A 483,762-nucleotide genomic window follows, 5' to 3' on the forward strand; every position below is an offset into this window, starting at 1 on the left:
CAGTGTTGTCAGAAGGGCATCAAGGATTTCTCTTTGTTTATTGGAATTAATTTACTTCTTCCCCCAAATGACAACTGCAGCTTCGTTAAAGCAGTCAGTCTCACACTAATTTATTTGTTCAGTGAGTAGCATTCAGCTCCCCACAGAAGTCACCAAATTAAAATTTGTCAGTTTCTGTAATGGCCTGACCTTTTCAAGCTGAAAAAGTTCAAAGTCTGGCCCACTGGGTCCGAAAGGAAAGCTGCCAAGAGCTGCTGCCCACGCTGGAGTATCAATGTTCCAACAGGTAAATAGTCACACAGAGAGCCGGGGAAAATATCCTGCAAGTTGAGCAAGAAGACAAGGTGTCATGTGTAGAGTAAATTAAAAAGGAAATACCGTTTTAGTGATATATCCTAGGGAAAAGACAGAGCTCAGGTATCTATCTAATCAAACCCAGACACTGGAAGTTAAAATATTTCCACACCCTGAATTCAAAAAAGGGGAATAACCAAAAATCCAAGCTTGCTTGAACAGAAGCTCTTAACCCTCTCTTGCCTGCTTTTCCTTTTAATCAGTGTCTTTATTCACCAGTTATCTTCAGCAAACTTAGGCTTCAGTAACACTCAGGGCCATCGTGCTACGGTCAATACAAACGTACCCTGGGAGACCAGCACGGTTGGTGCTTGCTGCGGTCTCACTGCAAGATGCTGCTGGAAGAGATACCCCCAATCTTCCCTGTCCCCCTGTTCCCTGCTGTCAGGCACTTGAGCACCCACAGAGGGAGCGGGGGTCAGCTTGAGCCCCTTCTCCAGGTCTTCCAGTGTTTGCCATCTACCTGGTGGCCACAAGACCGCTGGCTCCGGTACGGGGGAGGTCGCGGGTCAGGGCACGCAGGCAGTGGAGAGCAAACCTGGCCTCTCCCCTGTCAGAGGAGATCAAGCATAATATAAAAATACACCCCAACGCCCCAGTCCTGTTCCACCTGACATACAGGAGCAACCCTACGCAGTGCCAGGGCCAGGTCACGCAGCCACGTAGACAAGGGCAGGATTAGGGCTGGGTTTTAGCCCAGGCACAGATGCAGTAAATTAATGCAGGGAAGGATGGGGACTAGCTAAAGCAGTGTGTTAGGATGCAGACCTCGGGCTGTTTGCTGTCACTTGCTCTCATGTGGATTTGCTGGAAGGATCTGGGATTTTTGTTCTTCTGTTTGTTTGCAGTCCTCGGAAGCGCCGCGTGGGACTCCTGCGACTCCCACAAACAGATGACTTCTGATGTAAACTTAACTGACACATTGCAGTGTATAATTTGTTAATGATCTTCCCACTAATGATGCAGATTAAAAACAACAGCTGACGCATCCCTGTCCAGAGGAAAGGTTACAGCTCTTGCAAACTGGCAGGGCACAGAGAGCAAATCTGAGGGAGGAACCTGTGCAATGGTTCCTGCTTCCCATATAGCTGCAGCAATGATGGGGTTAACGCACATGGCTCCTTGTGATTTTTCTCATATCTTTGATGAGCAGAGAGAAGGAGAGTGTGCCTCTCTTGCCTTTTCTAAGTAAGTCCCTGATAAGTTTCTCAGGGACTAAGATTTTCTTCTGGCCTCCTGGCATGACGGTTACCACAGACTTTAAATAGTAATTGCTCCATGGGATGCCCTCTGCATCGACAGAGAGCAGCTTTGGTCCCTTGGATTTTATTTTTTTAATCAAAGATTCAGCCATTTTGCTAATATCTAAGAGGCAAAGTTGAAAGCTACATGACCATGCACTCTAATTACACTATTTCTGATAACAGTGGGGGTCTTCACAGGTTTAAGTATTTGAACAAAGATTTCGGGACTTTTAACAATTTTTGCCAGAAAAGGGAGGGCACTGAGAAGAGAGAATCAGCAGAGAGCTTACTGACTAATTACAGCCCAGAAAATACCATTCCCGGTCCCTGAGATTACTCTGTTTTGATTACTGCACTTCAAGACCACATCGTTGGCTCTACAGACCTCTCTGAAAACATTTTTCCAGTGGAATTAGGAAGTCAATAATTGATGTCACCAGGCCTCCAGCAATTCCTGCTGTCTACCTGGCTTTTTTTCTCCACATGGTTGAAAGTACTGAGTACAGTTAGCTTTTGCTTACTGCGAATGCTTTCTTCATGAACAGTCTGATTTTGCCTGCCTCCTACACATTCGACCTGGTGTCCCGCAAGCCCCTCTCGGCTTCCCTCCTCCCTGCCTTGTGTCACTGGAACGTCCTCCCCAAAAGTGGGTCCAGACCCTTTCCATTGCCTCCACTGGGCCTGTTTTGCTGTGATGAACTGTAAAGTCAAACCAGAAAGTGGGGGGGTTGCAGGGACGGTCCATTGTAATTTCGTGCATGTGAATGACTCGTGGCCTAAATAAGTTTTTAGTGTGCGGGGGAGGACATGGAAAAACGTCCCTGCAGCGCACGTTTCTTCCCATCACTGCAGCTGCATGGGGGTAGATGTTGCCTGATGTGGTCTCAGGTGAAGTTTTATTTTAATTCTGAGGTTTCGGTGATATTTTGGGGCATACTTCAAAAAACCTCCAAGGGATTCCCTTGATGGATGGTGCACAGGCACAACACATGTGATTTTTTTTTTTTTTTTTTTCTATACTGCACCCCTCACCTGCTGTACCGAGACCTCCCCACTGAGGGGCGAGAAGGTACTCAGGGTTTCAGGCAGGTTGTCTTGCTCACTGCTAACTAACAGTCTTGAATTAACTCTCCACTGAGAAGCTGTGAGAGACTGAAAGAGTTAATGCCTCAAACATTGTGGTGGGGCAAGTTCTGCTGAAAGACAAACGCTGCACGGCAAGGAACCAAGGTGAGAAGCCCATCAGCTCAGACATCAGCAACAGGAGGGGGACGGTGTGCTGGGGGGTGCGCAGCTCCCCGTTATGATACAAAGATCAAACAATGGCCACGTCTGCAGGGAAGGAGAAGTTACTCCACAAACAACCCCCAAGCCCAAAGGCTCACAAACTGCTCATTAAGCTGATGAGTTTGGGTGCCCGCCTGAAGGAGGGGCAAGGATGATAAAAGGACACAAACTGAAGTCCCAGGTGTGGAAGCCCACCAGAACTGGACCCCTCGGCTGACTGAACCAACGCTGGACCCAGGACCGGTGAAATCTTTCTCTCTTCCTTTCTCTCTCTCTGTCTTCTTCTCTCTTTCCTTTTCCACAATCCCTACACCTCATCTGTTTCGAGACATAAACCGTTGACCAAGTCTGAGACTAAGAGTGGATCCAGCCGCCCCTAGACCCTTCTCTGAGGAGGAGTCTGGAAAGAAAGGGGGTCTGCTCTGAACCTCCTGACTCAACGGGAGGGATCTCCTTATTCCCTGAATCGATGTATGTGGTTACACGGTTTACAGAAGTAGTCTTATGCCAATTCCTGTTGTGAGAAATCCTGCCACCTACTACCACGCTTCGCCAGTTCAGTTTGCTTCTGTCATGAATAAAATCTTTAACTGATCGTTTGGTGTCCTTTCACCTTAATTTAGCCCGAGGGAATTTCAAATTAAACACGACTCCCTGGTCTGTCCAGTCTAGGTCGTGACAGAAGCAAAGTCAGGTATATTGTTGCAGACCTTAAAACATCTGTCAGCTTGAGGTTCCTTACCTGGGGTTTTGGTAAGAGCCAAAGCAGTGCGCTAGATGCATGAAGCAACCAGAACCCAAAATTCCCACTGCGCAGAAGGCCCCCCCTTGACCTTCCAAGCCCACTCCAGAGTCACCCCATACCCGTGGCCCGGCAGCTTTTTCTGCCTGCTTTAAGAGAGAGTGTATCAATATTCGCTACGTATTTACAGCCTCGGCACGGAAATGCATCTCCTCATACTGCTGTATTATTTATAGGCTAAGCCAAACACTGGGATTTTGAAGTAAGGCTACAAGACACTTTCAGTTTCAGAAGCAGCTCATAAATAAGAAGTTAAGTCTTATATTTTAAGAAGAAACGTTAAAGTTCTTGTCCTTGAGCCTTACAGGAAAAAGCTGAAGAAAATAATGCTCCACAATACTGCCAAAATCTGTTAACCTGATTCTTCCCCAGCTCGCCTCTGCCTTGATCCCCGGGCTGTCCGGCCAGCAGAGGGGAACCAGGCAGCTGCTGTCTCTGCAGCAAAACGGGCAAAGCAAGAGGGATGGTTTCACCCCAAAAGTCACCTAACTCCCTCTGCAACAGCTCCTTTCTCCAGCCACCTCTTGCTTACTCTCCAGTAACTGACCTCGAGGAGAAAGATGTTCACCTAACTTTCAGCTGCTACTTTTCTCCTCCTAATCTGGGATTTCTGGGGGATGGGTTTATGAAAACAGCTTTTGCTGATGATGAAGGCTGGCTTGCTTTCAACAAGTGAGGAATTGGGGTAATTCACCTCAAAGTGCCTTTGGTATCCTTGACCACCAGTCCTGGGTCATCTGCACGCTCCGGGAGAAAAAACACCACCGATACAGACTGGGCTATAGCAAGGTGTCTCGGCTGATCCCACTTCTTATGGCTTCTAGGGTGGGTGCCTCCTCATGCATGTCTCCCTGCTGCAGACATCCAGAGAAGTAAACGAGCCTGAATTCTTGCATGCTATTGAAATATAAGCATTAAATCATTGTAATTATACCTTTCTGGCAGCTGCTAGGGTGGCAAGTTTGATTTTTGAGCTTCCAAACCAAAACACAATTAATGAGATTTTTGCAGAACTAAAAGCACCCCCCCTTCTTGACAATCTCTGCATGTAGCTCAGCCTTGCTTCCTACTGCGTGTAAATAATAATGTAGCTATCAATGCATTTTTGCTATAATTTCTAAATGCAGTTGGAGCAAATTAAATCAGAAAAGGAAGTTTATAGCACTTCACATTTTTCCATATAAGGTTTCATGCTGTGTTATACACAGTGTTCATCACATTCTCTGTACCTTATTTGCTGTGAGATATCTGAAATTCTTTGTCTTATCTGATCTATGATTTAAGATTCTGACCTTTTCAGCTTTCTGTAATTTCACTGCCAGCTCGCTCAATATGCCTTTGTTTATAGCCTTACAGCAGAGAGACCAAGTGAAGAGGGGAGCTGCTTATGCACTGGAAAGACAGAAATTTCCGTTTGTCAAAATTTGCGTGTGAAAGAGGGAAGCAGCAATATAATTTCAAAAGTTTTTAAAGAACCTGATAATACAGATGAGAAAGGGGATTAAACACCCTTTCAGTATGACTTTCTGCTAAAAGAACGAAGAAAAAAGCAATACCTTTCTGTTAATGGCAACCTGTGTGAAAAGCAATTTCAACACTAATAAAAACTGATTTTTCAGCTCCATGGCAAGAGCAGCAGAATGGCAGCATACATCTCAGCACTTTCATCAAAATGGTTGGGAAGGCAAATGAAGCCTTTATATCTGCTACCGGGATGTTATGTCAGCTTGCCTCAAGTTCTGCTCCCCCGCTGCCTAGGCAGGTTGCAGAATGAGCTCTGGGGACACTAATCTGTGCTGGAGAATAGTGCTAAATTATTCAGGGTACTAAAGACAAGGGCTGACTGTGAATTGCAGAAGACCCTGATGACATGGAGTGATGGCAATAAAACGACAGACGAAATTCAGCTTAGATAAATTTAAAGTGAGGCACGCAGGGAGGGGGGAAACCCAATCTTAACTTTCCATACACTGTGCTGAGTTCTGAGTTGACTATTGCTACTTGGAAATGAGATCTTGTCATTAGAATAGATAATTTTATGGAAATGTCAGATTTGTGCACAGAACTGGTCAGAAAAATCCAAAACTGAGTTCTAGGAAATACTATGAAAGGAACAGTAAACAGCTTGGAAAACATCACTCGTATTCACCATACAAATCCTTGGTGTGCTTGTGTATTGAGCACTGTGGGCAGCCCTGGTCCTCCCATCTCCAAAGAAAGATGTAGCAGAATGAGAAATGCTGCAGGCAAGCTCAGCCAGGATAATCAAAGGCACGGATGCTTACCGAACAGTCTCATGCTCTTCCGTCTGGTACAGACAGAGAGAAGAGAGATACAAATGATAGGGCACCATGAGATCAGGAGTTGCATGAAGATGAGCAAGGACTTCTTGTTCAGTATCTCTTCCAATGTAAGAACTAGGCATGCTTAAATGAAACTAGAAGGCGTCCAACTCGAAACAGTCAAAAAGAGTTTGTTTCCTGTTGCGTTGATGAAACTTTTTTCACAGTTAAGCTAAAAGGTACTAGAAGTTAATACTTAAGTTCAAGGAGCAACTGGGTAAATTCAAAGAAGAAAAAAAGCCCATGAAAAGCCCTGTTAATTTCAGAGATGCTAAATTTGGTCAAGAAGTCCTTGACCTGAAAATGATTGGTGGCTAGGAGACAATTGATCATATATATATAAATATATACATATATATATATATATATATATATGCTTTCCTGCTCTTACAAGAAGCCATTTGGGCCACTATCAGAGAGAGCACGCAGGTCTAGTTGGCCCTAGTTCAACTCTTCCAAAACCTGTTTTTAATGTAATTCTTCACGGTTTTGTTCATAGGATGTTGTTGGCAGAGTGAGATGAGCCAGGGAGATGTCTCAGTTACATTAAAGGGGTCACTGTAAGCTTGGGTTCATCCAGTGGGCATGGCTTCAAAGCAGACAAATTAGTCAGTTTACCTCCCTTTGTAGTACACAGAAATAAAAAGGCAGATTAGTATGTCCTGGTTTAGGTAGGCGTTTCAGGAGATGCATCACCCTCTACTAGGGCCTACATTTCCCAAGCCTGGGACCGTTATGGCTCAACGAGCGTGCATATTTTGCCCAGGAGTACCAGAAATATGTATTTCCTACATATTCATTCCTTCAGATACTTATTCCATTTTGTGATTTATTTAAATAGGTTTAAATGTGGCATAAACTATGTTGACTGATAAATTCTGCTTGGAGTTTATAAATAAAGATGTTTCTTTAAAACAATATCTGGCAAAGACAGGCCTGGCTGAGACCCAGGAGAAGTTTAAATTCAGCCCATGATCTGCTGAGCTAGCTGCCCAGCTGATCCAAATAGAAGATGAAACATCCTATGATTGTTTATCTAAACCTTTCATAAACTGCAACTCATTTATTTGCCATTTAATTCTCACAAACATACAGCTGAGTAAACCTATGGTTGTGCAATTTAGATGGTCAGTGCTGAGGCCACATCCCGAAGTCTTGGCCACCACATGACTCACTACAACTAGGGTGGCCATAGCTCCCATTTAACCCATCTGATCTTGTTTTCTTTCTGTGGAGAGCAGGATGCTTGGAACGGACAAGGGTACCCCAGTGCCCCCCCAGTATTGAGCTGGAAGCCAGCAGCTGAGAAAAGCTCCCAGTTCACGGATAGCCTTAGGAACTAGGTGCTTGCGTGAGCGTCTCAGAAGTCAAAGGGACTCACAAAGTGAGGGAGAGAAAGCAAGGAAAGCTGTGAGACCAGCTAAGGTCCAAAGAAGCTAACTCGAGATAGGGACTTGCTCCATGGTTCATAAAAGCAGCTTGATGCAAAGGAAAGGATTTGTTGGAAGAAGCATTAGTCCCCAAGAGGGCACTGACATGAATCCTACAACATGTCCAAGAATGGTGAGGGACTGGGGAAGGGATTTAGTATTTCTTATTCTACCTTCATCTCTGAAATGAGTACTGTCTTAGAAATGTTCTGCAAAACCATCTGCTACCACCAGCAAGCATTTAAAAAGAGACGAGACAGAACAGAAAGCTCACGAGGCTCCATCTCATGGACGGACCCTCTCAAGCTGCAAGCCATTGCTGAGCTTTTGGCAATACTGCCAGTGAGGAAAACCTCCTGCTCTCAGCCGTTTGTGCTGGACGGAGGGCCCTTTCTCTGTATCTGGTCCTTAAGTAAAAATATCCCCCAAAACAAAGGCTGATGCATGGCTGGGATCTCTCTGACTGGGAATCCAAAACATATGGGTCTAGTGTGTAGGAATCAATCCAAACTACGCAAGTGGCCAGCAGTGGCATTTTGATAGACACCATGTGCGTGCACATGTGGGCATGCAGACACAGGCATACGCACATACATAACCCCGCTCCTCCCCGGGACCATACCTGGAGCTGTGCAGCATTAAAGTCTTCCAAAACATTCATGATTTCTTGGCAGTGTTTATTTTGATGTAATCTCTTTGCTGAAAGCCTGTCCTAACTGGAATACCATGCATCTGCAGGCCAGTCAGATTGCAATGTTAATTATAGTAATGACAAAGTTTTATTTTGCTCTGTTGCTGATGAATTTCACCTAGGGTTGTTTTGTTTCTCCTGTTTAACATCCAGCCATTTATTAGCATGCATATTCCTGCATCCTATTAGTCAGAAACGTTTTCACTTCCATAGCTGTGACATTGGCATCACCGCTTACCATAAGCATCACCAGACCCGGATTGCCAGTCTCACAGTTGAAGCAGCAAACCTGAAGCTAAACTTGCCAGAGACAAAGGGAGACATCGCTTGGTCTCTGTGTGTCTGTGTGGCAATAGAGGGCCGTTTGTTTGTCACTTGGATGTCGTGCCATGGAAGTGAAATCCCAGAGGGACTGCTGGGTGACCTTGCCTGCTTTTGGCAGAGCACGGGCGGTTTCGTAGGACCCCCCCAGACCCTGCCTCAAGATGCTGGGCCTGAGGATACGTTAAATACTCAGTATAAACATTTCTGAGTAAGGCAGAAATCCACCCAAATCAACTGCCAATTATTTCCTTGAAATTTGCATAGCTAAGCAGATTTTTCAGGGGATCTTCACACCCACGCTTGCCTTTTGCAGTGTGTGTCTCTGGCTCTCTGATGCTCACACGCCTCCCCACTTCTCTCCTATTTCTTTGCTACCTCACTCATTACAGTGGTTCCGATCATCATCTTTGTACAGAGGGTCCCCAGATCAGCCCTCTCGGCTCTTAATTCTCCACCTCTGGTCTTTGCCGCGTCGTCAAATGTCTCCAAAGACCTATCCACTTGGAAGCCCGAGTTCCATTTCAAGTGCAGCCTTTCCAAAAGTGAAGTGCTGCCCCCTCGCCGTCTGGCACAGCTGAGGCTCTGCCTTCCCTAAAGGACATTTGGGGATTGGTTCCCCCTGTTTATGAACAGAGAGGGGAAGAAGCTATTTCTGGGATGAGATTCTTTTTACAGTATGGTAAATGTCTAAAGCAGGCCAGATGCTCATGCCCTGAAACTGCATTTGCCCCCATCACCCGTAAGGATGTCCCCCGGGGGTTGCACAAGGACGTCGGCTGCCAGGTGACCTCTACTTATGTGAAAGGAGTCTCACTCAATATGTTTCACAGTGAAGTGGCGAGTTGCTTACCCAGTGGACAAACTCCTGCAGTAGTCCCCTCGTGCAAGTAGGGCAGGCCTTATTTATTCTCACCGTTACATGTTTTCAGCACTCTGTGCTTTTACAAGACAGTAAGATTTATAAGTCATTGACTTACCTCCATATTTTCTAATCTCACTTGCTCATATTCAGAATTTTAGGGGCATACTCACAAATTTCTTAGGAAATGCTGCAAGGTGTCACACCTTGTATAGCCTCTGTAGGTAAAATAGAAATAAATGTGAATGAAATCTTAAAAATCAAAGCCTTTCTCCAGCCGTATGTAATACAGTCCAGCAATGCTGAGTCTCACTCTTGCTTTTAACTGTGGCATAAACTGCACATTACAGTACAATTTTCTGATGTATTTCTTGAAATGTAACCATGTATGTGGAAAAAAATTATGTGTCTTCTGGTGGCAAAATCCATTTCTCCTTTTGCTATATAGTAATATTTATCAGCAATACAGACATTTATTTCATTTACCATCTTGCTGCCCGTACTTCATAACTGCTTTCACCAGAGTGCAAGACATGGAAATGTAACAGCGTTCATTTTGCTCCTCCATCACTCACACTGCCCCGCAGTACATTTAATTTTATGCTCAGAACTGGTGATGATGACAGACTCTCAGCTTGCAGATTGTCTCCAGTGATGCCCCCAAACGCTAGAAACACTGTGAGAGCTATTTGGGTTCCTAACCATAAGTCTCAAGGAGAGAGACTGTTGTTTGGAGATCTGCTGGTATCTGAGACATCTGCACAGGGTTTACATATATGACAAAGCATCTATTCTGAGATCTGGAGCAGCTGCTGAAGGTCAGGTGGGCAACTTCAGGGCACTGAAAAAGGCACTGGATGATTCTGTTCAGCAGCCTGAATTGCTCCCCAGTAGTATGAACTCCCCTTACCATCTGGCCTTCACTGTCAGGATCCAGCCTTCATGCCCACTCAGCCATCAGCTTCTGGGGGTTTGGTTTCAAACAATAGTATGAGTTTCCAGAGGCTGACATCTGTCTCCCAGGAACTAAGCTTATTTCACAGCAGCAACCAAGCAAGTAATGAGACCGCAGTCTAGAGAAATCTGGAGATTACAAAGTCCTCCAACCCTTCCGCTTCCCCAAAATATTATACCCTAACATAAGTATGGGTGGCATGAAAACAGAAACTTGCAGTGGGGATTTCATTAACAGCACTGAAAGGGGCTACCACAGGTTATCTAACACAGTCCTATTGCAAAGCATATGCGTAATTGTACCTAGTTCTTCATGATTACTAACCTCATCATAAGGCGCTCTGATATATTGAGTCCAGATGCATATAAATACACATATATAGAATCATAGAATCACTTAGGTTGGAAAAGACCCTTAAGATCATCAACTCCAACCATAAACCTAACACTGCCAAGTCCACCACTAAACCATGTCCCTAAGTGCCACATCTACACATCTTTTAAATACCTCCAGGGATGGTGACTCAACCACTTCCCTGGGCAGCCTGTTCCAGCGCTTGACAACCCTTTCAGGGAAGAAACTTTTTCTAATATCCAATCTAAACCTCCCCTGGCGCAACTTGAGGCCATTTCCTCTCGTCCTATCACTAGTTACTTGATAGAAAAGACCAGCACCCACCTCACTACAACCTCCTTTCAGGCAGTTGTAGAGAGCGATAAGGTCTCCCCTCAGCCTCCTTTTCTCCAGGCTGAACAACCCCAGTTCCCTCAGCCGCTCCTCACAGAACTTGTTCTCCAGACCCTTCACCAGCTTCGTTGCCCTTCCCTGGACACGCTCCAGCACCTCAATGTCTGTCTTGCAGCGAGGGCCCAAAACTGAACACAGGACTCGAGGTGCGGCCTCACCAGTGCCCAGTACAGGGGGACGATCACCTCCCTGCTCCTGCTGGCCACACCATTTCTGATACAGGCCAGGATGCCGTTGGCCACCTTGGCCACCCGGGCACACTGCTGGCTCATATTCAGCCGGCCGTCGACCAGCACCCCCAGGTCCTTTTCCGCCGGGCAGCTTTCCAGCCACTCTTCCCCAAGCCTGTAGCGCTGCGTGGGGTTGTTGTGACCCAAGTGCAGGACCCGGCACTCGGCCTCGTTAAACCTCATACAATTGGCCTCGGCCCATCGACCCAGCCTGTCCAGATCCCTCTGTAGAGCCTTCCTGCCCTCCAGCAGATCAACACTCCCGCCCAACTTGGCGTCATCCACAAACTTGCTGAGGGTGCACTCGATCCCCTCGTCCAAACCACCGTTAAAGATATTAAACAGAACTGCCCCCAAAACTGACCCCTGAGGAACACCGCTTGTGACCGGCCACCAGCTGGATTTAACTCCATTCACCACAACTCTCTGGGCTCAGCCATCCAGCCAGTTTTTTACCCAGGGAAGAGTACACCCGTCCAAGCCGAGAGCAGCCAGTTTCTCCAGGAGAAGGCTGTGGGAAATGGCGTCAAAGGCTTTACTGAAGTCCAGGCAGACAACATCCACAGCCTTTCCCTCACCCACTAAGCAGGTCACCTTGTCACAGAAGGAGATCAGGTCAGTCAAGCAGGACCTGCCTTTCATAAACCCATGCTGACTCGGCCCGATCACCCGGTTGTCCTGTACGTGCTGCGTGACGGCACTCAAGATGATCTGCTCCATAACGTTCCCCAGAACGGAGGTCAGGCTGACAGGCCTGGAGTTCCCTGGATCCTCCTTCCAGCCTTTCTTGTATGTCGATGGGCATCACATTTGCTAACTTCCCGTCAACTGGGACCTCCCCGCTTAGCCAGGACTGCTGATAAGTGATGGGAAGTGGCTTGGTGAGCACTTCCACCAGCTCCCTCAGTACCCTCGGGTGGATCCCATCCGGCACCATAGACTTGTGTGTGTCTTAAGGGGTGTAGCAGGTCCCTAACGATTTCCCCTGGGATTATGGGGGCTTCACTCTGCTCTCTGTCACTGTCTTCCAGCTCAGGGGGCTGGGTACCCTGAGAACAACTGGTCTTACTATTAAAGACCGAGGCAAAGAAGGCATTAAGTACGTCAGCCTTCTCCTCAGCCTTTGTCACTATGTTTCCCCTGCATCCAAGTGGAATCTCCAAGGATGGAGATTCTCCTTAGCCCTCCTTTTGTTGCTAATGTGTTTATAGAAACATTTTTATTGTCTTTTATGGCAGTAGCCAGATTAAGTTCTAGCTGGCCGTTGGCCCTTCTGATTTTCTCCCTGCATAACCTCACGACATCCTTGCAGTCCTTCTGAGTTGCCTGCCCCTTCTTCCAAATGTCATAAACTCTCCTTTTTTCCCTGAGTTCCAGCCAAAGCTCTCTGTTCAGCCAGGCCGGTCTTCTTCCCCGCCGGCTCCTCTTTCGGCACACGGGGACAGCCAGCTCCTGCGCCTTTAGGATTTCCTTCCTGAAGAATGTCCAGCCTTCCTGGACTCCTTTGCTCTTCAGGACTGCCTCCCAAGGGACTCTGTCAACCAGCCTCCTAAACAGGCCAAAGTCTGCCCTCCAGAAGTCTAAGGTATCAGTTCTGCTGACCCCCTTCCTTACTTCACCAAGAATCGAAAATTCTATCATTTTGTGATCGCTACGCCCAAGACGGCCTCCAACTATCTCTTCACCCACAAGTCCTCCTCTGTTCACAAACAACAGCTCCAGTGGGACACCTCCCCTAGCTGGCTCACTCAGCAGCTGCGTCAGGAATTTTTCTTCCACACGCTCCAGGAATCTCCTAGACTGTTTCCTCTCCGCTGTATTTTATTTCCAGCAGACATCTGGTAAGTTGAAGTCCCCCATGAGAACAAGGGCTAGTGATTGTGAGACTTCTCCCAGCTGCTTATAGAATATTTCATCTGCCTCTTCAACCTGGTTGGGTGGTTTGTAACAGATTCCCACCATGTTATCTACCCTGTTGGCCTTTACCCTGATTCTTACCCATAAATACTCGACCCTTTCATCACCACTGTCAAGCTCTAGACAGTCAAAACACCTCCTAACATACAGAGCTACCCACTGCCTTAATATATGAAGACTTCAAGAGCAAATCAGCAGTACAGATGAATTCAGTGTCGAAGTGAATGGAGCTAGAGAAATTAAAAAATGGGAGACTGATATGAAAATAAATTCTGGAGAGCGGTACTGATTACTATAGGCTCAAACAGCCCCTGCTTACAATGGTGCTTTTTAAACAGTAGATGTTTGAGTCTAAGGTGCTGTGAAGAACAATTAAGAAAACAAAACTAACCAGAACATTTGAGAGCTTTTTTTCTTCTGCTACCCTCATCAAATGCTGCCTTTGTTGTGTCCCAAGGGTAATTTCTCATGCAGACTATATATTTTTTTTTACCATTAATATAGCTTTCCACAGCACTTAGCAGAGGTCAGTCAACTTTGATCAAAAAGGGGTTGGTCATGGTCATTACATCCTAATTTGCCACAGCACGGCCTTCTCTTTTAGCCAGACTCACCTCCAGGGATGTGGCATGTCTGCAAATCTTGCTGCTTGGAAAATGGAGAAACGTGAAAAAGTTTCGGTCTGATAAAACAGTCATGGAACAGGGGGCTGGACTACTCTTGGAAGGAGCAGACCTAACAGAGGGCCTCAGGTACTCTGTAAAAGAGAGGTCGGCGTTTCCTCCTTACCCAATTCTGTCCATGCTTGTCCGTGCTCCCATCCCTGTCCTAGTTCACTATATTCACGTACTTACGGGAAACAGTATGGATGAATAAGCAACCAGGTCCTCCCAAGGTCCATGTACCCTCAGAAGATAAAAGGACACGCATACAAGGCTAACAGTGGCAACAGAGTGCAACTTCTCATCCTTCCCCACAGCAGCTCATGAGATTATCCTGACAGTTTGGACTGGTCCTCAGTGCTGCTGGAGTAGAAAAGAAGTCCAATGAATTCACTACCACTATTTGCATACTTAAGTCTTAATTCAATCCAAATATGGAAATTCTGACACTGGGGTCACTTGAATTAGTGCTGGTGACTATTCAAGTCTCGACTCTCCTGTCTTAACTCAATCTGAGATAAAGCCCACCAAAGTCAATTAGAATCAAAAGATTTGGTATTTGGCCCCAGCATAATTAAATAGCAAGTTACATCAACACGCTTTCCCTCCCTGTACATGTTGTTAAAAAACATAATTATGGTCACAGTGGATCTTTACTAATGCTTGAAACTGGCCCGACAGAAGCATTTTTAGTCATTTTTATGGCTATGTAGATAAGATGGAACCTTTAGTGTTTCAAAAACGCAAACAATGTTTATTTGTTGCTCATAAGTAATTTATGGACCCAACAATATTCAACAAAACTTCTTCATTTTTAACAGATTTCTTAATGAGCATCATTTTACAGAAAACCACCAACAAATAAATATATGAAAACAATTGCTTCTGACATCACAATGGTTAAACACATTAAATAATTCAGTAAATTGTGCTTTACATCAATGAAAATCCCTAGGTCTACAAACTATCTCGTAAATAGGAATAAAAGTAGATATGGTTACTCACAATACAATCTCTTAGTAGCAGAATTCACACACATTATTGCACATAAACAGAAAGAAAATTCCTAAAGAATAAAGTAATTTACAGCCTATTAATTTATCCTTTCATCTTAAATATGGCAACTGATGGGAACTCTTGATTTTTTTTTTTTTTTTTTCACTTCCAACATTCATTTGAAATCACAGAGCTAGTGATACGGTCAAGAAGAAAGCCAAGGACATTGTAGGCTATGGAACCCATTTCCCTCCACAAATATTCACAAAGAAAGTATTACGAGAACCAAACTGAAAGAAGTGTTTCAGTGCAAACTGGTTACCTCTTCCGAGTATGCTTTTGCCACATGTAGGGAGGATACAGCAATCTGCTCCAGCAGAATTATTTTATTGTGATTGTTCATCTCATACAGGGTAGTCTCCACCGGCCTGGAAACAACATATTCCTTACCCCAGACCAAAAAAGAGTAATTCCACGTATATCAGAGGAACAGCAACAGAGGAAAAAAAAGTGTCAGTGCGGTAAGCTTTATAACATCAGTGCTCATAACTGATAGAAGACTGCAGGTGTGAAACAAGAACCCACTGGTGCAGAAGGAAGCATGTGTTAACGAGAAGACCTACTTGAGAAACATCCCAGATTAGTAGCGGACGTCAAATCTGAAACACCTCCAGATGTTTCACAAAGGTGATGTGACCTGCCATTTGGTTTGGTTGAATGGATATGCTGCAGTTAGGAAGTTTGGCTCTGGATCTGACTCCCATCACTTTTTTGTTCTGTACTTCTGTTTTTAGTGAACTGAAAATAACTACCGCATATTGGGTAGAATCCCTAGCAAGGCTATCGCAGCCTCACTATTAACACAACTGCAGTGAAGAATACTGACCATCAGAAATGGTGGTTTTCTTTCCCCGCAGTGAAAAAGCTTTTTATTGTTAGCACTGATAAGTGGGGAAGAGAGGGCAAATTTTCATTCCTTAATAAAGTATGGCCCATAGGCAATAAGCTGAGTTCTTGGACTAGACATCAAATTACCAGGAACAAGTTTTAATGACACAGCATGTTTCTCTGTCTGCTCCAAGCCTACAGTGAATTGTAACTGGAAAAGGCAGCCAGTGCTGAGGATGTGATGGGAGAGATTAGCAAGTACATCTCCATTACAAAAGAATGAGATTTGTTTCAGCACCACAGTAGCAGAAGCCAAATTGCCTTGTTTAAGCAACAAAATAATGCCAGGAAGACGGACAGAAATCCTATAGTGTTGTTGCTCATGAAGGTTTTTAAAGAAACATGCTGTGCTCCGATCTTACACAAGCCAGTGCAATTACAGTGAAGTCCGTGCTGTCAGAGCAATGAAAACCTGGAATAACAGCGATATGAACCAGGGCCTTTATTTTGCTTTTGCGTTACGTTATTTCGGGCGCAGCGCCCAAGAGGAAAAAAGCTGCAAGCCTGTGTCTTAGAAGTCAGCCTGAAAGTATTTCCAATCGGCTTTCTTTGTCATGTGCCAGGAAATTCTGCTAACAAAACCAGTATTCTCGGTGCCGTGAGCTTGCTGGATCTACTGCTGGAGCTGGGGAAGGAGGTGCCAGATCCTTCAGTCCCAGGGGCTCTGGACAAGATCTCAGCCACCGGCTGCCCCCCACCCCCAACTACTCCTGCACAACCAGGGCTATCTGCTACACAGGCTTCAGGGAAAAAAAAAAAAAAAACAAAACCAACAAACCAACTTCAATTTTAACTAAATCCCAAGCATTAAGGCAAATCCCGTTAACATAGATGCTACAGCACATTAACGGCTCTTCAGGACCCTAATCTTGTCTCCTGGGAAATGACTGACGAAAAGGTTAGGCATTGCATTAAGGTATTGCCAAACTATTAAAGCTAATGTAAACCGCCCAAAGACTGCTTCGATTTTCCTCATTAGGCTTTGTTTTGTGTCAGGCAGAAGGAATAGTCTGGAGAACAGTTGGTGTACTTAGACAGCTGAAACTGATACTTACAGTCACTGGTGAGGCTCCAGGGAACCATTTCTGAGCTCTGTCTCCTCTCGCCTGAAAAGATAACACTGAATTTTCTAAATGAAAAGCAAGGCCCCCATTGCTGTGAGTTGTGCGGAGAGGTGGCCCGCTGGGGAAAGAGGCAGGGACGTGAGGAAGGGGACCCTTTTTTTGTGCTTACGAGGAAAAAGGGATGCTTTACAACGAAAGACGGGCTGGGAGCGATTCTACTTCCTTGCTTACCTTCCTCCTTAACGTGAATTTGGCCTTGCGTCTTTCCTCCCACGTGCCTGGCTCCTCTCCCGCGCCGCTCCTCCTCCTGCCGAGCCCCCGTGCCCTGCCTGCCAGCCCTGCCTCTCCCACACGCCCCACGCCGCTGCCCACCCTGCCCCTGCCTCTGCTGCGGGACCCTTCGGGGTCCCCCCCGGCACCCCTAGCCCCCCTGTGCTCACGGAAACGAGGAGCACACCTGCAAATCCCGGACATAAGGTTACCGGGTGCCAAAGGCATCCTTCCCCTCTCCTGCTGCGGGGTCTGCAGCAAGATGCAGCAACGGGCCTGGGAACAGAGAGACGCAACAGCTCCCCGTCGTCCCCGCATCGCCGGCCAAAAAGCTCCTTCCCTCCACAGGGCCACGGCCAGCCCGGCCTGAAGCCCCGGTGCCAGCGGGTAAGACGTCAGAGAGCCGCAAATTACCTGCGCTGCACTAGAGGTGCAATAATACCGACCAGGCTCAGCTCTCCACCGCCTCGCCGTCCCGCGGCCACGACACCCAGAGTGAATGCCTAGACTGCAAACATTGCGATTTAGAACTCTGAAGGTAGGTGTCCACACGGGAGCGACGTGTCCGAGCACCTCTTCCAGGCGATGGGCATCCAAGCAGCTCCGTCCAGGGAGTCTAGAGAGCTCCTCACTCGTCTCTAAGGCAGACATCTCACGCTCGGGCAGGAGAATAACGATCTGCAGTCCCGCGTCTTCCCTTCTGAACACGGAGGTGGGAGGAGATGGACGTGATCCACCGGTGGAACAGATATTAGGGACCGAAACCCACCGCTACTCACCCCAAAAGTAGCACATGGACGATCGGGCATTAAGCAGCATATTGCTAATAAACTACCTTGATAATGAGGCACCATCCCGGTAGCCCTCTTCACTTCTTAACAGGCATTATGATATTCCATGTTTAATGTATTATTGTATGCTTTAACTCTCAACAGGATCGTTAGATCATATTTTTGATATTGTGCATAGATAAGCAGCAATAGCATTGTCGGAAGAAAAGAAGATACAGCATGTACTAAAAAAAAAGACTTGGAAATGAAGGGAGAAATTTTCAAATTCAGGCTCTTATTTTTTTACTGACTGGATAAAAACCTTGAATTTTGAAAATAAATGAGAAATGTGCATCCACATCAGGTACTCCGGAAATTCTAATTAGCAAATCTGTAAGGTAAAAGCCATTCATGCATGCAATAATATACTTTCAGCATCTCGATTTAGCAGCCACGTTGAGGCACTTAGAGAAATTTCCTCCTAATGCTTTACATTTATGCTAGAAGAAGAAGGAAAAAAACTCTCTCAAAAGATCTATGGTGCACAGGACCCTCTTTTTAAAATTTCACTGTTACGAATGGAACAACATAAAATCTTGGAATAAATAGATGCAGTTTAGCCACAAGAATGTAACACATGGAGGAAGTACCCATTGAATCTTTTTTCTAGACAAGGAAGAAAACCAGATACAGATCTCTCATCATGAAAACAATAAATTTACAAAGAATCTTCATACAGAGTAATAAATATCAAGACTTTCCACATATCCATTATGTATCCTATAAAAATGAAAGCTGATTTTTTTTGTCTAGCCACTACCGTAGTTAGAGAGAAAACCAATTTAAGTTGCATTCACTTGGCATCAGTGTATTTTAACAGACAATATCATAAACCTGCCCACCTTCACAGACAATATATCTCCAGGCTTTTACAGCAAATCTGGAAAATGTCACACTAATATTTAAGCTTTTCCTGCTCTCTCTTTCCTCTTCCCTGTAGTTTGCTTGGCCCCTCTTCACCTTTTGTGAATGTGAAGGCTGATTTCATTGCCTCCAGCCAGATAATCTCCACAATGTGTGCTCAGCTGCCACATGGACCTAATTTCTCAAGGCTTTCCCTTTGCCACACACACTCAGAAAGATAGCTGCTACCTGGCTGGGTTCAGTAAGTCTCAACATCTGCGGAGAAATAAGCTAACCCCTCCATCACTTCACTTATAAATCATCTCTGATTGCTGGCTAACAGAACAGAACAAGTGATGCCCCAATCCCACATTTCCTAGGTCTTTTTTAATCACCTCAGCAAGTTGTTCCCTTAATCAAAACACAGCACGTAGAAATTTGAAGGGCAATGCGTTTTCCTCCACTGCATTCACTAGAAAGCTACACACTACAGTTGCAAAGGACAGTATGAAATAAGCCAGCTCTCATGTCACAGAGGAACCACACCAGGTATTTTTTCCCAATTTTTCATTCACGTCTGCACAAGTTTCGGTAGCTCAGATTGTATAGCGTACATCTGTTAACGCAAAGGATATAGCTCTCTCTTCAATCCATCCTCCTAGCTTAGGGCTTTGAAGAAGTCTTTTGGGACAGGAATCTATTCTACTGCCATTTAATAACACTAATCAATAGCTATTAAGAAAAAAATACATTCTCCTCACTGGCAGAAACCAAGAAAAACTGAGACAAGGAGGGGTAGCTGTCAGACATGGTCTCGTTTACCAAAGCGGTAGGCCTTCCTTGGCTAATTCCCAGGTAGCCAAGTTGCACAAACTCTGATCCTCTCATTGGTTAGTCACGATGGAGAAGCATCACCACCTTGCGACCTGACTATTATAATCTTCAGTAATGGCTACTTCTGCTGCCTCTTCCCTTGGCCACTGGTGAGCTCTCTGCTCCCGCAGCAGCCGCCGCTCCTCTCGCCTCTTTAGCCGGTTCTTCTGATGCTCCTCTTGCTTGGAGTACTGGAAGCGTTGCAGGAACAGGTCCTTCGCGTATTCGTACAGCTGCACGTCCAAGAAATTCAGCTCCTCTATCCGTTGCCGCACATCCTCACCAATGTCCACGTTGGAGGCCCGCGTAACGTTGAATTGGGTGAACGGGGAAATGAATTTCAGGTTGAATGTCCTCTCAAAGAGATACTGCGTTTTCCTCTGAAATTCTGTGAGCCCAAAGAAGGCCATATTTTTCAGATTGTTCTTGGCGCTTTGGAGAAGGATCATATTTCTTTCACTCTCATTCATAAAAGTCAAGTTGTAGCATCCCACCAGGCTGAGGTCTGCCAGCATGCGCACCTGGCGGTTGTTGGCCAAGTTGTAGCTACAATCCATGAATTCCTGTAAACTGACTCCAGACCAGTCGTCTCCTTCGTAACAGGTAGGCAGCTCATCTGGTGTTGGGCTTCTTCCGTCACACATATGAAGGGAAGTTTTCCACGTCGCACCCCTCTGGACATGCTTCCATTCACTCAAGTACCGTGACACCGGATCCCTCAGCATCGTGATGTAATAGAAGTTCCTGAAACATATCATTAAACACAGTTTTAAGATTCAGTGGATTTCACTTTTTTATTCTCCAATAAAACAATTTCCTGCCACTGCCACCACTCCCTCCTTCACTTTTTCTGGTGTAATGTAGGCACTGTAAGTGACTACTTCTCAGAGAGTAAAAAGCTTAAAGCTTCATAAATACTGTGAATAAAATACAAGGTAAATTGGGAGAAAGAGAGAGAGATTAAAGGAAATAAGCAGCTATCAGAGAAACGGAATTACTTTGACCTATCAACTGTTCAGTAGTAGTTATTTTATGTAGAAGCCAATTAACTGAAGCGTACTCCCCTCTACTTCAAAATGCTAACCCTCAGTAATATCAGAAACAGTGGGAAAAGAGATTTATGTAATCTTGCCACTTCTCTTCTGGACTGAGACATGCATGTCTCACAAGATGCACAAGACGATAATCCATAGAGCACTTGGTCACAATATAAGAGAAGCACGAGCAATTTCATGTGGATGCTGCAAGTGCTAAAAATAACACCATGTGGAAGACTGGCATGAGCCACCTACTTAAGAAGAACCCTATTATTAAATGGGTTGGAGTGAAGATAATGAGAGACCCAAAATCCATTCATATGACTTAATTTTAGACAAGTGCTTGATTGAAATTAGTTATAATTGTGTAGTACAAAAGCATTTGTTGATATAAAGATTATCATTATTCAACCTCACCTGTCAAGAATACAAAAAAGACACCAAGAAATATTGATCTGAAATAGAGCAAATAACTGCAGAACTCACATTGTCAATTCATCTTTTAGCTATTGAATTCAGTTTGCACATCTATTTATGGCAATCTGAAAGGACTGCAATTGAGTATGCTTCAAGCAGGTTTTCACAGATTGAAGTTTTTTACTGAGAAATGTTTTATTCAATAACAACTCACCTGAATTACAGGGGGATATCATAAAGACAAAGCAAAACCAAAATACTTATGATTTCTGTCAGCTAGAATAACCAGCAGAGGATTCATGACTAAAATTAACACACAGTCTGGTACAAAAATAGGCTTGTGAGTTTGCATGACTCATCTGACTGCAAACAATATATTAATAAATCATGAGCCCTAAGATTTCTTAAGAAATCTTAAGTCTGATCTCAGTACTCTTTCTCGAGCCTAGAGAAGGATGAAGCAAGTAAGCAGGAGGCAAGCTTGCTGGAGACAAATTACCCTGTAAACAAACCAGCACTTTGTGAGGGCCATCTCATATAAGAGCTAACTCCAGTTAAATGAAAAATCTCAAAATTTGTAACAATCTCCAAGACAATTACCTTTCTTTTTCAGGTATCACCCATTTTCTGGCACTAAAGATTCCCTGTAACTTCTCCATAAACCTCAGGTTTGTCATAGAAATAGGTATTTGCCCACATAGTCCTACAAATGCAGATATATTCCCCAGTGCAGACAAAGCAAAAGGAAACAGGACTGAATGCTTGCCCTTATTCACGCTGAGTTCTCCACCTAGAGGATCTATAATATATTTTCTGGAATAAGGTTATGAGGCCAAACTACAGACTCTGTTCTGCTGCAGGGTCATTTCTTGAACTACTATCTAATGGGAACAGCTGTTTCAAGAATTATTTCACAGCAGAAGGGTTACAGGTGGAAGGATATAAACTAGGGAGTGCCACGGCTGTATTTTCATTAACACCTGCATTGGAAGCCATGAGTTGTGTTAGCATCAGATGATACTCTGAAGGACGATATTTCCAAAATGATTTGGAGCTTGGGTTTTCTGGCTGCGGCTCACACATGACCAAACTGCACTTCAGCTGTTTTGATCCACTTCAGTTACTTACACAGCCCCTATCAACAGTGAACCCAAGGATCACGCAACCATTTGTAGACAGGTATTTCTAAAATCCCTCTTCTACTCCTGCAGAGCAGGAAGTACCAGAAGTCCTCCTGTGTGCTCTGCAGTATAGTTCCACTACCAAAATCACTCTCTTTAAGCACTTCAAGCACACTTTCCCTTCTCAAATTGGATGCTCATCTCATCTTGGCTCTACCTTGCGTGTGTGAAAGCACATTAAGAATTGCTTTCCAACTAACAGGACAAAAAGTGGACGCATTTCACTAGTGTTGTGCAGATAAAGCAGCCCAACTCTCAAACACCCATCAGCTCTGAGCGTAAGGCACTGCTGTTGTAACATCCAGCAGGCACTGATAGGGTTGTGACAGAAAATGATTGAAGCGCCAAGGGAGCAGAAATGAAAAAAAAATGGACAAAGATTCAGAGGCAGTTGCCAACTTCTACATTGATAGAGACGTGGCGTTGGCTTAGTCCTGGTACTGCTGCCCCTCCCCTCTTTGGATAATTTTGCATGTTGATGTACGGTAACAGATGGGTTTAAAAGTTGCTCTTGACAATTATTTATACCTCTAATAACAGTTCTGTCTTTCCTCACCCATCTCCAGCAGTCCCAGTCAGGCATGACTCAGAGCAACAACAATTAACAAAAATACCTCCTTTGCATCAATCATTTCCATTTCATCCCTGGATATGTAAATGTGTTGGATGTGAAATAAACAGGAGTACGAAGCAAATGCAGGGAAATGAGAACAGCGTGTCTTCGTATGACATCCGCAGCTTCCCTTCGCAGACTGGGCGAGAAACTTTCACCAGTCTGTTGCTGCTCCTCCTCGTGACTACCTGACTTCTGCATCTGTTTTCACTATCCTGATTAATTTTCTTCTGGTTTGTGCATCTTTCAGGGTGTTGCCTTCTTGTATTACCAACTGAATGGCTTCTTCATCAGGCAGACAACCTTTAACAGCAGCCTGACACACATTTAGTTTCCGAGGCGCTAGTAACTAAGAGTGCAGCCATCCCCACCGCACTCACAGTTTACAACCTTCTGTTTAACCTTCTGTTCGTGACTCTCCATCACCCTTTTAACCAATCTGAGGTTGGAAGACCTTAGGATTTCTTCCACGTGATCCTCGGCACTGTTTAGGTGACACCGTTAGAATGCTACACAGAGAACTGGGGGATGCTGCGCAGCAGTCGTGGCACAAATTTTTCTTTCAGGGAAAAGGATGCAATGTCTCTAGAATAATGATATAAGTAAAAATAGATAGTCATGCACATTCGTTTCAGTTGGACAATTATAAAAATTATCTTAGGAAATTGTTTTCAAATGTGGACATTTATGGATTAAATATAGCAGCATTTCAGAGCTCCCAGTGCCTAATATACAGTGTTCAATCACGCTAGGAATGGCTGAGGAGTCAGCTCATAATAAAGATAAGAAGCAGTTCATAAAAATATTCATATTCAACTGGGCATGGCCTTCAGTCTCCCCTTTCTTCACTGTTCAGTAAGAGTATCAAGTCAGCTATACAGTGAACATGCCTGAGCCACTCTGAATACAGATGTGCACTTGTTCTCGTTGGTGTAAATGACCCCCTTGCGTCACCCGTGCTCGTACCTACACGGCTATGTTAAACTCCACAGCTACCCACTGTGGGAAATACTCAGCAAAGAATTAAGTAATAACATCTGTTACCCTGTTTGACAAAGCAAACTCATCACGGACTTATTGGCTTAATTTCAACGGACTCCCATCATCGATTATGCAAACTGCTGTCACAGACAGCCTCAGTGCTTAAAGACTAGCCAAGCAGAATACGTTGGCACGTCAGTGAGATGTTTTACAGAAAACATTCCAAATTAATTAACAACCATACAAATTATATCTATATCAATATCAGTATCATCTATATCTGTATCTATATCAGAGTGTGCGTATATGTGCGTGTGTAAAAATTTACATTGGAATCTGGCCATAAGCTGCAGTTGTCAATGAAAGAAAAATCATAGTAAATGCATAGTGTGTATTTGCCAATGTGTCTTGTGACTGTCTATATAAACACATAGATGTGTACTAACAGTTTAGATTACATTTCAAACACCAGCCCACTAGTCACGATGTTAGCTGCTCCTGAAATGAAACTTCATGCAACTTCCCCAGGTTAAACTATCTCCTTTTGAGCATAATGTATTGAAATTAATGGGTTATCAAAGTCGCCACTATGGGACAGTTGATTTTTTGTACAGATGCTAAGCACCGTGATAGTCAGGGCAAGGGCCCGATGATCCATGCAAGGGCCCAAACAAGCACTGGTGTGAAGCATAGGCTGCACACTACTGTTTACACTAGAATTAAAAAGCACTTGGAATTCAGAAGGCTCTAGTCCCACTCGCACGAAATCCAGTCTCTTCATTAGCATTAGGCAAAGAAAACCTTTCATTAATAGAACAGCTAAAATGAGCTTCTAGTTATATAACCTAAGAACATGTATTTCTTTCACATTATAAGGTATTTTAATATAAATACTCTGATCTTACATTAATCCTTCAATAGTATTGCTCTGGTTTAGAAATTAATTTCAGAGGAGCAGACTCTGCTATTAGTGGAGGTGATCCCAAACCAGGGCATTTTGCCTCTTCTATCGCCATGGAACAAACGTCCCAGCTGCGGGAGATTTACTAAATACGTGAAGGATCACCGCACATCGAGAAGAAAAACATCCCATAGGGCCTCCTGGGGAAGAAGGATGAATGGCAGGCATCTTCTCTGTCGCTCCCGCTCTTGCGTGGAGCAGCTGGCACAAGGAGAGCTCAGGCAGCACTCTCAGGGGCTCAGAGAGGAGAAAAAAAGCTATTCCCTCTTCTTTCAAAGCATGAGGCAGGACCTTACGCGCAGAGAGTGATGAGCTTCATAAAAGGAGAACAGCGCACTCCTAGAAGCTGATGCAGAGACAGAGGAATACTTGAGGCGGAGAAAAAGAGTCACTGGAGAATATTTTGGAAGGCACTAAGAAGAACCAAAATGACTGAAAAACCCAGGTGCATCATAAAACCATCCACATGCCGGTTCTTCCCGGTAGCAGGGAAAATAAAAGCCCTGGTCAAGTTTATGACCCAGCTGAGACAAGAAGTTAGCAGCTTTAATCCTGGAAGTGAGTGTGCTCCCGAGGAAAGGTCTGAAATACCCAGCAAAAGCCAGCCTGGCAGCATGCTTCTGCTAATGACAGACGTGGTAGCAAGATAAAGGGTTAAGAAAGATCTGCATTATGTGAACAAAAGCCTTATGCTTCCCAGTTTTATCCTGAAGCCCAAGTTCTCAGAGGCAGTAACAGAGCTAACTGTTGATCAGCAACCTCTCTTCAGGCAACGTATTGTAAGTATGGGTAATGGTGAAGAGAAGAGTGTAAATGAAACAAAAATAAGGATAATGCAATACATGAATAATTAGGGAATAAGAGCACACAACAAGGATGGTGGGGGGAGGCAGAAAGCAAAGAAAAATTGTTGGCCTGATCCGAACTGGTCAAAGTCATCCTAGTGTAATGCAGACATATCAGGTCACGGCTGGCAGCGTTATTGTGTATCACTGCATCTATGATGTGCTTAACCGACAGATTACCTGCCCAACGTAACAAGGACTGTATACTTCTTATTCAGAACAACAGTACTGTAACGAAAAAGCTATGAAACAGTGCACAAACTATATGCATGTCCATCTGGCTGCGGGAAGCATCATACAGCTTACCCATCAAGCCAGACGGATAAACGAGCTAGCCCACAAACTTTTGCAAAGATGATGTAGCAGCAGCACATAGGTTTCTGAAGGTTAGCATCTGTCACGGGATGCTAGACCACTGTGATGGGAATGGTTTTCTAAGACATCCTTTACAAAAGCTTGTGACCTTAATACTATTTAGCTGTCCTCTCAGGTTTTCATGGGTTTCTTTAAAAGTCTTCTTCTGAAAGAGCAGCCGTCACCATTCAGAAGTCAACGTTTATCCACTCTTACCACGTACATCACCCATTCAGCATGTAGGAAAAACACTTAATTGGCTGTTTTCTCAGAGGATCTGAGCACCCACTGCTTCTGCTGGTTTTAACTGGGATGTTGAGCACTGTGCTTACTTAAAACAGTGGCTGTAATGTCCTATAGACACTTACTCCACATTAAAGCAGAATTTGCCATTGGCTTCAGCAGAGTTAAATAAAAAACCCCAACAACTTGCATTTTGAGGTACAAAATTATAAAGTTTTAGATATGTCTCATTATTCCTCTGAGATTTTGTCCCATGGCTCTGAATCCAACCAGAAAAAAACTGCCCACTGTTTCCTATTTCCAAATTGGCCACAAGCTTCTGTTGGTCAACTCTGCTTCTCGTTATCCCGGTGACATATAGTGCAGCTATATCTGTAGGACATGCCTGCTCAGAGAAGGGACTGGATGCTACTTCCAGGGTAAGACACCTAAATGCCGCGGTCTACATACACGCTACGTGTCCAAGCAATCTCCGAAGCCAGAGGGGAGCTGCTCGACACGGGCAGTGGTGTGTGTCTGGAGAGGGATGCAGCTGGCCAAGGGCAGGTGCCAGCTCTGGCATGAGCTGTTCTCACTTTAGAGGCTCCCTACGCATTGCGCTGCGTACCTTGACCACAATGGAGCTTAGATACCTGCTAACCTGGAGATGTCTACATTGTAGGCACCTATATACAGGTGTCTTGGAGTCAAAGACTCCCTGCCTGTACTCACAGAGTGCAAACTTCAGGCCAACCTAAAAAACTAACCAGTAACATAATATATTGTAATGAGTGAGAAGTAACTACAGAGAGCCTCCATTTCATGACTTTTTGCCCCTATGATATATCTACCAGTCATGTTAGGGTATCTCTTTCTATGCATGCTTTTAGAGCTGGAGCATTCCCAAAGTAAACAGAAGTTTTAAGTAAGTTTTGTATTATTTCACACAAATCTCCAAACCAGCAGTTAGATTACCAGTCTACCCTAATCTTGCTGCCCTTGCTGATATATCAGTATATCAGTGAGACAGGGGGAGGGCTTGGAGTCAGACAGCTGGGATTATATTTCTGGTTCTGGAAAGCAAAGGTGGTTGCTCAGGACGTTATTTGTGATGACACAGTATGTTACAGTCAAGAGAAACGTGGTGTTTGCGCTCTGGGAAGCACTTAGGAAAAGGGAAACCTCACATTTTGTTGCATGTTAGCAGGGATACTCCCTGTCACCAACTGCAGCTTCTTTTACGTTAATCTGTTGCTTTAGGATTCATTATAAAAGTCCTGATTTTTCTGTTTAGAAATTGCAAGCCCTTTTTAAAAATCTAAATATAGTCTGAAATAGCAAATTAAATTCTGTATCCATGCTATCAGAAAAACCTCAGGAAAGCTTTACAGCACTATTTTATTTTTTTGCATGGCTGTTGATCAGAAGATTAGTGTCCCACACCTGATTAAAGAATGACAGATGAGAAAGAGTGTCTTTAGAGATCACTCACTCTGACATCAAACAACTTTTAACAGCAGTGATTTAAGGTAATCCCGAAGGGTAGAAGAAAGAGAGTGAACCTGTGGCAACACAAATGCTGCATGTACAACATTAGGAATTTTTCCACCTAGAGTCTAATTTTCCTTGAAGTGAAGCTAGGGCAAATTCAATAATAGTGTAGAGCTACGTGAGGCTATGAGAAGAGCGAGCTACTAGGTAAGCTATTTGAACATAGCACTGTTTTAGATTTATATTATATAGAAAAAAGATGACTTTCACAATCCAGTGCTACATCTGTACCACAAAAAATGGTAAAACCCACATTTGTGGAGACTTTTTTTTCTTAAATATTTTAGGAATGAAGACAACTGGCCTACGACTATGCAAACTGACAACTTGCTTTTAAAACACTGTAGGCTTTTGGAGTTAGGACCTGTGATTTTGTACTTTTTTAAAGTAATGAATAACCATTAAAATAATAATCACGTTTTCTACATATCACATTGTCACACACCCTACAAAATCATTAGTGAAAAGGGATCTCAGGACCTACTGCTGCAAAAGGAAACTGGGAGTGTTGAGACTTTTTTCTTGACATAGGAGAATATAAATTTGTAAGGATGCAGATTTTAATGAAGTATTTCAAAGACATGTCTAAGACGTTAGGTGGGGGCCAAACAGCAGCCTTCGGGTGCCTAAGAGGAGGTTAGTGAGAAAATGAAGCCAGGCCCTTCACCGATGTGCACGGTGGGATAATGAGAGACAACGGTCGTAAATTGAAAAAGGGGAGGATACATGGAAACTAATTTTCACTCTGAGAATAATTAAGCATTGGGAAAGCTTTGCCCGAAGAAGCTGTGCGCCTCCACCCTCGGAGGTTTTGAAGACCCGACTGGACAGAGCCCTGAGCAGCCCCATCTGCGCGCAGCGCTGACCCTGCTCGGAGCAGGGAGTGGGACCAGGGATCTCCTGAGGTCCCTTCCTGCCCCAGGCGTTCTGCGGTTCTGCGTGACAGCGCACGGTCTTCTGTCACCAAATGTACGGTCCTGTCAGAAAACGCATCAAACCAGAACCAACTTGCCAACTAGATCATACCCGTTCTCCCTTGTTTTTTCCTGGCTACCCTAGACAGAGTACAGGGAATGGGCTTTGCCTTTTACAAGGCTGGGGTTTTTTGTATATGGTTTTAACAAGGGCTATAGCACTCTGAATCAGCACACCCTGAATTATTGAGCAACTTCATGAATATTTATTTCAATGATACTTTGTTCAATATAGAGTCTCTAGAAATTGGAGAGGACAGTGCAGCAACTGCATGTCCCTAAAGAAATTAATTCTGTTCACAGGTATCAAGTCTGGATCTTGAACAGCTCCTAGACTAATGAAATGATGTAGCTACCCATGGTTTTAATCCCAGTATTTTAGAAAATGCACACGAATAGCATATGAATGTGTGAGCTTTCTGAGCTAATACATGTTTTTCCTGTGTGTTGCCTTTAGGATTTAGGCATAAATTTTCAAACACAAAGCATAAAGTTAGGCATCTAAATCTATATTTAAACATGTAGATAAACTCAGCCTCATTGCCAGTGAAGAAAATACACAGTAGTAGGAGCTAAGGATGTTCAGTTACCCAGAAAACAAGGTCTGATGATTTATTTAGCAAAAGGAGGCTCCCAGAGCCATGAGAGTGCCCTTTCCTGCCAGTACAGATAACAGCACTCTATTATCCCCTTCATAAAACTGCTTAGCCCCTTTTGAAATATCCTTTTCATGCCACTGCTCCCGTTGGAAAGAGCTTGTGAAGGTTGCTTCTCATGGTTAGGAACACGAGTCTCATTCCCAGAATAAACCTGTTCTTGGTCTACTTACATCCAGCTGTTCTTGGGTTAACACTGCAAATACATCAAGAGGATTTATAAATGTAACATCAGAGAAGGAGGAATGGCATTTAAGTTGGAGATCAGACAGCAATCGCACTGGCTTTCATTTTACAAAGCTGAACTAGTTGTTATTGTCATTTCTGATGAGACAAGCCAGAAGTAACCACACTGCAGTCCTCAAAACCCCTTTGGTCACGCTTAGATCGCTTCATCCAGAGACGCACCCCGAGCCTTCCAACATCTCAGCTCTCCAGGCTAGCTTTTGATTGGAGGCTCACGAGAGTAAAACGTGCTGAAAGCTCCTGAGATCCGTTCTGGTTTTTGACCATCCAAGCAGTCCTTCCTGGCATTTGACTTTGCACGACTTCACGTTTCACTATACGTGGCTACAATTGGGCAAATTTCACATGAGGCCTCACAGGCGCCCTGTACAATAAATACTTCCTCATCTCCACTGGCAATGTAAGCTCGGACACATCCTCACGTTGCATTCATTTTTTTTATGGGGCTGCGTAACTCTGGAAACTCATACTCACTGTGTTACTGGCTAATATATAGAGGTCTTTCTGCTCCCCCCCATTTCAGCTGATAAGCACTCAGTTGATAGAGGAAATCTGTTTCTGCTGGCCTCAAACGTATGATCTTGCACTTTGCGCTACCGAACTTCATTCCACCTCTTCTACTGAAATCCTCAAGGTCATTAAGCAAATTCCATTAACATACTTCAGCTTTTTGTGCCAACATCGTTAATGAAAACATGAAATAGGATCAGAGCTAAGACCAGCCCTGAGGAAATTCATTAATAACTTTCCTTTAAACCAGAAAGTTCCTCTTTCAGCACATCTCGTTTTGTTACCAGCTTCTTGTCCACTGGAAAATTCTTGTGCTCAGCCTCATGTTTTCTGCCTTGTATAATAACTTTGCAGATGCTGCTCGATCAAATACTTCACTGAAGGTAAATTCCCTTTCTCCTATCAGAGACAGATGCTGGGTATTTACATGTCTCAGCCCAAAGACTGAGAACAGCGGCCTCAGCTTTGCTGCATGTGAGAACGGTTAAGATGGGGAAATGACAATTTATTTGAGAGCAAAGAGGTCTGGAATAGAAATGTACAGATTAGGTGATTTGATGGAAAAACAAATATGCCACTTTCCATCAAACAACCTTGATACAAATTGTAAATCATTTCTTGATGAGACACACAGCTAACAAAGTACCCTCCAGAGATTCTTGTTCTTTGCCTAAATTATATCAAGCTCAGTTGTTCTAAGTGTTCCTTAAATTGCTGAAAGGAGTGAAGTAGCAAGAGTCTCGCTGAAAGAAATATAAATATAAAATGCAATAATAAATCAAATACTAAAAATTTGGTTGTTCTGTCAAGCACACACATAATAAAAGCTTTGTACCTTGTAAGAAACGGTGTGTGAGCACACATAGGAGGAAATGCTATTCAAAAACAATAGATACACGTAGTGTCTTATAAGATTCTTTAAAGATACTCTATGCAAGACCATGCATAACTTTGCGCCAGAGAATAATAAATCCTTTTTGGCCAGGACCGGCAAAGGAGGAATCCATTGCTCACATTGCCCCCATTCTATCTCATCCCTATTGTGCACAGATCATTGCTGCATCTCAAAAGAACCGTGAAAATCTGGGGCACGTTTGACACCTTTACTCAAAAATGTTGTTTCTCCTACCTCTGCCTTTTCTATGCCACTGCACAGAAGGGAAAATGAAATAAGGATGTATTTGCACTACTGTACTACCTGCCTCCTCCCAGAGCTGCCTCTATCCCCAGCTCGGGGAGGAACCTGAACCTGCCTTTCTCAAGAGAGATGTTATGCATCCAGGAGAGACAAGCTAAGGGGACGATCCGCAGCGTCAGGTGGCAGCAGAAAAGAAGGGCTGGCCAGATAAAGAAAAGGTGATGACAGGCAAGGGACAGCACGAGGGACCCGCAGTTCGAGCTTGTTTTGCCAACTTAGCCTCCACGGGTTACAGAAACCAGGTTGGGAAGGGACCCTCCTGATCAAGTCTGATGCCTATAATCACGGGTAACAGTTTAGCACAACAGGATTCATAAAATATCCCTTATGCACACAGGACAAGCCACAAAGCCTTCCTCACCACCAGGTCGCAGTCTCTGACTAGCTGCCGGCAAGGTTAGAGCAAGTCCCTGTTTCAGGAGGAGTCTCCCTGGAGCCGGTTACTGCTTGGGTGGCTGAGCACTCCTCCAGCTCCGATGCAGAGGTGGGGATGCAGAACTGCCTATTCAGTAACTTAAACAACATAAGGCCTTTTGTAACGGTTATAAAGAAAAAAACCTCTACATACTTTCATGCAGAATTATGAGAGATCTGTTATCACAAGAGTCCTGGATGCCTGCAAGAGTACACCTGATTGGTAAAATTCAGTTTCAAAGAGCCCCTGAAAAGACAAATAAAATGTAGCCAGACCCTTAAATCTTCTGACATTTATATTTCTTCAGTCAGATTTTGTCAGGTCTGAAACAGAGCAAAAATATTTATGTTAAATTCAACTACAATGTTTGCTTTCATCTTCTTCCTCATTTTTGAAGGACAAGTTGCTATCCCATTTTATTCTCCGGCTAGGTAAGACAAGCAGCACAGGCATCACCAGTGTTCCTCTCTAGCTGGCTTCACTGGAAACTGGTTTGTGCCGCAAGTGGCATTTACCAAGGCTCCCTCCCTAACTGAGCTGCCTCTGATTTCCAACTAATAGCTCAGTTGCAGATGCTCTCTTCCAAATCTGGGATGCTCAGATGAAAGTTCTGGGGGATTTTTCACTACAACGCATTTTGAATCAGTACAGTAATTCTGCTCAATTAATAAAGTAATTAACAATAAAAAGGCCCAGTAATTGAAATCCCTTTGAAAGTACATCAATTTATTCTCTTTAAGCTTCGCTTCAAGTCTTTATTAATTCTGACATCAAGCATAATGACCATAAATGATAAATGATCATCACAAAATCCAGGCATCACCACCATTTTCTTGTCCTACATGTTGATTTCTAAAACATCTTGGTTTGGTCATAACTTTTGAGATTTGCCTCCCATAAGGTAAACAATATGACAATACAGATATTAAAGAATTTCAAGTGATTCTACTAATGAAAACATTGTAAGAGTAGTCCTTGCTATTAATTCATTGAAACAATTCACAGAAGCTAAGGAAATTGCTCAGCTGTAAGACAAAAATCCTAACTTTGTTCCTCCTAACATTCCTCTTCTTGTGAAGTAACTGTACAGTTTTTCCTGTAAGACACATTAAGCAAGCAAATGATGGGGTATTTCAGTTGAATACTTGTAAGACAGATGACTGACTTCCCACTTTACACTGCACATTATGTTTCCACGAAAATTCTTGATAGGATCTAATCAAACCCAGAAATGTTTGCTACGTGAATAATACAACTCAAAGCTACAAGCAAAATTGCCATCTTCTCCCTCCACTGACCTAACAGATTTCTTTCCACGTCAGTTTAGCCTATATGTGTGTGTGTGTGTATATACAATCTCCACAAGGGGGCCCTCTTATCTTCCCCAAATCTTAGCAAAAGCTTCACTTGCTTTCCCAAAATTTAAGTTCTAAAGCTTTTGTCTACAGATACTATGGTATCTTAGAAAAAAGTTCTTACCAACTAGAATTTAGTTTATGATACAACAAAACCTGTAATTTGAAAGAGAATCGGTTTTTATGTACAATTTCCATTAAATACCTGGCATGCAAAGAACTTTGATAAAGCTCTTCTGAGTTTACTACTTGCAATAACCAGCCAAAATGAGACCTTTTACACAGACACACACACAGAGAACAGAGTCAGCTCACACTGCCGTGGCGAGGCAGCCTTCAAGATGCAGGCTGGCTCTATGTTATACTGTAATTTGCAAGGTAAGCCCAAAGTAAGCCACTATTAAAGATTTCAGCTCAGCGTGAATGCATCCCCTAGGCACAAAAGTTAAGGTACAAGTAGTATTAAAGTTATTTGCACTGTCCTCTCAACTCCCAGCAGATATGGAAAACAGATCTTGTTTGGGATACTTATTTGCTTTAATATTCTGAGTGATTTACGGAGACAGTGTTATAAGTCCTCATCTTCTTAACTCAATTATAGCTCTGTGAGGTTTTTATTATTTACCATACCTTTGACATCGGAATACCTAACAGAAATTGGACCATCTCCTTCTTCTGACCTCAAATCTTAATGAATCAAGGCTCTGACGCACGTGCCAGGCTGTGCACTGCACTGTACCGCTATCGGCTATGGATGCTGTGCTCTGAGAAAGAAGGTAATATGAAATCAAAAAGCCTAGGCTTCTAACCTCCAACTTTTATGAGGGATTCCTTACATTTCAGGAAAACTAGCAAGCGATTATGTGAATTCAGCCTTGCTGATACAGCGCAAACCCACCAATCTGCTAACTCATTCAAGTAAATCTCTGCACCTTGATCTGCAGCGCAAACTTTAAGCGAAGTTTTCACGATCGCTCAGCAATACTGCCATATGATATGGTCATGTTTAACGGATGTCGATCACAGAGTTCAGGCTGCTGCAATACTTGTGCATTCAGGTAAAATAAAATACCCAAGGTGCTGATGGGACTCCGTATGAATTACTGGCTGCAGCAAGTCATTGGGGATGCCTGCGGCTCTGCAACTCTCCTCCGGAATGGACAAATCCTAATCAATGAAGCACATCTGTACAGTGGAGGAAAAGCACTTCCCGATCCCTTCAGGCCATGAACTGACTACTTGAAGCATGACATTTGATTAGCCTTATTAACTCAACTCATTTATATATAAATGTTGTTAGGGGCCATGAAGCCATCCAGCCCTTATTAAAATCCAGCCACAGACTCTGAGCTGATGTTCCCACTCTTCCTCCTTTTTGTCTGTAAAAAAAAAGGAGGAATTTCTTTTTTTTTTTGAACTGCAGGTTATCATCTTTGCAATTTTATTATTGCAAAATAACCTTCTCCTCTTACATTAGTGCAGCAGACTGTTGCTGTACGCCCTCACATATGCAAATAGGTCAGGCTTTCTAGTCTTTCCCCACAGAGATACCTGACATTGAGACTCAACATGATCTAGCATCTTTCTGAACTAAAGGCCAGGGGAACAGCGTGCAGGACTTTATTTTCAAATGTATCTCTCACGGAAATTAATGAACATCTGTGCAGACACTGAACGTGAATTCTGGCAGCAGAAACAAAACCCATTTTAAATTGAGCTTAAGGGCTAGGAATACCTAAAGGTAAGGATCTTTGTCTTTGCAAGTTGAGGATTTCTTCCCTTCCCTTTGAAGGGCCAGCGTGCTTTTCAGGTCACAAACTTATCTTGCTCTAAAGGAAATGGGATGATAACAACGTTACGGAAGATATTTCTGCATTAACAAGGAGCAAAGTTGCTGATTTGTATCCTAAGTAACACACACATTTGAATATCAATCATTAAGATTCCTTTATAGACTATAAATTGCTTTCTTTTTCATACAGAATATTACTGTCAATACAATCCAGCAGTGATGCAAACAGGAAAGCAAAATTCAGGTTAAAGTGTCATATCATGAACATTTTTCTACAGTTGTAATGATTTCAATGTTCGTATCTTTTATCTAATGGAGTAGACTACTTGGTCTGGGTCAATCTTATTTTTGATACACATACTGAATATTACACAATTTTACATCAATTAATACCTGTGAATTTAAAAAGAAATCTCACCATAGTTTCCTGAGCAACTGAAGATATGCTACCTGCCTAGTGAAAATAGCCAAAGAAAGAAGAGGATGCAAACTAATCTGGTTCTGCTTTTTTGCTTTGAAGATGTTCCTTTTCAACGGGCTTTTTCTAAGGCAAAATTTTTGTTTATAATTATATCATTTTTCATATATGACAAAACTATACATCCCAGTAGCCTCACCAGGTGCTGTTTAGCATTTGTATCTCCGCTTTCCATCTTGAGATAGCAGCTGCTGTACGTTCAGGCTAAACTACGGCTCTGCCTGGATGAAAAGGAAGTTTGCATGCACATAGACCTTTATTCGTGACACTTTAATTTGCTCCATGGCCTTAATAAATACAGCAGCATTAAGCATACTCATGCAGACCACAGCTCTAAAAATAACTCACTTCAGACATCCAGGCGTTTTTCCACGTTTCCAGTAACACCACTCTTACTGCTAGGAACAATGATTAGCACAGGCAGGGATTTATCATCAAAAAATCACACTCAGAAAAGCAGCAGGGATCCTCAGAGGTGTAGCAGGGGACTAGCTGAGGGGTCACATTAGTATTCCCTGAGCATTAATGGAAAAAGCCCAGCAGCGCAGCTGGGCCACTGCAGTGAGGGGGGTAAGCAGGCACGGGCAACCCTCCTCATTCATCACCCCGCCGTCCGACAGCGCGGCACACAGGCGAGGGCTGGGGGCAGCGGCCACCAAGCTGCGCCGTCTCCCCAAAGTCCTCGGGGAAACATTTTGCTCCGAGGCCAGAAATCCACCCTCTCTCCCCAGACCAAGGTCTTCCCTGGCAGAACCCCCCAGCCTACCTTGTCGGAAGCAGAGGGGCTGGTAGGAAGGGCCGGTAGCAGACTCCCCTTCTCCTTAACTTCATAAAGACAATCATAACTTTGCTCTAACTGAACTGCTTTTTGTTGTTGTCCCAGTATTCTCGACAGAACGGGAAGAAATATTTACGACAACTGCTGTGCAAACAGTAGCAAGCCAGGCAATGAGAGAAGAATACACAGGTTTCTTGAGTTTTTCACTCTTAAATGCAATTCTCTTACCTGATCCCAAAACACGCCTGCATTTATTGTAAAAAGGCCAGCAAACTGAACATATAGCACAAACCAGCAGCCTACAAACACACGCAACCCAGAGACTGAGCCTTGAATTAAAAAAAACCCACCACCTGATTTTAATGAAAAATCCATGCTAAATGCCTTGGAGCAAAGGATCTGGCGATAAAATTCTTGAATAGGTGAGCCCTGGGCACAATCTCAATGCTCAAACTAGAAAGACAACGTTGCGATTCATCAGAACCACGACAACTGCAGTGTTTCTCACTTATTATGTGCGCATTTTTCTTTTTCTTTTCCTCCCAGCTTCTCTCTCATTCTTTGGCGCCAGTTTTTTTTTGGTTTTTTTTTTTTTTTTCCCCTTCTCTATTTCTTTTCTTCTTTTCTTTTTCCCCTCATTATTTCTGTCCTCACACAGCAGTAGCATAACTTTATGCCTGGAGGAGCTGCAGAGGAAACAAAGCCTTTCCACGTGCAATGGACCGTTGGGCTGATACAGAAGAAAACCGACTTTTTCCTAGCTAGGGTTAAAGCGCATTTGCTCCCGCGCTGAGTTTCTCTGCACATTGAGCTGGCTGCAGAGAAAAACTGTGTGGGAGTGGGATGGCGTCACTCAAACCCCTTGTCAGCCACAGAGCTGTGCCTGCCGCTTGCTGGGCTGGGAGCAGGGGCTGCGTAGCTGCCTCACGAAGCCGGGGCGCGTGGGGGGCAAGTCCCCCCCAGAGACGTGTTGGTTTAGGTACGTGGCTGCTTCCCCACAGGCCATTTTCACAGCGCTGCCCTCATTCGTTCCTCTTCCTCTATAAGTTACTGGAATAGGGATTTTTGTTTAATTGGGATTTTTGAATTTTAGCTCATCGAAACTGGATCTGCCCCATTTTTGCATCCCAGATACACAGACTCTCCGAGGGCTTGGTTCAGATCCCTGTGCATTAGGTACATTACTGTCGGTTCGGGTTTTCTTAACAAATCTGAGAGCCAGAAATGATTTTGAAAACCTCGGTGTAACTTTCAATACCGGACATCCTATAGCAGTTATAATATTATAGTATTGCAATTGGACTTTGTTCTGCTAAACCTAGCCTGAACTTGGCTTTGGCTTTCTAAAAAGGCTTTAGAAGAATCTGTTCTGTAAAAACAGCTGAACAAAAAATGTCACGTTAGAAAGGAGTTCAAGAAGCTACTCGACTAGTTCATGGCAGATAAACCCATCAAGAACTGTTAAATACAGAAACAACTCCACTACGCAAGAAATTATCAAGCCTTGGATTTTTCAACCAGGGGAGTATATTCAGGGGTTTCATCATTACATGCTTGCCTTGTTCTTGTCCTCCCTGGACATCTCCACTGTTGGAAACAAGGTATTAGGCTAGATGGACCTTTGGTCTGACTCAGCTTAACCATCCCTGTGCTACTTCAAGCCACCCACATAGTCATACTTTTTTTCTTAATGTTAATGAGAGAAGTATCTCACATGCTGATGAGCTAATTCAAAGCAAAAAAAAAAAAAAAAGACAAAAGATCTGTACAGTTTTAGTCATAAGCGTAAAGAAGAATTTGGATGTCATGCTTGCCATAGAAAATGTTCTCTCACCTTCAATAAGAAATCTGTTTTCTGTTTTCTTCAAAATGGATCTCGCAATGTGGGTGTTACAAACGGCAGTTCTTTCTCTACCACTTGTAAAAATGAACTCTTCCCATTCACTTACAAAAAGACTATCAGAAAATATATTATTACCAGGGGTTGGTAGGAGGCGACATCAAACAGCACGTCAGCTCTGAATGAGAAATTAACCATGGAAACAGACTGAACGCAGGAACCGACCGCCGAGGTTCAGCTCGCAGGAGAGGAGCATCCCATTGAGGCCACAAGGCAGAAAAGGCAGCCGAGATCTTCAGGAAGGCTGAAAAATGGCTCGGCCCCTCCTGACAACTCTACCACCACCATTTGGTACCAGGCCTGCATGTGGCTAGGTGGCCTGGCAACGCAAATATGACCCGTGGCAAACATGGGCAACGCTAATTAGCCGGAGTACATGACAAGGTGCCTATGCTGCTTTTATGTGTTCACGTGTGCCAGAAGTGAGAGGACAGACGATATCAGATGAGGCACAGGGTGATGCAGAGCAAACTCACCTATTCTGGCACAAAGTCTTCTGGCACAAAACCAATTTACTGACTCCTCTTGAACAGCTTGAATTGGCACACTGAGTTTATACCAGAGCAGTAGTTTGCACCATTTGCTCACCCTGCTGTTGAGCAAGTACTAGGAGATCTAAAGCCAGTTCGACTGCGTTGTCAAACGACGGCCTCGGTACCTAACCTGCTACAACTGTGCAGGAGTTACTTTGGATTTATGAGCGTGCAACCACACCAGGATGATCTGCTTCATTTTGCTGCCCTGAGCGCTTCCTCTGTGTCTGTCCTAACTTACCTAACCTCTGCAATTCTTCCCACGTAATATACGCTTCTTCGTTCCAGTGTACTAAAACTATATGGATGAGAAGAAAGTAAATGGCACAGCTGAAGTATTAAATTCTTTAAATGTTGAATATCACACATAAAATTTAAAGCAGTACAACATATGTCGTAACAATACCGTGTCAATTCCGTGAGAAAATAAATGTATGAAACCCTCTATTACACGGTGAAATACTGTCTTTAGAGTTAGAAAATGCCAGAAATAATATTATTTGTGCAGCCTTATTTTGCCATTATGATACCTTATTTATTTGCAATAAAAAAATACTATTTTTCCACAGGACCCCTGCTTTGTTCAGTGCGCAGAACAGGCAGTGCTCAGCAAGTGAGATGCCTGTTCAATATTTCTTTTTGTTGTCGTCTGAAAGCACGTAGTTCAATGTTTTATTTACAGCATGTCACACAGACCCTGCTCAGGGTACAGAATGTCACAACTCCTCATCGCTTTTACTATCACAATCATCCTTGCAACACATTGTACTTAATTTTTTTGGCTTAGTATTTCCCACAACTCCTACTATAGTCATATCCTCACACTTTTGCCCACTGCATCTTGATTTCTTTGGGGTTAAAAGGAAACAGCACCAAACCAAAGACTGGGGACAAGTTCCTTCCTCGTGGCGGCAGGAGCCACAGAGCTGCAACGGTCTCGTGGGCCATGGGACAGGCAAGCTTGAGTCCCTCAGGCAGAGGAAGATGATGAAGACCCATCTCTCACTTTCTACTCACCACCACCAGCTCTTGACAAAAGCGGCCATGACTACCATTTGGTAGTCCGCATATGCTACACGTGCTGCACAGCTCCTGAAGCAAGGCGTTCCCCGCTCGTGCTCCCCGAGAGGGACCCGTGGGGCCTCTGAGACCCCCCCAAAGCAGGCAGCTGTACTGCACATCCACAGTAACGCAACTGGAGACTCCTAAGAAACCTTACTGATCACAACTAAGGCTTCCCGTGACAGTGGAATCGGGCAAGGTTTTGAGTATGAGACTCCCAGCCTTGGTACTTGCTCCTTATGGCTTGGGGTCTCAGACTGCTTCATTAAATACTGACATCTTTGGAAATCAGGCCACCCCTTTTCAATTCCAGCTGGAATCCTGAACTCGAGCAACAATATTTTAAAATACCAGCATCTTGAAGATTTAGTAATTTATCTACCTTACAGTCTTGCTGTGTGTACTGATTGCAAGTGTGCACGGCCCAGGATGATGAAACGGTTATTGGTATGAAAATACCATTACTACTACACGATCCATTTTCTCTCTCACTTTTTGTTTGGAAATGGCTGTCTCTTTATTTTTCATTGCATCTTTCAGGCAGTACAAATCTTAATAAGGAAATGACTGACATTAATAAGGCAGTAATGTGTTTTCAGAGCCATCGCTTAGTGGCAGATGCTAGGATTAACTAAGACATAGGTAATGAACAATTAACTAAGACGCAGGTAATGAACAATTAAAAGAAAGACATTCACACGACATGGCTTATTTTCGTCCACATATTTCTCATCAAGAAATATATTCTCGAGTGCAAGAACTGCCTCCAAATAGTTGGTAGGGAAAAAAATTGCCTAATAGAAAAGGAATATTTGATACATCTACAAATAATACAAACCTTTCTTTTATTTTTTAATCCAGAGGACATACGGACGCAATATATTGTCAGTCAATCAACAAGTAACATTACCATCCTTTAAAAAGAAGTACAGCTAGGCTACATAGAAAACTTGATTTTAAAATCAGCCTACCACTTTATATTCACTAATAAGCACAACTTCACAAGCAAAGTTACTTGAAGACAAACATAAACAGTTCGATGAGATGGCACGAGGGACCAGTTGGCTATCGTGTCGCCATTGCTACCTTGTATAAAGTTAAAGACGGGACTGTGCCCTTTGCTGAATAAAGACAGGCTTTAACTTCCTTGCTGAACCAGGACTTCAATTATTTGTGGACATTTAAAAAGTTATTATCTAATTCATTATGCAGAGAGACAGTTGTGAGCACAGTAAATTAGCTGGATGATAGGTGGACTGTACATGCTCTGAATTAAAGTAATCACAGTTCTATTTTCTCTGACAGGGATTTATTCAGTCAAAGCACAAACAAATGACGTAAATATGGGTAAGCAAGTAATTATTGCAATATTGCTTCAGTTCTGGAGATGTTTTGCATTCATTTTTGTTTAAAACCTGACTGCTTCAGACCTCAAGAGTCTGTGAGAAGGAGACACCGCAGCTGCCAGGAACAGGGAAACAAAGGCTACGGGAGACCTACCTCTGTCCAAACGCCTGCAACAGCCCAGGTTGAAATGCAGGGGTGAAAGGCCGGGTAAACCCAGGGACATACTGTGTCCCTGACTCATCAAGCAGCACCGCCGTGCAAGGGTAAACCGGGAGAGGGCAAACCAGCGTGCTTCAAAGAAGACAGACTGCTTTGGTTTAATTTTTCAGATAAAATGGATGTTTTCTATCTTCGAAACACGGAAATATGCCCAAAATACATTCATATGACTCTGTGGGACACAATATCAATGATTATGAACAAGATTGTATCTGATGTTTGATTTCTTCCCCATCCCTGGAAACATTCAGGGTCAGGTTGGACGGGGCTCTGAGCAACCTGATCGAGTTGAAGATGTCCCTGCTCATTGCACAGGGGTTGGACTCCATGACCTTTAAAGGTCCCTTCCAACCCAAACCATTCTATGATTCTATGATTCTTTTTCAGTGACTGGAGATATCTTTTTTCAGAGAATCAAAGCTTTGGAGACTCTTTGGAGCCAATAATTCCATAAACAATTTTTGCTTTCTTGTATTTCCTCTGGTCTTTAAAGTCTGTAAGACACCACCAAACTCTTGAATCTCTCTTTTTTTCCTTCAGTGTTCAGTAAATTGAAATACTAATTTTTGTGAGATCTCTTCCAAATAACCATTGCCTTGATCTATAGACTCTGTTGGCCAAATTTCCTCTCACTCTTCCCAGTTGTGACCTCAGAATTGCCATGCATGTGTTTTGCTGTGAAACACTGAAATAACTGGTCTCTAAATGGTTTTTGGCTTAAATGTCCTCGCTCTGGAAGCCTTGGGAGTGCACTTCGCCAGTGCACTATGGTGTAGCACAGATTTGATGGTTTGAGAACAGCTGTGTCTGGTCTTCCTTACTCTTTTGACATTTTATTTTAATTTAATTATGTGGATAAAAACCTTCCTCTGGAGAATTTGGCACTGGGAGTGGGAACATTTATCTAAGAGAGAAAACATGTAACTGTTACAGGCGTTCAAACACAGATTTTCTTCTGAGCTCTCTCTTAAATGGTAGCCTCTCCCATTTCTAACCTATCTTTTAGGATGAAAATGGTTACTGCAAAGATCCAAAGTATCTTCAGTTTAACACACTTTAACACACTGCCTTTTGACTTCTGCTAATACCTACCTCCTCTCACAAGACTTTTATGGTAAGACCTATTTCACCTGCTGTCAGGCAGTGTTAAATATCTAGTCTCAATTAAGCGTTTCAGCTCCCTCTGCAGTCAACAGAGAAAGGTGGGTACCTCCAGAGATGATTTATCTCCTCCTAAGACAGCTGTCTGTGACATGTAGAACGAATCCATCTGTGAAGGTGTGCTCCAGTTGAGCTCTATACAGTTATATTCACTTTTGCTTGCAACCCCTTGCCACAGCCACCATCACCCCACTCTTGATATCAATCAGGTTAGATCAAATACAACTCAATGATTGACAGTCATCACATTGAGTACTTAACTGCCTGCACTTGGTAGATGCTCCTTTCCTTTCAGCAGTTGGTGAGGAACATGACAATCAGTCATAGTCTTTGATGACCAGCTGGCGAAGACATTTTCTCCAGATGACGTGCATTACATTACTGGAAAAATTACTTGGTTGCATCATTTCTTTTACAAAATGCTGACTTTTTAAAGATGGTTATCTCTTTGGCATTTAAAAAGTTGAGCGCTACTTGTCCTGTTTCACTGTTGTGCTAAGTTCTCCAGCTTCATAAGTGTGGCTCCCCAGTGATCCATCGAGTCATTGGTTTATTGCCATATCATTCAAAATAAATGATGGCCCAATTCATTTTTCAAACTTCTTTTGTGTCGGAGCTTTTGCCAAGACCTGTTCACTGCTGTCACTTGGCAGGGGACATTACGATGCCATTTGGTGCCTGCATGGTAAGCGTGGGCTTACTCGGTCCCTTCTGCTTCTGATAAGAACCAATAACACTGAAGGATTTCATTGAGAAATGCAGTGGTGGGTGGCCTGAGCTGAGAGCCTGAGAAGTGATAGCAATTTTGCCCATAAATTGTAACCTCAGACACCAAGAGTTTTAGAAACAGGGGATGGAAATTAGGCTTTTAAACGTGTATCTGGATTCCAGTAGAAGGGGGCTGACTTCTTGCGCAGCATGAACTTGCAGGGATTTCAATCACCGCAGTGCAGGTATTAAAGGAGTGCAATCAATGTATATGAACTGCTGTAAAATCTAATATTGTCCCATAAATCCATGTAAAAAAAGCTAACATTTCTCAGCTGTTGACATGGTCATGCAGACTGGTAATTAAATGATGGGGAAAAAAATATAAATTAACGTCAAGTCTGGAAATACTGCAAGGAGGAATTTATAATGGGTGCTACTCTGATCAATGTTATTGGATGCAATGTTATCTAGTGTAATATTAAATGCTTTAAGAGGAAAGATACCAAGTGCACTAATTAATTGTGACAATGACACTAAGTTGGAAGATGCCAATTAACTGCATGAAAACAATATGAAGATACTTAGAGAATTTAGTAAAAAAAAAAAAAAGAAAATTGTATGGAAACACATGAAGAAAAATGTAATCTGAAACAAGTATTTTATGGAATGGAAACATTTTAGGACTTAGAAATATGGAATAATATGGGACATACTTTTTACATATTTGGGGAAAAAAGAGAAATCTGTCACTTCACACTCAGAAGTATCCCATTGTATGGTAGACTTTGCTGACTTAAGTGTATTAATGTCTGAATTAATGACAACGTTTTTGGGACAAGAAAAAAATACTAACAAGCTGGAGGGAATGGCAGCAAAGTGTTGACAGGACAGGAGCAAATCTATGAAGCTGGGCTATATCAACACTTGCTTCTTGAGCCCTGAAGACAGCGGAATTCAACTACAGCAGTTTGCTCAGGACGATGTCCAGTTGGGTTTTGAATATCTCTGAGGATGGAGACTCCACAACCTCCCTGGGCAACCTGTGCCAGTGCTCGGCCACCCTCACAGTAAAAAAAAAAGTGTTTTCTGATGTCCAGAGGGAACCTCCCGTGTTCCAGTTTGTGCCCATCGCCTCTGGTCCTGTCACTGGGCACCACTGAGCAGAGCCTGGCTCTGTCCTCCTTGGCACCCTCCCTTTGGGTATTGTACACGTTGGCAATGTCCCCCCTGAGTCTTCTCTGCTCCGGGCCAAACAGTCTCAGCTCTCTCAGCTTCTCCTTGTATGTCCAGTGCTCCCGACCTTTAATCATCTTAGTGATCCTTCACTGAACTTGCTCCAGTATGCCCATGTCTTATACTGGGGAGCCCAGAACGGGACACACCACTCCAGGTGTGGTCTCGCCAGATGTTGTCCCACCAGCGCTGAGCAGGGGGGGAAGAATCACCTCCCCTCATGTCAACGGTTGTAGGATGGCGTCCCTTAAGAACGATGCAATTTAGAACTTTATAATTTAAAGCATACAAACAAAGCAGGGAAAAAAATCAGTTAGGGAAAAGTAAATGGCTAAGCAGCAAGGAAAGACATGACAATAATTTAAAAACCCTGTAAATTAAACAGAAGAAAAGATACCTGGATGGTGGAGGCAGTATTTTCTCTGAGAAATGATGGCAACTGTACTAACTTGAGTCACTTGGAGTTGTATTAAGCAGAGCCAGACCTAAGCACTGGGAACAAACACTGGCAGTAGCAGAGGGAAAAACAATGTTGGAAAATGCAATATGTCTCTTCCATTTTTAACTTCTAGGAACATGTGTTGCTTCTTTTCTGAACGCTAGCAGATGTCAGCGCCCTGCAGACTGGTTTCTCAGTGGAGGAGAAATCAGAGTGGATATACTCTAAAGGCAAATTGAGTAATTTACATTTAGACACTCATCCTGGAGCAGAGATTGTCATAAATAACACACAGGCGATCCCTTCTTTCAAGACACTCAGCCAAACCCCAGAGCCCTGTTCCCAGGGAGCAACTTCAATCAAAGATATCGGCCGAAAGCAAACTCTCTGGCCTCTCACACAGCGATGCCCTCATCAGAAAGGTGTATTAAAATGTCAGCAGGAAAGAGATGCCAATCTCTGCGTTTCCTAGCGCACAATGACATTTTGAAAGCAGTGCCACCTGGTGACACCTGCCAAACAACACTCCGCTGCTCAGCAGAGCGTACACTGCCTCAGAAATACCTCAAAGGAGGATATGGAATTGAATGAAACCAAAAGAAAAAAAAAAGGGGAGGGGAATTTTTTTTTCTGTATTTCTTTTTATTATTCCTTGTTAAGTTTCCACATGCAAAAATCTTTTTTTTTTTTTTCTGAATAGTGGTGAGAGCAGGCGATGGGTTTAATCACTGGCATCAGTTCCTGCCTGCTGGCACCGTAATTTATCTCAGCAGAGTGCAGCCCTCCCCTACGATAAGCTGCCGTGCTACCACAAGTTACAAATCCTCTCGCTAACAGCGAGGCTGACCCATAACCAACAGTACCACGCTTGGTACAAAGTGGGCTTTGAAGCACAGTTAAGCCGACGCAGGAGTGATTACACCGCCTTCAAACGCCGCAAACACAGTCTGGAACAGCATCTCCTCCTCACATGGCCAACGCAACGGTTTTGTGATGCTGGCCACCGCGAGAGCGAGCCTTCTGCGTCAGTAACAGACCCGAGACAAATCTGGACATGGGGCTTTGTTTAGAGGAGGTGGGTCAGCTCTCTTCTGGTTCAGATGCTACTCTGTCAGAGGAAATCCCACCCTCATTCACTGATATTCACCCCTCTCTCTAAAATAGCTCTTTTTTTTCAGATTCAGTTCCACATCGAACTATAAACTGTAAGTATAAGGGAGCCAAGAACCTGCAGGCTGAGAGGCAAGCCAAAGCAATACCTTCTCCATAAGCATCTCAAATATGGCAGGGCTGTTACACAAAGCAAAAAGCTATTGCTTTAAACTGTCATATCCTTCAGCTGCTGTAAAAGTAGTCTTTTATCTGTCCTCTGGATCTATTTTTACCTGCCTACTCCCGAGTATCAACATTCAGCCAGCAGAGAGAAATCTGTTGCTGTTGAAGGTCTGCGCAGCTGAAATTCCCCTTAGGTCCTACGTATGCCATCCTCTCTGTCCACGGAATGACTGACATTAATTACTTCAATCACAGCATGGACACTAGCTCTGGTGAAAGGGAAAGGGATTAAAGCAGGAGCAAATGGAGGAAATTTTCTGTGGGAGGATGCAACACCTCCAAACTCAACAGCAGCTTCTGCTGGTGCACTGTACGCTGCTAAAATCGATCCCCATGCTAGACCTATCTGGATATTTGTATGCATCCAGCCATCACAGTGTTTCAAGCCCAAGGAATGGATGTGTCATCCCATCCAAGTAGGAATATATTATCATCCTTGCCTTTAGAGAGACAGATTAAGTAATCTCGGAGTCACACAAGGGGCCCACGGGACAGAAAAACGTGCGTCCAGCTTCCCTACGTCCCTGGTCACTCCTGATCCATCAATGCGTCTTTCCAAAACCAAACCATCAACTTATGGACAACAAAGCCACTTTTACTTCATAATATCCTGACTAAAGAAGAGACGGTAGATGAGTGAATGCTGAATACTCATACCCAGCATATTTTCCTTGCACTGTTCGTAGACTGGCATGAAGTCAAAAGGCAGGCACTACCCCAGCTCTTTGTGTTCATACCTATCGCATCTGAAATATTTATATGTCAAGTTTGAAACACAGAAGAAAATGTAACTCACCTCACCTATTTCTCCCTGCCCTTTAAAGACAAAACCGTAGAAAAGAAGCTTGCTAAATGCTTCAGTCAGCTGGTTATTTCATCAGTCTCTGAAAAACAGAACACCCGGTACACATGCAAATAATAAAAACATCAGAAAAGAAAAATCACTTGTCAAGTTTCCCTTAGACTTCTGGGTGTTTTTTCTGAGAAACAAATGTTCATTGAATTGGATCTGGGAGGTGTTTTTTGATGTACGTAACCATCTAGCTCCTGAAGATGAGCGTAAGCCAAAAGAAGCCAGAGTACCACCACGAGAGGTTCCAAGCTCTTTAGCCATTTTCTTGTTTCTCTTTAAAATGGGGATTTTTCTTTCTATTTAAAGAGCTATTAAAGCAAAGAGAGAGTTAGTGTCAAGCCATGCTCTGGATCTAAATATTTTAAAAGGCAAGCAATAACACTGAAAATATCTGGATGCATATATTCTACCATGAGTCATTATATTTTAATATTTCGGTGTCTGGTAAATCACTGAGTGCATCACTATCTACCCTGTGAGATAATTAAGTTTAAAAGTCATAACAAATGTAAAATAACACATAATGAAACAATCCAAAAGCTATGCATTCACATTTTCCTTGGAATATTTTCTGATTACCCTCCTGCAAATTGTCAGCTACCCAGTGATAGTAAAATTGTTTGAATAATTTTAAGAGAAAAATCAAACACATTAACTTTTAATAATATTTTATGAGACTCATAATTCTTTGGGATGTAATAACCTCTTATCCTACTGCGATTAGTCACTCGGATCCATCATGTTGGTCCCCTGGTACTCAAGACAATCTAAATTTTGAGTAATACTGGAAAAGGTAATAGAGATCCAAAATTAATACAGTCCTTTGTGCCTGTAATGTTATCCCTAATGGAAGTTTTTTTTAAAAAAAATTTAAAGCTGAACAAGAGAGCAAATTGTGAAGAGCCAGAAGATGACATAATTTGCAGGAGACAACACTGTGATGGGACCCTGGTACAAGGATTTAATTATTATCTTGAATAATCACCGTTCTAATGACAGTTGTCTGAAACGACTCTAGACACTGAAACTCCCTACTGTCAAGGCCAGCAGCAAGAGGCAGGAAGACAGTAAATCCCTTTTCAACTTGCTGGAGTGCAGGGAAATCTCACGTTACCATTAGCAGCCCACAGCCCACCAAGCCCACCATCCCGGGCTGTGGGAGGTACTCCGTATCTCACAGAAGACCACCGTCTTTCTCCCGCGTTCTTGTCATCGGCACCGTTCGCAGTCACGTTTATCAGTGTAATACCTTGGCTAATTTCACCCCAGAATAATGTTTGTTTACATAAACCTATTCTCCATGGTAAAAGAGCTAATGCTTGAGCGTTTCAAATGTTACTCTATTAATGGAAGACAGGATGGTGAGAGCAGACGTCCTATAGAAAATTACCACACTCTCCAATTGCCTGTGTTAGTCCTGCCTGTCGGTAAGTGGTGATTAACACCCCGCTGGCTGCAGCTGTACTTCTCAATATAGCTTCTCTGAGTAGGAGGATGCACAGAGAGTACCTCATTACTATGTCTTTAAAGCTGTAAAGCAAGGAATAATGCAAAATAAATCCTTTAAACTAAAGGTCATAGACCAGAATATGTTGGCATGAACACCTGCTCACACTTTTTTTCTGATAAAATCACAAAGATAAGTGATTTATCTGCTTCTATTCTGTTTCCTTTCATTGCAGGTACGCAGAGGCCACACAACTGGATGTTAATAATTCTCAGCCATAGCGGTATGTTTTTATATAATGCCAGAAGAAAAGCTTAGGAGCTTAGCTAACAGGCTGCTTTGCTGGCTGAGACAGCAGAGCTGGCATTAGCTGTGTCCCCTCCTTGCCCCAAGCTTTTTATTCACCGCAGACTGTGGGAGAACAGACCGGTCATCCCATTCCCTCCATGCTTCCAACACTGAAAAGTTTGTTCCTTTTTGTGCGCACATTCAATCCGTAAACTGACAGGTAAAACCTGGCTGTATTGCTAAGCTATAAAAGCCAATAACCGCAGACTTGTGTGAGAGAAAATTATTGCCTGACAATGCAAAGAAGCGCACGTGGTCACCACCTCGATAGATTTTGGTCTCCTTGAGGATAATGCTTCTGACCAGGGAGGAGGTTGGTGGCTACCCTCAATCTTTATCTCTTGCCGTCTCGCCCAGAAGCTCAGAGGCCGCGCAGTTACACCGACAAGGGCAGACGACACCGCTGCACGTAAAACCTAGCAGTGCTCTGGTGTGGTCCTACCAACTCCCCTTCGAGCTGGAGATAAACCCTTTGCCTTTTGCCAGACGCAGCGCTACCCTGCACCCCCGCGCACTGCTGGGTGCTGCAGGAGTCCAGCCCTGGCGTGGGAGGGGGCATTGCCAGGCCGAGAGCAGGCACCCGGTCCTTTTCCAAAGGACCCAGCATGCCTTGGAAAATCTAGTCCCACATATGAGCAGTGAACGTATCTAAAAACGCACCCATAAATGAGCGAAGCACGGTTTTCTTGCCCTACTGCCTGCCGCAGGCACGCTGGAATAGATGCAGCTTCCATCCATCTGCCACAGAGGTGAAAGTCAGTCTTGGGCAGACAGCGACAAAGAAAAATACAAATGAAAAGAAGAAAGAAAACCTGACTGTTGCTGGTGAAAAAAGTACAGGCTGATTCAGAAGTACTTGGATGTGAAAGATTTTTACTCAACTGAGTCACTGCAAAGCAAAGCAAAGCGATCGCGTCTCCCGCTGCCGCAGGAACGGAGCACAGCATCCCTTCAGACCACAAACACCTCGTACGACAGACATGCAGACCGAGTTGTCCCCAGAAGACACTATCTCTCGCCGTGCAGAATTATCCTCCCAGGCACACGGTTCACCCACGTCCAGTCTGGCCGAGCAGCCTGCCGAGGGCCCTGCCAGGAGGAGAATCGGGAAAACATCCACCTCGCGTTCCGGTGGCTGAAAGAAACAGTACGACGGAGACTGAGCAACAGCTCTGAGAGCTCTGCAGAGCTGCGAGATGGTGTCCTAAGTCCTGGCTGGAGTACGGCAATATTTAGGAGTTGAGGGCAGATTTCCTGCAGTTCCCCGCTTGTCTTGCTGCTCAACCAAAAAGATGCCAATGATACTAGACCTGACAGTCTCTGTGATCAACCAACACTTACCTTCTACCCTAAACCACTTTGTAGTATTATCGCAACTTCAGAAATTACCACGTTTCTATAAAATTCCCAAACCACTGCTGAACATACAATCTGTGCCTTCTGTTTGTTTCTGAACTGGCTTGTTCAGCAAGCAGGCACAGGGCGTCCTGCTGGGACTAGGGATTATTCTTTGTCAGCTCTCAGGCTGAAGACTTTCACCGAGATGAAAGATCTCCTTTCCACAGAGCAGGAAAATACATCCTGCTGGACCTCTGAAAGACCGGCTTCTGCCACCTCCCAAAGTGCCACTGGTGCTGCACAAAGAACGGCCAGCAAAAGCCAAATTTAAGCAAGACCAAGGTATGGGCTGAAAGAAAATAGCCAGCGCTCTCAGGAATTCAAAACTCTGTGGAGTTTTTGAAGCCGCGTGAAGGACACCACTCCTAAATTCAGTAGGGCTACTGGCAGATCCTGGGACCCTCGAGGAGCCGCAGAAGCCAAGGGCACCAAGTATCACTGAGACCGGCAGACAACTCTCTATTGCCCACCCAGCCGCTCGGCCCTCCCGGCGTGCGCTGCCTCTTGGCCAGCTCAGTGCAGGTCTGCTGTAGGTAAGGAGCTCTGCTTTCCCCTTGTGTGAAACCGGGCAGCCTGCAGAAGATGCAAGATGAAAAAGTTCATGGATACGACGGAACCACCACTTAAGCGTGTATTCTGCCCCGGCGAGCCATTCGGTGTGTAACGTGATTCAGCTTTCCGAACTGACATTTAGTATTTGCATTTCCCCTTAATGCACACGGGATTATGCCTGGATACCTGACAAGTCACCTTGCGCTCCGTAATCACAACTGCCTGTTAGGATAATTAAACTGTCACCTAACAGGGGGAAGCTTATGAGTGCAGGGGACAAACCTGATGTAAGAGCCAAACCTGGACCACTGAACATTTTATTTATCTACTTACTTATTTTGTCAGAGATAAGAATAGTCATGAAACACGTGCCAAACTGCAAAAATCTAGCACAGCTTTTCCTCAACGTGTCATTTACAGATAGAAGCACAGAAAAATTCATAATTACAAGAACTCATCACATCTAGAGAATTATAAGAAATAGAAAATTTTTGCTTTGAAATACTTGGGAGGAACTCAGATAGTCTGGTTATGTCAGAAGGCTTTAGATTAGATTGATAATGCAAATATGTCAAACTTGCCCACCTGGAGAGATGCAGTACAACTAAGATTAATAAACGTGTCAGCAGGAAAAGCTTATGTACCAGAGTCTGCAGATTTGCAGCTTGAATTGTTGAGGCAGTCTTGAGAAAAAAATCCTTACAGAACAAAAACATGAGATAAGTTCAGAAGAGAGAGTCCTCACTGCAGCGGTCCTTATTTACACTCAGGAAGTAAATAAGTGACTTTTTCTGGGGGGGGGAAAACACCTCCTGTTTCCCAGCATCGTTTTAAATCTGGAGATACCAAGTCGACCTCTGGGCTGTTCCCAGGCAATGGAGTTTACCTTCACTGAAAACCTCTGTCCCCTGGAATGCAGAAATCTGAAGGAAAATCTGAATATGTATACTTTTGCATGCGTTTTGGCTGAAACAGTGAATAGACAAAGCCCTCAGGCAGCAGCAAACTCCTTCCTTCCAAAAAAAGCTGCACAGCAAGATGGCAGAACAGGCTGGGAAGTGACCCTGCACTAACCACCAATGGCCAAGGCCATTAGAGGGTCCCGAAGAGAACTCATCACCATCCGAGACAACTGGAGGAACCTCAGAGAAATCACTCACTGATCAAGGCAATCCCCTTCAAAGCCTCCCTGGACGTATCACGGTATTATGGGCCTGTCTTGCCGTTGCCGTGTCAGAAACAGGCTCGCCCCTAAGCCAGGGTCTGTGCCGGCGAGGGATGCCAGGCCCTCCCGCGCCGAGCTGAAGTTGGGATGGCCAAGAGCGGTGAAGACAGCCATGCTCCTTCACCCCACACGTCCTTGGTGAAGCAGTGTCAGACCAGGCTGGCAAGCATCAGGACAGACAACCCAAAAGAGAAGGATGCCACCATCCCTGTCTCTCAGATGTATTTTTTAAGGCTGGTTGGAAGTACGTGCCAAGGGCCTCCATCAGTCAAACTCGGGTCCCTTCTTCCATGGCTATTCTCACTAGGTTTGACAGCCAGAAAAAAGCTTTTTTTTTTTAAAAAGCAGAGACTGTGATGCTGTCACCGAATTCGAGTCTCAACCACTTACCGTTAGGGTAATTCTGTAGGGTAACCGCAACCAGTGAGGAACTGGCACTGACGAGGTGCCGCACCAACCTGAGCCACGCTGGCACAGACTGCATGGAGATCCTGTTACACGTGCTTAATATATATTAAGCGTAACGTCTTTGATCCCACGAAAAATGATTACGCCTTATTGCATTAAAGGCATGGATTGCCACGAGCCACCAAAGGTCATTAAGGAGATTACTCCTCATGTGAAGATGAGCCGAAACACTTAAATCACACCTGAACCATGGCATCATTGCTGCTTTTCTCAACAATGAGAAAAATGTTTACTTAACCATATTTTTTTTAAATTTTTAAATCAATTAACCAAGTGAATTTAATGCTTAAAAAAAATTAAAGATTACATTTTTTTCTTAAGATCTATGATTACATTTTTAAATTAAAAAAGGGAAGGGCGTACAATTTTTTGAGCGCTTCCATAATTTCATTTAGGTCCCAAAATAATTAATGACAATGCAGTAAGTTACCTTGGAGTATTAATATAGACTGTCCAAAACAGTTTAACACTTTTTAAGTCTTCTTGATACTTTCATAGTCATCAGCTGTAACTCAATAGTATGCTCCTGGAGCTCCACACCCAATTACCTTTCATAGGTATGAAAAGTTTTATTTAAGTATTCATACTAAGTGCATTCTCTCGTGAAAGAGTATGTTTCAAAGCTACATTAATGCAAAATATGTACAAATAAATGCATCTGTGTAATTCATGGTGGCTTGCTGATGTATTAGAATGAAGACTACACAAATTACAAAAAAAATCTGACATTTTTCTTAAAAAGAGTACCTCCAGAATACTTGCATAGTTAATATTCTCCATATGCACGGCACTCAACTAAAAGATTTTCAGAAACAGCCTCATTCTATGTCATGGCAAGAAACAATACAAAACATATTGGTTATCGAACCGCTGGCATGAATTTTTACTGCGTATAAAGAAGCATTAAATTTCAGCATGCGAGTTACCCAGCTGCCTTAACAATAAAAAGTGCATATGATCACATTATTTTAATTCTGCAATATGGATTCTTCATAAAGCCATTCTGCGCAATGTTTATTTATTCGTGCCATATGAAACACAAAACTTCCCCCGATAAAAGGAAAGCACTGTTCAGAAATAATTATGGTTCACCAAGTTTAAAATATTCTTTAATCAGGTTTTATTTAAACATACTAAAATTTAAAATAGATGCTTATAATCTGTTTGACAAATTTTGTGTAGTGTCTAGTACTGGATGCTGCTCCTGCTCGAGATTGTCTTCAGGAACAGACCTGCGACCTTCTCGCCATGAGAGAAGCAGTCAGCACGATGTAGGGGATCAGGCCCGATCAATCCGGGCAAGCGATACAGCTGTAATCCTAATGTTTGTTTTGCAGCATGTCCTGCCTATGTGAGAACAAATATAAACAGAAAGCATAACTTCCAAGCAATTAATTGCATAGAAGGGGGGAAGCCGCTTTCCTACTACTTTCTAAGTAAATTTCAGAAGCTTTACTCAGTCGCCACAGCGGACTAATCACTCCTACCAGAGATGTAAGAAAACAAAGAGAAGCCGCGTGCAAGCGAAGTTCGGCAGAAGCCTGCTGCTGGGCCGGGGCAGCAAGCAGGCTTTTGGTGAAGAGCCCGAAGGGAGAGGGAAGCACTCAGTAGCAGCTTGGTGCCGTGTAATTTATCACCGCAGAGCCACAGGCTCCGACGTCTGGTGCTCTCAGGGAAGCACCTGAAGGCAGCTTGGTAGGGCTCTATGAAGATCAATGATACACCAAAGAATACCATTAAAAGACACATTCGTCTTCCCCTAATCAATAACGGCCTTAAAATGATCTCCGTGACACGCTATTCTTACGAGCGTTGCCGCTGGGCTTCTTCAGCTCGCTTGTCATCCTCTGGCTCAAGTCTTATTACTGGCAACTACTTCACACGCTCCCCTTAGTGGAGGAATCTGGCTTCTCCTGAAACTTAACAGACAGAACGAGGAAATAGAAAAGTGGCATCAAGTTCAATGAAGATACTGAAGTGCGTTCAGTCTCTTCAAAAACCTCCGATACAAACGGTGCACGTGGCAAGTGTTTTTTTGTGTTTTTTTGTGGTTTTTATCAGACCAAACAGTCTACTCTTACACACCATTCATAGATTTTAGCAAGCCATTGCCAAGAGGATTCAGAATTAATGAAAAGCATCCTCAGATCTGAAAAAAAAGCAATTAAAGAAGCAACAGACTTAAAATGTAAAGCTTGATTTATCTTTTTGTGCAGACAAAGCGTTACGTGAATTTGTGTTCCCTCCATCGACAGGGAGTCTTGCCCTCCTCGGATGAGCTTCATGCTGGGGGGCAGCCCCTGATGCACGGATATACCGAAGCAGCGTCTCGAGGGTGCCAGAGTCCCGTACGTTTCTTGATCAGCCTGGCTGGTGTCCAACCTCCTGCACGAACGGGAACTGCTACTGGCCTGTATCCTTGCAGCTCAGCTGCCCTCACGGTTCTTGCTAGCGAGCACCCTACAGCCTCCTGGACCGCGACGCGAAAGGTCTCTCTGTGGTCAGGGGAGCACAGAGAACGGCAATACGTGCTGTCAGACCTTCCTCGCTTTTTGGAAAGGTAGATAGGCAATTCCCTCTTCCACGCACAGGCATCACTGAGGCAGAGAGGATGCGTGTGGGTCCTCAAGCCTCCCACCAGGAAATTATCTTTCTAGGCAATGCATTATTCACTCCCTGAAAAAACAAATCCTATGGTTTTGCTTTGGCTGACACAAAACAGATGCTTGGCAGAGGCAAGGGGGCTAACACGTGAATTAACACATCCTAGATAAATCCCTTTTATTTTCGTTGATCCTTCTACATTGGCTTGACCAAGCTGCTAAGTCAAGGTATCTAGAGCACTAACGTCAGAGTGACATTGTCCATCTGCCTTATAACGTGCTTGGTCATCATTGTTGAGCAGAGTTTACCGTGGCAGTCTTGAGGGCAGTAACCCAGAAGCCATTTAGGAAAGGCCTCCCACAGTCAATGTCCACCGGTAACTCTAAGAACCCCCCTGCACCTATAACACACAACTGTCCCCAGGTTCGCTGCATCTGATTAACTGCTCTTCAGCGCTGTGCTGAGCATGGATAGAAAGTCCTCTGCTTTACTACCTAGCTGGAGTTTAGTTCTGCTTCATTAAAAACATCACTCTAGTTAAACGAATGAGGTTTCATTAGTATCTTGATAGATATTCATTTGGTAGGGGTCACAACCATGATACTATGTAACTATTTTTTCTGCACCTAAAACAGGGTTCCACCCAAGCTACAAAGTTCAGGTCTGAACCCGTTGTGCTGGGAAATCCAAAACCCATGCATATATTTGAATTCAAAATTGTGCTTGAGAAAAGTACTGTTACGGACCGAGCAGAGAGGCTACACCCCTACAGCATCCAGAATTAGTAGCTTTGCAGCTGAGCCTTTGCCCAAGATGATTCTCCCATCTGACGCTGAAACTTGCAACTGTGAAAAGGTTTATATATACTTAAGAAAAAATTACAGCTAGTGATGCAGAAATAATTCCCATGCCAAAAATATTTCAGAAATTAGGAGAAAATATAACTCAATTTTGATTATAATTAGGTTTCCTGTGGTTAGTTAAATGTTTTCTCATTTACCCTTTCGTTCCACCAGTGTAATCAGTCACCAGGTTCTTTATGAACTATGTGCCACGGTGTACCTGCAGAACTGGCTGGACATAGTCTCAGGACCAGCTTCTGCAAATGTGATGCCCCAGGCAGAAAATAAGCATGGGGCACACACATATTAAGAAAAAAAATAATAATAATAGTAATTAAAGCACAAAGCTTAGCTCCACTTTATTGCTTAAAACTAATGTAGTTATTATACCCAGCAACAGGACTTTTAATTTCTAATTACTGTATTTATTTTCCTAAACAGATTTCAAAGTTGTTGCAAAAACCTGGATAATTGTTTCACAAGAGCAATTAAATATTAAGACTAAATAAACAATATTCATTGGATAATTATGTTGAACTATGTCTTTATTTAGGAAAACAAAAATGAATCAATAGTTTACATTTTCTAGCCTTTGGGGAAGAAACCATTTTTGGAGTTTCTTATTAAAAGTGGAAGGATTTTTTGTGTCTTGTAAAATTCAGACTTGAGCTAATTCAGAGAGCTGCTTGCAAACCGGATCCATCTTTGCAACAAACATAAAAACTCTAAAGAACGTTTTTCACTGCTTAAAACAAACTAATTTTTAGTATAAGACACCTCAGTGAGATTTTATTTTCCTTTAAAGGGAAAGGTAATGTTGGCAGGGAAGCTGAAACAGAGTATAACAAAAAAAATGAACTTCTCCAAATCTTTCTGCAGTTGGTTCCATTCCATTCCAGCTTCTCTACTTTGCAGGATGAATCAATAACGTATTCACACCTTTAAAGGAACACAGAAAAGGAGCAGTTCCAGCAAGTAGCCCATTTACTACCTGTAGGTAAATTAAGATGAGTCTTTGTGATCAGGTGCTTTGCATAGGCTCTCACTGAAGCTCACCAGAAGTTCATTAGCGCTCCTCTAATTCCAGGACCACTATCCGCATTCCCACTCAAACATTGTATTTCACCTGTGCTGAATAGTTTGAGTTTTGTTGTGGATTTTTTTTGCTGGAAGTTGCACAGAGGGGGTAGGATAGCATCTACACCCTACTGCTGCTACGGTTAACATTTTGCAGTGCAGTTCTAAGTACTTTCTCCTGCGCTGTCTTGAACTTCAAGCACCTGAATAGCATTTTAACCTGAAGTGTTTCCTAGATCAAGACATTGATCTTCCATTGTGTTTTATCACTTTGAGACTAGAAACAAATTAAACCTGTTTTTTAACCTTTAATTGTTAGCTGGCATGAGAGTAGCATCATAAAATCATGCCAGCTATTCCCTAGATAATTTTTTGTATTTGTACATCCACATGTGATCATTTCAATATATTATCAGTATTAACCAGCTGTTCTCTTTACTAAGTACAGGGAACACAAACAATACTCTAAATGTTGATGTTGTCACATCTAATTGCCCAAAATAAACCTGACAATCTCCTAGGGAAAAGTGCAGGTATCACTACATATGCTCACTGAGGGATGTCTAGCGAACAGTCAAAACAGAGCTTGGAATGGCAGAAAACACCAGTGTTCCCGCCTAGGTTTTCAATACCACGGACTTTATCAAAACTAGTGATTGCACAATTTTGAGCTTATAGATATATTCCTCCCTCTTGGCTGCATGTGGAGTTGTGGCTCCATATGAGCACAACCAAGCAACTGGCCTGGTATTTCCAATTATTTTTCACGAGGAAAAAAATTTCAAGCAATGCAGTATCTTACAGAAAGCGAAAAATTTATTTGGGAGGCGTACATGACAAAGCCACTCATCCCCTAGAAATCCAGACATGTTTAACAACTAACAGGTTTGTAAAAAGGAAGCAAATTTCAGAGCCAGAAACCTGTGAGCACATACAGTCCCAGACAATTTATAATTCTGTACCATAAATAGCTGGTCCATAATTCATTGACAGAGAGTTAATGAGAATATTTGTAACTAATACCCATAAGAAAGATAAGGGGTGGTATAATGTGGTTTATACTTTCCTACAATACTTTTCAAGGACAGCAGGGAAAGCTTCCTGACAGCAAAAAGCAACAAGAAATATTGCACTGACCTACCGATTTCCTACCTTCCCATCAAAGTAATCCATGTGTAGAGACATTAAAGAACAATTTGTCCCAACTGACAGTTTCCAAATAACTAGATGCCTTTTAATTGCTGGCATCATTAACCTTAATAGTATAATTGTGTAGCTCCAAATAATAATAATAGTAATATAATTTCCCCTCACTTCCAAATCGTTCAGCAAAACTAGAAAAAAAATGATCCACGGAATAAATTCTAAGAAGGAAGAGAAAGGGGAAAAAGTTCCTATCAGATAAGAACAGGAACTTTATCAGTTTTATCTGCCACAGCTCACAACCTTTAAGGAGTAAGTATCTGCACGTAAACTTCTTTAGACAAGTAATAAATATTAATAATTGCCAACTGCCTATAGGTTTCAAGTGACCTTTTCAAACAACGTGTCAGCTCTCCCCATTCCGAGGACACACTGTGGAACATCATATAAAACCAGCGCTGTCTTGAATGATTCATTCTTGTGTGCACCCAGGCTTCAGCAACACTACCTGCTAGAGTAACCTCTACTGAAGACATGTTGACATACTCTTTTATCGATAAGTTTAATCACGCATACAAAAAAAGGAGGTATGTTCCCTCTCCCTAAACAGCCAAAAAGGCCTTTCCTACCTAGTCTGGAGTTCCTGAGACACACAAGGTTGGGTACTGGTCACCACAAGTTGCCTCTGCACTCAAGATCTTGAGAGGGAGAGACGTCTCTAAAAGGTAATTCAGATTCAATAACCTGAATGACCCTCTGGGGGTGGCGGATGGCTCAGTCTGTACCTGGTTGGTGATGAGATGCATTTGGATTAGAAACATCTATCATGTTTTAAACAGAATAGCACCTGTGAAGGGAATGGAAAATTTCTTTTGTCAGACAAATCTGACTTAGTAATTGTTATTGGTATAAATAACAAAACTATTCTATCGGTTTTGCCATAGTCATCTTCATGGAAAGGGAAGAACCCAATAGATCATTTTGTTCTGCACTAGGGAGTAAAATGTAGCAAATGTCTGACTCAGCACATAAACATCTGGGTAAAGAGCACCGGCTTTCAAGGGGAGACAGTTGCTCAGTGTTTAAATACATGCGTAAGTGCTGTATTAAATATAAAACCCGTGCTATGCAGTTTTCTGTGTCAGTGAAAAACACAGAACTAAATGATACAACCTGAATATTAATCTTTGGGGGAAAACCTCATTAGAGAGCAAGGACTGAGGAAGAATAGCCTCCCGGATAACGTATGAGGCTGGTCCTCGGCTCTGTTCCTCTTCTGGCCATTGTTAAACTCTTCCAGTTGTCCTTTACCAGTCTCTTCATCATGTATTAACACTTTCCTCGCACACAAAACAGGGATAACAATTCTTAGCTCTTTAGGTAGTGCTTTGAGATCCACTGATAAAAAGCTAATCGCTACAATGAGGTTTTCTACATTAATTATAATTGTCCTGAAAGACAAAAAGGTATACAAAGAGGATAGTCCTTAAGCTTTGAACTGTAAAGTATGCTTCACAAAAATAATTATTTAATGCAAGTGTCACTTCCTAAATGTTAAAAATTCAACAAAGTGGGAAGCTTACAAAATTTCTGCCTCTCATACCTTCAATTCTGCATTAGGTACACTGATTTTTCAGTGAGGAGCTCCATCCAACAGCAGTGAACACATTCTTTTGAACCTATATTCTCTGATGAGAAGTACTATATTGTTTCCTGCAAATGTATTTCCAGGGAAGAGTCCAAGTTTATTTTGCTTGAAGCCCTCACTGATTCCTATAATATCCTTATACTGCTGGTTTTGAGTTTGGCCTGACCCATGCTGGGGCTTCTGTGTCTGCCCCGTTGTGCTGCACTACACCAGGCAATAGCTACTCTCCACAAACCCTTCTTCCCTCAAGTACAGTGCAACATGATTGGTAAAAACTAGAGAGGTGCTGGTGTACCTTCAGACGTGCTATTTTCATTCCTGGGACAAAGGCACTAAGCTTCAAAGTCAGCCACAGACATAATTAATGCCCTAACTAGAAAAGTGGTCCGACGACAGGTGTATGCACCATCTCAAGTATTTTGAAATTTAGCACTTCTGCTGAATATTGCTTTTTCCTCCCCACTCTATGCTCACAGTTGACGCTCGCGTAGGAATATCGTATTGTGGGACGGATCTATCAAGAATCAAGAGGATTTGAATCTTTGCCATGGTATATACATATATACTTACTTTGATTTTTAAAAAACCAAACCAAACCAAACAAAAATTTGAGTAACAGATGTTTCCATAAAGGCTCAGCTCTAGCAAAGCTATCTCCAGTGCACTATGATTATTCTTGTTAAAAGGGACATTTAAACACTGTGGCTCCCTAGAGCTGCCTTGTTGAGATCTATGTAGCAGAAGTATTCCGCATGGAACTCCCAAAAGAAAAGTTGAAAGCTTGAGACATCCCATAGACAACCAGAAGCAATCATGTCATCAATCATCTCCAAATTTTATCCAATCCACTCTCATAAACGGTTATTTAATATGGCTTTGGATTGAGAGAGCTCCTAGGAGAGCTCCTGCTTCCAAATAGGGAAAGAAAAAAAAAAGATCTGTTGTTAATCTTTCATGCTAAGAAAAAAAAAATTGAACGAATAAAATGCAATTAGCGAAACTGTTCAGTGTAGTGAAATCCAGCCAAGCCTGCTGCTTTAAAACTTTCTGCATTTTTGTTAATGCCACTTTTTATCTCTTCCATTTTTGTAAATTCCAAATTATTGTATTTTTAGTTGCATGGTTTAAGTATTCTGTTAGGATAATTGGACATGGGCATTGGGGCATAAATGTTCCTCTGTGAAAAACTCTGGCAAGGTGGGGCAGACTGTGTTTTTGCTTTGCCACTAAAAACGTCTTTTGTCTTAATCTTCTCTATAGACACCCTTAGGGTTCCGAGAAGAAAACCATCAAAAAGAAACACACAGGTCGTCTCTTATAAAATGCTGGTATCAGCAGAGCACAGACTTTTTGTACATTGAGGGGATTATTTTCATCCATTAATACCTCAACCAAGTATTATTGCTTTTTGTCACCTATAAAAGTTACGTCTTATTTTCAGGCTGCAGACTAGCCGTTACATATTGGAAGACCGCTGTATAAACTGTATTTGCTACATGCTGCATAGCAAAAGGGTTGACCTTTCTTGGGAACAAGTCACCACACACACAGAGCTCTGTGTTACATTTGATATTCAGAGATGATGTTCATTAGGTTGTGACAGCTGTTGCCAAGTTTCGCTTTAGAATGCACTGCAAGAGTGAACGCATACCAAGATCAAAGGTAAGCTTTATAAAAAATGACTGCTGTAGAAGACTTAGAAGAGAAGAAGTTTGGCTACTAAAAATTACATAAGACTCCAGGGCCAGATAACTGAATCTCACCTTAAACAAGCTCATCTCCCCTGAGATGAAGACGAACTAGAAAACTGACTTTTTGGGACCTCCGAATGAAAAAGATTCTTAATTCTGTGAGCGATCACACAAAACGAACTCTGCAGGGATAATCATGATCAAAAATATCTCCTCTGTGTAAATGAAGGTGATACCATATGTTAAAAGTATATTTCTGACAGTTACAATGAGCAATGAGCAATTCTGCTGTTGATGTGCTTTAAGAAGCTAATAAGACTAAGACTTTAAAAGGGACGTTACAAACAGGATTAAACATTGAGGAAAAAACCTGTGCACCTCCAGGATCTCTTGCTTTATTTGATAAAAGCTCAAGAACAGTTTCTCTCCGGACCACAGCAACAGATGATTTGATTGGGGCAAGAGTAATCCTGAGAGTCATGTCTCCTGCCTTTGGGTCTTCTGTTTGCTCATTAAAGCTAGGAAGGGTTATTCCATGTAACTTCAGACAGGCCTAAATAATTGTGCCTTTCTGTGAAGCTTTTACCAGGAAACAGTTGCAATTCATGAGACTCAGTCACGTGTAGTAGGTTAATCTGTGTGTTACTGACTGATACTTTTCTTTTTTCCAACTTCTTTTCTCCTTTGGCACATGACTATTATCAGTTTATATATACATACATATTTAAACACTTGTGAAGAAGTACAGTTTACATTTTGATGCTTAATGGATCAAAGCATTCTGCAAGCACAAGGTAGATGTGTTGTAGGCTTCCTTACTTAAGCCGACCAGATGGCCACGTTATCCAACTGGCTGAATTGTTCCTATGTGACACAAAGAGAAGACTGATAAAAATGTAATACAGAGAACGATAATGAAAGAGGGATTAAAGAGAAGAAAAAAAGGGTTACTGCTTCAAGTTGTGTCCAACAGAAGGCATTACGCCCATTTGCCTGCAATGACTTACAGTATTAAACTGCACGGCTGTGATGTGCCTTGCTAGTCTTATTCTCTGTTGGCATCCCTGTGTTGACTGGAACCTCATCAGGGAAGGTACGTCACTCCCCATCCAAGCTAGTGGGCCAGTAAATAGCAAAGAGCTCATAGTACCAAAAGGAGGGCCCTCATTTTTCAAAGAAGCATCTCAATTCCTTTGGAGATACTGGAATATGATTTCCCAAAAGACATATTAACCAATTATGTTCAGCTTACTGTATTCAGCTAAAAGCTTATTATATTCAGCTCACAGATTCCTTCTTTCTCTTTCAACAAAATATGCCTACTTCCCCCGAGGTATTTCAAAAACAACAAGCTGTTTGCAACAAAACCCAATGTCCCTTCAAACTGAGTCCCATAAAAAGACCAGTCAACTCTCAAAGCCACTCAAGGTCAGTCAAATGCTGTTAGTACTGAGGACTCTCAGTGGTCTTCAACGGTGCTGTGAGAGGTTTTCTTTCTTCTAAGAAGCAGCAGGTCACTAACACGATAAATGCTAGAGCTGAGCAAGAATGAATTGCACTGGAAATTGTGGCTCAAGTATCAGTCAGGCTCCTTAGGAAAAACTTAGTAGGTCTAACAGCATGCATGAAATGCTGTCTGTCTAACATACATAGGATTCCTACAAAAACATCTGCCAACCCTTGGAGCTCGGATCATACAGAGAAATAATGTAAGGAGAATTAAGTGGAACTCCTTTTTTAAAATTCAGTTTACACATTCACTCCAATCTTCTGCTCCTGCTTCAATTTTTTCTGCTCAGAAATATATCTAAGCCAAAAGGGAAGAATTCACTTTTATGGGCCAGTGAGATCCAGTTTGGTTTAAAAGCTTCTGATCTGTAAAAAGCATGGTAACAAAACACACAATGTGGTTCCTGTTTACTTAATGCACTATTTCCCCAGGAATTCTGGTACTGTCATAAGTATAATTTCTTGCTCTTATTGCTTTGGAGATACTTCCCTTTTTCAATAATTCTAACAGAACTAAATTGTTTACATAAATTTTGCCGTCTTTCCACTAACATTACCAATCAAGCCTGTACGATAGTAAGCAGTGTCAACATTTTTATGAACATTGCTCCTCTAATAACTCAGTGCAGGCAGCACTTTGGTCTTTTGAAATAGGCCAAAACTTAGACTGTTCAGGGAAGAAATATCTGGCGCTTTTGCATATCAAGCATAAACACTCCTTCTCTTTTTTATGGCCATTGTCAGCCTGATGGACGGAGCAGAGGGCCAGCCACCTCCTGTGCAACTCCCCCCACTGTGGGGGTCCACAGGTTCCCCTTGTCACCAAGCTGCAGTGGCAGGGATGGGCCTCGCTTGGGATGCACAGATGAGACACGGTGGGTTTTGGGGCATTTGGGCCAAATTCGTTTTTGAGATCTACTGTTCTTTGTGAAGCTGGCTCAGGAAAGGATGGATCTCCATCTGGCCTCCCGTTAGATGCGAATCTTAATCAGGAAGCCTCTGTGGCTCCTGGATCACCTTGTCTGCTGCCCTTCTGGAGGTAACCTTGTCTCAGGTGGTCCAAGGCCTGGCCACAGGTGCCAACCTACACCTGAATTCTCCAACAGCGCCCTGAACTTTGATCCCTCTGACTGCTCGATGAGAAAGGAATAAGCCCTACCTTTTCCCCTGGGGTGCAGCACACCAAATGGATTAAGTCCAGCTATGCAAGGAAATGCCTATTCCAAGAGTGCCCTGCCCGGACGTTGGCACCATCGGAGTTATGGCTCGGCAGCAGCACCTAGGTGGATGCCTCACTCCCACCACCATGGAGGAGCAATGGAACGCTGAACAGCAGCAGCACGTGAATGAGGAGCTCCATCAGAACTACTGGGAGGAAATCTAGGTACACCCAACCGAAATGCAGTAAGTAGAATCTTGACAATGCCACTTTCTTTCTTCATTTGGAGAGCAAAGAAGACAGGAAGACATAAGAACAACCACAGTCTATCTTTTTCAGTCTGTCCAGAGGTCACACTGCTGCTACATTTTCTTTTCCTAACTTTTAGACAAAATATTGTGTCATGTTCGAGACATGTCCGAGAGTTCCCCTTTACTTGGATGAAAATCCGAAAAAATAAATTCTTACTGTATGGCACTGGCAATTTTTTATTGACCTTTTTCTAGGGGGGAAAGTAATTTTTAATGTTTCTCCAAGATAATTATATAGCTTTCCACCTTCCTATCATAGGCAAAACCCCTTAACTCTTGTGTCAGTGTGCTCAAACCTAGGCACACTTAAGGTTACTCCTATGGCTATACAGTGTCTTATTTAAGCAGTTTGCTTCTTAGTAGTAGATACACTCCTTACAATAGGTCTAATTTCCTAAGACTTTACTTACTCCTTACTCCTAAACAATATTTTTAGTAGCAGTTCAGACACTTCTTCTCATTGATTGGGTAACCACAGATCCATGCTTCTTTCTGTGACTTCCTCAGTTCCAAAAAACCTGCGGGAATTAATATCCTACTGTGGATGGGGCAGAGGGGGACTGGAGACAGAGGATGTTGCTCCCAAAGAGTTTAATGGCCCCAAAGAGGGCACAAGGAGAAATGGCTTCTCCAGCTCACAGGTTGAGATACTACCACCAAAGTGGTGTGAACGCAGAGCTTGAAATTCTCATTTAGTTCCCTACAGGAAGTCTCCTTATCCTTGACTTGAGAAGAGCAAGATGAATTTCATTGATGGAGAATTTCAGGACAGTGCTTGATGCATACTGGCTTTATAATTAAAAATATACAACCAAAGAAAAGATGGTCATAAAATGCTGCCTAGGGCTATATCTAATACATGATGTTGTTTTAGTTTCCTCCTTACATTATATTTTTATCATCAACCCAGGGAGTTCATTAAATCTGTAAAGCTGTTGGAAGTTATCTGACAGCGGATTGTATTACTAGAGAGAACTATCGATCCAGGCTACTCGATCCCATTACAACACGCTTCCATGAAGCTTGTGAGAGGCAGCAATCTGTTGCTTCTGCACTAACTACAGTTATTTCTCACGGATGGAATAATGAAATGTTTTCTGATGTATAACCATGACAGATTTTATCTGGAATGAGTAAAACAAGTAAAAGTCAGTCATAAAATATAGCATGGCTGGAATCAAAGGCAGCAAACTCTTCTGCTCTTCCATCAGATTGACAAATAACTAACACATTGTGCAGCTCCTTGTATACGACATTAAATCTCAATCAGTTGTTTTCCTACTGTGAGATTAAAATGGAATTATTTATCTATCTGGAATATCAAAAAAGGCACTGCATCATGAACTCTAAGCTTCTTGTTCTGATGCAGTGTCTTTCCCAAAAAAGACTAAACAATGTCAAGTGGACTCCCTCATCACTGAAGATGCAATATATGAAACCCTCACCAGGGCAAGGAACCACCACTTGAACCTTAAAAACGATTATTAAACAGGGCTTATGTCATACTTAATTCAAGGAGGAACTCAACTTAAGCAAATTTGTAACATGAAGGACTCCGAGGAACTCTTTCAGCAGGTTTTACATAATGAAATACCAAATTATATGTACCGGTTTATGTTACTATATTGACAGCTGGCAGAATTATATCCCACTAAGGCAGTGCCATACTTTCATATGATAATTTCAGTACTCACAATTTCATAAAATTTGAATATTCGGTGCTGAAATTTTCAAAGACTAGTACATGTACAAAGTTTTTTTTTTCTCCTGGACAGTCAGTGTTAGAGAAAAAAAAAAAAAATCTCTATTCTCCCTACTATCCAGTTCACATGTAAGAATTCAGAATTCACTTTACAGAAAGCCTGAACATGATCATGCTTTAGAGCAACAAAACACAGCTTAGCTGCTACCCTAATGTCACGAGCACATGCACGTTGAGGAGTTATCCAAATTTGGCCATGTTATACTGCTTCCGTAAAACAGTTCATACATGCTGATGCACACACGACTGACTACCTTGGCAACGGAAGGGTGGTGGCAGAAAAAGAAGGTCAGGGAAAGACTGGGAGCACGCTTCCATCCAGGATTTACAATTTAGGGACCTCTTAGCGATGCTCTGCTTCAGTCCTTCAGCCTGGCTGCTGGTCTACTCACCAGCAAAGAGTTACCTGCTGCCTCATGAACTGAAAAGGTCTGGTCCCTGCTGTGGATGCAAAGGAGTCTTCTGCAGATGATCTGTGTGAGACAGTTTGCATCAAATGCTGCATTTTGGCACCTTGTCCCACCTTCTCCCTGCCCCCTACCCAGCACGTTTCTTAATATTTAAATTAAAAATGCTAAGGTGGCACAGTACAACTGGTGAATGAAGAATTCTGTATGCAACAGCTCATCCACCTCATAACACAGATTTGGTCCTTGTGCACTATCTCACTATAATAACAAAATAAGCTCGTGTCAGGGCGAATATACATAATAGGCACCTGTCAGCCTAACATCTGGATTATAAGTCATACACATGAAAGAACTAAATTAAACCAGCATGAAACAGCCTTACCTCTGGCACTTCTTGACTTCCACATGCTTAATTTGACACTGTAACACTCTTCTGAAAGCCTTTTTTTTTTCCCCGCGCGCATGCATGTCTACCTCTATACTATTACAAAGTACACCGTACTTTCATTGCATCCTATAAATGTCTGTTCAGTATTGGAGGACTGCTTAGAAAGAAGCATGACAAAATGTAATTTAATTTGGAAAAGGATGCCCTGTAGATGCACTGTACGAAAGGAATCAAAATGCAGCAGAAGATGCCCCACGTGGGCTTGTGCCATCAACAAACACAAAGGAACAGAAGTTGTGCATCTGGGCTAAGGCTCAAGCTCCAGTCGCATCCATTTCTCGCGGTCCGAACAGGCAAAACCTTTCCCCTGTTCTCTTCTGGGGGGAACCCACACTACAGACCTTCCAAGCAGAGCTCCCTCACCCGGCTACTTCACCTTATGAAATGCATAGGGATAATAATCTGAGACCTTTCCACCTCTATCGAATTTTTCCAGCAGATTCACTGAGGAAAAACAGGCAAACATGGTACAATCACATAACCTGGAAATAACTTTGATAAACTGCTGTTGAGAGCTTAACAGAACAGAACCAGCAATTAATAACCCAAATGCTACAATATGACAAGCAAAAGACAAGCAAATTTGACATGAAAGACAGTTGGCTGCAGAGAGTTCACACATACGTTGTACAGCATGGTCAGTTCTCTAATTAGAGAAGTGTAGAAACCTTCTTTATAAAGTTTTCTTTAGATGTTACCAAATCATTTCACAAATGGCTTCTTGATACTTTTGCACTGGGTGGCTTCAGAGTTTAGATCACTATATCAGAGCTTTACTTCTGAAAACTTGACCTCAAACTCAGTGGCTGCTCCCCACTGGTCTTAAGAATTAGCTGAAGATGAAGCACAAATAATTCTAGCAGGTCTCCTACTGGCAATAAAGCAAAAGAACATAACACAGTAGATCTTTTTTTTGCCATTAAAAGTGCCCATTCCTTCCGTAATCTCTGGACTGCCACATTAAATTTTTATTTTCTTCTTGGAATGTAGTTTCTTTGTTTATTAGAGACCATATAAAAGATAGGAAAATAAAGAGGGACTCTCCCCTTCCCTTCTCCAACTATTAATGATATTGTGTCCCTTTTCTCTCAAAAATGGCAAATAAGTTGGACTGAGCAAAGATGTGACACAGACAATGCAGCAAAGATATGAAATGTAACCCTGGGTTGGATAAATGGAGCGGTATTTAGGAGAAAGATAACTTTACCTCTAAATATTGCATCAATGGGAGCAATACCAGAACATCATGTAGCATTCTGCCATTTTCCTTTTACAAGAATAAAATAAAACTGGAGAACCTAAGTAACGCTTAACCAAGAGCTGGGAAAAGGTGTTATAGTGAGGGACTTAAGAAGTTAAAACAGTTTAGCTTTTCAAAATAAGACCAAGAAGAGATTTGATTACAGCAAAGCTGTACCTTTTCAGGGAGAAAATGCCAATATTAAAGGCCTATTTAATCTAATGGGGAATGACATAACAAGAACCAATGACTAGAAGCTGAAGCTAGATAAATCTAAATGAGAATTAATGCTTCTACTTCTAGCAGAGAGGATGATTAACCTTTGAAACATACTACCACAGGAAGTGCTAGATACTCCATTTACTGAAATTTTGGTTGAAGTCTGTATGGCTTTCTGGAAAAAAGAAACATTAAAAGCGAGGCAGGATATAGCCCCCATTTAGCATTTTCACTAGGAGGGCACATTACTGGACTCCCACTAAAAAGAGCACGTGTTCTCGGTGGATCCCATACTGCTCTTCGATCCCAGCCCCATTCAGCCACACACCTTACTAAAGGATAATTAAGCTCTCATTACAACAGTTGGAAAGCTACTCAGTGGTGTCAGTCACGCCAACTGCCCTGTTGCCTAAACTCCTGTTCGTGCCTCTAAGCGTGCACTCTCCTCCACGCGGAAGGAGCTGCGGGTGGTTTGGGAGTAAGGACAATGCTCACCAGAGTGATGGCAACTATCGCACTGGTGCACCACCTCGCTTCTCCAGCCTGCCGCAAGACCCAGAAGGACACAGCAGCAGTTAAGTCATACATTTTTTAAAGTGTTTCATTTAATAAGGTACAGAGGGTTTCACTCTTGAATTACTACTGTATCATATGGCATGAAATTGTAATAAATTTATGCACGTTTCTTAACAGGATGATTAACTGATTTTCTCTATTAGAAAAAGGTGGCATCTTAATTTAGGTGCAAATTATATTACACTGCCACCGTGACATCACTGAGAATAAAGTCTCTACGTTTTGTCAGGTAATGCATATGCAAACCAGGTACAAAAAAACGACAGTCACCATGCTCAAGTCATAGCCACCTTTCCATCTGACCATTCCTGATCCTTTTACTTTTGTCTTCTCATGCTCCAGAGCCCTGAAAACCTTTCCTCACTTCTTTCTTCTGCTTTTTTCCACCCCAAAGTCATCCTGTCCTCACCTACAGAGGTTTGCTCTGTGAAAAGTTCATGTGAGGGAAAGAAAACTGTTAGATGACACAGTGCTGTCTATCGTTGCTATCTGCTGGCTACTTGGGTGACCTTTACAGTAAATAAGTACAAGACTGGCAGCGGAGATTTCACCACCAGCCACTCTCCTGCCAGACACTGCACAAGGCTCACAAAATTGTGGTGAGGCAGCCCAAGTGTATTTAATCCAAAGATGTCCATTCACGGCTTGACTTTCTAATGCTGGCTACATTGCATTTAAAAAGTCCACCCCACTCAGGAGCTATTTCTGACTGCAATGATATTCCCTATATTTAAAAGGGAGGGAATTGTCATTCCACGAATCATACAGAGTATTTTTGTATTCCTCACTCCAAAATGTCAAGTCCACAGTTTTCTATGAACCTTAGAAAATATGTTTAAGCTTCTCTTTGTTTTATGCCCGTGGTAGTGCAGGATGCTTCCCTCTACTTTGGCTCAGGCTTTTCAAGTTAACCATGGCTGGCTATTTTGCCAGTGTTAAAAAAACACTTACTTGATATGTCACAGGCAGTCTTAAAGATAGATCAGCTAAGTTTATGTAAGTAGTACCTCCCCCCCCAATATTTAAATAGCAAGTAATTAATATCCTATAATAAAAACCTGCCTGATCCTGACAGCTCCAAAGTTTGCAATGCAAAGAGAACAACTGATGGAAAGAAAATTCTAATAATTAGGCCAAAATGTTCTGCAGTTCCAGCATCAAATGACTGCATTATAGTTTATACACGACCCCCATAACCCAGAGACAGAAATGTAAACTCTTACTTCCCTTGTGACACAGGTGACTCATTGTCTCTCCAAAAAGCAAATTTCCCACCAGGTTGACTTAGTTTTCGAGGTGTTGCATTTAGAAAGTCTTTATATATTCTTTGAGGTATTTCTGACCGCAGTGGTATTTCCTGCATGCATAAAAGGGGATATTGCTGGGAGGAAAACCAAAATAGAATATTTAAGTGTATTCATTTACAAAGTGTCCTTCAGCTTGGCTGAAAAATCAAAATGCTCCTTGCCTTGTTGTCAAAACTAATTTCTTTCAAACTTCTCAAGTATAACCAAAGAGTAAGTGCCAAGCACACCTCTCTTAAATCACCAGAAATTCTGACCAGTGAGTAAGGGACAGTTCACCAAACCAGCTCCTTTCTCAGCCGCACACCCGACTTGAAGCATACCCAGAAATGCATTTCTCTGTGATCTCACCACCTCCTTCAAAGCCATGGCTTGAACAGCAAGTTCACTGAACGTTCTCTAATGGAAGAATTCCACTCAAAAACTCCAGCGTAAAAATTTCAAAATATTTTGTGGAGCTGTCAGTTTTAATGAAGCTTCTGAAGGAAACGTGAGACTCCCAGACTGCTGAATTCTTGCATCCAGCTGGCCCATGGTCCTACATGACCAGCCCAGCACATGCATGGTCCTTTGCTATGCAATATCTTAAATTACTTACGGAACATCTCCTAAATCTCTCACCTACATTCAAAAGATGTCCCGAATGACCATTTCTGCACCTGCAGGAACTGTTCCTACTGATTACGGACAAGTGTCTTGTCTAGGTACGAGCTGGTCAATTCTGCAAAAGGAATTACCTGGGAGTTTCATATGACCAGGTTCTCCACCCAGGATGATAATCAACAGGTGGAGGCACAAAAGTAATGCCTACCAATTGGTACAGATATGGCACGAGCTGCCTCCGTGAAATTCCATTCTGAAATTCCCACCTGGAGAGCTCCTGCACCAATTAGTCAAATATTTTGCTGTGAAGGTGGCTCAGACTTGAGTCATTCACCTTGTCTCGTGTTGGTCCATTGTCTCAAGCCAATCCATTGCCTCATCTACATACATGACTAACTGGGGAGCTCCCAGACCACACAGGAAATTACTAATTTGGGTGTGCACACAGATACAGTCCTGCTACCCAGCTATACCACAATTATAATGATAGGACATGCTTGAATTTCATCCCTGTAGCTCTCTTGTAATTTACACTTCATAGCTCTGGCCACAGTGGGAATCTCCCCAAAACACAATACTTTTCATCTAATGGAATTTGAATAGTAAATGATATTTAGCTTTTACAGAGTATGTTTCACCAACAGAAATCAAAGGATTAACTTTATTATTCTCATTTTACAAACAGGCTTCACAGGTAACTGTAAAAGGGCAAAGACTTCCTCACAAAATTCCTCAGCCCAGCAGTGATACCGAAGGGAGAACATATGCAGCAGAGTAGGGTAACAGGCTTAATTTCCATCCTCTCAAACCTTTCATCAAAATGATGAAAAAAACGCTCACCTGAGAGGTCAGTATCATCACCTTGATTCAACAACAAGGGGACAAACTCAGGAGATCTCAAGGGATCTGACTAGGAAACTTGTGGCTGAGTCACTAAGACCCACATTTTTACTGACTCTGTGTTACATGCTTTCACTCATTAAGCATTTTTCCTATATATACTACCAGAAAATACATGAAGGATATAAAAATATACATTCTGTCTGCTTGAGTATAAGACAGACCAGAAGCCAGCTTCTCAGATTTATAATCTTGCTGTCACTGAAATAAAGGAACTTGAAGACAGACTACACAGACACACAGAAATAATAGTTTTCCTTAAAGCAAAAAACATCTCACCTTCAAAATGCATCCTTTAGGATGCTCCTCTCCTTTTTAAGTACAAAAGCACCAGGAAAAAAACCCATTGTGATTTAGAGGAACCACTGATAAATAAATTATAATTCGGCACTACAATTTTTAGGATGTATGGTTCTTTTATTAAAATCAGAGCCTTCGAGCACTAAAATGAGAAATCACAGGAAATTAGACCTATGTTTCTGCTGCACTGCAACAGCTCTGAAAATACAGAGTGCTCGCTGATTTACAGCACTGACATTGCCGATTCCACCAACTGATGACTACCTACAGGCTTTGCTGTTGGTTTGAAATAGCGCTGAACTTTAGCCAGTGCAGGAGTTTGATTATGGAGGCAATCTCTTCTCGTCCTATTCATTATGCTGATAAAACAGCAGCTAGCACTTCACATTAGGCGGAACTTCTACTTTAATTACAGGATTTTTACTAAAGTTTGTCTTTCGGTGACACTTCAGGAAATGTGGAGTCTGCATGTGTAATGTAAAAACAACTAATTGATTCTGTATCACTGCTACTTGCAATAGATTAAGGTTCCCGGTATTTAAAGTGTGGAGAAGTAATATAGTGATATCCACTTCCTACCTAAGTAAATATTCTGTACGAAGAAAGGCCTTTTCCCGGATGGTAATGCAAGCATAGAATTAAGTTCTTTCATTGTATCAGATAAAACTTTATATTAAATATACAAAAGTTTGATTTGAAGAATATTTAGAAAAATGGTTATCTATAGATGGTGACAGATTACTCAGGTTTAAAAACTGAGTCAAATGTTGAATTTAATCAATACGCGATTGCGATGGCAAAGTCAGATTCATGAACATTGTTAAGTGCAAACCTGCTAGGAATAAAAAACAATTCCTAACTAGGAACAAGTGGCACCTCACATGAATGCTGATCTTCCCAGCCTTATCAGTGATCAGAAAGAAATACAGTTCGTAGTACAGCATTGCAGTAAGTCCTCTCATGGGCCTCTGCATTCCTACAGGTCTTAATGAAGGTCACGCGGTATGGGACATCACACAGACTTCCAAAATTACGTGATTTTTGTTTTCTTTTCAGGCATCAGCTGTTTTCAGTTTTAGTGTCCCTCATCAGGCCCTCAAGGGGTCACCTCACCTATCCAGGACATCTGCAGATGCATCCACCAGTAGCCAAACAAGTCGCCAGAAACTGGCACTTCAGGGTCACAAGTCATCTGACCCTTTCGGATGCCTAAAGACATACTTCTAGGATGCAACGAATCGTGCCCTAAAAGTATTTCTCTCCATAGACTATAAGAAGATCCCAGACAAGTAACTCTGATGCAGACATCTATAATTAGATGAATCCCACCCTTAGTATGACCGCAGAGTCAAGCCCAGCAACTTGGATGCACACTTCTTACACAAAGAGGATCAATATTTTCAAGGTATAAGAGCAGCACTTCTTTCCCAATCTCACTATTTCCAGCGTAACACAGGTAATAAGTGACTTACCATAGCAAAATACGCTTCACAGCCAGGAGAAGCCTCCACGTAACAGAGATTATCGTCTCTCTCCTCTGGTGAGAGGGTGTAAATGCCTTAGAGCAAACAGGAACCTGAGGTCCTTTACCCTTGGGTTGTACAGTACAAACTCACAAACCTAGGATAGCTCTGTTTGCACTGTCGTAATTCTAAACTTGTTGATGGATTTAATTCTGCCACCATCCCCCACTCCAAGAGGGATCATGATCACCTCACCCAACATTTCTAGTAGGAAAAAACAATCTATTCCAGAAAGTTACTGATCTAAACATACTTTCCATAAATTAACAGTTCTGTTTCCAAAAGTGACCTGCCAGCCATAATTTAAATACATATACGGAATGCCCTGACATCAACAGCAACACTCAGCACCAGACTATAAATAAGTGAGGTCTGATTCAGTCTTCCCTTTCATAAGTGTGACCCAGCTCTGCCCAGCTGCCACCATGAGTAAAGCTGCAATTGTCCAAGAAGCTTAACACAGAATGGCTCGTTTGCAGAGAGGGACTATTAAGTGGCAGTTTTTAAAAAAAAAAAAAAAAAAAAAAAGATACTGCATATTTTTGCAAAATTTTCTGCAAAAAAAGAATTGAAAGGTGAAAGGCAACATATAAACTTAAGAGCAGCGCTTGCCTTCCCTTCCCCCCACCTCCCAGCTTGCCCCATGCTTCAGTGGGCTCAGTGCCTCTGCATCACCAGCATGCAGCATGCTGGATCATCACTTGAATGGGAGCCAGCCAGCCATGGCAAGGATAGACTCATGGGCACTAAATAGAAAAAAGTCAATTTTGAGGTAATTACGTGTTGAATGCCCTTCTTAACCTGCAGCTGTTGGGGGCATTCAGCACATATGGTTAAGGCTGATGAAATTTTTAAAGTCACTGAAATTTATAAGGTTACCTTGGCAGGTCACCCAGCTTGAATTTTTTTTCTTGCTAGCGTACAGAAACAGCTGAGAGCGAGACTACACTGTTTACTGATTGTAAAAGGGGAATGCAGTCATGCTGCATTAGGAACTGCTCAAGGACCAAAACTGAACCCAAACTCCTCAGTGCTCCAGGGCAAATGATTGAGAGAGAAGGAGAAAAAAGACAGGAACAATTATTCATTGCCTCTTTTAAAGCACTGTATCACTGTCCCAGCTCTATCCATCCCCTTCTCCCAGTCTCAAAAGAGAGGGAATGCCTATGGATGTGGGTAGCTCCTGCAGTGAGTAGGGGAAGTCCTTATGGTCCTCCAACTATTTTTGAGCTCAGTGAGGAATTTTGACAATACTTTTTTGGATGGAGAATTCCTTGAGAAAGATCACTTTTCTTTCTTTTTTTCAAAGAAACACATGGACAGGAAGGGACTGGCTCCCAGACTCTTGACCACTTGCCGTTCCCCTTAGTTTTCTGTCACACATCTCATGACACCAGGTGTGTGGCTTCAACTATAGCTGAAGCGAGCAGCCTCGGAAAGACATTATTACCTAAAACAGACTGAAGGAAGCTGGGGTTCTTATTTCTAGTCAGCTCTTTGTGCCATTATCCACCATCACAGAGCTCAACCCTTAGCTTTAAGAGAAGCCAAGCACTGAAGATCTGTCAAGACCCAATAAGCCTTTGTGGCCCTGATGGTGCCAGGAGAATTCCCTTCCCTTACTTACCAATCTCTCTTTTGCTCTCCTCTGACAACTGAGGGGCCTCAACTACAGCCTGCAATTAAAGTAGCCATGACCCTGCTCTAAAAAGTTCACTCACAAAAGAGAAAATATGTTCTACAAATTTTCTTGCTTTTTGTTTTCTGAGTCAGTCTTTAAAACTGTGTCTGTTGTGTGCCTACAAACAGGTCTTACAAACAGACCTGTACAACATAATACAAGGCACTAACGTGTTAGCTGAACTGTGAGTAAAGCACAAAGCGAGAAGTCATCTGACTTGGAGGATCTGAAGTGATCTTCCCCAACAAAAGGATGTCGCTCCTTTGCATTCAACGCTCCGTAGGACGGCTCCAGTGTTCAGCCCTGTACAACACAAGTTCCGTGGTATTACAGAGTATTTCCATGCAAGTCACTGTGGAATTGTGTTGGCATTTTCAGAGAACTAATCATGATAAATGTGTTGCAAGCTTCTTTACAGTTTTTTAATGAGTAAAAATGTAGAGCTGGGTGATTCATAGAAGATGCAAGCTTTGGATGTTGTCATAGTTTAACACCAGCCAGCAACTAAGCACCACGCAGCTGCTCACTCACTTCCCCCCCCACCCAGTGGAATGGGGGAAAAAATCGGGAAAAGAAGTAAAACTCGTGGGTTGAGATAAGAATGGTTTAATAGAACAGAAGAAACTAATAATGATAATGATAACACTAATAAAGTGACAACAGTAATAATAAAAGGATTGGAATGTACAAATGATGCGCAGTACAATTGCTCACCACCCGCTGATCGACACCCAGCTAGTCCCCGAGCAGCGATCCCCCGCCCCCACTCCCCCCAGTTTATATACTGGACATGACGTCCCATGGTATGGAATACCCCTTTGGCCAGTTTGGGTCAGCTGCCCTGGCTGTGTCCTGTGCCAACTTCTTGTGCCCCTCCAGCTTTCTCGCTGGCTGGGCATGAGAAGCTGAAAAATCCTTGACTTTAGACTAAACACTACTTAGCAACAGCTGAAAACATCAGTGTTATCAACATTCTTCACATACTGAACTCAAAACATAGCACCCTACCAGCTACTAGGAAGACAATTAACTCTATCCCAGCTGAAACCAGGATAGATGTTCAAAGTTTGTGTTAGAAGAAATCATTATAGCAGGACAACCTTACTGAGTCCTTGCAACTTGCATTCCTTCATGACCTGATACAAGACGTAAACAGACCCGCTCTTTGGAAATCTTATACTTTTTGTATTGAAATTAGTTGCAAATCCTTGATTAAGTACAGGCACGAAATACAATGGTGTAAACAGTGAATAGAAGCAGTCTGCACTTAGAAGATTTGGTTAAAGTACATAAAAATCTTCACTAGAAACCAGGATTATTGAAGGAGTTCAAGGCAAAAAGAGGCTATGCATATGCACGGCACTAATATTGAGAAGTTCTTACAGATGACTCAAACACATTCATCTTTATCTGCACCTGGTCCCCTTGAATAGTTTCATGGCATTGCAGACACTTAAACAGCCACATACTGGTCAGATGACTGGTAAAATTAGGTGAGTAAAGTACAGTGAAACTGGTATGTATGGATACTGTAATCTCAACAATCTGTGTATTTTGACATAACATAGAGCTTGAAAGAATAAGTGAAGCTTTAAACATGGCAAGTGAAAAATTACCTATGTAATTGTCCCTTTTAGAAAACCAGACTAATTTGTAGTGCTGATCAATCTTGCAACAGAGGAAGAACAAAAGGCAGCCATAATGGGCAAAGGCAGTCAAGCATCTCAGCCATGTGAAAGGAGGTAAAAAGATCTTCAGCATTAGGAACAGAGATTGAGTTACGAATTCTGCACATGGAAAACTTTAAACTATGATAAGCGTAGGTCATCTGCTTGGGATAACAAGCCAAGTCACCAAGTATTAACCAGAAAGTGAATGGGAATCACCTTATGTTAATACTTTCTACGTAAACATTATTAGAAGCCCCTCATCCCATACCCTGACTATCAAGAAAGCAGGCTAATGTAAGTTATTTTGAAAAGGAAGCCAGGCTCCAGATGTATAAACTGTCTGATGGAGGTTAGCCATTCTGGTTATTCTGCTGTAGATAGCTTTATTGCAGGTCTGTACTCTTAAGAAAGAAGTGAACAGCAAGCCACTGCTGAGACAAAAAGTCACATAGCGGTTTCAAGAGACTTTCCCAGGCAAAGTCCATTTAAAGCACTTTCTTCCACAACAGCTTGAAGAGCTGTGTACTAGAGTGCTCTACAATACTACCCAAGAGTAATGATGGTGTTCACCAGCCATGTGCCTTAATACCACATCCAGATACACTCTGTGAGGTATAAATGGGACCGCACAATATAAACAGTATAACTGGGGCTACTGGAAATAATTAGAGAGTAGAGTACTACCTATTGATGTGTTGTTGTTATTACTGCATATGACTAAGAGTATCTAAAAATTCAACCACTATATAGTCAAGCTTAATTCAGGTGAATCAAAAGGGTTTCCTGACTCAATTGCTATAAATAGTATGAGGGACCTGCTCCAGCCTCTAAAGCCAGTAGAGGTCTCCTGATTGGAAGAGCTAGTAGACAGGCTTGTTGCTCCAACCCCTCTGAATGGATTTGGGATTTATGTTGCCATGACTTGCTGACCCAAAAGATGGGAAGAAAATGAGCCTTTCCTGTTCTGCAACCTCCAGGACAGTACTTTATTTGTGCAATGCCTTACAGTATCTCTGACTTTGGAGGTGGAAGGGAGAAAGGAGCTGAAGAGCCCTCTCTGCTCTCCTGACTGACTGCGTCTGAGAGCAACATGTCCATGCAGGGAAAAATCTAACCTAAGTAGGTTAGCGATAAGTGGTCTTTCTCTGGAAAAATGAATCATCTTGTGAAGCGACAGAAGATTAGAGAATTTTTCCCAAGTCAATCTGGAAACTGGAGGTAGCTGAGTGTCCACCAGAGAAAGAGTCTCTACTCAGAAAGGAAGAAGACGGCATTATCAGCGAGTGGGGCAGCAGGCTTGGAAAAAGTCAGCCAAGAATTTTGTCTGAGAAGGATCACCTTGGGAAGATGAAAGAACTGATAGAAACTGGAAAGTCAGAGTTTCATTCAGACAAACTGCAGTCTAGTGAGGAATGGAGCAAGTAAGCTTCATCATTCAAACCTGTGTGACTTCTGTAGTGCCATCACTCAGTGTCAAGATATTGTGCCCACTTGGCCCAAATGTTGTGTCCAACATTCAGCGTCTTCCTTACCCACAGAAAAGTCAGACTGCAGTGAGTACTGACTTCTGCAAAGGAAACAGTTAACACTAAAGCACACCTAGTTTTAGTTAAAGTTCTCCTGCTGTCTACTGGAGCTAATTGCAATCACAGACTTCTTCCTTTCCCAAAACACTAGCAATGGGTAATGGAAACATTTGTCATAATTATCCTTTCTGGAGAAGCGCAAATCAAATAAAATCACCACAACACTAGCTGTCTTGAAAAGGTAGCAAGATGATCTATTTATAAATGTTGATATATAGCTAGAGAGTAAGATGAAGCATTGCCTGTGCCCACAATATAGTCCTATTCACTCATCACACCAGGACACCATCAGCACCTTTGCCTTTGAAGAATTGGGCAGAAGGAAACCAGAGAAAAAGGAAGGCTGAAAAACCCTCCCTGCAGTGATCTTATGGGGGGCACTATATTTGTGTCCTGTATGAGGCACTTCAGCAGACCCATATGTTGTTACTATTCCTTTATCCATCCTTTAAGTGTTCGAACTTCACCACCAGTGTGGGAAGTGTGTGACAGATATACAGTTAGTATTTCCAATAATGATACAAATGAATGACATTCTATTCAAACAGTTTAGACAACGGTGATAAAAATAAAAAAGCACACTAGAAAAGAAAGGGGAAAGTGTGTGTCAAAAAACTACCTATAGCTTGAATGATGGAGGAATAATTTAAATGTTGCTATTATAGCAGCAGAATTCAAATGAATGTCAGGCAAGTTTGAGGCTAACATGCTCATAATTCCTTTGATCACAACGTTTCACAGTATTTAGCATGTGATGGAGAGCCTTCACTTATTTACGGTAAGAAAAGTAGGGTACAAATTATTAATAGCTCATCTCATTCACCAAGTGTTAAAAAGTAGCAGGAGGTAGGTAGTGCAACGGCTGTTTAGAAAGCAGTCCTCCTTAGGAAGTTTTAAAGGAAGATCACATATAGCCCAAGCTGCTAAAATCCTTTTAAAAGATAATACAGGTTAGTGATGCCATTTCAGGGCATTCTCCTAGAAATCTTCCAGTGCTGCAGAAAGAACAAAGCCAGCATACCAGCCAGTGCTCTGCCATTTCGGTGGTTGTCAGCAGCATCCCAGGTTTCCAACCCAACGCATACAAGTTCTCAAATTCAACTCCCACGGTAAACCAACTGGAAGAATGATCTGCTTTTGCCAGACCAGAGTAGGAATCTTCAAATAGCCTGAAAACTAGCAAAGATGTGAGGCTGGCAGAAAGAAGGAACCGATTGAGAAATAAAAAAAACCCAACCCAACCCAAGCCAACCTAACCAACCAACCAAAAAAACCCCCAAAACCAAAGCAAGGTAAAACTCGCTGCCTCTGTAACATCCATATCCTGTGAGTTCCCTGGGAAGCCTAAACACTGGTGTACGAAAAACACATGTATTTCCTTTGCGGCTGCCCAGAGCCTGGGTCTCAAATTCCATGACTGTAAGTCTCAAGAATCAGGCCTACACCATCCATCCGTCTGCCATCCGAGGGGCTGATTAGAAAACCTGTTAGGTTAGGAATTGGCTGTGAGTTCTGGTGGAGATACCTCGGGCAGTCATTCACTGCACCCTCCCATACTTAGACTCTTCCTGACAGATGTTTGTCCAATCTATTCCTAAAGAGCTCTACAAGCTCCATCTATTTCTTCATTATCCCTACTGTTGCAAAGTTTGCCTAATGTAACCTGCAGCTGGCACAAAATACCGATTTCTTTCCCCGCACAGAAACTAAGCTTGTTGAATACCTCCACAGGTGCACTTAGATACCTGTGTTTACTTGTATTTTTAGAAGCATGCCTACTGCTAAGCGTGTATAAACTAAAATGAGCAATAAGTTAACCATGACTTACATTTTAAGACTCTCTAAATAACAACTTGGACTGCCAAAGAACCTCAAGTTGCACTTTAACTAACTATATAGAAAAATCACTTCATCCACAAGCAAGAAGCAGACACCACTGAGATAAAACGCACCATCTGCTTAACAAAACTCCATGACACTACACAACAGTTTATGATAAGAGTGAGATGCCAGGAGGAAAGCAAACCAATTTTAAAAATTTCTCTATCTATTACTCAACAGTTCTCCTCTCTGTGTGTAATTCTAGTAACACCTGCTTTCCTCAGTGTCTAACATCTCCTTTTTCCTCCTTTTAGTTCTGCCTAACCAAGAGAGTTATGGCTGCGAAAGCTCCAGCTCTGGCCAGCACATCATCAATGGAATTGTTAATTAAATTGCAAGGTCAGATTGCAACCTCGCTATTCCAATATAATGAAGTACATAACTTTTGGACCATGACAAAACTGAGCTGAAAGCAATGGAAACAAAATACTTCATTTCTCCATTTTTTTTTTTTTACTTCCCTTTTTTAGGGGATGAAGCTGATCTTGTGAAATCTGTGTGAGTTTTAGCATCAGTTTCAGAAGAATTTGGTGTTTGGGTCATGAAGGCTGTGATTTTCAGCAGAATTTGGCAAAGGCATGCAGACTAACAAGGAATTTGCATCAGGGGCCTCAGTTAACAGTTTCAGAAAGTTGAACTGAACCAGCTTTGGTTTGACCAAACATAAAGTTGTAGCAATAAAATTAGGGTAATAAATTCACCTTGTATGGATGTTATTCTATACACATCTAGCAATTTCTCTAAGAAGGATGAAAAAACAAACTGTGTAAGATACTTTCATAGAAATTAGCAGTCATACTGGAAAGACATACTGGTTCACACATACCCATAACTGAAACAGCTATATTGGTACAAAAATCTGTCCTTAGATTACAATGTGTAAGAAGATGCTTTTTTCAGTTCTCCACAGCACTGACGCTTCAGAATTCTTACAACTCGGCACAGTTCTAGCAGGAAGGTTTGAGAAAAAGCCATGCATCGATTCTACACCACAGTGGTTAAGGCCACCCTTGCAAAATCAAGTCCTTTCCCTTCCTAATTCAGAGTAAGGACATAACCTAAGCCTTCTCCAACCTGTTCCACACTGCTACCACTCCAGGGTAGATCACCAAGTCCTTCCTGCTGGAGCTGTCCTATTTTGTAAGACCAATGGAGAGGCTGTATATGTGGAAAGGAGACTGACCTTTAGGCAAACGGATTATTCATCTAGAGCTTGCAAGGGTCAAACTGCTACGCCAAAGAATTTAATATGCAGTGAAAGAGCTCCAGCATGGAAGAGGCACCCTGAGACAGCCGGTGGGCTGGGGGCTTGGCCAGTCTCCCAGCGTCTGGAATAACACAAGTAGGAAGACCTGACTAATGAATTCATGCACTTAGCCAGTGAGGACATTAGGTACCATGTTATTACACACACCACAGATTGCCTCTCCTGTTTTGATCTAAACTGTTTGTTTTACTAAAGTTTTACTGGAACTGGTATTTTCACTTGAAAATACTCATTTTTGATGAGCGAACATTTTCTGATAAATCACTTCCCAGCATATTCTCAGTCTCGTTTTAGATGGATACATGTCACATTCTGAACAGCCATTACACTTCCCGAACACCCTCCGATATTTTCCCATCTAAATGCTAACTAGAGGTGATACTGCCTACTTAGAGAAGCCAAATGAAGTCATAGCCCACATTACTATAACAGCAATAAAAGGGCAAGAAAATGAGGAGCTGTGCTATTAAACATGATGAAAATAATAAATGTTGTAGAGTTTGCAAATGGGCTGGGAAATATTTTGAAGTGCAAGCATTTTTCTTCCCAGTCTAGAACAGAGCTTGGTAATGAGGAGCAAGGTGCCAGAAGCAGACACGTTGCACCGAGACACGCTGGAATTGGTGGATCTTTCCTGCCTGCTTACTGCAGATTAGGCAAAGAGTGTAATGCACTCTCTGCAGTGTACTCAGGCTGAAAAAACCACCACACAAGGCAGATTTCAAGGAGACACTGGCACTTTACAAGGAAGAGACTGGGATTTTGCTATACTGATCACTTTTATAGGAACGGTGGAAAGTGGGTCTCAAGGTCTTTCATAGTCAGGTAATAAAAATACAGAACTTTTTGAGAAAATCTTCCACTGTAGCTGCAAAATGTATCTGAAGCCAGGGGAATAAAACTCAAAACTTTTAAAAATAGAATGAAAAAGTTTCTTTTTTCTTCTTGGGGAGTTATATCTCTTTTTATAAAAAAAGAGAAGAAAGAAGCCCCCCTCAATTTTAGTACTGTCCTTGCTTCTGTACATCCTTACGGTTTAGATTTACCCTCCCACAATAGCCTGCTTTCTGGTATTCGGCGCCAGGTTGATCAAGTATTGTTTACATCCTGGCCTTGCTGCGAGTTACGCTGAGCTAATTCACTTAGCACACAGCTATCCATCTGCTGGCCTCAATCTGCCCCTTCATCTCTTCCTCAAAGGAGGAGATGAAACCTCGTTACACTTACTCAGGCTAATCCCACATTAATCACGGGAGCTCTGGTAGGCTGGGTGTTATTTCCCTCCTTACACCTTAAAAAAGTGTGATGATACAGATGAGGAATAATGAGTCCCTGAAGGTGAGCAGATATAACTCTTCTCTGACAATGCACTCTCAGACTTCCACAGTGGGGACCACACCTTGAGCAGACGAAGTATCTCCTGCGGAGGCAGTTCACTCCCTGGCTGGAGGAAACGAATATGCAAGATGCAAAATAAAGGCCAGCCCATACGCCACATTTTTACCCATTTAAAGAACACGGAAGAAAACCCGAGTAGCTGCAATGGTGCAAGTTTCTATGTAGACAAGCCTTAACGCTGATACAGTCAACAAAGGAGGAGGGGAGCAGAAAGTAACCATCAACTACTCTCTCCACTGTTTTTCCACAGTTACTTTCAACTAATTCACTCAGAAACCATGATTGCCCATCTTGTCGTGGCAGACTTTAAATTAGCTTAAACGTTTACAGAGCTTAATGCAGCCACTCGAACATTTCAGTTTAGACAAGCAATGCAGCCAGAATAAAGCTGACTGATGCAAGCCACTGGATTTTCTTCAGAAGCAAGTCAAAGGCTGTGAAATAAACCCCGGGAAGACCCACAAATGAATACAACCCACACCACGCAGGAGCGAAGCACTCGTCACTGACACTGCCCTCAGCAGCAGGCACACAAAGCTGCAGTATACTGAATTATTAAAGAAAACCAAGCCACAGTGGGCTTTAATTTTTCCTTCAAGAAAAGGAACACGGAAAGGGTGTGATATGATCCAGGCAGCTTAGTGTACTCTGGGAAGTACTAAGGTGCTGTAATTCAGATGCCATACCTTTGAAACACTGGAACTTCAGCAGAGGAAAAGACAATTCAGTTTGTACAGCACTTTAATTTGCTATCATGCAATGGCTAGTTTATTCTAGAGTTGTGTTTTTACGACTGTAGCTTCAAATCTGGCTTCTCAGTCTTCACTCTATTTTAATAAATCCACACTCCCTGTTTTCCTGTTACCTGCAACAGTTTTCATGAAAATCACATTGCTATTCCATACGCTTTGGTGTTTCCTACAAACATGACTGGTTTCTTTGTTTCTTCTTCAATGGATTCGATGAATGGTGGCTTTACAATCCCCCTCCCAATAACCATTCACATTAACGGAGTCCATCTTTACTCCCCACTCCTCCTAAGGTCATTTGTATACCCTGGAACATGTCCTCTTTTCAGTTCTCACAATTCTGGCTTCATTGTTGCAAATTTGTATATTTGGTGCAAAGACAAAATATTTTCTTCTGTTGTTTAAGACTGACAGAGGAAGCCTTTTTTGGCTTTCTGGAGGGATAGGGCTGTACAGACAGATAATCTGAGGCAGCGTGTTTCAAGACTACAGAGCTTTGCATGTGTCACTCTAAAATTTAACAGCCATCTTACCTTGTGGCATCTTTGGACCCCTTCACCTCAATCCCTTTACTTATTTTAGCTTCTTTTACTTATTTAGCTTATTTTAGCTGAAAGAAGCTTCACTTCCTATTAGCTTTGATCCACTTCATAACAAATCAGAATTAATGTAGGCTAAGGAAGCCAGAAAAAATCAGAAATTAATTTCCAGCATCCCGACATACAGCCTCTAGGGAAATTGTTGGGCTTGGTCTCCAAGACTGCTACAAGCTGCTAGGACTTCAGTGGACAAAATGTTGTGACCGTAACTAAAAGGAAACAACTGAAAGAACAGAAATACCCTGCTATGATTTAGGTTTAAACAAGGACATAGACATTAGGAAAGGATCTGATTTGTGGTAAACAGGAAAAGAAATAAAACTAAGTATGTGTGTGTTGCTATTTCACGACCCACTGTGCAAACGTTGCTGTAGGCACTGTGGGTTTTATTGCTCATTAGTAAATAATCAAGTTAAAAATAAGATGGTTGGGAAACTGCTGATTGATGAGGAATAAAATAACATGACATAAACATCTGTCTCCCAGTCTAATATGTGTTAGTAGAGGAAGACATTGCTAAGGCACTTGAATGCTCAATGCACTGATGTGATAGTGATTACACTGGGAACAGTGTAAAGCAAGTACAGCTGCTATTGCCTTTCCACAAGGGGAACGTTACAGAAATGCGGGTCCTGATTGTTTACTTCCAGAGTGTCTTTAATCCCCAAAGACTTCCACATGGCACAAACTTTCTTTCCGTATAAAACTCTGCTCCCAAGCTCCACGGCTCTCAGGCTCTTGCTTGCAGCATGAATCCATCCCTCACTGGAAAAAACTTTCCCAGCTACAATAACAGCTGACACGTCTTCTCACCTTGGGCATGCCCAAATCTACTTTGTCAAACACACAGACAGACCTGGGCAACAAGGAGCTTGCAATGCTTAAGCATTTAAGAAAGATACCCCACACAGGTATCCCTATTTCATCAAGCAACTTCCCTGGCAGAGAAGGAGCAACAGACAGACTCTTCCACTAAGGCATCTCCTTCAGTGCTTTCCTCTGCCAGGCTTCACACCTACAGAATTAGAATCACTACAAATTTAACTACTGAACTCAATAATTCACTCAATTTCTATCCTCTATGTACTGAACTCAATTTCATGAGAAATGAAATTCCTCCCAAATGCCACCCGCACCCTGCTCCTTCGGTTTATCTTCACATGGAGAAGGAAGGCTGCATTTGCAATGACCATCTCCCTGTATTATTAAACCCATAATGATCACACACAAATACAAAATAGCCTCACCCTTTTCCCCAATTAAAGATCAAAATACTGAGCCAGTATCTAGCACAGCCAAACAGCCTGTCCTCAGAGCTCACAGTGGTTTGTGTTTTCCATACTTCCAGAAGTAAATATGAATAAAGCTACAAAGCTGAATAAATACATCCTGTAACAGATGCAAATATTTGTCAAGATTTTAGCATTTACCTCAGGTTATAATACACTTATTCAGACTTTTAACAGGCTGATTTCAGCCAGAGTTACGAGTAAGAAGAAACCGATTTTATATTTAAATGCTCCACCTGCTTTCCCTGGCCACACCACTAAAAATGAAACTCTTTATTTATGCAAGAGTTAGAGAAAAAATGTTAGTTACTACCGAAAATATTAAAACTTAGTTCAAAAAGAACTTTGATTTTTATTCTATTTTTTAGTTGAAGAATCAGAGAGAGAATGAAACAGAAGCAATATTTTCAGAATTTAGAGTATAATGCCGTACCACACAAAACTCCAGCTGAAAAATAAATGCACACACACTGAAAACTCCCTTAAAAGAATATATATGAAGATTGCTAACAGATAATAAGTAAAAACAGTATGAAACAAGGACAAATAAAGAAGAGTCCAGAATGGTACTGATGTCTTGGATTTATGTAACATCCTTAGTTACAACTTAAAAACAATAAACAATACACTAATTTCTAATCTGACACATTAAATTGGGAGTAGGAAGCAGCTGCATCGGGGGAGTGAAAAGAATGGGCAGAAAACAGTACCTAGGCCGAATACAAGAGATAAACATCTAAGAGAAATATGCATGACTGGTATACCAAAAGAGTCAGAGACTGCAAAAGCAGGAATAAAAGTAGAGGCAGGCAGAGAACAGCAAAGCAAGATTAATTTGCCATGCAACGTGGCTGTAGTGAAGGCACAGCAAGCTTGCCAATTTGCACAGATGGAGCAAACACTGTGACGTCTGCAGACAAACCCACATCTGATCAGACCACCACGAACGGCTGCCACCTTACCCACTGTTGAGTTTGCGTTCGATAAGCACCACCACAAGAACATGTTTCAGAGTCCACCACACACATAGACCAGCAGGTCTCACACCATAACTGGATTCATATGTCTTTTTATATGGTCACAGCCAGCGTCAGCACCTCCTGTTTCCAACCTGTGCAAGAACTCTGTGGTGGGTCAGACTTGGCTAACAACCGAACACCCACCCAGCTGCTCGCTCACTAACCCTCCTCAGCAGGACAGGGGGACAAAATAGGATGAGAAAGCTCAGGGGTTGAGATGAAGACAGGAAAATCACTTACAAATTACCATCATGGGCAAACCAGACTCACCTTCGTAAAAATTAATTTAATTTATTGATAATTAAAATAGACTCAGGTAGTGAGAAACAAGCCAAACAGTAAAGCAACACATTTCTTCCCCCCTTTCCCATGTTCAACTTCACTCTAGAGTCCTCTACCCACCCTGAGCAGCACAGGGGCAGTGCATGTGGGTGTGTGGGTATGATTAATACACACCAGTTTCTCTCTGCCGCTCCTTCCCCCTCACATTTCCTCTGCTGCAGCATTGGCCGCAGGCAATATCTGATCTGGCACCATGGAGCTCCTCCTCCTCCTTCTCTAACCTTGGTGCTCCCTCTACTGTTTCTCACTTTTCTCCCTTTTCTCCTCTGCCTGTCCGGGCAGCTTGGCTGAGGGGGTCGTGTGGCGGGTCCGTGGGAGCCAGCTGGAACCTTCACATAGGACCAGGCATGGGGAGAGCTGGCCCCAGCTCTCTGTGTGTTGGAAGTTGGGATAGTGTCTGGGACTGAAAAGGTCTGGCTGTGAAGACCCCTGGGGCAAGGAGCGTTGCATGCCCAGAGGGAGATGGGAAAGGAGAGGCTGGGTGGCTTCTCCTGAAAGCCACCTGAAAGACAGTGAGGGGAATGGGAAAGAAGGTCATATCTCACTTGTGGAGGATTAGAAAGTTTCTTCAAGGGCTTCTTTTTCATCCTTTGGGGCCTTATTAGCCAGTTCTGCCCTCTGCCTCCTTCACACCTGTCCCATTTCCCCCTCTCAAACTGCAGCTGCTATTCTCACAGCCCTGTGGAGCTCCCCTTTCCTCCCACTGCCTCCTGTCAGTTCCTTGCAGAGCCACAGGTAACTAAAACATAATGTCCTCCTGACCTTCCCTCGCTTTCCCCTGAGCTGAATGCACCAGGACTGATAAAACATCAAGCAGCCTCTGTGGGAAGTGGCCGTACCTCAAGATCCAAGGTGGGGAGTGGTGTCACGAGGGTGCTGGAGATTGTGTTGGTGTCACACACCAAATCCAGTGCACAGAGGTGTCGGGAAAGACGTACCCAGAGCAGCCAGTCTGGTCAGGAGTGACTGTGAATCCAGGCCACCAGGCAGTGTGCTGATGAAGCAAGCACCGTGTAGGGGGTATGACAACGTCCCCCATCCCTCACTATGGTCAGGGAGAAAACATGACCAACAGATGTTTGGGGCATCTACCCTTTTTAGGTTTCATGTTACAATAATTACATCGGGTAAGGCATTGACGTTTAAGTGTACTCCCCTGGTCCCATTCAGTCCACTCCTGAAGGTACAGCGGTACTCACAGCCTTCACCAACTGGGGACCAGACAGTGCCACATAGCATGGCCCATGCACGTACAGGGGGTGCAAAGGTCCACGCTGACTGCTCCTGCACACACTGGTCATCACTATTCCAGTGGGGATTGATCTTCTGCTCTACACCGAAGTTGCACAGCTCCAGAAAACACTTAGGAATTCGAAGAGACTAGGTAACGCAGGCCTTGAACAAGTCAAGTCTTGAACATCTCTATCACTACTTTTCCACCAAGCTGGGCAGCCAGTGACTTGAAAGAATTGGGAAGTTAGGACACTCCATAAGATAGCCACCCAATGCACTGGTAACAACTCCCGAAAGGTCACAGAAGGGAGGCAAGCACACAGCACTAACTCTCCTGAGGAGACCTTGAAAAGGCACCTCCTCGTCTGCATGTTTTCCATGCACTAGTAGTCACCTCATGTCCCAGCATGGGATGATATAGTCCCAACAGTTCCAGCTCACTGCCAGGCCGAGAGCCTTGGCTGTCTGTGGACAAGACAGCCACATTGGCAAGGACTGGCAGAAATGCCATCTTGATTGTCGTCTTCTCCAGAGGAAAAGCAGCACGGCTGAGATAGTATCAATCCGTTCAAAGGGTTCCTCCCAGCACACCTGCTGCAGGCACAAGATTAATTTTGCCACTACAGCGTCCTGCAGTGCATGTTATTGGAACTGGAAGTGATGAGTTTGGTCAAGCAAGTACCATGTTATCACTGAGAAACAGCATGAGCAGTAATTAAGGTTTTAGGTCCGCGGCCATATGTAAGCAATGGTGGTATAAGCATTGACACAAGCACTGCATCATGTTGGTGTCATCTGCATTAGGCAGACAAAAGGGCATAGCGGTCCTTCCCAGGGGGGCTTAAAGGGCTCCATAGGACAGCCTCCCCTCAGAAGGCTTCGTACTATATTTGTAGTGGAGGTGTCCAGCCAAGCAGATCAAGCTATATCTAATATAAAGTAACTTTCCCCAAAGTTATATAATATAGATAGGATGAGCAATATGTAACGTAATCACAGCTGATGAAAACACCATCAATTACATAATTTAAATTACTTGGCAATATTTGCTGGGAAGTAATGTTGCATAAAGAGGGGGATTGAAGAGATGACCTGAAAAGTTTCTTTTTCAGTTTTCACCAGTCAATAGGGAAAACATTTCACAAGCTGACTGGGACCTCTGCTGCAACCAAGAACATCTGGAGGAAAAATATGTATCACTTAGAACTGTGCTGTAGAAAATTAAACTAGAAGATACCAGTAATTACAAATTATAAAATTCTCAGGCAGCTAAAATGTAAGTGTATTCAAATAAAAGAGATGTTAACTATACCTTCTCTGTACAAGTTGCTGACTCAAGATGGAATCCATTCAACAATACCTTGGGAAACTGAACCTCTTGTCACTTGAGAGAAAAACACAAAAGGTCTTCAAGAGCCACACAGGGGAAATTCCTTCTGCTCCTACTGAAAGCATGGAAGTTCTCCCCTCAGCTTTCCCGCTAGTAGGCTTTTACACCTTTTAGCTTTTCTTATACGTATGAAGAAGCAGCTTCTACATTTGCCAAAAGTGTAGTAGTGGAGCCAAAAGACTTAAAAGCATCTTGGCTCCACTCAATAGGGCCTTGCAATGGTCACATCCTGATATTTTAATGACTCTTTCCTTTCATGATTCACTATTTCCACACTTTATATTGCTGCGTTTTGTTGTTATAGTTGATGTTGTTCTGCTTTCTGATGTAGTGTGAATTACACAGGTTTTTTTCCTGTTCCACACTTTATCATACAGACAAAGGAAATATATTTGTGTCTATTTTGAGATTATCTTCTCAAGGTCAGTTTCCCAACTTCTCCTGTTGTCAGTCAGCCCAGAATGCACTTGTGTACAATGCTTAACTTTAAGCATGATAATCATCCCACTGTATAGTAATTTCCATAATGAATTCAGGGTAAAAACTCTCTCACCAGCTGCCTCAAAATTAAGAAACGTGGAAGGTCTCAAATCAACTGCCCATGTACATAAATTCATTACCACTCTCTTTAAAAGTCTATATTTACCAAAGCGAGACTACTGCAGTCTTAGGAACCCTGTTGTCAGCATCCTTTCCTTCTGAGATTACCATTTCCCCCTAGTGAATAAAGTCAAACCACCAGAAACTGAGCAGAGTTCTGCTATTAGTGGTGGTTGTGCATATGCTTTGTATTAATAGAATCAGTTGCCCCGAGGAATTAGCCATCTATATTCATGAACTAAATGAAATAGTATTCATTGAGCAGTTGATGACAGCACAGCTGCAGAACAGGTCAGTTCTTGTATTTAGGAAGAAATCTTTGCTTTCTGTTGCAGATGAAGGATATTCTCTATGGGCTCCATAGTGTTCCACCCAGACCCTTTTCTCCTTTCACCAGTGCTTCAGTCTCCTTCTCAATGTAACTGAGATTTTAACTAGTGTCACTAGACTGAAGTATGTTTCATGGTGACACAAAGAGAATTTATTTAGGGAACATGCATTAGTCACTAGTAGTAAGGCAAAATGCAAATAGCAGGTAGCTTTTGAAGATATATTAGATGCCTTTCATATCTTAAATGCTACCTTCAAGCCAGCCTACTGTATCATGATTGTATTATCAGCTAAAAGGTTGAATGTCCATTTATAGATCCATTTGAATACAATGAGGTATTCAATACACAAAGGAGGAGCAAAATAACAATGAATGTGTACAGAACTGATCTGAGATAATAAAGGAAGGAAGCAGTACTGTACAGTCAGGTGCTAAGTTAAGTACAGTCTTTCATTAATTCTCTTTTTAAGGCATTTACTTCCATTTTTATCTTTGCACTACATCTTCCCCTTTTCAGTGATTCTACTGTGACACATGTGAAACAGCTTTTACGGCAAGAGGGGTTCAGAAGTTACCTTCCTTTTATTCTGAATGTTCACTTCAGGAGAAAACCTCACAGCAGATTGGAGAGACCAAACAAAGGCAGAATAAGAACAGATCTTTCATTTCCAGCATGCAGAGACGCAGTTGGACGTCACAGCCATGTATGCAGCCTTGACAGAGGCACTTCATCGGAATGTGTTCCTGTAGCAGTCTGCTGTGCCAATGGGCTCAGGAGATTTCCTTGGTCTGGATAAGCTCTAGGATTTGGTCTTTCCCTGGGTCCCCTTGGGACCAGGCTCCTATCCTATGATTACTTTGCAAAAAATGGACCCATACCTTATCCAGTCCGCATCTTCAGGACTTGTTCCTTGAATGTGAACATCTTTGTCTCTCTTGATTGACAGTATAACGCCTGTAGTGCCCTATGAAGTTCATTGCACTCACAGACCTGCTGCAGCATGCTGAAACGTACGTCCCTCTCTCACGCTTCTCTTACCGCTTGGGAGCATTTTACTGACAGATGTGAGCTCCTCCTGTGTCTCCAAGTCATGATGGAGATCGCTCCCGTCTTCTGGCCAGGACAGCACTCTCCTCCTTACCTCTTCTCCTCAACCCTGCCCAGGGAAAACACGCTCCTGTTTCATTCTCTCTTGCTCAGATCTGAGCATTCTCTGCAAGTCTCGAGTGGTCATATTCCCAGACACTGGTTCTCTCGTTCTGCAACTAGATACTTACACTGCTCCCAACCCCCTTCTTTGTGTATCCTCCTAACACGCTTGCTGCTTAGTCATCATTAACATCATTAAACTTAACATCTCATGAGTATTCCTCATCTGCTAGTACATGTGGAAGAACTGGCAGGCAATTCACATAGACCAAAGCACTCTGTGAAAAAGCAATTTCCAGAATTTGAGAATTTTGCATAGCTGGTATTCTCAAAGGTCATGGCTGTAGATGCACAGAGGGTGCAAGATGATACAAAATAATATCCGAGGCATTACTTCAAGAAATACCAAAGCCTTCCTGAACCCTCAGCCCATGGAGACACTTTGCTCTATTTCCACATCACACTTTTTTCTAGTTCTCTGGAGACAACATATACCTCCTCTTTTTTTTTTTCCCTACAGGGTCTCAACCCAGCACCATACACATACTAATACAGAAATCAAGCATTTGCTGAGTAGTTTCACCTAAATATAGAAAACAAGAAAATTAAGTAATTAGATTTACCCCAAGAAAATTACTATTAGGATCTTTTCAACCTTGGCACTAAAGTTTTAAACAAAATAGGGTACAATGAAATCCTCTGGCAATGACTATGCCTGCCAGGTAGTTAGGGAATATAGCGTTTCACTCTGGATCCAACTAACTTCACTCTCATTTACAGTTTCGCATTTGATATTTAGATAACTTTACAACATTATTCACTATTAAGGCTGGATTCAAATCAGTAACCTTAAGATGGGAAGTTACATATCCCATTTATTACTCAGTTTTCCAGGTAAGCACTTCTGCCTCAAAATCGTGCATCAGTTTTGAACATGGAAGTCACAGCTAATGGCAGGGAGAAACAGTGTTCATTGAAGTGTTGTTGATGCACTCCTGAGTCTCACTAATTACACACAATCAACTGATTCTCAAACATCAGGATGCCGAATGTTGCCTTAAATCACTCCTACTTGATGGGAAACTTTCCATTGCCTGAAGAGGTGAAAACAGTTGAGTTAGTAATGAAAATCAGATTCAACATTTTGAGAGCAATCTCTTGAAGGCAGCTACATAGAAATGAAGACCTTTAACACTGTTCCCCTCCTGTCGCACAGAAAATAACCTCAGCCAGTGTTTTTTCTTTCCTACAAAATTGAATAAATATAAGACATTAAAAACTAAATACAAAATATTTAAACGTGCGCAGTAAGGGCATTGTTAAAACTCTTACCCGACTAAATCTGTATGGCAATATACTGCCTGGAAAACAGCAGTTCTGGCTCTTTATCCAAGGAACACGATTCCACATGAAATTCCACACGCTACGGAACAGAATCAGCCTTTTGCAGATAATCCACTAGGACCATAACCTAAAATCAGCCGTTGCCTTCACTCTGGCTCCAACTAATTTCACTTTTGAGTTCCCCGTTTTGATATTTGAATTAGCTAAAATATTGCTGGTCAAGACACCTTGAAATGGCCAGCCATAGCTAACATAGAGGAATCCGGTGCTGGAGACTGTTTCTGTGTTTGTAAATCCCTGTAGATGTGCAATAGCTACAGAAATAGCAATACAACAAGGCTAAGGAATAGAGTAGCTGATAAAAAAGACTAAGATGAAACTATTGATATGCTGCTTCCTAAAACAGACTGTACCATCAACTCAGCTTCACTTCCCAGGCTAGAAGTAAGAATTATTTAGGTGTTACAAATCTACATAACTAGCAACTTGACCTATATCTGTCAATATGGTCTCCAAACATTCAATGCTGAAAAACATGGAAAGGAGAAATGTACACAGAGTGAGGCATGCCACGGTTTGACTGTCCTCCCTCCAGGCACGCATCTGTCCCTGCCCCGGCACCCAAACCGCATCAGTGCCCTCCCCGGCTCTGCTGCCCCGGTTCCTGGCTGTGCTCCCTGACACAAGCCTCAAAAGGATTTAGGCATCTATAGTGGGACTTCTGAGTAGGTCAGCTACCTACGCCTGAGTCGGGTCCTCAAAACAGCCACGTCTTCATATTTGATGCTGCTAACCCTTTTGGGTTTGCCCTGTTTGATACTTGGCATTGGACCCCAGAATTTTGTTTGGGCGAGTAACCTAACCACTGTTTTTCAGAGTTAGGACTGTTCACTCATTTGTGCTCAACTTTTAATAACAATGGCGTTATTTTGAAACACTTCATTTCATAACCAAAGAAAGGAGGGGGAACAAGGCGCCCCTAAACCCAAACAAGCCAATTCCCCATCAGTTTGGACATTCTGAGAATAAAACCAAGATTGCACCATTTACCTGTTTCCAAAGAACAGCACCTGTATAAGACTCCTGGAGGGGACTGTGGAGGATCTTTCAATGGCTCAAAGCTGGCAATTAAGCCTAGAATTCAAGATACAGCCTGAACTGCAGCACTTAAGTTTCTTAATTTCAGGCATTGCTTTGCACTGTGGATCTCTTCTGTGTGTAACTCTCCCAACATCTTGTAAACATAAGTCAGGCACCAAGATCGTAGGTATGGATGCTATTCTGGGGGCCTGGAAACGCTGAATACCAGCAGGAACAAATGCTTTACAGGTACAACGTGAATACATATGGCATCATCAATGCGTGTGCAGGATTTTGATGTTTTTTTCCTGCCTCTCCTGAAACCAATCAAAAATACAGCACTGACTACCATTGCTACAAGAAGCAGAGACTCCCCCTTGGAAAACAGGCATCTATTGACAGGTTGTCTCAGTTGTAGTCAGCAGTAAGAGCACCTAAATCAACCCTGGAAGATAAAACTTTTTATGGTAGCTTTGCATTGCTGTAACTGGAAATGGATCTGCAGCTTTGCATTTTAAAGGCCAAATCCTTCTATTTCTTTGTTCTCTTTTCTTCTTTTTCCCTTTTCCTTTCCTTCCCTTTTCTCCAAATTAACATTTGAAACACTTGAGAATGCTAATTGAGTTTCACTTAATTCAGACAGGAAATAATGACCTCAAGCTAATAAGACAAGTTAATAGTCCCCTGCAGGTAAATTAACACAAGACCAAATGCTTGAAGACCTTGAGGATCATAACTGTTAAACTTAAGTATGCATTCAAAGCAACTCCGAGCATCTAACAAAACAGGTCACAGATCATAAATCAGAGCTATTGAAAAAAAAACTCTTCAAAAAACCACAGGAACTGCAGAACACATGAAGTTAACTTTCTTTCAACATCTACTATAACACAGCCAACTGAAAGAACATTTTGAGTAAATAAATAAAACCCCACAATCTGAATGCTCAATGTGTATCGGAAGGAGTGCTCAATGAAGACACTAACTCATCCCCAAAATGAAACAAATATGTTTCAGTAAGCCATCTATCAGAGAGAGCTGCCTTTCCATTGCAATAACATAGCATTTTCTTCTTGTAATCACTTTATAGGCTTCAAAATACAAATTTGATTATATTATATCCATGAAGACAAAATGCTTACAGAAATCATAATGCTGTTTAAAGTCACAAAACAAGCATTGCACAGCCCATAAACTGAAAAGTGCTATAAAAGTGCCCAAAGCGTAATAGTCACTCCACAAATCATCTTCATGTCAGGATGGACAAAAATTTATGACCTAAAAAAACTCATAGAAGAATATCCTCCCTCTTTAAAACACTGTTGTTGACAAATAAATGGGTAATTTTGACAACCTACTCAAGTTTAAACTCACAGCCCTCTACTAAAATAACACAAATGTGTTTTAAAAGTTAACATATGTTGCTGAATCATGTACAAATTAATAAATCATGTAACACTGGTTTAAAAAATAGACAATTATGAGAAATCCAAAATTCAGGGTTTCAATATAGTTTCATAGGTATCACTGTATCTTATAATACTTTAAGCTGCTAAATTAACTTAGTGTTTAGAATGGAGAAAAGCTGTTATTTATAATTTTCTAGTTTTTATTTGGAGCTACTTCCTCACTTACTTTTGGTTTCAGCTTGGTTTATAGGCTTCAAAATACAAATTTGGTTTCAGCACAACTAGCAGGTGTCAAGAGCATATTTTCTTTGATTGCACAAGTTCATCTAAAGCTGAGACCAACTCCGAATTAAAAAAGCTGAAAAGCTTGTTTTGCTCTCCGAACACATGAATACAAATTATGTGGTAAGAAGGGGGACCTAGCAAATACAAAAACTGAAGGATACGCACAGGTATTCGCGGGTGCGCAACGGTACAGGTAGGCAGCTGACAGACCTTTCAGATGCATCTCAAGGGGCTCTGAGCAGTAAAACCATTACAGTCCTTGATTTGTTTGGTACTTCATGTCAGGGCAGGCCCAAGAGGAGTGAGGATGCGAAGGCTCTCACAGGCTGTAGCTTAAAGAGGCTGAGGTCTGCCTGCCAGCCAGTTTTATTAGCTCTCCTGAGAACCACCACCACAACAGGGCTACCAAAGACATAAGATTTACAGAACATTGTCGCCTTTGAAATCTCTACATTGATAGCTGCTTAGATATCCAGAAAACTCAGTCCAACAGTGACTAGAAACGGTACTGAAATTGAGTAAATCTGTTGCCTGGAAGTGAAAAATAGACATTGACAGAACTACAGCAATGAAGATAAAATAAATGCAATCACTAAAAATACGATTTAAAATTCTAGCTTTTTTTTTTTTTGAGCACCCATTTCCATCCAAAAGGGAAGGGCACAATTGATGGGTGAAATAATAAGCAGATATGAAATAAATCAAACAACGTTTTCTGCATAATAAAAATGAAACAGAATAATTTGATTGGAGCTTGCTAACGATTAAACTGCCTGGATTAATGTTCTGCATAAACAGTATTCTGGGTTTGCAAAGAGAGGACTCAAAATTGAGTGTGAAAGATTGTTTCAATTAGAAAAAACTAGATATGAGTGGTTACAGTTTTTCCTGTTGTTTGGTCTTTCTTCTGGAAACAAATACAAAAGAAGATTAAAGCAAACAACTTAAAACTTACTTGCTTATTTTATCACTACTGTCATTACATTAAGCTATCATTAAAGACTTCAAATCTTTTCTATTTAAGCCAGTTCACCCTTCTCATTTCTGTGCTATTTCCTGCACAGCTCAGTTCTGTTTTGCAATGATTTTGGTTTTGATCCTTTCTGAACATCATGGAAAGCACCTTCTCATTAAGTTTCTGTACAGTTTTGTCTGTAGTGGTTACGTGCATCATAGTAGTACTTTCCCAGACAATAGCGATATTATCTGAACAAAGCTTTGCAATCAAAAGTCTGCATCATCTGGGTTCAGGATGGTCCCTGAGGAACCTGAAATGGTTTCCAGAGGCTTCACGCAAGTACCCACAGGTTGCAGTTACAGTGACTGGCCCCAAGTAAAGAGAAAAAGGCGTTCCAGAAAAGAGCTGATATTTATCCCACCATTTTGCTGCTAGTGCCCTGACCAAACATGAAAAGCACTCAAGATGCATCCCACACCATTAGAGCAGCACTGGGACCAGTCCGCACATCATTCTAACTCTAAATAGTTCAGTTGCCTTCTCCTCCATCATTTCATTCTCATTTTCCATTAAAACAGTTCCCCAAAGCCCTGTGCAGCATGCCACTAATCTGTGCTTTGAAACTAAAGAATATTTCAGAGCTTTTACAAGAAGTACTGTGGTCGACACCAGTTTTTAGTACCACCAGGGGTGAGAGTCTATCCTGGCCAAAGAACAATTAGGTAATTGGACCATAGTAGGAATAATACAGACCACCCTAATTAGGTTTCTTTTCTACTAAACCAAATGGATATATTGATTACCTTTCAATTGGTTTAATAAAGTTACCTTAGTACTTAGAACAGGTCTCACTCACATCACAAAGGAGGCCAGCATCATCCACAAATTTCGAGAAACCTAAATCCCTGCATTTCCCAGACTTTGTGGCATCGTCCTGAATGCTAATGAATTCCACCTTGCTCCCTAAAAATGAATGCCAAAAAGACCTATGTAATATTTACAGTATATTATACTGCCATGTACAGCGCACTTTCTAGAAGCACCTTTGTATGCCAATAGAGCACACTAGAAAACCTCAGTTTCTTTAGTATAACTTGTACACAATTCAATTCCAGATGTGGCATTCAAATGAGTCTTAATTTTTCACCCTGAGGTATCACAGCTGGAGTTGCTTTGATTTACTGATTTACACCAAAGAAGTACAGGTGCTGCAGCACCTTGTTTAGGGAGAGAGAAAAGTGTATGGCATTTCCATACAAAGTTCTGAGGAATTATGCATGACTTAACCCAAATTTAATACAGGTTCATATTGTCCTTGTTTAGATGCACATATGTAATAGACAAATTTAATAATATCAGAGATCTGCTTACAGAATTTCAGTGCTTAATGGGCTCAGTCAACTTGAAAAAATCATAAAGCTAAAGGGAAAATATTAGACATCATTACAATGAAAATCTTACATGACAATGACTGAAACAAGGTAGTGAAAAAGACAGTTAATTTTAGTATTTCTTTATGTAGTTTGTCAGTTCATCTTTTGCTGTTATAAATATTCACAGGAGAGTAGAAAAAAATGTAAAAATGGTAAAAGGATTTCTTGTTTGCTAGAAAAAAAAAGAAGAAATCTAATCTGTCTTCTTAATGTGAGCTCTCACCTTCCTACTACCAGCAGCACTGGCTACCCATTTTGAAAATTATTTTTTACTTTTTAAGCCTTCTCCTTACTTTCCTCCATTCTTCTTCAGCTTGGGAAGAACTCAGCACGGAAATTACCGGCTCCTGTTCTCCTTCAGTTCTTTCTTTAACAGCAAGTCTTCTGTTGTGATGCACATGCATTACTAAATATGACTACTTTGATGTTCAATTTATGAAAATTGACTTCTGTTTTTAGTGTCTATGCCTCTCTCTACATTCTGTCCTTTTACTCATCTGTTGCCTAGTCAAAATTGTCTGAACTTGAGCCCGTTTATACATTGCTTTATATCACATGCCTGACCGAGGCCTTAAACTTTAACTGAGATTCAAAGACACTATCCCTTACAGAACTGAATACAAATATTCTTAATAGGAGCTGTTTTGGTTAAAAATTTATCCTACTGCCACACTGCCTAACTGTGCTTTTTCCTGTGGGTCTGCCAACACATTTCCCCAAGCAGCAGCGAGGGCCCCAACTACAAGAGGTCAGGAGATTTTGAGAAAGTTAGTGGTTCTCAGTAACCTTTCAGGTTATAAGCCTCACCGGAGCAAGGACCGCAAATGGAAAGCAGGTGGCACTGAGAGATATTTGGGAACAGACACGACATTTCCAGATGCCTGATGCGTCGTTCTGCACCGCCACCCAACCACTCACTTCCTGCTGTCTCTCTGGTGTCTACCTCCAGCTTGAAAGGACATGGTCTACAGAAGGCAAATAGTCCTCACCTAGCTAGTTTTCAAGTTGGCCAACTGAAGACTGCTGGCAATATCTGTTTGGCAGCCTCCTCACCCATTAAACCAGCATTCTTCTTACCTGCGGTCTTTCTGGGTCCAGCTTCCACGGCACAGAAGGTGAAAGCTCTTGCTGAGGACAGCTCAAGACCCAATAGTTTGGACAATTCCCTTACCACGAGGTTAGGTCATGCTTCTCCAGGTTGACCAGCAACCAGAACCTGCGTCCCCCACCCCCTGGCTGGCAGCTCTCACCACAAACAATAACGTCAAATGCCTACCGTCAAAATCCATTTCAGACCTACCCATGTCTTGTTTTCTGGGCATCTCTTGAAGATCTGTACACCACTTTCCTAAATTAATCTGATAACACCTACAGGGCCTGAACCTTCCCAGACCACTGCAATTAAGCATGTAGAGACCTTAGAGAATCAGTAATGAGTTCAAGAATGCAATTAGGCAGCCCTTGAAAGTCATCAGGCTGGGTGTCGGTCTGGGCTTAAACCCTAGGTATCGAAGTCTTAACACAGCAGGGTTAGGAGTCTGATCTCATACTCATCCATGGTCATCTACAAGTCACAGGAGCTGCATCATAAACAGCTCATGACCCAGGCCTCAGCTGAATTTCCACAAAAGCAGAAATGATCTGAAATCTATGGCTTCGAACTGCCTATGTAGCCCTGAACTACCCATATATATAAAGTATTGTGAATAAAATCAGTAAGTAACTCAAAAGGTCACCTAGCCATGAGTATGCACAAATGCTTCCTGACAGATATTCTTAAAACCTTCAGCACTGCCCATGGAAACTGTGGCGTCACCTTGTGCATTCCAGTGTTTCATTACCCTCACTGTTAAAAGATCTTCCTAATATCTGATCTGAATCTTTTTTTTTGGTGATGAAGTTTGTACTTTTGCTACCTTGTCCCTTCCTCCGTGGAGCAGCATTTATATATAAGGACTATATTTTAATACAAAAATTTCCTTAATTCATTGAACATCTTCTTAAGTTTCCCAAGTATCACTGATGCCAAAATTATAAATCTCTGCTTCATAAAGTGTAATAGCTGCTTCATTAACTCAGACAGACTAATTACAGTCATTTGAACAAGCCTGAATTACACCCATCCAACTAAGCACACCAGCATGATCCAAAAAGTTCCCAATTGCAATTAGCTGTTATTTTCTATACCTGGAAGTATTGTGACCATACTAACATATTTGAGGGTTGCTGTTCAGTTCTCCAGACCAGCAACCACATTATAAAAAGCACCATAGAATATGGCAGCCCCTTGGAAGAGACTGAAGGACTGAGGGTGGTTGGAGTTCTCAGCTACACGACACTTCGTCCCGTTTGATGGTTAGTGTGAATTAAAACTGGAGGTCAGGAATGATGACCTGCCACCTTCCCTGATCCTAAATTAATATTAAACAGTTGTGCAAAAGGTGATACTTTCAGGAGAGAAACATTCTCTACTGTAACCTGGGAGAAAGTATGCAAGATGTAAAAATCCTGTTTCCTCTTATTAGCATGAACCCTTAACTAATCAGGGCTTCTGATCATTACATTGTTTCATTTGTTTTAAATTAATACAACATACCTTATGTAAAAAAAACATAGCCCTATATCTTGCATTTTGAGTGTGTCCGCCTTAAATTGAAAACAAAGACCAAAACAAAACCAAACATGAAGTACAGAAGGACTGTCTATAAATTTAATCAACTCTGACCCTTTGCTCACCCACTTTCCAATAGCTAGGGAGAAAGGAATTGAGCTGTAAAATTTGTTCTGGGCAGGAACTTGGCATCTGCTGTCAAGTCAGAGTCCAAAGCAAATTAGCGTCACAAATTTCAAATACATTGACCTAACTCATGTAACTCAAAAACCGCAGCTTTGATTTAAATCATAATGGACTAAATCCTGGCAGGCAGTCACACCCATGGCACGGGGCAGGATGGATTCTAGCAAAAAGAGAACAGGGGGCAGAAAGTCCCAAATTATTTTGCCCTGGTAGGGTGATAGACTGTTTGACTCCTGTTTTCCAGTGCTAGTAGTTAGATGTAAATACCAGTTAATCCATTCCCGTGTCTCCCTCATGAAGTACTATTTAATCAAAAGCCTCTGAGTAGTGCCTTCTTTGAGCTCATCCTTTTTGACTAGGAAGTGTCTCAGACTTCATGCTAGCAGAAGGCCTTTTGACTGTTCTCTAGAAATGTTATTTTCATTTTTAATTAGGACTCACCAGAAAACAGCAATCCTGTTCTCTCTCAAGCAACTCCCAGCTTTAGAAGATACGTTCAAAGCTAAAACAGGGTGAACTCCCTACTCTCCAATAAGTAACAGAAATAACCAGAACCCGAACTGCAGATGGAACACCTCACAGTCCAGAGAACCCCAAGGATGATCATATTCTTGGAAGAGTAGGATTGGAAAGGGTAGATTCCTCATCTTTGGTAGATCAATCTTGCCATAAACAAGCAGCAAAATGGGGAGAAATACCGAGATTCCTCATTAAAAAAAATTATCCAAAACTACAGACAATTTTACTTCTGCTTAGAAAGAAAATATCTGCTAAGGTAACAAAGTGTGTTTCATAACATTGTAAGACAGAAGCATTCACAGAATTTACAGCAATAAGGAGAAGGTAAAATACCTTCTCATCAGTATTCTTCAGTGCTTTGTTATCTGAAATGCTCTTTTCAAAACACTTCTATCAGTCATCAGAGATTATACTCTTTAGGGGAGAAGAGAATTAATGTGGCATTTGCCTTACCTCTCCTCAAACTAATTCACGCTAGAACAGTTCTGATGTCTTCTGTGTTAACTTGTACACCTGCTCTTGGCTTCGTATCAGAAGAAAACACTACTAGCTTCTACACATTGAAAAATATTTTGGTTTCTGTATTTTCAAGAAGCAGTCAGAAGCATTTCATCAAACCTGTAAAAGGGTTGGGATTTCCAGTATGGGCCAGGTTCCTACACGACACAAGCCAGAACTAAAAGACTGCTCAGTGCTCAACTGCTCAGAAAAGCACTAGTGGATGAAGTGCTTAGTCTATGGTTTTACTCATAATATTAGATATTATTTGGTAGAATAGTTTGTAGAATAGTGTCTTCACCTTTTTCAGGGTTATCACCTTCCCCAGAATGTATGTATAACTGAAATTATTTTGGCAGAATAATTCATAGTTGAGATTTCCAGGCACCTGGTTTCCCCTGCACAGCACCATTTCAGGACACGAAGAAGCACGAGAGCAGTTTGACGACAGCCGTATTACCTACAGTATCTTTCTACTGCCCGTCTTGTCCTGGGGAAAAGGTCACTCTGTCTTTTGGAAGAATAGTTTGCATGATGAGTCAAGGATGAAGGTAGGACTTGGAGAGGGCAATTTCATCCAGGGGAAAGATGTAATGTTAAACTTATAATTGGATAGCCATTCCAAACACATTTGTAAGTGCCAGACAGTTCTTTCCATTCATGTATGTTTTAGGTGCAGTGATTTCAAAGATATTTCACTATGTGGCGCATATTTTGCAAAGCAAACACCAACACATAATTATCTCCCATAATTATTTAAAATAGTTCTCAAACAATTTCTTTTCTAAATCACATTACTGTGCAACTGGAACCATTACAAATGATCATATTGTTTAATTAGCCAGTTTCTCCTAATTTCTCCTACAATTCAGATTTTTAATTAACATTTCATTGCTCTTAAACTGAGTGTAATCGCTAACAGCTCACATGAAATCCAAACTAAAATTGAATCTTTTAATAAACTGCTATTCTGAAAACTGTAAGGAAATAAAATGTTTAATAATTAAGCATTTCTTTGGCTAAAATCCTCATCTATTCCATATGAAGAACTAGTTCAACAGCCCAACAGCACAACCCTTCTATGCACAAAAAGCAAACAGAAAAGTGAAGTAAAAAGCCCAAACATACAGCAGTCTCTCTTTCAGAAACTAAAGTAACCGTATACAAAAAAGGCGATGTTGAATCCTATGTAAAAAAAAAAAAAAAAAAAAAAAAAGCATGTTCTCACTTTCAGCTTCTGGAAGAGGTGGAAGGCAGAGTTTTGACTTGGTTGACTATAAAGGTCACAAAGAACATGGATAAAGTCACGGTGGGGATCTACCATTTGGGGAGAAGGCAAGGGATTGATTTCTACAATCAGTGGAAATGCTTAGGGGACAATCCAAGCTTTGGGAGGTACAGCAGGAGACTGTTCCTAAAGATGAAGGAAGCTACTAGAGAAGCAAATATTTTAGTTTTGATAGATATTAATGGGAAATAAATGGGAAAACTAAGTCGACGTAAGCTCAGTGAAGCTGAGAATAAAGCAAAAGAACCTGCTATTTTAAGGAAAGCAATCAGTAAGAAGAGAAGGGCAACTGTCTTGAAAAGAGGAATTCAACCTACCCAGGGAATAGGTTGAAAGGGTCTCCTGGGAGAGAAGCATAAAGGATAGAAGTGTTCTGGAGAGCTAAAAAGAGTTTTATTAAATACAACAGCAACGAAATATGCTATTGCAGAGGAAGGGTACAGAGAAGAGTCATAAAACAATATGACTGCATTTAGAGCTCTTCAGTGACCTCAGAATTAAAAAAAAAAACAAACCACCAACTATATGGAAAAGCTTAAATAAGGACACCTATTTAAGGACAAGAACAGAGGAACAGCACCAGCATGTGGGAGTAACACTAGGAAGGTTATGACACAGACAAGTTATAGTTTGTAAGGGACATAAGAGGCAACAAAAAAGGTTAATAGAAGAAATAGAAAGGGAGACAGGGAAATACAGTTTATTTCTATAATGGGAAAAGAGAGCACATAATGGATGATGCAGGGAAGTCTTAAGTATTCAATACCTACCTTCTTTCAGTCATTTATTCTCCCTCACCCCAAATTAATTAACCCAGCTTTAACAGCTGAACAGGATCATGAAGGAACCAGCTGGGAATTACTAAGTCAGAGGTATTTGACAGCCTCTGAACTGCACCTTACATGCTTCTAGGAAGTAGCTGAAGATGTCTCTGAACCTTATCCACCTCAAAATATTGTCAACAACGTGAATTTGTTTAAAGGCAAAAGAATTGGACTGAAATTCCTTCTCTAACTACTTCAGAGCAGGAATTTCTGCCAAAGTCTCTCTTCTTAGTAACTCTCCTGGAGCAGAATATCACATGAGAGCCTAAAATAGTGTCCTTAATATTTTGTTGGAGCCGCTCCCTTTTGCACAAAAAGCTTCACCAGCAAATGAAACAGAGAGCAAGAAGAAAAATACTCTCCAATTTAGGTGATTAGATTGCAAGCATCTGGGCCCTAGTCCTTGTCCCACTGACTGTTCTCTTACCCAAAGTGAAAGCATGTCGGTAGGAAAGGTGGAGGATGAGATCTGGTGCTTAGGTGTATTTCAGATTTGGAAGGTTTGGGTTTGTGCCCCTGAGGTAGAGAGAGGAACTGAATAAAGTTCTCCCACACCAAGGGTGAATGCCCTAATCACCAAATTAGTTATGGGATTAACAAAGAGAAAACTTCCAATTAAGCCTTGGATTTTTTCCAGCCACAATTATTTTATGCATTCAAATGCTTCTGAGACTTTAAATCTCACTGTTCAGCAAATTTGCTGTTTCTCAGTAAATATAAACACACTCATACAGCCCTAATGATTATTGCCTGAAGGTGAACAGAGAAGGAAAGGAAAGTTATAATTAGTTGAGCCAGGATACAACTTCCAGATAAAGTGTTTGGCTGGCACTTACGGCCTTCATCCCTGCCATCCCCCTTCACTCCAGCTTCTTCTGGTGGACAGTCTCTGCTGGTGCTGCCAGCTGGGAAAGCGCTACGATTCCCGCACGGCATGGCAGAGCTGCAGAGCAGCAGGAGCTACTTCATCAAAATACAACTTACATCGCATAAATATGGAGAATTAGAGCCTGTTTTTCATAAGACATGCTTTTAAGCTCCATATATTGCTACTACTGCTCTCACATGGAGTTCTCACTTGCTTGTCCCCCTTCTCATCTTCACATTTGCAAAAATAACACCAAGTTATTATTCAGTCTTCCTTATATAAGGCATATGTAGAGCACTAATTGACAATAAAGGGTGAGAACAGCATATTAGCTAATACTTGAAGGTACTTCTTCTTCATGCATCCATTATCTCGCTTTTATCAGGCTCACATTGAGTCAGCAATCTTGCCCAGGCTGCTGTTCTAGGAGCAATGCAATATCCAGGTAACAACAGTACCATCCACATCACCTTCATATTCAATGCTCACTGAGGAGGAGGGGAATGAAGCCAGATTTAACCCTGAGAAAAGATCTGGGGAAAGCAGCGCGGCTGCTCATCAGATCAGGACTTCATCATCATTCCTCCTGACTGTAAACCATCAACATAGTGCAGGGGATTGAAGCCAACCATTCAAGAACTGCCAGTTTGTCTGTCCTTTTTCTGTGGCTATAAAATATGTTATCAAAGCCATTTCCATATCCTTTCCTTACGAAGGCTGGGAATTGATGGATTTTGATGGAGTTAGCTTTTCTCCACCTTTCTCATAGCTTTGCATGAGGAAACTACTGTTACCAAGCCATCATTTTAAACTGCTAAATTTATGTTGTGCCAGGATTTTTGTATTTTCTCTTTATATTTAAAGCCAATCATCTTAAATGTTTCTGCTGCGTGCCAGCTATGTTTTGCTTTGTGTTTGAAAGTGAAATGAAATTACCAAATCTCTTATTTTCCACTGTAGGAGTCATTATGACAAATCCATGTTTGTGTTAAGAGAACTAAGGTTCCTTGAGCAGCAGTCTAAGATTTTAAATCCTTGCCTGACATCTTGGATAAGTGTGTAACTGGGCTTCTCTAAAGAACAGTCTCAACATCTTTCAAGCCCTGAGTGGCCTTTTCCCAACAGGAAAATGTTGGCTTAGCAAAGCACAAGCTATGCTATTTGCTTCCAGTTCAAGTGTTACAGGATGCACCATGCTAAAAAGTCGCCTTTTACACACAGTAAAGCCACATGACGAGTCTTCCAAACATCAAAGTATTTGCGTTAGTGACACAACAACTAGCAATGTGTGACTATATGAACCTATAAGAGCCTATTCCTAGTCCTACCTGACAAGGAATCAAGCAAAACCTGAGGGGTATGAGTGACAACTCACTAAATAGCTTCAACCCATGTGCTACGTTATGTGACTTGTAGCTCAATGTCACACAGCATGTGCTAGAGAAAGGAATTCAAACAGGAAGAGTGAACATCTGCTCCTAAGTGGAAAAAATGATTAATATTCACATAGGAATAGATGCATTTAAAGAATTCCTTATAGAATTTTAATATAGTTTAATTGTATTTGTTCAGGATAAGCAGCAGCACATTACAGGCACCCTGTGATTAATATCACCTACAGAAAATGAAAAATTTGCAGCCAGCTGTAATAGCGGTTAATACCACAGGGACAACAATTTGTTTTAATGAAAGTTACTTTCAGCTTTCAACTAGTTCGAGAAGCCAAAAAACCCTCTCAGGATCCATACTGCCAAACTTGCAAACTTCATTTTAGGTGCCTAGAAAAGCCCTCCTCAAAGCAGTGGGAAAGAGGCAGGCGTCCCTGAAGGCTTCCAGAACGAAAACCTCTCGGCTCAACTTTAAGCCTTTTTGTTACCAGACATGTTTGCCTAACATATTTTAAAAGATTCAGCTCTAATCCCAGTAGTTAATGCTATATTATTAAACACTTCACTTTAATTATGAAATAAGTACCTGTCAATCTTCCTTGCTTTCATTCTGGATGTAATGTCCCTTCCGGGCCTCTGTCACTAAAAATTAAAGGCTTGATTTCAGAAGTTGGTAGATGTTACATTACTGGACAGCTGCTGCACAGGAAAGGACCTACTACCAATAATAGAAGAAAAATATTGAAATAACGCATAGAAAGTTGTAAGGAAAACTAAGGAAAACTTGATATGCTGGGAAAAAAATTGTAAATTCAGTATGTATGATTTTCGCTCATTTTATGTACATCTCTGCAGAATACCTCAAGCAAGGAACACTTACTAAGCTGAGAGAAACAGAACAACTAAGCATTCCTGACTGGCTTCAGTTATTGTAACAAAAAATAAAGCAAGTTACAGAAAAATGTATTTTTAATTTCATCTTGATGTAGAAAGAAAATGAGGTTCATTTGTGTTGTTCCTAAAGTTCTTCCAAACCAAAAAGCTGTGTAAGAGTTATTATTAGTTATATAAATCTTGGAAGCTTGTGATCCAGGCTGTGATCACTAATGACTACAGAGCAGAAATCACAGTAAAAATTTAGCAATGAGACGGTTTATCTACCTGAAGCATTAATGAGCTGCCCCACACTCTTCCTAATGACTTCAACCTCCACCTGCCTGACCTGTTTTGGTTCCTTGTTCCCATCACCACGAGATCTCCATTTGACCTGCAGCTGTGGTTTATCTCCTCTATTCACAAAAGCCCATTCCTCTTCACCACATACACTGCTGCTCTCTCTGAAGCCTCTGTTGCTCCACTCCCCCTTTCCCGGCACCACCGGTGCTCCTCCTCACGCTTCCCTGCTTACGTCCTGGCATCCAGCTTGTACGGGATTTATAGTGCCTTAGGTCTGATGACTTTTTAGCAGAATTCAAATCTTTTTCATGCCTCTCCAGTGACAAAGCTGCTGAAACTGTTCATCTTTCCATCACCTCTCTCTTGTTCCCTTTATGGAGCCCATGCTGCCAGTCCCTGTGCCTGGATCATTCCAATATTTGCTTCCCCTGTGCCTACTTTTACTTGACCAGGCACCTTTAGTATACACTGCAAAGTATCCCTAGTGACATTCATCCACTCTTCCTTTAGCTCAGCCATCCTCCCCTTCCTTTTAATACCTTCATTTTAACTTCAAGATTTTAACTTCAAGGAATCCCACAGTGACAGTCCCAGGGATGTCCAGGATTTGTTCCTCAAACTCCCAAAGCATTTCCTGTCCCTACTTCTCTCTCCACACAGAATCTTGCTGATTTCTTTGAAAATTATTTTGGCCTTTCTCTTCCTATCAGTCCTACTTTCCATGGAGAGAAATGAGTCAACCTGGCTCTGCCATGATCCCCAATCTCTCTCTGTCCTATAAAACCTGTGTTTCCCACCTGTCTTATCAGCTGGGATTCATCTCACCTCACTCTAGACACATCTGCACCGTAGATGTCTACAGCGCAGCCAGTTAGACTCAGCTGGTCGTTTTTTGCCTTTTCATCAGCAGAGAAGTATGTCCTCTTAGGGCACAATTCACCTCCCCCCTCGTCAGCTTTTAAAAGAGGACAGATGAGTTGTGCCCCCAAAGTGTCTGCTTCTCTGCATCATCTGTAACGGGAAGCTCAACAACTAACTCAGATGTAGCTGGCTAAAGTGAAGCAACAAAACAAACCCCCAGCTTGCGTCCCTATCTACCCTACAGCTGCCAGTGCACGTTCAACATGACTAAGCAAGCATGTCCTGCCTCCTTTTTTGTTTCTTCTCATCGCCATGACAATACACATCTTGGACCTGCAACTTGTACATCAGACTTAACTCTTTGGGTTTTTTTTAAAGATCTGTTTATTCAGGAGATCGCTAAGCCCTGTACATGCTTCCAATTTAATACAAAACTGCTCTTCAGATCTCCCCCCATGGCTCTCCATTGCCCCCAACCTCAAAAAGCTAGGCAGATGGTACTCTGCTCTTGTACGAAGGTCATTGTTTACCATATTACCATTTGGAGTATTGACTGACATACTGTGTTGTAACAGTAACTGTAGCAATACCGTATTGTTCTCTTCCTTGTTCTCCTGAAATCGTTTCTTCTCTCGTCTTAAATTTAGATCACGAATTCTTAGGGGCAGAGATAATATTTATATTCTGCATTTATCCAGTGCTTCTTGCAATGGGGTACTGTATCATGACTATGCCTTTGAGGTATTATAAATATAAATAAATAACAAACCCACACGCTAACACAATTACATTTTGGTTTTGCTTACAGCTATGCAATTTTGCTTGGGCATTAAGCGAAAGCAAAATTAGACCTAGCATATGTAAATACTTCTCTGAGACCCTCCCCAAATTATATTTCCTTATATTAGAAATGCCATATTACAAATAAAAGAGTAATAGAAAAACATTAGCAGATTTACAAAAGGACCAAACAGCACAGATATAATTATATCTACTTTATTGCTAATTTGTAGGGCTTAGAACACTTCTGTACATTTACTTTCCTCTCTTTTCCTGACTGTTTTAGTTTCCTCCTTTTGCAGTAGCTCACAACTTGATGGACTTGACAGCACTACAAAAATAAGGCAAGTCTACAGTCTAAGTGTTTGTCACAAATTCATCCAGCTCTAGGAAAAATATTACAAGAATGCCCTACTTATTTTGATATTCTGCAACTGTAAACTTTTCCAAGTTTTCAAAGGTAAGGTTTTAAGAGCAATTCTTTCCATTTGTAAGAGGTTATTTAGTTATTCCCATCTGTCAGTTAAAAATCAGAAAAAGCCTTCTTGGATGACAGGCAAAAGACTAGGCAAAGTCACCGCTGTAACCTGAAGTCTTTTAAGATCTCTTAAGCTATTTTACAGTTCTGCTTATAACCAATCCTACAGTAACATGAATTCCCCCCCCCCCCAAATCATTATCTTAATGTTGAAGAAGCATGAAGATATGAATGGAGCGCACAACTTTTCACTACTTAAACTATGCATTACCATATTTAATTATATAGCTGCTAGGTTATATATATATATATATATATATACACACACACACACACACACACACACACATACACGCAAGCAGGGCCAGGGCTCAATTTCAGAGCTTTAATTTGAGGATTATTTTCTTTTCTTTGACTGTTGTTGATTGAAATCAGTGTCTTAATGTGGCACAGCTTTGTCTTTTGATTACTGCATGTGATTAAGGCAACCAGTAGCAGTAATTTTTCACAGCACTATAAACCAACACAAAATAACACTTTCCAGTTCTTCATTTATTCATGTAACGTAAAATATAGCTGGAAGTTCACTTGGATTCCAGTAATGCAATTCATACGCAGACGACAGCCTGCCACAGTCAAGGGAGTAAAGCTTTAACACACCCTGCCCACAACACGAGAGAATCCTATGTTGGTTATAGGACATAAGGTTATTTATTTTTAAGTTGTCCAACCTTCTGCTTTTGTGTAAGAATGTTTCAAAAGATGGATGAAACACATTTTCTGAACCATAGAAGTTGAGTAGAATTCCCATTTAGTTACTTGTTCAACCTATTAACAAAGAAGTATCCGTAGCCCAAGTCAGGCAGGACTGATTGATACAAAAAAGCAATCAGGGCAAACATGAATCTCTCTGTACTGCTGTTGATGATATGTATAATGATTGCTATTTCTACAGATACATCTTCTGAAGCCTGATAGGAAAATGAGTATTTATGATAGGGAAATTCTATAGTAGTAAAAATAATTACAGTTATACACACATTACAAATGCTACTGAAATATGTGCAACTTGCAAATAATAGGAGAGTGCAAGTAGGAATTTTGCAGAATAATACACTTTTAAAAATTAGCTGTTGTGTGGAAACAAGCTCTTCTTGGTACAAGGAAAAGCCAACAACCAACAGGACTTTTATACAGGTGCCCTGTGCAGGATTGAGCCACACTTTTCAGACAGAGATGAACATTTCAGCTGAGAAAAAAAACAGGTCTGTTCCATTGCGATTACTGATCACCTAGCTTTACTTTGGGGTGAGCTTTTTGTTTCTGTGGCCAACAGGCACATGTCCTTGAGTGGCCACTGCTCCGTGCTCAGTATCGTCATCCACTCTGTGCACCCACAGGGAACAAGAAACTCTCTCTCTCAACCCCTTGGAGGCCAAATGTAATGTGCCTCTCGAGCATCTGAGCAGCTGGTGGCACGGGTATAGTCTATGTGGGGCCAAAGTGAAATCAGAAGGCAAGGCCGCAAGCAAACGACACAATATAGCACAATGTCAAACACAACTGGGAAAACACTAAATCAAACCAAAGCAACAATCAAAGACAAAGACAGCTTCAACTGTTTGTAATGACCATTTCTTACTCCACCTTTTATTCCTCATTCAAGCCATTTCTTCCTCGATGCATAAAGAAATACTGACCCTGAACACTTCTGCAATGGTACTTCTATCTCAGCCTCCAACCTCCCTGAAGCTCACTGCTAAGGCATCGTCACTATGAATCGCACTTTCTCTGTGAGCTGAGGCTAAGCTGCTGATAGCCACTGGCATAACTTTGTACACTGCAGCCTCTTGACCAAACTTCTTGGATTGCCGATAGAAAAAAACCCCAAAACATAAGCATTCAGAAGTCAACATGATTTTTAAACCTGTTTTTGTGATATTCTCTATGTCACATTCAGCAAGGGGAGTTTTAGTTTCCTGAGATGTATAATATTTTTCTTACATTTTCTCTCCCAAGTAGTTACTGCACTCCTTTTAATGACTTCTAACACTGAGAAAACTCAGGAAATATAGTGCAATTCATCCAACCTGCATTTCACAAACTTCAAAAGGAATAAAAATGTTGTTAAAGCTGCATAAATGACAACTTAATCCCACATCAGATAGAAGTAAACATAGCAAGAAGCCAAATTAAATGCCATCTCTTTTTCTGTTTTTCTCCTTGGACTGCCACACACCAAACATTTCATATGATCTATAAGGCTTCCAGGATAATAAAGCAGAAAGATACATTTGTATAATTCTTTTTGTATTTACAGCAAGACAAATTGTCTTGTTTTGAAACACCAGGGCTGATTGGAGTTGTACAATAGGGTATAAAATTGTCACTGCAGCAGTCTGTGTTTGTGTATAGTCAAATATCATGTTGACAGTGTAAGAGGAGTTGATTGCACTTTGAAAGAATTGTATCCACACATTGTCATCCGAACTAAACCCCTCCAACCTTGCTTTACACTTCTAATCTTCTAATTTTACTTTGTTTCTAATGTGTACAGATTGATTCAAAATGCAAATGCAAATCTGGAAGAATACCAGAAAGTTATTTTTACCTGTGTTGTGCTGGCTCTACTGAGATGTTTTGGTATTTACATAAAACATGTTTTCTGCTTGCAATTTTTCTTCTGTTTGTTCTGTGAAAAATTGAAGTTATAGCAGCCAATGTTTTCAATGGTGGTGCCTGAAGTTATCCTTCCAGATTTAAGCTTACGGCCTCCACAAAAGCAGACATATTTTAAAAGACATTGGGAACCATCCTATTTTCAATAAAATGATCACAATCTGAAAATCTTGCACCTTAGTGACCTAATAAGACCAGATGCTTTACACGTGGCACAGTTGATACAGTCCACTTACACTCCAACTGAATCCCAGACAGCGCCCAGCATCCACGTGGAGAAATCTCTAGTGTGCTCACAACTTCTCCCCCAGCCCCCGAGGTCTGGGGCCCTGCGTCAATGCTCAGGACCACGTAGCAGCGCCTTCTGCCACGCTGCGCGGTCGTAAGCGGTAGCCAGGACTCGGGTTTTGAGCGGGACCAGTTCACTTCACGGAACAGCACAAGGACAGAGGTACGGGTCAGACCAAAGGGTCCACAGAGCTCAGTATCGGGAGGTCGCAAATAGAGTAGTTTAAATGTAAGCACGGATACACTCCTAGCGTGCACCAACTTTTGATTCATGCACTTTCTAATCCAGAGGGGCAGCTTTCGACTTCAGTGGGTTTTTCTTTCATTAATTTGTTCAGTGCCTTTTTGAACCTCTAAAAACTTACAGCATCCATTCATTGTCCCCCGAGGGGAAAAAATTCTATCGCTCAAATAAACGTTGTGTGCAGAAGCATTTCTCTGTCAGAGTTCTGCTCGTTTTTGTCATCTATCTCCAGAATTACAACTATTGATGAGATTTTCTCATCCTATCCAAAACAGACTCTAAAATACAAAGACTATCCAGTTCTAAATATCTCCTCCTCCCTGAAGTGAGCTGTGAAATCTTTGATACTGAACAGGAGCTTATCATTCCTTCCCATTCCAGAGCAATGTAAATCTAATAGGAATAACAGGGAAAACTTCCCAGCCTGCTTGGTGAAGGCACAGAACGCTCTTCAACATCTGTACTCCATAAGGGATTTGAGTACACACAATTTTAAGAAAAGGAGGGAGAGACACAGAGAGGGAGACACCAATTCAAGTCACAGTGAGCCAGCAGAGAAGACATACTTCACTTGAGTTCAAAAGCCTCAAGGGTTAATTGCTTGAGGTGGTTAGGAATGCCGAAAGACACAAACTTTTTTCTCACCTCTTTGTGGTAAATATATTGATTGGCTTTGTATAAAGCTCTTGCACTGGGAAAGACGAAAACTAGGTAAGCTGTACTCCATGGCTATGAGTTTGGGATGCTTGAGAATGAAAACTGAGCTTGAGAGGGGTATGGTATATTGGTCACAATAGAGCAACTAAGTCGTGAGACAGAAAATCCTCACCTACCTGTTAATCCGATGTCATCCAGCAAAACACAGTCATACCCAGGTCATTTCAGGACTTCGCATTTCCCTTAGTTGAACTTCATGCAGTTCCTGACAGACCAATTCTCCAACCTGTCAAGGTCCCAATGGCAACCCAACCCTCTGGTGTATCAACCGTTCCTCCCATTTTATATTGTCTGTAAACCTGTTAAGGGTGTACTCCGTCCCATCGTCTAGGTCATTAATGAAGATGTTAAACAGTACTGGCCCCAGTATCGATCCCTGGGGCACACCACTGGTTACTGGCCTCTAGTTTGACTTTGTGCAACTGACAACACCAACCCTTTGAGCTTAGCAGTTCAGCCAGTTTCTAGTCCACCTCACCGTCCACTTATCTAGTCCATTAAGTCCCTAACAGACAATAAAATAATCATTCTCTACTAAACTGTATCAGACAGAAAATCCCAGAACCTTCCAGTGCAATGCACATCACTTCGTAAGTCAGATACTTCGGTCCAGCTTCATTGACCTTCAGCTGCAAGGTGCCTGCTGTGAAAACAGTGGGACATGCAGTGCCATAGGGCATTGTCAGCGGTTGTGGTTCACCAAAGGTACAGACTTTCACTGTAGATGACACCACGTCACTGACGCTACTCTTTCCTTAGAGGAGCTGTTCTCCCCTGAGATTAAAGATAAGGTCCTAAACTGGGAAGTATATGCCCCAATATACTACCGAGGCCCCTATCAGTAACATATAACAAACTGATTCCCTTAAGGAGTGGATTATCCTATGGCCATGTGGGTTTTCTGGGACGCGCTAGTCATCGTGATGTCTGTCGGACGTCACGTTCTTTGCAACTCCACTAGGAGCAACAGAGCTTATGGCGGGTCCAGCAAGAGGGTCTTCATGGTCCAGCTGCTTTGCAGGAAGCATGCCCATGATCATGGTTTCTCTGTCCCGCTGTATGCCCCATCCAAAATCCACATGTTTTTTATGGAGCCTGACTGGACCGTTGGTCACTCCTATCTAAAACCTGAAGCGTATTTCACAGGCTTAGTTTGAGTTTGACATCTGCCGCTTAAAGCTCTGTTGCATTTGTGGGATCCACGTGGTGGGACAGGATCCACAAACTGGCACATCATGCTGTCACCCATTTCATGGTGGAAAGACTACGGCACTAGCATTTTACAGCTAGCCAGATAAATTCAAAGGCCACATGCAAGCGGGATCCAGAAGATTTTAATCTGTTTGGTGTATCTATGCTTTAATTCTTTTCAGCATAAATGGGATTTCAGTTAAGAAAAAAATCAATAGCAGCTCTGCCTTTCAGCCTTGTTTCTGAGGGCTAAGCGACCCTTTAGCCTGTTAATCCATAAACGGCCTGTTCCCCATTCTATTCTGTTTCTCATTTCATACCTTTGATCCTCTCAAAATCTATTTTCCCCAGGCACTTACGTCTGTGATTAATTTGGATATTTCACACTTTGCTGTGTGTGGAAGTCAAGTTTACTTACAATCTCAAATGAACTAGGCTATAAATAAAGTCATCACTGCACAGTCTGATTCACAGAGCTCCTTTCCTTTTCAGGTTTTTGGGTTTTTTTTTTAATATATCCAAAGCATCTGTATTACAAGCTGCCGGTCCCAATTAAAAGAGGATGAAGAGGCACAGGGCTAATTTCACCTTGTGTAGTTATTTGCCACCAGACAAAATGAAAATAAACCTGCAGCTATTCTGTTACAATACGATTTCAAAACTTTTGTACCCACAAATCTGCAGCAGCACACTTTCCAGCTACAGTCTCATTATTAATTTTTAAAAAATGAAGTGATCATTATATTTCTCCTTTAAAATAATGCAAATTCTGAAACAAAATCATCTATTGCCTGGTTTCCAAATTAAACAGTCACAAATGCTGAAATCGGTACAAACACCTCTATTCCTCATTATTCCAATCCTAGAGAAACTACTGAAAAACTGTGTGTTCGCTTCTGCTTTGCCAAGGATCATTGAGAATTTCACAATACATTTCAAAGAATCCCAGAGTAGCAAAGCATCCCAAAATGTTTGCAGAGGATAAAGCACTCTGGCAATAGACTTCTGTCTGCTGATGCAGTGTAAAAGCAACCCAGGTGAGAAAAGTAACTCAATAATTGGAGAAGAGCTTGGTAAGAGATGATTTTTCAGAAGCTCATCCATTATTTTTTTTCACTTGTCAGGTGAGCTAATAAAAGATATCATCTCCCCCTGAAAATCAAAGCTCAAAAATGCACGGAAAAAATATTCAGATATGAAATGATGGCCCACAGAAAAATGTACTAGGAGGAAGAAGCAAGGGGGAAAATGATGTTCTGCTTAAAAAAAAAGCTGTATGCCACCATCACATGCAAAATGAATTTTCTGTATTTGATTAAGAAATAGACAGGTCTATGTAAAACTCTCATCAAAAACCAGAAATTAATCATTTAACTGATAAGCTCTACATACTTGTCAGGTGGGGCGCTTTTTTCTTTATTTGCTTTTTGCCAATAGTGATAAAAGATGATAGAGGTAGCAGTGGGTGAGAACATGGGAGGAGGGTATCAACACCGCTACCTCTTCACAGGCTTGGCTCAGGAGTCACTTTGGAAAGTAGGAAGAGTTGGTGGCACGTCCTGAGTTTCCCTAGCAGAAATCAATGGCATGTCCTAAACTTGCTCAGTGCAGGTAATGTACGTGTATCTGCCTTCAGTAAGTGCCCTGGAGTATCTCCATAACGAAGTTAAAGAGCTGAAGGAACATCTTGTGTGGGAAGGAAAATGCAAAGCATGCTCATTGCAGAAATAATGTTTCATGTTTCCAAGTATCAAATTTAGAAAAGACTGATTCAATGTCTACATTAAGCCTACTGAGCCACTAACTGCAGCTTGGGGGTCAATTAGGAAGTAGAGCCTTTGCCTACAGATAAAAAAGTAAAGCTATGCCCTCATTCACGAAGGTAGATGGAAATGGGGAAACTGCAGGGAAAAGCAAGAAAATAGAACTTTTTCTTGAAAATCAGGAAATAATAAAAGAAATAAAATTCAAAAGATCCTTTACAACAACTTTCTTCCATAAAGAAAGATTCAGGAGAACTTCAGTAAAATAAATAAGGAAAGTCCCCCACCCCCTCTGGAAACCCTCTGCAGTTAGAAGTTTAAAAGATTAAAAAAAGGTGAAGCTAGGTTAGTGTAGACTTGGCTCCATCCAGTATCCTGCCATACTGGACAGAAATTACCATAATTAATTATGACACATGCCAAGAGCACTCTAGGAAAAATTACTTAAAAATTAATTTTAATGTACCTTTAGATACAAAAGATTCATGCTGTAAAGACAAATTGGCATCCCAGGTTAATAATTTCCTTCTAATGTAAAACCCAAATGCGTGTTCCTTTATGTCCTGTTAAGCATTCAGCATTACTTTTTTTGGGGGGTGGGGTCGTGGGTTTTTTTTTCCTAAGTACTGTCTTCCAATCTTTCATGTAAAATTTTCATGGACGTTTATAATTGTGCTGGAAATTAACCTAACATTCAATGTTATTCCAGGGCCAAAGACATGGCAAAGTAAATCAAATACTCTTGTGCCAATACATCGACATCCAGCCATGGAACTGAACAGCTTCCACTGCCAGTAGTAAAATACCTAAAGCCATTTAGCTCAGTCTAGCACTATTAAAATCTGCATAAATAACTACTCGTGATCTATTAGCAAACCATAAGATGATTTCTTTCAAAGTTTTTAATTATTATTTTTTAAAGTGTTTCTCTCTGAAAAACACAACAGTTTATGGCACTGCCCACAGAATTGGTCTAACATAGGAGGCTGGTCATCAATCTGATTTAACATGCGCCAGCAGTGGCAAAGGAGAACTACATCTTGACACGTTTAATTTTTATACACTGAACTGTCCAATCATATCCTATCCACTCAAAAAAACCAAAGCAATATACTCACTGATAAGCACTCCTTCATATTCTACTACTTTTTGGCTTTAGATACCACGGTTACAGAAACAGGAGTTGGAGCAGGTGTCATTTTTCTTTAGTCCCACTCACAATTTCATACTGGTGTCTATTACAAATACAACTATCTTCTAACTAGACACGATTCGGAAACAGAACATGAGTAGCTACCTCTAAACATGTGCTCATGCTGCTTCAGTCAATGTGACCAGACAACATGGAATAATAATGCTTTGGAGACCTTCTTCATCCAGCAAGGTTCTTCCGAGGAAGAAGGAAGGTCTTCATTTTAAAAGACACAAGCACTTAAGAGGCAGTCACTGTCATGCTATTGTCACCAAGCAGACTGGATTCTGTAACTGTTTGTAGCTCCCCAGCATACAGATACTATACATTAAACTAAAAATGCAGGCCTCAAAAGAAGAATGTAACTCTTGGAACCTTTGCACTAAGGTACACTAGTCACAACTATGCAATCGATAAAAAATAAGAAAGTATTTTAAAGGAAAGCAACTGGATTTCTATGTTTTAAGAAACAGACAATTCATAATACAACTGTCCTTTCATTGACTATGTACTATGTACATTAAGTCCTATAACAGAATGAAAACACAGGAAAGTCATAGAAGTAATCGGTAAATATTTTTAGATTATGTAAGAAAATAAGTATGATTATTTTTCATGTTGTTCCAAAAAGGCATTTATTTTTCTCATTAGCAGAGTAAATTAAGTTATATGTTTTGATAACTGCAAGGGAATTAGGCTTTTTTCATAAGTTCATGCAAAATTTCAACATGATCAAATACCAATTATTTGAAACTAATTATTTGGGAAACCTTGTTATAGGTCTGTTGCTAATGCTGGTTCTTTCAACAAATCTGCTTTGAGTACACTGATGACAAATAAAATACTGTCTTATTCTTTCAATCTCTGCAGCATCAGTCCCAGAAATTTGTGCATGAACGCTTTAAGGTTTTGCACTAATGTGAGCTAAAAAGTACTTAAAACACTTAAATGACACACTGAGGTCAGCATGCCGGTGCTTGGTACAAACCTCCCACTTCCCTCCATTTCAGGGCTTTGAAAGCCCATCAGGTTCACCAGCACCTGTCATTTTCTGTTTCTTAAAGCACAAATAGCTTTCTACACAGGAGACTCGCAACAAAGCAAAGCAAATACACAAAACCGACCGAGCAACTAGTCCCATCGTGTAACAGCCTATCTGTTGGGCTGGGAAAGAATTTGCACTCAAATTTTTTTTCTTTACTTTTAGGAGCAGGAAAGCAGGAGCTAGGTGCAAGGAAGCAAGCAGGAAAATTGCTGCATATATCTAAACTCACAGAGCTTGTAGAAACATCACAGGAAGCTCTCCTATTTTTTGTCACAAAACTTACCACACGGGCAAGTTTCCTTAAATTCCAGTTTCTACAGGCAAACAGAGAATCTCAGCCCTCATTTCTATACACACATACACACACACACACATATAACCCGATCTGTATTTGCTTCTAGCTTTCATTAAGATCAAAGTTGTGTGGCTTCAGCAAAACAAGAAATGTATATTGGTTACTGACCAGGCAGAGGGAATTTGTGCTCGAGGGTAAGCAACAGCCACACCATCCTGCGACAACAAGGGGGTTTGCGTTGATCACAGCTGGATTCTTGGGCGGGAAGGCAGACGCCTTGTGTGCTGCTACCGCTCCTATAAATCAGACCCCTTAGAGTCCCTAATTTTTTCCCTCAGTTTCTCTTTTTTTCTCAGACCTAAAACAGTTTGGGTTGGTCCTTCTTACTATACACCAAGAAAAAGATGGCACAGAGCCGTAACACTATAGGTTTTCAGAAGGCTCCCTTCTCACGCTTTTCTTCAAATGCAATGGACCTGTTTCTTGTGTCCTCTCTTTGCTCCTTTCCAGGCAAGCTGTATAATGAACTGCAAGTTTTGCAAAGTGGTGAGCAGAAGCAGATGTAGAGTCTTAAAAAAAAAAAAAAAAAAAAAAAAAAAGAGAGAGAGAAAAAAAAATCACTGAGTAATATACTTAAGCTTGCAGTTGCCAGCCAAGGCGGCCACGTGGGAAATCAACTCTTGCATTTTCCCGGCAAACAGACTCACCCCACACTTTAGTGCCTCCCTACTAAATCTATTTATGAAAAGTAAAAACTAAAACCCCAAAAACCACAACAAAGAAACCCAGAGATACAGCTTGGGAAGTTCTCAAAAGTGAGGTAATTAGTCACGGACAAGCTGAAAAAATCCTTGCTGGTAAACTTTTAATCAGCACGCTTAGAAAACCCTCAAGCCTCTTTTTGGAAATATTTGTATTAAGACTCTTTCTCATAGAGTAAAACATGCTGTAGATTAGCCATCTCACAAAATGCATTTGAATCACTCTTTTATTCCACCATTTCATTTTCAGAAGTGCAGGTACACGAACAGACTCGGCCTACCGAATATCCCGATGTTTTGGCAAGAGCGGTCAGCTGTGCCTGCTTTACTGCCTGCCTGCTGGAAAGCCGGGCTCCCAAGATTATGCAGCTTTTCAACACCAAGCCTGGTCAGTCTTATTTAAATAATTCACCACTACTGTCCTCAAGTATCCGTCCCCCTTGTGCTCCTCTTCCTTTTCCTGACACTCGTGTGGCAGAAGGTACAAATGGCTTGACATACACCCGTTGCCTCAGCGCAGAGAAGGAAAGCGGCACGTTTGCCGAAACCCTGGACACGGCCCTCCGGAGCCAAGGCTTGTGAGCTGAGAAGAGCGACGTCTGAAGAGTAAGTTGTGAGGGTTTGGATGACTTGATGTTCTTTGTGGTATCTTTTCTCTCTTATTTCTCAGACCCTTTCCACCTCTCATCTACTTACACACTGAACCCACTGGGTATTAGATGTTTCCACTGGACTGAAAGGCACCTTGCAAAGCAGAGCTGTTATTTCCAGCCTGTTATTCCAAATCCTTACAGGAATATGGATAAACAGCTCCCCAGTAATTTACAGACCAATTGCCTGATTAAAGTAAGTGGCTTTTCAAAGGTTCGTGGAGCTAAATGAATCTATGTAAGTGTTGCATTTAATGCAAAGATGCTCCTAGTGACAACATAACACTTTCTGTATCTGAGGGTAAGCTGCGCCTCCTCCTAACTGGGAGTAAAGGGCAGTACAGCATCAGCGTCTTTGGCTAGCTTGCTTAATAAACTAAGTGGGAAATTCTCATCTAAGCTGCAGCTTCAGTGTGGTCTCAAGAAGAATGAGTAGGAAAGTAACATAGGTACCTTGGGATTAGCTAAAAAATAAATAAATAAATAAATAAAAATAAAATCTCACATTGGTTTGCTGGTCAAAATTGACAAGAAAACTGGCCAGAAATCTCTTTGGTTGTAAACATTGCTAGGTTTTTTACTTTGAAAACCAGATTCGCTGAAATGGAAGTGCCTCAGACAAACTTCTGAGCGGAAACAGGAAAGCAGAAACTCAACTGGTTTCCTACCAGCTCATCTGATGAGATGCTGAAAACCCCAGACTTCCTGACAGTGCAACTTTGCCTTGGTATTCCAGATCCTGGGGTCTTTCAGCTCCTTGCGAGAGAGTGAGGATACAGGAGGATGGCTTTCCAGTGGGGATCCTAGCAGCTCTGGAGCCACAGCCGGTACCAGGACTTGCCAGGTGCTCAGGCACTAGGAGAAGCTGGGACTCTGGTAAACTAGAAGTACAGAAATTGAGCTGCCAGTTCACACTTGTAATTTATTTTTTTTTTAACTGAGTATTTTCATTCTTTCGAAATCCTTCTTCCTAGAGGTTTTCTTCAAAGGAAGATTTTCAATTTTACACCCAGAGAAAGGAAATCGAAAATGACTGAATGGAATACATCATCCTACTATGAAAGCTGACTGTTAACAACAAAACTGTAAGCAAATGCATTAGATTATATTTTGACTACATTTGTGTGCATTCTCCACAAACAACCTAAAACAGCTTTCTGTTTCTCAGAGCCTGGTGTTCAGTGATCCAGATTTCTCTGAGACCTTAAGATTTCCAAAACAATTCACAAAAAAAACCAAAAAAAAAGGAAAGAAATTTGTTCAGGCTTATATTGTAGCTTCCCACCTAGAACTGCTGTATAACAAAAATATTGAAAATACCATCAAGAATATCTACACAAGCAGTGGGGTAATTTGAAATGCGAAAGAGGCAGAAGAGTACAGAAGTATCTATCCCCAGGACACAGTCTGTCTACTTACTTCGTCCACCTTTGTGAGTTTGTATCTGCGTTAACACTGTATTAACAAAATCTCTGCAGCTACGCTGACCTGCAAAGTAAAATATTTTAGGGAATCAGATGTCATTTTGTTACTCCAAGCATTTACATTAATTTTGCATTACGCATGCAACTCCACACTTTCCCATTTACTAGATACACAGTAAACTCTAATTGAAGTCAATAATATACATTAATAGCCTCCAACTGTATGTTTACCAAGGTATTCTCGAGTACTCGATGCATAGCATGAACATTTCACAAACCATTTCATCTCAACGTGAAGATGTGTATATTTTCCAGCTAGCATAAAGGCAAGCCTACAATACCAGTATCTAACATACACATTGAGAGGAAATTCTTTGGTTTCTAAATCTCGTCAGCACTTATATGCTGGAAGGCATTGTGGGACTAACTGGATCATATTCTTATAAATTTTTACCACCAAATGGCAGAAAAGGTGATGTTACTTTTTTTTTTTTTTTTTTTTTTACTTTTTTTCTTTGATGGAAAGGCAAAGCTACACTGTTAAGTAGCCTTTTCCAGAGACTAATTCACTGGAAAATTGCTTTTCTAGTGCTAGTTCTTTCCCCCCTGAATTGTATCTGATTGTCTCTTGTGGCATATTAATACACAAACATGACAGAGATGGCCAAGAATTACTTTACCTTTTCTGATTTCAAATTACAGATATTAAGCAGTTGTGTATTACTCTTTTCAATATTTGAAGTATATTTTTCTAATACTATAACTATCCCAAATCATTATTAGGAACATAATAATAGGAACAATTTTGTCAATGTGTATTTTCTGCCAGCTTAGTTATGATTCTCTAAGGTTTTTATGTAGTCAGTCACTGAGGTAAGAAAGAGATCCACATAAAGAACACAAAAGCTGAGGGGAAAAAAAAGTCCTTTCGATTACTCCAGGAAGAAATGTGCAGTTACTTTGGATGGACGGAGGTGGGCAGGTATCAGGCAACAGAAAAGTCTTTCCCAAATAATAACTAAATTAGGAGCTTTCCCCAACATCTCAAGATCTTTTCTACTCATCTGTGTATCAGCATGCCACAGATCTTGCTATGAATGAGGCCATAGAGTTTCGTGGGGGTCCTTGATTAAGTTACAGACAACACATCACTGAAACCATCAGTGTTACTGCCGGACAGCATCTCAAAACCAAATTAACGTGGAAATAGGTGACCTTTGCCTAACAAGAAGCTAGACATTTGCATCCCCCACCAGATTTGTATGCATTTTTGTGTCACATAAGTGACATAACTGAGAGAAGAAATTTTGTTATGGTGGCAAAGTCTATTATTTTCTCAAACAACTTGTAACAGAAGTGACTACTACACTGTGTGTAAAAATGCACTTTGAACAAAATAACCAGTGCGTATTGCTCACCTCTTAAATAACAAGGAAGCATCCAAATAAGAGCAGCTTAATAGAAGTCACTTAAATAAATTCATGTCAGAGACAGCACTTGCATTATCATTGGAAAATGTAAAAATAAAAAAGTTCTTTCAGTGCGACTGATGTTGTGCTGTCTCTTTCAATGAAATTTTCATTTGCCAGTCATTATCATTTTGGTGGAAGACTAAATTATTTGCTGCTTGTCAGTGAGGGCCAGAGTGTAGACGAAATGTAAGAAGTTGACAAGTTAGATGATAGAAATGAATAAAATTTATGTTCTTATGAACCTAATGGCAAGTAATTATCTCTGAACCGGCAGTACAAATGTGCTTTTTCATCATGAATACCTGACGTGTATTAGAAATTTCCAGAAGACATATTATTTATACAGTAAAGCAACAGAGTGGAAAACTTGTTAAATATATGGCTTCTGCATCCAGCCTTTAATAGAAAAGTTTAATTGAGTGGTGAACCTTTCACAAAATTTTTATGCCATGTTAAAAGGCAGATGCTAAAAAAATAACAACAGAAAATATCCCCTAAGTCAACATCCTAACTTTTCTTTTTTTTTCTTTTTAACATTTGCCTGAAGCCCTGACTCGGCTGCATTGTACATTTTGGTTACAGACTCCAGCATTAACAAAGCTCATTATAAGAGGGTGTGTTTATGTAATGCGACAGACAATATCACAAAATATAGCACCTCATAAGAATAGCATTAAAGCTGTAAGTCGGCAGCCAAAAAGTTGCAGATATCAGAATTATGGAAGACCGTCCTACCTTTGCTCTTTTTCATGTGCTTATGTACACTTACATACTCGGCACAGAAGTCTTGATTCGCACTTCTTTTTTTCTAAGATAGGAGCTCTGCCTCATTTGGATGCACAGCTCTCTATTCAGCATTTTGTGTATGACCCTGTACCTCATTTAGTAAACAATATTCAGATCCTGCTAGAAAGACAGAATGTTTAATTTCCTTGTAGACTTTACAACATTACTCATCCCTTAAGTACTTAAGTGCTTCACTAATAATTTATCCTCACAATATCCCTGAAAGATGAATAGCTGGTATTATCCAAACTTACAGATGAGAAAACAAAGCGCAGAGAAATCAAGGTCAAATATACCGATTAAATGTAGGCGCCTACTTTGAGTATCTAGATCACGTTATCGCAGAAGACACGGCACAGCGCAGCTCCGGCTGCAAACGTTCACGAGTAGCTGGAAGGAGCCGCCGGAGCAAAGCTCAGTGAGCAATTCCTGCTCGGAGCGGAACCACGGCCGGGCACCCTCCGTGAGAGCCCAAGCCCGGCTTCTCCAAGACATCGTCACGGAGCAGCAGATACAACGCCGCGGCTACAGGAGACCCAAGTCCTTCTGGAGAGGCAGCTGGACGCCAGGCAGGGTATACTACAGCGACTCAATGATGCTAGAAGCCAGCATGCAGGCAATTGCCTTGTGCCCCTAGGTGGTTTGGAGTACAGTTTTCTTTATAAAAAAAAGGAAAAAAAACAAAATCGATTGGGAGAATATTTTTGCCATAAAAAGTTTCATTTAGCAGTTCTGTATAAAAGAAAACAGTTTTCATACCAAGAAACATCAGGAACTCCTAACATGCCCCGTGCATTAGTCTACTGAGAAACTAAATGCAAGTGTCTTGGAAGTTTTAAGAAGCAAATCAGGCCTACTCACCAAATTTGGTTTCAAAGTACTTTTGCAAGAACTAAGTATTTTTAAGTTAGGCAGGTGTACTACAAGCTCGACCTGTATAAAAATTATCCCAAAGAACATCTCATATATGAGCGGGCAGGAATTGCTAACTGATTTTTGGAGTTGATACATCCAAAAGTGACTAAGCAAGTATGTCTGACACTTTGGTAGTGTTATTTTTGTACAACAATACTTCATAAAAATCCCTGAGCGCTGCCTTGTAGCCGAACAATGCAGAACAGGACAAATAGTCCTCCACAGAACTGACAACCCCAAGTGGATATAAAAAGCTGCGTTGGCCAGATTGCCTTGGGCCCTTCAGCTAACTAGTGTCAAGTCCTTCCTCCCCAAGAGGAAGGAGGTAGGTGTGACTGAAGAAAACGGGGCTCTCAGGACAGCAGATACTCCCATAAGCAGCACCCCTTCGTTCCTCTGTTGTAGTATTTAACTTTACTGCCTGTCCCATTATCAAAAGTTGCTCAATGCTGCTTGAGAATATCAAAGCATATTAGTGCAGCAGTCCCAACAACTTCAGTATTGGAAGGAAAACGTCTCAAAAAGCAGAACGCCCCTCACAGCTTGCTACGCGAGGTTGGTACTCCAGAATGAATTTTCCATTCTAGCGCATGAGAAACACATTTCTTTCAGCAAGTTTGTTTTCACTGCATTTTTTCATGATATACAGAAAATGCATTTTATTGACAACAAAACTACAATATTTACGTCTCTAATACATATAAGACTGCATGTTATTATCCGTTATGTCCATCGAAGGCTAACAGGTATCAAGAAACATAATTTCTCTTATATTACTTGTGTGTGACAGAGGGACAATATCAGTGAAGGGCCACAGGACAACAGCATTAGCGCACACGCAAATCCCTCTGCTAACAGAAAAGTTAAATATAATGCATTTCCTAACCAGAAATATCTCAGAAATCAGCCTGTACCTACAACACAACCTAGAGTGTACATTCTTTGCTGGGTTTACCATATGTGGTTTTTTCCCACCAGCAGAAGGAGCTCTTTATTAAAGGAAAATTGTATTCATTCAGTTTGTTGGAGGTTTACAGCCTTCTTGGCTCCTCCTGGCCAGAGAGTAATTGGCAAAGAATTTAAGATGTGTGGTTGATCTGGGGGAAAAAAGAAAAGAAAAAAAAAAACCCCAAACCAAACCCAAGAAAAGAACACACACAAGAACAGCAAAGGCAGTGTGTTTACTCCATCAGCTTCTGAAAAAAATAGTAAAAATATAAAAGTTACAAACCATACATTCATGGGCTTATCAGGAGGACTGCCAGTACTTGAAGAATGTACAAATGCTGAACTAACTACCTGAAGTCAGTTACAGAGCTAACTACCTGAAGTCACAGCGCCTGGGTTTGGCCCCATACACAGCAAAAAAAGCCAAAGAAAGTTCATTTGCTGAAGTTATAACACTTGTCTGATTAAAACAATCAGTTTGGGCATTCTAATAATAAAATGTTCTGTTAAAAAGTAGGGATCCAGTGCCTGCTATTAAGTGTGGGAATATGGGCAAAAGGAAGGCATTAAAAAGGAATCCTCAATCTCTGAGAAGTGAAAGGTTCCCTCAAGATTTAGCAATTTGGTGCTGCCAAGCAAAAATACTAAAGGTTTAAGGTCAGTCTCTATTGTCCTACTAGGAGAGAGAAGATAAAGCACTAAACAGCAGCTGTCTTCAGTTGCCTAGGATTACACAAACCTGAAAGATTCCTTTTTATTTCAAACCCATGCTAGGCAAATTGGGTTATTTCTTAAATCAGAAGACTCTGCTACATTATCTTTCTGCAGATACATCATTACAGCTGTCATTACAATAGTTTTCTTCTATTTTCTATAGGAACCACAGGCAACTGTACAATTTTAGAAAGTTCCTCTATTACATACAGGTATCTGTTTCTCTTCCCTCTATCTGATTTGAAGGACAATAGATAAAATCTCTAATTCAAGTGAATATGTGATGCTTTCACCTTCTCCTTTATCTTCAAGTTTCTATTTTTTCCCCTTACCCCCAATTTTCTTTAAATGTGGAATAGTCACACCTGTTTCCCTTAAAATATTTCAAAATACAGAGTTTTGGTGAGATTACAGCGTTTAAATCAGACAAGCACAGTCCCAGCCTGCGTAACTCTATAAATTCACTAATTTTACTCCATGTTTTGGGCAGAATACTTTTCGTCCAACTACATCTGTACAGTTGGTACTTACTTTAAGTCACTCTGAAGAGATGGACAGAGACATGCCACAAGGCAACTTATCACAATCACCTCTAACATCCATGTGAGTATGGACAAGAAATGCCCTCTGGAAAGGCTTTCTCTCTTTCTCACCTGGTAGTGACCACAAGAAGGTGCCTAGATGATGAACTCAGACCATCCGCTTACACTTTATATCCCACATATCCACCTTTGGCAGGATCAGTCCCGTCCATCGTTGTCACGCCAGAGTGCATCCTACAGTCCCACCAGAATACAGATAAGGAGGGCTTGTTCAAGAGCCTTTTTGACTCACACTCCCAGTGTCCAAGTCATTACTCGACTCTCAGCGAGGACACTGCCCCGTGCCCATCGATCTCATCTTATTTGCCTTCACCTACCAAACCTACTACCTGACGACAGCATTAGCTGTGTTTTCATTCTGCCTAAGGACTCACCATGCCGATTTTCTCTGGAGCACCTTCTCCCTGGCTGACCTTACGCAGGGAAGGAAAATGCAATCAAAGCCTTTAAATCGCATCCCCATCCTCCTTCAAATTCTTCATGAAAATCTATCTTCTGTGCACTTCTGCAAAACACAACACCCTTGCACTAATGAGGCCACTGGTAACTCATGACCTCTGATTTATACGTGCAGTCCTTCCTCCGTCGCCCCCCTAAACAAGAAACTCCCCTGTCATTAGGCTTCCCAAAGCCACTAAGCAAATGCATTTTATCTACCTGTTGAATTCTTCCGTAATCCTAAACGTGAAGCTCTCTGGTTGTTTTAAACTTTATTAGTACATACAGCATACATAATTGTATCAGTCTCTATCCAATGGCTACTGTCACACACATTATTACAAATAGCTGTTGCAGCCTACTGCTCCTGGGTTATAAAACAAATTTGTTTTTAAAGAGAAGATTATAGTATCTCTCAATCCTCCCTAGAAACTCAGAGGATTTATCAGAGAACATTTTGTTAAAAGTGTTAGCAAACCATGCCTAGTGTAGCCACCTCCTTTGAGGATTTTCCTGCGACTTCAGTAATTCTTTTAAAAACTCCTTTCGGAGTTAAAATCATTTGCAGTGATCTTTCTTTTCACATGAAACAAAGAGCTAAGCACCGATTTAGCTCACTAAAGCTTAATCATTAAGTTAAGGTGACTAATTTAGCACTATAACTACCGCCAAAGTGTCTTTCACATCTCAGTTACCTAATTCTGAAGGGGCCTATCTTCCTCTGTTGACTAGAAGGAAAGTATAAGCAATTGCATCACTAACGCAGGTACTCTGGCGAAGTGTGTGAATGTAGGTAAGCTGAATATATGCCTCGTGACTGTGGTGTGAAGCTTGGAAACACAAAATCTATGTGTTTGATACATAAGAGAGAATTAAAATCTCAGCATTAACTATTTTTTTTAAATCCTTTCATTTTAAAGGCAGTGTAATAGTTTCAGATCCTACTCCATGATTACCAGTCTACCACATTTTGGAGAAAAATAGTAAGGCGCAGTGCTTTTGCAAAAAATGCGATGGGATAATTTAAGTCTAAGGAGACATGCTGAGCGCACGTGCCTTCTCTGTATTAGCTGAGCAAAACCCAATTTAGTAGGTTAAGGCAGATGAAGAATGGAGGCTGTGGGAGTTCTTGTTCTGAGTGTGAAGCTGAGCTCAATAAGACATGCCTGAAAAGTGCCAGTTTCTACACAGAACTCTAGCCTGGGCTTGTTATTTGTTTACATTGCACAAGATTGTACGTATTACCATCAATCGAGCCCTTTGGCCTATTCTTTTTTCTCTGTATTTTATTTTATCATACACACAGAGTAGTTGCTGACCTCATTTCGACTGCACTTCCCTCTCAGTTGACTTTGAAGAAAAACTGTATCAGCATCAATAGGCAAATTTACTAGTATTCACCCAAGCATTACAAAAGGTAAAAGCGCGTTTTTCCCTGCCCTGGCATTCATCAAAGCCAGAGACAAACACACAAAAGAAAGGGCACACTCCAATGACATATATCCAGCGATGGGAAACCTGCCACAGCATCAGTCCAGTGCTTCTCAGTCACAGTACACAACATTTACACGGGCTGCTTAGTTTGACCCCTGGAAATCTGTTCATTTGCTGTAATCCCCACTTAGCACCCACAGTCACTTCGAGAAGCAAATTTTGCCTGGTAAGCAGCTAGTTTGGTTATGCCCACCTTTTCTCTTCAACTGGCAAATAATTAATTTGATAAAGACTGTCAATATTCAGATGCATGTTCAATTTCAGATGGGAAGGAAGAATAGAAGTATTTTAGAATATTTTTTTTTTTGGAAAAAAGTAGAATAGAAAGGAGAAAATAGACTAGAAAGGAGAAAGAATAGAATAGAAAGGAGAAAGTGCTGAGCCTGTTGGTTTGACACCGGTGTTTCTATTTTGGAGATCCTGCTTATCTGATTGAGGATTTAGAGAAGCTCCTTTTTTCATCCTTTCTTGTGCACTGTCAGTGGTGATAAAGGAATGAAGGGGGGGGACGAGGGAGCGGAAGGTTACCCTGTACTGTTGAGCACACCACTGAATTAACAGGAGAAAAAGGAAAAACTGCCAACTAAAATTGGGTGTCCTGCTCAGAGGCAAAGCCTCTGATCTGTGCCACCCTGCAGAAACAGGGAATAGACCTACTCAAATAACTCTGCGGAGCACCGCTTGTTAAAAGTAACCATCTCAAAACAGATGGAGAAAGAAAAGGCAGAAAGAACAGGCAGAGCGGCTTAGGCAACAACAAAAAAGCCACTTCTGTCACTTGCAAAAAAAAGAGATTTCTTCTCCTCCCTCTCCTCAAAATTAATAATTTTATAGGAGAAAAAAAAAATCAAAACAAAACTGGATAAAGGAGAGAACAGAACAGGGAGCTAATGGATGAGACGTAAGCAAAAAGTCAAGACAGGCAAGGTATAAACTAAAGGATTAAACTGAAGGAACGTGCTGGATCAGGCATTCGTGTGCCTCGGTGAGCTGGTTCAGGATTTGAACCTGCTGAAAAACTTTGGGGTTTTTTGGAGAGGCTGTGGGGTCAACCTGGGCTACTTTTCAGCCAGCTAAGGTCCCTAAGCAAGATGACTCTGCGGCCTCAAAAAGGTTCATGCCAGCATAGCACAGGGGTGTGAAAGAGCAGAAACTGCTTTTTTTTTTTTTGGTAGAGCTGGCTGGAACAGTACATACTCTGTATGGAAAATGTTCTATTTCTGCAGCTGGCAATGGCAATTTCAGGCAAGAAACAGAAAGGATGTGGGAGCTAATAGCAGAATATTGGTCCTGCAGACTTCAAGTTAAGCTGTTTCTTAGCCTAGCAACTTTAACCTCAGCTGTTCAACATTGTTGCTAACACCTTGAAAAACTACATGCTACAAAATCTGCAATTTTTTTTCCTGCCACACTTTCGAATTAATATGCATTAAGTGAATGCTCTGCAACACTTCAGCAATGACCGCTCTGACAGCTCCTCAGCTCATCTGTGTGTCCCTCTGCAGCACACCTGTAGAAGTCACACGCACCGACTTCATTCAGAGACCCCGCCACCACCCCACTTGCATTCCTAAATAATAGCGTATGTTGCTCATGCATTAACCCCCCACTATTGTGTCCTTTTATTTCTTTTTGCTTCACGTGCTTGAGGCAGCTGGCCAGCTGTAACGAGGCATGGGAGCCTGGAGCAGGGAAGGGGCTGTGGGATTGCTTGGTGCTGCAAACCGGGTGCTTCCCAGCGGGCACCGTCCCGACAGGATCTCAAGACGTGGACTGACACACTGGAGCTTCATGAATTAGAGAACTTTGATGTGGTATTTCTGAAAAATCATGAGATCTGCCACTTGGTCCTGTTCACCTCCTTGCCACTCTAATTTTCAATCCTAGTTTGTGACAAAGCACCAACTAGCAAATGCTGGGAAATATCGTACTGTTACACACTACGACGCTGTGCCTAACCCCCATCCAGCGGAGCACCCGACAGAAATGCCCAGAAAAGCAGTCAGCCCAGCTCTGAAAGCGCAGCTGGAACAGCACGGTGCTGCTTCCCTGGTAGCTAACCTGAGATGGGGCCTGCTGAGGTCACCTGCGGTTTCCCTCGGTTCAGTTTTGTCCGTCTGTCCGTCTGTTCTCTTAAACAGGCAAATCACTGATTTCACAATGACCGCCGGTATCAGAATGCATGTCAGCGTGCAGATGGAAGTGAAATAAAATGGTAAAAACTATGGTGAAACTAGAAGAGTTTTCCCTGAGGACAGACTCAGATAGGTATTTTGTGTCATTTACATCAGTCTCTTCTTGGTTTCACAGCCACGAGAAGCAAAAGGAAGGGATGGGTCTTTGTTCCAAATCCACAGACAGACCTAAAATAAAAGCCTGAAGTAAGACTGGAGCACCCAGCAGAGCCATCCATAAAAAGCGTGCGCGGGGGATGACGTGCCCAAAGCTCTGGTGTTTCCAGTTACGGCAGTAAACCGACTCGGTCCTCAGCCTAGAGACCACAGGAGTCACAACTAGCTGCTATTGTGCTTAAACCCACCCAAGGGCCTAACCCGGTAAATTATCTGGTTTATCAGCTTATCTTTGATAGACGGCAATCCGCTGGGACCACACTCCTGGGAGGGGGGACACTTGGGTCCCCTGCCTGACCCACAGCTCCCACCTCCCAGCACAGTGACCGGCCCCAGGGCTATGAGCAACTGCATAGGGGTTTACCCCGCTCAGGAGGGTGGGCCACTGCACAGCTCCAAACTGCACTTCACGGCACCAAAGACGGAACAAACATGTGCAAACCCAACATCAGATTCCACATGTGCATGTGTATTCCATATATTATAATTTTTCTAGATACATCAAAGCCATATTGCTCGATCTTATCCTTTTGTGATGCACATGATTGCAAAACATTTTTTTTCCTTAGTTCTACACTTCAGTTACCTCCATCTGCCTGTCACTGACTTTTTTTTTTTTGGATAGTGTTTTTACAACACCATATAGTTGATGTGTAGGACCATGTGCTCACACAAGCCTCAAGAAACACTGTTTTATTCACTGATTGAGGAAATTGCTCCTGAAGTAAGGACAAGGCCCTGTCTGCATTCCCGATGCTAACACCTAAATTCTCTGCTTCAGAAGAAAGCAAATAATCCACCACCCTATGCTTCTCTTCAATATGCAGGAAGCTGGTTGCCCACACAGCCCTAAGTACTTGTGAACTCCTTAATTTGCCCATCTGACCTCTGAGCAAGCTCTTATCCTCAGAGCATTCCTCACCCATCTCTCTCCAGCGCCACACAACATGCTACACTTGCTGCTTTGCACATTAGCAGCACCCAAAGACCCTGGGACATTTCCTGTATCATTCTTGGATCAGAGAAATAGATTTATCGTCTCTTTTGGACTTAGCAATCAGCCCAGGTACTAGGTCGGACCCAAACCAGTAGCATCAATGAGACCATCTAAAGTTAAGCCTGACACAGCATTACTCGAACCAAGGGCATAATTCTGAGCAACGCTCACGATGGCATGGTGCAGTGTTGGTCAGCAGCTGGCTTGCAAATTGACCACAGGTCTGTAGATCAAATCAAACATTTTAATTATCTTGTATTTTGCATGAAATCATTACGTCTCCTATAATCACCACCTGTAAAATTACTGTAGGGATAGGGAACTTTATCACCATCTCTGAGGCAGTCAGGCATTTTATTCTGCCTCCTCAGTATCATTCATGTCTTACATTCCTATTAAGCAGCCAGGTCTGACACCTGTCTCTTTAACCCACTCCCACAGATAACCACATACGTCTGCATGTAAATGATTAACACTCCCCTCTCGTGAAGCCACACATCTTTGCGCTCCAGTGAGAATAACTGCTTATACTATTGCAAATAATAAAACATGTCATTCAATCCTTGTAATAAAAGCTTAAAATCCAATGTGAGGTGATGGGGGTGTAAGTCAACATGAGCAATTTGGACTCAAAGGCAGTTTAACACTATTCATGGGATCAAAGATGAGTAAATCGGCTCTCCTGGTTCCTATACTCTACCGTCATCCCAGTATTCAGAATTCTACCAAGAAAAGTCTATTACACACTACTCAAAGCCCCGCAGTGATCATTCCTCTTTGTCTACTCTCCCCTCTTAATTCTGGCATAGAAATTACACTAGCTTTGGTTCACAAGGGAAAACGCGAAGCTGATGTGTAGAACAGTGTAAATAACCCACAGTTAGTACCCATCAAAAAGCTCACTTCTTCAGTCGTCTTTACTGGTGGGCATATGTAACCTCATGAAGCACTACAATATTCCGGGAGACATTTACCAGTGTACTCTTATCCAAATGCAATGTATTTGTATTTCCATTTTTTAACACAGTGAAGATCTCTAACGTATGTAAAGACAAGTACTCTGCCCTCTGCCATAGATTTCCAGCCCTAAATAACTGAGCTCCAGTGGCGCATGTTTCTCCTGACTGCATCCTACCGTGAGATACTAATATGAGCAAAGGAGAAACACAGAGGAAGCATAGCTAACATTTTAAATTGATCCGGTATTATTCAGTTAGAAAACAGTTTTTCTTCCTATTTCTTCACTCTCCCAGGATAGTATGATTTGTTTCTGGTATTAAAAGTCTATTCATAGAATCATGATGCGTGACCTTCCTTCCTTCCACTAGAATAATATGTTCTTAAACAGAGCCCACACCGTATTTTACTCTTCACAACTGCTGCTAAAAGTGTTCTTGCTCTTTTCCCAGGATCAAGCAAGCCTCCGCTACAGGGAATGTTTAAAGCTGCAAAGAAACCAGATCTCCTACCCTCAAAGTGTCCCTGATTCTGGATGCAATGGTAGTGATGTCTGGCTCATGTAACTTTGCGATGCCCTTTTTTTAAAACAGAGGTACAGGAATCAAATCACAATGGTAAGTTTACTGAAACAACAAAAGCAAAGGACGTTCAGAAAGATAGGCAAGTATCCCTTTACAGGGAGGAAGTGCTGTACCAAAGCATTTCAAGTCTTACACTGATACTATTTACACAGACCTTTTTGTGAATACGCTCTCATCGCCTGTAATTTATCAGCCTTGCCCAACCTACCCAAAAGGTGATCTAAGGGCTCATATGCCATTTCCATGGGAGATGGGACATTAAAATAAAATATATTCCAGCTCTTTGATTCCCATTGATTTTGTGGGTAATACAATAACCAGAATGAGATAGCTGAAACCAATAAAACCTGATTTATAGCATTAAAGGCATTCTTTATAGCACTTATTTATGGTACATTACATCTGAAATCCAATTTCACAGGCTGCTGTTTGAAACTTTCTGTTCAATCATAAATACACTACATATAGCATAGCTCAGTGCCACAGAGTCAGATTATACAAATGCCTATGTTCCCAGAAGGAACTGCACTTCTACTGCAATTGTGGTAAATGAGTTTGACAGTAATTTTTCCCAACCAACTTCCAACCAAAAAGTTCCAGTCAGCACTCAATAAATTTAGAATATACGGTTACTCCTTTAATCATAATAAACATCTATTTATTCATATACTTCAGTTATTGAAAAGGCATTAACAGAAATCACAGAAAACAAACTTGGCATATGTTTCATGATAAACTACTAAGTAAATTTAAGCATGCTAGCAGGGGTACTGTTTGAAAGCACACACAAGCAGGCACGTGTACCACTCCCATTTATGAGGATGGGAACATTACAATCCTGCTAGTTTAATTTTTGAAGGGTGAAAAGAAGGAGCCTCCTCAATGCGTCTCAAAGCTGCTCACTTCAAAGGAACAGACCACATTCAGGTCACTTACTATAATCATTGTCAAGAAAAGGACAAAAAATCAGATCTGACTTTTACAGAGGCACTGTCATCTGAATCTGGAGCAAGTTCTTATTTATCTGAAAAGACTTTTCCCTGAAAGTAAAATCACTGCAAACTATGTTTGTCAGGCTTTATACAAATTTAAGTTGAAAGATGTTTTCTCCCTGTCTCTGATATGAAGGCAGACTTTGTCTTTGTGTGATGTTTTCCTTCTCGGTTATAAGAGATTATTTTTATAAGATGTAACTACATTGACGTGTTACAAAACAGAGTACCTGTAGTGTTACTACTTAAAGGACTAATGAAAAAAATTCCTATTGTGGCATACCATGTTTTGCTCCTCTAGAGATACTACTCCACAGCGAAATAGAGCGAGACAAAATTAAATCTCCAAACATACAGGAATACTCTTGGTCTTTGGTTCCTCAGCTACAAAGCCACAGACTCCTGTGGGGAATAGAAAAGATATCAATATTGTAAAAGCAGACAGTGGCTGGAGGCCTAGTGAGAATAACAACAAATATGCCGACCTGGTACACATTTGGGGATAGGGAGGGGGGAACAGGAAAGGGGAACCTAAATCCCAGGTTGCCAGTTGAGAACAGACCTGACCTGACACGTGTATTTTTTTCAAACCTCTGCAGGAAGCAGAAGTGAGGGAAGGACGCTTTCAGTGAGGAAACTTGAGACTGCAAAGCATTAATAATTTAATATCCAGTCTTTCACCTCCGGAACACCAATTCAAATCCAATTCACGTCAGCAGTGACCCAAACTTATTAACTGGCCTGCATGTTGAAATGGTATGATAAACTTAATTGGTTTCTAGTGTACATGAGACAAAGCTGGCCACTACCTTTGACATTCATAGCAAACTATACAACATGTTGAAGGTAATAGATGAGAAACACTCCCCCAGAATAGACTCCCCCCTCCACTGCAAGTTGGGCCAGTTCCCAGAAGAAATACTGCCTCGTACTGTAAACAAAAGGAACCTACCTAACGTTAAAGCAATATAAAAAATATGAGAATTTGTTAGCTTGTGGCATGTGTTTTTCCAAGGAGTAATTACTGTAGAACATGGATATTTATTTCATTAATTTTTTGCCACTGAAAGGAAGGTTTGGCCACTAAAAGCAAGTATTGAGCAAGACCACACAGCTGGCTGGCATGGACATGAGCAACCATTTGACAGCTTGTATTCCTCTGAATTACAACCCAGATCCTACAGCTGTAGCATAGTGAATCCAAGGATGAAAAGAGGCAGAATGGAAAAGAACTGCAGATCCTGATACCCAGGTCCTGGTCACAGAGAAAGAAACACTTTTCCATTTTCCTTGACATCATTTAAAATGACTCGCACTTGAGAAAATACATAACTGTGTACCATCTTAGAAGTCTGCTGGACATTAAACACAACTCATAAGCCTCATGGAAAAAACACTTATATACATTTCACTGAAAGGAAAAGATACCATAGCACCTATTCTGAGTTTTAATGAAATAAAGTTCACTAGGCTTGATCATAAACTGTCCACATCCACAGCAGATTTCACTTCAAGACAAGGCATATCTAAGTACATAAGCATACAGTATTTCCGAAAGAGATTTTAATGACATTTTCAGACTAAAGCCCCTTCCACAGTCTTCTCACATAAAACGAGTAGTACAGCTAGAGAAACATTTTTTCCATTTTTCAGCAATCCGGTATTTTGCTTACACTGCAGTTGAATTTGTACAAGAATTTGTGAAGAGTCTGCTCAGAATACTAAATGCAACATGCTAGCACTTCGATGACCTTTCCCATGGAAAAATGTCCCCAACCAATCCACGAAACAACCCATGCGAAAACCAAGAAATTCTGTAATCTCTCTCAAGAAGAGATTAATAGGGGCAGCAAAATTTGCAAATTAGAGATAAAATTTCAGTCAGTCAATGAAGATTTAAAAGGCCTGAGGTCATTAGAAATACTTCACTCAGATCAATGTACAATATTAAACATATTATTGTATACAATATATAACCCTTATAAAATGAATTGAATCATTCATACTTCTGAATTCTTCATAAAACCACTCCAATGTGAAAAGAGTGAAATTTATAGTGGATAGTTCACTGACGATCTCTGTTTCATGTAGAGGTTCGGCTAAGAAGCTGGAATGAATTTGAAAATTAATTAAAATATTAAATCTGTATTTTATGTTATAGGTTGCAAACATGCATTGAATCACTTTGCTCAGTTCCAGTAAAGTATACTTTTTGAAAAAGACTATACAAGTGTCAGAGGGATTAAAAAATACAGTGAGAATGGTAAAAGACATGAGAACACCTCTTTAAGCAGATAAATTACTGAAATGATAAATTATGCTTGTATTTGCATTTTCTTGCTATAAGACAAGATCAAATTCAAAGGTAATACATTCAAGTCTAATTAAAGGAACCTTTTTTAAAATTATGTATAATACATGCCCACAACATAAACTGCAAGCTAAGCTGCTAAAAACACAAAAATACAATCCAATGATGTTACGGACTATGACAACACCCCAAAATTACCCTAATGTCTTTTTGGTTTTTTCTTTTATATGAAATACGTAACTTCTTAGACCTGCAGAAAGTGACAAATATAATGCTGATGCAGGTGTAATGCTTCACATTGACACATAGCTTTTCTCTGAATACCTGAGTAGGAAATTAATAGCATAACAGACACCAAAGTAAACACCTCGTGAAATCTAGATCAATCTGGCTAACCAAAGAAAAGCAACAGAGACTCACGAAACGGATTCAGCTGCAGCAGGAATTCAGACTTCACTCTGCCGCCTACGGGACAGACTGATGGGTGGACAACAGGACACACTAAACCTCTTCAGCAAATCCTTACCCTCCACCATCAGGGTAATTAAAAAATACCAGTGTTCTCCCTGTTTATGCATTGTGTTCGCTGTCACCTTGTTTCAGAAAACTTACTAAAAAAAGGCAGAAAAACAACAGAAATGGAAACCCATGTCTGGATAGGACCTCTTGGGTCCTAACCTAGGATAGGCGTTAACGATATGCCATATGCGAAGCCTGTATCTCTCACAAGAGAAGTTAGGTTCTAGGACAAAGGAAGGAGGCATGTCGTACAATTTACACTGAAGGATGGCACATAAATCTCAGCGTACATTACCTAGAATCCCACCTAACCTCGTAGATGTTTGAAGTCTCGTCTACACTGCAAAAGGAGGGCCAGGGTCTGATTCTCTGCCCCGCTAGAAGCTCCATTTTCTTTTGGGCTAGTCCCATCTAGCCCAGACTGGACTGAGCAACATTATTTTGGGGTGTTTTCAAAGCACTTGAAATAGCCGTGTTGCAAGAAACAAGAACAGGGCTTTATAGCAAGAAACTGAGTAGGCACTTGCATGCCATGGCATGTGGCCATGCTTGAGAGCGCCGAGTCTGCTCAGATAGTGTCAGAGAACTGCATGGAAGAGAGGAAGATGAACCTCCTGCCTTTTTCTCCACAACATTGTCTGAGAAGAGTCCCCACAGTGAACTTGCCGCAGGCAGGGTGAACCCATACCTGGTAAAACCATCTGCCTTTAGGAATGTAATGCACACCCCAGGAATGCCTCCCTCCTGAAAAGATAACAGGTGATTGCTAAGATGACCTTATCATCAAAACTAGATGCCTTAGAAATGGGACAAAAGGTGGAGAGATGGTCCAGGGCCAGCATGAGAAGGGCATCAAAACCATTCGGAGGAACGCTTTTTATCACATGTATCAGCCCTGAGCTGCACACTCTGAAGACCCTCTGGGGCCACAAGGAGGAAAGGCAGACAGACTGTGAAATGGCCTCGCAGTGCTCTCCTGCTTCCCGCTCTGAAATGGCTGGAGTCTAATAAGCCATTAGCTAGCACAAGAAAAAAAAAAAAAAAAAAAAAAATCTTCTTTGTTACTTGGTTCTGACTTTCAGGGCAATTTAAAACATACTGTTTTCCCCAAGTTCTAAAAGACAACCAAAAGACCTTTGCCAATGTTTTCCCATTGGTACACAAAGAAAAGTCTGAAAATCACAGTACTAAAAGTACACAGCACTCAAAAGTCTGAATTTGCAGTACTTCCACCTACCATAAAAAGACCTTTCTTGCATTAAAATAAAAGTATAAGGAAAGATTGAGGTAGTGCTCATTTTAAATGGTGCAAATTTTAAATGGTATCCCAAATGCTGCAGAGCAAACATTTTATGATGCATATTATGCATTTTCCTAATTTTTCCTTTTCATTAGAATCTCAGATACAGGCATTTCATTACTGTACAATTTACCATAATTCAGGCACCAAAAAAAATGTCATTCTCAGCAATTCAGAGCTAAGATTTAATAGGATAATGTTGAAGCACACGATGAAGAATTATAATTATTAAAGCAAACTAGACTTTGTATTTCATTTTCATTTATTTCACATCTAAAGACTTTATTATGTTTTATTTACTAATTCATAAGATTTAAAAATTTGTAGAGCGCTTTCAATTATTGATATGACTTAAGCTTTCAAACGTGCTCAACATATTCCTGGCCTCATAATCTAAAGCCTAGAGGCTCTTAATTTGTTCATGCAACTCCTGTCCAGCTGCGCACATACAGAGCAAAGAAGAGAGACTCCCCAAACCAGCCACCACTACGCAGCATATGAGACCTGTGGAAGTTTAACCTTGATTTTACAGTCTGATGTTACAAATCTCAATAACTGGCAGGGGGAGCCATCCCCTGCGCCCTGAGGATCGGATACAGCGTATTTCCTTTCGTTTCTGGAGTACAGGTAACCACAAAGGACATACTATCATCAGAAATCTCGCATATTTGGAGGGCTTCACCCACTCTTTCTGTAAAATGTTAAAAACTTTAAATGAAAAAATCTCTACTGGAGACTGTTTTTTTCTCAGTATCTGTGACAGGTAAACAAAATATACGTGCTGTGTTAGCTCTAAATCTTTCAGAAAGCATGTGTCATATCATGAAAATTAGAAATTCTCGCTTTTAACTGACTTTTCCCTTATTAATAACCAAAGTGCTTCTAATGTTCTTATGACCATTGTTATGACCATTTAAACTGGATCACATAGTACTTGACTTCCAAGTGGTGACCTACAAAAATAGCTCAGAGCGATGTAATCCTTGCAACTGAAGCCAGTACCTGAGAAACAAATTGTAGTAATCTGCCGAAGCCTTCTACTGAACAACGCAGCTCAATGACGCTGTCTTGCAGTCAGGAAAGCGAGATCACGTTCCCATTACCTCCACACTACTCAGTACACTTTATTGGAGTGCTACTGCTTTTAACTTTGACTGTAGGAGCAGCAGGGTACAAGTGGTCAGGTATAAGCTCACTTTGACTATGCCCTTCTGACATAACGGGGTGTACAGCAGCTTCTGCGATTTTCAAGGATGCTTGCGCTGAAAAATCTTATCACGCATACAACCCCTTTGGATATTGATGATGTACTGCTAAGAAGCTTCATGGGTTGCTACTCTAAGCTCTGCAGTTTCTTGACTGCAGAACTGAAGATGCAACCGGGAGACCTACCTTCTTTGATTTGTGCAAGGTGGTGGGTGGTTTCCCCATGGCCATGGGCTAGAAAACGTTCCTCAGTAGGACTGAGTAGGACTTTTTTAAAAAAAAAAAAAGTAGGACTTCCTACTGAAGTCCTCAGAGTCAAGGAAGGACTCATCTTCAGCTTTTTGCTCTTCCTAACAGAGGCCCAGCAGAATAACCTGGGCGGAGATGATAAAAGGCTGACAAGGTGAATAGCAAGGCACAAGCATGCCAAGCCTCGCTTGCTTAAATTGGACAAAATACATTTTCAGCTAAGTCATTTTTCTGAACAAAATGAACACTAAACCTGCCCATTATGAAAGGCAAATGCTCTCACACAGGGCAGGGAATTTGGGAAGAAGCATTTCAGCCCCTGAATTTTTAAATATCCTTTTCTCCAAAACAAGGAGAGGGGAAAGGGAAGAGCTCGAGTACCTGCAAAACTAACTAAACTCAGAAGGAGGTACCAAAGGATAAGGTCCTATTTCAGAAATATTTGCGAAAGTCAGATGGTAGGATAGCTCAAACAGAGCACATATACCAAACAGCCTGGCTCTAGGCAGAAGCACTGTGGAGCCTGCAATTTATGCTGTGAGGGAAGAGAACTGCAGAAAACCCTCATGAAACCGAGTGATTAGTCAATAAAATGGCAAGTGAAATTCAGTGTAAACAAATGTTGTGCACATGGGGAAAACAGTAATCTGAACCATGCATTCAGCCTAGCAATGAGATCTTAATGGGCTGTTTCCACTCAGGAATGAGACTGTGAGATAACAGGAATTTTTTATGAAAACATAAGCTCTGGGCTGATCATCTGTGTATACTCCAGGGTTGGTGGGTCATCCAAACCAGATGTCTTTCTCTTTTAAACAACGTATTCAAATGTCTTTCTGCAACACATTTCTGTTGCAAACATCAGATTCTGAGGCTTGGGCTGTAATTTGCTTGTGCTTCTGCACTGTTACCATAATCACACTGCAACGGTTAGAATGTTCTATTAGGCCTATTTAGGTAAATCCTACTACGCAGTTTATTATCTTAGAATAATATTATGGTAAATTGTTCTTCAGCCATCTTCCAATCTTAAAAACAGTACCATGACACTCAACATCACTTCCCCTTTTTTAAAAAAAACCTGCACCCTGCACCCCAGGACTTCATGGAAAGGGCTTTCCCCAGTACCTAGAAATGCTTATTCCTTAAAACAACGCTTCCTGGAAACACCTCACAAAACAAAGTTACACTACTTATTCGAATAGACAGAGCACTAATGCATATTTACAGAACCAAGAGACTCGAATATTTTCTGCTGTTGCAGCAAAGCACAAAATTGAGGTCCAGTCTCAGAGCACACCGGCAACCACACACTAGCTCCTTCTCCATTGCCCCTGGTACAAAAGAGGAGAAATAGAAAGAAATGAAAAATGTTTTGCACGAGCGTCATGCTACTTGGCCTGTCAACTCTGTTAATCTCAGCAAAGAGAAGCGGCAGAGCAGCCTAGGAGCTATTCAAAGTGTTCAAAGTCACGCTGGATGGCGCCTTGAGCAACCTCATCTGCTGGAAGATGTCCTTGACCACGGTGGGGGGGGGGTTGGACTAGATGATGTTGGAAGGTCCAACCCAAACCATTCCACAACTCCATGATTCTGTTCAAATTAAGACTTTGGCACCAACAACACAGGAGGTCCACGTAAGCAGCCAAGAGTAACCAGAACACAGCACGTCTTCACCACTTGCTCTCCTACTCGCAGCGCAGAGGATCACCCAGAAGAACGGGGGGAAGGACGGCGATAGGACCCCACTATTTATTTCTCCTTTGTAACCCCACAGCAACATAAGGACCGTTGTGTTGAAGACAGGAGCAAGTACAGGAAAAACTGGAATCACAGCAAAGGTTAATGGGAAAGGTATAGTTCACGCCATTTCCCATATTATATTTTGTTTTTCCTCTTCCCCAACAACTGTTCCCTCCCTGCACAGAAAAGAACCCTTTTTCACAATAAAGTAGTTTCATGGTATGAAAAATTTAACGAGTAGATGGAACAGCAATCCATTATCCATTAAAATATTGCAGTGGGTTAATCCAGCAAATAAAAATGGAGAATGAAGCAGATGGCTGTTTATAGTTCTCTTGATTTCTTAAATATTCCTTCCCAGTGCACAGCCATTCTCGTATTTAACATGAAATGCACAGTTCTCACCATGTGCACATTATGCAACCATTCATATGACCTCATAAACATTACATCTTATAGACCAATTATTTTTTATGCCTTTTTTTAAAGGAAAAGCTGTATCGTTTCATGGCAAATTATTCCCAGAACTCAGATATCTTGAAATAATTTGAAGTAGCTGCCAACAGCAAATGATAAATCTACCAAATGCAAATATTTGCTCAAGATACTTTTTTGGATGCATCTTAATTTTGGGTGTTCAAGAAATAATACAGGAAAAGCAGTCTGACATGGGATTTGGGTGTAATAATTCAAGTATTTAGTATTTTGTCAAATACACGTGCCAGGAAAATAGGTATGCGAGCTCCTCCCTCGGTGTGATAAACTGGAAATGGCTGCTTCATTAAAGGGAATACAATTCCTACTGAAATAGCAACTGAGCATAGGTGACTGATACTTTGCACTTCATAAAAACTTATTCTCTGTCACTAAAAAAAGTGAATATAAAAATCAGTGATTGTCTCTTATTTGTCTGTATACATGACAACCAAGTCCAAAGCTTGTCCATATTCCTTGCAAAAAGTTGACTATGAAAATAGCTTAAGAAAATAAACTTCCTCTATTCTGAGACCCACATAAAGTCAACAATTTCTAAAAATAATTTTTGTCATTAAGATGCACCAAGACATTAACACACCAAATGCAATTAATATACACAAATTAAATCTGTTGTGTACAAAAAGCCAATATGAGTCTTACACACCAACTAATCTCAATTATACTGAGAGATAAAGTGGCGCTTGTATACATATTTCACAATGGGGCATTGCCCACTAGGTAAAAAACAGAGTGTAACCATCATCAAGTTTTATACTTTTGCTCCTTTTTTTATTACTACTTTGGTAATCTACCACAGTGTGATCCACTGTGCAACCAGGACAGCACCCAGGAGAGGACAGGAGTGCCTAGACAGAGCCCAAAGAACCTCCATGGAGAAGAGGATGGAAGGGGCAAGGAAAGGGTCTGAAAAAGTAACCGGGCAGAAAGAAAAGACAGAGCAGTACAGGTCAGAAGTGCTTTGGTAAAAGAAGGCAGGGATGTGCTCACCCAGAAGCATGCTTTTTTCCAGAGCTGGAATGAACCCCGAGATTTCCACCACGGGGAGCCAGTTTGTATGAAGCTACTGGAAAAGGGCAAGCCATTCAGAGGATGCGGCTGCTGACTGCTGAACTACGTTTAATAGCAAACCTCTGCACAGTGGATCTCAAATTTTTCAGTCCTTATGATGATCTACCTGTGCAGGTACTGGCTTATTTGCTGCTTTCTTCCCAATGGATCTTCTAAAACTACTGGAAACTGCACGCACAAAATTTTGTTTTAACAACCTTATGATGATTTTAAGTCAAGCACTCCAGAGATGTAATGGCAGAAATTGGTTTCCATCTGCAAATTTAACTTACTCCCCCCCATGCACACACACTATAGTTCAGTCTTTAATTGTCTGATCACAGTAGTTCATGGAGGTTGGATTCAAATGGTGGGATCTATTTGCAGACTGATGCCCAACAAAATCCTGAAGCAGCAGTCTGGCTGTAAGTGACGGCTTGAGACAGGCACAGGAGGAGGTATTTGGCTTTTCAGACAGACACTATGCAGTGGCTGAAAACCACAAAGCTCAACTGAAAGCATCCTTAGGATAGGTAAAACCATCTGACAGACACAGCAACTGGACCATGCTGATACTTGCCCAAATACACCTCTTCTTATTCACTACGCAGAGCAGTCTACAAGCGAATCTGATGCACAGGAAAGAAAGATGTTACAGAAGCTTTGTAATGAAGGCATATAATGACACAAATAATAATAGTAAGGAGTGAAAAGGAACCATTGTGGTTTCTGGGAGTACAAAGAGATATTATACTCCTGACATACCTATCACAATTATATGTCTAAATTCAGATGGCGTGAACCCACGTCGGGAAGCCCTCAGTCTAGATTGATTCCTGGAAGTACTCTCTCTCAGTTGTGTTTGAAATAAGTAAAAGCTCTGTCTTAGAGTGCTACGTACAGTGTACATGGTATTTTACAAAGCAAGGACTTTAAAAAACCTAGGTTCTACATACCTGAATATGGTCAACTCAAGCATAATAATTTTCCCCATAGCTCCTCAGCGGCTCACTACCTTAGCTATATACCAGGCAAAACACCGTTCTCCGAGGCAACGACAAAAAGCACGCATTTGTGAGGCAAATAGATCTTACTGTGATGAGGAAAAGAAATTTATTCTCACATAGCCAAGCTTAAAAAATATTAGTAAAGTAAGATATGGAGAATAGGCTGAACAATAATATTATAGCAAGTTATTATATTTAAGGGAACACTATGCAATCTACTGAAAGAGCAAGGAAGAGATTCTGTATGAAAAAATAAGAGATCATTTAATTGAAGACTATGTCACAGGCATAAAAATTAAGTTTGCTGGTTTTGCAAGCTTATTATGGTCTTTTAGCAATTTCTATATTTGCAACAAATTTATATTAATATTTCATGCTATACTGAAATAAGATAGGTGCATTTAAACTGGAAATAATTCATCTTCTGCTGTATTTATTTATATTCAGGAGTTTATATTTGTTTTTCTATTTCATATATTTAATTTGCACTTATTCTGGATAGCATAGAATACTAAAAATGGGTATTACAAAGTCAAAGATATTCTTACAGCATGAAAGAGATTTTGAGAGGAAAAATTTGTCGGTTTAAAATTGGAGCAAGCATAATTGAATAATGAGAAGAAATTTGAACCATCTAAAAGAATTATAATTAGAGCCCAAGTCAAAGATGACAAATTTCACCATTTAGAGCTATCATGATGAAAATGGTAAATATGAGTTGTCATGCTTTAATTAAAAAGGAGTGGAAACGGCATGAAAGCATTCATTGTTAAAATGTTCTTAGCACTGTAATTATTTTTATTGATTAAAGTAATTATTAATTCATGAACAGGCTCTAAAATGTTGATACTGTACTTCATGAAATGAAGAAAGGAATATGCCATCTCATTTATTCATGAAACTCTTAGATTTCCATAAATAGATCTTTATAAATTCACAACAGCTAAAAAAAGTATACCCCAACCCGAGACAAACTTCTGAAAACATCCAATCTTACACAGTGGAGTGCCTCGCTGAGAAATTTACCTTTTGCTGTTTGCCATGAAGTTCAGCCCACCTTTAAATTACACCATTGCTCAGCTGCTCACTGCATTTCAATAGCTTTTCAGCAGAACTGCTTTCAACGTATTAGCCTGGTGACAAGAATACTACTGATATATTACAAAACCAGGGTGCTCTTCCCCCAGATCTGTCCTATTCTTCCTCCTGGAGATTTGCGCCTGAGCGGAAAAACAAAAATTGCGTCTGGATTTCTAAAATATCTGGGACATTTCAGACGTACAGTACATGCACAAGCTGGTCTGCATGAATGGGAGCCCCTGAATAAACACTACGTTGATACGCACGAGCACGGCAGTTCCCAGCTGTGTCAGCCTCACTGTATGTATAGTGTATATGCACAACGCACGGCAGCTTCACTGCACTCACTGCATGCGTGCTGCGCAGTGGACCTCTGCCTGTGTACCTACTCCAGTACATCCTCAATGGGCAGATGCAGCTCTGCATGGGCTCTAGCTGCACCACTGGAAAGCGAGTATCCTTTCTAAATAGGTCGAGCTTGCATTTCTTGGCTAGTGAGGATGTGTAACAGCTAAAACAGCTAAAGGCATCATGCCCAGAAACAGCCTTGAAATAATCACTGGATCTCTGCTCATTTGTTAGTGCATTTATATAATGTATACAATATATGCAAAAAATCAATACATTTCTACCTACAAAACAAGAGGACAAGAGCAAGTTGTTTTAAATTAAATGCCTTTCAAGAGGAAAAAAAAAAAAACAACCCAAAAAACCTGTGCAGCCTACTGATCATTGCACTTGGTGGGGGCTGAAAAAGTATAGCTGTGGTGACATTTAAGGTCATGAGTTTCCCAGGGGTGTCCGACATGAGGAGAGTAGGTTAGTATAAAGTTCCATCAGCTGTGAGCCAGATGGATACCAATCCTGCGACAGGGTATGACTGTAAGCAGGATGTCAAAGAGATTTTAATTATGCAACAACTAAAATCTAAGTAAGAAAAAAAAGGAGGGGGGGGGAGAAGCTCATTTTGGGGATGTCAAGAATAGTTTGTGTGACAGATTGCTACATTCTTTTGTTTAGGAGGCTGGACAAGGGTCATAAGTGAGAAAGAGAGGGAGCACAGCAACTACTCATTTGTTTTTAATACTCACAATTTTTCTTGCAGATTAGCTTTTCATCATGCCAGAGGCCTTGAGGAAAGAGCCAGAGGGGTGTTTTGTATGGCATACCGTGCTCACATCACTTGTGATTATCTAACTGCTTCCATAACACAAGCACCCCTAACACAGACTGGAAAGGGAGTGAATGCTTGGTGATTTTTGAGTTTGTCACTGTATTTTAAGAACTGTTCTGCCAGTGCACTTCTCTGACATTAGACTATAACTCCAAGCCATGAAACGCTATGAATGTACAAGAAATACAAGCACTGTTCCCTGTTCATGGGCACTCTTCAACTTTGCAAACTAGCACTTCAGGGCAGTGGATACAGAAATGGAAAATACCATATTAAATGGCAAACGGAATGCATGAACGCTTAAAGACGATATCCCTATTGTACATATTCTGGACGCATTTATGTACTATACCTACACCTCTGACCTTTAGCATGCAGCGAGTCAGCCATTTACTGTCAGGGTCCATACTACACAACACACTACCCAGTCTACAACTACTAATACTGATAAAATAAGGACCGCAAAGAGTGCAAAAAGGAGTGAATTACAAGAAACAGATGGTCTCTAATGGAATTTGTTTGCAAAGACTACACTTGAACTACTGCAAAGTCTGTCAGAGATTGCCAACAAGCCACTTGATGCCCAGCACAAAGCTACCATACAAATAAACGGAAGACACAGTGGACAAAGACACAGCAATCCAACCTTTGTCATCTCCTACGTCTAACAATCGTAGAACTGTACCACTTCAACCTTCTCTATACGGTGGAGAGAACTGTTTGCCTTCAAAAAAGCGATGTAGAACAAAAGCCAATCCCATGATCTTTTAAGTCCCAGCAACACCATGGGAACAATCTGTGTCATGTAAAATAGACACTACGAAACCCTGCAGAGCCCTGCTTCATTGAGGACCATGAATACTGTTAAGTATCATTTTGCCTAGCAAGCTCTGTGGAATCCTTTCTGGTTTGGATCAAGCATCCTCCAGAAGAATGGGTATCAGAGAGGCCTCTGGAGTTATAAGTGCTAGCCCTGGGGAAGAAATTCTACACTGGAAGTTGCTTTATGACAAACTGGACAAATTAATTCATTTCCAAAATCTGCTTTAGCCCTCCTAAGTTTCCGTAGACCTAATAATGCAGAATAGAGGCAGACATCTCTTCTCATCTGTTTTTACAGGAAATGATGACATAGCCTTATTAAATGGAAATGATTAATCATTTATGGAAACATCCTCGTTTCTGACAGTACAGGAAAAGAAAAAGGCATTAGCAAAGTTAGATTCTCTTATCTTTTCTGCACCATGAAAATGCCTACCATAATCAAGACTCACAGAGAAGCCTGTTTCTTCTGCAAAGGAGGATGGGAGATTTGTTCTGCTGGAACCAAAGAAAGTAAGAAAAACTAGAAATAGTCAGTATTTGGGCTATAACCAGTTTTCAGAGGCATTACTGCAAGGGAGAAGACTCTGCAGACAGAGGAGAGACTGGCCAGAAAAATTTTACGCCACACATGGCTGTGGCTGTCAGATGAGAAAATCTCACCCTTTACTGCCTGGCCTCTATTACTAGTATCTATAATCACTCTGCTTTGCACTGGAATTTTTTAATACTATTTTTAACTAATGGTACTAGAATGCTTGTACCCATATTTATTTATTCTGGACAAAATTTTATCTGGGTAACTCACCCAAACAGACACAAACTTTGAGGGAGGAAAAAGAAATCTTAAGATGAAACACTTATGTACCACTAACTTCTCTAAAAGTGCTGACAGCTATTTGAGTTTGTGTTTAGGATAAACACTTGATTGCCTACAGTTTCTGAAAAGAGAAGAAAAATATTAAGGAAGTGTAGTTTTCTATTTTGAATTGAATTGCCCCACAAACAGCAGACATTATTCTTTTTGTTCTCTGTCCAACATGTCATTTTTGCAGACTTTTGGTTTAGTTGGAAATATAATCTCCTGTGATATTTATACTACAGATTTTGAAGACAGTTACCTGCCAGGCTTTGAATCTCTTCAATGAGAACAGAAGGTAAATAAATTTAGAGAGTCTTTAAAACTGCATTTACTAACTTTTCATTGTCATACTGGAAAACATCAGTGAATAAAGTATTTTTCAAAGAAACTGCTAGACCATTACATTTAAAACATCCCAAACCATTTCCTCAGTCTATCACTGAACTCCAGTGATGTACACACTAAATAGAGATGGTTAATCATTTATAGAAACATTCTCACTCCTGACAGTGCAGGAAAAGAAAGGGACATTGCAGCCCAGAAAGCCAACCGTATCCTGGGCTGCAGAAAAAGCAGCGTGGCCAGCAGGTCGAGGGAGGTGATTCTCCCCCTCTACTCCGCTCTGGTGAGACCCCACCTCGAGTACTGTGTTCAGCTCTGGGGCCCCCAATATAAGAAGGACATGGACCTGTTGGAGTGGATCCAGGGGAGGGCCACGAAGATGATCAGAGGGCTGGAGAGCCTCTCCTATGAAGACAGGCTGAGAGTTGGGGTTGTTCAGCCTGGAGCTGAGAGAGTTGGGGTTGTTCAGCCTGGAGAAGAGAAGGCTCCAGGGAGACCTTATAGCAGGGAGGTATGCTTTACAAGGGCATGTAGTGATACAACAAGGGGTAATGGCTTTAAACTGAAAGAAGGTAGACATAGATTAGATGTAAGGAAGAAGTTCTTCACTGTGAGGGTGGTGAGGCACTGGAACAGGTTGCCCAGAGAGGCTGTGGCTGCCCCATCCCTGGCAGTGTTCAAGGCCAGGTTGGATGGGGCTTTGAGCAACCTGGTCTAGTGGAAGGTGTCCCTGCCTGTGGCAGGGGGGTTGGAACAAGATGATCTTTAAGGTCCCTTCTAACCCAAACCATTCTATGGTTCTACAATTCTAAATTTGGATTCTCTTATCTTTTGAAAAGCATCATTGGAAATGCACATGATCCCGTGAGGCCAAGCGTACCCTGGAGCTTAGTATGTCACTAACATGTGCTCGAGCAGCTTCATATCCCGCTGGGAACACTCAAACGCATCCTTGCATGGACTTGGTATAGATAGGAGACAGCTGAACAAAGTGTTCGGTGTGCTTCTGCTATCGTGGTTAGGAGTGGTGTGGACACAACCACTGGGTCCCACCAGAGCACTTGTTTATTTGTTATTTTGGCATTGTGTTGTAAATGGTTTTAAAGAAGGAGAATTTTTTGAACGGGAGCATCCTATTGTTCTTCTTCCAAAGCTCTGTCCAGGATTACTCAAGCTACACATGCACGAGAGCTTACACTTCCATAGTCCTAACTCAGTAGACTCTTCATTATATTTAAAAAGAAAGTGAAGGGCACATATTTTGCAAATTCTAAGTCTAGAAGTTTAATCAAATCTCACATGAAGAAGGTGCTACTAGGACTCCAGAGCCTTTGCAAGTTAGAAGCCTGACTTCTGCATGAACCCTCTTATCAGAACAGAAATCAGACTCATTGTCTTTCAAGGACAGAAACATCAAGCAAACTGAGTGATCCTACAGAATTAAACACTGCTATGAAAAGCTGTTGAAATTAAAGTGACTAGATGCTGTAATCACAGACCTGCATGTGTGAGTTAGCACTGAGTTAGTTTTTGTATCTTATTTTTACAATACATATAAAATCCAAAACATTTCGTTCTAAACTGCACAAGTAGATTCCTCTATTGATAGGGATGCTAACAAAATGACTTCTGCTACAATAGAAGCAAATTTTAAATGCACCAAATTGTAAATGCACCATCATTTAATTTGACATTGAAATATGATTAAGTTCCCTGATTGAAATTAAACAAGAAAAAAGAATTGCAGTCTTCCATGTCTTCACTGATAAAATAAGGAAACCTCATAGCACCTTCTCCCTACAAGGATATTTCCTCCCCGTCTCCTCCCTTACTTAATTACTGAATTCTTGAGGTACAAACTGTACAACAGACACAATGCAAAATAAAGCTGCTCTACCGTATATTATCAGAACAAGAAACCTCATCTCTGCTAAAAGTATGAGCTACTTTTTGCAGTTCCTAATTAGCACTCAAAACCCATTATGAGGCAGGATAAAGAAGAATTCAGGAAACTGAAGAAAAAAAATGTCCAGAATAGTTTAGCACTAAAGCAGCAAATGAAAAAAGACCTCTCATTAATTTCTTCTCCCAGTTTTACCAGCAAAGAAACTCATACCAATTACTTTAAAGTATAACAACCGTCAAGTTCTGCATTAATTCAAGTTCCATAGCATTACAGGCATCAAAAAGAAATCTGCAGTATGGCAAAATATATGTCTGCAAGCCTTGGCAGGCTGTGTACTCCTGCTCACAATCTACTGGTCTTTCAATGAAAAGCAAGGCCAGGATCAACCAAAACAAGATGAGAGAAAGTTTTAAAAATATTTTAATTTTTAAAAAATCCTAGTGTCTTTCAAAAGTTTAGTACTGATTTCTTTGAAGGCAAAACCCCAAACTAGGAAGAAGCAACAGATAGATTCTTGTTTCCTTACTTCCTGCTAACAAGAAGGTTGATGTAGTCATCTTTATGGCCATGATGTTGAGAGCTTATAAGTGTATTTTTATACAGAGGAACATTATAATTATTCATTTAAATCTATTTAAAATGTATGTGTTTCCTTTTTATAGCATCCTTTTAGTAGTTTCAAAGACTAAAATGGGAGAAAAACATGTAGACCAACCATAAAACACGCTTAACAGTTTAGTAAACCATGCATCTGTTGTGAAATCCTCTACAGTTCAAACACAAATACAATCTCGATAATTAATCGCTGAAGAGATTTGATTTCTAGGCCCAAAAGACCCTTGATTATCAGATTCTTCACAGACTTACTAGCTAGGCTACTATATTGTATTTAAGTAGCAGAGATGCAATGAAAAGGAAATAAACTGTTCACCATTTTGTTCTAAATATTGTTGGTTTACATATAGTCTACTTTGCGGTCAAATTTCTACAGAACACAACTGCAGTTTTTGTATTACAATTTAAAAATCCAAGCAAAACAAAACCAAAACAAGCAAATTCCCCAGCCTCCTAGAGACCTTGTTAAATTTGCAACTAAAACGACCTTCGAGGCAGAAAGGACAAAGTTCAGACTGTGTCCCTTTGAACACATTTAAGTATGTGGCCACAGATACTATTCTACAGAACCCTTGCATCACTGGAGGTATTTACGCACATGCTTTTGATGACTTCTCTTTACGATACTGCCTAAGCAAATACCAAACACAGCTACAAAACACACAGGTTGTTGGTTTTTTTTTATATAAGGCCACAAAATGTAAGGTGAAGTCCTTAGAAAAACAGATATTCTCATTGATTGAGGCATAGTTCCGCTGCACATTCCCTGCTCAGCAGCCAGTGCCTGCCTTCAGCAAGGAGTATTGCATTTTCCTCCTAGATGGTGTTTCCTACCGCAAGGAAATGCTAGAGTAGCTAAGATCCTGTCAAACAATTTTGTCTCCACTACTCAGAAATACTTGTCCTTCCTATATTGCTGCTACAAAACAGAGAGAAATTACATTTATCAAAAAACAAAGGATTACAAAGGGAAAAATAAGCAAGCACAGTCTGGACCCTGAACCTGCTAGACTCCGTACACATGCTCATTCACTTTCCAACATGCACACTAAATGGAAAATGAGTCTCACTGGAAACATGTTCTTAAGGACTGCAATATATAGATGTGCAAAAGGAGGGAGCAGTAAAGTGAAGCAGAGCATTCTCTCTTTACATTTACAGCTTTTTAAGTTTTTCATCATGATACTTACCATATGTTTGCTGGTAAGTTTTCTATGCATTTCAAGCAGAAAAATTAAGAAAATAAGAAAAAGAAATCCCACTGCATTCCGCAATTTATCAGACAGTGACAACACTTTCACTATAGATGCATTCCACCAGTGAAAGAAATGCTGTACTTTGTATTCATTTTTCTGTCTGGAGACTAACAAGTGGGACAAAATAGGAAAACACCCTTCCAGCTTGCCGTGCCGGGAACATTTCATTTAGAAGAATGGACAAAACTTCCCCCATGAACTGGCTTGTTCAGAAGTACTTCATTTTGGAAAAATGCTTACAAATAAAATAAAATCAGTGTGCAAACTCACGGGAATAATTTTTATTTCCATCCATTTTTGAACGCAAATGTAACTTAAATGAAAAGCCTGTGTTGAAAGCTGAGCACATGATTTCTGAACCATCCTGATCTGTTTCTGAACCCCCTTTCTGCTCACTCTCTAGGAAGCCCAACATGACCAGATTGCTAGCTTAGGTAACTCACAAGCTTACAGTTAACAGGTACCAATCTTCCCTTCTCTCCAGCTTTTGAACAATCTCCTACAAAAAGGCAGTGACTTCTTAGAATTTTACGACAGAGTCATATTTGCAATTTACAAAGGATCTTTTTGGGAAGAAATTAAATTCACAAACCAATGAAGAGTTCATGAAAAATGAAAGAAAGAGCCCATGAAAATAAAACAAAAAATGTTTGTTTTCCTGTCACAGTAAAAAAGATATTAGTGCTGTGGAAACGTTCCAAATTCATACTTGGGCAGCTAATGGGGCTGGCAATTGTTCCCAAAATACACTAAACTTGAGAAATTGTAGGTTAATAAAGATGGACCTTAAGACGGAAAGAATCCTTACTTAGTCTCACCTGCACCTTGCACTAAAGCCTTCACTGAAGTCAACGGGCTTTGCTCATTTATGCATTTCTATTGCCATTGCCCACTCTAGACTAGTCTGACATTTTTTTGAAGATAATTATTATCATATTTTAGCCAGACATACCAAGTGGACATTGAAGTCACTTATATGAAATTTCTTGAGCAAGCGTAGAGAATAAAGTAAGTAAAATCCTACAGCGAAATTCCATATTCATTGAACCTGTTATTCTCAAGATTGCAGAGGTTATGAAAACATAGGATAACATATTCTATATACCCACAGTAACTCGAAAAAAGCAATTTAATTACTTCCATCCTCTATAATGAAGTTTTATCTTTACCTTTGCACTGAGTTGAGATATATCCTTCATTTTCATTTCATGTTCTGCAAAATTTGCTATTTTGGTGGACTTACTTCATCTAGAAGTCTCTTTTGACTTCGTAAGATGTATCAACTAAGAGCTCTTTCCATAAAGAGTTTTTGATTGATGAACAGATGCTTAGTTCCTAATGATATTTCTGAGGTTAGTCTATTCTAAATGAAACATACTTAGATTAGCTAATTTTTAGTCTCTAAAGAATCATCTTAAATAAAGGTCACTGAACATCTCACTATGCAATTAATAAAGATTCAGCTAGTAATTCCTTGATCAAATATTAGTATTTTTGATTGGTCCCAGAAGAAATATCCTTTTTTATGTAAACCTGGCACATGAATCAGAGCCACAGCTGCTGCCTGATATAATCAGTGTACAATATTCTAATCCCACGAACTCTGACTCAGCAAGCATCTGCTTTCCAAATAAACTTTATTGAACATCATTTTTTTCAGAACTAATTTTGTCAGCCAAGGTTTAAAAGGAGACAAATTTCAAAACCTTTCACAGAAGCACTTTGAAGTAAACCACTATATATTTCAACTTCTCTCCCAAAGACCTCTCCTGTGAATTCAAATGGTTATGATACTGAGTTACATTGTTTTATTAGTAAAGAGAGTACTGTTAAGTTTTTTTACTGACATTTTATGTAGGCTACAGTTGGAGGAGTTGTTGGATCCACAAGGTTGGATGTGCAATTTTTAAATACCTGTGTTTTACTATACCAATACTCCCCTGGCTGATAGGAATTAAAGTAAATTTGTAACACCTGCACTTAAGACTGTACATAGATTATCTGTCTGCTTCTAAGCACACAAAGACATAAATAGAGGGGGTCCAGAGCCTGAGACAACAGCTACCGTTCCCTCCTACTACCTTGCAACTACTTCTAAAACTGCTAAAATCACAATTTTGTGATTGCAAATTTCCCATGCAGTTTGCAATTTCCCATACAGTTTGTAGACTGAGACCTTTCCTACCAGCAATAGAAAAAAATTTCAGTTGCAGATTCTTTTAGAAATGAACAATATTAATACTGAAACACATGGACCTTCCAGGTGAGGCATAATGCCAGTTTTTTCTCATCTTTTTGCAGGAATGCTTTCTAAGGTGCAATCATTGGGGTTGCAAACAAGCAGTAAGATCATTCTCCACAGCTGAGGGTGAGCCAGAAACAAGGACGTCACAGCAACATCATCTTCTAAAAAGGAAAAGCACAAAATTGTAGAAATGGTGTCACGGAACCATGTAACTCTGAGCTCCAACCAGCCTCCCACTCAAACCAGGACTATCACCAACACTGTACCATTAGGTCACCTGCAGCTTTATCTAGCCAAGTCTTGAAAAACCTTCAAGAATGAGACTTCACCACCTCTTTGGGTGACCTGTCCCAGTGCTGTACGACCCACCTACCAAAGTTCTTTTTCTAATGTCCAACCTAAACCCCCTCATACGCCGTCTGCCATTGCCACTTGTTATGTTCTCCAGCACTACTTCAAAGACCTTGTCATATCTGTAAAAGCATTTCAAGGCTGTCATTAGAGTGCTCCTAGCCTTTTCACAACTGGAAAAACCCAGCTCCTTCAACATCACTCACACAGGACGCAGATTCTAACTCCTGTTCATTGCAGCAGCCCTCCATAACACCTTTCCAGTTTCTCAACATCATTACAACACCGGGGAGTCCAACGAAAGCGTTCCAAGTGCAGCCTCACAGGGTGACATAGAGATGAATAAAAGCTCCTCTCCACCTCTTGGTCGCACCCCTTAATTTGACTGTATACACCAGCAAAGAAGTGCTGAGGAGAGAGTTAGGCTGCTGTAAGGAAGAAATACAAAGGAGCCTTAGCATACCACACACCATTCACGTACCACTGATAGGAGCCCTGGTAACATGAAATGTAGAATACAGGGACTAACGCTCCATTGCTGCTTCTTCCTAACTTGAGGTAGGCTGTTTCCAAACTATTTTGCTCCACCGTGAGGAATATCCTTTCTCTTCACCCACTTTATGTGTTGGTTTTTATTCCCAAGGGCTTGCCATACTATCTTTGCTAATTATAATAGGACTTAGTATGTATGGCTTCGATGGCTGGCTATTTTAGGGTGGATTAATTGTCCCCTGAAAGCAACTCTCTTACTAAAGTGAAAGTGGAGGGAATCTAGAGCTGAGATTCACTGTGCCTCTGTCAGAGCTCTACAGTGTAGACATCTACAAATGAACTAGTCATTTGGGGTGAATACATACAGCAAAACACTTTCCCAATCTTTTTTTTTTTTTTTAAACCAATACAAGCACCTTTTCAAAAACAATGTTACATTATATCCTTTTAGTTATTGATAGGTTTGAAGATACACTAGTATAAAATAAAACAGCTTACAGACAAATTATTGCTAGAATTGCTTAAAATATTGTTCTCTACCCAACATATTTTATATTAGGAACGTTCCATAAGCATTCAATCAATATGGATTCATTAAAAATAACTGACACATTGAGATTATATAAAGCCTTTTTCTAAAAAAAAAAAAAAGAAGAGTTGCCTAACAATCTAGAAAAGCTCCATTATGACTACATCTTTCTCCAAGTGTTACACAGTTAAAATAAAGACCTATCTCTGTATTTAAAACTAAATGTAAGAATTAGCATAAGAAGCTATAATTAAGGTAACAGCATAAGAAACATTATTCCCTATTATTTCTAGTAATTGCTAATAAGTTCAGAGTAAAAAGTATTCTGTACTAGTTGAATACCAAAATATGATTATCTACTACAAAAATAAAACAGTTAATTTCAGTGGAGGAAGGCTTTACAGAATTCTGTTGCGGTGCCATGGGATGGGCAACTTCACAGTCCTAATTTTTTTAGCTTACTTAACTAATATATTCTCATTTTCAAAAAGCCACTTGTACAGGCAAAATTTGAAATTTTTATTAAAACGTTTGTTCAGCTCATAGTTATATGCCATATTAGTTTTACTGATCCTCATCTACATTATCATTTTTAATCTACTACACACTCAAAAGCTTCTGCAGTTCTATAATTGTTAATGACAAGTTAATAGCTGTAGTTTCAGGCCTCATTGAGCTAGACCCAACGAGCAGGTCACACTCCAGGTCATGCCATCATCCTCACTGAGGATTTAAATCTTACGCAGGTCCAAGAGGGAGAGATACGAGTACTACAGAAGTCCGTATGACACGGTGCTCTTGGAACGGCAAAGGGAACATCACCACAGGGTTCCCAAAACCCTGCCTTCATGGGGGAACAGAAGGAGCAGTTGGAGACCAAGCCTGGAAAATCCCTAGTCTTCCTTCAGCCTAAGCAGTCTGAAATGGCAGGCAGCGTGGGAGCCAGTGTGACTGCCCTTGAGACGTCTGCCCTGGAATAACGGAGAAGATGCAGATATGGTGGAGGAAGGAGAGTCTCCCAGGAGTATGCAGGCTGCAAAAGAGGGGGGAAGCAAGATTCCTCTGGCTATCAAAAGAACAAGGAGAAGAACAAACCAGAGGCAGAACAGGTTGAAAGGGAAGAAGAGTATCAATATGGGATATCCACAAAGAACATAAAAATGATAAAGAATAACCATATGCTGACAGGGAAGAAAAGTAAATGTCGAATCACAAGGAGGGGAGGGGAGGCGGGGAAGTGAGAGAATGAAGAAAACAACAGAGAAATCCAGGAAAGAGAAAGCAACATTGAAGTCACAACATTTTATTTATTTCAGATTTATGCGTTTCTATATTCATTCATTGAAGGCGAGATTCCTTTTGAACCATCCATCATTTTTGCAAGATGTGACAAGTAGTTTTTCATCTAGACTCCCTTTTTCCATTTCCTTTTTCTTTGCCTTTTCAAAGACCGACAGATCACTTCACTAAGCTATCTATCACTAGCACGGTACAGCAAGGCAGCAATTTTGGGTGCACAGGCAAACACGCACACTCTTCCTCAACAACGCAGTTGGTCTGCTGACTCCACCAATATCTGCAGCTCTATACAAGTATCAATTCTGTACACGCTTTTCGAGGCCGTTAAACATGACTCTTGTTCTTTCATGTGCGTATGATGCACATACTTAACTTTTGAGTCTGTGAGTGTCTAAAAGACAGAGAGTGTAAGCATAGAGATCACAAGAGCTTTACTCAAGTCCTCATCACCCACAGCAATGGAGCAATGGTTTCTGGAAGTTACAAGTAAACTACCAGGTAGGTTCTCTGCAGACCCCCGACACTGAGAAGTTTCTCAAGCAACTGCAGGAGTAGCCTGGAGCTCCAATAAAGGAAGGAAGATATCTGCTTGAAGGAGGTGTATAATCAGAAGAAAGTTATTTGTTTGGAAATTGTCAAGTTAAAACTGGTCTAGTTTCTACTCATTCAGCCTACAAAATGAATAGAGTGAGGGTCTGAAAGATTTTGCCCTGCCAGGGTAAAACGATAGGGTTTCAGTGATATTAAGGGTATTGAGCCATCCTGTAGCTATAGTGAATAATGTTTTTAGGGAAAGTGAGGAATATTCTAATTAAACTGAAAGTCTATAGAGTTAATACCTGTTAGCAATTTAGACACCATCTCTGTATAACATTGCCTCAGAAGGCTCAGACAGAAGGACTTCCATGCCATCTCTATCCTAGAAGATATGACGCATATGACAAATACAGGTTTTTGCAAGCAAGTTGTTATCAGTTTATATAATGTCCCCTGCAATCTATTAGGACAAAATTTGACCCCTAAAAATATACAGTTTCTAGTAAGATGCAGTAGTCTTCTCATGACTTGGATTTTACCCATTCATGAATGGGGATGAATAGCTGATGTTGTGATCTTGAAAAATTTACATATTAGATGAAGTATGTCTCTGACTTTTTAAGATGGAAGTAGTAGTTCAGGACATTCTGTGTTCTCATAAGGAGGTACCTGTGGCCATGACTGCAGTGCAAAAAATACCTCCACTAAACAAAGCACATGATCTTGGTGGGTCCTTTTCTGCAATTCATCAGAACACCCTGAACTGCCCGTTTCTTTGTGGACAAACCAGACGTTCTGGAAGAACTAGAATAAAGAACCTGGCCATAATACAGAGATATGAGATCCTTCGTGCCTGGAGGTAGGTTCATAATCTTTTTACAGAGAGCATGACAAGGTAGATGAGCTTAAGCGTTTCATCTGTCTGAGGCTATGAAATAATTTTGACATGGCCTTCCTTCAGTATAAACTTTACTTTGGTATAAGAGGGAATGCAGGAGAACCATACGTTAGACCTTAACAGGAAAGCTCGAATGCATGCATATGCTTGCTTATATTTGTGCACAAGTGTGTGATATTCCTTCAAAAAAAACCCGTAAGGCAGAGTGAAGGCGAGAAGGACCTACCTTCCAGAGACTGCAGTGCCTGCCAAGAGAAAAGGGAGTCACAGCTCAGACTGGGGATGCTGCAGCTCACCTAGAGCCTGCCCAGAGCTAGAAGCAAACACCCAGACCTCAGAGAGATAGCTGGAAGGCAAATTCCTCAGTATCAGAGGAGTCAGTGCAGCATTTGCTGCTACTTAGAGCCGTTAAAACTGGCTGGAAGCAAAAACCTTTTGAACAGGCACAGTGGGTAGCAGATTTTTTAAATCAACAAAAATGCTGGATAGTTTCTTTTCATCCCATCTTATCTAGCTACTCCGGGTTTTCTGGATTTAAGAAGTTACTTATTCTAGCTTTGACTCAGATAAAATCTGGCTTGAGTTCAAACGCTTTTTGTCTTCTTCAGGGAGCTTATTATAGGAGAAAGATCTATGCACATCTACCTCAATGGTCTGACTCAAAGCTTTATTCACAGTGTAAATGAGGAAACCAGGAACAAGTCTCCATCTGGAGAAGACAGCATTTTGCCATGAACAGATTCACATTTAGAATCTCCCCAAAATTAAGTCTGCCACTTTGTGACCTTGCCAGAGCATGCTGCTGCATAAGCATGCATAAGGACATATCTATGTTCTTAGAGGACAAGAGAGCTAGAAATTAACCTCACTTCAATCCAGAAACTCTTGGAAGACTTGTGACCTGAGGCAGAGCAGTGCAGAATACAGTGAAACTGTCCAGTGCAATTCAGTCCCATCCCATGGCTTCCCAAGAAATGACGATAGTTTCCAACAGGGAAAGAGGGCTCAAGCCTGACTAATTGACTGCCCTTGAAAAGAGCAGATACTGGCTGTAAGAGACAAGAAATGACAGCAGCTGGAACAGGAAGAGGTCTTCTCTGTGATTTGGATCATTTCAGGCAATTCACAGCATAGTCGGCCTGACTAGGTTGATGGTTACTGATGAGATGTTCCCTCATGGAACTTACTCAAGTGACCTCAGGTATAGGGACCCAGTATGGAGGACTTCAAGGAAACTTCTGTGAACTCTTGTGTTCAGCAAAAGGAAAAAAAAAATCAAGTCTAGACAGTGTCTGAATGATATGCTGTAACTGAGGAGAAACTGTAAGTATGAACTTCCGTAGGAAATACAGAGACAACTTAAAGGCAGAGCTGGAACACCACGTATCAGTCATCACACACAAGTTTTTTGGAAACAGAGTGAAGTCCAGTACCTTTCTTTCAAATTAAATTACTTGGGAGGAAAGAATGAGTTGGAACTTGATTTTGATTGAATTAACCTGCCAACTCATGGCACATGTCATGTACCTTGGTGATGAAGACCTTTTTTCCCTTTCCTCTGGAGTTTGCTGAAGAGACTCCAATATGAGTGAGGATGACTCCAAAATGAAGACCGTACACTCAGGGATCGCTCACATGAGAGGAAACAACCAAAGCCCAAACTTCTGAAGCACAAGGGTCTGTAATTACCAAAACAAAAATTGAAGAGAGATTTCTTTTTCTTTAGAGACAGATGATAACACAGGTCACGCTACACTCAGGTCACTAGTTATATTAAAAGTCTTGGTGCTCTCCTCTACAATAGATGTGTGCTTTCATTAAAGTTTTCCACTTTCATCCCCTGTGTTGTAAAAAAGACAACAAAAAAAGCTTAAACTGACAGAAAAAGCAACATCTTGCTTTCTTAAAAACACAGGCTTCCATGAGCAGTCAAGCAGCTATTTCCAATCCCAGATCTCCATCCCCCTAGGTTTCCCTACCATCTTTTCTTCCTTAACTGTGTGCTCTAAATTGTGTTTGCTGCAATTACGAGATTGTCACTGGAGTAAATCAGGATACCCTGGTCTTTAAAATGTATTTAGCCAAGTGATAATTGACGAGCATTGGCTTGTAAATGTTTACTGCTGCTTCATGCGTTACTCCTCCCCTGTTAAACTGCTGTAAAAAGATTGCATATAATTTAAAACTTGATGGATGTATACATACAAGAGCAAAAAATTGTTACATTACTGCTAAAATGATTGAGAATGTGTGATTACAGAAAGCTCCATAAAATGCCGAAAAAGCCTTTAATTCAGTAGAGTGGAATAATATCCTAACAAGGTCCCAACATCACATTGTTCAACTGGACGCAAATTTCTTTACTGAATAAAAAGACGCATAGGAAAGAGGAATATTTTCACTTTGTTCAAAACACCACCTCAGCCTATTCCTCTCTTTTCTGCACTGCATATAAAGCAGTTATCAAACCTAAAATAGCAACTTCTATTTTTTTTACTCAGTTATATTAGTAAAAATGTCATGAAACTTTAAAGTTTCATGAATTTAATAGTTTTGGGACACTGATATCAAAAAATGTCTGGAAATTTTGCAATGAAAATTTAAGAAATTGTTATTTGTTTTAAAATAAGCTAGAATAAAGTTATTTATCAATACAATTCAGCTACATTATCTTTATTTTACTCCATTATTCAAGAACTTGAAGCAGCGCTATTACTTCTTTGCTAGACTGGATGGCTACAATCAAAATGAATTTTCTGCCTCAATTCATCTTTTTATTCCAAACATTTTTAATTAGGCTATTCTCAGGAATAGAAATGAGTGAAGAATGCAAACTAAAAGATATTTTTCTCTCATATCAAAGAAAAAAACACATACGTGCATGGTCTCAATAAACCCAATATGCTGGGCAAGGCAGCAATCCCAAGCACACAGGCCCACTACCATTCCAGTAACTTCAGAATTACTATTGCTCAGATGGAGGTTCGTAGAGTTTGCATTAACAAGTTGCTTCAGCATCCAAGAACAGCCTTGTTCTGAAAATCCAGTGAAACTACTCTGCTGGCATGAAGTAAGATAATACATAAACTGAGCAGTTTCTCCTCACTCTTTGTTCCCAGAGCAGCAGCCTGACACTCAATCCAGGCACGCGTAGATGAACAAATGAATTTTCAAGTCGGGCAAGATCAGGGGGCACACAAACTAGGTCAGCTGTATGTGGAAGCTATTGCGAGGGGATGGAAAGCCATACTGTGCTTGGCTATCCCAGTCCACACTTCACCTGTTATTTACGATCAGACACCACAGCTAACCTTCACCACAGCTAGTTTAGGTGTCTAAAATTCAGGTCTCTACATTTTTAATTATTGTTATCACCCTGAGTGTACCTTTAAGTTATAAGACCTACACAGAAGAAAGTGGATCAACAAGCAAGACCTGCTACCTGGTGGAGGCTTATCAGTTCACCCACATAATAGTCAGGCCCAGTGACAAGTAATTATGAATTGCACTGACTATTAACACAAGAAACTCTGGTTTGAAAAGGACGATCTGATAGCTAGCATAGGGACAGGCTCATCATAAATCATGCAGACTGGCAAATCAGACAGCAGAAAAAGTCATAAATCTTGAACATCTCTCAGCCTTTGGGAAGAAACACCTTTTGGTGTTGAAAGGTAAGCTATACTTCATCAGCTTCATATTTTTCTAAGAAAAACAGAAATAAACCAGTTTGACAGAGACAAAACTGTTGCACCCTTAGGCATTGATTAGTTCTTGTATGTATTCAACTGTCACTCTACACAAATGTCCCTGATACAGATGTCCAAGTGCAGATAACAGAAAATTCAGAGAGTACGTCTGGCGGGCAACTACCTGGGAGACTAAGGGAGAAGTTACAGCACATAAGCCTTTAAATACACGTTTCGCTTGTGCAGCATTTGTGTAGCATCAGTACAAATCACAGACCAAGCGTCGCTCACAACTTCTTACAGCTTTCCCAGGTGTGCGACACATCTGTACTGCACCAGCAGTCCCTGCAATACATCTGTATCGTGCCATATATCAAAGAGGCAGTGCTTGTTTGGCATGTTTTCCCCTCAAATCCTGCTTATCGCTTAACGTTCCTAGGTAACACTACTCATCCGGGCACCTTTTACAGTCAAGAGAGACTGATACCTCCAGAAGGTGACTTACCTGGCCTCTTTTAGGTGCCTGTCTTTGAATGGTGAATCATCCCTTGGAATATGTATTTCTCCCCCTTGACTATAAATAAATGAATTGCCTCAGCTAAATTAGTCAACTAATTCAGATTAACATGTCAAGGCCAGCCTTCTAAGTTACGTGAAATAAATATGGCCATATGTTTTAATTAAGATGTTGCTTTAGATCAGTGGAAAAAAAAATTTACACTTTAATCAGCATCCATAGGTTACCACCGCATACCTACATACATTTTTTATCTGTGGAAATGTAAAGGAAACAGCTTGTCTCAAGGAAAAGAGGCAAAAAAGCATATTCAGACATTTGGTTCAAAATACTGATACCACTAATAGTAACACTATAAAGAAAAGCAATTTAGAAATTGTATTGTAAGTACAAAAATATTTATAAGCAGCTGAATATTGATGCTTGAAGAAATGTAGAAACACAGGAAGCATTATTATCTGAACTTGCATAGTCTATAGACAAGATATTTTTGAGCAGTACTGTAATTCAAAACAGTAAACGTGAAACAATTTTCAGAAGACCTATTAGTGACTATGAGCTCCTCTCAATTAATGACATAATTTTTGAGGACATTACAAGAGACAGTACAAGACATGAGACAATCTTAAAGAATCATAGCTCAATTAGTAGGAATTAGAAAAATGGTGCTGTTATCTACATGTCTGGAAGAAAAAGGCTTTGGACTCACAGTTATGGAGGCATTAACATGTCAGATTAAAATTTAACAAGAATAATAGCAATAGACAGTGGTGTTACAAAACATGTGCTTGGTCATTCTAAATGGAGGTGGAAGAGGGGAAAACAGACCACGCCAAAAAAATATTAATTAGCTTTTAAACTGGAATAGTTTCAGTGTCTGTGACAAATTAAAGGAGATGAAAACTTTAAGTAAAATGAGCAGAACTAATACTTAAAATGTTTTTCAACATTTTATGTAAATCTGAAGAATTAAAATGCCCTCTACCATACTTGAGGCATGAACAAAGCATCTGGTTGCACCTTTACATGTCCTCTGTATTGTTTCACTCCTTAAATTACCTTGAGATTTCTTATAACATAATTTGCTACCCTGATCTCCATGAGGGTAGAAAGAGATGCATTAATGTGAAATTTCAGAGAAAAACACAGAATAAATTACAGTATGTAACTGAGCTGGTCACTAAAATGCAGGTAAAAATAGGCAGCCAGGCAGGCAGATCTGAGATTTTGAAGAAAAACAAATGGAAAGCAGGGTCTAATCTGCAAAGGCAATATCCAAAAGCCTATCCCACATCAGGAGGAGTGACTCAAAGCCAAATGGAGTAAGACCTTGCTTCTAGATACAAAGCTATTGGGGATTACTTTAATAGAGAACACTTAAGTAATCATGTTTGATGGGTGAGACTGCATCATTTATCAAAAATCTATGGTAAAATTTAATTTTCCATGTGAGTCAAAGACAGCAGTGGCAGCACTGCTTGTTGTTGCTGATCTGTGCCTGTTGATGCCTTCTGAAGTGGAAATGATGGATGCCACATGTTCTAGCTGTGATTAAATTTGCTTTGACAAAGCAGCATGGAAATCTGATTTTCAATAGACTCTTGCATTTCACCCAGTGCTGAGTAAACAGATACACAACATAATGCTATATGGTTGTCAAGCTGATGGCTAATTCATTCTGCCAGTCCAATCAATCTATCCATTAAAATATTACCTGTCAATATCAAGTAGGTTCAGCTTGGAAATTGCACGGAAACGGGAAGCTGTTTAGAAGTAAACACTGCCAAAGCCAAATGTGTCATAAAGTTATTCCTCCAGGTCCTCCCAACAGCTTCAGTCAGCCCCAGTAACAAGGTTGGCAGAAGATTTTTGCTTCAGCGTGTTCAACGCTTCTCAAACCTGTCACCATCCAATTATGCCACAGAATGAAGGTACAACCTACCAAAACCCTCTCTTCTTGTGTTACTGCTTGAAGAGAAGGAAGCAGAAAATCACATTAAGAATACAGCTTATCTAAATGCTATTATCCCAATAGTTGAAAACACTGTACCTACACTGCCTTCAGAAAGAGACATCCTTCATACCTTGATTGATAGGGAACAGGAGTTGGCAAAACACAGTGACAAGAGATCTTTGACTGCACTGAGATCAGGTACCCTTACATAACCTTTTAGTTTTACCCTTCATTTGGAGGAAATTAGGATATTACCCACTAATCTTTATCGGCAGCAGTTCTGTGGACATTCCTGCCCTCTCTGCAGTGCCTGAGCTCCCCTGTCAGCTGTCATAACCACACATGCGTGATGCTCCCAATATCATCTCTGCTTTCAGCATTCAGCTCCTTACCACACAGCAAATCACCACGGCAAGTGGTATGAGGATATACTGAGTATATCCTATAAAAAGAAAGTCTAAAACATCAGTGTAATGATTTTTTCTTTTTTTTTTTTTTTTTAACAAAAGGATGTCTAGAATCATAGTACAGTTGCTAAATTGTAAAACAACCCCCAGCCCTTTGACAGTGTCAAACAGAGCAGTAATTAGAGAGGGTTATTTTAAGCTTAATTGAATCACGATGAAAAGAAAAAACATGCTAATAATGCATCCTATTCTTCCTATTCCTCTGCTATTCAGACCTTCAGAACTTGAAAATACATTCTCGCTTAATACAATCTCCTTCCCAAGAGAAAGAAGAAAGAAGAAGATTTTATTCAAATGACACCAAAAGAAAGTTAAAAGCCCTTGGCTCATGGTCACATAATGTAACAAGAGTTGCAACCAGTGCTTGGCTTTGTCAGAAAACCATAATGGAATAATGCTTTGTATTTACAGAAAAATGAAAAGAAACCCCAAGTTCATATAAGTTTATGCAGGGACTTAAGCTGTCAACATAAGACAGAATGAGACTGTTCTCCTTCTCACCAACACTCCAGTCCAAAACCTAACTATATTGAAACACTGCTTCTGTCCATAGTCTTGCTTAACACACGCAGAACTGTTACGTTCATCATGAACAGAAAGGGCAAGGCACTGAAGAACACTGAAAAATGACACCAACTGAACAGAACAATAATTAATATCTCAAATTTCATCAAGGGCAAAAATCTGCGAGTCCGCTTATACAATACCGTTCACACACAAAAGAAAACAACCAAGTCTTGAACCCGAGTATTATCTTGGGCCTTTGATAAAAGTACTTCAAGCTTGAAATATGGTTGCTTCAGCATGTTTGTAAGCAGTACATCCATATTTGCATCATTTTGAAATACCTGCTGTCTTGTTTGCTTGTGGTTTGACCGGTGTCATGTTACTTGGAGCTGAAACATGAAATGCCATGACAGACAACATCCAGAGTCCACCTACTTAAAAAGTCTCTAACAAGGGCAGTGCAAGAGAAATATCGTACATATTCATACAAATCTTACAGAGAAGTTTCAAAAGATTCTCTAGAGTAAGCTTAATCTTGACATAAAAAATTACTTTCAGAGCTTAGTGTGCTGATTCAGAAAGACGAACAGATGAGCCTGAGATTTAAGCCCAAACCCAAACCAGAAAGATTGCTGTAAATACCCTTATCTGTGAAAAAAATGGATCATAAGTTATTACAATTTATTTTAAATTTGCTGATTATGTTTTGTGATTTGTTGAAAAAACAGCTGTATTTATAGAATTTATGTCAAAACTCCTCTAAAGCTGCTGAAGGCACATCCACATCAAGTAACGCATTACAAGATGCAGATGCTCAAGGCAGCTCTGTCCCAAGCCAATACATCCATAGCACCTATGTTGGTTAGACACAGTAATCTGGGTCAAATGGAACGTAGTTTACTAAATGTAGGGGAAAAAAATGAAGTTGATAAGCTCTATCTCTTTGTAATTGCACTGTTCTTAATTGCACAGCAGCCCTGATTGAAGATTTGCCCAGTTTCATCAGAAGACATTTTATTTTCACTCTGGTAAGGACATGTCAGGTGCCCCATAACCATCTTACATACTCATATATACGTTTTGGAGATTTGCTCTCTAGAAAATTAATCTGTTTTCACACAAAATCTGGTTAAACAGGCATTTTTCTCTGGATGAAGTTGTGGGGAGGTGAAAGTGCAGTCTGTAGCTGCTCTTATTATTTGCAACTGGAAGATGTTTCTTCCCCTCCTGACTCTGGGCATTCTGACGCATATACTTTCTATGAAGGTGGCATCTCTCTCATCCACTTTGAAGAATGAGGTGGATAAGCATGGCTCTTGCCATACTGTAAATTTTCTGTGCATTTTGATTAGGAAACTTGCTTTGTTTTCAGCTAGTTCTGTTGAAATCCCTCTTTATTCAAAGTAGGCTGAGTTTAAACCCAAGTATTAATTTACCATATCCAAAGTAGTCAATGCAGCTACGAATAGCTGTAAGAAACAAAAGTGAGGAATTGAAAGAAAAAGGATTTAGCCTACCTACACCAAGATCAAATCTGAAAGCTTTCTCTCCCCTTTTATCCAGGTGACTTTGACACACACTATGAGATTTCGTGCATGCCCTATCCTAAGAGACAGCCTTCACTACAGAGAGCCCACTCCTAGTAGCATGCTCTCATTTTCACAGGTAATGTCCTCTTTGCACTCCCCTGGGGGTCCAGACAGAATTAAGTTTCCTCCCTTGCAATGTATTTACTACTTCTCCCCCCACCCCCATAATTTAATTACTTCTAATTTATTCATGAGAGAGTCTTGCCACTCCTTGAAAATAACTCCTCTTCTTGCTTCCTCGGATATGTAGAAGTTCCCTGTTAGATTAGGCATCATCTCTTGAGTAGGTAATCACAAGCTTCCCATTTCAGTGAGAGCTGAACTCTTCCAGCCTCCCTCACTTACATAAATCAATGTACATGTTTCAATCTGAAGAAACTCCATCCCCTGAAGTTTACATTTTGTACATTCACAAACATGTGTGGAACAAATATGTAACTGGGAAAAATATGACAAGATCTCCATGGGCTCCCTCAGTAAGACAAGGAACACCAGTCATTAACTGCTCTGGGATGGCAGTGGGCTGAGAGTGCTGACCCTCCACCTGGCTAATGGGATAAAGGAAACTACTGCTGGTAATGCTGAGTTGGTGCAAGTTATACGGCTCTAAGACTGTCTTGCAGGCCCAATGCTAGACAGGATAACAGAGTAAATGCACTTCCAAAGCAATGTCTTGAGGGCAAATCTGAGAACCCTGTTTTTTCCAGGCCTTTTAGAAGGAATTACATCCTGGAATCACAAAGTCTTATTGCTTTGAAGAAAGAACTCAAAATCACTATCCATCCATCCTAGCTGCTGGTAAGGGTCTACTGGCAAGAAGCACTATGCCAGCAGATCTTTCCCATCTTCCTTTTTGGTAAGATTTCCTGCCCTTCATTATACCAGAAGACTATGAAAACTGAGCAGTCTGAAGGCTCTGGTTACATTAAGTATTTGAGGTGGCCGATCTTTTAGTGGCTAAGTGATACACCAGGCAAATAAGAAGAGGAAATCTCAAAAAAAGGTATCTGAAAAATTTCTACCAGGAAGAATATAGAAGGGGCAGTTGCTTGGTGTAGTCCAGTACAGTGTCACATGGAGAAGATACAGCGTGTTCAAAGGTCTAAAATCAGAAGTCCTGGAACATTCAAATGGATTGTCTAATTTTCATAGGGCATGAGATAGAAACTTTTCATTATCAGACATGCTATAAAGACTGTTATAAAGTTTCCAGGTAGAAAGAAATGGCATGAGACAATGTGGTACAGGCAAGAAGCTCTAACCGGCATGGGAGGCACGGCTCGAACAGTGCATGGTTCTGTTTCACTATTAAAATATTAGACTGGCTCCATCTTGTTTTATTTTACAAAAAAGGTCTAAGACATTGGCCCAATAAATTAGCACTGGAACCTGAGGCATCTTCACCAGCACTTATGCAATGATATACTGTACAACTAAAAATTCTAATGAAAAGCTTCACTCTAAAAAGCTTCAAAAAATGGTTCTTAAACTCTTGTGTCATTAATTTTAGAAGTTTCAATAACACTTTCATAATTAACTGCCCCATCTGCCTACATTTCTGTGAAAATTTTCAAGTTGAAATTATTGAAAATAATTTTTGAAGAACCAAAACCACTGGGTATAGAAAAATATCAAACTTAAGCTCTGGGTAAATATACAGCAAATAGGAAAGCATTAATTTGAGCGTCAAAATAGGCTCTGGACAGAAAAAAAATGAGGTCCACGGAATACTGTTCATCATGTCTTAACCAGATTAGCATTAAAACTAAGAAATAAATTAACCAGAAGACATGAAGTACTAGCGTTTCTCTCAACACCAACACAAACAGAACTAGCAAATTTATCTTTGACAAAATAGAAACACCTCCTGTAATTAAAGGAAAAACAGGGTAATATTTAATGAAAGCAGAACAAAACACTATCACCAGTAGCAGATGGAAGAAGAGACGGAGGAAAGGTACAGAAAGAAGAAAAACACTAAATGAAAAACCTATAGATAAAACTTATGATAACAAAGAAAAAATCAAAATATGCCAGCCCCAAACATTTTCCTTAAGGAAACTTTATAGGAATAAACTCACTAGAAGTAAACCTCTGAATACAAGACTTATAAAACAAGAGTATCTACTCATTTGGTTAATAGAAAAATGTGCCATTTTTAGGAGAAATTTTGAGTAAGGATGAAGTATTATTTTGTTGATAAGAAAAATGATATAGTGATCATGCCAGCAGTACCTGCAATAATAGGCGACAGGTGTTTGCACAAGTAATTTTTAATTATTCCTTCCAATTTAATTCTTGTTTGCCGCAGCACAGCCAAATTGTTGCAGAAATCAAGATGGCTACTGGTCATCTTTACTTTGGAGGGGTAAATATGTAGCTTCCCAAATAAAACAGAATTATCCTTCCCTGAAAGACTTGAAAATTCCTATACTCATTCTGAATTTAGAACTTCTTACAGTTTTTTAATTTCCCACAGAATCACAAGTTTGAGCTTCACTTACCAAAAAGAGTATTTAGGATGCACTTTTGAAACCTGTCACTGACAATCCATCTAATCAGATGTTGCGGGCAAAACAGTCTTGACTCAGGGAATTTTACTTTAGTTTTCCTCCGCTGCTTCTTCCTGCTCCTCTGCTCCTTTGTGGGTTTCTGTGGTCTCTCCCACAGGCTGCAGCCCCTTTGGGTGTGTTCGTGCACCAGCGTGGGTTCTCCATAGGCTGCAGTCCCTTCCGAGGTATACCTCCTCGGTGTGCGCCCTTCATGGGCAGCGATCCCTTTTGGGGGGCGTATCTGCTGCAGCATGGGTCCTACATGGGCTGCAGTCCCTTCAGGGGCGTACTTACTTCTGCATGGGTCCCTCCGTAAGACGCAGTGCTCGTTTGGGGGTTGCTAGCTCCAGCATTGGTTGCCTACAGGCCACAGTCCTATTGGGAGCGTCCCTCCTCTGCCATGGGGTATCTTCTTCCAGGAGGACGTCTCCAGCTGCATCTCCAACAATGTCCTCTTCCACACCTCTCCGATGTTCCTCCTCCATGTTCTCCAAACGCACCTCTTCACATATCTCCTCATGTACCTCCTCCTAGGTCTGCTACTCCTAGCAGTTGAGGCTTTTTCTTAAACGTGTCTAAGCAGAAGCATCATACGCTCCCCTGGTTGGCTGAAGTTTTGGCACACTATGGGTTCTTCCAGAGCTGGCTTGAACTGCTTGGGTCTCGCACAGGACAGTTCTTGGCCTCCTCCTACAAGGGGTACCCCTGGCAGCACCCTGCTACTGAAATCCTGCCCTTTATAGCCCATACATCAGAATTCCAGTAAGGCACAAAAAATTTCACATTTTCACTATAATGGAAACATGGAAAAGTTGCACCCAGTGTTGTGGCTTAACCCCAGCCAGCAACTAAGCACCACGCAGCCACTCGCTCACTCTCCCCACCCAGTGGGATGGGGGACAGAATCAGGGAAAGTAAAGTAAAACTCATAGGTTGAGATAAGAACAGTTTAGTAGAATAGAAAGGAAGAAACTAATAATGATAATAATAACAATAATAAACAGACAATAATAATAAAATAATTGGAATATACAAAACGAGTGATGCACAATGCAATTGCTCACCACTCGCCGACCGATGCCCAGTTAGTTCCCAAGCAGCAATCCCCCCCAGGCCAACTCCCTCCAGCTTATATACTGGGCATGACTTCATAATGGTATGGAATGCCCTGTTGGCCAGTTTGGGTCAGCTGTCCTGGCTGTGTCCCCTCCAGCTTCTTGTGCCCCTCCAGCCTTCTTGCTGGCTGGGCATGAGAAGCTGAAAAATCCTTGACTTAGTCTAAACATTACTTGGCAACAACTGAAAACATCAGTGTGCTATCAACATTCTTCTCATACTGAAGCCAAAACAGAGCACTATAGCAGCTACTAGAAAGAAAATTAACTCTATCCCAGACAAAACCAGGACACCCACTGGCTGTAAAGGCATCAAACATCAGAAGACAGAAAAGGGCATTTTTCTAACACAGGACATAAACTACATGAACAATATTTGAGGGTGATCACAGTCTACTAGGAGAACAACATAAAGAGGGGTACTGAAAGACTCAAGAGTGAATTGACAAGATGTTCACTAGTTTTGACATGCACTCAGCCACTGAATATTCCTTTTGTTTTTTTAGTATTATTTTAATTTTAAGGTGCTAATTTGCATTTAATAATTTCATAGCTAAAGATGCTCCAACACAAATGAATAAGCTTTAGCATGTAGACTATACCTCAGAACATTTGGTATGTTCACTTTTCATTGCAAATTATGCATGATTTGTCACCAGTTCATATCCTGCTCCTTCTAATCGATTAGCCAACACTTTAGAAAGTCAGCAACACCAAAGTAGCTTGGGATTTGAATTTCAGAAGGGAGAGCAAGTGGGAAACAGGCCATCCAATGTTTTTATCTTGAATAAATATAGTATAATTTTTGAACAAGCATCTTTAGAGTTTTTTACTCTTTTTGACACAGATCTGCCACGAGCAGCTGACATTATTCTTGCAGCATTGCGTACCATTAAGGCATTGGAACAGTGCAACAAATTTGTTATCTTGGTTGTAGAGAGTATGATGTGCTTCTCTGTGATAATAACAGACTTACTGCATTGTGTACTATGCTTGTTTTGTTTCCATTTTTTGGACTCTACAAGCAAACTATTTGCTCATCTGGGAAAACTATAGACTATTTACTATTGGCTTCCCATATCAAAAATAATCTGTAAATTTAAATTGCTTTTGTCATTATGCAGTGGTAAAATAATGTTCTGAAACCATCTATAAATTCAGAAAGCAGTTTTCCAGCCAAACAAAACCAGACATTTGAAGAAATGTGAATAATTGAATCCAGAAAACATGCAGGTTCACTCTTCCACAAAGATTAATTTGATTCTAGATTATACACTCTTTGAAAAAAAACACAAATCAAAATAATTTATCGATTAGCAGCACACTATGAAGGAGGATGAGCCAATGTTAATGCATTACCAGTGATAAGGAAACCTAGGAAATACTTTATGCCATTCACTAAGATAACAAAATAAAATAACTTTTATATCAAGTTTTGCTTTGACCCACAGCATTTTGATGGGTGGCACTGATTAATACATTGGTTGTAGCTCTAGGTTTTCTTCTGACCACCCAAAATCAACAGGAATTTTATTGTTATTCAACTACTGTCAGGCAAAAACACGGGTAAGTATAAATCATAATGTTATCAAAAGCCCACAGCAGTAAGAGACTGAATATAAAAAAAAAAAAAAAAAAAAGTTTTGTGCAAGAACAGTTTATCAGTGATAAATAAGCAGTATGCCACTGAGGCTTGCTACATAAATCAGGAAAGAACTGGCTGAGACAATGTTAGTCTGACTAATACCGTAGTTAACAGTCCACATCAGAGACCTCACTTCACTCCCAGTGTTCATAACCGAATATTTAGTCCTTCTGCTCTGCAAGCCCCTGTCAAGGTCAGGCCAGCTCCCCTGGCCACTGAGATTGCCAGAGGCAGAGGGCACACGGAATGAGGGAATTGTCACATACATATTGTTACCAGCCCCTGTATAATCTGCTCATGACACACATAATTATCTTTTACATTAAAAGCGTAGGAAGGTTCAACAAAATACTGCATACGTACCACACCGATACACACAGTAACACATTCAGATGTAAGATACAGCTGGATAACTCCTGGCTGTTAGTGCTGGGCAAGCTCTGATAGCTCTATCATCAGGTATTTTGCGTACATAGTTTCAAATTACAGTGAATTAACAATACGATTTTTATCAGCAGATAAAATTAATTCTTTCCCTGTCAAATATTAGTGTTCTCTTTCATCTTTAAATTCATGCATGAAATATTTACTGAGGACACAAACAAGACTTTCAGCCATAGCAGGAGTATGTTAATTCCATCAGACGTTATTTATGTTTTACAATTAAAAAAATGGAACAAATCATTTGCTCAGTACTTTCTTTTCCAGATACTTGTTCACTCAGGACACTCAAGCTTGAACCCCAATTAACTGAACATTTGGCTTTAAAGTTCTTCAGTTAAATTAGATCGAAGTCTCTGATTTGGAATATAAGTCAGCACACTTAGGTTTGTCTTAATTTTTTAATTGAATTAAAATAAATCAAATTAAGGCCATTGCAATTCTGAACCAGAAAGGTTAAACAAGGATTTGATCTAATGTAACTAACTTAAATTTGGCCGTTTAGTGAATTCGAAGAGATGGAACCTAATTTAACTAATCTACTTTAAAAATCAATTTGGATTAGTTTTCCTGAATGACCCTGTGTAGACAAACTCCCGTTCTCCTCACACAGATAAAAGTATTACTGTGCTAGCCTGCACATATCGATAAGAGATGATTACCTCTTAGGTAATAAAGTGCTGAATCAGCTAACAAATATCCCAGGTGGCAGCAAAATTATTTACCTCTGCTAGACTGACCAAATTGCTATGAATTATTATCAGCAGAAGCATGCAGAGAAGCAAAAACTTCCTATGGACTTTCCAAGCTCACTGTCCTGGCATGCTTTTGGTTTTGTACGGATGACTGTTATTGAAATAGCAATGGAGCAACACCAACCAGTTGACACCAGCCAAGCATGCTCCTTGTTCACTCAAGCCCTGGTCAGCATCAGTGACAGCTTTCAAGAGAGTCGCACAAAGAGCTCAGGTGGGGTAATGCCAAGAGCGACCGTGTCCTGTCATCCTCAGGTACCAGACGGATATTCCCAGATCTGCATCACCTCCTATATGCCCTATACTCAACAGAAGTAAACCAGCTAACAGGAAATACTGGGGAGAGGGATACAGTGAAGCGTACCCTACTGTAGCTTGGCATCTGCCTTGTGGTGTACAATGGGATTTCAGTGAAGGCCAGACTCACAGTTTGCGTCCGCACTTGCACAGCTTTATCTATCGGAGTACAGAGAACTGAGACTTTCTCCTACATTCTTCACAATACCATATATTGACTGGAACAGTTCTCCAGTTCATCGCCCGCTGCAACCCACTTAGGACAATGGTGATCACCAAGTTAGTAGTTAGAGTAGGTATTTTAATGCCTTCTGTTGCAACTGTGGTGTTGAGCAGGAAAAAATAAGTCTCATTCTGGGAGCAGAGGCAGTCAGTAGATGGGACGAGGACACTGCAATCAGCAGTAAGAACAGGGATATAGCCAGGGGTATCTGCATGAGCAGTGCTGAGAGCAGGATGGGCTGGACAGCTCGGCTCCCCTTTCTTCCTGGTGAATGTCCAACCACCCGGCTTCAGAGCCGCGCTCTGCACTGAACGCTCGCTCTGCAGCCACAACCATCTCTTCCGACTCTGCATCAGAAGCAAAAGCATCCCAGCTAGAGACATGCACTCTTATTCAGCTTTGGTTATAATCGGTATGCTGCCTGTCATGAAAACTGCCACAAAGCACCTATTCACTACTTATAGGATGAAGGCACACAACTCCAGACTGTGAATTCTGTCTAGAAGGTCAAATGTGTAAGGATTAAGTGCTGCAATGCTGAAACCCATGAGTCTAGGTCCCATAGCCAGAACATCAAGGGTGTAGATTAGAGAAGCTCTCCTAAGGCTGAAATTATCCAGTCTAATGCTAAGAAAATCAAATGAGCCGATCCACACTTAATGACAGCCCTAGCAGAACTGCAGAAAAAGACCAAATGTAACTGATAACCAGGTATCACAATAAAATCAGATCCAGAAAAATTACAGAATGTAAGTTTTCAGCTGTGGAGACAACTGACCTCACGTTTCAGCATCTCTGCCCCTATTATGGGGCGCCAGTGTACACCTGAAAATTTGTGCTGGATTGCCATTGCCTCCTACTACCTAGAGTTTATATCCAGGAGTTTCAGGACTAGCAAAAATTTATATAAAAATAGATTGTTATTTCTATCTGTGAAGAAGGCTTTTGTAGTTGCCACAACTGTCCCTGATTCAGTTGCATCCAGTTACCTAAAAGTACAAAAAATAGCTGCCTTCAATTTGACAGAAGAAGCTGCAAGACTACCAGATATTTACTGCGCCAGTTCTCTACAGCTCTGCTCTTGTGAGTCACTGCACGGTACGCAGCAGGGAGCACAAGACCGCACAAGACCTCCTATATTTAGCTACAAATAAATCTAACCACTGTTGTTTTGTTCACCATACTGAAAAGGAGCAAGTACCAAACCTTTCACACAAGCAGATTCAAAATGAAACACGTTACAGAAGAATGGTGGGGAGGTGTGTGAGGGTTGCATTATCCTGTTTGACAATATGACCACAAACGAAGACAGTTCTGTTGAGACGATTCCCAGGGTGTCTGAGGTTTCTTGCATTTTAACTGAGACATCTTCAAATATACCTTTTCTATTTACTGCCTTTCCAAAGTATGTGAATATTACCATGTTGTTTAATTATTTATATCCAAATTTCATCAGTTTGGTAGTTTCCTAAACAACTGGCTAGAATTTAGCACCAAAATGTGGCTGTACCGTTCTATTTCAGCGTTTTCTTGGTATTCTCCTCTCAAACCACTAGCAGCTATTGAATTCAAATTGCCTTTCTCTCCTTGTCAGACATTTGCTTTAATGCTTCAGAAGTTCACCAGAGAAATGTTTGCACAAGCCCTTGGGTGCTGAACCAAGAACACTTAGTAATGTAATACACATAAACTAACATATTTGCATCCAAACACTGATTATCCTTTAAGTATGTCAGCCATTTCTTTAAATCATTCGACTTTAAGCTCCCTCTACAGCAGGTTCTTCCCAGTTTCCTAATAATTTCTCCCAAACATTTTCAGATGCAAATATAATCAGTTGTTTTAACTGGAGGCAAGCATGAAGCAGCTTGGTGCCCATACATCAGTTTGCCCAACACCGTCACATTTGGAGCTCCCATTTTTCCTGCTCTGTTTGGGGATCCTAATTTTTAACACACGTTTGAGAAAACACACGTGAATACAAACATCACTCAAATTTTCTTCCTTCTCTTTAAATTCAGCAGATATAAATATACTACAATTAAGTAAATATTTATCGACTAACAAGCATTCAGCAGGTAGGATGAGTCCTTGTTTACTTTTGCCTTGTGGGCTTTATGCCTTGCAGTCTCTTTACTCTTTACCACACCTTGCCTGTTGTGTACAAGGAGAGGAATGCATTTTTCTTCTCTGTAACTATTAATTCAAACACATATCACAGATCTAATGCCAAAAGCAATGGCAGGGACAACTGCAAAGCCACGTGGAAGCACCTACTTCTTCCACCAAATGCTGCTGGAAGAGAGTTGAGAAGATTGTGAAGGGAAAGGGTTTCACACCTGCTCCCATTGGGTACAGCCTGAAAAAAAGGCTGTATTTGAGTTAGATGCAGCTCTTCTGTGACAACCTAACAGTAAAAAGCAGCAAACAAAATTTATTTTTATATGCATTCTCTTATATACTAACACTCCTGATCCAAATACATACATCATAATTCTTTTGACCTCTTGACTTTCAGTTATTATTGTTTCCCCAAATATTTTGAGTGCATTAATTAAACAATAAAATCAAAAGGAAAATAGATTTTCCTCATAAAGAAGTAAATACATTATTTAGTGAATCAGATCACATTTGTCCTTCTGAAATTTATTTTCAGACACTTACGTTTCTGAGAGTAATTCAGATCAAAAAAGATGATACCAAAACAAGTATGTTCTCACATATCCTCAAAAAGATCCAGAGTTTAATTCAGGGTCCTTACTGTTGTATAACTACCTATTAGCCTTAGCAATGCAGTATTTTACAATACTCACGTGACTGGACACAAAGCAGAGTTTTAAAACATGCGAGTTGGAAGCATGATGTGAACACAAGTGTTTTTTCCTCGCATTTAAAACCTGTATCATTTTAGGAGCTCACACCATCTCCTGACTCTCTAGTGTTTGTATACTACAATGAGCATTTTCAAATAGGCAAAGAAATACTTCTGAACAAAGTACATTCAGGAGAGAACCAAGGAAATGAACTGAGGAAAGAAAATATCAGAGTGACAGTCAAAGAGTTAGTCCCCACACTACCAGTTTAAGCTCCAATATTAACAGTCAGCAGCTCTCTGTTACCTTCTTGTACATCAGAAAATCACCATCCTGTGTGATCATTACTTTCTTGAAAGAATTGTGTAACTTTTTTCACATTAGGTATCCAACTAGCTGCATGTACATCCATACACACTACATATAAGATAAGCTGTTTGATCTAAACATGAACATAATTGTGAACCACAAACTTTTTTATTGCAGCTACTGAAACAAAAACGTAAATGGAAGTGATAAGGATGCCCAAATGGCTATTTCATTAACTGGATTCTTTCACACTTCTTCAGAGTATCATAATGACAGTCATCAATTCTGGCATTCAAGGACAGCGAATGATTCATAGCTGACTACACTAAACTAATTAAAAGCATCTTGCATAGTGCAGGATGAAAATGCTGTCATCTGCTCTAAGTAGGGCATAGGTGAAAATTATGCTGCAGAAATATTTACAAGCAAGTCTCTTAGCTGTTAGAATTGAATACATACCAAGCAAAAGTCAATGTTCACCGTGTTCACATGGATGACAGATTTGCCATTCAGAATAATCAGATCAAAGGGAAAACAAGACGAAATTAAATTAGGAGTTTTATATTCAATAATGCTATCTACGCTCCCACATAGCACTTGCCCTTAATAAATATAAAAGCACTTGATTTTAATTATAAAAAGCTAACAATTAACCTATTTCAGGGTATAATTTACCAGGTGTATTCACAATTTTCTATGCTAAAAAGATATGCTGACTTTTAATGAGACTTGTGAAAATAAATTTGGACTTTTATCATAGCTTTATAGAAAAGTGAAGGGAAAAGCATTGAAGATGCTGATGGCAGTATATTTTCCTTTCATTCTCTACACTTAAGGTCTAATTTAAGGATTCTCTTCTCTTTCACAGCAAGTTGCCACTACCCTTCCTTCAAAAGTTGCAATCCTTCCCAAGTACTGCTTGATGCAATCAGCAGGAGTCATGGCCAGAGGCAACCAGCAGAGTTTATGTGCTGCGTGCCCTGGTGAAAGAAGGAGGCAGGCTCACAAGCAATATGAAGAGTAAACTTGTTTTCCTAGAAGTAGTGCACAATCAGGCTTGCAATTAAGGTAGAAAAAGGTGTGTGCAATGCTAGAGTAGTACCATATGTGCTGTCTAAATTCCCTGGGAATGCTTATGAGACTAAGCAACACTTGCTCTTGATCAGCAGTAGTCTTAAAAGTACATGCAGGAGACTGGGTAAGACCACTCTGTTATTGCAAGAGAATATCTAGTAGGTGGTGTAGAAGAGTCCCCCAGCCCCTTGAAGCACCAAATTTCTTAAACTGATCAAGAGTCGTGCAACATTTTATCATTCTTTTTGCTACAGAACCTGCCTGGGGTTTGGGTTTCCAGCTCACCTTGAAAACAGCTCTCCAAGCAATTTTTAAAAATCTGAACAAAACCCCTAAAATTCCTCAGCTAACTATCTAGTTTGTTGCTCGCTTTTGCCAAGACCTTTTGTGTAACGCAGCACACAATTTCTGTCCACTTACACGAATGTATCTACCAAGAATTTGGCCATACTTGGCAAATGAACAAAATCTAATTATGCGTCCAGTTTTATCATGCCATAATACAGGTTAACATGGAATAAACGATTGGTACTTCTTGTCACTTATCTCAAAAATAAAAGCTGTAGCAGGCAGCATGTAAAATTTAAAAGTGGGCAATTAAAAAACACAGAGGTATTTAAGGTGCTTCATAAGGAACAGAAACCTGAGATAGGAAGGACAGAAGTAAGCAAAGTAGGGTACATAATAAACCAATGCAGAGATAATACACTGACTGTTTTCTATTTATAATCTCAGAAGAGCAAGGGAATAAAGAATAAAACTGAAAGGCAAAGGCAATATATTTAAAATGAATAAATATCTTCTAATTTTAACATCTTTTTATTTTAAAAAATTAATAGAGGTTTTTTTTTTCATTTCTAAACCATGCATAATTAACCATGGAAGTTGTTCCATGTATATACATATGGAAAAGATAATGACATATGTGTATCTGTTACCCAAAAAGCTTAGAGGGATTTGAAATGAGATTACATTCTCACATAAAATGACAGGAATACACAATTACAACAGATAAAATAAAAAGAGCATAAACCCCTGCAGTGCTTCACAGAATAAACCATGACAGATGCTTATTGTGCAGCACCACCAGATGTGGGATATTGGAAAGAAGATGTTGCTGGTTTGCTCCAAAACAGCCATTCCCAATTTTCTCCATTGACACTGCTGAAAGTGAGGGAATTGGCAAGCCCATTTACTGGCCCAGTCCAGTATGAGAATAAGAAAAGCACAGGCGTGTGGCATTTCAACTGTTTTTGCTTTGATCATGACTTCGGCATTATCAGATGGCCCCGTATTCTCAGAAATTTTCAGGATCTAATTCTCGTTCTCAGTTTCCCACCAATAGTTTGCTGGCCCAGGCATGGATCACTGTTTTCTGTGTGAAAAGGAGATAGAAAATCTGACCTTTTCAAGGAACATCCCAAAACTGAAAAAGGTTTTGAAACAAATGAATGCAGGAAAGGCTAATACTGTGTGGAAGCCCCCAAATATAAGCCTTTTTTAGGCAACAGGAAGAAGATCTACACAGAAGAAATTCTTTAGTATTGCAATAATCAACTTCAGAGTTGTAGCAAAAAGGACAACAGCTCATATAAATGCTAGGGGTGTTCGGGGATAACAGAAGAAAGGCTTCTGAGCCAGCTATTTACGATTGAAAATCTGTTAATTAACGGAAAGCCTGAAGGGATAACAAAGGATTAATGGCAGTCCACCGAAGGCTGAAAGGCAGCACTTCCCTCTCAAAGTACGTATTTTTAGAGGTCTCATCAGCCAAGGAAAGCTATCCAACATCAGCCCCCCCTCCCCATATGCCCCAATGCTGCTATCAGTCAGGCCAGCATCATTACCCCAGGAATCCTGCCTGCTTCCAGCCCAACTAGATAGCAGAGCAGATGTTAAGGGTGCAGAAGACAACGAGAGACGGTTGTGCCAGGAAGGGACCAAGTCAGAATCTTTAAAAATCCACCTGCAGTTTTGAGTCATGGATCCCTGCCACATGAGGCAGCTTTTCTACAGAAAGCACATGCCATGAGTTGAGGGGAAAAAATGTGATGGTAGTGAAACAGGATTTTGGTTTCATTATTTTCCCCTGCAGAAGTTCACTGAAAAGGAAATGCAGCTGGTGCGCCCACCCCAAGCCCCCACAGACCAGTGAAGATGTATGTTCTTCCCTTGCAGCACTAGCCGACTCTGCCGTTCAGTCAGGAAAACACCAACCAGCAGTCACTGGGATCCTGCAGGTCACCCAGAGGACCTTGGGGACAGAAATGATAGGGACACTACGGTTGCATGATATCACAACCTTTAACAGCACTTTTTCTTCCAGCACAGAATGATGGCCCTGGGAGAAGACACACCTTCCAGCTGCCTGCATGTCCATGTGAGAGCTAAAAGGTACCAAACACTTTGGCTTTCACTCAGCTGTAGAGCCCTCCGTCCCCTTCTCTGCACATTCATGCAGCGGATGCATATCCACCAGGAGTAGTCAATATGTCATTTAACAGGTGAGAGGCACAGCTTCTCAGCCAAGCCAGTACGGGCAGATCTAATGTCTTATTTGGGAACCAAACATATATTACCCTCTAGTGCTGAATTACAGCTTCAGTCTCTGAAATCTACAGCACAGACACCAAATTGTCCCCGTTTCACTACTGCCTCTATAATACTCTCTGTACATTTTCAGCTGTAGTGAGAAACTGTCTGCTTGCAGCTTTGTCACACCGGTGTCATGGCTCTCCAGCTCTGCAACCCTTAAACAAAGACAAGAGCCACTACACTACCAGTCCCTCAAATCTACATTTGTTCCTCCTTTGTTTTAATGCACAACTCAAAATTGCCTTCTTGTTTTTAAACTTCTTTACTGATGTGTGGCAACCAACCTCAGATTGTGCTGCCCTTTAAATCAACCCTTCTCTTCACTTTGCATTGGCCATTGAAGATGCAGTAGGCATGAAAGGTCACATCATCAGAATTCCTTATCTTTAACCAGACTTCCCTTCCCCCCCCTCTGCTTTAATCACTTTCCATCTCATTTCAGATCTCAGCAGACTTTTTTCCCCCTCCCTCATTCTTGTTGAAGTTTTCCTTCTGTTAGTTTATGTGATAAAAAGCTCATCTGCACACACACACATTCTGTTACTACTTATTTCTGTAGCTGTGTTATTTAGGCCTGCACAGGGTTTTCAGAGTGTAAATCCATGGACAATTAAAAAAAAAAAAAAAAAAAAGTCCAACCTCTTATACTACATTATTGAAGACAAAGAAAGGAAGCTTAGACCCATTTCTGGTAATGAACAGTAGAGAAGCAGGAGATGACAATGCTCCGGCCGAGAATCCTTGATGGGCTGGTGCATTGTAAAGATCTGTTCAGAAGTGTGTTACAACTGAATGAACTGTTCTTTTGAACTCTACCTGCCCACACACAGCAAAAGAAATGGAAGATCAGTCTTACTAAGTCAGACCAAAGAGTCTTTTAGCTAGGATCTTCAGCGAAAGGACGAAGTGATCACACAGAGATACATTTTAGGGATATGCTCCCAGCTGTATGCAGACCAGCATTGTCCTGAGTCACAGGCGTAGTACCTGTGGGCTTTGACAGAGATTTTTCTGGTTTGTGATGCATTTTTATTCCATTTAACTCAATTTCACTTTGTTTTCTGAACCCCTGTAAACATCTGGAACATACAATATCCTTGACCACGCAACATGTGAAGCACCTCCCTTTGCTCTGAACCTGCCATCTGTTAGCTTCATTTGTTGCGTTTGAGATCTGGTGGGAGACAAACATCCTGAATGAGAATCGGTCACTGTTCACCTTTTCCATTTATGCTTAATATTTCCACTGCTCAATCTTCTCATTCCAAGGATGCTAAGTCCTGGTTCATTTAATCATTCACTTGTGCAGAAGCTCTTCCATACCTTTTTTTCTTTATTACTCTGCACTGTACCTTCTACAGTTCTATTCATTCCTTTTCAAGATGGGCAGACAGAACCATACAAGTCACAGGTTTCTGCAGTGCTGCCTGCTTTTCTGCTGATTATTCTCCACATAATCATCCCCAATATTCTGTTTCTTTGACTATTGTTGAGCACAGAGATAATGCTTTTATGGAATTACCTGTTATAATTCCAAGATTTTTTTCTTGAATGGAAATAGCACATTCAGAGCTCACTGCCACACGTATAAAGTTAGACTAATTCCTCCTCTCCCGCCTCAACACACACCTTAGTATTTCACACAAGAACTGAATTTCACCTGCCATCTATCACCCAGTCACTCAACACTTTTAATCACATATTTCAAATCAGTATTAAGTTGAACAAACGTCCTTCTTACATGTTGGTCTTCACTTTGTGAGCTTGCATAGCTTAGGTTACATTAAGCAGAAAACAAACCTTCAAACCAAATAACAAATACTTGTTAGCTCAAGTAGTGTTACCCCCCCCTGCAGTATAAGTTTACTCAGCTGATTTATTACTCACACACTGCTATTACACAGTGCTATAATACCTTGGTGTGTTCCATTCTGCCTGGGTGCAATCCAGGTAGATTTTTCTTTCTTCCCTCCAGGTAAATTTGTTCAGACAGGCTCAAGACAACACTAAACAGCTTACTATTTTTACATTATCCAGCGAAGCTAAGAAGCATACACAGGAATGATATCAAGTATTCATAGATGCTTTGTTTTCCATGTAATCGGTTTAAGCTGACTCTGCCTGCAATACACATCAGCAGCGCTCACACCAGAAGATACAGCAAAGAAGGTAGTCACTGTGTACAGGTAACAAAATACATTAGTGAGAAGATTAAGTGAGCTAATAGGTAGTTTTCCCTTCTGTGACCCTCTAAAAATAACTAAAATATCTACCCTTCTAAATACATAAAGAGGTATCTTAAAAAAAAAATCTGTGACTGATCAGAATTTTTACTGTTTTATTTGTGGAATTTAAACCTTGTTTACACTTTTTTCTTGCTTTTTCCTGCCCCAAAGGCTGGGGAAGTGAGGGGTTTATTTACATGTTTGTTGTTTGTTTATTTCCTTCTTCACACCTGGGAACTTCTGGGAATACTGCAGATTTTAAAATAATCACGCTGGTCTTAGGACCATACCTGAGATGTCAGCATCACAAGACCAAGCTGTCAGCCACTGGAACGCAAACCGTCCAGCTGGGCTGGGTGCCACAGAATCACAGTGGGGTGCAGGAGCAGCCAGGCACCTGGCAGTGCAGGCTCGTATCGGGCAACTCTTAACAACCGCCCAAAAAAGCATCTGAAATGCTGCCCCACTTCCCAGCTTACCACTTTATGTATAATGGTAGGCTCAGGCTAATAACTTGGGACCGTAGCAATGCACACATCCCTCAGTTGCTGTTCCTTGCATAGAGACGTGCAAGCCTCTTCAGCTGGAGAGGGTTGAATGCAGAGCCCATTCATTCCTGGGCTCTTATATGACCCACTGCCCCTTTGCCAGGAGGTGAGGAGTGGGGGAAAAGCAGGGGCCATGAACTATGGAAACCACTGAGGTTTTGGGAGAAAGCAGAGCAGCTTCTGCTGCTACATTTTTTTCCACAGGACAGGTAGGAAAAAACCTGAAGCCTAAACTGAAAGTCCAGCTATCTAGGAGCAGTTACACCTGCAGAGCTGCTGGGGCAAATGGCAAAGTGAAAGCAGAGAACAGCAGAACAGGAAGGAAAATCAGGCCTGAGCAGGTTAGGAAAGATAATTAATTTGAACTGAGTGAAAAATTAACTTGGGAAGCAGAAAGCTGATTCACGTGCCAGATTGATTTCTTTGTCCAAACAGCAAGTCAAAGTCCCAACAAAATGAATCCATACTTGCTGTTCCTGGATGCACAAACTGGGTACTACGTGATTGCAGCACTCCAGATCCCAAGCCTGCAAGCCAATTCCCACGTGCAAAGTCATAGGCCGAGTCTGTCCAGGCAGCGGACACAGAAACCGAACACGGGGCACCATCGCTCTCTGCCATTCCCATGCTCACCACTGCAGTACAAAGACACGCGACAGGCAGAGGTGTCTAGAAAGGAGTACTCGACAGGCAGCACCCGGCTGGCACCCGGCCAGCTCTTCAGCTCAATGTGCATGTCTCCTAAAAATATCAATGAGCATTTTTTTTAAAAATTGTATGTTCATGCATCACGTCACATTTTAGTCATTGGACAAAAGCCAAACTGCTCTGCCGCTAGCAGGCTGTGTTAAAAAGGAAATCTATTTTACAAATTATTGAAGTATTAAGTCATGCAGTATGTATGCTGTCCAAAGTATCAGAGGGTCAGAAAACCGTAGGGTACAACTATATGTATCTTTAAATTCAGGCTAAGATGCAGGCTGTCAAATTTAAGGAACAAGTTTACATCTCTCATACCAGCCTTCTGCATCTCTAAATTCCTGAATCCATGTGCTAGGCGACACCCCTGCGCTACAATGGACCATGCAACAGGTCTAGTTTGCTGCACGTGGTGCAGCTTTCGTGGTAAGGATATGCACGTGAGCCCCCAGAGAGGAGCCATGGGCAAGCACACCCTGTGAGGGTCTCTGGCTGTAACCAGATCCACCAGAAAAGCCTGCGCTCACAATATAGGCAATGGTAGTAAGCAGATCCTGCTAAAGTGAGACATCTGAAACTTAGGTGAAAACTAGATGTCTGAAGCTCATTATCTGTCACTAACAGCATTTTCATTCGTAAGTAGAGATTACAACGTTTATCCTATTTTTATGTCAATTTACGTTCCTGTTCCAAGAATAGATATGAAAAAAGACAAGTCAGCATCCCCCTCTAGCCAGTTTCCCCTTCATACAGTTAAAAAACTGCAGTACCTAGGTATTAACTACTAGTTTGCTGCCTAGAGCTGCTCAGAGAAATAATCTCCTTTAGTTACAAACACTTAAACCCAACTAATTTTGATGCACATCTGAACCAAGGTTGCTATTCTCAACAGATGCTGAATTTGTTTAGTCCCTCTGCCTGCAATGGTGGATGGAAGTGTAGACAAGCAGAACACAACATGTTTGCAGAGACATGGTGATTTCTGTATGTGCTGCCCAGATGTTACCTACTGCAACAGATATACTATAACGTCATTAAAAAAAAGAGGTTTCTTTTCCTATTCTTGACGAGTCACAGAAAACCTGGCCCTCGTGGATATTCAATGACTATACTCACACAGGCAATGTTTGGCATACGCAAGAATAAAACAGAGATTAGGCTTCTGGATGTGTGGATCAGATTCTGCTGCGAACTACCTTTAAGAAATTTTCTATATTCTCTTTACGCTCCGAGTTCCTGGTTCTCACAAAACCTAGATTAGGGCAGCGTTATGCCTGTACACGCTTACTTTAGAAAGTCACTTGCGGTATTTCACTTCAGAGGAAGATGAGTTACAAAAACTGCAGTAAGGCGCTCAACCCTCTGAAATCCAGCTACCACATCTTCCACTGATTTTCATAACTTCTTGCTTGTGATAGGCATGAAACTTTTGTTTAAAAAGAAAAAAAACCATTCCACCTAAAAGTATCACAGAATATCCACAGATAAAATGGCAAGTAAATATCACAAAGATTTAGGAAAAATAATTTTCCCTAACATAAGGTTCAACTGCTCCAATGTAACCTTAATTTCCTCATAAAAGTAATGAAGTGCACCTTGGTTTTAGTATAGTTGTTCTTTAATAGGCTGTGTAAATCAAAAACAATACACAATTTTTCCCCACAACTATTATCAGGTAATACTTTAAAAATAAAATAATAACAAAGGGAAGAAAATTAACTACCTGCAAAAGTGAGTAGGAAAAAAAAAAGCCATTAATGGGACAGGGATACTGATATATTGGTAAGCCAAATTTGTCTATGCAGACCAATTTATTTCCTCTAAGTGCCTCATTTAACTCTCCTCCTCCAAAAAAAACCCCAAAAAACCCCAACCAAAACCTGTTTCCATTCTCTAATGTGTAAGGTTAAAAGGCAGGCAATATTTTGCAAGTCATTTACTAGGGAAGAAACTCCAGAGACTGGTGTGTAAATCGGTCTGAGCAATGTCTATCAGGGCAAGAGGACAACCTGAAGAGCCTTCTGCCGTTCTGCACTTCTTGAGATTGAAATTCTCTTCTCTGTTCTTCCTTCAGTTAATAAGTATGTAAATACAACCTGGTGGCAGAAGTATAGAGTGTAGGAATTAAGTAAGACTCATGGTGAGAGCTGGAGAAGCCGGCTACACAGCAGCCAGGCTACACTAATAACCTCCGCTCTCAATGGGTATGGTCTACTGCAGAACACATTTTGATAGAAACCTACTAAAACAGTATGTGCAGCCACGGCTTCACTTCTAATGTCCCAGCATAGATCAAAAAGAAGGATTCAACTAAGCCAATGATGGGAGAAAAACTAATTTCATGGTAAAATAATTCTAAAATATATTTAAGGTACATTGGCAAGGCTACTTTAAAGGGAATCTGCATTACAAAACACGTAAGGGAATTGAAGACTATATTCTGATGTTCTCAGCTGCTAAAAAAATAGTTATTCTTTATCACTTTGACTACGGTATTTTACGTAAACAATTTTCTGAGAAGAATACTTCTTCCCTTCTTCGCTGTATTGGCTTGGGGTTTATTTTTAAGACAGAATAGAAAGAGCTGCTGCTTCTCTATCATCCAGAATTTCTTTTTTCCTCTTAGATGACACAAAAAAATAGGATGGAGAGACCAACTGAAAATAATATTTTAACTAAAAAGGCAACCATCTAAATGTGAATCCTAATACCTGCTTACAAGAAGTTACTTAGAATGAAAGCAAAATTGTGGTTTGGCTTTTACATATGACAGTACCAGGACCCACTGTAGAAAACTTTTCAAAGCAGCTGTAAACTTTGCACATTTACAGAGTGAGAAATGGGAGGACTGTTCCGCACTCCCTCCTGAAGCAAAATGTTTGCAGGAACAGCAGGGTAATGTTAGATAAAAATTGAATAGCTAGGTTTTCAAACCTGTGCTTCTCTAAGAGCAAAATATTAGATGTTTGACCAATACCTAGGATCCTAAAATGAGTACATTAACTTTTGACTAGAACACAGAGTACCTGAAAATATCACTAGAGATTGTAGATTTCTACCGTATTCACTACCAGGTTAAAAAACCCCAGTCTATTAAAGATCAAACTGTTAGTACATAAGGATTTAAAAACAGAACCGTAGCATAATTTTTTTCAAAAAGCAGAATTAAGGGGAAAAAAGAGCTAAGACCAACAGAAAAGAAATATAAATACATTTAACAAAAAGCTTAATTAAAGCATGCAGTGCCATTCAAAATCCAAATTTCTGGTTAATACTCATTAAGGTTTGCAATGCCAAACTTCATTACAAAAATGATATAAAGAACATTTCAAATACAGTATTTTTCTCTCATTTATGCATCTTGTAACGGAGAAGCAAGTCCTTTGGCCAGAGAAAACTAATTTAAAATCACATTATTTAAATTATATCACTTTTCTGTAATTGCAAGGTTTTGTTATTATTAAACGTGATGCTACTAGATGTAGCATAACTCGGATGTAATACTGACTTTGCAGACCAGAGCCAAAAAGGAGTATTAATTTAATTTCCATAGTTTAAAAAAAAAAAAAAAAAAAAGCTGAAATGCATCACACAAGGAAATAAATTGGTTCATTTTCATTTCACGCATAATGTGAAATTAAATGGTCAAAACATGAAAGATGAGTACAACATGACACCACTCAATTATCATTTCTTTAACAACTCTTACTGGTATGCAAGATATATTTTGTTGTATGAATTTCAAAATTATTTACAAAGCCCATGGCCAGTTGCTCTACAAAGGTTCTATTTGGTTAGAAAAAAGATGTGGAAAAAGACCATAATGGAGTATTTTTCTTCCCTTTTTTTAAAACCGATTTTATTCTACCATTCCCTTTTATAGGCACAAACCTATAGCAACAACAACTTATCCTGTTGCTTTCTGTATATCCTTCCTTATCACATCAGATGCTGGAAATAGTTATGAAGGCAGTCTCATAAATGCCGACCTGTACTGCATCTTGACACGTGTGATGTGATCTGCGCTGCAGACAAATCAACCTTCATTTGATTCCTGACACTGATCCATGTCACCTGTCCAAGGAGCTCCACTGGTCACTACAGCAACACTGCTGAGAACAAGTTTTACTTACGCTCCAAAGCAGTAAAATACAATCATCTCTGCTCACAATATCCCCCACCTAGCCACAGACCTTTTTCTTCCATGTTTTTCTTATTTCTCAGAAGGAAATTTTAAGATTATTATTATTTTTATGCTTATAATTAAGATTATTATTATTAGCTCACTGGTTTTTCTCACCTCTAAGTGATCTCAGGTGCTAACAGACCCTTGCTCAAGCACTGTCTTAACCCACAGATTGCACTGCAGTCTTGTCTTATCTGTTTCTGCCTATATTCTGTATTCATTTCACCAGCTCCCACTCCAGTCCTTGTTTGTTTTGCTAACGGACTTGCTGTCACAGCATACATAAAAGTAGTAGTAATGTGATCAGGGAATTTCAAGTCCCCAAAATGCAATCTCAAAATGTTTCCCTTTCTATACTGCGCTGTTACTATAGCAAGTAAAAAAATTCACAGCTGAGAAAATGCTGAGAGCAAGCAAAGAAACTCAAAAGCCAAAACTGGACATTGCAGCTTGAACATCAGATGTATCTGTATGCGAATCTTTATGCATTTGTCGTTGGCTTGGTTTTTAAAAAAAACACCAAAAACCAACACACCACAACCCTTTATTATTGCACTGCAATAATAAACCCTGCATTATTGTTTATTCCGAATTTTAATCACTCACTTCAGATAATAAGAAAATATAACACACGGATGACCTTTTATAATTAGACCGATAGACTATGTACGCAAAGCACTTCAGTCCTATCCATCGTGGAGCTTTACTTCTGGACCACACGACCGATTTGAACGGTGTGTGGCCTTAGGCAAAGCAATTAATCTCACTTTATCCCAATTTCTCTCTAAGAAGTTATACTATTACTCTTTTATCTCACAGTATCTGTGAGTGATGTTGCTAAATACTCTGAAGGTAACATTTTGTTTCAAAGGCCTTCCAAACCCAGCGTTAGCCCACAATGGCTGTTTCCAGTTCTCCCTGTGATACAGAAGGGATGACATACAGCTCTTGCTAAAAACGAATGTGCCTCAACCCAAACGTTTACAAAGAGAGAATCATTATATGCAGCTAAGGAAAGATGGATAGATAAAACTTGCCAAAATTAATATTATGAAAAAACTATACCCTTTTAAAAAATAACTGAGGAAAATTCAAGAGACTTAGACAGACTTGTACACATTTAACCAAATGTTTAACCAAAACTTGTTTTCTATTCTACCTCAGAGGCACATGATGATATTTCCAGGGCTAAATTAACATGGCCAACATTCTGCAATGTAAATAGGCTCCTATTGATTAAACTAAGCATGGGGTGAACTTAAGCTGTTTTATCTGACAGTCAGTGAATGTTTTGCTGGCTGAGAATGTCCCCAAAGAGGAACAGAACTGCTTGGGATCGATACTGTCCAAACCAATTTTTTCTCAGTGTTATCAAGGACAACCCTGTAATTAAGAAGCAATTCCCTTAAACTGTCCACCACAGTACACAGGAATGAGTCTAAGACAGCTTCTCAGAGATACAGTTTGCACTTTGCCTGATGGGTTTGAATAATGTTATCACCCAAGCAGGCTCTTAAGTGTCTATAAAAGGCTTCACTGCAACTAAATTTTACTTGCTAGTTCAAGGAAAAATGCCTTTCATATTTACTTTGGTTTAAACAGATGTCATCCTGAAGAACTTGAGTTTTCTAGTTTTATAAGCAGCTTGATATCTAGGAAATTCTAGCTATGTTGCAGAACTATTGGAAATTTACTCTAATCCACAGAAATAGCACTGGTTATCAATGTGCCTAATAAATACTGTGATGTTTGACTTGAGAGATCCTATCTCAACACACTCCAGAAGCATCTTCAGTGATTTCATTACAGCAGTAGCTGTGAGACATCCTCACAATGTACCTGTTCCGTCCATGGTCCCATCACAGACCTTCCTTCTGAGATCTGAGGTTTGCAGAACATTTTGTGTGCTGGCCTTATTTTTGTACCTCTGCACTCTCTCTGTACTTATATGGAGGTGGGAAACAGTTTTCCCTGCCCAGAATTCATAAGGTTTCAAAAAGAAAGACCTCCTGAAATTAAAATTACAATAAGATGTAGAAATGGTTACTGACCAAAATAAGAATCAAAAAGTGTACCCTGAATTTCTAAGACAATTTATTGAGTTGAACAGGCTTACCACAGGTTTTTTTTTCTTTTTTTTTTTGTTGTTTTTAGATCTATTTTATCCATATGAAACACGAACTGTTTAATAAATCACCTCTAAATTTTGCAGAATTGGGAGTTACAAGTCATTTTATTAGAAATAAGCATTAAGGTAGAATAGAAATAGAAATAAGGTAAAATGATGTTCAGCTTCCAGTACAGCACTCAAAAACAACTGTATGAGAAATGTTTGAATCAAACGATTTTGTCCACATGAGGTATTTATTAGAACTACCATCTGTCTTGGCAAAGACTATTGATTGTTTAACAGCTCTCATGATTGAATTGTTTAGTTTCAAACACAGTAACTAGCAAATGATTTTTGGCATGTGTGTTCCTTGTTGAGAAGCTGTTTTCCTATTATTAGATAAATTTTAAAAAATACATATTTTGGGATAAATTTACCTATAAACCCGATGCATTTCTGTTGTATATCTCAGAACCTGGAAGGGTACATAGACAGGACTTCTCAGAATGAGTAATAAAGCACAGCAGCTTGGAAGAAATGATGCACTGTAATTTTGCCTTTTTATTCATTAATACTTCAATGCCTGGCAGACCTGCTTCTTCTCACCAAGCATTTGAATAGTGTGTGGTTCCTGAAGTCCTGCAGCTCCTTCAAGGAACATCATCGACTTTACAAAAAGGAAAGGGGTTTTGGGTAAAAAGTAATTGTTCAAGCTAGATGGTGCTTCAAAAGTTATTTCAGCTACAAGACAGAAGGGATGAACCATGGAAATGTTCTTTAAGAAAGGAGATTGAACATCATGAAATCACGTAAGACCTGTGTGATTGTTTTCCATTTATCGGGCAAGACAAACAAAGCAAAGGAAATGTTAGCTAGATATCGGAACATTAGACAAAGTTCCTCCAAGTTCAGAAAGCATTTTACGTGACTATTGTTCCACATCAATGTTCAATCAGCTACAGCGTAGGTCCCTAGCAAAGTAAGAGTAAAGAAAAGCAGCAATTAGAAACAAATAAACCTAAACCAGTATTTGTGGTTAATACCAGGCCTAATGATCACTTAGAATTGGCCAGGAATTAATCTAAGTTAAGTAATGGAACAGTTCTTCTTACTCAATGTGGGGAACAGAGCAATACATACTAAGTTTTTTAGGCTACGAACTTACATTGCTGTAATTTCAGGACAATATCAAAGTCATAGATCTTAAGGAAAATTATTTTGGAAATTTGGTTCTCTTCTTGTTTTAGTATTTGCTTTGTAAGTAAATACGGGATTAGAAACTTGGGGAAAGATTAGATAGAGCCCACTTGGAGCTGACGACGTGCGTGTTAATGCAGATGCGGTGAGATGTGACTTCCTCTACCCTGCACTCCAAAGACGGTATAACAAAGGACCAACACCATCCTATCTCCAAAACACATGCACACACTCCTCACAGAAATCCCCAAGATATGCACAGGCACAAGAGGAGAGAACAAGGTGCCTTCTGTTCCTAAGGCAGAAAGGTATGCAAGACTTAAAAAACAGAGGCGTAAGATCAGGGAGCAGCACTCGGTAGGAGAAGCAGCACTCTCTGAGGAGAAGTGAAGGCAGTTCTTGCTCCTGAACTGCCCTGCCTTATTCATCATCCAATAGCTACCTTATCGGGGAAGGGTATGAAAAGGTTTGGACCAGGAAAGGAGAATGTGCAACTGCTCTCTCTCATTTTACGAATCATAAGCACTATACTTGTGAGTGAGACTACAGTGTTGAGATACTTAGGGAAGTGTCTCTGCTTCTCAGGAAGTCATGGTGAACATATTATGTACATCATTCATTCTGTCACTTGTATACAGGGTGATCTGTACACACTTCAAAGGTTCTTCAGAGAGGAGGATACTCAAATATATTCAAATCCATGTATGATGTACAGGCCTCTCTGCTAAGACTGCCTGCACCGCTAGAAGTGTGCACAAGCAGACTTTCAGGCTTTCAGGCACTGAGGGAATTTACCTGGAGCTACATTAGCTAAAAGTGCTTATGGATTTGGGGCTTGATGGAAATTTGGCAAAGGTTAGGATGACACAATTAGACTCTTGACACTTAAGTTCCTCCCAGGCCCCACTTCACATCTATCGGCCTTGCTTGGATTGAGATCTCAGCTGTTTAAAGAGAAGAACTGAATCAACTTAAAATTAGGTTATGATTAAAAACCAATGGCTGTATGGAGGAAGAGGTAACTCCTATTGCAAGCTTAGCAGGATAACTAGGAATGAAAGAGAATCCTTTATTCAATATAGGAACATGCCACTGAGCCCTCTGGAGAACAGCTGTTGAACTACTTGCAATCAAGAAAGGGGAATATTTTTAACAGTAACCCAGCAGACCCAAACATCATAGAGAAACAGATAAAGGTAATGTCCTGGTTTCAGCTGGGAGAGTCAATTTTCTTCCTAGTAGCTGGTATGGTGTTGTGTTTTGGATTTAGTGGGAGAATAATGTTGATAAAACATCAGTGTGTTAGTTGTTATTAAGTAGCACTTATCCTAAGTTAAGGATTTTTCAGTTTCCCAAGCTCTGCCAGCGAGGAGGTGTGCAAGAAGCTGGGAGGGAGCATGGCCAGGACAGCTGACCCGAACTAGTAAAAGCGATATTCTATACCACAGAACGTCATGTCCAGTATGTAAACTGCGGGGAGTTGGCCAGGAGGGGTGGATCGCTGCTTGGGGACTGGCGGAGCATTGGTCAGTGAGTGGTGAGCAATTGCATTGTGCATCACTTGTCTTTCTTGGGTTATATTTCACTCTCTTTTTGTTATCTTTTCATTATTATTTTTATTATTAGTTCAATTATTAAACTGTTCTTATCTCAACCCACGAGTTTTACTTCGTTTTGATTCTCCTCCCCATCCCACCATGGGGTAAGGGAAGGAGTGAGCGAGCAGCTGCCTTGTGCTAGTTGCGGGCTGGGGTTAAACCACAATAGGTAGCAAAGAACAAATTAGAAACATCCTTAGAACACGGTGAAATTTTGTTCCCACTTTAAACTCTCTATTTGAAATAAGAAGTAAACTGAAATAGCAGTGATGAAACTTTTGAAGCAAGTGTGTGAGGTAGAACCAAGGATGCTATGCTGGGAATGTTCCATATGCAACTTTCTGATATGGAAAAATAAATCAGTAAATTGACGCAAAAAATCCAAGTAAATAAATAATTAGCAACCATAATGATGCTAACCCTTTCCCTTCTGAAATCTAATAGTGTTGTTACTCAACAGAAGGAAGATGCTGTGTAAGACCAAAAGTTTTTAATCTGCTATCCTGTTTCTGACAGTGTCCAGTAATACAGACCCAAAAGAGATGATAAAAATAGGCCAAACCTGTAATGCTTTTTCCTTAGCATGTCCTTCCAATCTGAGTGGAGATTTCAGCTCAGGGATTTCCTGAGCCAGAGATGGTATCTTTGTGCTTAATAAACCTCAGCAGATTTTTCTTCCACCAGCTTGTCTTCTTCAACACATGAAGACTTCTAGCATGCAGAAGCATCCTCTGGTAAAAAGTTTCACCATTTAATTAATTTATGTGAAAAACTATCTTACTATGTTTATGCTGAACCTGTCACCTGCTGACATTGAGTAACTCTTAGTTCTTATATTACAAAAGGTAATGACAAGCATGTCTCATACAAAACATTATTCAGCTGGAACATGGATTTAAAAATGCTCAGAAGATCCCTTTTTCTTGACGCAAGAAACCTAGAGAAAAAAACTGGTGCAAAGCAAGTAACAGTAGAAGTATTTTTTAATACATTGAGTTTTTCTCCAGCCTTTTTCTAGTTGATCACTTGGCACAAAATCCTAAGTGCTTATTGCATATCAAGTTCAGAGTTGTCATGCTAAGACTTACACATATATTTGCTATGTGTCGATTCTGTACCAATAGTTTATCATTCTGCAAGCAATAATCAAGTACAGGACATCCACAGCATAACCAGCCTCAAAACTCCCCATCAGAGAGATAATGATCCAGTCTTCTTAACAAGGGGAGCTTGCAGGAAAGGAGAAAAAGCATGCCACCAATTAATTTTTAATTTTTCCTGTACAAGCAAAAAGCTAATAATGTTTCCTTGCTTGAACAGCATTTATATTTACAGTAACTTGTGAGACTTTTTTTTTTTTTTTTTAAGACAGAAAATCCAGGCTTTATGGAAGCCACAGAATTTGTGGAAGTTATCAGGTTAGTTCTGCGGTATCTTTACATCCCATTTCCAAATTTTGAGAGGCTACAAAAATAGCATTAGTCAGGAGACCCTACACTATGTATTATTGTAAAACTGCAGCAGTGTTAAGTAGTTACTATAACCAAGTTGTTTTCTGTTTACAATTTCATACTGCAGTTTAGCTTTTTGGTTCTCACTGTATAACAAACAATAAAAGCCGATAATAAAAATGTAATGTAAAAGTAACATACACATTGTCTCTCTAGTAGACCATTTTAGACTCCAATTTCTGACGGCTTCAAAGTTCTCAAACGTGAATCATAGGTGGGTTTTTTTTTTCCTTTTTCCCAGAGATATTAAGCATTTTCCATCACTTGATGAATGATGAAAAAACACAAAAACTCACAGGGAAAAACATCCATGAACCTTCCTCAACAATAAAAAGTATTATACAAATGACAGACTTTTGGAATGTTTCAAAATGTCAAAAATCCTTTTAGATACTTTAAGAACTAAAACCAATTACAAGTATGCAATTCATTTCTCAAACACAGTTAGTGTAAATGTACCTCTACGCGCAGTATCTTTGCTACTTGAAGGTGGCAGAGCGTTAATTAATGCAGCACAATGAATAATCCACTGCAGCATCACAAAAGTAGCTTACACGATCACATTGTACATGGGTAAATGCTTATGTTTCTTTTACAGGAGGAAAAACAACCCTATCTAGATTTCTCAACTTCTTATTTTGGAAAAGAAAAGCAATTAGAACCCAGTTGAATCTTGTACCTGAAAATTTTGCTTTCGTCTTCCAGTCTCATTCTATCGGTAACTGGTCTGATGTTTGTAATCAGTAGATAATTTTGTACAGTAAAATAATATAAAGGACTTTTGCATATACTGTAGATTATCAGTGAGCCTATAGATGCTCCTGAAATTACAGCTTCAGAATATCAAGTAAAATTCAGATTGTCTAAGAGTTTCAGACAGCACCTAACACTCAAACAGCAATGCACAAGGATCCACTCTCCTAAAGTCTAAACCACAGACACCCAATACAATTAAAAAAAAAACAAAACAAAACAAAACAAAACAAAAACCCAAAAAACCCCAAAAAACAACACAACTCTGCTTTGCTGAAATGCTCCTTGACTCTTACCCAGATATAATCAGATGCACTTTGAAAGCTGGCTGCTTAACCCACCTTGAGTTCTGCTACATTCCAAGCCCCCAAAACGCAACACGAACTCCACCCACTCAGCACTGGCACAGCCACACCTGCAGTACTGGGTCCAGTACTGGAGAGAGTCCAGTGAAGGGCCACTAAGAAGATGAAAAGACTGGAGCGTCTTTCCTATGAGGAGACACTGAAAGAGCTGGGACTATTCAGCCTGGAGAAGAGAAGGCTTGGGTGGATCTCATCAATTTATATAAATACCTGAAGGGACGGTGCAAAGAGGAGGGAGCTATCACTCCTTCCCTACTACTTCCATCCCTAGTAGGGGCTGGCATGGGATGCTTAGGAAAAGAATATGCCATCCTATTTCATAGGGCAATGCTTCCTTCCCTCTGACCAACCCTCCAGCAACTTTTCATCTTCCTGTAAATTGTGGTTTAGGGATTCCCAATTCCCATCATTGTGCTTAACAGCCCTAGATGGAAGTATCCATCACAAATTTGTCTAATTGCTTTTGAATCCATTCAGACTTTAAGCCTCCACAACACTCTGCAGCAATGAATCCTGCAATTTAATTACGCACATCATAAAGAACTACTTCCCTTCATTTGTCTTAAAGGTACTGCTTGATCATTTCACTGGACATCCCCTTGCTCTTGTACTATGAGAAATAGCAAATTATTCCTTTTTCACCTTCTCCAAGACCTTCATGTTTTTATATACTCGACTCTTACCTCTCCTCAGTCATTCTTTTTCTAAACTGAAGAATTCTTTCTTGTTTAAAGTCTCTTCACACAGAAGTTGTTCCTTCCCCATGATGCAAGATCACTACGGACTTATACAAGAGCATGATGGTTTTTGTTCATGCTCTCTCCTCCTCTCCTGATCATTCCTAACATTATAAAAATCCTCCTGCAACTCCTCCTTTTCAAGCTGAAGAACTTAATTGAATCTTTCTATGTGCAGAATTTGTTCCATCCTTTACTTAATGCTACTACAACCTTTCTGAGGCTGGGAGACCAGAACTGCATCCACGTAGATGTAATGCACAGTAACACAATGGCACTTGATTTTGTTCAAAGGCTGATGCTACCCGGAACTATTCTATTTTTGTCCCAGACCTTAAAATGTAAGCTTTTTCTTCATGAAAGTAGGAAGATGTTGAAATAATATGAGAAACAGCCCAGGTCAAGAGAGGGAGAACACATTTGAGTTTCACTCCGATCAATAGACAGCTTTTTAAACAAATCTCAAAACAGACTGTTCCTGTGACAAATACCAGCCAAAATGTTCATAGAAGTTAATAAAAAGTCAATACCACCTTGGAAAAACATCTCTCTCTGTGTTGGACCATTTATTACCACTAAATGATGCAATGGCAAATAGTATGTTTTAAGGTATTGTTTATGCAAAATATGAAAGCCAGCCATTAGCTTAGTCCCGCACACACAAGCCTAGCTCTCCTCATTCTGTCGTCTTTTCCAATGTACAGCACACAACAGAAACTGTTAAATGGGTGACAAAATCAGCATTGCAACAACGTACACTAGAACTAAAACATGGCAGTACTATTTCATCAGTACTCATCTATGGAGTATTGTGTTCCGTGGGCAAACTCAGGTTGTGAGTTTTAGAACTTTTTTTTTTTTTTTTTAATTTAAAGCTCTAGTCTGCTGTACCAAATTCCAGGACCCTCATGTTTTGGAATAGATCTAGCTAGCAGGCATTTATGTTCTACCACCATGGACACTTCTTTAGCCACTTCTTCCAGATGGCTTGTGTCTCTGAAAAATTCCTCCTCACCTAGATCAAGCCTGGTCCAGAGATGAAGATCTGAGCATCTCCATCCTCTGAAGATCCCATGTGCACTGCCTCTCAAAACTCCTGTGACCTCATGGCACACTGCAGTCACCATCTTCACAGAATTAAGCAACCTCTATGCTAAACACAGATAGAGCAGACTTTTGTAAGCACTCCTGCTTCTTGGGAGTCACTAGCACTTTCTTTTCCTCAAACCGTAGAAGGAAGACTCTGTACTGCCACTTGAGACAGCAGGAAAGAGAATAAATAAGCACTTCAAACAAGAACTCAGAGAAATGTGAACAAAGTAAATATGTGGGATAGAAAGAACAGAGACAGGAAGGAAGGTAATGCAAAATGGCTGTGGGAAGAAAGTATGAACAGAACCAGAGCAGAGAAGGTTGGGATATAAGACGACAGCTTGCAAAAATCCTGTAGAGAACAGGATAAAAGGCATAGGCATGAATACCCATGAAGAGTGTATTACATTAAGGATCAAAGAAACATATTATGGGCCCCAAGAAAAGGGGTGTGAGTGGGATTATGATGACTGGAGAGCACTTCCTCATACAGTCAGTTCTATTCTTCTGGAAGGTTTGCATTCTTTGCTGATTTCTCTGGGATGGTCTATCATTCTCCAGCAATGCTATCTAAATTAGGGAGATTCTTCTAACTTGGTTACAATTAAGTGCCTTAGTGAAGTCACTGTAAACACCACTATGATAGACAAGCCTGCTGTAAAAAACACTCAAAACACCACAGATGATCCATCAAGGGGAAGGAAAGGAGAATCCATAGAGTTTCAAATATTCAGATTTTCAAACCTGGACATTTAGAATGTTAAAACACAAAAAGGATGCTAAAATTTCAAGTCCACCATTCAAAAATCAGGAGATGAGAAAACAAACCCTGCTTAAGCAATGTTAATTCATCATCTGTGTGTTAGGATGCAGTATGTAATTACATGATCATGTACTCTTTTCTCCATTAAATTACATAAAGGACAGAGTAATCTGAGAATGTCAGTGATACTTGTCTACAGTATCAGCCATATGGCTCTCCTTATTTCTGCTGTCACAAAAGTTAAAAAGTGTGTAACGAATCAGACAGGAGTCTTCAGAAGACAAGCAGATCATATGGTTCGGGATGGTTTCTGCTCTCCAGATCTGCAGAGCTGTATGTCACCTCCAACAATGCTATGTAACCCTTGTATGATGTTGATCAAGACTCCTCTTCAAAAGATAATCACAAAGATCCAGATTCTTCTCCACTAGCTGGAGGTATTTAAGCCAGGTATCTACATCAGATGGTCAGAGGTAGCCAAGTGGACTGACTGCTCTTTTGTAGAGCTTTTCTCTTCTACAGACTTAAGAGAGGATGTTGGCTCAGTGCTCTCCATCTAGATGCCTTTCTACATCTTCACTACATGCAGTATGACAGCTTGAGGTCTGATCCATTATTTAATAAATCCAAATAGCTACAACGGCTGTTGATATAAAAACACAGTAAGATAGTACCAAATAAAAATGTCCAACCCCAGACATTCTCAAACTCTTCAGTCAAAAATTATTTATTATAATCTCTGTGCCTTATTTCCTCCTGTGTGAGCAGTGATTACAGTACCACCTCACTTCATGGGGATGCTCTAAAGATTGTTTGCAAAGATCTAAGAGGTTGCTGTAATCAGGGAGGAGAGGGTGTTTTTTTCTAATGTGCCTTTGATAACCTGACATCCTACAATGAGGGCTACAAAGAACAGCTCAGGGAAATTAAAAGATTGTATCTGCTGTAGGATGCAGCTGTCATACATAAATGACGCACAAGAATGAACAAGGAACACGAACAAACAGTGAGTGTGTGTTCACTCAACACAACTAACCCTCTGGGATGAATGATACTGGGAATTTTGCTGATGACAAGGTGCTTGGAGAGTCTTCATATTTTCAAGAATGTTTTCTTAAAATGTTTTCAACTTTTTTTGTATTAAAAAGAATGATAAAGGGTCATATTTGTGCTTCTATGTACCCAGTAAAAACAAGGTAAAAAGCCAAAAATTTCACTGGTATTGCATTTTTGATCACAATAGAAATACAATTTCTGTCCTACTTGCAGAGGAGAGAAAAAAAGGGATTTATAAATATTAGCAAGCCAGCTTGATTTCATATCTCCATAGCCCATGGAAGTCATCCCCCAGTGAAATAAAGGTATGTTATAAAACCAAATGCCCTAGGAATAGCTCATTGAATAGAACACTGCCACTGCATGGCTAAAGTACCCATATTTGATGAAAATAAATAATTCCTTCAGTGAATGCAGACTTTTTACTACTTTCTGAAAAATACATATACAAAACTCAACAGGAGTAAACACGCAACATGGGATCATCTGAGCAACAAATTAGTTCCATTTAATTCTTCATAAGTTAATATTATAAATTAAATCTGGTGAGATGTCCGAGTCAGTAGTGCTAGAAACGTCAAAGGAATATACTGTTTGTAAATTTTCAAGATTTCAAGTTACTATGAAAGTGAGTCCAAGTTTTCTGGTTTTTTAAAAGCTGTTCCCAAAGTGTCTGCAAGGACGTAATCACAGAAGCATGTATACTGTATTTTAAAAGACATTAATAGTTTCAATGCTTTGTCTAGGATACAAAGATGGTCACATAAATCTCAATGTCTGTTAGGGCAGCAAAAGTGTAACCGATTACTGATCCTAGACCAGAGACCTCAAATATCCTGTGTGTATGAATACTGCATAACTTTACAAATAACAAGCACTATTTGAAAATAGACTATCTAAAAATAGTTACCTTCTACTATCCCATTCTGAGAAGTGTTATGATCTTTCTCTTACCCTAGGTTATACAATGTTAGCACAGTGAAACAGGAGAATACACTACCCAACTTTCAAATCACACTTCTCCTTTGAAAGTGTCTATTGCCTCCACTACTTCATAAGGAAATAAAAATGACTCAAAAGCACTCGTGCCACATGTAGCTAGGTCAGATGGTTGGTTATGATTAAATTCTGCCTCAGCTTACTGACTTGAATAAATTCTAAAGCACATGGAAGATGATAAATTCTCACCCAAGAATACCAACCACTTTCTCTAATAGCTGGATGATGTAGAGTGATTCAGTATTACTCATGGGACATTTTAAAAGATAATCTTCGCCACGGCTTGTGTGTTGATTTGGACAGAGTAATTTGCAAATTTATCAATGGGATTGTGAAAGGTACCTAGAAACATTTGTGATAGATTACTGTAAAGGAAAAATAACCTAAGAAAACCTTGAAGAGTATTCTCTCCTATTCACCACTACCTTGTTAATTTTACTTTAAAATATTTTAGTCAACGTCATGTGACAGTCTGGTTTATGTCACACAGAATGTGCCAATCACCCTGATTTATTCCTCTATAAATATCAGGTGATCCTGGTTCAGCGCTTCACAGAACAGAATTATACCACAGGGCAGAAAAATAGGCTTGCCAGATTTTTTTTTCTTAATCTATTTCTTTCCAGTTTCCACAATGCACTATAGCATCTAGCATCACTAGCGTAGTAACTCACTTTTGAACATGTGAACAAGTTTGAGCCCAGCATATATCCAGATAATTATCCATTTATTCTTATTTGGTGGATATCTTATTAGATCTTCCCACTGAAGGTTTTCTGATTTCATGAAGCATTTCTGCTCAAGCATATTATTGATTGGCTCTCTTTAAGGAGAGTAAGGTGCAACTTACTCCAATCTAACATATTTTCCTTTAATCTACTAACACGTACTACATGAAAAATTAGTCTCATCAATACCTTTTTACCCACGATATATAAATACAGTTCAGAAGTGACATAAAATCCCAGCGATACACATAAAGATGAAATTCTGATACCACACTTGAAAGATTTCAATACAAGATTTAAAGTTCATAGGTAGTGTGTCCACTCCCACTTAATCTATTCAATTACTTCCATGAGGTAGTTATGAACGCACACTACTAAAATAATTTGAAGATTGTATCTTCTATTATACACTACTGCCTAGATAAATTAGTACTAAATATCAGTGACTAATACTGCTGGGACAAACTTCATAATTAGAAGAATATAAAGGATTGAAAAATTGGAGCATTAACATTTCCTGTATTCTGATATTCATGCAATTGTTAATACACTTCTGCTTTTACATGCAAATATGTTTCTCTGAGAATAACATTAAATGTAATATATGCAGAATAGGAAAATAATCAGAAATTCTATAACCGGTGGATAAAGGTGCAGTTAGTGGATTTTTGGTGCACAAATCAAGAGTGTGATGCAACCTCAACTCTTCAGCCTCTCCCCGCAATGCAGTTCCTAAATTCACTGGTCTTTCAACATAACAATTTCCAAAGTGTCTTCAGGATATGTTGTGCACATGTTTGGTTGTCTCCAGAACTGAGCAACTGGCTACCCATCTAATTACATCAGATTTGAGGCCAGGAAACTACAAAAAGCAATGCAAAAGCTCACTGAAAAGCCAGTTACTAGGTATGTTCACGGCATCCTACTAAGTATCAACTTCATTTGACTATCCTAAAACCAGAACTAATTCTTTTCTTTCTAAAACTGAGCTGCTGGAAGAAAAGTTTCCTCACGTACTAGCCTCCCATGCTCATCTCTCCCCACAGGCTGCAGAATTAAGACTCATGCATCTTACCACTCTAAAGAGCTCTGCAGCCCTCAGGTTAGACTGGAAAGGCCACCTTTTCCCGGTCCTGTTGAAACTTGGCTGACAAAGCCACAACGAATACAAGAGCTCTGGGGCATGGAGGTGTAATGGGCATAACTGGCAGGGGCAGGGTGGAACCTGCAAGGGTGACCTGTGGAAGAGGACAGCAGGGACTGCCCTGTGCTGGTCACAGCCACTTCAGCAACAGACAAAAACGGACCCGTTAATTACCAGAAGTAGACAAATCAGAGGAACGCATGGCACCTCTGCAAAAACGCATTTAAGAAAAGGCAGTAACTTCTAGGGACAGGAAAGATGCTGGAGAGAAGGACAAACAAGAGCAGATGCCTGAGCAGGGGCAGACGCACAGAAGACAACACAAGAGTAGGAATACCTCTGAGGGGATGGAGAAACCCACCCAGGAGCAGGTACAACCCCTGAAATGGACTGCAGCCCATAGAAGAACACATGCCAGAGCAAGTACAACCCCCTGAAAGAGACCACAGCCCACGGAGGAACCCACATCGGAGCAGGTAGAGCTCCTGAAAGGGACTGCAGGTATTGGGAAAGCCACAGCACAGCAGCTGAGTAACAAACAAGGAGGGCCAAAAAGCTAATGAACAGCAGCACCACACTGACCCCACGCTTCTGCGCTGCCTGTCGCCTCAACGAAGGGACTGTGTATAACACGCTGCCAGGGACGGCACACCAGGAAGAGGGAAGGAGAAGTGTCTGGAGGGAGGCTGAGGCGTCTCCTCTAAGTGCTAGTTTAACTGTTCATCTTATTTCTCGATACTGGAATCAGAAATTACAAGTTAATGTAAATCAGCAATAAACTAACTTAAGTAGAATTCCCCAACTCATGACTGATTTTGCTCACAATGAGGGGGTGAAGGCTCCTCTTTAGTGTGTTCATCTGCACTTTGGATGCTGTTCAGCTTCTGTGCTTGCAGAATTGTACGAACAAGTGAGATGACAACAAAACTTTTTTTAATGGCTTTGAGGGATAGCCCTAAGTTATGGAGTAACAACACCAAATTACTGTTAAAAGTACCACCTTTTTCTGAATCAATTTGAATATTCTTGTAATTCTCTTCATCTAAAAGACATACATTTGGATGATGATAAGTACAGCAACCAACCTGTGGAACAGTGTCACAGGAATTTACTGTGCTGTTTCATGAAAAGTACTGCAGATATCAATTCCTCAGGCTTCTGGGCACAGAGTCAATCACCATTTAAGATCCATAAGGAGCCATAGGGACCCATAATTTTCCACATAATGTGTCGTACACAAAATTTTCCACTCAGCTACAGTTCTCTGCAGGTGGTCTACCAATTTTATCCTTTCAAGACAAGTTGAAAAATGTGAATGCAGTATAATGAAAGTCCAAAGCTCTTCACCTCCTGTTTTAACATTTCTATCAAATAAAAAACACTGTGTCCTTTCCACAGTTTTTTCCATAGTCTTCCACTTCTACATTTTGTCTATGCCATTTTTTAAGCTTTATTTTCCACACAACTTTCTTATACAATGTATTGTTCTTTTACACTGTATTAGCGTCCACCTCTTGTCACTGTCTCACCTCTACAATTGCCCTTCATCTCTGTTATGCCTTCAACACTACAGATCATACAGACTTACTGGTATGGACAGAGGACCACCAGAGATGCATACAATTACTATTTGCTGCATCTGTTCTGTGTAAGTGCTGCTAGGAGACTATTTAAGCAATCATTTCTATACATATACTTCTTGCAATTAAATATTAACCTATGTGTACTGTACTGAGTAAAACCAAATGTTAGTCTAACCAAACCCCTCTCTCTAACAGCAGCTGTAGGAGATGCTGAAGAAAACAGCATTAAAATAGAGGAAGTGTGCAACTAACTCTTCCAATTTTCAACATTCTGTATTTTAAAGACTTCTGAAGTTGAAAAATATGTAGACATCCTTGTGTTTATCAGGCCTTGATTTACCCTCCCTGCCTAATCCATTCAGTGGACATTTAGATGTTGGTCCTTTGAAAAGAGATCCAGAGAATAATTAGGTACAGTATGAAAATTATTTCTATTACTTTATTTTAGAGATGCTTCCTGTTCATTTTACTAAATATCCCCTAGTCTAGTGTTCTCCAAAACATTTGATTTTTATATGTGTTTTTTTATATTTATATATATATAAAAAATTAGTTTCTCCTCAACCACCTCTTCTGTAAACTGGTGAGCCCTAGTCTACTTAATCTCTCCTAGTACAGTAGCTGTTTCCTACTCAAGATGTAAGTATGCAATACGTTTATAAAACACTTTAAATTTTGTTCTCACCTCCTCTCCTAATCATTTTTAACATTGTTCTGACTGGTACTAAGCACAGCACCGGCGTTTTCAGCCTCCTATCACAATGATTTCCAAACCTCTTTTCTGAGTGCTAATGGATAATTTACAGCCTATCACTGTGTTAGCAGCAATAGTTTTATCCCCTATGCACTACTTTGAATTTATTGCTACAATTTCATTTGTTGCATTATTGCCTAGTCACTGAGTATCATGAGATTCTTCTGTAATTCTTCGGTTTTAATTTAATGCTTTAATTATTTGATGCTACAGAATTGTGTCTTTTCACTATTCGTTCTTTTTCCAGATTCAGAAATAAGATGAACAGTACACATTCCAAAAGATTCCTGTTAGATCCCCACCATAATCTCCTGCCAGATTTGTGGTACGCCCCCCACCCTCCTCCCCGAAGAAATATCATGTTAACTCTATACCCTGTCTTGTATTATTCCCAAACTGAGTTTGCTAACAAAACTCAGCTCTACGTACTCCTGCCCAACAAAATAATGATGCTATCGCCAAGATCCCAAAGCCTCGAAGAAATTAATGACTGGAAAAATAGAATTCATGATCCCTGAAAGAAGACAAGGGAAGATGGGAGATGAGTGTATTCCAGTGACTGCCGTGATTCCTCAGAGCTCATCAACTGATCCTTCTGCTTTCTCCAAGTGCTTTCTCAAAGAGGATTTCATTCTTCAGACAGCACCAATAAGAAGAACTGGATATTGCTTTTAGAAAGTGTCAACCTTCAGACAGAAATGCTTTGGTTAAACTGGCCCAGACTAAGGCAGCAATCCCATGACTAGCAGCTAACCTAGCAACTCACTATTGCTTCAAGAGCAACAATTTCCCCCTTCCCCTACTCACACAATCCTTTGCCATCAGCTCTAGCATGTCTTAAATCTTTTCACGAGCCGATTCAACTGACTAGCCAGAAAAAAAATTAATTTATTTCACTAGCCTAGTTTCTTTCCAGGCTAGTGAGTTTAACTGTTAGGTAAAGCGGTACGGCGAGCATTAGAGACACTGAGTGGGAGCACAACTGCCTCCTTTGAGACTAGTTCCTCCTGTCTCACACAGCCCCACGCTGTCAGGGGCAGGGGAGAAAGCAAGTTGCAACAGCAAGGCTGCCTCTCCCCCTCCCACGACATATGAGCTTTAACCTCCAACTCAGGAGACAAATATACCCACTCAAAACCAGAAGTCTCCTTTTTAAACTGAGTCTTCACTAGATTACCAGAAAATAAGAGAGAAGTGTTTTTTAAATCATATTAATAAATTTCAAAATAATATTTAGAATTACTACACCAAATTAGTCATCCCCAAATTATCATTTCTTCCTCTAGGAAATATGAAGATTAATTGCCTGTAAATTCCCAAAGACACTGAATACTAATAATATCACTATTAATGCGCATTTACTTTAATTAAACTGTAAACAAGCCTCTGGTCTTGAGACTTTAAAGTCCATTCAGCGTTCCAGAGAAACTGTTATTAGGTGTCGTGGTCAGAATATTATTTTCCTATCAGTAGTATAAAAATTCTTTGCAATTACTTAGTGCCTATGATCTGTGCATCTCAAAGTGCATTTACACTCATCATACAGTCTGATCATGATAAGATTCAGAGGGAGGCAAGCTTTGGAGTGATTCAGGCTGCTACAAGAATCATCATCTGTACAAAAAAAGAAATAATTTTTTCATTTGAGTGAATGCATTCAACATCTAATTCCTCTCCAGAGCCATGGCCTGATGCCTATTGGCTAAACCCATGACATCGGGTACACCAATCCCAATTTAATCACATCCTTATTAGGTGGGACACAGACAAATCTGCTTGGAGCCACAGTGAATGTGCTCCGAGTTTCTAGAGCAGTTGCCCAAGCTTTAGTTGCCTTTGGCTACTCCATGACATTGTATTAGTCACATTCGATGGCTGACACTGCTTCAAGTTATGCCAGTTAAGTAATCACTAATTCATCCTGCTCTCAGCAACCAGGCTCGAACGCAGCTAAATCTCCCAGAAACGTGCAGTCAATTGTTATTAGATTATTACTAAAGCCTCCCTGACCTTTGGTGTCTCGAAATTAAGCTGCTCAGGGACCGAAATAAGCATCTCATTTAGGTGCACAGTAGTAATCTCATCTTAAAGTATAATGACTGGAAGCCATTTATAAGTATTTTCTAAGGTATTTGAAACTGCTACTTAGTAGTTGACATTTCCAAATTACACACCTCCTGAACTATTCCATATGGGGTAAAATGGCATCTAATTCAGCTTCTCATGCTCTTAGCTACATGGAACTTACCTTGCTTTATGTTACAAAACTTTGTGCACACTTTAATCGATCCACCTTCCAGGGGGTTGTTAAGTGTTTTCCTTAAATGCCTACAACAACTGTTTTGTGCATAACAAGCAGAAGTGTTCAAAATAAAAATGATTTAACTGCTGAAGCACATGAAGTTGTCTCTCATCTGTGCATATGCAGATTTGCTGGAAGCAGGCATCGTTCACTCTTTTTCTACGCACTTCAAATTTGCAGTAGGTAGCTTTTAGCACCCTACTGCATTCTCATCATCAGGGTTTTAAGACTCGTTAAGTCTGGATATAACACTTGGTTCCCTACATTATGTCCACCTATGTAAGCAGGTAAGTGTCAAAGAACTGTGTTTCTCTAACTTTTCTAATTTCCACTGAATTTCCATAGAAATAGTGTAACAAATGTCCCAACCCCCTACAACAGAGATTAGGGGAAGCGTGAAGGGAAAACAATTGCCTGCTTCACCTATAAAATGACAAAATATTATTAACCACATTTATAAAACTTTACAAACTACAGAAAGAGGTGTGGAAGATGACCAGTGGTTTACTTCAGAAGACGACTTTCTGAACTGAACTCCGTTCTAGCAAAGGAACAATGATGTAACTTTCTGCAAACATGAGAGTTGAACTGTAAGACAGACAGGATGAACAGACAGTGAGGAGTTCATGGCTAAGTTTACACCTGACAGAATCAACCCCAGTTCCCATCAGTTGTGGTCTTTTGGACCTATTAATTTCAGGGATGAGCTTACACTAATGTTATTTTAACTTCAGTTAACAGATTGATGCAAGCTGTTTACAATTTTTTCAATGTTTCTGAATATATCCAATTACTTGTTTAGAGTAATAAAGCAAGCTCAAAGTGAATCTCTTACCTCGCAACCAAGACTAAGGAAAAATGTGTGACTGACCGCTGAGAACTTCTTCTATTCAGTGTCTTGAGCAGTTTAGCACAGAAAACAGTAGAGCTTTGTAATATAAAACTGACGTGACTTTAAATAGAAGTTTTATCGATTTGATAGTCACTCTGAGCATCAAATACTTTTGCAGAGATGCTATAGACATAACACTAGTGTTGTCAAAGCATCTACAGGTAAGAAGTTCTTTAACTCTGCCGCTGTTTCTTTAGAACATTTTACTACATTCCCACCTTAACTTTAAGTTTTCACGTATTGAAACATTCATTAGTCAAAATAAATAAAAATAATAAAAAATTGCGAACAGAAAGCATCAGTCTCTTAAAGAACAGGAAAGATATGGAAAGTTGGACTAGCAATGAATATAAGAATCATTGTTCTTTATACTGCCAAAGGTGGACAACCCGGTGCAGAGTTGAAAAAACCTACTGAAGCCCAATACCAAACAGACAAACTGTATCACCTTCCCTACCTGCAGGATGATCCTTCAGAGTCGATATTCAGAAATGTATTCTATATACTGCAGCACACCAAATATAATACTTGGCTTATGACCTCCTTGAATTATACTGCCATTTTGTATTTTCCAAACAGTCAATACTATTATACTAGAATCTTCAAAATAAAAAGAGGAGTCTAAGGAATGATGCAACATCTTCGGAAGGCCATCATCACTCTAGTTGTGAAATCTCTTTCAGGTATCTACCCAGCCTGCTTTTAATCTGCCATGAAATACAACAGATTCTGCTTTCAGACTGGGGACAGGAATAGATACCCCTCCCAGGAAGATCTTCTGTGACTTCATCATCTGCTGCTGACCTCTATCTATAGCAAGATTTCAAATTAATTCTCATTATATTTGCAAACCTTACAGAACAAGTGCAAGCTACCATCAATGTCATGACCATTCAGAGCAGTAATGACTCAACACAGACTTACAGAAAGGCAGTAAGTGGTAAATCACTGTTAACTGAACTCTACTAGAAACAGACTTTGTCCCCCATTTCTCTTGCATAGAGGAAGGAAGACATAGAGGCTGTTTTCCCAACATATCTAAGTTTTCTAATGAACTGGTTCAGCCTTTGTCAGGTATGGTCAACAACTGAGCTCCACTGTTATTGGAGAGACCACAACAATTTTCTTTACCTCTCATCATGACCTGTGATACTGGTAACTCATAACATGTAAAGGGACCGTATATTGCTTAACCAGAAGATGATAGTAACAACATAACCAGGCTCGCTATTTGACAAACACATAGCTCTTGAGGTCCTTAAACAGAAACAGCATGATAGCAGGGTGAAAGAGCAAACAGAAATACAAATATAAAGTTGTTTTTTACAGAAGATCAAAACTGAAACCTACATAGATGCTATTTGAAGGAACAATGTGAGAAGAACAAATTATAGCTGTAGGTGTTGCATAACTGGCCTGTCTTTCCTAGAAACAACCACCACAACAACAAAAATTAGTCTGAACTACCTCGCCCCCTCCTCCTAACAGATCCCAGGTAGGGATCTGATGGGGTGGCTTGGACAGCAGAATAATTTTAAAGCCTGGACTTACATGAACCAGGGCCATCCCACCCAGACCAAAACCAGAAGATAAATTCCACCCACCCATCTATATGCTCTACTCACTTGCAGTAGTCTGTAACATGCAAATGCAGTATCCTGTTGTTCATATGAGCAAGATAAGAAAGTAATTTTCCTTGTAGTCCAGACTGGAAGAGATCAAGCTGTATTTTTGCTTTCATAATGAACTCAAAGACTCAACTGTAACAACTGGCAGGGGTAGATGGCCAAAGGTTTCAACAGACATAAGACTTGGCAGAAGGCCAACAGACATGTGGTACCATCAAAGGACAGACTGCAGAAAGAAAAAATAAAATAAGGAGGATTAGTGGACCTGAGCTTTGGAATAAGAGAGCAGAATCAGATCGTGTTTTCCTGACACACTCTCTAATTGAGATTTAGACGTATGCACAACAGGTGGGTGGTTAAACATACATGAACTAATAAAGATGCTGCCTGCCATCTGAAGTGGCACTAGAGCATCTGTCCCACCCCCCTGCCTGAGGCTCGAGACCGACCTAGAACCAAAGCACATCCCAGTCTGTGAGGAGGAATACTCATCTCTACAGTTTGCTTGGCAGACATTTCCAAGCGCATCTCTTGTTGATAAATCAGTAAAATGCACTTGAAGTAAAAAATTAAATATTTCTCCCTGAGGTCTATGAAGTGTAACTGTAATGCAAAGAGGCTAGCAAACAGATGTTGCAATAACCAAATGGTAACAAGTAGTAGCGATTAGGTAAGTGTTCATTTGTATTCTCATACTCAACTACAGTGAAATATAAAAAGCTATGAACTGCTCATGTCCAACAGGACAACTCATCTAAATGAATCTCCATAACCAAAACAGAGAGTTCACAAAGCCTGCAAAGACAAAGTGATGCCAACGAAGTTGGAAGCCATTTCCCTGTAACCTAGAGATCATTGCGTTATGATCACTAACCAACAGTATTCAACTAAACCTAGCTTATTGCTCTAATGGGGGGGAAAAAAAAAAAAAAAAATCAGTAACCAAAATTGAAATTTTACATAGAACAGAATCACAGAATCACTTAGGTTGGAAAAGACCTTTACGATTGAGTCCAACCGCAATGATCCTGCGGAAAACTCAACAGTGTTCACAACCATCTCAAAAGGTTATCAAATCGAGGCAAAACTGCAATTCTTTGGGATCTCCCCACCAACTTTTTGCCACTCTTACTTGTTCCTATTGGGAACAAATATATGACCTGTAGGCACTGAATAGTTTATTCTAAAGAAGGGTTTATTCTGAATTTCTTGTCACAGTTCAAAGAAAGCATTCAAAAACAGCGTGTTACGTTAGCTTTTGAGATTAGGAATTCTACAAGCCAGTGTCCAGTCAGTATTTTTGGATTCTATTTTCCAAAAAACGTAATGAACAAAGATGTGTGCCACAGAGCAATACGATAAGCCTATGTGTTATCTTTTAACTGCCCTGATTTGTATTAATTAGCCAACACCATGACTTAAGTTTTTCCTATGAGAACCTATAAAGAAAGTATGAACTCCTACCACCTACTGCAGAATTAGGCCTTTCTGTTCACAAATATCATAGTAACTTTTGTAAATATGCTGCACTCAAACTGTGTAAGATACCAAGTCATCGCTATGTACACATCATACTTCTCAGATAGCCTTTAAAAATGTTGTCCCTCAAAAATAAAAGTACTTTAATAAGCTTCCATCCTTAGATAACCTGCCCAGAGAAAGAAGGGGGGGAAAAAAGGTATACAGGAGAGAAGATTTTCTTCCCTGTTGCAGAATGAAAGGGAAAGGGAGGCTTTCCCAACTTGGGCCAGAGAAACTTTTTATTTATCTTGTTGATAAGTTTAGTGTAGTGTAACTTGTATCACTGCTGTATTGTACTATCCTTGCATCATTATACCATGAACAAGCTAGTCATAAGAACATAACAGGGCTTAAAATGCACTGATACTATTACAGACAAGCAAGATTTAAATAAGCATGAAGTGAATTAAGCCCTGTGCCCATTTACTGGACCACTTGGAAACAATGATCAGTGACACAGATCTCTTGCAGCTTTTTTGATTTGAGCAAGTTTGATAAAACTTCACATAAAGAATATATGCGTTCTTCCCCCACATTAATTTTGAAGGCTGGAAAGGATAAGAAAAATTAGTATTGGTAATTACATGCAAACAGATCTGACATTATTTCATTTGAACAAAAAATAGATCATTCAAAATAGCACAAACAGTGGCTGCTGAGATGGATTTGTAGTCAGTAATCCTCCCAATACTTCCTTGTAACAGGCGATTAAATTGTTTGCAAAACTACACAAAAGTTGTCCTCTATTTTTCTAAGAAACTCACATTGTAATTTAGTTTGTAACCATTCCACCATACTGGGCATCCTATATTTTATTACACTTATTAGAGCCATCACTAACATGTTATAAGCAAATCCTTAGCATTTTTTATTTCTTCTGGTGAAGGGACCACCACCTTGAGCTACTTTGATTTTAAGGATGGGTCTGCATTACCCAGCCAAAACAAAGATTCCAGACGTTGCAGAATAGGACATAAAATATCTGTATGAGAATAGGACATGCTCTACCTACGACTCCAGCCTACCTACAGAACCCAGTTGCTGGGGTTATAACACATTTATGATTCAAAAATGCATTATGTTTGGAAGATACCCACAGAGCTACAATGCAGTTATTCTGAGTTGCTTTCTTAGTCCTTTCAGGATTTAGTTTGATGGAGTAAAAACTCAACAGTCTGCACTTGTTCATAGCTGGCCAAGCTGTGTTGATTCAACAAAATACTAGCAGTGATTTCTTTTTATTCTAATATCAATTTTTTTATCGATAGCATAGCTATAGACCTTCAAGATGGGGGTCCTGTGAGTCCCATAAAAGCCTTCAGCAAACAGTGTTGCCTTCGCAATTTTTTCCCGTTTCGGGTTTGTGTGGCGGGGTTTTGGTAGCTGGTGAGGGCCCGCAGGGCCGGCTGCTGCTGGAAGCTTCCCCGGCCGGGAGCCAGACCCGCCGCTGGGAGAACAGATTCCAGAGGGGAAACCTGCCGGGAGTTGGGGGATCGGGATGGGAGAGGAATCCCTGTGCGGATCCCGAGGGCAGGGAGGAAGGAGGGGATGCCCCTGCAGCCCGTGGGGAGACCAGGCGGCAGGCTGTCCCCCCCCAGCCCACGGAGGGGAGCGGGGGAGCAGATGCCCACCTGCAGCCCGGGGAGAGAGGAGCCCACGCCGGAGCAGGGGGTGGGTGCCCCCCGAGATGGCCGCCGCTCCCTGGGGAAGCCCGCGCTGGGGCAGTTTGTGAGGAACTGCAGCCCATAGGAAGGACTCACGGTGGAGCAGTTCATGGAGGACTGTCTCCCGTGGGAAGGACTCACGGTGGAGCAGTTGGTGGAGGACTGTCTCCCGCGGGAGGGACCCCCCGGCGGAGCAGGGGAGGAGTGCGGAGTCCTCCTCCCCCTGAGGAGGAAGGAGCGGCAGAGACAAGGTGTGAGGAACCGACCCCAACCGCCATTCCGGAGGGAGAGAGAACCGGGAGTGGGGTTGAGCCGGGAAGGAGGGAGGGGTGGGGGAAGGTGTGCTAAGGTTTGGGTTTACTTCTCATTATCCTGTTTTGATTTGATTGGTAGTAAATTAAATTGATTTTGGATTTTTTTTCCCCCAAGTTGAGTCTGGTTTTTGCCCATGATCATAATTGGTGAGTGATCCCTCCCTGTCCTTGTCCTGACCCACGAGCTTTTCTTTGTATTTTCTCGTCCCCATCCCACCTGCGAGGCAGTAGGAGTGAGCGAGCAGCCGCCTGGTGCTCTCTTGCCGGCTGGGCCTAAACCACAACATCCCCAAAAAGCAGTAAAGTTTTTAAGGACAGGTAAGATACTAAGATACAACCTTTTGAGTGATTAAATGCTGTTTCACCAGTCCAATAAGCAACTGCAACAATTTTCTGTAGGTTTGCTCAATCTCTTGTTCCAGTAACGATGCAGGTGTTAACAGCTTTTCTCATTCCGTAAGTCTATGTTATTTATCACCACTGTCCTTTGTTACTAGAAGATCTGAAAAGATACAGATTTCTGCAATCTCGTTGGTACATCCTGTCATACATACTTCAAAATGCAGAAAACAAATTAATTATCATTCTTGCCTTTTTTTTCCCTAAATCAACATTAAGATTTTTCAACCTCTTTCTAGTCATGAGACTGTAACACTGTACTAATTTCTCTTGATCTGAGTGTATTTTAGAACAAAAACCTCACTGTTTCCCTCCATTTCCTAACTATAGACATTTTCCTTGGTGCCCTTCCCTTACTCTTTCTAAAGGAACTTCCAATTTTCTGTCTATATCTTCCTCCCAGACAATTTCAAATACAGTTTTCCTCAGTTCTGGGAAATTAGCCCTTTTGATATAAGCTTGTGATTGGACTTGTCCTCTGTTTGCCTATACTAAATACAATCAGGTCAGGATTACTGGTCCCTAGGCAACCATCAGCTTCCAGTCCAGTAGTTATTTCAACTTTATCCATCAAAATGAAACCCAGAATTGACTTATCATATATTCAATGCAATACCTTTTTGCTTTAGCAAATTATCCTCTATTTTCTACCAACAATAGCTTGTTTTATGTCCAACTGCACAGATCTTCCACTAAATGTCTCTTAAATTGAAGTTCCCCCATAACACCACCATTTTATTAACTGTGAATTACAGAGGTACTTAAAGTAACTCTTCTTTTCTGTAGTATCATTTGATGGTTGGTAACAGATCCCTCCGGCAGCATATCGATCCAGACACATTCAAAAACCCACGGTTACATTCTCAGTAACTCTAAGAAAGGTAATGAAGTCCTTAAAAAACAGAGTGCTACCCGACTTGTTATTCTCTCTGTCCTTTATACAGTGACTCTAATTCAGTTCAAATGATTCTACCAGTTATATACAACTTCTCATCACACCTTTTGCTTGTTATCTAGACATCTACAATTCTTGAAAAAGGAACTGAATAAAACATTCTCCATGTTATATGGAGCTTCACTGCAATTTTTCTAGATGCACCAAGTTGCAGTCTGTATGTATTTGCCTTCCTTACCAACTTCTTATGACAATTATAATTTAAAACCCTCCTGGCTTTTTGTATGAAGTTTTCAATCAAGGTAATTAATCTTCTTCCTGCAAGATGCAGACCACCTTGTTTCTGTGGCTTCCCTGATGACAGATGCAATGTAGGGTTCCACAAAAATGGACTTTCAGCTTTACCTCCACCCGAGTACCCCCTGCTTAACCGCCAGCAATTTCTACAGTCACAAAAGAGGGAATGCATAAAGATCTCCAAACAGATCGAAATCATCCTGCAAAAGTTTGGGATTTTTTTTTTCTTGTTCTTTTCTTTATACAAAGCATACATTTGTCTTCCTAGGACAATCCCTTTGCGAACTATTAAGAACATGCATGGTGCATACCTTTGACTTCACTAAGCATCAGTGACAAAATATCAGTAATGCTCTAATTCAAGCAGATCATGCTCATTTAAAAGGACAGATAGTTCAAAATCAAGTGATAATACGGAAATTCATTAAAATGCATGGATTTTCTGATAAACTAGTCTTCCTCTTATAGTATTTACACAGAATGTTACAATGCGAACAAATAAATCCTGTCTTCTATACTGAACTATGATACATGGTTTTATTTAAAAGTTATACTTAAATACTGCTTAACATCAATTATTTTTTAATCTTAATTCTTTTAAAAAATCTGCAACACTAGTTTACAAGTCCAAAATATGGAAGTATAGCTCCCAGTTTTGATAAGAAAATATCTAGCTTGATTTTCAGCTCTTATCTCCTTGACTTTGCTGTTCTCTGAAAGGAAGTTGGCTGTTGTCCAGCTTAACTCATGTAACATTTTGTTGCTTATGTTTAATGTAATTGCAAACATGACATGCATTCATAATTAAGCCCAAAGGGTAAGCCTAGAGCCTGAGACATGCTGGAAAATGCTACAATAAGAGTGGCTAATCTCTTCAAGAGCAAAAAGTGGAAAATATACTACTAATGAAAATAACACAATAAAAATATCTATTATAGTTCAAACACACTGCAACACCATTGCCCATGACATTGAAAAGTATATAGCCACTTTACTAATGAAATTAAATTATACTAGTTATAACAGACACGAGTCTGCACAGCCTACTTAATGAGTCTGTAAATCTAATCAGAGGAACCTGTGATAGTCTGGTCCTGTCTGGACAGACCTGAAAAGCTGGAAGGCTTTCACTACTACACAGCAATAAATCTTAAAAACCTTGCAACACCACTTCTGATACTTGTCTCTCCCTTCACTCAATCTGCTGGAAATGCAGTATCCTACATTACCCCATGAAGCCTTTTGAAAAAATCCCCAAACACTTGAATAACTGTGGATGTGTCCACACAGACCTCCTCTGACACTATGACCTTGCCAGAGACAAATTATATATAGCAGTCTTTATAGCTCTTGGCTGTAAGGAGAGGGAAACTAAGATAGACTTTGAGTATGACTGATGGAAGGGGAGTAAACATTTGCCTGGGGATTACTGATGGCAGCATCCCAAAAGGAACATGAAGAAATAACCCTAATGACCAGTATCCAAAAGTAAAACGAGGGAGTAACCAACAAGAATAGAAAATGGGATATGAGGTGAAATAATTCAAAGTACTATTAGATTCAGAGTCTCAGGTAATGCTCAGGCCAAGAGACTGGTGACATCACCTGGCATGGTACAGCAATTTTGGCAGGGGAGAAGGGCAAGATCCTCCAAAGACCTGGAAGAACATCAGCCAACAGGACCAACAATTGTGCAGAAGCATTGGAGCCTTTTCCTCATCGCTGAACCTGGGACAAAACTCTATGTTGGTCCCTGACCTAGACCGTGGTAAGCACAACCCCATCCTGATCAGTGATCGGAGCCCAACACAGGTAGCCTCCCTCAGCCACCCACTGGGATGGATAAGCAGGGGCAAGACCCCTCTGGGTAGCCACGGTGTGGGCAGCAGAGAGTAGGCAACTGGAACAGGTCATAGGAAGTGTTACTGTTTGTTATTGTTTTATGCAGCTTTTTCTTTAGCTTTACTGCTTTTCTAATTTCAGGTTCTTTCATCAGTTAATAAAATAAGTATTTCAATTAAGCGAGGGTTTGTCTATTTCCCTGACATTGCCACATGCACGTCAATCGACTGGCTGTCACAGCCCTACCGTGACAAAGTTCAGCGCACAGCATGCGGGCAGGAGGCACTGAAGGTATCGAAAGCTGCAAATCAGTCCCTGCGCTCCAGTGCCTCAGCTGCCCTCTGACAAACTCGGGGAGCACGCAGGCAGTGTGAGGCTGCCCCTGCAATGAACAAATACCCCCACTACTAACTCAGTAGAAGGCAACTTAAATGCTTCTTGGTACTTCACCCCTGCTGCACAAAAGACCATGATATCAACTGTGTATTTATTTTTACAAAGACAATGTAATGCTTGTGTCCAGTTTTAGAATACAGCACGTTATGTCTTTCTTCTCAGAGGACATAAATAACCAAGAGAAATTGTGCTAATAGGCACCAACAATTGTGAATAATAAAAAAGGAGAACAAAACAAAACTCCATGGCATATCTTTGTACCTGGCTGATTGAAGGAAAACACAAAAATATCACCTACAGCCCCACAGAAGAAAATCCTTAGGTTTCTTACAGAGCAATGGGAGGAATTACAAGGAAGACATTAACGTATGCTTATGTACTCCAGCTTAATAGGCTGACCAAAGCCAGGCTTATTTCTCAGATTTACAAAGCTGAGGGGTACTAAGATGGCAGCAACACCAGAGGGGGTGCGGGAGGAGGATCTTCAACATTCAGTGTCCCAGAGGATACAGAAGAAACTGGAATAACTTATGGTATTATGAACTTATAAATCCAGTGTAGTAAAAAGATCAAAAGAAAAGCCTACCCTTATGAAGTATGAACAAATCATATTAGTGCAATGCTATAAGTGTAATCAGCGTTATGCTGGATTTTACTGATCATTCCCATGTGTATCTAAAGGAAAGCCAAAAATGGAAGTAGATTAATTTTGACGTGGGACAGATTCTGAGGAAGAATCTAATAAAACTGCAATACACAGAGGAAAGACTTGACAGCAACTGGTACTAGTCTATCCAGGCAATAATAGGAGAAGAGGCTGTAATACGTGCACAAAGTCCCTTTTCCCATAACGGGTTTCAATTTTTCCCGACTTCTGTAGCTGCAGGTCTACAAAATCTACAGTTTTACAGCAAGTACAAAGGACTTAAGAGCTGTTCTGAGACTGAAACGAAGAAGCTGGAAAACTGAAAACAAGATAAACCCAACCTTACAACTCTCACACAAGAGTACAATCTTTTAGATTGTGAAAACGATGAACTCGTCACTGGAGCCGAGTAAGATGGCCTGAATTCATTTTTCAGAAAATTGCAAAATTTTTGCAATTTAAGTACTGAATTAAACAGCATTTTGAAAATTAATGCTAAATAGCTCAGCAGTTCAAGTAAATGAATAAAAAAAATAAATTAGAAACAAATATTGAAACACTGCCAAAAATGGACAAAGGAAAATAAAGCTAAAACTGCCAGGCACAGCAGAGCAAGAGAGCAGCAATAGGGCTGATTACATGGGGACTGCATTAACTTAAACACTAGGTTGCCTTAAGACCAACATGAAACATTACAAAAGCCACAGCCTGCTTGAAGCTCCTAACCCTCCCAGCACAATTTTTAAGAAAAACTCTTGTATAAAGCTTTAAGAAGAATCTTCCAATGTCATTGTTGTAGATCTGTGCACAGTATATTTGGGGAAAATGATGTTCTTGCTTGCTAAACCCTGCATGTGTAAACATAAAACTCAGAATAATCCACTAGTGAGCAGGAGTACTAACATTTGTTTTGAAAATATAGTGAGAAGTCTCATCCTAACCCTGTGATCACTGGATATCTTTACATTACAAATTTTACAAGATTCTCCTTTACTATGGAAAATCAGACACCGAAAAGACCTTTTCTAAAACAATAAAAAAAAAAACCACCAAACAAACAAACAAAAAGCAAACAAACAAAAACCAGGAAAAAATTTTGTTGACATCGTATCTTACAATACCTAGTTAAGTATCATTTGCCTCCTCACCTTCTTATTAGGCAGTTGAAGGTTGTGTGAGAAACAGCAAATCTGTAAGTCTCTGTTTCTATAATTTCTTTCCAAAGCATAGAGAACAGGCATACTAAACAATTATGTCAGTACAAAAGTATTAAATAAATCAATTAGAAGACATTATATTTTATGCAAATATAAATATCAAAGCATTTCTCATTCATATTTCAAACCAAGGATTAAGAAAGCAACTCAATTATTCACTCAATCTGCTCATTTAAGAATCCATCAACTAAAGAGATTAACATGCCTTATGGTTGTGGAACATGAGACAGCTTTGTCCCCATATCTGCATTAGTCCCATTAATAAACGCATTCTTAGCGTGTATTAACATTTCTTAGCTGTCACCTGTGAAATGACCCTGAATTTGAGGTAATGAAAGCATTCAACTTTCAATTCTCCCTTGTACCATACAGTAACTACAGTAAGGAAAGCCAACTCAAGTAATTTATTTTTAGCAAACTAATCATTGTAAAAACGTTGTTCATTTTTCTTTAGGAGACCAAATAAAATAAGCGAGAGAATTTCTAAGTCACGCTATTTAAAGTCTACCTGCTTCATGATGAACCGGTAACCAGAGATACTCTATTGCACAATTACAAGTGATTAGAAGAATAAGAGGACAATAATAGCTGCTTTACCTAAAAAGCCCACACCCTCATGTAGTAATCAAAAATACTTTTTCATTCACTGAAAACACTGAAGAAGAATTAGCCAACTGAAAGACAGCTTGTCATCCCGTACTACAGTAAATCCCACAAGGAACTGGGGAAGAAAATCCAACCCTGAGATTGCCATCTTCCCCTCCATCCACAAGCCCTGCCCCAGCGACTACCGCTCCCAAACCGAGGATGGGCAGAGGAGGGGCATTATCAGCACTTGCTCTCTGATGAGAGGAGAACACGTGCATCTCAAACCCATCACTCGGAGCCCATCGTTCAAAGAGCGCTGCTATCTCCTTTGCTTTAGGATCGCTCTCAACCACACGGGAACCACAGCACTGCTCTGAGGGAGCACTACCGTGCTCGGCCACAACCACCATGCTCCAGGTACCTGAAGCTGAATCAAGAGGGGTTGCAGAACGGGAAATGAAAGCAACACACAAAAAGTGTCGATCCAGATTGCTTCCCTTAGGTCACATCACCTTATTTATAAATTATGCTCATAAATACATGCACTGTTTAACTGGATCTATATAAACAGTGATCTACATAACTCAGAATAACTGTTGGGATACTTCACTGCTGATTCACAAGTACAAATGGCAGATATGCATCTCAAATTCAGCACAACTTCTTACTGCTTACCATAAACCAGAGGGATCAATCTAGATAAGGGTTATAAGAGAAATCTAAACTGAATTCCACCTTTTTCCCCCACATGGTGTACAGAAAGATAGCTATTAGGGTGACAGAGTACAAGAGAGAGCAGAAAAGCAGTTAAGTACCTTGACTGTAATAGCCTGCAGTATTGCTATGGAAAAGTGATTAAGACACAACAAAGTCTCACCTTCAAAACCAACTTCAAAGAACAGGCATGTTAAAAAATGAAGTCTGAAATAGCTGTAGCAATTTCTGTATCAAGGAAACCTGAAGAAAGGCATTGTTGCAAAATGCATCTGCATGAAAACACATTTTTTTAAAAACGTCTAGGAAACAACATTGTACCTATTTCATGTCTACAATGATGCTATGCAACAAGTCAATCCAATTTTCATGGCATTCTTTATGTCCTAAAAACTGATTCTTTATTCTGAGTTTGCCTTTTTTGATATTCTGTCATAACAGCTTTAGACAGAGCACCACAGCACAGCACAAATCCTCACAATAGGATCATGCTTCAGGCATTTTATTTCCAAAGATTATTTGCTAAAGATGTACTCATGCCTGTATTCCTTTTCTATACAAGTAGAATATATAAGCAGTGTAACTACATTTCAGTAAAATACACATCTGATCTACAGACTGAAGTGAAGGTTGTCTCAGTTCTGAATAAGCACACCAAGTATGTTAACTAAAAAGCTCAGTGACTGCCATTTGTAAGCCTTTATACAGCCAATTAAACCAGAGGAACAATAAAGCAAGGTAGTCACCGCAACACATAGTTTAGGATGCATTCTCTATGTACCTGGCCATACAGTGGATCCAGATACTGCGGACACTTGTGGAGGAAACTTCTCTTTACAGTATCTATAATGTGTGATGGTATGTATCAGGCTCTTCCTTTTGCTCTACAAATATAGCAAAAGCAACGTGTTATTTTTCCCCTTGATCCTCTCTCATCAGGGGGCTATCAGGACTATCACCCACAGAGGATAAGCCTTGAATGTACACTTAATCAACTTAAACTGATTTCCATTGTTTACCGTCCCTCGCCTTCTTTTTTGTGTGCACCTTTTCTCTACAGGTGACTTCAAGCGTGACACGTTCAAGCTCTCAGACTGGGATATAAATCTGAAAATCTTTTGGAAAAACAGTGACTAAGACAACTTACTCAAGTGGAACAACGCTCCCCAGTACATTAGCACAGTACTTATGGGGTGGCTGGAACTAGTTTCAGTTACAAATGGCTAGGATTATGAGAAAGGGCTGCTTTGTACGTATCAGGAATGACAGTCATTTTTTAATAAAGTCACTGATAGACCCTGACCTCCTGCAAAGCATGCTCTTGTTACCAGAAGTAACTCCAGCTTAGCTGGTTCTACACAATCTTGGACAAGGCTGCTATCTCACTGAAGAGCTGCTGAAAAGGAGACTACTGAACTTTCTGGTTTCTTAGGTATTCACACATTTACAGGAAGGCCATCTGAAAGGCTTGATCCTGGGCAAACAGAAGGACTGCTTTCCACACACAGCCTATGTTGCAAGCATGTCCAAGCTCCTTGGTTCCACAGAAGGAGGCTTGGAGAAAAGCAGAGGCAGATGAATTTTGTGACTCAGAAAAAAACCCCAAGAGTCGGGCACAACATCACAAAGGGAATGAAGATGGACACAGAGAGAGCTTACTCCCTGTGGTATGGGGGCAGGGGGCAAGGGAAGAGAGACAGAAATCTCTCAGTCTCCTGGTAAAGATGATAACCACAAGACCCCTTTCCTAATTTGGGTCCAGTAGAAAAGTTCCCTAGACAATCTGCCAAAACATTTGGCAAGCCCATGAAACATACCAAAATCAAATATATTGAACGTGGATTATTAGACTTTCAGAATTCAAACCCCTTGAGAGAAAAGAAGGGATCTTGCACCACTGTGTCAGCTGATGTAAAATTGAATCCATGGAAAACCGCAATCGTGCTCCAGAGCGTCCTGAGCTTTACTGCAGTCAGTATTCTTGAAAGATCAGCTCTTCAACAGAAAAGGTGTCACAGTCAGTCTGGGAAGGTGAGAACAGCATGTCTCTGCAAACACTGAACAGCCCTTACAGCATCTGCAAGGAAGATCAGGTTGATCTTGGAAATAAGAAAGGTCCACTCTGAAAGCACTTCCTCTGTTTCCTGAGGACAGAATAACATGACCTGAAGGTGAAGCCAAGAAGTGGGTGCCATACAGGTGCGGGTCTGTCTCTCTTCCAGAGCTGGAAGGCAGGTCCTAGGAATCATAAAATGAGCTCTTACAGCTAAAAAACTGTCTTGTAACACATATTTTGGAGTGACAGAAGCCACAGTTGTCATGACAAACTTCAAAATTTACAGAAAGAGTAATTTTCTTTGTACATTCTTCAGGAGACAGAGGAAATATCTCAAACATTGGTTGGAAGGCATTTCAAACGTCCTTAGATAAACCTGCCCTTTGCCACCAGAACAGAGACACAGGACTAATCCCCCCAGCTATTAAGTCTCAGACTGATGGTGATCCCACACAGGGCTCAAAACTCAAAGCTCCAAGTGATTTATGTAATCTGCATATAGTCTGGTCTCCTCTCTCTGTTTCTCCCTTTCAGACAGCAGTATTAATGTATATATACAGAGTTTCTATTCTGTTTAGTTCAGATCCTATCATTTCATATGTCCACTAGTGAGTCCCCTTCAGCCCATGCTTCCATTCATGAAACCACCTACGCATACTGCTCAACTTAAGAGGGCCTTCAGTTGTTTCCAGGACCTGCTCAGAAAAGCATGCAGGAAAGACCTGGGCACACAGTGGTCTCTCTCATGGGCTCATTTCCACTACCCCACCAGCACTCATAACCCCCATAAGAACAGTGACACCCTCCAAACAAACATTCAGTCCTGTCACTGGGGCAGCTGCATCCCAATACGTACAGACTTAAGTGCAGACTTAAGTAAAAATGTGCAGAGGCCACCTACAACAGAGCCATCTTTTGCACAATCTCTCCATAATATCTCTGGCAAATTTACGAACCCTTCAGTAGGTCTATGTTGTCCTACTGCCATCACCATCAATGAAGCTACGAAAATTTACGGCAGCAGAGGATCTTGCATCAGACAACTACATGTCATCCTTCTCAAAATCTTACACTGTGATCCACATGAAACAAATAATTTCTGCATACCTCAAATGCTAAATATCCAACCTCCCTTGCTCTTCATTGTACTCTAGATGACAATGGAAATCGCACATCACAGATGTTTAGGCAGGAAGACAGACCCTCAAGGGTTTGGTTTTGATGCTCACTCCAAGCTTTAAATGCTTAACCAAACCTGTCAAAATCCCTTGTTGCCTCGTAATCTAAGCACAGAACACCTGGACACATACAAATTTCTACAACTGCTTGTGCCACTGATCAAAGAATAAGATGATTAAAGAAAACATTCAAAGCTTTTAGTTCTATTTGGATAAAACAGACATCAACAGTTTGGACTCTTGGCCAAAGCTTCTTTGAACATTAAGGACTACATCTGGCAAGGAATTTGAGAGTTAAGATCACACTAAAGCCGAAGAGCCTGTACTTTGTGCATAGCACAGAAGACAATAAATCTACTTTTTCTGTTAAAAACAAAAGCTGATCTATTAACGCAAAGGTGGCACAAAAAACATATGGGGCCAGATTATCAATCACTTTTACAAGGTATTGGTTAAAAACACCACACAAAATCAAAATGCAGGACTCTGTGTGGATACCATTCCTCTGAAAAGGGAGTAAAAACTCATCGGGCCAGAGGGGAGACCAAAAGCACCAAAACTATCAATGAAAATGAACCGCAAGTGCTGTGAGAAAAGCCTTCCTTCTCCATGCTTCGACATACATTTTAGCACAGAAGCTTATACACACATGGTGCTTAGAGTGGGTCAATCAACTAGTCCATCAGCTTCGTAATTTTTTCTTTTCATATTAAATATTGAGGCTGGCTTTCTCTTCACTTGTAAGAACGTGGGCAGCCAGTGTCAGCTGGACACTCCAACTAGTCCTTGGTTGTGACTGTGACCTTCTTGGCTGACTGCATCCTGAGTTTTGTTTGGCTTTTTTTTTGTTTTCTTGTAAAGTTTTAACAAAAGCCTTTTCTTCCCCACTATCACGTTTATCTCAGACTGCTCAGTAAAAGGCAGTCTGTTCAAAAGCAACAGTGGATGAGCAGAACAAATACTGATTTCATTTAAAATTCAGACTTTAAAAGTTTGAGCAGAGTAAAAATATTCTTCCCTTATAAATCATCTACTCCCTGTACCAGACTGTAAGTACCCTGATTCAGCTCCAGGTAGATACCTGGGTTTAGATACCTAAACATAAGTGTCTGCATTGCTCTTCTGCTCAGCAGAGATCTAGTTGCTACAGTCAGTGAATCCCAGGGAGCAACTCAGCTTTCCTGCAAGACACCTATGCCTGGTCAGCTAAATCACTCTTTAGGCTCCGCCACTGTAGTCATTTTATCTCCTTTGACTAGAATGGCATGCTCATGGATAGATAACTAAATTACAGGTGGTTTCATACACTCTCTTAAATTGGTATGGACAGCTAGTAAGACTTTAATAACCAAAACTGAGCATCTGACTCTTTGGTGCAACACCACCCCAGAAGAAAATAAGTATGGCATTTCCACTGACATGAACAAACTGAAGGTGCTAGATGAAATGAGGCTCTGCCAGTACCAGCTTGCTTGTGCGTTGGACCAACGGACCAGCTTGAATGGACCAGGTCAGACACACTATTTGCTGACAAAACATGTGTGTGAAGTGGTGTTGATGTTACCAAACCTGCATAATGTAAAGGTAGACAAGATCCTTGTTCCTCTGAATTTTTAGTCTTACTACAATACAAAAACTGGATCTACTTGAAAGTCTCAATCCAGAGCATTTTTAAAAAACAGAACAGGCTTTTGAAAAAAAATGGAGTTCTTCCAGGCAATATTCTGATTATTATTATTCTAGTTGTTGGTTGCTTCCAAGTGAAGATGCTTTTGTAGTTACAGTGCCCTCCACTCAAAATAAGAAAAATTACATTTCTCAATTTATTTTTCTGAAAACTAAACTAAGTGAAAGTCAATTGTACAGGCTTCCCATACCAAAGGCAGCAAGCTGTTACATAAATAGGTCAAAACCTGACAGATTAATATCATGGCTTTATTACTGGTCTTCCTGAAGTGATGTCCTAAATTGAAATCAAAGTAAATCTGAACCCCTTCCTCTCCCTACTGGCTCCACGTGATGGTCACTACTTTCTCTGCAGAGCCAGGGGTGAGCAACTCCCCGGGTTAACAACTGTGTTTTCTTGCAGAAGCAAAAGCACATCCCCCAGCCTAGCCTTGCCATCAATGGCAGCAATAGCAAGCCAACTGACTGAGGCTTCCTCCTAAGCAACACAGGTGGCAAAACCACAGCCATTTTGCCAGCATGTCCATTTTGGACAACAGCCTTGCCTATCCCTAGAGCCAGTTCTGCCTTTGGACCTCGTCGTAGATAAATATATTTTTTATCCAGTCCTGTCATTCTGATGCCATGTAACACCACTGTTGCAAGCTCTCTTTGTATTGTTCCCCATAATGGTGTTGAAGTGCCAACAACGTTTAATAGCCTCCAGCATTTATTCCAGAAAGACAATCTTTTTAAGAGCAGCAGTTGTGGGAATTGTGCCAACTTCCAACTGTCTGACAGGTCTTTTACTGCCACTGCAATACATCCAAAATGTGGAAATGTCATGCATTTTGATACCACGACTACAGACTACTAATGTCACAGAATAATACACTTACAGGTTGTGGAAGTAGCCAAATAACACATTAAGGCCTAATGAAGCAACTTACCAAAGGTCCCTCCCTCCATTTCAGTATATTCTCATACATTAAATAGATGTTGATGTTTCCCATTGACACTCAAAAGTGAAATTATGATTTTGTCTCTATAATAAGCAATTAGGTAACTCACAAGTAGATTGAGAACATTACAGAACAGAAAAACCAGCCAAACCCTATATCGAAAACGTGAACTTACTGCTTGAGAGCAGTACCTTTAAGGTAGAAAGCTTGTAATTTAAACAGGTTGTATAAAGAAACACTAAAGCAAGTTAATTAACTTAAATAGCCTAAGGTAAACTACTTTAAGGCACACAAGAAATACAGGTGACACTTATGACATAATTAAATGAAGATGCTAGCAGCTTCAGCAGAGCGTCCCATATGGGTTACCTATGGTTGGGGGTTAAAGTGTTTGTGGCAGTAGTAATGGCACTGCTCAATTTCTCTTTCTCCTCTGCTTCTCAAGGCAGTCCAGAGACTGCGGGACCAAACTAAAATCCCTCTACTTAACTTACTCAGCTCTCCATAATACCCTATAAATAAAACACAGTGTAAGTACACACAGATGCATACAACAAAATGCGTTTGTTGTATCTTATCTTCATCCACTTGCATAAGACAAGAGGCCCTTACCCAGCACCTACTTCTTCCCACCGAGTATCCTCTGCCAACAACTGCTGCTGTCTCCTCCTATGAGGAGAGGAGAGTTAAGACCTTTGTGGTCTTCTCAACAGAGGCTTTGAGAACACCCGATATTCAGTAATATTCCTGTTAAATATAGTTATTTAGGGCAAAAGATTGATCTAATAGCACAATATACTGGAATTTATTTTTCAATTTTCGAAACAAATGCATTATTATTATGATCATGAACTGAGATGCACCATTGAAGCCTACATAAAAATAAATAATGTGTCATTTAGACCCTTCTCTAATTTTTACATAAAATCTTTCCCATGTTGTTTGATCTCCATCTGCTCTAACAACAGCGGTCACACCTCTTACTCTCTAGGAATCCAGTCTCACTCAGGTTACAGTCAGTCTGATTACCGTATGCTTTCATAGCCACTGTTTTCACACTGCAAATGGAATACAGGAATGAAACACTGAAAAGAAGAAAAAAGCAAGTAACACAAACCAGTACACAGCTATCAGTGAAACTCTGCAGTACAAGCTGCTTCCCCTTGCTAGATAATCAGTAACACAGTTTTCAGGTCTTGATCATGTTACAATTACCTGTGCAAAGTGAACTAGCATTTTTAGACTTTCCCTCATTTGGTTAGTGGAATTGGAAAGTATTTAGAGTTAGTGTAAAGCAGTCCTGCAGTTCATCAGCACTCCTACATATAACATTTGTGAATAATGACCATTTTTAAAAGCAATAAACCATTAATGCATATTTGTGCTTGATTTATTTTGTTTTACAGCTTTTTATCTTGCAGTAAGTACTTTAGAAAGGTGAAAACAGGAAGCGAAGCCAAAACCAGAAGAATGAAGCATAAATGGGGGGGGGTATTCTTTTTGAAACCACCATGATCCCAGGCTAATTACACACTATTCATTTTCACATCTACACAGCAACTAGGTGGAGTGATCTTATTGAGCTAATTGCAGCAGCATTAATCTATCTCAGGGGGATAATCACAGGTCTTGAAGACTGAGCAGCCAGCCCAGACATGACCCCAGGCTGATGTTCAGCACCTGAACTGCTGACACCACTGTGGCTTCATTGCTTCTTGTAACTCAAAAGCTGCTTGATTACACATATTCACACCGCAGTCAATTCTGGCTTTTGGCTGGACCAATTTCTACGGTATCAGCAAATGGCAACTTGTCTTACATGTGGAGTAGCGTACAGGCATCCAAGATGGAGCTGTGATTGCCATCCTGAACTTCCACAGCGATAAATAGCTAAATGGTGGTACATTTCTGAGCTCTTTGGACCCTCACAGATTTTGAATACAGCCACTGGCTCCAGCCCCTCACTGAGACCCCACGAGACTCTATCCTGGTGCCACTGCCTGTGACTCCAATCCCCAGACCCACCAGCCCCAGCAAGGCCTCCCAGAACCACTGTTCAACTCTACCTGTCTGCCTCTGCTCACCTTCAGGACTGGACAAAAGCTCAGGCACTGACCCCATACTTCAGCTTCCATCTTTATCATCATCAGCTTACAAAGTAAACCTCACAGAACAAAGACTGCATGGGCTGAGAATATACACTTTGCTGTGGAAAATTCTGTACAGATGAAGGGACCTGTGGACATCCAAACCTGCCCGCAAATTCCAAAGTTATGACACCTTTTACTTGTCCTTTGCAATTTGATCAGTGCCTGTTCGGGGGACCAGAACTGCACTCAGCCCTCTCCTGCACCTCCTGTTCACCTAGTTTTCTTGGTGAAGAGAATCACTATTCATATAAAGTGGTGTTGCCATAAAGTTTCAGCTCTCCCTGTGAGGTTACCTCAATAAGCCTTATACCTTGACCAAAGTCCCTGGTAGATAATCCACCAACTAAGGTGAATCTGCCTGGGTGAACTTCATCCAAAGACCTTTTTACATGAACAGAAACTTAAAAAACAAACAAAACCAACAAACAACCCCACCACCCAACAACAATATTAACCCTTTCAATCTTTTTTTCCTACCATGAACTTCACTCTTCCAAATGAACACTCAAAACTGGGAAGATCTGTTGAAGTACCTGCCACAGCAGATTCTTGAAATTTCTTAAACTTTGTCTTCATGCTGAAGAAATAACTGTCTGCTACTTTTCATTGAACTCTGGCTTAAATATTTCTTTAAGCCTAGAGAAACCACCCTCATCCTCCATCCTCCTATTGCTGCACACCCTTACGAAACTGGTGTGGGCCTCTTGCACCAGTCTGAGAATCGGGAACTCTGCCAATCTGATGTGTCCTTTAGGATCATGTTGTGACCCTGGCAATTCCTATTCACATTGGTAATTTGAAGCATACATGCAGGCTGCTGTCTCTGCTAAATTCATAGAGAATTCAGGGGAGACTATGAAATTAAACATTAAACATGTTTTCATTATTTCTCTCTAGAGCATTTGTGAGAGAGTCAGCCAAGGACAGATTCACACACAAGCCCAATTCCTGTGCTCTGTTAACAGCACAGACATCACAAAAAGACGTTGTCTACATGGTGCAAGTCATGCAACTTCAACAAGAGCTGGATCTTTTACAAATTGCAACATATAGGATACTCCAAGAAGACAGACTGCAACACCTACCTCTCTGTACATCTACCAAGATTTTGCCTCCATTGCTTACAGTTCACCGGTCCTCACTGCTTACTACAACTCAGACATTAGTATACTGAGCGAGTAGCGTGATAAGTAAAACTATCTTTTATGAGAAAGACACAAGGAACACAATTCACCAATATCCATTACAGGCATACTGAAATTGTGCAAGATGTGTTATGAAGATTGATTCTGCACTAGCTACCAATGTATGTCTGCACAGCATATAGTGGTGGCACACAGACAAAAGTTAAAACTAGTTATAGTCCCAAAAGCAGGAGATCTGCAATATCACCAAGAAGCAATGCGCAGCCCAGGTGAGGAAACAACAGCATGCTTTCAGTATTCATGCCAGCTTCACTGCATCGCAAAGTAGCACATAGCATTGATGTTCCCTTAGTGCCCATTTGTCAAGAGACCAAATGACTACCAGGTTCCAGGACAAAGAACTGCATCTACGTTAAAAAAAACACAGGCATGAAAGTACTATACAGGTACTTTTCAAAAAAAGTATGTATGCATGCATGTATATACACAGATAAACTTCATTTTAGGTAAAGGAGATGGAAAGCCATCAGTTGAAAAGCTGCATACTGTTGGGACAGTATCTATACTTTTCAATACTAAGTCAGAGAAATGAATTTTAGCAACTCATGGGAACTTAGCCTACAATATTCTCTGTATTATACCACCCAAATACTTCAGGTGGAGACATCTGAGTCTTTAGACTTCTAATTTGCACACAATCATAAAATAAGACTTTTAGAGGCACTGAGCATCTATTTCATATTCTTTACAATAAAATATTGCTTTGCATAGACAGACAACTATTATAACCAAAAGAGCCTAGTGTAGAACAGCACTCTTGCCAGCACACTTGGACACAGCACCTTGAAAATACCAATAGTTGCAGGGCAATTCTGACTGCCCCACACGCGAGTACCAGCTGGAAGCAAAATGACGTTCACAGGGACGAAGGCAGCACATCAGTCCTGGCCCCCCAAGGGAAGGAACCGCGTCAGCTTTCCCATTTTTCCACCTCTCAAGTCTGCATTTCTCTGCAAGCAAACACCACTCGTCCCTCTCCCCCTGCCAGAACACTGGCAGCACGGTGAAAACAAAGCAAGCAGTAGACCGTTTCAGTTTTATACTACAGATTTCTTATTTTTAGAGGAATACATTCACAGGCAGACTTCTTACTAAGATTTTGGTTTATTTTATGACAGACATCTCATGTTTTACACTCCATCGAATACTAGTATATTCACAGATCTAATGATAGGACAGTTCTCCAAAGTTTGCTCTCTTTTTTCAGTTGTATCACCTTGTTTAACAGATATTATTCCCTCCTTTAAAGCCCTGTAAATTTGAAACCAAACAGCCAGCTTCCTGGGCTGTTTGCTGTTACCAAACAGCAAACTCCACCTGATGGACTCATAAATACAAGACAGTGCTGTTACTGTTTGGAAATCAAAATTATCCTTGCTGACTAGTCCGCTGTCATGAGACATTTACAACAATATGAACATACTTGGTATGGTGTTTGCATATTCTGGAACTCAACCTGCTTTGTATGCAGTATACACTAGTTTTAAATTTAAAAATAAATACAGATTATTTCTTTTTAATAACAGACTGGATTTCCACTCAGATTACATTTTTTATTATTTAGGACTAAAAATAATACAACAGTAAGAAATCTTCTAGAAGATGTTTTCAAGCACAGCTTTCAGACTCTGAAAAGCTAGTTCTACATTTTCCACTTCAGAAGGGACTTGGTGATCCTCTTGTCCTCCCCTCATTTCATTCTCATTCAAGTGTAATGAAGCAACATGAAATCACTTTGCAAAATGTCAAAACCTCTCCATTCTCCATTCTTCAATTCTTTTTGCACTGCTGCTGCAGAGAGGACAGAGGCCACAGCAAGGAGCTAACAAATAGGGAGATATGACTAGAAGATACACAGAATAGAAAATAAAACTGTCAGTAGTTTTTTCTTTGTCATTCCTAGAAAAAAAATCTCAACCCTAAAGACTGGAATATATTTGGGTCTTAGGAAGTGCTCTAGAGACCAACTCCATGCCCCATAATAACTGGACTGACTTTAGCAGTACAACAGCAGAGACAAACATGACTTGCAGCAGCAATAAGGCAGCTGTTAACAATACTCCAAGAATTTGGGTATTTTAATAATTATACTTTCTGCTCAGCTATACAGAGGACTAGGAAAAAGGGCAACCTATTGACTTGTATCTTGGTTTCATTCCCAACAGCTCACAAATCTTAATATTTACATACTCCACCACCATCAAATTCGAAGGGAGAAGAGACAGCCACTGTGGGACGTTTTAAGGTCCAGCTCTAATTTTCACAAAGGGAAAAAATTGCTCAGCTGCAGAGATTTACCACTGCTGAAATAAGAAGGGTCTATAATATTAGCATTTCATCGGGGGGAAATTGGAGATGCTCTTTCCTAAACTAATAGGAAAGAAACTAAACTAAACAACATTTTGTCTTCGAAGCACTATGATCTGTGGATGCAACCTGTTGCACTAGTTGTGAGAGATGGAAAAGTCTAGAACAAGCACGTAATACAGTACAGCAGTATTTAATGCTTGAGACAGTTTTGGAGATGAAGATCCAGAATGCTCAGTTAAAGGCTCTGCTGACCATCTGATTCTGTAGATCTATTCCTATACAGACAGACTACAATAACTGTTCTGTTCAATATCTAACTGAATAGGACTCAGAAACTACAAACTAAAAGTCAACTTTTAGACTGGAAGTGGAGGAGGAGGGTCATTTGGATTCTTTGTTTTCACTAGTGAGAGCAATGGTTTTATCTCTATTATCACCGTGTATCTACTTCTCAAAGTTCTTGCATTATATGGATGTTTCACTCCTGTAGTTGAGCAATACAGTTTCCTGAAAAGGAATCCAGCTTGTGATGCTGAGCTTTATCACAGTAAAAGGACAGTTCCTGGCTGCACCCACTTCCCACAACACTATGAATTTTGCTTTCGTATCATGCTTCTCTGTCCCACTTCAGGAGCAGAGTGGAGACTGACATCTTTTACTTAAAGCTTCCCAGAGCCCAGCATCCGGGATGGTATTCTGAGATGTGGACAAGGTCAGCTGACGCAACAGCCAACAGCTTAGCTTTCCTGACTGGTTTACGGGCAAAATTAACAAAGGTATTTGCGAGGGGAGAATGGTGGTATTAAACAAAATGAGAAGAGCAACAAATGAAAATAATAAATTAATCAAAATTTCCTGTTCTGATCTCTCCTCCTACCGCCAGGATTACCCCTCCATAAAACAAAAATAACACGATCATACAACTACCTGTGTATAATTACCCACTGAAACAAGCTTAAGTGGGTCACAGCCTACAGGCTGACAAAAGCTGACATTTTGCCCACCCAGGCAGGTCTCCTGTCCAAGCAAGCGGTCTGCAGCACTGCATGTGTCCCATGGCCTGCGGAAAAGATGCCTGGTCTTGGCTAGCAGCACTCTGGGATCTACCAGAGACATGGACAAACTTTTCACCAGTCAGCTCACCAAATGCTGGGACACACCAGAGTAAGCACTCATGGGAAAACTCTGCCCCAAAATTTAAGTATTTATGTTGTCTCTTGTCCTGGTTTTGGCTGGGATAGAGTTAATTGTCTTCCTAGCAGCTGGTATAGTGCTCTGTTTTGGGTTCAGTATGAAAAGAATGTTGATAACACACTGATGTTTTCAGTTGTTGCTAAGTAGTGTTGATACTAAGTCAAGGATTTTTCAGCTTCTCATGCCCAGCCAGCAAGAAGTCTGGAGGGGTACAAGAAGTTGGCACAGGACACAGCCAGGGCAGCTGACCCAAACTGGCCAAAGGGGTATTCCATACCATGGGATGTCATGCCCACTATATAAACTGGGGGGAGTTGGCCAGAGGGGATCGCTGCTCAGGAACTAACTGGGCATCGGTCGGCAAGTGGTGAGCAATGGCATTGTGCATCATTCGTTTTGTATATTCCAATCCTTTTATTACTATTATTGTTGTCAGTTTATTATTGTTGTTATTGTCATTATTAGTTTCTTCCTTTCTGTTCTATTAAACTGTTCTTATCTCAACCCACGAGTTTCACGGGGGGGGGGGGGGGGGGGGCGGTCCGGATTCTCTCCCTCATCCCACTGGGTAGGGGAGGAGTGAGTGAGCGGCTGTGTGGTGCTTAGTTGCTGGCTGGGGTTAAACCACGACACTCAAGACAAAATTCATTTAAACTTAGTTTCCAAAATTTTGCCAGACCAGCACTTTAGCCATCAAAATAGATTATCAGTCTCCAATCTATACACACTGTACTATGACCCTTTAAAAAAAAGTAATCTCAGCGCTTAAAATAGCTATAGAAATGGATGCTGTGTTTAGTCAAAAAGAAAATCCTAGAATGAAAAAGTACACTTTGCACAAATATTTCATGACTGCAACATTAAACATTTCATTATGCACTTAAATTATTAATATGTTTATCCATTGTTATGAAAGTAAAACCACTTCTATTTTACAACTTTGTTTTTCTGACGGTTTGAGAACAAGATAGTTGAAGATTTAAGAGTATTCTAGGGTATAAAAGTTTATTGTTACAGATTATTATTTCCCCATCATAACTGACCATGCACCTTCATATAGAAAAAGAAATACATACCAAAAGTTTTATCAAGAAAAAAACAAAGCAAGCATCATGTGAGATTTAGATATTAATAATGAAATCACAAGGATAAAAATAAATTCTTACACAGCGCAAAATTCTTGAGCATCATACCAGTAATCAATGTATAGAAACAATGCTAGAAGGAAAGAGAAAGAAAACAGCTTATTCATACCAGGAATCAGAAATCATTGTCACAATTTGGGGTTAGGCTTTGAACTCTGGAGTCAGTGCACCCCTGCTATCAATGTTTAGAAGTCCTACTTGCTAAAAAGAACATAGGGAATCACATAGTAGCTATCGGAAAGGGAATCTGTTACCTTCTGCTACTGAACCAGAGGAACAAAGGCAGCCAAACTTTATTTGCATGTTTATAACGTAATATCACTGAATTGGGATGAATAAAATTAGTGGTGTATCTTCACTACATCTCCAAGAGGCAAAGCAAATCAACTGTATTCACACCTTACGCAGTCGTCCTAATGAACATCAGAATTAGATATACTCATAATGGAGTTGCTAAAGTAAATTGGTAAATTCAAGTGAGAGAAAAAAGGTGTTGCCAAAGTTAAAATAAAAATTCATACATCCTATTAAAGTGTAGATGGGTCATAGATTCAAATAAAATTTCAAATAGATTCAATGTGTGAAACTGCTTGTAAACAACAAAGATATTTCATAGGAGCAGGGTTGGTTTGTTTAGAGACCAAAATTAGTGATATTCTTCTATTACCAGAACAGGAAAAGCAAAATTTAGTGTTCAAAGGGAAAAGTCAACTTTCTCGGCACTTTCCACTGATAATGGGTGCTTCAAAAATTCTCTTCACGGCTGAGCAGCCAACTTGAAATTATCTGATATGGGTCTTGAAATATTTCAACAGATATGCTAACAGAGAAGCAACCTTGCAACCTTTTTAAATTGTGAACTTAGAAAAGTGAATATATAAAACTGCACTGCATCCCTCTTCAACAGCAGAAGGACTGTTTCACATCTGTGAGCAACAGGGTCTACAGAAAAGTGAGTTTTTACCTACAGAATTTAGCTTTTTAGTAGAGAACTGACATATTTTTCAGGACAAAGTGTCAACAGCCAGTCTTTTAGACAGATGTCCACAAAGTCAGAGTTGCAATATGTAAGAAAGGAAGGGAGACTTAAGGAGACTTCCTTAGACTGCAGTCTAAGTCAGATCTGGTCATTCCATGAGAGTATTATGGGAAAGCCACACATTGTACAGCACAAGAAGGTCCCAGAATGGGAGTCATGAAAAAAGAAAGGGGGGAAAAAAAAAAGGTAATGTCCAAAGATCACCTGACCTCTCTGATTCTTTGGATTCTCCCCAAAAACCAGACAGAAAACACAAAAAGAGTATCTAAACAGATAAAAATTGGGAGTTGATAGAACTCTTCAGTCAACTAAACTATTTAAATCATTTTCAGCTCACTGCCCCAAGAATCTTACTAAAAAATTATTTCAGGGACAAAATACTAGTTTGAACACTGAAGCAACTATTACTATTGACTCAGCTTTGAATGGTGAAGCAAAAGGGTTCTGGAGACGTAGACAGGGAGGGATAAAGAAATCGAAACATCCCTTATGCAGGTATTGTGATCACTACCTTTGCCTCCCAATTTTTAGAAGACTATACACCAACATCAACTAGAATTAAATGAAGAAACTTGTATACAGTTTGAAATATTATTCATCCCAAACACAAATTAAGTTACTGGAGGAGGAAAAAAAAAATGGGCCAATTAAGTTTTTTAAGTGGTGGTTACATAAAATTAAACAAGGTGACTCTTGTTTACATCAGAAAACTCATTAGAGCCTGAAGTAAGGATCAAGTATCATAAAGCAGCGTGTAAGAAGAATGAAGAGTAAATACTGCCTACTGGCCCTACTAGTTCTCTAAATCTAAGTTGGAAAAGATAACTATTTCTCATTGAAAACTGTAATGATATATAACTTAATTGCAAGGGCCATCTTGAGAAAATAAATACAGATATATTAATCTTATAGATAGAAGTTGGCAGCACACCAGGTTAAAAAAAACCAACCAACCAACCAAAGTATTGAAGAGGCAGGTTTTGCTTTGATTTCTTTTCCAGACAAAAGAGATTTTAACAATGTTTTCAGACAAGGAAGATAAGAAAAAGGAGGCACCAACAGAAAGACAACATTGGAAACAGTGCGGAGGACTTATTTACCTGGGAGGTACAAAGCTATTGATAAAAACTTTCAGTGATTACTCTCAGCTGGGTGTGCGAACTGTAATGTAGCTGCTCCTAGTGTGATAATTGTGACTGCTAATGCTCTCAGTTAGATCACAAGACTGAAGGATGTTATAGAGATACTACTTAAACCACACCATGAAAGCAAATGAGACCTGAATTCATTCCACTACCACTCAGGAACAAGTCTTACTAATGAGGTATGCTACCCTCACATTGCAGGAGTGCATTGCTGGACAGGTCTGTCGCTTTTCAATTTATAGTCCTGTCACAGTGTAACCTGACAGTAATTTCAGTAGAAAATACGAACCTATCTCCTACTGCTTGCATTCAAATCTCATCTTCGCTCAACAAGAAGCAACTCCCCACCATGACCTTACTATTTACACCTGGAGGCACAGCATTTCCAGCTGAGAGCCACCAAATGAACTGATAGTTTTCCTAGATACAAACAAGTGTAAATTGTTCTGAGGTTCACTGTGGAGATAGTATTTCAACTGTGCCACGTGCGTCACTCCAGTACACAAGATGACCCTGAGTAAGGACAGAAGATGAGGGAATGGAGAGCAGACATGTTGGCTTAGGATGGCCTAAAGGTATTATCAGAATAATTTTTGCAGAAGATGCAGCTATACAAGTGTTTAAACCAATTAATTATGTTCCCCACCTCTGTGAGTCTTAATGCAACTCTTAACATCTTACATTGTCTTATGCTCATACATACTAGATGTTTTAAAAGTAAATAAAATTGTGAAAGATTAATATTTATATGTATTGTTTCCGTACAGACCAAAAAGCATTTACCTAAGGATGAGCTATTCGCTCCCCTTCTGCCCCACAACAACTATTTGAACCCCCTAAGCAGTCTAGAGTTCAGACCGAGTCCCTGGGAAAATGGATTAATGGGAACATCAAAGGTGAGGCTCTCAAACAAGCATGGCAAACACGATTTCAGAGCAGCTGTGTAATTCTACATGTGTATCACTCTCTACAGTACTGTACCATGTTAACACATTACCATCATAACATGAGCAATGTACGAGGTTCTGCGCTGTATCTGCTCTATATATAAACAGATAAGGACTCCATCAACAAAGCTGCCTAAAAACCATTGAACTCATTTAGAACTGGAAATCTTTTCCATAAAGAAAAATGTTACATATTTCCTTTATTAAATAGTATAAATGCAAATTATCAAAAAAACCCTGTGAGTTTCATGTGAACACTTGATCTTCTCTGACATGGGTTCAGCATCTCCTACAGCCTCCTAAGAGGTCAATAAAAGACTACCAGCTTGAGGCATTCACTAACAGTGACTACACCTCTCGTACTACGTCACAGGAAATAAAACGTATCATGATATTACAAGCCTCTTTAGAAGAAACCTTTACTGTCTCTAAGCAATCAAATCACCAGGCTTTCCCTCCTACAGTTGCTCGTATCCTATATAGTGGAAAGACAAGAAATGTACCCAGATGAATGGGTTTTGCACTTGACGCCAATATGAGTGTTCTCAAAGTATACTAAATCCCTTAAACAATAATTAAGCACCAAATGAACCATTTAAAAATTCACCGCTACCATTAGAACAAATTAAATTAAGCCAAGATTAACATACTAAGTTTGCTCAACCCACAAGCAGATTATTTCACATAGGTCCTGTTTAGCTATGTGTAAACTATTTTTCAAAACATCTGACTGTAAAGATGGGCCAACAAATAAATGCAAATAAGTAAATGAGGTAACTGGGTAACTTACATTCAAAGTACAATGGTGAACTGGCTCTTTATTTTCTCCCCTACAGTAGTTAAGATGCTCAGTGTCCAGGTTTCTGCTGATAAAAATTAACAGTTTTCACAGTCTAATGTATTCTATTACCCAATTTACAAAGCTGTGTCCCTTGTGATTAGCACCTGTATCTTACCTGCTGATTCTTGTGGGGGAGAATTGAATAAGAGGGAATTTCCACAGGATTCCTTAAATATTTAGAAAGTCTATTTTATTGAAAACTATTTTGTTCATGTATGTGTTGTAATTTATGGCACACCTGTGACCTTTAGGTCAATGAGGACAGTAGGATCTAGGTAGCTTAAAGACTTCAGTACGGTAGGTTACCTTCAGTGTATTATTCAAACCAGGAACTACCAAACATGGGGTCATTATACAGGGCTGTAAGATTAAATTTAGATGTTTGAGTTATTCACAGAAATAATCCAAATTTCAATAATTTTAAGTGGAAAAAAAAAAAAAGTCCAAACATTTTCAGACACACATGCATGTTCTACAGCTTACAAGTGAAAATAACTTAAGGTTTTAATTAAGTAGAGGAGGAAACTCTTTTCATGGAGAATTGATACCTGTTATCCATCAGCAATCATGGCAATGATAAACAGGTAGTGTTTGCTGCAAGAATATTTACAGGTTCAACACTTTTTACTCCTAAGACTGGTATTTTTTTCATTTTTACTATGCAAGCTAAATAGGGCCATCCTTTCAAATAATCACCTAGCAACTAGTGAGGAACTGATTAGCTCACATTTTTATATAACAATAAGTGTCAATAAAGATGATGCCTTTCCTCTTTAAATAGTTTAGAGATAAGTTCAAAATTATAAAAAAAGACACCAAGGTTAGGAAAAATTCCCAGTGTTTCTCATGTTCCAAATGTTTCGAAACATTTGGGTTTGTTCTTCATTTCACCAAAATATAGAACTGAAGTATCTTAGTATGAAATCCCTAATAAACCAGGTTCACATGAGAAGATTATTCAGGAATATAGTAGGGTTGCAAGGTTTTTAAATTTAAAAAATGCTTGATAACAGACCAATTTTCAGTGCAACTACTATTTATCTTATTCAATAACCAACTACAATCTCTTGCATTTACAATTGCCTCCCAAAATCTTTATATTCTTTTCAGGCACAATTTCAGTGTTAACTAATGAAGTAGGAACTAAAAAGCCAGGCAAAATACAAAGGCTGAAGACTTCAGCATTAAGTCTGAACAGCAGTTTATGCTATTGATGATGTCTAAGAGTGGCTACTGATGTGCCTTGTCCATGCAGTTATAAAGTGAAGAATAGAGAATAGTGTAATTGTTCCCAAAGCTGCAAACCTCCTAAGCACAAACTGACTAACATGACATTGCAAATAACATTTATATTTCAAAGGCACTGCAAGATAATCTTTTCAAGGAAGTTGGACATGGCATTTTATCACTGACTGACACGGCCTTCACATTTAACATTACTTACACTTCTATTTATGCTACTTGGAAACCTAATTATCCAAGCCAGTCATTCTAACCAAGTCTGAAAGCTACCTAAAATTGAATTTGACTGGTATATCAAGACTTCACCTCATTTTCAATTCAGTGATTAAGCCATAATTATATTATACGTTTCTTTACATTGTATCTGGAAAATAAAGAAACATATCGATAGAATAAAGGATATTGCAAGCACCTTTCAAAGCTTCTACTTAATTCTTCAGTATTTATTAAGCAGTAAAGAGATTGATGCAAATAAATAGATGTCAATTTTTCTGAAAGAACATTAACAACCTCATTAAAAACACCTGAGGGTTTTGGTGGAGGTGGTTCCACTTTCTTGTGATTTTCTCATCATAGCCACAAGGCATGAATCTAAAAGTTATAATTCTTTGTAGTCTGATAAAACATTTTTCTTTGTGCTATATGCTGTTGCAAATTCACAATTAACAGCTCTTTTTTATAGTGGGTTTTTTTGTGTTTGTTTTTACAAAGACAATGAAAGGCCAGAAACAAGCGTAACACCTATTCTTACTGGCTCATATAAGGTCTATAATCAACAGTAACAAATTAGAATCTCCTAATTAACATCTCTAGTCTGCTGCCAGCAGTATGCTCCACGGAACAGTTCTGACAACAGACTACGCACCCTTCAGAAGACCTGTAAGAAGTGGTCATAAAGGCTAAAAAACTGTGCAGATTTCTTTGTTTACTTGTTTATTGTCATTTGTGTTTCATATCCCTTCACAAACAACTGCAAAATCACAGGAGTGGGGTCAAGTGTGACCTTGTATGATTAGAAGCCAAATTTCTTCTTTGCCTGTCCCACTTTAAGCTCTACCTGTGTTCCACTCCCACACCTCATTTTCAGATCTTTTGTTTCTAGAAGTTTTCCTAACTACTGGGTTTTTTTTTTTTCTTTAAGTAATGGTAGCATGCCATAAATGATGACCATTTTATGACCAATTTCACTGGGAGCAGAATTGGGCTAATCAGCTTTGTAATTCCTCTTTGTGGTTTTGTGGGTTGGGTTTTTTGGGTTGTGGGGTTTTGGGTGGTTTTTTGTTGTTGTTGGTTGTTTTTTTTTTTGGGGGGGGGGGGGGGGATAACAAACAACCCATTATTACTAACTACTTCATCAAACCGGACTTCAAGGGCTTTCTCCCAACACTCAGGAGACACATCTCCTCCCACCATCCTAAGAGATGCTCATGCATAGATTTGTTGGTAAGGTAAGTTAAATGGTTACAGATATTCAGAAGTCACATTCATTAACAACATACACCATATATCACTGTCTTTGCTGACAGCTATCAGGCATTATGAAGCTCCCAGTTTTTATCAGGAACCGAAATACTGTTATACACCACCACTTCACTTCATAGCCAAAAATACTGGTTGACAAGGCTTGAAAGACATACAGCATGCCTAAACTACCCAATAATGAATAATTTAAGTCTTTTGCAGAGACAGGACATAAATCAGTTATTTTTTCATTGAAGTAGTTGACAATACATCCACTGGATGACAAAACTTCCTCCTTAGAAGCAATTAGACTTCCTCATGCCTCTGCAAGGTCAAGTACATTGAGAAAGATCTATTGGACTACAGGTACTCATGATGTCAAATTGGTAAAATTGAAACAAGTGTCCTGTGGCCTATTTCTCTTTCTCCCTTCGTGGAAAAGAGTTTCTATTGCCAGAGATTCTTTTTTAATCTTGTCCCCACTCTCAAGTTCACTATATCTTTGTCAAGGCTACAAATGCTGGAGCAGGAGTGTAAAATTAGGAGCAGCGTCTTGGCTTCTAGCTTAGGGTTTTGAGGTAGCCATATTGAAACACTTCTAGCATTATAGTTAATTAGTCTGCATCTTAAAGACACTGAAGGATAGAGTACGAAGCAACAGCGTGCTTAGAGTATTCACAGCATGTACTGCACTGCAGTTACTGTCCAACCTATGCTTTGCAGCAGTATAAGAATATACAAGATGTGAATAAGCCAGGTAAGTACTGCTTATGGCAAAGCCTGTCTTGCTTGGGTACAGGTGACACAAACGCCCACTTCGGGAATGCACACATAGATGAGGGAGACCACCATCGTTTGATCTGCTCCAGTTTTTGGTGAACACCTGCCACCATTATCCCACAGAGGCCAGCACACAACATATGTAGTCAGGCATGACACCACCCATGCCCAGGCCAAAAAAGAGCATGCCTACTGGGTTCACAAACTTTCTTATTTGTCAGCCAAAGGCGACAGCTCAGCCTAACAGAGGCCGTGGATGGTAGACCAGGGGCCACACAGTGTGAGCAGGGCTGTGAAGTTTCCTTTGTCGGGCAGCAGAACTTGAAGATGTAGAAACACAGGGTGATCTCCAGAGAGAAACAAGAAAAAACACCCACCCAGGATTCAATCCCTTCCCTACAAAGTAGCAGAGTCTGAAGTAGAACAGCAACAGGAATTTCTCCCACAAAGCAACAGAAATTCAGCCGAAGACCCAGACCATCAGGCCACACAGACACCAGCCTTGAAAGCAGCTCCTGGGCTGTTTTCATATCCCACTCAGCAACTACCAGCTGACTGTGCAACTGTTCCAAAAGTTATCACAGGAGAATGACTCTGGCACTGATACTGCCTACACATGAAAATTATTGTTGGAATAAGAAGAGTTGGAAAACGGAAAAAAGATAACAGATGTTGTTCACAACATACAGGAGACTTACAAAGATACAATACAGTTGAGAAAACTCATATTAAGGCTCAAACTAATAAGTTACCACCTCTCACTTTAAAAAGTAAAGGCAGTTGTTAGATGTAGAGAACAGTATAAGGGACCAGAAGCACATCAGAACAGAATTAATACAGTTAAGGTTTTTATTACTGTCCTGGTTTCAGCTGGGATAGAGTTAATTGTCTTCCTAGCAGCTGGTATAGTGCTCTGTTTTGGGTTCAGTATGAAAAGAATGTTGATAACACACTGATGTTTTCAGTTGTTGCTAAGTAGTGTTGATACTAAGTCAAGGATTTTTCAGCTTCTCATGCCCAGCCAGCAAGAAGTCTGGAGGGGTACAAGAAGTTGGCACAGGACACAGCCAGGGCAGCTGACCCAAACTGGCCAAAGGGGTATTCCATACCATGGGATGTCATGCCCACTATATAAACTGGGGGGAGTTGGCCAGAGGGGATCGCTGCTCAGGAACTAACTGGGCATCGGTCGGCAAGTGGTGAGCAATGGCATTGTGCATCATTCGTTTTGTATATTCCAATCCTTTTATTACTATTATTGTTGTCAGTTTATTATTGCTGTTATTGTCATTATTAGTTTCTTCCTTTCTGTTCTATTAAACTGTTCTTATCTCAACCCACAAGTTTTACAGGTTTCTTTTTCCTGATTCTCTGCCCCATCCCACTGGGTTGGGGGGAGTGAGTGAGCGGCTGCGTGGTGCTTAGCTGCTGGCTGGGGTTAAACCACGACAATTACGAAGAAGGAAGCCTAAGCAGCGAGAAAGATTACTCAAAAGAACTTGCAGAGTGGATTTTGGGTGCCTAGGAAGCCAGAACTCTGCCAAATTGGTTTTTACTGATAGGTCATGATCAAAGGGTTCATTCCGAAGCTGCCTGCTTGCAGTGCACACCTGCAAGACCAGTGCTCTTCAGTCATGGGAACACATACAACTAGTAAGAATTTGGGTTTAAACAGCAAAACAAGCTGACATGTAAGCATAAGATGGCTCCTTTTTTGTAAGCAAGGATCCAGAAAAACCTCCAAAATTAAAACAAATGTCTAAAAAGCTTACAGACATTTGGATTGCAATTATTTTATTAATTCTGAAATGCAATGCTGCTTTCTTTTAAAGCCAAAATGAAATTAGAAGACAATATTTCACCACAGTTTGCACTTTTAGTTAGTTAGTACCAGAAAAGCACACTCTCACTTTCCAAGCTAGAGGTTAGGCATACAACTGTGAGCACCAAAGAACTTATTCAAGCACCAAGGGAAGAAAACAACGAAGACAGACGTTGATGAGACAGATGTTGCAAGACAGCTGTAAATGGACAAGAGTCTTCAAACTGGGACTCTGCCCCACAAATGCCATCTGACTTTATATGGAAACCATTACGAAGGAAGAAATTGTTACAGACCAACAAAAAAAAAAAAAAAAAAAAAAAAAAACCAAAAACAAAAAAACCACCAAAACCAAGCTATTCTAAAATGTTAAAATTATTAAAGCAAAAGATTACTTTCCCTTTCTCTCTTCCTCCCAGCATCATTTTTTTAACTTACATTATGTGCAGGGACAATAATAGCAATAAACTTATTGCAAGATTACAGTAATTATTGAGGGATTAAGATTAAGAAAAAATATGCACTACAGTAGTGGTATTGTAAAGTGAGCTTTTTTCTCCTCTTTTCACTAATCTTCATATAAAGCTGTATTTAAATGTTATCAACTTCAGCATCGGGCCATCATTTTCACCAATCTTTTACATGAAATCAGTCCCTCCTTTCTCAACAACTGGTGGAAGGCGATGCCAATCCAAATGAAGCAATTATGTCAGAAATCAAGTCAAACCATTTTCATTTTTACTCACTGTAACAGTCTTTAAGTGTGATTAATCAAATCAGCCTTCCCTTTTCAGGCAGAGCTGTAATTGCTAAGTGCAAATTAAAGCATATTATATATGACATATGATACTTAATCTGAAGACAAATTTTTATTAAGGTTCAAGTCAAACTTTGTTAAGTGAGTTAGAGATACCCACTGAATATATCTTAACGTTACGTACATGCCCTACAGGAAAATAAAAAATATTACAAAAATACTTCAAACCCCATAGATAATCCAATTGTTTGACAAAAAACAGAGTAACAGTAATAACATGTTTGTAAGAATAAACAGAATATCTTCACAGATCCTATCATGCAGTTTAAAATGGGGTAGCAGATAATTCTACATTATTATTATAAAAAAACCAAACCAAAACATCCCAAACCTAGGATCTCAAACCTAATTCTTTTTCAGCATAATGCACAACAATCCTCCACAAAGATAAAGCAGAACTACATTCACTACTGCAGTAAGCTGATACAACTTCTATGATTTTAATAATAGTTGACAACGGTCATGAAATCCATTGCTACCACTGTCCCCTAAGCAAAGAGGAGTAAGGAAATTACCCCAGTAAGGAATTTAAAGGATGGGAGTTGATATTCTTATTCAATACCCCAAGGTTTATTTTACCTTCTTAATTTTCCATCTATTGATAACCATATCAATGCTTCCTGATGCGATTAAATATAATTCTTTGTCCTACTATATGTTTAACTGTGAACCTATTTTATTAACAAAAGCTGGAACAGAACAATATTGTCTCAGAAATGTGAACAGGAAGAAGCAGCCTGCAGAACCTATGAAAAACCTTCACAAGCTGACAGGAAAAAAAAAAAAATCCAAATCCAAACCTGCAAAACGTGACATGGGATATCGCTTTTGTAGGTTTTGCTACCTACAAAAACATGATGTGGGATATAGCTTTAGTTCAAAAAGAAAAAAAAAAAAGCATTGGGGACAGTGTTAGTAACAGAATCCATCTTCCATGCTGAACAGTCAAAATGCAACATATTAAAGGATGTACAATTACAAAGAGTTAGTCAATTACTTTTAGGACAGTGTTTTGTCCTATGAATAATCCTCCACAGAAAGGGTTTGCCTCATCCCCACCAGGCTTTATTGTTTAGGTCACAGAACAGTTAATAACATCTGTATTAATAATGAAACCTTATAATACATTTATACGTAAAAATAATTACAAGACACCTATTCAGTGCCCTGTGCTTTTAAGTACATCATCAGCCCTCTTAAAAAAATCTTACCTGAAATAACTACACTGTTGTGTATCATAGGAAAAAGTGTGTTCTATCATAAAACACATTTTCTACCCAATTTACATTAGAAGCCATCCATTTAGAATGTAAGCACAAAAGTAAAATAATTTAAATCAGGTGTGAGATTGCCGTACACCAAGATGATTTCAAGGCTGTAAATCCTCTCAGTTTAATGTGAATTAAGGCAGAATGGAAAGGGTTGTGGATATCTAAAATCAATTCTGGAAAGACTCTTTAGTTTAAGTCCAACTCACTTAAATATGCCATAACACAAGCAGTGAAACAAGAGAACTTGGTCTTCAGCCAATGTGTCTTCCTTACCCCATGAATGTCCGCAGCCCAGCCCCTTAGGTCAGCTTTCCTCTCACACAGCCCATGACATCCCCGCTGGGCAGTATACTCCGACACACCACACATCCTATAAGGGATCTAAGCAGGTGTATGATGACCGGCCAGCTGGCTGCCACTATATATGGAACAGGATACAGGCTCAGTCCCCGCCTCAATAAGGGAAAAGTGCCATTTTATTTCCTACTTTAAACAGTCCCAGAAGGGGAAATCTAGCACCTTTGGGAACCCTATTTTTCTTTCCAATCTGACAATTGGCCAATAGCTTCAGAAATTATTTTAGGAAAAGGAAGATGTATTTAATGAGTCAGCTGACAGAGAGCGAGCCTTTGACCTTCACCTCATCATGTCAGAAATCCAGGATGAAATGTCCTTGTGGGTAAAATTCATGTATTCTGATTGTGCATTTGTTGTCTTCAATTCTCATTTTTCATTCAGTAAAAGCAGTGTTTCCTGTAGGATGGAAATGTCCAAACTACCAACACAATGAAGAATAAAGTAAAGATGCTAAAGGTAGATTTCAAGAAGCCTTTGCTGCTTGGAACCTTCTGGGTGTGAAAGCTTAACGCAGACTTATCTATTCCACTGAGCAATAGCGAGACTCTGTCTGGTACCTGAAATACCTTTTTAAACTTAACTCAAGGCACACCTAAACCTAAATACAATTACCACGCTTCTCTTTTGTTTTTCCCATTAATTGTGGAATAGCATTTTTAAGTGGCTATCACTAGTTTAAAATATTGTTACAAAGCAGAAACAAGTTTATCACCTAATTTTATCCATGCTGTATTCCTGCCATTATATACATTTTAAATTACCAATTTAATACCTCATCTCACTTGCACTCATCTGGCATGGGCAGCAGGGTATAAGGAAGGGGAAGAAAATAAAGACACAAAAGGGAGAGAGAGGAAATAAAAAGGTGCAGTTGACCAAGTAGTATAAGAGACTTCTAACTCTCCATACCATGTCAAGACAGGATTTCATAGCCTGGCTTTGAGTCCAATAGTAAATACACTTTTTCTTCTGAAATCAGGCATTTTTAAATGCAGTTTTCCTTGTACTGTACACTTCTGGCAGATGCATATCTAACTGCCTTTACTACCTGTTATTTTTTTTTACACCATAAACAGTCATCTCTTAAAGCTAACCATGTTATTTGAGAAATATTTCAAAATTAATAAACGCTATGAAAGTCACATGATGTTCACTCACAGAAAGCAATCTAACAGCTCACCACAACAGCCAATGCAGGGTTTCCTTACCAGAAGTTTTAGCCTGAACACATGTCCAGTGACATTATCTGCTGCAGAGCTGCTCCTCCTGTTTCACTGCTTAGGTGAGGGAAACAGAATATTCCTCCCCACCCAAGCAGTGCTCAGGATCCAAAGCTTAAATCACATTTTCCATGCATGAAGAAAGAAGTATCAGATTCTAAACTATCAGTTTTCAGAATTACACTTCACATGCATACTATGCTATTATTTGCTGTATGTATGAAAGTATTTTTCATCCTCTGGAAAAGTTTTCCTTTCATGATACAGTCTACCACAACTGCTATTTATTGTAAAATTCTACATAGAGTGTCACTTTTTGCCTAAACATACCCAGATACTTCATGAAGTCTCTGGATTTACAATGTTTTCTTTGAAGCTGCCTTAATTACAGGAAGGTTTAGGGCTTTTTTTTAATTGAGTTAAGAGAAGCCAAGGACAAGATGATTAGTAGTCACAACATTAATCTTTTTGGTATATCTAACAACTTCATTTACTGTTTAAGACACAAACCCTTGTGGAGTTGCTGTTCTGTGGAGCTGAAGTTGATGTACTTGCTAGGAAGTTACTTCTACCTCTTCTGTCCCCCTCTGAGACATAACAGATGTGCTCTCAGGAAATTGAATCTGATAGGAAACACTCTAGTGAACTCTTACAAGGCTAAAACCGAAAAATAAGATTCACAAGTGACAAAGGAACCCAACACGTTTCATTTAAAGACTCCTCTGAAGTGGGAAGGAATTCCCCCATCAGCAACAAGATTTAGAAAATACACTGTCTGTTACTATTATTGCTAAAATTAAGAAAGGTGTATTTTAACAATTTCCAGGACAGAATTTACATACACTGCTTTCATCACTGGAAAGGAATAACACCACTCATACAATACACATTAAACAGCAGACTCCAGCCCTTAACTTCCCAGCACAGTTGAGCAGCTTCATGCTACATTAGTCTGGTAATGCAAAGAGAACCCAAAAATAGAGACATTTTTAACCTGGACTGTCTAAGCCTCCAAGGAAATGAGGCTTAGGCAGTCCCACATCTGTTCACTTGTCACATTTAACTTCTAAACTTGCTGGCCAGTTTCAACTGGATTTGATAAAGGGCTTGGAGACTCAAAAATAATTAAGTTCCTGTAAATTCTACAAAAATTAGAGGCTGAGTACAAAAGAGACACGTACATAAAGCTCTTACTGAAGGCAAAGGAGTTTTGACCAATCTATTATTCATCACCTAACTAATGAAATAAATACACTCAGTGTGCATGTCTGTATATATATATTTGAGTATATATATACTGTGTGTATATATATTTGAGTATATATACATTGTATATATTCAAAACCTAACTGGACATGCTCCTGGACAACCAGCGCTAGACAACCCTGCTTGAGGAAAGGGGTTGGACTAAATGATCTTTAAAGGTCCCTTCCAACCCAAACCATTCTATGATTCTATGATCTCAAGAAGTCCCATCCAACCTAAACAATTTTGGGGTGGTGTGGGGTGGTGGTGGTGTGTTGTGTGTGTGGCTTCAGAGAAGCCACACCAAATGATTTCAAACAGGGATGCTAGAAGAGAAAATCAGGGGGAAAAGGAAGAAGAATCCTTTGGAAGGTAAAGGACATAAATCCAAAGGCAACTGAGCTTTAGCAGTGACGCTGTTAATGATCCTTTCTCTTCAGTGACCTTCAGAATTTCACCGAAGACTTGTCACTTCACTGCTTATGTGCTATTAGCAGAATCATTTTAGAAATCATCTCTAGGGGTACAAGCTACACAAATGCAATTACACTAGTGTAAAACATACTTTTCATATTAAAGATCATTCCTCTAACCTTTTACAGTGATGTGAATGTACCCACAAGAGGAGTTGCATAGCTTTCTAAAACACATATTCCTTATTAAATTCTTAAATTAATACAAAACTGTAGAGATGAGGCTTAAAAGCGACATTTATTTTGACTGCCATTTTGGTGGAAAAGAGTATTGGATCACAAATTTTGAAACAATTGCTAGGGAAAAAAGAAAAAAAAAAAAAGAAAACCAGCAAACTACAGCAAATGGAGAATTTAGGGACATGACCAAACACTCCAGCCCAACTGAATGCTACAGAAGACTCTTGTACAAGCAAAAGAACAAGCCTGAGGGACCCATGGCTGGGTCCTCCCCACCAGCAGACCACCATATGGACACTTCTTAGACAAAGCGTACACTCCTTTATGGACAGGAACAGAAGGATGCTGAGAGGAAGACAAAGGTATTGTGTAGACCATTGCAGAGTGATACCACAGCAGATGCAGGGTGGTAGCCTGGTAGGCAGAAAGGTGACACATCACAGGAGCAGGATTGCTCCCGACTGTGGACATGCAAAAGTAGGTACCTGCAAGTGAGCCTGTCATCTAAACTCCTCTTACAAACAACAGGCCATCAAATCCATTCATTCATGAAGACTGGAACAACCCCACCTTAGAGTCAAGTCAAATGAGCAACATAACCAGTCCAACAAATAGGATAGAAGAAGGTTTCAGAAGCCTAAGAAATTCTAGATTGAAATCTGTGCGTAGACAAGAACTAGACTACAGCTCACAGTGTGGTCTGGATGCTGACAAACAGCAGCAACACACTGAAGGAATCAGAAGGTGCGAGGCCAAGAAACATCATCAATGGCAAAAGTCAAGACCTCACAGAGTGGGTGAGTGCTTGGTTGGGCCACAGTGCCCAAACAAAGAATTGTCATAGTGTTCAAATTTGGAGAAGCATAAGGAGAAGCAAATCTTGTTACAGCTTGGATCAGCACACCAACCAAGTTCATAAAACCGTTGAAGGGCTACTCTGGCACAATGTACTTAGATTCAGCACTTTTGCAAAAGCAACAGGAGTTGAAGGGTTCACTAGCACTATGCTTAATTTGAAAAATGGAAACAGCATGAAAAACCATGAAACTTTTGCAAAATATTATAAAAAGGAAAAGCTTTGTGGGTAATCTCAACACTGTTGAACAGCACTGTACTAAAGGGTAAACTGATGCACACCATCTATCAAAGTGTTTGAGAAAATACAAGTGAAAACCATATGGCTGAGCAAAAGAATAACATAGGCTATCAGAAGCTAAAAATATTTTTTAAAATGGGCCTATTGAAATTATAAAATTGTAAGTCTGACAGGCCAAAAAATTAAAGACAAGAAATCATGCCTGAAAAGATTTAAGGAACAATCTGGAAAAGACTAATAATGCCACTTCTCTAGTGGCACTAGAGACTAACATTACTAATGGGATACTAACCTTTGAGAAGATCTGGGTAAGTACAAAGCAGTAAGCCTTGTAAACTACACCAGACAAAGTGGGAGGAACTACTCTGAAAAACAGTATTAGTGAGTACACAGACAAGGAGGACACATTGTGAAAGACTTAACAAAGCTTTTCATGCTTTCATGTAAAGCGGTATCATGACTGACAAACCTTAAAAAAAGGTTCCGCATGCAAGAAAAGCAAATCAGAAATCCCATCAAGCACTATTAACAAAAAAAAGCATCTTTCAGTGTCCTTCACAAAAAGTTCTTAAAAACACAAAGCTGCCACAGCATAAGAGGAACATCCTTGCTTGGATAGATAACTTTATGAAAGACAGAAAACCAAGGAAAAAGAAATGGGCAGTACTCACCCTGGAAAGACATTGCCCAGCAGTATTTCATGGGAATCTGCTCAGATTCACTGTACTCTGCTATCTATAGACAATCTAACTATTCAGCAGCAGGAGCAGAGAACATCATGCCCTGGTATAAATTCATAGACCAACCACATCTCCAATGCTCTGGGCACTTCTGATTCCTCTTACCACAAAAAAGATGTAAATGGGAAAGTTACTGAGAAGGAAAGCAAGGACCTTCAAACACATGGAACAGATTAATCTGGGGAACCATTAAGACACTTGGATGACTCAGTCCAGAAGATGAGATAACTGAGATATGAAAGTAATTTATAAGATAATGAGTAGCATGAAAATGGAGACAGAACAACTGTTCAGTGCATCTTCCAATTTAATAACCAAGGAACATTAAATGAAGCTAATATATGGCAAGTTCACAGAGGGCAGTCCTCACTATTTGTTATCCTATGAATTTCCTTGCTCAAGTACCTGCAACAGACCTGAGAAGTTTCATATGTTTAAAAAGCAACTGGACATATTTTTTGGACTAAAACTCCTCCAAGCTATAGAAAACAAAATCCACCACAGGCTTGGAGAGTATTCCAGGGACTTTGTCCAGCGACAATGAAAGTCACTATCCTATTGCCAACAGAAAACTTTAAGTCAGTGCATCCATTTGTATGTTTCACTGGCACATTTCAAGTAAAAAGCATTGGGGTAATGACCATCTTTGGACACTTCAACAACACAAGATCCTCTAATTTTGTTCTAACCTTCAACATTATATTCACCATATTCAAAATAAGATAAAAAAAGATTTGTGCCCAACAAAGAGACAAAGAAAACTTGGTTTTCATATATGAATAATTCAGAAGACAAACCTACTGGTGATTATTTATATCATCCCAGATTTCCATGAAAATCTGTACGTTACACATAAGTCTTTATAATAAGCTTCTATTACATAACCAAGCTGTGTGATCAACTTCAGAAGGCATCAAAAGAACTAATCTCAGCTCTTTATATGCAAAGCAATGCTTTAATTATATTTCTTGGCCTTAACTTCCAGGGTAGGTAGGGAAGAGTCAACATAGTAATGTATGTGCAGCATCCCAAGTTTGCACCTTTTCCTGTAACATATGCAGCATAGACATAATACCACAGAAATACTTCAAAATCTTCATATATTCTACATTAACAGAGTAAGGCAGTTAAATGAAAGTCCAGTAGAGTAAAGGTAGCTGGAGGCACAAAGGGGAGATGGGAGCAGGGGGAAGCAAGATATGATAGCATTATATATCCCCAATGATGTGAACAAATCATTTGGTTTGCACTTAATGTTACTATACCCTCCTTCCCAAGCTCTGAATTTCATTTATCACTGTGTGTTGGTAAGCTGTCTGATGCACGGGCAACACTTTCATATATTTTTGTGCAAAAACAATAAAAATGTGATCCTTATTAAGGCTTCTTGAAGGAAAAAAACCAAAACAAAACAGTAATTTATATTATTTTTATTTTCCATCAAATCGAAAGGGAATTTGTTCTGCAGAAACAGAATATTTAAGGTTTCCCTTGGGGCAGGAGGGGTAGTGTTACTAAAACGGAGACAAAGTGGTTGATTTGCAACCTGTCATAATAGGTTAACCAAAGTTTGAACTATTAAAGGTTGACATAATACGTGTTTTACAAGATGAAAGAAAAATTGAAAAGAGTTCAGAATTATCTTTTGGGGCAATATATACACTGACTGTTATTTTAAATAAAGCTTTTCTTCAGGAACCAGTTCTGAATCAGAAGAATTCTTTCAAGAGCACAATCCAAAATCTGCCTACAGAGCTGAACAATATTTGTAACAGAACTCTCACTTATTTCCATTTTTTAAAGAGGTTAAATTAATAGTTCCTCTCCAATACAAAACAACAAGAGGAACAGAATTTGAAGACCAACTCGGACTCTCTGTGTAGAGTAGAATAATGAACAAAATCTTTGAACAGTTCTCATTCCTACAAAGACTCACGTATTGAAAATATGCTGAAAAATTAAGCCATACAGTGAAGCTGTTGGAGAATATAGACTGTTCACCATCCCAAGATCTGTAGGATAACTGTTGAGTTCCATGGTAATAGTTGAGAAACTCCAGTTATTTTTACAGGATACTTTCAGAGATAAATCTCCAGAAAAAGATACAGAAAGTAATCACCTTTAATACTGCAACGATGCCAACACCTAGTGTTTCCTTTAATATGTTTAGGGAGGTTAGAATTCAAACAAATTCCTAGGACAGATAAGAGTATTTTATCTTTAAGTAGTATTTGGTCTTCTCATAGCTACGCAATATAGACTTCTATATGCATCCTTAACATATTCAAGTCAGTGACATGTATGAGCATATCTACATAATCATTTAGCTGTTCACAGACTGTGCACACTCAAATTGAATATTTGAATATTGAATTACCAGGTAGAAGCTGTGTACCCAACTTACTATACATGCAGACACACACATATCCACAACTAACCAAAAGATCGCTTTCAAGTATGTTATTTATTTGCATATTAACATGCGTACAGTGGCAGGACCACTACTCAGACAAGGTCTCATAACACCTTAGGATGGGTTTTGATGGCCCATAATCACTTCTGGCTAGATAGTAACATATATACCCAGTCCTAGAGACTATATTTTTCTGCTGAAAAAATCAGTCCAAGAAACTCTGTCACAACAGCGCTTGGAAAGATTTAGAGCCTTCCCATATTCTGAAGGCAGGCTAAAGAACAAGAAACTTTGTGAAGTACTGAAGTCGTAAGAGAAAACTGGGTACATCACACTCAACCATTCTTTCAGCTGCTGCCAGTGATACAGCAGGCATTGGACAGAGATCCAGCTGCATCCACCATTCCACTATTAGCAGAGGCATCACTGTACCCTTGGATTTGACTTGAAAGAGAAGAAACTTAACCTCTCCTCTGCAATGGCAGCTGTCTCTAATTTCTAAGCAACAACCATGACACATGACAGCTCCCAGGAATGATGGAACTTATCAAAACGTTGAAGCTTATGCTACCAGCCCATAAGGCTACAGCATTTTCTAACAGGACACCTATAATGTCAAGATATCCCCTTCATCTTCACAGTTACTACTCACATCCACAGGTATGAATCACAGCGAGGTATGAATTATTTCTCCAAGGCTAGGACCAGCATCGGTACTAAAGTTAAGCTGCAAAAAGCGCTGCTGGTACAATGGAAAGGGGCGTTAAGAATCTGTCGAAGCAGTTTCAATTGTCCTTTAAGAGACCCAGGTCCCCCAAGAGTCATTGCCAGAGAACCTGCAACACTTGCAGCACTGACAGCCACAAACCACACAACAAAACAGGGCATAACACAAGGGCACATCTGCTATGGTTTAGGCCTGTTCAAAGCCTCTGAGGGACTAAGCAGGAAAAGAGCCTCACGAGGATCCTAGCCAGCTGGCAGACACCAGGTATACTGGCTATTCACATCCCAAGCACAGCCCAAGAGACATCTCCGTTCAAGCAGAGGCAAGTGGGTGGGTGCGCGCTGATGTGTATACACACATAGTAAGTATGTATGTGTATAGGCTGATGCAAGTGGTAGCAGTCAAGCACAAAATAGAACAACCCTGCACACACCAACCCAGAGCTAACACAGGACTTCTTAACAGGCCCTTAAAAAAATAGCCCAAGGTAATGAGTGTATTCTGTTACTGGGATTTCAGTAACATTTTAGAAAATGTTGTCTTCCAACATCAGTTTCATGCCAAGTACTTCACGTTTAGATTAATGTAATTTGTTTGAAAATTGTGTTGACACATACCATTCAGTGGTGTTATACTGTGTCAGTATATACTTGGTTAAATATACGCTTTGTTAGTCACAAAATAACACCCAAACAACTTTGAGGGAAAGATGGTCTGTTTATCAGAATAAGGAACCCTTGATGAAAATACACAACTGAGCTTCGCATAGTGCAGAGCAAGTGACAGATGCAGTTCACTGTGTCCTCGTCTTTGTAGCTTCAGCTTCAAAGATGAGTTTTCAGTATACAAAAATTACTTTAAGGAAATTCCTGTATCACTTCCTTTAACTCATTACTCCCCATGATTTAGGGCATACTGTTCATCATGTAGAGCAGACCACATCATCATGATGTTCAACTGGGAAGAATACTCAAGTAGATGCTTTAGTGCAGTATGGATCCCTGTCAACAAAACCTGTTCGTATAGACAGCAGCTACTCAACTGAGCCCATAGTACTAATGCAGATACTTGTCACAAAATTAGTCAGATACAACAGTTAATAATTTTAATCATATTCTCACAATGATTTCTGTATTCAGCTTCAGTCCACATGCACTACACTTACATCGTTTGTATTCTGTAACCATTTGGTTATAACCTGCTTTAAACAAGAGTGTATGATATACAACATGGTAAAAGACCTACATATGGAATTTACTTCGATGGTCTAAAAAGTGGGATCATGGATAACAAATCAATACACTTTTGGGTTAAGTAATCTCCACCATCAGCCAGATCAACTTAACCCATCTGAAAAAATGCACAAGACTTCCAGTACTCTTGCAACACTGATTAATGTATTCAATTTGGAGTCATTTTTGCATGTGAAGATTTTATTGAGGTACTAAACCCAATTTAATTCTGACTTGTGCTTGGAGATAACCTGCTGCTTACATCACCACCTCTTTTTAAAAAAAAAAAAAAAAAAAAAAAAAAAAGTCTAATTCTATCCACAGACCTACCAGCTTTAACTTGTTCCTAAGAATAGCTAAGGCAGCACAGTAATTGTGTGAGAAGTCAGGAACAAAAAAAGAAGAGTGAAAGGAAAAGAGGTATCATTGTACAAAGAACATGTATGCAGAAACTCTTTTTAGACAAAAAAAAAAAAGTTAATGGAAAAACGGTTTTGCCTGACATCAGTTTTTACTGACCTGATTCTCTTTGGAATACACTATCTTAAAAGGTAACTTAAGTGCTCAGTTCTCTCTTTTTATCTAATAATACATACAAGCAACAGTCTTTTGAAACTTTTACAGAAACACTGTCAGGTACTTAGTTCCTACTGGAGACAAAGTATTGAACTACACAAAAGAAAACCAGCATGACAGAAGTTATATGCTTCTTAACCTTTGGTGATAACAAAAAGGCAAGAATAAATAGCCTCAGTAAAGAAGAAGTAACACAAAAGGATGGTCCCAAGCAAAGAACTCTTACCAAATACAAAAGGATACAAGGCATACTTGACAACAGGTCAAATCAAGCATTAAAACAGTTGAGTGCATTCCAAATTTGGGGGGTGGTGCCTATTACAGGTAATATGTAATCTACCACCAAATTTCACTAATACTTGACACATGATAAAAAGCTTCCCACTGAAAAACATGTAAATGGCCCAGCACAGGCAGCCTTACATACATTAAAATGTATCATTAAACTGTATTAAATATTCTAAAAACACTTACAGAATTAACACCTACCTGTATTTTTTGTTTAATGAAATTCCTTTAAATAAAGATTTTGACAATACCATCTTGGCACACACAGTCAAAAGATGTTTTGCTCCTGACTGCAGTCAACACATGAATTGGTTAAATCTCAGAGAAAAGGATGATAGAAAGGGAAATGAATACTTCCGTTAAGTTGAATGTGTCAATAAACAAAATGAACAGGTAACTATTATTGTTCTAGTCAACTTATCTTCACATTCGGGCCTCAAGTTCCACCAGGAGATGGAACACCCAAAAGGACCAGAGGAGTCCATGCAGGAGGACTCTTGTCAACAGACTAACAGTTATTTTCTTTTATTTACTAATGGTTCCAAAAACAATTTTTTCCTGCACCCTAATGGAGTGTACACGCACCCCACTTTGGATACCACTAGTCTGTAGCACCAAGCCATCTCTTCCTGATGTACTAGTCTGGCAGTGGGACAAGAAAAAAGGGGCTGCATATTCAGCAAGCCAGGACATTAAAGTGCACAACGGAGACAGCTTGCTTGTTCTGCAGAAACAACCTTGAGTGGTACTCAACCACAACTCAGTAACAGTGAAGCTGATAGCAGAAACTTCTCTTTGCAGCTTTTCTATGACATCTTATATAAGCAAATTATCTGGATTTTTTCCAGTCTCTTTTGCTGTGTTCCAGATTTGTCCTAGATAATGAAGAGCTGACAGTGGAGCTGACTTGCTATTTCAGTCCTACTCCTGAGCAGCTGGTGTGGAAATACAGACATTGGCTGCTATTATTCAGCTAGGGTGAAATTACATCTTATAATTCAAGTCATTGTCTTGGGGGGGGGGGGGGGGGGGGAATCAATAGGCTAGGATATCTATTGCCATTTCACTGTCAAACTAACTAATCACTGAATAAAACCCAGAAACCTAATTACTTCTCACTATTAAAATAATTTTAATAAGAGTAGAAACCAGGATTTCTCCCTCTGCTACATACTGCTTAAAAAGTATAGCTGCAACGACAGAAAGGGGAAGCCACACAATCAGCAGGACTCTGAACACACATCAACACTTCCTAGAGAAGAGCTCCTGAACAAGAGGAGGTATCATTTGTCCTCACAATTATATGCACAAACATAAAAGGCTTTTTTAATTTAAAAAAAAGTACTCTCCAGCCCCAATTTACTGCAAAAATAATAGTACAGAACAATTTTGAAGTGTCACCATCTGTTACATGAAGTCAAAACCAGCTATCAAAACCAGCTTTTGTATTAAGCACTCAAACCAAGACAAGGCAAACATTCACTGAAATAACCACCGTGGTGCAAGGTTAATACAGTAAGTGATCAAATTAAACTTGGCTTCACAATGGTTCTCTACCTCTAAAGCCTCAGACTACAGTCTCTTCTCAACCTTTTCAGCCACAACATATAAACTGACCAGTGGACTACAGCCTCTTGCAGAAAGACTGAGCTCCAGAACCAAATACAAACAGCACATCCCAAGCCCAAGAACTAAATAGTAATAGAATCCAGAGGCCTCTACACACATCTGGCATCTCCGAAGTTTACAGAAGGCAACTCTGTAACACTTAGCTCCTGCTACCTCTCAGCTCTACATGACTCCATCTGACTGCTTCCCACAATGACCAAAGCAGCAGGCTCTATTCAGGGAGTAGAAAGCCCAGTAACAGTCACTAGAAAGCCCATCTATTTGGGCTTCATAAATTCTTTAGTTTTTTCCTAATCTCAACACCAAATTGCTCTATCTAATTTCAGATTCTTTCCATTTAATGCTTAATAGGTATTTCTCCAAAACAAATTCAGAAAGTGAAAACATTTGGCAGAAGATTAGGCAATTTATATCTATTCCTACTGCTGCTTCCTCCCAACTTTATATGTTTATTTATACACATACAAGTCGGTCAAAGGGAAACAGCAGCCCCAAAACATCCCCTGCTTCAGCACAGCTTCTCCTCTGGTTGCACCTGACTGCACTGGAGAAGCGTGTCCTACCACAATTCCACGAAGAGCATTGTCATGTAACACAACCTCATGGTCTATTTACTGCTATATTAGCACAGCCAAGCCAAATCTCCTCAAATAAGGGTGCCGGCATTAGCTCAGTAACAAGTGCTGTATCGATCAACTATTTGGGAGAGAGGCCACACCTACTCTTATGAATAGTGCTATTCAAGAAAAATGCAAAAAACAGATGTCTTCCCTCGCAAGCAGGGAGGAAAACCTAATGAAACTAATATTAAAAAGAAATAATCAGAATTATTTCCTGAAACAGCAACTTGTTCCTATGGCCAGCCTCCACAGCATGCATATGGTGGTGGAAGGAGTATCTTTTCATACAGACTCATTCCTTTACAATCCAGATAAGGGTGGGTTTTTTTAAAATTACTAGTCCTCCAAAAGACTCCTTTTAATATTATGAACATCTACAAGTCAGACATGCTTTATACATAAGGACAGTTAGAAACCTCACAGCCAACTAAAAATCAAAATTTACGCTCTTTTATTTATATTTATTTATAGCTGAGTAACTTTATGACTTTGATCAAGATAGAGCAATAGGTATGAAACAAAAATCTCAGAGCTGCTGGTTTCTCAGTTGCAACAACCAACTCAATTCAGACAATTCAATCTTCATTTTTCTAGTTTTCAAATTTCTAACATTCTGAAATGCTCAGTGTAAGGTTCAAAACTACCACCTCCTTATTATAACTTGATTTCAATAGCTTGCAAGAAGTAGTACTTTTCTCAGCACCATTTTAACAGCTTTGATGATGTGCACAGCACAGCACACAAGAAAAACGCAGCTGTGAAAAACAGTAGAACAACTCACTTGGATAGACTCAGCATCTTAGTTCCTGTGAAAGCACTGAAAGGCATGAGAGCCTGTGATTGTAACTGCATACAGGAATATGACTGTGGCGTATATGTAGATTGTAACCCCGTCCTGTCCCTGTTCCCCCCCCCCCCCCCCTTTTATTTTTAATGGAAGGACAGATCAGAAATCTCAAGAGTACTGGCTTGGCTCCCTCCACACTGCCACAGAATACCCCTTGCCCAATGCACATCTAGTTTAGACACCACTGCACAGCACAGGGCGAGTGTCTGGCAGATAATACCCTCATTTAACCATTTGCTAGGGCAGTTTGCCTCCTACATCCCTATACGCTGCAGGTGCACCCATGGGTGCTCAGGTTGCACAAGTTCTTTTTTTAATGAGAAGGAAAATACCAGCAATGCTGCGTATTTCACAGGAGAAGAAAAAGAAAGAAAAAAAAAAAAGAGTATCAAGGACACTTAAACTGGGAGGAATATAACGAGCAGAACATCCTCTTTTGCAGCTATGAAAGATACAATGACCCAGTTGGTACCTCCTTTCTGATTTATCAGAAACAACCTACAAGTTTAGCACAGCTAAAATACAAGGTCCAGCACAACTCTACTCTCACCACCTACTCTTCCCCTCCACCCCCAAACAATGATAAAAAAAAAAAAAAAAATCACAAGCAAGTAGAAGTAGCTCATTTCTGAGGCACACAGATGGTTCTTGTGTGATGATTAAGAGAACAAAGAAAACAATTCCCAGATCTGAAAACATGGACATTACTTTGATGGGAAGAATAACCTAGTCTTCTATTATATTATGGAAGTCGACCTAACATTTGAAGAGTGCAGCTAAAACCCATGTCATTTAGGGTATTAACCTGAATACTGTTGGAGTTACTTGAAACAAACTAATTCAGCTTATCCAACACCAAAACCACATACAAACACAGCTCATCACTGTGGGAATTGGGTATGTGTTCTTTGCCTCTGCAGTATTTCCTTTTTTTTTTTTTTCCTTTGTATATCATAATATTTTAATTGATTTATAGATGCCAGATCTAACAAAAAACTGATGAGGTTAACATCGTTTCATTCTGACAACTAACTTTGTACGTATTCTTTGAGAAGTCCTTTTGAATTCAAAAGCTGTTCCATAATCTTTTAAATTATTACTAGATTCATCAGCTCAAAATGAAAAAATATGGCCATAGCAGATAGAGACTACAAATATATGGAATGTGGTAAACACTAAATGTCAACATTTTAGTTATCAAATCTTGCTTTGCAGACATTTACTTACAACTCTTACTTACTTGACTAAATAGGAGTTTCTATATAAACATTTTTCCTTTCTCTATTGAGCTGGTTTTCCTCTATTTAAAGGGAAGGACATAGCTGAAATTATTTAGTATCTATGTGCTTTATACGTTATCCAAAATTAAGCAGTGATACTTCTATAAGGAAGAAATATGACAATCATGTGCAAGCATACTTAAAGTCTGCCATTCTGAACATTTTTTTGTTTGTTGCTGCAGGGTCCAAAATCCCCAAATAATTATTGGAAAGGCCCACTGCCATCTAGTTGTATAAACACAAATAAGCCTAAGATAACACCCCAAGCACCAAGAGTAATGACAGAGGTGGAAGAGATAGTTTAGTCAGGCATGAAATTGATTTTATAATAGCAAATATCTGTTGCCTTCCATGTGCTAAGTAAATAATTCTAAAGAAGAGAGTAAAGAAAATTAAAGAAAAAAAAAATCATTAACTGCTCCTACTAAATCAAATGAAAGAGAGAAACCTGTTCTCACATTGACCCTGAAACCTGTTTAATAGCTAATTAAAGCAATTACTCCAAGCATGACAAAGTCCTTAATCATCAACACCTTCAGATGCAGAGATCTTTTTTTAACTTTCTTCAAAGATATCAGTATTTTATTTAAATGAGAAGTTTATTCCAGCAGAACTTTCACCAATTAGTTGCTACATTGTTAATCACCGACACAGTCCCCAAACTTTGACTAGTCTGGTTAACAGAAGATACTCTGCACAGACTTTACCAGATTTGATTACTCAGCAAAAGGAATATTACAATATTCAATAATTTCAGTGCTTTTATAAAAAGATTTCTCTAAAACAATTGAAGGTAACAGTAAAATTGACTTTTTTCTTCACATTCAGCAACAAGCTTGAAAGCCAATGGAAATCTAGTACTATTGCAAGGCAACTACAAAAATGACTCTGCTGGATACCTCCTCCCCTGCCCCGCCAGCATCTGGAATTCTGCACTCCTTCGCATCACTTACTCTTCTAAGCTTACCTCAGTTACTTTCCTCCTCCGCCCCAAAGCCGTGTGACACAGTGTTAACTTGGATTCCTTCATTTATAAGTTCCAGCCACAAACAATGTTTTATTTTTAATAAAGCTTTATATTAAATAATTTTTCATAGCCTTTTAATAATGACTACTTATCTAGTGCCGTTCCTAGTGCTCTACTGGAGTTAATTAGGCTGCTGTTCTGAACACTGATCATTTTCAAGTTAGCAAACACTTCTGCGCTGTCACAGTACACAGAACAATATCCTGAACTAATGGCTTGACCATTATGAAGTGTTGAGCTTGACAGTTTATGCAGTCATAAATTAGTTAACTAAAAGGTTAACAAAAAGCAAAGGCAACTTTATTAGACTTTACCTTGAGCTTTGCTATTTCTACCTACACTTCAGCTCCAGAAAAACAAACTATTCTTGTGTAGATCATAAAGAGGTGGAAATACAGTATTAAAAACACAAAGGAAACTCATTCAGCCCTATTTAAGAAAGATTTAGAGCAATTATGAGTTGAGGCAGGGGAACCTCCCAAATGAATTCCACGCTGGAATAAATACCCATGTTACTAAAACAGAAATGCTCAAAACACTGCAATAGATGACACTGCTGCCGGTAACACAATAAATGGAGCTATGCTCCCTGTAAGAACTAGGTATTCCCCAAAACCTGAAAATTGCATTTAACTAATATAGCAAAGCACCCTGCCTGTCCTCTGACTACTTTCTAAGCTTTACTGGTTCCATATGGAATTTTCTTCTGGCAGCTGATTTTAACTGTCGCCATGTGTGTGGGTTTTTTTTCTTTATACCTGTGAATTTGCATAGCTATGTGTCATGGTTTCAGCCCAGCTGGTAACAAAGCACCACACAGCCGCTCGCTCATTCTCCCCCTTCACCCCCCAGCCACGGTGGGATGAGGAGAAAATATGAATAAAAGTTCTTGGGTCAAGACAAGGACAGGGAGGGATCACTCACCACTTACAGTCATGGGCAAAAGACAGGCTCAACTTGGGGAAGAAACAGAATCAATTCAATTTACTAGCAATCAAATCAAAACAAGGATAATGGGAAGTAAACCCAAACCTTAGCACACCTTCCCCCACCCCTCCCTCCTTCCCGGCTCAACCCCACTCCCGGTTCTCTCTCCCTCCGGAATGGCGGTTGGGGTCGGTTCCTCACACCTTGTCTCTGCCGCTCCTTCCTCCTCAGGGGGAGGAGGACTCCGCACTCCTCCCCTGCTCCGCCGCGGGGTCCCTCCCGCGGGAGACAGTCCTCCACCAACTGCTCCACCGTGAGTCCTTCCCACGGGAGACAGTCCTCCATGAACTGCTCCACCGTGACTCCTTCCCATGGGCTGCAGTTCCTCACAAACTGCCCCAGCGCGGGCTTCCCCAGGGAGCGGCGGCCATCTTGGGGGGCACCCACCCCCTGCCCCAGCACGGGCTTCCCCAGGGAGCGGCGGCCATCTCGGGGGGCACCCACCCCCTGCTCCGGCGTGGGCTCCTCTCTCCCCGGGCTGCAGGTGGGCATCTGCTCCCCCGCTCCCCTCCGTGGGCTGGGGGGGGACAGCCTGCCGCCTGGTCTCCCCACGGGCTGCAGGGGCATCCCCTCCTTCCCCCCTGCCCTCGGGATCCGCACAGGGGTTCCTCTCCCACCCCGATCCCCCGACTCCCGGCAGGTTTCCCCTCTGGAATCTGCTCTCCCAGAGGCGGGTCCAGCTCCCGGCCGGGGAAGCTTCCAGCAGCTTCCAGCAGGAGCCGGCCCTGCCGACCCTACCCAGCTACAAAAAAACCCCCGCGCCACACAGGCCCATAACACTATGAAAGTATTATTCACATAAGCGGGCGACACATATTCCCCCCACTCACGCATCCAATTTATTTACCCCTCTCCTACCATCCTGACAGGTTTTTTGCTGATGTGCTGCAAATACTTCAACAGGAAGCTACAAGCAAATCAGCTGCCCTTTGCCTATGATGAGCCTCACGTACCAGGGCTAGTTGTGCTAGGAGGAACTTCAAAATCTTCCCAATAAAATAAGTATGCTTTCGTAGCCAAAGAAAATAGCACAGTTTGATAAACTTACGTTAAAAGCACCTTGCAATAGATATTCACATTCTGTTACTGAAAATTAACCTAACACAGTGATAAAGCAAAACAATATTCAACTTTCATACTAGAAAACAGCCAAGAAAGAGAAAAGAAATGCTAAGGATGACACAGATCTAGGAGAACAGGTCATTTTATAAGAATATCTTGGTTCTTAAAAAAGCGTGCCTTATATCCACTTCAAAATTGAACTGAATTTAATTCAAACAAGTAATTTTGGAAAAGAAGACTCCCTTTAACAACCTTCACTTCTTCAGTCTTAAGTTGTCCTCAATTATTCCTAAGCTATTACCTTATTTCTTCATATACTTCTAAGGGTCCTCTTCCTTCTGGATTTTGCCAGGTTATACAAAAAGATAACCATACATTTTTGTGCATATCAAATATAGACATCTTTGGCATTTATTTTAAAAATCCTATAATCTGCCTCCCTACAGAAAAAAAAAAAAAATCCAAAAATACTAACTGATAACTACTTCCACTAACTTTTGAGCTCACTGACAAGCTTCAAACAAGTTGACAAAAACAGAGTCCTCAAACACATTAGGTTCCTACGTATTTTATTTTAAGCAGTATTTTTCAGTACCTGGAAGAAATAGAAAGGTCTAAAGCACTGATGCTGCTAAAAGAAAGGCAAAGATGGACGATCTTTATTGTAACTTTGGGAATTACCACATTGTAAAATAAAATAAGAGAATCCGAACCTACTTTTTAGAGCTTTACCATTATTTCTTGGTTGAATCAAATTACACCAGAAAAGGCAAGCTTGAAATCTCTGTACATCTTTCCCCTTTAAAAGGAAAAGTTATAAAAAATGGCTCCTGATAAAAAAAAAAAAAAAAAATAGCCCCAATATCATTTGAGTGGAGACTAGTTCTTATCATATTTTCAGACTCTGCATATATTATAATGCAGGCATGGTGCATACGCTATTAAAAAGAAACCATGGCTCTAAGGTTCTCCTAGCAAGTAAGAAAAAAAACTTTACAGATCTCCCTTTTGACCTGTATCTCTACAGCAGCAAGATATATGTTTATCATATATAAAACAATTTTTTTCTGTAATCATTCAAAATGACTCTAGTATGCCCTGAGGTTGCTGACCAAAACCTGAGAGATAGCTGCTGGATCTATCTTCATCACAGAAGGGAGAGAGAGAGGACATTTACTTACACACACCCTTACCCAAACAAATGGGGAAGAAGGAGGAAGGGAGAAGGGAACCATTTTAAAAGAAAAGTAGCCCATGACAGTTTGTCAGAAAAACTAGTTGTTGAACAGTCAGTAGTGAGCTGTATCTCATTGCTGCTTACATACTACATTCAGAAGACTCAAACTTATCTTAGAGGTAGATAAGCCTTCACCCCTGTAAGAAAGAAGCAGTAGCATATGACATACTTTGTACACACACAGACATCATCTTTACTAAGGTAAACACAAAAGACTGCTGAAACAAAGGTAAAGGAAGTCTTCACTACTTGGCAATCTGTTTGCCATTTCATTTGTTCACTCTGGAAGAACTCCAGGGGCCATGGTGAAGAGCACAACAAAACACAAACTCGAAGACAAGCTTTAGGTTCCCTTTTTTATAGCCCAAAATGGAAATATAAACCAAAGTTTTCTGAGCCATCTAGGCTTGTCCTCCTCAAAGCCAAGCTTATTAACCCGTACCATTGCAAAATTCACTGGAGTAGTTTCAGAAACTGCTGTTTTCTATAATGGATACCTGTAAGTGTCAAGCAAACATCTGAAAAAAGTAAAATGAAGCTTTATGGTTTCAGTGCAACAAACATATGCCCCAGGTGTAAATTTTAATTTGCTGCATCAAACCTTTCAGCGCTCCCAGAAAATCCCAGTCATCGCTGCTGAGTCCGAATTTCTTCCTTCTTTTCTGCCCACATTGTGGAGGCACATGTAGGTGACATGGTCGATTGCCGTGTACGATTCCCATGATATAGACGTACACTGCCAGCAGGTATCACACACCTTCCTAAACACACACAGATGCACTCTCCAGATACCAAATCCAACTAGAACTAACACGTTCAGGTAACATATTCCAGAAACTACAGATCAGAAGTAACGGTCTTGTAATGCTGACTCCTTTACCTCACAGCTACCTACACTATTCTCTGGAATACTGCATCTGTTTGCAATGCCAGCATGAAAAGAGTTTTTTAAAAAAAAGAAAATGCTCTGAAGAAAAACTCCCTGTACTTCAGAAGCGCTACTTGAGCTGCCAGCAATGTTGTGCTACCATGTATAAAGGCACTATACTTAGCTTGTGTCATATAGGATGGAAAAGCTCTTGTTTCATTGACCTCGACAAAATTCTGCTTACTACACCCTGGAGTCAAGTATTTGTATGTACCCCGAAGCATTTGTACAACACAGTGCTCACTCCTAGACCTACAAAAAGTTAAAAACTGGCCCTTAGATTCACTTGGATGCATCTAAGGCATCTCCTCTGTGAACTAAAGTGATCAGGGCCACAAGACAGGATCACTTTTGGCATGCCCAGGAATACATATAAACTTTAAATCTTTCTGCTGCTTTCATACCTTTTGAGATCTCTGAATCTTTTCTGTCTCTTCAAACATAGCTCCCAGACGAAATCCATACATCTGAGCTACAAAAAAGTTGGGGCAACAGTTAGATCAAGATACACCTATACCCTTGCATATTCTGATCACACTGACAGACCACTCCATGTGTCCACTTCAACTCTACGCTCCTTGCCAACAGTGGCCTTTTTTCCCCTCAGAACTGTCCCACATATACAATAACTTTCAACACACAACCTAAATACAGTAGACTGTGAAGACTGAGCACACTGGAAGGAAGGGCTGGTTGGAAGGAAGAGGGGAGAGGGAAAGATGCTACACTCACAATGTTTCCACCATCTATCTAAAATTAGAGCCAACGTAGGAAATCAAACTTGTTACTGAAATAAGTTTTAGTAGTTATGTATTTATATTTTTATTTATTTTCCCCAGAAAAAGTTTGCCCTCAGCGAGCTGTCTTCATTTCTAGCTGTTATCCAAACTACAACACTGGCATTTCTCTGATGGCCCAGACTGAAAAGAAAACAAACACTCCGACAGAAGCAAAGCATTCCATAGGGGGATGCACAGCAATCTCTTATCTCTCTCCAAAATAATTCTGTCTTCTGAATTTAGCTGGCAGTAACTGCTACCTAACTGTGCAAACCCTCTGAGCTATCTGAAACTTTTCTATTTTTGGCAAGACAGGTGAGATATAGAAACTTCGTAACTCACCTGCTTCTGGGTCTGGGAAGCAGGAAACGTGACAAAACACAAAACGCTCTGCTTCTTGATGAAAGATGTAAACCAGGACATTTAAGAATGAGGTCCCTCTCAATAAAAGCTCATTCATCTTTCAAAGAGAGTTAAAAATTCACTTGTAGCCAAAAAGCTAGCATTACAACATTCATTTTTGTGACTAATCATTTGGATTTGCATATTGCTGTTCATTTCATCACCTTTAAATTTAGAGAAATTATTTCTGAAACAGTGACTGGTTAAGTAGCTGGAACTCCTTACCAATTCCACTGTCTTTCCAAGCTATCACACTACTCCAGTATCCAGGTGTTAAGGGAGCAAGTATAACCTGGCACCCTTATTGCAATTAAAAAGAAAGGAATATATTCCATTTGCTACCCCGTTTAATAACTACATTTCTACCTCATTCTCCATTTCTCTTAGGAAGAAATGTTCTAAGAGACTATCACATTTTAACAGAAAGACAACAGCCTCTGCTTGGTGCTCCGATTTTCCATATCTGGCATGCATTTATGTACAAACACACTCCTCCTACAAGTTTAAAAATACTCAAGAAATATCCAGGTAGGAAGGTAAATCTCAAAACTGTACACAAAATTTAATAAATTGTGAAGTTGTGTTAGTTGGTGGTGCTTGGTTTTGGGGGGAGGCAAGTTGTGTTTCCTTTAAAGTAAACCCAAACTACATCCTCATGCTGTATATAGCCATTAAGTGGAAGTTCAGCACTTGAAACAAGAAGCAAGGACCAAGACATCAAACAACAGATGACAAGATTTAGTTTTTAGTCAAAGTTATCTCCCAAAAAACCTACCTACTAGTGAAATGCAACGCCTAAAGTTGATTTAGATAAATTCTATACCATACCCTAACAACAACAACAACAGGTACAAATTGCACAACCATACTAACAAGAGAGAAGATTAATGATGCAATACAAACCTTCCTTTGTCTTTAGGCTGTACCTCATTCCTGTCGAGAATTCCTGTCACTCCTGCCTTTGCTTGCAAGGAAAATGAGAACGTGTTGGGTTTTTTTCAAAGCATCCATATTATGCGTAAATAAAACAAGTGTCAAGTACATCTACAAAAAGCTGAAGTTTCCTTCAGACTAACAGAAAGAAATCAGGGGAGCATGGGCACCAGTCACAAGGCTGGACTTCCTCAAAGCTATCTACCAAAGGAAAGAGGTACAGACTCCTTGAATCAGACTGCACAGAAGCTCAGCCTGGAGGTTCATCTACGGAGGAAATTCAGACCAGCTCCATGAAATGGTAACCAACACTCCAGTTAATGATCTTGTAAATTATTACTAGTTTGTTATTGCTGTACCAGATTTTCCCCTGCTCCCTCTTGGCCTCTCCTTCCTCTCCAGATATAAAATCATAGAATCATTTAGGTTGGAAAAGACCCTCAAGATCATCGACTCCAACCATAAACCTAACACTGCCAAGTCCACCACTAAACCATGTCCCTAAGTGCCACATCTACGCATCTTTTAAATACCTCCAGGGATGGTGACTCAACCACTTCCCTGGGCAGCCTGTTCCAGCGCTTGACAACCCTTTCAGGGAAGAAGTTTTTCCTAATATCCAATCTAAACCTCCCCTGGCGCAACTTGAGGCCATTTCCTCTCATCCTATCACTAGTTACTTGATAGAAAAGACCAGCACCCACCTCACTACAACCTCCTTTCAGGCAGTTGTAGAGAGCGATAAGGTCTCCCCTCAGCCTCCTTTTCTCCAGGCTGAACAACCCCAGTTCCCTCAGCCGCTCCTCACAGAACTTGTTCTCCAGACCCTTCACCAGCTTCGTTGCCCTTCCCTGGACACGCTCCAGCACCTCAATGTCTGTCTTGCAGCGAGGGCCCAAAACTGAACACAGTATTCGAGGTGCAGCCTCACCAGTGCCCAGTACAGGGGGACGATCACCTCCCTGCTCCTGCTGGCCACACCATTTCTGATACAAGCCCAGATGCCGTTGGCCACCTTGGCCACCAGGGCACACTGCTGGCTCATATCCAGCCGGCTGTGGACCAGCACCCCCAGGTCCTTTTCCACCGGGCAGCTTTCCAGCCGCTCTTCCCCAAGCCTGTAGCGCTGCATGGGGTTGTTGTGACCCAAGTGCAGGACCCGGCACTCGGCCTTGTTGAACCTCATACAATTGGCCTCGGCCCATCGACCCAGCCTGTCCAGATCTCTCTGTAGAGCCTTCCTGCCCTCCAGCAGATCAACACTCCCGCCCAACTTGGTGTCATCCACAAACTTGCTGAGGGTGCACTCGATCCCCTCGTCCTGATCATCATTAAAGATATTAAACAGAACTGGCCCCAAAACTGACCCCTGAGGAACACCGCTTGTGACCGGCCACCAGCTGGATTTAACTCCATTCACCACAACTCTCTGGGCTCAGCCATCCAGCCAGTTTTTTACCCAGGGAAGAGTACACCCGTCCAAGCCGAGAGCAGCCAGTTTCTCCAGGAGAAAGCTGTGGGAAATGGCGTCAAAGGCTTTACTGAAGTCCAGGCAGACAACATCCACAGCCTTTCCCTCACCCACTAAGCGGGTCACCTTGTCACAGAAGGAGATCAGGTCAGTCAAGCAGGACCTGCCTTTCATAAACCCATGCTGACTCGGCCTGATCACCCGGTTGTCCTGTACGTGCTGCGTGACGGCACTCAAGATGATCTGCTCCATAACGTTCCCCAGAACGGAGGTCAGGCTGACAGGCCTGGAGTTCCCTGGATCCTCCTTCCAGCCTTTCTTGTATGTCGATGGGCATCACATTTGCTAACTTCCCGTCAACTGGGACCTCCCCGCTTAGCCAGGACTGCTGATAAGTGATGGGAAGTGGCTTGGTGAGCACTTCCACCAGCTCCCTCAGTACCCTCGGGTGGATCCCATCCGGCACCATAGACTTGTGTGTGTCTTAAGGGGTGTAGCAGGTCCCTAACGATTTCCCCTGGGATTATGGGGGCTTCATATGATTATCATTGCTAGAGGCAAGCAACACCCCCAACACACACATTCAGCTATTCACTGACATCTCTAGCAGGAGGCAAGAATGAGGCATCGGGAAACACTGAAAGGGATCAGCTTTTGGCAGAACAGCAACATCCTTCATGGGCAACAAATTCACTTTTGAAAAGTTTCTATACCAAACACCTTTAACTGGCAACTAACTCCTGTTGCCTTCTCCCCTTTCCTCTAAGGTGGCTATAGTTGATTCAGCCCAAGTTCTAATTAGGGGAATGGAAACCTGCAGAGACATGTAAATGTTCAACTGAAAAAACATTAAATACTTTTTTTAAAAGAAATCAACTACCATTTTTCTCTATTACAGTCACCTATTCCTAATGTGTCTCAAAAAAAAAAAAAAAAGAAGACAATGGAGTCCAAAGAGATTTAATAAGCTCTCATGAAAACTCCATCAGCTACTTCATTCCTGCAACAACAATCTAATAAGAGAGTTTAACTAATAATTTATTTAAGGAACAAATATAACTCATTACTCTAAAGTAACACATACCTGTCTTTTTTATGAGCAAATATAGACAAGACTAAGTGAAAGTCAGACTTTAAAGGCCCTGGGTTGGGGGGGCGGCGGTGTTAGTATTTTTTTTATAGTGCTACCTTATTAGATGTAGAGGCTTAGGTAACTCGTTCCCAAAGTTAATCCTCAACAGGCTCTTTCAGTGCCACCAGAGAATTTTAGAGACACAGGACAATTCCACCGCCCCTTAACAACCTATGTCTGCTTTGCAACTTCACGTCCTTTTACAAGTGGCAGTAAATCGTCCTAAGAGTTTATTTGCCCCCCGACACACACTTTTTTTTTAAAAAAAAACCACACCATCATCAAAGTTGATTTTGAGGTCACTGACTATGTACCCACCAACAGATACTAGTAGATGTCAGAGCAGAACCAAAGCCCTCGACAGTCACGCTTCAGGAACAAAACAGCAAACAGCATGTGCTGTTCATCTTTCTTCAAGCTAGCTTGATACCTCTTCATTTTTTAATTGTTAAAGCAAAGATTTCCTTATGCTTCCAATCCAATTTCTTCTAGTGAAATACATACTGTAACTAGGTCTAAAAACAGGCCCAGGGTTCCTGCACGTCGTTTCTAAATTAGAGTCCATTCAAACCCAAGCTTTTATCTTACTGTTTCAATAACATAAGTATCATCTACATAAAATCCCAATGAACTTTCTTTCATAGCAGTAATGAATGTCATCATAGCTACTTTCCTACTACATGAATTTCACTTTGAATTTTTAGTACCACAATTACATTCACAGGAAGTGAATTATCCCAATCTCTATCATTTCAGGCATGGCTTTAGTTACGACAGAAATGACTTCTTTTCATGGGAGATTACAGTAAACATGTGCCACTAGATTTTCTATTACAGGATGTTCTTGATATGATTAAACTGTTCTAATTTTTTATCAAAATAAAGTGATTGTCATTTCACCCCCCTCTCACGCAAAGCAGCACCTCTATCATACAAATTTAAACTTTTTTAATTCTCATATATACTCCTAACAACCCTACCAATCCTCCACAACCTTTGCAACATCAGGGATTTACAATAATCCTAGCCTGTAAATAAGGTAAAAGCCACATTATAGATGTGTATCAAGACTCAGAAAGAAAAGAAAGATCTAGTGCTGTGTTGGCATTCTTGTTAACTCGGGTTTTAGTGGGCAGTGTTTATTTTGAGAAGCTAGGGTCTCTCTCCACGCCACCTGCTCCTTAAATTCATACTGTTGGCAATGAAGATTGCTCTTCTATGTATGCATGAAGGTTTACCTGAAACAGCAAGGAAGGAAATATGGCATTCAGTGGTACCACACAAACATAAAATGAGAAAAGGAAAGATTCAGACATTAAGAGCATTGAATGAATATTCTTCTTTACGTGTTTGCAACTTTTATAAGGAAAATTTCAAAGAAGGTATGTTTTCATGATTAAGTAGGGTTAAAATATTAAGCAAAACTACTAGTTAGCTGCTCAAACTTTTTCAAGGCAAAACAACCCAACTTGCTGACAGGATGGGACTGTTGCATTCCAAACAGCACCCAGGATGAAAGTAGGTTTTTCATTAGATTGTTATGTCTCCTGTCAAATCAGAAACCAGATTTTATAGGTAAGAAGACTAAAGACTTCATATTTTATACATTACTCAAGTCCAATGTATTTCAGAGTATTAGAAACAATTCTAAAAGAAGAGACTCATGGTAACACAGTAAGAGTGAAGACATCCTCTAATGCTGTGCAGTTTGGAAACGGTTCTTAAAACCCACTGCTCTGAACAGCACTATTCTATCTAGTATACATAGTAACTTCTGGCATTCACTTACTGATAATTACAAAGGAAACTGATAATACTGTGAAATTCAGCAGGGACTTCAACTGTATGCATTAAAAATCAATAGATTACCTTTAACAGTGACAAACATAATGATAAAGCCATTCAGACATCTTCATCCTCAATGAATGGACTGTCTCAAAGTCTTTAAAAGCTATTTTCTGTGCCAAAACCCAAAATCCAAAACCAAGCAAAAAACATTTCATGTCACATTATTTCATCTTCTGCAACTTGTACGCAATAGCTAAGTGTTACTACAACCACGAAAAGCAGTGCTAACACAGTCCTTTTATACACTGCTTTCAAAGCACAATACACAAATTTATATTCTTGAAGATTTCAAAGTGACTATGTAAAGTCAACTGTAGTTACTGCATAGATTAAAATATTCTATCGTAAACATAAAAATCTCTCTGAAAAGGGCTTATGCTAACACATCTTGGTTCACAGAAACATTTCAACAACATAAATTACCTGCCAACCAGTGACCCCAACTTTTGGGGATTGCTCATGATAAATCACCTGTTTTCACTGCTAGTTTTCAAAATTTCTTCTCCTGGCCCTGCAGACCATGGACTGCAAACAACAGAAGACATTTGGCATCTGAAAGCAAAAGCCAAAGCGTTTTTTCATGAGAAACCACTGAAGCAAGCAACTGCCTTTTTTCCCCAGATGGATTTCCGATACATTTTTTTGAGCAACAAAGAAGCTGCGCTGACACACTACCTATGCACAAAGTGAAGTTAACCCTACCCCTCTGCTACACACTTTAATATCAAGAATTCCATTTTTGTTTTTAAAGTTCTACAGAATACTCCACCTGACACTTAGAATGGAAAAAGGCTGACCAAATGGGCAGGACTGACCTGGAAGCTACTTGTAATTTGTCATCCTTCATGATGACAAGCTAGTTAATGTGTGAGATAATCTTAAGAGACCAACCTCCAAAAAGGCCTTTGCTAGAAAATGTTTTTGGAAAGCAAGAAAATGTTTTCTTGGTTTAATTGTTAATAAACAAAATGTCAAAAGCTACCCTATTCACTCTTGACAAAACAGTCTACCAACACAATTTAACTTAATATGCTCCTTCAGCAACATCTGGATATTATCCCCCCAAAAGTCATCCAAACCAAAGATCTTAGAATCTTAGGGGGTGAATGCCCTCAGGACCATGCATCTTTATCAGGTCATTTCCTCCTCACAGTATCAAAACCAGGAGAAAGACATATCATTCTTCAAGTCCCCTGCACTAATCCATTCCATTGAAAGTTCACCTCATGCGTGTATTTCAAGCTCTGGAAATTAGACAACTAGAAGAGGGTTAACAGGGAAAACACACCTGAACTGCAAATGGATACTATCTGTTCTAGCAAATTTTATGGCTTTCAGATAAACAGAGGATTAATGCTGTGAAATGACATGACTACAGCTTTGTTCTTTTTTGTAAATTCTATCCTGTTTATCCATTAAGCAAATACCTCTGAAAGAGACTCGCAAGCTTTTTCAGGTACTCCAATTCTAGCCCCATGATATGATGACAGCAGCCTAGGCATGAACAGAAATCTTAAAAATAGCATATCACCCATGTTTCAGCCACTCTGTTTAATCAGGCGTATCATTTCAAATCTCTGGTGCTGATGGATTTGCATTCTGGAGGACTCCCATGAAGCAAAGTGGATGTGTACCACACTCAGCCTTTTCCAGCGCTCATACAACCAATGGAAAGTTTCAAACCAGGACAGTTGCAGGTGGTCAGGCTGGTCACCTCTTCAAAATGCCAACCCGTGCTCCTCAAGAAATAGGAGTTAGAGTCCTAATTCTCACACTGAAGAACACCTCAGTGGGTCTAGACTGATACAATCATTTAGATTGGGAAAGACCCTTAAGATCATCAACTCCAGCCATAAACCTAACACTGCCAAGTTCATCAGTAAACCATGTCCCTAAGTGCCACATCTACACATCTTTTAAATACCTCCAGGGATGGTGACTCAACCACTTCCCTGGGCAGCCTGTTCTAGTGCTTGGTAATCCTTTTGGCGAAGCAATTTTTCCTAAGACCGAATGGAAACCTCCCCTGGGGCAACTTGAGGCCATTTCCTCTCGTCCTATCTCCAGCCCCCTGACGGAAGAGACCAGCACCCACCTCACTACAACCTCCTTTCAGGCAGTTGTAGAGGGCGATAAGGTCTCCCCTCAGCCTCCTTTTCTCCAGGCTGAACAACCCCAGTTCCCTCAGCCGCTCCTCATAAGACTTGTTCTCTAGACCCTTCACCAGCTTCACTGTTCTTCTTTGGACATGCTCCAATAATTGATATGGGGGACACTTCAGCCACTGTACATGTGAAAAGCAATACAATAAACAAAGGGCTAAGTTCCTCCGCAATAAGGCAAAAAGAGTAGGTAAATAAGACATCAGTGCAGAAAATTTATCAACAGGGCAATTCACTAAGTGATGTGAGAGCAATAGAAAAGTCTCTTCTGACAGTTTTGATGCAGATTCGTGCATTGATGGAATAGGCCAAACAAGCAGCATGGATATTGCTTCTTTTAATAGTTTGCTAGGGTGAAGTAGTATATTGCTAGAGGTGAAAAGAACTGAAGAGAAAGAATTAAAAATAAATAGGCCAGAACAAAGCGTATTTTCAATTTCAGTTGCAAAACCAATGTAGCAACAATTTTCTCTTCTTTTAGTATGAAAAATAATGCTGGCAAATTGCAATGTCACCAATGTAAAACAAAGACTGAACGCCAAAGAGTTTTTGGTGCTTGCTTTTTTCATTATTTCAAGAGAAAACTGTTTGCTATACTGAGAAGTTTCTTTACATGTAGTGAAGGGAAAGTACAAAACCAATATGTAAATCTAATATGCTCAATCTCTATATTTGAGTTTCCACTGAAATAAAACAAATTAATCTTCAAAACTATTTGAACACTTAATTAAAGAAGTCTCAAAAATAAGGCTCATGCTTATGCTTGCTTCATTTGCTTTCAGTCACTAGGATTTCATTTACGCATGGTTTACTGTTTGTTTCAAAGTGACTATACACAGGCCCCAAAAAGCAATAGTTTAGGTCATGAAGGTCAAATAAAATTCAAAGATCAGACAAATAGATTTGGGAGGGACCTTAAGCTATTGAACGTAACAAATGTGTTTTCTATTTTGTTCCTGAACCCTCAGACACTGGAAAACAAATCTCCAGGCAAAACATCCCAGTGGTTCACTTGTATTGCTGTTAAGGGTCTGTCAATCCTTAAGAGAAAAACAAAAAGGTTTTATTCCAATTTACTATTGTTACTTCTTGGCAGGTCTATTAGATACAAACTGAGTTCTTTCCTCTCTGCACTGCCATATTATTACCACATCGCTTCTCAGTTGTATTTTTATAGGTTAGGATAAACTATCTCTATTCTTCACTTCTCCTTTGGAAGTCACATACTTACACATTTTTCTGAGTAAGGTAATGTTTCCTCTTTAAAGATGAGGAGTTCATTGATGGGAAGGAGTCCACTTCAGAGATTGAACTTGAGTCTCCCGACTTTTCCTTACAAAATTTTGGTGAAAGTATGAAAAGAAACACTATGTCATCCACATCAGCTCTGTAAGCTCTTGAAATGAGATATTCACCAGGTAAGCACAGAAAAAAAATGGCTTAGAGGAAAAAGAGTATAAAAATAGGTATAGAGATAAATTATCTCTACTCTTCATTTCTTCTTTGGAAGTCACATACTCCAGACCCTGAGTATTCTTATTCCCTTCTTCTGCGTTGTTTACCTGGTACTTATCTCTCCTAAAACATGGTGCCCAAAATGGGGCAGAATAATGCAGAAGGTTTACCAATGCTGAACAGAGCAGAAACTTTACTTCATGTGCAGCATGCCTGCCAACAATGCTCCTCTTTATACAGCCCAGTATAACTTGCCTTTCATCAAAAGAGCTTGACATCACTGAATTACATTCAACTTGTGATCAGCTACAGCCTCATACCTTTTTCTGCAGAACTGAAAAGTAAATGAGTTATTCCCATGTTTCATCTGTGGGGTTCATGTTAGCAGCTTTGGCAGGGAGTAGTGCAGAACCAGTCCTGAACTCAGCCCCTCATTTACTTCAGACCACTTCTCCAAACTACCAAGCTCCCTTGAAATTCTGAAACTGCCCCTTCAGCATCCCACCAGATGCTCTCAACTCTCTCACAAACTTCCATATCATTAACACACTAACAACTGCTGTCTTCAGACAGATGAGCCTCAGGACTATACAGTAATTCTCTGCAAAAGTGGAATGCTGAAAACTGTGCTGGTTACAGTTTGCAAACCAATTTTGGACCTGACTTGCATTCCTCTCCTCTAAGCCATTCTTCCCGTGTTTACCTTGTGACTATCCCATTTCAAGAGCTTACTAGAGGTCACGTGGATGGCATCTAATGTTTATTTTCATACCTTCACCAAAATTTGGTAAGCAAGAGTCAGGAGACTCAATTGCACCTCTGAAATGGACCCCTTCCCACCACTAAGCTCCTCATCTTTAAAGAGGAAACATTACCTTATTCAGAAGTGCAATGCTCTGCTTTCTCTGTTAGATGAGTTTTCATTAGATTTACTTAACCACTCAGATTCCCCCAGCTGATTCTACCCACTTTTTGAAGTTCGAATTCTGACCTACCAAGGGAACTGGAGGGCTGATAGTGTCACTCTGGCTTCATAACTTGAAACATAAAAGCCTAAAAACGTGTAAGTCAGGTCACAGGTGGTGTTCAGACAATACTATTCAATGGGTTTTGAGCACTTATCACATGACATTAGCACATCTAGAAGAGAATCCAAATGGATTTCATTTTAAAGAAACATGGCTATTAAGAGTATAGCCTTCATTCATACACTAGAATAGTACTCTCTTGTAAAATAAATTAGTACTTTAGCTGTTTGAATTTTAAATGGTTTTGTTGTTTGAGTAGTACTTTCCCCAAACATGAAATACTTAGTTTGACTTCAGTTGATCTTCAGGTTGCTTAAATCCAGAACCTTGGAAGATAAATAGATACTTAACTCCTAGTCTCATCAAAAGCCATTAAGGTGACTAAACATGTTTGGAAGTCTGAGCCTTGTCTCTCTGATTCTGAATTCCCCATCTGCAAAATGGTGACAATTTTTCCCTGCTATTTCCCATCCTATGAGGGCAAACTAGTCAGATAAGATGATCACAGAGAGTATCTAAGCAACTGCATTGGTTTAATTTTTGTATTTTCTTTTATAGATTTCAATACTTTTAAAATGTTTGGGCTTCCTTTAGCAGTACATTTTCACGCAATGCGAGGTATATATTTATACACTTTTGTTTCTGATAGTATTGCTCTTAATGCTGGCACAAGTGCAGCAGAAACAACAGTAATCAATTTGATTTGGCCTTATGAAACAAGTGTCATTTTGATAAATGATCCTAATTAAGTTGATATTTCAGGTAGAAAGTGTATTGAGTTAATGTGTTGGCACCTCTCTAGTTATAGTCAGACAAGTACAGATGTTGCAATAAAGTAGCAGTAGTACATTATTAACTTTGCAAGTCACTCAGTTTGCATTCACAGAGTTTGACCAAAGCCACACAACTCGGCAACTGAAAGAAAATGCTGATTTTAAGTTTTAATTATTCAGCAACATACACAAGTAGTAGCTCCAGGAAGTTTCAAAGCTATAGGTCATTCCTTGATGATCCCTCTCCAGAATGGAAATGATTAATTAGTCTAGTGGCAGCACAGTACTTAGGGCAGAGAGTCACGTTTGTTTAGAAAACCTTGCTCAAACAGCAAAAGACAAAACCCATGTTTCTTCTCTTTTACATAAATCTAATTACAGAATGTCCTGTTAAGGCTAAAAGATACCATGCATTTACATAAATCTAATTACAAGATGTCTTGTTAAGGCTAAAAGACATCATACATTTATGCACTGCTTTCTTATGCTGTGGAAGTCTTTGATACGTGGCTCATGGTTGGCAAATACAAGTTTGTTTTCCATTTAGCAAGGGTAGCAGATAAAATAACACACTAGTCATCTGCTCTGAAGTTAAAGCAGTCTTACATTTTCCACATTTTTCTACTGAGTCCTCTGTAGCCCTAAACTGATGTATTGCACTTATCAGTTTATACAGATTTGCAGCTACACTTACTATTAAAACACAACTCTCTTGCAGTGAGGGAGCTGCTTTCTTACCTAGCTCTCCCACAACAGGCATGACTGTAGAGTATCGGCTTGCAGCTCAAGCACCAGTAAGAGCAGTTACGATGTAGTCAGGTAGGTAACCACAACCACCGGTGAGACTCCATGCAGTTCTGTCACCACAACACAAACCTGAGCTAACTTCGGAGTTAACAGAGTTTCCTCTCAGACACCACAGGGCTACAGGTGGCTTCTGGAACTGACAACGGGCTGCCAGCCTGCTGTGCGGCAAGCAGCAACCCAGCTTGAAGGCTCCTTCCCACTCTCAAAACACATCTTTTTGGAAACATTTCCAGAAGCATAGAGGTTGAAAGGGACAAAGCACTTCCTACCTGCAGCAAGTTTCAAAGGAGTTTCAAGAACCATGCCACGGCTACTCAAACCCTGGACCTTTGGAAACTGTCTTCCCTTCTTTTATCAAGTTTGGCCTGCTAAAAAACAAGTGTGTGCTGAAAATATTTTCTGATGTTTCTTGTATTGAATTACCTGTCTCCTCAGGGGTTTCCCCTTGCAAGACATCTGAGAGAAATGGTTTGTCGTATTTTCTTCAGAACCACAGAAAAGTTCCCTCTAGAGTATAGAAAAAGGTTCTGTTCTTGATATCTACCTGTCAAAAATCAGGATATACCTCCACTAGGTGTTTACCCCACAGAAACAATCTTGACATTAGATCAGTCTGCTTTCATGTTGTAGGCCATGAGGTGGGGATCAGTCACCATGGTTGTAACATCTTTCAGGCTGACACTTCTCTTCTAAGCCAGGCTAGAAATGGATGTACCATGGGCATCACAACAAAAGAAAATGACTTCAGGCAGACATGCTTCTGTCAGATTCTGATAACTCAATTAAAAAAAAAAAAAAAAAAAAAAAAAAAGAAAATTGCACACCGTAGAAAAATACATACTTCTATACTGTAATAAGAACAGCCATATAAAGAGCAGACAGAGAAAAAAAGAACAATAAATTCAGTTGAATGCAACAACTTCTCTGGTCACAGCGTAATGGGATATTCATGCATCATTCTAGAAAACTTGGCAAATTATATATCTATTTCCTTGATGATATATTATTAGTAGCATTGCCGGTCTTAAATAAAAATTTTTTATCCACAAAATATCCATGAGAACACCAAGAAAATGTCACTTTTAAGCAGACATGTATGGACATAGTTAATTTCCTCAATTTTCTCCATACCTGTGCATTCTAAGAAACTTCAGCCACCCATACAAAACAAAAAATATTCTAGAGCAATCAGGATATGGGGCCTGAAAAAAACCCCACATGTACTGTTACATTTATCACAAGATGAGAAAGACACATAAGTAGCATGAGATGTATTGATAATTAATATTTGCAGAAATACAGCATGAAAACAGCCACGTCATCCACCTGGTGCAGAACTTAAAGTATCCTTCAACTATGAAGCCCCTTTCTAGCAGATACTAATATCTGACAACTCCACTTAGGTTTGAAAACCACTATCAGGATTTCAACAACAGGAGCAAGTCAAATAATTTAAAATGACACAACTCCCTAGTGGCACGTACTCTCTCTCTCTTTTTCACTCACTAGAAAAACTGTTTTGTCATTTTGCATGTTTAGCACAAACACAAATGCCAGACAGGCACTGGAAGCCTATGAAATTGCTCATATAATTTTCTCAGGTTTTATTAAAAAAAAAAAAAAAAAAAAAAAGAGACAAAAAAGGCAACATTTTCATTTTCTGCAAATTTTGCCAAAAAGGCAGGGTATCTAACACCACCATAAAATCTTGCTGGATGGATGAGGAATATTAGGAGTCAAATACTTCTCCTCCCTCACAACAGTTGTTCCAATGGGGACAGGTCTTGTAAGGCAGTCAAATAGTTCTTAATGCTTTAAGATCATTAAGCAGTAGTACTAGAGCCAAAGAGATTGATTTATGTGCAAGAACATAAGCAGTCCTAGCAAATGACAAAGTGCTCTGTACACTCGTATCCACTCCTCACAGATCTGTTCATGCTCACTCTTGCCATCAGACAGGGAACTACAAAGAAAAACAATAGATGAAGCTTCGTTCAACAGCACCGAAGCATTGCAGGTAGTACCAGATGAAGTTACCAATGTTGTTGCTATAATAGTGATAGATACAAGGATTTCCAAGAGTCTCATTCATAAAGATGGCTCTACTTGTCAACATCTGGAATCTCAGCAATTTTTGTAGAAGCTGTGTTTATCTCAGCTGTGAAAAAAGAGTACTTTGAGATAACTGATGTTTTCTATGCATCGAGGATATTTCCTGGTGCTTTTCTTAGAGGGACTCATCCTGGTTACGTGGTTGTTTCCTGCAAGAAGGAACAACTAAATACTAGGTTCTGCCAGTGGTAATGACACCACTGCTGATGGTGATAACTCTTTAATTCTCTGCATCACCCACATCACTCAGCTAGTGGTGTCTGCAAACACAGCTTGAGGGAAGCATGTCATGTGTAGAAGCTCACCTGGAGACTGTACCAACGCTACCAACCACTCTTACAAGAGGCTTCTAACTGTTCTGAGGATAAACATTTTCACTTCTTCCCAGACCAGCATCAGGTTACACATTCACACGACACAACTTTGCCTGGCTCTGATGCAGAGACAGTGCCAGTCTGCAGTACTGGAGCGGTAGATGCAGAAGGAAGGCAAGAGTGGTTAATCTCTGCTCAATGCTAAGGATGTTTTACTGACACAGTTGCCATGAGTTTTGCAGACACTGACTGGCTAAAACCTTACATTAATAGTATTTTGCCCCCAAAATGGGGGGGGGGGGGTGCCCATCCAAGTTAGAGTTGGAATCCCTTCTTGTGGACTATGAGAAAATACAGGTGCTGACAGCTATCTCTGAACTTCCCAGTCTTCACTGAGAAAGTTCAAGACAGACACAGAGTCCAATAAAGAAAATGCATTAAGGCAGAACATGCAGCTTTCTGTGGTTATCTGTAAAGGAGTTAAAAAAGTGTCTAAGGGACCGGAAGCATTGAGGGGTCTGACGCTTTGCTTTGGTGACAACCTGGCTAACATATTTTTAGAGAAAGGAAGGGAACACATCATCTGCTCTTAAAAAAAACAAAAACAAACAAAAAAACCCAACAACAAACAAAAAAACAACAAGAAAGTTAAAATAATACAAAAGAGAAAGGAAAAAAAAAAAAGAGGGATACATCCTAACATTATTCTAGCAGTAAAGCTACTGAAAACTAAAGGAGGAGACACCACTGGGATCATGCACTACCATGCCAGCAAGATGCATTTGTCCTCAGGTGGTACTGTAAGAGGGCACCCCTGTATGTCAGTTTGGCCCAGAATCAGCTGTTTTGTTTCCAATCTTGCATACATCCATTTATAAAAAGTGCAAATCATAAGGGAAATACATAGTTAAGAACTGTTTTATTCATTACAAAAATAGAAATCACCACAGCCATAAAGATACAGGAAGAGAGTTCTATATCACAATTCCACCTTAATCATGGATAAATGGATAAATCTATTTTAAATATTCCTTTACACACACTGCATCTACAATAGGGACAGAGTTCAATACCAATAACACTCGATGCTTAAACAACAATCCACTATTTAGTCTAGTAATTTTGCTATTCTATTTAATCACTTTTCAATGGAAAAAGCATCTCTGCACTAAGTACCACTCAGAACAGTTTCTAAAAATGGAGTATTACTGCCTCTAGACTTCATCTTTACAAACTTTCTTTTGAATTTTTTTCCCCACCACAGATAGCTAAATATTCCTGCATCAGTGACTTGGAAGCAAGAACACATAAAAGTTGCAATTCATTTTGCTGCACCATCTTGTGGTTAATAGTAGCAGCCACACCAAGAATGATCCACAACAGATTGTCAGGTGTTGACAAGACCTCTCTGTGCTGCCCCATGCTTTCGGGATTAAAACCGGTACTTTCAAAGCATGCCATGGAAAGCTATCAGTCTCATTCACTCAGTCAGGTTCCAACAGAGGGCAGAAAACGACGAAGTTTCTCAGTTACTGGGTGTTTATTTGGTTATGCAGCAAGTTTTAAATGTCCACAATCATCCAGCCTTGTCATTTTGCTTCCTTAACTCTGGCTTTTACCCTCCCCTTGACCACTTCATACTCCCTACAGACACCTTTACATTACAAATGCAACAAAACCCACACCCAACCAAGTTCAGGCGTACAAGATGACAATCTTGTGACACGTGGCATCGCAAAGGGATGAACCACCTCACACAGAAATTCAGGTCTGAGACGTCAAAGCAGAGGTACTACTTTAAGAAACTTAATGTGCAACGGCGTCTTGAATATTCACTTCATAGAGAAAACCACAAGATGTTTGCAAATAGCCACAGGCCCTGGCTAACACTGACTACAGTGATTATATTCCCTCCGAGAAACTCTTGTGCACGTGGAGGAGGCAAGGACAATTTTCACACAGGTACAATCAGCATGAACACATTTTAAAAATCAGTCCAGCATTTTTTATTGTTTTCCAGCATTCCTAGGTCAGACAAAAAACAAGCAACCAGCACTCTTACTGCCATATTTATGTATGTCTTAATGCTGCTTTTGAGTTTACATGGACTAGTTAATGAGAATACAGCAGGGCAGTCAGAGGGATGAAAACCACTTCACTAGATCAGTCAATAACATTCTTAAGATGAGTTTTGATGACTATTAATGAATATTCAAGAAGTTAATATTTGGAAGGCATTTAGGCTTTGCAAGTACATGACAAAAAGCTACACAGAGTTTAATATTTTTCAATAAAATCACTTTTTAAAACTTTACAAAATATCAATAAAGTACTAACTTCCCAAGAGTAGAGAGCTATTAGCTCATTCCTATCAGTGAACTTAAACATTCTCATCTCCTCAAAAACCATCAGCCACCAAAATATTTATGCACAAGCTGTTATAAAAGCCACTTTACTAAAACTAAATAATTTTACTATTCAACAGTGACAAATGAAGCAGATACTGGTATAAATGAAGAAAAGTACTTAAAAGATCACTAAAGGGAAAAGGAGGGAGCACCCTCACTATTGATGATATCAATGAAGATCCCTTAATAGGCTAAGTTTTAAATGGCATAGTTATTCATGGAAAAGTTACTAACACAGTAAATCTGTATAAATAACTTTAAGTGTTACTGAATCAGCACTAGAACACTTAGAGTCGTCAATGCAATTACTAGCTGTTAAACCTGAATAATGAGCTCTCATGTAGGCAACAAGTACAACTGAAAGAAAAACACTCCATCTTAAAACTAGGCAGATTTTTCCTCCTCAAACACAATGGCCAATTAACAAATACTGTTTCAGCACAGCAAAAAACCAAAAATCGCAATACCTCTCCGTTAGTCTACATACTTCCCCATCAACTTTTATACCGTGGGCTCGCTGCCTGTAATTACTTTACCTACAATATTCAAATCACTAAACTGAAACCTTTCATTACTCTATTGTGTTCATGCTCTGCGCAAGATGAAGAGCATGCAGCTTTTTCAGAAACACTCGCATTTCCCTTTCAGCTGTAAACATCAAAAGCACCAGCACAAGGTACTGCCCAGACCCATACCAAAGGCATTTAGCACCTTCCTGCAATAGCAGTATATATACTGTGACAAACAGTCGTTAAGCAAAAGGTTACCATCACTACTCCATCACAGGCTAATTTGTTTCATAAAACAAGCCTGAATCATAGGTATTTCTTCCTAGAGTTTACATCAGCATCCTTGATGTTGCATTAAAATGCTTGTACTGTCCAATCTGCAAAAAGCCAAGGGGAATAAATTCATATCTAAAATCTATAACATTCTTTTTAACTAACCAATCTAAAATAACATTTAAAATTATTAAAACCTATGCTAGAAGCTAACCTAACTAAAATCTGTTCTAGAAAGCTTAAACAATATATTAAAAAAGCAGTACATGTCTTCTAATGAAATTGTGAAGTTGCACCAGTGTCTGACACACATGGAACTACAAATTCCCAAAGTGGTAACCCAGTTTTGCTAGTAGCATCCTCTTCTGCAGGACAAGAGGCAGATTTTCTGCATTTTATTTTGTTCAGCTGGTTCCACTCATTGCCTATCTCCTTTGTGATTAAGGATCTGACTGGGAGCTGAAGAGGCAGGAAAACTTTATGCACTTTCACATGAAGAATGAGTATCTTGAGATGGACATGACAAGCCCTACACACACAACCCTCCACACACAGCAATATGAAAACATATGTCTGATGAGAAACAATGGAATTACTATAGTGTAGTTTTAAGGACATTTGAAAGATGAGGTAAAGGCAGTTTCACAAACAAATAGAGGAAAAAACTGCAGAGTTCTTAGTGTAGTATTAGCAGGAGTGTTACAGATATCACACAAGAAAAAAGGTTTTAAAAAGTAAAAACATTACTAAGTACAAAAATATAGGAGCAGAGGAAAAGATTGTTTTCTTAAGTCTAACATTCTTTTCAAAAACATACGCAATTTAATATGAGACAAAAAGGAGAAGAAGGTTTAAGTGGGAGGAATGATACATGACACTCTACTAAGATGGATAGAAATGCACTCCTCTATTTGTTAACTTCTTCTGCAAAGGTAAATAAATAAATGAGGGCTTGGTTTCATTCACAAAAACATATGTACAGTTTTATATCTTGACATATTTCTATTTAGGTTCACACCACCATTCGGCTTTGATGAGCACTGCATATATTTCGCATCCAAGTGAACATCACAGTTAATAGACAAAGTAATTTTACAGCAGCTTCTCAATTTAATCAATCCATATTAGGTTCCAATATGGATGTAAAGACAAGATTTGTTACTTTGACTGCTATGTCTGAAATACAATTAAAGCCTCATTTGTTGAAAAGCACTTTAAGGTACATGTACAACCCAGGACCTGATGGACATGCAGTTAAATAAATTAGACTTCCAGAATAGTAGAATAACTCCAAATGTTAAGAAATGCATTTAACAAAAAAACAGCCTTCTAGAAAAATCAAACCACATGCAGGCATTTTCAAACATCAAAAAGAACATCTGAACATCATTTTACTTGCATCAACTAAAAGCCCTTTTGATCAAGTAAGTGGCAATATATGTCCCTTCCTGGCTCGTCCTTGTCAGCTGTTTGTAAATAATCTTTAAACAAATACTTTGCGTTACTCTGCCAGGATCTGGATTAGGATGAAAAACACTTCCAAACATCTTTGGAGAAGTAAGGGAAAACAAAGTGAAATCCAACATCTAAAATAAGGCATTAGAATCATCTTATCTCACAGCCCTTCCCATCTATGCTGGTTTTGGCTGGGATAGAGTTAATTTTCTTCACAGTAGCTAGTATGGGGCCATGTTTTGGATTTGTGCTGAAAACAGCATTGATAATTCAGGGATGTTTTAGCTGTTGCTGAGCAGGGCTTACACAGGGTCAGGGACTTTTCTGCTTCTCCCCCCACCCCACCAGCAAGCAGGCTCGGGGGCACAAGGAGTTGGGGGGGGACACAGCCGGGACAGCTGACCCCAACTGACCCAAGGGATATCCCACACCATACGATGTCATTGCTCAGTATAACAAGCTGGGGGAAGAAGGAAGAAAGGAGGGGGACGTTCAGAGTGATCACGTTTGTCTTCCGAAGTCACCGTTATGCGTGATGGAGCCCTGCTTTCCTGGAGATGGCTGAACACCTGCCTGCCCATGGGAAGTGGGGAATAAATTCCTTGTTTTGCTTTGCTTGCATGTGTGGCTTTTGCTTTACCTATTAAACTGTCTTTATCTCAGCCCATGAGTTTTCTCACTTTTACTCTTCTGATTCTCTCCCCCATCCCACCTGGGGGGAGTGAGCAAGCAGCTGTGTTGCCAGCTGGGGTTAAACCACATGACACCATCATGGCCCATATCAGGTTGGATTTATTATTTTTACTCTTTTTAAAAATAAATACTGTATTCTATTTTTGGTACTCAAAGTCCTACTTAAGACAAGCAAAATCCCTAGACAAAACTCAGAGAGATGAATGTTCAAGACTGCTGAATACAAAGTAAGTTCAGAGTTACTTTGATAAAATAAGTCTGTAGTTTCTTATTACCACATATAGATGCGCAAACTTATGCTACTGTCACTTTTGATCCTCCCTACCACCCCCTACAGAGATTAGCATATCTGGAAAGGAACGAGGGATACGTGTGGGAGGGAGGGAGAGTCTAGATTCCAAGTAGTAACTATACTGAATTAAAACTCAACTTCAGGATTTTTATGCTTCATGACATAAAATTTTCATTATCAAAGAATCAGATGTGGATCTCTTTTTTTGTTTTGTTACGAATTTCATGCTTCCTTTTTCTTGATTTTGGATTACTTATTCTATACACAGGGCATAAAATGAAAGTCAACAAAAAACACATGGCAATGTATTTAGGAGAGTCACTGTCCAGAAATGAATTATGAAAATAGAAATATATGCGCACTATATCAGAATTAATATTAATCTTAACTATCTCCAGAAAGCAACTATCAAGACAAATGACATCCAAATGGGCAAGACATTCCTACTCCTTAATTCTTTCTGACAGTACTGAAGGCTCCTTGGAGTGAAAATTTAAGCTTTTTATAGCCTATTAAAGATTATAAATTCACAGTTATCAAACAAGGAAAGGGACTTCAGTTCCCATATGAATGGCTCAATGAAACTGAAGTGCAGTTGCTATTTAAAACAAAGTTGATCTAAGCAAACAAAAATAAAGGACTGGAGAATAACCGTTATGTAATTCATCAGTGTGGCCTCCTTAATAATACTACATACTGTAAATCCCTAAAAATCCTGACATCAGAGTGAACTCAAAGAAATGCCACACAACATATCTAATACAGAGAGACTGAAAAGAATTAAAATGGTTTCCATAAAAGAGGAATAAGAGCAAACAAGAACAATCTAATTTTTTATTAAAAAGTTGTAAGCCTCCATGGTATGTGTGTGGATAAATAGATACCCTTCTGTTCTCCATGCAGAAGAGGGCAGTCAGTAAAATAAGCCAATAAAAAGTCAACAAAGTAAGTGGCAAACAGTAAAAACCATTACATGCTTCAGCAGTGATTGCCAAAGTTAGTCAACATCAAAACTCAGAAGGGACTGACATTAATGGACTTATCACAGTTAGTGAAAATATAGGTGCCCAACTGCTTCTGGCAAAACAGAATTGAGGAAGACAGAGCATAATCATATCCCACACTGACCCTACAGAGTCCTTTGGCTTCCCCCCCGCCCCGGTTTTACTGAGCGGTTGTTTTAGGTTTTTCTCTTTTAAAGGACTGGTAGTGAACGCAGCTAGCTAGCTGTCATCTAGACAGACCAGAGGATTTCACCCAGCATGGCAAATCCTATTTTTCTGTATGCTTTTCTCTGTGCTAGTCTTGGCTAGTCTTGCCAACAATGACATAATTCTCAAACGTCTATAAACCAAGTTGCATATGTGACGTTAGAAAGCCCTCAAATTAGAAAAAGGCCACTAAAAAAATAAGCTGTCCAGCAAGTCTGCTTTGTACATCACCAAATCACAAAGCAATTTTGGTTGGACAGGACCTCTGGAGGTCACCTAGATCCAAACACCTGCCCAAAGCCAGTCTGATCAGACGGCACTGGGCGGTGTCCACTCGTGAACATTTCCAAGCACAAAGACTCCACCACTGCGTGTGACATCCTGACCCAGTATTTTGACCACCCACATGGTTAAAAAAAAACCCTAAGTTTCCTAGTCCCCGGCCACAACATCTCACATGCCTCGCCAGCTGCCAAGCCCCTTCACAGGTCCCCGAGGCCCCACGCTGCAGCCCTGCTTGTCGCCCACGGGAGGCACCCCTGACACCACCAGCTGCTCCCAGACAAGGTTACCCCACCAGCAGGGAACACCAGGGACCAGGCTGTCCCAGCACCACGCCGCTGAGGTCTCTCGACTCCTGCACCCCCATCTCATCACCCCCGAGACTGCGTGGGGGCTATGGCCGCCAACAAATCCCCCCACACCTGACCTCTCCAGCTGCCCTTAGAACCCTTCTCTGGATCACCGGCAGCGCCGGGGCACGGGCCTCCCAAACAGCCTCCAGTCTGAACCACCTTCCCTTCTCGCCAACCTACGAGCCCACCTGAAAGATTTGCCGCTCCCTTTACTTGCGCCCATGGGACTGAGGTGCCCCCGCATCCCTCCAAGCCTGCCCCAGCACCCCACGCCCACCACTCCGCACACCCAACCGCTTCGTATGCGTCCTGGGAATCTTTTCTTTTTTACTGAGGTAGCAATCTTGAAATATAATTAATGAACATAGTAACAACAGCAGCATCTGCGCAAAACAATGGAGAAGTGTCTTCCATCATCAGAGCTCTGCAGGCAGTAACGAAACTCACAGAAAATTCCAAGCTGTCTAGAAGAACTGATGGAGAGGGGGAAGACACAAAACGTATTTGCTAGCAATGGCCCAGGCAGGAGCAAAAAGGGGATGAGCAGCACAGGAATATGAGCTCAATGCTGTATGGAGAGCCAAAAAAAGGAAAGCACCTCTTGCTTACGAGCTGAAAAGGAGCATATATTTCATCAGACACTTACTAGCCAGAAGCTAGGAGAGCCTGAAAGTGCACAGGATGGTCCCTTTATTGATGGCTATGAGAAGAAGGTTGGGGGCTTTCTTGGTGTCTCACTCAAGCATTGCCTCTAGAGACGGCATGGCTTTCTGTTTCCAATACCAACTGCATCTAGTCTTCAGTCTGGTAGGCTTTTCAAACTTTATAATTGGGTGGTGGCATTGATGCTTGGGTGGGAGATACATGGAGACAGAAGGAGCAAGGAAGTAACTGGACTAAAACATGAAATAAGGGTGAGGTAGGAACACAACACAGAAAAAAAGACAGAAAGAATAGCAAGACAATGGCATAGGAAACCAGGGAAGAGATTCTGCAAATTGTAACCAGGAATAAAAAAAGAGGAGGTGGAAAAAAGCACGGAAAAAAACAACAACAACAACAGAGATGGCAAAAATCTCTGGTTACCAAGTAAATTAGACATTTTTCCAGTATCAAAGTTGATTTACAATGTCACCCATTAAACACAACACTCCAAAATCAACTCAACTTTTATATTATCTGGGGTAAAGGAGTGTAGCCTTTTTTTTCCCTTGGTATTTTGAGACTATTTCTTCATGGTGAAGGAAGAGATTAGTCAGAAATTTTCAAGGATAGGAGATTTCTTTAATGCTTTTTGACTCCTTAGGACTGTATGCCTGATGCGTCCATATGCACACTTCTCCCCTGCTTAAAAATGTCACATGTGAAAACTGGTGAATCCTAACTGCAGATTGTGATGGCAAACGCTAAAACATGAGAGAGGCATAATTTTGTATCAAATTTGATCTGAGTGTTATCTAGAGCTGCAACTGTATAGGATATTTCTACAGCTACTAAGCTCAACTGATTGATTATAATCCATGGCACTAATCAAGCTGGAAGAAGCAGCAACAGTCTCAGCCCTCCTAGCCCCAGTTGTTATCCTCACACTGTCTTTCTTCCCTTATATGCAGCTGCATGAACATAAATATAGCTAATTTTAATTGAGATAGATCTCCACACCAATTCAATTCACAGCTACACAAGCTTTGGGAAGTTGGGGGAGACAGAGGATAGAGAAACAAGCATTGGCACAGTAACCGAGATGAGGGAGAAGAGCGCAGGACTTTTTTTGAGAGAATGCCAGTTTATCCTGGCTTGAAGTCTTCTGCTGTGGTTTCACACCCATTTTAAAGCAGCTCACAGGACTACCATCTACGTGAACACCTACAAGATATCCTCTGAGACAGTAAAGACACAATAATGTGCTTAACAACAGCACAACCACTTTTTAAAGATAAAATAGTACGGAAGACATCTTGTACCATGTACCTAGTCCCATAATAACCTGTCATAAGCTTCCTTAATTATAAAAATAAAGGGCCTTTCCTTTGCAAGACCACAATTCCAGAAGCAGCTGTGAATAGCTAAAGGTGCACTGGAAGCGAAGGCATCCAGTTGTTTAGAAGTCACAAGCACAGATAGCCAGCTTCCCAGACTTGGGAAGAGGAGAGGGAACCTAGACAAACCAAATCCATGTATAATATAAAACCTACATAAATTAGGCATAGTGGTTTTTGCATATTAGGCATGTAAAAACATAGTGGAGAAAATAAATGTCAGTGATGCTGCTCACTGAGGAACACAGAAATTCCCAAGCTCGTGTTAATACAGATTTCTCACCTGGATTCAGTTGCACTGTTTTGGATCAAGTAAGCCCTACCAGGCCTGGTTTGTACAGAAGCTGTGCGACCAACACTGCTTATCTCCTTTTGTATCAGTTGCCGTTCTGAGGTTTGCACGTGTGCAAGGAAACAATCTCTTTTTTCTGCACTGACAGTACATTTCATGCACACTAGGATAATCCAGATGTGAGTCTACAAGCATTTCTGCAAGATAAATAACTGACAGAAGATACTGCATGTCTGTACTACCTCAGACTAAGATGAGGGGGAGGGGGGGTAAACACAGTTTAAATTTTAGGGAAGCATACAGGTTACCATACCCAGGTCTCAGGAAAGTCAAAACCACACTGAGCTGAGAAAACAAAGGGAACACTTGCAAGTGCCAATAAGTTCTTACAAGAGTTTTGCCTTGTAAGAGTTGCAAAACTCTCCTTTTTGTGTAAAGGAGAAAAACCTTCTCCTCCTACAGTCATCAAAAGCAACCACAGTCATACGGTAATTAAACAGTTGTTTTAGTCCTGCAACCAGTCACTAGTTATTCAAACTCTTCATATTGCTATGAAGCAGGTCACTCCCCCCAGCTATATGACTAAGGAGTTCGAACAAAGGAACAAAGTGTTCCCTTTTCCTTTCCACATTACCAGTGCCTTGAACTTATGCTAATGATACACTGAATGTTTTTCCACACACACTGTCATCACCACAGGCTACAACGAATGAGAAGTTAACAGGTACAGTTACACTGACATTTACTGTGCTGGGGAACTAGTCCACGAAAATTTCTTACAGCTAGAGGTAAACACAATAAAACTACAGCATTCCAACAGTTTTATTTGTTCTAGCATCCCAATATATGAAAACACTGCAGGATAAAACTAGAAAAGCTTCTCCTGTGATGGGTATTTTGTTCTAGAACAGGTCAAACAATGAGATCTTCTCAAAGACTCCTGTAACAGCATCCTTAACATTTCAAGGATCTGAATTAACACCTTGTAGAACTAAAGCATTAATTAGGCAACAGTTTGAGAGTTGTCAACTACTATAATAAACTGCTGTGGGCATGAAAGGCTTTGATTAATCTTACTCTCCATATGCTTATACATAAAATTAATTTATGATATCCTTCAAATAAAATCCTGCTGCATTTCAATAATCTTCCAACTAAACATTTTTAAATGGTGCGTAATTTTTTTTAGAAGTTATCCATGGCAGATTTAGAGCAGATATTAATACATTTTTTTATCACAAAAAATAAGCTTTACTGTTCTGCTCTTCAGGGTGGTTAACTTTCTTACACAAGGAATCCTTACTATGGGATTCAAACAAATCTTTGATTTTCTAAAATGTACTCTTTTCACTACTCTCTCTAGCTAAAGAAAGTAATGCTGAAATTCACATGCAAAAAATACTTTATTAGTTTGGGGGGGTTAAGTGTTCTTTTATTTGTTATCAATTAGGTAGACAGCAGGCTTGGGTTCATTTGGTTGGGGCGGAGGAGTGTTTTGTTTTATTAGGGTACGATACTACATTGGACACAGAAGCACACAGGCCAGTACATTCACACGAAGAAGCGTATGTGCCACAGATGACCAGCTATGAAAAATCCTCAAATAATTCATCTTTGTAAATAAGTGAATGTTATAAAAATAATTAATTGCACACTAAAAAGCTTCAGAGGTAGACACAGGCAGCAGAAGAACAACCCAAAGCAACCTATATAAACTGGTTACTCTCGAGAAATACAATAAAAATTCTAAACTTGTAACAAGAAGCTTCCTATCTGGGACCTCTTGGGCTGATCATCTCCAGAAGATTCTCCTTACCTAGACCACAGAATCACAGAATGGTTTGGGTGGAAGGGACCTTTGAAGATCAGCTAGGCCAACTCCCCTGCCATGGGCAGGGATATCTTCCATTAGATCAGGTTGCTCAGAGCCCAATATCATTCTGTGATACTAAGAAACACCCATACAACAAGGTCTTAAAAAGCAAATCACAGAATGAACAAACATAAGAAAACTATATTGTGTAGAGCAGAAAAAATTTCAGAGTATGGTCACTTATTCATAAATGCTTAAACATTCATATAACTAAAAAGAAAATCAAAATTTTAAAATAAGAGAGACAGCATGCAGGTAACATCTATTCACAACTTAATGGTTTCTTCCTCCCTTAGTTACAGTGTACACAGATTACTTCAAAGTTTGGCTAACATTTTAACAATGGATTCACAGAAGGACCAACATTATGTAATTTCAGTGGCTTTTATCTGCTTTAAGGTGTAAGAAAAGGCACCAACCATCCATTCACAACACTGGCAACCAGAATCTGCTTTTTGTAGATTCTGAAGAGTAGCCAAGGATTTTTGATTACTATTATACTGAATCAAAAATATTTGGAAAAACAGTAGCTCCGATTTTGTTTCAGCCTTCAGCAGGATACTCAAGTGATAGAAATACAATAGCTACATAAACCAGATAAAACAGACAGAACAGTTGGAATACCTTCTTAGCCTTAATTCCAAACGCATTTCTTAACTATTAAACTGTTCCCAATTTATTGCCCACTGAGTCAATTCACTTCCCACTGAGATGGTTTTTAAAAAAACAATTCCATTCAGTATGTCAGTTCTACCAGGAATGGACTTCAATATCAATACAAAGACGACTGCTAATTCAATCATCTCCTATTATTTTCATTTAAATTTATAACACAGTAGTGTCTAAAATGTAGTAAAGGCAAAAGATTTGCCAGAGTTTTTCTTTTCGGCAACTACATTATGAACACCTACTTTACAAATCCAGAAAATTATTTGGTCAAATTGCCTTCCCATACATTTTATGCAAAGAAAGTCCCTCTCAAATATTGTTTTATATATTTAAATTAAATTGACTTTAAATTAATTTTTTAAAATAATGATGATAATATAAGAATTGCTGGTCTTATTGAATATTCAGTAACTGGAGATACAGCTTGGGCTACACAGGTGCATAGGAAAACAACGCAAATGCAGGTTGTGGATAATAGTGCCTTCCCTGAAAACTCTCAGCATCCAGTGATTCTGCCACAGAAGTACCTCAAGCACTTCTAGCACCTTTGTATAGCTCTTGATAAGTTTTCTTTCCATGACTGTCTAGTCACTTTTCAGAGGCTGGTTTCAAAAGGAGCAAAGCTTAAGGTACATAACTAAGTTACTCCTTTGCTTTTTCTCACAACACTAAGTCATTTTTAAACCCACAGAAAGCACACTAAGGATACTGAAACAGGTGTTTTCTTCTTTTTAAGTTACACTGAAGTCTTCAAGGAAACTCCAGGGAAGTTTACAGATGGAGAATTTGTTTTAAAGAAGCTAAGAGTTACTTCCCTGTCAGATTTACTTGTAGAGATAGAAAACTTGCTTCTTTCTTGAAGTGCAGTGGTGGCATTAAGAGTATTTTCTACAATACGCATCAGAAAATGTTTTTATCTAATGATAAGTCTTTCCATAATAATTTCATTACGATACTCTCATAGGAATAGTAAAATGTTATAAATACAAGATGACCTGATGTTGTGATTACTAACAACACTTCTATCAGACAAGAAATAAACTGCATGCTGTTACTCATGCAACTCCTAATCGAACAAAGACTCTCTTAAGAACTGCCAAAAAGAAAACACTCTTGCTGGTGAAGTATAAAACTAAGAAATATAAGTCTTTAAAATGCAAATGAGCTGGGAAATGAAGATTTTTTATGAATTAAATATGACAACAGATTATCTTTCAAGCACAACCAAGCCCTCAAAAGTGGCATACCTTACAGCTTTGAAAAAGGCCATGGAAAGCGTACTATTTTTCTCACTTTTCTTCACTCTTACAAACAGCATGCACTTAGTACGTCTGTTTGTATCACAACAGGCAACAAGGGGCTAAAACATGAGAAGTGGCAAGCGACCTAATTGGTATGTACCACACTATAAGGAAGAGGGAGGCAACAGAATAACTTCTTGAAAAGATAAAGACTTTGAAGTAGTAATTTGAACAGGATAATGACTCACTACATTCAACTCAGTTTGTCTGACCTGGAGAAAATGGCTCAACCTAGTATTTGGAAGCAAAGAAGAATCACAAAATTTAATTTTAATTTTAAATTGCTAAGCTGGCCTACTTCAAAAACTACACATTTAACAGTTTCAGATATATCAGAAATATTTTTCTGACTTTTCGGAACACTTAAGGCTACTAATCTCTTTTCTTTTGCATATTTTCTAGTTACACATGAGATAAGGTGAAGATTCACAGACATTTTGATTAAACTTCTTTATCCAAGTTTGCTTCAGCTGCTGACAACACACAAACATAGGACTTCCTACCAATTCACGGAACAACATCTATTTTGGTCCAAAATTGCCTTGAGAAGAACATCCCAACTAGAGGTAAACCCATCACCAAGGATGCAATATATACAGAACAGTCTTTCACAAAAGATACAGATCAGATATTTACTAAAGTAACCATTTGCAATGGTTACTCATTTATTCCAACATTGATTTTTAACCCCCTTAAGTAGTTAGTGGCAGTATTTTTAATAGTATACAATAAAACCTGGCAAGGAGTATCTAAGAAATTAAGTCTAGAACAACAGGTTCACATTTCTGATTTGGCAATAAAACGTTAATGGGAATCTCTTTTAACCCCAAGGTATACGTGTCTATTAATTTGGGCCCAAACATCTTAAACACAAGTTTCCTCAAGCCACTGAATTTCAATTTCTCTCAGCATTTTATTATTAGAGGAAAAACAGGTTATACAGTATGGCTAAATGACTCCTATCATACCCCATCATCATTTGCTAATAACCTTTGCCAAGCTTTCACCAATAAGGCTAAAATTTATCTTGCTTGCTGTCTGTATGAGGCTTAGGGGATATTTTGAGGAAGAACAGCAGACCAAAAAAATGAGACACAGACATACAGGAAGTTTCTGTGAAACCAGTTTCATTTTTTTACCAAGAGAAAGATTAATTTAAAAACAAAAAAATATGTCTGTACTTATGAAAAAAATTGAAATCCTTAAGCTACGAAATGGGAACTTTCCTAGAAGATGACTTGGATGTCAGGAATTTGCCTTTTTCTAATCTCAATGAGAACTCATTCAAAGATGAGAAATTCTGAAAAAATCACAGCTGATATATGTTAACAGTCCTCTAAGGCATCTAGAATTTAACAGCATCTTCAGATATTTTTCATTAAAAATGAAAAATGATTTCACCTATGATTTCACTCTGGCTTGCCAGGGCTTTTTTTTTTTTTTTTTTTTTTTTGTGTGTGTGGCTGGCACATCAGCTCCCCCATTGAGCATGCTGTCTATATACCACCACCCACTACCAGAGAAACAGAAGGTGCACTAATTGCAGCTCTGTACTTAAGACCAACTATTCTTCTGCCTCAACCATTGAACCAAGTCATTGAATTTGACCTATCATGGTTTCTCACCCTACTGATATGAGAGGGGAATGTCAACATACAATTTCTCTTCACATCTTTTCTACTGTAATTGTTGCTCCCAGCTCTACAGAGGCCAAAGCTAGTTCACACACAGCACGCACAGTAACTTTTTACCAGCTGCATGCTGGAGAAGTGACCTGACTAGGAATAAAATCTGGACAAAGTAAGTTTGCTTAAATGTAAAATTAATGAGAAGCTTTGTTAAGGTTTCTAATATCCGAGTTCTGCCAATAAGTTTTCTTGTATACACCTAGATCTGATTCCGTGTGCACCTATACCTTAGGAACATCCTCTATGATCTGCAGAGAACCCTTGCCTTGGTCATTGATTAGGAAGGATCCATCCTAGGGATAAATCAGAGCTGAACAGGGCCAGAGATCCTGAACATGGAACGTGATGCTTTTTACTTCTCTTGCCTCCCTGTTCGTAAGCTCTTTTCCTCACCCACCTTTTCCTCTTTTATCTCTTTCTGTCTGCGGTTTAATTGGAGTCTTCTTCAGGCAAGACTAAATCTTTTCCTGTGAGTCTGCAACTATAGAGGCAATCAAAACCAGCACCTTAAAGAGCCAGATGCTGCGACAAGTTTGGCAGGTCTCCAAGTGGCTAATAAAACTGTATTCTGTGCCAACCTAGGCCAGAAGCTGCAGAGTAAAGGGTCAAACACTAAAACATAGTATTTTTCCTTCAAATCTTTCATACTGGATTGAGAGTAGCCCTGCAGAGAAGGACTTGGGGATATCGGTAGATGAAAAATTGGACATGAGCCAGCAATGTGTGCTTGCAGCCCAGAAAGCCAATTGTATCCTGGGCTGCATAAAGAGTACTGTGGCCAGCAGGTTGAGGGAGGTGATTCTCCCCTCTGCTTTGCTCTGCAAGACCCCACCTGGAGTGCTGCATCCAGCTCTGGGGTCCCCAGCACAAGACATGCACCTATTAGAGCAGGTCCAGAGGAAGGGCACAAAAATGATCAGAGGGCTGGAACACCTCTCCTGTGAGGACAGGCTGAGAGAGTTGGGGTTGTTCAGCCTGGAGAAGAGAAGGCTCCAGGGACACCTTATGCAGCCTTTCCATACTTAAAAGGGGGCTGATAAGAAAGATGGAGTAGTAGTAGTGACACTGTAGTGACAGAACAAGGGGTAACAGTTTTAAACTAAAAGAGGATAGATTTACATTGGATATGAAGAAGTGAGGGTGGTGAGACACCACAGGTGTCACAGGGGAACAGGCTGCCCACAGAAGTTGTGGATGCCCCATCCCTGGAAACATGCAGGGTCAGGTTGGACAGAGCTCTGAGGAACCTGACCTAGTTGAAGATGTCCCTGCTCATTGCAGGGGGGTTGGACCAGATGACCTTTAAAGGTCCCTTCCAACCCAAACCATTCTATGATTCTGTCATTCTATATTCTTGTGCTTTCCAGATCATCCCTTGACCTCAAAAGGGTGTTGAATTTTTTTGTGAGGTACTCCAACATTACAGCAATAAGCACCACAGAAAAGTCCACGCAGAAATTAATAGCCTACAGTAAACAGAGCCTGAGGCTCACAATGAGGAACGCGGTTAAGATAAAACATTGATTAGTGTCTTAGGAAGTGAATATCATCTGTCCTCTTCACTGAACGAGGCAGGACTGTGGGGGGAAAGAAATGCCTGAGTGATTATGCAACTGTAGGTTCTATCATGCTGCCTATGCACAAGGGGACAAAAGGCTAAATTAAAAACACACCCACCACCTTAGTTATGGGATTTCTTAAGTGTTTGATGTCAATTTAATATAGTCCGTGCTTATAATTAGTACTGCTGCCTTTCTACCACTAAAATATATTAACAATGAATTTAGAAACTTCTGAAATCATCTCATATCATTTATTGTATTACTATGCAAGCAGGTAGGAGACATCAAAATACTGAACATCGTATTATTCCACTCTATTTTTTATCGACATTGTATCCTTCAGTTTTAAAAATCCTCAAATGTAACCTCTAAAAAAAAGGCATTTTATTAGAGTTCTTGTTTGAATGCATTAGACTTCAAGTAATTTATATGTGCAAACATTCACACTATCATAATGATCAAGCATTAAAGGAAAACAAGCATTTTGCCTGAGGAACATTTATGTACTTACAGATGTGTACAAAACTAAACCAAACGTGCCTGCATTTCTCCACAGACACAGATGCAGCCTCCACTGGTAAGACACAGGGTGTAAAGAGAAACACAGATTTCAAAATGTTGAAACACTGAGTATTGCCTCTAAGGCAGTTTCTTTCCTTCTGGCCATATTTCGACTTTCCCAAAACACACAAAAGATATTTAAGTTATTAATATTTAAAAAATCAAATTAACTATAGATTCTACAAAAGACATGGTATTCTGAATTCCATTCTCAGTTATTATATTTTTCTGTCTAGTTAAATCACAATAGCATCTTGGACGTGTAATGCGATCTTGAAATCATGAGGCATAAATGATATTCACTTTGTAAAAACAGAAATTAACACAGTCCTAGAAAATCCATGAAGTCAAACTTTTGGGGATGGAATACAGGCACAATTATTTCTCTGCCTACATATATACTACTGTAATATTTAAGACCACCTCAAAAGTGGACTTGGACTGCATGTTAACTGGGCATGCAAAGTCACTTTTACTCAATCCACTGATTCCTAGAAGACATTCAGGGCCAAATAAGATTCAGTAGTTTAAATGCAGACAGTTAATTCTATTTCAGGCATCCCAAGGTACCCCACCCCGCCCCAGCCTCCAGGTTTTGCTCTGAAGAACTGCAGGTCTCCTAGAAAAATCTGCATCTCCATCTCATCTACCAGCCAGCTGCAAGTGCCTAGTATACCCTAAGGGAACTAGAACCATCAGCTAGTGGACTAGGTGGAATATCTTAAAAAGCCTCTCAACAACAATGTTTATATAACTAATTCCTGCCTTCAGCTGTGAAAATGGAGTCCCTGTTTGAAGGTAGGCACCCACAATTTCCAGTCACTTTGAAAAAATGTTACTTAAAAGAAGTTAATAATTCCAGTCTTATCCTCACCTATTCTTCAAGCTATTACAAGTTTGGTTTAGATTTCATACATCAGGGTTTCCTTCCTTGCTTGGTGCTTCTATCATTTAGTTTCTTCTTTTTTGTTAAGTGACTGACTGTTTTCCCCTGGAGCATACTCTGCTGTCCTCTCTCAATCCCTCAAGTGACTTTACACTTATAAAAAGTTATGCATAAAAGACCATCATCAGTGAGCAAGTATACCAGATTAAGTCCACATATAAACAAAATACATTTAACACCTTTAAACCTACAAATCCAAAGCATAATTGCCACTTACAGTCATCAAAGCAAGTGTATATTATAAAGCTGGCTTCCTTAGTAATGCCACACAAGGATAAGTAAGCAATAAAAAAAACCAAAGGGCTGAGCATTTCAGGAACTGTGCAAATCAGTACTCATTTTTAAGGGCCATAACTATTCACTCTCACTTCCCATCTTCAACAAAATCATCTTCCTGACCTCAGTGCAAATCTGAAGATGTCTGCTCATTTCTAGAAACATTTGTACTGAAAAATATTAGCTCTTGAAACTGTAATGCTATTCTTTGTGGTCAAAAGAGTAGATTACCATGAACATTAGTTCACTCTGCATAAAAATCCTGTTCAATATTTTGCTTTTTATAATCTTTAAAATTACAGAAAAGCTATGTCATTAGCTAGTATCTCAACACTGATTTATTTCCTGCTATGTTCCATAAATAATGTCCAGCAACAGAGAACAGACAAAAAGTGATCTGATAGCTAGTTTACAAAATAGATCAACACATTTTCTACAATTTTCTCTAACAAGAAAACAATTACTGCTATCGTAAATCAACTAGATAGACCTTTGAGTAGTAGCTTTCCTCTGAAAAAAATCAGTGATTCACATAAAAAAATTCTTGTAAAAGGATAAAACATTTAATGTGGATTTGCAGCTACGTCATTCTAGAAGAACACTGTTCCATGTTTTACAAATGTCAGATTTAAAGAAAAACAGATTTAAAACCTGGAATACTATAGTACATACTGAAAGAAACCAGCTGAAATTTGTAGCACTCTTGAACAGACTACCATTATGCTTACCTTCCAATGCAAGAAAAAGAAGGACAAAGCTTCCTGCCTGTTCACCGTATTTGTCAGTTATGGAAAGTTCCCTATGAGAGGGAGGGCAGTAAATCTTGGTGCCATTAGGATTGTATTAAAAAAAGTTTGTTCTGGGTAGATTTTAAAGTATTCATAATTGCAGATTTGGAAAAATGCCAACAGATTTTAAACAAATGCAGTTGAGACCATAGGTCCCTCATATTCTTAAAACACACACCCCCTTATTCAAAGATTATCTTCCTGCTAGTATGAGCTACAAGTCGCTGAAGTCTGAGCCACTACCCATTCTACTGAAGTGCTGGCAGCAGGTCAACGCTGCCAGTTGCCCTCCAGTCCCTGACCAAAACAGTTAGCTTAAAACACAAATTTGTGTAAATCTGTAATTTCAACACCCTCCAGAAAACTGTCAATATCAAATTAGCTGGTCAACAAAGCATAGGTTTAAAGAAGCTGCTCCTCAGTCATTTTAGGTCCTACTTGAGAGGATAACGTTGTGGAAGACTCACCAAATAATCTGAAGCCCATGGTTCTGTGATATCTCTGAAGTAGTCAGCTGAGGTTTTTGAGAGCAATAAACAGATCTTGTGTTGAAAGTAAGAAGCAAGTTATTTTGACTAATTGGCAAATTATTTTTGGATCACTGTATGGAGACTTCCATTAGAAGGTGAGTATACCTCATTGTATCAAGGAAACCAAGTAACAGCAAACCTCTAAATTTCTTTATTTGAAAAGAGTTTCCTTCCACTGGTATCACTGGTGGAGATCCCAGGGTGGCCTTTGAATGTTCATAGCATAAATTGTAAGTTTAGTTAGTGTGATTTGTTCCAGATGAAGCATTTGAGTCAAGTAGTCTGGAACACTGAGTTAAGTGGAAGCAAGCAATAAAGCAGTTAAGATTGCTCAGTGACCTGACCTCCCCATTTATTACAATTTCTCAATAGCAACACAGGAATATGGGCAGATATAGATAAGCATTCATTCCATCTTCTGAAACAAGGAGCTGCTGCTGACATTGTGACTTTAAATCCTATCCAACAGTGGAAATTTGCATTCTCTGCTACATGTAGGAAGTATTTCAAACAAACAAACAAACAAAAAAAACCCACTCTCTTTTGAGGAAACCACTTCCCCTTCCCTTTCACTCAATAGCCAGAAAATGCAAATGTAGGATACGTTATTTGATAGGACTGCACAACATATGTGACTGACTTGCAAAGGCATGCAGCAAGGACACTTATGCAATTGTAAATAAAACACTGCGTGTGTGCTGGGGGAATAGTTTGCCTACGGGCTAGGCAATAACAAACAGATATATTTAGCATTTCCTAAACTAGAATTAGATGAACTTTAGAGAGTTTCATTTACCCATGCCTATAAACATGAATGGCCCTTAATTCCATATAAGTCAGAATTGATGTTTTTCTTGACTTGTCAGCATTGAAATACCATTCTTTTGAGAAGTTCTGCCTCCTTAAAATACATCAGCAGTGAGCCAGTAAACACCTAGATATATTGTCTCTGTGCCACTAGGGATTTCTGTTGTTCTTGAGAATGACGTGTGATTTTGTCATGTACTCACACATAACCATAATCTTTTCCTGGACTCTGTTTAAGAAGGTGGAAAAAAAGTAGGGGTTCTGCCACTGTTGTACTGCTGCTACAAGGCAGCGTGAGAGATATAGGAGAGCTATTTCACTATTTATGCAACAACTGTCAATTGATTTATCTTTTCACAATAGCTAATATTGTTCCTTCATTTCTGAAAGTCACAAAGCTGGAGTCTGTTAATGAGACTGAACTGAATCTTTCCAAATCCTTCCCAGATGTGCAAAGCAAGTAACAACACTAAGATAGTTATGGTAAAATACCTTGGTAACTGGCAGTCATCCTTCCACCAAGATGATGCCTAGGTGTGTCTTATTCAAAACTGAAGATCAAAAAACCTAGAGCAAGACTAATCTGTGAGAATGTAATCATTCTCAAATTAAAAAAAAAAAATGAAGTCTCAAGTCCCACAATAAAGCATGCATGTAATTTTTGCATAAGTAGGGTATGATGTAATTAAGTTTACAACCACTAAGCTTATCAGTTAATTGTAGATTTGATCAATTCCTCAAGAAGTTAAGGAGAAAAAAAATTGTCAGTGGAAGCATTAGACATTCACACCATCAACTGCAGGTACAAAGTTTACTTCCATTAACGTCAAATAAAAAGGTTTTATAGTGTCATTACACCATTGCTATTTACATCCAAAAGTCATTAATGATGGCAGTACATATGTTGCAGTGCAGAAACAGAAATAAAGCAAGGGATTTCTCACCTAAGTTCCTAGGAAACATAAAGAAGCCTTGTACTAACACTCCAGCTCTGGAGCTGCTTGCCTACCTGCCCCTCCTTGGCTGTTCCCCCTGCAGGTGATTCAGCTTGAGAGAGACAGAGTATCAAACAATACAAAGAACAGCTGTGTCTGGAAAGCAGGAGCAGAGAAGTACCTTGGCCCTTTCTCCCCACTCCCTTCTCTACACTGCGAGTAGCCAGTAACCTTTACATAAGAAAATAATAATCTACTCTTATTTTAACATTTTAATCAGTCTCAACCTACTTACAACAGAAAAAATTGAATAAGACATCATAAGCTTAAAATTTCTTCCTGTACACTTCCAAAATATTAAGGACTTCTTTTGTAATAAGTTCTTCTCCACAATACACTTCTTACCTCCTCTCTCCAGAATACATACATATATACACACACACACACACACACACACATATATATATATAAGAAGAACATAAGAGGTGCAAAAGAATATGAGCTGACAATCTGAAATAAAGACCTGACTGCTTTGATCAAAGTTACAAAGGAAAAAAAAAAAAAAATCACTTAGTAGTTGTGAAAAATGTGAAGCCACTGGGGGAATACTGAAAGTAAACACTATTTTCCTGTGTGTAACCAGTGTAAATGGTTGAGTACCAGCATCTGCAGGAAAGCACAGAAGAGAACAGAAGCGTGGTAAACCCACATTTAATGTTAGATTAAGAAGATACAAACTCGTGTTCATGTTTTACAGAATTCAGTACCTTCATTACTTCATGAGGTTACATTTTACAGAACACCATAAAACCCTTTACAATTCATAAAATGTCACGTGACAAAGAAAGACTAAAACAGCAGTTTTAGGGAATGAGTTGGTGGAGAAGAAAGGAGACTAGGGAAGAAAAGAGACTTCTTCCCTAAACACTGAACACTCTTAGCCATTAAAAATACAGAAAAGAAGCACACAGGTGACAGAGAGGGACAGATGGCGAGTAAGGAAGCTACAGGGCAGCTAAGACTGACAGTGTCTTGACAGTTTCAGAAAGCAGAACCACACTCAAGCCTCAAAATGTGATTGAACAAGATTTTCTCAGGGACTCTGAGGAAAAATTTCAAGATGGAAAACGCAAATTGTCTGAAGCTGAGCAACCACTGGGAGAGGAAAGAATGAACAGGATTTGAAAGAAGGACGAAGGAAAAGCCAACACACTTGAATGACAGGCAAAGCAAGCAGTAATTTGTTTTCCAGCCTTATAACTAACTCTCCCTCTCACCCTGAGGTTTTCCTATTTTTATCCTGGTCAGATTTGTTGTGTTCTAATAAAGTCTTTAGTTGAAGATTTAAAATTACAGTTTCAAGAGCCAGTGTCGTTTATCTTAAAAGTGCCAAATAAAGGTAAAGGATTTCTTTGCTTTATACATATTTAAGAACTCGCAGGTAGTATTTCTAAGCATCGCTACCATATGTACCTATGCTAACAGCTGTACCACTGAATAAAAAGCTGTCAGAATTTGCAGATTCAGAACTTCAGCTGAATGGGATTTACCATAGCAGATGTATCTAAGCACATCTTTTTATGTGCAAGTACTTTTCATACCAACATCTCATCAAGCCAAAAATGCCTTTTCATTATGGAAAGGATTAAAAGTGCATATACATGCAGCTCACAAATTTCACACAAAATTTACTGTATTCCATGATGATTATTTTGATTCAATGGATTTATAATCCATCTATTGCAGTGCAAGTGTCTGCATAAGCCTGAGTTTGAGTGCTATATGGGCAACCATGGCCAAGAAACTTGAAACTGATGTGACAAACCAAGTATCTGTAAGGCAGGAAAAAATTAGGGCATGCAGAAACTTCTTGTCTCCTTGCCTCAAGAGTTTGTATTTATTCTGAAAAGTTACAAGGGTTTCACTGCTGTTATTTATAAACTGTTTCTCTATCAATGATTCTCAAAATGAGCGCTGTCCTAAAAGGACTCTCTTAATGTACTAGTTTGGGATAGGCAACTGCTAAGAGTTCAAGGATTTGAGTTGTCTTAGAAGTCAGGAAAGATACATTAGGCTCACCTGTTGTGAGTTTTAAAAGCTGGAAACAGCAATAGGCTTCTCCCCTACCTCTGTGTTCTATGGATGGCCGTTCAATTTGGATTGAATTGCCTGTTAAAATAAATATATAAATTTGTAGCCAGTTTTTAAAACTCCTCTTAAAACCTCCAGCAGTGTCTGTTCCACTTCACTGCCAAGCCACATGTACCCTTCTGCTTCTCCTCCCCACTCAGTTTCAGTTCTGAAAGGCCCCAGTCTCTCAGCAACACCCACAGCCTTACCCCCCATCTGCTCTGATTCCACCACTGCAATCCACTTATGTTTACAAGGCAGTGCATCCCATGTCCTTTATCCTTCTCGACCAGTCCTCCCTCATGCACTCCTAAAACAAGGATCCTCTGGACATTCTGCATGTAAGCAAAGCCAGGAGTTTGTCAACTTCAAGAACTTCCTCTTCCTGTCTACGTCTTGCTCTGGCCACACAAAACACCTAGAGCATACTTGCAGTGAGCTAGTGAGTCACAAACCACTGTATCACACAGCTAGCAATGTCATGTCATCCTATACTTGACAGGCATTTGAAAGATCTTGCAGGTAAGGAGCACACAACTTCCTTCAGTGGAGATAATCAACGTCAGACCCAGTCCCTATAAGAAAATGCAATTATATTATACCAGTTAAATTCTACATTTGTATCCCTTCCCTCCCAACAATCACAAATTGCTGCAGGGTAGGGAACTTGCTATTGGCGCAGCAGAATTGCTGCAGCCAAGGAGTAAGCTTCCTCATTCATGGTGCCTAGAAAACCTCCTTTTACTTTCATGCCAAATAAGAAAGAAAAAAAAATCCAGTATATATTAAAAATCTACTATTCCTTCACCCATTTAACTAGTCACACGTCTTTCTCAGCCATTCCCTAGATTTCAAGTGTGTTCATAAAATGAACTTCATATATACTGACCACACTCTACCACCTCCATGCCTTCCAAGTCCTTTAACTCCCATATCAAATTCAGAATTCCTGTCTTGAAAAGTTTTCCATAATTCTACCCATGCCATTATCCTTAACTGGTTCTTTCCCCCCAACTTCTTCTAACCCAGGTATTTCTGATTATCATCTCTCACAACTAAATTTGTCACCTTCTTCCACAACTCACCCACTCTTCCAAATCACAAGGAATAAACAAATAAGTAAATAAACAAATCAAGCAGTAGTCAAAATCACCTCCTTTGTATGAATGGGTGGGGTTTTTTTGAAAGGAGCCACTGCATGAATTGCTAATTTGTCATCCTACAGTTCAATTTCATAAGACTGAATTTCACTCAGGTTTTGGACTATCACCTCTAACATCTTGGTTTCACTATACAATACAGACACTTAAATTAAAGCCACATCACCAGCAATACAAAAAAAAACCCCTCAACAACAAGAACAAAATAAGAAAAGAGTTAAAGGTACAGCAGCAGGACAAAGAACACTCAGAGAAAAAACTTTAATTTACAACCAGCATAAGCACCACACTGCAAAGCCCCATTGAGACCCCTGGCTTGCCACCACAGCTGCACAAGCAGTAGATAAAGCTAGTTAGTTCACAGCTTGAACTTCTATACAACTTGCAGTTACATCTTTGCAACGCGGTCACATAAGCATCAACAGTAATTGAGAGCATTATGTTGTTGGAAAAGCGTGTAGGCCATTAATCCACTCTGAATCAAACAGAAGAAAAAGGCTAAGCCCACTCTAATAGTTTTTCAATAAAAAGATACCACTGCTGAACTTCTCATTGAAGAGATTCTTCTCCTCACAGCAGCGTTTCAGCTCTAGAAGACTTAAGTTTAAGTGAGCTACCGATGCAAAAAAAAGTATATCATAAGATCTAACAACAAATTTTTAGTTCATCATTTGGAATCCTTTCCCAAGGTTGTGACCAGAAAAAGGTTTGAGATCCGAAAAAATTATGCAAAGATAGATATGGTTACCGGTTTTATCATCTGCAGGCTTTGAATTTGAAGAGACAGCCCACTGAAAAGCAACACTGTACGTGAAAGAATTTTCACATGCACTACTAACCAGCTTGTATCTCGGATGGTAAGGGAAGAATCAATCTTCATTTGAGAACTGGAGGAATACCATGGGTCACAGAGCCCACACATCTGTGGTGCCAGCAACAGGAGTGAGCGAGGATACGTATGTCAGTGTGCGATCACTAGCCAGTATCAAGGCAAATTAGCCAATGAGTAGGTTAAGTGACTGGGGAGCCAGGTATCAAAGCAGCGATAAATCTAGGGTGTTTCTCCATGAGCAAGACAACTGAAGGAACTGCCTACTGGAGGGAACAGGAGGTCCAGCTAGACCAACTGCTAGAGAGACCACAGGGTCCGGTGGTCAACAGAGACTTATTTCTACGTATGTGTGTGTCTGAGACAACTGGAAGAGTTGGCTACCAGAGGGGCCAGGAGGTCCAGGACAGCTACTGGAGAGACCATAAAGTCTGGGGGGTCAACTGGGAGGTGTGTGTCTGTGTTGGTGTATGCAAGGGGGTCTGTACCAACAACTGGCACATGGTTGTAAGGCCTCAGGGGCTTACACACCCAGGTACCAGCAGCTGGGGAGACTGGGGATCCAGGAGCCAGCTCCTGGACAGACAGTGTCTAAGGCCAGCTACTGGAGGGATCCATGTTGTATATATATATTTCCCACTAACGGACTTTCACTGTGATCAACCAGAAAGGGGAACAGGATAAGGTCATTGGTACTGTTTATGTTTGCACGAGTGCTGTGTTGTCTGTGCACGCTGCATTCTGTGACTGGCCATGCATATATTATATACATGTATTCGTGCAGATGCCTACTAGGAATACATGCTCAGCCCTGCTATTGGTTGGACCCAGGGACACGGAGCTGTAGCAGCCTTGCCTCCCTGGAGCAACTGGAATTGGCAACCCCCCTAACAGACATACTGGCCCAGACCAAAGGTCAAGTATCCTTGCTTCTGACAAGCAAGTGCCAATAGATAGAAAACTTAACGAACAAGGACAACATATAGTCTACCCTAAGCACTCGTCTACCTTTCAAAAATCGGTAGCTTGGGGACTTCCCAAAATGCTGTATTTCAAGGCTGTTGAGACTTCTTTATAGATGTACTATTGTTATTTGAACCCAGATTAACTTCTAGCATCTGCAGTGGGAAGGCTCCCCTCCTCTTACTCTGAACCTGATACTTCACCATTTATCTGACACTCCTTGGTTATCTGCTCCATGTGACCTACATTTACATAAAACAATTCTAGCTCCCTCAGCACCCAGCAGTCTTTATCCTAGCCAGTCAAAAAGCCATCCCTGCCTTTCCCTGAATGTTAAGCATCAGACTAATAAAAGTAATTAAGGTTAGGAGAGACCTCTGGCAGTCATTTTTAGCCCAAACCCCTGCTCAAAAGTCAGTCTAACTTGAGCAGGTTCCTCTGGGATTTGCCCAGAAATTTTGAGTAACTCCAACGATGGAGATGCCACAGTCTCTCTGAGCAACCTCTTCCAGTGTCTGACCACCCTCATGGGAAAAGAGCTTTTCTTCTCACTCAGCTGAAATTTCCCATTTTCCAACTTGAGTTCATTTCCTCCTCCTATCACAGTATGCATCCACGAAGAGTCTGGTTCTGATTGCCTACACACTCCCACTTAGAAATGAACTCTTATCTCCAATTTGGGATTGTCCATGAACCCACTGAACCAGACTCTGTCCCATCATCCAGGTCATTAATACAGACCTTTAAACAGCATTGGCATCACTGTCGGTTCTTGAGTCACACCACAAGTAATCAGCCACCAGCTGGATTTTGTACCACCCCTCACCCCCACTTGCAGCCCAATAGGCCATCTTGCTATAACGCCCCGTCACCTAGTTCATGTCTCACCAGCGTGCCTCAAATAACGCTGGGGGAGAGCGTGGCAAAGTCCTTGCTAAGGTCAATGTGAACAACATCCACTGCTCTTTCTTTGTCTGCACGGCCAGTCCTCTCATCATGGAAGGTAATGGTGTTGGTCAGGCATGGTTTGCCCCTCTTAGCTTTGTGCTGGCTGTTCCCAGTCCCCTTCTGATTCTTCACACAGCTGGAAATGGCTTCCAGTGAAATTTGCTCAGTCAGCTTCCCAAGGACAGAGAGGAAACCAACCAGCCTGTAGCTCCTGGAATCCTACTTGTTGCACTTCTTGAAGAGGAGTATAGTGTCAGAGCTCATACTGTGTAAGTAAAACTAGGACGGTTTGTATGCATCACTATACAATTACCAACAAAGAAAGCCAACTGTCATTTTAGCACTTATTTACCTCAAAAAGTCTTCTTGCAAGTCCTCACAGTCAGCTTTTTCTTCACAAATTCATAGTATCATTATCTCAGTATTCATCTTCTTTCCAGATGACATCCCTTTACCTTTATTTGTCAGCATTTTAGAAAAAGAAAAAAAAAATGAATGTATTAAAAATAAAACAGGGGAAGACTATTTCTCCCTGCATGACATGACCTTTCTTCGCATTTGATAGCAGCTTAGGTTCCCATGGAGCTTTTGATGGAAAGCCTTGTTGAACACCCCTGGCAAACCAAGCAGACTACGACCACCAGATTTCCCTTGTGAACATGTTTTTTTGACTCCTTTGCAGAATCCTACAAGATCATTCAGGCATGATTTCCTATTGCAAAAGCCACATGGACCTCCCACTGTGTTGTATTAGGTAACTATCCACTAATTCTATTCCCTGTAATAGTTTCTCCTAGTTTTCCCATTGTAGATGTTAAGCTTACTAGTAAGTAGTAAAGGTCTTTTTAAAAATTACTTTCAAATTTTCTGAATACCAAGTTTTAAGGAGGAGGTCACATCCACATTTAGTAGTTTGGTTGTTTTAATTCCTGAGGCCCTTTAAATACCATCTAGTTCTGGCAACTGGCACCTTTAAATACCATCTGGTTTATGCCTTTTTTTTTTTTCTGCCTTTTTTTTTTTTTTAAACTTGTTCAATAATTGCTTCTACCAACACTTCAGTTTGAAGAGAGATCCTTTGATACATCCTCCATAATGAAAGGTTCCAGATCAGAATTTCTTCAAAGCTCAAAGATGAACACAGATGTAAGTGGTAAAACAATAGCTTCTTTTTTGATAGAGCTTTCTTTCCAATCAGATAGAAGGAGAGATCATCTATTAGCCCTACGCATTCTCTAATGGGCTTCTCATTCCCAGCATGTTTCAAAAAGATTAATTTTATACCTTCTGCAAATTGTTCCTCAAACATCTTTCTTAGCTGTAATGCATTTTTACCTTATCCTGACAGAATTTATGAACCTTTGTACTTTCCTCTTGCAGACAGAACTTGACCTTTTAAAAACAAATGGTGAAAACTGCTTTGTGTAACTACCTCTCTTACGCTGCTGTTTAGCAATGCCGTGCCAGTTTCTTTTTGGACTTACTATCTTTGATGGGTGCATGCATTTTCTCCAAGAATCCCACATGGCATTTTCAAGCAGTTCCCATGCCACTTGTAAGGATTTTACTTTTATAAATTGTTGTCAATACACTTTTTCATTTTAAGTAGTTTTCTCTGAAAAACAAAACCCCCAAAGCAGGGGATTTTCAGAGGTAGAAGTGTTTGATCCTGTAAAAGATTTAAATACATTTTGCAGAACATCTGTTTGACAGTAACACTTTGAACCAGGTCCTGCACACAATGGTCAGAACCACATAAAAAACTGCTTCTCCATCTTCAGGTTTGTGGACTAACTGCTCCACAAAATACTCACTAACTGTGTCTAGCAATTTAGTCTCCACATCAATCATTGCTGCAGCCACTGCCACTACCATGCAGGCACCAGGCTGACCAGGGACCAATACAACTAAGAGGCCAGAAGAGAATGAAAGGGCTTGAAAGAGAAAAAAGGGAAGGAGAACAACCACATAATAAAGTCAGCTTCTGTGCATTTATACACCACATTGCTCATGGGGCTCTAAGTCCTGGAATTAGTCATTTATCATTTTTCATGAGCTGCTGTTTCTCTTAATTTCTAACCCATGACTGCAGAGAAAAAAAAAAATAGAATTTAGATACTAGATGTGAATTCAAGAAGCAGAAAGCAAAAGAAATGTCTATTAAAAGATAACAAGAAAGCATAAGCTAACTGCTTAAAATTAGCTCTCAAAAATTTAAAAGAAATTAAAATTTGACTACTGAGATTGAACAAACCACTGCAGAGCCAAAACACCTGCTAAAAATTGACTTGATAGAGCTATGTGCACTCCTGTGTTTTGACGCAAACAGATATTCTATTTGGATCTCCTTGCTTATTGCTTCTATCAGGAAATCACTTTTCCCTCTGTGTACCCCATGGGTATCTCCCCCCCTACTTGTACCTAAGTTCTCCTCTTCATACCTTTCTAGTGCCATCAAACCATCACCTTTTTTCCCCAGGTTACAGAAGCATTAGCAACCTTCCTTCTTTCCCTCTGCAGCAGGGGGACAAAGCCAGGACCTATGTACCTTCCTTCACCTGCTGGGAAGGACTCTGCTCCTCCCTGCCTCAGGATGAAACTGGTCGCTCACACTGTAGAGCTGTGTTTCAGTACTGCCGACCGACAGCTGATGGTAAAGCATGAAATTCTTCTGCCAAGTCTGTCAATGCTAATCTTAAATACCTTCTTCTCCAAGACATTACGAAAGCAAAAGACTGAGGCATGTGCTATAGAGACAATTTGCAACTGTTTAATACTTTATCCTAGGAGAAACTGAATACAAATCAAAGGGAAGCAATTACAAGAACCCTCTGAGCAGCAGCTTAAGGGAGCAGATAGAAACACAGAGGAGTTACACAGAAATGCATCTTTTCTGTCCCCTGTCTTTTCAGGTAGGTGGAAGAGAACAGTTATTTCTCCTTATCAGTTTTTTGTACTGCTAAGAACAGAGGAAACAATAAACAAAGAATTTAAGGCAGATTAAAGTAGTCAATTCTGTTAGGCCTGGCAAGGCCAAACAGCTAAAAGTCCAAAAGCCCCTTTGAACCTCAGCAGGGCAGACAAGCTCAACAGAGTCAAATAATTCAAGCCTGCAGCTTGCCAAGCAAGCCAAGCAGAGATGAGCACTACCCCAACCAGCCCGTTCTGTACGCAAAGCAAGCAGGTAACAATGCAAAGGGGATGTGAGTCACACAAGAAAAACATAAAACAAAAGAGCTGACAAGACAGGAAGGACAGTGATGTGGGAGGATGGACAACATCAGGCTGACAAGAAGGTAAATCAAAAGTGTAGGATGTAACCTGGGTAATACAAAAAAGAGGAGGCATCTTTACAGAAAAAAACAGAAAATGTGATTGTGGACAAGAAAGTTCCCTTTTTCCACATGTCCTTTTAAGCTCTTCTGTTATCTAAACATATGGCACAAAGTAAAAATCCTCTAGTCATATAGTACCAAATTTAGCTGCTGAAATGATATACAACTTGCAATTTTTTTTAAAATACCAATGCAACTACAATGTCCTTCTTGCTACAAATACTTTGTAATCCACTTGATTTTTATGTTTTGTTTGGGTTTAATATTTTCTTTGGAACTACCTGACAATGGACTGAAATACAAGTAGTAGAGCATGAAACAAGAATGATAAGCATCTACCATTCCCACTGCTCTCCTAAACAAAGCTGCAGTTCTGTGTGGCTGCACTTAAGCTTCCCAGTCAATCTGTTAGTCAGATGCAGTCCATCAGTTTTACTATTACTCTATAGCAATGCCCAGCAGCCGTTAGATGCCTGCTACTGACCCGTATCACAATGGGATTCTTTATCCCATTGTCAGATATCTGGCAATCTAACCAAAGAGAAAAGAGATATACACTAATACAAAACAATCTGCGGAAGTCAGAGGCAGTGCTGCAAAACCCTACGTACATTTACATGCTCACTGACCTGCCAGCTTTGGACAACAGATACAGGAGAATGGAGATCAAAACAAAGACTTTGCTGAAGAAGGTGATGTGTTGTAATGCGTTACAGAGGACCTGGGCTTTTTAGGAAAAGCTATTTTCACTTATTCCTTTCATTTAGGCAGCTAAATTCTCTATTTGGAGGAAACCATTTCAACAGGCATTTTCAGGTTTTAAAAGCTTGTCAAAAAAGGCACAACCACTTTAACACAGTCGAGCTGATGTTTGTGACAAGTCTTTAAATGGGGACTTTAAACCTTTACTTCACAAAAAAAAAGTTAAGCAGTAAAAAATACATACACACACACATATACATACACACGCAAACTAATTATTTGAGGTTTCTCCCCAGTAGCTTAATAAGTAGACTGATTAAAAAGAGTTTTGAAGATCACATCTTCTGAATTTTTCCTACGTAGTGTTGTTTAAGCATTTACAGTCCACTTAAAAGAATTGTGAAGGTATAAACACCAGTTCTTTGCCTGTATATTTGTTCCTCTTCTGTGGATCCTGTATTTGCCCACAGAAGATTTTATACAGGAGTTTTGAACCTTGCACAAAAGAATCTTATCTATACTGAAAGTTCAATCCAATAACTCGACTTTGGAATAGGAAGAAGAAAGGCAAAACAGTTATGTTCTTTCTTTGTAAACTCTGGGAAGTTATTTCATGTTAACACATGACAATTAAGGTTTTACACTGTAATTTAACTGTCAACAGCTTAATAAAGAAAGTTATCACTGTAGATGGAAGTTAAAGAACTCTGAAGAACACTGTCTGCAATGTGATTATGGAAAACTATAAAAGTGTTAGTTTTCTGGATAAAAATAATTTGAATAGAAATAAATGCTTGACTCAACATACCCTGAAACTGTATAAATACGACAGAACACTAGGAGTCCAAGTATTAAAAACAACAAAAAAGACAAATATATGACCACCTCTTATTTACTGAATTGCTATTCAAGTTCTATTTTATCTACTAAGCTCAGCTTAATAAGAAAAAGTGGACCCTCCCCGGCACCAGAGAAGCACACCATCCCAGTCTTAAAAGAAATGTGCAAAGGAACATATTTACAACACATGCTTGAGGCCAGCTTTACATTGGATGTCATGAACATGTCATAACACATTAAAAAAGTTATTGCTGGTAATAAGTTGTTTCTTTTGACAAACTAAAGTAATGCACACAGCGAAAAAATCACTACATCTATCCTTCCTTTATTTAATAATTATAACTTCTGATCCTGTTCAAGGAATTCTTAAATTGAGGAACAGGGAATAGTTAAAATACCTACATCAGCATGTTACGGCATCTTCTCCATTGTAATTTTTCACCCCATTGTCCACAAATAAAAAGCAAACCTCACGCTTACATTCAAGAAGAAGGATTCAAGGAGCTACAGGCTGGTCAGTCTCACCTCCATCCCTGGGAAGGTGACTGAGCAAATTTCCCTGGAGCAGTGGATATTGTTCACACTGACCTTAGCAAGGCCTTCAACACACTCTCCCATAGCGTCATTTGAGCCACACGGGTGAGATACGGACTAGGCGACAGGGCATTATAGCAAGATGGCCTATTGGGCTGCAAGTGGGGGTGAGGGGTGGTACAAAATCCAGCTGGTGGCTGATTACTTGTGGTGTGACTCAAGAACCGACAGTGATGCCAATGCTGTTTAAAGGTCTGTATTAATGACCTGGATGATGGGACAGAGTCTGGTTCAGTGGGTTCATGGACAACCCCAAATTGGAGAGAGAGAGATCAATACTCCAGAGCAGTGCTTCTATTCAGAGCAACCCCAAGAGGCAAGAGAACTGTGTTGATGGGAACCTCATGAAGATCAACCATGGCAAGTGGTTTACTGTAAGGGTGGTGAAACACTAAACAGGTGAGGCACTGGAACAAGTTGCACAGAGAGGTTGTGGATGCCCTCCCCCTGGAAGTGTTCAACCCCAGGCTGGATGGGGCTTCAAGCAACCTGATCTAGTGGAAAGTGTCCCTGCCCGTGGCAGGGAAATGGAACTAGATGATCTTTAAGGTCTCTTCCAACCCAAACCATTCTATGGTTCTGTGATTCTAAGGAAAAGAAAAAACTTGCACCAGAGGTGAAGTAAGAACACACAAGATAGGCTGGGCACTGAGTGCCTAGCACCCAGCTCTGCAGAAAAGGATCTGGGGTTCCTGGTGGACACTGTGTTGAATAACAGCCAACCACGTGCCCTTTGCAAGCAAAGCAGGCTAACCAAGTATTGGGCTGTTAGCAGGAGCGAGCCAGCAGGTTGGGGGAAGTGATTTCCCCTCACTCCCCCATTTAGCACTGGTGAGACAGCATCTGGAGTGATGTGTCAAATTTTGCACTCACCAGTAAAAGACAGACCTTGGTACAACGGGTACTGTCAGCAGAGGGCTGCCAAGACGATCAAGGGGCTGGGACATATGACACACAAGGAGTGGCCAAGTGAGCATGGTTTGTTCAGCTTGGGGACAAGGCAGCAACAAGGCAGACCTTACTACTCTGCTCAATTTTCATGTGGGAGTGTATAGAGAAGTCGCAACCAGACTCTTTCTGGATGCACACAGCGATAAGACAGGAAGAAATGAACACAATTTGGGAAATGGGAAATTTCAGCTAGCTGAGAAGAAAAGCTCTCTTCCCATGTGGGCGGTCAAACACTGGAAGAGGTTGCTCAGACATACTGTGGTATCTCCATCCTTGCAGTTACTCAAAATTTCTGGGCAAAGTCCAGAGCAACCTGCTCTAGTTAGACTGACTTTTGAGCCCGGGTTTGAGCTAAATGACTACCAGAGGTCCCCCCCCTACCTACATGATCCAATAAATCCAAACGACTAGTAATAGAGAACAACATAAAATATTTCATAAAGTTACTCTTCTCATCTGAACCTTGTTAAGTCAGCAAAGAAAAGATAGAGCTTTGGCCTGACAGAGGCTTTTCTGGCATGAAAACATAAAAGTTTTTGCAGTTAAAGAAGTTATTCATTACTCACATTTGAAGCTTCTTGGAAAATAATGGTCCTACTCCCATCACTAAAAATTAAGGTCTAGTTAAAGGATGAAAATATTACATGACAACTGTGCTACTGGGGATTTACAGTGTAGGAGCTGAAGATGCTTAATTTAACATTTGGGTCTCTTATTACAACACTTATCTGACTTGAGAAACCTATGCCAAAAAAAGAAAAGACCTACGTAGGACATGAGCTCAAACTAGCTAGTACTTGAAGTTTCTCATTATGTCCACATCTTTCTCTTCCAGCAAGTATAAAAGAACATATGGAGAGCTTTAAACCCTAAACCAAGTTTTATTTGGAAAAAAAAAAAGAACTTTCAAATTGCATAATTTTGATCCTTCCTTCACCTCGCAAGACTGTAGCTTTATTTCTGCTCCCTACTCCCTTCTGCTGTCTTCCAGACTTCGCTCTCACTTTGGGCTCACAGCTTATTCCTACGCTGCTTCCCTTCTTTCCCCTCTTCCTCTGAGGAGTTCCTCAAGCAAACACCATCAGTTGCTATTCCACCCACCCCCACATTCTCAGCCATAGCCTCTGTGCAAAGGCACATGGAAATAACGTTAAAAATTGCAAGTAGCTACTTTTGAGTGTGAAAATACACAAACACTGAGATACAAATGTATTTGCTACTTATACAAAAGCCAGCTAAAAAACCCAAATAGGCTAGAATAGAAATAGGCTACATGGTTAAAGACCAAAAAAAAAAAAAAAAAGCTTTTTCCTGCATTACTACCTCTGAAATTTCATTTAACATACATTTAAAAGCATAATATGCCCAAGTCTTACAAACAGAAATCTTTAAGTCAGCAAGCTCTTTCCATTAACAGTATTAGACTTTAGATTAGAATTTTTTTTTAAAAAAAGGTATTTTTGATTAGTGTTTTGTGAACTATGCCTCCTTCTTTCACTCACCCCACTTTCAAATTTACTTGTTTGCAGAAAGTAACTGGTCTCAGAGAGGTCAGCTCCTCCATATACTCTAATATCCTGAAGGGGCCATTTACTTCCAGTACCAAACAGCACCAGGAACCATGTGGCCAGCCTTCTCATCAATGTCAAGTTACTTCACAGAACTGGGAAATATACTCTCAAGTCAATTATGAATGTCATGGTTTGTTTCATCAATCCTTTATTATTTTGACTTTGGAAATGGAAGCTGCACCTGGTCATTGCTTTCCCCATCCCAACATTATTCTTGATATGGCATTCAAAGTTTCCCCACTACTAAGCCAGTACGTTTGGCATCTCTATCAGTTTGTAGACACTCAGAGCCACACTTCAACCTGTGTTAATACACTCTCACAACTGACATATAACTGTATTAATGGAACACTTCTAATATGTCTGAAATCCACTTTACATCAACGATTTTCTAACAGATTACTAATTTTTAAAGAAAAGAAGGGGTTTAAGACATTAAGTTTAAACTATTAATTAAAAGCCAATCCCCCCCCCCCCATCTTTTTTCTAAGATGACTTTAAGCTGTGGGCAAAACACCAGGTCTTTGTAGAAGTGTACATGAGGCCACCTAACAGTAAGCTTCATAGTGGAACCAAAGTCCTAAGAGCTTGAAGATAAAAGGCCCTACCCATACAAGAATCCATTTTATACCTTTTTAGTCAATACATATTGAGATCTCGAGCACTGATCACCTAACAGCCCCCAAGTACTTCAAGAGTTATTGATTTTGCCACTCTAGAATTTGTTCTGAAAGACGATTTATGCCATCTTGAACAAAATCCCAAAATAGTTCCGTTGTTAATTTGTTCTCCACAAATCAGTAGCTGTTTCAAGGTTGAATCATTTTATCATTATGGCAGTCCAAATTAGACCCTTAATTCATACAATCAGCCTCCTACACAGCATTTGAAAACCTTGTTCAGCAATAACAGAACTTCGAAAGAACTTTAAGTTACCTTCTAAGGCAACTGGGAACATTAAGACATCCAATGTAGTTTAGGACTAGAATAGAAGTTTGGGTTATAAATACTCCCAGAGAACAGGGAGGAAGTTGAATGCAATACTAAATACATTAAAGAATACAGGTTTCCTTGCTTTCATCAGGTCTCATTCTGCACAGAGAGCAGCAGAGTCTTTACATTATGAGCTCAATTCACTACCATGGCTGCACCAAATTCGAGGAGGAAATGCTTTACTCTTGCTGACTTAGAAGGCAACACATAAAAACTGCCAACACACCTGAAGGGAGAAATCATTCAGTTCAACCAGCTCTCTACACTTTCCATTAAGCTTCTTTGTGATCACTAGAGCTGAGCTGGCAGAGATTTTTTTCTTCCTCCACACAGAGTTCTCAAAAATGAAGAGTAAGCTCACAATTTTACCCCTATTTTTGCCACTGGCTGGGTCTACAGATTTAGTCTCTATCAGTGTAATGGCATTACACAGCAACTTTTCCCACTCAAATGGTAACTTTTCCCATTCCACCTCAAACCAATACATACCCCAAAGCTACGTAAGAATTTAAGCGATATCCAGTTCAAGAGGATTGGAAATTACTCCAAATTAGGCAGCTAGTCAATAGAAATTAAAAAGCATCTTAATAACATGAGAGAGTTGCAACAGCTGCTGTGTCTTATAACACTGTAGAGCCCTAGGGGATGCTACTGACACTTCCACTCTCTTTTCTCCCCCACAGTTTCTCTGCCTGGCTCCTGCACAAAGAAGAAAACAGCTCCTTCATTTTAAAGAAAATCATATTAAGACAGCCTATTTCCAGAATTAAATACCGGAAGAAGCCAAAACCCCACCCCTACATGATACATTAAGCTAGATTAAAAAGGAAGCAGTAAGGTCTGCATGAAAGGAGCAAGCAAGTTTGCTTGGGTAAATCACTAAGTTCTCTTCCAGACAACTAGAAGATCAGGTCATCATTTTCATAACATGCACCTCCCTGTCTCAAAACCTACTAAGTTTCTCAGTTATCTGTAAATTACAATCATGGGTGAATAAGAACAAGCAATTCCCAACTGAATTAGCACTGATCACTGCTTTATCAATACTAACCAGTAACAGTAAACATGAGTTCTCGTCATTTTTGTAGGCAACCTGCTGAAGTTTATTGCAGCAGCTTCAAAAGTCTGAAGACAAGACTTATCTTTGGATCAAAAGTTTTCCAGAGCTGTGACAACCCTGATGCTGAAAAGTTCTGTCCCCATCAATCATTTGTCTGCTGCTCTGAGCAAGGGAAATCTCACAGGAGACAAGTACAGTGCAAAAAGTAGTTAAGGAGAGTTGCTAGCTGTTGCCACAAGTTCCAAGACAAGTTATCTTTAAAAACATAGAAGAAAAGATTAGCAGACAGCATTACTATCTCAATCAAGTTGGATCAAATCAGCCTAATTTCCCTCTAAAATACAGTAATTGCTTCTGAATAGGAACAGTAGGAAGGAAATGCTTTAAAAAAAAATAATAATTAAGAAGTATGACTTTAGAAACATTTCCCATTAGTGTCATAAGCCAGAAAAAAACATGGTCTAGAAAACAAATGTGATGTGGCAGGGGCAGAACTCCCTGGAAAGCAGTTTTGAGAGTTATATCAAACAAAAGGTTTATTACAAAGGAATTTCATTCTATTCAATGTTTACATCAACAACGTGGATGCTGAATACAAAATACATTTATTAAATATGCCAATGATGAAAAGCTAGGAAGGACAAAATTAAAATTTAAATCAATTTTACAAATTAAAGAACTGACAGAAGAGGAACAAAATCCAGTGGGGATGAGCACAAAATTCATATAAAAAGCAAATGGGAAATATAAGTATTAGACTTTAAGAAAATGAATAGTGTCTAAATCCCAAGCTGAACAGCCAATGCCAGACAACTGCAAAGTAGGCAAACATCACTGAAGTGTACAACCACAAGCACAACTTTCAGAATAAGCAAAGTAATCTTTTTTGCTCCACTTTGTAGTACACTTATAGATGAAATACCGTACCCCCACTGAAGCATCCCATTTCAAGAAAACAGCTGACACAGAGAAGGAACATAAAGAATGGCCTACAAGAAATACAGCATTAGCTGGATTTGGTTACTTTTTTAAGAAGAGAAGATTGAAAGAGAACTTCCTAAGAACCAAAGTACCTAGTAGGCTACTGCAGAGAAAGGGGGATCAATTTGTTCTCAGTTTCTCAAAAGACAGAAGATGCAATGGGCTTAAAATTGAAGTTAATAAGATTCACGCTAAACATTGCGGGGGAGACAACACCACTTTCCAATAGAAAGGACAAAGAAACTCTTGAGCAGATTACCAAAGTTCTTTTAAAGCACCCAACACAAAGGAAGGAAAAAACCCACACTGTCAGTAGCAGGACCTCAGGAAATTGTTTAATCCTTCTCATTCCTTACATTTATAAAAAAAACTGCATAAAGCTTACTGGCTCTAACATTCATTTCAGTAGAAGATACCAAGGTATGGTAGAGAATTTGTTCTTTTTTTCCCACTTTAAATATTTGTGAGTTTTTATTCTCTTCTCCCCGCTACCTTCAGCGTAGTCTTGATTTTCAATTAACACTCTTACATTTTTATGATTATCATAGTTACCGTGGCTGCAAAGAACAGAGTCCATCTTACGCTCTGTTATTGCTAGAGCTTTAAAAACACTCAGTAGTCAAATAAAGGACTGCATAAGAAGAAAAAGGAAACCTACTAATAGTTTCTATTCAGCTCTTCCAATTCCATGACTCATGGGTTTACCGCTGATTTATACTTCCATAGAATAATGGAGCACACAGTAAGTTACACAGACATGAAGAAATGGAGAGTATAATGGAAGCAAATTAATGAAAATCAATAGTTTCGAAGACTAAACTGCACTGATAATAAAGCTCATGGGGTTTACAGAATTAGACAGATTTCACTGTTTCATATAAGAAAATTAGACAACACTTTCAATGCAGTGTTCTTTCAAGTGTGTAGTTTAAAAGATTACCTTCCTAGTTTAATTAAACTTGTAATAAATAATAATGAATAATTATTAATGACATTGCAGGCACACCAGCAAGGGAGAAAATGTGCCTTGATTAGGACTTCTAAGGTCCCCTCTCAATCCCTCATACATAGAGTAGAGAGGCAAAGCAAGTCCTACCCCAAACACCAGGTTTTACCTGGTAACCTAACAGAGGCAGACAATGAGTTTGGACAATGTCTCTTCAACATTAGATGCGGAATTCTTCTCAACTAGTTTTAGACATCAAGTCCCAATTAGCCATTCCCATCTTCCTTTATCATCAGTGAAAGGAAGAACTGGCCCTCGGGAAGACAATTCAGCAGGCATCAGACATGCCTTAGACCCTCCAAAGGACTGCCTGTATTATTCCGTTTCTCCCCACTGTCTACAGAGGTTGCCTAACATCACTGACTCAGACTCGAGACCAACTCTTCCCTGGCATCCCGGGTATAGACATCTAACATTTCTCTTCCCTTTCCTTCCTCAAGCAACATTGGCTAAGGCTCCGTAGCCTCAGCTTCTTGGCACCACTGAAGGAAAGCCACGTTCCAGACATGGAGCTAAACACAAGCATCATCAACTTCAATGACTTCCAGAGACAGCAAAGCAAATACACAAAAGACTGTTCCTCAAAAAAAAAAAAAAAAAAAAAAAAAACCAGACAAAAAAAAAGGATTCCATGCCAGTCTCAGTTACTTTATGTTGTAACACCCATTTTTGTAAGGCAGAGTAAATAACCCAAGCTGCAGACACAATGCATAGCAGTAACTCTCCTGTCCAATGTATGGGGGGCTATGCTACTGATGCAAGAACTTCCACGTGAACCTAACTGCATCTTCACGGGAAAAGTCCCACTGGTTTAATACTACTAATTATTTGCAATGTTGAGCTGAAAACTACGCTATTAAGAATTTGATTTAAAACTGCATCAGCTGCATACCCTTCTCAATACCCTCACTATCCAGACAGCAACTTTTGTAAAAGTGAAAGCTATACATTAGTATGAAAAACTAATAGCCTGGCTCTGTAAACACTTAAGCAGGTATTTTAGCAGAACATCTTGCATCCTGAAAATTAAAACATATGCAAATGTTCGAAGAAATAAAGTCTCAAGTTGTTGTTTTGGCTTGTTTTTTCTCTGTTAAAGTACTGTCATTCAAAAGAATAACTGATTCTTAACAAAAAAGATAGTTCTACAACTTCACAATAGCATCCAATACACTGACAACAAACAACTTTTCATACTGAAGTACCTAAGCTGGGACAAGGGCTCGGGACACTTCATACCATGCAGTCTCCCATACAGGACACTGCAAGTCATGCAGAGGTAAAGGTCAAGTGACATAAAAATTAGAGCTGGCGCTTGCGCTTAAAAAAAGTTCAAATTGCTGAGGCACAGCAGCAATTTCTGCCCTGTGTTCCTTCTTGGGACCCAAGACTTCAAAACGTCAACATCAGAAACAGGAAAAGCTGAGATAAAGTCTCTTCAAAACCCTGATGAGATTTCAGAAGTAAAACATCTTTAAACACACTGCCCATGAAAGACAAAGAACCCAGGGTGAGCTAGTGCTTCACACACCTTCTAAGACCCTTAGGACCATCATCCACTCCCCCCTTTCCCTACCACCTAACCCCTTCCCCCATAAATTCTAATTATAGTTTCTTCATGAACTCTTCTAAAGACCTGAATTAAAAGGTAGGACTTAATCTACCTTACTCATAACAAAATAGCAAAGAAAATACTTCCAAGAAACACTTGCCTAATTTTTTACTTATGTTACACTATTACCAGCCTTCTAAGAAGCAAATTTTCAGAATGTGGAGATTTACACTCCAAATCCCTTATTCCCTCTGTGTAGTAAGAGATAGGCTACCTATACAGAGATCTGAAAGAACAGACTATATTAACACCCTGCTATGAGGAGAAACAAAAAAAAAAATCCAAAATACACTTACCATCCTCACTGCATCAAACATATGGCACAAGAGATCAAAGACGCCAGTACCAAATTCATAATATGGTTTGTCCTGCTGTCCTCCTAGCCACAAAGAAAATTCATTGTCAAATACTTAACCAATTTAGCCTCATTTTCTGACTCTATAGGTGGAAGGTAGAAGAGAGAAGTTGAGCTATTCAAGGAAGTCTAATGCCTCAAATACATTCAGAAGATTTAAAGGATGACTTAAAAATAACTAGTATACTTTACGTTAGACTCATATGCTAGTTTCTTGCCTATTTTAAGCATACAGTCTCCTCATTCCCAATTCTCCATTCAGAATTAAAAAAAAAAAAGCCACAAACCAAACTTAGATGCATGCCTCTAATAGTACAGTCCTCCAGCAAAGTATTTTAGGCTTGATTCCAACTTTACCAGGAGCAAAGACATTCACAGCAGAGACAATCAGCACTTTGGGGTTATCTGATTCATTTTACAGCTCCTTGAAAAACTGAAGTCAAGCTACATGATTACAAAGAGAAAACAAGGGAAAAATTAAAAGGTGTCTGCCTAGCACAGGATATAATACAAGAAGAAACAAGTATTAGAAAGATGCAACAAATAATTATTCACAGCACTTTCCTCACTTAGGTAAAGACGAATCAAGAAGTGCTATGTCACACTAACTAAATCGCTCACTATCTAAACAAAAAAATAAAAAAACAACACTATTCAGCTGTAACGGTGAAATGTCACTACATGTCTGTCTTCAGCCAAAATAATTACTAATTATCCACTGAATAACCATTATGACCTGCTTTGTAATTCAGCTCAAAGTTTTAAATTTACGTAATATAATCATGTTTTTATTTCAAAGTACTGAAGCCGCTACTCCAATTTTACTGCCTGTTTGTAATGTTTGCAATTCAGTTTAGCGCTCAGTTATTTACCTACCAATATTCTTCATGAGAGAGGAAAAGAGGACTTCAGTGGCAGATTATTTGTTTTCAGACATTTCTACAAGTATTACTCTTCCTCCTCCCCTCCCTGGTTTACATTACAAGTTTACTGAATATTCCTTAAAGATGTACAGTTACCACCAAGTTATTTCGTCCTTGAAGACATTCACAGCATTTCTCTTCCATTAGCACACAAATACATACATTTTATCTTCAGCTAAACATCTTTTACAAAATTGTGTGAACTACCTTAACAGTATTCTGCAAGTACAGTCCAAGTCCACAACAATCAACAATAAATTCAAATTACCCTGACTGGAGTCATGCAAAATGTGACTAGCTTTGCGGTATGGGAGGGCCTTTGATGTTCACGTCAAATACTCTATACTCTTCAAATTGTTCAACAACAACAATAATCAACTCCATTGTCTTCATGAATAGGCCCTGTGAAAATGAGTCCACCTATGTCATGGACTGTACCTGGTTTTAAATGACAAGGCACAAAACAATGTGTGAGCGGTCCTACTGAAAATTTGAAGTTTGCAGACTCATGAAATTAAGATGGATAGTAAAATGAAAGCACGTAAGTTATCTGAAAAACTATAGAACTAAAAAAGAAAGCTATTTTTCCTAAATATTTTACAGATGTTGAAGTTACAATCATTACAGGGCAAAGGTTTAAGAGAAAACTCAGCTCATAACTTCTTACTACACATGTTCAAAATCTATCATACAAGTGAAGACAGGATCTAGTATTAGCCTGATAATCTGATTTAATAGTAAATAAATCAGAACAAAGCCCAAAACTTAGTGAATCACCTAGAGCCATCTCGTATGGAGAGATTACCCATCTGGCAATTTTTTCCATTTTAAAACCAGACAAGACCTTTTGCAAGACCCAACAAAAGCACAATACAAGATAACATGCAGGGAGGCAACATGCACGCAAAATTCAGTAGTTTTTCACCGTCATTAGATCATCCAAAGCACATTAAGGGTGTGATTTTTGCTAGTACTGCGTTCCTGCACAGAGCCTGGCACACATCGTCTCCCGACTTTCAGCTCGCACATAACAGCGAGCGATCAGTACACAACGGGAAGCAGAGAACCAGTCTATCTGCCAACAAGAAACACGGGAAAAAGAGAGTTGAAGGGCTTCTGGATACTTCAAACTCCACTAGTTACACCGTTCGGCAGCTGCAGCGATCCATTAGATTCTGCAGAGGCACGCTTCTTACGCAGAAGAGCGTAGTGTTTTGTTAAAAGCAAGTTTCAAAAGGACAGATAGGAGAAACTTGCATAAAACCGGGCAGAGTTTCTCTCCCGCTAACCTGTACAAAAGGCAGCTGCACACGCGCTACGTGGAATCAGCACAAATTTGAGGCGAAGCGAATGCGTTACAGGTAACAAACAGGGAGGGGACCAGCCCAAACTAGAACCTCCTCCGGGAGATAAGCCTTTTTTTCTTTTGTTTTATCCCCCCCGTTTGCTTCTTAGTGACGACGGCAGCGAGCAATTCTTGCCAAATTGCCGGAGAGGGGGACCCACTGACGGCAAGCCTTCCCACCGCGCCGGGAAAAGTGGGCACAGACTTCCAGCGGGTGGAAATCAAGCACCCGCCACCTCGCGTGTCCCCCGTCCCCCCCCCCCACGGGGCGGGCTGAGGGAGGGCTGCCGCCGCCGCCGCCGGCACTGACCTGAGGGTGCGGTTACCGGCGCAGCCCCGGCGTTCCATAGCGGCGGGCACGCAGCTGGTGAGCTCGGTCCAGTCGGCGTGCAGCCCGCAGCTCCAGCCGGTGGAGAAGCGGGAGAAGAGCCAGGTGTCCTTGTCGCCGCCCGGGCGGTGGCAGGCGCACTTCTTCTGCCCGGCCCGGCAGTAGCAGGGCTGCTCCAGGCGGATGTTGCGCACCAGGTGCCGCCCGAAGGTGGTGCCGCCCGTCTTCTGGATGTGGAGGAAGACGATCACGTCGCGGCCCCGCATGTCGAACCGCACCCGCCGACACAGCTCCCCCCGCGCGAACGGGAACTTGGCCACCAGCCGCGGCAGCGCCGCCGCCGCCGCCTCCTCCTCCGCGGCGCCCGCCGCCGCCTCCTCCTCCTCCCGCTCCGCCGGGCCCCCCCCGCGGCGGGCGGCGGAGGCCGGCGGGCGGCGGGGGCAGGCGGCGCCGGGGCAGGCGGGCGACACGTACTGGTAGACGATGAGCAAGAAGAGCAGGGCCAGCAGCGGCGGCAGCAGCCACCTGTTGAAGCGCTCGTCCATGGCGATGCGCGGGGGCAGCGCGGAGCGGCTTTAGGCGCTGCCGGGCGCTGACAGGGCGGACGCCCCGCTCGGATCCCGCAGCCGAGGGGCGCCCGGCTCCCTTCCCGACGGCATGGTCCTCGCAGGCGGCCGCGGCTCGCTCCGCACCGCTCAGCTCAGCTCAGCCCAGCGCGCCGCGCTCCAGCCCGCCCGAGGCGGCCATCCCGTACCCGCTCCCCGCGGCTGAGGCGAAGGGGAGCCGCCCGCCGGGCGGGAGGCGCCGTGGCGGGAGCGCCTCGCGCCGTCCCCGCGCGCTCGCGCGCCCATCGCGCGGCGGCGGCAACGGCAGCTCCCGAGCCCGCTCCACCGGCAACTCTCCAGCCCAAACACACCGCTCGGCCCCCGGCGGGGCGGCCCCCGCCCGCCAGCCAATCGGAGCAAAGCCGGCAGCCTGAGCAGCCAATGGGCGAGCCTAGCACGCCGGCTCTATCGCCAATGAGAGCGGGCGGAGAGTTAAACGGGGGCGGTGGGAGTCGCTCCTCGCTCCCCTCCAGGTATCGGACGGAGACCGATCGCCCGCGGGTGGGGGGGGGAGGGCGGAAGCAGCCAATGAGGAGTCGGGGGCGGAGCGAAATGCAGCCAATGAGATTGACAAGGGGCTGCGCCAGGTGCGCTCGCGGCACGCGCCCCCTCCGCTACTGTGGGGTTCGGCGCGGCGGGGCTGGCGCGGCCCTGCCGGCGCCTCGGTGGGGAGACCGAGAACGTCATTTTTTTCCTTTTAAAATCCTTAATATCCCGTTATTTTTGCTCGGGCGGGGGGGTGGGAGGGTGTCTTGTACCGTTTGCAGTTTCCAGCCCGTGCCCGTAACCCCAGTGTTAAAGTATTCCATATAACTGGGTCGGACAACACCGACTACTACACAGATTAACTAATTAAATGTAGATGAGATGATCTGCAGCGCTGTTGGTTCTTGTGGTCTTCAAAGCACAAAGTCCCAAATGTTGAACTGACTTTGCGGAAAACTTTATATTCCCGAGGCAGGAACATCGATTCCCCAGCAGCTACTTTATTAAAAGGTTTAAAAGTTGATTTTTCAAACCCCTTCACATATTTACAACAATCCTCAGTATGAAACTGTGTTGTTTTCCCTGTTGAAAATTCATTTTTAATACACATTCAAACCTTTAGCTTACAGGTCACACTTAGCTGAGTTTTGTCAAAAACACTGTTTTGTCTGCGATGAGCTCTCCATAAAAGTCTGTTACAAACACTTCATATCCATATACAAGCCTTGTACAGCTCCTGGATTAGAATATATTAATATGCAAAGCATTTCATGTTAGGACTGATTGCACATCTCAGTTATTTAATTACAGAATGCCTTTATTTACTGAGGCATTAATTAGATATCTGACAGTGCTAAAGCAACTTTCTTGCTCAACTCTAAAGACAACTTCACCTCCGGAGGGCTGGTAACAGAAGAGTAGTGCCTTCCCATGGGACCATTTAACTTTACAATAAAAAAAAATAGTTAGACCAATGTATTTTAAGCTGAAGATTTTTATATAGAAAGTAAGAGTATTTGGACTCTTGGAAGAGAGTATCAGCTCCCATTAAAGCTTGCCAGAAATAATAGAAATTACCACAAAATAATCTAAACAAAAGGAGTTAAAACTCTAAACATTGTGAGATATTCCAAACGTTGCCACCACAAGAAGAAGGACACACACCACCTGACTTCAAATACACAAACGTACCACCCACACATACACATTTCCAGGGTACCACAGCAGTGTTAAGGTATCACACTGGTAAAAGTCGGAGAGTAGCAAGTTCTCGAGTCTTGCCAAGACATCAAAAGAGATGCAGTTTTATCTTCAGTGAAATTTTGTAAGGAGAATGCCATGGCTTACCTGGTGGAATTCAGCCTTTTACAGCCACACACCACGGTACTGGAAGCCCGGTCCCTCCATCCTCTGGCAGAAGAAAATGCAGACTCTGGTGTCAAATGAACCTGTTCAGTCTGTAATGACAAGAGGTGTGCATGCAGTCACTCTTTCCAAAGTGGAAAACAGCATTTTTGTCTTGGAAAATCACCGTGTTCTTTGCCAGCGAGATTAGCAGAGCATCTATCTTCCCTCTAGGGAGACCTGACTCTTTTCTCTGCTATGCCCTCCACTGTGCTCACCTGCTCTCTGACTCCCTGGGCCTCCCAAGTGTGGACTTAATGAGGTTGCCTTTTAACCTCTCTCTTTTACTAGGCGACAGGAAGCCTATTCCAGAGAAATGTAAATATTTATACATGTAAGATACAGAAGCATTTTGTTCTCACCTCAGCCTATTCATTATGTAACAAGCAACCATCAAAAAAAAAAAAAAAAAAAAGAAGCAACATTAAAAATAGCCTTGTTTTGGTAACAGAATAGCACTAGTAAGGCTTGTGTGGGTAAATTCGTATTTGGAATAAAAGCATTGCTAAAGGATTTAGACTGAAGTAAGATACAGAAATGCTATTATAATTTAAGATTTTCTCATTAAATACCAGACTGTTGACACTGTACCTTCATCTCCATGAAAACGAGATCAAAGCTAAATTTGCTAAACAGAGAAATTGTGAATTTCAGTTAAATTTAAAATTCTTATTTATTTAAACTTACTCAAGACAGTGACTGATTTATGAAGACTGGCAAAAAATATTTTTTACTGGACAGAAAGGATGCACAAGAGAAGTAAAAATATTTATAATAAGGTTTAAATTAAAAACTTGACTTTTAGAAAGCTCTCATTTTTCTGAAACTAGAAAAAAGCACTTTCAGGTCCACATGAATTAATGTGTTTATGCAGCTTTCAAAGACAGGCTTTTACTTATGAATTTTAATATTCTTAATGATGGTTTGTGGCTTTATGTAGAGTCACAACCCATGGCACGTCCAACCACCACCCAGTTCTTCCCAACTGCATACGGGGGGTGCAGTTACACCCCAAGTTATACTGAACGTGGCCCTAGTTCGAACAGCAGTTGGGGTCACCAGAGTGAACCTGGGTCTCACGATGCTCAGCAGAGGCTAAGTATCCCTACACAGAGAACATAGCCTTTTCATTTGGTAGCATTTTATGTTCTCTTTATAGAGGTCCACGTTACTGTGCAAGGCCCTGTGGATTAAGCTTTAATAAAATCAGTTAGTTTCTTTAGAAGTCAATGGCTGTAACTCATTAGCATCAATGAAGCGATGATAAGGGTCATTCTGAACACAGTCGTGCTGCCATCGATTTAATGGGAACACGACCGGGCTCAAAATGAAGCCCTAAAAACTGCAAACACTGTTCAATCCCAACATTTTCCCTTTCAAATACAACTCATCTGTAAATCTCCAATGAGAGTTTAACTACAAGGAAAATCCAAAGTCACTTACAAGCTAGTTTTGAGATACTCTTACAAAATGAATGTAGTTTCTGTGGATTTCAAAATAAAAGAATTACAAGTAAGATTTAGGATTCTCTTTTTTCTAACATAATAATTCCTCAAGATCCTATGCTGTCAGTGTTTAGCTCAGAGTTCACCAATCATTCAAATAAAATAATCCTGAAATGACCTATTCCTCCTAACAATTTCAGGCAAAATACCTTCACCTGTTAAAATTTACATGCCAGCTCTACTGTCATTTCTACCAGATGCATGAAAATGTGCACACAAAATTATTTTAAAATTCCAGCACAGTATGTCCCTTCTCCTTGCCAATTCCGAGGTAACACTCAATACATTTTCTGAGTTGCTAAAAATAAAAATTGGCATACTTACCATTTATTTTAAAGGTCAATACAATATTTGCTAGTCTGAAGCAACGGGCATGTGAAACAGTGTCAGTGACAACATCAGGTTTGTACAAAATGCATGAGTAGGCAAACGATATTATGAAGCAAAGGTGCAAAAGTATGATTTCATTTAGCAAATACCTGCCTGACAAGGTTAACATCTAATAGATCTGTTAATGTAAAATTTAAGTGACACCTACCTCACAGTGGTTTCTTGAAATTATTTATCACCACTTGACCTGAGCTGTTTCAACACTTGTAGCCAGTTGAGATTTCCAATAAACCAATTCTTCATTGTGCAGCAAGTCCCAGGTGTCTCCCTTGTCACAAGGATAAAAATTGTTAAATTAATAAACTCATGTTAACTTCAGTCATCTCTGTGGGATTAATTTGTTCCAAGGTTTAAAGTATAAACCTCCCTTATTTTTCGTCCGTATGTGCACTTACTGAACCTTCCATTTCAATGGCACGTTGAGTGCTGTAGTCTTCCTTTTAAAACAATTTATGCATTATACTGTCACCAGTCCATCGTATTGTAAAGTTGCAATTCATTATGAGGCTTGTTAATTTTCACTTCTGCTTGCCATTCTTCTTCTGGATGTAATAACTTTATTAAACCTATGACCCCCTTTTATTTCCTTTAGTCAGAACGCAGACAATGTAGAAGCAATGTTTTCAGTCAATGTCTCATATGTGCCAGACCATATGCAGTGGCTTCTGCAAGTCATTCCTTACATGTTGCTGCGTGTTTTCCTTATGAGAGAAAGGATCAGCTATATTCTGCTTTGAATATTCATAATTCTCCCTGTGTAAGATGCTGACCTAGGACAATCAGAACATCTGAAATCACTTCCAGCATTCTAGTAATTTTTCTTTTGTTTAAAACCATGTAACTGCTCACAGAAATATTGCAATACTTTTTTTTAGTTACAGTTGTTGGGAAGATAGTTTCCCCAAAAAGGAACATTTCTGAAAACTTTGAGCCAGATTTTTTAGATCAATGCCAAAACTAGATATTTATAGGTAGATCTCCTTTCTACCACGTAAACTTGGCCATCTTTTGCTCTTGCATCAGGGATCATTCCTGCGCTTTGTCTCTGCATCTAGCAGATAAAAAATGAGAAAATGCTGTGACCCTGTTTGGGCATGTGCCAACTAGCACTCTCCCAAACAACTCCTGGACATAGTTTGGGAGTCAAACCATTCCAGAAATCGTTTCCAACCAGCACTCAGTGACCAAGATTACAGCTTCAGTGTAGGTCAGACCACGTCATGCTATTTGGCCTCAGTATCCAAGAAAGTTCCTGAACATGTTTAATTTACTGATGTAGACAACACCACTGAGTATTTGCAGTTTTTCATTTAAGGAAGAAAAATTTATGTTCTCTCTTGCCTTTTGTACTGTGGCATAGCCAAGTTACATTGCAAAACTCAGGTTGAAGTTACAGTATGTTAGTTAGCAAAGAAAATCTCTGGCATGTAAGGGCCACGTACAGGGCTTACTGGAGTCCACTGCCTAGAGAATGGGGTGGCACTAGGGACAGGAACCAGCGAGCCCTTGCTGGTATCCAGGTATAATCAGAACTGTAGCAAGGATGATGCGAGGTGTGGCCAGTGCCTGCAAATTAGCCAAAGAGCCTCTGACTGCTGTTGCTGTTCAAAAGATTTGTGCAGCTTCACAATATGACCAGATAGGGTTGGTGAGTGGGAAGATACTTCGAGTGGAGTTACAAATATTCCAGTTATTGAAAGATGTAATATCAAATGACTAGCAGCAAATGCTGGTCCTGCACCAAAGGGAGAAAGCAAAGAGCATGAAATGCAGGGTGGTTTTTTGTAACCCCAAACCCCCTAAACATAGGGCTGTTTATGTATGCTTCTCTACAACCGGAATCTGCAACATTAAGATAGCCTGGGGAAAGCATTTAGCAGGACAGACACAGCAAATTGCTCTCCCATTTCTGTTCTGTGCACAGAAGAACTTAGATGTACTTACACACATTCCTTCCAGCCCTCAGCCTTCTGAATCCTGCAATATTTATGATGCAAACTTTAGCGTGTAGGGCAGCTTTTGCGGACTTATTACAGATCAAAGGCCTGTCATCTGTACCACGTCCACATTTATTTTTCCAGATTCAGGTACAAGTGGAAATGCTACAGACTCAGTCACTGTCAATCATGTGAAGGATGCTACTGCATTTGCCTATGGTCTTTTGTTTTTCCCAGTGAAGAACAGTCTAACAGTGTGCAATAAATTCCCTTGTTTAAAGATTAAGGTGTCCAAGCCAACATCCAAGTTCCCAGATTGTAACTTCCTCCCAAGAATTGACTCTGATCAGGGAGATCAATGCAGAGAGAGATCTGTCTCTTCTGAAACTGCTACATGCTTCCTTCTGCCTAGCAAAAACTAATATTTATCCTATCAGTATTCCTCCCAAGATCCCGAAACTTTTGCTATAGTAACGCATAGGAGTTGCAAGACTGTGTAACACTGCCACCTGGTGATATGCATCACAGCAATATTTTCTTCCTCCTACCATCACCCAAAACCTTCTGCTTCCTTTCAGGTGGTCTTAATATGCAAGTCCCCATCAAACAACTTATCCCACTATCAGTTTATCTTGAGCACCTCTGTTTGTGTCTAGAAGTCAAATTACTAAGGTTTTCAAAGTTTTTCAGGCCATATCTTCTCTTTTCCTTCAGGACTGGCTTTTAGATGTGCGATGGATAGACACGGTCTAACTTGATCCAAATCCCCATCACAACTTTGTATGAAGTCTAGAAACTTCAGTGTTTTCTGAGAAATAAATCTGAAGTAATATTAGAAATTATCCACTAGGCCTCCCCTCCCTTCTTTTTTTGTTCATCTTTTCAGTCTTTGGGATGTGATGCAAAAAAACCCCAAAACAAAAACAAAAACAGCAAAACCAAAAAGCCCCAACAGCAGCAACGAAAAAAATCTTCCGAGAAGTTTCCCTCTCCAGGATAAAAAAAATTATTTCTGTAGTATTTGATCTCAGACTCTTTCATCTCTTTCATCTGATCTCTGTGGGATACAGATGGAAAATGGAGAAAAGCATTGCAACCGGTAGATCAGGCTCAACTTCCAGACTTGTAGCACCCCTATCTGGCTTTCACAGCTGTCCACAAGTCTGAACCTTTCTTTTACAACTGACCTGCAACTCCTTACTGAAAATCACAGCAAGTTCAGAACTGTTATCACTTTCTGGGTTGCCACTATTTCTTACTAGACCTTTCTTGGATTCATTTCAGCAAGCCAACCTGGATACTTTGAAGTTTTAATTCATGAACCGCACTTTTTTTAATGTAATATAGGAGGTTTTAGAACAATTCAACCCTTTCTGAGAAGGATTCCAAGTCTTGTTTGGGGATTTTTCTTAACTCTTTCTTATTTACCTATCGTTTCATAAGCACCTAAATGCATGTAATCAGTGATTCTTCCCTAATGTATAGCCATACAAAGAGTTAATGTTGTCTTTTTGTGTATTCATAAAATATATGAATGGTAATATTTATTCTCTAAATCATCCTACCAAGATCAGTGAAATACTGGTCCTGCCATCAGTTAAAAGTTCAGTTGGACTTCTGGAAAATGCTGAGAGGAATTCAGGTTTAATTATGAAGGGATGTAAGTTATTTCACAGCCGGGGCTGCAGTGGTATTACTCCTATTACCTCAAATCGGCCGACCTACAAAAGCCACAGTGCAGAAAAGTCACTAGTACTGTAAGTGACAGGTTAGATGCTCACACTCAGTTTGAACTCTTGGTTTGAGACATCTGCCTCCAGCACTAATTTATCTTATGATCTTGGATTAAAGTATGCTAGGAACTGTAATTACCATAAGAACTGGGAATTTTAACCTGTAACAGCAAATTGTGGCAGAAAATGTCAAGATACTAACAGTTCCCCTAACCCTCAGCAGAGAGAAGGATCTGTTGGCCTTGCAGTCTGTCTGTGACAGACCAATGACTAGCTAAGAAATACGAGAGGGAAGAAAAATTGTTCAACACTGTGACAGGTTTGAGATGAATAAACTGTAAATTCAGCAGGAGAGTTGAGGTGAAGATTGCTTGAGTGTTTGTTCAGATTAAGAATTGGCAAAAAATGAGGGAATAATTCTCCAGCTGGCAGAAAAGGAGATCAAAATAGAGGCTGGTCAAAGCACCTTGTTTAGCCAAGGGGTCTAAGGCACCTGAAGTTGAAGTGGTTTAGTGAGGAGAAGCATGTACATACAAACTACCAACATTGTATATCATTTTGTGGCAAAAGAAAAGCTGAAATAGAATAAGAATTGCACTGCTAAGAGAAGACAGAGGTGGCCCACAACAGTGTAGTCACACTGTGGCTTGCAGACCACTGACAGTGAGTGAAATATCAGAATTTGTTCTGTAAAACAATTACCAGCCCCGAACACTCATCCGAGGCTATGTGTAAGCATAACTGGGAATTAACAGGCATTAAAATATTTTAATTGATGTTTATGATTGTAACATAACAATTCATATGCTGTAAAGCTATTTAAATACGGATGTTTTTAACATAATTATCATCCTCTCTCCTAACTGCTAAGAAATAGTAGGATACAAGTTGTCCAGAGATTTTATAATTGCATTCCTTTAATAAAGTGTTTGAGAACCCCAAGTTTCTAGCAAAAATGTGCAGAAAATGGGAGCTTACACCTTCTTTTGGAAGGAAGACTCTTAGAAAGACTCTTTTGGAAAAGTTTGCTAGGACCTCCAGCAGGCAGGATCTCACATTTCATTCTTTAGTGTCATAGAGTAGACCTATGATTTAATCTTAATCCTTTCAGGAGGCTGTCCTGGTTTTGGATGGGATAGAGTTAATTTTCTTCTTAGTAGCTGGTACAGTGTGTTTTGGATTTAGTATGAGAATAATGTTGAGAACACACTGATGTTTTAGTTGTTGCTAAGTAGCGCACATCCTAACTTAAGGATTTTTCAGTTTCCCATGCTCTGCCAGCGAGTAGGTGTACAAGAAGCTGGGAGGAAGCATGGCCAGGACAGCTGACCTGAACTAGCCAAAGGGATATTCCATACCACGGAACGTCATGCTCAGTATATAGACTGGGGGGAGTTGGGTGGGAGGGGTGGATCGCTGCTCAGGCATCAGTCAGCGGGTGGTGAGCAATTGCATTGTGCATTACTTGTCTTTTCTTGGGCTTTTTTTTTTTTCTTTTATTTTTGTTATACTATTTTTCATTACTATTATATTTTATTATTGTTGTAGTTAGAGTTGTATTTTATCTTACTTTAGTTATTAAATCATACTTGTCTCAACCCATGAGTTTTACTTTTTTTTTTGATTCTTCTCCCCGTCCCAGTGGGAGCGGGAAGGAGTGAGTGAGCGGCTGCCTGGTGCTTAGCTGCTGGCTGGGGTTAAACCACAACAGAGGCCTAAGTATATCAGCCTAATATAATATAGTAAATTGTTTATAACTGTCAGAGTTATCAAAACTATAGTATGAACAGCAGTTTAACAAATGTGAATAACCAGTACCGGCAGCATATTTCTAATTTAACTTCATTTAATCTAGGAAGTCATGATCACAGAATAATGGAAAACTGAAATAAAGATGAGGTTTCCAGCTAGAAACCTAGCTTTATTACAAACTAACAGATAAACATAATTTTCCCCTAGTTTAAGATGAGATATTAGTTATATATGATTACGATATACACCTATGTATAATCTTAGAAGTTAGCCAAATATCTGTCTAGATGCATGACCCTTTTATTTTAGTGACAAAGATATTCAAAAGAGTATGCATCAAGATAGCGTGCATCCAGCATTAATCCTGTTGCCTTCTTTTTCTTCCTTCCTACGTCTTCAGTGTCCCATAGCCTGGAACTGCACATCACTGCTTCAGCAGCACTAGGGAGGGGTGAAAAAGCCTGCACAGCACATCCCACCGGCTCTTACCTCACCACTGTGGTAAGCTTGCACGGCTGGGAATTCCTCTACCAGCGGAAAGATACAGGAGGTAGCATTAGCAGAAGCTAGCACATTAGGGGTTAAACAATTTGCATTTTGTTAATAACACTTCATTTTTGCCCTCAAAGTTTATCTACATTAAAATATTCTAAATGTAGTGTGTTTCTGTAAGTCTAATTATATGCGGTATGTGAAAACATATTTGATAATCACATTGCTAATTATGTGCAATCACTTCAATACACAGGTGCAAAGCTCCAGAAATATGCATATTTGAATCTCTTCATATGCAGATATAAACCACAACTTTGCAGTTACTTTAGTGTTCAGTGACCCGTTATTTCTCTGGGACTGTACTTCCTTGGATTTTTGAGTGGCTAGTGCCATTGGAACCAAAGAAATGTGCTAGGCTACTACAAACCTAGGATTGAATTTATATGTGTATGTTCCAGTGCTAAAAAACTGTAATTCCTGAGTTTTCCACGGTTTATGAACATTTTAAAGTACACATTTTATAATTCATTGACAGATACATCATGCTGACTTCAGAGATATGGGAATCATAATTTCTAATTTTCTGCTGGGAGCTTTCATTCTCACAGTGTCCTTTAGCATATATATATTTGCCTGGAATATCATATATATGTGCATGTGAATGTGTCTTTTCCAGTTTGGATTAAACTTAAGAGACCTTCTTAATGCTTTAATAATAGAAGGTAATAAAAGACTTGAGCAATAAATCCATTTTCATTATATGTGTAATAGCTTGTGGCTGCACTTTTTGCTTCTCTTTCATTTATGTGTAACTGTTATTTTTTACATTGATTTTTAAAGCTGTCTTCACAATGGATTGTAATTAGTTTTGTGTATAAATCATAAAAATTGGAAATTTTATATACTCAGATTAACTGAAAAGGACATAAAATATTAATTTGCATCATTCAAAAGCAATACTTCTATGTTCCCTCTAAAGAAATTCAGCATAAATTATTGGAAGGAATAGCTTTAGATGACTTGTCCATAAGTATTCTTTTTCACATTTGAGAAGTGAGCTGAAATGAGCCCTGACAGGCGAGAAACCTATCTACTAGTTTGCTACTAACATTACCAAAATGATAGACCGATGAGAAGGGACATAGCAAAATCTGAAAAGCAGCATTGGAATTTGTTCCACTGGAAATAAATCCATTGTATTTCACAAAATAAAGCAGCATGGCTTGTTCTGTTTTGCTTTAGCTACATAAAGCCTTAATTAAAATAAATTACACTTAAGAGTCACAGAATAGTTGTTATGGAAATTACGCATGCCAGCTACCATAACAGGGTTTGACTCTAGGTTTCTGCTGAATCAATAAGCTGAAAAGATTCTTCTATGAAGTCCTTTTTATTAAGAGCAATACAGCTCAAGGCAGGTGGCTCCGAAGAGGGGACCCCGAACAAAGAAATCCCTGGGCAATTATACCCTTACCATCTAAGTTCCCCACTCCTCACACGACAGTTCGGACCAATAGTAATATTAAGGTCTGGGGTCTTCCCGTTCTTCACTGGGTCCCTTCATTGTCCCTAGGCACGCCATCTCTTTTCTTATTTCTAAGGTTGCAGCTTCTACTGACATTGTAGCTTCCTTATCTTCTGGCTTGAACCGGCTCTGGGGCCTTCTTTCACTTAACTAGTAAAAGTTCAACACATCTAGGTGAAAGTTCACGGCTTGTGGTCTAAGGCTTCAGCAAATTTAGCTAGTAATGCTAAGCAAGTTATGCTAAGCAAGTTCTAAATAAGTAGTATACCAAATCGCACAACATAGTTAGGTTGGAAGAGCGGGCTGGAGGCCATCTTGTTCTACTTGAGCATAAAGCAGGACCAGCTTCAAAGTTACCTCAGGTTGCTCAGCACCTTTTCCAGTCAAGAGTCACAGCCTCATAAAAGACAGGATGTAATCCTAAGTGTCACCACTCTCTGAAATTAGAATGACATAATGCCGATGGGAGCATCCTTCTAGGAGGTGCATTATATTTTTCTTTCCTGCATTGGAGGTGTGCTAGCAAGACTGAATAGTGGGAAGTAAGGGATAAACACGAGATTTCTCTGGCCGGCTGCTCAGACACACGCAGCCTGTGAGCAGCTGGTCCCGGTGCCTGGCTTCTGCTGTGGCCCAAACACTGCTCCGTGCACAGCCGGCAACAGGGAGTTACTGCAGAAGTTACCTCTTTAGGAGCACATGCCTCCTCACATAGCAGTGGTTCCTTGCTCCTGCCGAGTCTGTAATTCAGCCTGAGCCAGGAGCTGCTGCGTCAAACAGCCCTGCCTCCCAGCATATGCCTTCACTGGAGGACGCTGGATGGTGCAGTCTACACACAAAGCTGCACAGGTGAAAACACAATTGCAGTTCTGAACCAGTTTAAAAAGGACAGAAGAGTTTCTTCAAAGAAAAACTGCACTTGGCTTTAAGTAGACAGTATGTCGTGATTCTGCAGTCCTCGCTTCTGTCAAAGGTGACTTGGTTGAGTGCACGTTCAGGACTCATTGGCTAATTTTCCAACTTACATTTTCTTAGCCATCCTGGAAAGGATTCAGAACTTGACTCACTGAGCTGACTAAAAAGGAAAAATCACTGATATACTTTGTTGTACAGGTATCTTATCTTTATATTTTCCACCTTGCATGTAGCAATAGCACCTTTTGATTCATACATGGTAGGCCTACAAGTCAAATCCTACTCCTCTGTTCTGGGAAATACTGTATTTTCTCAGTGAATGCACCTGTACCTTCACACTAAAGTCTTTTTTGATGGTGCTGTTGCACTATGTGGCCAGAATTGTCCTGAGGCACTTAATTGCACATATCAGCTTATGAATTAATGTAAAAATACTGAACTTAGTACTTTTTATTTATAAATATTCTGTCTACTGAAGTTATAACCTCTCAAACATTTGCATATGACAAACCATGTACAAGCATGTGGCTATTATTTGAATGATTAACAATGGTGATGTAATAGCCTTATTGTATATTTTAGGCTAATTTTTGTATCACCGGTGTTTCACCTGTGTGATACAGTACAATCCAGAAATCAATACAATCACACTGTCCTGTTGGCGCAGCAGAGCAGTGGCATTGCTTACGAACTTGAGCTGGTGTATCCACATGAAGCTGCATTCCCCATTATGGCCACATTTTACTGTTCTCCACTATGTGGTACAGACATGCCCAGAGATTTGTGGGAAGTTTGTTGATCTGGCCCGGGAAGTATATTCTTTACATTTCTGAGGTGGGTCATTTTAAATAAGTAGCTGTAGCTTCCATGTTTATTTTACAAAGCAAAATGTTGCTTCAGTTTCTCTTCTTTTTTAATAAAGCTGGAAAGAGAAGCATACTGCAAGAGAGCCATTTACTGTCACTGCAGCTGCATGTGTAGGCATAGCAAAGCAGCATAAATTCTGCTTGCCAGAAGGTTGCCACTGAGCAGCTTCCGTGAGCTGTTGAAACCAAGCTCATGTTACTTCTGCATCAATTTTTCTTTCACTTGCTCATTCCTGCAGAGCAAAATGAACAACTAACAGACTATATGTTGCATTGTTTATTACATAATACTACTATATTGAGATTTGCTAATCAAATAACCCAGGTTGGTCTTTATTTTCAATGGAATGGACGAAAAGCAATGCAGTACGGCACCCTTAACCCCATCAGGGAAACACCTCAGATGCCTGACAGAAGTGACATTGACAGGTTCTGAAGAGATCGGCCTCCAATCTCACAGCAAGGTAAAAGGATGCCAGCAGTTACTGCTCAGGAGGCCATCAATTAATAACCAGTTAACAGGTATACCTTCTGACTCGTGTTTGACATTTACATTACAAGTTAGGGAGAAAGGGAGCATTTCAGCTCAAAAATTGTTTTCAATCTGTTAAAAAATAAAGTTTTATTTTCAGCTAACTGAATACACTGATGAAGCTCAACTTATTTTCACTTATTGCTACTGTTTCTATTAAATAGACATAGCTCACTGTGACATATACTATAAAACATTTGCATCTTACTGAGAAGCATTCATTAATCACTTCCTCTATTCACACTGAAACAGCTATGATAATCAATTCTTATTTGCGCAGCTGTGGCATGAATAATTTTAAAATTTTGCTGTAATTGTTTTTCTGTTCTGCTGAAAAACGGTTTCAGAGAACTAAGGGGTTTTCTCACACAAATATGGAATGTACGTACAAGAATGTCCAAGTGTTATTTGGAATACTTAATCACAAAAAAATTCTGCTCTAGAAATGAAGATTAAGTCTGCTCACCATCTTCTAGGTTTGCACACCGCTTAAAAGATTAAAATCTGCCTTTGTCCAAATATAAAGAAATAGATTTTTCAAAAGTGTGTATTGGCTCTTTGTGGCTAGAATGTAGCTAAGGTACCAAAGCAGAGGGAAGATGAATAAATATGCAAAAGCTTTTTTAAGGAAGATAATGTATTTCTTTCTGAGGAGCAATCAGAACTGCATCTTAAGCAATGGATCAGGTTACCCAGGGAGGTTGTACAGGTGCTGGCCTTGGATTTTTTCCAAGACTTGACTGGACCTCAGAGCTGACCCTGCTTTGAGCAGGAGGTTGGACTAGAGACTTCCTGAGGTCCCTTCCAACTTCATTTAGCCTATATATGATCCTAAATTTTAAGCACCTAATAAAACAGTAGTCCTAAATGGGAGAGAGAGAGATATACCTTGGCAGGGAGATTCTTTCTGTCTCACGGAGATCTCTGAATTTAAGCAGAAAGGATAAAAACTGGACAAATTATTTTCTGCAGTTCACCACAGATTAATTATGCGACCTTTGATTCAGAGCTACTATTTTATCTTGCCACTGAATCCAAATCTAGTTGTATTTCCATAACCAGTGGCAACAAACTTTTATTTATCTTTTTGTATGGCAAATCATAAATTGTCACAGCTCACGATGAAACAACTACAAGCTATTAAGAATTCACATTTAAGCAACAATAGCAGCCTCTTCAATATCAATATCAACCAAAACATAATACAGCAACTTTATATAGAAAAGTAATTGATAGATTAGGGTAAGGTAGATGCATCCATCATCCCAAATACAGAGTATTGCATGAAGTTATGAAAAATGTGTGGTAAATGTATATACATGGGGAACATGCTTAGTAAATTTCAGTTTGGGCTGAAGAAACAGCAAAAAGTATCTTGTTACTAACTCCTTTAACCATAGATGGATTGTTGGGGTTGGGTTTTTTTTGGTAGATGGTCAATATAAAACAGCTATAGCCTATTCTGGGCAGAACAAGTGTAGCGTGAGTTCTGCTAAGTCCCTCAAATGCATTTTGACCTCTGCTAGGGAGTGGTGGAAGTGTCTTTTATCCGTTCATCACATGCTTTTTTACTTTCTGTGGATGCAAGAGTTTGGCCACATACATGGGTTATTAGCACAGAAACACAAGGGGCCCAAACTTACTCATCTGTATAGTACTCTGGCCATGCCATCTCTGTTAGCAGCAGCGGCTTCTGAACTGTCAATATGAAAGAAAAAAGATGCTTAGACAGCAAGTCAGAACTTTTCTCCATATAAAAGATGCTGAATTTCGTTATTTCTAATGGCCTTACACATGAACCAAGAGAAATACTCCTGTGGTTTTCGTTATTTCTACAGAGGTGTATGAAGGCTGGACTACCAGTCCTAGGTAAGGTTAACTTAAATCAACTGATTTATATTAAAGTTGGCATCACTGATGTGTCACAGTGGTACCTGAAAATTGTCTGAGGTCTTATAACAGCACAAATTTGTGAGAATAAGTCCAAAAAAGATCAAACACAAAGGCCCCAGGCTGAATTTACATATGAACAACCCTCAGGGTTGTCTGTATCATACTTTTGGATGATAAAGATCCAGCAGCATGTTAAGTACAGGCATTTTGTTTGGCCAGAGTTTCTGTACCATAGTTTGAGAACACCTGGCAAACAGATTGCTTTTTTTTGTACATATGATGTTATACTGACCAGTCCTGAGCACTGACGAACCAAACTATGCAATCCACAGCCTGCTCCTTAGACTAGTGCCCTAACTGGCTCCTGCCATCCACACAGCAGCTTTAAAGAGTCAGGAAATGATTGTGAGCAAAATAAATTGGTTTGGAAAACTTTCACTTTGAGGACGGGAAAAATTAAGTCCTTCCCCCTTCCAGCAACCACTATATATGAATATATATATATATTCTGTATGAAGCTGCTGTATTGGATTTGCATGGCAAGGTTTTGGTAGCAAGGGGTTTACAGGGGTGGCTTTTGTGAGAAGCTGCTAGAAGCTTCCCCTATGTCCCATGGAGCCAATGCCAGCTGGCTCCAAGATGGACCCGCTGCTGGCCAAGGCCAAGCCAATCAGCGACAGTGGTAGCGCCTCTGTGATAACATATTTAAGAAGGGAACAAAAAGTTGCTGTGGCTCAGAAACTACAGCTGGAGAGAGAAGTGAGAACATGTAAGAGAAACAACCCTGCAGACCCCCAGGTCAGTGGAGAAGGAGGGGGAGGAGGTGCTCCAGGCGCCAGAGCAGAGGTTCCCCTGCAGTCTGTAGTGAAGACCATGGTGAGGCAGGCTGTCCCCCTGCAGCCCAGGGAGGTCCACGGTGGAGCAGATCTCCACCTGCAGCCCGGGGAGGACCCCATGCCGGAGCAGGGGGATGCCCGAAGGAGGCTGTGACCCCGTGGGAAGCCCGCACTGGAGCATGTTCCTGGCAGAATCTGTGGAGAGAGGAGCCCACACTGGATCAGGTTTTCTGGCAGGACTTGCGACCCCATGGGGGACCCGCACTGGAGCAGTCCGTGCCTGAAGGACTGCAGCCCGTGGAAGGGACCCATGCTGGAGCAGTTTGTGAAGAACTGCAGCCCACGGGAAGGACCCATGTTGGAGAAGTTCATGGAGGACTGTCTCCCATGGGAGGGACCCCACGCTGGAGCAGGGGAAGAGGTGATGAGTCCTCCCCCTGAGGAGGAAGGAGCAGCAGACACAACATGTGACAAACTTACCAGAACCTCCATTCCACATCCCCCTGTGCTGCTGGGGGGGGGTTAGGTAGAAAATTTGGGGAGTGAAGCCCTGCCTGGGAAGAAAGGAGGGGGGGGGGAGGCGTTTTAAGATTTGGCTTTATTTCTAATTACCCTACTCTGATTTGATTGGCAGTAAATTAAGTTAATTGTCCCTAAGTCTAGTCAGTTTTGCCCTTGACGGCAATTGGGTGAGTGATCTCTCCCTGTCCTTACCTCGACCCACGAACCTTTTGTTATCTTTTTCTTTCCCCTGTCTAGCTGAGGGGAGCGATAGAGCAGCTGCGTGGTGCTTAGTTGCCGGCTGGGGTTAATCTACAACAGCTGCTCACACTTGGTAAGATCTTAGCTACTATTTTTACCCTTGTAAAGGCCGAGGGAGAGCAGCCATGTAAGTCCAAGCACAAGCAGAGGCACCGGGAGGTTTGGGGAGCGTCAGGGGAGGCAGCTGCTGTCCCCGCTCCGGGGTAACACCGCCCGGCCTCCCCTCAGCTGCGAGCGGCCACTGCCGCTGGAACCAACGGCGCCCACCTAACCGAGGGTGCCGCTCACGGGTAACGGCAGAACCCCACAGCTGAAGCCTAAAGAGACCCTACGCAAAACTCAGACTTCTCAAACAACCCCAGAATTATAAAAAACATAACGGAAACGTCCCCACCTCAGCGGAGGGACTCCCCGCGCCCCGCGGGGCGGGGACAGGACCCCGCCTCAGGGACGCGGCGTTGACGCAGCTCCTGCGCTTGCGCGGGGGCGCGTGCCGCCCCGGTAGCCACCCGCGCTCCGCCCCCAGCGCCGCGTGTCACCGCGCGAGCCTTGGGTGGCCCCGCTATTTCTTTGGCGTCAGCCTCTGAGTGGTTTCTGGGCTGACCAATAGCCCGAGAGCGAGGGTACAGCACAGCCAGTAGGAGCAAGGCGGAGGCCGTGTGGGCGGGGCGTACGCTGAGGGGGCTGCGGCCGCCCTGAGGGCTCCTTGCCGCCCCGTTCTCCTCATGGCGGGCTGGCCCCTGCTGCCTGCCCTCCTCCTCGCCCTCCTGGGTGCCCAGCCGTGCTCCTGCCGCAGGGCTCCAGCCTCCTCCCAGTCCGTGACGGCCCGGCTGGCGGCGAAGTGGCCGGCGACCCCGCTGCTGCTGGAGGCGAGGTGCGTGCAGCCTCCTCCTCCTCCCCCTGCTGCCTTCCATGGCTGCCGCGGGGGGCCGTTCGGCCGGGGAGGGGGAAACCTCCCCTGGCTGTCTCTTGGGGGTCGGGGGTGCCTCGCTAAGGGGCAGGAGGAGGGAGGGGTCCCTTTCTTCTCTCCGCTGCGCCGGCGGAGAGGGAAGGTGAGCTGTCGGAAAGGGATGGCTGCGTTTCTCCCCTCTCTTCCCCTACGGGAGGGTGTGTCAAAGTGCTCCTTTGGTATGAGGCTTAACTGTTTTCTCCCTTTGTTAAACGTTATGGATAGTGCTGACAGGCTTTCTCAGGTTTTAAGCGTGCTATTTAAATTGTTTTGTATTTAACCTACTCGGACGTTTTGCAGGTTAGGTTGAGAAGCAATGGGCCAATCTACACCATCCCTACCTTCCACTGAGTAACAGTATCTCTTCATCTCACCCCAATTAGCTTACTTTCACTCATGAATAAAATAATTATGTGTAAAGGTATTAGTGAAGGTGTGAAGTTCTAGTAGCAAAACATGTCTTTTTTAAAAAGGTATTGTTAACTTGTAATCATAATTTCGAAATAGGAAGTTAAAATGTTTTCTAGTACTATGTGTTTGTGGCTCCCCTGCCAGTTTGGTTTAAAATCTTTGTTTTGTTTTTAAACTTATTTGCTGCTGTTTGGAGAACTCCCATGAAAGGGAGAATTGCAAGCTTTTGTAATCAAAGGAGTGGCAAACTTCCAAAGTAGCAATTAGAAAACAATACACTCATGCTAGCAAGTAGATCTTTTTGGCAGACATAAGGAGGAAAAAAAGCAGCTGATGTTCCCTTAAGAAAAAGCACAAAAGTAACAAGTGTTACCAGTAAATGGAAGAATGGTATTTGGAATAAAGCAAACCTTAACTTTTATGCTTTGTAAGGATTAGCCCATCTTTGAAAGTGTTTCAGAGATTGGGGACCTCCCCTGCATAGCAAAGTAGACATTGTCATCGATAACAGCCTGTAACTTAATTAAAAACTGTAACCTGACAGCGTGTGTGTTCTTATTTGTATATTTAGCCACTATTAAATAAAGTTTGTGTGCTGAATTGATTTTATTTATAACTGTATATTGGAATACCTGTGGAAAAATAAAGTGAAAAATTGCATTTCTTTCTGTATCAGAGAATAGTCTGTTTGCTTTGCAGCTCTGATTGTTGAATTCAGATTGGTAGTATTTTGTTTAAAATTTCTTTTAACCAAAATATACTACTGCTCAGTGTTCTGTGGTACAGAGAGGTTAGATGGTCATTGAATACTTAACGCTTTGATGTTGTTATTTTAAACAACTGAAGACTTTTACTGTGGTACATGTTTGGACAAAGTCAACCTATGGACAATTCATTTTTATTTTTAAACAGTGAATTTATTGCAGAAGATGGTAATGAGAAGTTTTGGCAGTTCTTGGAAACTGTACGAGAATTAACAGTTTATAAGCAAGGAGGTAAGTTAAACAGCATGCTAGTTTTAATATATTATCCTGCACTGTATTTAACTTTTAAACATCAAGTTAACACATTAACTAGTTCCAGTCAGGTAAAGCCTAACTCTTCCACTATTGCTTACTAGGTAGTTTTCTTTCAGAAGGTTATAGCATATTTTGCCCTGAGGGCTCTACCTGTAGAGGAGTTCTAAAAGCAAGGAAGACGAGATGGACTGAACTGCTGTTGCAATATGGTACAGAAATGTAAAGATTAAAGATACCTACCTTCTTATGTGACTCAGCAAGAGCTTATAGGATATTCAGACTTCATGTTTTGTGTAGGATGGATGTTTGTAGGGGAGAGAATCCCACAAATAACTAAAATGAGAATGCTAGCTAAAGGAAAAAATGAAAAGAATGACCAAAAAAGGTTTAATACTTGTAGATGGCATAGAGACTGTTTTCTAGCAGCAATACTGGTGTTTTAGAATAAATGTTTATCACTGTCAGAATAGGATTAAAAAAACCTTGCATGATTAGACAGAAGAATATTAAGTTGCTAGAAGTTTGGAGAGAAGAACAAAGCATAAAATCCAGCAACCAAAGCATGAAAGTGAGCCACCCCAGAAGATACCTTAAAGAGCGGTGTACCAGAAATGACCATGGTAATGAAAAATTTGGAAACCTACCAGGCTTTGCAATAGGTTGGTCAGTATTAGATCTACTTGGTAGGTCAGTAGATGAACGAGGTGAAAAAAGCTTCAAAAGAAGGTAAGGCTGTTTCATTTTGCTCTTTACTTCATAGTAGTACAGCAGTGTAGGCATAAGTGTGAGGACCTAACACTACCACTAGAAGAGACTTTAGGTAAATTGAATGTTACGTTAATAGTCAAAAGCTAAATTGTAGAAAAACTGTGTAAGAAACAGCAGTGAGATGACAGAAATGAATCCTTGTTATGTGAAAAATGCTGTATGTGGGAGGGAGAACTTGCGAAACAACGTGCTTCAACAATTGTGACTGACTGAATACAAGTCAAAAAGAGGTTGTGGTGTGTCTATGTGGATAGGTCAGTGACAATGTTATTTGAGTGCTCAGCAAGGCCCGAAGCAGCCAATAGACTTAAAAAATTACTAGGTAAATTGCAGGGACCTGCATGGTAAACAACATTTTGCTGCTTATGGTTCCATGCGCTTCTGTGTTGAGCGAAGCATGATGTTCTACTTTACTGTCTCCCTGTATTTTCATTTCTTTAGAAAGGATATAGCAGAAGATGTACAAAGAACTATGACTATACTTGTGGGATATCAACTAGAGAGATAAAAAAACCACAAAAAAATTACTGTGAGCTGATGAAAACTGTGGATTGTCTGAGGTCAGAAGTACAAACAAAACCAGAGAGAATCGCTGAGAACAGTAGGCCTGGGTGGTGAATGCTGCTCAGAGCTGTTCTGCATAAAGGCATGAGGACATGCAGAGTGGAAGTAGGTGCAGAATTTGACCTGTGGTCAGGTGCTAGTAGCATTTGTTCAGGCAAGTAGTGTTGACTAATGCTGTTTAAGGTCTTTGTCAACTTACAGTGGCATGGGTTACACCCTCCACAAGGTTGTGAATGACACAAAACTGGGAGAAGAAGTTGAGAAGCTGGAGGGTAGGGCTGCTACTGGAGGGGCCCTGGCAGGCTGGAGCGATAGGCAACAGAAACATTGGGAAGTTGAGCAAAGGCACTTTACAGGCTCCCACACATGGGCTGGAATGATCTCAGCAACAGTACAACCTGGGCACTGGCTGACTACAAAGTGTCTGTTTAGAAACAGACATGGGGATTCTGGTCAACAATGAGTTGCATTAAATTCTTATGCCTGAGAAGGCCAACTAAGTGCTAGGCTGCATCAGCAAGAGTGTAGCCAGCAGGTCAAGAAAAGTGATTATTCCACTGTATGTGGCACTTGTAGCACCTCTCGAGATCTGGGCTGAGGTTGGGGCTCCCTGTTAAAAGAAAGACGAGATACTGGAGCAAGTCTAGAAGAGGATTACAACAGTGGTTAGGGAATGGAGCAGACTTCTGAGGAAGGGCTGAGAGAACTGGGTTTTATTCAGCCTGAGAAAGGGAGGAGTAAGGATAAACCTTGTATCTTCAACTTCCTAATAGAAAGGCATAGAGAAGATGGAACCAGACCTTTCCTGAAGGTACACAGTAATATGAAAAAAAACCCCAATGGGCACAAGTTGAAACATGAAAGTTTTGGTTAGGTACTGGGGAAAATGTTTCAGCCATGGGGTTGGGTAAACACTGGAACAGGCTGCCCCAGTAGGCTGTGGAATCTCCATTCTTGGAGATACTCAAAAGTCTGCTGCACGAGGCCCTAAGCAGCCTAATACAGCATTGAAATTGGATCTCCTCTAAGAAAAAGTTTGGATGATGTGACCTCCAGAAGTCCCTTTTGACTTGATTTTTTTTTTTTTTTTTTTCCTCTATGAGTGGTTTAGATGTAGCTGGTATTGCCTTGAGACAAGACTGATGTATTAGATGATGTGTCAGGGTTTTTTATCAGCCATGTCTTGTTTGCTTGCTCGGACCAACTTTCCAAGCAACTTGAAGATTTAGTGACATTTATGATTAGTGACACAGCTGTCTGAAATTAGCTGTTAACTACATACTTTACCTGCTTCACCTGGATAAACTCTGTGTGATTGAGAATAAATAAATTACCAGTAGGATGATCTGCATGGCCTATCTTGCCAATGAAGTAGTAGATGCTTGTAGTGGGGAACCCTGAGAATGTACTAAAATATTACTTTAACTAAGCATATTAAGCAATTGATGTGTATATTTATCATTATGGCCAATGAACTCCTCTGTTTATAATGCAGGAAAATTTAACATTCTGGCAGGAAGTGGTTTTTCTAAAAGTCAATTCATGGTTGGGGTAGTATTATACAAGCAAACCAATGCTCTTTATGACAGGATGAGAAGGAAAGATTCAGTTTTAGAGGAAAAGAAAGTAGTTATTTAATCACAAAATTACATCAATATTGATTCTTCCAACTTAAGAGCATCTTGTTGCCGTTGACTGAAGTCAACATACTAAGTATGGAATAGAAATATTATGAGCATCATAGGTATCTAGCAATAGTTAAGCTACTTTCAGTAGGGAAGTCTGCATTAGACATCTGCAATAAAATGGTCAGCTGGAGTGAAGAATACTGATCCTGAAATACTGGAGTGGCACAGCTCCCAAGAGCTGTATAATAGTATACCTCTGAGGGGAAGTTGGTTCTCTGGATGGTGTGGAATGGGTTCTGTCTTAGCTGTTGGATGTCAAGATACATTGGTGTAGAGGGATGTTCATGATGCATTAAGGCTGAAGTTAAAATAACTGTTTGAGCAAATTAAAGGATCTGGCTTAAAAAGGTTTGGTTTGGGTGGTTGACTCTTCAGTTCTGCTCTGGATGATATCAAGAGTAAATAGGATGGATAACTGGGAAATAAAAGCATTGTTGTTTTTAAATAGAAACATTTTCATGGAAGATAAAGAATTACTAGATTTGAAGCTGAAAAACTGGGTTTGTAGGATAATGGGATGATAGATTTGTATCCCAACCTACTGTTGAGTATTTCAGAAGAGTTAGGAAGTATTAAAGCTAAAAGGCAATGTAAAAAAATAAAATATTGTGGCTTTTTTTTTTTTTTTTAATCATCCCTTGGATGATTTCTAATCTGTTGCTTATCAGTTCTCACCAGTTGTTGTATGGTGGTGTATTTGGTTGTTTTAACATTTTCTTTAACATGAACTTAAATCAATTTGGGCATCATTGAGATTATACACTATGAAAAACATCAAAAAGTTAATGATGGGATACACTCAATCAGAGCAAGGTCTTCAGGTAGCACGGACAACATTTTGTATGTCTACTTAATATGCAATGTACTTGCCACCAGGTTTGTGGAAGATTTGGAAGTGCAGATGAGGCTATTTTAGGCTGCATGTTTGTTATAAAGAAATCAAAGCTGCAAAAATTTCATATTAAAACCAGCACAGTTACAAAACACTGAAGATTGCATTTTAAACTTGCTGCTGCTTTTATATCTCAAAATACTAATTTAGGAACACAGAATGAAGGTAAGTAGCCAGTTCCCTGCCGACTAATTATAGCTTGAGTGTTTACTGTCTTCCCAAGTGGTTCAGTTTATCTATTGCATTTTCAGTAGCCTCTTAAATATATTTAAAAAAAAAACCCAAAAAACCCCACACAAACACATTAGTAGGGAAACTATTTCCCCTTTAAAAAAATTTCACAGTATATTACATATAAACAACAATCATGCACATTATTTGTTGTGATCAAGAAGACTACACATTATTCACAACTAAATTAGATAAGTATTTTTTATCTACGTTATCAACCTTAAGGATTCAAGAGGAATCAGTTTCACAAGCATGCACTTCTATAATAGTCATACAATAAAATAAAGTATTCCCTCTCTACTGGCATCCTGCTTGAATGTCATAGGGATTTCACTGGCCTGTGATTGCTTGAACTGCTGTTACCTGGGATCTCTAATTCCCTAGCTGATCTATAGATACAGATACACACATCTATGCAGTTGGAACACTCCCCATGCTCCCATCCCTCAAAATAATGATGCCAGCACCCGGTGCTCTTCTGACTAATCATGTCTCTTATGTTTACTCTCCCTACCTCCTGTGCCTCTGCTTTGAATTCTCCTGTGGGCCACCAGCATATATTCAGTTTAATTTTGTGCTGCGTGTGCATGGATCTGAGGAGCTGTGATATAGACCTTTACTTTCCTTTTGTGACTGTCCTGGTTGTCTCCTTTTAATTATTTTTAATCTACCTGTGATGTGAGATACTGCTGTAGATTGTGGGTAGTGAATGTCATTGTTTAAATATGAGTCTGCTAGGCTAGCTGTTCAGTTCTTGTAGTCAATCTAATCAATTTGGCTACAGGAGTTGAGAGCTACTTAGCTGACAAATTTAGGCATCTTTAGAGCGAGCTAAATAGCTTTTCAGGTTTTGTTGGCTGCTGGGCTACATCTCGTTCGGCTAGAGTGGAAGTTTACAGATATGTAGCTCGTACGCATGCGTTCAGATGTCTGAAATCTGGAGCTGTATCCTATTAATGTTGTCTCATTTATTTATTTTTAAATCAACTTTGTTAATGAATTTAGTGGTAATATGCTATCATGCAGCATTTATGACCGGAAACATCTGTCTTCATGGTTCCCTGTAACATCCTAAGAAATTTATTATGACTTCTACTCTTTAGCATAGAGTGCAGTGTTAAAATGTGACTGGAGGGCAAGTAGTTATCGAGTTTCAAGGAGCAAATGCTGTGTGAAACCATAGTTCTGTATGTAATAAACTTTAAAAAATGGTTTGGGGTTAGGTGGATTGTATAGCATTTGATGTGGATTAATTTATCTTGCTGAAGTTTAAAGTTGTAGTGTGAATGAAGCCAGCAGTGTTAATATAAATTGAAGTAGTAGGAGTGGATGCACGATTTGATAAATGTAACCTTGTCAATATGTTATACAATAATTTTTGAAGGCTCATGACAAATTATCCTTTTTTTTTTTTTACTTACTAAAATCATCACTATCTTAAACATCTTCCAGAGCAAAAATGTCAGCTCTTTTATATACAGCAGTGGAAGCACAGCTGGAATTTATAAGCCAAATAATTTAAAGACCTGTGGTAAAAGTATTTTATTGAGGCAGTATCTTTAGAATTGTGTAAGTCTTCATTGTGTTCAGTAGGATGTTATTTGGGGCTGAGTGGAAAGGTAGAAATTTCAGATCGAATTTTTATTTTGGTGGAGATAATTTGAAGAAAATTTGCAAGTATAGTTATTGGAAAGACATTTCAGTATGGAAGTATTTGTCACTTCCAGATTTGTTTACGTTCACTGCTTGGAATGTGTGAAGCCAAATTTATCTCATTTGAGTTCTGCCAGGGCTATGTGTAGGTTTAGAAAATGTAGAAGAGATTGAGTTTTTTGTCCATTGAATTTAAAGTTAGACAGTAACCAGAATATACAATTTACAGGACGGTAGCTTTCTGGAAATGCAGATCATGCCCTTTTGTAATCTTAAGATTTTATTTTCCGTTCTAGTGAAATACAGCAAACTCAGCCTTTTTAAATAATGAAGGAGGAAAAGGCAGAAAGGAGATCCTAGAGGCTTTGAGAATAAAAGAAGGTTAGGGGTTGTAAAGACAAAAGTGAGAGGATAGGAGGTGCTTAGTTACGAAAATTGTATACGGAACTGCTGGGAGCAGTTGATGGGTATTTCCAAAGCTATGGCCTGCAGGGCTATTGTATGTGGTCTAATGTTTTGCTGGAACCTAGGCCATAGCTAGAAGGGTTCCTCCCTGCAACTCAGTTTCTCTTTGCTGCAAATTTTCACCTTTGTAGGAGAATATTTGAATTACACTTGAAAAAGATTTTGAATCACTGCAGTTTCCAGATAGTATCTATCAATGTAAGTAAAATATATGCTGACTACATAGATTTTGGGGGCGGGAGGGGGGCCATCACTTAGCAATTCTGGACTGCTTCATGTGTGTTTGAGCTGTTCCTCCTGTGGAAGAGCAATCTCTGGGACAGGGATGGTGTGCAATGCTTGGTATGGTCACAGCTTTGGTTTTCTGACTCTTATTTGTTTGTGTTCAGGAATATCATATAGTACAGTGTGTACAGCCTGATTTAAAATTTTGGTGAGCATTATTCCTTAAACAGATACAGGTCTTTTTCACAACTTGGTAAAACAGTATTACAACCCCTTTCTAATTAGGCTTCTTTACCTCACAGTCCAAGGACAGCATGAGAATATTCACTTGAACATGTCTCTAGAAGAAGAAATGAAGGTTAATTATTTCCAACCAATGTTCTTTATTATCATTTCTGTCATTCCCAGACACCATCCACCTTCCGTCTTACTTGGAGTCCTAATGTTGGCCTTGAGAAGGCGAGATACGCAGGGAGGAGGGAAGCCAATTCACATGTATCCATTCTCATACTCTTGTTTATCATGTATCTTTAAGGAAGAAATAGGATATGTAAGATACATGTAAGGATATGTAGCCCGAAGAATGTCACCTTTAGAAGATTTTTATTTATTTAAGTTGCATGGTTGGAGTGTTCCAAGACTAAATGTGAGGAAATTGTTTGTAAAATAATGCTGGTTGAAAGTAAGTAGCCTTCAAAATTTGCATTAAAAGACTAGCATAAGTTTGGCAAATAGAAATGAATGAATAAGCTCTATTCAAGACTTTCTGTATGGGTCTGCAGAGAGACACTGTCTTGAGTAGATTTTTATATTGCTGAAAATGATTGAGATGTTATCTAGTGCTGTTGCGCTCACTTTTGTTGTATTTATGTTGCATTAGGCCTTTAGAATTGGCAGTAAAGGAAACAATTATCAGTGGACACTATTCAAGGCTTTTGAACTGCCAAGCAGTGCTAATGTAATATTTGCCTATTATGTAGCACAGGTAGATATGCCATATCATTTATGGCTAAATACTAAAAGTTTGTTTGTTTGTTTTTTCTTCAACAGATTCAGAGCATTCCTATTACAATTTAATCTTGAAGAAAGCAGGACAATTTTTATCCAATTTGCAAATCAATCTGTTGAAGTTTGCACTTTCCATACGGGCATATTCTCCAACTGTTCAGATGTTTCAGCAGGTGACTATATTATCCGATATATTTGGTACATGATTTTATGTGCTATTTTGGCTGCCAAGTAAAAAATGTTCATCATTACTGTTCAGTAAAATATATGGCAACATTATTTGGAATCAAACATGATCCATTTATAAAGGTGATGCTTTATAAACTGATTATATTGACAGGAACAAATATTCATGTTTAATTGTATGGATAGCATTATTTTCAGGGTAGAATTTTTTGAATTGGTCATTTTTAAAACTCAGGTTGTGGGGGTTTTTTGCATTGTTTTAAATAATCCTATGGGAATTCAGACATTCTCAAAGTAGGAAATTTCCTGTAGCTTCAAGTCATTTATATTTGTTATTTAGTGGACTTCTCATCTCTCATTGTTTTAGTATTTGAAAAGTTGAAAGCTAGAATAGTCAGATGCCTGCTTTGTTAATGAAAAAGTGGGAGGACATAAATTCACTGTTCCTCTAGCCTAAAACTGCTTCTCCTCCTTTTAGCAATGCCACCTTCAAAATAAAGTGAAAAATCCATGTTTCTGAAAGGTAATAAGCTGTAATAAAGTTAGGGTTTTTTGCAAGTGTTCTCTGGAGGAATATTGTCATGTCAGATTCATATCTTTTCATTTTTATCTTTCAGCTTGTGAATCCAGAGTCATTGACATGCAGTCATATGATTCCCACTTTACATGGCAAAAGCTGAATAGAGTTCAGCCCTCCCCACCCCCCAAAAGGGAGGCAGGGGGGAAGTGGGAACAAGAGAGAACCAAAAATTGACGTTTATTGGTTAGCAGTCAAATCTTTGTACATTAACATGATTGCTGATAGCAACTAAAATTAAAAATATCTCAGAGTACAGGCTGTGATTTCAGCTTGTGGGGGAGATTTGTCAGCCCTGTATTTACAGAACATAAATGGACTTGCATTTTCTGGAGTATGACTGCATTTGATAGACTACATCTCACAAAGCTTATAAGGTCTTAATCTTCTAATAATTTCCATTACTTTTTTCACATGTACCCAATTTTGAATGGGCTTAATTAGAAACACAAGTCAATGGCAGCTGTTAAGTTATTTTAATCAAAGGGATGTGAGTTTAAGTTGAAGTGCAATCAAAGCATTCTAGTTGAGTATAATTGTTGAAATATTAGATTGCCGCTGATGAACCTCCACCAGAAGGCTGCAGTGCATTTGTGGTTATCCATGAGAAGCACACCTGTAAGACTAATGAAATAAAAAAGCTGCTGAAGAAGGCTACTAAGAGGTAAATGTAACGATCTGTTTTAAGAGGAAAAATAGATTACTAAAGAGGAAAATGTATTATTGGATATATACTTGTACTATTTTGAAATGTTATGTTCTACTTACTTGATAATGCCAAGCCCATAAATTCCTGTTTACTGGATATTTAAAGACATTTCAATTTAAAGTATACATAATTTTAAAAGAGTTACATTCAGTTTTGAAATATTTTAAACACTTACTGCTATGAGAATTCATCAATTATGAATCAAAGTAGGGTTTTAAAATAAAATAATAGAGCTTTGCTCCTCTAACAACATGGATAATTTTGTATTTTTTCCCTTTTTTGGTATAGAATAGTCAAGTTTAAGTTACAATGTACTTTCTATACCAACTTACCATGTAATGTGTCCGAGACAGTACTTCTGCTGACAGACCTTTCTACATAGTCAGTGCTGCTGCATTTGAGGTTTTCTGGATTGTAAGGGCTTGGCATAGGAGTGGAAGAGGAGTCTACCTCAGCTGGCATAACCTTTCCTTACCTTGCGCTAGGCTTCGCACCTATCAAACCTTTCTGCAGGCTTTTTCCTGTGGAAACTAGCATCAATCCAGAATGAATTTGGGCCGTGAAATAAAATATATAGAACCTATCAAACTAACAAATAATAACAAAATAATGAAAGCAAAATGTTTAATCTCTATAAAAAAAGAATTCAGTTGTATTTTTTCAAGACCTGTATGTAACATTTTTTTGTTTTGTTTTGTTTTTTCCTGCAATGGTCAAGGACACTGTAATGTACATTAGTGTCCATACCCTCAACCACTTCATGGAGATAAGTAGAGGTGAAAGATGATTTAGTAGGGCATATTTCTTGGATTTTGCTTTCTATCAAATATAAATTGGGAAAAAAACTATGAATTTGTCTTTTAGGGGATGGTTGCTTCTGAAAACAATTTTGTGTTCTACATGTGTAATTTATGGTATTTTCTAAGTCCAGTGATACAATTACAACCTACTAAATCATTGTCTTTTACTTATTCAATAGCTAGGGTTTTTGCAAAAACACTTCACTGTCTAGTTTGCAGTGTCCCATTTTTAACTATTACATTCTGCCTAACAAATGTCTCTTACTTTCTTACATAAATTATTTGTACTATATTTTGGCTTTTAAAATTATGTTGAATTCTTCTGGTCATATATTAAGCATCATGAGACCTTAACATTTTATCACAATGTCTGAATATACTCTTCTAAAGCAGTTAACTGTATTCAGCACATTGTCCTTTCTGGAGATACTATCCCCAAATTTACAATTTTTCTGGAAAATCACAATACCAAATAATAGAATCCTGAAGTATTCAGAATTGAAAGTGTTCGACTTCTAGAAATCATTGAGAACTCAAAACAAAACTGAAGTTCTTTATATTAAATTGTTCTTGTGTTTTGGATAGTTTTGTGTGCACCAGTCACATTACAACCTTCAGAGCTGCAGGGACAAGATTTTGATAAATTTCCTCTCCTTCTCCCCACCCCAAAAGTAGTTGCGTCACTCAAATATTTAGAGTTCCTGGAGCTAGACTTTGAGAAAAACATGTTCACCTTCAGGTAATTTTTTCCACTGTTATTTCCAGTTGTACTCTGGGTAGCAGATGCTTTTCATTTGTGTTGGAGCTTTTTAGCCTAGGTCATATAGATAGGGGTGTGCTCCTGTTCTTTCTTTTCTATATGATGAACAACTGATATAAGGGACAGTGTGCCATCTCACTGTTGGTTCCTCTAAACCAGTCATTCTTCTTCTCTGTGTCTTTTATGAAAAGAGATCTTTTTGTTTTATTGATTCCTTTTTTATTTCAAACTATTTTCCTTTGTTTTATTTTCTTTTTCTGTCTTCTGTCTGTCATGACTCTTCCACTTGAGCCAGGCCAACTTAAGCTAGGCTTTCAGTTGTGCCCTAAGTTCTCCATATTGGATGAGGACACTAGAAACGTTCCATTTTTAGGGATGATAGCTGCAAATCTCACTGCAAGAGAAAGAAGAGGCTGCAGCATTATTTTGTGCAGATCCATGAGCTCAACCTGAGATCCAGAAAGTCTCAGGCACTTTGGACTCAGAAGAGCCTAAATAGTCTGCATGTCATGATCAAGGTTTTGCTTCATCCTTCATGCAGCAGCTACTGTGATTTGGTCCGTTGCCATTTCAGCCATGTTGCAATGGACTGCATGGCTCTAATTGGAAGTATTTTGTGTGGAGGTGCAATGGCCTGCTCAAGGGCTCTGGATGTGTCAAAGAATCTTCAGTGGTTAAATGGTTGGGATTGCTTATCTTGCTAACTGTCCAAAACACAACACTAAGATTTCTGGGGCTGTTGCTGCCAAGAGCAGAAGCACTGATGGGAGTCACATTTTGCTCAAAACAATCTGTGCCTTAGAAGGTTTGTCAGTACACGTCTGCTGTCTTCTGTCTGTCACATTCCTTCTGTGTCCCGTCTTGGCAACTATCTAGGCAAGCATACAGTTGCCTGTACTACCCTAGTGACTGGTTAGTGAGTGGAGTGCTGAACTCCACATCCATGTATATTTTTTATCTTTTTTTGTCTGCCCAACTGCTGTTGCTTCCCTTTAAGGCAGCCTTCTCAAGAAAATCTCTTATGGCAGGAAATTAATTAGCTTTCAGCTGTAAGAGTAAGAGAATCAAGTCTTTCTCACTACTATTCAGTGCCAAAGAGGAATAGAGAACAGAGGCTTATCTTGGATTTACAGGGGCTGAATGCTTTAATTCTCCAATCCAAGGTCATTATGGTAGCACTATGCAGTGTTATTTCACTGCAGCACTTAATTTTTTAGTGAAGCATGTCATTATAGTGTAAAACGCTTCCTTTGAGACTGTCAGTGTTCAAGAAAGTCATGGCAGCTCTTGGTACCCACCTTTTGAGAACAACAGTCATTCTGCTATACCTAGGTGACTAGTTAAGAAAAGAGAAGCTCCCTTGATTTAGGTTTTCAACTCTCTGTAAGTGACTGTGGCCATTCTTGTCTCTCTGGATATGAGAAGGAAGTTGCGCAAGTCACATCCCATATGTATGCTTTTACTGGGGCAAATCTGGATCTGTTCTTGAACAGAGCTTACTCATTCAAGAGTTGTTTCAGACTCCCTGATGACCCCTTGTCTGCCTTGTCTTGTGATGACAGTGGGAAAGCTTGCCTGATATTTGTGACACATGGCTGCATGCACCCAAGTAAGTTCTTAAACCAGGCCCCTCCTTTTGTCACTGCCGTATAAATGTTGTTACACCTTTCCATTGTTCACCTGTTCATTGAAAAGTACGACTTTTCAATGAGCATCTACTACACACATTTCTGTAGTGTGTGTTGGATTAGAGTTCTGAACTTGTCTTGGAGAGGTTTGGAGGGAGTTTACTGGTCTTTCAAGTGTCACTCTGCAAAGGCAACTTTGAAAAAGAAGTGTACTCATCAATAATTAGCACCTGGTGTATATTACTGAGTCATATCCTCTGTTACTTTTCCATCTTTCCCAGGTTTTATTCAAAAGATGTTTGCAGTTACCTAAGAAATCATTTCAGGTATAGAAAGTCTAACTTTTCTAGTCATGGCTTTCAACGAGGAGGGTAGGTAGGCAGTCAAAATTTGCAAAATTAGCTAAATTAACAGAGCTTGATGGTGTTAAAGAAGTATAACCCCAGTTAGTTTCCATGTGTGTTAGCAGCTTTCTCAAACTTCACTGCATATCCTTCTGCTACTGTTACTGATTGCTCTGTACATTTCTAATAGATGTAATGCATCATTTAAATTAAAAGCTTCAAGCTGTAACTGTTACACAAAATCTCAGTGCTATGCTTTTCATTTGCTCTGTGTTGTGATTTGATAAAATATATTAAAATTATTTATAGTTGGTTCTGATTTTTCTAAGACTTTAATTTGCAAATTTGGTGTTCTAAGTTCATTTGTGAGCAATCATGATTATTTTGTGATGATTTTAACGTGGCTTGTATACTTTTAGCATATAAGCCCATGCTAGTTTTTTCAATTATGAAGTAGAAAAACTGCCACTGTTTCAATTTCTTTTCTGAATATATAATATCACAATTATTTGTTTTTAAAACCAGACCCAGGCCATATCTTTTTAAGGGAGATCATAAATTCCCAACTCTCAAAGAGGATGGCCCAGTGGTTGTTCTTTACGCAGAAATGGGTACGAAAGACTTTGTCAAATTCCACAAGATTTTATCTGAGAAGGCGCAAAGGGAGGAAATTGTTTATGTTCTCCGACATTATGTTCAGGTATGCAATTCAAATTAACATTGATTCAGTAAACTGTTAGTATTCTGTCTTTTATTTTGCTTGCTTTTTGACAAAACACATTTTCTACATTTATTTTTGCATTTGCCTAAATCATGTACAATATATATTTTAATTTTAAAACTTTCTAGGTGAAGTGATTCACCTCATACAAACTTGGAAGCTGGGAAAGCATGATAATATTATCTAATCCTGCATGCAAGCACTGTTTGCATCACTGATCTTGAAATATCTTTTTGGTTATATGTCTGGTTTTTGTAAGTTGTATGAAGGTCTTGGGTGAATTTTGGTGCAGCAGACTGAACATATTAGTAACAAGAATTAGAAAAATGGGAAGTAGAATAGAAAATCAAGTTGAAAAATAATTAATTATACTTATAATTTTATATATTCTCAGTATAATCTCATTGTACTACATTGAACTCCTTGTTCATTGTACTACAGCATCATGGGCTATCACAGTCAACATCATTGACCAGTTTTTTGATGCCTGCATTCCACAATGTCAGTATTTTAAACATAATGTTTCTGAATGCTCTTCTTAACTTACACTTCTCCCTGGAAACAAAACAAGACAAATACCAGTATGTGGAATTACATTGTCCCCAGTTCTGGCTATTGGAAGGTTTTTGTAATTTATATTCAAAGTACAGCTCTTAAATATTGTGGCTAATACAAGAATAATCTGATGGAGTGAGAGGTTGCTGTGATTTATGTAGGCTGGGCATTTCACGGAAATGAGATCCATAGTTTACATATGACTTCTGAGTTGTTTGCTCACAGTAACGAAATAGAGAATTTCAGGAAACCAGTCTTAAATTCTAAGTTGCGTGGGATGTAGTTTTTACTGAACTTTATATCCTTTTATGCACTTTTGTTTCAATTAAATACCTACAGGCTCCTTGCTCAGACAGGCTTATGCACCATGGTCCCCCCAAATGCATGTTGTCTTCCTTCCTGCACTTTTTCTGTCTTCAGACTGCTCTTCCCTTTTCTTCCTTCCTCACAACCTTCATTTTTATTCTTTGGTTCCCACTGAAACAGGTTCTCCCTCCTTTTTTACATTAAATGCCAGAAGAGGGAGCATTGAGAGCAGAAGAGGTACAGCCTGTGCTGTCAATTTTCTTTTTTGCCAGTGTCACCGACACTGCTTAGAGAGTGCAGTGCTCTCTCCGCATTGAGACTTGCGTACGACCAACAGAGAAAAGCCCCAGCCCTGCTGGGTTTTCAGTTGTGGGCTGGAGGAGTCTCAGTACAGAGTGATTCTTAGACATTGCAAGCTAAAGCTGACAGGTTTTCAAGAAATTGCTGCTGTGTGTGTGCAAATTGCATTTTGGAAAGGGGATTTTCATACATTTTGGGCAAATTAGGGCACATTTTCAGAAATAAGTATGCTTTGAGTAATTACACTATTGAATGTCAAACTTCCACTCCAAAGTTAGAAATAGTTGTTTGTTTTTAGTAAGTGGCCATCTGTTTTTAGTAGTGATACTTTAATACATTTTCTTAATCCTCCTTGCAGAAAGTGATTAAGTCTTCTGTCAAAACTTTTTTAAAGAATCAGGCAGAAATAGAGATTTTCCTCCTAACATGCTGAAAGTGTGGCAAGATGAATAACAGTTTAAAATGTGAATTGTAAGGCATCGATAATTGTTTAGGGTGCTACCAGCTCTGCCTGTTCTCGTCCTTCTTCCAATATTATGTAAAGAGACTACAATTTTGACACAGCGTTTTTGTGGTCTGCGGGAGATAAAGGAAGTTCTTACTTTCTGTTACACATCTTCTCAATGGACTGTCAATATGGCTTACATGACTCTTGCAATTTGTTTAGTGTATCATGTTGTACTTTGAATCATAAATTGAAAGATGAATTTAAATTACGACTGTCATAACATTTTAAAGTTCAGTATTAGATATTGTTAATCTCTTATAAATACATTTTTTAAGGGTTTGTTTTTTGGTTTTTTTTTTTGTTCTGTTAAAATAATATCATCAAACAGAAACCAAGTTCCAGAAAAATGTATTTATCCGGATATGGTGTAGAACTTGCAATAAAGAGCACAGAATATAAAGCAGTAGATGACACACAGGTTAAAGGTATGTGGGTTTTTTTATTTATTTATGATATCTCATTGGAGATACTATTGAAATATGTTATAATCTTCAGTTATAAAGTCAGTAGTGTTTTGAAGGTTATACTTCTTTTTACAGGAGGAAGTCTCAGGCATTAGGAACTAAGACATCAAAATATATGCGAGCATTTGTAAACAGCTGTGCTTAGGATATATTTCATTACCTAACCTCTAACTGTTGTTTTCTGTGGCTCTTCAAAATGTAACCCATCCTTCTTCCTTTCAATAAGTACAAGATTTTCACCTTTGTTCTTCAATTACTTTGTTTGTTGGCATCTGTAATATGCTAATTATTACAGTATCTACACATTAGTGGTTCAGGGGTGAGGGGTTTTTTTCTGAATTTATGTGGAAATACTTTCACAATCTTCTGTGGGAAAGATGTGCCACATCATGGAGTTCGGTACCAGTGTGTGTTACTACATGTTGAAATGAGACATTTACCACAGAAAGTGGTAGCTATAGCATTCTGACACAGAGAAATTACTTTGGGTGGACATTTACAAGATATAAAGATAGTTAGTTAACTCTGGTAAGGCTAAGGTTTAATAGCCTTTGAGTCACATCAAAAAAAGTTTAGTTTTTTTCCCTTTAATCTCTCACATCAAGTGCTAGCTGGAGATTCAAGAGCTCGAAAGTCATCATGCTTTTCAAGCATATATTTGGTAGTAGTTGGCTGAAAAGAGTTATACCTTACCACTTAAACTGAGAAATGGCTATTTTGGGAAGTAAACTACTTAACCATGTAATTTCATTTATATAAAAAATGTAACCGTTGGTTGAATTATATTTAAAAATTAATTTGAACGTTGCTAAGTTCTGTAAAGTGATTCATTCTGATGACAAAATACAAATGCATAAATCTAATTGAAATTACATCTGGGAATGACAACTTTCTGATTGTATGTTTCTGTTAACCATTTTATAATTCATAAGAACATAATGCATGAGTAACTTTCTTGGTTTATATTGTCTACATGTGCTATGTGTTCAGGGGCAAATGAGACAAAAGAAGAGGAAGATGATGATGAGGAAAGTGATGTCCAAGGATTTCTCTTTGGCAAGTTAAAGTGAGTTGATATAAGTTATAATTAAACTCCTGCATTTGTTTCTGGAACCTGAACAAAAATAAAAGATTTTTTATAGAAGAAGTGAGATTTATGTTGGAAATTACTTTATTTGCCACTGATGAAAATTCTGATGAATTTTTTTTTGTATGTCTTGTGAATGTAAAGATGCAACCGTTCATTCTGTTCATTTCGATTTATTGCTTTTAGTTTTCTAATTCTCTTAGAATGTATACAGTAAACTGATTTTAAGGTAAAAAAATTCCCTCTGGGCAACAGTCACAAAAACTTAGAACACCATGTTTTCATGTTTGTATCTACAGTAAATTGTTGCTGCTACTTCTGTTTTCAGATAATTAGAATGAAAATGCTGGTTTTCAAAATGCAAGTAGTAGCACAACAAATGCAAACCGATGTGTTGTAGCTACATAAGGTGTTTTTAAGATGGATAGTCATTAATTTCTTAGAGTTAAGGAGTGATATTTCTTGAAATATATGCTTATTATAGATGTCTTCTTATTTCGGAGTTTGTGAATTTGTGTTCTGTTCTAGCAGGACCTCTTTTGTGTCCAAGCTACAATCTGTTAGATGAAATTGGATGCTACCCTATCAAGGGCTTCTTCCAGTCCTCTGTTGATGGGTTCATTTTATGGTTGCAGTCATCAAAAGTGCTTCCCTTTTCCTGTAACAGATCCATGCAGTGAATCATAAATCCTGGGTTTTTTTCCTCAACAAGGAGCTCAAGAGTGTGGGTCTTCTCTAGTGTCATTCTCTCTCCTACTATTTAAAGAAAAAGTAAACTTGTTTGTAGATATTCTCACCAAGCTGTAAGTCTTCTCAGAGTTCAGAGCTGCTAATGCTGTCTCAATTCTTGAGAGCCCATCCCCTTTCTGCCTTCTTTAAAGTAAACACATTGCGATGGAAGTGCACCCAGATCTGCAGACTTCCTTGTTTCACCTGTGTGTTAGAGACCTTCCACAGCAGGTAATATCAAATGCTTATGTCATATCTTTATCTGAGCTTTTTTTTCTTCTTGGATTGTGCTAGGTTTAGCTATACTTAGGTTCTTGATGTTGCACTGTGACTAATTTGTGAAGCTGTCAGATAATTATTCAGACTCTTTGACACTGTTTCTGGACTCATATTTTTCTTCTCCTTTTCGTAGTGGACATGAAAGAGATGTTTCAGTAATCTGTAAATAGTCCCTCAGTTATAGCCATGTGAAAGGTTATACTTTTCTCAGCTCTGAAATAGTTATGAATGTAAGCAGAAGACATAAAATCTTAGAAATAAAACTATTTGATTGTGCAGATTAACATAATTCAATTCCACATCATGTTACATATCCAGAGAAGGGTAGATTTTTTTTCAGTTGGCTTTATGTGTGTTTGATTTTGTGCCTCCACTGACCATAGGGTAAGTGGACAAGAGAAATGAGGGACCAAGCATCAATAATAGATCTTGGTTGTGGCTTGTGGCTAGGTCTTATTTGTCAGTTGTCTTTCTTTCACAGAAGAATTGAAGGTCTGAACAGAAAAAAAAAAAAATCATCAAGGTAAATTTGAAAAAAAGGGCAGAAAAGTGAGTAATTTAAGAGCTTAAAACTAGTTAAGAGGGATTTCTAAGACTATGAACTATGTTTGTCATTTTTAGGTCTATATTACAAGTAAGAAAAAAAGGAATTTTCTGTCTTTGCTTCCCTTTTCAGCTGAGTATGCTTTCTTTGAGGAACCTGGACTGTATTTTAATTCCAGAACAACAGTGCTATTTTTCCTTTTCTATAAAGAGCAACAGTTAATATCATCCAGCAGCTAAAAAATGAGGAGGAAGGATTCCTTGTGAAACTTCTTAATATCTAAAATAAAATATGAAATATTACAGAACTTAGTCTTAATGCTTTAGATGTCTGGTTTTTAGCTACTTTTTGCTTCTTATTCAATACTTCTAGTAGAAGAATCTTTAGAAATCTAATGGACATTGTTTGACCTTTCAGGGTGTCTTGTAGGCTGAAGTCTTTGCTGTCAAAACTTCTTTGCCCAATTATGTTCTCAAAAAAAATAGGCAAGCTTTTGGGTACCATGCTCTTCTTCAGGTCTGACTAGTGATTTGTGTGCTCAGTAGCTTGATTTTGTCAGTGATGTTAATTTATAAAAGATGTTCTCAACATTGTCTTGCCTATATCTTTTGTAGGTAATACAACAAACTCTGTGTACAGTTACAGTTAATCTATAGTACAGTTAGTATACAGTTAGGTATACATTACGCTATAGTGAACTAACTATACAGTTTCCTGTATTTTGTGTTAATATTATTTAATCTTTGAGTTCATTTATTGCATCAACATTTATGTGACAGGGTTTAAGACAGATCACTACAAACCAATTTAACTCCTCCTTGGAATTAACTTGGTTTTAGTCTTTAGAAATCACCTCTTCTCACCCCAAATCATTTTTGTTTTAAGAATGAATTAAAATTTTAATTCTTGCTTGTTACCCTAAAGGTACAGTATTAGTTACGAGCAATAGTGTGGATAAAAGCAGACATTGATGGATGTAATTGATTTTGCCTTTTTTAAAAAAAATGTTTTATTGCAGACAGATGCATCCTGAACTGAAAAATAATCTGAAAGAGTTTAAAAAACATCTAATTGAAACTACTAACAACATGGAACCGCTGAAGGTTTGGGAGCTACAGGGTATGTATTGCATTTTTCAGAATTAACACAGTATTCTGTTCAATTTTCCTTTGTTATGTCGATGTATCAACATTATGATAAAAGCTTCTTTTAAAAAGAGATAAATGGTTTCATAAAAAGGCAGTATTATATCAACTATTTAAAAAGAATGTCTTAGTATCTTGTCCTATTATTATATGCTAGAAATTAAAGGAGCATTGAAGTCATGAGATGGGGAATCATAACTGGCTTTACTGATTTTAAAGACAGAAGTCATATTGCCTGCTTTTCTGCCTGATGTGTTACCTCAGATCTTAATTTAGTTTTAGATTTTTTTTGAGAGGTCAGGCAAAAAATATCATTTTTCCATGACTGTTGAGTTGGGACAAAATACAGGTTAAGACAGTTTGTTTTCTTTAATTTATAAATTCTAATTTTTATTAGAGTTCACATTGATACATTTTTTTAATATAACATCAAATGGAAGAACATGCTTTTAAAAGCTTTCCTGTAGAAAAGGAGAATATGTAGAAACTGTTTTCTAAACAGCTTCTATGCTGATAACCTGCAGGACATTCTGTAGCTTGAATGGAATTATAAATCACTCTAAAATAGGTCCTAAAATGTCATGGCACTTAAGTTTAGGGAACTAAATTTTGCCTGTTACATTCTTCAGTTTCAGAGGACAACCTGATCAAAACTGATTTGCCTTTATACTAGTGCAATGAAGGGAGACTGAGCAATCATCTGAACTTCAGGTTTTTTTTGAGACCCTGACTGTTACGGAGCTTGCTAGCAGTATCCAGTCTGAAACTAGCTATTTGAGATAATTGTAGTTCACTTGCAGTCTTTTATCAATGAACTCCCCTTCAGCTGCAGGATTTATCTTGGCCCAAAATTTAAAAAAATTAAAAAACATTGCATTTCAGTTCTCCTGAGAAATCTACTGTGCAAATAAAAAGAAAGTTCTCTTTTTGTGTATTTAATTTTTTTTTTTTACATGATTGAATACTGCTTTGTTGATGTTCAAGCAGAAGCAGCTGTGAAACTCTGATTCCGTTAGTGTCTACCTCCAAAAGCCAGTACAAGATCTCTATTTAGCGGTGGTCTTTTCTGCGGTGTCATGGCTATAAAAATAAAAAATTAAATTGGTGCTGCTCCCCAAGGAACCAGTTCATACAGTGTTGACAGTAGTTAAGCGTTGGGATGCTGTTTGTTCAGTGCCAGGAAGACTGGTACTGGCTTGTGATAAGAACATTCAGGGCCTTTTCAGCCAGGGGGTCTTCAGCCCCCTCTTTGTATGGTGCTGTTGTTTTGATACTCTTACTCCTGACATGACTTGGTGCTTTCTCTAGCTCATTCTTAATGACTAATTATAGTGGCTGAGTTAATGGCTCAGCAACTCTCTGATTTCCTTTAATTAGCTTCCAAGTAAAAATTTAACGAATTTAAGCAAAACTCCTTCAGCTATAGGGCATGCTTCTATTTATAAATGACCCTAAACACCAATCAAGAGTTGTCTTTAAAGAGCCTTTATGTTTTAGGTAAGTAATTAGGTTTACTATTCATAGTGCAAAATGATGCACAGAGTACCAATGTGGTATTCCCTTTAACTTGTTCTTTTATCTGTGTAAACAGCCTCTTGATCTCTAGTGCTTTGTTAACTTTCAAAGCATACGTTGAGATCTGCTTTAAGCTCAGGATCTTTTCCCCAAGGTGCCCTACGCTGTTTTCTCAGTTGTGTTAGGGTGCTGCAAGGAGAGGTCTGTAAGTGACCAGAGATAACCAAGAAGGTAAAAAGACATGTCAGTTTGCCTCGGTGGGATTTGAATATTCGTACTCTAGGTGTTCAGCATAAAATGGAAATGATTAACAATTTTTGAAGGATTTTAAGTGTATGTCTTAAGTGCACAGGAGGTGAGTCATCACTATCTGTAGTAACAGCAGCAATTGGGTATTGCTTCACCTGATCACAGCTTATATGGCTGTTGAAAGGCATCTGAAATGTTTGGTTTTTTTTTTTAAACAGTGTTCTGTATACTTTTTGTTAGAAGTATTAATATTCCACCTCTGACTCACCTTTTTTTTCAGCATTTTTTTTTTGTTAATTCATAGTTGCTTCAAAAAGATGGTGCAAAGTTCTACTAGGCAGCATCCTCTATGACTTTCTGCCCAGCACTTTGTAGTACATGTGGCATCATCTTTCCTCAAACTGAATAACCCGAGGCCTTCAGTTTCTGCTCAAATATCTTAACTAGCAGATTATGAGGAAAAAGCTTCATTGCCCTGAGGTGGCTAGGCAGACTGTATCCAAAGTACATGGAAGCACCTAGTATATTATTGCCTTACCCTATTGGTACCAAAATTGGATTTTCCTCAGTCTCATGTGCCAAGATTTGTCACACCCAAGTTAGGCACCAGAGAAAGCTAACTGAATTCCATTGTTGTTTTTCCAGTGGATAGGCAAAAGAATTATAAACTATCCTGATATATGAAAATTTACTTAATTCTGAGAAAAAGCAAAGAGAGAAAAATGAGATCCCTTTAAAAATTGTTCTGGACACTTAGGAGAACTGAAATTTGACAGTAGATTGGCCTTTCTTTAATGAGTCTCCGTTTTCTCTTCCTGTGAAATCACTGCTGCTCTTGAAAATTGTACACCTCACATGCTCAATACAGCCTTCTACTTTGAATATATCTGTTCTCTGAAAATCTTGTGAAGTCCTGGAGCTGGAAAGATCTTATTCTTTACTGCAGTTATAGGTGTCTGTGTGTTGGTGTGTATCTAGGTTTAAGCATGATACCCTTGTGATACTGGCATAACACTGTGTGATGAATTGTTTGTTTTTTTCAGTGTGTTTTCATAAACTTAGAAATTACGTGTACAATGTGTATGCTCAAGACGGCCAAGCAGAATTCTGTAGGAAAGCCTGAATTTGGTATTTCCAACTTTTAAGTGCCTGTCTTTTAGACCTTAATAATGTTACTTCATAATCTTTTACAATGTATAATTGAAACATTAAAAATGTTAATCGTGAGACTGTGTATATGGAACAGTTTTCTGATTGTAGGCAGTATTGATTGAGAGTGATATTTCCAGTGATTTTTTTTTTTTTTTTTCCCCAGATCTTAGTTTTCAAGCAGCTGCTCAAATTATGTCTACCCCTGTTTATGATGCCTTAAAGGTAATGAAAGACATAGCACAGAACTTCCCAATAAGAGCCAGGTATGATACTTAAGCTTGTTCTTCAAATACTGTTTTTATGTTCGCATTTGAATTTAATGACAGTAATACAGATTTATAGCCAAATCCTGCAGTCAGATATTCATGTTTTACAGCTTGCTAGATGGATTCCAGGCAATTTCATTGAGTAGAAAATAACTCCTGGGAGAGCTCATGATCGGTCTCTTAAATGCTTCCTGTCTGATGCAGGAGATGCTATGAAGGCATCCTAATCCTTCAGGCACTTATGGTTGAATGCCTAGTCCTTCCGGCTTTTACTGGAATGATATTTTCCCAGGTGGAAAAATCTCTTGAATTAATAGCAGATCTACTTACAGTAGGAACAGGCAAAATTCTATTAATAAATTTCGCAAGGGATCCACACACATTAGTTCTAAGCACAACATTGCTGACAAGATCGGGCCCTGGCTACTGTATGCTAGTGTTCTTACTGGGGAAGATCTGTCTCTCATAACAGATTACTTAATAAAAGATCAAGATAAATATTAAATAAATGAATAACATTTTCCTCTGTACTAATACTAAAAATTGCTCTTCCTGTAAGCCAATTGTATTGTAATTGAGAAATGCTTTTCTTTAATAAGTTCTTCATGCAATCCTATCAGCAATATTTTCTTGAATTACTGAATTAAATATGATGCCAAATAGGATTCTTAACTCAGTGTGCTTTCACATTTTACAACTCTTTGTTTAATTATCATAGTGTTTCATTGTCATCTCTGATTTTCTGTTAGATAAAAACTACACTGTAATGGAAAAACTACCTTTGTAACATCTTGTTTCAAAAAAGAAAAATAACTTTAAAAATGCCTGAAACATACCTTACTATTTCATGATAATTATAAGTTTACACTTAAATTAGCAATCAGAAAATGCAGCTTTCCATTAGAAAGTAGTAGAAATGTACATAATGTTGAACTGCAAGGCTAGCTTTGTTCTTTAAAGGACAGGAAAAAGTCGGTTTGAAGTATGCCAGGTGACATTTAAATCATTGCTTTAAAAAGTCATTAAATTGTTATATCCCACTCCGACTCCCGCTGTTTATTTGTGGCATTGGAGCACAATTTACCTACTCTTCAAATGTTTTATTTTTATGGGTAAAAGTATAAGAAGACTTTAGAATTATTAAAAGGGGAATTGCAGTTCCTGTCCTCTATGATTTATTCTAATACACTAACCTAGCATGTTATTTTTGACATGAGAGATTACAAATATTTAAATAATTTAAAGTTAGTAGGTCTGCATTGACAACAAACTTAAATCAAAGGGGCATTGTGTAAAAACAGTGCACAAAATATATTTCCTTAATAATCTAACCATGCTTAACCTGCTGAGTCAAAAATACTGGTTTGGAAAAAAAAGCCCTAGAATAAACTGGAAATGAAAAGATATTGCTTAATCACTGTAGATGGATAACTGATCATTGTAATAGTAGTATTTTAAAATTGTTTAAATTTCATACAGTTTAGATATGAAAACAACCATTTTTTAATTATGCAACCTTTGGTTTGAAAAGGCTGTATAAAAATTTTAGAACTATAGTTATGACAATAAAAATTAAATATTGTATGTTCCTTAAAAATGGAGGGGTTCCTTAGACCATAAAAAATGAGTATACCATTCCTCTGGAAGTTTCTTTCACTTTCTAGTTTATAACCTACATTTTTCTGTCTCAGTATTTCCAGTTGAAAAGGTTAGTCTGAGGTAGATTTTACAAAATGTCATCAGATGTAGACAGTGTAACAACTGATGTATGTCACGGCGACATTTTGATAATTCATTTGATAGGGTATTTTTCAGTTTGTTTTGTTGTATACGTGTCATAATTATCTGTTATTTAAAATGTAATAATAAGGATTATAATACTCTGTTTCTTCCTATTCATTTATTATTCATGAATGTTAACATTATGAACATGTCAAAAGTTTCCTTTTTTCCCCCGATATGCAGTACTACATAGCTACATGTTCTTCCAGGTAAGAATAAAGATGCATAAAATTGTATGGTAGGAAATATTACAACCTTAAGGTCGTACAAGAACATTGCTACATCATGTAGAATGATAAATAGTATCCACTTACTTTCAGACAGTAAAGTGTTTCTCTTTAGTGAGTCCTTAGCACTTAATATTAGAAAAACATGCACAAAACTTGGTGAAGCTCTGAACAAATTGAACAAATGACTGAACTCAGAATGAACAGATGTCTTTCACAGGTACTTTTATACCTGTTACCTCAAATTTCTAGGGTGTCTTTCTCAAGGATCGACCATCACACTTTGTCTTTAAAATCTTGCTAGAATCCTGCATCAACTGCCACGCGCAGACAAGGAGCTAGTTAATGGTTCTTTAGTGTATTGCTTGCTTGTTACCAAAAATGCTATCAGTAAAGCTTGCCTTTTGCTGATAAGTATTTCACTTCCTTGCTAACATTGTGCCAGCTTCGTCTTCTCCTTCTGCCTTTTTATTATTTTCACATTCATTTTTTATGTTTCTGGCTTACTACTCTGAGCTATTTGGAAAGATTTAGGTGGTTGTTCTTATCTGTGCAGTTTTTATCACCTATGTATGCAGAATGAAGCATTGATTCTGGGAGTTGCAGGCCCTACTACTATTTATGTTGAGTTTAGCAAGATAAATAATAGAGCTTTTTTTTTCCTAAAGTATTTTTTACTTCAGGAGTCTCTAAAACTATTGCTACGAAGTCAGAATAATAGTTCTGGTAGTACGGTCACACCTCGCTATGGAGTCCTTCTGTTAAGTAGCTGTTTTGTTTGTTGGCTAAGTAAATTCTCATTAATAATTCCCATCAATTACAGATGTTCTTTTAATTAGAAGTTCTGTAGTGTTCTGAATTTTGTCTGTTGCTGGTAGAAAGTCCCTTAAAGCAGTGTCCTACATAGTCAGCTTTTGAGATTCCTGACTTGATGGTGTTTTTTCTTAATCCTTCTCCATTTTTCCAAATTTAAATTTGGCTTCAGATACTCTTTTCTTTGTACTTACAGTTTCTTTTAATATATTTTTTTTATATCTTAATCAGCAATGTTTCTTTTTCTGAAGGAATGTTTATAGTTTCTTGCTTTTTGTTCTACAATTTTTATTTCAAAACTACTGAACATAGAAAGTAGGACATTATTGAATACACTTACAATATTCTTTATGTGCATAGAGAGTACCTAGCAGTATGATTAGAAAAGCTTTATGAGAGAGAGTTTAGATTAGTTGAACAATAATAAGCAAGTTATTAAGCTCATCCTCCAGTGACTACTGATAATAATATATTTGAACAGTGTTGACTGTTTTTTAGTGCTGTCTTTGACATCACAGTTTGAGTTACACCTTTCTCATTCTGAGCCAAGGAAAGCCCACCAAGGATATTTTGGCATAAATACAGCTTCTTCTTGATCCTTTATTGCCCTTTCATCATGTGGTCCAGAAGGGATTCACGGTGACAAAAATAATCTGCCAGAATATTTAGGGAGGGTGAATGGAAAAGGGGTATTTAGCTGTGATGAATTGTGTAATATTTATAAACAAAGTTTGGAAATCATATTGTTTGCACTTAACAAGTAGTCTCTTTGATCGCCTGGAAAGCTTAAATACTTGTTTAAAGTAAACTGATTTTATGTCTTCTGACATATTGTGAAAAATGTGGAGTTTACTAGCAAGATCTATTCTAAATCGGTTTCTTTTAAGGGGCAGGTGAGGATTTATATTATTAAATAACTGCTTTATTAGCCATAAGTATTGAAGTTGGCTTAGTAGGATCATTCTCAGTTTGTTGAGTTAAATTTCAGGTTTAAGATGACTCCAATTTTTCTTAAAACCCCATACAGATTTTCTAAAACATGTACAATCATGTTTTGAAAAAAATATTTATGTAGGCAACTAGAGTATTTATTTTGGCATTTATTGGGAGAATAAATTTTAAGTTAATATCATTTAGGGTTTCTTAAAACGTGGAGGGATTAATTTGTCTCTGGGAGTATTTTATGATAGCTTAGTAATTATAAACCTCACATACAATACATGATTAGTTAGTAACATTAACTTAAAATATACAAATATGGCATTCATTTATTTTGGTAACAATTTAGATGATCAGACAACTTTTTTATAATATACATGCTATTTTCCAGAAAAAACAAGAGGAAAGATTGAGTGTGGTAAAAAAATAAGCGAATAATATTACTTCAACAAAACCTAGCATAAATTTGAAACCTGGGTTTACTGGAGTAGCACAGAACCAAATATTTGTTTTGCAAACAAAATATTTGTGACACTGTATTACTCTTCTTTTTAAGTATTAATTACAGCATTCTTCAATTACAGTGCATTGGATATGCTATTAAAATACATATTTCACATTATTTAATGCATTTTAAAAATACAGTGGTTGAGTGATAGCAATATTTTATTTTTACAGATCACTGACCAGAGTGCCTGTAGACAAGAAAATGCGGAGTGAAATAGAAGAAAACCAGAAGGTTTGTTTTTATTTCTTCAAGTGGACATTTGAGTTACTATCATATTACTGCTTTTGGGGGTTTTTATTAGTGTAGCAACTTTCATATGGTTTCTATCAGAGAAAAAGAGCTAATTGTTCTAAATATCTCTTACTAAATAAGTAACATTGAAATACTCAATTCAAATTTTTCATTTTCTGCTGTTCTTGGTACCTTTTCCCTTCCCTCTTTTGATTTTACAGAATTAGGCAAAGACAAACAATTTTACGGAGTGTTATGTTCAGTCATAAATTGTGTGCTGTGAAAGTAAAATGGGTATCGGTTAATCTTTCTAGAGCTTTGGTGCTGAATCTAGGCCTGCTGCTTATATTATGGTCAGCACATGCTAACTTTGAGCTTTCCACGCTCAGAATCATGCATGCAACTATTCTGCAAGGTATTTTGAACATCGTCTATGGTAGATGGTGGTTTTATTTTCATCCTTGATGCACTGCATCTTTTGTGCCTTGTATTACACGAGAAGTCATTGTTCATGTGCTTTTGACTAATCTGACATGTATCCTGAGATGCCACTTTGCGTTTGTCAAGTTCGTGACATCTGTTGTACTTTCTGTCTCAGTTCAGAGTTTGGAATTTTTCTTTCAAGTTGAGTGTTAAAATTAAATGTTAGCCACCACGCTTTTAGGACCGGTCACATGAAATGACATCCATGGCACTGTCCTGAGGCTTGATCTTCAGAACATATATTTTCATATGGTATTAAGATTGACCACCCACGGTAGTGAAAGGGATTTCTTTCTTTCTTATGGCATTATGTATCATTTTGCTTTGTATCCATTCAGGCCTTTTCCTTTTGCCTTGTCAAGACTAATATCTCCAGGGGAGCGCTTTCCAGTTTCTTCCACCTTCCCAAACAGTGAAAGAGAACAATGTCCCTCTTGTACTGATGCAGCCTTATCATAAAGAGCTTGCCATCTCCATCATAGCAAAAATTTCACATAAATGTGTTAGAGCTCTCCACCATGCAAAACTAATGTAAGGCTTTCCAGTCTTGAGTATTTCCTGCCCAAATAGTGACGGACTCGAGTGTTACATCCTTGTAAACAGTTATATAAACAATTGTATAGGGCTGCTTTTGTCCATAGGTGATTGCCTGTGGGACAGGTGTATTGCGAATAGAATTCACATATCCCAGCAGTTCACCTTCCTGAGCCCTTCAGCTTTCTTGTGTGCAGGGTGCATTGTTTGATTCTTGGGTTTTCACAGAGATCTTAAAGTGGGCTCAACATTATGCAGACCTCTTGTTTCTTGCACTACTGAGAAGTACCATAGTTTTTGCTCAAGGGAGCAAATCACTCTCTGCACCCTGCTTCATTGCTTTCTGTATACAGCTGAGATACACATTTTTGTATATCTCTCTGTTGTTAGGGTTATAGTCAGGATAAAGCAAAACAAAGCCCTGATAATCAGTTTCCCCAGAGGACAAGTGTTGGTATCAGGACTTTCCTTGTTTCTTGATAAAGTCTTTACAATGTCTTTCTCCAGTTGCAGCTCCGTTAACACAAAAATCAAAACCAACTGCTTCATCAAAAACTAATCCTCTACCCCAAAATGCAAACAACAACAAAAATTAAAGGTATATCAGGAATTAAAATGGCTATTATTACTAAATATAAGGATTAGGAAAAGTAAGATTTGGTTTGAAATGAAGATACCTGCATTTAGGCACATCTGTATGGGTATCTAAACGCTTGTTATAACAATGAAGATGTAGTCAACGGACGTCAAAAACGATTTAGTTCACTCAATGGTTGTTTTGGGGGGCATGACAGTATTGCCTAAACCTGGATTTCTGATGTCATTTGAGATACCATGGGCTATCCAAGATATCCATTCCCTGCTGATTGACCTGTACTTTCCAGACCAAAAAGCCTTATCCTGAGACCTTGCAATGTCTCAAATGACATTGTATATCAGCTGGATCAATCATCTGAGTCCATAGACTACAGTAAATACATTAACTACAAGAGGATCTTAGGCACATATCAGACTAGGTTTAGGTTTCCTACTATATCCTACCTGAGGCTACAGGCCTTTAGACAGCTAAAAGCTAAAATCTGTTGAATAAAAGTAGGGAAACTTCCTGAACACTGCTGCTAGAGCACAATAAATTGGCATGTGCGTTCTTGAACTACAGTACATCCATCTAGCAGCAGGAGAGATATGATCTCATGCTGTGTGTAACTGGATGATTCCCTCTCAAGATAATGAAAGTTGAATAGGAAATGCGATGAGAGGAAATAAAGGTATTAAAAGTTGAAAGACATGTGATGATTTAGGTGTAATGAATTATACCTAACTAAGAAATAGACAAAGAACTGCTATGGATAAAAGGAAAAATAAAATCTCATTAAACACAACTCACAACTTCCAGTGCAATAATTTGCTGAGAGTTTAGCAAGGAAATACCATATGGGTATTATCAGTGTTAAATTCTAGTCTTGGATGCCTAAATACTCCTTTCATCAAAGTTGTTAAGGCAAATGGATGCTCTTCTGAACAATCAAATGCCTAGAATCAAAATTGTGTAACGAGTCTCAGCTCTGATTCAGCTCAGTTTGTTTTCTGTTGCAGTACTGAAGGATTTGAAAAACTTTTAGACTCCCATTTCAATACCCAGTAGCTGATAATTTTTTCATTGTTCCTGCATTCATTTTAGTTAGTATTAGGATTTTTATGACCTAGGTCAGCCAGTTGCAGTCTTTCTCAGTATCTGTGCTTACATGAGTATCTGGGCATACAAGAATGACTCATAAGCTTTCAGTAGTGGTAAGAGATCTCTTATCCTAAATGCTGATTTCAGTGCTTCAAGGAGAGGGCCTGTTCTAGCTGATCTCACGAGATCTGCACAAGAGCCCTGAAGGATGCTGGTAAGATTTCTTGAGACTAATCCTTTTTATATTTGTTGTTTGCTCCTTGAGTCCAGTGGCATTAAGGGTGATTTTTCTGCAGTCACAGTACTTCGTGGTACAACACTGGTATTAAAACTGTAATCCAAGTTGGATTTGGTAACTACAGAAAAATTTCATGTATACCTAGAACTTTGGGTGCTTCTCTGCCTGGTGTAGAGGACTATCATCACTGTGTGGCTGGCTGTTTTCTTTTGTCTATTCTGCCTATTTTGCTTGTGTCTCAGGATCAAACTCTGTGTAGGTAAAATGATCAAAAATTTCACCTGCTGCAAAGGCACTTGGCATTGTCAGGCATCTATGAATTTTAGCTGCTTAGAAGGGTTGTGTAGAGTGAGACCTTGGGAGGGCATGTAATTCTGCGTGAAGCTGTGTTAGGAAAAATGTAAATGTCAGACACCAGCTGCTACTTCTAGGTTTTGTTTTAATGGTTGCTTGAGGTTAAACAAAGATAAATGTGAAGTCCTGCACTCGGGCCAGAGTAATCCAAAGCAGCAGTTAGTTATAAAGAAGATAGAAGTCCTTCCTCTTTTGTACCAAGTTTTGGGACATACCAAAAAAAACATTTCTGTAATTTAGATAAGATTGGGAATAAAGTGAGTTTTATAAATTAGAAAAGTAATTAAATTATCTCTTTTTCCTTATCCGACCATAGGAAACTTACTGCCACGTGTTTATGCTCCTCGTTTTTGAAAGGCCCACTGACATGCATTTTTTAGGTGCCTACAAAAATTTTTGTGAAGGATAGTAACTAACAATTTAAAAAAGCTTTCTGGTTATTTCTTAGCATTAGTGGAATGCAGTCCCCCCCAGATCCACCATATTCTTCACATTATATCTGTTTGAGTATATGTATTTAGATACTTTATAACAAACATAAGTAATTATTACTCTTTTGTAAATATACATACAAAATAGCAATGAAAGCACTACAAAGTACAGGTTACGCCATTAGAATAAATTAAATTTACCAATTTCAAAAGCTGTTTTTCAAGATCAAGGACAGGTTTTGGACTTTCATAAATATTCTTTCTGTCTTAGGCTCAGGCTTATCACAGCTGCATTTTTACTTCATGGAGAGCCCTGCCTTTTATATGTTGATATAAGGTGCCATTACGTATTTCCATTCTGCTTTGGGTTGTGAAAATGTTTATATATACTAAGGAATATGGTACCGTTTCAAGGAATGATGAGTATATGCATGGGATTGGATTACAAGGAGCTTCAAGTGCACTGTTGTCTCATTTATGTGGAGTTGCACTTACAATGCCACAAACCAGTTAGCTTTGAGTTTACTTATATTTAACTGTGTGAAAGTAACTGCGCTGCTTCAAAGGAATAATATCACTTTCAATGTTGTCCTGTTTCTTCTCTCATTTGTTCAGTGACAGGCTCGTAAGTGGAGTAATATATGCAGCCTGAGTGCTTGCTCTGTGTCCTTTTGTTCAAAGTGTGCTTTTTGTTCACACTTATTTTGTTCAGCAAGTGGGAGCTAAATGGGGAAAAAAAAATGTCTTTCTCAGCTTGCTTTTTTTCTGCCTATTTTTGGTGCTTTCCATTCCTTTGTTGGGAACTAAGACAGGTCTGGAAATCTGACTGCTCCTCATGGGGTGAGTTGGAATACACTGCTGCTGCTCCTGTTACTTATCTTGCTACAGCCACTGTAGATTGAACAGTGTGGTGCCTCACAGCGTTCTGAAATAAAATGATAAGGCATACCTTACTCCCTAAACACTTCCTTCTTCATGTATTCGTTTATTATGGATTTTTTTCTTCTTTGCAAAACAAGGATATGCTATGCTATCCCTTTCTGATCTATGTTTTTTGCAAGGTCCCTTTGTTAGACGAGGTTGTATGTTTCTAGTCTGTCTTTCCTAATTCCCCGTAACAATTGTGAGTACACTTTTTTTTTTTTTTTTTTTTTGAATTGTGAAAGATGTTAAGCTATTGAGAAAGCTAGTTTTGGGTGGATGTCGGAAGGACACATATAAGGTGTCCCTTTGTTGAATGGATATGTAGGAGTAATTTTTCAAAAGGTTACAAGCCACGTTTCTCTGTGTGTGTATTTTCACTTTGTGTTGGCAGCCACTGAGAAATGTGTCTTTTTCTCTACCTTGTACAGGTAGGGACACTGTAGGTTGTTCGGAGGGAATAATCAGCTGTTTTCATTTGCATTTGTACATCGAAAGTGTGTTAAATAGCACTCATACAAGTATGTTGTCAATATTTTTACCAACAATGCTCAGCTTAAAGAAGAAATTATGTGGAAGAGATTTGATGTGTCTGTGTTGCAGAATTACTTGAAGTTTTTATATATATGTATATATGTGTTTATATATGTGTATTAGTGTTGACATATACCTAAATAAGTTAGCAGTACTTTTTACTTTTTAGCATTTTCATGAAGTACTTGGAATCCAACCTGGAGAAGCACGTTTGTTTCTAAATGGCCTTCATATTGACCTGGATTTTCATGATCCTTTTAGGTAAGAGGGTACATTTTCTTTGAAGATTACAGAATTACTAATAATACTGGGGAAGTTGTGCTCCTGGTGATAGATAATCTCATCTGTTGAATTTTGGGGGCCAGGAAGTGCTCCAGTAGAGGGAATACTGGTTTACAGTGGGTTTGCTTTGAACATTAACATTGTATAAGTAGTTGAAAACAGCATTTTCTCTTGGAATATGTTTCTAATTTGCTTACAGTTTTACGACTCACCATGTAAAATTAATTTGGAAGTGGAAGGAATCCAACATGTTTATATAAAAAGGTTGGAAAAGCACTTCATAAAAAATAAGTTAAGTGCTTTCACATCCTTATTTCTTTAAACTTACAAAATATTTGCAGGCATTAAATTTAGATACACATCTTAGGTTATTTTTGGCATGCTTGTGAGTCTGTGTCTGGCCACCTTTTATAATAAGTTCTGTTAATGCAGAACTAATATGCTTTTTGATATAAGAAATATTTTTCCAGTTTGTGTAATTGTAGTATAATTATTTTCGGTGTGATTTGCCTCTTCTATGCAAGCACTCATAAACTGTAAACATTTTCCCTTGCATTCTTCTGTATGTTGTCAACAGCAGGACAGACATGACTACTTCAGAATTTTCTTTGGTGGCCTGCAAACTGTTAGTAAATCAACTGATGCTAAGGCTGAGGTTATTTTCATGTTCCTATGATTTGTCAGAGTCTACAATTTTTTATTTTCTATTTTTTAACTCAAAACGTCATCTTTTCTCCTCCGTGGAGATTCCTCTACTTTCTTGGGTTTAGCATGTATACTTGCAATTTGTACTTAATTTTTTTTCTCAGCCAGAGTTTTGAGATGGAGTCACTTGCATCTTTTTGGATAATGATGCAAATATTAATAGCGCTTTTTAATGATAGTGCTATGTTTAATTTCAATATATTTTAGAAGAAAGCTTTCAGAATAGAGAAAACTCAAAATGAAACAAGATAGAAATAAAGGCATTTGTAAAATCTTGCCTGCTGTATTCTGCTGGTGAGTACTTCAGGTTTGTTTCCATTCTCGTATTGAGTTTTCAGATTGCAACAAATGTTCCGGAGTCCTGTTGGGTCTTCTGGGAAATAGTCGTGTTTTAGAGGTGTGGCTATGTGTTTCCTCCGTGCTGTTTTCAGGGTTCTGCCATGATGCAGACTTAGAGCTCATCTGTGTCTCCATCATTTGCTGCCTGCTTCTCCACACACTTGCTAAGCTTCCTCTTAGGGTACCCCGCGCTTGGGTTTCTGCCTCAGCCAGGACAATGCAGCAAGCAAACTTCCACTCTGCTGTCCTGCCACGTCTTACTAAAGGTGGATGAAATTCCTTCATATAAAATAAATGTGTATGAACAAAAGAGTTGCATAATGTTATAATTCTCTTTTGAAATAAGTTGGAAACAGAGTGTTATTAATTGATTTTGTTTTAAACTTTTGACTGCAGGAGAATATAAAAATTATTTTTAATACTAGAAATAATTATCACATTAATAGTCTTTGAATATTTTTTCTTTTTATGTCATGACAAGAATTCTGTGTAGACATTATGCATTTTGTCTTCCTCAAAAAGCATCTTAGAGACTCTTAAACTGGAAGGAAAAGTGATGCATGGCCTTCATGAACTTGGAATCAAAGAGGAGATCCTGAGTAAATTTATGAGGTTGCATATACATCCTACAGATGACACTTATGCGCTAGATATTCGTCACTCTTCAATCATAGTAAGTAATTAAACAATTATTTATTTAAATATTACATATTTGATAATACTATGTACAAGACAGTCTGTCTTTTTTTGTAGTGTAATTGAAATACTAGGCATAAGACCATATATCGATATGCAGTTTAAAATATTTTGGAGGGTGCTATCTCTTCACTATATTTTAGGAGTAATTTTCTCTAGCCTATACCTTATTAAAATTTTAAGATGTAGGATGTTTAAAAGAAAAGAGGAATGTATCTAAGAGTAGTTGCACACTCATAGCTATAGAATTTGGCTTTACAGCAGTTAATCTAGCTACATAATATCTTCATATTATGCAAAACTGCTAAATGTACTTTATGAGTATAAGTGAATTGTGGACAACTTAAATATTTTGTTTCTAATTGTCCAATGACTCTGCTCTTTTCCCTTCTTCAAAGTTTATGCAGTTTTCATTACAAAGGTTATATGCCAGTGGAAAAGGCACTAAAATAGTAATTTTCTTCACCTGAAAGAACCATATTTCACTCTTCTGTTTGCCAAGGCTTGCACAGAACACAGTAGAAGAACAAATTGGCCATATATTAATTAGTTATTTTGATATATCTAAAGTGCTGCTGCTGCGGGTTATAGATAAATACTGTATTTCTCTTACAAGATGGTTATGCTGTGTTACACATCTATCTGTGTGATATGTTATGACCTTTGTATTGTGAAAGTAGTTTCTACACTTGAAAAAATGGTTTCATTCACATCCTGATAGAGAGTACAAATGGTCTTTTTTCCTTTTCCATCCGTTATTAGTTTTATTATGTACTGCAAATAAAAACCCTGAACGGTTTGATTGAAAAGAAAAAAAAATTAATTTTAGAAGCTATTTTCTGTTACTATTTCAAAAAGAAGATAAACCATTTTACTCTTTCCAGGCTTTCCATGTGTTTTAAAATACCCTTATTTATACATACATATTGTACTCAATGTTTACTGTGTGTTTTTTAAATGGCTGGCTTTTTTGTTTTAGTGGGTTAATAATATAGAACAAGATCACAGCTACAGCACATGGCCTGCAAGCTATCAGGAACTGCTAAGACCCGCATTTCCTGGAGTTATACAGCAGATTAGACGCAATTTATTTAATTTGGTAAGTTTGGATAACTTAATTTTTTTGCATAGTGTATGTATTAATATGTGGACAGAAAATTTATTGAAAAATACACATGCTGTATTCATTGTTAAGATAGGTTAGAATTTCATGGGTTTAATGTGGGTCTGCTAACAGTAGTGAAAATCTTTGTCTAGTGAGTCATATATGATTATTAGTCCACTTTCCAGAGGTGGACTTGGGCACAGTTTTGTCAGGAGCTCTTCTGTTCCTTTCCGTGCCACATATAGATAATTCACTACTATAAATGAATTCTCTTCATAGTACACTACTGAGAGAAAGTAGTGATAACTGTCCTTCTTTTAGAGATGGTGACCAGAGGTACAAAAATATTTAAGTTATAAAGCACACTAATTATGAATGTCTTGTAGCCTAATTTTTCCTCTGTACATAGATTTCTGTATCACTTAGTAAGTTAAGGAAACAGCTATTGCTGATTTAAATTGAAATTTAAATTATAAAAGGTAATTGTGTGAATCATAGAATCATAGAATGGTTTGGGTTGGAAGGGACCTTTAAAGGTCATCTGGTCTAAACCCCCTGCAATGAGCAGGGACATCTTCAACTAGGTCAGGTTCCTCAGAGCTCTGTCCAACCTGACCCTGCATGTTTCCAGGGATGGGGCATCCACAACTTCTGTGGGCAGCCTGTTCCCCTGTGACACCTGTGGTGACTCACTACCCTCACTTCTTCATATCCAATGTAAATCTATCACCTTTTAGTTTAAAACTGTTACCTCTTGTTCTGTCACTACAGTGTCACTACTACTACTCCATCTTTCTTATCAGCCCCCTTTTAAGTATGGAAAGGCTGCATAAGGTGTCCCTGGAGCCTTCTCTTCTCCAGGCTGAACAACCCCAACTCTCTCAGCCTGTCCTCACAGCAGAGGTGTTCCAGCCCTCTGATCATTTTTGTGCCCCTCCTCTGGACCCGCTCCAACAGGTCCATGTCTCTCCCATAGTGAGGACCCCAGAGCTGGACGCAGTACTGCAGGTGGGGTCTCACCAGAGCGGAGCAGAGGGTCAGAATCACCTCCCTCGACCTGCTGGCCACGCTGCTTTTTCTGCAGCCCAGGATGCGGTTGGCTTTCTGGGCTGCGAGCACACACTGCCGGCTCACGTCCAGCTTTTCATCCCCCAGTACCCCCAACTCCTTCTCTGCAGGGCTGCTCTCAATCTCCTCATCCCCAATCCTGTATAGATACTGGGGGCTGCTCGAACCCAGGTGCAGGACCTTGCACTTGGCCTTGTTGAACCTCATGAGATTCACGTAGGCCCACTTCTCAAACTTGTCCAGGTCCCTCTGGATGGCATCCTGTCCCTCAGATGTGTCAACCGCACCACTCAGCTTGGTGTCATCTGCAAACTTGCTGAGGGTGCACTTGATCCCACTGTCTGTCGTTGATGAAGATATTAATACTGGTCCCAATACGGACCCCTGAGGGACACCACTTGTCACTGATCTCCATCTAGACATTGAGCCATTGACCACTACTATCTGCATGTGACCATCCCACCAATTCCTTATTCACCAAGTAGTCCACCCATCAAATCTCTCTCTCTCTCTCTCCAATTTGGAGAGAAGGATGTTTTGGGGGACCATGTCAAAGGCCTTACAGAAGTCCAGATAGATGACATCCGTAGCTCTTCCCTTGTCCGCTGATGTAGTCACTCCAAGTGACATGAAGTTCAGTATATAAAAAGACAACCAAAATACAAGCAATATGTAATAAAAAAATGTATGTTTATAATGAAGCGTAAGATGTGTGCAATATGAAGTAGATTGCATTATGTATTCAAGGTTAAATATTGGCATGGATGTATATAACAGCTATATTATAGAAATCTACAACATATCATTTAACTATAATTTGAGGGGGAGGGAGTGTTCAAAATTTTTAAAATTATTCTGCTGCATTTCAGCTACTCTAGCAAAATTATCATAAATTCTAAGGGGAGTTGCAGTGCAAAGCTGAATAAATAAGGTACCACTGTCATAATTAAATCTGCATAAGTATAATCTACCTATGCAGACAGATCCCAGTTCTAGATTCTGTGAATGCCTGAAAGATCTGATTTTACACTTCAAGCTACAATACGTGAAAGAGTGAAGCCAAAGATATGTGAGACAAGAAGGAAGAATTCTTTCCCAACACTCCATTTTTTAATTAAAGTTTTAAGTCAATATATTCTGTTTATTTATTTTAGTTTGGTTTTCACAACAGGAGAGTTAGTTGAAAGAAGTGATAGAAAAATCACCATTAGCTCCTCTTTAATTAAATATCAAGTTCATTAATAAAAACAAAGTATTGGCACAGAGTCTTTCAAAGGAGAGTAGTGATATCACTTGGTTTGAAGTTTAATAAATGGTTAAATCCTGTTTTAAGTATTTGATCCAAATTCATTAATTCTGAAGTTACTTTCATTTATACTCTTAATGTTTTCTTAAAATGAATGCTCTAGGAAATTGAAAACAGTTGGGGCACACAGCTCCTTTGGAAATTTCTGTAGTTATCTTAGATTTTATGTCTGAAAAAAATAAAAACAGACATCAAGAATAAATATTGGCTATATAATATGTTTTCTCTTCTTAGGTACTTTTTGTTGATCCTGTCCAAGAAGGCACAGGTGATTATATGAAACTGGCAGAATTATTCTATCATCATAATGTACCACTTAGGTAAGAAAAACTGAAAGTCTTGAAGAAAAGTCTTAAAAGAAGGTTGCTTTCCTTTTCTGTTCCTCATCTTCTATTCTGCTTGGCAAAGATGTGAATTCAAATGAAGTCCAAAGCAACAACATTCTAATAAGACACATTGGTTACCCACTTGTGTTAAGCTTACTCAGGTATTAAGTATTCTTAAGCAAATAGGTTGCAAGGGATAATGTACCTGAGTGTGTGGAAAATGAACTGCAAAAGTGTGATAAAAACTTATCTTGTCAAATAGTCCCACTGGATGCCCATGTGAAGTTGCATTCTAAGCAAAATATTCTGTAAGTAAAACATGACTGGAAGGCATTTTTGAATTTAGTTATTTCAGTTGAGGCTGCTTTACCTAATTTTGTTTTTATGTCAGTACTTAACGTCCAAAGCAAGATTATCCTCACCAGATTTTGAATTTCTAAAAATTAGTTGTCCGAGTCTGAACTAGTCATCATTTAAGAGAAAAAGACACTTCTGAGGAAGAATCTGGTTCATCTGAGATGCCTACTTTAAGAAAAAATGAATTGCTCTCAGAAGTGCCTGTTTATTTCTACAGCTTATAAAAGGAGAAGGGTGTCCAAACTAGATCCAAGGTTCAGCAAGATAAATTCCATGGTAAATATTTAAAATCTTCCTGTGAAATGGCTTTTTGTTTCCTCCATAAATTACAGGGTTTTAATTTTCCTTTAAAATTTTACTAGTTCTTATCATTGTTTTGTTTTTCTTTGTTTTTATCATTCAATGACAAAAATGTAATGGAGGACAGATCTTAGTTATCTGTGCATTTTGCCACTGTTGTCACTACCTGGGAGGCAATACTGCTTCAGTCCTTGAGAAGAATATGGTCTAGAATCTAATTTGCCTTTTCTGATACATAACAGCATAAGTACAGCCAAACTGGGTCAGACTAAAGGCCCGTTTAGGTCAGTCTGTCTGCAACAAGCCAGAAGGAGCTGCCTAGGTATGATAAAAAGAACAGGGTGACCAGTTACTTTTGAGTATTTTCCTGGCCTTCGTGCATTTGGAGATCAAAGAATTCCAGACCCGGATGTATTTTCTAAATATTTAGCAACCCTCAATGGGTTTCTCTTCCATAAACTTTTCTGTTTTCCCCTTGAATTCATGTAGAGTTTTGGCGCCCACAGTATCCTTTTCCAGGTGTTTTCACAGTTGAACTACATGGTGTATGAAGAACTGCTTTGTTTGTTTTGAGCCAGACTTGCAATAGCTTCATTTACTATCTCTGTAGCTCTTATAACTGGGAAAGAGACTAAGCAGTCTCCCCTACTCTCTAGATGCCAGTCATGATTTTATAAAGCTCTGCCATATTCGACTGCAGTCATTTCTTTCCCTAGGTTACTAGTTATTCCTTGCCTGGAAGCTGTTCCAAAGCTTGTTTTGTTTTCAGAGTTGTCCTTCTCTGAACTTTCTTAGTTTTAATATAACTTCTCTGAGATGAGAGCAACAGCCATGTACACAGTATTCAAGATGTGGACAAGCCGTGGGGTCTATACTGTCGTATAGTATTTTGCTTTGCTGACTGTTCCTGTGGCACCCCAATGACACAAGACTTTAGGAAAAGTTATTTACAATAATGAGAGATGTAAAAAATGGGAAAAGCAATTAATTGTAGAACATGGTGCATCTTTATGCATTAATTATTATTTATATCTTTTTAGAAAACTTGCTGTATTTCTTACTTCCCTCTGTCTTTTGATCTGATGCACACCTGTTTGTCCTGAACATCTGTCTAAACAATTTTATACTGATGTGGCAGATGTCATTTTAATAGTTTTAAAATATCTAATGTGAAGTGCCTATCCAAATGAAAAGCTGACTTCCTAAATGAACTCATTGAGTTGTCGCTTGTAAATATGAAGGTCTTCTGGAACATGGGCTCAGCAATGCAGATTGTCATGTTGTTGTAGTAGCTCTCATGTATCATGAGATCGGTAGGTCTCTCATCTTCTTGTAGTAGCTATGATGGAGCTGTGCACTTTGTGGAAATATCTGCAAGTTGCCCAGTGTTTTGTATAGCAGAAGCCAGGTTTGAGTCTCTGTGGTACTCGTTTAGAAAGACTGTAATTCCCTTGTTCTGTTTTACAATTCACCTCTTTTTGATAGTTGGCATAGTTTTCGATCTTTGAACGAACTGCTGCATGTATAACATTATCCAGTGCTGTCATATGTGTAGTCAGGAATAGGCAGCAGTTTATACAGCTGTATTTCATAGATTGCTGTGATTGTGTAGGCCAGTTAGCCCATTATTAAGAGGTTTTGTTTGCAGTTTGGCAGCTGGAGACAATCCTACCTGTAGGTTTGCTAAAAAGTAAATGTAGAGGAGAACAAAGTTGAATAGCTGCTTCGGTAGGGATTTTTCATAGAGCAGCTTTTTTGTGCGCTGTTGGGTTTGTCTTGGGAGAAGTGACAGCTAATGGTAGAGGATTTTGCTGCAGACCTAGTATGGATAGCATTAGCTGCAGATGTTCAGGATGATTCAAGGATGTGTTCTGGAAAACTACATGAAGTTGATCCCTGAACTGCTGCAACAGGAATGTATTCACATAAAATCTCCATTTCTGATTCAAAAAAATATCTGGGTTTGGCCATCTTCTTCCCATTTCTCTCTCCCATTATACAAGCAGGTTTCGTGTTGAAGTGCAGGGGGTGGAGGGGAGGGCATCTATTCTTCTAGGAAAATTTATTGTTACCAGACAGTGGAAGGCTTGGAAATCCTTAGAAGGGTTCTGATGGCTTTGCACTCACAAAATTCCAGGTGTCTGGCAGAATCTGCCTTCCTAGTCTACACCTCTTAATGCAGGCAGCTGTGTTCATGAATAGGCATATATTTCTCCTCTTGGGAATCTGTATGTTCTAGTTATGGATGTACACATGCTCTGTCACTTTACTCAACAGAAGGATCTTTCTTGTCCTTTTCCTGTACCAGCTAAGATGTGGAACTGACTGTAATGATCAGAAGTCCTTTCCAGTAGTGTAGTAGAGACCAGAAGGATCCTTATGTGTTCTCAGCAGGGAATATAACTTCAAATATCTTCAGTTTTAACTCTCCTGAGTCTTCAATCTGTGAAGGACTTTATGCTTTAGTCATTGTGCCACTATTTGCAGTCTGTTTGACCAGATTGTCTCGTTGCTCAAAGCCTTTGTTCCCTGGAGAAACAGGATCTTCACATTATTATCTTGGACTTCTGGGTTTCTGGAGCACATGCCAAACCTTTCCGTGACATCTTCATGAGTTCTGTGTGCAAATGATGATGCTCAATTTAATCAAAATGTTTTGTATAGACAAACAAGTGGCTCTTAGGTTTGAATTTCCCCTGCTATTGTAGAACACCAAATCTCTGTTACACTTTATGCTGTAAATATAGTATGGCCTGGTCAATGCAGGTTGTTTTTCACGAAGACGGTGTCAAAATACCACCTCCACTAGGAGTTTTCTGGACCTTTTTTCATCTCAAGCCTTATATTTCTAGGGCTTTTTTCATTTACTGGAAATGTTGGTAATTGTAGTAGATGTGTTAAAATTGGCGTGAATGGAAAATGAACGGCAGTGTGAGGGTGGGGGAGCCCCAGAAGGTAAAAAAGGCAAGAGAAGGGCTAGTAAGAATGGCAGGTATTGATGACAGGACATCCAGACCCCAGCATGTCTACATGGAGCTACTCAAGACACACATTTCAGGAAAAATAAAACACACAATGCCCAGACTAAAACAAAGACTTAAGCTGTTAAGAGATGATGGCAGGAATGTAAAGAATGTCATAACCTTCAGACAGGTAAGGACGGAAAGGACTGCAAGTAAATCCTAATGGCTCAGAGAAATTTTAATTACTGTCAGCTTTGAATGGTAGAAAAGGCATATCCAAAATCAGTACATAGTTGGTAACCTAAGCATAATCTAGGAGGTCTGATGAAGACTGCATAGCTGGTATCCTCAGTGTCACCATACACAGTCATGGCAACACCACCTTGGTACAGGTGTTTCATCCCTACCTGCTGGACAGATTACTTGAACACAAACCTCTTGTTCATTAGGTATTAGAATGTGTGTGAAACTAATACTCTTTTAAAATGTATGATCTCTTTTTGTTTGTTTATAGAATTGGATTTGTTTTCATTTTAAGTACAAAAGAAGAAATTGATGGAAATGAAGATGCTGGAATAGCTCTTTGGAGAACTTTTAATTACATTGCAGAGGAATCTGACACCTCTCAAGCCTTTACCTCGATAATTAATGTTAGTTCTTTCACAAGAAGTCACTTTTTTTTTTTCTTACTTATTACTTTTCTATATAGTTAGGATTTTGCTCCCTTGTGACAACATGATACATTTGCATTTACTTTACATGGAAGTAAAGTATTAAAACATGAATAGCATTAATATGCTATAGAATGATTTGCAGAAATACTTTCCTGCTCCGGAAACCAGCTTGCTCTTGTCATTTTACCTATCTACAGGCTTTCTTCAAGAATGTGAAAAGGTAGATGCATGCCTTGCAGCTTTTAGTATTTTCATGTGAAAAATGATTCAGTATTATTTGTGTTAATATGATGTGCCTGTCTTTGTGTTCTGTATCTCTTGGAGTACAGGCATTTTAATATCACTTTGGCAATCCTATAAGCTTTGAAAAACCCTTGGTTGTTCTCTAGTGTAGAAAGTGAAACAGAGTAAGATAAGTTCCTTTTTGGTCATGCTTGAGCTGTTTCTGGGTGTAGAAAACAGAAATATTCCAGGCTTGCATTTAGTGAATGAGACAGGTTTTCTGTGTGAGACAGTGCAGGTTCATGTAAAGACAGGAATTTCAGAGATGAATGGAGGGAAATAAAGTGAGCAGTCCATGTGAAGACTCTGAAGGCAAAATTGTATCAGAGAACATGGTATTTATGCATAACATTTTTTTTCTTACTTTTGTTTTCTATTATTCTGTTCAGTGCCTAGAAACTAATGTCATGGACAAACTCAGCGAGCTTAAGATGAAAGGAATTGAAGAAACTAGGAGTACCTTGGAAGAGAAATAGAAATCCACAAGTGTTAGGAGCTGACATACATGTGTGGCTATTATCCATGACCAGATCACAAAATACCAATTTATAGTGTGTTTTTTAAAATGTTGTGTCCTCTATTTACTTTGTTTCATCATATAAAAAGGAGGGGATGATAAATATAATTAGAAGATACTAAAAATAGAATCAATAAAATACAGGTTTGAGATATTCAGAGCTATAGAGGGAAACGTATTGTTCCTTGTTTGAAAAGGAATGGATTGAATAATTTTCCCTTGAAATTTCTTTTGTATGTTTGATGAAAGTAATCAAATCTTAGCTATGAAATAAAATAGCATTGATAAAGAAGAATTATCCCTGTAGGAAAAAGTATCACTGACTAATTCAGGCTTGGATTCATCCCATATAGATTCAGGTAACTACCCATGGTTCAGTAGTTTATGGTAAAAATTTAGATTCCTTCTCTACTCGGTGGAGAGAAATAACCTTTCACATTCAGGTCATGTAAGTGTATTTCCTTTGCCACTTCAGATTTAGACTAAAGGTGTAATAATAGATTAATCAGAACAGTCCTCTGATGAAAAATTGTGCATATGTGCAATGGTGATAATTACTAAAGCAATATAAAAGCTGCAATGTAGCAATAAAAGCAATATAAAAGTATACGGATATAAAATTTACTAGAGGACTATAAAAAGATGATATTTACTTTTATTGTTTATTTACTTTTAATAATTTTAATAAATTATTATTCACAATTCATTACATTTTTTCTTTCTTTCTAATTTTTACAGATGTACCATGAAGTGAAAGATGGAAATGTTCTAACAGTAAATCATGTGAAAGATGTTCTTAGAAGCGAATACCCACACGCTGATGTTCAGAGTATACTAGATGTTCATTCTGAATACGATGAAGGGAGGAAGGTATGTCGAGAGCAAAGTGGTAAGAAATACTGCAGTACACAATCTATTGCATTTGCTAAGCTGAAAGATTGCTAAATGTTAGAGCAAGTAAATACAGTATCTTTGAGTGAAATTTTTCTTTAGCTACCATTCAGTCACTAGTGGAAATGCTGAAAGGGTTTCTGCATTACTACTCTCACTATTAAAATTTACTATTGCCTGCTGCGTTCAGGAGCACAAGTTTTTTTCTCGTAAGCATGTCAAGGGGTCTCTCTCACACTGCAGAAATTGTTTACCTGTGTCTTCTGGGTGAGGAGCTCAAGCCTGTCTTCTAGGCGAATCATTGTTTCCTTTAATTGTGCTTTCTGGTTATAATTTTCTTTGGGAAAGACAGCTATGGATTTTGATTTAAAGGCTATAGAGAAGACATTTTCATCTACAATTGATTATGTAGGCAATTTTCTCCTAAAATATATATAAAAATACTGTTTTCTTTCATGTGTCCTCAGCCATGCTATCTATACAATCTTGTGTTTCTGACACATGCCATCCATTTTATTTATTTCCTTTTAAAATCTGTTGTATAACGTATATTATGTTCCTTTAAAAAGGTGCATCTGGGCAGCCAGAAAAAAAGGTGCTCTTAGCCTTGCACTGCTTGTTCCTCACTGAGTTGCATGGAGGATTTGTATAGAAGGGCAGTTTGAATTTGCCCTGGAAACAGCTGGATACGCTTAGGGGAGGAAAGCTTCCCACAGAGAGTATTAAAGGAAGAAATATAGACAGAGAGCCACCAGAAAGAAGCCCCCTGTACAAGCAGGGACAATGAAACCGTGGTGAAGATCAGGGAGGAGACAGTGGGATGACAGAAAGTTGGGCACATAGATACTGCCATAGAGTTTGTAACCATCCAGAAAGTGACACTGAAAGAAAACATGAAAGGTTGCAGAATAGAAAGGGGGAATGAATTACAACACATTTTTATTTCTATTTGTCTCGTGGAATTTTCTCTGTTTGAGGAAAAATTAGCTTGTTCTGCTTTCTTATCAAATAAGGCTTGGCTTCTGAACATAGAAGCCTTTTGAGGTTTATTTGGGGTGCTTTCTTTGGGGAAAAGGTCTAGGTCGATCTACCTGAAACTATGACTGTCTTAAGGTCCTTCTCCAATGTTATTTACTTAATATTTTTTTGCTAAGATTGTTAAGCAAAATAAAGTAATATTTCCCAGATGACAAAGCAAAAGTTTAAAATACCATGTATAGATCTATAATTTCTTTTGTCATTCTATTTGAGAAATAAGTCCCATGTGTCCTGTTTGGTTTCCAAACGTTTCCTGTTTTGTCCTTGCTACTCGTGAGAAGGCGTGACAGTGAATAGTGCTTGGAGATTAGAGTTCATTGTCTCTTGATATTAGTTTCATTTTTTGCTACAGTCAGCCACAGTCTATTTAATTCTGTGATGTTTTTGATATGATCAGGCAGGAGCAACCTTTTATAAAAAGACTGGCCTGGGTCCATTGCCTCAAGCTCTGTTTAATGGCGTGCCCTTTAACAGAGAAGAGATGGATGCTGCAGAGTTAGAGACAGTTATTCTTCAGAGGATTATTGATGCCACCGGGTTCTTCCAGAGGGCAGTGTTCATGGTATGTTTAACATTTCTGAATGAATGCAAGATGAAATATTTCGCAGTGAATTGAGTCATGTTTATATATTAAATTTTTTATAACGAGATGGCTTGAAATGAATAATATCACAACTAAAATTACATTAATTTGCGGTCATGATTTTGAAACAGTATATTTAGATCATACAAGATTGAAGGATCAACTAAGCATGTAGTAATTGTGTGGAATTTTTCAACCAGAAACTGAGAATGTACTGCAGTTGTTCATTGAAAAAATGTGTATCTGATATTTTGAAATACTATCTGTGTGATATTTATACATTTTTGACTTGACATTGTCCGTAACTTGATGTATACAGAAGCTTTAAGCTCAGTTGAAAGATTGTACAAATACTTGGTCTTTGTTTGTCTTGAAACTGTAAAAATACAGATTTCATTTTTTTCTCTTACTCCTACAGGGGTTGTTAAATGATCATATAAATGCAATGGATTTTCTTATGGATCAGCACAATGTAGTTTCCCGTATAAACCCCACTATTCTTGGTGCAGAAAGAAGATACATACATTTCAGATCCACAACTGGTAACTACTTTTCTCAGATTGGCTGTTGTTATGATTTTCCTTTTTTTTAGAGTCGTAACATGTTGTGTTTTACATTTTGCAGTTCCATTTGATGTGGAAGACTTCTCTACTTTCTCCTTTTTGGACTCACAAGATAAAAGTGCTGTAATTTCAGACAACATGAAGTATTTAACAAAAAAGGGTATATTAATTTTCTATATGGGTTTTATATATATATGTATATATATACACACGTGTGTGTGTGTATATATATATTATAGATTGTTGAAATTTGCCAGTAAATTATCCCAAGTAAGTAAATATCCCAAGGATCCCATGTAAATAAATAAATTTCCCAATATCCCAGCATCTTCTTTCAGGAGCCAGATCATATCCTAATATTATATACATAAATTATAATTAGCAGGATAGTTATTTTAGATTTTGTAGTTTTGAAATGGGATGAATGTCATGTCTGTAAAACAAAAAATACCTAACCATGAAGTTAAAAAAGCTTTGCAAGACTTTTGCAGCTTTGAAAACAGGCTCAGTTTTCATACTAATATGGTTTTACTTGAGGATATTAAATAGAGTATATTCAGTTTTCAAGTGACTCTTAGTTCAGCATTATCAAGTGAAGAAAGTATAGTCTTTATATTATCTATATCAAAATTAGCCATTTCTGCAATTTAAGGAATAATTGATTTTATTTCTTTTTTATTGGCATTCAGTATCTATTTTTCCTCTAGTTAGATTGTTTTAATTTTGATATCTGAAGCTTTGTCTTTCTGTAGAAAAGAATAAATATATATATGTTCTGATGGATTATCGCTCATTTATATATTTTTATCTTGCTAAAACTCACACTTTTTTATACACTTAAAATATTTTTTGATGTAAAATATTCTTATTGCATACGCAAGCACTTTCCCTTGGAGTTAGAAGAAATTACAATTACAACAGTGGCAGCATAATACTGCATGGAATTTTGCAATACTCTGTACCTTGTTAACTTCTAGGAGTAGACAGTTAACGATTGCTCATTTACATCAGTCCATCAAGGGAAAGAAGAATCCTGTTAACAAAGTGCTACTCTTTCAGTAATGTTTATGTGGTATTAACATAGTTTTTATTTATTCCATTATCAGAAAGAAATGCCATATACTTACATTTCTTTAGAATAAAATTATTTGACTCTCTTTGATTCTCTGTCTACAATCACAGGGACATCCCAGCTAGTTGTCAAATGATGGCTGGCTTTCAATCTGTAGGCTCATTTCTAAGATTCAGATCTCTTGTGTAAAACCCATAACCTTTAAGCTGGAATCTACATTTCAAATCTCTGTCCCCAGTGCGTTTCTCTAGACTGCAGCAACACTTAATAATAACCTCCTCCTAGAATCTCACCAGAACCTTGCAAAATTCCCATCTATATGTATTACCTTTTAGGGGATATATGATAGACCTGAGTAGACTGATATTCTTCTACAGATAATTTTGCAGAATTTTTCATGTGCTGTTGCCCTTCTATCAAGAATAAAGAACAGGAGGCTATAGACCAGAAAAAAGGGAAATTTTCTGCATATACACCTATACAGTAGTTTACTTGCTTTGGACTGTATTTGGTATATTCCCGTTTGTGTCCAGAAATGGTAAGTTTTGTCCTGCTTTTGGCTGAAGGACTCTCCCTTTGCTGCTGGGGAAAGTTGAATGGCCTAACTCATGCATTCTTGTAACTAATTCTTTTCATTTCTGGCTATATGACCAGCCTGCCATCAAATGTTCACAAGAAATGTCTGGTAAAGCAGGTCTTGTTAATTGGAGCTAGCTTATTAGGTAGGGCCATCTTGTTTCAGTGGTACAACAATAGATTGGCTACTTTAGTGACTCTCTCATATTAACGTAAGTTACCTCCTAAGATTTTATTTCAATTCAGAGGGCAAAAGATTCTGATGTGGCAAAGATTAGTCTTACAGTTGAAGTCAGCAAAAATACACATAAACTTCAAAATCTCAAAGAGAAATAATTCATTATTCGTTACTTGTGAGAAGATCCTCCGGAATGTAAAGCGGGATTATCTTTAATTTTCAGATGAAGATGCATTATATGCTGTTACTATCTGGGTTATTGCTGATTTTGATAAGCCAGCTGGGAGACAACTGCTTTCTAATGCCTTGAAACACCTGGTGAGTTTCTAGCAGTTTTTATTAAAATAATTATTATGAATATGTTGTTAACAACACTGTGCACGTTCAAAAATTATACTCTTAAATAAAGGTGTAACAATATTTTTTTGTGGGTCAGGTGCAGATTTATGAGACTGTGCTTTCATTTTGCTCTACTCTCCTGCAGCACTGGCATTTTACAGGCCTATAAACGATCATTTGGTTCGTGGACTCCTGACGCAGGAGACAAACTATGACGCTGTGCATTAAAAGGGTGAATTTCTTCCCAATTACAGACCTTCTCCCATGAGGTAACCTAGCATGTTACCTTGGCCAGGGAAGTTAAGATAATGCCTGTTGCTGTGAACCATTATGCAGTGTTCTCCTGTATTGTATGGCATAGCTGTGGCCACGAAGTGACCATTTTTCCGCATATTGTTTACATGCTTCTGAGATAGATTAATTTTTTTTGTGTATTTTAATATGCTAGGAGGTTCATGCACACTTAGGAGTTTGCTTAATTTTAAGTTCTTCAGTGTTAATAATAGGATTTAAAGTATATGAGTAAATGTCACATGAATATAAATGAGAAAAAACCCCTCAGTTCTGGGGAGGTTAGAAGAGTAATTAGACTGAAATTGGGAAAACATCTAGATTTACCAGTCAGGAATGAAACAGGAACCGCTCTAAGGGAATTATAAAATTGGTATGTTGCAGGGAGCGTGTGATACCAAATATGTCTTAAAAAGAGGCTTAAAAAAGCGCAAAGAAGAATATGCAGTACAAGTCCTTGTTACAGGAGTACATTTCATTTATGTGACTGATAGATCTGTGACCCAAGCTTGACAGGTGTATTTCCTCTGTAGTTTCATTTTTTTTCTCCCTTCGGGGGGGGAAATATGCCATAAATCCCAACTAGGATGTGAGAACTGGGCAAGTCCCCATGTGTTAGTCCAGAGAATTTAGGAAAAACATTAGAAAAAGCCATTCTGAATAAGGTCTGTTGTATCTTCTATAAAATAGCAGTTTAATTGGTTATCTTCATTCTAATTCATAGATTTGATTTAGACAAACCTCATGTACTGCTTGGTCTAGTGATTTCCAAGTTTCATGACAAAAAGACAAAAACATAGTAATTTTTTTAAAGTCAGTTGATTTGTATGGAGATTCTCTACTCCTTTGCAGTCCCTTTTGTCTGTCGGGTCAGGGTCTAGTAGATTTTCTGATAGGTGCAGAACTGGGACAGACACCTCTTGCGCATGACTTGCCATCAGCATTTGAAGAAAAGCTTGCAAGAATCTGGGAGGGGAGGTGGCTGAAGGGAGCTCACTTTCAACTATTCCAGCTAATATATAATATTTTGAAAACTACTAACATATTTTTAATTCATTTGAAAAAAACTAGGGATGTCTTAGCTGGAAGAGGCCTCTGGAGGTCATCTAGTTCAGCCTCCCGCTCAAAGTGGGATTATTGCCATCATTAGATCAGGTCAGCTGTAGGTTTGTCTGAAGGAGTCCTGAAAACCTCCAAGGAGGTGACTCCATCCCCTCCCTTGACAACTTGCTCTGGTGTTGCGCTGCCTTCCTAGAGTAGTTTTTCCTGCCGGGCCAAAATTTGTGACCATTACCCTTTGTTATACTACCAAGAAGAGTTTGGCCCTGTCATGTTTTTCACTCCCCCTTCAGTAGTTGTTGGTTGCTCTTGGGGTTCTCTGTAGGCTCCTCTTGGCCAGACTGAGCAAGCCCCGCTTCTTCAGTGCCTCCTGGTAGGCCTCTGACCATCTTGGTAGCCCTTTGCTGAAGCCTGTCCAGCATCTCAACATCCTTACCGCACTGGGGAGACCAAAACCAGGCACGGCAGTCCAAGTGCAACCTCACAAGTACTGAGTAGAGGAAGATAAGAACTTCCCTTGACTGGGTTGCCGTGTATCTCCTAATGTCTTCTTTCCAGCGAGAGCACACTTCTCAGCAAGTTTAAAGCACGCATTTTCAAGCTTTTCAAATAAGTGTTTTAACAAAACTTTTCTCAAGGGCTGCAATTTAATGTTTGCTGCTTAAATATGTTGAATACCAGTGATTTCATTCCTTATTTTTCTATTCTCTACTGCAATAGAGTCCATTTACCTTTTCTTCGGTTAGTGATGCTATTTGATCCTACCTTACAGTCATCACTCTCTCTAGTAAAATTTAAGTGGCATCACTGATTTTAGCAAGTGAAAGACTTTCCTGCTGATTAAGATTAAAGTGATAAGTGGATAATTTTTCTTGTATTTATTTTATGCTTAGTTTGATGGTTTTTGAAAAATAGAAATACATCTACAAAACCAGTTCTGAAGTCTGTAAATGAACACTTTTGTAGCTCTTTCGTTAAAAATACACTTCTGCAGAATGCTCAAAGGCAATTGTTCTATAAAAAAAAAATTCTATTTAAAATATGTATTACAGAATAGGTAAATCCTTGCTAATAACATTTTTACTCCTAGTTGAAGTTCTGAATTAGGCATTGATGTTCTAAAGACAAATAGCTGCGAAAAATTAAATACTTACAGGCATTGCACAAGAGTTATAATAGGTATGAATACATGAGGTAACAGCAGATGGAACCGTAAAATTGTGTATTATTCTGTATTTTTCTTTGCAGAAAACAAGCAGTCATATACGTGTTGGGATTTTGAACAATCCTTCATCAAAAATAAATGAAGATAACACAGCCATTGCAAGAGGAATTTTGACCGCTTTTCTAACCCAAAACAACAGCAACTTAAAAAGTTTCCTAAGTAAACTCAGTAAGGAAGAGACAGCAAAATCCCTTGCTGCTGGAACTAAAATTGCTAAGTTCCTCATCCCAGTGAGTGCAAACTACATTAGACTACCTTTTCATTTTACATATATTTTATTGGTGTTGAGAGTAACAGTGTGTGGCCAAATGATATGAAGTTTATAACCCTTATACAGTTTCTGCTCAAGCAGATTTGGATTTTTGACAACTTTTATGTGATGGAAGAATAGAGAATTTCTTTAAAATAAGGGAAGAAAATACAAGAGTACTGCAAAAATACAGAGTGCGGATACTGGATTATTGAGACAAAATAGTTTAATTTTTAATTGTCAATTGTTTTTTTTAAATAGGTATCTATTAATTAAAACTACAGTATTAATGTTTGTTGAGAATTAAGACTTCAGAAGTAACTTTTTTTACCTTGCTGTTGTGGTTGTGAGCAGACACAGACTGAAGCGCTTGAGGTTAACAAGCATTGTTATACTTCTGACCAACATTTTCTGTTGTGTTTCTATGAAAATTCATTGGTTTAAAATACAAATGTTGCTGATTTCAAAGTTCGCACGTAGAGTGGAGCCGAGTTATCAAATAAAAGCTGCAAACTACAGTTTTTGTTTTAGAAGGAGCTGTAAATTGTAGTACTTGTACATAGGAAGATTTGGAAGACTAAGAGAACCTCTGGCACCATACTGGAAAATTAATTAGCTGGTTTGGGTCATCCTCTTATTTCATTGTCTAATAAATTTTGAAAGACATAAAGGTAGCTAATTAAGCAGTGTATGCATGTTACTAATTTATTTTGTTATATTAATTGTGTCTGAATGAAGCTATTTGCTTGGCCTGTACATTTCTAATGCAGAAATACCTATCAGTGGAGTTTAATGTAGGAGGATAATTTTGACAGGTGAGGCACAGTGCCATCGTAAGCATGGCAAAGTTCCAGCATTTTTTTCCTACTTTGAACATGGATTTGTTATGTATCTTACTGGATGATGTTGGCTTCCCTAAAACATGTTTAAGCTGTATCCAATGACCACATTAAAATGACTGTTAGGTTTTTAGAGTATTATGGATTTTTTTATATCTTTTTCCTAAAAGTGAGAATATAGTTCAGTTGTTAACAGAGAATGTTATTTTTCATGCAGCTGTGTGCTGGATCATAGAACAAGTGCTTAACCTCAGGCTCAGCTTTCATCTCATGGTTATTCACAGTTGCCCGAGGGTAAAAACTGCACACTAGCTAGTTGGGAGACCATGGCTCCACACCAACAGTCATGTACTTAACTGAAGCTGAGGTTGCTGTTTTCATTTCTGGTTACCATGTAACTTGAAGAAAATCTTTGATTACCTCAGCTGTTACAAAATTTATTTTTGCTGAATCATTCCACCATCTCATGCTTTACCTTTGCTTTAGGGAATGGATGATGACACTTTTGAGAAGAAGTACAACACTTTAGGACTGGATTTAATTAAAACCCACCAGATGTTCTGCCAGGAGGTTCTTAAGCTGCTTCCAGGGCAAATGGCTGTTATGAGCAATGGCAGGGTAAGAAAGAAATTAAGTCATCTCTCAATCTTCTTGTAGGTGTTTTTCACTTCCTGGAACTTCAGCTTCAAGCTAAAGAAAATGCATTATATTTACTTCCCACTTACTCAGCCTGTTGTTAGAGAATGGTATGAATGTTTGCCTTGTTTTTTGTTTTACCTCTAATTCGGTTATTAGCTCCATTCCGTTGAAGCTACTATGTATGTATCTCATTTCCACAGCTGTTTAAGAGTTAATCTGCCAAAATTGTCTAAATAGGTTAATATTTGAAGTATTATTAAAGATATTTATTAATAAATTTTGATCCTGAAGTTACCTGTATTTTACACATTTGGGATAGGATAAACTACTGCATATATAATAAAAAATAAATTACACTGACTAGGGTAGTATTTCAAGCTCTAAACCCCCAAATTGTTTATAAATATTAAATTGTTCTATAGTGCTAATTCTTATTGTTCAAATAAAAGTATAGTAGTTTTGTTGTTTCAATTTCTTGTATATATATTCTGAAACCAATACCCTTAATTACAGTGTGGCTATAGAGGAATGTGATTAAAATTACAATATTGGGGTCAATATTTAGTATTTGTTAATGACAGTCAATACCTTACATTACAAATACAATTTATACAAACTACTCTGAGTTAACTCTTTCCTATTTTCTATTTATTGCTCCACCATTAGAAAGAAACAGAGATACTATGTTGGCATCTCATTACTGGAAACTCTTTTTAAATTGTGTTCTTAGTTACTCTTGTGCATCCTAAATGGCTTCTGAGATACAACTAAAATACTACTAATGAACCCACGGAAAGTGTTTTTGTTGATGAAGCACAGAACAATTGTGTTGGCTTTTGTGTGTCAAGCTCCCCCCAACTAAATATGCAATGTTATTTTATAAATGGTTATTACTGTTTTCCATGCCTAAAAAAGCTCAAATAATGTCATCTTTTAAGTTTTGAGGAAATGCGTTTCTTAAAAATACTTGGATAAAGTTGATAATATATATTTGTCTATCTGAAAGTTTGTTTTCACTTTAAAAGATTACTTTTAAAAAAGACATGGGATATCCTTCACTTCTATCCTTGCTGTTTCAGCACTGAAGTTTTGTTTTTATGAGCAAATTTTTTTTTCTAGTTATGACTTCTACAAAAGTAGCATGGTATTTCATAATCACACTATAGTTTTTCTATCTCATGCATCATTAATATTAATAAAAAATTGAAAAGTGGCATTTTGCTAGATAACCTCTCATTTCTAGGAAGCAGTTGAATTACACCAAACTTACATCATGACATTCTACATCTTGGGAGTCCTGTAGGCTCTTGAAGTTGACTTGGGTCAGTTTAGCCTGGTAGACTATGAATAGGAAATCCAAACATCATCCTCAAATCTATTTTCTGGGACGTCAAGGCATCTTCTTTTCTTTCAAACACCAAAAAACTGTACTAGTTCTGTTTCTTGCCTCTGGATATCCTGCATTTCTTATCCTTTGCTCTTTTCTTCTTTTCTATCCATTCTGCTTCATCTGAGAAGCTGTGACAAGTTAAGAATGTGTTCACAGAATTAAACAACTAAAGAGTGCGGTAGGCAGATAGTAATTTGAATTTCAGTTTAAAATAATGCACCTAACAGAGCTTTTTCTTAAATTTATATTTGTTATTTCTAAATAGTGTATGCCTTTGCATAGGTATGTATAATGAAAAATATGGATATTTCCACTGCAGCTGTTCTTTGTGATTGATAATTAACTGTAATTACATAACTGTAAAAACGTAATCCTGCATAGTTACTATCCAGTTCAGTACTATATAGTTAATAATACTAATGTATATAGGGCTAGGGGTTGCATATTGAATATTGTGCATTCATTTAAAATATTAGTATATTTTTGCTTACAGAAGAAACATTATTGGACATTCTACGCTTAGTAACATGTTTTCTCTATCTAAGGTACTGGGTCCTTTAGATGAAAATGAATTCTATGCAGAAGACTTTAATTTGTTGGAAAAAATAACATACAGTACCTCAGCAGAGAAGATTAAAGCTATTGTCAAAGAGATGGGAGGCAGTAGTAAAAGGTAAAATTCTTTTGCATTTTGAGGCTTTATGATATACTGCCTTGTTTATTGTCTGTGACAAATTAATAATCCTTCTGCATGGGAAATATGAACGAAGATTCAAATATATAGTCATAGTACTCTTCATACTATATACTCATATATATACACTCTACATGCACTTAAAGTGTTTGTTGTTTGCATGCTCTATATTTGCTGTCCTCTTAGCATCCGAGTACTTCTACGTAGACAAGTTTAACTGTCCTTCATTTACTCTTTAGCGTTTCCCTGACAGACTTGGTATACTTACATACTCAAACCGTTGCCCTATTTTCTAGAAGAAATGACACATCTGCTAAATTTTGTATCACCTTTATGTTTGGCTAATTATGCTATTTAACATAGTTTTCCACTGTATATGTTGGGTTTCAACTGCATGTGTCATTTACCCTGCTGCTGACAGCCTCTTTACTACCTCATCATTAAGCACAGAACAGAAAAAAAGGAACCCTGTGTTATTCAGGAGACATGCACCCTTTTATCATTGGTCATATGTATGATGAGGCTAAAGCATAAGAGATCACTGCATGTCCATAAAATCATATCCTCTCCAACTTGCTTCATAACATGTGTGCAGCTCTGCTAAATTACTTTTATCTACTTTCACTGTACTTACTTACAACCAAGAGACGGGTACAGCTAACTGTAAACAATTCCTACTAGCTTTTGTTTACTTAAGAGTAATTATAAAGAATAATAATAAGCTTGATAAAATCCAGTGCATCTTAAAACCACAGTAATATCTGAGTATTGATATTTAAAGTAAGAAAGTGCATTGTCTTTGGGAATCATTAGAAAAGGAGCCTGTAGAGGTGTGGGCAGATGTGGTGCTCTGACACCCTGCTAGACAACATTCACACATCTGTTAATTGAAGAAGTGTAAAGATGAGTTCCAGCCAGCTTTTAATCTAAGGATCCAGTTTATGTACAGAGAGCAAAATTATATTATTTTTACAATATCTATTGACTTTCTGTGTCTGAGTATCATTTCTGTTATCTGGAAGGACTGGCACAACTGAAAGAATAACTATCAGAAAAACAAAATTAAGGAGAGGTAGAAATATCAAGCAGATTAGTGAGAAGCAAAACATATTTAATCAAATAATAAGATCTAGTGACACTGAATTAGAACTACTAAGGTTTCTAAGGAAATTTCAGGAAGAAATACCAAAAAAAATTAAAAGATGTGGCCAAATAAACTTGAAACTTGTTCATTTATGTCTGTTCCTAGATGTTGTCACAAAGGGGAAAAATTGCAGAAAAAAAAAAAAAAAAGGAATAAAGAGCTATAAATGCCAGCAGATTGTACCATGCAAACTGTGAGGCTGAATGGTAATTCTGCTAATTCTGCATCACTTAAAATTAAGAAGCGTACAGTTCACAAGCTCTAAGGCAGTAGTGGTTCTTGGGCATTGTCATGCTAAAGGTTTTACTCAAAGCTACAAATTTCGAGGTGATAATCATTTTAAAGAGTGCGGGTTTGGGATGTAGGCTTTTTAAATATCCCTTATGCAGACAGATAAACATTAAAATTGAGTGTTTTACTCCTTTTCTAATGAAAAACAAATTATATGTGCCTTATTTAACACAGTGGCAGTGATTTGATTATGAAAATAGATGCCCTACTGTCATCTTTGCCTAAAACAGAGAATAGACAAGATGCTGAATTACTCAAAGAACAGCACAGGTAAGTTCTGTCTGTCATGATAATGCACTTACAGTACTTTCATATTAAAATCAGAATGTACTGATGACTACATAAGGTCTTTGGAAACCTGAGTAAGCATTCCAGTTTTAAAAGAAGTGTTGATTCTATGGTTATATGAACAACCTGTTCATCTGCCCTAGCGTAATTCATCTTTACCTCTTCATAAATTAATTAGTAATAACTAATGATTTTGCAACCTTACCCTTTGCTGAAAAAAGAGTGATTACAATTGGTATGAATAGAAGTGGTGATCTGGAGTTAGAAAACTTGGAGTCCATACATTTACTAAAATATTAGAAGTTTATTCAGGGATTAGAGCTAAAAGAAGCCCCCACTAATTTTCATTAATGTGGAAAACCCTAGCACAATTTTTTCTGTTTGTGGATCTTGAGTACTATTGTCAAGGCTAATATACATGTGCTCATACCTGTGTAATAGTTTGCGGCTTAGCAGTGTCATTCTTGACCACAGCTAAATATACAGCTAATACAACTAGATTATATTCAAATGCAAATTAATAGGGCTCATTGGCACCTAATTCCTTAAGAAAAACTGAACAGACTGTCATCAGCTAACAGATTTATTGTCCTTAGTGTACTTACTTATATGTTGGCTCCTTGTGTTTCTGATACTAGATTTAGAAAGTGAGTATGTGCTAAGCATCATCTTTTGTTGTCATTGTTAATGAATGAGAGCTAAAATACCAAGATATGCATCTGTGAATCCTGTCCTCTTTGTAATGGGATACTAACGGTTGCTGGCTTTAATTTAAGCTTAGCTGGGGCAAGCTTTCTGGAGCAGACAGGTACATTTTTTAAAAGGACATATGATAACACAAGAACCATGATCAAAATAAAGATTTTTGTAATGCTATTTCCAAATTCCTACTTGTTTTTACTGGTAAAGGTACTCTAGTGTGCTGTACCTGATGGGCTGGCCCTGTTGTTGAAAATACAAGGAGTAAAATCAGTAGTAGCCCGTTTTAAGTGGCTAACACCTTTTCCAAAGTTATACTAGTAACAGTCAGTACTATGCTACTACCATATTGGAGGGAGTTTGACTCACGGTATATTTTTGTCGAAACCAAATTCAGATAGTCCATTTTGTGTATTTGCAGCACATGTGTTTTTTTTTTGTTTTTTTTTTTTTTTTTAAAATAAGGTTTACTAACATTTCCTTCCTCTAGATCCAGAGTACTTTAACTAGGATCTCCTTGACTTAGTCTAATCAAGTTTATCAAACTAAATTATTTTCTGGAATGCATAAAGCTAATCCATCCTATCAAGTTTCACTCTTCTGAGTCACCATTTTTCCCACTGTTTTTTTTTTAAAATTGTGTCACTGCAGGCAGTTGTCAAATCTGATGATTCTAGATATTGGTGAAGGAAACTGCAGACCAGTGACAAAAAGGCCATGTTTAAGATTTTGCTGTGTGTTTTCCTTTTATTTTATGAATTTCGTTATGGGGCATGTATTTAACCAATAACCAGTATGGAACTATGTAGATTAATGCGAAATTTTTAATTGCTGTTCACGTTTAGCTTTCCTAGTGATATCACAGGGACCAATAATGATTACTGCTTGAAATGAGGGAAATGTCTTCATAAGCAGTAAAATCTAAAGTGCCTCTGATAACACTAATTTGTGCCTAAAAATGTTTGTTATTTCCACAAATTCAGTTTAGAGTTTTCATGTCATTTGTTATTTTTTTTAACAGTGTAGTAAAAGTTGATCCCCAACAGAATGAACCATTCTATGATGTTATTGCTATTGTGGATCCATTGACAAGAGAGGCACAGAAGATGGCTCATTTATTGATTGTAAGATGGTGGTCATTTCTTTTAATTTGCATATTTGTAGTTTAATTTTTACTAAACTATTTCTAATTTCCAGGTACAGTGTAGTAAAGGGGTAAACAAAATTCAGGTATTTTTTAAAAATATATATTTAGTTATTTAAATTCATATTAAAAAGCTGGGGATGTTCTAATTCATCATTGTAAGTACCTTATTTGCAATTAAAATTCAGATACCCCATGAACCAGTCCTCTTAAAAGTGAGTCCATAAATGCTCTTTATAGTCAATAGGAGGAAAGGAAGAGATTGTCTGCGTAATATAGAGGGAAAGGATCTCCCATCTCAAATAAGAGGCATATGCTTCTTTCCATTAAACCAAATCGCCTTAGTTTTCCAAGGTACCTAAATGAGGTGGTCTAAATCTGACCCGTAATATCATCATAAGAAGATTGGACTATAAACCTTTCAGTTCTTGGAAGGGTATTTCTCAGTTGATTAATGCTACCAAGTATATCTAGAAGTCTTCCATTGTATGTAGCTATTGATCATCTAAAGAGAAACTGTCCTAAAAACATAGCTCCTAAAATGATTTTCTTTTTTCACTAGCTGCAGAATATCACTCTACCTCAGGTTCCTTTATAGTTTCCCATAAAAATGTAAATTTTGTCTTCTCTTTATGGTCTGTTACAATTCTGAAGCCTGTAACTTGATTTTTGCTGCATCCTGTTTTATCTTTTTCTCTGCAGTAATTATGAAAGTTTCATAAATTCTTACATTGCTTTTTCCCCTCCCATTTTCATACCCTTTTATGCCTTTTGTATCAAATGTTGAAGCATCCACTCACTCTTCATACATAATAGTGAAGCAAAGTAAAACATTAAAAAAATTCATGAAAATTCTGATATTTCAAGACTCTGAAATACTAGCTTTTCTCTAGAACCAGATCTTTCATTTCACCATTCTCATTTAAAATGAAAGCTTGATATTACCAAATGAAAATATTTTCATTTTGGAATTGACTGGAAACTCTCTCCATTCAGCCAGAAGGTCATATTATGGTAAGTTGCATCAAGGATCTTGTAGCTCAGACCAGAAGCCTCCATTCCTCCTAGCGCAACAGGCTCCCTAGTGAGCAATATCTTCCCTAATGCACGCCTAGGCAAATGACTCCCATGGTATACCAAGCTGTTCAGCCATCGCAGATCCTACTTGATATTTAGGAGCTATAGTTTTATCCAAGAAGCCACCCTTAGGAGAGAATAATGAAATGCTGTTGACACTAAAATCAGAAATATTTTAATGTAGATGAAACTTTTTTAAAAATTTTTTTTTTAAATGAAAAATAAAATAACCTGAAAATTAAAACAAAAAAGATACATCTAATTATCTGGAAAGCCACCACCTCCTGCTGTAGAGATGAAACTTGCATACATATACAGCAATCCCCAAACTCAAAGTTCCTAAATGGATGCCTTTCTGATTATCTTGCTATATATAGGTGACTTAAATACTGTAAACTTTAAGCACTGGGATATATTTATATTTAAAGGATCTTTTTTTGAATAACATAATTGGATTAGTGCCAAGTATATTGGAATGGTAGCTATTCATGGTGCAGAATTTGTGTAGTAACTACCACAGCAAAGCACATGATTCTTGCCCCAGTCCATATTGAATATGGCCACGTTATGATTTTTTTTACCTTGGTGAAAGCATGCTATTATATTACTTTGTGACACTTAATAGTCACTTCGAAGAAATCTTTTGGTAAATTTTTTAAAAAAATATAAACAAAATGTTGCTTATGATAAATGGAATTGAAATTGAGAAGGTGTAAACAGCTGTAGGTAAACTAATCTAAACTTTACTGCCTAGTCTGAGAAAGTGGCAGTTTAAGGACAGAGGCAAGGTATGAGTCAGAGCATGAATGAGAGCAGAGCCAAGGCTTTTATCTGGTTTTAAAATAAATACTGGATTGTATCGTAAGAACTGCTCTATATCCTCTCCAGAGGGAGGCAGGTAGAACTTTCCATATAACTCATGTTTTCGCTTTTTCAAAAAGATTTGTCATAGACTTCAGCATCGAGTATTTCCAGACAAAGCAACCGTCACTGCCTACAGTGTATCTTTAAACACTAGCCATAACTTGACCAGGGTTGGACCACATCAGTTCTCAGCAGAATACATGGAACAGCTAACTAGTCCTAGAGTTATGAAGGTGTTCCCTAAGGTGATGTGAAAAAAGTAGAAATTCCTTCTTCTAAAAATGAGGACAAAATTGAAGAGTTGGGTTTTTTCCTCATGATTCACCAAAACAAGCTGAAAAAATATTATACATGGTGCCACTGAACAAACTACATGTCCCCTAGCCAACTGCTTTACTCCAGCAGTATGTAATGCTTAGGATCATCTATGGATTGGTTTGTTTTTTTTTCTTGTTCCAGTAACTGTCAAAGAACTCAAAAATGTGGAGAGAAAAATCACACCTTTTCTTTTTTCCTATCAATTATCTTTTGCCTTTTTTTCCTTTGTTCATTCTGTCTTCAGAGAGAAACTCTTACTCTATCCCTAAAGTGATAGGAATCTCTGAAGGAACCCCTTTGGACAATCTAGTCTGATTTCCTATATAACACTGGTCATAGGACTACTTCTTATCGATTAGCATTTGAAGTAGAATCATTTTTTAAATCTAATCCTAATTTAAATATTATCAAGTGATTGAGTACAGATCACAGCTCCTACTGAGCTTTTCCAGTGGCTAATTAACCTGACTGTTAAACTCAGACTTGGAACTGCAGATTTTTATTTAGCTCCATGCTGTAAGTATTCATTTTCTCATCATATTGTCAGTTCTGTTGAAGATTCTATTATAAGAGTTTGTTTTCAGTGTAGATGCTTTCTATTGTGGTGATGTTCACAAACAATTCCAAGTGACTGGTTGAATAATCGTGGTTTAGTGATTTAATGCTTTTCAGATGAGTTGTGGTAACTTACAGTAAGTGTTTTGCAAAGTGACTGCACATGCAAAATAAAACTTGCTCTTAAATAATTTTCAAGCCTAGTAAACTAAAATAATTCAGCCATTTTTTACAGTATGAAATACTCCCTGAACTACATTTCCCTGCTCTTCTTTGGATTTTCTGATTTAAAGTAAACAGACTGAACTCTTCAAATACCCTGCTATAAAAGAGGCTTTCTAATCTTGTAACCATTTTCATGTGTTGACTTGAATGCTCTGGCTTTTGGTGTCCTCATAAGCCCTAAATAACAGAACCAAATTCAGTATTCCAGAAGTTGCATTGTTGGAAAACACAGAGATAATGCATTCTTGTCGTCTTTGTCATTTCCCATTTAAATTCCTTTGAAATGTTAATTAAGAATGGCATTATTCTTTTGGCTATGATATTATACTAAATTTCATGGTCAGCTGATGAATTGGGATGATACCTCAGTCTTTTTCAAGATCATTTCATGCTACACACAACAACCTATCAATGCAGATTGCTGAAGTATCATTCTTACTAATGGGATGAGGTTTATGTCTTGTTTGAAGGTAAAGTCCAATACAGGTTTACATCATTTTGGATGCTACATCTTTATTTGAGAAATTGTTTTCTTTAATGTTGAAAATTCTGGGTATGTTTTAATAGAGGAGACCAGTTAGCACTGGTTACGAATGATTTTTATTCTGAATGATAGATACACACTTGAGTCACTTTGAGGTCTGTTTTGATTTTGGTGGTCTTTAGCTCATGGCACGTAATACTTTCCCTTCTTATGCTTCCAGTGCTGTTGGGTTCTCGTTTCCTGCTTCTTCACTTGTTCTCACCCTTATGCCACTCCCTAGTCTTTATTTTTTGCTCAGTAGTTTTTCAGTGATGGTATTCAGGTGACATAAAGGATGAGACTGAGAAACTAGAAGCAGAACAGGTCCATAGGACTATGTGAAGTTGTAGCACTGTAGTAAAGAATATGTGTAGCCATGGGTTGGACTGAGGAAAGAAAGAAATGGTTATAATAAAAGAGAGATTTAAGGATGACCAATGTCTTGCTTAGTTTACATTTTAGCCTTAGTGGTATCAGTATTTTAACTTAGCTTTAATATCTTACTTGCTTTTCAAATAATACCCATAAAGGTAGACAGCGGCTTTATGCTTTCAAATAAGCACTTTGGATCAGAAACCACAGAAATTAAGATAACTTGGTAAAGGTTTTTGAGAATGCTTTAAAGAAGTTAATAACTTTAACTTTAAACAAAACAGATTGCTTACAAAAATAAGAAGAAAATACTGTCCTAATATATGGTTCCTATATAACAGCATCCAGAAAAATCAGTATTTTAGAAATGAACAGATGAAGAAACTGAGGAAGAAGTAGAAATATTTTAACTTACTGGAATGTTTTGAAGTTGATTGAATAGTTGATTGAATACATCATTAATCTATTGCTGACATTTAAAATTATTAAGTAATTAAGTATTAAAATAATTCTCTGAGCTTTACTATATTCAACAATTTACTGTATACAACTATTTTAATAAGAGTAAAAGTCATTGGTTTAAGATTGCTTATTGAATAAAAGACATGTACTTACTTTCAAGTGCTTTAAAATCTTCTAGAAAACACAATATAAGAAAGGTGATAATTTACTCAAGCATTGGAAAATGGGAATAGCTGCTCTTTAAAAAACTGCATCACTAGGGGAAAACGTTAACATTTTGACTATCAAGAATATCATGTGCTAAATCATGCAGTTTTAGAAAAGGTCAAATCTTTATTTGGAATATCTGACAACATCCCTTAATATACAGATATATTTAGAACTTTAAAATGTTTGAGATTTGTACTGAAGCTTGAGAAATGACAGGATGTCACAAGGATAACTTTGGCTTACTTTCAAAGTTTGGTGATTGCCAAGAACCATTTTTACAGAGATTTTTTTTTTTTTTTTTTTCTGTAGGTACTCAAAGACATTATCAATGTGAAACTCAGGTTGTTTTTGAACTGCAGATCTAAGCTGTCAGAAGTGCCACTGAAGAGGTAAGTAGTTCATAGCTTTTCTTACAAGTATATGATCTTGCTTGGTTTGGAAAAACAGCCTTAACAGTTTATATTCCCTTAAAAACTAAACAGTGGTTTGTGTTTCTGGATACTTTTGTTGCATTAGTTATTTTCTTTGAATGTAAGTTGCATATTACCTAAGCAGTTTGCACTTGTCTAGAGAAAAATTCTACTTCTAAGGTGTCAAGCATGGGATCACAGGGAAGTGATTTAGTTCATCAAATCCACCTCTCATAAACAATCCTTAGAGAAATCAGTGGAGAGTCTTTCATGCCTATGAAAACTTGCTGAGGGGGATTGTCTGCCTAACTTGGTCGCTGCTTACAGCCCACTGTCTTTGTAATGAATTTTACAGATTAAGTACAGTTAACTTAAAAATGAAATTCATCTGAGTAAATGTACAGTCTGCATTTGAGATCTTGTTATAATTTAAGAATATTATACCCTGAAAGTACCTGCCTTAAACTGAAACTTCTTTTAACTGTCTGTAAAGACCAGGGTTCACTAATTCAGTTATAGATGTTTACACTGAAGTGAATTCCCCAGAGAGGATTCCTTTCCCTCTTAAGAGAAATGTTTAAGCGCTGCCATCCTTTTGGCAGATATTTTACCTATAATCTTATTACAAGAGAGGCCGGTGGTAGTGCCTGCCCTTTAGCCAGCAGACTAGAGAATAAATCACTTGGCCACAAAACAGAAGTCCTTAGTTTCTATTCGGTTTGAGAGGAATTGAATTCACACCTCTTATACTGCAAGAGAGTGTCTTAATCATCAATCTTCTGAGTATCTTGTGTGAACATTGTCATGATCGCTTTTAAAGCTAGGCACTTTGCAGGTGTTAGTGCCTGGCTCTTTCCCTGTGCTTGGAAGAGGTGAGAGGAAGAAGTGTTCTGGCATCTGCCCTGCGGACAGGTTGTATTTTTCTTGCAGCAATGGTTTCATATGAAATGCATCCATATACTAGCCCAAATACTTTGTGGGAAAATTATATTCCTCCAGAGGGGTACAGACTTTCTTACCTTTTTACTTTTCATAGTAATTAAATGTCCTTTTTTTTTTTTTTCCCCATATGAAGCGGTCATTGCTTGCTGCTTTGACTCTCCATCTTCAGTCTTTCTCTGCTCTGATTCTTCTCATTTTGTTGCATATCAGTAGTGGAAGGAAGAAAATCGTCACTATTTTGTTGTTGCAAGGAACTTTGACCTGTCAAATAAATGTGATGAGAGCTGAAGAGGAATAGAGAGACCCCTCCTTTCCTCTGCTCTCTGTCTTTGCTGCTGCTAGTGTCAGGAGATGTTCCCAAAGACTCTTTTCTTCCAGCAGAGATTAATCCTTCTGCTTAGTTTAGGGATACAGATTCTGAGAATTCAAGGCAGTTCACAGTCCAGATGTTTAGGTGCACCTCTTGGGTATTCACCTTCACAGCCATTTAGAATGTTAATGGGAACTATGCACTTTCACAGCTAAAAATTATCAAAAGCAAATAGATCTGTGTTCATCTACTAGTTCATTTGAGGTGCTATAGGTATTGTCTGACAGTATTGCAAAAGAATAAGGAGCTACTGTGTCTCCAAACATCATTAATTTGGTAAACATTTACTATATTATATTTTAAGGTATTTTAGAAGAACTTAATGTTTGGAACTTCATCCTTAAGTAAATGTTTTGTGGTTTTTTTTAACATTTCTTTTTCAACAGCTTCTATCGTTTTGTTCTGGAACCAGAATTAACTTACGGGATCAACAAGCACCTTCTTTCTGAACCTGTGGCAAAATTCCTAGAATTGCCAGAATCACCTCTTTTGACTCTAAACATGATCACTCCTGAAAGCTGGTTGGTCGAAGCAGTAAAAAGTTCTTGTGATCTAGATAACATTCATTTACAGGATGTAAGTGATCATTTGTAAACATTATACAACTTGTGTTGGACCTTCTACCTCAAGAGGGAAATGGAAATATTGTGAGATTTTTTGTGTCTGTTTTCCAGAAATATTTTCTGTGGTAATTGTTTATTTAGTCAGTATTTTACCACTTCTATTTTCATCATCTTTTTTTTCACATTCTCTTGTACTTTAAAAAAAAAAAGCAAGTCTTAAAAGAAAGGAATGAAACAGGAAAAAATCAGAATGCAGAGTACAAGTAAAAGCAATTTATCTGCTATGTTGAGCTTTATAATGTTTACAGAAATACTATTTTTTTGAGATAAAAATAAAGAAATTAAAGGATTCTGAATTATCTATTTCTCTTGGGTTTTTTTATATTTTTGGTAGTAATAGGATTAACCTAGTTAAATCTTCAAATAAACCTGAATATATGGATGTTTATTAATATAGATTAAAATATATTCGACCCTTTTTTAGTTCACAATTTTTTAATTATATTTTTAATCCCTCAGCTTCAAAGTCACTAGATTTGTTTCAGTCACTAAGCTTGCGCAAAATATTGAGGGTGTTTGATAGACTGAAGCTATGTATTTGGAAGGTGTGTTGTGAAAATAAAGGTTGAGATTTACCTTACCAAAGCTGAGATGCCTCAGCTTCCTCAACAGTCAATGGAGAGAAGGTCCCTCCAGACAGTGATTCATGCTCTTTATCTTGGTTACCTCTTACAAAATTGAGTGAAGTTCCTTCTGGAAGTGCCTTTCTCTTTTTTTTTTTTTTTTTGACAGTTGAATTTAGTTGAGGTAAATCCCACACAACATGTTTGCCATTGTAATGTGTTGCTTTTCCCACATAGTTAAATTACATAATTTATTGATTAAATGTTCCTTCCACAGATAAAAGGGATGGTTATAGCAGAATATGAATTAGAATATATATTGCTTGAAGGACATTGCTTTGATGTGACAACTGGACAACCTCCTCGAGGGTTGCAGTTCACTCTGGGCACAAAGAATAATCCTGTCATGGTTGATACTGTTGTGATGGCCAACCTGGTAAGTATTAAGTACAGAAATAGTTGTTACAATTGCACACTCTTCATGAGAATTCTTTATGAGCTTCGTGTCCTTTAAATCCATTTCTCTGTGTTGCAAGCTTAGTAGCGCTAAAAGTAACAGCCTGGATTTGAGGCCATCTACAAAAGATGTGCATCTCTAATTTGCTGAGCTTTCCCCCGCTCCTCTTCTGAGCCAATATAGGTTTGGATATAGACTAATTTTAGACTCTAATCTGAAATGCCTAAACTTGGAGCCTAATTGCCTTGAGTAGATGGTAGGCGGTAGTTATATTCAGATAGAGATTCCACTGATAAATGTAAGGTATGAATCACATTCTGATTAAAATAACCTTTTTTGTTACACAATGATTTGGGTGAAAGAAGGCTCCTATTTTAGATGCTTCAGTTAAGTGCTTAAAGCCTCTGTGGGACAAATCCACACCCAAGAATTCCTCTGGTGATCCAAAGTAATTATTTTTTGGTTTAGCAGTCTGTAGAGCAGAAAGTCTTATGATTTCTGAAGTGAAAGGTTTCTTTTCTTTAGCTAAGGTAATTTGAAAAGGAAAGATTTTGATGAATAAGGTCTGTTACCTATCTGCTATTCTCTGTTCTCTGTAAATACTTTATCACAAGGAATAAAATGCTTAATAAACTGTGAATCTTTGATTTTTATACAAGTACTGAATACGATCTCAACAGTAGGTGATGTTCAACATGATTAAACTTTTAATTATTCTTCACATTCCAAAGCTTGCTTCGTCTGGCTTTCCCAGGGTGATAGCTATCTGCAGTGTTCCTAAATTGGGAAGGAGCTGTGTTGACTTGGAAAGTTGTTGCAGACGACAATTTTTAAGTTTCAAAGAAGCTTTTTGGTTTAGGGTCAGTTTAATAATTTATTTCTTTACAGCTCACTTCCTTGCTGTTCTAGGTGGAGATTTTGTATACAACTCAAATTGAGCTAGAAACAAATGAGGCACTGAAAGACATTAATATGGACATACAAGAAAGGTGGTAGTTGGTTGCATCACTGCCATACTTCTTTCAGGGCTAGTATGAGAGTAGCTAATGGTTACTAACCTGGGCTGCAGTACCAAATGCTGGACAACTGATTTTTGTATATGTACATGGTGGATTCTGAAAGTGCCTGTCTTTCCTTTTTTTCATAGGGGTATTTTCAGCTGAAAGCAAATCCAGGTGCTTGGACACTGAGACTGCGTAAAGGAAGATCCGAAGAGATTTATCAGGTTTTTTCGTAAGTATTAATCCATCTTGTGGAAACATACTTAGAAATGAATTGAAGGTGCAACATATTTTGAAAAGATCTGACAGTACTGAAGGAAAATGAGCAAAAAGAGCATGAAAAAATAGAACAAGAAGCAAATGATGATTTAAAGATGATTTTTAAGAGATACCTTATTTCCTGATAGTGTAAGTTGTTGTTTGATTGCTTCGTGTGTTCTTGAAGGCATTTGGATATGTTAATACATAATAAGCCTAAGCTGCTCAGCTAGACTTGATGCTAGCAAAGTCTCTTACTATACAGCTACACAGCTACCAGACACTCGCCCTGCCAGTTCCACGCATGGTTAGCATTATCATGCAACTGCTTGCACCAAATTCTGTAGGAATGTCACTCATGGTTTTGTTGATTAATATTTTGGCATTCCCAACATACTTAATGTGCAATTCCAAGAATATGTCCACTGGAGCATTGCTAGCTCTCCACCAGCGTCTTGATCAGCTGGAGGAAGTGCCATAAATTTCTCTCTGATAATTTTTTTCAGCCCTGAGGTTGCCTCTGAATGCAGTGTTACTGATGGGTGGCATCTTTTTTTTTAACAGGAGCATTATATTCATTTCAGTTCTAGGCTTTTTTTCTTTGGTTAATTCTGAGTGTTTCTTAGCCATCTAAGAATCACTGTGGTTACACCTTCACCTTAGGATGCAGAAGCACCCTTCAGTGCTGTACCCTGGCTGCGTGTTGACTGCGCCACATTTCCCTCTCTTGGGAGAAAGCCCTGTACGTTGAAAGAAGTCACGTTGTACTCCAGTAACTGGCATTTAGTTGCCACGTATATGGCTTTATAGATCTGTAATTTCCATGGTCAATTTTCATATGAGGAACATATGCTAGCCATCATTCCAACTATTCCTTGGAAGAATAATTTATTTTCTCATGTTTTATGTAACAGTATATATCTGTAGCATATGAGGGCTTCCTCTTGAAGCTTTGGATCTGATCTGTTCTAGAGGAACAGTATTGTTTTATTTTATTTCAGCTTCAGTTCCTCCTCCCCTCCCCCCTGCCCCATAATTCTGTGGGCTGAAACAGGTCTATTCCTTATAAAATACTCATTATTATTTGGAGTTCAGGAACACATAGTTCCATATGATGTTTAGTCTTCAGCTAGTATTGAAAAAATCGATGAACATCTTTGCTGTTTTGAATATTTAGTTAATGCATCAATTTCAGTGTTACAGGAAGAAATGTTAATGGGATATTAGGTTCATTCAATTTCTTTGCAATTTTCAATTCTTTTTTTTTCCAGAAACTACTCATAATCTTTTGAAAAAGTGGAAAAACATAGTCTTTATCCTAAGAAGTTCACTTAATCTCCACCAGCTGTAGCTATATCATTTGTGTAATTTAACATTCAATTCTTAACATATATAAAGTGATTTATGAAAGATATCATGGTTAAAAAAAATAAGGTAATGAGCTATAGTTGAATTAAAGAATGAAACAAAACCACTTTACATTCTAGGCAGGATCAAAGGAAACTTAAATCATCTGCTGTTTTTTTAAGATTACTGATTTTCCCTAAGAAGTAATACAAATGAGCTTAATTGAGCTCAGCTAAGTTATGTAAAATTAATACTTGATGAGGAGTCTAAACAATAGCATTTATTTCATTTAATTATGACAAGCCATAGGCTTAGAGTACAACAGCTAAAGTATGTTTTGGAGGCTGTACCAGGATCTTTGATACTACTTTTACTGATATTAATAGTATCAAATTGCTATCAGAACTCAAGCAACTATTTGATAGGATGGAATTTTGCCACGAGGTATTGCAGTATATTCTCCACCCTCATATACTAGTCATATCCTCTCCTGTTGAACTGTGAGATGACTTCGTTTCTTTGAGGCACAAGCCTGTACATTATAATAGGAGTTTTAGGAGAAATACAGGATTTTGAAGTTACAGCATGCTCTACTCCTCAGTGCTTATTTGCTGCTTATAGTAGCATCTAATACACATGCAAGTAATTTATTTTTACTTTATGTAAATACATCACTTTTGAAATAAGCTTTTTTTTCCCTGAACACTGCTTCTAACAAGGATCATTATTTTGAAGCAGTCACACTTGTAAATCAATTTGTTATTAATAAATTACTATGAATATTAGGAAGATGAAAATTGGTATACTCAGCAACAGTCTGAACACTGCTTATTATTGGAGCTTTGATTCTGTGATGTGGGTCGGAAAACAGGTAGGTATTGCAAGAAAAGACGGCAGAAAATAGTTTAAAGATAGATAGATAGATAAGTATATATGTATAAAAGCTCCTGCTGAATATTTCATTTTTTAAAAAGGCAGGTAGATATAATTTATTATATTTTGATGGTATGCAGACTGCTTAACTGAAAGTTGTATCTTTTATAATTCGGGCAAGGAGTTTTTTGTTTGTTTGTGTTGAGATTTTAAATGGTCTCCATTTGTTGAACTTGAATGCTTTTGTTCTCCATATGGAAAATTATAATTTATATTATATTGATATTTATTTGTATTTATATTAAAAGTAAGTAAGCATTTTGTAACATTTTAAAGCTGTGACATGAATAGTCTGCTGGACATGTTTAGTTTTGTACAACAATTATATAACAATAAAGTAGTTATTAAATATTTAATAGTGCTGTCTTATGCAAGACATTTTGCTTGGGTTTAAAAAGGAAGTTGTGCCTACTTTCAGTGAGTTTACAAACTAAGTTATACTAACAGTGTTCAGTACCTTTTTGACAAAACACAAAACCCTCATTGGTTTTGTTAAGAATACTTATTACAGAAGCTTATTAAATAGAAAATTCAGATAACGATATAAAATGCTGTCATTTTAAAATAAGTAGTATGAAACAGATTGAAACCAGATTTAAATATTTCTGTTTTCTAGGAAAAAAAAAAAAATCAAGCCTAAGGGGTAGCAGATTACTTTCTTAAACCAATTTTTTGTATGCGTAGCCTTAGCAAGAGGAAACGATATAATGCTGTTAAAAGACAGAAAGGATTGAAGGAAAAATACATGGGCTATTGAGTATAAAAGCTGTAAAACTTGAGAATTATGTTATTACACTGTATCACAGAGCGACAGCAACATTTTTCATACTTGTTACTCAGTGGACTGCAGTACAGTTTTGAGATGCCTGAATGGCTTTAAACTGATGTTCAATAGGGCAAATGTTCATGTGGTGCCTTGCACAGTCATGTCTTTAGGGATACAGTTACCAAAGCCAACCAGTTGAAAGCCAATCTTTACTATCTCAGCACTGTGATGAAGCTTTCCCTAGACTTTTTAAAGCAGGTTTATTTTAAAAGTACATTTAATGCTGTCACACAGAAATTTCTAAGATGTTTTCCATATTGTAAAAATAAAATGTAGTTTAATATTTGAATGTAATAGATACCTGTATAATATATAATAATGTATTCAGCTATAGGTTGCTGCATTTTTTCATTGGTTGATAAAATTTCCTGTGAAAATCCAAAGTAAAAAGTGAGGGCTACCACTGTGGACAATGTCTAGGGATGAATAAAACTCAAAGTTTCTGAAGTTAAGATAGACTTAGGTGCAAGTGAAGAAATTTTGTTTCTATAAATATCAGCAATCCTAAACCTTATACTGTAATTAAACACAAGTAAAAATGCATGTTTTAATAAGCCAGTACATTTGCATGGGTTTTTTTTTCTTCTCACAGCCATGAAGGAACAGATTCTGTAGCTGACCTGACAGATGTTATCATCGTATTAAACAACTTCAGAAGCAAAATTATCAAAGTCCAAGTATGTAGAGATACCTTTTTTGTCTGCAGTATTTCCTTATATGAAATATGACTAATGCTTACATGTCTTCGGCTATATTTAATTGTAAGATGTATACTGAAATATATAATTTAGATTTTGTATCATTAAATAGCAAATGGTGTGCAAATTAACCTAGTTAATTTGATCCAATCAGGCTATACTAATTGCATGGGAGATTGTTAAATAGCTGTTAAAATAAGACATTTGTGTGCGTAACGTGGATAGGATTTATCTCATCTGGCTTAAGGTGTCTAAGAGTGTAGTCTAGGTGCCTTAAACTCACTCTCTGCTTAGTAGAATGACAAAGACAGTCCAAAGGACTGCTCATGCCAGCTTGCGTATGTATTTAAACCAAGGGGATGACCACCTCTTGAGACATCCAGTTCTCTCCTGTGACTGGGGAGGGATTTTACACGAAGTCCAGACACCAGAGTGGAAGTTAAAATCAGGTATGTTGAATTCTACCTGAAGCTACCAAATTTGTGTAAATGAAATTGTTACTTTCATTCTTCAAGATGTATCAAAAAGAGATAATGACACACGAGTTGTATTAAGGAGAAAGAACTTCATAGTATTACATGTTTTCTACTATTTTGTAAATAACATTTTGTGTAGGTGTCCTTGGTACACTGTATCCTAATTTTAGACATTGAGAAGGAGAGAGAACAATGTAAACAAAAGTACTAAAGGAATTTTTAAAACCACATATATGAGTCTGTTCCACAGTCCTGTAACTGAAAGTTTCCAGAACCTGGAGAAAATGTGTAACTCCCTGGAGCATGATAAGCCTGCCTTTAAACCGCAGAGAAAGGATAAAAGGGTGCCACTTGGGTCAAAGTAGGAAAATAATTCTATGTGAAAGGTGGCACGTATTAAGCTTACAACTAGAATATGTAAGCTCTATCATTCAGTTGAACTGTAGAATCACTTCAGCAATACCTAGGATGTGGCTTCAGAAGCATTAGCTACAAAGATGCATGATTTAGTGTGAACGGAAATCTGCAAGCGTTAGCTTGACAGTATAAACATGTGAAACTAATATGGTTATAACTGAATATGTTCAAACACTTAATGTTTTAGAAACTATTTGGGTTTCAAAAACAATTGGGTTTCTTTTAATCAGGGAAATCAAGTTCAGCAAACAAAATTAATTTGGAGCCTTTATTAAGCATCTGGGTAAGACAGCAGAAATTGCTTAAGTTGGATGAGAGAGCTTATGTTTCAGCGACAGAGTTGTCGCCTTCTCCTTGTGAAGGGCTCATGAGAATCAGTTTCCCTTCAAGTAAGTTCCATGCACAGTGTGACACCCTGCTACCCTTCTTCTGCCAGCTAATGGCTGGATCACAAACTCATGAGGGAAGAAAATGAGATACAATTCCCCACGCTTTTGGTTACTTTTTGCATAAAGAAGTACAGAGGGCTTGAACGTGCTGTTTGATTTATTAATCACCATTTAATTCTTCGTAATTGATTACTTTTCTTATTACAGTAAGTTCTGTACGTAGTTTAAAAATATGAAATGACATGTTTACTGTTCAGTTTAATGCAGTTCAGTAAGTATTTTACTGAAAAAGAAATTGTTAAGATATTGGTCCAGCTCTAGCCAGTAAGTACACCATAGTTAGATATCACAATTGAAGTAGTGATTATCAACTAACTTCCCAGATTACACAAATACATTTATTTTAATGACTAGGTACAGAAAAAGCCTGATAAAATGAATGAGGATCTCCTTACTGATGGAACGACAAGGAAAAAGGGAAATCAGGAATCAGTTACAAGGTAATGCATAATTTGCTGATACTTAACTGTGCCAGGACATGTTTATTATTACTCGTAGCAAGTAAGTGTTTCTTAATTGATAGCGATACAAATATGTAAAGAGGCTTCCCAAGGGATTTATAATATAAATAAAAGGGGGGAAAAGACGAGCTATAATGTCTTGTGCATCTCATTATTTATTACCTTTTTAATCCCTCCTTTGCATTTCTAGTTCCTGTTCATTTTCTCCATTGGCATTATTTTTATTTTGTTGTGGCAGGGAATCAATCTCAATGTGAAAATCTCAGCCAGTTATGTGGTACTCAGATATATCAAACTGAACATCAAAAAGCAGGCTATGATGCTGCTTGTCTGCTGCTAGCCATAATTTATGAAAGCTCCAGAAGTGTTTTTGTATTTGTCAATAAAATAGCTTTTACTTTAAAGTTTGAGTTCTATAAATAATTGTAATAAACATCTCAAGCTTTACGTTTGGGGCTAATAACATTGTAGTATTTCTAATTTGCCATATACCATTGTCAAACTTTGTTTTCAGTTGCTCATTATGTTGCTTATAATTATGTTGTCTATGGATCGTGTGTGGTTCGGGCTGATTTTTTTTTTTTAATTTGTATTTAGTTTTTATTAATAAGATGCAAATTCTTGTGAAATTGTTATATCATTTTGAGAATGAGATAAGGGCAAAAAAGGATGTTTCATCTTTGCTTAGCAAAATAATTTTAGGGGTATTTTTAATGGACTAGTATATCTGTGCTGTGGATCAGAACATGGGGTGTTGTATTAGTTTCCAAGACATGTTAATTGTCCCTTTGATAGCATTTCAATCAGATGATCTTTGATGAACGTATTTTAGAAACAGTGGCCTGGATCCTCTCTAAGCATTCTTTCCTCAAAAAGATCATGTTCTCAAGTGTGAAAATTGGGGTGCTGGCAAAAGTACTTATTGAATTCCCAATGATTTGATTTCTTAATGTCAAAGAAGAATGAGCTTGGGTCTTTAATCCGGAATGCTGGTAACACAATAAATTCATCCACTCTTTCAAGGTGATGATAATTCCTCTTCTGGACCTTCAAGGTTGTTGTGGGGGGGGACTGCATTTGCAATACATTGTTTTCTTACTGGACTCCATCCACTTTGTAGGAAACACTCGTGTTTGCTCTCAGAAAGTCTGATTTCCCGCAGAGGTTTTGTTTCTGCAGTACGCTACCAAGTGCTAAGCTGTCATGGCTGTATAATTGCGGAAAAAAAGAACTGAAGGTAATGCCTTCTGAAATAACCAGTTCAGGGCTAATGACTTGACTGTGTAAACAAATTAATCCAAGTAAATCATAGATCTCTCTGCCCTGAAAGAAGAAAGAAATTGAGGTAGCTTTGTCCATAAGTATTAAGCATTCAAGATTTACTGTCGAGGTAAAGTCCGATTTCTCCATTGTTCAGGAGAGCATCTTTGGACTAGAATTCAGCTAGTAAGAAAGGGATAATGTCAGTATGAGGGATTTAAGGAGAATGGCTTTTTCATCACTATTTTCTCCATACCCTAAAGACTTTTTGGCCACAAACGACTGCTGCGAGACTTAAAAAAGGTTTTCTTCCATTTTCAGTAGCCTTGACAAAGTTGTCAGTCACAAAGACTGTTGAAGAAGATAAAGAAAAGACATAGCAGTTCTACTTTACCTAGTGAACAGTTGACCCTAATTAATCCTCAGCACATACATTTCTTGGTAGATCCAGGAATGGCTTCAGCTTTATCATCTCTCCTGACAAGGCCTCTTGTACCTCAAGTACCTGGACATTTTATTGAGTCTCTGTTGCTGATTTTATATTTATCACCATTTATCCACAGATGATTTTACCGTTACACTATTGACTAGATTCAGAAAGCCTTCCAGACTACTGTACTACAACTCTCAAAAGTTTCTTCCTGAAGCCACAGGTTGGGAAAGTGGACCCACCTTTCTGCACAAAGGTGGCCTCTTCTGCAGAATGACGATAGTTGGAGGAATTTGTCACTGTCTTCAAGCTTCCCACTTCTCATTGGCTGCATCAAAGGATGTATGTGCAGTGGTCAGAATCTTAGCTCCCTCTAAGAAGGTTACAAGGCCAGAGATCTCACGATCTTCCAGGTCTAGCCTTTTTTCACAGTGGGCTGGTTCATCAGTGTGCATCAGGCTCAGAGCTTGGCTGCGCTGTTGAAGCCCCTCGCCCAATAAAGTTTATTTGCTCTTCCTATTGATTCAAGGTTGTGGCTCAAGGGCATGATTTTAGGCCTGCCGTTTGTCTGTCATCTTCTTGCTATCTAGGAGCTTGTCAAATATCCTTCCTCTTTGATATCCCAGAATGAAAAGTATATCCAGCACACTGTGCATTACAGGAATCCACATGTGCTCTGACATGGGACTTGTGTGCATACCACATCACCCAAGTCCTTTCATAATTGAGCTGCCTGTCTCCAGTTGACTGCTTTTCCCATGGGACCTTCCAGGTTAATCCAGCCATCTTCAGAGCAGCTTGTTCAATTTGGAAGATCTCTGCCTTCTGTAAAGCTTTGCGTAATTAATATTTTCAAGATGTTGCATCAAAGCCTTATCTTCTTTTTTGACATATGTCTTTGTAGTCACATGTGCTGATGGTCCCATTATAAAGAGCTTAACATTCTTTCAGTCCTGCTATCAGTATAAGAAATGGGACAAAAAATCAGAAAGAAGACAGACTGCTTGGAACTGTGAACTGCAGTCTGTTTAGCCTGTGAGAACTTAGTGCTAGTTTGGGGGGATTGTCTTCTTTGGAGGTGCCACACCATGCAGTTGGTGCTGCTCCACTAATGTCCCTTTCTTTTCTTTTTGCTATAGTCCTGATCAGGTATGACTGTGCTATCTCCTTTTACCATTGCTGAGTGAGAAGAACATGGGTTTCTCAAAAGATTATTCACACAACTTGCACACGTTGCAGCCTTCTGAGATTGCAGCGTTGTATTAGTGGAGTGGTGTGAATTCTTTTAAATATGTTGGAGATCTGAGACTTGTCTCATTTGTTCTTAAAGATTATGAGGGATACTTATTTTTATACTTTTAAAAGGGATCTAACCAGAAGAAAAATTTATAGGAGTGACTCACACAACCCAAGTGTGTGAGGAGTGACTCACCTCAACAAAAAAAAGACTATTGAGGTGAATCTACAACAATATCAAGCCATACTGTAACTAATTTGGCTAAGGCAGCCTTTGCAGTTCAGAGATCTGTAAAACAGTGCTCTGAGGGGGCTGCAGCCACCATCCCTTAGCTGTATGTGCTGGAAGGCATACAGGATTAAAAACAGCCCTGGGAGACTTTGGTATTCAAAGCAAGCAAAGAATGCTGTGCAGCTGAAACAGAGAAACTCTAGACAACGTACCTCAAAGATCTAGGGTAGCTATAGGGAGAGTAATTGGATGAATTTAAGGAAGAACTCAGCAGTATTATGAAAAACACTTTGGAAAGCCCATCACCACAGACACTGAATGTTATCAGAGTATTCTGGGAGAAGCTACTACTTCTCAGCCTTGTCATTTGTTTTTGCTAAGGTACTGGGCTAAATATGTGGTTTGGCCTGGTGTGGCCATCATTATGTTGTGTTCAGTCTGTATTTTAGAGTATATATTCAGCTCAACTATCTATAGGGCTACGCAGACATCCCTCACCTCAAGAATGTGCATTGGTTCTTATGTAGAACGCACGTGGATGAAGCTTGAAAAATAACTTACTGATTTTTGAAATAACCAGTTCTCAAGATATTTTGGCTGTGTGTATTTCTGATTTTTGCTTTGATAAAACATGGAGTTCTTGCCAAATTTGGGTTCTATTTGATTGAAAATATTGGAGACTGCAGTTGTGCCATCATTTGTCCTGAGTGACTGGGTATGAGGTGTTGCTCCCAAAAGATTTTGGTATCGTAGGCATGTGCAGTAGGAGTAGAACATAAATGTATTCAGTGACGGTAGAATGAGTATTTCTTTTGTGTATTTTCTTACTTTTGAGTCTTTACGAGCTTAATGGTAACGTGGTAGTATTTTCTTTCTGCTGAATGTATACTTCATATAATAATTTGGGGTTTTTTTCCTTAGATTTTCAGAAGAAATTCCAACAGAAGAGAAGGAAAAGAAAAGTGATATTCTTAACATTTTCTCAGTTGCTTCAGGCCATTTATATGAACGTTTTTTAAGGTAAGGAAAGGTAAAAGGGAAATGAGAATTTCATAGGGATACTATAAACGTTCATCCTAAAATGCAGCAGCTTAAAGAAACTGACTTTTTTAACAAGGTGTAAAGAATAAATTGTCAAAACATAGAAAAGTTGTATACAGTGAGGACCTAATTCATCTTTGTTTGAGAACAAAGTGATTCAACATATAGATGGTCAAAAATACCATTATTCTTTGAAGAAAGAAAAATGTTCTGCATGTCTTTCATGAGTGAATGTGCAAAGTGTGAACATAAAGGATGAACCTTAGCCGCCTCTTATAAAGACATAACAGCAGTGACTTCATTAGAATTGTATTTATTTATGTTCACTCCAAACTATGGGTACTACTATATGCACATATGGCCTTACTATCTCGGTGTTCATTCAATAAGCAATGATTGCTTTGAAGGAATTCTTACAGTATTGCCTAATCTGTTCACAACCAACTCTGTTACTTTTCTGATTTCTATGAGTACTTGTCTACAGGTGTCAGATTTAGTGATTTTTCCTATCCTAAAATGGAATTTCACAAATCTTTCATGCATATTCTTTGGAAAGTAGTATTTTGTATGTATTGATTTTTATTTCTTAGTAGTCTGATGGAATTTGAACATCCGCGTTTCTTTCCTTCAACCTACTACAACCTTCATAAAGTGAAAGACTTGTATATTAAAGGAGAAAAAATTAATTTTAAAACTTTCTATATGCTTCTTTACCTTATTTTAAGGTTTATTATTCCTTGATTTTTAAGGCAGATTTGACCTCTTGTAAGGTCATAAGGCATTGCTTATCTGTCTGGTTACACCAAACAAATGACACAATAATGAAAAAAAATTGAACTCAAAATAGTGATTTAACTTTTTCCACATACCTCAACTTTTTTACAGTTATCAAGGGTTCTCTGAGGAGGATCTTAACTTGAATGATGCTTTCTCTTTCCCACTGTTCTGGGTGTGTGTGTGGGTTCAGAAACTTACTAAACTCAACCAAATAAATTTCTAAAATAAATTATCTCAGTTGCCAAGTTAATATGAGGTATTAATCATTATGCTGATTTTGTCAGGCACATCTCTTAGAATAAAACTTGTTAACAGATCTGCTTTTGAAATTGTTCCTTCTAATATTGCTTAGCCAATCTGGATCAAATAAATCCATCTCAAAGCTGTCTTGAACAGATGTTCTTTAAAGCTTTTTATTAGAAATAGACAGAAATTTCTGCTGAAACAGGGTAAAAGAAAATTACGCTTAAAAAGTTGTAGCATCTTTTAGATGCAGCTGAAATGTAATGACCTGTGTGTATTCGTTTGTTTATTATAGACTTATATTTCCACAGAATTATGATGCTTTCTGTCCTGCGTCATACAAAAACACCAGTTAAGTTTTGGTTTCTGAAAAACTATCTCTCCCCAACATTTAAGGTAGGAGAAACATCTTCCTTTTATTAATTTGTCTCAGAAGTTTTAAGTGGTTTTAAAAAATATTACAACTGCTTAATTATATAATTAAAATTAAATTTTCACAGTTAGAAATTATCTCTGAATGCATTAAATACTGATAGTTTTGTGTCTCATGTCTAAGGTTCTTCTTTTCCGGAACACAAAGCCCTGTGATATAATAATTTATTCTTTTCTGATGGTCTCCAAGAGCTTGAAAGAAATGCTCTTTGTATTTATGTAGCTGAGGATACTGCTAGAACTAAAGAAACATTTTAAAATAATAATTTATGTAGTCAGTAAGACCAACACAGCTGCAACTGTGTTGCAACATTCCCTCTTTTTTCTTCTGAGTCCTTGTGTGTCGCATACATGTGCAATTAATTGTTTTTTTGGTTGTTCTTCTAGGATGTTATTCCTCACATGGCTAAAAAGTATGGTTTCAAGTATGAGTTGGTACAATACAAGTGGCCCCGGTGGCTTTATCAGCAGATAGAAAAACAGAGAATTATCTGGGGCTACAAAATTCTTTTTTTGGATGTTCTTTTCCCTTTGGCTGTGGATAAAATAATATTTGTCGATGCTGACCAGGTAAGAAAAAATAATTCTGTATAAATGTATGAGGAATTCATTTTGGCTTAAATTAATCCAGTTTCATTCCCTGTGGCCATTTTATTCAAATGTTGGCCCCATAAGACTATTGCAATTGTACGAGCAGAACCAGTGGTGTTGCAGAACGTGAAATGCAATAATTTCACTTGTCTTCAGTCATGTAGAAATTAAGAGTCTTATCACACTGAGTTGCCTTAAATTTCCTCTAATGCCTGTGGAGAGAGAAGGGCACCTGGAGAGATACGTGCCATCTAAAGGTGCATTTCACCTAAGGCTTATTTGAGTGATTCAGTCTCTGGGCTGATTGTGAGAGGACTTCTTCACTCACTGCGAAAGGGGTCTAAGGTGATTAGTTCAGACTATCTGAACAACTTCTAGATATTCTAAATGGCTGATTGTTTTTTAAGATGAATCCTGCCTCTTTTGTTCTTAAATTTGTATGCAGTCTTTCACTCAGAAATTAATATTCTATAACATACTGAAAAGTAACATGCTGTCTCAAACAGACGAGACATCGAAGAGTCTATCACATGGTTATTGAAAACCTCAGAATAAATACTATGTATTTTAGTCCTTTTCTGAAGCTTGAGAATAAATTAAATTTAGATGTAGCAATGCAGACTGCAACTTCTGCAATTTCCTCTGGATACAGTAGTAGTACTGGTTGTCTGTCCTAACTACTGTAAAGATTTCTCTGTACTCCAGAAGAGCTAAAACTCTTTTTTTTACCACTGATAAATTAGATTAGTGGGGTTTGATGGAAGAGTGATTGATTAGTAAATAAAGGACATTTTACAAATTTATAACCTATTTTTAAAAGTATTTTACTGCTAGATATAAAAATTTTTCAAATGATGCAATAACTTTGGAGTGCCCAAGTTAATGTAACGAACAGGAAGGACTTTTTCAGAAGGAAGATGCTCAGATTTTGAAAGTTATACTCCTGCATGAAGGAATTTAATATTGGGCAACCAGAAACACTGGTCCATAAATTAAAAATACTTTGCTTGTTTTATTTAATTTACTTATTAAATGTATTCCACAGATGGCCACAGAATAAACACATATTATTTTCCTTGGAACAGTAATTTGGTAAATGTCATTCCAGTGGAATACTTTATACTCCACTGCTGTGGTGTCTGGGTTTTTTTAAATTAAAATTAAACTTTGGGAAGCTTGCTGCAATAACTACCCTCATTTGCACACCTTTAAAACAGTATTAAATTATAAAAAATAAATATATTTATATTTAGATTGTGAGAAGTGACCTAAAAGAACTCAGAGATCTAGATCTAAATGGAGCTCCCTACGGATACACACCTTTCTGTGACAGCCGTAAAGAAATGGATGGGTACCGCTTCTGGAAATCAGGATACTGGGCATCACATCTTGGGAAAAGGAAATACCATATTAGGTAGGATAACTCCTTACATACTTTTGTGCAGTTTGTGAATTTGATTAAAATCTGGGTCTTGGTATTGATCACTGGGGCATTCGACAGCAATTGCCCTATAGTCATTCTCAGCAAGAGATGAATAAGGCATGAATTCTGATGACATACTGATTTCATTTTTTTATTGTACCTTTAGCTACTTAATTAAAAACAAAATAATTCTATAGGATAGGAACAGTTTTTGGTTTCTTGTTACTTTTATTAATGTTATCAAAAAGAAGGTGAAACTCTACAAATCTTAATTTTTTTTTTTTTTTTTTTATCTTTGTAGTGCCTTATATGTTGTGGATCTTAAGAAGTTCAGAAAGATTGCAGCTGGAGATAGGCTTCGGGGCCAGTACCAGGCTCTCAGTCAAGATCCAAACAGTCTATCAAATCTAGATCAGGTATATATGGCTTTAAGCAATTGGGGGTTAATTTTCTTTATCTTTCTCAATATGCATGGAATTATTTTGAATTTCAATGTATATGTTATATAATTCTGAAACTATTTGCCCTTTACTGCTGTTTTAGAACATTTTCAAGTGTGCATATGAGCACAGTTCAGAAAACTGAACGCTAAATGATGATTACTTTAAATAATTGTTTCATATGAAAAAAATGAGGAAAAAACAGCATAGAGGACTGCTGTCCTTAATGTAGTTGTTCTGTGTGCATTTGTGTTTTTCTAATGATAATTCTATATTCTGATAAAGGTAATTATATTCTTATTTAGCAAGTGCTTTTTCCTCTTTCTTCTTTTTTTCCATTAAGTAAATTTAATTTTTGTAAGCTAACTGCTAATGCACTCTTGTGGTTGCTGTACATGGTCACCCAGGGGTGACTGTAGTCTCCATGTATATAACTCCACCAATTTTTAAAGCTAGGTGGGGTAGGTCAGGGTGCAGGTCACAAGCACGTAGGTAGATCCCAGATGTACAGAACATACTTAAATTTATTTTCTCCTGTAGTAGAGGTTCTTTAACTCAGTAGAAGATTGATAATGCAGCTCATCTGACTTCTGCCTGAGTAAATAATTCCTTTTTTTTATGTCTCTCCTTGGGTGAACTTCAGAAGGCTTCGTGAGATTGTCCCTCCTTTTGTTATTTTCCTTGTGGAATTACTAAAGCACAAAAGATTTTACCTGCCTATAGCAGTAAAGGGATCCCACAGTAGCAAAGCCTACGTGTCTCAGTGCCTGCATTCCACCCCCTTACTCTGCAAGCAAGTTTCTCTCTCTTACATAAGTACATTATTGCTACATGCATTTTTTCCAGAAATAAAATTAAAAATTGAAAATAGTAGTTCTTATGATACTGGACAAAGAAAAGTGGAAATACAGCTACACTACAAACTTGAACTAGACTGGACACAGGAGTTGGAACAGCCTTTAGCTGTAACTGTTAAGAGCAAAAGACTGATATAACAGCAACAGTCAGATTTTACCTCTTTTTTCTGGACAACAGAATGAATTATTGGCCCTGTATCGCACACTTAGAGAGTCCTGATGTGATAAGCTGTATGCTTTTCAAACATTGTCTTACCCTGACTTTCTTTCAGAAAGATCACTGAGATTCAGAAGCTGGTTACAGGGCTTCCACCATAATTCTGCTTTTCAGAAATAGTAATTAGTTTTATCTAATGTTCTCAAAATATTAATAATGTATATCTTTCCATTTTAAGATTCTTATATTTTCAATTACAGCATTAATACATGATAGCATAAAACTCTTGTAAGTCTGTTGGATCAAATCGAAAGCCACTTAAGTGTCAGCTACCCTTCCCTCATTAGCAGACATGAAGGTAGCTAATTCTTGGCAGAACGCAACTGGAATTACTTTGGAAAGGGAAATATTTCAAAGTAATATTTTTGTAGTAATATGCTTTCTGACTGTATCGATAGGAATCACTGTCTGTCTTCGTTGCTACTACTTACACCAAATACAACATCGTTCTTAGAAATACGAACCACAGTGCAATACATTTCACAAGAGTCCTGGAGAGCTTTTATCTACTGATAGGGATAAATTATGATAAAATTATTTCTTTTTATTTTTGTTTTAAATACCTGACTGGAGTGCTCACTGCCCTTCTCAAAGAAGAAACAATCTCAGTTCTTTGCTAATCTGCCAGCACTGCTGCCTTCATGGGTGGTAGTTAAGGTTATGCTAATATAAACCAGAAAACAGAAGTAGGTAGAGTGGGAAAAAAGGTACTTTTAAATGCCAAGGACAGTAAGTAAAGAACTCCTAGGGCAAAAAATTATACATGATAAAAACTACACTTCCAGTACAGCATATTTAATTGTCCTTTTTAAGGAGAATTATGGAAATGTCTATATAAAGATGACAAAACAAATATTTGACAAGTATTTATACTAACAGCATTTCATTAAAAAAACAATTAACCATCTTGTTCTTTACTTAAAGAACAAAAATCAGCAGAAAGCACTGTAAGAGTAGAATCTTTTATTAAGAAGAAATGTTTTTATATTTTTAAATTTAGGTTTTATTTTCTAATAAAGATGCTGCTGTAGAGGAGTACCCCTTTAAAGTTATGTAGGTTATCTGACTAAACATGAAAACACTCATACTGTAAATCAAATTGAAGAACAAATTTTAAACGTTGTGTGTGAAAGTCTAGAAGACTTTCATTTCAGCAGTTTACGTTTTTTGGATGAACAAGAATTTTGGCACTGGCAGTAAAACCAATCTGGTCTTACCCTTGTTCTTTTATTTTTCTGACTCATGAATATTTCCTCTTTGATCTTCTAGATGCATTTTAGTGTTTTGTGGGTTTGAGGATAAATCACTTTCTTCTGAAAGGATAAGCAACTTTTTGTTCAGAATTTTTTTTTAAAATTTGCTGCTATTTACTTTAAATCCTGGAACTAGCCAGCGGTCTTTCTACTTTCTACCCCATATAACATTTGTAAATTCACAGCTTCAAGAGTTACTGTAGTAACTCTGGAATTGTGATTTCATTTAGAAGGTCAGAGAGGCACAACAGAAACACAATCTCTTTTCTCTTGAAATTGAGATGGTGATAAAACATTTATTTTATCTTCCTAAAATTCATGGAATCAGAAGGTTTTCAAAAAGTTAAAACATTTAAATAATGTTTACATGTCTTGACTCTCAGTATACTTATTTGATGTAATTTTCCTGCACTAATGTCTATATTTGAATTAAATGATATGCCTCTTAAAATGCATATGATTATATGTGCTATTTTATTCTGTCACATTTAGCAATGTGAATTGGCAAAATAAGATGTGACTAATACTTATTTGAGTACTGACATTTATTTTTAAAATATAACGCAGGGGTTGCACATGTGAAGGAGCTTATGAATGCGTCTACAAATTACACCTGTTATTTTTAACCATGGCCAGAGTACATGCAGTGTGTGACTGCCTGAAGTTTTTCTCATTTGTAAATGCTGTTCCCTACATTCAGCAAGCTATTGGTTCAGAGTTTTCATGTTGAGAGTACTTGACTATATGATAAAGGTTAAAAAAAAAATAATAAAATTAAGTGAAGTAAGGAAAGAGAGCCAGAGTAGCAGCTTAATAGCTTTTCCTTTTCACACTCATGTTTCTGGAATCCAGTTTCCTAGAAGGTGGCTAAATTTAGAGTAGTGGCATAATCCTGGATTATATGCTTTTGAGCTTTTTTTTGCAAATTTGAGGGATGGTTAAGTTATGTTTTAATAATTGTACACTGTCTAATTCTGCTCAGCAGTATTTATAGTATGACATGCAGTATCTGAACCCAAAGTATCAGACAATAGTATTGCTTATGTGAAGGTAAGGAAGGAAGGATGTAAGTACAAGAAAAAATTACTTGAGAAATGAGAGGTGGAACTGACCATCAAAATGAGCATGACTAAGTTTTGAATCTACTTGTAAAAGAACTAGGCGAGCACTTAGAAGGAAATGTAAGAACAATTTGCAGAAATGGCAATAGGCTAAGATATTCTACTTTTAAGTAGTTGCCTGATAACCAGTTACATTAAATTCAATGCTAATTTTACAACATTTGTACAGGATCTTCCCAATAATATGATTCATCAAGTAGCTATTAAGTCTCTCCCTCAGGAATGGCTTTGGTGTGAAACCTGGTGTGATGATGAATCCAAGAAAAAGGCTAAAACAATAGACTTGGTGAGTTGATTTTGAGTTAAATTAGTTTTATAGATTAAAAACTTTGCTGTAATTTCTGTGGCTTTTGAGATACCTATGTGTGATGTCATGGAGGCAGCCTTGCTGGAAAGCACTGGAACACAACTTTCTTTCCCCTACAATACAGCAACTTTTCTCCCTTCCTCTGAGACCTCTCCTGTTTGCTCTGTACCAAATTATGTTAAAGCTGAAAACGGTACCCCAAAATTAAATGTTGCTATCTGTAACTGAACAGGATTGGGGTTTTTCACACCGGCACATGTCTTTTCCTTATCTTTTTTCCATGTTCAGCCAGGTTAGTGGAACTCTGATGAAGTACTGTTAACTGCCTGGGTAGTGTGTGCTGCTATGGTGCTCCCTACAAAGAAGGTTCCTCCAGAACCGGCTGTGTAGAGGACTTAGTGTTATCGTGATTTTCTCGGTCCATTTCACCACTATAAACAGGAGATAAAGCAGAGCTTAAAAAGTGTAATGCTGAGGAGACTGTCCGTATTTAGAAAGTGTCTGTCTTTCTTTGGGAATTGAAACACAGAGAGAGAAAACGTTCTGTCTCTGTCATTACCCCCATCCCATTCTTTCCCCCATTCTCATTTTTTACAACTCCCACACACTGTAAGTGAAACTTCAGAGATGTAATTCTGAAGAACAGACAGCTGGAATCTGGTGCAAATATTCAGTATGTAAACAGTTTTGTTTTCTTTGGATTGTTACAGTTGTTGAAATAAGCTTTTTTGTGCACTAAAGGTGGGTGTTCTCTATTCAAGAAAGATTGAAATTAAGTTACTAGACCTTCTTTCAATCCCTGTTATCATTTATCACTTTTTATTATGATATCCATTTATGTTGTTTTATGGAAGTATTCAATACATTTTCTAGACAACACTAGAGCAAGCATCACAAACTTAATAAAAACCATATCAGATTCAATTTCAATATGCTACTGTATATCTTGTATCTCCCTGTATAACTTTGTCTAAATCTTAGTAGTCTTCTACTAGCCATGTCTCTGTTACCCATACAGTCAGGAGCAGATGGAAAAATGAAAGTATTTACAATAAAATGTTTTGCGTTATTTAAACAGTGTTTACTTACAACTTGTGTGCGTTTTTTGATTAACATCAAGGTAACTGACTTTGCATGCTGTCCTTCAATGAAATTGTAAATGCTGACAGAATTATTTAAGTTCCTTGGAAAGGTGATATTTTCACATTTTCTTTGTTTACATCTAGTATGTTTTAAACTTTCAGTGCAACAATCCCCAAACCAAAGAACCAAAATTAAAGGCTGCTGCCCGGATAGTTCCTGAGTGGATTGACTATGACTCTGAGATAAGAAAGTTAATACAGCAAATTGAAAAAGAGAAGAAAAATCTAACATCATTCTCTCAAAAAGGTAATTTACATGCATATTCATCTGTTAGCTTTTAAAAAATAAATAATATAGTTGAAAATTAAGATTGAGGTCAGCAGGCACAAATACTGTGTTTATGTATTTCCCTGCTCTTAAGAGAAATTGTGTGCGTTTTAAGAGTTGCGTGATGCTTCTTTACACAGGAGTTACACTAAGGATAAAATCTTTTGTTTCATGCCAGAATCTAAGAGGAAATTTAGTGGTGTCCTATGCTTGGACCTCAAACACAACCAACTGTTCCACATCATTTGAGCCACAAATATTAAATAAAGCACATTAGCTTAGACCTCACTGAGAGAATCTAAAGCTAATTAATGTCTATTAAGTAGTAGGTAACTGAGTCTCTATTAATTTGTCTCTGCATCTCTCACTCTGGCTTACCTCCATGGGGCCTTTTTGCACCAGACTAAATGGTGTTTTAGTTTACAAATAGGTTTTGTTTGTGGTTTTGTTTTGGTTTTTTTTACTAAAATTATTTTAAACCAAGTCAGATAAATAGCACGAGAAAAAAACCCAACTCTTACAGGACTTCCCGTAAGACTTGACTTCTTGGAATAATGTGAAACAAAAAAAAAAAAGGTGATCTCAGCTCTCAAGGTTGAAGAAACAATTTAGCAGATAAACATTTAAGTGTCTTGAATCAGGGAACAACTTCACTTTTCGTTATAAAGAATTCTTAGTAGTTTTTATTCTTTGTGAAAGCTTATGGTCAACTTTTAGCAAGGATCTAAAGGTGAAGTTCATGTTGCTGAACTGACTGACTAGCAGTAAATAGAAAGTAAAGGGCTTTCTCCATGTTTTGCAAAACTAGTCATTAAGTCTTTATATAACTGTTTTTGATAATTTTTTTTTCTTTGGTTACAGGTCTTAAGCATGATGAACTTTAGCACAGCCTGTAAACAGCAATGGTGACAGCTCAATAGTCTTCTGCGAAAGACTGAATGGAAGTTACGAATGTTACACTGGCACTATTTGTAACATTCTTTAATGTGAAGTCAAATATTTTATAACTTATAGTGTTATTTAAAACATTTTAAATGAAATGCAAAACCAGAAGAGAAATCCACCGGTACTTCATCTTTTTTTAAACGGTGTAGAGAGGCTTTCCTAATTTCTTTGGTTTTGTTTTCTCTCACTAAAAGACAGTTTGCCCAGAGGATTTTAGAATATAAAGAATGGTGTCCAACTCTTCAAAGATATATTGTGTCAGTCTGGGGGAGGACACACACATTAAATATGTACATGAAAACTGTTTTGTGCATATTACATGCATTAAGCTAATGTATTTAAATATAAAGAATTTTGGTTATATGCCCATAGTTTTCTCCCTGGAGAAATGCTGTGGTCACAAGAAAAAAATCTCAGTGTAGCAAAGCTAAGACATAAAAAAACAGCTTGTAGAATTTAGACCACAAAAATCTAAGTCAATGTGGGAGCTTACTAAAGCAAGGAATGTCACTTTTCATTTATTATGCAGGATTGCTGCACTCTTACTAATTTAAAAAAATCTTTTTTGATTCTTAGGCGCCTTTTGGTCACTCAAGTAGTATGTCATAAAATTCCATTATGTTTTTTGGTTACGATGGTTTTCCAACCAGCATACATAGCATCAGAAGGTCAGTACCTGAAAGCTGTTTCCACTCATTTTTGATAATCATCATCCTGTTTAGAATTGAAAATAAAATACGTGAGTAATTTTGACTGTCAGTGGTGTCTCCTGTAATTTTCTAAATATGCACTCACAAAACTGTTGCTTTAATGGGCTACTGACATTTTGATCCCACAAAAATGGCAGTGAAAAGTTCTTGCAGTACACATATTTTAAAATAGGGAATTTATTTCTTAAACTGAAATCTAGTGCCTTAAATACATGCTCTGTTGTTTAGGCTGTGCTTGTTTCAAAATAGATTGGATATGACCATAAATTCTTATAAGAACAGCTTAATGTAGTCTTTCAGTCTTGGTGCTTGAAATTACAAAAGATAAGGTAATTTGCACAAAGTGGGTGAAATCACAATGATTTACATACTATTTCCATACCAGCAAATAATTGAATAAATAATAAAAAAAATTAAGCATATTTTGCATGTACTGTCATTGTCCTCAGGTGTGGGTTACTTAAAATTTCTTACTGTAAGAGCAAGTATTTAAAATCATGCTTTGCTGATATTTTACAAGTCTTAGTAATACAAGACATGCAAATTTTTTTACAGCTTTTTATATTTTTCATTGTATTACCTTTATGCATTTTGAACAGTTTTAACATCCATCACATATGGATTTTAAAAGGTATGTTTTGGGCATTTTCTTTGTATGAAGTACCCAACGAAGTATTTCCTGTGTAACCCATCAGCAATAACCAGTAAATCCTACTGTCAGTTCTCTTTAGCTATCCCATTTCACTGCAGTATCTGTTATGCTTGTTCTCTAACATATTACTTAATGATACCAGGCAGCAAGTTGAACATATTTGAACACAGAACTTCTTTAAGTTGGTATTTTTATACCTTATAGATGGACTTATAATTGATTCAGCAGATGTATATGCACCATTACTATAAACTCAATGCGTAACAAGGGAACAACTGATACTATGTATCAGAGAAAAAACCCCATTATTCTACTGCTTGCTGCCTTTTTTTTTTTTTTTTTTTTTAAGCTTATACTTCCATCCTGATGCTTTACTCTGCAGCACTGTTTCATATCAATCTGCCTTGGATTTCATGCTTGAGGTGTAAATTGGAAAACTTCTTTTTAAGCCAGAAGTTAAAGGTTCTTTATCTTTAAGAAACCTTAGTTCTCTTTAATTATGATTATCTGTGTGGGAAATTTCTGTTATGCAGTATAAAAAGTGGGTAATACATGCACTGATTTCTTGTTCGTTTTATCTGTAGCATCCTGTTCTTTTTAAAATTGGATTACTTCTACAGGCTTTAAAAAAGAAATAGCTCTTTAAATACTATTTCCTTGAGATTACTTAAATGATTAGAATGTAATTTTTAGAAATGTAATTTGCTGGAGATATACTGAAGTCTTAAAAGGTTTCATGCCATTTTCTACAGTGTTGTATGCATTTGTAAAAAACGTTTTATAGCATTTTTTTCCCTGCATAATACTACATTCAAGGAAAGCTCTTTTTTGAGATATATATTGGTTTATAAAACAAAGAGAGTCCAGCAAATATATTCACTACTTTTCAAAGATCCCTTTTTTAAAGCAGCACTTTGAATCATTAGCATATCATTATATTTTTAATACCAAACCAATGGATTGTATATGTTGTACAAGATATTAAAAGGTGCCACTGGAGAAAAAAAATCATTATTTTCTGTTCTCCTATTTTGTATAATGCAATAACCATTACATACTTGGTTAATAGAACCAAGGCAAAAAAACTGCAGCAAGTCCTCAAACCTCTTTAATCTGAAGAAGGTGTTTGTGCTGGGAAGCAACAGCAATGTTTAAAACTAGGAATCTGGTGGAGGGTGAGAACTTAGAGATGCAGAGGGAGCTTATTTCTAGTTTCTAATCTCTGTGCTCTGCCCTGTGAAAGGGAAGAAAACACATCCTGGGTTATAGGAGTGTTAATGAAACCTGGTTCAAATCAGTAAATAAGCAAAGTAACATTTGAGCTGTTAAAATGAAGAGTTTATACAATTTATATTCATATTACTATTACAGTGTCTTTTCTAGGTCTTACTCTTCTTAATATCAACTTGTAAGTTAACAGAAAATGAACAAACCTGACACTAGTGCAGTATTGTTGACAAGACAGAGCTTTAGTATTGAAAATATCTCTCAGTAAACTTCTTTTTAACCTTTTTTCTAAACCAAGCGCTTGCCTTCACACCAAGACTTCATAGAATCATAGAATACAAGTTAGAAGGGACCTCAGGGATCATCTGGTCCAACCTTTCTTGGCAAATGCACAGTCTACACAAGAAGGCTCAGCACCCTGTCCAGCCGAATCTTAAAGTTGTCCAATGTTGGGGAATCCACCACTTCCTGGGGAGATTATTCCAATGGCTGATTGTTCTCATTGTGAAAAATTTTCCTGTTGTGTCCAGTCAGAATCTCCCCGGGAGTAACTTGTACCCATTACCTCTGTCTTTTCCATGTGACTGCTTGTAAAAAGGGAGTCTCCATCTTCTTTGTAGCCACCCTTTAAATACAGGAACATGGTGATAAGGTCTTCCTCTTCCCTAAGCCTTCTTTTCTCAAGGCTGAACAAACCAGTTCTCTCAGCCCTTCCTCATATGGCAGGTTTCCCAGTCCTTTGTGTCCACATCTTTTTTGTATAGCAGGGACCAAATCTGAACACAGTATTCCAGGTGTGGCCTGACAAGCGCCGAGTACAGTGGGATAATGACTTCTTTATCTCTGCTGGTGATGCCCTTGTTGATGCAACCCAGCGTCCCGTTGCCTTGCTTTGCCACAGCAGCACACTGTTCACCCGCACCGAGCTGGTTGTCCACCAGGACCCCCAGGTCCCTTTCCACAGAGCTGCTGCCCAGCCAGGTAGATCCCAGATCCCACTCCTGGATTATGTTTTCCCAGGTGCAAGACCTTACACTTGTCCCTGTTGAGCTTCATGAGGTTCTCGTTAGCCCACTCTTCCAGACCATCCAGGCCTTCCTGCAGGGTGGCTCCATGCCCTTGATGAGTTGGAGCACCCTCTCAGCAACATCCCGGCCCTTAGCTCCCAGAAGGCAGCACACCTCTCGTGACTCCCTGGCAGGCCAGCGCCTCGGAACCCCTTAATGGAAAGTCACCCACTACAAGCACTTGTTTCGTTCTGTGGTATCCACTGTGTGCTGCTGGGACAGCTCTCCTTGCAGACCTTGCTCATGGGCGTCTACAGCTGTTAAAGCTTTGTATCTTCATATCAAGTATAATGCTGCTTTACCTTTCCAAGCTAGATAGATAGTTTCTTCTTTCCTGCTTGTGCTTTGTCATTATGATTTATTCCTCTGTTCAAAGTCTAGACTTAAGCATACACAAGAAAATTTGAGTGTATTATATTAGATCAAATCCTCAACGGGTTTAATCCAGCATCATGTCTCTACTACATCACGTAGTGCCATGGATGGGATAACGTGCTTCCCAGCGTGACAGCAGGCTGCCATCCAGCATGCGTGCTCTTCTCTAGCGTCTGGTTTTTAGCAGCTACTTTTAGAGTGACATACTGACTCTTCTGTTACCATAAGGGGAATACTCCTTGTACACCGCACTGAAGTCTGGTTTTGGTTCCTGACACACTTCAAGGTTTAGCTCTGGTGACAATATAATGCAGACTGATGAAAAGGGTCCTCAGCAGTGGGAGTCTGTGCCCAGCTCCTCTCAAGGAAGGGCTTCTTCAGGGGGCAGGAGACTCAGCTGCACCCTTCGCTTACACTTTTGCACTGATTGGGTGAATATCACTTTTTTGCGCACAACTTCTGCTGAGCCTTGTTCAGCTGCACTCTTGAGCCGCATGGATTCAAATCCCCATGAAGCAGAGGGGTTAAGGCCCTCAGATCTCCCACTGCCTGACAGGGTGCAAGACATCACTCGTGTTTGCTGTGATTTCATTCTGGATGTCAGACACATGTCCCAGCAGCTCCTTCTGACACTTTTCAGCCATCTGCATGTTGAAAGTCTCCATTTGGGTTGTGAATTCCTCTCCCAGAGGCAGGAGTTGCACAGTTAGAGCCACAGTCAGTATTGCTGAACCTAAATCTCTCTCTGCTGATGGAGGTCTTGGTTCTTTTGCCTTTGAATTCTCACTCTTTTGAATGAAACATTCTGGCAGCTTTTCATCACACATTGCCAGAAATATTGAAAAGGATGTCACAGAACTAGCTTTCCCCAGTCATCAGTGTGCCACTCCGGACCAGATTTTGGGCTCTGGTAACTGTAAAATACAGAGGTGCAGATGGTTTTTAAAGTGTCTTTTGCTCAACACAGAAATTATTTATATTCATGGCTTAAAAACAGAATCATTCAATGCTGCGCTCACTTTTTTTTTTTAACCTGAAGACATGCTTGAAAAACACATTAATAAAATTGTGTAATTAGTTACATGGTTGCTGACCTTTTATTATCAGATAATTATTTTCTTCCTTTGCAAGAGATAATGGTTCTGCACCGATGAATATATATAAAATTGCAGGCCAGAAAGTGCTTGGTCTCTCTACACCTTTGAGGTGTTTTATCTCCAAGGATACGGTACCGTAAGGTCAGAGTTTCCCAGCATAGCACAATACGATTTAGCAGTGTGTAGACGTTGCCTAGCCCAGCAAGTAGCCAGATTTGCACCTTGTGAAAGGGTTGTGGTAGACGCTCCGACAGTACAAACTGCATCCTGAGCTGATGCTGGACTTCTTGAAAAGAGACCGTCTTTGCTTGCAGATCCTTTCCTTTCAGCACAGAATGGTGGAGGTCAAAGAGAAGCAACCAAAACATCTCTCTTACGGACCTAAGGAGCAAAGGCACTTTCAGCAGGGTCATTTTTTTCTCCCACAGGTTTAGTTCTGAGAAGCCAGCTTTCAAACACAGTTCCTTTCAGCTGACTTGTCATATTGACTGTTTTTAACTTCCAGGTATTTAACAGACTGATGACACATGGTCAAGCTGACTCACTCCTCCTTCAGTGTAATGTATCATCTCCTCTGCGATGTAAATGTTCTCTTTGGCCATGTGCATGCTTGTAACACCTGTCAGCAGCGGTGGTTGTCAGGGGCTGTAGTTTTAGCTACTCATTCACATGCATGAGGCACGCTGCCATTCCACTATGATTTACCTCTCACGTGGACATGCTGTGTAGTAACACCACATTTTTAATTCTTTACCGCCCTTAACATGAGCCATCCTAGAGCAAGCATCTGGCATTCTCTGGCAGTTACAACAATAGGGAAACACATTTTGCCTGTAGAAAAATTCTTCACGTTTAGGAAGATGATGCAAGAGATACACCACTCTAGTGTTCTGAGAACTGACAGAACTTGGCAACATTGTAAGCCCTGACAGACAGCTGCTCAGCTGTGACTCTACCGGTAGCTTCTCCTGTCTCTGGACATTGTGTGTCCCTTCTCTCCTCAGTTAGGTGGACACTCTGCTTAACAGCAATGAGCCTGAAGAAAAAAACACCACCAGCCACACAACTGCCCAAAAACCAGCCCTGTACCTCTGCTGCAACTCCTTCCCAAATCCTCACAGAATTCAGATTTCAAGAATCTCTCCTAGACCGTAACTGCACCTCTTACTGTTGTGCTTTTTTGAGGTCAAGAAAGTCTGAAGTGCTCGGATCTGCCAGGTAGGCCACAGGTTTCCAAAGACAGACACTGGGAAACCACGCTAGGGAATCTCACATAAAACCTGGCCTCTTAAAGAAGCCCTTGCTTCCAACCACCTCCCAAAAACCTCATCTCGCCTTCTGTCCTCTGTTCGCCTTCACACATTTGGCAGCTGCAAGCCATGTAATTTTAAACTCAAGACACCTTCGCTCTCACCAGCTGTGTGCACCCATGCTCTTCACCACTGTACACACACACAAGCCGATGCGTACAATAAATTCCTTCCAATCAGGAACTCCTAAACACTAACAATTTCTAAGAAAGAGGTTAAGAAAGTAACAAGCACGTTTTGATGACTGATAAGAAGCTCGCTTACTTGGTCACACTGCTATTCGTGCGTGTATACACGCTCTGGATGCCTTCAGGTAGGACTCTCATCTTTACAGACGCCACAGATACAACTCCGCTTCATTTCTCACGTTGCTGCGCAGGGGTTATATTGGTGATTGAGCCCTCGGTGGCACTTAATGGCATCGTGTATGAATCGCTGCTTTCTTCGGTGAAGTCACCGATGGAGTTCAAGCTCTACGGGAGTACTTTGAGGGCATTGACTGCTCAGAGGCCCACGATGCAGTTTCTGCTCCGGCCTCCTACGGACTCTGCCTTTGCAGAGCAGCGCTGCCTCTTGTTCTCTTTGGCTGGCCTTGAACCAAGCTGCTGCGTAACTCACTCCTGCAGGCTCAGCTTCTCACCTGCCTTCCAAGTTCTGGTACTTTTGTCAGCCCCATTGGAACACTTTACTGGATTAAAAATAAAGAAAAAAATCAGTTCACTGTCTTTAGTTTTCATCATTGCCTAGAAATCACACTAAGAGTACACACTCGTCCCACACGCCCACAGCCACCCACCTTCTCTCCCCAGAGCTGCCGGCTGACTGCGAGTTCCAGCCTCAGGAGAGCGGGCAGAGAGGATTCCTCCTCTCCCCGCCTGTCACCGGCAACCGCGGGGCCAGAGGCTTTCCCGGGACAGGCTGCTACCCAGAACAACTGGCTGCGATTTGATTCTGTCCCCCAGCCCCCCAGAAGAGAGCCAGGTACCGGGCTGGGACAGTTTGTCAAACGCCGTCCGCTACCTTCAATACACCACGTCGCTGCGCTCCTGCTACCTGCTCGGCTACAGGGAGAGCGGGCTGCACCCGCCAGCGGGAGCTAGGAAGGAACAGGAAGAAAAGTAAGTTTTGAAACCCAAGTGTGAAGTATCCAAATGCTGCCTCAGTCTGTACCGTACGTGTTACAGCCTGATGTTTGCAGCATTAGCTGCTTCAGAAATTTTAATTTAGACCCCACGCCAGCACCTTGGCAGCCCTCTATACCGCATTTCTGCACAGCTCTAGCTTCAAACTGGGAGAGCACAGTGAGGAAAGAAGGGCAGACAAATACACTGCAGTGCTTTCTTGTCATCATAAATATCTTTATTGTGAAAAATACCATAAAATAATTCCCACAGTTCTAGAAAAAACAGTTCTTGCTTTTTAGATTTATGATTTTATATAAAGACATTTTATAATCTGAAACATTTGATAAATCTCTGGCTAGCTTTACTTATCCTTCTTAAAACATAGAACTGCTACTTTGAGATTTGCTGAGGGCAAAAAAAAAAAAAAAAATTATTCTCCTGTTTATTTTTTCATTTTTTTTATGGATAAAAGAGTGTATTACAGAGCAAACAATACCTTACAATAAGGCACTTTTAAATACAACTAACCTGCTATGCTATACTGGCTAGTTTCCAGCGAAGCTCCTACAAATCACAGCCCTAAACAGAAGAGTAATTCTTATTCCAAACACTGGTCTGAAAACCAATGACAATAACAAGCTTTATTTAAAAAAAAAAAAAAAAGTTTAAGCTGACACATTTTCTGCATATGTCACAAGTTTGAGCTCTTGAGTTTATAATTCACTCTGAATCTGTTTTAATACTGATTTATTAATACATCAGTATTGAGCATGTATCAAGGTAAAATACGCTCCCCCCACCTTCATTTTAAAACAAGTTGGAAACTAGGTTATTAAAACCGAGAGTTCAACAGAGAAAGTTTGCATCTACATATAGGCCAATTATTGTAAAGATGCTTCATGCATATCTCAGGGTTTACAAACTACCAAGACATTTATTTCAATGTTCAGTTAGTGAACATTATTGCACTACAGACACCCGCTAATAAATAAAAAGGCGAATTCAGCTTCGATGTACATCGCTTGCACCACTAATGCTCAGTGTGTTACCAGTGCTTCATTTTCTGAAGTCACATTAGGAAACGCATCACCATATCTGGAGATCGTCAGAACGTAAATGCTTTCTTTTTAACGCAACTTTCTGTATTTTCGGAAGTACCTCAGAGCTACAAGCCAGCATCTGCTCCCTTAAAACCAGCACTGGAGTGGTAACACTTCTAGTAATCAGCAGCTGCTTAATATCAGAAAGCTTTGTTCTCCAGTGTCAGTTTTTGTTGTTGTTTTCAAGACAGTCTTCCACAGAAGGAATCTATGAGCAGCATTCACACATTAAACATCTTTCTCCTGCTGCTGACTACATCCAAGCCTTTTTTTTTTCTTAATATGTCATTTTCCCTTTCCCGTTAATTCTCAAAATAAATCTAATCCTTTTTGTTCCTGACTGCTTCCAGCGTACAGCAGAACTGTCCACTGACTTCGAGAAACAAATCTGCACTGCTCTAACATCGGTGCCTTGTATGAATAATTTACTTATGAGGGACCATCTTATTCCTTCCCTAAAAGAAAAAAACTAAAAACCAGGAAACAATTTTCTCAGCTATAGCTTTTAAAACAGAGAAGGGAGAGGGATGAGAACAAAAAAGCTGAACAAAGGCAGTTCTTTAAAAGAAGATGTATCATTTCTAGCACTCCCCTAGCACACCAACATAGCTGTGGTGTTTATTGTGACTTCCTGAAACCGAACAACACTCCCGTACGTACAAAATAACGACATATTGCTTGCACTGGTCATTCACTAGTAATTTAAAAACAGCCCCTTCTGTAGTGAACAAGGCAATATAAAAGTGTTTATACAGAGCAATGGCTCGCACGCAAACACGTACAGCCGGCAATCCACAGAGCAGCAGCCACCCGGCCCGCAGCGAGTGCGGTTGGGTCGAGCTCGCCCCGCAGGGACAGAGGGCTGACGACAGCCAAGAGAGGCCATCGTACGTGAAAGCTACCTACCGGTCTTTTACTTACTGTGAGCGAAAAGCACATGCGCAGAGAGCTGCCTGCATCGGCTGATACCACGGGGTAACAGGTTATTTATTGGGCAGCAAGTTCCTACGTCTGAGCCCTAGAGGTCCTGCGAGAACCAGCTGGCCTAGAACGGTGTGAACAGCGTCCTGAGCATCCTCTACAGAGTTCAAACAAAAAGCTTTCGGACAGGTCAAAAGCAGAAGTTGAACTTCTAGAAAGTCAGTCAACATGGAAAATATCTGACACTGGAGTTTAATAGGCTGCTGGGGTGTTTCTGTACCATAAACTGTTAGGAATCGCTACATACACTCTTCAGCTCAAAGATAAATTTCTGCTGAACAAACACTGACCTTTAAATTGCTGTTGAAAAACATTTTATGAAGCCACACGGCCTCACAATTATGTTTGTAAAGTACTTGAGGCAGGAGATAAGGGTTATGCTTCAATAGCAATTCTGCCTACAGTAATAAAACCCCCACTTTCAGACTGAAGGCCTTATTTGCTAATTTCGTTTGTTTTACTGAGGCTGCTTATGCTTTCAAATGCCATGAGTTAAAGTGAGAGAAGATTCCTATCAGCTGATTGTTGTTTTCCAGTTAAAATCCAATTAAGAAAACATTGATGAACTGTAATTCTTGCATTCTAAGAAAATGGCTGCTGATGAAACTCATCAGTAATTTCCATATATTCAGTTACAGAATAAGACGACTATTCACTCATAGCAGCTACAGTCCTGGTAATACCTCACATGGCATTCACACAGTTTGATCAATTACACTAAACCAATTTTAGCTACACAGGTATAGTAAAAATAAACCAGACTTTTGGCTAATGGAAAGTTAGTCCCTCTTTTTGCACACCAGCAGTTGTTTTTGCAGTACTGTGGCTGTTACGCAAAACATAAAATTACTTCAGTTTCACACAGTATTAACTCACTGTTCCATCACCCAGCAAGAAATGACAAGGTCTTATTACGTACAGGGTAAGGCTAGCGTCAATATCGTATTCCTACAGTCCGCAGTACGCTCACCTCACAACCTGTATCGGTTCTGAGTTTTACGTACAAAGAAGTGAGAAATTGCTGCATAGTCAGGGAAATGTCACATCAAGTTTTTTGCTCAAATCTCAAGCAGGTATTTTGTTAAAAGTGCAAACTACTCAAAAGATACCTAAACATCCCAAATCACATTCAGAAAAAGTCTCCCAAAAAACATCAAGTATATTTTTTTACTTTCATATTTGACAATTACTGCCAAGGAAATCATCCCAATTCATTTCAGGTTCATGAATAAAGTGAGCAGACATTTTCAAATACAATTACTTACAAGCAATCTTCTTTCAGAGCAATTGTTCAGACTCATTCAGTACACAGCTGCTTCACCCTACCTATGGCACTGCCGACAGAAATACCGCACGCAGGTGGTCACTAGGGTTTCCTTTTAAGAATACTGAGAGATGGATCATTCTGCTGAGCACGACAACTAACAATTTGTTAACGTAGAGACTATTGTAACTACCCCTTCCGTGTTTATTAGGCCCCGATTCAGAAAAATATTTACATGCATTTTTACCTTTAAGCATATACTTAAGTCCTAAATTTATGTTTAAGTGTTGTCCTAAGTAGCCTCTTACTGCTTTTTCCATCCATAGGAATAAACATGTCCTGCATATCCACAACAAATACATAGGCAACAAGAACCTCCCCCCCCAAACCAGTACAAGGTTGTCAAGTTCACCACAAAGCAAACCCTCCGAATACTAAAAGAAGGAGCTTTCTTCTAGTGCAGCAAGACTCTGGGTTAAGGACAGCATTAGAAATTAAGATTTTGGGTTTTGAACGGAGAGATTTTTTATTTTTCAACCAATTAAGTAAAAAACAGCAGCAGCCACCAGAAACAGTCTTGGCTCTAACTGAAGTGAAATTTGAATGTAAATGGTCCTCCTCCAGAACCAAAGGGGTTGAATCCTTGCCACGTGTTCCAGTTCCTGTGGAAGGGGTTGCCCCCACCCTGCTGACTCTCCGCATCCAGTGGGTCCTCTCCCGCATCAAACTTCCGCCTCATTTCTGAAGGAAACAAAACCAAGGTGGAATCATGGCACAGTAATTAGGGCAGTAACACCAAGCACCTTTGATGACCAAGAACCAATTCGGAACCCCCCCAGGCCAGAGAGCTGCCATTATCACTTGTATTGGCAGCATCTGTAGAACCTAATTACTTCTGAGTTTTTCAAAGCTGTCCAGGAGACTGGCAGAGGAGAAGAGATTACCTCCATGGAAACACTACAGGAAAAACTTCAAACAAGTCATTTGGTTTAAAACAAGGCAAGACAGTACCTGGCCGTCCAATAGGACAGGCACGAATTTCAACAGGGACAGGACAGTTGCACTTTGACCAACTGCGTCCCACAAATAAGTGAGACATTTTGTCCTTGATGAGTTTATTGGACCTATTCTCTCACAGCTGCATTCATTCAGGATGGTCGGAGGACAGACCATGGTGTATCCTGCCAATTCTTCGCAACCAATAAATTCCAATATTGATCGTTCAGCAACAGCATGAAGTCAGCATGCAGAGCCCCAGACTTTTTCATTCTTCTCCACATACCATTCAGGCAGAGCACTGTCTAGGGGACCGCAGTTTGGAGGCAGAAAGCATGTTCTTTAAGGAGTTTTGTCAAGTGGGGACAAAGTTGAAAGCCTTCCTCAAGACCCACAGAGAAGTCACAGGCTACACCACTACTCTGTTATTTACACCCCCATATAACCTTCAAGCTGCCTGCAAGCACCACAAGGGTTTTTGATCAGCCGGCACTTTTTCAGGACACCCATTTTACCAAGACAGAGAAGGGAAGCAAAGGAGTGAGTTAGGGGGAAATCATGAGAATGGCTAGGGGAGAAATGTAGAGCATGGCCTCAAAGTACACCAGAGCCCTATGATAATAAGCTTGCAAATCAAAGCTCAGAGATTCAGACATCCACAGGCTTTACAGTTTTTCTTTACATAACCAACATGGTTACTAGAGCCAGAAAATGACCTGGGAAAAATATCTGGATGGAAGGAGAGAATGTCATTGCAGTAAGAAGAGATGGAAAGCAATATAGATGGCATTACAAAAGCCAAATACAACCACTGTTACTTTTCTCGCCCAGTTGGTTTGACAGGAATGGTAAATATGACATATGAAACAGTGTCAAGAAGAAAGCAGATGAACATGTCCTGGAGATGCTGACAGGTCAAACAGCATCTCAAACACTTCCAGTATATCAATCTCCTAATTTGTGTTCATAATTATGAACAAAGATCACATTAACACAGAAAAAAGGTTTTCTGACCAGAAGTGTTTGTAACGCAGTTCATCGCTCCCAGATCCCTCCTTCCTCCAAGAAAGTCTGAGCCCATCTGCCTAGTATCACCTCGATGATCCTGAATGGTTAAAGATAAAAATGGGAGCCTCTGATATCTACATCTTTTACACACTTCTCTCTTTCCAGTGACCATACAGAAACAGTTTAAAGACAAGAACTTAACAGATGGCTCTGGTTGAGGTTTTGGGTTTTTTTGTTTGGTCGGGTTTTTTTTGTTTGTTGGGTTTTTTTGTCAGTTGTTTAGGTTTGTTTGTTTGCTTGGGTTTTTTTAAAGGAGGTGAGATAACCACACCACTCCATTTTTTATCACATTCTTGAGACTAAATGGTCCAATCCCTTCTGTTCATCTCTTGGCAAGACAGACATCAGATCTCCTAGTTGCCACACCACAGGGTCTCCCAGGACAGCGACCACATTCTTCACTTTTTTCCCCCTCCTCCAGAGCTGACCAGCAGACAGTTAGACCTGACAGGGCTCCTTGCTCCTTGGGACTGGGCTGGCCCCAAGAGCCTGGCCACAGAGCAGCAGTGAGGGCATCCTCTCCCTCAGGCCAACAGGAGCCAAGAACCCAGTCCCCTGCCCTGGAGGAAACGCTCTGTTTGCAGAGCATTTGTTTGCACAATTTATCTGGGCTTTGATACACACAACAAGGGCAATTTTGAGGGCTTCTCTGGAGTGCTTTAGGTGCTGTTATAATCTAAATGTAGTTTGCAATAGAACTTTAGGCAGAAGGAGACACCCACATCCTTAAAGTGAGCATCTCCAAAGTTAATCAATCCTGGAAATCTCTGCAAGATGATATACTAAAAAGAGACTTTAAACACAATAAATAATACCAGGTTTACACCTGACTTCATGCAACAGACTGGATGCGAGTATCAGTGCATTGCTTTCTCAAGACAGCTAAGGGGAGAAAGGGAAAAAGGGAAGTTGTAATGCTTGTTATGACTTACACTTGTTGCATTTTTACATTACTGTAAAAAAGTAATTTAAAAAAGTGAAGTCACTGCCTAAGAACAATCATTACCTGGGTCAGTGAGGACTTCTTTAGCAGCTGCTATATCAATGAATTTCTTCTCTGCTTTCTTCTTTTCTTCCTCACTCTGGAAGTTATCAGGGTGCCACTGGGATGCCAGCTTTCTGTAAGCTTTTATGATTTCTTGCTTTCGAGCATTTCTGGATGGATAAAATCATAGGTAACTTAAAATTTTCTAATTGTTCATATGCCACACTAGTGAATCTACAGGTTTATTTTAAACACTGAGACAGTAATTAAGGGCATCAGGAAAATTATGAGGTGCTAGTTAACCTTCTGCAGGTGACAGTGAAGATTCTCTACACAAAAAAACAGAGGAAGCAGGTTGCAACTTTAAACAAAGATTACTCACTCTTTCCTTCACCACCCATTTACTTTCCTCGGAAAGGTGCTACTGCCAGCTACTATGCAGAACACAGTTCCCAGTCTGAAGAATTTACACAATCAGGAGAGTAACAAAAAGCACAAAGAGTAGAGATCAAATTAGTTCACAACTGGAAGGATGACCAATAGTAGTACAGAATTGGACATTTGATTGGTCCTCATTAGAAAGAGAAGTCGTTAGTTTCTCAAGGTTAATGGCAGAAGTATTTTAGATACCTTTCAGTTAGTCCTTTCAAACTCTTCCAATCTATCACACTATCTGCCACAGTTTTATTTTTTGTTGCCTTCAGTAATTCTTTCCAGTCTTCATTTCTTCCCAAATTCATTCACCGACTCTTGGTCATCTATACTAAGAATTTCTTTCCTTCCTTCCCAATGTTGTTTTTTCATTCCTTCTAAGGGTATTGTAAACAAATGCTACTTAAAAGCTGAACACTGCTAAACTACTACAGTAGGAAAGTGAATGTACCAAGATACAGGAACAAAAACTAACACTTACAGAACAAATTCAAGTGATCAGCCCTAGAAGTAATGGTTTAATAACCAGCTTTCACATCATCATCTCAGATATTAATCTCTCACCTTTTTACTCCTAAGATTTTATAGTAATCCCTCTTCTGTGATTGCTTCAGCATCCTCTGGGCACGTTCTAGCCCCTCCCGAATCTGCTGGTCATTTTCACTATTGGCTTGAGCAGTCTCATAGTCTTTAATAGCTTTTATAAAAAAAGTGAATGAAAAAAGATTACACAACTCTTTACAAACTTCCGTTTAAAGAACTCAACCACTCACCAAAACCAAAGTTTTGCTATTACCATATATAAACAGCAAAACTTTTCTTTCAACTTGCCATGGGTTTTTTCCAAATTATAAAACCTTAGAGTAAAGGAGATTAATTTTCACATATAAACTAGGTAAATTTCTTTCTTTAGGTTCATCACACTTTTTGGAAAGGAATGAGAAGGGAGGTAGGTCAGGATACTCTTCTGGATGCTACAACAGTCACATGGATGAACATAACGAGCACCTAGGACTGGGACGAAACAGAAGTCAAGAAGCAAGTTTCAGCAACTAGTATGTGAAGAGCCCACTGCACAATATTAGTCCCACATTGCTGTTCAACTGAAGGATGCATTATACAGAGTCTTTAAATTAATATTCCATCTTCTCCCACAGCTTGCACTCAATCAACACAATAGAAAGCCTCTTCCTCTTTAATGACAATAAAGATGGATTTCAGATTACCAGTAAGTTCATACTGTTAGTGAAAGACACAAATATTTGCTTTTTACGTCTCTGCATAATAGGCAGACAGTTATAGTTTAAGGGTGTTTTTTTCCAAAGGCACGCTCTCACTTTTATTTCAGGAGTTGCATTTCTCAGGAATGAAAGCAAGAGAGGTGCTGTAATGTACTCATGAATTTTTAAGAAGTTCCAGGTCTACACTTTTTTTTGGGGGGGGGGGGGGGGGGGGGGGGGAGAGAAGTAAACTGTATTATTATTGTAAGTGGTAACTGAATGCTTAAGACACCAAGTTTAAATATTCTTTGATATCAAGATTTATCAGGGGAAGCAACTGTTGAAGTCTTTAATGAGACTGCTCTTCTTTCACTGTTATAATCCTCAAAGTCTTATTTGCAGATCCAAGTCTCCTAGGTTTCTCAAGTTAGACAAAGTACTTGCATCAGATTATTTCCAAGCAGATGCTATTTCTCAGCAGGTGTTACATTTGTTTTTCACTGTTTCTGAGCAAGACAGCAGGAAGTGCTAATGAATTTGTATTACCCAGACATCTGATACCACTGCAATCTTGTTTTGGCTATTGAAAAAAAAGTTTCCAAGAAGTATTTCCAGTGCCCCAACAATTTCATACACTATTACAAACAAAACAAAATTTCTATTCATTTTCGCATCAGCGGACACTGTCATTTGCTGCTTGAACAAAGCATTTTGGCTTCTGCTGATATTTTCAATAATTTGTCCAGTCATTTAAAAAAAACCAAACAACAAACAGGAGTGTACACTAATGCGCGTGCCCAATATATGTTGTCAAAACTGATAGAACTAATGAAAATGGAGGGATTCCATTACACTGCATTACTGCCCCAATACTTTTAAGGACCAGCATACTTAATCTGCTTCATGTAATAATGGGAGGTTCCATCACAATGTCCTGCCAAATGCAGATCAGACTGTTCAACTTCACTGAGCACCACATCATCTACAGCATGCAGCACTGCTGGAAACCAAGCTGCTCAGGGGTCAAGTATTTGCAATGACAGTACTAGATTTCTCTCTTTTTAAATTGACTCCCTTATTCAAAAGCTGCAAATACCAAGCATATGGGAAGGTATGTGTTTTAGTACTGCACACCGCAGAGGCAATGTGCCCAGCACACCTGACGGCAAGTATATTTTGCACTTCCTCTCAGTTGGAAGAGACTTCAATTTTGATGGTACTCTCCAGTGTAGGAATCTTCTTCTTTCAGAGAGCTAATTGCTCTCCCCACCTGAGGGGTGAGAGTTGGGAGCAGGTGGAAGCAGGATGACAGCTTCCTAACCACAAGAAGTTTGCTATCAAACCAGGAGACTTATTACTAATTCACAGTATGTCAAGTGAGATCTTTAATCAATTCTTCTCAGTCACTGTTTCTAAAAGCATTAGTAGCTCACAAACCAACACAAGGATCACTGCTGCTTCTTACTGGCCTGCTATTTCAGAGAGCATCCTTTCTTCCTTTCATCCTGGTCCCACGACATGAAAGGAACAACCAGTTTCCAGTATCAGTTTCAATTTAAATACTTTAGTCAAACCTAACTCTCCTTCTTTCAACACAAGACTCTTCACAATCTCTCAAATACTAATCACATTGTATTGCTAAACACCTTAGCTGGCTTTCCTATCTTCCCTGCATCTTTAAAACAGGAGTGATCAAGATTGGCCAGTATTCTGTATGCAGAATTAATTTCCTATCAACCATGAGTAATTGCAGACAACCTACATCCATGCCAACTCTGCTGGAATAACTGAACCAGTTATGCTCTTACTGAAATAGGGACCGTTTCCTCTACAGTAGTACGATGAGGAGGAGGAGAGAAAAAAAAAAAAAAAAAAAAAAAAAAAAAAGAAAATGGATGTCCTGACCAATTTTGAAACAGCAAGGCGTTTTTTTTCTTCTTCGACAAAACTTGTGCTGTATACTTTAGACAGACAGACTCCTGTACTTACGAGGTAAGCCAGAAAGGGAGTCATTACACATCTGTCTCTGTAGACAAGCCCTGGATCCCATGTGATTATAAAGTAATTAAAACCATTTGATGGGTATCAGAACTCAGCTATACATACTGAAGTGCATCTTGAACATTTAACAATAATCGCCTTCAAAGTTCTGAATTACAAGTACTTTGCAATTTCCTGTCTTTGAACAGGAAAATAGGTGCCTCCAGCTTGAAATTTTCTAGAGGGAAGAATGAGAATCAGTTTGCTCCTTTAAATATGAGATTACAATTTTAATTGCTCTGTTCTCTACAGCAGAGAGAAATCAGCCATCATTTTATAGCCGTTAAAACTGAAGGATAAGTGAAGACACCTTCAGGCAGACTAACATTAATGGACTATTATAATAGTGTTTATGGAGGCTCTGCTGGAAGGCAGTGTACCTACAACCATCTCACTACTGTCAAGGGCAAGAGGAAGGCAGGGATATGCTAAAAAACAGGGATTTGGAGGAGCACAGTTCCACTTTAGCATGGTTGTCCACTCAGAACCAGGCTAGGCCAAGCCCAGCAGGCTCCAGCCCAGGAAATAAGCTCTCCCAGATCCTAGGTGTGTCCTCTCTGTGTTTCCTTATTTATATCCCATAATAGGGAGGTATTTGCTCCAGCACAAGACCAAGATGGCTCTGTGCATTTGTGCAGGACCTTGTTACAAAACTTTTTGTCCTCTAATTTGCAAAACTTGCCAGATTCTCTCACCCTAGAAGAGCCAGAAATTGATGAGGATTTAATAGAAGATAATGTTAGAAAGATCCAAACTGAGATTCATCAATTTCAAGAAAACAAATAGATCAATTCTGTCCACTAGTAAAAAGCAGAAGGTACATCTAAGAGGACTCAGAGCAGGGCCTGTTTGGCCTGCCCCTCTCTGTACCCTCCTCTCAGCTGAAGATTTATACACCTTGAGGGGAAAAAAATAATCTTAAATTTCCTTTGGGGTCTCCTTTTGCTGATACGCCTTCCTCTTAAAATAAAAAAAACTTTGTACAAGCCATAAAGCTATGTAGATTTGTATTCTGTACCTTTAACTATTTTTAGGGAAGTGGTTTGTTTTGGTTTTGTTTTGTTTTATTTAATTCATTTGTAAATCTACTTTTCCCCAACACTGACTGAGCTTACTTCCACTGTACTGAAGTACAGAAGATGGGGAAATGCCCAAAGGGGACCTCATCGCTGTGAAATCTTCCTAAACCTTACTTTTAGGTTGACACTGCAGTTCTAAACAATCAAAAGATGGAAAAACATTACCCTAAGAAAAACAGAAAGGTAATTTTTCCCTCACACTTTGGGGTTTTTCTCAAGCAATTGCTTCGTACAAAGATCATCAGTTCTCCAAAATGCTGTTGTCTTCCACCCTTTTTCTTATAAGGAGGAAGAAGGCTTGCCAGCCTCCACAAACAGGGACTAGGGCTAGGTCACTTCAGCAGTACAAGGTCTACAGGGCTGATGAAGAGGAGTGCCTGAAACCACACCAGTCCTCTTTATATCATCTTTTCATTTGAGTCAGAGAGGCCCAAAAAATTAAAAAAAAAAAAAAAAAAAAAAGAAAAATCTCATTTCTGAAGTGAACTTCAAGAGGTGAGCAGTATCATCTCTCAGTGATTAATTTCTCAAAAAGACAAAAAAAACCCCATAAATGTACTATTAATGAGAACAGCTGCCTCATGAATGTTTAAATCAAAAAGATTTCTTTTGTTCAGTTGTACACTGAAAGATCTAGTACCACAATAAAGAAAAGGAAAATTGTTCTGAGTACTGAAATTAATGGAACTAGTTTTCTGCAGATTTAAAACCTACAAGTCCTTTCTCTCACCACATTTGACTAAAATAGCCCAATGCTTCAGAAACTGCTGCATGACTGAGCACAGTGGCGGAACAGATTGTCCAAATTTCCATCTTAAGCCTGGTTTCTTGTGGAAATGAGATTCACTAAATTAAATTTTGAAGATTTTTTTTTTTTATAGCACATTAGCACTTAGTACTCTTAAAGAAGCTAGGTAAGAACATCATCATGTACGCAGACACCCGCATTACTCAGTCCCTACCTTCCAAGGCTGTAGATGGGACCACGTAACAGTATGCATTTTATGGAAACCCTGTATGGAAAATGCAGCCACAGGAGTTGAATCAGTTTACTGGTCTTAGCAGCACTACAGAGACACATGGAGGTGAAGCAATGGCTGTTATCTTCCTCTGCCCTCAACATATGCTAGGGGATAGAACAGCATTGTTTCATGCTGCCATCTAAAGACATTAAAATGAAGTTCCTAAAATGGATTTACATCACCCTAATTACCTTCTATCTCTAAATGCAATTGTCTGACATTACTGATTAAATAAAATGTGTTTAAGTTGAGTAAAATGCAGTCTCATAAAACATCCTGAACATACCTACTGTTGTAAAGACAACTCTGCTGTAGATAAAACAAGTACATTCCACTTACACTAATCAAGACAAAATTACCAGCAGATATTTTTGTAAATCTGCAACTACCAGCATTGATTAGGTATAACAACATAGTGTAGAATCAAAGTGCATGTTAAAAATTTTTTGAAACACTGACTGCATTTTAAATGCCCACAAAGTATGTGCGAACAGCATACAAGTGTACCTTCTTCATATAGGTCTTCCAGCAGATAAGCTTCTGCTCTGTCTTTCAGGGCATTCACATTGGTTGGTTCCAGCTGCAGAACTTCTGTACAAACTTTTATGGCTTCTGTAGCCTGCTGATTCTAGAGGGGAGAAAATAAAACAGTATTCATGTAGATGTGAGGTTTGGGGGCGGGGAGGGAGAGGGGTTTGTTTTAAAGAACTTTACAGAGAGAGATAAGCAGAATTACCTTTGATAAACAGTGGCAGATCCTTTCTTTGGCACGAGTAGCATAAATTGGGACTTCTGGCTCAGTTTTCATTACAGAATCATATTTATTGATAGCATCTTCATACCTGTTTAAATCATAAAGATAAGCATAATATCATGAAATGTAGTAACTATTTCAGGGTGTTGGGATTTATTTATAAGTTTTAAATTCACAGATTTTCACATCCTTCTAGCAATGTACCTGAACTTTAGTAGTCTTAAAGGTGTGCTGTGACACAGTATGAAGAAAACATGCAGCCACTTCAAGTATTACATCCCCATTCCCTTTTCTGTGCTATGAGACAGAAGAGCAGGCACTATGCGTGGCAGGCTTTTGCAGAAGATAACTACCATCCCTCACCGTGCACAGACAACAGTCTCTAGATTTGCCTCCTGTTCAACACACCACTCTGCACTTGGTAAAAAGCATCTCCCTCTCTGATACCCGAGACAGACTAAGTCTGGAGTCTTGCTGTAAGCACTGTACTATTTGTATTTCTTGGTGCGAAAAAGAAAAAAGTTCTTTATGCCAGCTTGAATCAGGTGGTTGGTTTCTCCCTTCCTTCTCTGCAAGCCACATAGTAAAATATATTTTTGCTGTGAAGGTTTCAAAGATGCTGAAGTTCCACAGTTTGAGTAAGAAACAGATTAGAACATTCACCTAAAAATGCAAATGAACCATTGAACCCACGGGTTGCTACAAGCTAGGAGAAATTCAAGCTCTCAGAAGCCTCCCTGAAAACGTGCTGATACTGGATTAAATAGAAGACTAAAGTGAAAAGAGTCCAAACGCACTGCTGACTTAATAAAACTGTCCTCAGTTGTGCCGATTCACATTCCTGATGCACCTCATTTTAAAAAGCCACCTTGACAACGTTTAATCACTTGTTAGGGGTCCTTACAGTTGGATGTCACGTGCTTGGGAACATGTAAAACTGAAATAAAGCAACAAGTAGATGAATACAGAGGCATTGTCTATCATTTAAGAGGGTGCATAAAAGAAGACCATCAGTCAGATCCACTTTTGCTGTCAAGGCACTGCAGAGTTACTAAGTGGCTTCAGTCTAAAGATGTGGTCCTTTAATCACAGCATAGCTGAAGTTGGAAGGGACTTTTGGAGGTCATCTGGTCCAACCCCCCTGCTCAAGCAGGGCCACCTAGAACAGGTTGCCCAGGACCATGTCCAGACAGATTTTGAGTATCTCCAAAGTGGGGAGACTCCACAACCTCTCTAGACAACCTGCACCAGTGGAAACGAGGGGGTGGTGGGAAGCATTTCCTTGTGTTCAAATGGAATTTCCTGTTTTGGTTTGCACCCATTGCCCTGATCCTGTCACTGGGCACCACTGAAAGGTGCCTGGCTCCACCTTCTTCACACCCTCCCTTCAGGTATTTATATACATCCATGAGATCACCCTGTAGCAGAGAAGGCCCAGGGGAAACAGTCCCAGCTATCTCAGCCCTTCCTCACAGGAGAGAGATGCTCCAGTCCCTCCATCATCTTAGTGGCACTTCATTGGACTTTCTGTCTCAGCAGCTTCATCTCCACAAAGAAGTTAAGTATGCAAAGAGAAGACAGTGGCATCAGAAGGAATCAGAATAGGATTGTTACTATGTGAGTCAATATTTATTTTGATTGTAATTTGAGAGCTGTGCTCAGTTATCCACTTCAACTGACAGCTGCAAAAAGCATCACTTAATCAACTTCTCAATCAATAATAAGTTGGCGACTCAGTAGTGATTTTTATTTTTTTTTTTAATATAGCAGTGAACACTTACCTGCCTTCTCTGATGAATTCTTCTGCTGACTCGATCTGCTTATTGAGTTTCTTTACTTGCTTATAGAGAGAGAAGCATTGCTTATGGTCTTGGTCCAGCTTCAGACATTCCCGGACTTCACTTTTCACAGGGAGGTAGGGAGGAAAAAAAAAAAAACCAAAAACAACAAAACGCCAGAACAGAAAGATATCATCACACATTATGAAATTTCACCTAGAGACACAACGCAGCATCTATAAGCTGTCCAGAACAACAGTTGACTTCTTTACACAATCTCTCCCTTCATCCAAAAATGAATTTAAAGTGAGACAAAAAAAAAATCTTCCAGAACATATAGGGATATTCATCTGGTTTTGTTTTTAATTATTTTGTATCATCAAATATGCAAAGATTGAGAAGTGTTACATTAATAACTGACTAAACAGCAGAAGAAAAATATACCCTGGGAAAGAAATTATATTCAGCAGTTATCAGACACAACTGATTGTAATTTTCTTGTACATTTAACTCAGCTATATTACAAAATAACTATGTAGAAGCATATTTTATGGTGCCCGAAACAGGCAAAGCTCAGCTAAGACCCAAACCTCCTCTTGACGAAGTCTCAGCCAAGCCTAAGCCTGACTTTTCACTGTGAAGATTGTTTAATCAGACTCTGATTAGGGCAGATACCTCTTAAAATAGTCAAAAGTCTTTAAGAAAACCTCCAAAATGCAATCATATGAAGGAATAAAAGTTTTGTATCATATAGAGTCATCATAGCACAACCAAGGTGTTATTTTAGATATAAATATTTCACGATTTATCATGCTCTATATCATCACATTTTCCGTCTCAATTATAATGATTACAGCAAACAGAAAGAGATCACAAAATCTTATTTTGTTCCGAAGCACAGACAAAAATATCTATTACTTCAAAATCGTTAAGCCTGTAAAGGTAAAGGGAAGAAACTAAGGGAAGGACAAGATTAATCACTCAGCAAGTCCAAAAGCTATAGAACTGTTTCTTAATATATCCTATGATGCAAAAAAAAAAAAAAAAAACCTATCAGAGAAGAAGAAAGGAGGCTTATCCCTTCATTGTGATACTATTCTGTTCTTCAACAACTCTCTCAATTGTACGTATAAAAATCTTAAGATCCTCCTTTAACAGGAGAAGTCCATGTGTGGATTTCAGAGAAAAAAAACCCAAAACACCACCTGCATCACTAGGCTATATGATGGCCAGCTACCAAAAGTCACCACAGAAGTGACCTATGAACTCCAGAGATTAAATATACTCTGGAAAGGGGATCCCTAATGCAAGCCAATTAGTTATTTGGTGTTTACTTTTGCCCAGCTATAAAATGAATTTTTGCAGTTATAATCACATGCAGTTTCCATTCACCAGCCAAGAAAAGAAACTCAGGCTATTTCAGTTCCCTTCACCTCTTACGGAAGAGATTCTGTGGCAGAAACCATACTGGAAGGAGTCTGGAGATGAAAGTAGCACATCTGAGATGATGAGCTGCACAGAAACCACTTGTGTGCAAAAAGAAGGATTACACCATCTGTCCAGCTAAGCACAGAGTATGAAGTTAACAGTCCAGATTGGGCAAGGGCAGTTATCTGCAGGACTGTCGAGGGACGTATGGGAAAAACACCTTAAATTTAACTGAATATGAATAAAAGTGTAGCGCGTTACCAAAAAATCATCCAAAATACTGGACACTGTCTGCAAGAATGAAATATTGACAGCTCTGGATCCCCAGCTCCTCATACTTGGGACGCTCCTGGACTTTTTATTTATTCTTAAGCTTGTAACCCTTTGTTTCCACTCTTGAAAATAAAAATCTAGCCCCAAGACTTAACGCATACATTTTTTGTTTGCATTGTAAATGTAACTTGAATGGAGGTTCAAGGTTAAAAAAAGGCTCCACCAAAGTAAGCTGAGAGAAGCACTGTCTTCTAGGATGGAGAAATACAATAAAGGCAGTAAATATAAGCAACTCTGATGGACCTGCACTACGGCTTCTGTTTAAGTAAACAAGATGCTAGGAACCATCAATGGCCGGTCTGCTAAGATTAAACAGAGTGTCTTCACTGCCAGTTCTTCGCTTCTGGAAAGGACCTTCCTTAATCAGATCCGGACCACAGTTGCTACTCCATCCAAAAACCAGACAACATAGATATTCACGGTTTATCATGACCCATATCATCACATTTTCTGTCTCAATTATAATGATCACAGCAAACAGTAAAATTACCTGAGTGACAATTCATGGTCCCCCAGCTGATAATATATTCTGCTGATTTTATAGAAGGCTTCAGTGTTATCATTCTTTAATTTGGCAGCAGCTTTCAAGTCACTAATGGCTTTGCTTGGTTCCCCTTCCTTTATATAACACTCAGCTCGAAGTTCCCGTAGCTCTGCATCCCAAACACAAACCTTGAGAAATCAAAATTAAAGCTTGTTTTTGGTCCATAACACTTCACTTCTTTTCCTCCCCAACAAAAGAAAAATCCCATTTAATTTCACTTTGCCAACTGCAATAGCATAAGGTTCAAGCTGCATGCAGAGCTCATGAAATTAGCATCTCTGCTTCCTGGTGGATGCTGTGATGCACCTGCCCAAATAGAAAACAAAGGCCTGAAAAATTTGTAAATGATTCAATGAGCTCATGCAGGGAGATGAATTAAATCTACTGGCACTGCTTAAACTGGGACAGTCTGTTAAGCCTCCAGGGAAGGATAACAGAATCATAAATTATTATATCTTCCCAAAAGAACAGGGGTAATGAACAGCAAGGACCAAGCTGTCAGTTGTCCTCTAGAAAGAAGCCTGTGGGCAAGATTCAGATACACAAGATTTGACCTTACTATCCAGATTTTAAAGATATATACAGAAGCAACGATGTCACAATATAGCAAGAATAATAACTTAAAAGGAATTGCCTATCATAATTTGGTTTAGAGAATTTATTCTGGGTCTTATCATTTGTTTGTAAACCATTTTAGAAAATGAGGCTTTTCTGCTTTTCCACCTTCCCTCCCCATAAACAAACTCCCACACTTTGGCAGTTTCTTCACCAAAAGCTAGAATGTTGTTAATTCCAAGTCAACGGTGTTAATTTGTACGTGAAGAGTCTTAGCAGTTAACCGCCTTTTACTATGTATTTCTAGATGACACACAAAATGCCCACATGATTGAGTTATTTACACTTACATGATCAGACTACCTATAGTGATTAAGATTCAACAAATACAGATATCTAAGGAACAAGCTGAAAATCCAGATATCTATGTATATTTTTAACTTTGTGATTTTTTTTTTTTATCTTTTGTTACTTCATTTTCTCAAGACAAAAATTGCCTGCATATGGGCAATGAAAAACCTATATGAAAAAGACCTACACCTCCTATATTTAGCAAAACTTCATTGGTCTGAGAACAACTTTTTTCCCAGCTTCTCCAAGAACACTAAACTGTGGAAAAATGGGAAAGTATAATCAAGAAAGTTATCCGTAACAGAAGTTTGCCTGAAATTGTATCTTTAACCCAAACTACAAGCTATTATTTTGACTTTTTTTGCAGCTGGTGCTCAGCATTCTCCACTCTCCAACTTCATTACGGACTCATGGTGCTCAGCAAAACTGAGCCAATTACACCAAGTGTTTTCACATCAGTGAAGAAGTTATTAAACAAAAATACACAGATGTTAGACAGGAGCTCTTACTTCCTTTTCACAGTACCATTTTACTTAACACTTACTGCCAAGATTTCATCAAGAAGAGAAATAGCGGCTTCGTAATCCTCTTGCTGGTAGGCAGATAATGCTTGTGAATGCAGGCGCTGTAGCTCATCAGATTTTGTCAGCTGAGTCTGGGCTTCTTTTTCTTCATTATTGCTAGGATTGGATTTGAGCTGCAAACATCAACGAGGAGAGAGACTGAAATGCTTGTTCAAAGATCTCTTTTTGACCCATTAATAACCGTATCATGGGGAACTGACTAAAGCTGCATATAAAGCAAAATTAGTTTTAAAATTCCACTGGAAATGTTTCCAACTCCAAACTTCAGAAAAAAGACAGACATTTTTAGCTTCAATACAAGTTGTCAGAAGTCAGAGAAATCTAATTCCTCCCCCTACCATGCTTGATTATTTACCATTGGACACATCATATACAACAGTCATTGCACCCCCATCACCCGCTGGAAGTCAGGGACCTCTCAATTGTAGCCTAGTTAATTCATCTCTCTGCTCACAGTTATTAAACACTGGATTCCTCAGAATCAGTAGAAAGTATATCCACATGGCATAATCATGTATCTCACTTTAAGCACAATACGTATTTATAAATTCATGACAGAAACAAATGCAACATGTCACAGATAGTATTACTGTAAAAGCTGTGTTTCTTATATTTTCCCCAGAAAGAGTGGCTACAGCAGCAAGTTAAGATGCTACAGGTGGAGGAAAAGCTCAGCTGGGATCAGCTGGGAATTTACACACTTTGCTTCACATACAGTTTTAGACAAGTCTGAAGTTCTGTCTACAAAGACTCTCATTTCTCAAACATCTCCAACCAAGCAGAAGGGGTTACACTGTACTTGCCTTCATTTGTTTAGGCAGCTTTGTATTTTCAAAGAAAGTTAAAAAAAAAACCAAACCAAATCTCACAGCCAACTCTGCTACCACCCAGGAAGAATCTCAGCCATGCCCTTGCAAAGCCAGGAAGTCATTTGTAAGATTAGTGTAGTCTGAATAAGGCACCAGCTTCACACTTGTTGCTGATCCGAATGACTTCCAAAGTTTTAAAAGGGACAGATCAGCAGGACTTGGAAAAAAAAAAAATTTTTTTTTTTTATTTTGTTTGGTTGATTTAAAATCAAAACTTGCACTACCTTGCATTTTATACACAGAACGTTGACTAAAGTTACTGAGTCTTCAAAGTCATCCAGTACTTTTTCTTTCCTCCTTTATCTCATAGTGGCCTCTTCCCTTTTTCTCATCAGCAAGTTCTTCAAACACTCATATTTTGTGTTTAAGTCTCTAGTGGAATTCAACATCAGCCCTCAGAACTCCTTTAACAAAATTTCCCCTGGTTCTAACACTTAAGTATATGAAAGGAAAAAGCCTAAATGCAACATCAAAAACATGCACAGATCCCACCTCTGTCTTAGATTCTTCATTTTAAGTCTTTCTGAACCTTATGCAGTTGTTTCATTTTACTCTGGCAAAAATCAAGTTGTACTTAGACCTGAAAATTCTCCTTTATCCCCTACACTGTCTTTCAGCAAGAAGAGAGGAATGTGATCAAAGAGTTTTCTTCTTTGTAGGCTGATTCCTAATGTAAGTCTCAAAAAGCTTTTCTTCTGGTTAGAACAGACACTCTGCCTATAAACCCCTGATGCTGTGCATCTTCTTTCTCCCCCAAATCTGGAGCTTGTAGTAGAGGCAAATTTCTGCACGTGTAATTTTAGACATTCTAAGACTACAGAACTCTGATGTTCCAAACTCTTCAGTTCCAACTGACTTGCTTAATTTCTCCCTCAATTTCTCAGCATTTTCCTCTTAAAAATTAAGAGCTTTTGGTATGGACTAGCTTTATGCTTCCATTTAAACTTATCTCACAGTAACACTGCACTCTTTAGACACACAGTATGTTTCCTGTAATTTATTTGGAGCAAAACGTTAGTGGAAAATGAAAAGCAATGTTACAATCATACAGACAAGTCCAACAGTAATAAAGAACATTTGAGTGAAACATCCTAGATAATTTTATGTAGTACAAACTGTACAGTTAACACAGGGAAAGTTTTCAAGCTATCATTCAAACTAAAGCCATCAAGCATTTGTGCGCTACAGTAAGATGAAAATATACACTCAGAAGCTCTTAGTAAGTAATTAGTGTATTGCTATGATGTTTTCATCAGTAACATTAACTAAAGCAAAAAGAAGCCTGTTCATTCAGCTCCCAGAAAAAAGCTGGAAATGTGATGCAGTTGTTTGATACGCTCATTTTCATTCACTTCCAGATTTTTTTTTTCTGTCTTTTTGCCCTGTGATTGAAGGACTGTCACATCATTATCAATAACTAATCACATTTCAATTATTTTTTATTTTCCCGTGGAGCAGTAAGCTTGGGGGTAACAACTCAGAACAACTACTAGCACTAATTGTGCTAGATTTCCAAGAAAGGAGCGAAATATTAAAAAACCCACCAGCTGAATTTAATACAGGTCTAAGGCAAACCTAACATTCCTCTACATGCTTCATCAATGGCCTCAAAGCACAAAGTCAGAAGCTATGCTCTGCTAAGTTCTGCTGGACAAGCACACTGCTACTGGTGAACACGTTCTCAGCACAGCATCCTTTGCTTTGAGGTTTACTTCATTTGGATTAGAACATTAAATTAGTTGCAGTTTAAGTTGCAGCAACGAGAGCCAGCCATCTGCTAACAGCAGCTTTCATTCACTACCAACACCCCCGCCAAACCTGCACCTAACAGTGCACCTAATACAGGAATGGCTTTGTTACTGTAACTTCAGCCACGTAGTCCTACATCTTCCTTTGCAATGGCCCGCTAACAATACACAGAAGTTGGGCATTTAGTACAGCAATTCTAATGAAGAATAGTTACAATCACCTTGAGAAAAAAAACCCAACTCAAAATCCATACTCTCAAAGAGTACAGATTAAAGATCCACAGACAATTAATCTGTAGCATTTGAGTATCTTAGTACATGTTATAAACAGACACTATCTGCTTGAAAAACTCTTAAATACTGTTGTTTAAAAAAAAAAAGTATTGTTAAAACCCCAAAATGTTACAGACACGCTGTTTCTGTACCTTGCTTACAGTGGTCCAGTGCCACTAGCATTGGCATACATCTACATATTCCAAAGCTGTTTTATTTTCTTGCTTTTCAAACTGGTAAATACACAATGAAAAGAAATCGATTAGGCTTGTGAAAAACATTCTGAGGGGAACTGAAAGAACCTCCATAGTTTGTGTTATCTAAGATCAAGACATCCACTCACTCAAGAACAGTGCACAAAGGAAAGCTCTGCACTGGCAGAGCAATATATTACGTAACACAGCTACGTTAGAAGGAAAAAAGCAAGGAAATATTTAAATAACTTTTATTCTTTACCCAGGAACCTACAGATGAACACAGTACCACAGAGGAATGTATATGGAAACAATTTAATGTTACTTTGATCTAGTTAAGAGAGCTTCAAATACCCAACCCAAGATTGCCTAGTAACTTACTCAAATCCGGTTAACTTACAGTGCCATAAGATGGTCTCCTCCACATACACCCAAAACAGTATTACTACACATACCAACCAACCATGGAAAACTATTATTGTCCAGTGTATTTTGGAACAGCCGAGGGCTTCTCTCGATTAGAACACAATTTGCAGATGTACAGTGCTCAGTCACTTGGTCTTGGCTGACACCTAGTGGAGCTGGAAGCAGCACCTTCACTTCCCAGCTTTTAAGTGTTTATGTTTCCAAGGAAGACAGAATTGCATGTTTAGGGGACTTCAATTTACAGTATTTATTGCAACAAACTGCAACTGTGAACATTACAGTAAGTTTAAAAAAAAAAAAAGAAAAGAGAATTTTAAAAGAAATATGACAGCTTGATCTGTTCCACACTTCCCAATAGACTAGGCAGAAGTTCTGTTCTATTTTTGTGCCTTCTACAGAATTCAGCAACTCAAATGTTTGTCATTTTCTCTAGGACACAAGCAGGGTCACAGACAATATTACAAGGCATAGACAATGGGCTGCCAGGACTTGCATTGCTTTTGTCACCTTTTCAGAAGGCGTTCCATCAACCAAAGTATACCAATATTCCTTTTATTTTCACTAAAAATCACATGCTTAAAGGTAAAATAAATATTCCAAGGCTTTCATGGATTGAAGCCTTAGCCTTAGTGAGTGTTGATGTGCCCACAGATCTGTCCTGTTGACTCCTGTTACTCAGAAACTACTAACCAAAACAGAAGGAACCTGATATTAAAGCATATGAACACTCAACCAAAGTTGGAGCAGAGAAAATAAATACTATTCATATACTGTGAGCAATGACTTTCTGAAGTCACCTAAGGACTTCTGCTTAATCCCGGTTCCATCCTGGGCACTCTGAACACAAGAATTAGACCCCTCTGCTGACACCTGTTGAAAGTTTTATTACCCTCTAGGTCCTAGATTTCCAAACTGGTATCTGAGTTGCAAAGGAAAAAGCTAAAGAGCTTCTAAAGATTAATGAGTTGTGATTCTGTACCGCTAGGCAGAAAAAAAATCTGGCCCCTGTAAGGAATGTCATCAGTTTGGTGCATCTGTTGACCAAAAGGAGAGGTTTCTAGAAATGTAGTATTGCTTAACATGTCAAGGCCTAAGTCTGAATCACACCCTCTATCCAAACCTCGTGATTAATTTCAGCCAACAGGGAAGTACAGAGTAGGGGAAAAAAAAAAAAGAGGCAATCTAAAAATAACATATGAAGGCTGGGGTCTCAAGAGGCTCTGCTCCTGAAAGGAGTACTCCCATCCTTTCCAGTCAGGTATTCCCACTGCCTGCTCTCACACTGGCAGTGCCTCACAAGTCAGCCAGGACTGATATGCCACAGGGGGGTAGAAACACCCAAACAGAGAAACTACTCTGCTTAGCAATCACATAACTTTAAAGAGGTTTAGGGTGCTCATGAAACTTTTCCCACATACTATAAAACTGTGTAGAAAGAATCTAAGGGTATGAAAACTTTTTTTTTTTTCATAAGTATAGACTAAAGGATAGTTTTACTATTATATGTACAGAATAGTTTCAATGATTCTTTTAAGCTGGATACAAAACTGCTGCTGTTACAAGGTGGCAAAGTTTACCTGTGATCCTCCCCTCCATTTAGAGGGGCTGAAGTTTTCTTACCCTTTCTCTCCCTCAAAAATAACTGCATGTCCTAAACTGCTGAAATACCTTTCAAGGAGCATGACTCCAAGAGGAGGAATGGGAAGGAAAAAAAAAAAAAGATTTTCAGAGTCTCCACTGGGATTCAACAGACTATATACTAGGAGAAAACAGCATTTTACAGGCGGCTCATTACATCAGTCACCTTGCAGTTCTGGTAGGCATGGAAAAAAACACTAGTGACACTGACTCTTAATGCAAGCATCATACAGGGAATTACAAACCTTCTCACTCCTATATGTCTGTCCTTGAGTAGTCCGAGTAAAATTACTCTCCTTAGTTTCCACACCCTGACCTGGTTTCTCCAACTCAAAAGTGCGGAATATTTTAAAATCTGATCTACTCCCTTGAAGTCAACACCTGACCCAAACAAACAAACTCTTGTGTGAAATCACACAAGAGATAACACATCTACTGTCATTCAAGGGCATACAATCTACTTCAAACAAGAAAGCCCATCTCATCCACACAACTACTTCCTCAGGAAAAAACTTAACACTGAAGGTAAAAACTGTCTACATTTAACACCCCGCAATTCATTTCTGTAAGCATATGACATCCTCAGGACCACCTATTCTAGGTAACATCCTGAAACCCTGCACAGTAAAGGAAGTGGATTATTTTTCTTCCAATTAAGACTTCCCTTTCAGTGAAGGGGGATGGATGGGGTGGAGGCTTCTTTTGTTTTTTTAAATACAGCATTTCCACCCCATCTTTCCATGATACTCAACTTCTGCCACCTCAAACATATGACGAGGCTGCTACATGCCTACTGACTTAGTGACTGTTTGCAGATTAGAGCCTATGCACTACTAATGCAGGATGGCCCAAGTTCTTCTACAATTAAGCTCCAGACATGGACACCAAAGTTTGCTGATCTGCTACATGCTTACCCAGAACGAGAGCATTCTAGTTCGCTGATATCCAACCTAGCCAAGTGAGAGGCTAGAGGGCTGTTCAGATCCTGACCTACATTTATTCAGCTGAAGAGCAGAATAATAGATTACATACTCTGTTGACATGTAAAACACACTATTTTAGGTATCCAAGTCCACAACTAAATTCTAGCCTAAAGGCTATTGAGATCCCACTTGCGTTTCTTTGTGCCATCTCTGCCCTAGTAGTAGAAGGAACTTTCATTTCAAAGTACAACTTACTCCTTTTGGCTTCTTGACTACTGACTTACAATATGAGTCAAAGCTTCCTAGTGGCTACTATTTACCTTGCCCCTATCACTTTTGGTAGCAAAGATAAGGTCTGGATGTAAAAGTCTTGAAATCATTTAGAAAGCTATTCAATCTCTAACAGCCTTCCTCCTTCTCTCCTCCCCTCTCACTTAGAAAAATACCCCAAAGAAACACAGAACGTTAACACATTTCACAGTACTGTGACTCAAACTTCCTCTCACCTTGAGATTAAATGCAATTTCCTATTTAAATGCAAACATACTGCCAGAGTACACCAAGTATTTTAGTGTACACACAAAGAACTGGTAGGATAATCAGACTGACTATCTGAAAGATTCAGAAGAAAACAAGGGAAATCTCTCAAAGAAATATGTGTTCTACTTGAAAGATTCAAGGTATGTAGGATAACTTAATCCCCTCCCCCATATGAATAAATTAATCCATTACAAATGATTACTTTAATATTGGCTTATTTTGCTTGAATATACTGTCCTTAACTGAAAATTGTGCTTTTCAAAACAGACTGCTTGCCATATTCCCTAAGTACGTAGGCAATATTGTTCGCAGAACCAAGGAAACTGGAAGTAAGACTGAGGACCAATATGGTATCTTAAGTCACCTCTTGAGAAGAAACTCCGATCTACTTCAGACTTAAAACTTGACTGAAGACTGAAACTATTCGACTAACCAAAGGCAGCAATCTCGGTTTCTGCAGCTGGTTTCGAAAAAAGGCAAGCTACTTGACAGTTGACTGGAGAAGCATTACCATATGCAGTATTAAGCTGTACTCCAAGAAACAGTAACTGCCAAAAGATGCATAGACAAACTCAGAATCAACACTGACATCATGTACTTGCCATTGCAGCAACTATGTCCTCAGTCAATCAGAGCTGAATGACATTCTCCCACATCTGCGAACAGCAGGGCTGCACTGCAATCTGATGTGCAACTGCAGACCACACACGCCTAAAACTCACTGAGGAAGCAGCAATAGCCAGAGGAGCCATGGCTATGTGAATTTCAGAATAAGCTACTGCAGCTTTGCTACAAACACAAAGACTGCCTGGTGCATTTATTCCTGCAAGAGTCATTCCTCCCAGCTGCCCCGCAGAGTGTACAGTTTAACTGCTCTGGTTTTGTCATACATACTTGCTAGTAAGATTTCCATTAAACATCTGTAATCTGCAACGCAGAACTGCTTTTCCATCACACTCCTCCACAAAAGCCAACAAGACAGCATCAGTTACACTTGCAAATTCTGGGGGTTTTGGCATAAGGGACATGCAACTGTTCGAACTAGCAACTCTTGAAGAGAAGCAAGAATAAGAATGAATCATTTATTCTCATGCTTACAGAAATTTTGTGCAACAGAGAGAGAATCAAGTTTCACATATTCTCTGAGGAACTTTGTTCTGGGGTTAGATCAGTTTATTTTTGCAGTCTAAGGCCAAAATGCACAAAATACCCATTAAAAAAAAAAAAAAAAAACAACCACCCAAGTGAGTTTTAGGTGGGTAATATCCCACTATGTTTGTATGGGAACTCTGGGCACTACCTGTTCATGGAAAGAAAGTACTGTCAACATATTCATGAAAGATGCAGAACTCCTTGACAGGTAAGAAAACATGCGGATGCATGCCACTGAAATTAATTGATTTTAACAGCCCAGTGACTAAATTAACAGCGCAGGATCCTTCTGCAATTAGTGAAGAGAAATAGGAACCTTCAAAGGTTGATCCATGAAGCCCCTAGTGATTTCCCAGGGTGACCCAAATATAGTGATGTAAAGCAGGGTTCAATTACATACTTTGAGTCCCATGTCACTTATCCTTTCTGTCAGAATGAAGATTGATCCCTAGTATAGGTGTCATCAAGCAGAGATCATGAAGTGCCAGGCACACACACAAAAAAAAGACTTTAAAGTGCTGTGCACATCAGGCAACACCTTCCGATTTCATCTTCATCACTGCATTGCAACTTTATCAGTCATTTATTCATCCAAGGTAGCTTAGCTACAATACCTTTAAAGAACATGAAAGACAAACTCAGGCATACATATACATACGCTCTACAGCATCAGAGCTGCAATGAGACCTTGGCTCAGAACTCAACCTTAAAAGCAGTGATGTAGTTCAACTTACCACATTTTTGAAGTCATCCTCTGCTTCATCAAATTTTCCTTGCTTGAGCAGTAAGTGTCCTCTCTGTAATCTTGCCTGAAATAAAACATGAGATAATTTATTTTCACTTATAAATTGGAATTCAGCAAAGTATGAACATAAGCTTCAGTTTCCTTTAGCAGGAAAAAAAAAAGTTTCATTTTACTACAGATAACAAGCTGAAACAGAGATCACAACACCCATTCTTTGTCTTCTCAATTTGACAATGTTCTTATGAGGCCTCTTTGATGGTAACGGATCACTCTGCACCAGAACTGTGGGACAAAAAGCAGCCACAGTTTTTATGAGCAGCTGCAACTCATGGAAAGAACTCATTTGAAGAACTGCACAAAACAAAGCAAATGTTTACCTTACAACACTTTCCTGATTATAGCTGCTTACAGATTTTAAGAAATCTGCAGAAATAATAAACAATAAACAATTCCCACAATTCTTCCACTAAACTTTCAGAATAACAGAAGCTATGTAAAAAGACAAGTTAATGACTTAGAAGATTTTGATTTATACGAGTATTTTCATACAACAATGAATTTAACATTTGCTCCTTCATTGTAAGCTATACAGGACATGCCGCTGCCCATGGAAAAGGGAGACAAGAGAATCAGATGGAGAGGACTCCAGCATCAGTCTCCAACTACTGAGACAGTCTCCACATACAGTATGCGGAAGTGAGAAAGGGCTAAGTAAATCAGAACTTGCAACAATCCCATAGGAAGGCAATGAGATTAGGACAGTTCTTGTGGAGAAGAGATGCCTCAGATCAAATGCTGATTAAGACAGAAGAAAAACAGAGGCATCTGTGAGCTCTCTCCCCACCCCCTGCCCCCCTGCAGAGGGAATAGCCTTGGTGACTGAGAGAAGAATAACCACAAGTGACAGAAGGAAAGTGTTTAGCAGAAATCCACGAGGAACATGAACTTAATAAAACTACTATTAGTTGTTAGAATAACCGGCTAGGCTGTACTCAGCATAGCTGCAAATTCAAGCACATACATCACTGCTATTATTTTAACCTATTTAAAGCCTTTTGAGTGATAATGTATTTTCTACTTCTGTTTAGCAAAATCTGAAAAAATAACCTTCTTCGAAGCAGGGGTTTTTTTACGCTTGAACAATTTTCAATTCCAGTAATACTTACTGATGTGAAGTCCTGCTTTAATTCAACCACTCTACTTAAATCACGAATTGCTGCTTTAGATTTGCCCATGGCTAAGTACACTGTGGCTCTTCTGTAATAAGCAATGTAGTTATCAGAGTCTCCCTCTGTAAGTGAACGAACAGTAATCAGAATACTATCTCAAAGCAACTGAAACTTTGGGTACAGCAAAACTGTAATGACTAAAAATATATTATCTGACTTTTAAGCCACTGGAAAAAATGGTACGTATCAATAAAACATAACATTTGTAACATTATCCAAGCAGTATTTTCTATGCAGTTTAATTATTTAATAATAAAGATTACAGGAACACAGTAAATGCCAAATAATTAAGAGTACTGAAGGTGAAAGATGTACACATTTTTCAGCTTTGTACAGGAGAACAGCCAGTACATACTAACGCTTTATCTCCAACTGCAGGCCTGCATTTGAAAGCGTGTTAATTCATCATTCTCCATCCCAGCCCCTGTCCATCATACAGGATGCAAGCAAATAATCCCAAAATGACCAGTATGTTAGTCCAATGTCGTCACAGACGTATAAACCCTTTACATCGTCCATTGAAATAACAGCAACTTCTTTCTTTAATACTGAACTGGGCACCAACACCCCCTCTCAACAGCAGACAAATGCATGTACATTATCAAAACCTGAAGGCTAACTTCAAGGCCCACACATTCCATGTCATCTGCTGGTCAAACTTCCAAGATACAGCAATTTTAACACTCTCTAAGCTACCACATGTATGTACACCCTTACAGGAGGCAAACATCAGTCTCTGAAACCAAGAAGAATTTTCTTGATATTCTTCTCTATGCAGTATTTCAAAGAAACATGTGACATTTACTGTGACCTCTCAAGGAAAGGTAACTTAGACCACCTAAACAACCACATGCAGTAGAAGACAGGAAATTTTTTACTGTGCTATTAAAAAAAGAAAATCATCAATCCAGAATTTGTAGAGAAGAACATCCGTATCTGAGGAACAAAACAAGTATTTCTCTTCCTCACCTTATTTGAGGTTAAAGTTGAACTTTAAAATAAATGGAACAAATAGCATTGCCAAAATCGTATGGTCAGTAACCGAGCTTCATAGCTGGCCACCTCCGTTACCAAAACACTAGTTCAGTTCTCACTGGAAAATGTATCTGCACTCTTCCTCTACAGTGTGTTGGCTGCGGCAATGCTAATGTCCAGCACTGAAATCTAATACTACTCCCATGCTGTATGCCACCTTGTATGTCAGCATTAACGACATCAAGTAAACTCAAATGTTACTGCCTTTAAAAAAAAGGAGTATTAAGTCCTACTGCATACAGCTAGATGGGTGGAGTAGGCACAAATCAATAGCTGAAATTAAGGAACTTTATTAATACACAAAGGATGAAAGACAGGAAAGAGCTAACCCAGAAAGCACGTTCCAGCACCAGATTATGATCTTTCTGACAGTCAGAATACAGTTTTGCCTCAGTTCCCCAGTAATAGTAATGAACAGCAATTGACATTTACCCAGAGAGAAGGCATAAGCCATCAACTTGACAGGATTGAAGAAAGAGTTGAAAATTTAACTGAAGAGAAAGAAAATGGACAGAAGCTTTCTTGTATTTTAGATGTTTGCAAAACAAGAAAAATAGGCTGGCTGAGACAAGACAAAAAGATCTATTTACCTCACAGTCTACAATGATGCAGTACAGGCAAAAAGATTAGAAAGATTCCTTCTCCCCTCATCTACAAACACAGTAGGCAAATCATGCTTAAAATCTTTCCAAAAAGGCAAAATACAAAGAAGAAGGAGAAGTCTGATCAAAGTTTAGGCAATCAGGCTCAAATCAACATACAACTAAGAATCCCATTAAGGTCACAACACCATAGTTACACCAGCTGCTCGAGCGCTGCTGGCAAAGCTGAGGGTTTCACCCTACCCAGGCGTCTCACTGCTCATCCCACCTCACACCGCTGCCACTTTTGCACCACCACCAGCATTTGCACGGCAACAGACTGAACTGGACTTTTCACCAAATCCAAGTTAAAGCTTGCCAACCAATGATAAAGGAATAAACCACGCTGTAACACTAACCCTGCTCAGATCCCACGGGAATGCTTTGGCAGTGACACACAAGGCAAAAGGAGTAACAGACCGCCTCTTGGTGGAATGAGGAGCTGCAATATCACAGAAAAAGAGGAAGTTCCCCCCTCCACTCCCTTTATATAAGGGAAGTTGATCTTAGAGAACTCACAGAAAATATCAGTAACTCAGAATCAGCAGATATTTCATTTAGATATCACTATTAGACCAAGGCATAAATAGAAAAGTCTCTACAGTATGACTCATTAATGTGTAACACCTTGGTATTACTCTTCTCACAGAGAAAACAATGCACTTGTACACTTTCTAACAAAGTCCAACAACTTAAAATAAAAAAACCCCATGCAATTGAGAAACTGTAGTGTTAGTGGACACTGCTCTTCACTGGTGCTGTCTGTCTCTACACTTCAATTAAAGGATCTTAACCAGCAAAGTTGCTTTAAAATTTATAGAAACAAACATTTAACTCTTCAGTTTGTTGAAAATGCGGAACACCAAAACAAGAACTCACTCACTAGTTGAGTATGAGAGAGGGACAGTTAATACACTCTTCAGTTAATATACTCTTCACTACCAGTTCAGTATCTCAAACTTGTAGCATCAGTTTCACTGAGGTTATCACCGACTTCAAGATTAAAAAAAAAAAACCAAAAAAACCCGACTATTTTAAATGTTGAAATTGTTACAGTGCTGGAGAGAAGAAAGCACGGATAAACTCAACCTTTCAAAGACATACTTTGAAAAATCTCATAAAGATGAAACCTAATCTTGATGGGATTAGATACAGGGAATACCTCATCAAACGATACCACAGTCAATTATAATTGCTTTCACACAGCTAGCTTGCAGAGCAGCAGCGACGTAGTGTTCATGTATCATGTAGTTAATTTAACAGTTTCTTTTACCAAAACATAAATATTCTACTGCATCTCTGTTGTCTCCTGTCCAAACTGCTGCATAAAGGTGCCCCAACTTCTGTGACACATGGAATGCAATTTGCAAGAAAGCAGGACACTTAATGAAGAACATAGTAGGACAAAAAAACCCACACCCAAAGGTATTTCAGTGCAAGAGTCACTTTCATGAGATACATACCTATGGCCGCATGAAAGTGAGACAAAGCATCTGCTAGCTGTCCAGCAGCCAATAACTTCTTTCCCATTTCAAGTTGTTTATCTACTTCTGCATTTATTCCACATTCAGCTCCTTAAAGAAAAACAAAAAGATCAAGGTTTTGAATGACCAGTTTGATTACACCAAATGCATATAGTGATAATACAATACATAAAACAGTTATTGATGTAGAGGCAGAAGTCAGATCTTCTCATACTAAAACAACCTGCAGCCTAGTAAACACATAGTGCATCTTCCCTGTCCCAAAAAGGATGTCAAAGTAAATAAACACTGGAAAGCACTGCATTCCAAGGTGGCACCAAATATGCATTTCTATGCCTGCCTATACATTCAGTAACATACTTTTGCACATCAAGTGTTATACATCAACTATAAAAACAGTTTCACAACATTTCTGTATGGGCTTTCAATTTCAAAAGAATCTGGAAAAACACTTATAATGCACATACAGCAAATATAAAAAGACTTTAAGGTAAATTTCATGACACTACTGATAACTTAGGACTCAACTGAGAACTGTTAGCTACCTCAGAGGTTGGCTTCTCATCTACTGCACTTTTGTCTCATCATTTCCAAGGCAAACTGTTTCCAGAGCACAAGTTTTGATATGAACGATTAAAATTCTCACTCCCTTTTCATTTAACCGGTAGTATGGACATCTTACTAAACTGGTATGTTTTTTGAAGTGCCGGTTTTAGTTTAAAGCTAATAAATTGCTGCTGCTCAACCCACAGGGAAAGACTATCGTTGAGAAGTAGCTGAGTGCAAGTACATGCTGTACATACATCAACTCAGGCACAGAGGTTTTTCATTAGTACTGCTTCCAACATTCTTCAAATTAGGACAGAACTTCACTAGAAGTTACCAGCTTACGACTATTAAAACTTTCACACTATAAACAGTTTTCTTTTACTAATAGCATAACCTATGTATAAATTTAAGCACAGTAATATATTAAAATCCTGAATAAATACATTACATTAGAAAACAATGAACAACAACTACTAGGAGTCAATTTCCTTCACTCAGGTTTTGTATCGAGCTAATTCAGATAGGCGCTTGAATTAATCTTAAATACAAAAATGCAGCAGCACTTTGAAGTCCTTTCTTAGAGTCTGAATAAAAATGTTACACTACACAGACTGAACGAAAATATATAAAAAAAATCTCACACTGAAAGGTGATTAAACAACAAAGTATTTGTAATGAAAGAACAATAATTTCTGATCACCAAGATTTTAGAACTAGGAGCTCTCACCACCTGGGATCTTAATTTAATTTTCCTTTCCTACTCCTTAATACAGTTCATAATTCTTTTAATTCCACATTATAAGAAAATCATTGAGCTGTCTACACTAAAATGAACAAAATGCCCTCTGTATCCACTGGAAAAAGCTCCATCTACTAAAAGATTGATAATAATTCAGCAAAATGGATTCAAGGGCTTCAATTCAATAATTTGTTTCAGAACAATGACAGCAAACAAATTCCTTTTTTTAGTTAATGGAAGTGACTTTATAAAATAAGCCCCAAATCTCCAGTCAGTATTTTTTTTGTTTGTTTAAATAGATGAAGTTAAGATAGTAATTACTTAACATGTAGTCAATGTGGGGATCTTATGAAACAATGCATTTTAAAATCCATTCTAGGTATGTATAGCTCTAACTGATATACATTATATATTATTATATATAGACACACAATATAAAATATACATAATATAAATAGTGCCATTGATAGTGGAGAAGTATTTATTGACAGTAATTTTTTCACACACAGTATTCTACTTCAAGGTAGCTTTTATGTGAATGTCCAATTTTCAGAAAAATGGACATTCTTCTTTGCCATTTTGCTGCTTCTTTAGCTTAAAGCTTTGATCACCAAGTAGTCCAATGTCCTCTAAAATGACAAAGCAAGCACTGAAGGAAAAAAAAAAAAAAAAACCAAAACACCAACACAACAAGAAAACCAAAACAAAACTGGAAAACAAACGCACTACAAATTTCCCTGGCTTTGGAGGTATACTAGCAACAAATCAGGTATCAAACCACAAACAGACTGAAGTATTTAACATGAGCTAAAACAAACAAAAAATTCTTAAGCTTCATCCCTCCTGTCTCACCGCACATATGAATATCTGAAATCTTTCAAAACTTGTCAGTTTGGAGTGATATCCTAGAAGTGGGCTGTAAATTACTCCTTGATGAACCTTCCATCCACCTAAACATGGCATTCAATTTTCAGAGTCTCAAGCATCTGAAGAAGCGTCCTTGTTTCACAACTAGGCACACCAGGATACCTCCAAGAATAGATTTTCCACAATAAGATGTACCTATACAATTCAGTGTCTTTCATACACATTATGTTCAGTACAGTTTTACAGTTACATAATACTTTAGGCAGGAAAGCCATCTTTTTCAAGGAAAATACTTATAATAAATAAAGGAAGTGAAAAAGGTGACCATTAATAGTAAACAGTAATAGTTATTACTATTAAAGTAAATAAAAAGTAATAAAAGCAGGAGCAACACGGATAAAGAAATAAGGCAAACTGTGAAGGACTATAGGTACCCTGCAGAACAAGACTAATTACACTAGACATACATTAAAACTTGGCTCTGAAAGTTGCTGAACATCATGAACTGATCTAAGAATCTCCAGAAGCAGCCAGTGTAACCATGATGCAAAGTGACATTTACCGTAACTACTCAGGAACACTGTATGCTGACCTGATAGTTGGGCTGTTTGTTCATATAAATCTATTGCTTATTCATTTTCTGGCTGTAGGCAAACAATTGCTTTAAATAAACCACCCCACAGTAGACATCTGAAAACTGTTAACATAGGTTACAGAGAATTTGAGTCCTTAGACTCCTGTGCCTATTTGGATATCTATTCACTCTTTGGTCTGGGAACGAACATAAGGACTCAAGTTCAACTGGAGGAAAAAACAAACTAATCCCACGGAGCTCTTTCCAACAGACGGACAGTCATTAGTGAGCTGGATATCAAGGGCCCAGCACTACAGCTGAAATAGCTTTGTATGCTCCAGCAAGAAAATAAATTTATGCAAGAGGTATGCAAGCATACTGTTTATTTTTAAAACCTCCAAGTATTTTAATTTTAATATTATTTCTAAAGGCTGCCTAATTGTTATCTATTCACCAAGGACCTTAAACAACCACACACAAGAGCCCCAGCTGTCAAATCAAGTCAGATATTCCGGATAAATTCAGAGTCTGTAGTCCTGGCACTAATGCAAGAGGGGAGGAGGGAAAGAAAAAAAAAAAAAACCACCCCAAAACACAACAACAGAAAAACCAAAACCACCCAACCAAACCCAAACTACTCCCAGGTAAGAATTGGTACCAGCCCTGACAACTCAAAGGAAGTCAGGCAGAAGGCACGTGAAAGATAAGCAGGTGCAGCTAACCTGTTTTTCCAGTTAAATACACTCACTTCAAATAAATTATAACTTCCTCGGAGGATTTTTGTTTTATTAGAATAACTAGTGCTAATACGTGGGCACCTAAGTATACAAACTTCAACTCTATCCTCATATAATCAGTCACATCCACAGTGTAAAAAGCTTAAGAAAAGCCCCCAACTTGAAAACAGTTTTAAGATTTTACATTTGCCTACACACTCCTCTTTATCCCCTGTAGAAATTCCACCTACTTTTTTTTTTTTTAAATCTTGACGCCAAGCTCGGTAACAGAACTATGAAAATAAACAGAATTAGTTCCAACTGTGTACCAGAAACAGAATTGTTTCAAAGACAAAAAAGAAACATGCATGTTGCTAATCTTAATTACAATGATCTAAACTTTTTTTTTTTTAAACACATAAAAGAGCTTGATGATTGTCTTGTCGCGTGAGCGCGACATCCTGCTTTTTATGGGGTGTTTTTTGATCAGAATGACCCCGTGTTTACCATAACAAGTCTTAAGTTTGCTGTTATTTTTAAACAGGTTTGGGCTTTGTTTTTATGTGTGTTTGCAAGTATGTTTTTCAAGGACAAGACTGCACAAAGCAAGAAGTGGACAAGCAACCACAGTTTCAGGAGCAATAAGAAAAGGCTCACAAGGAGCCTCAGAGCATCCAGTTGAGCCATGTGTACCTTCCACCCATCAAGTTTTTACACCCTCCGTTTGCAAAGAAAGTTGGTAAATATAGCTAAGACTGGCAAACCAAAAAGCCACCCCCACCTCCCCAAGTATCCTTTGCTATTTGAGGGGGAAAAAAAAAAAAACACAACCTCCCAAACTCAGGACAGAAACATAGGGTGTGGGGGATAGGGGCGAGAGAAACACTTCAGGCTAGCGGTCTGACCATAACAAACTGAGCTCTGTATACTCAAAGCCCATATCATCTTCCCCTTATTACATTTCCGTTCTTTTACTACTAGGAACGAGAGGGGGAAGAGGAACAATACTCCTCTGCCCTCTCAGTTGCCTCTTTTTGTTGCAGTTAGCATGGACAAACAGCCATGAAGGATGAATCTTCCCAAGAGGTGATTTGTGTCAAATGCGAGCTTATTCAGCGCAAGTCGGGGTATTTGAAGAGGAGGAATTCAGGAAACACAACAGTAAGGGCTGAACTGCAACCTGCCACATCACCAAGTACTCAAAAACCTTTTTACTGAACTCATTTACCAGCCAGATATAAATTAGTATTCATAGATATCAACTGTAAGATACAAAGTTAATATAGGCCACTGTTCCACTGAGTCATGAATCAGATGGCACAAGGTAGACTTCTATTATCAAGACAGCAAGATGCAAATTTAAATGTGAATACGAACACCCTTGAGTTCAAAGACGAGTAATATTGGGGGAAAAAAACCAAACCCAGATACTTAATGTAACCCCCCTAAATTCCCTAACTACGTACTCTGGAAAATTAACTCATGAACTAAAACATTAGTAAGTTCAATAAGTAAGATCCAGAACCATCACTTGTCAGTCTGTTACTGTACTGTACATCTTTATTAATTGAAGTTAAGAAAATATATCCCAAACTACAAAATGTGGCTTTGTCCACACAGCCATTAAACCATATACTTGAAAGAGGTTGGCAAATCCAAACAAAAAATCCTCAGCAGGAACATCACTGCCACAATCTTAGGGAAAAAGTAGTATACTTTGACCACAATTGTTATTTTTCCTCTAACACTACCAGAATACACATCCCAAAAAGGACTTCAACACCACAGTATGTAGCCTTATACTACAGAGCATCTTTGCCACAGTATGTTCCTGCTGCCACTCGGCCAGCTGAAGTATTCATTAGTTTAGCACATCAACTGAATTTCTAATGTCAAGCCCGGGTCAGTCTTAAGTCGACGGGACTTATTCTGACTATTGACAGCTTCAGTTCCACTTCAGTCTGCCACTGCCAGTTAAACAACATTCCTCAGGTGAAACTCTGACTACGTGCACAATTGTACAACCAAGTTATAAATTTAACAGAAGCTTGTGAATAAAAGTTTGGCCATACAGGTGTTGCTGACAGCGTACTCTGAAAGTAAACAGGCCACACGAAGGGCAGATAAACTTCTCTGCTGAACTTCAAATACTAGTGGTGAGAGAAAAAAAATAAACAAACCAAAATCCACAACAAAAAACATAAACGAATGCAATACAACTGACAAAAGCGTCAGCAAACGTGTAGGTCTGGCACTAATAATGGCTGCGGCAGAGGAAGACCACTGAAAAAAAGCCTTTGAACTTGGCAACTGCACAAAACTCATAGAGAAGTGAGAAATTCAAGGCCAGTACGGACCTGGCCAATGCTGTCACACAGTTGCACTCGAGGACACGACGATATTTCCAAGCCCTCACAGTAGCTGGCACCCTATCAGCAGGCCACGGAAAACGAAGCGCACATCAAGCCACCTCAAACAGCACCGCCAGAATTCAGATAAAAACAAACAGGTTACGAGCAGCGTAACATTACACACCCTTCGCAACAGCCCTGATGAGGTGGCAGTCCTCTACCTCCTTCTTCCTCACACCCGTTCCAGAAATACTCCCCCCCCTCCCCGGGACGTCCACCGGGGGCGGCCCCCGGCCCCCCCCCGGCGCGGCCAGCCCAGCCCAGCCCCTCGCAGCGCCTGCCTCAGGCCCGCCGGCTCCCTGCGGGCAGGCCGCGGCTCCGCTTCGCTTCTCCACCGGCACCTCGGCCCGGCTATGCCGGCTGCCCCACAGCCCGGCCGGACACCCGAACACCCCCAACCGGCGCTACCGCCGCCCAGAGCTCGGAAGGAGGGAGGGCGACCGGCTACCGGCTTCCCCCCCCCCCACCCCCGGCCAAGCACCGCTGCGGGCCCAGCAGCGGCCCCGCCTCAGGCTCGCTTGCCCCACGCCGGGGAAGCGGCAGCCGCCCCTACCGCCACACACACCCCGGACCGGACCGGACCGGGCCGGGCCGCAGCTCGCCCGCGCCCCCTCCCAAACCGCCGGCAGCAACGCGTCGTCCCTCCCCCGGCCCTCGCTCACCCTGGTACTGCAGGTCGAAAAGCACGAGCAGGAAGGGCAGCGCGGAGCCCAGGCGGCCGGCGGAGGCCGCGGGAGACACCATCGCCGCCGCCGCCCCCGTCCGCGACGCCCGCGGCGACAGCCCGGGCCGAGGGCTCCAACTTCTCCGGGGTGGGTCGTGGGCGCCTCTGATTGGCCGCGTCAGCTCGCCCGCCCGCCCCCTACGGCCGAACGTAGACGGGCAGTCAGGCTGCACGTCCGCTGCCGCCGCTGAGCCTGCGCGAAAGGAAGGGGGCTCCTCCCGCCCCCCTCCCCGCGCATGCGCGGGAAGGCGGAGCGACGGCGGCGCCCACAGCGGGGTGCCCTCACAGGAGATGGCGGCGGGTCAGAGCGCCAGCGGGAAGGGTAAACCCGGAGGGTGCCCATCTGCCTCTGGATTTTTATCTCGTGTCTTTTCACCCACCCCCTCCTACCGCAGCCAGGCTTCTCCTGGGGTGAGGAGGGCTTTGTTCCAGGCCCAGGTTTAGCCCGTCGGAGGGTGCTCTGCAGGCGCTGGCAGGCCTGGAGAAGGAGGCGGGCTGCTTGGCCCCGGCCAACCGGGGAGTGAAACGGCTGGCGTCGGGGATAATGGAATGAGTTTAACACTTCTCAATATAAAGGGCCACCTTTTGGGGTGCGATGGTTGCCGTTATCCTTCATTTTCCAAAGACGGTATCTCTGGACTGCTCCTGGTAGAAAAATCGGGCAGTAAGTCACAAGTAAATTGATCCTGGTTCTTTATTGCTGTGGCTGACCTAGCCATAGAGCAGAGGAAGGCAAGTCAGTTTTAAAACTCTACTTGGGTGTCCCGGGGGGACAATCCTGTTCTCCACTGAGGCAGAGCAACAAAGCCAAGATAGTCAGCATGGCCCTAACTGTATGTTGACCTCCAGGCGTGCCAAAAAAGTATTAGGGAATTTACCAGACTGCAGAAAAATCAGTATTTTCATGCTAGAAGTTTGTATTGTATTGGATCTGTAAATGGAAAGCAAAGGCTGTGTCAGATAGCCTACAATGTAACACATTTTTTGGAGACCTCTTTTTCACTAAGTAAAATAAAATGTATTTTTAGTTACCACAGAAAAACTAATCTTGCATCTGCCTAGTTGTTCATGGGTTCAAATTACCTGCTTTGTGTTGTTGGATAAACGATTCATATTAGGGGCATATTGTACGTTCTACCCCACCAATGTAAAAAAAATTAAAAAACCTTGTTCCCAGGGGAAATCTGCCGAGAAAGTAACGAACTTGAGGCTTGAAGTCTGATTTGGCAACCACAGAGATTTTTCATTCCTTAGGTACTGTCACATTACCCTTCTCACCTCAGATAATATAATTTACAAGCTTTTCTTGAAAGATCAGACTGAAAAAGGAAAAATAAGTTATCCCTCTTCAACGTTTCATTTGGAAGATGATGCTTCAAAGGGATCACCTTGAAATCTGACCTGCAGAAGATATTCAGAAATAAGAACTTGAAATAATATAAGAAGTGATAGATGTGAAATGAATAATTGATAACATTCTAAAAGTGTCAGCGTGAGGAAGAACATGACAACTCTAGCACTATGGATAAGACAAAATATGAAAGCCTAAAACTGAACTGAGCAGAATGCAATCACTGTTATAGTAAATGAATTCCTTTGATTTTACCTGAGGAAAAAAGTATTAGACCAAAGCCAGATAAAATGAATATGAAAGGGAATTTACACCTCCAACCCTCTAAGATAACTGAAAATAATGGCCTGTTAATAACAAGATTAGGAGAAAACAATCTGAAGAAAACTCAGTACCTCATACCGGAATATGAAGCATAAAGATTCAAGCATCAAATCCCTTAAAGCAAGATGTAAAGTATTATGATTAAAGCATCAAGTATCATTTTGAGCAGATGTTTGACAAGCCTTTGATCCTTGATCTTGGCCCTGAAATACTGAGCCAAGGTCAGTATTTCAGGCTGACACAGTAATCTAACAGTATGTAATGCCAACACTACAAAATGATATGCTCAAGGAGAAGGCATTTATCGTTGTCACTCTGTGCTAGAAATGCCACCAGGTACACAGAATTACACAGTAATTCTTGAAAATGACTGTAAGCCGAGAAGGCCCGTTCTTCATTATCATAGATGCCCAAACTTATATAATTTAGATACTAAGTGTAAACCTGGGAGAAAAAAGTTCTTTAACACATATTCCCTTGTGCAATTTCAGAAGCAGACAAGATGCAGAAGAGGAAAAAGACTTGAGAAAACATGAGTTGGACTTGATCTTAAAGGTCTTTTCCAACCTGAATGATTTTATGATTCTATTATGACATGCCAACATTATATTTTGGAATTTGAAAAATAGAAAAGCAGTACAGCTGTAATGCAAAAGTCTTTCAAAGGGATTAATCAAAATTAGACTGGTATCAGAAACAAGTTTTTTCAGCACTCTTGAGTTTTGGAGTGAAAGAGTGGATGGCAAAGACTACACTAACGCTGAAATTGGTCAAAAGACAGCCAAAGAATTTTCTCCCAGTTACTGCTGGTAATATATATAGTAACAGCAGATGGCAGCAATTAGCAAGGAATGACTCTTGACGCTAATCATTGCTTCTAATAGGGACGGTGAACTGAATATGGTGTCATATGGTGGAGATAGTTAAATCTGTATTTTCTGTTTATTAACAGAGAAACCTTCTCAGATATAATATAGTAAGAAGCCTGGATTAGACGTGACAACAGACAGTATGCTTGGCAATACGTTTTAATTAACAATCTCGATTCCAAAACCACCCAAATAAAAGTTTCCCGATACAGGAAAAGAAGCAATATAGCAGACTATTAAGTTGCATGCACAGTCTAGTATGAAAATAAAGGAGGAGGCGTGAGAGGATGATAACACAGAGATAACTATTCTCAGGGCTGCTTGTAAGAAGTTTCTCAGACCTTAGACCTTGTTTTTATTCTCGCCCATGTACATCCCTATCAGAAACTTAGCTGTGTTGCAGCTAAATGAAATAGTAGTGTACATCTGGTTAACATGGGATTATTGTTTATGTAGCCACATCTTTTGGTAATTTCACATTTGGATTGGTGTTCCTAGGAGAGGACTTCAGGGAAATGCCTTTTTCTGGGCTCCTTTTGCAGTAAATGGAAGCAGAAAGGCTCCTACAACCTGCATTTCAGCACGAGAACTTAATTTACATGCTCTAAACTTGCAGTAGGAAAAGCTGATCTTTGTCCATAGACTTGAAAGGGAGTGTGAGGGACCAGGCTTGTTTAGGGCAAGGCTAGCCTCTGTCCCAACAAAATTCTGCATGTACGTCTTCGTCATATCTGTGATGGGAGAAGTACACTTCTGGTGTGGAATTATTTATCCCTCTGTGCTATGACCTTGTGTGTAGATGCTATATGAAAATACTAACTACTACCTGCTATTCATACTGCTATAAATATGCTTTACATAGCCCATTTGGTCTTATTTATTTATTTTAAGCATCTTGTAATACAGGTCCTTGAGTCTGCTGTATTCACTAAGCTATATCACTAGTTAATTTATCAACGGGGCTGTGTTATATGTAGGACAGAAGTTGGAAAAGGGAAATTGGACATCAGTGTTTCCTTACACTTGAATTTATTTTAATCAGGGGAATTATACTATGTCTGCAACTTTTCTCACTAGCCATGGTAGCAACAACAAACTCCAAACATCTCAAAACACATCCATTATCTCCTGCCTAACTTAACCTTCTGGTATAATGAAGTGTCAAACAGGGAAGGGGATATTAGGAACCCCATTTTATGCTTTACCCTGACATTTTAGTGTCCCAATTAGAGTTAGCCGGGTAGCAGACACTTCGGGGTGGGGTGGGGGTGGTGTTTGAAGCAGTCCCAATTAGAGTTAGCCGAGTAGCAGATACTTTGGGGGAGGGGGGTGTGTGTGTTTGAATCAGAAAAAGTCTAGAAATAATTCAAATTAAAACCTAATTTCAATTTGGAACAATGCAATGCAAACAGTACTTTTTCAAGTATTTTGATTTAAGATAAAAACTCAGTTCTGTTGATTTTGGGACAGGGAAGTCTTGACAGAAATTGAATATTTCATTTATTATGAAAACACACCCCTTTTAAAACATTTATTTTATTTTTTTAAGGCATAGAACATTTTTAAATTAAAATGCTGCTCTGAAATAAGTAAAAAACTTTGCTTCAAACATTAAAATATTGTTTTATTTCTGAAACAAAGCATTCTGTTTTGAAAATATATGGAAAATTTTAACATTAATGAACTCTCCTGTGTTTTTGATTGAAGCAATTCATTAAATTCAGCCTGTTTTCACAACTAGTTTTGATTTCCCTGAAGCTGTTTTTGGTTTACCTAACATTTATCACAATTTTTTTTCTCAGCTCAACTCTGAGTTTCAAACCTACATGATAACTCCAAGGTGTTTGTTTCTCTGGAGCGTCTCTTTGATTTTAAAAAATGTGGACAATATCATTGACAAAGTATTGTGCCATCACTGGA

The 483,762-nt window shown here is 39.5% G+C and overlaps 3 protein-coding genes and 1 long non-coding RNA gene across 5 annotated transcripts; 1 reads left to right on the top strand and 3 right to left on the bottom strand.

Annotated features, from left to right (window-relative positions):
• Window positions 1–14,577: 14,577 nt before the first annotated feature.
• On the bottom strand, window positions 14,578–327,558 carry HS6ST3 (heparan sulfate 6-O-sulfotransferase 3). Its single transcript, XM_030036619.2, has 2 exons — window positions 326,557–327,558; window positions 14,578–20,412 (listed from the first exon to the last, which is right to left on the bottom strand). The coding sequence occupies exons 1-2, from the start codon at window positions 327,117–327,119 to the stop codon at window positions 19,707–19,709; spliced, it is 1,269 nt and encodes a 422-aa protein (XP_029892479.1). The 5' UTR covers window positions 327,120–327,558; the 3' UTR covers window positions 14,578–19,706.
• Window positions 327,559–328,464: 906 nt separating this feature from the next.
• LOC115350725 lies at window positions 328,465–344,673 on the bottom strand. Its single transcript, XR_003926576.1, has 6 exons — window positions 344,605–344,673; window positions 343,929–344,002; window positions 342,363–342,417; window positions 331,113–331,232; window positions 329,013–329,122; window positions 328,465–328,609 (listed from the first exon to the last, which is right to left on the bottom strand). It is a non-coding gene; the product is annotated as an uncharacterized LOC115350725 (long non-coding RNA).
• A 210-nt stretch (window positions 344,674–344,883) lies between these two features.
• Window positions 344,884–436,105, top strand: UGGT2 (UDP-glucose glycoprotein glucosyltransferase 2). 2 transcript variants are annotated; one of them, XM_030036294.2, is made up of 39 exons: window positions 344,884–345,084; window positions 346,483–346,565; window positions 354,126–354,256; window positions 355,398–355,510; window positions 359,613–359,787; window positions 361,806–361,902; window positions 362,932–363,007; window positions 365,599–365,699; window positions 368,805–368,904; window positions 373,347–373,407; window positions 378,750–378,841; window positions 380,429–380,579; window positions 381,582–381,701; window positions 384,316–384,401; window positions 388,542–388,677; window positions 390,239–390,370; window positions 391,827–391,991; window positions 392,431–392,554; window positions 392,637–392,735; window positions 394,625–394,719; window positions 397,339–397,545; window positions 398,891–399,022; window positions 400,979–401,106; window positions 402,737–402,832; window positions 404,571–404,673; window positions 409,609–409,688; window positions 411,408–411,597; window positions 412,485–412,643; window positions 413,812–413,897; window positions 417,622–417,706; window positions 419,424–419,509; window positions 423,610–423,708; window positions 425,061–425,145; window positions 425,569–425,751; window positions 427,026–427,186; window positions 427,497–427,611; window positions 431,253–431,369; window positions 432,635–432,779; window positions 433,662–436,105. In XM_030036294.2, the coding sequence occupies exons 1-39, from the start codon at window positions 344,936–344,938 to the stop codon at window positions 433,682–433,684; spliced, it is 4,566 nt and encodes a 1,521-aa protein (XP_029892154.1). In that variant the 5' UTR covers window positions 344,884–344,935; the 3' UTR covers window positions 433,685–436,105. The 2 variants fall into 2 exon arrangements, with proteins under 2 accessions (XP_029892154.1, XP_029892155.1); XM_030036295.2 differs by lacking the exons at window positions 427,026–427,186; window positions 427,497–427,611; window positions 431,253–431,369; window positions 432,635–432,779; window positions 433,662–436,105 and having other exon boundaries at window positions 425,045–425,145; window positions 425,569–425,753.
• A 5,932-nt stretch (window positions 436,106–442,037) lies between these two features.
• Window positions 442,038–479,412, bottom strand: DNAJC3 (DnaJ heat shock protein family (Hsp40) member C3). The gene is made up of 12 exons (XM_030036297.2): window positions 479,237–479,412; window positions 472,698–472,808; window positions 469,496–469,620; window positions 468,319–468,393; window positions 459,782–459,934; window positions 458,278–458,459; window positions 456,030–456,149; window positions 454,231–454,336; window positions 454,002–454,122; window positions 448,698–448,830; window positions 447,723–447,871; window positions 442,038–445,393 (listed from the first exon to the last, which is right to left on the bottom strand). The coding sequence occupies exons 1-12, from the start codon at window positions 479,316–479,318 to the stop codon at window positions 445,236–445,238; spliced, it is 1,515 nt and encodes a 504-aa protein (XP_029892157.1). The 5' UTR covers window positions 479,319–479,412; the 3' UTR covers window positions 442,038–445,235.
• Between the last annotated feature and the right edge of the window lie 4,350 nt (window positions 479,413–483,762).

This window comes from Aquila chrysaetos, chromosome 14 (genome assembly GCF_900496995.4).
Source record: "Aquila chrysaetos chrysaetos chromosome 14, bAquChr1.4, whole genome shotgun sequence".
Taxonomy (NCBI): domain Eukaryota; kingdom Metazoa; phylum Chordata; class Aves; order Accipitriformes; family Accipitridae; genus Aquila; species Aquila chrysaetos.

Excerpts from the sequence above, each read along its gene's own strand:
- HS6ST3 (XM_030036619.2), bottom strand. The coding sequence starts at position 327,119 with ATGGACGAGCGCTTCAACAGGTGGCTGCTGCCGCCGCTGCTGGCCCTG. Across the intron at positions 20,413-326,556 it reads GCCGGTAACCGCACCCTCAG|GAACTTCTATTACATCACGA; the intron begins GTCAGTGCCGGC and ends GATATGTTTCAG.
- DNAJC3 (XM_030036297.2), bottom strand. The coding sequence starts at position 479,318 with ATGGTGTCTCCCGCGGCCTCCGCCGGCCGCCTGGGCTCCGCGCTGCCC. Across the intron at positions 459,935-468,318 it reads AGGATGACTTCAAAAATGTG|CTCAAATCCAATCCTAGCAA; the intron begins GTAAGTTGAACT and ends TGATGTTTGCAG. Across the intron at positions 447,872-448,697 it reads AAAATCTTAGGAGTAAAAAG|AAATGCTCGAAAGCAAGAAA; the intron begins GTGAGAGATTAA and ends TTATCCATCCAG.
- UGGT2 (XM_030036294.2), top strand. The coding sequence starts at position 344,936 with ATGGCGGGCTGGCCCCTGCTGCCTGCCCTCCTCCTCGCCCTCCTGGGT. Across the intron at positions 392,555-392,636 it reads ACATTTCAGATCCACAACTG|TTCCATTTGATGTGGAAGAC; the intron begins GTAACTACTTTT and ends TACATTTTGCAG. Across the intron at positions 425,146-425,568 it reads ATCTCTCCCCAACATTTAAG|GATGTTATTCCTCACATGGC; the intron begins GTAGGAGAAACA and ends TTGTTCTTCTAG.